This window comes from Rhinatrema bivittatum, chromosome 4 (genome assembly GCF_901001135.1).
Source record: "Rhinatrema bivittatum chromosome 4, aRhiBiv1.1, whole genome shotgun sequence".
NCBI lineage: Eukaryota > Metazoa > Chordata > Amphibia > Gymnophiona > Rhinatrematidae > Rhinatrema > Rhinatrema bivittatum.
The window spans coordinates 167,781,008-168,267,887 of record NC_042618.1 but is presented as its reverse complement, the minus strand read 5'-3'; the positions used below and the strand labels follow the sequence as shown (position 1 = coordinate 168,267,887).

At 46.4% G+C, this 486,880-nt stretch overlaps 6 protein-coding genes and 1 long non-coding RNA gene across 13 annotated transcripts; 3 read left to right on the top strand and 4 right to left on the bottom strand.

Annotated features, from left to right (window-relative positions):
• Positions 1-969: 969 nt before the first annotated feature.
• Positions 970-48,876, bottom strand: SLC26A11 (solute carrier family 26 member 11). Of its 3 annotated transcripts, none has more exons than XM_029599186.1 (17): positions 48,330-48,876; positions 47,964-48,232; positions 47,610-47,802; positions 46,402-46,487; positions 39,359-39,438; positions 37,826-37,968; positions 37,411-37,586; positions 37,261-37,333; positions 36,281-36,331; positions 26,997-27,057; positions 26,193-26,248; positions 24,872-25,012; positions 23,985-24,112; positions 14,292-14,391; positions 13,675-13,808; positions 4,430-4,505; positions 970-4,266 (listed from the first exon to the last, which is right to left on the bottom strand). In XM_029599186.1, the coding sequence occupies exons 2-17, from the start codon at positions 48,210-48,212 to the stop codon at positions 4,229-4,231; spliced, it is 1,785 nt and encodes a 594-aa protein (XP_029455046.1). In that variant the 5' UTR covers positions 48,213-48,232; positions 48,330-48,876; the 3' UTR covers positions 970-4,228. The 3 variants fall into 3 exon arrangements, with proteins under 3 accessions (XP_029455046.1, XP_029455045.1, XP_029455047.1); XM_029599185.1 differs by having other exon boundaries at positions 48,456-48,823; XM_029599187.1 differs by lacking the exon at positions 47,964-48,232 and having other exon boundaries at positions 48,456-48,873.
• SGSH (N-sulfoglucosamine sulfohydrolase) lies at positions 48,759-53,628 on the top strand. Of its 2 annotated transcripts, XM_029599189.1 has the most exons (8): positions 48,953-49,078; positions 50,129-50,289; positions 50,758-50,863; positions 51,046-51,196; positions 51,422-51,578; positions 51,747-51,828; positions 52,174-52,377; positions 52,761-53,628. In XM_029599189.1, exons 1-8 carry the CDS (start codon positions 48,985-48,987, stop codon positions 53,318-53,320), a joined length of 1,515 nt encoding a protein of 504 aa, XP_029455049.1. In that variant the 5' UTR covers positions 48,953-48,984; the 3' UTR covers positions 53,321-53,628. The 2 variants fall into 2 exon arrangements, with proteins under 2 accessions (XP_029455048.1, XP_029455049.1); XM_029599188.1 differs by lacking the exon at positions 50,129-50,289 and having other exon boundaries at positions 48,759-49,078.
• Positions 53,629-53,899: 271 nt separating this feature from the next.
• On the bottom strand, positions 53,900-109,711 carry CARD14 (caspase recruitment domain family member 14). Of its 2 annotated transcripts, none has more exons than XM_029599182.1 (22): positions 109,652-109,711; positions 93,141-93,282; positions 92,505-92,709; positions 87,997-88,134; positions 87,358-87,683; positions 86,749-86,922; positions 86,389-86,517; positions 85,764-85,889; positions 85,253-85,393; positions 83,913-84,044; positions 83,606-83,712; positions 81,558-81,652; positions 80,653-80,725; positions 72,107-72,296; positions 71,745-71,871; positions 66,642-66,879; positions 66,120-66,183; positions 65,348-65,444; positions 64,746-64,919; positions 63,711-63,832; positions 57,700-57,815; positions 53,900-56,752 (listed from the first exon to the last, which is right to left on the bottom strand). In XM_029599182.1, exons 3-22 carry the CDS (start codon positions 92,698-92,700, stop codon positions 56,542-56,544), a joined length of 2,976 nt encoding a protein of 991 aa, XP_029455042.1. In that variant the 5' UTR covers positions 92,701-92,709; positions 93,141-93,282; positions 109,652-109,711; the 3' UTR covers positions 53,900-56,541. The 2 variants fall into 2 exon arrangements, with proteins under 2 accessions (XP_029455042.1, XP_029455041.1); XM_029599181.1 differs by lacking the exon at positions 109,652-109,711 and adding an exon at positions 94,759-95,321.
• Positions 109,712-111,457: 1,746 nt separating this feature from the next.
• GAA (glucosidase alpha, acid) lies at positions 111,458-187,577 on the bottom strand. Its single transcript, XM_029599183.1, has 20 exons — positions 187,417-187,577; positions 179,039-179,657; positions 178,302-178,447; positions 172,786-172,951; positions 162,768-162,864; positions 162,169-162,288; positions 158,656-158,774; positions 157,981-158,112; positions 157,417-157,527; positions 145,842-145,955; positions 141,603-141,687; positions 140,978-141,095; positions 140,415-140,548; positions 134,793-134,944; positions 134,007-134,155; positions 114,705-114,846; positions 114,470-114,568; positions 114,038-114,202; positions 113,230-113,382; positions 111,458-112,262 (listed from the first exon to the last, which is right to left on the bottom strand). Exons 1-20 carry the CDS (start codon positions 187,431-187,433, stop codon positions 112,200-112,202), a joined length of 2,901 nt encoding a protein of 966 aa, XP_029455043.1. The 5' UTR covers positions 187,434-187,577; the 3' UTR covers positions 111,458-112,199.
• Positions 187,536-203,312, top strand: LOC115090285. Of its 2 annotated transcripts, XR_003856361.1 has the most exons (4): positions 187,611-187,765; positions 197,570-197,720; positions 200,750-201,000; positions 203,112-203,312. It is a non-coding gene; the product is annotated as an uncharacterized LOC115090285 (long non-coding RNA). The 2 variants fall into 2 exon arrangements; XR_003856360.1 differs by lacking the exon at positions 200,750-201,000 and having other exon boundaries at positions 187,536-187,765.
• Positions 203,313-216,896: 13,584 nt separating this feature from the next.
• Positions 216,897-348,860, bottom strand: CCDC40 (coiled-coil domain containing 40). Of its 2 annotated transcripts, XM_029599178.1 has the most exons (19): positions 348,713-348,860; positions 333,718-333,778; positions 318,906-319,077; positions 315,768-315,940; positions 308,174-308,257; positions 307,479-307,698; positions 293,438-293,595; positions 292,944-293,066; positions 281,375-281,496; positions 279,660-279,903; positions 273,309-273,491; positions 272,119-272,364; positions 271,200-271,413; positions 247,595-247,764; positions 237,660-237,751; positions 237,368-237,488; positions 220,997-221,182; positions 219,658-219,816; positions 216,897-217,356 (listed from the first exon to the last, which is right to left on the bottom strand). In XM_029599178.1, the coding sequence occupies exons 1-19, from the start codon at positions 348,727-348,729 to the stop codon at positions 217,093-217,095; spliced, it is 3,009 nt and encodes a 1,002-aa protein (XP_029455038.1). In that variant the 5' UTR covers positions 348,730-348,860; the 3' UTR covers positions 216,897-217,092. The 2 variants fall into 2 exon arrangements, with proteins under 2 accessions (XP_029455038.1, XP_029455039.1); XM_029599179.1 differs by lacking the exons at positions 219,658-219,816; positions 220,997-221,182.
• Positions 348,861-348,887: 27 nt separating this feature from the next.
• On the top strand, positions 348,888-486,370 carry TBC1D16 (TBC1 domain family member 16). The gene is given in 15 exon segments (XM_029599180.1): positions 348,888-349,113; positions 349,675-349,730; positions 398,565-398,797; positions 408,220-408,823; positions 445,317-445,514; positions 445,903-445,978; positions 445,980-446,033; positions 446,035-446,052; positions 455,444-455,611; positions 455,765-455,913; positions 456,710-456,844; positions 457,510-457,696; positions 457,790-457,969; positions 462,108-462,254; positions 484,670-486,370. Coding segments are annotated over 15 exon segments (2,517 nt in total). The 5' UTR covers positions 348,888-349,047; the 3' UTR covers positions 484,916-486,370.
• Positions 486,371-486,880: the final 510 nt, after the last annotated feature.

Below are 486,880 nucleotides of genomic sequence, written 5' to 3'. Positions count from 1 at the left end.
CGAAGTGTGTTGGAGTAGATAGAGGTACAATTGTCTTGACCGTCACTTCTGGCGGTGTAACTTCTTTACCTGTGGTGTTTGGTGAATTCATCTGTGCGTGCAGCTGGTTAAATGCAGCAGTCAAATTCTCCAGCGCGTTCTGCTGTTTGGAGATTCGCTGGGCCAGGCCTGGAATGGCCTGCAATGCAGTGAGCTGAGCCGAATCCATGGACTTAGCAATCTGTTATGGTTTTGAGGTGTTTGGGTGGATTCTTGGGTTCTGTGGAGATGACCACGCCCACAGGGAGGAGCCCCGTGAGGAGCAACAGAACTAGGCTAGACTCTAGATGCACAAACAGAGAGTTATGTCTTTTATTGTACAGCAGAGGTATACCACCAGAGGTGGCAGTAGTGAGGTAATCCAGAGGTAGCAGTCCAGGGACCCTCACCGAGATGGTATAGGAAATCCAGGAACAGGTTCCCAGCGTGGCAGAGCTGTAGATGAGACAGACTGAGAAGTTAGATTACTCACAGAGTTGGTGGCTGAAAAGGTGAAGATTCCAACAGGCAGACGTAGTTGAGTACAGGCACTGTACCAAGGAGAGCAGGCCCTCGAGGAGCGAGTATCTGATCCCAGATAGGCACCTGAAAAGAGAGCAGAGGGCCCCCAAGGAGCGGGTACCCAAAGTTAGTGAGTTACCCTGAAGGGCAGAGAGAGTTTCCAGCAGCAGCAAGGAAGAGACGGAATAGCGCAGACCAGACTGAGGCTGATCCTTGCTAAGTCAACGACCTAGCAAACACGGGCAGGCTAAATACCCGGATGGCGTGACTTCACTCGAGGGGGACACCCCTGAGGTTCCCGCCATGATGTGGATAAAGACGTAGGTGGCATGCACGCACGCACCCTAGGAGGCCCTTAGGAGAAACATGGCATGAGGCTTTGCCATAGCCATTCTGGGGATGCCGGAGGGGGCGGCAAGCAGACGCGGCGGCAGCCATCTTTCTAAGGCTAGTGGGGAGAGCAGAGAAAAAGGTGAGGCACAAGGGTCGAAGCTGTCTGGTGTTACTTATAGCTGTTGATTCCGTCGGTCTCAAAGAACATGCTCACATAAACTTTTCCTCCTGCTGTTGAAATTGATTGTCCTGGCTGGCCACAGACTGTATAGCCAGATGTCATCAAATTGTTGCCAGTTGAGAGTTTCCAGGAGGAAGGGAACTCACTGCAGAGTTCCACTGTCCTCTGATCTCAGGCAGCAATGGGACTGCAGAAGGGACCTGAGTCTTTGGACTCAAACAATAGTAGGCAGAAGCCACCAATGAACCTCCTTGCGCTTCCAGCAACTTCAATGACCCAAACTCTGATTTATGCATTGACCTGGCATCATGGCTTCAACTCCAATCAATTGGCCCATGAGCAGCCTGTATTGGAGCAGCTGCAAACTTCCTCTTTCTTTTTTGACCCATTGGGCCTTGATAGAGTCCAGCAAACCAGGGACACCCCACATCAGATACCCAGTGCTTCTGCTATCTTGGATCCTCCTCCAAAATTGACACTGGTGCAAATATAAAGGGACTTAATAAGGACATTACCAGACATGGTTGTAGCATTTGGCTGGCTGCAGGACAGCCTCATGACCGGCCACACTCACCCAGGAGCTGCTGACCCACCCAACGCCGAGATCTCATCCTTTGCGGCACAGACGATAACACCCACGTACACTCAGCACATTTCGCAGCAGGAAACTTGTCTTGGCACTGGAAGATGACATCATGGGAGGCAGGGCATTTAATCTCCAGCTGCCCATTCACTGACACCTCAGCAACAGGTCCCCTGTCTTGCCTGCATAGCTGGTTGCTATTCTTTGTCTTGCCTTCTGCCCTTCCATTGTGCCTTGCCTTATTGACTTGTCCATACCCTTGCCCATCTGCCTTCCTTGTCTGACCTTCCCTGACTTGCCTGGTCCCTTGGCGTTTCATTTGTCTTGGCTTCATTCTCTGGTATTGACTTCTGCCGTGGACCTCTCACCTGATGCCTAGTACTAACCTCAGCTATGGACCTCAACCACAGCCTGCACCTGGTTACTGTCTAGATTGCTGCCTGCCCTGACCTGTGGCTTAGACCTGGTTACTGCCTGAGCACTGCATGCCCTGACTTCTGCCTGTGCCTGGACTCTTCTCTCTCTACCACTCCTCAAAAGATACTCGCCTAAGTCCTGCCAGCCCCTGGAACCCAAGGGTGTATCCTCCATCTGTCAACGAGAGCCTAATAGAATCACTGACTAGGTTGCTTTAACTACACCACAGTATACGGGCTACCATAACAATGGTCTTTCAGGAGCTGTACATTCTGCACATCATTCCTAGCTTATTCTGCACTGACCTGAGGAAGGGAGCCACTTATTTATTAAATTAGGCTATTACAAGTGTTTCCATTGCAGCTGGTTTGTTGACCTTTATTTCTCTGTAAAGAGAAGAAAATAATTGTTTGTGGAAGCTGGTCCCATCTACCCTCTATTTGGAGTAGAAAACTTCCAGGTTGAAGTTACCTGAAGTCCTGTTCTTCCTTTCTCCAGCATCAGAGGATTTGGTCCTTGAATGTTTGCTAAATGCCTCCTACCTATGCACCCCCTGCAAAATATGGATATATCAACAATATACTGAAAATGATCTTTATTTTTCATAATGCTGAGTCATTTTGATTTTTTACTATGCCATTTGTATGATCCCCTAAATAGAAGCCAGTGTGGGGTGATAAGAATTGAGTGCATCTACTCTTTTGCCATATCCATGTCACAAGTAAATAGTGATACTGCTTATGGAGTGCATGATGTTGTTTGTCTCCTCTCACAGTCATCAGGCATCATTCTGTCCCAGCTGGCCACAAACAGCTGGAAGTATCATCAGTAGGTCTATAAAGCTGTTTACCCTTCCATGCCATTGATAGCTTCACACATAGTAGACAATGACAGATAAAGACCAAATGGGCCCATCCAGACTGCCCAGTTGAGTTTCTTCCTCTTTGGGTCGATGAACACATAAATTTCCCATTTGCAACCCAACATTTAACACGCCCTCTCCCTCAAAATCTTGTCAGTCACCTGATTTCTCAACCCTTTACGCACCACTGCTCTCTCCATACCTTTCCCAAAGAAGGCCAAAATCTGTTAAAAATGTGGGTCTCCACCCCTTTATGGTTATACCAGCCTTCACCATCTTCAGCTCTGATTCTTACAAGACCAATACTTAATCCAACACACAGGCATCCCTCCAAGTTTTGTAATAATCCCCAAAACCATCAAAATTAGTAAAGCTGTGGTACAAAAAAAAAAAAAAAGCCTGCTCCTGATCAAAGTTTTTGTTTTAACTATGGACCTTCCATGCAAGTTACTACTGTTATAAGACACTGTACACCCTTCTCTGCCACAGAGCTGGGATTTAGTGAAGTACACTCTTCTATGCCAGCAGTGAGTGCTGTGATATAGATCTGTCCAACCTTCCATGCCACCAGTATATTTCAGAGCTGTGATATAGTGCTGTAGACCTTTAAAATGGGGTATTACAATGTTATTGCTGGTATAATTTGAGTGTTAATGAACACCAAGGCTAGACAGTCTCCTTGGTGACTTTGGCATATAGTAAGGGATTGGTGGAGCCAAACAAAACAGGTAGGGTTCCCATAACTGCAGAAAACTTTTTTTTTTCTGATTGTTTCTATAACTTAGCATATGGTATTGTTTGATTCAACAATATTCTCTTGTCCTCACTGCAGATGAGGTGCGAGAGCTTTCACAAAACTCCTGTAGGGGGTAGGGGAGAGTTTATTTTAGTAGTGTGCAGCAGTGTCTCCACCTGTTTTTTTGAGTTACTCCATCATTCACTCACTGTCTCACTGTTGTGGGATACCAGAATCTCAGAATCCAGTGAGGATATTCCTTGAAGTACCATCCATCACTTCTGAACTACAACATGTCCTATAAAACTGCTGGTGATGCTTGGCAGTAGCATACAATGATGTCCTGAATTTCAGAGCAGGTTTGGTTCGGTAATACCCTCTCATTCCCTGAAGGACCTCACGCCGACAGCTGCCACCTGACCTAAATACATTTTTGACAGTAGTACTGTAGCTCCAGAAAAAGTGATAGACATCCCAAAGGCTGGCACAACACAGGGCTACATTGCCCATGGACAAGGGCCCCTGTTACAATGGTGGTGTTTCTGGTGAATTCTTGTTGGCAGGGAGAAGCAAGGGCTATTCATTGCTGTCCGCATCCTCCTGGTGTTCTTTTCCTGCAGGAGAGGTATGGGAGATAAATCAGTCAGTCTGTCAGACAATCACCACCTCTATCCAATCACCTCCAGGGTTCCCCTAGCAAAAGCTCAACTATCCAGTCCCACATCAGATTCATTATTGGATTTCTGCTTACAATCCAAGCCAAAGAACACATTTTACCTCCTGCATCCTCCCTGGCTTGAAATGGACGCAGTCCTCCGATCTTGGCTGACAGCAGAACCTGGAGAACAGGATCCTAGAGAGTGAGGGATAAGAAAGGCTTTCCTTCAGCAGGCCAAAGGAGAAATGAACCCAACCTAAATCTTTTCCTCACTTCACCCCAAGTGTTTCTTTTGCTATGAGGAGTTCAGCATGCAGTTCAACACACCCCCCCCCCCTACCCTTCTCTTACACATACAATCATTTACACACTGTCCCCTTCCCTCACTGATGTAGCACAGTAACACAGTGCAGGGATAGTTTAGGACTGCAGAGCATTCCATTCTGTATAGTGGGCCAATGAAACAAGATTATACATTTTAAAGGGCAAGAGGTCTGCAGTAATTCCACACAACTCCTTTTCTCCCATCATCCATGAACAGACCTGATGGTTCAGCCATATCTGTCTATATATGTTGCTACTTGTATGCATGTCCTGATGAAATACAGCCAGCTCAGCATCTGTGTGATCTTACTCCACAGCAAAGCTGATCTCTGACAGCTGTGCAGACAATGCAGGCAAAACAATCGGGGCGAAGCCAGACTAAGAGCCTGCCTGAGTGATAAGGTCAATTTGTAAACAGAGGTGCTCACTCTTATCTTACAACAGGCACCAGAAGACTGACATGTGACAAGGAAGAGTAACTGATATGTGAGATCAAAGGAAGACCTGGGAGGTTAGGCAGCACCTTGAGAAAATACCAGCAGACAGGTAGCTCTGGGTAAAAAACAATGAAGAGAATTTTCAGAGAGCCAGCACATACAGGCCGATACAGTACAGTACGCTCCGGTGGAGTGCACTGTTAGCCCACGATTGGTCGCGCATTTTCGATGCGCTATTTTTACCCCTTATACAGTAAGGGGTAATAGCACGTCGAAAACATGCGGCCAACCCCCCTGAAACTAATAGTGCCCTCAACATAGTTATTCCCGTGCGATACAGAAAGTAAAATGTGCAGCCAAGCCGCACAATTTACTTTCAGAAATTAACGCCTGCCCAAAGGCTGGCGTTAATTTCGGCTGGCACTGGGAAAGTGTACAGAAAAGCAGTAAAAACTGCTTTTCTGTACACCCTCCAACTTAATATCATAGCGATATTAAGTCGGGGGCCCCAAAAGTAAAAAAAAAAGTAAAAAATAAAAAATTCTGCCCGCAGGTCAGAAGACAGACGCTCAATTTTGCTGGCGTCCATTTTCCGAACCTGTAGCTGTCAGCGGGTTCGAGAACAGACATCGGTAAAATTGAGCGTCGGCTGTCAAACCTGCTGACAGCCGCCGCTTCTGTCAAAAAGGAGGCGCTAGGGACGTGCTAGAGTCCCTAGCGCCTCCTTTTACCGCGGGCCATCATTTGCATGTTGTTCCCTCCTGAAACGCGCGCACAGGAGAGTGGCCTGTGCGTGTGTCGGGAGAGCGGGCGCTCGTCGGCTCTCCCGCGACTTTTACTGAATCGGCCTGTATGTAGGTTATCCAGGTAAAGTTAAGTGCATAACTTTTCTCAGATAGGCAGTGGGACTTAATGCATACAAGTCTCCCGCTGAATATACTCAGAGTGGCACGCATAACTTTATGTGGGTAAAATGTTAGGACTGTGATTTTTCTGCCCAATCTTAGCACATAACTTTCCCCGGACTGCACTTACTGTGTGGGTTCACTGCGAAAAGCTGAGCCCCGCCCCTGTACACCTCCACTGATGCCCCTTTTTGTGCAGATAAAGTTGTGGCCACAAAATTTGGGAAAATCTTCAAAGCTCAATTTTTGTGCAAAAAGTTACCCACCCAAAAACTTTGAAATTGACCTCTTTATAACTATTATTGAATCTATCCTCAAGTGTTCTCAGAAGTTAGCGGAGGGATGAGTAGGGCTAATTGTTCCTAGTAATTATATCAATTCTCACTGTTGTGGCTATACTTTCTACTTGTATTCTAGACCTAGGTCTTAGGCAGGTGATGCCTAGGAAATGTAACTGCAGTGATTATTATAATGATTAAGTTACTGGATTTGGAAAAGGTGCTGCTCTGTGGTCTCATGTTTATAAGTGGCAACATGAATATGCCCTTTAACCAGTGTGAAAATATACATTCACTCAAGAAGAAGCAGGGTTATAACTTCTGCTCAAAGCTAGTTGTTAAGTGATGGAGGGTCCAGGCTGTGAGAGTTGAGAATGGCTGGGGGATGGGGAGGGGATATGCAACCCATGCCTGCCTGTACGAGATCAAAAGTAGAAACAGGTTCCCTGTACGTACCCGGATCAGTCCAGACAGTAGGTTATGTCCCCCTTCCAGCGGATGGAGTCAGAGAAATACTCGAAAGGCGCCCTCATATAAGCAGGTGCACCCTCTGCGTCCCTTCAGTATTTATCTGACTCCAGCAGATGTGAGTGGTATAACCTATTAGCTTTCCTTTCTCTTGTTGGCTCTTGTTCTTGTCTATGGATGGATCAAGTTTAATTTAAAAAGAAGAAGAAATTTTTCAGACTGATTGAAGTTAGTCAGGGTTCTCAGTGCTGGGGCATTGAGGAAACTTGCAGGCACATCTATCTCCATATTTTTTACTTGTTTTTGCATGTGGGGTAAGTTCTGTCTCATTTTCTTCTCAGGTCTTGAGTGTTTCTTTCACTTTTGGGGTGATAGTTGGTGGTCGAACCTCTCCCCCTTCTTCCAACGACGACACGCTGCCCTGAGAAGCTGTTTGCCTCGGGGCAGCGCTAGCAGAGAGGCGACATTCCTCTGCTCAAAACAAAAACAAAAAACAGTAAGATATCATAACCGGAGTTTCATAGAGGGACTTATAGTCGTCGATATTTTGGAGCGGAGGCTCATTCCCATTCTAGTCTCAGTTCGGGGGTGATATATTGATCGGGCTACCTGGCTCCCTCCTCCCATGCCTGGGTCCCAGCTCTCCAGGGAAAGCCTTTGCTCCAGGTGCCTTCCCGGCGGGGAGGGCCCCTCAAGCCTGCCTACCCGCTTGGCAGCACATTCTCAGTTGCGCCGGCCTCCGGGGGGCGACCCTGTTCCCGTCTAGCGCGGGAACAGCGGCCATTTTGTTATCTGAGCTGGCTGCCCCAGCGCAGCCCGCTGGGGATTCAGATCTCGGATTTTCACTGTCGCCACCTCTTCTGACCTCCGTGGACCCTCCGGACCTCACTACAACCTCGGGGAACTCGGTGGGGGCCCCTCCTGACCCTTCCCCCGCGGGGCCGTTTGACAGATTTTGTTCTCCTGCTCCACAATGCTTAACAGAGCAGATTAGAGCTACCCAGTGATAGCATGGGGGCTGGGGCTACCGCAGGGTCCGGCTGGTTCCACATCCCAGCTGTCTGGCTCTGGCGCCTCAGGATCCTCTGCTGCCTACACTGCCGGATCCTGATTTGGATGATTAGACAGCGCACATGCAGGTCGAAGGAGATGACACTAGGGTCCTGCGTCTTTTTCAAAGTGAAGAACTGGACCCTCTAATCCCCCATGTTCTGAGAGAACTGGATATTGATGCCCCGGAGGACACTCCTGGGTCTAGTACTACAGCTAAGAAGGGGGATCCCGTCTTGGCAGGGCTATGCCCCCCAGCAAAGACTTTTCCTTTCCATGAGATGCTCCTCCAATTGTTGCCCAGGGAGTGGGATACCCCTGATGCCACTCTCAGTGTCGGCGGTCACCAAACAGACGACAATCCCGGTCATGGGTGGCACTGCTCTTCGGGATCTCCAAGACCGAAAGCTCGAGGTCTACCTCAAGAGGATCTTTGAGGTCTCTGCTCTAGGGGTCAGAGCTGCTGTCTGTAGTTCTCTTATGCAGCGTGCAGGTCTCAGATGATTTCAGCAACTGTTCAGTGCACAAGACCTGCCTCAGGAGGAAGCGCAGGAGGCGAAGCGATTGGAATCTGTCATAGCTTATGAAGCAGATGCGCTATACGACCTCCTCCATGTTCTGGCCAGATCAATGGTCTCTGCGGTCTCTGCGAGACGTCTCCTTTGGCTTCGCAATTGGTTGGCGGATTCTTCATCTAAGCATCTAAGCTGGATCTTTGCCTTTCAAAGGGAAGTTGCTTTTTGGAGAGGACCTGGGGCAGATCATTAAATCCCTCAGGGAGAACAAAGTGCATAAGTTGCCTGAGGATCGGCCACGGACCTCCAGAACGTTCAGCTCCTCTAGGAGTCGCTTCAGGGGTCAGCGACGTTTTCGCCAGTCCAGGCCAGGCTCGCAGAGGCAGCCGTCGGCTCAGTCCCAGTCCTGGTTCCATTCCTTTCGAGGTCGTAGGCCAGCCCGAGATAACTCCTCTCAGGGGAGTTCTTCCAAGTTTTCCCAATGAAGCTGTACCAGCCCTCTCCTCAACGCCAAGGATAGGGGGATGGCTTCGTCTCTTCTACAAGGAGTGGGTCAAGATTATTTCGGATCACTGGGTCCTGGATATTATAAAGCACAGCTACGCTTTAGAATTTTCTTGGCCATTAAGAGACAGGTTTCTCTTCTCCCCGTGCGGCCCAGTGAAGAAGCGACTCATCGTTCGTCGGACGCTCGACCAGCTCCTAGCTCTGGGAACCATTCTTCTGGTCCCTCTAGCGGAACAAGGGTTAGGCCATTATTCCATTTATTTCATGGTCCCCAAAAAGGAGGGCTCCTTCCGACCAATCTTCAATCTCATGATGGTCAACAGAGCCCTCAGGATCCCTCGCTTCCGGATGGAAATGTTGCGGTCCGTCATTGCAGCAGTTCACCACAGGGAGTTTCTGGTTTCCTTGGACTTGATGGAGGCTTATCTCCTCATCCTGATTCTCAAGGAGCATCAACGTTTTCTGCGCTTCAAGATCCTGGGGCAACACTTCCAGTTTCAGGGGCTACCCTTCGGCCTCGCAACTGCGCCCCGCAGCCCTATGGAGAGAGGGAATTCTTGATCATCCCTACCTGGACAACTGGCTCATTTGGGCAAAGACCAGGGCCCTATGACAGCAGGCCATCAAAGTCCTACGGCTCCTCCATTCCCTGGGATGGATTGTCAATTTTGCCAAGAGCAGTCTCACTCCCTTGCGATCGCTCGACTTCTTGGGAGCCCACTTCAACACCAGCGTGAGCAAGGTGTTTCTTCGTCCGGATCAGGCCAGTCCCTCATCTCTCAGATACAGAGCTTCAGTTGCCTCCCGCTCCCCTCAGCAGGGGACTATCTCCAGGTTCTGGGCTCTATGGCTTCAACTATCAATTTGGTTCCTTGGGCCTTTGCGCACATGCGTCCTTTGCAGAGAGCTTTACTCTCCCGCTGGAAGTCGGTGTCACAGGAGTTCCATGCCCTCCTTCCCCTATCGGATCTTGCCACGGACAGCCTGGGTTGGTGGCTCAGTCTGGATCACTTGTTGAAGGGAGTGGACTTGGAGGTCCCTCAGTGGGTAATCCTTACCATGGATGCCAGCTTCTCGGACTGGGGGGCGGTATGTCAAACCCAATCAGCGCAGGGGCAGTGGATGTTGGTTCAGGTGACATGGCCAATAAATCGACTGGAAACCAGAGCAGTCCGCCTCGCATTGAAGCATATCCTCCCACTGGTTCATCATCGGGCCGTGAGGGTTCTCTCTGACAACACGATCACAGTTGCATACATCAATCGTCATGGAGGGACAAGGAGCTGGCATGTCTCTCTGGAAGTGGACCAGCTGATGGCATGGGCAGAGCGTCACCTCTCTCGCTTAGCGGCGTCCCACATACCCGGGGTGGACAATGTGCAAACGGATTTCTTAAGCAGACAGCACATAGACCCCAGAGAGTGGGAACTCTCTGAGGATGCAGTGGCTCTTCTCTTCCATCGTTGGGGAACCCCCCACATGGACCTCATGACCATTCAAAGGAATGCAAAGGCTCCACGCTTCTTCAGTCACAGAAGGGAGCATGGTGCAGGAGTGGATGCCCTGGTCCTACCATGGCAGTGTCATCTCCTGCTCTACATGTTCCTACCATGGCCCCTGGTGGGAAAAGTAATTCGGAGAATAGAGGTCCACCAGGGACCCATAATCCTTGTGGCGCCCGAATGGCCACGACGGCTATAGTTTGTGGACTTGATCAACCTCAAAGTGGACAGTCCTCTTCAGTTGGGACATCTACCGAACCTCCTACATCAGAGTCCAGTATTTTTCGACAGGGCAGATCACTTCTTTCTTGCGGCCTGGCTTTTGAGAGGTGCAGGTTAGGAAGACGAGGTTATCAAGAGGATGTTATTTCAACCCTCCTCAAGGCCAGGAAGACTTCCACGTCTCTCTCCTACGTCAGGATATGGAAGGTTTTTGAGGCCTGGTGTGAGTCCATCAACATCTCTCCACGTCTCGCTTCAATAGCCCAAATCCTGTCCTTCCTCCAGCGAGGTCTGGAGAAAGGATTAGCCTATAATTCGCTGCGGGTCCAAGTGGCAGCCCTCGGCTCCCTCATCCGGCATCTGGACGGGGCTCCTCTGTCATCTCATCCTGACATTGTTCATTTTTTGAAGGGAGTCAAGCATGAGAAGCCTCCGGTCCTCACTCTATACCCCTCTTGGAGTCTCAATTTGGTACTCCGCATTCTGAGCGGTCCTCCTTTCGAACCGCTGACGAGTGCTACGCTCAAGGATTTGATGCTCAAGACAGTCTTCCTGGTCTCCATCACTTCCGCCCGCAGGATCTCGGAGCTCCAGGCTCTCTCCTGCAGGGAGCCCTACCTCCGTTTCACGGATTCCGGGGTATCCTTAACCACAGTCCCATCTTCTACTCGGCCTCCCAGCCAACACCATAAAACCCTTACAGATGCTGCAAAACGCCTCCGCCAGGATTCTAAGATCAACAAAAGAAACCATATTACCCTGATCCTGAGAAACCTCACTGGCTCCCAATTAAGTTCAGAATCACATACAAAGTTCTAACAATCATACACAAATCTATTCACAATCTCATCTCTCTGGAACTCAATATCCCTTTCCAACCACATATACCTTCCAGACCGGAGAGAACAGCTTATAGAGATACTCTCCTCGCCCCACACATCAAGACATCTTTAAATAAACGAACTCTATCCACAGCGGGCCCTGCGCAATGGAACTCTACACCTCCAGAACTCCAGCAAGAACCATGCCCGATCACCTTTAAAAAGAGACTCAAAACCTGGCTATTCGAACAAGCTTTTAATTTAGACCAATAATTCCCTCTTACTTCACCTTACTATCCTACAAGCTACTCTATCAGATTCCCTCAGATTATATATCAGTTTAGCTTTCCTACTCTGCAGTCAACCAGTCCAAATATATGCTCCATGTACAGTAACTTTAATTATTCCAGTACGCACCTAGATCCTTAGCCAGGTTAGTCTTATCCCCTCCAAAGAATCTTATTACCTTTATTTATTCGTTTGTACTTTATTTCCCCACTTCCGTTTTGATCCAAGTTTATCTCCCTTGTTCAATGTAATCGCATTCTCACATGCATGTTAATGTTCTAATGTAAACCGAAGTGATATGTAACTCTGCTACATGAATTTCGGTATATAAAACTGTTGAATAAATAAATAAAAATAAATAAAATCTTTTCTGCCTAAAGTGGTTTTGGCGTTTCATGTGAATCAATCAGTGGAACTTCCATCCTTTTCGCATGACGACTCCAGGGAGCTTCGCCGCCTTGATGTCAAACGCGTTCTTATTCACTATTTGGAGGCGACTAACGACTTCCGCTTATCGGATCATCTCTTTGTCCTCTGGAGCGCCCCAAGAAGGGCAGCAAGGCTTCTAAAAATTCCATTGCTCGCTGGTTGAAGGAAGCAATCTCCTCAGCGTATGTTGGAACAGGTTGGCCACCTCCGGTGAGACTTAAGGCTCATTCTCTCCAAGCTCAAGCCACTACCTGGGCAGAGAGTCAGACGGTGTTTCCGCAAGAGATTTGTCGTGCAGCTGCCTGGAAATTGCTACACACCTTTGCACGGCACTATCGCTTGAATCTTCCATCACCGGGGTTTGGCTCTTTTGGCGCTCAAGTCATTCGAGCAGGGCTTTCCGGGACCCACCCTACGTAGGGAAGCTTTGGTACATCCCACTGTCTGGACTGATCTGGGTACATACAGGGAAAAGAAAATTATTCCTTACCTGCTAATTTTCGTTCCTGTAGTACCACGGATCAGTCCAGATGCCCTCTATGAGATTATATGGGGTTTTTGGGATGATCTTAGCTGTAGTTTGCACCAATTCTGGATACTACTGTGACTGGCAAATGTTTCTTTTTGCAAGTTTCTATAGTTCGCAGTGTTCATAAGTTTGTTACCGCTGTTCTAGTTGTTCACTTCTGGTTTACTTGATCCATCCAATGCTTTCTCTATGCTTTGATATTCTGAATACTGAAGAGACACAGAGGGTGCACCTGCTTATATGAGGGTGCCCTTCAAGTTTTTCTCTGATTCCATCTGCTGGAAGGTGGACATAACCCACTGTCTGGACTGATCCGTGGTATTACAGGAATGAAAATTAGCAGGTAAGGAATAATTTTCTTATATATTGCACATAAATAAGGAGAAAAGATAATGGAGCCAAATAACTTAATAAATAAAACATCTGTTTTCAAGGGGAAGTCCATACTCAGAATGTAGGTTAGCGCTAGCAGGGCAGTAGAGATGCTTCCAGCAGCACTGAGGTCGGACAGTCTTGTGGGAATATGGGTTTTGTGCCCTCACTGTCTGCCCCTCTGCTGCAGGCACAGGATGTATGTAATCCACAGCAGTAGAGAGTGCCTGTCAGTCACCATAAGTCAGCTCACAGGCTGCAGGGACTCAGAACTTACTGTTACCAACTTTAATTATCTAATATTAAAGTTTTTGGATGACTTTCTATAATTTTGTCTCAGCACTTTCCATTTAAATTCACGTTATAAATCCACACCTCCAGATAACAAAGTATCAGTGATGTGTATTTTCTTTGTAAATACTAGCACTACCCCTTCCTGGGTGAGCATAGTGCCACAGCTGATATGTTTTCTTGACTGCCCTTATCTAATGCTAAGCGTATGCTGCTTCTGGAACTAACTCCCAATTTCAGATCGCAATAGTCGGCTCTGGCCAAAGACAAGGAGAATGCCATTTGTGGGTACAAGTCTGCATGTCTGAAGAACCATGTCCTGACTTACAGAGAGCTGAAGGAAATGTTCACTGGGGCCCCAACACTCAGATGGCTTTTGGCACAGGATCATGTACACACACACATTGCAGGCACTGACACACAAACCTGCAAGTCAGAGAAGGTGAGCGAGACACCCCGGCTCTGGAACTCCCGCTGCAGGTCTTCCAGTCCGGCCACGACAGTATAATCAATGCTGCTCACGTGGCCACAATTCAGGATGACAGAGCGCGGTGGAGAGACTGCAGAGGGAAGAAATTAATGTATCACCTGGAGCCCTCGCTGCCAGGTGCAGAGTCCAGGCATTAATGCTGTGTGGAAGAGGCAGGGAGTGAGTCACAGCACTTTTGCTTGACAGAGCCAGATTTTCCACAGCTTTCCACTGCAGTGAAATGGACTTCAAAAAACAGCCATTACAGTGTCCTTAACTGGCCCTCTGGCATGGCCAGCAGTCTTAGTTTTTGCCTCTTTCGCCTGATACTTTTCCTTTCAGCAGGAAAAAAAGAAAAGGAAATAGGGAATATTTTCTCTAAATTAGGAGAAATGGGATTTCTTTCTCTCTCTAGGTCATTTGTTTAGCTTCCAAAGCAAATTAAAAATCAGATCTTCCTCATGGAAGAGTTATTTAGCAACACTAATTCTCCCCGACCATCTTATCTACCCCATGCTCCTGATGCCCCCCTTCTCCTCTATTATCTGCCTCCCTTATTCCCATCCCCTATTACCTGCCAGGGCAACCTCATACACTCTGTCTCTGATGTATTCAGTGGCTGGAAAGTTCAAACCACTCAGTGGCTGCACCACAAGATCCTCACAATCATAAACCTGCAGTTAGAACACAAAGAGCAAAACAATTCATTACCTATATGGCTCCCCTGAGAAAGGAGTCCTGATGTGGTGTGAAGTCAGAAGAACAGTGAACCCAGGTGCAGGCGAGAGGATACCTACAGTCCTGGGATCTGTGAACTCGGGGGCAGGAGAGGGATTTCCTGCTGTCCTGGAATAGCAGACTTGCTCACTTGTAACAGGTGTTCTCCGAGGACAGCAGGATATTAGTCCTCATACATTTATTTATTTTTATTTTATTTTTAATTTTTATATACCGAAGTTCTTGTAGGGACTACAAATCACTCCGGTTTACATAAAACAATGAACTGCCCAACATGAAGCCCTGATACGGAAAACTTATGTCAAGGTTTCTAGAACTTGGACTAGAGGCACGCTAAGCATGCTCTATAAGGAGCTTTGAAGAAGTTTTGACTGCTTTTAAAATTTTTCTGAAATATTTTTAAATTCAGATTTTGAACTGAAGGGGTTTCTGAAGGGTTTTCATAGGATTTCAGATGGATGAGTGCTTAGTAATGTTGTGAATGATGAGAGAATGGATTTGAGGTATTTAATTTTTATTTTGGGAAAAGGAACATTTTATTTGAATTTTATTTAAAAATTCCATTTCTGCCTATTAGGAAAAATAGGTTCATTGGGTTAGACATCAGAGCAACTGTAACAAGAAAAGCCGTTGCCATAGAGACTCCTTGACAACAGAGCTTATTCAAAATTCTTGAAGAGAGAAGTCAGCTTAGCGTTACTATTTTAAAGCCAAAGCACGTTAAAAATATTTTTCCTTGTGAGGATAAACAAAAGTAAAAGTGGGTTAAAAATTTCTTTAGCTTCATTACTCATTAACGGATTAGTTACTTATTAAATATATGTTCTTATTTACCTAAAACCAAGAGGCAAGGAGCTATTTTATTTAATGACTTCATTCAGAGTAATAATTCCTTGAATCTGACATAGGAGCTTGAGTTTAGAATACGGAGGGGATTCCTGAGCCGACTGAGGACGGGGCAAGACCTGCACAGCTGCTGCTTGTTCCCAGAGGCCGAGTAAAACAGTTATTAGCTAAAGATAGCTAGGGTACACAACTGAATGATTGTGAGGGTGTTTGTGCTTCTGTTTATTACTATTTATTAATTATCCTGAGGTAAGGAAGGCAGATTGGAGTTTTAAAAATAATTTTAATTTGACTGACCCGCGGAGTTCATTTGTCAGCCTTGATAGTGACTGAATGGCCTTTAAAAATGACTGAAAGTGACTGAAAGGCCTTTAAAAGTGACTGAAAAGTGGCCTCTAAAAGTGACTGAAAGGCCTTTAAAAATTCTCAGCTTACCCACGGCAGACCCAGCGCCGACCACGAGGCTGTCCCGATAAAAACCGCGCCTCCTCTCCGCCTCCTCCGTCGCCGGAACCAATCGCCAGCTCAGCCGCACAGCCAATCGGGGGACAGCCCCTTTGGCTTAAATCGACGAACGGCAGCTAGGCGTCGCGCGCCGGGCGTCGCGCGCACGAAGGAGCGCGACAAAGGGGCCTGCCCCTTTGTGCGCCCCTTCGTGCGGCCCCTAAGAGCGGAGTAGACCTCCACAGCGCTAAGCAAAAGTACTCCAGCCCGTCCTCTAGCTCCCACCAGCGAGTTTCAACGTTCAACCTCAAATTGGCACACACAGTACAGCCACACCAAACATTAATCATATACATGACCAGCACAGCACAAATAGACAACTAAACTAACCAAACGAAACGTCCAGACCCCTCAACTCAGACATCAACTCAGACAACAACTTCCAGACGCCACAACTCAGACAACAACTTCCAGACGCCACAACTCAGACAACAACTCAGACAACAACTTCCAGACGCCACAACTCAGACAACAACTCAGACAACAACTTCCAGACGCCACAACTCAGACAACAACTCAGACAACAACTTCCAGACGCCACAACTCAGACAACAACTCAGACAACAACTTCCAGACGCCACAACTCAGACAACAACTCAGACAACAACTTCCAGACGCCACAACTCAGACAACAACTCAGACAACAACTTCCAGACGCCACAACTCAGACAACAACTCAGACAACAACTTCCAGACGCCACAACTCAGACAACAACTCAGACAACAACTTCCAGACGCCACAACTCAGACAACAACTCAGACAACAACTTCCAGACGCCACAACTCAGACAACAACTCAGACAACAACTTCCAGACGCCACAACTCAGACAACAACTCAGACAACAACTTCCAGACGCCACAACTCAGACAACAACTCAGACAACAACTTCCAGACGCCACAACTCAGACAACCCAACGTCTACTTACAAACACCACCAACACTTCGAATAATGCAAACAATCTGCCACGGTCTCCCAATACCGATTCTCCATCATCGAACGCTACTCACAGATAAATCATCAACAATACTCTACAATCAACGCTCCTACAAATCCCTTATACCTATCATGATTACCCCAATCACCCAACTTCTAGGATGTGCTCTTTTCTCACTGATGCTATTTAATGCACAATCACTTTCCAAGAAATCACTGATCTTAAATGACCTTCTCCTAGATTCAAATCCAGACCTCTGTGCTATAACAGAAACATGGCTTAAATCTACAGATATAGCTTTGATTAACCAGCTACCAACTGAAACATACGACTTTTTCTCCATTCCCCGACAGAAGAAAAGGGGTGGGGGCATTCTCCTAGCAGCAAAAAAAGATTTTAGACTCACACACCACCCAATTAAATCGGACTCAAAACTAGAAACAGGCCTGTTCACATCAGACACTCTCCAAATCCTTCTAGTATACGCCCCTCCAGGCCTCCTAGAAGCAGACGCTTCGCCTATCCTAGAAATTATAGCATCTTATCTCAAACCAGACTCCCCAACGATAATCCTAGGAGACTTTAACTTACACGTAGACAACCCCACACTCTCAACCAGCTGCGAAACATTCCTTACCGCTATGTCCGCAATGGGATTCAGACAAATAATCAATGAACCTACACACAAGGCAGGTCACACACTGGACCTTATCTTTCTGAACTCAGGTATAACAAATTCAGCACACCACACATGTAAACCAGTTCCCTGGTCGGACCATTCACTAATCTCCACAACCTTGTCGATGACCCAAACGAGCAACAAACAACCACCTCAACACTCATTTATCTACAGAAAAGTATGCTCATCTGACGAACTCAGCAATCATCTAATCACAGATCTCTTACGCATAGACTATACGACACCTAATTCAGCGATAAATTCCTGGTCAACCATAACGGAAACAGTGGCAAACAAACTATGTCCACTGATAACAAAAAAAGTCAAACAAGGTGCGACAAAAAGACAGCCTTGGTTTACAAACGAACTAAAAACCCTTAAACTTAATTTACGTCAGAAAGAAAGTAAATGGCGTAAAGCCCCTTCCGCTGCTACACTCTCTATCTACAAACTCGCCCTCCACTCATACAAGAGTTCCACCTTAAAAACTAAAAGAGACTATTACGCACACAAGATTCATGACATCATCTACGACCCCAAAGCGCTTTTCACTCTCGTCTCCAATTTAACTCAGGCAAATACACCGGACATACCATCTAACCTAGCTCAATCAAGAGCGGATGAGCTAGCACTCTTTTTTAGTAATAAAATCACGAACCTTCTAACACAACTTAAGCCCAGTACAAGCACAACAGCCAGCACATACGTACTCCACAACAAGGAAATAACCCTCCAATCTTTTGAACTCACCACATCCGCAGAGATCCAAACACTTCTGAAGAAAATGAAACCCTCTTCCCATCCCTTCGACCAAATCCCATCTAAACTACTACTTCTAATCCCGGACACCATAAACAAAACTCTTGCAGACATCATAAATTGCTCATTCTCCCAGGGTCACTACCCCGATGACCTTAAACTAGCTTCAATCAAACCGCTTCTCAAGAAACCAAACTTGGACCCCAAAGATCCTAATAGTTACCGTCCAATTTCCAATCTTCCTTTCATTGCCAAGGTGATGGAGAAACTAGCAAATACGCAACTATCGGATTACATAGAAGAACACAAAATTCTATTCCCTACTCAATTCGGTTTCAGAAAAGCCTCAAATACCGAATCACTACTCATATCACTGACGGACTACCTGACTTTGGGCCTTGACAAAGGACAGGCCTTCCTTTTGATTTTATTAGATCTATCTGCAGCTTTTGACACTGTAAACCACGCCATATTACTAAACCAACTGGCTAACATCGGTATTGCAGGATCAGCGCTGACTTGGTTTAAGACTTTTCTAGAAAACAGAGGTTTCAAAGTCAAAATCCTGAACAAAGAATCCCATAGATACCCATCATCACAAGGAGTTCCTCAGGGCTCCTCTCTCTCACCTACACTCTTCAATCTATACCTTCTCCCACTTTGCCAACTTCTAAACAAATTGAATCTAAAACACTTTATTTATGCCGACGACGTCCAGATTGTGATCCCCCTCCAAGAATCCATTAATAAAACTCTAAAACTGTGGGAAAACTGTTTCAAAGAAATTAATGACCTCCTATCCAGCTTAAACCTAATTCTAAACCAATCAAAAAGTGAATTCCTGCTAATCTCACCGGATAACTGCAAAATCACTACGAACCCGCCAGCCAACTTACAAATATCAAAAGTAAGAGATCTAGGAGTATCCATAGACAACAGACTAAACCTAAAAGCATTTATTAAGCAAACAACTAAAGACTGCTTCCACAAACTACACACATTAAAAAGAATAAAACCCCTATTTCATTTCCATGATTATAGAACAGTGCTCCAAGCAATAATCTTTGCGAAAATAGATTATTGCAACGCTATACTACTAGGCCTCCCATCATCCCATACCAAACCTCTCCAAATGATTCAAAACACGGCAGCAAGAATCCTAACTAACAAGAAAAGAAGAGATCACATCACGCCGGTCCTTAAAGACCTTCACTGGCTGCCAATCCACTTCAGGATAATCCATAAATCCCTAACCACAATCTTCAAAAATATCCATGGACTAGCTCCACTCCATCTACAAATAGCACTTAAAAAACACTCCTCCAACAGACCCACTAGAGAAGTGTACAGAGAACTTCTACAGGTACCACACGCCAATACCACCCAACACATAACCCTGAGAGACAGGGCCTTCTCTACAGCAGGCCCCCCACTATGGAACTCAATCCCCTTAGAATTACGACAGGAACCATGTCTTCCAACCTTCAGAAAGAGACTTAAGACATGGCTGTTCAAGAAAGCCTTTCCGGACTCTGACTGATGATCTCACCAAATACAGAAAGACGGTCTATCTCCCACTAAACTGATACGGACATACCAAACACTACACGTTCTTATTCTTGTTAAATTTCTATCGTCTTATTCTTCTTCTTTTCCCAGTTAGAACCATCCTTGTTTTATTGTAACTGATTTTTTCTGCGCACTGTTATAACTTGTTATAATTTGTAAATATATAAAATGTATACTCATGTTATATTTATACACGTTTATAATGTATTGATCACCCCTGTTTTATGTAAACCGACATGATACGAATCTCCGTGAATGCCGGTATAGAAAAACTCAAATAAATAAATAAATAAATAAAATAAAAATGTTATATGGATGGATGAATGGTAGAATATTTTTTTATATATATACATTTCCACAAAGATTTAGTAAAGTTTTAAATGCTAAATTATAGCATTGGACATATAAAACTGGTGCAGATAAACCAGTATCTCACTTACGGGCCGATACAGTAAAGTGCGTACTATTAGCCCGCGTTTGGCCATGCGTTTTCGACGCGCTATTTTTACCCCTTATACAGTAAGGGGTAATAGCACGTCGAAAACACGCAGCCAACCCCCCCCCCCCCCCCGAAAGTATGAAAAGTGGAATATAAATCTAAATAAAAAAATAATAGCGCCCGCAACATGCAAATGTATGCTGATGACCCTATTAGTCATTCCCGCGCGATACAGAAAGCAAAATGTGTTCGAGAACCAAAGCCGGTAAAATTGAGCGTCGGCTGTCAAACCCGCTGACAGCCGCTGCTTCTGTCAAAAAGGCGCTAGGGACACGCTAGTGTCCCTAGCTCCTTTTACCGTTGGCCCTCATTTACATATTTTTTTTTCTGAATTGCGCGCCCAGGAGAGTGGCCTGGGCACGCACCGGGAGAGCGGGTGCTTTCCGGCTCTCCTGCGGGTTTTTCTGTATCAGCCCATTATTTTTTTTAAAAAGGGATGTAAAGCTGAAGTAAAATCAATTTCCTAATCTTAAAGAAAGGTTAAACTAATGTAGATAAATTAGTACCTTTACTTAGCTGTAATTGGAAATTTAAATTTTGCAGAGCATAAATACTGATAGTCTGATATTTTAAATGACTATAATTAGGGATTTCAAAGAATGTGTGAATGAATGATTGGGTTCCTGAGATTTCCTGATTTCTTGCTGAGGTTCCTGAAGAAGATCTGCAAGCAACTAAAACACTAGCCCCCTAAATTCATCAAAAAATCTTAATAACGCAGTAATAATGCCCGTGCTAAGAAAAAGGGGCATGTTTAGGGAAACTTTGGAGTTACCGCATCACGTGGTAACTTATCGCTTCGCATCAGTATTACCGCGCAGTGCGATAAACCCTACTTTTCTCATCCTGTGCCAGAGAGTGAGAGAGAGAGTGCGCCTATCTACAAAGCCCTCACAGTAGTTGAGTATTTAATAGGGGTGTGCATTCGTTTCCAACGTATTGGTAATCCGCAACGTATAGGGCCATATTCATTGTATTCGTGGGGAAGTGAAACGTATCGCGATTCCCCACGAATACAACGAATCTTCACCGAATTATTCGGCCGTCTAAAGGAGCAAATTTAAACAAACCCCCCCCCACCCTCCTGACCCCCCCTGACCAGTAGCCCCTGTGACATAGTAAGGGCAAAGGCTATCGGCGCCATTTTGAATACCGGCAGCCAACGGCGTGAGTGCAGGAGATGGCTCCCGGACTGCCCGCTGGACCACCAGGGAGTTTTGGTAAGTCTTGCGGGGGTCGGGAGGATGGGGGTTGTAGTTAATTCAATTTTAGCCGGGAAACGAATAAGAATGAACGTTATCGGGGGGGCCCCCCCTTGCCGAATGCAACGTATCTGCTCCCCGACGAATACAAATACCGAATGCCATCCCTCTGAACATCCCTAGTATTTAAATCTCTATGGAGGGGGCCATCTAATAGGTCGAGGTGAAGTGTTAGAGGTGGTTTAGGGTTTAGAGGCCAGTTTTGCATAGGGTTTAGAGGCCAGTTTTGCATAGGGTTTAGAGGCCAGTTTTGCATACAGCATGAGACATACGAACAGCACAGTACACCTTGGTGAAGATCTGACATTTGGAGTGAGGAAAGTCTCACAAAGATGACATTTTGTACTATGTTCTCTCACCTTAGCTTGATGGTACCCCGTTATACATGATGTTAAATCTTCACCAAGGTGTACTGTGCTGCTTGTACATCTCATGCTACATGCGAAACTGGCCCCTAAACCACCCCCAACTCCTCACCTTGACCTATTAGGCGGCCTTCCTATAGAGATTTAAATAGGTGCACACAATGAGGCCCTCCCCATAGGCTCTCCACTCCACTCCACTCGCCCCCTCACTCCCTCTCCAAGCCCAGAAATGACCAAAATGCAAAAATGTATCGCAAATTGCGTTATGGCCATTTCGGGAATATTGCACAGCTTAACGCCAGGGAAAAAGGTGTAGTTATTTCTGGCGTTAAGACCATGCGATATATCCTCTAATTCCCGCCCAAACTCCTCCCCGATCCCGCCCCCCCCCCCCAAAAAATTTGCATTCGCGCCATGTGCTACAGCATTTTTCGCATGCATTATGGCGTTAACACGTGTGTTAACTCCATAACGCATTTTGAAGAACGATGCGGTAAGATAGTTAAGTCCCATATCCTAAAGAGTGAGGGAAATTTTTTTTTTTATTTTATTTATAATAGCTAGTAATCTCAGTACACTAATGCCCAAATTTTCAAAGGCCCGCATGTGTAAATTATGGGGTTTATGCGCGTGGCCGGGCCTAGCGCGCGCATTTTAAAACAGGCCCAGCCACACATGTGAACCCCCCTACACACACGTGCCAGGCCGGGACAGCGCCATTGTACGCTGACCCGGGGAAGTGCACGCCAGCAGCCAGCCGGCGTGCATAACTTGCTTCTTCTCTGGAGAAGCGTAAGTCCCGGGGCTTCGTAAAAGGGGCGGGGAGGGGGCGTGGCCGGGGTCAGGGGGGCGGTTCGGGGCGGGACCAGGGGGCGTGGCACCGGCCCAGGGGCGTGGTCGAGGCCTCCAGACCAGCCCCTGGGTCGGGTGATGGCGCGCCAGCAGCCCGCTGGCACGCACAGATTTACGCCTGCTTTCAGCAGGCGTAAATCTGCCAACAAAGGTAGGGGGTTTTTTAGATAGGGCCGGGGGGGGGGTGGGTTAGGTAGGGGAAGGGAGGGGAAGGTGGGGGGGTGGAAAGAAAGTTCCCTCCGAGGCTGACATGCAAGGCACAGACATGCAAGGTAACAAAGTAGTTCTTTTATGCTGTAGTCACTGGTATGAGTCCCCTGCTTCAAGGTCCACAATACACAGCCCCAAAAGCTACAAGTTCTTTAAAAATGTGTCTGCTATGCAGGCTTGCATCCATTAGATGGCGCCAAAAACCAAGTAATTATGAGATGATTATACCAATTACTAATCAATATTACATCAATATAGTGATGTTTCAGGGTAGGGGAGTACCTCACCTGCTAGCCTGTTACCACAAATGGAAACAGAATAATAAGACAACTTTGTAAATTTTTTATTTGTCCCTATATGACATGGAACACAAAGAGGAGAGCTTTCCTTGCTGCCTCTCTCTTTCCTTTTGCTTTCTTGTTTTATTTGTGACTGACAATAATAAAAGGCAGATTCACTATTCTAAGAAGACTATCCCCTTGTGATCTCGGAGGGAAAGGAGAACTCACAGACAGAACCAGAGATTTTGGTTTTTTTACATCATCACACACAGGATGCATTGGTTCATGGTGTCCACGCGCTGTCTAGTACACTATAGAAATGATAAGCAGCAGCAGTACTATGACATCTCGGGCATCAGTTCCAATGTGCATGAGATCATCTGTGACAATGTTCCAAATACAGTTGCACTGTAGAGTTCAAATGAGTTTCTAAGAAGCAGTACAGAAATATTTCTAAGAGTTTAAAGCTTGCTTATAATCAGGCCTGGGAGCGTATCCCTACATGCCATGCGACCTCTAGCATATTATGAAGTGAATGATGGGAAGTGATTTCTTTTACTGGTGCCATCTCAATCTCTCTGCTTTTTAGCATCAGACATCTCAGTACTGGGTTATCCAGGAGCACCAAATGTTCTGAAGCTTCTGATTTTTTTTTTTCTATTCTGCTGTGACCACTGTCCCTGGCACCTGCATCCGGCCCCTCCACTTCTACATCAGGGAATATTTCCCTCCCACATGCATGCACTGGGCAGTCACAGAAGCATACCTTGATCTGGGGTCTGGCCACAGGGTACAGGAGGATGAATCCTGAAACAATCACTCCAGCCAAGATGCCATACTGAATCTCCCAAAAGCAGAGGAGGAATGTGAAGAAGAATGGAAGCAGGTCCAGCCCTGGAAAGAGAACAGAGAAATAACTCTGCCAGCTTCTCCTCAGGCTGGCATGGCTAGCCCAGCCAATCAGTGTCAGGGAAAGGGGATCTAGTACTTAGTGGCCTCAGCAGCATTCAGTCAGTATGTTCCTCTTATCCTGTCACAAGAGAGTCACCTTATGCTCCTCTTAATATGCAGAAACTGAGGGCTCCAAATGGCTCGTGGTGACGAGAGGAAAAACAGTCCTTCAGCACCTCACACCCCTGCCCCCCACCCTGTCTCAGTTATAGAGCCTTGTACTTACAGGATTCATTCGGGTGTTCAGCTCCCATCTATACACCAAACTCTACCAATTCAAAAGGTATCTGCTGCATTATGTTATAGGCACTCATTTCTGATTGGCTAAGCTTGGAAATCTCTAATAAACTTTGTAAACTTCCAAGTTTCCCCTGGCACACAGCAGCTTTAACACTACATACACATTAGACTATATTAATAACTTTACTCTCTCTGGGACCTCAGGCAGGGACAGAATCAACCACTGCACGAAGTAGCTTTCTCCATGCTGATGCAGTTTGTACCTGGGCTGCTGACTGCAGCATTGCCCCCATGGCCTCTGTCCTCACACCAGTACCTGTTACTTCCACAGCCCTGTCTCAGCCACAGCTACTAGGCAGCACTTTCTAAGTGAAATATCTGTAAAATCACGGAAGAGCTGTCTGACACCTCAGCACACACACACAGGATGGGGAGAATGGGGATTATCTACCATGTCCATACTTTTAACTTTCCAGAGAGTCCTGAAGAGCTTTGTATCAAACATGGGTGCCACGGCACAGATGATGACAGCAGCAAGGGCAGCTTTTGGGATGTAGAAGAAGAGTGGAGTGAGGTATGCCAGTGACAACAGGACCAGACCACCTGGGGCAGGTAGAAAACACAAAACTGAGATAAAGGATCAGGCAAGGAGTGTGCAGAGCCAAGGCTATACTTGGAGAATATGCTCTCATGGGCATCACAGAAGTGTGTTTATGACATCCCATACCTTATATTTGCACTATATATACAATGCAAGAGAGCTGAGCATAGTACAGATCCCATACTTTACACTGGCACTGTATTTACAATGCAGGAGTGCTAAGCAGGGCATGAATCCCATACTGCACATTGGCAATGTGTATATAATACAGGAGAGCTAAGCATAGCATGGATATCGTATCTCACACTAGCATTATATATGCAGTGCAGGAGAGCTGACAAAGAACAGATCCCATACCTTACCCTGGCACTAAAATATACAATATAGGATTGCTGAGCACATTATGGGCCCCATACCATATTTAGAAAACACGTCAACATGACCTGTATTTGTAATTTGGGGTTCTGGAGTGTTAATATCATAGTATCAAACTATTCCACATCCTTCAGCCCCACCTATAATCCAATGGACATTGCACCTATTTGTATACTTTCAACATTACCACAAGCATCAGCAAAAGAAAATTTAAGTTTGTCTTCATCCCTACTCCGTCTGCCTGCCTGGCTCACCCTGCTCCCTCCAAGCACCCATCATGCCTCCTCTCTCTTTGAAAGCACAGAAGCGGCCTCGGGTCCTGCCGTGCACAGATCTTGCCAAGGAAAGCATCTTGACTGCACATCAGAAATTTTAGCCAGCATTCGCTCACAGTCCCCACAGCAGTCTTTTGTCCTCCAGTGCAGAAAGCAGTGGGGCTGTCCAGACTGTTATAGCACGTGCTGGATCAAAATCCCAGGACGCAAGAAGAAAGCCTTGCTACTGCTGCTGAAATCCTGCACACGTAGCAGGGCCCAAGGCCACTGCTTTGGAGGAGGGAGGATATATGGATTGGTAACTAGGTGCTGAAAAGTGAAATGGCAGAACTGCAGGCCAGCGGGGGGTGCTTTTGTTGCCCTCCCCCACCCCCCCAAGCCACTTGTGGTGCTGGTCCTGATCATTAACCCCCCCCCCCCAAAAAAAAATGATACCATAACACCCCAGTTCCCTTCCCCATCCCATTCACCACACTGCAGCCACAATTAATCCAAATTAACCACATCCCCTCAACAAGTGTGTGCTACATACCTGTAATTAACCCTCCAGCAGGAGTGCAGACCCCAGTCTGTGAGTTCACTGCAGTCCTAACACATTAAACAAATACAATTATAAGCAGGTGCTTCCTGCACCAGGAAATCAGTCCCAGCTCCTGGGGAATGAGGCGGATTGGGACTGCTTCAGCTACCGCTGTGGAGGCTGCACCAAATGCTGCTCTCTGACCATCACCCCCTCCTCACATAAGCGGAAAAGCCTGGGATGAACAGAGGAGTTACTCACTGAAAATGACTCAATAACTATGTGCAGGACTTGGGAGAAGGAGAGGAGAACGTTCCCTGCAAGGCAAAATCTACATGAAATAAATATCACACCAAGGGCCAGGAGAAGGTTTGTCATTTTGGGCTCAAGGTAAAGAAAGAGTTGAATAGATATCTAAATCATTTCTACAGTGTTTTTACAACAAGTAGCCCAAAGCAGTGTACAAAGTAAATCAATAGAATGGACATCTGCTCTGAGCTGGTTGGAAAAGGCAAACAGAAATACAAATGCAAATATAAACAGATTTCACTGTCGCATGGTGACACCACAGAACCATATTTTAGTTAGAATGTCTCCAGCCACTCTACTTAACCTGCCTCACAAACACTTGGGCATGCTGCAGGCTGAGTCCCCTTCCACCCAAACCTGCCTATGATGAGACAAATCACCCCTTACCCAAACCTGCCTGCGGCAGGACAGAACAAATCACCCCTCACCCAAACCTGCCTGCGGCAGGACAGAACAAATCACCTACTGCTCAAAGGTGCCTGTGAAGGGACACATCAAGTCACCTACCGTCCAAAGCTGCCTGTAACAGGATAGGATGATACAAAGGACCCCAGGATGTTGGTAAGCCCTGTCAATGAGAGAGAGAGACATCATAAATTGCAGTGAAAAAGCCAGAGGATCTAAGTTCACCCAACGAACAGCACCATACAAGGAAGTTGTGAGATCCATGCTGAACCTGAGCATTCCACATGAGCCAGCCAAAGTTTTTCAGACTTAGAAATAAGGCAGACCTTTGTCTATGGAATGGAAAAATTAGGTTTCTTATTTGATCATTTTCTTTCCTCAAGTCCAGCCAGACCAGTCCTGAGCGCATGGGTTTAGCATTCCTGATAGCAGATGGAGACTGATGTCACCCTTTATAGGGCACTGGGAAGCCTGAAGCACTTCAGTACGACTGTAACAAAGCAAAGCAAACAAACTCCACCCCCCCCATGAGCAGGGGAGATTCAACATGGCTCCTTAACACTTGGCTCTTAACTAACCAAATAAGAACAGAAAGATTCATCTATATAGCTGGTTTTCAGTTAATAAGGGTGGGTCTCTGGACTGGTCTGGTTGGACTCAAGGAAAGAAAATTACCAAGTAAGAAACAATTTTTCCTTCCTTATCATCCTCTCAGATCTGTACAGAACACATGGGATATATCCAAGCTCACCTAAACAGGGAGGGAGCTGGAGAAACCTGCCCTCAGGACTCCTACCTCAAAGGAGGCAAACGCTCTAGCATTCAGATCCAGTCTGTAGTGCTTTGAGGAAGTATGCAAGGAAGACCACGTGGCTGCCTTGCAAATCTCCTCAGACAACACAGACTGTCGCTCCGCCTGTGAGGTTGCACAAAAGTCCTTTGGAATCAATAGCTTCCTTAATCCATCTTAGAGGCTGTATCCTTTTTCTTTCAATTCCTGAATAGAACAAACAAATGATCTGATCTTCTAAAGGAGTTGATCACCTTCAAGTATCTGACCAAAGATATTTTAATATCCAAAACATGCAAATCTATAAATTCTCCTGTTGATTCACTCTTCTTGAATGCTGGGAGATCCACAGACTGGTTCAGGTGAAACAGAGACACAAACTTTGGCAGAAAAGAAGTGATCATCCAAATGGATACCCCTGAATTTGAGAATAAATGAATCTCTATAAGATAGAGCTTGCTATTCAGAAATATGTCTTGCCAAACAAACAGCAACCAGAAAAACCATCTTAAGCATTAAATCCTTAATTGAAATTCTTTTAATGGGCCCAAACGGAGCTGTAGACAAGGCTTGAAGAATTAAATTGAGATTCCATGGAGGAATCTCTTTATGAAGTGGAGGGCAAAGATGCTTCACGCCTCTATGGAAACAAGAAACATCCGGACTTTCCCTCTATAACAGGTAACCTTGGAAATCTGCACCTTCAAGGAATTTAAAGCTAAACCTTTTTGTAGATGCTTCTGCAAATAAAGGCAGGATTATAGGAACAGAGGCTTTAAAGGGAGAAACCCCAGCTTCCGTGCACCAAAGCTCAAAAATCATCTAGACTCAAATATTAGCTAATGAAATAGATTTGTTCCTTGTCTGTGAAAGAGTGATTACCACTTTGTTCATATCTTTATTCTTTAACCATCTCCTCTTGATAGCTACGCCACAAGACAAAAGGAAGCCAGATCCTTTTATGACCACTGGCCATTGATGTAATAGATGTGCTCTAACCTGAGGTCCTTCCACTCTTGAGCCTGATGAAGTCCACATAGCAAGGATGCCTCAGCCAATCTGTAGCTACTAGAATTACTAGGCCTTGATATTTCCTTATCCTCTGAATAACTTGACCTATCATGAAGGAAAAATCTTACAAAACACTTTGAGAAGGCCATTGCTGAGAGAACTCATCCACTCCTACTGATGCTGTTACCTTCCTTTGTCTGAAGAAAAATACAGCTTTGACATTCTGGCACATGGCTATGAGATCGTAATTTGGTTCACCCCAGATGCATGTAATTTTGAAAGCCGCGTTAGCCAGGTTTCATTCTCCCGGATCTAGAATATGACAACTGAGAAAACCTGCTTGAACATTCTCCAGTCCTGCGATATGCGAGACCAATGCTTGAAGGTGTTTCTCTGCCCATCTGAACAAACTGATAACTGAAAAATTATCAGACTATATAGCAAAACAGTGATGTTCGTTGCTGTATGCAGCTGGAATGAAGTCGCATAAATTGGGGACGAGATGGAGGTGAGCAGGAGGCGTTTCCAGGAGGAATGGAGTTGGCCACATAGCTTATGCAGCTAACTCCAATATTTGTGCCATAGGACTAACCTAAAATTAGTCTTATATACCTATCCAGCTAACGTTAAGATAGCTGAATATTCCTGTTAAGGTCAATGGATAAGTGAATCCAGCTAACTTAACTAGCCGCTCCACAGCTGAATATCGGCCCCATAAATTACTGTTAATGCATTGTTGAACACCCTTAATGAATTACTTTAATCAGTAGAGTAAACACTTTAAACAGGTTTTCTTATAGCTCTCGTTCTAGATGATTTATTGACATGATGCTTCTACTGATGTCTGGAGACCCTGCACAGATCTGTCTTGACAATGAGCACCCCAATCACTGAGGCTGGCATCCATCATCATCACCTAGTCCAGGGACTCCAAAGGCTTTCTTCCGATCAGATTCCGAGCTATAAGCCTTCTAGTCAACCTGGCTCTGGTTTCCGATGCCAAATGTCAATCTCACTTAAAAATCCTGAGACTGTGTATGCCAATGGGACAGGAGAGATCACTGCAATGGACTCATATGAGCTTTTGCCCACGGGACAACATCTAGGGTTGATACCATGGAACCCAAATAATCCCAAACCCTGGGAGACTTCATCCTCTACAAGTGCTTTTTTATTTTTATTTTTTTTAACAAAAGGCATAATAGTGACATCTTACAAATAACAGAAGTAAACATGTACATACATAAAGAAACAATAGCCCAAACCACAGCATAAAACATTCAGCAAGTACTCAAAAACAATTAAACTTACCAGGGTTTAGTCTACCAGGTAGAATTAAACAATAGCCCTCTGCCAAGCCCAATAAGGTCCCCAAATCTGGTCATAATATTCATTATTTCCATCCTCTACTGCAGTGGTTCTCAACAGGTGTGTTGCAGGGCCAGCTGTCTCCTTATCAGCGCAGATGGGAGTTTGTTGACTTCTCTTATATTGGGCCTGATAGGAGGCTCTTCTCACTTCCTTCTCATCTTTCGGGCCCAGTGGGAGGCTGTTTCCTCCTTCACCCAGATCAGAGCGAGACATTGCCAACTCCTACTGATCTGGGCCTGATGGGACACAAGCTTTATCTTCTCCTGCTGAGTCTGGGAGGGATGCTGCTGATGATCTCTTCACCCAGCAGTGTAGGGACTGCTGAGCAGGAAGGGGTAGGAGATGGGATGAAGGGGGATAGGGAGAGTCAAGCAGGAGAGAGAGAGGGTGCACAGGGAAGAGGATGTGGGGGGGAGAATCGGGAATGCTGGGAAGGGACGTGAGTGTGAGCGGATGATTGAAAGGGAGTAACTGGGTAAACTGAAGGATGATGGAGGTATAGAGGGGGGAGTGATGGAGTGCAAGAACCATAATATGTCAGTCTGGGGAATGTGCATTTCTTCTATCTTTGTATTTTGCTTAGTGTAGGAGGATATGTATTTCTGTTTCTAGCTCTCCAGATTTGCACTGCATGATGAGTGGTTTTTTGAGGTTTCCATTCCATGTTTTGGCTCCACATTTATAATTTGTGGTCTTTTATTCTGTATTTGGTGAAGGTTGGATCTGTATGTGTGACTGAGGTGAGGTATTTTACTAGTAGGTAGGGATTTGTATCAGTCTTATTTGCTGCATTCTCATATTCTCAACAGAACATGCACTGGTTGTGCACTGCTGCCTTTTCATAGGTAGGGCTATTGCTGTTTTGAGTTCTTGGAATTATGTGTAGTATACCATAACAACACTATGCTGAGTATTTTTTTTTCAGGCTTTGTGTTTTACAATGCACCTGGTAATAAGAGAGTTTGTGTTTCTGTTACTAAGATACACCAGAATCAGAATATCTTTTTTATATGGTAAGTTGTATTGAAATATCCTAGTTCTGCTCTCCATTCAATGTTTGGGGCAGGGGTGGGGGAGGGTAAGAGTTCCTGAGGATGCAGAGTATATGTTTACATATAGCCCTGTGATGGTCAAATGTTCAGTGTGTCATGAATGTAAGCATTATCTGTCAGGTGTGTCCCAATAGATTAAAAAAAAAAAAAGGTTAAGAACCACTGCTCTACAGGTTCTGAATCTGCCTAATAAACTTGGCCCGCCGGTCTGAAATCAAGAACACTTTGGCTTGCTGAGTATCAAAGCAGGCCCCTAAATATTCCAGTATATAAAAGAGGGAACCAATTTGCTCTTGGCAAAGTTTATTAACCATCCCGGATCCTGCAACAAATGTATCACTCAGACGAAGTGGACTCTGTCCTCAAAAGCTCATGCTTTAATAAACTGGTTAGCCTATAAAGTGCCATTCGACTCCTGTCATTTTTGCTTCACCAGACCAACATGGTTATCCCTTTGATGATTGTTAAAGTTCTGGACTCCTCTTCTGACTTCAGCTGAATCAACCAATTGTCCAATTAAGGATGAACCAACACTGCTGCTACAACCATCATTACCTTGCAAAATGTCCTTGGAGCCATTGCCAATCCAAAGGGAACCCCCCACCAAAAACCGCAAACCTGAGATACTGTTGGTGCGAAAGGTGAATTGGAATGTGGAGATATGCTTCTGTGAGATTCAAGGAGATCAGAAATTCTCTTCCTTTCACTGTCATTATTTCAGAACAAAAAATCTCCATTCATAAATATGGAACCTTCAAGGCCTTGTTTACTCTCCTGAGATCTAGAATGGGCCTAAATGTACCCTCCATTTTTGGAATCACAAAATAAACATATTAATTTTTTCCTTTGAAGATGTTCCAGCAATGATCTTACTGCTCTCTTCTAGAGAGGAATAAGGAGATTCTACGAAGGCTTCCTTTAAAGGATGTGCAAATTCTAAGATGTAACCATCTCTTATCACAGAAAAGACCCACTAGTCCAATGTTATATGGATCCATGCCCATAAAATTGGGAAGAAGCATCCTCCTTTCTGAGGAGAAAGGGAGCAAGTCCCTTGAATCTCACTGGGAACTTTTGGGATCTCCAACACTGAAAGTACCCAGAGACTCCCATTCCCAAATGAAAGGATTACAACCTACCCCTAAGGTGTCCCTTCCAAAAAAAGAGAAGACTTCCCTGACTGGTATCTCCTTGTTTCTCTAAATTCTGGCTAGTCTCCTTTCTGAGATTCCCTGAGTCTATCTTCTGGGAATATAAGAAACGTACTGGCCCCATAATGCTTAACTAGCTTCTCAAGATCATCACCCTAAGCAATTTCCTTTCAGAAAGTAACTTACTCAACACAGTCTTAGAGAATGTATCCGCTGACCAGTGTTGCAACTATAGTAAACAACGAGCAGCCACCGAAGATCCCATACCTCTAGCCGAGGTTTGAATAAGGTCATAAAATGCATCAGCCACATAGGTGACACCAACCTCTAATCTTTCCACTTCTCTCAATGAAAAACCATCAGAATAGTTATCCACGGGAGTTTGCTGTACCCAGTGCAAACATGCCTGGGTTATAAAACAACTGCAAACTGCAGCTTGAAGTGCATGCTCAGATACCTCAAAAGGACTGTAATCCAGAGAATAACCTCACATTTTCTATCCAAGGCATCTTTTAATGCAGCACTTCCTTCTACACAAATAGTTGTTTTCTTCATGATTGCCAAAACCAATTCATCCACCTTGTGGTATTTCAAAAAGGGTCTAGCTCATTGGTTGGCAACAGATAAAGTTTTACCATGACCCTGCCAACAAATAAACCTACTTCTGACAAATCCCATTCAGCTGTCACCAGAGCTTTCACTGTCCTATAGAAAGGAAATGTTCAAACAGGTCTACGAATAGCCTCCAAAATACGGTCCTCTCCCTCAACAGATAGCTCCAGCGGAGTATCCTTAACACCCAACTCAGCCATAGTCTGGAATAAAATGGAGGGAAGTTCATCTCTCCTAAACAATCTGATGATTCGGGGATCCTCGCCATCTTCTAAAGGTTCTTCTTCTGGATTACTGTCCTTTTCCAGAAGCTCTTCTACAAATTCTGCCCCTGAATCCATCAAAAGTCTGTCCATATAATCCTCTGGATCTAACATGGGCTTTTTAGAATCATTGTGACCTAAATTACCCTTTTCCCCCAAAGTCTAATCTATGAACAGACCTCCTCTGAGGAAACCTTTGATTCATGCAAAATGCTTCATTCATCAACACCACAAACTAAGGGGAAAAATGGGTGGAGGAACCCAGAGGCAACCAATCTAAGTCATTTTTGCCTAGAACTTTCACCCCCCCGCCCCGCCTCCTTCCCTGAGGTCTATTTATATTCCCCATAACTGGAAAAAGATTTGGAGGTTCTCCAAAACAATCCCACACTGAGTGCTGACTCCTGAGGCAGCAGATAAAATGGTTGCCACTTCCATTTTTAAGGAAACCTTAACTCCCAAGGGACCCACAAAGACTTTTTTTTACTGCTTCAGGATCCATGAATCCTCCTTTTGATATGGTCTGTGCCAAGGAAAACTCCCCCGCAGTCACAGAAGCTGTAAAAGAATCTCTCTGCAAACAATTTTGGCAGACTCCATCTGTAGCAAAGTTTTAAAGGCGGCTTCAACATAAGGAGCTGAGCTTCCCATGCTACGTGGGAGACAACATGGAGAGAAAAAGCTGCAAAAATAGAAAAAGCTGCAGTGGCACAGTTCTCTTTTTCCACCAGGGATAAACACAAATTAAAATGAAGCAGTGTAATGTGTAATTAGTGAAATAATAAAAATAAAAAACCGTGGCTTGACAAGCATTTATTGGAATTACAGACTATATCCTGTAAGGGAGTTGGGGTATTTGAAGTGTAGCAACAGACAGTCTGGGTAGCAGTTTATTGTGTTTTTTTGTGTAAGGATAGAGCATTGCAAGGGCATAGGCCAAGGCCCAAAGCAAGGGCCACAGCCTAGCCCTGGTTTGATGCTGGGGTCCAAAATCCCACAAAAAATTACTTAACTGATCCGTCAGGTATCCGAAGCATGGCTTGGCCAGGTCCTGACACCTGGGCCTTGGCCAGGGCCCAGGCCCAAGCCTGGCACAGGGGACTGGTCCGGAGGCCGAATCCTGACACCTGAGCCTAGGGCCAATCCTGGGGCTTGGTCCAGAGGCCGGGTCCTGATGCCTGGGCATAGGCCATGGTGTGGGGCCCAGCCCAGGCCCCACACCATGGCAAAGCCTAGACTCTGGGTCCTGACGCCAGGGTCTCAGTCCTGACTCAGGCCCAATGCCGGGGTCTCAGCTCGGAGGCTAGGTCCTGATTCCTGGGCCTCAGCCTGAAGGTTGGGTCCCAAAGCGAGCGCCAGGTGTGGAGGTCAGGTCCCAATGTGAAGACCTCAGCCTCGGCCTAGGGTCAAGCCTGGGCCCGGAGGCCAAGCCTCAGAGGTCCTCTTCTTAGGTCTTCTCTCTTTTTTTCTTCTAATGACACCATCCATAATGCCATACAGCAAAATGGCGCCCTCCACTGAGGAGGATGTGCCGGCATTAATTTCCTCCAGCACGACCCCAGTGGATGGTGTCATTAGAAAAAAGTAAACCTAAGAAGAGGACTTCTGAGGCCTGGGCTCCAGACTCAGACCTGACCTTAGGTTGAAGCCCCAGCCTCCAGGCTGGGCTATGGCATTGGATTTGGGCCCGGGGCCTCACCTAGGCCAAGGCCTAGGGATCAGGACCTGGCCTAGTCAATGCCGTACAGCAAAATGCCACCCTCCACTGAGAAGGATGTGCAGGAGTTAATTTACTTCAGTGCAACCCCAGCAGACAGCATCATTGGAAGAAAAAAAAAAGAGAAGACCTAATAAGAAGACCTCTGAGACCCGAGCTCTGGGCCCGGGCCTGACGCTAGGCAAAGGCCCAAGCATCAGGACAAGGCCTCTGAGTCAAGTCCCAGTGTCAAGTCTGGGTCCAGGAAGGGGCCCCGGCATCAGGATATGGACTCTGGGCTGAGCATCAGGCCTGGGCCAAGGCCCAGGCGTCGGAACCTGGCTTCAGGGTTGGGCCCGGGCTGAGGTCCAGACATCGGGCCTGGGCTCTGGCTGAGGCCTCAGCATCCAGTTTAAGCCTTGGTCACAGTGACCTACTGTGGCTTTGGCCTATGCAAAGCTGAGGATTCGGCCTACGCCTCACCAGTGGATCCCCATCGGACCAGGTCAAGTGGGGCCGCGTGGGATCTTGGCCCCACTTTGATTCATTTCTTTTTAAACAAAAGAAATGAATCAAACATTAAACAAATCGAAGTTCATGAGGGAAAAAAACCCTCCTGAAAACAAACCAAAAAACAAAATGAATATTTTAACCTGGCACATCCCTAATAATTAGCCAGGAAAGAAGGAAAGGAGGGAGCCAGATCCACTGGCAATCAAATTCCCCCTACTCACATGGCTCAAGACAGAAAGGAGCCACCAACGCCTTCTGCTCATCCCTACTCTACTAGGAATACACCCAAAGGACAAAAACGCAAAGGAACAATTTGCCTTCAAAATTTCCAGGCTGCAGGATTCAGCATGTCTACCGTCTCCTGGACAGAGAAATGCTGAAGGGCTGCAGGTTTCACAGTGCCCTACAAGGAGTGATGCCAGCTAATCAGATTCTTCTCTGTCTCCATCTGCTGGCAGGGGTGCTAAACCCATGCATTCTGGACTGGTCTGGGTAGGTGATCAGGAACTGGCATTAGATGGGGTGGCATCCCCTTCCTCATTCACCTGACAGTTCCAGATACAACAGGTCCCATATCCTCAGCACAACACCAAATAATCTCCCCTTCCCATTCAACCAGCAGCTGTAGATCGAGTAACCCACCCAACCTCAGCTCAATGCCAAAGAGCAGCCCCTATTTATCCAGTAATTCCTGTTACATTAACACCTTCCCATGTTCATCACAATGCCACAGAGCAGCCCTCCAGCCCCCATCTCCAGCCCCAGTTCGCCCTCCAGCCTGAGTACAGTTAACTGTCCAGGAGTTTGAAGTGCACAGGCTTCTAATTCTCTGTCCCATGGCCAAAGTAATCTTTCACCATCAATATCCTCTTCTGTCCCTCACCCCCTGCCCCAGTACAGTAATTGACCCCCCAGCACCATACTTACCAATCGCTAACAGCTCCTGATTAGGATCAATTCTATAATTATTCTGAGAGGCTGCACAGAGAGAAAGATTTAACAAAGGAATATGGACCTTCAGCAATCCATGTATATTAAGCACACTCAAATATATCCTATAACATGTTATATATGTTAATATACATTATATACATCAGTATGCAGCAATCCCACACATACATATTTTCTAGCATCCATCAGTCCATGAGCCAGGTACAAAAGGTATTTCACACGTCTTCTTCATAACTGTTTCTCATCACTGTGACAAGACAGAGAAGAGAAAGAGAGACACCTCTATTAATAAATAAATCTACCTAGACAGAGACTGGGGTGCTGAATTTATAAACGAACACTGTCATTAGATAATTTATAAAACTTGTAATTTTGTGAATATTTTTAGATAAGCCTGTGTTTTAGAAGATTTAAGGTTTGCTTATTCCCAAGTAGCTGATGCCTTGGTCTCAGAGACAGCTCTTTTTATAGAACCCCATTGCTGGTGGTGAACCCCAGCAAGACTGGCCTCAGAAAGTCTGAACTCATTAGAGCTTAGAAGCCAAGCAGGATCAGGCCTAGCTAGTCCCAGGGTGGTCCCAGAAAACAACATGGAAGCCAATCCAACATAGCAGCAATGCAACCAAAACAAAATTAGATCGGTGTCAGGAAATACTTTAATCAAAGGTAAATACCAGGGCCCCACTTGGGCCGAGTTTCACCCATACAACGTGGGCTGCTTCAGGGGCTATATATATATAGCCCCTGAAGAGCAACGCTGAGACAGAAGATGACCATTCAAATAATGTTAATTCCTTCACAGTAACTAGTAGTGCAGCTACAGACATCAGCGTAGGCACAATAGCTCAAAGCTACCGTATTTCTCCACCGTGGTCGGAGGCGCCGACTTGTGCATTTGTGCTGTTTTCGTACTGTAAATTTAAACATTGGAAATAAGAAATTATTGGGGACTTTACCAAAGGCCTTGGCAATGGCGATACTCTCCAGGAGCCCCATGAAGGGGATGACAGCGAGTCCAGGCCCCATAGCCTGCAGAAAAAGAATAAACTGTATGAGACAGCAGAACCAACACTACCCAGCCAAACTCACCCCTCCCCCTTATTCACCTGCACCATCTCCACGAAGGACACAGTACCATTTAGGGAGGGCTTGGAAAAGGGGGGTGGCTGAAAAGGGGGGAGTCCCTCTGCTGTCTTTCCAGTTAATATGAATGGCTGGGACCCCATCACCTGGAAAGAATATGCGACGAGGCCAGCACCAATCACCAGCAGAGCATTACGGGCTGAGAGCAGAGGAGAAAAACAAAATATAAGCATCATCTTTCTGAAGTAAGACCAAAAGTCATTTCTATATTGGCTTTTAAGTATTATAATATTAATAGCAATTCATGTTTTACATATTTATAATGCTCATAAAGAGAGCTTCCTTACCCAATGACATCACATAAAAAAGGAAGTGATGTCATACTGTACCATGCACACATGGGTGGAGTTAAACAGGGACCCATTTTCCCCTTCACACCTGTTGCTGTGACCCAGACAGTCAGGTGACAGACCCTGAGCCAAAGTGGCATCTCCCGGTGTATCCTGGGAACATGATCTTTCATCCAATTCAGCACCAAGAGTATTCCAATGCTCAGCACCCCAAGGGTAGCATCCCCAATTCTGCAGGCACAAAAATAACAGCAGGTCACTGGGGAAGGCCCTCTGCATATTGCTTGTTAGCACAATGAGGTCCATATTAAAAAAAGCATTTAGCCGGCTAACTCAGAATTTAGCTGGCTAAATGAATATTTGAACAGGTACACAAAACTCGTGCAAAACCTCTGTCTAATATATAAATTGTACTCCCATATCAGAGGAAAACTCAGCAATTATTAAATGCCACACAAATTTTTATTCAATATACAAACAATTTTTTACATTTATTTGTTCACACTAGATGAGTATGAGTGAGTGAGTGAGTATGAGATGAGTATGAGTGACAAATGATCATGTATAACATGCATTTGTTAAAATTTTATCAATTGTAGATGCACAAATGGTCCACATATAGTGTGAACAAATAAATGTAAAAAATTGTTTGTATATTGAATAAAAATTTGTGTGGCATTTAATAATTGCCGAGTTTTCCTCTGGTATGGGAGTACAATTTAAATGAATATTTGGGCACTTATCCAGCTAAATTCTAGCTGGCTAATAAGTCAGGGAGCTAGAATTTAGCCAGATAAGTTAGGGGCATTCCGGGGGTATAACTGGGAGGAGTTGAGTTAACTAGCTAAGTTAACCAGGTAACTCCGATATCGTTAGCCGGATGACTTCATCGGCTAAGTCTGATTGGGCCAAAGAGCTGTCCTAAAGTAAGCTGGCTATAGTTAGCCAATTAACTTTAAGATAGCCGGCTATATTCAATAGCATGGCTGCCCTATTGAATATACCTCCAAAGTTAGCCAGATAAGTTCATCCGGCTAACTTTGCTATCCAGACTGTGTCTGAATATGGACCTTATTGTTATTACCAGCTGGGCTCAAGAAACAGGAGGCCTGACTGTACCTCAGAAGAGCCCAAGTCTGAGCCAAGTGAGATTTTTTCCAGATAGCAACTGGCTAGGTAGCAGAATAGATGGCAGCATGAGAGGTGGAATAAATATGTAGAGGAAGGAGCATCCCTGACAGAGGGAATGGATAGCAGGATCTTCAGTTAGATGTGTGTCATTTTAGCACCTTTCAACATGAATTAATCTGTCCATTATTCTGTTTAGAGGCATGATAAATTTCCTCAGAGTGATCTGATCGAGATCAAATTTGGGGTGAATGCCAACTACGAGCCTGGAAAGTTCCCTATTGACAATGAACTGAACTTTATGAGGTCGAGGTCGTTTTCAACAGGCCACGTTAAAAGTGCTGGAAGATTCCTGCATGTGTACTGGGAATCATTTTCACTTCTTTCCTTGTTACTCAAATCAAATTTACTCTTTGCAAGGATGAGGCATAACAAGATCCATCCCCTCTCCAGAAACAAGACCAAGACAAAGGAAGGGAATGGAAGGTCGCACCTGGTCTCACCGATCCTTCGGAAAGTGTGGTACACCTGCAGGATGAACTGCTGAGGGATATTGTGCAGCCCCAGGAGGTTCTGTTCAAACAAACACAATTAAATATTACAACCTGATCTGCACCTACTGCCATGGGCCCTGTGCGCTGCAACGTACGCAGACCACTGCAGGCCAACCTTTTTCATGGGTCAGATCAATTACACGCAGAGCCACATCAGGATCTCTAGGAGTGATTTTGGCCTAGTGGTTAGGACTAAGCAGTGCAGGGCAGAGGAATGTACCATCTTTATTCCTGGGGGAATTCTGCGCACAAAATCTTAAATTTCTGCAAAACTTTACACTGGTCAAAATAAAGACTGTCATGTAAATTGTGTTACGTAATTAAATTTTAAATGAATACAGAAAAAAAGTTATTATTTATAGATGCAGAATTTTAAATATTTTGAGCAGAATTTCCCTAGAAATTCACTGTAAGAGTGTCCCTTCGACTTGCTCTCCCCTACTCCCTTGGTCACTTTGCCCTCTCAGGCGCCAATTCCTCCACCTGCCAGTATCTCTCCCCTCCACCTCTACGCTCAACCCCTTCCACTCTATTGCCAGTCCCATTCTCAGTACTGCCCCTCACACAGGCTCCCTCTGTCGCTCCCTCTCTCACACGCACTCTCCCTCTCTTAGTGCACATACATACACCCTCATTATGGCTCCCTCACATCCCCTCATACAGCAACTCTCTCTCTTGCATACACACCAACACAAGCTCCCTTTCTCTTTCACTCATACATCCCTCACACAGGCTACTTATGTCTCTCTCTCATGCAGCCCTTCACATAGGCTCTGTCTCCCACATACACAATCCCTTCACACAGGCTAGCACCCTCACATACACACGAGCTCCCAATCTCTCACACACATACACACTCCTTCACAATCTCCTCATATAGGCTCCCTCTCTCTGAAACCCACCCTCAAGCATCCCCTCTTACCTCCCATGCTCTCTCACCTTCCCCTCCCCACATCCCCTCCCCTCATATAGGCTCCCTCTCTCTGAAACCCACTCCAGCACCCCCCACTCCCTCTCACCTCCCATGCTCTCACACCCTCCTGCTCTCTCACCCTCCCCCACACCCTCCCCTCATATAGGATCCCTCTCTAAAACCCACACTCAAGCATCCCCCCTCCCGCTCTCCTACCTCCCATGTTCTCTCTCTCTCACCCTCCCCTCCCCTCTCTCACACCCATTCTCCTTCACCGGGGCCTTTATCTTTGTCGCGAGAGGAGCACACTCCGTTCGCGGCACACAGGGGCCTTCCATCTTTGCCGCGAATGGCGCGCTTCCCGCGGCACACGTGGGCCTTCGTCTTCGCACGCTCCACTCGCAGCATGCCGGGGTCTCCTTTGCTATTTTCTGTGCAGATTTTGGCAATTCTGCACAGAAAATGGCAATTCTGCACAGGGGGGGAATTCTGCGCAAATTCTGCGCTCTGCAGTAGCGTAGAATTCCCCCAGGACTAAAGTACCAAATGATGCACTCCGAGACCACGAAAATGTGTCAGAAAGATACAGAAATTGTTTCAACTGTACTGGATACCAACTGGCCTAATTTAAAAACTTCTAAGCACATCTAGACATGTTGCCTGTGCATGTAATACCTTATGAACTCCAGAAGGAAGCTTTCTTTGGCACAATGCAAGTATTAAGAAAAGCACTAGCAGTACATTTGAGAGACTGAGATCAGACTCAACAGACCCTGGCTTACAAGTAAAGTTCATTCCTGTTGAGGTATGCACAAAATTAACCCTTTAGAGACACTGCTCAGAGTTAAAAAAAACCAAAATAGACATTCTGAAAAGGAGAAAACCACAAGAACAGCATTGCTAATAGAAGTGTCAGTACCAAGTGTCGATTCCCTATATAACCCGACCATCCTGTCAGGTTACCAGTAAGCCCTGGTACATGTCATGGTAGTGCAGTTAGTGAGGGGATAATTAGGGGAGGATCCATGCATATGCAGACCCCCTCCCCTTGAGTGTGCTGGAATGGACATCCCACTTCAGAGGTTTTATAAGCAGGGCTCTGGGGGCAACATAAGTCTGCAATTCAGGAGGAGGGCAGGAGATTTTACCTAGGTTGATTTGGGGCTCTAGCCCTCCTGGCTGGCAGCCTGCGAGCAAGGTCGGGGATTTCGTTGCCTGTTCACTCCCTGGTGGGTAAGGGTTTCCTCACGGGAAGTTTTTTGAATTTTGGACTTTTACGTGGCAGGAGCCTTGCCGTACACCTGGGCCTTTCCTGGATTCAGGAAGAAGGAACCCTGTGTTTGGGAAGACCTGCCCTCTGAGGTGGTGACCCATTGCAAAGAGCAACCTTGGTGATATTTCCTTTTTGAGGCACCAGACGAGATTGTTTTGTGAAGATCTGAGAGGAAGTGTTTTTCTGCCCCTCTTCCTAACCATCTAAGGACTTGTGAAGATACCTACCCTACCAGGGATCCCCGTTTGTATTAAAAGGAAGAGATCTACTAACCGTGAGTAAAGAGACTTTTGAAAATCAATGAGAACACCCATCAGGAGTCTTCACCCCCTGGAGAGAGAGAGAGGGTTAAAACTCTCTGTGCATGGACAGGAATTTGGCCATCTTTGGCAGGGGTTACCCTGCCCACTGGAACCACCAATTTACCTAATACAGGAGGGTGGATGGATCCCTTGCCAGTTTAAAAGATTCCCACACTGATACAGGATAAAGACTGTAACCGAAGAAAGAAAGTCTGTGGTGCTGGAGTCGTTATTTGCTGTGCCATTATTCGCCTAACTTCTGAACAGTAAATATTTTTATTTTGGACACTAACTCAGCGGGTCCTGCTTGTTTTTTTGGCACATAGCACACAGTGAGGAGATTACCCCCTCCCCCAGGGAAATTTCAGTAAGGAGGAAGTCACCGCTGCACTAGGCCCTGAAAGTTAACCTTTGCCCCCCCCAACAAAAAAGATCCACGCCCTGGGGAAAGGAGCACAAAGAAGAGCTAGCCAGGGTCCCTGCCCCAAAGAGTTTATACATTCTTGTATGGCCCCCACCCATGCAGGACAGGCACACCAGGGCGGGGTTACACATACCACTATGGAAAGAGAGAAGATCCTCAAGTACAAAAAGAGATTCAAACAGAAACCAGGGAAATGTGGCAGAAGGATGCAGAAATAGTCCCAATCCTATTGGTTTCCACCAGTCTGATTAAAAAGAACTTCCAAGCGCTCCTTGATAGGTTGCATCATGTGAGCTCCAGAAACAAGCTCTCTTTGGCTCAGTGCAAGCATTAAGAAGAGCACTAGCAGTAAATTTGAGAGACTGAGTTCATACTCTATATATCCTGGCTTATAAAGGAGGTGTGATGGGGGGTTTCTCTAATTGCTGGCCACATATAGCCAACCTCAGTTGGTAAAAGAAAGGTTGCAGAGAAGGAAGAAGTCTATGACACCTGCTGCAAATGCTGTTATGATTAGAGAGCCCTCTCTAGATCTCTCTGGGAACTATGGTTATTATTAGGGATGTGCATTCGTCCTGGTTCGGGGACGCCAAAACCCGAATTAACTTTTCCTGAAATTTCGGGAAAAATTCGTTTTCAGGTTAGTGCGCACTAACGGGATTAGTGTGCACTGACCCGAAATTCGGGTTCCCCCCTTCCCCCCCCGAATTTCAAAGGCCCGAACTGTGGGAAATACGATATTTCCAGCGGTGGGCCGAAAACGAAGCACATCCCTAGTTATTATTGCTTCTAAGGCCTGTGCAGATGTTTATACTCAAAAAGGCTTATGCGCTGAACCAATGAGAACTGTTAGTCAAAGTCAGACAAGAAACTGGGAGTAATAGGGCACGGAAAGTTTCAAACACCAAATAGTACCAAGGTTTGAGAAGCAAATGTGTTGAACTTTGTTTGATAGGAGCGGGACTCACTCCTGCTTCAAGCAGTGTCAGAAAGGTCCTATAAAAATGAGCAAAGCTGTTAGGATCTCAGCATCATTGTTATCGGTATATAAAAGCTTTTAAATAAATAAATAAAATACATTGTCAGACTTCTGGAGCAGAAACTGCAGGCGGATTCCTTGGATCCATTTCAACTTTCATTAGGAACGTAAGATTTGCTATCTTTATATGTATCTTTTAATACTTTTCTAGTCGCTATTATTATTTGCTTGCAATCAACTCTCTAGTGCTTGCTGTTCTTTTGTGTTATTATCCTTTTGCTTAGCAAGCGCTCAAATAAACGTACCGTCAGATACCTGGATCCTGGTAAACTGAGTCAGTGTGTATGTGCATGTTTCAGCAAGGGGATCTGGAGAGGAAAGGACTGGAAATTTTAGGATCATGCCTCAAGCCCCAGGTATTATGCACGGGAAATTCTTAAAGGGATAGGGGAATTCATCCAATGCACCCCAGGGAGTCGTGTATTCCATCCACAGGAAGAAAGGGCCATGGGTCCACAAGACATTTTGGACTTGATTTGTTGTTGCGATTATGGATGTGACGAGATGCAAATGTACACAGAGTATAGGTACAGCCAATGTGCAACAACTTTTTTCTCATTTGGTACATGCTGCCAGGTCAACCATTGCGTTTAATTGGAAATCTACACCATGTTTGGAATATTGAAAGACCATGCTAGAGGAAATTGTGTCTAAGGAAAAGATCACCTACCTGCTTAGGAAGAACGTGAAAATATCTGAACAGATTTGGGGACCATATTGGTCATGGTGAAGGTTTACTGAGTGCTGTTAATTTTTATTAGTTTGGGGGAGACTGTCTCTGCCCATTTATTCATCTCACTTTGGCTTTTGTTGGTGTTACTCTGTTCTTACGTTGATCTGAGTATTGCAACTTTATATGGTATGCTTACCTGTGTGTTTTATTTTGTGCCTTTAAAATAAAACGTTACAAAAACATTTAAAAAAGAAAAGATAAAAATGTACTTAATTTCAGATGACGATAGTAAATGATGGCAGACAAAGACCAAAACGCCCCATTCAGTCTGTGATATGTAGTAACACGTGTGGCCAGCCTGTTTATTGGCACCAGGAAGTTACCAGGACATAGAATTTGACTATGCACTCACAGAAAGAGAGACTGACACCATGCCTTGGACCTTAGAGGTATAGCCTTCCCCATTTTGGAAAACGCCACACCAGGGGTTGGTGGGATTGTGCACGCCCTGGGACTTAGCGTGCCCCCTAGAAGAGAGGCCCCACACACACACACACACCCCTCTGATGCCCTCAAAATCTGTGACATCCTGAAGTGCTGAAAACCAAAGACAAAGTGCAGGGAAAGACTCGCATCAAAGGGTAGGGAAGTGCAGACTCAGAAGCAACATCAGAAAATATTTCTTCACAGAAAGGGTGCTGGGTGTATGCAGCAGCCTCCCAAAGCAGATGATGGAAACAAAACCGATATCTGAATTCAAGAAAGCCTGGCAGAGGCACAGCATCCCTGGTTGCAAACAAGTTTTGGGATAGCCAGAGAGATCTACTGCAGTCTGTGGCAATATTCATTCCACCCAATATTCATTCACTGTGAATGAATATTGGGTGGCCTGGATGGGTCTCCCCTGCCTTTATCTGCCGACAGATTCCGTTTCTATGTGCCGATCTGTTATTTGTTCACTGTCCGCCCTGCTCGTCGCAGTTTATGTTCTTGCTGGAAGGCCACTGATGGAGCTGCATCCCAGGGATCTTTCATTAAGTCTCACGAACCTACAGAGCAGATGAGGGGGAGGGCCAAGCATAGTAGGAACGAGCCAGACCGTATTCTCATCCTCACAGAAAACAGTCACGAGCAGGCTCGGAGGCCGTGGCAACAAAAAAAAAAATCTGCTCTTATCATGTGAGGTTTCACACTGACCACAGAAAGATAAGCAGGAGATGCACAGCCCAGCTACAGAGAAAGAGGAAGGAGAGCAGTGGCCAAGTCAGCTGCCTCTAACAGCCACATTGGCTTGGCTTTTGTACTTTTCTTGTGCAGATACTCTGAGTTGCAAAATAACAATGTGCGAGTACAAGGTAATGATAGACTTCCCAAACTGTTACAAAATCAGAGAAGGCAGCAGAAATCACAGAAAGCGACTAAAGTTACAGAGACTGAAGCAGGAACCATAACAGACCATGAGAGAAAACTATGCAAATCATCAAACCTTGGGGAGAATCTCTGGAAACGGTGACATTTCCTGCGCCGAGCTTCCCGGGCTCCCTGTGCACTGCTTTAAGGTTCAGATTTAAGGACCTGTCTGCTCACTCTCCACAGCCTCGACACCCCCCCCCCCCCCCCCAATACACACTGTCACATGCTGAAATCTATGCACAAGCTGCAAGGTAGCACATGGTGTTTGTGCGACTTGTGTGCAGTGCCGGATTTAGGCAGAGGGAACATAGGCTCATGCCTAGGGCACCGAGTTCTGAAGGCACCCAAAAGCTGCGACTGCCCCCCCGCTCTCTGATATCCAAAGGAAAATACTCCTACACTTAGTCCTTTGCCTATGGGCAAGTGTAATTTTAAATCCAGCCCCGTTTATGTGTAACCAGTCCCCGCTCTCCACGGAAGACTGCACACATTTCAAGGCCATCCGGATGGGAGAAAGCTGGAGATTTCCACCCCCAAAGGGATGAACTTCACTGCCAGACATTGCTCGGGACAATAATCTTTATGCTGACTACTCTGAGCAGGAATCTCTGCTGCTCTTGGAAACATTGTACACTCTCAGCAGCAAAGCAGTAATATCAGAAATAGGGGACAGTGGGGCCTCTGTGAGTGCTCGGCCGCTGCTGGCTGAAAACCGAAGCCCCCAGCAGCAGGAGAGACCAGAAGACAGCTTGTGAATAACAGGGAAGGGGGGGGGGGGGTCTGAACAGTGGGGAACTTGGACCTGTCTCACTACACAGTAAATCAGTTTGAGTATGAAGAATAACTTTGACTTGTCAGGAGTGGAGGGAGTAACCTTTTTACCAGCTTAGTATCAACTTTATGTAAACTGAACATGACATCCCCCCTTTCACCGCCCAGATGTACCTTGATCTGACTGAATCCGATGGTCAGTGAAGCAGCCAAGGTGAATCCTTTAATCACAGGGTAGGAAATAAACTCCAGCAGGAATCCTGCACAGGAAAAGTCCTGATTAGGTTCAACATCTCGGCACAGTCTCAGAGAGCAGCAAATGCCTCCATGTCTCAGTATACAAACTAGCAGCAGCAGTGTTTATAACACATGGGGGTAAGGGAGCTGTGACTCCAGCATTACTCCTTTAAAAAAAATGTGGAAAATGTCTTTCCCCCATCACCCCCACCACACACACAGTAAAGAAAGCAACCTAGAAAAACCCCACTGAGAATTCAGGAGGATCTAATTTGGAAAGCATCCCATTAGGAGTAGTTATTTGGCATCAGCAGGCCACAGAAGGAGAATCCAAAGAGGTACTGACCCTGCCTGCCCAATACTGAGACCCAAATCAGGTCCTGAGGGTGCAGACAGAAATGGGAAGCAAGTTCAGGAGCCCTGGATGCAAAGAAGAAAGCCAGAGATCAGCTGGGATCTGCGGCACTGAACTAGGAGTGAAAAAGGGCAGAATACGGGCCTTACCCAGTTCCATGATTATCTGGGCTATATGCCTCTCGCAGGTGGGAGAGAAAGCTCCCCATCCTCTATGCGGGGTAATTTTATAACAGCCTGCCTAAATCACACTGCAAATGCACACATAAAATTACACCAATTAGTCCTCACCAAAAATTATCACACCAAATTTACTTGCACGCAATTACACCTGCTATTACGTGCACAGAAAGCTTTCGGGGAAAATTTACATGCATATTTTTGCATGTAAATCACCCCCTGCCCCAAGGGAATGCCTTTAATTCAATCCTGGGAAACTTACCTGTAAAGACATAGCACGTGTGTAAGTTTATTAGCACATAGGCAGGCAATTTTGTAAAAGGCCCTTTAACTGTCTTACCCATGGATGTGCCTTTGAAAATGACCCTCCCTGTGTACACACACTCACCCCCCCCAACCCCCCACTTGCATGCATGTTATACACACATGGAAAACAGGACTAAGGACTGCGTCAGATCAGCTCATAGGATTTTGTGTTTGTTGCCCTCCCTCATGTACAGAATGGATGAGACCCTTTCATTCATCAGGCACTAGGAATGCCCCATCCACATCAAAGTCCAGAGGTCCTCAGACAGTTTTACTCAGATTTCAATGTATCATACAGGCCTTACCGAGGCACAGAACACCCATAGCCAGCTGAATACAGCCTGACAGAAAAGTCATCAGGACGGCAAACGCGGGATCCCCAAACGTGTAGAAAGAGACCAAGAGCGACATAATAGCTGTGGGCCCAAGTGTCACGTCCTTGGATGTCCCCATCAGGCAGTAGATGAAGCAGCCCATAAAGGAGGAATAGAGACCATACTGTTCAGGAAGAGAAGCAACTCATTAAACAAAGTATGCCTGGACCAGAAAGTGCCATTATGTATGACAGTAACAACAACAAAACAGCTGTTAGCCTTCAACGCTCTATATCAAGGTTTCCCCCCTTACTGTACCCCACTGTTAGGTTATATGTTGCTCACCTGGACAGGTAGCCCAGCCACTTCAGCATAAGCCAAGGCTTGCGGCACCACAGTCAGTCCAACAGTCAGCCCAGCAATGAGGTCAAATTTCAGATAGTGCCAGGAGTATTGGGGAAGCCACCATAAGACTGGTAATCTCTTTTGCAGAGTCTGGTAAGAGCAACATTGCCGCAAGCCCAAGGCTCTCCGTCCTAAGGTGGCCATGATTCGCAGCACTCCGCTCCGAGGCTGCCCGTGCAATGTCCACATAAATCTACACTTGCCAGAAACTGATTCAAGAAAGGGCAGATGATTAGAAAACTATTCTGCAGGACCTGTGGGTGGACGAAGTTAAGTACTTCTCAAAATAAAAAAAAAAAGTCTTACTGTTGCAAGTCGAGCTCCCAAAGTACAGATGGTGAGTATGGCAGGGTAAGGTCACCCCTCTGCAATGTGTGTGCTCACCAGGTGCCACCTTTCAACAGTTCTAAAGAACTGAACCAAACTACTCACTGGCATCATGGTGAAGGCTGGGAGAGCGCTTAATCCACAGGCTCATGGCATGTTGGAAGCTTGCTCCTTGGGATCACGCTTGGTCCTTAAGATCATGGTGTGTGGGGTGAACGCTGCTCTGTAGTGGTTTCTCAAAGCCTTATGCTGGAATGAGAGGGCAGCTATTGTCACCCAGGGGCATAAGGCTTCAGTTCATCTTCTGATCTAGTGGGAAAAAAAATAATACAAAGTGGAGCAATGTGTGGACACTTTCTCTCTCCTGTAACAATTCTTCCAAATCCACAACAATAAAACGTCCCTAAAATTGTTCCAGCATGGGTCTCCCGGATCTTTTCCGCCGGCACTACCCAAAGGTAAACAGCAGCAACTCCCTCTTCCTCTTTCCCGGAACTTCTCCCTTGACTCTGCTGCTTGCTGACACGCCGGCTTTGTTCGGCTCATGTGATCGGCAGCGGGAGGCGCAAGTCACGGGGCCAGGAGACTCCCCAAACCCGGAAAACGGAGCGCGAGCAGCGCGGGGTCCGGCGACATGGCGGCCGGTGTCCGGGCCTGGGGCTCCCTGCTCCTCCTGCTCGCCGGCATCGGCGTTGCCCGCGCCCGCAGGAACGTGCTGCTGCTCGTCGGTGAGGAGCCGCGGCCCCTCTTAGACCGAGGCAAAGAAGTGAAATGTGCAGGCATTTCCATAATCACTGAATACTGAATGCAGCGAGCAGAGTCACTTTGCACGACCCGAGGCGGTGTAGCGCCCCCCCCCCCCAGCTCGCACTCCCGCCAAACCGGAGGTCCCCAGCTCGCACTCCCGCCAAACCGGAGGCCCCCAGCTCGCACTCCCGCCAAACCGGAAATAGCGGCCCTTCGTCTAGGGAGAAACTGCTCCGGGAGCTTGGGCTAGGAGGTTCTGGGTGCTCGTGTTCCGTGATAGGGAGGTTTCTGGTGGACTGGGAGGTGTAGGAGGGATCGGGTTTTGTGATGTGGAGGTGCTTGGACTCGGTGGTGTGAGAAGATCTGGGTGTCTTGGGGGGTTCACGCTCAGTGATGTGAGCTTGGTGGTGTGGGAGGTGCTGGATTCCACGATATGGAGGAGGGTTCTGGGTGCTTGGGTTTGCTGGTCAGGGAAATCCTGAGAGGATCAGTCTTGGTGATCTGGGTGTTTCGATTCTGTGATACGGAAAGTTCTGCATGCATGGGTTTCAATGTCCATGAGATGTGGGGGATCAAGCTTGGTTACAGTGAAAGTCCTGGAGGATTGGGCTCAGTGGTCTGAAGGGTTTCTGGGTGCTTGGGTTCCATGATAAGGAAGCGGAACTTCTCTATTTGCTTACGTTTTGTGGTCCAGGATGTCTTTGGGTATTAGGCTTGGTGATGTGGGAATGTTCTGGGTTTAGGCTTATTGGTCCGAGAGGATCTATGTTTTCAGATTAGGTGCTGCTGCAAAGTCAGTTCATTTGGTCTTTATGATCTGAATCCAGCTCTGGCTCGCCACACATACACAACCTATATTGTGTGAAATGGGTAATTCAAGTTTCCAACAGCTTTGCACCCTCCCCAGTCAAACTGCTCTCTCAGTCAGAGGGAAGGGGGAAATACAAGGAGAGCTGAGAGAGGAGCAAGGTGAGACTGTCCCTGGCCAAGGAGTGACTGTAGCCATATGTGTGTGGTCCCTATCTTGACAGCTGACGATGCTGGCTTTGAGAGCCAGGTGTACAATAACACTGCTATCAAGACTCCCAACCTGGAAGCCCTGGCCAAGCGCAGCGTGCTCTTCCAGAACGCCTTCACATCTGTCAGCAGCTGCTCCCCCAGCAGGGCTGCCATCCTAAGTGGTCTGCCACAGGTAGGGATTGAGGGAACAAGGTAAAACCCAGGAAGAATCCTGGATCAGCACAGAAGGGCTGGGAGCTAAGGAGAGGCTTATAGCTAGAGGCAGTTCAGGAGACTCGTATCACCATTGTGCTTTAATGGGGGATAGTGTATCTCCAGCGGATAAACTACAAAGTCAAAGGGAATGGGATAAATTCTCGGAAGAGCAGCTAAACACTGCTGTTATCCAGAACATATTACACTACAAATTATTAAATATGAGCTTAAAACTTATCTAGAACTTTCTGCAAATAAAGGGATGTGGTGGAGATTTCACACTGAGCAGAATCATATACCTAAGTAGGTGGATAATGTCATTGCAGAGCAACTATCAGGCAATAAATCTGGGTGAGAGGGCCTGTAACGAAAACCATGTTTTGGGGGTGGTCTCCGAGAGTCTTGGTAAATCTGTTCCTGATGCTCCATGTTTGTGTTCCCTCAGCACCAGAATGGTATGTACGGGCTGCATCAGGATGTCCATCACTTTGAGTCCTTTGATCAGGTGCGGAGTTTGCCTCTGCTGCTGAGCCAGGCGGGGATCCGCACAGGTAAGGACCTCGGAGCCCTCCCGTACTGTTCCTTTGTGATGTGCTACCAATTTGGTATCAAAAGGATCTTGGCGGCTTGGCTCTGCCCCCCTGAGATACCCCCTTGTTATTCCCCGATCCCTTGGGAGTCACCTCAGCACATGGCTGTTCCTCTGTCCTCAGCTGCTGTCCTGTCCTTGCAGGAATTATTGGCAAGAAGCACGTAGGGCCCGAGGTTGTGTATCCCTTTGACTTTGCCTATACAGAAGAAAACAACTCTGTCCTGCAAGTGGGACGCAATATCACCCGTATCAAGCTTCTGGTGCGCAAATTCCTACAGAGTCTGCAAGACAGGTGAGGCCCTAAGAGCCTAGAGAAAGGAGGTGGAGGAGAGGAGTAAAGAAGTGGGGAGTGGGGAGAGAGAACTGGGAGAAGGTGCCAGTGCAAGCCTGGCGGACAGGTGAAGCCCGGCACTCTGAGTTACCCAGAGAAGGCACTCCCATGCCCTGCCCTTCAGACACTTAGGGCTCCCAGGCTGAGCTCAGACTCCACAATCCAGATGTTTTTTGCTCTCCTCAGGCCTTTCTTCCTTTACGTTGCCTTCCATGATCCCCACCGCTGTGGCCATTCCCAGCCCCAGTATGGAGTATTCTGTGAGAAGTTTGGGAACGGGGAGAGTGGGATGGGTCACATCCCAGACTGGAAGCCCCTGTACTACTCACCGGAGGAAGTCAAGGTAGGACACACAGGTGTTTTTGGAGCTGAATGACTTTTCACTTGGCTACACAGGGCAGTGATTGGGTGGGGTGACACTAGGGGAGGGTCCCTGGCGCTCTCGCTGCTTGTCACCTCCACCCCTCCACCTGGGATCCTGCTTTCATTTACTCTGTCTCTGATTCCACAGGTGCCTCATTTCATTCCAGACACTCCAGCAGCCCGGGCTGACATTGCCGCTCAGTACACCACTATCAGCCGACTTGACCAAGGTAATTCCCCCTTTTCTAATCTTTACCTGAGAGAAGGTGGACAGGGGAAGGAAGAAGGTGAGTTAGGTTTTCCTGCAGCTCCTGTGTGAGGAAGAAGGTTGGGTGCTCTGTGACTCTCCCCCCCGTTCCATGTACTTTTTGGATATATCAGAGTTGGTTTCTCTTCACCTGCTTTTGCCCCACCGGGGATGTGTAAAGGGCTCTGCTCTATTGCATGATACATATTTTAGTAAACAAACAAATTATGGCAGGAGTCCCTGAAAGCCTCTTCTAGTACATCACTGCCCTTGCTCGGGTATTCAGTGTTAGAAACTTCAAAAGAATCCTTGCTGTCTCCGCCTGCAGGTATCGGCCTAGTCTTGGCGGAACTGCACAGTGCTGGACTTGGGAATGACACGTTGGTGATTTACAGCTCAGACAATGGCATTCCATTCACCAACGGTAGAACCAACCTGTACAGGTCTGGCATGGCAGAACCTATGCTGATGTCATCTCCACAGCACCAGCAGCGGTGGGGGCAACTCAGCCAGACTTTCGCCAGCCTCCTGGGTAAGACTCTTCTCTATTTCACAGCATGGTTGCCCTGAACACTTGGTATGACTAGTGTTTATTGACAGATACAGCCCCCAGTGTGACCGTGGAAGCCACACTGCGCGATGTGCAACTGGTCTGCAACTAGTTAAAATTACATAACTTTTCCGTGGTCATTTATTGATGAAATAAAATGGCTCATGAAACTTGGGCTGTGTTTTTTTTTTTTCTAACTTGACACCATCCAAAATGTTGCACTTTTTAAGCTTGTCTTCATCAGGCAGCTCCCAGCAGAATTGCGTGCAGAGCTCTGCCAATTACCCACCCCTGGTTCCAGGTTCATGTCCTCCTTTTCTTCCCTCCCATAGGATGAACTCATACATCTCTCCTCTTCATTCCAGATATCACACCAACCATTTTGGACTGGTTCTCCATCTCATATCCAAGCTATAGTATCTTTAGCGGCAAAACAGTCAAGCTGACGGGAAGGTCCCTCCTACCAATCCTGATTTCGGAGCAGCCGTGGACCACCGTGTTCAGTAGCCAAAGCCACCATGAGGTCACCATGTACTACCCCATGAGGTCCATTCAGCAGCAGCATTTCCACCTCATTCACAACCTCAACTTCAAAATGCCTTTCCCCATTGACCAGGACTTTTACATCTCTCCCACCTTCCAGGACCTGCTCAATCGCACCAAAACAGGGCAGCCCACCCACTGGTTCAAAACCCTGCACCAGTATTATTACAGGGACCGCTGGGAGCTGTTTGATCAGAGCAGAGATCCCGCCGAGACCCTGAATCTGGTTTCTGACCCCAAATACAGCCAGATCTTTCAGCAACTGAAGAATCAGCTGCTGACATGGCAGTGGGACACGTCTGATCCCTGGATCTGTGCACCGGATGGCATCTTAGAGGAAAAATTGAGTCCTCAATGCTGGCCACTTTACAATGAGGTGTAGAGAAGCAGCTGAGTGCTTCTGGCTGTGGCCGGGCCTGCTCTCCAGGGACATGATGTTGGGTTTATGGGCCTAGGTCTTGGTAAGTGACCAACATTATAAGGATAAAAAATGTGGTATGTATAAGTTGTTTGGATTGCCTATGGAACCTTGGGTTGGAAGTGTGTTTATTTTTATTTTATGTATTGTATTTTTATATAGTTTATTCACATTTTTTTTTGTTTTTTTTAAATCAAAGACCGTGTAAGTTCTTAATAATACTAAATAAATTCATAAACAGGCAGGGTGAGAGGTCTCTGCAATTACCCATGCTGAACTGCTTCCTTCCCTATCTTTTACTGACCCCAGGAAAAGGATGGTTTTGACACGGGCACATCCCATTAATACATTCTAAAGCTTTCTTAGCACCATTTGTGTTTCATATTCATCCAACAGTCTCCTGCACACCTAAGACATGTCTTGGAGTGCCCCCTGCTGGGAGAAGATGGGAATGCAGGAGAGCATTTTATCCAGATTTGAGCCATGGCTTTCTGAAAATAAAACCATCTCTATAACTGGACATCCACTGTACATGAGGCTGAACACTGTAAAAAATAGATTTTAATTTAGCAAAAAGTGCAGAATTTACAGTCTTTAAAATTCATCTGAGTCTGCAAGGGGCTCGTGGGGTTTAGCACTGTGACAGATTATCCATTACCTGCTAATTTGCTACCTCAGTACATTCATTGGGTCTCACTGAAAGCTGAGCAGGCCTGGAAATTGGAAATTTCTAAAATCTGCAAACTCAGGAACATGTCTTCAAGGTAAATTACATCATTGAACATTTTTATACTAAATATCTGCAACTCCCTCTCCAGTTCTACAAAACAAAGCGTGATGTGATAATTACCAGAGAGCACTGCACCCTCAGACATCATCTGTGCTATATTACATGCATGAAACGTGCCAAACACGTGTAATTCTAGCAACCTTGTGCCAGAAGAGAAGTAACGCTTCTACATTAAGAGCATCTGTTGGAGGATGGGAATACACGTGCAGCGTTTATTAATACACATTAACGGTGATCCTAGACAGCCTTAGTCGCTGCAGAATCCTTTGCCATATTTCATAGGACATTCCCTATTATGCACTTTGTTCCCATTAATGGAGGTTGTATTATATATATAATATATACTTTGGTAATTTGCTACAGAGAATACACCAGGATTCCCTTCTCACAGAGGCTACTTGCAGGAGCTGTGCAAAACAGTTTTACAAAATATAAATAGTGGGCCAGCTCAGTGGCAATAACGGGCAGAGGGACTTGGGTTTAGTTTCTGGGTCAGATCTTTCGCTCTCTAGGTTGACTGGGGCTGCTGTAGAGGCAGTACTCACAATCCATGGGGGTGGGAGGGAGGGCCTACCACTCAGCACAGAATGGCAACACCTAGTGGCTGGAGTTAGGTGTCTGGAAGGAGCTCTGGTTTGGGGCCTCGGGCATAGGACCATCATTGCCGTGAGTAGACTGAAATAAGTTGGGAGGGGATAAAACGTGAATGAAGGCTGATGGCACTAGATCTGCCTGCAAATTAATACTTAGTAATCAATGTGGAGCTTTTGTTTGTTATTATTTTGGGGTCAATGCAGAGTTTTTAGGGAGCCTGTGGACACACTTAAGATCCTGACTCCCACTCTGGCGATTGGATAGGGATTCATTTTTTAAAACAATTTGGCTGGAATGGGGTTTGTTTTTTTCTAACAGGTTATCTTTGTGACACCTAGTCATGTGATGGATTAAGTTGGGAGGGGGTATGTTGAACGAGTGGGAGGTTTTTCTGGAGGGTGAATGGTGAAGCTATTTATGGTTTGTTTTTTAAATTATGGTGGTTCTAGTGAGGCACTTTGCTTGTTTGTTTTTGTTCTGGGTTTTTTTTTTTTTTAAATCTACTTTGTATCTTGCTTGGAATGCATTTGCGATGTGATCTGCATATGTAAAGTAAAGATCCCAATCCTGGTTCAGTTTGAGCTGGAAGTACAAAGGAGCAGGAGTAAACTGCTAGGTCAAAAAAATTATAAATAATGAAAGAGAAATCCCTGTACATATTTACATACATACACACAAGGGTTAATAATGTGGCTTCTAGTTAGCTTCATGGCCAAGGGGGACAAGATCAGCCATTGCATGCAGGGAGATGTAGTTCTGATTCCTCTACTGTGGCCCCTAAGAAAAACATGACTGCATTTCCCCTGCGTGCAATCGGGTAAAACCAGGACTGGCTCAGCTTGTGCCCTGGACATGGCGTTCTCCGTTCATCCTGCTTAGAGTGGACAAGTACTGCAGGATAGTGATGATAGCACCTGTACAGGGCTTTTTGGCGATGAGTCCTACATTTTCCTGTTCTGAGCCAACCTCACAGTCTACATCAGCTTTTGAAATCTGAAAAAAAAAAAAAAACCTAAACCCTGCACCAGAAATAGAATTTTGGTGGACAGTACGTGGACGGCTGCCAACAGTTGTTTGTGCTGGTCAAATGCTCAGCTCTGGAACAAACACAAGTCCTGCTACAAGCCTGAGGTTTGATTAATAAATATGCAGAGTGTGATGACAAACCAGTGTGAGCTCATGTAGCAAGGATCCCAAGACTGGGGTGTGATTACCCTCTAACCATCCAAGGGGGCTGCTGCATTCCCAGCAGGAACACACCCTGTGTCCTTTCCTTGGATCTCACTGACGCTTCTGCTCGCACTGCACAGGTGTAATGTGCTTGGGTACACCCTGCGTGTACCTGCCACTCAAACGTTACTATCCTCCTCCCCTACCACCACCACCGGTAATGGTGATTGGCAGCAGAATTTCCTTACCTACATTTAGGAGGAAGGAAGACCTTTACAGCTTGCTATTTGCCTTTGGTTGAAGTCTGCCCTGAGACCCATCTTGGATGAACTCTGGACGTGTGGCCCCTCTGATATGATTTGTAGAGGGGGAGGGGCAGAGCAGCACCCCAGGGAAACTATTAATACCTGAAGTCTGCTACCCTATAAATAATAAGAAAAAACCCTGTTTTGTTTTAAATAAAATTTTCTTCCTAAAGGTGCATAGTGCTATAGACTAGTGCTGGTTCCTCACTGGCAGCCTGCTGTCAGGATGACCCCCCGCCTCCCTAATATGCAGCTTTCCAGGTTAACATAACCTTTGTGCCTTTGATTTCTCCAAAGGCACATGAAAGGGGTTGGAAAAGGGGGTGCTAGGTGGGAGGATCCTGATGTACCCACACGATGCGTTTCTGCTCATCAGCCACAGCCTCTCTCACGCAGCCAAGAAGAGAGTCCAGGTCATGCCACCTATCCGGTGTGATGGTGCTGTGCAGGCAGGGCAGACCGTCCAGCTGCACCTCCTCCCTTCGGGAGCACTCCAGGAGCAGATCTTCTGGGATAATGGGCCGTTGCAGAGGTTTCCTGGAACGATTGCGAGAGAGGCATCATGAATAGCCAGGAAATAGATCCAGGACCACCCCCCTACAGGAGATCCTTCCTAGTGACATCACAAGAACCTGCTGGAGGGAAGTGCGGCAAAATCTGTACGCCATCCTCCCAGATCCATAATATTGAATATTAATGAGGCTGCATGAGAACCTTTTATCATAATTAGTCTTCTAATACAAAATAAGGGGGTCAATATTCAAAGCTATTTAGCAGGATAACTCTCCAGTTACCTGGCTAAATGGTAACTTGAATAGTGGGGCCCATATCAGGCTGGATTAAGTAGGTTTTTTGGCTATAATCTAGTAAAAAAAAAAAAAAAAAAAGAGGCGTTCCTGGGGTATTCTGGGGAGGGCCTGAGTTAGCTGGATAATTTTAGACCTGCATCAGGGCAGGTGGAAAGTGTGTGGCCATTTAATTTGCCATTTACCAGATATCTCCAAAAGATACCTGGGTAAGTGGCACTTTAAAAAAAAAAAAAAAAGGTCTATTGTCCGATTTCCCTCCCCCCCCCTCCAAATATTAAATAAATGGCCCTGTCAAGCCAAGACCCCCCCAAACCCCTCCAATGTGGCTAAAAGCTGTGTTGCGGGGCCTGGAGGTTAGTTCCCCCTTCCTCCTTTCCCGTTTTTTAAAAATATCTGGCTCCCTTCTGGCCCCCCTCCCCATCCCACACCTCTTTGAAGCTGATGATCTGCAAACTTGTTTCACGTTCAAATTCTTGAGCTGTTCTAGTACTTTTTCCCATACGTGTGAGGTACAGGATCCTGCATGGACAAAGACTAGAGAGCAAAAGTACCCGGGCCAGGTGCAGCTTGCAGTGCAGTCACCACTGAGCGTGGAAGACCAGGGCTTTTTCCTGGGCTAAGGCCTAGGGGGTAGAAGTAGAGGCTCTGGAGGATTTATCTAACTTCAGTACTTACTTCAGTTTCTTGGCATTCTTCTCCCTGAAAGGGATATGGAGGACGATGGGGTACATCTCCATCCGGGAGAGCACCCTGACGCAATCTATGTTCAGATCCAGGAGGCAGTGAACATTCTGTGGTAAAAAACATGCAAGAATAGGGTGTCCCCTGTCAAACTCAACGTTACCATCTTCCGCTCTCCCATCATCATCACGCTCCCTCTCCTATTCTCCACAGTCTCCATGATTGCTCATCTTTCCCTCCCTTACTCAACAGAAACAGAACCACCCATCTCTTCATCTACACAGCTTTCTGCCTTAACCGTTCACTGGGAAATGTGAGTAAGATGCCAGTTCCTCTGCATTCAGGCAGGCCAATCCCCACCAGTGGGTTAGGCACCTCTGCCAGCAGATGGAGACAGAGTAAGAAGCCAACATCATGGATATACAGTCCTGCCCTGACATCAGCCCACCAGCATGCTCCGTCTCCGGCAGATGGTGGACATGCATTTCCCTACTGGGATTGCCTCTAAAAAATAAAAATAAAAAATAAATAGAAATAGAAGAAAACAGAAGGACGTTGAGATGATTCTGTAGCACCACTTGCCTCCCGAGGTGATGCCATTAGGTCCCTCACTCAGTTGAAAGCCTTCAATCCGGTAGCCTTGACCTGGCATGGACTAAAAAATTAAATTAGCGGTGGCAGGCCAAGAGAGTCTTTCACCCTCTCTCCCCGGCCAGGGAGGGCTGAGCTCAGGTAAAAGATTTCATTTAGCAAAAAAAAGAGAGGAAAATAAAAGAAGTATTTTAGTTTTAGTGAGGCTACTTCCTACCAGGTCCTTCTCCTCAGCATTCAGAATCTCTCGCTCATGTCTCTGGGGAGTTTTTTCAGGAGTGAAGGCAGCTCAGGTATGGTGGGTTGAGCAGCCTTTGGTTAGGCCCTGCTCTCAGGCCTCCTTCCCAGGCCACATGGTAGGCCACGGCAGTTCCTTTGCGTGTTTTTGTGTGTGACGTCGGCATGTGCCTGCATGCCTTCTTGTGCACCTAAATCTGTGTGCCCTGTTGTGCGCATACTTTTGTGTACATATTGTGCACATAGTTAAGCAAGTCACTGAGCACGTTTTGTGCATGTGTACCTGTGCATTTTCTGTGTGCATATTTCAGCGCATTTTGTGCATTTTGCTAAGCTAATAACTGTGTGCATAGTTAAGTGCGTATCTGACCGCTGCATGTGTATTAAGCGCATACCAACCATGGCGCCAGTGTCAAAGAGGTCGAAGTGCTTACCCGTTTGTGCTGCATGCCACATAAAGGCTATACAGCCGGAGCTTTCTACAAGCATGTGTCAGTGCTGCCTGGCTGCTCGAGGAGATATGCCTCCTTATGATTTTGCCGTCGCTAATCCATCTCCTCGGTCTGAGGGAACCTGGGCTGAAGGCAACACGACATAGGTGTCCCCCCTTCTTCGGTTGATCTGCTGGCTAAGTCGTCTTCAGGGAAGACTTGCTCTCAGAATGTTAGGTTTGGGCCTATGGGGCCTGGAATGGAACCATCCTTTTCCTGGGTGGAATCTTCCAGGGATTAAAGACCTTTCTACAAAGGGCGTCTTTCTGAGTCAGCAATACCTTCTAACTCAGGATCACATGCTCAAAGTTCCCCTGTGTCTGCTACCATGGGCAAACACTAGTGCTGTGCATCCTGATGGGTTTCGAGTTGATGTGGATCAAGTTGACACTGATGATCTTCCTCTCTTGAGGAAGGGGAGATCCCCTCAGATTTAGGGGCACATAGAACTCTTCTACATTTCTTTCCTAGAGATGAGTTATTGGGTCTAATCGCTCAGACTCTTAAGACCCTTGGAGTGGCTGGGAGTGACTCTTTGGGGGTGCAGACGAAGGACCCCATATTGGTCACCCTATACAAAGCTTCATGTTTCTTTCCCCTCCTGTATACTATTCAAGAGTTAATTGACCTTGAATGGAATGTATCAGAGGCAACCTTTAAAGAGATGGAGGCATGCCTTAGTGGGTTTATACCCCTTGGATCCGCAGGCCAGAGAGCAGTTGCTTTTCTCAAAGGTGGATGTGTTGAGGTGTTCTGTCACTAAGCGAACCACCATCTCGGTGTAAGGAGGGAGAGCTCTAAAGGATGCTCAGGATAGGAGGATTAAGGATATCCTTAAGCAAGCCTTTGCGGCCATGACGATTAATTTGCAGATTGCTTCTTGTTGTGCCTTGGTGGCTCAAGCTATCTTGCGGCTTTTGCAAGAATCTTGAGGAGCCGTTTCGGTGATAGAACTGAGGCCTGCCTTTTTGGATGATGCAGGATGTGAACTGGTTCACACAGCCACCAGAGGAGTTGCTTCCGTGATAGTGGCTAGACGGCAACTGTGACTGCATAATTGGTCAGCCCACAATATTTCTAAGTCCAATCTCACCAAGCTGCCCTTCAAGGATTTCCTTTTGTTTGGCAATGAGTTGGAAAAGATGGTAAATAGATGAGGGGGGAAAGCCCAGGTCCTTCATTTGCCAGAGGATAAGAAGCCAGCTTCTCGGCTCTTTTGGGCAAGTGGCTGCTCTAGTGACTATAGACGATTTCATTCTTATAAGGGAGCTTCTTCTCAGAGATGCCATCCCTTCGATAGGTCTCACTCCTTTCACCCCAGAAGGCCTCAGAAAGGTGCAGACTCTGGGAGTGGAACCTCTTGATCATCTCAATGAAGATTTGTGGGTTTACCTGTTGGTGCAGGAGATACAAGGGTGCCTATCTCGCTTTTACACAGGTGGGAGAAGATCACATCGGATCAATGGGTCCTCAAAGTGATTTGGGATGGCTATGCTCTAGAGCAGTGGTTCCAAACCCTGTACTGGGGCTCCCCCAGCTAGTCAGGTTTTCAGGATATCCACAATAAATATGCATGAGAGAAAATTTGCATGCACTGCCTCCATAACATGCACATTTTCTCTCATGCATATTCATTGTGGATATCTTGAAAACCTGACTGGCTGGGGGGTCCCCAGGACAGGGTTGGGAACCACTACTCTAGAGTTTCTTTGCATTACTCCAAATGCCTTTATCATATCTCCATGCAACTCCCCTCAGAAGAGGGTAGAAGTGGACACTACATTCAGGAGACTGTTAGCCCTGAAGGCCATGTTTCCCATTTCCAAATTGCAGGAAAACACGGGCCACTACTCCATCTATTTTGTCATACCCAAAAATGAAGGGTCCTTTCGACCCATCCTGGATCTCAAGTGAGTCAATCAACATTTTCTGGTCACTCATTTCCAAATGGAAACTGTACACTCCGTCATACTGGGAGTACAATCAGGGGACTGCCTCACATCTTTGAATTTGATAGAGGCATATCTACATATTTCAATTCATTGGGAACATCAACAATCCCTATGGTTTGCCATTCTGGGTTGCCATACCAGTATCAGGCCTTGACCTTCTCCAAGGTCATGTTGGTGGTAGCGGCATTCTTGACGAAGGACGGCATTCTGGTACACCCGTAGCTGGATGACTGGTTGATTTGAGCCAAAAGCATGGAAGAAAATCTCCAGGCTTCTCGCAAGGTAGTCTCCTTACTACAGGAGCTAGGCTGGGTGCTGAACCTAGCCAAGAGCAGCTTACAGCCATCTCAAATGCTGGAGTATTCACTTCGATAAGAAGCAGGGCAGAGATTTTCTGTCAAAGAGTCAAATTCAAAAGTTGATTGTTCAAGTTTGTGCCCTGTTAAATATTGCTCGCTGATGTGTTTCCTTATTTACAAGGCTTGGGTTTGATGGTAGCCACATTGCAAGTAGTTCCTTGGACAAGAGCTCATATGTGACCATTTTCAATGTGAGTTGCTTTTCCGCTGGAGCCCTCAGTCACAGGACTACATGGTGAGACCTGCCATTGAAGGTGAGTGCCCAGTTGCAGTGGTGGATGCAGGCAGATCATCTCAGGAAGGGGGTTTCCTTGGAGATGCAGGATTGGTTAATGCTCACAACAAATGTGAGCCTTCTGGGTTGGGGGGCTCACTGTCAGGAGTTGATGGTGCAAGGTTGTTGGAATGCAGAGGAGTGGCATTGGAGCATCAACTGATTGGAAGCTCGAGCAGTTCGTCTAGCATGCTTGCACTTCACTGAGCATCTAGAGGCTCGAGCAGTTCAGATAATGTCCGACAATGCAAGAACAGGGGCTTTCATCAATCATCAGGACAGAACCAAGAGTCAACAGGTGTGGGAGGAGACAGATGCGCTCATGGTATGGGTGGAGCAACATCTGCTAGGTATATCCGCCTCTCACATTGCTGGAAAGGACAATGTCAGAACCAGCTTTCTCAGCAGTAGGAACTTGGACTCAGGAGAGTGGAACTAGCAGAAAAAACCTTTCAGCTCATTGTGGAGCACTGTGACTGCCCATACCTAAACTTGCTGGCAACCTCCAACAACGTGAAAGTTCCGCGGTTTTTCAGTTAAAGACAGGACCCAAAAGTGCTGGGCATCAATGCTTCTGTTCAGGTGTGGCTGAGGGGCAGCCTGCTGTATGCCTTCCCGCCCTGGCCTCTGATAGGCAGAATCATTCGGAAGATTGCAAGTCAAGCTGACACCGTCCTTTTGGTGGCGCCATATTGGCCCCGGAGGCCGTGGTATGCCGATATGCAGAGACTGCTGGTGGTCAGTCCCCTCAGGCTACCACCTCGGAAGGATCTGTTGCATCAGGGACCCATTCTACACAAAGATTTTAGTCAATTTTGTCTTATGGTTTGGCTATTGAGAAGACTAGGTTGTTGAAATGTGGTTATTCTCCTGCCGTGATTTCCACTTTGCTTCGGGCCAGGAAATCGTCTCTGTCTCTGGCCTATGTGAGAGTCTGGAGAGTTTTCGAGGCCTGGTATACTGAGCGAGATTCTCAGCCAATCAAGGTGGATATCCCCTTAATTTTGGAATTCTTACAGGATGGATTGCATAAAGGACTGGCCCTTAACACCTTGAAGGATCAAGTGCCAGCCCTCACTTGTTAGAGAGGGCAAGTCAATGGTAGGCCTTTGTCTTCCCATCCTGATGTGTCCCGGTTTTTGAAGGTAGTTAAGCATCCTCATCCTCCTTTGTGGCTTCCGATGCCTGTGTGGGACCTTAATCTGGTCCTGGAATTCTTGTCAGGTCCAACCTTTCGGATGCTGTGTGGTCTTTCCTTGCGGCTGCTTACCTTGAAGGCAGTTTTTCTGGTGGCAATCTGTTCCGCACGTCGGGTTTCCGAACTGCAGGCCCTTTCTTGCCATGAGCCTTTTATGTGTATAACTCTGGGAGCAATACAGCTTCAGACTGTGCCCTCATTTTTGCCAAAAAAACAGCCCCTCAGTTTAGTGAATAAGTTTATTCTTTTGGCTGAGCTTAGTGTTTCCTATTGGTTGGAAGCATGAGTGGCTGATTGTTAATAATCATTTTGAGTTTAATCAGTTAGTCCACCGTTTGCCTTTTCCAGAGGATACTGGCAGGCTAATGTTGGGGCAGGACTATATATCTGTGACGTCAGCCTCTTACGCCGTTTACATCTGCTGGCAGAGGTGGATAACTCATTGGTAGGGATTGGCCTGCCCTCATTTGAGGAAAGGAAATTATCAGGTAAGTAGTAATTTTTTCTCCTTTCCACTGCTTTAGCTGAAATGTCAGAGCTGACAGGAGCCTGCCCTTCCTCTGACATGATCCTTTACTTCCCAGGCTGTTTTATTCTAACCCTCTCCCCCCAAAGCAGATAGGATTTGAGTGGGGGAAAAAGGAGGGAAAAAAGGAATATTTTTTAAGCTCATACTGGCATGGGCTGGGTGGGAGAGGGGGATCTGAAACCATTATTCCTGACAGCTTGCTCTAGTTTGGAAGTGCCCATTTATCATAGGAATCTAGTGCATAACAGCAGGTAAAGTGCATGCAATCCATCCAATCTGCCGATGTACACCTCCTGTTCAGCTTCACAATCCCTTTGCTATTGACACCAAAGCTCTTGACTTCTGGAAATAGAAGGGGGATATCTGCTTTTTACCTTCTCCGTCAGGGCAACTACAGCTTGTCGTGTGATGCAGCAGTGGAACGACTCTCCCACCACCTCTCCAATGATGTCACCACTCCGTTGGCACATTTCGTATTCGGCATCATTGAGGAACTCTGGGAAAGAAGCAGGTAGAGAGGTCATGGCAGCTCTGCAGGCACCACCAGCTTGGAGCACACAGGATGGAAACCTTCCTCTAGCCACTCTCAAGGGCAGATGCGTCCTCAGTCTTGAGGCAGAACCCATCTGGGTATTTCCAGGGTCTGGGTCCAACCTTTGGCATATGATCCTTGATCAGAATTTAATAATCCTGAAGTAAAAAATGTTTAAGAATCAGACCAATGGATTTTTTTTTTTTTACTTCAGAATTTAGGGATCATTAGAATCCAATCAAAGATTTCAACTAAAGTTGTGGCCCACCCTCAGAGAATATCCAGACTGGGCCTCACCCCTAAGAAAATACCTGGATCAGGCCTTGCTCCATGAGACCAGACTTGCCCCATCTTGCAATGGCATATGATATGTTCATACTGGTGTAAGAGCACATTAGTTGATAACTCTCAACACTAGAGGGGCAGAAGCCAGGAAACGCTTTATCTTTTTAATGACATTTATCGTTTTCCTTAACTCTCATTTCCCAGCACCAATGAGTATACAACTATGGAATTTGTTCCCACAAATAAATAAAACAGCAGGCCCTTCTTCCCTCACCTGATCACTAATCTGCTCTTGTCTCCCAGTGAGGCTTGCTTGACCTGGCTGAACGGTGTGATGGAGATCCTTGGTGTTTCAGGCACACACAGGGCCTTCTCACAGGGCTCTTACCTTCAGGTTACACATGAGATGCTTCCTACACTGTAAGGAGTAGCAGACTGAAGAGCCATTAAACTGATACGATACAACTAATTTGTGTTTAGTGATCTTGGTTTTTTTTATTAGAAAGTAGAAGGCAATGGCCTTCCTCTCCCTGCCCCAGGTGCAGTGCTCTGTCCCCCACGCTCTGTCTAGGGATAGCTGCCGTGCACGTACTTGGCTCACACTTGGCGAAGCCCCGGCTGTTCCTCAGCTTCTCAGTCAGGATCTTCCCGAGCAGTGAAGGCACGAACACGATGGGCCGCAGCTTGGCCGGCTTGTAGGGTTTCACCGTCGTGTAAGGCATCAGGGTGAAGCAGCTCCCAGTCTCGAGGGGCACACCAAAGGGACCTGTGCCATAGAGAGAGGTGAAACCTCAAGACTCACACACACACACAGCCACTGCTGAATAGGAAACAGGCTAGGAGTCGGGACATATATGTCTATGTCCACGCGTAGCATACAGCAACATGGAATCTATCCATAATGACAGTACATAAATTGCAGAAGTAGAATAGACTTCTGCTTAAAATGGCAGCATAGCTTTAAGGGACCTTTACTTACCTAAATATATTCTGCCAACTTCAGTCACCCATAACTAAAATAAAATGGCTTCGCACATCCATAGAGATCATATACCTGTGACAACCTATAGCCATAGGAAACATGCACCTGTGGCAACCTTTAGCATAGCTTATGTGAGGAATGCAGAATTACAAGACTCTATACTTGCCTTCTATATGGAGAAAGAGAAATAGGGAGAATGGGTATCTACCTACCTTCATTTATGCTGCCATCGAAGGAGGACCACAAAGGGTTCATCATGCTCCTCGCTGTGCTAACAATCCGAATCAACTTCTGGGGTCCCGTAAAAGCCTGGACATCCAAGAGAAGGGAGCGAACAGAGTGAGGTGGAGGGACACAGAAACAAAGGAGGAAGAGCAGGAGAAAAGGATTTGAGTTGATAAGTGGCTTTTGTCCAGAGTCACATCTGCGGTCCGCAAAGTTCATGTACCAATAAAATGTATCAGAAGATGGCAAGGAATTTAGATTTCTGTAGGCCCAATACAGCTTCCAGAAGTCTACACTGTCTGACCTCTTTCTGTTGCAGCATCCACTGAGGGTGGGGTAGATTAAATACTTTACTTCGTACTCGAGGCGAGCCATAGAAACGTGATGGCAGAAAAAGACCATGTAGCCAGTCTAGTCTGCCCATTCACACAACTGCTCAGCTTTAGGAGGTGGGAGGGCCAAGAAGGCCATTTGGCCTGTGCTTCAAGCTCAAAAAGGACCTCAAATTTAGACATTTGTTCAATTTTTTATGTTGTCATTTTTTATTTTATTATGGTGAGGGGCCTCCCTAGACCTCTGAGAGAACCTGTTCATTCTACATGGAAATGTCTAGTGACAGCAGCTCAGACATAAATTGAGCAAGCTCACAGCACGGTGCAACATGCATACTGCACCAGGGACCGGGGACACCATGCACTGCAGCACACATTAACGTAAGTATACACAGAAGCTGCTAGGCTGGAATCAAAACTTTGCTACCTTCCGAGAAGCTGAATTCTGCCATGTCATTTCTTGGATTGTTCTAATCAGTTGCTTCTGAGCCCTGTAGTGAAACAATACATGTTCTTGTATTAATTGGGAAGCATGCAGAGGACAGGACACTCACAGATGGCATTTAAGAGATATACCAATTGGAAGTAGTCAGGTACAGGGCAGGGGAGAGTTATGCACCGATAGTAGTTTACCATGATTCCTGAGAAAGTTACTTAATACTTACTGATAGTATGTAAGGATGGCTTCTGGGTGAGTTACTAAGTGACAGCAGTTAGGAATAGTGCTTGGAAGACTTACTCACTTATTACTCACTGATCATTAATAGGGATAGCTTCTGTGTGAGTTACTCACTGACAGAAGTTCACCATGGTTCCTGGGAGACTTATTTACAAACCGGTAGACAGGTATGGCTCCTGGGTGAGTTACTCACTTATTATTATTATTAGGGATGGTTCCTGGGAGAGTTACCGATAGCAGTTAGGGGTGGCTACTGGGAGAGTTACTCACTGATAGTAATTAGGGATGACTCCACTCTCCATGTCAGCCATGGTATAAGGGTTTACTCGGTGAGCATTCCACTGGCCTTTGCCCTCAAACATGGTGTCTGTGATGTGGAGGATTTCATTGCATTGCACCTGGAGGTTGCTCCCTGCCATCTTCTCCATGTTCATGTTTACCCGGATATAGAATGAGTCGCCCGAAGTCACCACCCTGTTCTCCATGTCAGTCACCAGTTTCCTGTATCCTGAACAGAAGAACAAAAGAAACGTTGTGCTGAGTCCACAGAGCCTAACGTCCTGTCTCCAGCAGGGGCCAGTTTGAGTCACAGGGATGTCCTGGCAGACCCTAATGAGGAGATCCCTTCCTTGTTGCTCATTCCCAGAAGTAAGAGGTAGCGATCCCCACATCTACCTGGCTAATAATTAATGAACCCATTCTCAAGAAACTTGGCCAAATCTTTTTTAAACTTAGCTACAATACTAACTTTAACCATATCCTTTTATTTTTTACTTTTTTTTTACTGAGACTTAGAGCAAAGGAAAAAAAAAGTCAGACGTCAAAATACAGAGTGCACATAAGTAAAACTGCTAATACAATAAAGCCTTAGTCATAAAAAAAACTAAACACTGCAGATTAAATCCTAGCAACAAGTCAACAGAAGCAAAAACATCAGTATTCCATGAGAAGTTAGAATATAATGCCATAAGTATCAAACTTGGTTGAGTAATGACACCAATTCATCATAGTTCCCTATAAGCCGAGAGAGGGAGCAATCGCTCATACATTTCATACACTCACAGGTTTTACATGGTCGCTGACATCATTCTAACTTTGCGCTATAAACAGAAATGCAACGCTAATACTGGCGCTCAAAAATTGTTGGTTTAAAAAAAATTGTTGCTCACACGAAAAAAAACATTTGCACACATCTAGTCTCTCTTTGGAGGGGACATTGCAGCTCATTCATATCCATTCCCCTGGCCTTTTACTCATGGCCACTGCTCTGTCTACCCATTAATATCCACCCACGTCCACATTTTCAAATACCGAGCCCGCTTTCAAGTGAGAACAAAAATCTCTGACATTGAAAGTTAGGAGTTCATCGCATGTATTTCCCATAACAACTGCACCATTCCTTAGTTGCATGCTGACAAAAAAAATACTTTTCTTAAATTTGTTTTAAATCTACTACCAGTTTGTTTCATGGCGTATCCTCTAGTCCCTACTGACTTGTTCCTTACCACTCATGATTTTATAACCCTCTGTCACATCTGTTTTCAGTTGTCACTTCTCCAAGCTGAAGAGCCTTTAACCTCTGTAGCCCCTCTTCACAGGAGAGTCATCCCATCCCCTTTATGACTTTTATTGCCCTTCTCTAGTTCCACTGTATCTTTTTTGTTAAATGGGGTGACCAGAACTCCACAGAGTATTCAAGGTGCTGTTGCACAATGGATCCTATGGGTCATGTACTTGCGTTGTTACGACCCAATTCCCCTGCAAATGTGTAATTAAATATCCATCCACTAGGTGTATTTTTTTATGAACCATCTCAGTTTATGGCATTTTGGAGCACTAAAGAAGAATTAAAATCCCCTGTTTCTGAGTCTTCTGCCATTGGGCCAGTGGAACTAGATCCACTAAGTAAGTAAATAGCCTGGATGTGGTCTATTGTTCCTCCTTTTTCTTTTTTTTTGTAAAGTAATTCCCTTTTTATTATGTAGTTTGGATCTCCTAAGATTCTTGTTGACTTGGGTAACAGAGTTATTTAAATATTTCCTATTTTTATTCTTTAAATTCTGATATAGGGTTTTTCTATTTTTCCCCTGCTTAATTTCTCTTTTCAAGTTATATTTACTTGAACTGTTCATGATGAAATGATAAATACATAACTTAAAAAAAAAAAACAAGGGGAGGTACAGTAGAAGAGGTGAAGTTCTGCACACAAAACAAGAATGGAATCTGGGGGTGATCATATCTGATGATCTCAAGGTGGTCAAACAGGTAGATAAGGTGACTGCAAAAGTCAGAAGAATGCTTGGGTGCATAGCCAGCAGGAAAAAGGAGGTGGTGTTGCCCCAGTACAAGTCTCTGGTGAGACCTCATTTGGGAAACCAAAATGGATATAAACTGGAAACCATTTGGGAAACCAAAATGGATATAAACTGGTCCAGAGGGCAGCTACTAAAATGATCCATAGTCTTCATCATAAAGCATATGGGGACAGACTTAAAGGTCTAAACATGTAGATCCTGGAGAAAAGGAAGGACATTTGAGATATGACAGGGACATTTAAATACCTCTAAGAAATAAATGCATAGGAGGTGCCTCCGTCAAAGGAAACAAGGCTCTGTAATGAGGGGGTCATGGGATAAGGGTAAATAAGGGATATAATCCATAGTAATCTGTGGAAATATTTCTTTATGGAGGAGAAGGTGTTACGGTCCCGGTCGCGACCCGGCCCTCACCTCCTTGGTCCCGTTCCATCTCCGAGAGCCTGCGGCCTGTTTCGCGGCATCCCCGCGGGGGGGGGGGGGACGCCACCGAGAAACCCTTCCTGGACGCCATCTCCTTAAGAGTGCGTGCGCGCAGGAGCCACACTTATGAAGGCCTTTTCCCGCCACTGAAGGCTCCGCCTTACCCCTGATGTCAGACGCTGCGGCCTATGTAAGGCCGCCGCGGAGCCCAGAACTTTGCCTTGCAATGGGGTTCCTTGCGGTTCCCAGTTGCTCCGAGCCCCGGAGCGTGCTATTGCGTTAGCAGCTCCGTTCCTGCCTAAGACTTGCTACACTTCTGTGTCCAAGTCCTGCCTTTGCTCCTGCCTAATTCCAGTAACCTGTCCTGCTTCAGTTCCTGCTTGGTTCCAGTACCAGTCCTGCTTCAGTTCCTGCTTGATCCCAGTAACCTGTCTTGCTTCAGTTCCAGCTTGGATCCAGTACCTGTCCTGCTTCAGTTCCTGCCTGATTCCGGATCCCTGCCCATCTGCTTCAGCTCCAGCCTCCGTGATCTCCTAAGTCCCAGCGGCCGGGCTCCTCCCGGGGGAGCTCCGGCTTCCAGGGTGAATCCCCTAAGTCTCAAGCAGCTGGGCTCCTACGGGCTCCTCCCGGGGGAGTACCAGCTTCCTGGGTGAAGCTCACCGTCCATTGCCTGCCTGGTACCTGCCTCCCGGCCTGCCCTCAAGCAGAGACTATAGTCCATCTCTCTCCAGTCTCCCACAGGCCGGCCCAAAGGTCCACTAAAACAGCTTATTCACAACAGAAGGTGGTAGATGCATGGAATGGCATCCCAGTGGAAGTGGTGGCAATGGGGACAGTGTCAGAGTTCAATAAACCATGGGACAAGCACAGAGGATTTCTGAGGGCGAGGAAAGGATTATAAAGCTGAGCAGTAGTCGTGGATGTCTGGATGGGCTGTATAATCTCTATCTACTATGAAGTTCTTTGTTTCTATTATCTCTGAACATAAGCATTAAAGATCTGTAGAGCTACAATTATCTGAAATAGGGAATTACAGCTAAGAACAGGTGTAAAAACACATTTTTCTCATTGCAAGGATGGGAAAATTTGTCTGAAGTGGAATTAAACCCAGCAAGCTCTTGATCTAGAGAGGTCAGGCACAAGGCAAGATGGTTCAGGGTTGGGTTATATTTTTAATTTATATGGTCATCTACTGGGCACACTGTATTGGCCCTTATTAGGATGTTAGTGTAACTCCTCCCTCTGAGGCTAAGCATGGTAGCACTCAGTTCTTGCCACCAGAGAGCCTCATAACACTATCTGTCTCAGCCTATCTCCTCTTTCTGGTCCTGCCCTTACTCTCTCCTCAATCATTTAGCCACCTTCTGTCCTTCCTGAACTTTCAATTCCAACATGAATCCCCCAAAGCATGTAAAAGGTTTTCCTATAGAAATAATGGCTGCCTGGTTTTCACCCAGGGTGGCTACATGCTTTGATTCTCATAAAAGCACATTGAGGAGCAGATTGTATGAAAACATAACCCCTTACAAACAGTGCTGTTAATATCAACAAGGATTACAGATAGGCGGGGTGAGAAATATTTTAAATAAATAAATGTGAGCCCCCTCACAGTCACCACCAATCATAGAATTCATCTCTAGAGACTTTTCTTTCCTCTTGAGATTTGTATGCCTTCTCCTTCCTATGTCTTTCATTTCCATAGACTTCAATGGCATCTCCCTCCTAACCATGTCACTCAACTCCATAGACTTCAATTACATCTCAGTCCTAACCACTTTACTCAACTTCAGAGACTTCAATGACAACATCCCCCAACCACATCACTCACATCCATAAAATTCAATTATATCCTCTCCTAACCATGTCACTCACCTCCATAGACTTCAATGACATCCCCCTCCTAACTAGTCACTTATCTCAGTAGACTTCAATGACATCTACCTCCGAACTATGCCATTCACCTTCACAGACTTCAATGACACCCCCCTCCTAACCACATCACGCAACTCCATTGACGTAAATTACATCCCCCTCCTAACCACGTCACTCACCTCCATAGACTTCAATGACATCCCCCTCCTAACCACATCATGCAACTCCATTGACTTAAATTACATCCCCCTCCTAACCATGTTCCTCACCTCCATAGACTTCAATGACATCCTCCTCTTAACCACGTCACTCACCTCCATAGACTTCAATGACATCCCCCTCCTAACTAGTCACTCATCTCAGTAGACTTCAATGACATCTACCTCCGAACTATGCCATTCACCTTCACAGACTTCAATGACATCCCCCTCCTAACCACATCACGCAACTCCATTGACTTAAATTATATCCCCCTCCTAACCATGTCCCTCACCTCCATAGACTTCAATGACACCCCCCCTCTTAACCACGTCACTCATCTCCACAGTCTTCAATGACATTCCCTTCCTAACCACATCACTCACCTCCATAGATTTCAATTTCATCCACTCCTAATCACATCACTCATCTTCAGATACTTCTGTGCGTTCGCCCTCCTAAACATGTTATTTAAATGTACATACATAAGTCTTGTCTAAAACAAATTCTCTTCCTGACAGCAGGATTCTTGTAAAGGCAAATTTTAAGAATGGGGAGACTTTACTGTCAGTGTTGAATCTGATGGAGAGGCAGCAGAAACCATTTACTCTCTTCAGGATCCAGAAAGCCTCCTCTAGTGTTGCATCCTCCAGGATTGCTTTGTAAGCTGGGTCCATAACATCGTAGTCCACCTACAGGGGAGGAGCAGACAGTGGCACACAGGTATAATAAACACACCCCTTTTCTCATCCAATTCAACAATTAAAAATAGTAGAAAATAAAACTGATTAAATGAGGAGCAGACAGCGTGAGTCAAAGAGAGATAGACAAACAGATAGGCTTGATGTGAGATAGAATGGCACAGAACAAACTGATGGATGGAGGGAGACAGGCAGCAGAATTGAGTGCTATTGCAGATCTACTCACCGCCATGATCTGACTGCCTGGGGATAGTGAAACTGCACAGGCAGCAGAGCCAGCAGTGACCTGGTGAATAAAGATGCCTGTTTGGTTTCCACCAATAATGCTGATCTGTTCCATGAGAGCATCTCCTTGGAAGGCAATGACAGTAGTCCGACTCAAGATACGCCTGGCGAACCGTCTCCGAGGAAGAGTGCTGGAGGAATAAAGCACGGATGCAGAGTAAACACTACAAGAAAAATCTCCAAAGGACGGTGCTGGAGGAATAGAGCATGGATGCAAGGTAAATAATGCAGCAAATCATCTGCAAGAGACAGTACTGGAGGAACAATGCACGAGTTCAGATTAAGCACTGCAGGAAAAATCTCCAGGGGGCACTACTATCGAAATGCTGCATAGATGCATGATAAATAATTCAGGGTTCACCTGGGAAACTACAGAGCGAAGAGTCTGCTGTCAGTGACAGGCAGACTCTTAAAACCAAAATTACTGTCCATGCGGATAGACATGACTATTGGGGAGGAACACTAACATTGTAACCTATTGTACTATTTTAACATGCCTTGATCTCTCTGGCTAGAAAGCCGTGAAAGAAAGTAATAATGATGATGATGATGACTTAGCAAAGGGAAGTCATGCTTTACAAATCTATTGGATTTGTTTTGAAGGTGTAAATAAACATGAGGCTAAAGCAAGGCCGGCGGATGCATTAGGTGGGGTAGGCGGTGGCTTAGGGTACCAGAAGTGGGCAGGGAAGCAGAATAGCCAGTAAGGGCAGCAGTTTTGTAAGAACGGATGAGATGAGAAGTGGTGTAGTGAGGCACGGAGATGGGATGCGTTTTTCATTTTAGGTATGTATTTGTTTGAGGAGCTTTGTTGTATGCAATTTGAGAGAGAGAGAGAGAGAAAGAAAGGAGAGAGAGATCACATGACGACATCATCAGCTAGGGCGGCTGGATACCCTGCCAACGGCATTGGGACAAAGGTGAGCCAATTGATATAGTTTATTTGGAATTTCAGAAAGGCATTTGACAAGTCCTTCATGAGAGACCCCTTAGAAAACTGAAAAGTCCTGGGATAGAATGCAATGACCTATTATGGATTGGTAATTGGTTAAGAGACAAGAAAGAGAGAATAGGACTGAATGACCAATTTTTCCAATGGAATGGCTGCCCCAAGGAACGGTACCAGGATTGTGCTGTTTACCATATTTATAAATCATTTGGAAAAGAGAGCAAAGTGAGGACCGGATTTAAGATGGGCATGCCCACAGATAATGGGGTAAGAGGATGATCGCCCTTTTCCCCCAATCGTACCTGATCAAATCTTCTCTTCTCAGGATGGGCAGCCACCCCCCCCCCCCCCCCCGCCATTTAGTCTGGGGCAGCCCTGCAACAGCACCAACCATAAAAATTCAACATGGTCAGGGCTGGCACAACTGACTGTGCAAGCCATGCACTTGCACAGGACGGCAGGTTGGAGACAGCGGCGGCTTCAGGACTACTAGAGGCCAAGAGGGGGCTGTGGGGCTGCCCGGCAGACCTCACTCCACCAGCAACTGGTTCAGAGGGAGCCCCTTGGCTGCCCAAGTAATCCCAACCCTCCAATGACCTCAGTTAAGGGGAGCCCATGAGGCCATCTGACGGACCCCATCCCACTGGCGGCCACGATGACGAGGAGTCTGCAGGTGGCCAGCATGATGAGTCAAGGAAGCTGGCCTTGGGCCTCTAAGAGGACCCCATCCTTCCAGCAGCCAGAATGAGGGTGAGGAGATGGGCTACCCAGTGGAACCCATCACATCAATGACCAGGATGAGGATGAGACTGCACGGTGGTCCCCAACCTGACAGAAGCTGAAGAGGAGATTCTAGAGTTGTCCGGTGGATCCCAACCCACCAGCAGCCAAAGAGCGAGGAGGGCCCAAGGCTGCCAACAGATCCCAACCAAAGAAGAGGTGGAGAGGCCTGAGTGTGTGCAAGAGAGGGACCCAATGTGTGAGCATAGGGAGCATATGTGTGTGTGTGTATGTGTGCATGTGTGTGAATATGAGTGTGAAAGAGGGAGCTTGTGTATATCAATGTGAGAGAGGGAGAATATGTGTGTGTGGAGAGGGAGCATGTATGTGTGAGGAACCATGTGTGTGAGCATGTGAATGTCAGTGAAAGACAGACAGCGTGTGTGTATACGTGTGATCTGCAATGCAAATCCACAAACATCTTAGCTGGAATAATTCAAGGGACATGCTGAAACAAATATAATAATCTTGGTTAAATATTAAATAAATTACATCTACCAGACCATGAAACTGTTGTCTTACCATTTTGAAATGTCCTGTTTAATTTCCCGACTAGCATATAGATATGAGAGAAAAAGGAAGAGAAAGTTTGTGCATTCCACAACCACTAATCCTCAACAATTTCATGGTGACTGGAAATCAAAAGTTCCCAGGTATGGAGAATGTGAATTCTTTTTAGTTTTAATTTTTGGATGTTATAAGAACATAAGAACAAAAGAAAATGCCATACTGGGTCAGACCAAGGGTCCATCAAGCCCAGCATCCTGTTTCCAACAGTGGCCAATCCAGGCCATAAGAACCTGGCAAGTACCCAAAAACTAAGTCCATTCCATGTTACCATTGCTAATGGCAGTGGCTATTCTCTAAGTGAACTTAATAGCAGGTAATGGACTTCTCCTCCAAGAACTTATCCAATCCTTTTTTAAACACAGCTATACTAACTGCACTAACCACATCCTCTGGCAACAAATTCCAGAGTTTAATTGTGCGTTGAGTAAAAAAGAACTTTCTCTGATTAGTTTTAATGTGCCCCATGCTAACTTCATGGAGTGCCCCCTAGTCCTTCTACTATCCGAAAGAGTAAATAACCGATTCACATCTACCCGTTCTAGACCTCTCATGATTTTAAACATCTCTATCATATCCCCCCTCAGTCATCTCTTCTCCAAGCTGAAAAGTCCTAACCTCTTTAGTCTTTCCTCATAGGTGAGTTGTTCCATTCCCCTTATCATTTTGGTAGCCCTTCTCTGTACCTTCTCCATCACAACTATATCTTTTTTGAGATGCGGCGACCAGAATTGTACACAGTATTCAAGGTGCGGTCTCACCATGGAGCGATACAGAGGCATTATGACATTTTCCGTTTTATTCACCATTCCCTTTCTAATAATTCCCAACATTCTGTTTGCTTTTTTGACTGCCGCAGCACACTGAACCGACGATTTCAATGTGTTATCCACTATGACACCTAGATCTCTTTCTTGGGTTGTAGCACCTAATATGGAACCCAACATTGTGTAATTATAGCATGGGTTATTTTTCCCTATATGCATCACCTTGCACTTATCCACATTAAATTTTATCTGCCATGTGGATGCCCAATTTTCCAGTCTCACAAGGTCTTCCTGCAATTTATCACAATCTGCTTGTGATTTAACTACTCTGAACAATTTTTTGTCATCTGCAAATTTGATTATCTCACTCGTCGTATTTCTTTCCAGATCATTTATAAATATATTGAAAAGAAAGGGTCCCAATACAGATCCCTGAGGCACTCCACTGTCCACTCCCTTCCACTGAGAAAATTGTCCATTTAATCCTACTCTCTGTTTCCTGTCTTTTAGCCAGTTTGCAATCCACGAAAGGGCATCGCCACCTATCCCATGACTTTTTACTTTTCCTAGAAGCCTCTCATGAGGAACTTTTCAAACGCCTTCTGAAAATCCAAGTACACTACATCTACCGGTTTACCTATATCCACATGTTTATTAACTCCTTCAAAAAAGTGAAGCAGATTTGTGAGGCAAGACTTGCCCTGGGTAAAGCCATGCTGACTTTGTTCCATTAAACCATGTCTTTCTATATGTTCTGTGATTTTGATGTTTAGAACACTTTCCACTATTTTTCCTGGCACTGAAGTCAGGCTAACCGGTCTGTAGTTTCCCGGATCACCCCTGGAGCCCTTTATAAATATTGGGGTTACATTTGCTATCCTCCAGTCTTCAGGTACAATGGATGATTTTAATGATAAGTTACAAATTTTTACTACTAGGTCTGAAATTTCATTTTTTCGTTCCTTCAGAACTCTGGGGTGTATACCATCCGGTCCAGGTGATTTACTACTCTTCAGTTTGTCAATCAGGCCTACCACATCTTCTAGGTTCACCGTGATTTGATTCAGTCCATCTGAATCATTACCCATGAAAACCTTCTCCATTACGGGTACTTCCCCAACATCCTCTTCAGTAAACACCGAAGGAAAGAAATCATTTAATCTTTCCGCGATGGCCTTATCTTCTCTAAGTGCCCCTTTAACCCCTCGATCATCTAACGGTCCAACTGACTCCCTCACAGGCTTTCTGCTTCGGATATATTTAAAAAAGTTTTTACTGTGAGTTTTTGCCTCTCTCATACGCACACCCATGCTCACACATACACACACCCTCTGTCTCTCACACACATGCATAGAGGTTCTCTCTCACATACACACAGAGAGGCTCTCACACACTCACACACACACACATATATATAGACTATTTCACACACATACATACTTGTACCCTCTCTCTCTCATGGGCACACACACATTCATACATTTATTTATTTAAAATTATTTGTATACTGCTTTTACAATTAGAGTTGGTGAAAACAGTTCACAAGTAAAATATACATAATAAGCATAAAAACAAAGCAATAGTCATAAAAGAAAAACTAGCTTAAACTTAAGACAAAAACAAAAAAAGGAGATGGTAAAGCTTATATCTGATTGTGGCTGGGTGAGGTTAAGTTTTACTGGGAACCGAAGGCATTGGAGAACTAATAAGTTTTTAAATTTTTCTTAAAATCTTTAGGGTTAGTGATCTGCCTCAGAAATTCTGGTATGGAGTTCCAAAGCAGAGGACCAGCAACTGAAAAGGCACACAGGATCTCTCTCTTTCTCTCTCTCACACACACACACACACACACACACACACAAAAAAAACATATATACATATACATACATACATACACAAGCTCTCACACAAACCCTCTTTTTCTATACACACTCATTCACACATGAATATAGGCTCTCTCACACGCCTTTTCTGTCCAAGCACACAGGTACTCACTCATACCCTTTCTTTCATACACACACACGCACTCTCACATCCTCTCTCTCTCTCACACACACACAAAACACTCACACATGCATGCAGGCTCTCTCACACCGAGGGAGTTAGTCAAGGGGTTAAAGGGGCATTTAGGGAGGATAAGACCATCACAGAAAGAGTGAATGAATTATTTGCTTTGGTGTTTGCTGAAGAAGATGTTGGGGAGATACCTGCACTGGAAACCATTTTCTGTGGTGATGATTCAGAAGAATTGATACAAATCACTGTGAAGCTGGAAGATGTAATAAGGCAGACTGACAAATTAAAGAGTAGCAAGTCGCCCTAACTATATGGTATATACCCCAAAGTTCTGAAACAACTAAAAAATGAAATTGCAGATCTGTTACTAGTAAATTTGTAACCTATCATTAGGATTATCTGACGTGCCTGAAGACTGGAGGGTGGCTAATGTAACCCTGATCTTTTAAAAGGGCTCCAGTGATGATCTGGGAAACTATAGACTGGTGAGTCTAACTTCAGTGCTCGGAAAAATTGTGGAAACTATTCTAAAGAGCAAACTCACAGAACATATAGAAAAACATGGTTTAATGGGACACAGCCAGCATTGAATTACACAAGAGAAATCTTCCTTCACCAATCTGCTACATTTTTTTGAATGTGTTAATAAACATGTGGATAATGGTGAACCTGTGGATGTACTGTATTTGGATTTTCAGAAAGTGCTTGACAAAGTGACTCATGAGAGACTCCTGAGAAAATTAAAACATCACAAGGATAAGGGGGCAGTGTCCTATTGTGGATTGCAAACCGGTTAAAAGATAGGAAACAGAGAGTAGGACTAAATAGTTTCTCAGTGGAGAAGGGTAAACAGTGGAGTACCTCAGGGATTTGTACTAGGACTGTTGCTTTTTAATATATTTATAAATGATCTGGAAAAGGGAATGAGTACAGTGATCAAATTTGCAGATGATACAAAATGATTCAGAGTTGTTAAATCACAAGCAGATTGTGAAAAATTGCAGGAGGATTTTGTGAGACTGGAAAACTAGGCATTTTAAATAGCGGATGAAATTTTACATGGACAAATGCAAAGTGATACACATGGGGAAAAGTAACCCACACTGTAGTTACATAATGTTAGGAGTTACCGCCCAGAAGAAGGACCCGGAAATCATAGTGAACAATAGTTTTAAATCAATTGGTTCAGTGTGCAGCGGTGGTCCAAAAAGCAAACAGAATGTTAGAGATTATTAGGAAAGGAATGGAGAATAAAACAGAAAATGTCATAATGCCTCTATATCTCTCCATAATGAGGCTGCACCTAGAGTACTGTGTGCAGTTCTGGTCACTGCATCTCAAAAAAATATAGTTGCATTGGAAAAGGTACAGAGAAGGGCTACCAAAATGATAAAGGGGATGGAACAGCTCCTCTATGAGGAAAAGCTAAAGAGGATGAGTCTATTCCGCTTGGAGAAGAGACAGTTGAGGGCGGATATGATAGAAGTCTAAAATCATGAGTGGAATAGAATGGGTAAATGTAAACTGGTTATTTACTCTTTAAAAAATACAAATACTATGGGGTATTCCATGAAGTTAGTAAGTAGCACATTCAAAACAAATTGGAGGAAATTCTTTTTCACTCAATGCATAAATAAACTCTGGAATTCATTACAAATTTCTGAAGGAGAAGTCAATAAACTGTTATTAACTAAATAGACTTAAGAAATAGCCACCACTGCACGATAGCAGCATAGAATCTATCTATTGTTTTGGATCTTGCCAGGTACTCGTGACCTGGATTGGCCACTGTTGGAAACAGGATACTGGGCTTGATGGACCCTTGGTCTGACCCAGTATAGCAACTTCTTATGTTCTTATGTACATGAAACAGGCTCTCTGTCACATACATACAATCCGCTCAAACACCTGTTATTCTACCTTCAGGAAACAATTAAAAGCTTTTTATTTGGTGCTGGCATTTAGAAGTTTAATATCTCATAAGTAGCAGTAGTTGTTATAGTTTGTTCAGTTTTATTCAGTAAGTTTATTCTGTATTTTTATGATTTTTATTATATAAGTAATTTGTTTTAATTTTATTTAATTTTTATTGTTTTTGAATATGTATGTTTTTATTGTAATCCACCAAGTATTTAAGATTGTGCGGACTATTAAACGTCTAAATTTTATAAGTAAATAAATTCCCACAGGCTCTCACACAAACTCTCTTTCTCATATCAACACATTCATACATGCACACAGACTGTCACACACACATCTACAACACAGGCTCTCACTCTGTCTTACACACACACACACACTCACACACACACATGCACGTATTCAGGGCCCCCCCAATTCTCTTTCTCAGACCGCTTTTCGGCCCTGCCAGGCCTCTTTTCAGGCCACGGTGGGATAGAATTTACCACAGCCAGTCGGCTCCTCAGGTATTGCCAAGCCTCTCTTCTGGCCGCGGTGGGATGGGATCTGCTGCATCCAATGCTGCTCTTCGGGCCGCGGGGACTTAGGCATCATATCCGTGGCAAGGTGAGGCGGCCGCCCAGAAGTGTTTTGGGGGGAGGGACACTTAATCTGTTCCCCAAATTTTGCCGTCTGAGGTGGCCGCCTCACCCTGCCTCATGATAGAACCACCCCTGCTTAGGTCTAAAAGCTAAAGGGCCAAGGTGCCTTTTATGCAGATGAAAATAGAATTAATCCTCCTTAGGTTTTTCTGGGGTCATTTTAAGGGGGGGGGGGGGGTGGTTGTGTGAAAATAATATATGTAGTTTAATTTCAAAAAGTCTGCATATAGGCAGGCCTAACTTACACCAACACTTAGAATGTGTAAGGGTGTTCATCTGCTTTTAACTGCACAGTAATCCAGTGTTGAAACACAGTGTGTGTGGGGGAATCTTGTCGGGGTTTAAAAGTACACAGGTACTTTTGCTGTTTACAATGCACCCTTTAATGTTCAGACTCAGGGTGCATGCATACTGGGTTACAGAGGATGCTGTGGTCTGTCGATCCTGACCAAGGATTGCCCTGGCAATGGCTGTGAAAGAGCGAGGGAGTAGGCTATGAAAAGGCAAAACTCCTCGGGAAGTGGCAGATGAAGGGTTCAGGACCCTATAGCCCAGAAAAGGTTGGCTCTGATTGAGCTGGAAGACAAAAAAAAAAAAAGCAGCAGGAGAAAAGTGCTGGATCCAGCAACAAACAAATCGGACAACCAAGTCAGCAGAAAACTATCCTGGAGTTTGTGAAGGCACATTCCCAAGGTCACCCAGAAGAACTGAGGACATGACACAAGGTTACATTCACACAGCAAAGCTGCAGTAAACCTTTTACCATCAGCACCCTCCCCAGGCCCAGCAGCTTTGCAAATTAAAAACACTGTGACGGGGCAGGTGAAACGTAAGGTAAAGTACTTACAGGTAGCCAGGTTCTGTGATGGGCGATTGGGGGATTCCTTGGTCCAGTGGGGGTAAACAGGGAGCAGAATATTCTGGAGAAGTCAGAAAGAGGAAAGGAAAGGTGATGTTGTGATTAGATGCCCTACCCCTTCCCCTTAGAGCAAAGCTTCCAATAACAACCGAGCCCAGAGATGTGCTGGTCTCCCCACCCCCTGGAAGGTCACAGTCTCCACTTCAAGCACTGCTGAAATAACAAGCAGCCCTGGGACGCCTACCTTCCAAAATACTGTGAGAGACCAGGGTGGGAGGGAGGGAAGGATTGCCAGGTGCTGTCTTTCACTGATCTAGCTCAGGGGTCAACAATGTTTGGGGGAAGTGTGCCAAAAAAATAAAAAGGCAACATCTACCTGTAAGCCATAGAGTGTCAGAACAACAAAACAAGAGGTGAGGAAGTGGGTTAGGGTCTCTCTTATTTTCCCACCCCCTATCTCTTCCACAGCGCTCCCTTTCAAGGCCTGTGACTCTCTTTCAGGCTGGGAGTCTCATAGCACTCTCTCTTTTTTCTCAGAACTTGTCTCTGGGGGCTGGGATATCCTAGGAATCTCTCCTAGCAGTATCTTTCTCTGGTAAAGCTGGAGGTTACTTTTTAAGAAGGCTCTGAGGGATGATGGAACCCAGGCTCCAGAAATGCATGGCTTGCCCTGGGCTGGTCCTGGAGCACACCTGCCTCTCTATCATATCCCAGTCGCTGGACGTGAGGGCCACACGCACTGCTGACACAGAGCAGGGCGAGGACCAGACCGCTGCCTACTTACGTCAATGCTCTCTAGCTATGAGCAGCACTAGGCTGCAGGTCTGGCACGTCTGACCCAGCTCATTCCCCTGTTGCTGGAAGCTGTCCGTGGCCAGAAGATGTCAACCTACCGCTTGGGGGAAGTATCTCATATTCTGAGTCGGTGTCATCGCCCTTCTCCATGGACTGCGTGCCAAAATCAACACTGAGGAATTCCTGGGAGCTGCTGTGGGACAAGAAGCAGAAGAGGCAAGAGATGGGTGCTTAAATGCAACTGGTACAGCCTCACTGGATGCCGTTCTTCCCCTCCCCCCCTTGCCCCGCTTGCACAGGGCATGACTAGGGATAAGGCTGGCCCTGTAGGTGCTCAGCATCTGCACTAGAAGTGCACATCTGGAATAGAGAAAAACAAAAGTAATGCATTCACCTGCCTACATCTCTGGAGAGAAAAAGGGTGTGTTACGTGTAACAAGAGTCTAGAAAGTAGGTCAGGTTGCCGATGTACAGTTCCGGAGGTACACAAAAACATCAAATTGCTCAGAAAGTGCTCTCAGTAATGGCTGATTATCAGTGGAGAAGTCGAGCTCAATATTTATCCAACATAACAGGATGATTTTATTTAGCAAGTGGACCTGGAACACCCCTCGAAAGAGACCAGGTAATCCTCAGTTCCTTCACCTAAATGCCACAAAACCTTTGAAAGATTAATGTTGGTTGAAGATTTCCACCCACAACTGGAGGGAGAATGTGTCAGGGAATTTGAAAATGAAGGCAATTTGGAGCAGGAGATATGTCTAGAGGCCCTTACAGAGATGCTGAACAGGCAAAAGTACAATGCAAGTATGGCAGGAACTAACTGAAAACGGAGACATGACCCATAATAATAAGAAAACTTGGTTCACAATCAAGAAACGAAACGACAAGCCATAGAAGGCAGAATAGCATTACAAGGTAGCAGCTAACCTGGCCGCGCACTGAAAAATGGCAAACCAGCAAACAGCAGAAAAGGAGACCGTAATGACAAGCACATCAAGAAAAGAAAAACTTCAGGGGCCAGTTCATAACGGCACAAATGGAAAAAGGCATCCAGAACCTGAGACCAGGAAGGCCACAGGTCTCAACATCCAGGTCTTTAACATCCACACAAATAGCCAACCAATTTTTCCACATGCACCCAGCTTTATGTACGCTGATAACCTAGCCAAAGTGGAACAAGCTGGAGGCTTCAGCAGAGCAGTTGCAGTAGCTGGCTGACTACTATATTGTTAATCAACTTCGACCAAATCTAAATAAGACAGTGGTTAGACTCTTCCATTTGTACAATCATGATACAAATACAGAAGTAGACATTAGCTAGAATGGTGTGTGCCCGAATCATTGCGAAAATCCAATATACTGTACCTCAGAGCAATCCTGGAACACAAGCTTTCCTTCAAGGCTGACACAGAAAAGTTGAGAAGTAAGGTTGATGCCTATAACAACTGCATCCGTGAGCTTGCAGACTCAAAATGGGGAATGCACCCAGCTACAGTCAGAACCACTGTGTTTGCTCTATGTTTCTCCAGTGCCGAGTATGTTTGCCTGGCATGGGAACTCTGATGGATAGTTGCCGAATTATCACCAGCTGCCTTAAAACCAACTAAACTCAATGTCTTGTATATCCTTGATGGAACAGTGCTGCCAGACAGCCAAAGAGTTATGGCAGGCCAAAGAGAGGACACTAGATACCATGTGTACAGTCTCACAATGGCTAAAAAAGCACGTCTGAAATTGAGTAGAAACTCCTTAATAAAAGCAGAGATAATTAACATATCTGTGACTGATCATGAAGAGATGTGGCAGGTACTAAAAGAGAGAGATCTCTCTGCTGGGATTAGCATGAGAATCAAGATTGGGGGGGGGGGGGGGGGGGAGTGAGGAGGAATGGAATCATCTGGAAGGCCCTAAATTGCCTTTGTATGCAAGCCAGCAGGTCAAAGTTTGACATGGCTAAATGGGGAAACTCCACCAGACCTGAGACCTGCAACTTCAGCAAGGAGCAGATCATTCAACACCTTTTGATCTGACCATTGTTCAGGGGTCATGATGAGACCAATGAGGGCTGAAATGTACTCGTCAGTGGAAAGAAATCTGACTTTGGTAATGAACAAAATAAACTGGGAGGAACTAGATCCTTTACCTGTAGGACATGGAATTATCCGGGGAGATTCTGCAGGGAGTGAGAGCCGTGCAGGAGTGCAAACTGTCTTGCAGCTCACTCCTGTGGTTACTTATGTCATGCCAGGACTGCAAAACAAGAGCAGAACAAGTGAAGATTTCATTAATCAGGCTACAGCAAGGGCTCAAGGCAGACAGAGAGGGGCAAGTTGTGAATGTCACTGCTATCAAAGTATCTTAGCCACTCTCTCTTCTGCTTTGTGAAAAAAGAAAATTGGGAGATGAAATGAGGGGAGAAAAAAAACAAAAAAAGGATGAAAGAAATTAACCTCTTGTGTGTTTAAGGAGCTGGAGTCAATGTCTTCTTTGGGGCAGATGGCATCCATCCTCACCAGCCTCTGGTGCCTGCCTCCTAGAGCTGGGCTTCTTAAGCATGGACTGCTCAACTGGTTTCTTTGTTCCTGTCCATTGACAGAAAAGAAAAGGAGATAAGAGAGATTTCTTGTCGGAGCTCATTCTTTGCAGAGACTCAGGGTGAATCATTGGAAGGCAGCTACCCGTTGCCATGTTGGAAACCCAGAAGATGTTTAAAAAAAAAAAGGTGTTATTTACTTGGTAACTTGAAATCTTGCAGTAGCCATAGCATGGCCCATGCTCTTTCCATCATCCCATATTAAGTTGGAGGAGCCATTAAAAACTAGGTACGTGGAGCAGAAAATGAGTGTGTGTGTGTGTGTGGGGGGGGGGGGGGGGGGGGGGGGGTAGATCCCGTGGGATCGGGGGAGGGTGCTGATCTGTCTCTTGTGTTACTGCATAGCTGACAGAAATGACAGCAGAAGAAGACCAAACGGCCCATGCAGCTGAAACGAAGTCAAACTTATGTGATCACTTAGGGGCCCGAGCAGTCGGACGCGGGTTGAATAGGCGCTAATGAATCCCCTAATGCAATAGGGGGATTAGCACCTATTCAACATGAGTCCAAAGCAGAGTGAGTCTAATAGCGCTAATCACATGCAAATGCTTGTGATTGATGCTATTAGCATTCACTCCAGACGCAAAAAAAAAAAAAGTGTGTCTAGGAATTGCTGAGTACTCCTTAAACCAGTCAGAAAAGCAGAAAAAAACTGCTTTTCTGTACTGCCTCCTACTTAATATTGTTGTGATATTAAGAAGGAGGAAAACCAAAATTAAATAAAGTGAAAAAATAGAAAAAAAAACCCCCACTGGCAGTCGGGTGCAGGAAACAGACACTTGAATGACAAGCGTCCATTTCCTGAACCCACTGGCTGTGAGGCGTTTAGGAAAACCGATGCCGTTAAATTCGGTATCGGTTTTCCTAACCAGCGGACTGCCGACGCCGATCAGGTTCACATTAGCAAGGAGGCGCTAGAGGCGCTCAAGCAACCCTAGCACCTAACGCGACCCCCTGATTTAAATATAGCATGGCGCTCCCCTTGGTGGTGCGTTAAGAAAGCGGGCGCTGACTGTTCAGCGCCCGCTTTCTGTGCATATTTATTGCATCAGCCCCTTAGCTGGGAGGAGTGAAAAAGAAAGCCAGCATGTGTGGGGGGGGTGGGAGGGGTCAGAATCTACTCCTGACCCTTTACACAGAAACTTTCAGACTTTTCGAAACGTGTGGTGCTTTTATGTCTGAAACAGGATGTCCTACCAGCCTGGGGTCCATCGTCCTGACCTCCTGCCGGAGTTCAAATATCTCGTCTTTCAGCTCCAGGATCTGCCGCCGTAAGGAGTCCTTTTCTGCCAGGTTCTCGGAGATCTGCGCCTGGGCCAGGTCCCGAGCTCCGTAGGCCTGGGCGGAACAAAGACAGCTTAACCCAGCAAGAATCTCAAAGTTTCTCATTCATCTTCCACGCCTTTCTAATGTGCAGATTTGCCGTGGTTACAGCAGTCCTGCAGCACAGGTAACATCTGTCCTCGCTGCACATCATTCCATGTGCAAGGACAGGCCATCTAGAGAGAGAACCATGCCTGTGCATCTGACTTTTCATCTTTACTGTCTACCGTGTCTCCTGTTCTCTACCTCTTTCTAGTTATTATGTATTCTGAAAAAGAAAAGAATGTTGCCGAGACCATGTAAAGGTTGCAGCAACCCAACAGTCGCTGCATTTGCTGTCCCTGTAGGGGGCTTTAAATGCATTCATGCTGATTCTCTTGGTTACCTGGTCCCTCTCCTTTTTAAGATCTGCAACCTGGATCATGAAGTCCCCGAGTTTCTCTTTGTACATCTCGCAGTCCAGTTTTGTTTTCTGATACTCCAGCAAGACCGTTTCCTTCTCCTCCAGATACTGGATAGGGCCAAGAGAAAGAGAAACAACGCAAACAATGAGAGCAGGCGACGCGGAGAACGCACAGGAGTGGCCGAGTCCGGTGGGAAAAAAAACAAAACAAAAACAAAAACAGGAGAGAGCTGCGTTATGGCAGGCTGGCACCCTGTGGCACCAGTGAGGACTTCTCAGGCTTTCAGCTGGATCTGACCTGCATGGAACAGAGGAGAGGAGGCAGATGGAGGGCCATTGTATGGGCCTTCCTGCTCTGAGCTAGAGGTGAATTTGCTGATGTTAGGGTAATCCCCAGGAAATATGGATCAAATCCGCTGAGTTCAGCAGAACCCCAAAAGACAAGGCAAGGTGAAATATGGCACGAGCCCGACATCCTACTAGATCTGTTCTGTGCCAGGAACCACGCCATGACGGCATAATCTTATGTTAATAAGAACCCAAACCGCAAGGGCATGTGTGTGTTGGGGGAGGGGACCGCGGGAGAGGGGGAGACATCGGCACTAACCTGCTTTTTTTGCTTCTCGGCTGTCTCTGCCCTGCCTCGCAGAGAGTTGATGCGGATCATTAGCTCCAGCTTTCCGGCTTCCGCCAGGTCCTTGCTTTGTGTGTCAGCATCTTCCACCACTTGGCCTGGCTGCGGAGTGCAAAGAGAGTGGTTCAAATAATGCAGACACAGTCTGTGGCAAGGTTTGCTGTGCAGCTAGGGGATGACTGGATGTGTCACAGCACACAGAAACGGCACTTATATGGCGGGGTGTGTGTGTGTGTGTGGGGGGGGGGGTGTATGTGTGTGTGTGTGTGTGTCTGTGTGGTGGGAGAGGTTCACAGCCTGATCGACTTTGGGCTTGTGAGGGACTGCAGTTACCGTGCTGTGTTTTCCCTGCTCTTCCAGTGACTGCTGCAGTTTCTTGTTCTCCTCCTGCAGTCTCAGCAGCTCGTCCTCTTTAGGAAGCAGGTCGCTCTTCAGCCTCATGGACCTCTGCAGCTCACAGAACGAGTCCATCTGAGCTCGCTGCAGTTGATCCTTCACACTGTAAATCTGTCCAAGATCAAAGCAGAGAGAGAGAAAGGCAGAGGGTTGAGTGATGGCAGGACAACCTTGTGAACGTCAGGCATAAAGTCGTACTGATCGTGCTAAAGGGAGATTCGGGAATACTTGGGGAAGTAATGCGGGACTTCCGGTGCCATTTATTCTACTTCAGTGCCTTCATTTGAGAAAAGGAAGTGAAGGACTAAAATTTACATGGTCAGAGCGTTAAACAAAAAACAGGACTTGGTCATGGAAGTAGGATCATGGGCCTCTCAGCAGAAGTGAAAGCTTTGCCTATAACTTGGAAAGCAACTGCTTGGCATTACCGGGCTGTTCACTTCCAGAGCTTTACAAGCCTCAGCATTTAATGATGGCCCAAAGTCTTATCCATGTTGGCTGCATTTTCTGAATGGTGGTCTCCCTGCTCCTGGCTGGGTCTGGTACCTTTTCCTGGAGCTCCTGGCACCTGGTGATGGCCAGATCCTTCTCCTGCAGGGAACTGGTGTAGCGCATGGACAGATCATATTTCTCATCTTTCAGCTTCAGCACCTCGTGGTAGTAAGCACTGCAGTCTCTCCTCAGGCAGTGGAGCTCCTCTTCCGCATCCTTCAGAGACATGTTCTTCGTCTCCAGCAGGTTTATTTTCTCCTTCATCTTGCGACACTGGGAGAGCAGGCTCGCCTTCTGGCGCTTCTCCTGCAACACCTCATTCTGCAGGCTGCTCACTGCTTTGGCCAGGCACTCGGTCAACTTTGACGTCTCAATCAGGCCTGGAAAAGAGTACAGAAGCCATCCAGTATCTGGAGAGGAAACATCTTTTTTTTTTTTTTTATTCCTCTCTATATAATACCAAACAATCCCATTCAAATCTTCTTACTCCATACAGTGCTCAAATGAAGATGCCTGGGTTGATCTACACAGTAACAAAGTACATGACGGCAGATAAAGACCCAAATGGCCCATCTAGTCTGCTCAGCAAGCTGCCAGGGTGGTAAATGCTGCTCCGTGTGGGTTATCCCCATGCCTTCTGTTGACAGTAGTAACTGTCGCTCTGTGCAGATTACCCTAAAATAAACTGCTTACCACTGAAGCTGGTGAGGTCCAAAGATGGCTCCTTGCCAGTTATCAAGGTGTAGATTTCAGGTTTGTGAAGTTTTAGACTTTCCAGAAAAGCAATGGCCCCATTCTTCCCACGGGTGTTCAAACGATCCAGCAAGAATCCTTCAAAATAAAGAAGCACCAGTTCAAGGTTCCTGGCGTGAATGCATGCATGGAGCCATGGAAGAGCCCAGAGTGGGCTATCCATTTAAAAAAATGTTAAGCTTATTTTTATGTTATGTTTATGTTTGTTTGTACATTCTCTTTATGTGGGGGGTTTTTTTTTAAATACATATTGAGTGTTGATCTTTTAATGTAATCCACTTAGGACAGCAAAATTTGAATGCAGCAGAATATACATTTTTTTAAATGCATAAATACTTAGAATCCAGGGTTGAGATGAGGGAAGTCATTGGATGAAATTCCAGCTCAACCACTGAATCTGTGACTTTGAACACATCCCTTTACCTCCCTGTATCTGAACTGTAATTAAAGAATAATCAAACTAATTACTAGCACTGAGAAGCATTCTGAGCTCCTGTTTGGAACAACAGTGCTACCTAGACGAATGCCCTTCTCTCGGTGTCTCAATGTGTCTCCTCCAACCGAACCTCAGTCATTGCCCCACTCGCCACGCCAGCGATCCCCCCTCTCTGCTTTGCCGGCCCCCCACTCTGATCCTCTCCTTCGGAAGTTTATTCCCTTCTCTCAGCAGAATGGGTGGCCAGCTTCCCCCAACCTCAATTCTCTCTCTTGGCCTGAGCCGCCCTTTTTAGCTTCAATTGCCCTGGGTGTGAGTTTGTATTTGAGGGGGAGGAAGAAGGGGAAGCTACCTTCAGCAACTGGAAGAGAAAGAAAACTGAAGCTTTGTGCCGCTGGCTAGCAGTGGTTGCCTGGTTGCTTGATAACCAGTTCAAAAACTGGTCTGAGAGAATGTATGACATTAGACTCCTTTTATGAAAGCATGACAGACACTAGCTTTTGTTAGATAGAATAACTATTACTATAAGGAGATTAGTAATATTAGGTGCTACAACCCATGAAAGAGATCTAGGTGTCATAGTGGATGACACATTGAAATCATTGGTTGTGTGCTGCGGCAGTCAAAAAAGCAAACAGAATGTTGGGAATTATTAGAAAGGGAATGGTGAATAAAACGGAAAATATCATAATGCCTCTGTATCGCTCCATGGTGAGACCGCACCTTGAATACTGTGTACAATTCTGGTCGCCGCATCTCAAAAAAGATATAATTGCAATGGAGAAGGTACAGAGAAGGGCAACCAAAATGATAAAGGAAATGGAACAGCTCCCCTATGAGGAAAGACTAAAGAGGTTAGGACTTTTCAGCTTGGAGAAGAGACGGCTGAGGGGGGATATGATAGAGGTGTTTAAAATCATGAGAGGTCTAGAACAGGTAGATGTGAATCGGTTATTTACTCTTTCGGATAATAGAAAGACTAGGGGGCACTCCATGAAGTTAGCATGTGGCACATTTAAGACTAATCGGAGAAAATTCTTTTTCACTCAACGCACAATTAAACTCTGGAATGTGTTGCCAGAGGATGTGGTTAGTGCAGTTAATGTAGCTGGGTTCAAAAAGGTTTGGATATGTTCTTGGAGGAGAAGTCCATTACCTGCTATTAATTAAGTTGACTAAGAAAATAGCCACTGCTATTACTAGCAACAGTAACATGGAACAGACTTAGTTTTTGGGTACTTGCCAGGTTCTTGTGGCCTGGATTGGCCACTTTTGGAAACAGGATGCTGGGCTTGATGGACCAGTATGGCATGTTCTTATGTTCTTAGTAATAGCACTAGAATTCTTAGCAATAATGTATCATTATTATTAGCATTAACATTGGTATTAATATTATTAGAAATACTCTAGGGTAGTGAGAAGTTTCACATTGGTTAGGAGAAAGCTAATAACCTCAGTCTAAGTGACACTTTTACGAAGACAGGTGCTGTGGCCACGTGTATTTTTTGATTACTGGTCATTGGAAGGAAGGCTATTGAGGCATGATTAAGATGATACCACCAAGGCACAATAACTTGCAGGAATGCTTGTACAATCCCTCTTTCACTGTGACAGTTAGCACTGTGTTGCCAGTGACGTTTCCTGATGTGTGTAATTGAAGGGAGAACCATAAGAGGGGAAGTTAAGGCAGGGTGCACACCTAGGTCTCCACTAGATGACCCTAGTTCCCAGCCTTGGAACTAGGAAGTAGGAGAGGTGAGTACCATTGAAAACAGCACCTCCCCTGAGGCACAAGGAGGGGTTAGGAGAGCATAATGTGTGGTCATTTTGAGTTGGAGTTTTAGGAGTGAGGAGCTATCTCCTATTCCTGGGTTTAAGTTTGGCCTCCTGGCCTAATCTTGCGTTTGGGAAAAGGATTTTGTTGCAGAGCACTCTGGCCTGTGAGGGTCTGCCTCCTGTTTAGTGAAGAGACTATTTCTAGAAATTTGGGAGTTTTTGGTTGTAACCCTGGGTGAAACCCCGATATGGAGAGGGACATGTATCGCATCTGGAGGCCAGAGGTGAGAAGATATGTTGAGTTCCTCTCATCGTCAGAGAAGGAGCAGCAGTGAGTTGTGACCTTGGAGGGAGACATTTTTGGACTTTGATTATTTTTCCCCTAAGTCTGGTAGGGAAGTTTCCGTACCACCTTTCTCACCCCGAAGCTGATTAAGAAAAAAAAAACCCTGTTTTCCCAGCAAAAGACCTTTCCCCCAAAAAGTCCACAGGAGCAGTCAGACAGCTGAGCAAGAGAGAGAGAACAGCAAGACCTTTCAAGAGACCCCACTGGTGCTTTTACTCTTGAAACACAGGGCAGGGATTTTGAAGACTTGGACTCTCATTGGACCTCAGCTACAAGATTTATTTTGGAGGAAAGGAGATCTCATTCACACCTAGGATTCCCTACCCACCTGGGACATTTATCCCTCCACTCCCTGGAAGGTAAGCCGTATCTCAGGACCCCCTACCAGGGACACAGACACAGAGATGGAAGAGGAAACATATGAGAAAAGGAACCCAGTAGGACCACAGATGTATTTTGGACAGTGTATTTAAACTAAGTGGACCATCGTAGTTGAAGAGATCACAGTAGACTTTAATTTTGGAACACCCACATCAGTTTCTTGTCTGTTCCCTGCGGCACCATAATTGGGAGAGGTGGTATTAATACACAGAGGGAAACGAATCCATTTGTATGCCCTGGGCCTCGAAGGCCAGCCTTCCCCCCAGAGATCAAGAAACCACACCCCGGGGCAAAAAACTGGTGAAAGTGACAATGGGACTCAGCCTAGGGAATTGTTATGACCCATTAAAATTCAGCCTATAACCTGAATTGGGGTTACAATTGTTATTGTCATTCAGTTAGCTCAAGATTGTCCAAGGGCCACCGAACACGCGCTTCAATAAACCCAATATCACCTAATACATGTTACAATAAAGCTAATATCATATAGGTCCCAAGTGTCTTTTTTTTTTTTTTTGCAGGGCTCTCTGGGTAGTACCACAGCAGTGCATGTTTTTCTGTACATCAAAATGATGCCAGGTACAGGGCCCAGCCGGTGCCATCATTACGTGGAACAGGAGCACCTGGAGATCACTCCTGCACAATCTAGGTGTTTTGGACCTGTGAATGGGGTAAGGTGGGTTCAGGTTTTGCCTGCCTGGCCTGGCAGGCAAGACCAGGGGCCCAATCAGTGGTGGCAGCCCGGCAGCGCTCCAATCACCCGCCTGTTTTCGGGACTCGGTTTGACTCTCCTCCTCCTCTGCCTCTCCCACAGCTGTGCCGCACTTGTTTCTACCTCACGCTGCCCTCCTGTGAGTCGCAGAGGAGGAGGAGGGTCAAACCGAGCCCCAAAGACAGGCAGGAAGAATCTGCCTAGGAAAAAGTCTATGCTCGATTTAAAAGGGAAAAGGGGGGAGGGGGCTGGCTGCGGCCCCCCGCGCTCATCCCCTCCCCCCCCCCCCTCCCAAATTGTCCAGTCCTGCTCCATGGAAGAGTTTGCAACCCTAGGTTCAGGGGATGTGTCAGTTTTGAAAGTTTGGCTCGCCGGATAGAGCAGGGCTTTTTTTTTTTTTTTTTTTTTAGTGGGGAAAGGGGGCCTGGAACAGAGTATGAGACTGATAGTTTCTAATGTGTGTTGGTTATTGGGAAAACCACAAAGGTTCTGTGTTAAACAGAAGGCCAGGGGATGGGGGAGGCAGCATAGTAATCGTTTGCACAGGGCAGCAAAAAACGTTAGCGCTAACCCTGAACGCTGCACCTCACGGTCCAGGGCAGAAACTAAAAACAGCGGGCCCGGCCAGTGCCGGGCGTCCTGGAGCTCTGCAATGACATCACCCAGCTTCTCCAAGGAGGCCCCCTGGTGATGCTGGAGCCCCAGGCAGGTCTGTGCTTGTTTCCCCCTCACTCAAACCGGCCCCTGCCATGGCCTGGGCTCCTGTTCTAAAGTTTCAGTGCTTTCCCCACTCTGACCTGTGCGCATGGCGGTGTTGGTGAAGCGGGGGCTGTGCAGAATCTCCTCCTCGTCCAGCTGGTCCAGCACCTTGGCCTGGCGCAGGTAAGGGGTCAGGTGGCTGGGAGCCAGACTGTGCACTATCTTGCACCGATGCCTGTCAATCATTTCCCAGAGCTCCTCCTCTTCCATGTCTGTGTGGCCATCGCTGTCCATGGCGGACTCCTAAAGAGGGAGGAAGTGAGATGGAGAGGGTCAGATGTAAAAAGGAAAGCAAGGAAGAGAAGAATGGGAAAGATTAGAGAAAGCAATGGAGACAAAGGGCTTTATTCAAGAAAGATTTTTTTTTTTCCTTCCAAAATCCACTGAATGAGAGAGGCCATGAAAGTGGGTGCTGGGGAGAGACAGGTGAAATGCAACAGGCTGAGGATTAAAGGGTTAAGAACGGAAGGCGACGAGGGCAGGGAAGGTGAACAGGAGGACAGGCCTGAGAGCCGGAGGATGGATGGGGGGGGGGGGGGGGGGGGGGGGGGGGCAGAAACGCATTTTAGCAGCTGATTCTTCTTTTGTAAGAGGCGGGAGAGACCTTTGCCCATCATTTAATAAACAATTGGAACTGGCATGGCAGTCTCAGCCCTTCTCGGAGTCTCCTTTACCTAATCACTGCCGGTGGGGGAATGCCACAGCGAGGAGGGGAACTGGGAGCGGACGTCAGCAGACACGCGCCGGAGCCCGCGGGCTCAGCTTTGGCATAGTTGCACAGAGCCCGCGGCTGGCTACTGATTGACTGCTCCTCATCTGTAGGAAAACACACAAAGTCCAGTTAGTAGGAGAAACAGAAGACGTGGCTGCGGCCTTTGGAAAGCCCCGTAAATAAACCCAATCAGTCAGCGCGGAGTCTGACGTGTGAACGTGGAGCTGTGAAAAGGACTTCAGAGAGGCCATCTGTCCCCTCAGGACACCTCCAGCTTGCATTCTTGCTTAGAAACGAAACCCGATTGGAAACATTCACCTGCTCTAGGGAGGCTTGCTGAAGACTTTGCTCTCTTGTTGCTTTTTAACTGGGTCCCTAAAGACTTCCAGACCTAGGACAGACCTGCAGCCTGAGCACATCCAGGGATTTTCAGCACCAAATTAACTGGGTCCATTCCTGCTTTAAGTCCTGTCTGTCATACTTTTAAATGTCTCCATCTGGTAGCTAAAGTCTTCTTTGCTGTAATCACTCATCCCTGTTTTTACCCCTCACCCAGAACCAGGAGTATCCTAGTGGCTAAAGCAGTGGGCTGAAATGTGAGAAAGCAAATTTTGCCTTTGTCACCGACACACCTTGGCCCAGTCTCGTGAACCCCCATTGCCTCAGCTACAAACTTAGGGGCTGAGCCCGAAAGCTGAGTGTTAAAACACGAAAAATACTTTCTGCAGGTAAATCATATTTTAAACATGGAAAAACACGATTTCTACTCATAAGCCATGTTTTCTGCATCTAAAATATGAATTATGAACACAAAAATGTTTTCAGTGCAAAAAGTATTGTTTTGTGCACATACATTTTATTTTATGCATGGAAAACGTGCTTTTTGTGAACAAAACACTGACTACAGGTCCTGCACAGAAACTCCAGCTTCCATCCCTAGACTAACCTTAGTCCTGGAAACTTTACTCCACCTCAGACTAGGAGTTACATTTCCAGTGCTGAGAAACCAGGAGGTAAGCTAGGGCACCTCTCTGCATTGAAGGGTAATAGCTAATGCCATCATTAGCATGGAATTTCCATGCGAGGGCGTGCAACACAAATGCACATTTTTTTTTGTGCGCAAATCTCCTTGCTGCATTGTCAGTAAAGTTTATGTACAAAAAAATATGCACGCACAGCTGAGGGTTTAATTGTGCGCGGCGCCCGGCCTATCTTATTGCATCAGCCGGTTCGATGGTAAGTCCTCTGGGGCAGGGACTTCCTGAATTTGTAAGGCTCGAATAATTAAATCCAAACCTTTCCTCTGTTTAACTGAGATTGCTGACTCTGGATAGCTGTTATGACAAAGACTCTGCAGATTATAAAGAGAGAGGGGGTGGGACTGCTGGAGGAGAGGAAGGGTACAGACTCCAGCTATATTCCACCTCGCAGCCCCTCAGGGTAGCTCCTGTCCTCCCCAGAATTTTAACTCTGCCACTGAATAATACAATTAGCCAGAACATGGCTCTCAGAGCCTCAGATGTTCTCCGAGTGACCGAGCTCCAGAGTCACCGTCAGAAAAGGAAGAACATGGATCATACCAAAAGACAAATCAAAAGTCTCGCAACCCTGCAACAGCACTTCCAGTGGTTTCAGTCATCCGCAAACAGCAGGTTCCGTCTGCTCTGTTACTTTTCCAGCCACTGTATAACCGTGTTTCCAAAACAGCACAGGTTTCCAGGCAGCATCCGGCTCTGCGCTTACCGAAATCAAACACAAACGCGGGCAGCCTGGGGGGGGGGGGGGGGTGCGTCTGAGCCCTCGGTCGGATCAGAGAGGTTAGTGCCAGGCTCAGGGGCGTCTGCCCCTAAAAGGGGAGAGGGGTGGGAGGAGGAAGAGAGAGAGAGAGCTTTAGAAAAGGAAGTATCCAGAAAAGAACCCAGCTCTGCGCCCTCCCATCCTCTTTATTAAATATTAGCCAGCTGGGTTAAGAGGTGAGGAGGGTTTAAGGTTAGGAATTCGGAGAAGAAGGACGGCTATTTATATCTCAAGGATTTATTGTGCCAATTCTGGCTGTTATACATCAACTAGATCAGCGGTTCTCAACCTTTTTTCGGCCCGTACACACCTGACAGATGGTTCTCACTTGCGTGACACACTGAACATGTGACCGTCAAGGGGCTAAATGTAAATATACATTCTGCATCCCCCTCGACCCCCAACAAAGGGTGCAGAGCAGAACCTAGGGCATTACCAGTACAACTCACCATACAAAAAAGGATATTCTGATTCTGATGACATCCCAGTAAAAGCAAAATAAACTCCCTTTACTGGCAGGCACAATAGCCCTCCTTATGAAAAGACAGTAATTTACCGTTAATGCATGTTCTATTGAGAAAACACAACAAATAAGATTGATAGAAATGCCTACATGCTAGTAAAATACCTCACCTCGGTCACACACAGAACTGACCTTCACCAAGTACAGAAAGACCACAAATTATAAATATGGAGACAGAAACTGGAATGGAAAACCAAAATAGCCATTCTGCATGCAGTGCAAACCTGGAGAAATGGAAAGAGAAATATAGCACCTAACATAATAATGCACACAAAGTTACACCTGTATTATGGAACACACTCAAACAGTAACAACCCTATCTATGAAAAGGCAACACTACAAATATTTAACCAGGCCCTAAACACTAATACACCTCTTATTAGGAAACAGCAAGCCAAGCTACTATAGATCCCCACACAGAAATAATTGTAAAACTATACTAATAAGTGTTACAAAACAGCTGAACAGAATAACATCCAACAATTAAAAACTCATAAAAATTATTAAAAATTGTCCAAATATCAATAAAATATTTCAAAACAGCAGACACATCACCTAATACCCAATAATTAAAATGGCAGTCAATCAAGAAAAATAAACTTAAAAAGCCACTTTATTTACACTCTCTAGCAACTCTCCTACTCCTTTCCCTTGCAGGCCAACAGCACTCACCAGAAGCAGCAGTGGCTGCTGAAGTTCTGTCCTCACAGTCCTCTTCCTTAGCGCCCACAACCAGTCACTCACACACAGTCTCTGTCTCACACAGACCAGTAACCTCTCTAACTAGTATCTCTTCCTCACACACACACCAGTCACCTCCTTGACCAGTCTCTGTCTCACACACACATACCAGTTACCTCCCTGACCAGTCTGTCTCTCTTCCTCTCACACACACACCAGTCACCTCGCTGACCAGTCTCTGTCTCTCTCACACTCACGTCACCTCCCTGACCAGTCTCTGTCTTTCACACACACACCAGTCACCTCCCTGACCAGTCTCTGTCTTTCACACACACACACACATCAGTCATCTTCCTGACCAGTCTCCCTTCTCACAGAAACACATCACCTCTGACCAGTCTCTCTCTCAATCACACACATGCTCTCTCACTTACATACAAGTTCTCAATCACACACAAATGCTCTTTCTCCCATTCTACCACAACCCACAAAACTGCCACTCACACACCCAGGCACCCATTCTACCACACACACACAATGCTGCTACTCACGCATCCATTCTATCACACACACACAAAGCTGCCACTCACGCACCCAGGCACCCACTCTACCACACACACACACAATGCTGCCACTCACACACCCAGCCACCCATTCTACCACACACACACAAAGCTGCCACTCACGCACCCAGCCACCCATTCTACCACACACACACAAAGCTGCCACTCACGCACCCAGGCACCCATTCTACCACACACACACAAAGCTGCCACTCACGCACCCAGCCACCCATTCTATCACACACACACACATAGCTGCCACTCACGCACCCAGCCACCCATTCTATCACACACATAGCTGCCACTCACGCACCCAGCCACCCATTCTATCACACACACACACATAGCTGCCACTCACGCACCCAGCCACCCATTCTATCACACACACACAAAGCTGCCACTCACGCACTCAGCCACCCATTCTATCACACACACACACATAGCTGCCACTCACGCACCCAGGCACCCATTCTACCACATACACACACATAGCTGCCACTCACGCACCCAGCCACCCATTCTATCACACACACACACAATGCTGCTACTCATACACACACAAGCTCACATGGAGCCTCTTCTCATTGCTTGGCCCAATAAGCCTGGCCTCCACTTATCAGCCGCCACTGGCCTGGCCTCCGGCAGCGTGCAACATCTCTCCAACCACCGCTGGCCTGGCCTCCGGCAGCGCGCAGGGTTTCTCCAGTCTTCAGCCCCGCCGGCCTGGCACATCTCTCCGCTCTTTGGCCCCGCCCCTGGGAAGAAGAGAAGCACAAGTGGGGCAGTGGGACACCGGGAGCCGCCACACACCTGCCGGTGCTTGGCGACACACTGGTTGAGAATCTCTGAACTAGATGGTAGGGTGGCACTGCAAAAAGCCAGGCGACATCCTGCCACTGACTATGACCTGTGCCTCAGTTTGCCTGTTGATAATAACAGCAATATGTTTGAACTTCCTCCTTTTACCCCTTTGGAAATGTTCATGCAGCCTGGGCACCAGAGGTGCACTGCCAGGGCCTGCGCCTAAGAGATGGCTGCACCTATGCTTCCAAAGAACTTCAACTTTTGACTGCAATTATTTGATAAGCATCCTGAATGAATGACTATTCTGAATGCATACATTTTGTTTGACGTCATTGAACAGTTTGAAGTAATACCACACATTCTTCCTTTATTAGTTTTGCTGCATGTGTGAGCTCCATTACTCGACCGTTCCTCTGTGCAACTGCTTCAAAAGTACTGCCATTTTGCTCGGGGGAAAGGCGTTGGAAACAATCAAAGGCACTTTATAAAATACATATTTGTCTATCCTCTGAAGGTTCGGTGGCTAAAAACTGATCCCCATTGCTGGAGAAGGGCCTGCTACCGTTGAAGGATGACATTTCTATCCCCTGCTTCTGCCTTCTCTCTCCTCTTCTTTAATGCCTGCAAACGTGTCCCAGCTTTTAACTGCTGCTGGGCTTTGCACCCTCATTCCCAATTAATCATCAAGAGCCTCCTTCTCCTGGCAGCTCAAGGGCAGGTTCTGCAAACACCATTTTTTAAAAATTCGATGTCATATTTGCATATGTTGTACATGAATGACCACAAGCAAGTCTTTATTTAAAAATCTTTCAAGTTTTAAATGCTTTTTTAAAAACAATAAAATTAATATTTCAATCTTTGTCTTTCTCTTACTTTTTCTATCCCTTTCTCCCTTTTCTGTTTTCACTTTTTATGCTCTCCTGCTTCCCTTCTTCTCTTCCCCTCCCCTTTCTCTTCCCAATTGTGCCTCTTTTCATCTCACTGATTCTGCTTCCTCTTCCAGTCCTCCTTTTTCCTCTCATCTCTCCTTTCCCTCCAGTCTAGCCCTCCCTCTAGTCTCATTCTCTCAGTTTCTTTCCTCTCTTCCCTACCACACCCTTGTCTCCAATTCTGTCTCATCGCCTCTCCTTACCACACTCCTCTCCTCCAAGTTTAGTTTTATTTTAAAATACTTTATGGTTTGTTTTTTTATTTCAAAACACAGAATAACAAGCAGGAAACAACACACAAATAGTATGCAATAGTATGCAATAGCACAGTTACAAATCCCATGCCATGCCAAATCCCATGCCATGTCCAGAAAGCTATGATTCGGTGGGGGGAACCTGTCAGATCTGTCTCTAAGCAGGCACATGATTTTCTCCATACCATGGTCTCTGCTACTCTAGCCCATCAATGCTCCGTCTGAGGAGCCAATTTCCAATAGTAGGCTACTGTCAGCCGTGCCGCATTCAATAGGTGCCACATGCGCCTCTCTCCCCTTTACCCAATAAACAGAACTGCACAGATATAATCGGAGAAAGTCCAGTTGTATTTTGTATAATACCATGAATCACAACCCAAAGGCGGGGGATATGGTTCAGTGGTGGAGCATTTGATTGCAAATGACGAGACGCCCGGTTCCAATCCAGGTGCCCCCTCTCAGACTGCTCCTTTAGCTCAGTGGTTAGAACAGAAGCCTGCAAACCAGGGCTCCAAGCCCACTGATGCTCCTTGTAACCTCAGGCAAGTCACTTTACCCTCGGTTGCCTCAGGTACAAACTTTAGGGAACAGGGAAACAACTACAGTACCTGAATGTAATCCACTTGTGAGGGCCAAAAAGCAGAATAAAAATTAAAAGGATGACACCTTGGCACAGTCCCACCACATATGGAGATAGGAAACTGCTCTCTCACATCCACGCCAACAAAGTGGGCTGATTGAACTAAATTTAGCAAACTAGAAGGGAAAACAGTAAGTTCAATGCAATAGCTTATGCATTAACTCTCTATGTTTATTACAAAAGGAAAGCTTTTGAAAAAAATAAAACACCATATAGCAAGCTCATCAGTTTCATCAAAAGGCAAGGAAAGGTCGTCTTTCCACCTGGCCATCTGCAGTAGTACTGCAAGTCATGTCTTGAATATATCAGTAAATCTGAGAAATAAACTTCTAAGCTATGGAGTAATTTTGCCAGCCTATTCTTACTCCACAATGTTATCTGGTGATACATGTCTATGTAATTGGAAATACAAATATTTCATATATGTAAGGTGATGCCATAATCTTCCTGCAACGATTCAAAAGATTTAAAAACAGCATCCTTCCAAATCTGCCCCAAATAAGGCAAAGCCTTCCCCATCCAGGTCCGAGAATCTAAAGAGAGAGTAACTAACACAGCATAGCATACATAGCAATGACAGCAGATAAAGACCAAATGGTCCATCCAGTCTGCCAGCAAGTGGCTTATGGTAGCAACTGCCATGCCAAGCAGGTTACCCTCTTGTGTTTCTGTTAAAAGTAGCAACTGCTGTGGCAGGTTACCCCATGCATTTTGTTAAGGGTGGTAACTGCTGCTCTGTGCAGGTTACCACCCATGCAGAAATGCCACACCTAATGCCCACATAGGTTACCCCTTTTCTTCAATACCAACCTAAAGCCTTTAGGGATCTGCAATGTTTATATCATGCACTCTTAAATTTGTTTACTTTCTCGTGCTCACCACCTTGCAGGAGGGCATTCCAGGCCTCCACCACCCTCTCCTTGAAGAAATATTTCCTGATGTTGGGTTCTCAGTCATCCCCCCCCTGGAATTTCATATTTTGATCCATAGTTGTAAAATTTCCTTTCCAATGGAAAAGGTTTGATGTTTGTGCATCGTTGACACCTTTCAGGGTCTGTATCATATCTCCCTTACTCCTCCTCTTCTCCAGGTTATACATATTTAGATATGGACAGAAATGGATTGGATTATTAGAAAGGGATGCCAGTGGAGACATACACAAGTTACCCTTCTACCCAAAACTTTAATTTTAATGTATGCAAAAGAATTGGACAAATCCTGTGAATCAGAATAGTTGCTTACCTGTAACAGGTGTTCTCCCAGGACAGCAGGATGTTAGTCCTCACAGATGGGTGACATCATCAGATGGAGCCTGGCACGGAATACTTTTGACAAATTTCTATAAACTTTGACTGGCACACCTAGCATGCCCAGCATAGCACTAACCCCGTAGCCACACGGGGTCCCCCCTTCAGTCTCATGTCAAAGCAGAAAATATGAGCAAAAAAATAAAATAACAAAACGTAGGCAAACTCAACTCCACGGGATGGTGGGTGGGTTTCCTGAGGACTAACATCCTGCTGTCCTGGGAGAACACCTGTTACAGGTAAGCACCTCTGCTTTCTCCCAGGACAAGCAGGATGGTAGCCCTCACAGATGGGTGAATAGCAAGCTGCAGGCTGCTCCCGGAACACCCTGGGCCAACAGACACCCAATAACGTGCAAAAAGCACAACAACAGGGTGCTATTAGCAAGAACGGGGGCAGCCTGAACCTCATACTGGGCCCTAGGTAGGGAGAGTTGGGTTCTCACACTGGGAATAGTTTGCAGAGGACAGACTGGTCAAAGATGCTGTCCTGTTGACCATCCTTGTCCAGACAGTAATGGCCTGCGAAGGTGGGGAGGAAACTCTATGTCGCAGCCTTACAGATTTCGGCAATATGGACTGCCTGGAAGTGTGCTACTGACGTTGCCATGGCCCTTACTGACAGCATTTTCACTCTGTCCTCGAGCGGAAGGCCCGCTTGCTGATAACAGAAAGTGATACAGACAGCCAACCAATTAGACAGGGTCTGCTTGCCCACTGCAACTCCAAGTCTATTTTGTCAAAGAAGTCAAAGAGTAGGGTGGACTGCCTGTGGGCTGCGGTGCGTTCTAAATAAAAGGCAAGTGCACGCTTGCAATCCAAAGTGGGCAGAGCCTGCTCACCTGGATGAGAGTGTGGCCTCGGGAAAACGGTGGGCAACACGATGGACTGATTTAGGTGAAAGTCAGTCACCACCTTAGCCAGGAACTTAGGGTATGTGCGCAGCACTACCCTGTCGTGGAAGAACCTCGTGTAAGGCGGATAGGTCACTAAGGCCTGTAGCTCACTGATTCTGTGAGCAGAAGTAACTGCCACTAGGAAGATGACCTTTCAGGTGAGTTGTTTCAACTTGCAGGAGCGCAGGGGCTCGAACGGGGGCCACATGAGCCACGCCAGCACTATGTTGAGGTCTCAGGCCACAACAGGAGGACGTAGTGGAGGCTTTAGTTGAAGTAAGCCTCCCATGAAGCACCCCATTAAGGGCTGCACCAAGATCAGAGTGTCACCCACTCCTCAGTGGTAAGCACTGATAGTACTCAGATGTACCCAGATTGAGGTAGTCTGTAGCTCAGACTCTGAGAGGCGCCAGGGGTAGTCCAAAAGCTTAGGCGTTGGGCAAGTGAAAGGGTCAAGACCCTGATCCTCACACCAAGATGAAAACCTCTTCCACTTTGCTTGGTAGGACTTCCGCATGGAAGGCTTACGCGAAGCTACCAGGACTTGCGAGACATTGTCTGAAAGGTTGAGGGACTGCAGCACTACCCTTTCAACATCCAGGTCGTGAGGGCCAATGACTGGAGGTTTGGGTGGCATAGCCTGCCCTGATCCTGTGTGATGAGGTTGGCAAGGTGCCCAGGCAGATGGGCTCCTGGACTGGAGGATTGGAAACCAGACCTGTCATGGCCAATGCGGGGCTATGAAGATCATGGAGCCCTGGTCCTGTTGTAGCTTCGAGTCTTGGCTATGAGCGGGATCAGAGGGTATGCATACAGGAGATCCGCACTCTAGGAGTCTAGGAGTGGGCGAAGGCATCCACCGCTGGTCCCTTCCCTTCCTTGTGCAGGGAGCAGAAACGGTCCACCTAGTGGTTCTGCAAGGATGCAAAGAGATCCATGTCTGGCTGACCCCACCAGTGAAAGATCTTGTCCGCTACATTGGGGTTTAGGAACCACACGTGGGGGTAGAATGTCTGACTGAGGCAGTCTGCCACTACATTCTCGGTCCCTGCCAGGTAGATTGCATGCAGGAGCATGGAACGTGACAGGGCCCGGGCCCAAATCTGTGCTGCCTCTTGGCAGAGGAGATAAGAACCTATGCCCCCGTTTGTTCATGTACCACATGACCACTTGGTTGCCATCTGGATCAAGACAACCCTGTTGGAGAGGCAGTCTTGGAATGCGTAGAGTGCATACCGCATCGCAAGGAGTTCCAGGAAGTTTATCTGGCATCTCGCCTCAGCTTTCGACCACACACCTTGCATGTGGAGGCCGTTGACATGGGCCCTCCAGCCTAGGTTGGAGGCATCCATGGTCAAGATCACCTGATCAGTTGGGGGCTGAAAAGGAATCCCTTTGCTCAGGTTGGATTCCTGCACCCACCAGGCAAGGGAGAGCTAGAGTGGTTCAGTTATCCGGACCAGTGCAGAGAGTTCTTGAGAGGCTTGGTGCCACTGAGACCACAAAGTCCACTGCGTGACCCTCATGGCTAGGTGGGCCATTGGGGTGAGGTGTACCGATGAGACCATGTGACCCAGCAACTTCAGGAGCAGGCGGCCGGAGGCCATCTGCCAGCGTCGGATGTACCTGGCTAGCCCAGCCAGGGTGGCTTTGTGTTCACTGGTAAGGAACGCCTTGGCTACCACAGTGTCCAGATCCGCCCTGATGAAGTTCAGTCGCTGGGATGAAGACAGCTGGGATTTCGGGTAGTTTATGAGGAATCCCAGCGATTGGAGGAGTCTCATCGTCCTGTACAGGGGTTGAAGAGCTCCTTCCCTTGAAGAAATCTTGAAAGTCAATCGTCCAGATATGGGAACACATACACCCTGTTCTGGCGCAGATGTGCTCCCACCACAGCCAGGCACTTTGTGAAGACCCAGGGTGCGGAGGCTAGCCCAAAGGGGAGAATCCTGTACTGGAAGTGCCGCTGGCCTGCTACAAAGCGCAGATATTTCCGATGAGGTGGAAAGATGGCAATGTGTGGGTAGGCGTCTTGTAGGTTGAGAGAGCAGAGCTAGTCCCCTTGGTGCAAAAGCAGAAGTAAGGTACCTAAGGAAACCATTTTGAATCACTCTCTCCGGAGGAACTTGTTTAAGGCCCAGAGGTCGAAGATGGGACGGAGGCCACCTGTTTTCTTTGGAATGTGAAAATACTGGGAGTAGAACCCCCGGCCACGCTGAACCCAGGGAACCGATTCTAGAGCTAGAAATCTGGACCATAACTGGGCCGAGAGTTCTAGCTCGAGGGTCGTTGTGTGTTCCACTAGGATCCATGCTGGAGAGGGTGGGGAGTCTGGGGGAACATCGAGAAGGTTCAGGCGGTAACCCCATGCTACAATGGACAACACCCATCGGTCGATGGTGATTGGGAACCAGTTGTTTGCGAATAGGCACAGTCAGCCTCCCACCGGTGGATCGGACGTTGCAGGCACAGGGGTTAGGCTACTGCTCTCTCTGTGCCAGTCAAAAGTCAGCTGCAGGGCTAGGTTGAGGGGCTGGCTGAGCTCTAGGCGCTTGTGGTTGGTGAGGGTAGCCTCTTTGGGCAACCCGAGCTGAACGAGCATGGGAGGCTGGAGGATAGTATCTCCGTTGCCTGTAAAATTGCTTTCTGGAATTCCTATGTGGCAACCTGTGGGTCGCCGAAGAGGGGTCAGAGGTGGTAGTAGACAACTGATGTAGGGACTCATGGTGATCCCTGAGTTGGGCCACTGCGTCCCGGATTTTGTCCCGAACAGGTTTTCTCCTGTACAGGGGAACCTCTGGGCGAAGGTCAGAGGTTTTCAGACAGGTCCAGCATTTGGCACTAATGCCTGCTGCTGAGACCTTTGACGCCATCTCAAAGACGTTGTAGGCCGCCCTTACTTCATGTTTTCTGGCTTTCCAATCCTTTTGGAGGATGAATTCTAGGCCCTCCAGGAACTGTTGTGGTAGGCCCTCGGCAAACTATGGACTTGTTTCCAGAGGTTCTGGTCTGTACTAGTTCCATGTACAAACTGGTATGCCACTATCCGAGCGATAAGCATGGATCCTTGGAAAACCCTCCAACCTAGAGCGTCTTAAGGCTCTGTGGTCCTTCCCTAGAGGGTCGGAGAGGAGTGAGGGCGGGTCCTTTTGGCTTTTTACTGGGCTGATTCCACTACCATGGACCAGTGAGATAACTAGCTTTTCGGCAAGCCCAGGGCCTGTTGCACTAGATAGGTGGCATCCGTTTTTCTGTTGACTAGAACCACAGAACCCAGATGATCCCCAGAGCTGGCAGCAGGAGGTCTAAAAGGACCTCATGTAGAGGGACGGAATACACCTCCTTAGAGACATCCATGAATTGGAGGACCTCCAACATCTTATGGTGGCATCCTCTTCAGTTAAAAGCTGGAAGGGGATGGTTTCTAACATCTCCCTCACAAACCTCATGAAGGATAAGTCCTCGGAAGGCGAGCATCATCTCTCATCTGGTGGAGAAAGTTCCAATAGAAGGTCCTCAGAGGCCTCAGAGGAATGCCCAGAGGAGGCATCCTCCCAATGGTCGTAAGGGGCCTCCTCCTCACCACTAAACTGCCTGGGTTGGAGAGGGAGGCCAAAACCCAGAGTACGGGTGCAGGCACCAATGGCTGATGAGGCAGAACCTACAGCAGTGGCGCCGATATCAAGGGCACCGGGACCTGCGATTGACGCCGGGGCACCGGGAGGCCCGATGGCCCGGGGACAGGATCCGGCATCGGTGGTACTGCCTGTGGAGATGGGCATGAAGCCGCATCTTCCATCTCGGAGAAGCCAGGAATTGGGATCGAGATGGGGGAGGCACCAGTGGTGGACAGGGCACCGGGAAGCCCGCCAGCACGGGCTGCATTGGTAAGGCACCGAGCAGCATGTGCAGCCTTTCCAGCAGAGATGCCAACATGGAGGGCGCTGGTTCTGATGCTGGTTTGGGGACCAGCGTCGGTGGCTGCTGGAGACCCCAAAGGACCATGTGGTCCAACTCCTCCCTGAATGCAGGTGCTGACAAGACCGACCCTGGAGTAGGAGGCAGGCTGGGCATCACTGGAGCGTCCACAGGGGTCTGCTGAGGCTCGTTGCTCGGCACTGATATCGGTGGGGAACGCCCTGGGCTCCTGGGTTTAGAGGAGGACGGGGCCTCCTCTCCTCAGGGCCTCTTTGCAGGGGGTTTGGCCGAGGCCGATGCCGCTCCGGTGTCAGTGCCGGCACCAGATGGTGATGATCGTCTGTTCTGGTGTCGATGCTTCCCACGGGCTCGGCCTAGTCCTTCTCCAGCGCTGAGGACGACGATCCAAAAGACTTCAAATGACCTGATGCCAGTGAAGGGCGATCTTCCGCCCCATGATCATCACGGCAGGGCACCGAGGGCGAAGGTCCCGAATCAAATTGATCCCTGCGACTTGGCATATCCAGTACCGAAGTCGATGGAGCCGATTGCTTGGAACCAAACAAGTGCTCCATCTTGACCAGGCGGGCGCACTGACTTTTGGGGGTCATCTGAGCACAGCTGAGACATCGACGGACATCATGGGAAGGCCCGAGACACCGGACACAGACGTCATGTAGGTCCGTGATGCACATAGTCCGCAGATACTCAGAGCACATCCTAAAACCGGTCGCCATTGAAAAAAAGAGGTGGTGTGCAGTTGGTGGCCATCGGCCACGGGGGGGGGGGGGGGGGGGGGGGGGGTGGTAGATGCTCAGGAACTGATCACAAGAGCGTGAAAAAATACCTATTGAACACCGGAGGAATCGATTAATGATGGAGGACCCTGAGGCAGGGAAAAATCGAAGAAAAAAACGTCAAATTCTTCCGTATGGAAAACATTTTGAAACAGAGCTCCACAAACCGCGAGGCAACAGCACCATGGAAAAAAAGAGACTGAAGGGGGACCCCGTGTGGTTACGGGATTAGTGGCATGCTGGACATGCTCAGTGTGCCAGTCAAAGTTCTAGAAACTTTGACAAAAGTATTCTGTGATGGGCTCCATCTGATGATGTCACCCATCTGTGAGGACTACCATCCTGCTTGTCCTGGGAAAACACAGATAGTGATCCCAAGATCGATAGTCCTCAAGTCCCCTCCACGGAAATAAGAAGAAATCATTTACCAACTATCCTTTCACACCCAATAGCCTAGCAGGCAGATAATACCAATAAAAGTCAGCAACGTACAGACCTCCACAAGTCACTGGTTTCTGCAAAGCAGAAAATGTTATATGAGGTAGCCTGCCTTGCCAAAGAAAAGAGATAGCCTCCCTAAGCAAAGAAAAAGTCTGGTGAGGTACAGTACAGAGAAGATGCTGAAATAAGTATATCAGACATGGAAGCACTCCCGTTTTAATCATGTAGCATTGGCCCTGAAGAGAAATGGGCAAAGCCCTCCACTTCTCTAAATCAGTTTTAACCTTTTGCAGTACTTTGGGGGTAATTGAGCTTATGCAGATCTGACATTTTAGCTGATACCCAGAGCCCCAAGTAAGTAAAGCCTAGAGTAGTAACCACAAAACTTCGTAAACAATGTCACAACGTGCCCCTATAGTCATGAGAATAGATTTGAATAATTTACTGTATACCCCGAGGCAATATTATAAGCCTGCAATACCTGAAGCAGGGCATGTGCAGATTCACCAACCTGAGTGAGGAACATAGAACAACAGCATGTTATCAGCATATGATGCTATCTTTTCCTCCATGGGCCCAAATCTAAAACCATGTATCTTGGCCATTTCCCTGATCCACTGGGCCAAAGGCTCTGAAGCTAAATTAAACAACAACAGGGCAACCTTGTCTAGTAGCCCTACATATAATTACAAAATCCCATTGCCATCCATGAACCAAAACCCGAGCCTGAAACTCAGCAGGCAAAACCATACAATCCAACACAGAAAGCACAAATTTCCAAGAAATGCAGTTGAAGGCTTTTCCGCATCGAGGAACAAAATAACACCAGGAATTTTATGTTTCTTAGCCAGATGGAGAAAATTAAACTATCTTCTAGTACAATTAGAAGAAATTCTGCTCTTAATGAAGCCAGGCTGGTCGCCGGCTACCAAAAGGGATCTAATATGTTCTCATTGAATTTGTAAAAACCTTCACCAGTATTTTAATGTCTGTATTTAAGAGAAATGGGTTGATAAGATCCACACTCCAATGGATTCTTCCTGGGCTTATGAATCAGGTTTATCAATGCATCCAACAAATTGCCAGAAGAAGAAAGATTTTCCCCAAAAGAGTTACAGACTAGCTCACATAATAATGATGCATACAAGCCCCGGAAGTGTTTATAAAATTCCAGCTGGGCCGAGACCTTTACCCATTGCCAGCGATGATATAACATGATGTAGCATCATAGGTGAAGTAAAAAATTCCTGCGCCTCCCGTGAAACCATAGGGAAAGCAGCAGTGTCTAAAAAGCCCCTTATATCCTCATCAGCTGCAGATCCAGGATCTGAATACAGAGACTGAAAATGGGTCTACATCAGAAGGATAATAAACTAGCATTCGAGCCTTACGCACTTCTTCTCTCCTTCCCTACTGAGAAAGAAACCAGTTGGCCCATCCAGCGCTGTTATTCCCATCCACATTGCCAAGGATCTAGCTCAGTTGCCAGTCAGTGAAGCTTGACTGCTTGTAGGATATAATTGCTTATCCAAGTCAATTTATGTTGTCCTCTTCACTGGTTCTTTCCCATACTTGGTACCACACATACTCCAGCACCCAGCGCATGCCCTACTCCCTTTCCCTCCACCACCAATGCTTTCTCACTTAGCTTTGTAATCATCTAAAACAGCTACTAAAACTAGTAAATTCCCCCTTTACCAAGCTAAATTTGGATGGTAAGTGCCACCATCTAAAAAGGAGCCCTAAATCTGGCCACACACATTTTGTGCGGTCAGATTTGGCCAGATATTCAGCCATACTTTTAGGCGGGCAAGTGCAGATGAATATCTGGCTAAAAGCAACCAGGTAAATGTATCCAACTTCTCTTTAACCGCCCTTACCCTGGCTGAAAATCAACCCTTTTATTTCAAAGCGTAATTTCCAATGCTTTATATTCCTGGGGGGGTTCTGAAATTCCTTTTGAGTGTCCTGCTCATAAGGTCATTGAAGCACAGGTCTAGCCTGGAAAAAATATCCCCCCCCCCCCCTCAAAAGCATCACCTTTTTCTTCTCTGAGTTGTGTTATCTTGAGTCTGTGAAGCACACATCACTGGACCCTACAACTACTCAGCTCACATGGAAGACATTCAGCAATAAGGATCATCTCCCTGCTCTTCTGTTAATGGGGCCTATATATCCAGTGCAGGTGGTGGGAAGAGGGAGGCTACCTGGGTGAAACAGGCCAGAAGTTATAGACCAGAATTAAACTTCACAGAGACGTCTGGTTTCCTTGCTCATCTGACAAGTCTTCCTAGATCTGGAAACTTTGCTGTTTGCCTCCCTTATCTTTCCTCACCTTTCTGTGAACACATCCACCTCCGCCAGCCTTTTTTCTTCACTTTTTACACATTTCTAGATAAACGCCGATGTTGTCAAGCACCAGACAATTTTATTTGCATATTCAGGAAGCATCACCCCCTAGCTCATTTTTCACTGACCTGATGCAGGCAGCAGGGCTCGTCACAGATGTATGAACTTAATCCAAGAAAAAGGTCTCACCTACAGCTAGTTTTCCACCTTTATTTCTATGCAAGTCGGTGGACTAGGGTGAAAAGCCCTTGACTTTATTCAACAGAGGGTATAAACACTCCTCCTCAGCTGAGGTTCAACCCTCTCATTTCACCAGGGTGCTGTCATTACCCCAGCAGCACTCATCTCTGTCCCCACCTCTCTCTTTTCTCCGGAGTCTAAAAGAACATTTTACTTCCCTGTATTTAGCGTGTCCCTCTGGTAATCCCTTCCTTCCTTCCTTTTCGGGCTCCGCTCTCGCTCTCTTTCTCTTCCCGTTCCACCTTCTTTTCTTTCTGTTTGTGACACCCCCTAAACTCAGCAGCTCCCCTTCAGGTTTGGGGGGGAGGGGGAGAGAATCCAAGAGAGAGTCTCACCAAGGCTCAGGCTGGCAGGGTTTCCTCCCCAGTCTCCGCTCTCACACCGAACGAGATCTTCGGGAGGAAGGACCCAGAAGGGGAGGGAGAGAGAGGCGTCGAGTGGAGGAGCAGGTTTTTCAGGGACCAAGACTGGATTCCTAGAGGAGCCCAGCGAGACACGCACGGGAGGTGTGGGAGGCACAGGACCGGCCGAGAGATTCGTCAGAGACTGCAGGAGGGCAGATCCCTTTCCTCTTTCATTTAAGAAGCGAATCCCTTATTCATGCACGGGCTCAGCAGTAAGCAGGTGGCTCTGGCGGAGTGGAGATGCGGTGTCTCTGTGCTGAAGCAGCAGCTGAATTATTGCTGGTCAGCCCGGGTCTCTTCTTGAGTGTCCCTGCCCACAGCACTCTCCCTTAGCCTTGGATGGGTGGTTAGGGCCCGATGACCCTTATGGGGGGGGGGGGGGGGGCAGATCACTGTTAGTCCATCCCGGCTGCTGTGTGTATCTGAAGGAAGAGTCTTCTCTCGATTGTTGCACGTGTCTATTTGTATGTGGACATAGAGCTGAGCCTGCTGCTGAAATCTGTCCTGTTTCACAGAAACCCTCTTATGATCAGCTGAACAGCAATCTTCCACTTACCTGAATTAAAGGTTTGTACCTGTTCCCACTTTGGATTTTAATATGTAATTCACCATGCTTTGTTTTTTGAAAAGATTTCTAAAATTCCAACAAACATTTCTTATTATTGAAAACCAAAAGGAGCTGGGTGGGATGAAAGGGAGAGGGTCTTGATGAGTTCAGAGGAAGTCTCTTGCCTGAGTCCTAGAATTCAGATAGCTAGCCAAGCATTTACATTATAGACTTTTTATTAAGAAACAGTATTTATCCCCAGAGCACATGGGGTGACACAAAATCACTATCCCCTCTCTTCAGAAAAAAAGTAAACATTACAAAGTCCCAGCAATCCTCCAGCAAGTGATTCTTAAGCCCCGCTCCTCCTCTGATCCTGCTGACATTTTCAGCACAGCTTCACAGAGGTGGAACAAAATTTGAGACATAAGCAAAAGACCTTTGCAGAACAATTTCTCCCAAGAGTTTCTCACCATCAGTCCTTCCCACCTGTTTTATTCTGCCGTCATCATGGCACAGTGCTAGTTCTGACTGAGGAGCAGGAGAGGAAGGGGCACTGTGGTGGGACCTCAGCCTGTTGGAGGACACAAGAAAATTCTGCCCTGCCACCTAGTCTGAGTGAGGCAGCCCCGATCGGACGCATTACAAAAGGGTTTCTACACTAATCAGTAATAAAAAGAAAAGGTAGGGCATCAGAAAACCTCAAATCACATACCAGAATATGATGGGCAGCAACCCTGAAGGAATGTCCCTCAAACCCTAAGGGGTCGATGCAATAAGATGTGTACTGAAAATGGGCTGCGCTTTCCTAACGCGCATGCAACCATGTTCCTTGGGCGCCCGATGCAGTATTTAAATGAGGAGCTGTGTACAAAAGGGTACGCTAGGGGAGAACTGTGCATCTGTAGCGCCCAGTCGCATCGGGCACCCACAATTGTAATGGGTGCTCAATACGAGCGTCCATTTTTTATCCCGCTTCTTCAGGAAGATTTTTTTTTTGTTATTTTACTAAGGTTGCTTAAGTGTCTTAAATTAAGCACCCCTTGCTATGGGCGTCTACATTGTGTGACAATAGGAAAAAAAACATTTATTTTTGTAATCAAGCTATAATACACATTTATTTGTCTCCACCACAAGCAGTAAATTAAGGTCTTACAACGATTCTGAGTAGGAGGACGCACTCATCGTAACACAGAGGACTGTACTTTTTTTTTTTTTTTTTTTTATTTCTCATAAGCTCTTGCCTCACGAATTGACTTTACTCCACCTCCGGGGCTGGAGTTAAAACTCCCTGCATTAAAAAGTCTGCGTTGGGCACCCAGCGCTTTCCTGCAGTGGGACGGAACAGCTAACAGCCTCATCTACATGGAATTTACATGTGATGGGCGCCATTAGCTATGAATTTGTTAGGGCACGTGTTTTGGGTGCGCTAATCTCCTTATTGCATCGGGCACTAGTCCAACAACGTGTAAACCTGTGTAGTAGGCTGGGCACATTGTATTGCAACGGCCCCTACCTGAGGTGATTTACTTCCTGAATTGCACCCAGGACAGGGACTCAAGGCATCATCATCACAAACTCCATACAGCAGAAGAAAGCAAAAGAGTTTCTGTACCCATGTACGTAAGGTGAGGTCCGTTCCTGATCACTGTCCTCCACCCCAGTCAGTGCCACTTATCCCGGAGCACATGGTGATGGAGGTAAGTATACACTGCACCTTGCACGGATGGAAACACATTGCAAGCCGGACACTTACAAGTTTTCTGAGTCTTAACTCAGGACCCAGAAGACTCTGCCTAGAATATATCACCCTCCCGGGTTTTATTCTTCCAGTGTGAAAACAAAGCAGCTGAGGAAACAAATGTTTTTTTCTTCGGAGACTGCTTATTGATTTCTCCCCGCACAGAAGAAGGGCAGGTTTCCCAAGTCCATCTATGTCCATGTGATCACAAACTGCTTCCCCAATGGAAGAGACAGTTTCTCCACAGTCAGGGTCTACAAAGCAACAGGAACAGCAGCTCTGTCACATCTCAGCTTTTCTTCCCTTGCCCAACCTGGTTTATCTTCCCTCATCCTTCTTCTAATCCCTCCCTCACTCCCATCTCTCCCTCCTTCCATTTCTTCCATCCCTTCACCTCACACCTCCTCTCTGGATCCCTCCCTTCTCACCATCTCTTCCCCACTTTCCACTCCATCTATAGTCAGCTGAACCACAGATACCCTCCTCCCCACCCCAGTCAGCTCAGTCCCAGGTCTCCTCTTTGCCACCCGCTTAACCCTGGTTCTCCTTCCCACGTCCAGCCACCTTAATTTCCATGCACCTCCCCTACCGGTGGTTGAATGAATGGAGCAATTCCTAAACACACCTCATTTTTTCTACCACAGTTCTGTTAACATGGTGGAAACTTTGTGGTGTCCTAGATCTCTCGCCGTGGGGTGCATACCATGGGATGGGAGGGATAGAATGGAAATAATCTAACGCAGCATCAGGACGATGAGATGAGCTGCTGCCATTGTTAGGTCAGGCCCTGCAGGACGGCAGAGACTGGTCTCAAATGCAGGAGTCTCCAACCCATTGGAGAAGATTTGTCAGGCCTGCCAAAGGCTTAGGTACTCTTGCTGGCTGCAAGAACTGGAGGGAAATCCCTGAGGGTTTCCTTCAGGACCATTTTATGGCCAGCAAATTTTGCCACGGTCTTTCCTTCCTCCCCAGGCTCAAATGCATCTCCTCCCCCAGGCACGCCTGGCACCTCCAGGGTGCATTGGTCAGAGGACTCAAACACAAGTGCATCTCATTCTTCGTGAAAAATATGGTTCTATTTGTGTTCCAGTGAACCAGCCATCTTCACACATACGGCCACCCTCCCTTCCACCTTAGAGATGTTTTCCATATTATGCGGTTTCCTACTGCATACTCTACAGACTCCAGGAGGCACTGTCTTGTGCCATGGAAGCTAGTTACCTTAGTGTCCAGGCGATAGGAGAAATCGCTGCTGGAGACTCCATTAACCAGAACCTTCTGGGGAGGGTTAGGGACCCCAAGCACATTCACCTCCCGCAGTGTCAGTCCATCCACCTGGCTGTTCACATGGATCAGTTCACTCAGCAGTGCATTCTACAATAATCAACTAATTAATCAATCAGTCTATCAGGAAATCTGTGAAAAAACAGGAAAAAAAAAAAAAAAGAGTGCACGGCCGACAACAGGGACTCTGTGAAGAAGGGCATAGGATGGTAGAAGTAAAGGGCAGGGTGGTGGGAGGAGAGCGCAGGACGCTGGAAAAGATGCCATGGAAAGGGGGGAGGGGGCACGAGGCAGTGGGAGGAGAGGGTAGGGTGGTGGGAAAGGTAAGTGCTGGGCGCACAGACAGTGGCTCAGGTTGCTTATGAATGAAGCATTCTAAGAATCCAGGGCCTGAGGGCACATCGCTCTGCGCACGAAGCTCTTACGTTATCACAATTCATGGAACGAGGCAGGGACAGAAACACCCGTGAAAGACAGCAACACGCAGAGAACACTGCAGGGGGAAGGCAGGATTACCAATTAACTCTTTTTTTTGTTTTGCATGAAAAATATTTGGCTTGATGCCTAGTGAAGGCAGGAATGGATTAAGTTGGGTAACTTAAATTTGTTTGGACTCTCCTTTAATCTTCCATCCGCCGCTCCCTCCCCCTATTCCCACAGTTCTGCCTGCATGCTGGGAGTTTCTGCCTGAGCCTCCCATGACCCCCCACCCCCTACCTCCAAGCACTGTCCACATATGACTCACATTGTTTGCCAGGAATACGATTTGGGTGTAATCCTGCCTTTTAAATGTCTTCAGGCTTTCCCCATCGTCCCAGAAAAGATCTCCATGAGCCACTCCATCCTCTGTCAGTGCCACCATCAGGTACATTCCATTTCTACGTGACTCCACAGTTGTGTTGCCTGGCACCTGGCACGAAATCAAAGAAACCAAAAAAAATTACCTTTATACCCAAGGAAATGAAAGAGATTGTTTCCAGTGTGTGTCTCTTGAGAAGATCTGGAGTCTCACCCACAGAGGGAGGATGCAGCCAGTACACAATAACCCTGCAGTACTAGAGTCTCATCCACAGAGGGAGGATGTAACCAGTACACAATAACCCTGCAGTACTGGACTCTTACCAGCAGAGGGAGGATGCAACCAGTACACAATAACCCTGCAGTACTGGAATCTCACCTGCAGAGGGAGGATGTACCCGGCACGGATGTGGACATTGATTGAATCCAGAGGAGCAGGCAAAATGACCCACTGCCCCTTGCTGTGGATGGCAGTTCCCTAAACAAACAGAACAAGGGAGGGAGAGACAAAGTGGTTATACTCGGGTGTATAAATCCTGCCACAGTGTGGCCTCAAGCTTCATCTCTGCACTCTTCTTACTGCGTGCTCCTGATTAATGCCAGCCAGTACTTACTGCTATTAGGTTATACCATGTTCCCGGGGGAAAGTAGCCGCTCACTTCAGTCTTGCCCTTCTCTAAGATGGGAGTGATAAGAAGCGCTTCCCCCCACATTAACTGGCGATCCACAGTCCAGGTGTTTGGGTCTGAAGGAAACCTGTAAGACAATGCCATGCATTAGTCAGAGAGAGAGAGAGAGACAGAGGGATCAGTACTGCTTGTTTGTCACAGAAGGACCCTGCACATGAGCGATGGGATGAGTCAATGCTATGTCTGTGGAGGCCCACAGCTGTGGGAAATGAAAACCCCCGGCCACTTGTGAGTGAGGGAAGGAATCATGCAAAGGGAGGGTCTGTACAAAGAGGAGGAACTTGGCAGCCTGGTGAGTGGTGGGAGGAGTCACAGACCCAGGTTCTCTCTGGCTTTCCCCCTACTTTTCTGCCTCTAGGAATCCTCTGTGCCTGTTCCAGGTTTTTCCTGAATTCTGTTACTGTTTTGGCCTCCACCACCTCCCTCGGGAGGCCGCTGCATGCATCCGCCATCCTTTCCATAATGTTTCATCCTATAATTTTATTGTACCATTATTAATTTGTTAATTGTGTTTCTCTTCCCCCCCCCCTTTTTTTTTTTTTTCTTAAATCTTTATTTAACACAAGAGGGATACAATTCAAGAACTCTTGATTTTTCAATGTGTGCACATTTTTCAAAAACAATACGATGATGATTGATTATACATTAACTGTTAACATTAGATTAACAACAACTGTTTACGCATATGATGTCATTCTGCAATAAAAGTTTATAATATCCTGCACCTGTGTAGTTTTTTAAGTTTTAGCCCATTCACTCAAAACATTACCACCCTATTTCACACATCCACTCTTCAATCATCCTATCATTCAATCAGCTGTGCCATGATGTCCTCTCCAGAAATTGCGTGCATGCCACCTGTTATGCGCTTAGCAGGTGTGATAAGATCCAGTGGAGAGTGGCGGTTAGGGCGTACACCCCAGACATACGTAAGCTACCAATCTTTGGAATAGCCACTAATCAGTAGCGATTGACGGAGTGTTTTGGGCAATTGGGCATAGGTCAATTCCCATAGCTTTAAGTATTCCCGCGATACCTTGCGGCCAGTAAATTTGACATCCAGTCTCTCCACCTGCATCCAATCCGCCAGCTTCCAAAACCACATAAGAGGCGTAGGGGCAAGAGGCTTAATCCAATTAACTAGGATACACACTTTGGCTAAACAAGTCACAATGTGCACATATTTCACAATGGCTTTCGTATTGATTGACAACCATTGTGTGGAGCCCAACAATATAATGTCTCCAGTGAGTGGTGGTTTTTGTTGGATAGAACTTTCTATAACTTGGAAAACTGTACTCCAAAAGGGGAATATAGATGGGCAAAACACAAAGTTATGAACCAATGTGCCTCTGTCTCTAAGGCACTTCAAACATGTATCTGTAGTTGAGATATGCATCTTACAGGCACGTACATTATCTATATACATTTTATGTAGCAGCTTGAATTGCATTTCATGAATTTTGATATCCACCGTTGTGGAGAAGGCATATCCAAAATACTTTAACATTTCTTTTTGCGATACCAAATGTCCCAGTAAATTCGACCATGATTGGGCTACTGATGCACAGAGTTGTTCAGACTCTTTGCTAAATCTCAGATTATACCAGAATGATAACGCGTTGTAATCCTTTTTTATCTTAATGAATATAGTAATTACATATTCTGAATCAAAAAGTTTAGGGTTGCAGGACAGAAATTGCATCAGATAATGTCTCGCTTGTAAAAACATGTAGAATTGCTTAGGTGGTATTTGGAATTGAGAGCTCAGTTGATCAAAAGACAGTATGATTTGGCTAACTGCACAATACAAGTTCTCCAGAGATGCAATACCGTTTGTTTCCCATTTTGTAAAAATTTGATTGTTCAGACCTGGTAGAAAAGATGGGTTCTCTGTCAGGCTTATTAATTTAGTACTGAAGGGGTTTATTTTGAACTCACAGCAAAAATACTTCCACGTCATTCTAACCAGTTTTATTAAGATATGGTTCCTTATAGGCGTGGTGAGGTTCGCCCTACGAGTATGCAACACATAGATGGGCTTCAGGGGGCTCAGAATGTCTGTTATTAATTCTGGAACTTCAAGCTTACATTGTGCATGATACCATTCCCAGCAAAAACGCAGCTGACATGCTATATTATAAAAATAGAAATGCGGTAATTTCAAGCCACCATATTCTTTTTGACAATATAAGTGTTTTATAGTTCAGTCGTGCTTTCTTTCCTCTCCAAAAAAATAGAATCAGCACTTTACGTAGTTGCAAGTAATTTTGGCGCCTAATCCATACTGGGAGCATTTGTAGCTTATGAGCAATTCGGCAAAAGGGCCATCTTAAACAGGGCACTTCTGCCAAACAATGACAGGGGTAGCTCTTACCATGCCAACCAATTGCTCCGAAAGTTTGCTATTAGGTGGTAATTTCATAACATACAATTGAGTTAGATCTCATGGTATCTGTAGCCCCAAATATTTAAAAGACCCTTTGGACCATGATAGGGGGAAAAACACCTTGCCATGACGTTTGCAAGGAAGGTGATATGGGTTAGGGCTTCAGATCTGGAAAAATGTATTTTCAAGCCAGCAAATCGTCCAAATTGCTCGATAAGATTCATAAGTACTGGTAAGGCTGTATGAGGGTTTCTTAAAAATAATAGCATATCGTCAGCAAATAGAGAAATTTTATACTTTCGACCCTAGGCAAAAGCCATGAATATCCAGATAATTCTTTATTTTGATAACCAATCAAACTGTCAAGATGTATAGCAGGGGGGGACAGTGGGCAACCTTGTCTTGTACCGCTTTCAGGGGAAACGGTTCAGATATCTCTCCATTTATGTTTATGCAAGCGGTTGGCATAGGGTTATAGGAGTTTAATTGCATGCTATAAATGGTTGTGGGAACCCATATTTATCTAATAGCCAAAACATATAGTCCCATTGAACGTTGTCAAACCCTTTCTCTGCATCTAGACTAGCAATCAGACCATCAGGATTTTCTAAGTCTCCAGACCAGAGGGCTTCTATTAACTTTTGTATATTGGTAATACCATTCCTATTCTTTACAAATCTGGTCTGATCTGGAGCAATAAGATCAGGAGTAATGCCGCTCAATCTATTGGCTAATATTGATGCTAGTATTTTAACATCTACATTAATCAGCGAGATGGGCCTATACGAGCCTGCTTGAGTTAGATTTTTTATTACATATGATATTTCCAAGGTAGTGATGGGATTCACTAATCTCTGGGGCCAAGCCTCTGATATTTGTGGTAGCTGTAAGTTCTCAAAGAATTTTTTTTAACGTTTTCTTTTTTTGAATATAATGCTTGATAAAACTTGAGCATTATTACCGTAATGTTCGCTTGAGAGGTTTGAATATTTCCATTAGAGTCTACCATATTTATAATGAAGTGTTTAGGTTTGATATTTTTGATCAAGCATGCTAAAAGTTAGCCAGCCTTATTACCCTGTCTAAAAGCTTGAGTTTTAAAATGGAGAATATGTTGTACTTCCCTTTGATATAGTAAATGATTAAGAGTTTTTGTAACCAGTTCTATTACGTCTTGCAATGAAGTAGCCAAATTAGAGATATGTTGGTTTTTTAGGGCTTTAAGTTGATGTTGTAAGGAGAGTATCTCTTGATCTCTAAGTTTATTTTTGTGAGCTACATATGCTATTATCTGTCCCCGTAATACAGCTTTAGCAGCATTCCAATAGGTGTCACATGAAACATCCTCTACGTGATTGAATTGAGCATATTCTTCCCATTTATTTTTTAGGTATGTAATAAATTCTGTATCATGATAGAGTGTAGGGGAGAGCCGCCATTGGAATGGTGTTTTTGGTTGCTTGAGAATAGCTAAGCTATAGATATGTGCGCATTATCAGAGACTGTTATGAGATCAATACTGGCAACCCTAAGCTTAGGAAACAGATCATTGGAGATTAGGAAGAAATCTATTCTTGAATAAGAGTTGTGTACCTTGGAATAGTATGTGAAGTCAAGTTCCGTAGGATGTAGCACTCGCCAAGCATCTATCAGCTGAAGCTCTTTCATCATAAAGTATATCCCCTCTGTATCTATGCCAGGATTTCCTGTTCTAATTGGCTTAGTGTATAGGGTCGGGTCTAATGGCAGATTAAAATCCCCTCCTAGTATTAATTTATACTGAAGATGTTGTCCTATTTCAGAGGTCAGCCCAACAAAAAATTCTTGGCTACACACATTGGGAGCATATACATTACACAATAGAATTCTTTGTTGGCCAATAGTGCCACATAGAATTAAGAATCTGCCATTTTTATCTTTTATCTGTTTGTCCATGACAAAGGGACAATCCTTATGTATCAGGATGGCAACTCCCCTGCTTTTTGTGGTGTATAATGCATAATAATTTTGGCCTACCCAATCTTGCTTTAGTTTTTGGTGTTCCTCATCAGACAAGTGGGTCTCTTGTAAGAAGCCTATTTGTGCTCTTGCCCTCTTTAAGTGATTCAGAATCTTTTTGTGCTTGATAGGGGAATGTAAGCCTTGCACATTTAAGGATATTAATTTCAGATCAGCCAAAACCGGTAATGGGTGCAGTAATAATTCACCAGTGTATTAAGTAGGCATAAAGACCTGGTACCCCTCCCAGCCTCAAGGTCCAAGGTCCAAGTTCCAAATACTTTATCAGTTACATTTAGATTATGGTTCTCAGAGTAAGACATCACAGCCAGCCAAACTTCACAGTTACCCTGTCGGCTATTTCTTGTTCTATGTTTCATATCATTCATTCCTTCAGACATCCTCACAACGCTAATCATACATACAATCACATAACACATCCACACCAAAAACCTTGCTCTTAATGAGCACATCCTCCCTAATTTGTTTCTGCTCTTCTTTCTTCTAGGCGAAGATATGTCCATCGAGCTTGCTCATCATTGTGCGATTTGTTGCAGGCGGGTAGATCGCAGTCAGGCAAAGACTGGAAAATTCGCCATCTTAATCTGGATGTATATTGTTCCATAGTGTAGGAAACATAATCGTCCAACTTTGAATTGCTTCACAAATGCCATCTCCCAAGGCAGCTCACCTTAAGGCCTCCGCTGATCTTCTTGTCAGTGAGGACTCTTAGTGGCGTAGATGTAATATGAAAATCAAATGTTTTTTAGTGTGGAGAGCCATAATATTTAGTAGGCAGTCGATCAACATGCTGTTCCTTGCTATAGTCATCAATCTTTAACTTACCCCAATATACGGTCTCGGCTGGAAAGAATAGGTCATAGTCCTCGGCGTTTTGGTTTCTTAGATTCTGGTGGCATAATCAATTTAGGAGTCCTGCAGATCACTGAGCTCGGAGTATAGCGATGCAATGAATTTTTGTGCTGATTCTTTAGATAAACATATGGTTGTTTTCTCAGCATACGTAATATTTAGTTTGGCTAGATATTGGAGAGTAAATCTAATTCCTTTTGTAGAGTTCGGCTCATATTTCTGAGAATGTCCGTTGGTCCTCTGAGACTTTTGCGGAGTAATCATTGAACAGGAGGATCCGGGAATCTTCATATTTTAGTGGTTGCGCTGCTCTTTTCTTATATGCCATGAAAACTTTTTATTTGTCGGCAAAATTTAATATCCTAGCTATCACTGGCCTTGGTTTAGTAGTGTTTTGGTTAGCTGTCCCCAGCCGTTGGGTTCTTTCCACTATCACCGGCTCCGTCGTCAGAGACAGGCCCAGAGTTTCCGACAACCATACCTGTACTAGTGGCACTAAATCGGGATCTTTCACTGATTCTGGGACGCCAATAATACGGAGATAGTTTCTTCTCTTGATCTTCGAGTCAATCTTTCAAGACGGCATTTTCTTTCTTTAAGGCCTGTAGTTCTACCTCCATACAGTCCGTATTTGTTTCCTGCGTTATCGTGTGTGATTCGAGTTCCTTGATCCTGCGATTCTGTGTTTCAAAGGATTCTTTTATTTCATCGCTGACCCATTTTTGGAAATTTCCTTAATTAAATCAGCTTTAAGGTCTTGCCTCAACTTTTCGAACTCTGATGCCATTTCAATTCTACAGTCTTTACCTTACCCCGCGTTTGACGTTGCAGTCTAGCTGTCATTCCTTCCCACACCTCTCAATAGTCACACCGCTTGCTGTCTCTTGTCGTTTATGCTCCGTGGTATGAGATTTTTTTGCAAATAATGTCAAAAGTGAGGTGTTTAGGGGGCAGCCTGAGCGGAGCTCTTCAGATTCCAGACTTCACAGCTGCATGATGTCACAGGAAGTCTTCCCCTTTTTATTTTAATCATTCTTTGCATTATTTTGGCAACCCATGTCAGATTGTCAAATTAATAAAGTTATCTAAAGGAAAATTGGTTCTTACCTGCTAATTTTCATTCTTAGAATACCACGGATCAGTCCAGACTCCTGGGTTTTGCCTCCCTTCCAGCAGGTGGAGACAGAGAAAGTTTCACTGACACTGCCATATATCCTGGTGTGCCACCTGCAGTCCCTCAGTATTTGCCTGTACCCAAGTCAAGATTCATATCATAACAATCCTAATGAAATAGAAACAACCTCCCACAATAAGCAGGAGAAAAAGGCAGAATCCCACAATGGAAAAATCCTCTCTTTCCAACCACAAAACATGAGAACACTCCTGAAATCCTGAGCAGTTCTGCAGCATATATTCAAAAGAAGTACAGATGGACTCTCCTCCTCAAGCAAGGCAGGACTCTGGACTGAAAATTAACAGGTAAGAATGAATTTTCCTTTCCTGTTCATACCCAGATCAGTCCAGACTCCTGGGATGTACCCAAGCTTCCCTAATTCGGGTGGGACTACGAGAGTCCCACTCGAAGAACACTTTCACTAAAGCCCATGACCTCTAGAGCATAGACATTCAAACAATAATGTCTGGTGAAAGTGTGCAAGGACTTCCAAAAGGCTGCCTGACTAATTTCCTGTGGCGACACCTGCTGGCACTCAGCCTAAGAAGCCGCCTGGACCGAACAGAGTGAGCCTTCAATCCTACTGGGACAGGATGCCCCTTACAGATATAAGCCAGTCCTAATAGCCTCCTTCAAACCACCTCGCTATCGGGGATTTTAAAGCCTTCTACCCTTTCTATGGTCCACTCCATAGTACAAAAAGATGGTCAGACACCCAGAAGCTATTGGTGACCTTGAGGTAACACAAAAAAGCTCACTTTACATCCAAACATCGCAGGTCTCTTGCGTGCGGTGTTGAAGAAATGGAATGCTGACACAATCTTTGGGAGGAAAAAGAGAGCATCGTCCGCAATGAGATCCTGGAATCTGAGATCTTCAAAAAGGGCTCACTGCACAACAACGTTTGCAGCTCCGAAATTCTTCTGGCCGAACAAATTGCCACCAGAAACGCAACCTTCAAGGTGAGATCCTTCACAGTTGGCCTCCACAGATGCTCAAAGGGAGCCACACACATTTCTCTCAGGACTAAGTTAAGATTCCAGGAAGGACATATCTTCTTCACCAGAGGACTCAAATGCGTTGCCCCCCCGAAGAAAACACCACATCTGGATGAGCAACCAAAATAATTCCATGTACCTTGCCATGAAGACAGCTCAAGGCCATGATCTGCACCTTGAGAGAGTTAAAGGCCAAGCCCTTCACCAATCCTTTCTGCAAAAAAGTTAAGATGTGTGCTATCAAGGCCTGAATAGGTTTTACTCCCTGACCCATACACCAGAACGCGAAGTACACCACGTGAAGTACACCACTTAAAACCGCTCTCTCTGAAGAGAGAGCGGTTTTAAGTGGTGTACCGCAAGGATCGGTGTTGGGACCGGTCCTGTTCAATATCTTTGTGAGCGACATTGCGGACGGGATAGAAGGTAAGGTTTGTCTTTTTGCGAATGACACTAAGATCTGCAACAGAGTGGACACGCCGAAAGGAGTGGAGAGAATGAGACGGGATCTAAGGAAACTGGAAGAGTGGTCGAAGATATGGCAGCTGAGATTCAATGCCAAGAAGTGCAAAGTCATGCATATGGGGAGCGGAAATCCGAATGAACTGTATTCGATGGGGGGGGAAAGGCTGATGTGCACGGAGCAGGAGAGGGACCTTGGGGTGATAGTGTCTAATGATATGAAGTCTGCGAAACAATGCGACAAGGCGATAGCAAAAGCCAGAAGAATGCTGGGCTACATAGAGAGAGGAATATCGAGTAAGAAAAGGGAAGTGATTATTCCCTTGTACAGGTCCTTGGTGAGGCCTCACCTGGAGTACTGTGTTCAGTTCTGGAGACCGTATCTACAAAAAGACAAAGACAAGATGGAAGCGGTACAGAGAAGGGCGACCAGAAAGGTGGAGGATCTTCATCGGATGACGTACGAGGAGAGATTGAAGAATCTAAATATGTACACCCTGGAGGAAAGGAGGAGCAGAGGTGATATGATACAGACTTTCAGATACTTGAAAGGTTTTAAAGATCCAAAGGCAACGACAAACCTTTACCATAAGAAAAAAATCAGCAGAACCAGGGGTCACGATTTGAAGCTCCAGGGAGGAAGATTCAGAACCAATGTCAGGAAGTATTTCTTCACGGAGAGGGTGGTGGATGCCTGGAATGCCCTTCCGGAGGAAGTGGTGAAGACCAGAACTGTGAAGGACTTCAAAGGGGCGTGGGATAAACACTGTGGATCCATAAAGTCAAGAGGCCGCCAATGAAGAGAGGTGACTCGCCAGAATGATGGCTACTGCCTGGAGACAATACCCTTATTCAATAACATACACATGGTTACTGTGACTCCAACATCACTCTAAGCTTCAACAGCAAGAGGAAATGTGGAAAAAAGGATTTGCACTCACAAAGACGGGAGTAGCTGGCTTGTTACGGCGGTTACTACCCCAAGCCAAATAACCAAATTACTACCTCCACCTTCCTCTATTCCTGATGCCTTTCAACTAGCTTGATCACTCCATTCTTATACTTCACTTTCAATGCATATCCAGCATAGTTCTCTGCTTCAAACGGCAGGGGAGAAGAAAAAACTGTTACTTCACACATCCAGCAGAGCTCTCTGCTTCAACGGCAGGGGAGAAGAAAAAAGGGTTCGCACTCACAAAGCGGGGAGTAGCTGGCTTGTTACGGCGGGTTACTACCCCAAACCAAATGTACCTGATACTTCACTCTCGATGCATATCCAGCATGGCTCTCTGCTTCAACGGCATGGGAGAAGAAGACTGATACATCACGAATTTCCAGCATAGCTCTCTGCTTCAACGGCAGGGGAAAAGAAAAACTGATACTTCACGCATATCCAGCATAACTTCAACGGCAGGGGAGAAGAAAAAAGGATTCACACTCACAAAGCGGGGAGTAGCTGGCTTGTTACGGCGGTTACTACCCCAAACCAAATGTGCCTGATACTTCACTTTCGATGCATATCCAGCATAGCTCTCTGCTTCAACGGCAGGGGAGAAGAAAAAAACTGATACCTCACGCATATCCAGCATAGCTCCCTGCTTCAACGGCAGGGGAGAAGATAAACAACCAATAAGGGCTGTATAACATAATCTGGGTAAAAACAAATAAGCATGGGTGTAGCTTGCTTATTGCGGCGGTTACTACCCCTACTACCTCTAACTAATCAAGCTAGATATTTCACTTGGATGCAGCTCCATCACCGCTCTCTACATTAATGGTGGGGGTGGAAGGGAAATAGATCCAAGAGCTAAGAGAAACAGATAAGTATGAGAGAAAAAATGAGGGAAGCTTGCTGGGCAGACTGGATGGGCCATTTGGTCTTCTTCTGCCGTCATTTCTATGTTTCTATGTTTCTATATGACTCTCCAAATCCTCACATAAAACAAGGAAGCGGAGGTCTTTCTAGCCTGCAACAAGGTGGAAATGACATCCTCTAGATATCCTTTCCCTTTAAGCGCTTCCTCTCAAAAGCCAAGCAGTGAGACTAAAGTGATCTGCCTGATCCAAAATATTGGACCCTGACAAAGACGCTTCGGTAGATGAACGAGCTGCAACAGACAGTCTACTGACAGATTGATCAGGTCCATAAACCATGGCTGCCGTGGCCACTTCGGTGCTACCAGGATCACTTCTCCAAGATGACTTTCTATCCGCTGTATCACTTTGCCCACTAGCAGCCACAAAGGGGCCACATAAAGAAGAATCCCTCGGGGCCAAGGTAGGACTAGGGTATCGACTCCTTCTGCCCCGTGTTCTCTTCTGCAACTGAAGAAGCTGGGTGCCTTGGCATTCCGTTGAGATGCCATCAAGTCCAGGCGGGGAGTACCCCACCTGTGACAAAGAAGAGCCATTGCCTCCTCCTCCGACAACTTCCACTCCCCAGGGTCCAGCTTCTGGCGACTGAGAAAATCCGCTTGAATATTTTCCACTCCGGGTATGTGATATGCTGCTAGTAACACCAGATGCTGTTCTGCCCAGAGAAACAACTCCTGGGCCTCCACCTGACTCTTGTTTGCCCCTTGTCGACTGATATAAGCCACAGTGATTGTGTTGTCCAATAAGATGCACACTGGGCAGCCACGTAATAGAGGCAGAAAGGCAAGCAACACAAAACACACCACCCTGGTTTCCAATCAATTGATCAAGTCACTTGGGCCAACTGACTCTGGCACACCATACCCCAGCCGGAGAGACTGGCATTGGTGGTAACTACCACCGATTCTGGAACATACAAGTCCAATCCGCGTCCCAGCCACCATGAAAGACTTGACCTCGCAGTCTCCTCCAGCGACAGCGGAAGATGAAACTGTTCCGAGAAAGGATCCCAACAGGAAAGAAGAGACTTTTGCAGAGGCCGCATGTGCGCAAAAGCCCAAGGAACTAGCTCCAATGTCAAATCCATAGAGCCTAGAACCTGAAGGTAATCCCAGACCCTGGGCACCGCAGCATTCAACAGCCTGTGAACCTGCTTCTGTAGCTTGAGAATGCGACCCTTGGTAAGAAAAACCTTTCCTAACCTGGTGTCAAAGTGCACTCCTAAGAACTCCAGAACCTGAGAAGGGGTGAGATGACTTTTTGCTGGATTCACCATTCAGCCTGGAGACCTCAACTGCTGCAAGACCTGAGACACAGCTTGACCGCAGAGGACTTCTGACATCACCCAAATGAGCCAGTCATCCAGATACAGGTGAACCAGAACGCCTTTGTTTTCGAACGCTACCGCCACAACCACCATCATCTTGGTAAACTTACATGGAGTCGGAAAGGAAGGGCACAAAACTAAAAATGCCAGACCGAAAGGAAGGGCACAAAACTAAAAATGCTTTCCAAAGACCATGAACCTCAGAAATCGTTGGTGATCTTGGCAGATTGCTAGGTGCAGGTATGCTTCGGCAAAGTCTAGAGAAGCCAGAAACTTTCCTTTACGCAATGACCAAGTGCAGGGTTTCCAGGCAAAAATGAGGAACCCTGAGAGCCATATTCATCTTTTTCAAATCCAAAACTGAACAGAAGGACTCTTCCTTTTTTGGCACCACGATATATATGGAATACCTTCCTGTTCTTTGTTCCCCCATAGGCACGGGAATGACAGCTTCCAGCCTCTGCAACCGATCCATGGTTTCATGGTCCACCTTCCTTTTGCCGAATGGAGCACAAGGGGAGATCATGAACAAGTCTTGAAGCGGTCAGGAGAATTCTAACGCATAACCATCTGTTATCACACTTAGGACTCAGTGGTCTGTCATGATTCTGGCCCACTCCTCAGAAAACAGGGTCAGTCGCCCACCAATAGAAGGAACTGAGGAGTGGACTGGCCTCGCTTCATTGTGAGGATTTAGCTCCACCAGATCCCTGGCCTAGACTATCTCTGTTTGGCTTTCTGCCCCCTCAAAAGGACTGGCTCCAGGATTGTTGCCTCCTGACTCCTTGTTTCTGGGCTCCCACCGGGGGCTTATAAAACCTTCTTTTCAGCCGGAAACAAGAACGCCCCACAAAGGAACTTGAATCCTTTAGGATTATCTTCTGGCAACCTATGCCTTTGGTCTCTGAGATGCTTTATGAGCTCTTCTAAGTCCACTCCAAATAGAAGCTTTCCTTTGAAAGGCAATGCTTCTAAGCGTGACTTGGACCAAACAACCACCGACCAGTTCCTTAACCAAAGGACTCATCCCTGAAAAGATGGTCCCCCTCTTCATCTGAATCAAGCTCCCTCCTATTTGCGTAGCCCTGCACTGCCGGAGACAATAGGGGAGGAAGATCCTCTGATCCCCTGAAAAATACTGAAGTCCCTTCAGCTGGAGAGAACATGGCTGCCATTCTTGTGTCCAGCGGGAGGGTATTCGCCTGTCTTCTGTTTACCCTGCCACTCCGGCACAGCTTACGCCTGCTTAAATCCGCCCTCTCCACCAGAGAGGTATCAGGAGCAGAGCCTGACGTGCAAAAGCCGCGCGCGCATCGTTGCATGAGCGGCAGGCACTGCCATGCGCCATCTCCTGACTAAAACAGCCGCACCGCACCGGAAAGGTAGGCCTGACCACATGGCTGATGAGTCCTGCCATTCAAGAACTCCTGTCCCAGCAAAGCATAACTTATCTGGCACCTCCCGCAGCCTTCCCAGCTGCTATACACTGCTGCTCTGCTTGTCGCCTTTTTTTTTTTTTTCAAACTTTTTTTTTTTAAACTTTAATCAGAATTACAAAACAGAGAGTACATCCCTGTGTGGCAGAAGAGCCGCAGGACGCCAAGAGTTCTCCTGGGAGGTGGGGGAGGGAACTGGAACCACCAGATATCCACCCCGGATGGCAAAAAGACCAAGCCAGGCAAGGTTCCCCAACCACCTGCCCATCTACCTCAGAAGCAGGAGGGTTGGCCCCACCAGGGCCTAGCAACCTTCTGGGAGGAATTCTAAAAAAACTCTCTTCTTTGCTTTTCCTTTTTTTTCTTTTGGACTGCAGGATTTGCACCTCTACCATCTGCTGGAGACAGAGAAATACTGAGGGATTACAGGTGGCACACCAGGATATATGGCAGTGTCAGTGAAACTTTCTCTGTCGCACTGCTACATATCTGAGAGTGCCAACTGCAGTCCCTCACTATTGACCTGTACCCAAGCCAAGATAATTTAACAATAGGGCGAACCAAGCCCCTGGGATGGATAACCACCAACCACAGTCAACAGAAAAACTCCAGAACATTGTAACAAATTCAACATAGCTTTGAAAATCATCTTCGTATGAGCCTAAAGGCCCAGCAGCAGAACAAGCAGTCTTTCGGCAGAGAACCTCCAAGGGTGGGCCTCTGGACTTATCTGTTGTATTACAGGAAAGAAAATTAGCAGGTAAGAATCAATTTTCCTTTCCTGAACATACCCAGATCAGTCCAGACAAGTGGGATGTACCAAAAACCCCCTTTACCGGGTCGGGCAGGAACCCGAAAGACCCGCTCTCAGCACACTCTCACCAAAAGGAGTCGCCTTTGGGGTGTGCACATCCAAAACGGTAATGCGTAGTGAAAGTGTGAAGTGAGGACCAAACTGCGGCCCTACATATCTCCTGAGAAGACACCAGTTGACACTCGGCCCATGAGGATGCCTGGGCGTGAGTGGAATGATCTTTAAGCCTCTCTGGCACTGCGTGGCCCTTAGAAACATAGGCCGAGCAAATAGTCTCTTTCAACCAGCGAGCCAAGGAAGCTTTAAACGCTTTCTCTCCCTTTTTTGGTCCCCCGAATAGCACAAAAAGGTGATCAGATTGACGAAATGAGTTGGGACCTTCAAATAACGCAACAGAGCGTGTCGCACATCCAAAAAATGGAGAGCCTGTCCCATAGAAGAATCATGAGACCAGTCCGGAAATCCCGGTAACTCCACAGTCTGATTCACATGAAAGTCCGAAACCACTTTAGGGAGAAAGGAAGGCACCGTACGCAAGGAAACTGCATCCGACGATATCCGCAGGAAAGGATCACGGCAGGAAAGAGCTTGCAACTCTAAGATCTGTCTAGCTGAACAAATGGCTACCAAAAAGACAGTCTTCAAAGTGAGAGTCTTCAAGGATGCTCGAGCCAAGGATTCAAAAGGATACTCACAGAGAACCTGCAATACTATGTTAAGATTACACTCCAGACACACCTTCCGAAGAGGGGGACGCAGGTGCTTAACACCTTTTAGAAAAACGCACGACGTCAGGGTGGGAAGCCAAAGACCTCCCTGTACCGTCCCTCGGAGGCAACCCAACGCTGAGACCTGGACCCTAAGTGAGCTAAAGGCCAACCCCTTGGACAAGCCCTACTGCAAACAGGCCAAAATGTGCGGGACGGAAACCAATAGCGGGTCCAAATCCTGCTGACGCACCAGGAGTCGAAAACCTTCCACACTCTGGAATAAGCCAGAGACATAGCCAGCCACCGAGCCTGAAGGAGGGTCATAATAACTGTTTCCGAATACCCCTTCAGATGCAACCACCGCCTCTCAAAAGCCAGGCCATGAGACAGAAGCAATCCGCAAGATCCAAAAATATGGGACCTTGTCACAGAAGGCCCCACAATGAGCCAGACGCAGCGGTTCGTTCACTGCCAGACATACCAGATCTGCGAACCACGGGTGTCGCAGCCACGCCGGTGCCATGAGAATCACCGAACACGGATGAGCCTCTATCCACATGAGCATTCACACTATGAGGGGCCACGGACGGAAAACATATAGAAGGATCCCGGCAGGCCATGGTCACACAAGAGCATCAAGACCCACCGCCCCGGTCTCCCTCCGGTGACTGAAGAAACTCTCTGTCTTGGCAATGGATCTTGTTGCCATGAGGTCTAGCTGAGGAGTCCCCCAGTGGGCACAAATGAGATTCCAGGCTTCTGTGGACAGTTCCCACTCCCCCATATCCAACTGCCACCGGCTGAGATAATCCACTTGGATGTTGTCCACTCCTGCGACGTGTGAGGCAGCCAGACCTTTGATATGGAGTTCTGCCCATCCGAACAAGAGCTGAGCCTCCTGGGCCACGGCGTGACTCTTGGTTCCCCCCTGGCGATTGATGAATGCCACCGTCGAGTTGTCTGAAAAAAACACTCTTACCATTCGATTGTGGACCAAGGGCAGAAACACTTGAAGGGCCCTGCGCACCACCCGTGTCTCCAGCCGATTGATGGACCATGACTGTTCTGACACCAACCAGATGCTCTGCGCTGACCTGCCCAGGCACACTGCCCGCCAGCCCAGAAGACTGGCATCCGTAGTCACCACCACCCAATCTGGGACTTCAAGGGGTATTCCTTTCTCTAGGTTGCTCCTTGTCATCCACCACACCAGACTGGACCTGGCCACCTGTGACAGAGGTAGTGGCAGGAAATACTGTTCCGACAAAAGGTTCCAGTGGGCTAACAATGCCTTCTGCAGGGGGCGCATATGAGGGAATGCCCAAGGCACCAGCTTCAATGTCGAAGCCATCGATCCCAGGACCTGTAGATAGTCCCAGACCTTGGGAACTGGAAGTCGAAGCAGGCGATCTGAGTTTGGACCTTGACCACCCTGTCAGCAGTGAGGAACACTTTTCCCCAATGAGTGTCAAAGTGGGAGCCCAAGTACTCCAGGACCTGAGAAGGAACCAAGTAACTCTTCGGCCGATTGATGATCCATCCCAGAGACTCCAGAAGAGAACATACCCGGAGGACCACCAGGATGCACTCTTCCTGGGACTTTGCTGTGATGAGCCAATCGTCCAGACAGGGATGCACCAGAATCCCGTCCTTCCTCAGGGAGGCCGCGGTGACCACCATCACTTTTGTGAAGATACGAGGAGCGGTGGCCAGGCCGAATGAAAGGGCCCAAAACTGAAAATGCCATCCCAGCACCTTGAAACGGAGAAACCGCTGGTGGTCCTGATGAATAGGGATATGCAGATAGGCCTCGGTGAGGTCCAGAGAAGCCAAGAACTTTCCTTTCCGGACTTCCGCTATCACGGTGCGCAACGTCTCCATCCGAAACATGGTACCTTCAAACTCCAGTTGACCTTCTGGAGGTCCAAGATGGGTTGAAAAGTGCTGTCCTTTTTTGACACCATGAAATAAATGGAGTACCTTCCCTGTCCTTGCTCTGAGACTGGAACTGGGACCACAGCTTCCAGATCTAACAATTTTTGAAGAGTTCCCCCGATGGCCGCTCTCTTGCTTTGGGAAAGACAGTGCGACTCCAGAAAAGCCGACCTGAGTGGGTGAGAAAACTCTAATCCCTGACGACCTCTAGCACTCACTGGTTGGCGGTGATCTTGGTCCACTCCTCGTAAAACCGGGACACTTTGCCCCCGATCATCACCTCCGAGGAGTGGACCTGCTTGAGTTCATTGTGAAGACTTGAGTCCGCCTGCTCCCTGGATGGACCCGCCTCTGCAAGACTTTCCGGGACCACGAAAGGACTGCTGCCTCCCCGAGGGCTGTCGTGACGTTGCTGGTCCGGACGACTTGCCAGAACGAAAACACCTCGCCTCTCGAAAACGGGGAAGAGAGGAAAAGGGCTTCCGCGCTGCCTTCTTATCCTCTGGCAATCTGTTGTCCCTGGTCTACTCCAGCGACTTCATGAGTTGACTGAGGTCCTCCCTGAACAGAAGCTTGCCCTTAAAGGGAAGGTTACACAGCTGCGCCTTGGACAAGAGATCTGCCAACTAACGCACAGCCACAAGAGCCGTCTTGCCGCTACTACCGACACCATGCTACGAGCCGTGGTCTACACAAGGTCGTATAAGGCACTGGCCATATACGCAACCCCCGCCTCGAGGTGTGCCGCCTGGAGTGGTGACAGCATCCCTGTTGAAGACTGTTCCTGAGGCTTCTGGATCCAATATAAACAGGCATGTTGCATCAGACTGGCACAGACTGCCACCCGGAGCCCCAAAGCGGACACCTCAAAGACCCGTTTAAGCTGTGCTTCCAACTTCCAATCCTGCACGTCCTTCAGAGCAGCTGCCCCGGCAACCAGAATTGTGGTTTTCTTATTGACCGCTGACACGCGGCATCCACCTTCGGGATCCTGAGGGATTCCAGATGATCCTGCAGCAAGGGATAAAGTTTTGCCATTGCTTTCCCCACTTTCAAACCGGAGTCCGGGGAGTCCCATTCCCAGCTGATCAGCTTCTGGATCATTTTAGGAATGGGGTAGGCACTAGGGGGTTTCCGCAGCCCGTCCAACACCGGATTAACTCCCTCGTTATCCGATTCCTCCAGGGAGAGCTTTACCCCTAATTCCTCCAGAACCTGGGGGATAAGGGATCTCAACTCCTCCCTCTTGAACAGGTGGATCACCGGCGGGTCATCGCCCTCAGCCTCAAGCCCATCCAAGGCCCCCTGATCATCCTTAGGGTCATCTGGATCGTGGGGGATTCCCCCATCCGGGCCAGCATCCATGTCCTCCATCGGGGACAAGCCACTCTCATCCTGAGGGTCATCCAAATCCTCTGAATCCCTGGTATCTGAGACCAGGCATGCTGAGCGGGGTCCCTGAGGCTGTCCCCGCGATCCCGCAGCCCTCAATGAGTCACCCCTCGGCCTCTTAGCGGAGAGTGAAGGACTGTCTTTATCGCACCTCTTCCCGGCTTCCCTAGCCAGGGAAGCCTCATGGAGCAGAAGGACGAATTTGGGCGAGAAGCCCCACTGGTCCCCCGAGGGTCCCTCCTGGCCACCGAGATCTGGCCCAGATGCCCCCCTCCACCTGCTACTGGACCACAGGGGATGGGAGGAGGGGAATCTCCGGAGCCCCGGGATTGGGCCCCCTTATTCAACTCCCCCTCCATGGAGGCAGAAACATAGGCCTGAGGCCCTCCCGCGGTCCGCACTGACTGCAAAGATTGCCTCCTTGCAGGCTTGGCCGAAGCTCCCTCTCCCCCCCCCCCCCCCCCGCACATCCCGTGCAAAAGGAGAGGGGGTTCAGATATGCGGACTAGGTTCCACGAGAGGCCTATCTGTCCTGGTGGAGATTCGCGAGGGGGGAGGGGTGCACCACGTGGCCGCTGCGGAGCAGGAGCTACAGGGCGTACCGAGGCGAAGTTCCCGCCGGTGCGAACCAGGAGCGCTGATGCCGTGGGAAACGAGCACGGGCGCCAGCGAAATAAAAATAAAATGAAGGGGCACTTCCCCCACTCGGGGCACCCTCCTGAGGTGGCAAAGGCTAATCCTCCCTCCCGCTGCACCGCCCAGGACCTATGGGGCCGACCCTCAACAATCCCACCAAGCAGGCCGCCCTATCAGCAGCCCAGACAGAGCTGCCGCCGCCGCTGCTGCTGATGAACCTCAGAGCCTTTTTTTTTGTTAAGAAAAAACCCCAGCAGCAAGAACCCAGAAAGACAAAACCTCCACCGGGGGGATACTTCCCTGAATCCAAGGGGCAGGCGGAGGAGGACTTCAGGACCCACTGAGGGGAACCAGTCCCCTGGCTATCAGTGGTTCTGGGGTCGTGGGCTAAAATTGCCAGGTGTATCCAACTCCCCATTCGCCCGGCTCAACCCGAGGAATGGGCCTCCACAGGAACCTGGCACCTCGGGGAGCAGAAAAACTTCCAAAACACCAGATCAGTCAAGACTACAGGTAAACATCTCTACCATCTGCCGGAGGCAGAGAAATACTGAGGGACTGCAGGTGGCACTCTCAGATATGTAGCAGTGCCCAAAGGTTTGTCCTCTGCCTCCATCTGCTGGTAGAGATGAATAAACCCACTTGTCTGGACTGATCTGGGTATGTTCAGGAATAGGGGACACTCCATGAAGCTAGTAGGTAGCACATTTAAAACAAATCAGAGAAAGTATATTTTCACAACGTGCACAATTAAACTGTGGAATTTGTTGCCAATGGATATGATGAAATTAGTTAGTGGAGAAATTCAAGGAGGAAAAGTCTGTAAACCATTATTAGCCATGTAGACTTTGAAAAGCCACTGTTTATCCCTGGTTGTAAGCAAGAAGGATTGGACTTATTCTTTGGAATACTTCCAGGTATTTGTGACCTGGATTGGCCTCAGGATGCTGGGCTTGATGCATCTTTGGTCTGACCCAGCCTGGCATGGGTATGTTCTTATGGCATGGGCTTGATGTATGCTGCCTGCATGGAATGAGAGGATAGGTACTTGAGACGTGCTGCTCGCACAAGAGGACACACACTAGACACGTGCTGCTTACATGGGAGAGAGGGACACATTACTGCAGGAACCCTGCTCTCTTTGACCAGCCTAACGCTGACTAGTTGCGTCGAAACCTAGGATATAACATCCAGACCTGGTCACTCACTCTAGGAAGAGGGGCCGGGCCACAGTCTCTCCTGCAGTGTGAGCCTTGTGGAAGAGGGTGTAGAGGTACGGGAGCAGTAAGTATCTCAGATGCAAGGCTTTCCTTATGGCCCGCTGTGCTTCTGGGCTGAAGACATACGGCTCCTGGGGCTGCAAAGCAGAACAGGAAAGACAGATGAGGAAAGGAAGGTGGGACTCAGAATTCAGTCTCAGCAAAATGTAAGGCTACAAGCATGAGATCACTGTGCATATGAGAGGGCATGAGTGTGAATATGAGTGAGTGATGTGAAAGATTAGTTGCCTTGACCCCTGGCGAGGATTCCCGTAGTGAGCAGAGAGCCACAATCTGAGCCCTGGGGCAGGGCAAAAACAACTCGTAAAGAATTGTAGGGCAGTCATTTTGTAATGACTGCCCTACAATTCTTTACGAGTTGTTTTTGGTGCCTCATAAAAGTTTTATTCTGCTACTAGAATGCATTCATTTACTTTTGTAAACCAGGCCTCTCCCTGGGTATTTCTGCAGCCCTCCCTCCCTCCCTCCTGTGAACAGGCTTTTCCCCTAGGTATATTCACTCTTTTTTCTCCAGTGCCCAGGCCTCTAACCCAGGTATCACTATAATCTGCCCTTCTTCCCTCCCTCCTTTAATCAGGCCTTTCTACCCACCTCCCTCTTTACTGTGACCGGGCCTCTCTGCCCCTTTCTCTGCCTCCTGTGATCAGGCCTCTCTGTACTCCTCCTTCCCTCCCTTCCATGACCAGGCCTCATATCACACCCGGCGGTACTCACTAGGCCTCTTTCATTATTGTGATTTCTCATGAATGGGTAGAACACTCCCAGCTGGGTCCATCGCACACACAGCTCTTCTGTTGTGTTGCCAGCGAAGCCACAAATATCCGCTCCGACCAGGGGCACTCCATACATATTAAAGAGCAAAACAGCTGGGAAGAGTAGAGAGTCAGAAAATTAAGAAAAACTCCTGGGTTCTAATCCCAGATCGGTCACTGTCTTTGTATGACACCAGGAAGTCACATCATCATCTCTCTCTGCTTAATCAATCAGTCGTAAATGAGCACTAGTAATAATCTGATTGATAAGACTGAAACAAGGCAGGCACTCTCCAGAGAGAGAGAGAGAGAGAGAGAGAGAGAGATCAAGAGGCTGCTGCCATCCCTACTCAAAACGCCGGGCTTCTAAGCAATCACATGCCAACATGTGCTATAATGCAAGTCTACCTGGCAACAATGAAGCTTGCTGGGAATTCTCTCTCCAAGACATTTTACCAACATGTACTGGTACACATAGGAATAAAGCGACAACTCCATGTCATGAGGCACAGGTTGAGCTGGGCCTGGGGTAAAATATACTTGGGGTAAAAACCAGCCTGTGCCTCATAACATGCGGTTATCTGTTCACCTCATGTATGAGGCACTAATCAGTTATCCGAGTCAAGACCCTCAATGCTGGAGGAATTGTAAACTGGAGGGGTCTCTGCTACATATTTGGTGGAATTGTCCCAAAGTGGTTCCATATTGGCGATGGATTGAGGCTACGCTCCTTCAAATGCTGGGTATGACAATTCCCTTCACACCTGCGATTACCTGTTATCGGCGTAACCTTTGTCCTGGCCATCATATACAAGAATTGTGATTAATCACGTCTTATGTGCTGCACGGCAGGAATTGGCAACCCACTGGCGCCAGGCTCTACCACCTACAGCTCAATCGGTCACTCATAGGCTATGGACTGCTATGAATTAAGTTGACTTAGAAAATAGCCACTGCTATTACTAGCAACAGTAACATGGAATAGACTTCGTTTTTGGGTACTTGCCAGGTTCTTATGGCCTGGATTAGCCACTGTTGGAAACAGGATGCTGGGCTTGATGGACCCTTGGTCTGACCCAGCATGGCATGTTCTTATGTTCTTATCTACAGGCAGTACAGAATGATAGGGTCTCACATCATGCTAAAATCTGGGAACCATTTTTGAGATGGTACAATGATCTCTAAGGCCCAGTAACTCTTAAAAAGGTGACTATGGTCTAGTAGCTGAGGACCTGGGTCGCTGCCGTCAGAGGATACCAGGGGACCATCTGGAAAAGGACAGATCCTAACCATACTTCTTGCCAACTGGATATATTGTACTGGACTGGATACTTTTACGATGCCTCGGGTGTAGGTGGGAGGGAGGGGTGATTAAAAGGGAAAATATAGATAGGCAATTTATGTATACCGTAAGGGGAATGTTGTCATCTGACATTATTATCTGTTAATGGTACGGTTTATTATGTATTGGATTAAGTGTAATCTTTTCTGTTTATGTCATATAGTTTGGTTTGAATGGGTGGGTTCTCTTGTTACCGGCATACACTATGCGATCAGCTGACAAGTTGGTCCCTGAAGGCAGATCATTCCTCATGTACAGTACCTGACTGGTCTGGTCCTGGGAGGGGGGAGGGGGGAGGTGTGGGAGGGGGGTGGGGTGCAGAGGGGGATTGTATGGTAGGTTCTTTAAATGGTATCAGTGGCAGGTTGCTATTTCCAGATGTTAATTCTGTATTCTTCACATCGTTCCGTCAGTGTTGGGTTGTATTCACTTTTGGCTCATAGAAGAATATGCTGTGATATGTTGTTTGTTGTACTGATTACCAATAAAAAACGTTTACAACAAAAAAGGTGACTATGGTCTAGTAGCTGAGGACCTGGGTCGCTGCCGTCAGAGGATACCAGGGGACCATCTGGAAAAGGACAGATCCTAACCATACTTCTTGCCAACTGGATATATTGTACTGGACTGGATACTTTTACGATGCCTCGGGTGTAGGTGGGAGGGAGGGGTGATTAAAAGGGAAAATATAGATAGGCAATTTATGTATACCGTAAGGGGAATGTTGTCATCTGACATTATTATCTGTTAATGGTACGGTTTATTATGTATTGGATTAAGTGTTACTGCCAATAAAAATGTAATTTAAAAAAAAAAGTGCAAAGAAATGAGAGAGACATCAGTGTCTGAAACTCGCATGAGGTCATGAGATCAGGAAATTAATATGATGTGATCCAGGGAAGGATAGAGTTAGCCTATGTCCCTCGAAGAACAATCTGTCATTCTGGTTATTTCAGACTCTGCAAACCCAGCCTCCCCTGGGACAACTTGGAGCCAGGAATAGTACTGGAAACTATCATTGGTGCTCTTTTCATAGGCTAGAAACAAGATCCCCACACCATGGTTTTCTATCCATGCTCTACCCCCCCTACTCATCCATTCTTCCCATGCTCCTCCCCATCATCATCTCCCAAGCACCCAAGGCTCCTTACCAGCCATGTCCCCCACTGCTGTTCCCTCATCATCAACATCTCTAATATCACTCCACCATCCAACTCACCAGTCCTATTCCCCACTAACGCTCCTCCCACTGTACAAGAATTACCCTGGTTTGATATGACCGAGATATGCTATAAAAGAAAATTGGTTCTTACCTGCTAATTTTCGTTCCTGTAGTACCACGGATCAGTCCAGACTCCTGGGTTTTGCCTCCCCACCAGCAGATGGAGACAGAGAAGTTTTGACTGACTCTGCCCTATACCCTAAGGTGCCACCTACAGTCCGTCAGTATTACACTGTGTCAAAGCAGAACATTTTAAAATCCAATAAACTACTATAATTTCAAAATCATCCTCGAAAAGCCGAGGGAAAAAAAACCCCCGCACTCAGGCAGCCCGCTCATCAACCCCAAGTGGGTGCAGAACCTGAGAAAAAAAACTCGGAAACTTTGAAAAATTAATCTGCAGATAAGAAAAGAACTGCACTGAACGAGCGGATTCTTCATTATCTCATACTGAAAAGGGCGGGACTCTGGACTGATCCGTGGTACTACAGGAACGAAAATTAGCAGGTAAGAAGCATTTTTCTTTTCCCTGTACGTACCTGGATAGCTTTATTACATGGGATGGGACCCTGAGAGTCCTGCTCGGATCACATCTTCACCAAACCCCGCAGATACTGGGGCCTGAATGTCCAAGCGATAATGTCTAGCAAAGGTGGCCACTCTACAAATCTCTTGCGGCGAAATTTGCTGACATTCTGCCCAGGAGGTTGCCTGTGAATGGGTAGAATGTGCTCAAAGACCAACCGAAAGTGGCCGGCCATGAAGCAGGTACGCCAAACCAATAGCCTCTTTCAACCAATAAGCGATCATCGCCCTAGACGCCTTGTGCCCTCTTTTGGGGGCCACTCCACAATACAAAGAGATGATCCGACATACGGAAACTGTTTGTAATCTCCAGATACCGCAACAGTACGCTGTGGACATCCAACCTTCTCAGGTCTCTAGACAGTGGATCAGAGCTATCCAAATCCATAAAGGATGGGAGTTCCACTGACTGATTCAAATAAAAAGAGGAAACCACCTTCGGGAGAAAGGAAGGAACTGTTCGCAATGAGACTCCCGAGTCCGTGATCCTTAAAAAGAGTTCCCTGCAGGATAATGCCTGGAGTTCCGACACCCGGCAAGCTGAGGAAATAGCCACAAGGAACACCACCTTCAACGAAACGTCCTTTGGCGTCGCCTTCTTGAGTAGCTCAAAGGGCGCCGCACACAAAGCTTTGAAAACCAAATTTAGGCTCCTCAAAGGGCAAGGATTCTTGACCGGAGGACGCATATGTTTTGTCCCTGGGAGAAAACGCACCACGACCAGATGTGCGGCTAAGGCTAATCCGCGTATCTTGCCCCAAAAACAACTGACGGCCGCTACTTGTACCCATAAAGACCTACACGATAGGCCTTTAGCAAGACCAGCCTGTAGAAAAGATAATATATCAGATACCTGAGCCTGAGTAGGCTTGACTTTGTGGTCTACACACCACGCCTCAAAGACCCCCCATACCCTGACATAGACCAAAGAGGTAGAGGTTTTCCTGGAAGCAAAAGGGTAGCTACAACCGCGTCCTAATAACCTCTGTTCTTCAGATGTTGCCTCTCAAAAACCATGCCGCAAGACAAAAGCGATCTGCCTCTTCCAAACAAACGGGCCCCTGACGCAGCAGATTCAGGATGTCCATCGTTAGGTTGATCAGATCCACAAACCATGGGCATCTTGGCCATTCCGGAGCTGCCAGGATCACATCTGACGGGTGAGCTTCTATGCGCCGGAGCACCTTGCTGTTTAAGGGCCAAGGCGGAAACACATACAGCAGGATGTTCATTGGCCAGGGGGGAACCAAGGCATCCACTCCTTCCGCTCCTGTCTCTCTGTGACGACTGAAGAAGCGGGGGCTTTGGCATTCCGGAACGTCGCCATCAAATCTACGCTTGGTCTGGACCACCTGCAACATATGAAATTGAACGCGTCTTCAGAGAGCTCCCACTCTCCGGGATCGAGGTGGTGGCGACTGAGAAAATCTGCCTGCACATCGTCAGTCCCGGCGATGTGAGAGGCTGCAATGCTGACTAGATGTTGCTCTGCCCAGCTCATCAACTGCTGAGCCTCAACCGCCACCGGTTGGCTCTTGGTTCCTCCATGGCGATTTACATAAGCTACTGCGGTCGCATTGTCAGACAGGACCCTGACTGACTTCTCCTGTAGAAGCAGTAGGAAGGCTTATAATGCCAAGCATACCGCTCTGGTCTCCAAATGATTGATCGACTATTGGGATTCTTCCACTGACCATTGCCCCTGCACCGATCTCCCCTAACAAACTGCTCCCCAACCGGACAGACTGGCATCCGTGGTGACTACCATCCAAGCGGGAACTTCCAAGGTCGCACTGCGGTGCAAGTTGTTGGAGAGTAGCCACTAGTGGACACTGGAGCGTGCATTGTCCATAAGAGGTAGTGGTAGATGAAATTGTTCGGACAACAGATTCCAATGAGACATTAATGCGGACTGAAGAGGCCTCATATGTGCAAAGACCTATAGAACCAACTCCAAGGTGGAAGCCATCGAGCCAGGGACTTGCAAGTAATCCGGACCCTGGGAGTATGTTTGGACAGCAATTCCTGAACCTGTCCCTGCAGTTTGCTGATTTACTCCTCATGCACCTCCACCATCTACTGGAGACAGAGAAATACTGATGGATTGTAGGTGGCACCTTAGGTTATAGGGCAGAGTCTGTCAAAACGTCTCTGTCTCCATTTGCTGGTGGGGAGGCAAAACCCAGGAGTCTGGACTGATCCGGGTACTTACAGGGAAAGAAAGGAATTACTCAGTGTGGCCTTAAATCTATGATCTCACAAAATTAGAGCTCTCTGCCTCATTTTTAGCCTTAAAAGCTGCCTGAGGCATGAGTAAATTTCTTGGGTATGTTAGGTGATCCCCAGCCCCTGAACTATATCACATGCTGCACTTCTTATGGCTGACCATTTCCAGCAATCAAACCACTTCATCTAACCTCCAAGAATGGACGTACCTGGCACAGAATAGTACAGGTGCTCCCAGGAGCTTAAAATGTCCCCAGTCCAGTGTCCAGCATAATGCCCATGACTTGAAAATGTGGACCGCGAGATCACGAAAGGGCGTTTCTTCAGCACATCAACCAGAACACTTACAAAGAGGGAGAGATCAGAGGCATTCAAACACAGAAAACGGCAGCCTGTCCAATGCAGCATAAAGAGGGGCCATTTTACAGTACAGAAGGCATAATGTGCATTAGAAATATTTATAAAAATATAAGCAGTAAGAGGTTTCACTCAAACAAATTAAAAATAAATAAACTGAAAATTAAAAGAAGTGTGCTGCTGCCCCCAGTGGCTTTAGTCTGCATTGCAAGCATGTTTTCCTTCATTTGGACCTGGAATTAATATTTTTCCATTGCTCTGTGGCTGGTAAATGCTCTCATCAGCAGGTCTCCATGACCTCTCTCTCAGAGACACAGGGGCAGGATCTCTGCACACAGCAGTGACATTCTGTAAGAGACACAAAGTCTCTGTGGAGAGAGAAATGGGGTTTTAAGAGCTCCCTGTGATCACTCACTTATGGGAAGCAATCGCCTCCATTAGCCCGTACAGGTTGTGTAGGTTGTAGTGGGTGGATAGGTGCTGCTTGCTGGAGGCACAAATAGTTACCGACCTCAAGGCCCCTGCAGCTACTCCTAGAGAGAAGAAAGACAAAAGGCATGAATGCAAGGAGGTCAAAACCCAAACACCAACCCAATCACAAACTAAAATATACCCAAGGGCATGCAGCTGAAGTCCCGACTCAGGGACTGGAATATTTCTGGCTGCAGAGCCTTGCACAGCCACATCTGACGCGAGGGAGAGGTACATCCTCCTTTTTGTGTGGGAACACTGCAAAGTGAAGGACAGCAGCCAAAAGACTTGCACGGGTGAAGTGAGATGACTTGCTGTGTGCCTGCTTGGAAGGCACGTCCCACTGAATTCTAGAAACTTCTCAAAGGTCACTACCACTATGGGGTATTAGAGGCAGTGAAACAGACTGCCCCGAGGCTCTTTTAATTGTCAATTCCACAACTTACGAAGGGGCAATGGGTGGACCAAGTGATTGTTGACTTTTGGCTTTATAGATACAGGAGCACTAACAAAGCCACACAGCTGGGAATAGCTTGTTCAGGGAGACAGAGAAAGGTTCCTGGGGTTACCTGGGATGTACGGGGGGTTTTCCAGCTCATTATCTGGGCAGCCATCCAGAGAGCCCCACACCATGTTGGAGGGCTCATTCATATCCTGACAACGAGAAAAAGGAATGCATGAGATCCAAATGACCCAGAAATCCACAAAACACTGTTACTCAAGTCAAGAAGCACCTCCATGTTTTCAGTTTGTGCTTGACTTTTCTCCACTTTGAAGGCAAGGGAATGAAAGGCGTAGCGCTGTTGCCTGGTCTAACATTCCTGTCTCCAGTTTCATTCTTAATCAAACAGTTCATAAAGCCAAATCATGCACAGTGCATGCGTGTGCCTGTCCACATATCTATATTAGATCTAGGTCTCAGTGGGATGTAGGACCTGGTGCAAGAGATAAAGGTGGTGAATCTGTTTGGCAACAATGGCGGGTGAATACTAATGAAAACTACTGCAGTAATATTTAAGTACAACAAAGGAAGGCTATGATAAAATCAAGAAATTTGTTAGAAAAAAACTGACAGCAGCAATCCACAAGATTAAAAACTTGCAGGAGGTGTGGGCACTGTTTAAAATTACCATCCTTGAAGTTCAAACAAAATTATTCCATGCATTTAAAAAGGTTGAAGGAAAACCAAACAACTGCTGGAGTGGTTTAATAATTGTTGCGCATCCCGGCTGCGTGGGTGCTGCGACCAGGCCTGCTTACCTCGCGCTGCCCTCAACTAGCTCCGGTCTCGCCGCTGTTGCCAGCTCCTGCTGTCCCCGTCACTCACCATGGCCCTCTCCGGCTTCCTCCACGCCGCAGGCCTCGCAGCGGAGCTCCCGGCGGGGTTCCACGTCTTCAGCCATCTCGGCCCTGCCCTTAGGTGCGCATGCGGCCGACGTCCTCAGATTTAAAGGGCCAAGCGCAGGAAAACTGATGGGGCGCAGATTGATGACATCACTTGAAAGCCCTATATATAGTGAGGCCCTGTCCCCAGGACCTCGCCTTGGCAATCAGGTTGACACCGTGGTGTAGTAGTTTGCCTTATCCTGTGTTCCAGCGTCTCCTTGTTCCAGCGTCTCCTTGTTCCTGAGTCTCCGTGTGTTCCTGTATCCTTACTCAGGTAGTACCTTCTCGGACTGATCTCTGGTACTGACCTCGGCCTGTCTGACTACTCTCTTTATCTGCTGCCTGGAACTGACCACTGCCTGCCTGACCATTCTCTTCGTCTACTGCCTGGAACTGACCACTGCCTGCCTGACCATTCTCTTCATCCACTGCCTGGAACCGACCCTCACTTGCCTTGACAATGCTGGACTGACCTTGGTATTGACCCCTGCTTTGGCTGACCACTTCTGGACAGATACTCTGGCTCTGACCCTTGCGCTTCACTCGGACACTCTCTTCTGGCCTACTGTGACTACCAGACCAACCTGCTTGGAATCCACCTGCGGCCTTCACCTGATTAGACCCGCAGGTGCCACCTGTCTCGCCCGGAGGGCCTTCCTGAACTGTTACCCCCTTGAGGTCCATTCTCTCTGCATCGGCTGCACGCCCTTGCTCGTGGTGGGCACACCCCTCCGCTACCTCTCCGGGAGACCATCCGAGGCCCACCTAAGTCCAGGTGGTCCGGGTACCCAAGGGCTCAGCCTACGGAAACCCCAGACTGTTATTGGCGAAGCTCCAGCTAACCTCTGTCTCGTGTGCTTCGCCTCCTGATGGCAGGCGCTCTCTGGGTCCGACCAGAGGGCCGTACCAATCCTGTACCAGGCCAAGGGTCCACCTCCAGCGCAGCAATAGTGAGGTGAAAGAAGCAGTTAAAACCAAAAGGGCATCATTCAAAATTAGAAAGCAGACCCAAATGAGGAAAAAAGAGAACAGCATAAGCACTAGCAAGCTAGATGTAAAAAAAGGTTAAGACAGAATTTGAAAAGAAACTTGCCATACAGGTAAAAACAAGTAATAAACACTTTTTCAAGTACATTTGAAACAAAAAAGCCTGTAAGGGAGTCAGCTGGCAGGGAGGACAAGGAAATAGCAGAAAAACTAAATTAATTCCTTGCCTCTGCTTTACTGAGAAGGATGTTGGGGGTTATGCTCTCGCCGGAAACATTTTTTGATTTTGGTGACTTTGAGCGACTAGATGGGAATCACTGTGAAACTGGAGGGTGTAATAACTCATTCTGTCAGAGTAGGACTGGATGGTTTTCACCCCAGAGCTAAAAAATAAAATTGCACACCTGTTTCTGGTGATTTCAACCTATTATTTTAAGCAGCCACGGCACCAGAAGACTGAAGGGTGGCCAATGTGATGATGCCAGTTTTTAAAAAGGGCTGCCGGGGTGATCTGGGAAACTATAGACTGGTGAGCCTGACATTGGTGCAAGGCAAAATGGTCAAAGCTATTCTTAAAACCAGAATTACTGACCACACACATAGACTTGGCTTAATTTGCAAAGGGAAGCCTTGCTTTACTAATTTACTAGATTTTTTGAGGGTGGAAATAAACATGTGGATAAAGGTCAGCGGGTTGACATACGATGTTTGGATATACAGAAGGCATTTGGCAAAGTCCCTCATGAGAGGCTCCTCAGGAGACTGGGAAGTCATAGGAGCGGAGGCAGTGTCCTACTGTGGACTGGTAACTGGAAAAAAGAGGAAATAGAGGGCAGGGCTAAATGGTTAGCATATTCATAAATGATATGGAGAAAAGTGACCAAATTTGCACAAAATTGTTTAGAGTTCTTAAAATAGCAGTGGATTGTGAAGAGCTGCAGAGGGACCTTGTGAGTCTAGGAGACTGGGCTTTTAAATGGCAGATGCGATTTAATGTGAACAAGTGCAAAGCAGTGCACGTAGGGAAAAATAATCCCAACTACAAATATACAGTGCTGGATTCCACGTTAGGCGTCACCATCCAGGAAAAGGGCTTTGAAGCCCTTGTGGAAAAAAAACTTTGAGATCTTCGGGCTCAGTGTTTGGTGGCGGCCAAAAAGGCAAATAGAGTGTTAGCAATTATTTGGAAAGAAACAGAACAAAACTGAGAATATAATCGTGTCCTTGTACAGATCCATGGTGCGACCACCTGCTGAGTATGGGGTGCAGTTCTGGTTGACCCATCTCAAAAAAGACAGCAGAATTAGAAAAGGTACAGAGAAGGGCGACAAAAATGATAAAGGGGATAGAAAAGCTCCCTTATGGAGAAAGGATAAACAGATCGGGGCTCTTTAACTTGGAGAAGAGACAACTGAGAAGGATGTAATTGAAATTTATAAAATCATGAGTGGGTACATAGGGAACAATATTTACCCTTTCAAACAACACTAGGGTTAGGGGACACTCCATGAAATTAGCAACAGGCAGATTTTAAACAAGTTGTAGGAAGTATTTTTTCATTCAGTGCATTATAAAGCTATGGAATTTGTTGTCAGAGGATGTGTCAAAGCAACTAACATACTTGAGTGCAAAAGGAGATTGGACAAGTTCCTGAAGGGAAAGTTCATAAACAGTTATTAGCCAGATAGACTTGGGAAAGCCAGCGCTTATCCCTGGGAATGAGATACAAGAAACAGATCAGCTACTGGGGATCATCCCAGCCTGGATTTAGGCATAGACAACATAGGCAATAGGGCCCAGATTGTGAAGGGGTCAAATACCCAGGCCAAACGGAAATGCAACTGTGCCAAGGAGGAGCCTGCTCTAGCAGCCCATTTCAAAGGGGCACTGGGACTCCGGAGGGGAGCGGGAGTAGAAGGACATCATCCACTATCTGATCTCCAGGGTCTCCCACCTCCCACTCTCTAATCCTGCCTGTGGGGACCCAGATCTTAAATCCGGACCTGGATCTGCCAGTACTTGTGACCCAGACTGGCCACTGTCAGAGACAGAATGCTGACCTCAATGGTCTGACCCAGCATGGCACGTCTTATGTTCTCATGTGTCTAGATTTGTTCGTGCGTCTGTATGTTTGTGCATGCGTCCATATGTTTGCACATATGGGTGTGTCTGAATGCTTGACTGTGTGTGTGTGTGTGTGTGTGATAAAGCAACATAAACTTGTGAAGGAATCTATGACAAGCAATTAATTAAACAAATGTAACCCTAAATGTGAAGGACTCAATGAAGGACGACAATGGCTATTATTCATCTTATATTTTAAAAGCTTCCATCCCAGATGTACAAGGAAATTCTGAGATGGCTCACATGCCATCCATTGAGGTCTTTTTAACTGGGTGAAAGTACAGAGCTGAGAACAGCAAGAAGATACTCACAATCCACAGACCATCGAAGGGAACTTTGGAATGAAAATCCCTCAGCATATCGTGCCACCAGCTGAAGGTCTCTGGGTTGGTGAAATCAGGAAATGCTGTCGGACCAGGCCACACCTGAGGGAGACGAACAAATACACACAGAGAAACAGAGAGCTTCAAGCACAAAGTGCACAAATATTTATGTATTTAAAAAATTTACAGTATATCCCACTTGATAATTAGTTCTCGGCAGGTAACAATAACATAAAAACCCTTCAAAAACTGCAATAAATCAGCACAAAACCAATCAAACAAATAAAGTTACAAAAATGTAACTGAATAGGACCCAATGACATAAAAGGTACTAAGGAGAAATTACTACTTATCCAATAATTTCCTTTTTTTTTTTTAATGAAGATAAGTGGATCCATACCAGTGAGTTATGCACCTCTGCTAGCAGATGGAGACAGAGCAAAGCTGACATGATGGTATATACACCCCTGCACGGACATCAGTTTGCCAGTATTCTCTGCAAAAGCCAACTGCGGACAAACTAACAAAACTTGACTATTAACAGACAATCACTCCAGCACTCAGATAACAGAAAACCACTGAGCTCAGAGAAGGAGTGTAATAACACTAGTCTAGGGACTGGATTGACACTTACAAGTAACCACTGGAACACGCAGCCACGCAGGAAGACAATAGCACAACCATCCGGCAGCCAAAGGCAGGAAGGTGGATCCCCCTATCTTCATTAAAGAAAAGGAAATCATCAGGTAAGTAATAATTTTTCCTTTCTTAGCATTCAGATAGGTGGATTCACCCCAGTAGGATGTAGCAAAGCCACTCCTGAACAGAGCGAGAGGCTGCCCGCAGTCCGATCAATACCACACGTGCAAAGGTTGCATCCTCCCAGACCTGCACATTCAAGCGGTAATGCCTGGAAAAGGTATATAAAGAGGGCCATGTCGCAGCTTGGCAAATTTTGACAGGAGACAGAAATCTAATCTCTGCCCATGACACTACCTGAGCCCTACTGGAATGAGCCCTAACCTGACTAGGCAATGACTGCTCAGCATCCACATATGTGGCTGGGACTACTTCCTTAATCCAGTGGGCTATTGTAGCCCGCAAAGCTGACTCACCCTGTTTACTCCCACCATGGAGTACAAACAGTCAATCCATCTTCCTAAGAGGTTCAGAAACCTCTAAATACCTCACAATATGTCTCTTAACTGTAACAGGCGATATTCATCCACATCTCTCTCCCTGTTCAGAGTCGGCAGGGAAATTGATTGATTCAAGTGAAAATCCAAGACCACCTTTGGCAAAACAGTACGCAACTGTATCGACCTTGGAGACACTCGCAGATATGGTTCCCAGCAAGAAAAGGCCTGCAGTTTGGAGACTCTACATGCAGAACAAATTGCCACAAGAAATACCATTTTCAAGATAATTAACCTCAAGGAAAGGGTACACAGCAGTCGAAAGGTGGGACCTGCCTGAAAATCCAAAAACAGATTAAGATTCCACAAGGGTACCAACAACTGCAGGGAAGGATGAAGATGCTTCACCCTTTTTAAGAAACGAGCCATTTTGGATGAGCCAACAAGGGTCCACCATCCACTTGACCTCAGAAACAGGCAAGAGCCATACCTTCAATGAATCAAGGGTCAAAACTTTACTCAATCCATCCTGCAAAAATTCCAAAATGAGTGGGATCTTAACCGAATGAGGATGAACCCCTTGATCCTCACACCAAGCCTCAAACATTCACCAAACCTGCACATAGGCTAAGGAAGTGGAGAACTTTCTCGCTCGAAGCAAGGTGGCAATCACCACAGTGGAATATCCACGCTTTAGCAACCGAGCCCTCTCAAGGGCCATACCGTAAGACAAAGTCAAGTCAGATCTTCATGAAGAACAGGCCCCTGCCATAACAGATCCCTGTGAACCAGTAGTCGGATAGGAGAGTCCACCAGGAACCTTCGCAAATCTGCATACCACAGCCTCCTGGGCCAATCTGGTGCCACCAGATTGGCCCATCCCCATGTGTCTCTCGATCCTCTGAATCATTCTGCCCAACAAGGGCCTTGGGGGAAAGGCATATAGGAGCTTGCCCTCCGGCCACTCCTGCACGAGAGTATCAATTCCCAAGGACTTTTGATCTCTCCTGTAACTGAAGAAGCTAGGAACCTTCACAGGACCACGTGGTGAGTAATACTGCTCCCACCCCCAACCCAGCCGTCTAGCCCAGCACTGTTTTCAGGCCCTTAAATTGCAGACACTCCCTGGGGCGTCGCGCACCAGGCGTCGCGCACCCGAAGGAGCGCAACCTAAGGGGCTTGCCCCTTAGTGCGCTCCTTGGAGCGTCCCAGAGCAAGAGCCATTACCCACCCTTATCCATCCATCCAGCGATCACACATCCACCCATCCAGTCTCCAGCGGCACTCATCCAATCTCCTGCAGCACTCATCCAGTCTCCTGCGGCACTCATCCAGTCTCCAGAGGCACTCATCCAGTCTCCAGAGGCACTCATCCAGTCTCCTGCGGCACTCATCCAGTCTCCAGAGGCACTCATCCAGTCTCCTGCAGCACTCATCCAGTCTCCTGCAGCACTCATCCAGTCTCCAGAGGCACTCATCCAGCAGCACTCATCCAGTCTCCAGAGGCACTCATCCAGTCTCCTGCAGCACTCATCCAGTCTCCTGCAGCACTCATCCAGTCTCCAGAGGCACTCATCCAGTCTCCAGAGGCACTCATCCAGCAGCACGCATCCAGTCTCCTGCGGCACGCATCCAGTCTCCAGAGGCACGCATCCAGTCTCTAGCAGCACATCCAAGCTCCGGTAGCACTCATCCAGCACCGATCCAACCTGAACAATAATGTACTACCGACCACGCACCTACAAATCACTCATCCCAATCATGATTTCCCCCACTACACAGTTACTAGGCCTCACCCTATTCACCATAATCCTATTCAACGCCCAATCTCTCACCAACAAAACTCTTATACTCAACGACATACTGCAGGACACAACCCCAGACGTTTGCGCCATAACAGAAACATGGCTCAAATCCACGGACATCACACTCATTAACCTATTACCAACGCAGACTTACGATTTCTTCTCCATCCCAAGACAAAAAAAAAGAGGAGGGGGTATCTTCCTAGCTGCAAAAAAATCCTTAAGGTTCTCACACCACCCCATCAGTACAGTAACTAAACTAGAACTAGGATTGTTCAAATCAGAACAACTCCAAATCCTGCTAGTCTACGCCCCGCCAGGCTTACTAGAGTCAGACTCCTCTCCTATCATCGAAACCATAACTCTGCATCTCAATCTTGACTCCCCTGCTATAATCCTGGGTGACTTCAATTTACATGTTGACAAAGTTCCCCTCTCTACAAACTGTGAAGCCCTCCTCACCGCACTGTCAGCGATGGGATTCCCCTCTCTACAAACTGTCAGCGATGGGATTCCCCTCTCTACAAACTGTGAAGCCCTCCTCACCGCACTGTCAGCGATGGGATTCAGACAACAAATCAATAAACCCACCCACAAAGCAGGCCACACGCTCGATCTACTCTTTACAAACACTGGTATTTCTCTTACAAAACAACCAAATTGCAAAAAAGTCCCATGGTCAGATCATTCTCTAATCTCCACCAGTTTTTCCTTACCTCGATCAGACTCCAAACTCAACTCAAGACCCTCTTTCCTATACAGAAAACCTTGCAACTCGGAACATCTAAGTAAAGCTCTAACCTCGGATCTACCACTCATTGAAGTATCTACCCCCAACGCTGCCCTCCAATCCTGGTCCAAAATAACAAAATCTATAGCAAACACTCTCTGCCCACTGACAACCAAAACAAGGTCTGCTAATACATCCAAACGTCAACCCTGGTATAATGATGAACTACGAAAACTCAAACAATTACTTCGGCAAAAGAAAGAAAATGGCGCAAAGCCCCTTCACCAGCCTCACTCTCTGATTACAAACGATCACTCCATCTTTACAAAAGTACCACGTTGAAAATCAAAAGAGACTACTATGCCCGAAAGGTTCATCATCTCAGCTTTGACTCAAAAGCTCTATTCGCCTTCGTTTCCAGCCTCACTAAACCTATCACTCCAGATATACCACCCGAACAAAGCCCAGACTAAAGCAGACGAATTGGCTCTTCATTTTAACAAAAAAATATCGGATCTCCTTAATCAGCTGATTCCAAACACTACGTCTCCAGATAACACATATCTTCCCCAAAATAAAGACATCCAGCTTAATGCCTTTGAACCCATCACAATCACAGAGATACAAAATGTATTAAAAAGAATGAAACCGTCATCACACCCATTTGATCAAATCCCTACCAAAATGCTTCTTCTTATCCCGGACACAATAGCAAAAACCCTAGCAGATATTATAAAACTGCTCCTTATCACATGGCATCTACCCAGATGACCTAAAAACTGCCTCAATCAAGCCACTGCTAAAAAAACCAAATCTAAATGCATGTGATCCCAACAACTTCCGCCCTATTTCCAACCTACCATTTATAGCTAAAATCATGGAAAAACTGGTAAACACCCAACTATCCAACTACCTAGAGGACCACAGTATTCTGTCCCCAAACCAATATGGTTTTCGCAAAGCCGCAAGCACCAAAACGCTACTAATTTCACTCATGGACCACCTACTCTCTGGTATTGATAAAGGCCAAGCATATTTTCTAATCCTCCTTGACTTCTCGGCGGCCTTTGACACCGTCAACCACGCCCTTCTTCTAAAACAGCTGGCAAACATTGGTTTAACAGGTGCCACACTAAACTGGTTCAAAACATTTCTAGAAAACAGAGGATACAGAGTCAAAATTCATAATAAAGAATCCCAATACCACCCTTCTAATAGAGGAGTGCCGCAAGGATCATCACTTTCACCCACCCTTTTCAATGTCTACCTGCTACCACTCTGCCAACTACTAACAAAATTAAGCCTGAAACATTTCCTTTTTGCAGACGACGTACAGATCGTAATCCCTATAAAAGAATCAATCTCAAAAACAATGGAATACTGGGACAGTTGCCTATTAGAAATTAAACTTCTCCTCAACAGTCTAAACCTTGTACTCAATGCTTCGAAAACAGAATTCCTGCTCATATCACCGGAAAACAATAACACACTTCCTAAACCACCCACACTCCTTCAAACAACCCACGTAAGAGACTTAGGAGCCATCCTAGACAATCGTCTCAACCTCAAAACATTCATTAACCAAACCACCAAAGATTGCTTCTACAAATTACATATCCTGAAAAGAATAAAACCGCTGTTTCACACTCAGGACTTCAGAACAATCTTGCAAGCAATAATCTTTTCCAAACTAGATTATTGCAACTCATTACTATTAGGCCTCCCAGCTTCTTACACCAAACCTTTACAAATGGTTCAGAACTCTGCAGCCAGAGTCCTTACAAATTCCAGGAAAATTGACCACATTTCACCTATTCTCAAAAACCTCCATTGGCTTCCGATCCACTATAGAATCATGTACAAAACCATTAACATCATATACAAAACTATCAACCAACACACGCAACTTGACCTACAAATACCACTTAAAAAATTCACCTCCGCCAGGCCTATCAGGGAACACTACAAAGAGTCACTCCAAATTCCAAAGGCCAAAACCTACCAACATAAATCCTTGAGTCTCAGAGCCTTCTCATCAGCAGGTCCAGCTCTCTGGAACTCGATCCCACCTGATTTGAGACAAGAGCCATGCTCTTTAACATTTAGGAAAAGACTAAAAACTTGGCTTTTCAAAAAAGCATTTCCAAGCCTTGAATAAAACCTCCTCTCACTAGCACTAACTCGTATGCAATAATGGAATGTAAACACGAATCAACCAACCTCAAACCCTCTCTCACTAATTCCTGCTGAATATTTATCATACTATTACCATTCACAACTGTCATATTTATTCATTTGATTACCTATGTACCGTTTCATAGTCTTATTTTTTCACTTGCTATTCTAATGTATCAATAGGCTGAAATGTAAATATTGTGCTGTTCAATTTCTCCCCTTCCATCCCAAGTTTATTTTCCTTGTTTTTTGTAACTTTCCCTCTCCCTTTTTCTGATTCACTGTATTTAAAGTTCAAGGTTCTTATTGAAAATATTGTTTTTTACGTTACGTTATGCTTTACACTCCTTGTTATTTGTAAACCGGGTTGATGTGATGCCTATCATGAAACTCGGTATAACAAAAACAATAAATAAAATAAATAAAATAAATAAATTGTGAGATGTCACCAGCAGGTCTAGAAACGGGAGGCCCCCGTGGTCCACTATGAGCTGGAACACCTCATATGACAATTTCCATTCTCCTGGGTCCAGATTCTATCTGCTGAGAAAGTTGGCTCTTATATTGTCTTTTCCTGCTGGAGGCTGAGATCTCCTGAGGATGCACTTCCACCCATTCCATGAGTTGGGCAATTTCCTGCGACTTGGGTCTATCCTCCAGGAGTCTCTGCGGTTTTGAATCTATCAGGCTATTCATTAGGGCGTCTAAGTCTTCCCCAAAGAGGAGATACCCTTTGAGGGGCAAGATGCTTAACCCTGCTTTCAAGGGTGCATCCGTCGCCCAATGTCTGAGCCACAAAAACCTCCTTGCCACCACCATCGATGCCACTTGTTTGGCTGAGTTTCTAATAAGATCATACAGTGTGTCTGCCAGAAAAGCAGTCCCTGACTCTGTTCTATCCATTCTATCCCCTGGGCCTTCTCCTATCCCCAATGTTTCTTCCTGGATCTGCTGGAGCCATTTGACTAATGCCCTGGCTTCATAGCCCCCACATACTGCTGCTTGTAAGGACAAACTGGCTGTCTCAAATGCTTTCTTTAAAAAGGCTTCTACCTTTCTATCCTGTGCATCTCTTAAGAATACGCCCCCTTCTACCGGTATAGTTGTCTTTTTTGACACTGCTGCCACTGGGGCAACTACCTTTGGGACTATTAGCAACCTATCTACCTCCCCCTGTTGTAGTGGGTAAAGGAAGGTCATTAAGGATCTTGCTTTCAGAGCTGAATCGGCCATGACCCATTCTCCCTCAATCATCTCCTCTATAGAAGGGTGGCGGGGAAAGTCTTTTGATGGTCTCCTTATACCTCTCAGTATTGGGTCCCTTTGCATGCTCTTTTCCTCCTCATTTTCTTTGCCCAACTCCTGTAGGCTTAAGGCTTGCATAACCCCCTTCACGCCCCTCCTCCTCCTCCAATGGAGCTTCCTCTAGGAGTTCCAAATCTCCTGCATCACTCTCCCAACCACCAGGAACGGGCAGGAGGGGTGGTGGTGGTGGGGGGGGGGGGGGGGGGAGGGGGGTCCCCCTCTGTCCTAGGCTTCTTTAAACCTGGCGTGTTTTGGGAGCCCAAGGGGGAACTACTTTCTGGGGGGCCTTCTAATTTAGCCACTTTGGCTTTCATATCTTTATAGGCCTATTTCTTTATAGGCCAGGCGCATTAGCAAGATAAATTCTGTGGAAAACTCAGTTACCTGCGCTATGCCTTGCCTTCTGCCCTCTAGGGCTTCTCTCTCTAACTCAGGGCCTGCCTGCACCTCGGCTGCATCCCCCCCATGATTGGCCCTCTGCCCGATCAAGCTGCTCTCGCGGTTCCCTCTGAGCCGGCGTCGGAGGTGCATCTGCTTGGAGCCCGCCCCTCCCCTCCTCACCTGATTTCCTCTGTCTGTTTTCCGGTGATTCACAGCCATAACAGCGGGGGCAAAAGGAGCCCGCGATGGAGCTCGCATTTTCGGCCCCTCTCGGCCATGCGTCTTGCCGCTGGATGGGGAGAAGCCTGTGTTCCCGCCGCTGTGGCTAAGGACACCAAACTGCTCCCTGTGAGCATATGCCTCCCCCTCCTGGAACTGCCCTTTGCAGACCGCGGCTTGTTTCGGACTACTCCAAGGGTTTTGTTATGTTTTTTTATTCAAAAGGTGAGGAGGGGTTCCCCCCCCAGAGTCTACCTACCTTGCCCTATTACTACTTCTCTCTGGGTTTTGTTTTTTTGTTTTTTTTTATACTTCCTAGCTATCCCAGTATACCTCCCCCCTAACCGGAGGAGGAGAACTACTGAGGAACCTCCCAGCTATCCCAGGATATATAGTGTGAGTGATATAAGAAAAAAAAACCAAAACATAGAAATATGTTTCTCTGCCTCCACCTACTGGCAAGCAAGGGGAATTCCTTGTCTGCAGGACAAAAAGGCAATGAAGATTCTTCCGGATAAGTGTTCCAAAGAAGAGGGCCAGTAATTCCAAGCAACCATTCACATAACTTGGCAAAATGGACCAATTTGACTGAAGGGATATCTCAAAAAAAGATATAATTGCGATGGAGAAGGTACAGAGAAGGGCTACCAAAATGATAAGGGGAATGGAACAGCTCCCCTATGAGGAAAGAGTAAAGAGGTTAGGACTTTTCAGCTTGGAGAAGAGACGGCTGAGGGGGGATATGATAGAGGTGTTTAAAATCATGAGAGGTCTAGACCGGGTAGATGTGAATCGGTTATTTACTCTTTCGGATAATAGAAAGACTAGGACCACTCCATGAAGTTAGCACGTGGCACATTTAAAACTAATCAGAGAAAGTTTTTTTTTTACTCAACGCACAATTAAACTCTGGAATTTGTTGCCAGAGGATGTGGTTAGTGCAGTTAGTGTAGCTGTGTTTAAAAAAGGATTGGATAAGTTCTTGGAGGAGAAGTCCATTACCTGCTATTAAGTTGACTTAGAAAATAGCCACTGCTATTACTAGCAACAGTAACATGGAATAGACTTAGTTTTTGGGTACTTGCCAGGTTCTTATGTCCTGGATTGGCCACTGTTGGAAACAGGATGCTGGGCTTGATGGACCCTTGGTCTGACCCAGTATGGCATGTTCTTATGTTCTATGATTGTCATAGCTCCCTGTTGGCCAGAAAGATTCCGGAAAGATGAACATGACAAGGACGATATATTTTCAATACAGTTTTGAAACACTGTGAGGCCAATTCATTGACAGCTTTAAAGATCAAGGTAAGAACTTTAAACTTAGCAAATAATTCACAACCAGAGACCTTTCTCCATGGCCAATACAAAGACCACTGAACAGCTCAGTGTGCAGCAAGAGAGAAACCCCGGCTATGACACAGCTATGCTTGGCATAAGTTCAGCCACACAAGAACTAAAGGATTTCCTGGTGCTAAATCGTCGCACTTCACTGCTGTACGCTCAGAAACTGCAAAGACAGGGAGCTGGGCTCAGTGGAGCTCTACACAAACTGATGGGAAAACACATCATATACAGCAGGCCACATGACACCTAGACATCAGGCTTACGAGTCACAACAGGCCACGTGACACTGGGATGTCAGGCTTACAAGTCATAATGGGTGACATAATACCAAGATGCCAGGGGTACAGTTTAAATGAGGTCAAGTGATATCAAGATACCAGGCTTATGGTTTACAGCAGGCCATGCAACACTCGGTTTATGGTTTACAGTGATCACATGACACCTGGCTTGCAGTTTACAGTGATCACATGACACCAGGCTTATGGTTTACAGTAGACCACACAACACCAACACACTAGGCCTATGGTTTATATCAGGCCATGTGACACTAAGATGCCAGCCTTATGGTTTACAGCAGGACATGCAACACCAGGCTTATGGTTTACAGTGACACCAAGATACCAGGCTTGTGATTTACATCAGGCAACATTACACCAAGATGCTAGGCTTATGATATACAGCGGGCCATGTGACCGTGAGACACAGACACCAGGCTTATGGTTTACAGCAGGTCATGCAACACCTGGCTTGCTATTTTTAATGATCTATGACATGAGATTTATGGTTTACAGCAAACCATGCGACACCAAGACACCAGGCTTACCATTCATAGTAAACCATGCGACACCAAGACACCAGGCTTACCATTCATAGTAAACCATGTGACAGCAACACACCAGGCTTACCATTCATAGTAAACCATGCGACACCAAGACACCAGGCTTACCATTCATAGTAAACCATGTGACACCAACACACCAGGCTTACCATTCATAGTAAACCATGCGACACCAAGACACCAGGCTTACCATTCATAGTAAACCATGTGACAGCAACACACCAGGCTTACCATTCATAGTAAACCACGCGACACCAAGACACCAGGCTTACAATTCATAGTAAACCATGCGACACCAGGCTTACCATTCATAGTAAACCATGCGACACCAACACACCAGGCTTACCATTCATAGTAAACCATGTGACAGCAACACACCAGGCTTACCATTCATAGTAAACCACGCGACACCAAGACACCAGGCTTACCATTCATAGTAAACCACGCGACACCAAGACACCAGGCTTACCATTCATAGTAAACCATGCGACACCAAGACACCAGGCTTACCATTCATAGTAAACCATGCGACACCAAGACACCAGGCTTACCATTCATAGTAAACCATGCGACACCAAGACACCAGGCTTACCATTCATAGTAAACCATGCGACACCAAGACACCAGGCTAATGGTTTACAGCAGGCCACACAACACTAGGCTTAGGGGGTCCGATATTCAACCAGCAGATAGCCAGATAAATAGGACTTTTCTGGCTATTTAGCGGCTGCTGAATATTCGCTAGTTAGCCAGATAAAAGGTGGACAGGAAATGGGCAGATCGGGGCAGCGCTACTTAGCTGGATAACTTAGCACATAATTTATGTGACTTTCTATTGAGCATGTCTAGACTTAGATGTATAAGGCTAAGTCCCGTCTGACATGGATATTCAGCAGCATAACTTAGTCGAATAAGTGTTATCCGGCTAAGTTACTTAGCTGGCTGGCCTCTCAATATCTACCCCATGTTTTACACCGAAACAAAGACATCCAGTTTACATCGGGCTACGTGACAATAGGATTATGATTTATAGAGACACAGACATCACGCTTACAGTTTGCTGCAGGCCACACAACAAGACACCAGACTTATGGTTTATATCAGGTCATGTGACATTAAGATGCCAAGCTTATGGTTTATAGTGGGCTATGAGGCACTAGGCTTGCTGTTTATAGTGAGCAACGTGACACCAGGTTTATGTTTGCAGCAGACCACGTGACACCAAGCCACCAAGCTTACAGTTTATATCAGGCCACGTGACACCAAGATGCCAGGCTTACGGTTTACAGTGGACCATGTGACACCAGGCTTACAGTTTACAGCAGGTCACATGACCCACTAAGACTCCAGGGAAAATTCATTTTGATTTTACCAACTTCTGCCAAAAACTGATTACCAGCACCTTTCCCGGCTCTGGCATCTGGCTCTCCTCCTCCCTATCTGCAGTTATCCTGGCTCCTCAGCTGGCTCTCCCACTCTCTGTCCACAGCTATCCTGGCTCAACTCTCCCTCTGCCTTTTAGCATCTCTCCCCCTCTAGCTCCCTCCACCCTATCAATGGCTGTCCCTCTCCTACACTCCCGTCCTTTTCTCCTCCCCCGCCCTTCTGCCTATTGGTGGCCCTTCCTCACCTTGCCTATCAGTGGCTGCCCTGTTGCATTCAGGATGAAGACGCCTCTCTTTAGCCCATCGTCATAAGGGAGGTAGCTGCCAGGAGGTCCTGTGCTGCTGATACCTGGGTCCTGTAAAGAAAGCAGGAGCGCAAGGAATAATTATTCCATACAAAAAAAAAAAAAAGTTTGCTTTTATATAGCACCTTTTATCCAAATGAGACCTCAAAACTTATTGAGAAAGCTCCATGCAGCCACCTGTGGAGGGGATGGTAAAGAAACTGGTTTCAGTACCCGCAGACTGTCGCATGGAGCAGGGAAAAGGGCCCATATCACAATTATCACCAACCACATGGGCCCAGGAGACAAGCGCGATACGTCCAAAGCCACACAGACTCAAAGGCAGATCGGGATTAGAGTTTACGGGGCGCCAAAATCCATGCTGTAAACTCTGACAGAGGGTGTAAGGCTTTCTAAGTGTGAAAAGATCCCAAGGAAGGGATGCAACCAGGCAGGGATCAGCGCTCACAGGTAGACACCGCTCTAAATCAGGGGCAGCACTCTGCAAGCATGAGGGCCACTTACCACAATAAGAATGTATCTCATGCCATTCTGGTGGAACTCCCTCACCATGTCTGGGAGGTCACCGAACCTCTCCTGATCATAGGTGAAATCTCGTCTGCCATCCATGTAATCCAAGTCATTCCACTGAACGTCCTGTGAGAAAAGGACTCAGCTCAGGAGCAAGCCCACTATGCCAGAAACTCCCCCCCCCCCCCCCATCTCCTGTACACCTCCTCCCCATCTCTCTTATCTCCTAGCGTGCAGCCGAACATCTTATTAAAAAGCTTTCTTTACGCAGTCTTATCCATCCCCACTCTAACTTGTAAAGCACCAAGGAGCATTTAGCCAATCAGACGGCTGCAGTAAATAAACATTTCAGTTACTCTTATTTGGTGCCAGTGTGCTCACTCATGCGAGGCAAGGGACTGTAAGTAATTGGAAGATGAGAAAGATCCCTGGCTGCAGAGATTAACTTATTTTACAAAGCATCAGAAGAACAATCAGCCAATCATTCGTTTGACTGATGGGTAGATCACGTCCCCCTCCTGCCATGGCCTATATACTGGCAGTTGGACTGCTCCACTGAGAGCTCTTCCCGGTGGCAACTTGTTTTCTTAAATTCAGATATTTCTTATGGTAAGACGCCATCACATAGAGAGTCCACACATTCTCAAAAAATTCAAACCAAGCTTGTACCAAGGGCATCTGGGCCTCTCTCATTCTCTGCACCACGTGACGGGTCATGTTGGTGGATGTGTAGCCAAAGCGGCAGAGGTGGAAACCCAGGCCCCAGTATGGGGGCATGAAAGGGTATCCTGGAGAGAAAAGAGGGACCATTACTGAGCACCTGAGAAATAAACCCGCAATCTGAGTATAACATAAGCGCTGCAACAGAGACACTGGTTATGCTGTATTTAGTGGAAGACGTGGAATACAAGCTTGTCTAAATAAATAAATAAGTAAAAAATAAACAAACAGAGATCACAGGGGTGGAAGTCCCAAGGGGCTTCTTACAGGAAGGGAACCAATTGCTGGACATTCACTCAAATGCCCATCTGTCTCTCCTCTATCAAAATCCTCCCAATCTGCTCTGTGTCTCTCTCCTCCATCCTTCCCCTTCCATTCTGTGATCTGTCTCTCTCCTCATCCTCCACTTCTGCACTCTGTGTGTTTTCTCCAACCAAAACTCTCCCATTCTTTGTAGTGTGTGTGTGTGTGTGTGTGTGTGCCTCTCTTCCATCCAAACCCTTACAATCTGTGCTCTGGCTCTTCCCCATCCTTACCTTCCCATTCTGTGCTGTGTGTCTGTCTTCCACTCAAACCCGCCCATTCTGCACTCAGTGTGTCTCCTCCAACCAAATCCTCCCATTCTGCACTCAGTGTGTCTCCTCCAACCAAATCCTCCCATTCTGCACTCTTGTGTCTCTTTCCCATCCTTACCCTCCCATTCTGTGCTGTGTGTCTGTCTTCCAATCAAACCCGCCCATTCTGCACTCAGTGTGTCTCCTCCAACCAAATCCTCCCATTCTGCACTCAGTGTGTCTCCTCCAACCAAATCCTCCACTTCTGCACTCAGTGTGTCTCCTCCAACCAAATCCTCCCATTCTGCACTCTTGTGTCTCCTCCAACCAAATCCTCCACTTCTGCACTCTGTGTGTCTCCTCCAACCAAATCCTCCCATTCTGCACTCTTGTGTCTCTTTCCCATCCTTACCCTCCCATTCTGTGCTGTGTGTCTGTCTTCCAATCAAACCCGCCCATTCTGCACTCAGTGTGTCTCCTCCAACCAAATCCTCCCATTCTGCACTCAGTGTGTCTCCTCCAACCAAATCCTCCACTTCTGCACTCAGTGTGTCTCCTCCAACCAAATCCTCCACTTCTGCACTCTGTGTGTCTCCTCCAACCAAATCCTCCACTTCTGCACTCTGTGTGTCTCCTCCAACCAAATCCTCCACTTCTGCACTCAGTGGTCTCCTCCAACCAAATCCTCCACTTCTGCACTCAGTGGTCTCCTCCAACCAAATCCTCCACTTCTGCACTCTGTGTGTCTCCTCCAACCAAATCCTCCCATTCTGCACTCTTGTGTATCCTCCAACCAAATCCTCCACTTCTGCACTCTGTGTGTCTCCTCCAACCAAATCCTCCACTTCTGCACTCAGTGGTCTCCTCCAACCAAATCCTCCACTTCTGCACTCTGTGTGTCTCCTCCAACCAAATCCTCCCATTCTGCACTCTGTGTGTCTCCTCCAACCAAATCCTCCCATTCTGCACTCGTGTCTCTTTCCCATCCTTACCCTCCCATTCTGTGCTCTGTCTCTCTCTCTTCCATCCAAACCTGCCATTCTGCCCTCTGCACATCTCCTCCATCTAAAGCTCTCCCATTCTGTGCTCTCTGTGTCTTCTCCATCCTTACCCTCCCGTTCTGCAATCTCAGGCCGATGCACGTCCAAAACGTGCACCCAAACCACAGTGAAGCTAATAGTGCTCATCCTATGTAAAGTACATGCAGATGAGGCTATTAGTTAATACCGGCGCTTCAAAATATTTCCCACACATCCAATGCGCCCATTGCAACGCAGTAAATTTCATGCCGGCCCAAGGCCGACGTTAAGGGCATGCCGTGATCAAGGGCTCACTGTAAAAAGAAAAAAAAATTCCTGCTTTCTGTGATTCCTCCTCTTAGTATCAACGCGAGATCAAGTAGGAGGAACCACAGAAAGCAGACTGAAGTAAAAAAAAAAAAAAAAGGTCTTGAAAAGAAAACATTTCGGCACCCAATACAGACACACAAGATAGACGGGCCAGGCCATGTATCTTGTGCTGGTATCTTGTGGCAGTGGCGGAGGAAAACGGACGCTCTAAGGGGTAGATTTTCAAACCGCGCGATTTGGCGTACTTTTGCTGGCGCATCAGGCGCAAGCAAAAGTACGCGGGATTTTAGTAGATACGCGCGTAGCCGCGCGTATCCGCTAAAATCCTGGATCTGCGCGCGCAAGGCTATCAATTCCGTATAGCCGGCGCGCGCCGAGCCGCGCAGCCTACCCCCGTTCCTCACCTTCCCCTCCCTTCCCCTCCCTTCCCCTACCTAACCCACCCACCCGGCCCTGTCTAAGCCCCCCCCTTACCTTTGTCGGGGGATTTACGCCTCCCAGAGGGAGACGTAAATCCCCACGCGCCAGCGGGCCGCTAGCGCACCGGGACGCGACCTGGGGGCAGGTCCGGAGGGCGCGGCCAAGCCCCCGGACCACCCGGGCCGTAGCCACGCCCCCGGGCCCGCCCCCGGAACGCTCCCGACACGCCCCGAAAACGCCGCGCGGTTCGGTCCCGCCCCCGACACGCCCCCCTCAGAAAACCCCGGGACTTACGCGAGTCCCGGGGCTCTGCGTGCGCCGGTAGGCCTATGTAAAATAGGCTCACCGGCGCGCAGGGCCCTGCTCACCTAAATCCGCCCGGATTTGGGCGGATTTAGGCGAGCAGGGCTCTTAAAATCCGCCCCATATTGAGTGTCCATTTTCCCAGCCCGCACTGACAGCCAACTCTCCTGTGCGCCTGATGCCGAGGAAATGCTAGGGACACACAATTTTCCCCTAGTGCCTCCTTTTTTAGCATGACCCCTCATTTAAATAATGCATCATGTGCCCAGTAGAGGTGGCTGAGCACATGTTAGGAAAGCGCTCGCTTAATCATGAGTGCCCATTTTATGCAAGTCGATATTGCATCAGCCTGTGTGTCTCTTTTCCATCCAAATCCGCCCATTTTGCGCTCTGTGTATCTTCTCCTTCCTTACCCTCCCATTCTGCACTGTGTGTCTCTCTTCCATCCAAACCCTCCCATTCTGAACTCTGCGTGTCTCCTCCATCCAAAACTCTACTATTCTGAGCTCTGTGTTTGTCTCTCTTCCTTTCAAAGCTTTACATTCTCACTATGTGTCTTCTCCATCCTTACCCTCCCATTCTGTACTCCTGTGTGTGTGTCTGTATCACAGCTTTTACTGTGGCTCTAAACCATTGCTGCCTTTTAACTGTTTCATGCCAAGAGCAGAGATACATCCATGTAAATCCCATTTGTTCTAAGGTGTAGTCAGGGAGTGGTGGGGAGAAAAGTGAATTTTTGCGGCACATTGAGTCACTCAATCTATAAAAAAAGGCCCCTGGGAGCAGAATTGGAAAGCCTGAACAGGTCAGAGAGTCACTGTATAAAGATACTCCACCAATCACATCTTGGAACTGCCGCACCACACTCTTAGGCTCAGGGCCCAGGAAGACATAAAAATCCAGGATTCCACCAGTTGTTCTCCATGAAAGAGCAGGGGCAGGCTGCAACACCACATCTGGGAAAAAGACACCAGCATTAATTTGGCATCTGAGAGAGAAACACCACACCCAGCACTGTCAATGCACCTCACTCCCACCCTGCAGCTCAGCCTGCTTTTCTAGTTCTGATCCTGCCAGTACACCTCATTCCTGCCCTGCAGCACCATCTGCTATTTCAGTACTGAGACCCTCACACACAGCTCTGACAATGCACCTCACTCCTGCCCTGCAGCAATCCCTATAACTAAACTAGAATTACCTTGCTGTCAAAGGTTGTTAATTTACCTTATTCAGCCTTTGCTAGGCATGCACTAATCTGGCAACAGGAAACTCCTTTCCCTTGGGAAGCAAGATATGATGCACCCTTGATCCCGGGGCCGAGACTCACTCAACCCGTGTTCACGTATCTTCCTGGGACACATAACACCTTCCATCTGTAGCTTTCAAACTAAACAGTATGGGCAGAACTGAACAACAGGCCTCTGAGGGTACTTACCCATTGCATTGCTATTCAGCAGGAAAACCCCATGTGAGGAACCGTCCTGCTCCATGACAAGGTAGAAAGGGTGGGAGCCATAGAGATTGCCATTTGGCTAAAATCACAGAGCACAGCGTCAGTTCATATTGGACTCAGGTCCTGGAATATTATGGTGCAATCAGAATTCTCCCTCCCTCCACCCCCTATTGCAGATATTGAGTGTTCAGTAAGAAATTCTCAGGATTCTCTGCTACCTTTCTTATACCTGGGCTGGCTACTGACCCAGCTTTACGAATCTAATCCATCACGGAAGGCAGTGCATGCAGATATACGTCCTGCATAATCAGTGTGGATATCCTGAAAACCCAAGTGGTTTGGGGCTCTTGAACTATTGAGCACAGGGATACTTCAGGAGCTCTGGGATAATGAGTCAGAATTGACCATTGAGATCCTCTCCCAACATTGGACTGACATGTCTCCCTGTAGTGTATTTGGATTTTCAAAAGGCGTGAGTCAGAATTGACCATTGAGATCCTCTCCCAACATTGGACTGACATGTTTCCCTGTAGTGTATTTGGATTTTCAGAAGGCGTTTGACAAAGTCCCTCATGAGAGGCTTCTAAGAAAACTAAAAAGTCATGGATAGGAGGCAATGTCCTTTCGTGGATTACAAGCTGGTTAAAAGACAGGAAACAAAGAGTAGGATTAAATGGCCAATTTTCTCAGTGGAAAAGGGTAAACAGTGGAGTGCCTCAGGGATCTGTACTTGGACCCGTACTTTTCAATATATTTATAAATGATCTGGAAAGGAATACAACGAGTGAGGTTATCAAATTTGCGGATGATACAAAATTATTCAGAGTAGTTAAATCACAAGCGAATTGTGATACATTACAGGAGGACCTTGCAAAACTGGAAGATTGGACATCCAAATGGCAGATGAAATTTAATGTGACAAGTGCAAGGTGATGCATATAGGGAAAAATAACCCTTGCTGTAGTTACATGATGTTAGGTTCCATATTAGGAACTACCACTCAGGAAAAAGATCTAGGCATCATAGTGGATAATACTTTAAAATTATCGGCTCAGAGTGCTGCAGCAGTCAAAAAAGCAAACAGAATGTTAGGAATTATTAGGAAGGGAATGGTTAATAAAATGGAAAACATCATAATGCCTCTGTATTGCTCCATGTTGAGACCGCACCTTGAATACTGTGTACAATTCTGGTCGCCGCATCTCAAAAAAGATATAGTTGCGATGGAGAAGGTACAGAGAAGGGCAACCAAAATAATAAAGAGGATGGAACAGCTCCCCTATGAGGAAAGGCTGAAGAGTTAGGGCTGTTCATCTTGGAGAAGAGATGGCAGAGGGAGGATATGATAGAGGTCTTTAAGATCATGAAAGGTCTTGAACGATTAGATGTGAATTGGTTATTTACACTTTCGGATAATAGAAGGACTAGGGGGCATTCCATGAAGTTAGCAAGTAGCACATTTAAGACTAATCGGAGAAAATTCTTTTTCACTCAATGCACAATTAATTGCCAGAGGATGTGGTTAGTGCTGTTAGTGTAGCTGGGTTCAAAAAAGGTTTGGATAAGTTCTTGGAGGAGAAGTCCATTAACTGCTATTAATCAAGTTTATATGGGAATAGCACTGCTATTAATTGCATCAGTAGCATGGGATCTTCTTGGTGTTTGGGTAATTGCCAGGTTCTTGTGTCCTGGTTTGGCCTCTGTTGGAAACAGGATGCTGCTTGATGGACCCTTGGTCTGACCCAGCATGGCAATTTCTTATGTTCTTATGTTAATGTTGCACATGCTGCATTTATTACCAATGAGAGGTACTGTCTTCTGTTTCTCTACGCTGCAAGTCTTGCTCCTACTCCCATTTTTAATGTATTTATTTAAACATTCTTATATTCTGCACTAGTGAAACATTGTTGATCAAAGTATATTATAAAATGTACATTCCTAATTAAACAATACATCAACATTGACAACATAATACAATAATATTTATTTAAAATAAGATAATAATGGAGAAATTATTTACCTGATAATTTCATTTTCCTTAGTGTAGATACATAGACTCAAGGTTTATGCTCCCCTGCCAGCAGATGGAGATGGAGCAAGCTGATGTCAGGTATATATAACCCTGCAGTGAATCCAGCCTGCCAGTATTCTCTTCAAAAGCAACTGTGGACTAGCAAAAAACTTGATTAAGTACAATGATTAAAAACACGTAACCAGAACTGTACTCAACCAACCGTAAACACTGAAATCACGTAAGATTCTAGGTACCCGAAGCTAGGGACTGGATGAACACTTACCAGTAATCCCTTGGGACTCAGAACCCCACAGGAGGACTACTGACACATTCATGCGGCAGCCAAGGGCGGGAAGCTGAGTCCATCTGTCTACACTAAGGAAAATGAAATTATCAGGTAAGTAATTTCTCCATTTCCTAGCGTGTAGACAGATGGTCTCAGGACCAGTGGGATGTACCAAAGCTAGTCTCCAAAAGGGTGGGAGGCTGCCCGCGGTCCAGTCAACACCACACATGCAAAGGCTATATCCTCCAGGGCCTGCACACCCAGATGATAAAACTTGGAAAAAGTTGTGTAAGGAGGACCACGTTGCAGCTCGGCAGATACCATGGGAGACAACAAACTTACCTCTGCCCATGACACTGACTGAGCCCTAATGGAATAAGCCCTAGTCTGAGTAGGCAATGTCTTTTCAGCATCCACATACGCAGCTGTGACTACCTCCTTAATCCAACAAGCTATGGTAACCCACAAAGCCGGAGCACCCTTCTTACTCCCATCATGGAGAACAAACAGGCAATCCACCTTTCTAAAAGGTTCAGAAACCCCTAGATACCACACGACAAGTTGCTTGACATCCAAGGAGCGCAAGAGGCGATACTCCTCCGCATCTCTGACCTTATCCAGGGATGGCAAGTAGACAGACTGAATCAAATGAAAGTCCGAGACTACCTTGGGTAAAAAGGATGGAACAGTATGTAGCTGTAAGGCCCCTGGAGTCACCCGAAGGAACAGCTCCTGGCAAGACAAGGCCTGCAGCTCAGAAATCTGATGCACTGAACAAATAGCCACCAGGAACACAGTCTTCAAGGTCAACAACTGCAAGGAAAGGCTATGCAGTGGTCAGAACGTAGGGTCCGCCAAAACATCCAGCACCAAGTTAAGACTCCTCAATGGAATGGTAACCTTAAGGGTGGCCTAAGATACTTCATTCCCTTCAAAAAATGGGCCACATCAGGATAAGACGACAAGGAATCACCATTCACTGGGCCTCTGAAACAGGCAAGAGTCACAACCTGTACTTTCAAGTAATTAAGGGCCAATCCTTTATTCAACCCATCCTGAAAAAATTCTAGAATGAGTGGGATCTTAACTGAACTGCGCCTCACACTAGACCTCAAAAACTCTCCAAACCCGCACATAAGCCAAGGAACTGGAAAACTTGCAAGCGTGGAGTAAGGTGGTAATCACCGCAGAGGATAATATGTGTTAACATACAAGCCCTCTCAAGGGCCAAACCATAAGACAGAACAGAGTCAGATCCTTCTGAAGAACCAGTCCCTGATGTAACAAATCCATGTGCGGCAGAAGACGAAGGGGTGTTTCCACCAGGAGTCTTCGCAAATCTGCATACCATGGACACCTGGGCCAGTCCAGTGTCACCAGGAGTACTAGCCCCATGTGGCCTTTGATCTTGTGAATTATCTTGCCCAGCAAGAGCCACGAAGGAAAGGCATAAAGCAATTTGTCTTCCGGCCAGACCTGTATGAGAGCATCTATTCCCAGGGATCATGGATCTCTCCTGTGACTGTAGAATCGAGGAACCTTCACATTGTGATAAGTCGCCAGCAGGTCTAGGAACGGAAGGCCCCAGTGATCCACAATCAGCTGAGGTGCCTTGGTTGACAACATCCACTCTCCTGGGTCCAGACTCTCCCTGCTGAGAAAGTCCAATCTTACGTTCTCTTTTCTTGCAATGTAAGAGGCCAAGATAATTTCCAAATGACCTTCTGTCCATTCCATAAGCTGGTCTATTTCCTGTGATACTTGCTGGCTCTTTGTTCCTCCCTGGCGATTGAATTAGGCCATTGTTGTTGCGTTGTCTGACATCACGCAAACCTCTTGATCCCGCAGCCTGTGGCTGAAGTGCAAGCGTGGCAGCCATACTGCCTGAACTGCTAGGCAATTGATGTTCCAACGGGACTCTTCAATATTCCAACGCCCTTAGGCCATTAACTCCAGACAGTGAGCCCTCAACCGTGGAGACTCACATCTGTCGTGAGAACCAACCAGGTCGGAGAGGACAAGGGAACTCCCTTTCTCAAATGATCCTCCTGCAACCACCACTGGACGTGGGAGAAGATTTCCATCGGCAAGTGGAGCAGAACCACATTGTCCTGATACTTCGGGTTCCAACAAGATAGCAGAGAGCACTGAAGAGGATGCAAATGTGCCCTTGCCCATAGCACCGCTTCTAGGGTAGCTGCCATCAAGTTGAGTGCCTGTAGGTATGACCATATCATTGGGTGTATGGTGTTCACCAACTGATGCACTTGACATTTCAATTTCTGAATCTGAACTTCCAGTAGGAAAACGCTGCCCTGCACATGATGAACCAGACCCCCAGATACTCCAACGACTGGGATAGCTGAAGATTACTCTTGGTCAGGTTCACCACCCAACTGAGCTCCTGTAATAAGGAGATCAACTTGCATGTCACCAGGCGGCTCTCTTCCTAAGACTTGGCTCAAATCAGACAGTCATCCAAATACGGGTGCACCAGGCTCCCTTCTTTTTGCAAGGCCGCTGCTACTACCACCATAACCTTGGAAAATGTTTTGGGAGCGGTGGCTAGACCAAAGGGCAGCGCCTGAAACTGATAATGGCGCCCCAAAACCGCAAAGCGTAGAAAGTGTTAGTGTTCCAATTGGATGGGAAAATGAAGATAAATCTCTGAAAGATCCAAAGAGGTCAGAAATTCCCCCAAAAGCACCACCATTATCATAGAGCCTAAGGGTTCCATGCGAAAAAGAGTACCTTCAAATGATGGTTGACCCTCCTTGAGATCCAGGATGGGACGAAAGGAGCCCTTCTTCTTTCAACAAAATAAATGAAATATTGCCCCATACTTTGTTGAAACTTGGGCACCAGAACCATAGCCCTCAGCCTGAACACCACTGCCTGCTTCTTCTGTGGGGAGTGGCAAGGGGATACCATTAACACGTCCTGAGGAATACTGTGAAATTCCAGCACATATCCTTCTCACATCACCTCCAGGACCCACTGGTCTGACGTGATCTCGACCCACCTCTGACAGAAGACAAAAAACGTCCCCCTATCTCTTGTTCCGGAAGGTGGGTCAGCAAAACGTCATTGGGAAGCTCAGGAAGGTCCGCCACCAAGCCCACTCCTCTCTTGTGCTGTCGGGGACAAAAGGACTGAGATCTACCAAAAGGCTGAGTCTGCTGAAAGACTGACCCTCTGCAGGGACGAAAGCACCTGGAACCCCGGAGATAGCCCCTCATACCAAAGGGGCGCTGTAACTGCTTCTTATCCTCCGGCAATAGAGGAATTGGAGACTCGCCCCTCTTTCTGGCCAGTTTCTTCAACTCGCTCCCAAACAAGATCGAGCCTTTAAAGGGCATCTTGGTGATTGACTTTGGAGGCTGTATCAGTTAGCCAATTTCGCAACCAGAGTTGACACCTGGCCGCTATCACTGAAGCCACTCCTCTGGCTGAAGTACGGACCAAATCACAGCCTGCGTCTGCTAAAAAGGCAGCCACAGGCTCCATAACCGCTCTGGAATTCCCTCCAGACTCAACTTCCTGAGAGAGAAGCAAACAAGACTGTGCCACTAAGGTGCAACAGGAAGTAATCTGTAAAGGCATAGCCACCATCTCAAAGGCTTGCTTACTAATAGCCTCAATCCTTGTATCATGTACATCCTTCAAGGCCACTCCTCCCCCTATGGGGATAGTCATCAGCTTAGAGATGGCACATATCAGAGCATCCACATTGGGAAAATATAAACGCTCTCTCACAGCCAGATCCAGCGGGTACAGGCCTTCCAATGTCCGACCCCCTTTAAAATTTGCCTCTGGTTCATCCCGTTCCAGATCAATCAATTCCTGAATGGCATCCATCACAGGGCAAAAACAAGAGGCTTTACATAAGGAAACCACAATGGGATTCTTCCTCAGCTCTGACATAGCATCCGAACCAGGGACTCCCAGTTGCTTCAAGGTCTGGGAAATCAGGGCCAGCAGTTCATCTCTATGAAAGAACCGCAATGTGGTTTGATATGGTTCCAGCCCTGGAGGAATTTCCCCATCTTCCAGGGAATCAGGATCAACCTCAGTGCCATTCGGATTCCTATTGGGAACACCCACAGGGAGCTGAGGCAAGCTCCGGAGCCTAAGCATAGGACTGGAAGAGGAGGGAGCCACCGGCTGAGGGTCAGACCTGACAGGAATGGGTGAAAGCGGAGGTCTGCGCCTGAAGAAAAGCTTGTAAGCCTTGAAATAATTCCACCCAAGAAAAAGCAGCCGGGTCCAGACCGAGCTTAGAAGGAACTGGAGCTGGTCACACAGAACTGCCTTCGCCTGTGAAGGAGCCAGTCAACGGAGAACCAAAATCTGGCATCCCCCCAGTCAAGGCTGTGACCAAGCCATCATCAGAATGGGAGGAACCAGGCATAGCAAAATCTGAGGAAGACAACTCTTCCTGGGCATCTGAGCAGAAGCCAGGTCAGGCTGAAAAACCCTAATATGATAGGCAACACAAATAGGAAGACGCTTAGGCTTCTTGCTTACTGGCGCTGTCGTGGCAGTAAACATGCGTCTGAACGGCTCACACTGAAAGGGGAATGCACACAAAAAATAAGCGCCTAGAACAGGGGTCAGGAACCTTTTTGGCTGAGAGAGCCATAAACGCCACATATTTTAAAACGTAATTCCATGAGAGCCATACAATATGTTTAAAACTAAATACAAGTAAATGTGTGCATTTTATGTAAGATCACACTTTTAAAGTACAATAAGTCTCTGAAAATATTACACCAGGCCTTAAGACACTAATACATCTCCTATTAGGAAAACGGACCAAGTCAGGCTGCTATAGAGTCCTACACAGAAACTACACGCCAGCAGAAAACCTCACCTGAATCACGTGCTGTCCCTCACCTAACAGAATAAAGAAACCAAAACGCATAACAAGAAGCATGCAGAAAAAACTGAATTGGAAACTGCAACAAGCCAGAGTCTCTGTATGCAGTGTAACAAAGGAAAAAAGAAACATCACCCATCCTTATAAAACAAATCAAGAAATATAAAATCATCAGCAGTAAAACTGTACTAACAAAAAGAACATATTTTGAAACAGCTGATGAGTGGAATATCCAATAATTAAAAACTCATATAAAACATTTCCAGATACCAACAAAATATTTCAAAATAGCAGACACAAAGACTCAGTAATGAAAAATAATAAGGATACAAAATTTTTTTTGCTCTGCATAACTGGGAATGTTTGATATCCAGGTGTCCTGAGATTGTTCTGAATTAGCAGGAGGTGGGGTGGTTTGCTTGGAACTTTCTCCTCTCTCAGTCACATACCAGTGCTCTCTCTCACACTGACTCTCAATGACACACCTATACACACATGCTCTCAGTACTCACATATACACATGTTTTTTCTCTCACTTATATAGGCTCTTAATTACACATTTACACACATGCTGTCTATCTTTTCACGCTTACACACACACACAGGCTTTCAATCACATAAATACATGCTGTCTTTTTCTCTCACACACAGACTCTCATTCACATGCTTACAAACATGTCCTCTCTTTCTCTCATTTACACACAGGCTCTCAATCACATACTCCATCACCTAAACCAGCTCTCAATCACACACAGACACACATGATCTCTCTCTTACTTATACACACAGGCTCTTAATCATACATACACATGATTTCTCTCACACACAAAGGATCTCAATCATACACACATACTCTTTCACACAAACAGGTTTTCAATCACAAACTTACACATACAGGTTCCCAATGGTAAACTTACATTCATGCTCTCTCTCTCACAGGCAGGCTCTCAATCACAGACATACTCTCTTTCACATGTACAGGCTCTCAATCATTCACATACATGCAATCTCACACACACACAGGCCCCCAGGCTCTCAATCATTCACATACATGCAATCACACACACACACACACACAGGCCCCCAGGCTCTCAATCATTCACATACATGCAATCACACACACAGACACAGGCCCCCGCGGCCCGGAAGAGGAAGTGGAGAGTATCGGGTGCATGCGCGGCAAGAAGAGGCCACGCTAGTGCGCTCGGCATCAGCCCGAAGAAAAGAAGACTGCAGCGCGGCTCGGAGGAAAATGAAGAGCTTCAACCGCGGCCAATGGGACTCCGCCTCCGTGAGGGCTGAAAATGAAGAGGTTAGCGTTGGGAGGAGGCTGCTGCTGCCGCGAGTTCCCGGGGTGGGGATGGGGGAGAGACAGAGTGAATGAGCGAGCAAGCATGTGTGTTTGCTCGCTCATTCACTCTCTCTCTCCCCCACCCCGGGAACTCGCGGCAGCAGCAGCCTCCTCCCAACGCTAACCTCTTCATTTTCAGCCCTCACGGAGGCGGAGTCCCATCGGCCGCGGTTGAACCTCTTCATTTTCCTCCGAGCCGCGCTGCAGTCTTCTTTTCTTCGGGCCGATGCCGAGCGCACTAGCGTGGCCTCTTCTTGCCGCGCACGCACCCGATACGCTCCACTTCCTCTTCCGGGCCGCGGGGGGGGGGGGGGGCGGGAAGAAGAGAGCACGCCGGTGCCGCTGACTCCAGGTGTCCTGCCGCGTTCCGCCCGGGCTGACAGCATTTTAAGCCCGGGCGGAGGAGGACTGGGGAGCAGCTGGGTCAGCGGGAAAGTGTGGCGACTGTCTGCGAGCCAGATGCAGCCCTCAAAAGAGCCATATCTGGCTCGCGAGCCATGGGTTCCCGACCCCTGGCCTAGAAGAAAGTACGGCAAGGCGCGCGCACAACTTGTGCGCCAAGCTAAGCATGTGAACAGTGTAAAATTTGTGCAGCTTAAAAAGCGTACCCAAAAACCAAGTGCACAACGTGTGCACAGAGCACACCGACGGCCTGTAGAGGGCAGAGGAGCATGCACAGGAGTGACCGAAAAACGCCACTGTGGCTTACCAAGCAGCATGCAAGGAAAAAGCCTAAGCATAGGGCCTAGCCCACCAGAGGCCACTCAACCCACCAGGCTGCCCAGTTCCCCAACCCCAATGGGAGCGGGAACAAACGTCGATATGGCACAAGGAGCACGGAGCCGGAGGAAGACCTGAAACCCCTCTAACTGTCTCTGAATCAAAGGTAAAACTTCTCTTTTATTTAGTTACTTTTTAAACCTTAGCTAAACTCAGCACTTACCGGTTGAGTTCAGAGACAGTCTCCGGCTGTGGGGGGAGAGGCCATCTGCCGTCACCGCCATGCTCGGCCTCCTGCACCTGCTGCCTTTCAGCTGAACTAGCAGCTAAGCCCATGCCGGGAAATCCAGCTACCAGACCAAGGCACACCTCTGAGGGACCACGGAAATCACCTCAGGAATTCTCAACTAGGGGAGGGACCTTCAGGTATCACCACAGGAGAGCAGGGTTTTCTTTTCCTTAATTTAGAATTTCAAATTTCTCCTTCCAATAAGCTAGAAGCAATCCCCATAGGGAGATGCACGTCCACCATCTGCTGGAGACGGAGATACTGGCAGGCTGGGGTTGCAGGGTTATATATACTGTGATGTCAGCTTGCTCCATCTCCATCTGCTGGCAGGGGAGCATAAACCCACTGGTCGTGAGTCCATCTGCCTACCTGCTAGGAAAAAGAAGTTAAATTTATTGACTAATAAGCAATTACTTATGTTTCAATAAAATATAAAGCTCCCATATCTTTGCTTCCCTTACCCTCGGTGACATGTCCCGGTTCCAAAGGGTCACTTTAGTCCACTTGATGTCGAGGATCAATGAGGTCAGGTGCTCGCCAAGCCCAAAGATGTAGTGGGAGGGCAAAGAGGTGGAAATCTGGAGGAACTGGTCAGTGAAAAAGAGGGGTGCAATGGTGGTGTTCACACTGGCAAAAGGGAGAGAGAGAAAAGTTTCATGCTAAGGCACTACAATACAAGAGCATGTTCAGCACTTGCTCCGAGTCAGAAACTCTCTCACTCCGGGGCTTTTTCTGAGCAAGCAGTAAAGCAGAAGCTCGGTTCCTCAAGGGAGTGAGTACAACATCATCACTGCGTGCAAGCCCAAGGTCAAGGTCTGGGTAGCGCAATAGTGAAAGGACCCCGCTGAGAGCCAGAGGACGGTGTTAGTTAATCAACTCATTTTATATCCCTCATGAGAAACCCCGACCCCTGGGAGGAAGGCTCAGAGCAAAAAGCAAAAATAGGACCAAAAAATACTGGAACAAACTGCAGGTTTATGCATCAGTCACCAACTGCTGGAGACAGAGAAATACTGAGGAACTGCAGGTGGCATCAGGGTATATATAAAGCAGTGTCAGTTTTACTTTCTCTGTCTCCATCTGCTGGCACGGATGAATAAAGCCAGGAGTCTGGGCTGATCCGGGTAAGTACAGGGAAAGCCCAGATTTTACATACGCAGGCCTTTTAAAATCTGGGCGTAAGCACACAGCCAGGTTTTGAATTGTTTCCTAAACTTCAAGTAGTCTTTCTCCAGAAGAGAGGCAGCATATTCCACAGGGGGGGGGGGGGGGGCAAGAAAGGAAAAGCGCATCTCATGGGTTCGTCCCAAAATAATATCTCTTGGTGAGAGTAATTTTAAAAGCTTGGACTGAGAGGAGCGAAGGGATTGTGATGGCTGATACTGTACAGCTAAGTTGCAAAGATACAGTGTCTGATGACAAAATGCTTTGAAGACGAGACTCAGAATTTGGAATTGAATACGGGAGGAAATAGGGAGCCAGTGAAGTTTTGTGTAACAAAGGCACGACATGGTCGAATTGAAGTTTACCAAAAATAAGTTTAGCAAAGGTATTTTGTATTAATTGAAGACGGTCAATGGAATGGGAGCCAAGACTATGAAAGAGGGCATTGCAGTAGCTGAGGATAAATGCTTGAGTCAGGGTTTTCAAATCAGATACGTTTAAAAATGGACGGAGACGATATATACAATGTAGATAATAAAATAAATGCTGAACTAAGTACAAAATATGAGGAATAAATCTTAAAAGGGAATCAGACTTAAGGCCCAAAAGAATTAACTGCTTCTTTCAACTTAATCACTGAGCCAGCCGTTATGGGAGAGGGACAGCCTTCAGGGTACTTATTTCTATAAAACCATGTGACTTTGATTTGTAGGGATTGACTTTAAGTTTGTGCAAGAAGAGAGCCAAGTAGAAGCATCAGACAGACAAGCATTAAAAGCTGGACAAGGATTTAGGATTCTTAGAATCAAAGGAAGTTAAAATCTGAACATCAGCTGCGTAAAAACAACAACTAAAACAGAGACTTTGAATTAGAGTGGCTAAAGGAACAATATAAACATTAAGGGGTAGATATTGAAAATGTATGTGCGCGCGCTACCCGGTGCGCACATATGGACGTATAATTTTATAACATACGCTCGCTGGCGCGCACATGTTATAAAATTCCGGGTCGGCGGCACAAGGAAGGGGGGGAGGGTATAATTTTGCAAAATTGCACAGCGACACATCGGGGCCTTCCCCAGTTCCCTCCCAGTCCGCTCCAATTAAGAAGCGGACTGGGAGTGAACTTCCCAACCCCCTACCCTAACCTCCCTTCCCCTATCCCTATCCTAACTACCCCTATTTTTTTGGTTTTACCTTTTGCTACTGCAAAGGAGCAGGTGCCTCTAGCCCTGCCCCGCCCCCTGGACCACCCCACCCAGAAAACGCCCCCTGGCCTGCCCCTTTCAGGAAGGCCTGCACTTATGCTCATATAGGAAAATTAGTTTCTTACCTGATAATTTTCGTTCCTGTAGTACCAAGGATCAGTCCAGGACACCTGGGTTGTGACTCCGCACCAGTAGATGGAGACAGACTAAAACTTGTGGGCGGAGCCATATATGCCCCTGTGCCAGTCACAGCCCCTCAGTCATACGTAATGTCAAAGTAGAAAATCCATAAAACAACCAGAGCTAACCATACAAACATGTAAGTAAACGAAAACAACTCCAACACCCCTACAGGGACCAGACTCCCCAACCGGGAGAGCGAATAACCAAGGGGCAGAATACTGAAAACAACAATGAGCGGACTCTCCGTTATTTTAGCGCAGCACTGCGGGCGGGATCCTGGACTGATCCTTGGTACTACAGGAACGAAAATTATCAGGTAAGAAACTAATTTTCCTTTCCCTGTACGTACCAGGATCAGTCCAGGACACCTGGGATGTACCAGAGCCAACTTACCGAGGGTGGGAAGCAGAGAGTCCCGCTCAGAGTACCCTCACTCCAAATACCCCGGATCAGTAGCCTGAACATCCAGCCAGTAGTGGCTAAGGAAGGAGTGGAACGACTCCTAGGCAGCCGCCCTGCAAAGCTCCTGAGGCGACACCCGAGAAGATTCCGCCCAAGACACAGTGTGGGAACGTGTCGAGCGAGCTCTGAGACCCACGGGAACGGCTGGCCCAGTACCACGTACGCTGAGCCAATGGTCTCCTTGAGCCAGCGGACGATCATCGTGCGGGACCCTGCGGCACCTTGGCTTCCCCCCGGGGAGAGCCTGCAGCTCCTAAACACACCGTGCCGAAGCCATCTCCACCAGGAATACAGTCTTCATCGTGAGCTATCTCCACCAGGAATACGGTCCTCACCGTGAGATCAGCCAAAGATGACCGCTCCAAGGGCTCAAACGGCGCCGAGCATAAGGAAGAGAGAACCCGAGAAAGCTCCGGGACGGCAGGGACGACGCAATGGAGGACGGAGATGCTTCGCTTCCTGAAGAAACCGGGAAAACCCAATTTGGAATAAACACAACTAGGCCTAACCAAAAACTAGCCCAAAATCAAAACCTGACCAACCACCAGAAACAAGCAGGCCAGGCAGGGCTGTGACTGGACCTGCACCATCTACTGGAGACAGAGTAAGACTGAGGGGCTGTGACTGGCACAGGGGCATATATGGCTCCGCCCACAAGTTTTAGTCTGTCTCCATCTACTGGTGCGGAGTCACAACCCAGGTGTCCTGGACTGATCCTGGTACGTACAGGGAATGGCCTTTACGCGCGTGGCCGGGCCTTTTTGAAAATAGGCTCGGCGCGCTTGGCCTTTTGAAAATCTGCCCTTAAAAGGGTAGGAGACAGAATAGCCCCCTGGAGGGCGCCACACATAAGTCAAGGAACAGATGAAGATTTTGAATCCCAATCAACATAGTAAGTTCTGTCAGAAAAAGAGTAAAACCAATTGTTACGACTACGGCTGCTGTGCAACCTCCTCACCACCAGAGGCCTCCCATGAGCACACTCCCCTGGCTGGCCCGGTCTTCCTTGCCCATCTGCTCCATGTCCAGAATTCTCTAATTTAACCCCACCTAGCCCATGCTTCGGCATCGAGTTCGTTTGGGCTCCCTGCTTTAGCCTTCTGTGCCTTCGGGCTTCCTGCTTCCCTGCCTTGCTCTGTGGCCTTTGGGCCTCTGCTGATCTTGCTCTGTAGGTATTTAACCTTGCCTGCCTTCTTGTCTCCTCTGTCCCTGAATCCCTTTCTGTTGCTGCCCTATTACTCTCCTGCTTCCTTGCCTCGCTGCCTTCGGGCATTTTGTGGTTTCATGTTCAGTGTAGTCCTTGTCCTGGTTTGTCTAGTCCTCTCATTGTCTGTCTTACTTGCCCTGGTTCCCCTCATCCAGCTCACGCTTATCCTGATTCCACTCATTCCTGCACTCAGTTCCAGTATAACAGATCACGCTTACCTGCATTCACATCCACGCGTACCCACGTTCTGTTCCAGTTTTCCTGAAGTTCACCCTTACTCCCACGCTCTCAGTTCCAGAGACCCTTCTCAGCCAGCACCCTGCACCAGAGACTCTTCCCAGCCAGCATCCAGCACCGGAGATCCTTCTCAGCCAGCACCCTGCACCAGAGACTCTTCTCAGCCAGCACCCTGCACCGGAGGCCCTTCTCAGCCAGCACCCTGCACCGGAGGCCCTTCTCAGCCAGCACCCTGCACCGGAGGCCTTTCTCAGCTGAGACCCAGCTCCAGGAATTCTAACATCCTGCACCAGGCTCCAGAGACTCTACCCAGCCTCACTAGATCATGTGCTATTACTCCCATCCTCCTGTGTCACTCCTGCAGGTGATGTTCACACCAGGCAACAGCCCAAAACCGTAACACCAATTCAATGCAGTGTCCCGGATGCCAATATCATTAAAACATCTGAGCAAAAGATGGTGGTTAACAGAGTTGAACGCTGAGGCCATATCACGAAACACTACTAAAGCATTTCTACCTTTGTCTAAATTTTAAAAAATCTCAGATAAAAAACAGTTAACAGCTGTCTCTGTGCTAAAACCTTTCCTGAACCCTGATTGGTTAGGGTATAAGTTGAATATTTTGTTGAGATAATCAGTTGATTGAGATAGAACTAGCTTTTCGAAAATTTTAGAAAGGGTAGGCAGGTTAGACATGGACCTATAATTATTTACAATATCAGGATCTAGGTTAGACCTTTTTTTTAGCACTGTCCTGACCTTAAACTTTAATAGAGGGGAAAATGATCCAGAATTAAGGTTGTTATTAACTATACAAGTAAGATAAGGAAAAAGCCCTAGGTCAGGGTTCTTCCACAGTTTGAAAGGAAGAGGGTCTTGGCAAGATGAAGAATTCATCTGTTTTAATAATAGCAGGAGACCAGCAGATGTTACTTTACTAAAGCAGGAGTATTTACTGACAGATACTGTAGTAGCCTCATTAGAAAGAGAAAAATTCCAAAAAGCAGAGGATGTTGACTCATCACCAGAATCCGACTCAATGGAGACAGACCTGACAATAGCTGGTGTAAAACTAGACTGAATGATCTTTATTTTGTCTTCAAACACAAGTACTAAATTTTTAGTTGTAATTGTATCCAAACGTAAAGCCGATGAGGCCTAAGAAGCAGAAGCTTGATTCACAAATTTGAAAAGCTGCTGAGGGTCCCTCTAGGCATTCACTGAAAACAGAGACCAAATTCCTGCATCCAGGTTCCACAGTGATCACCTGGAAGCTCCAGGAGATAGCCCTGGACTTATGAACTGGCATTAGAGGAGTAAATAAATAGAGCTAAGAAAGATTTGCTGAATGTGAACTACCAATATTCTGATTTGCAGTTCCAGAGCTGCATCAGCCACCTCAGCAGCCTGAACACTTTTCACCATGGGGGCCTTGTTGATTTGAAGGTGTCTGAAGCAGATTTGGCTCCTCACAAACCTTCCACCTCCATCCCACCATCCTGACAGAAGCACTTACAGAACCAGTCCACTGGATCTCCTTCGTACAATGAGACCGAAAGGATCGGCCAAGAACTGGAGGTCATACAGCTTCTGGGTGGCTTGGCCACTCACTGATGGGGTTTGGATGGGAACCTCATAGCGATTCTTAGCTGGATCTCTGATCTGAAAGCACAGAGAGCTACCATTAGACTCATAGTTCCCAGCTCTGGGCCATGCTGGAGGTATAAAATATGCAGAAGTACTATCATTATACATTATACATTATAGATCCTTTTATAAAATTGTAAATTTAGGTGTTTATTTCCTTTACGTCGGAATATAAAAACAAATAAATATACACATATATTCTAATTAGGGGTTTTTTGAGCATACAAAAAACAGTATCTATCAGTATTTTTGTGGCATGGAAGGAATATTGATGGTACTTTTTCCAGTACTGTAATAGCTGGGGAAGCTGCAGGGGAAGGGCTGAGGTAGACAGATAATTTTCAGTCTATCCCTTATTCTTTACAGGGGAAGAGTTGGCACAATCTTGCATGACCTGCTAAACTAGAGCTCCCTTCAATTTTGCCCTGAAAGGTGATGCCCCTTCAGGGGCTGTGAATGCTACTTCTGCAAACTTAAGTTACAGCTTATAATGCAAGCCATCAACAACCTAATGTCCAGTCAGTATGTGGCCCCTCCCCTTTAAGCAGCTCCTAGTGGAGAACATGCCACTCCTCTCCCTCTGACCGCCACAGTGCGTTTACTTACTGTGAGGTGCAGTCTACTCTCAGTCTCAAACAGCACGTCCAGCTGCAGGGTCAGGATGTCCTTGGGCATAAAGGTGGGCGAGGCACGACTCAGGGTGGCACTGTAGCCCGTCTCTGTGGAAGTGAGATTCTTCATTTCATAGCTGGGGTAGTTGGACGGCAAGAAGCACCAGGGCTGCCCCAGCCGAGGGTCACTGCCTGCAGGGGCATAGCAGCAGCCACGGGCCTCGCACTGTTCTTTTGTGAGGACCTTCTCAGGGGCACAGTCAAACCTGCTGTCCGGACAGATATTGCACTGTGGAGGACCTGAAGCCGCCCCAGCCTCTGTCTCGGGCAAACTTTCATACCTATATTCCTGATCTCCTCCCCCTCCAAGGGCACGGACAGGTCTAAACACCTTCTCCCATTGCAGAAGTGGTGCTTGAAGGACTCTGCTACCCATGGCGGCTTCCTGAGTACGAGCCCAGTACAGGACAGTCAGCAGCAGAAAAGGCATACAGAGGGCACACCCCAGCAATACGAAGGTAGCCCTCTGTCTGCAAGGCAGAATCCCGGGTCCCAGCAGCTCTCTTCCAAATGATCCTGTCTGTGCCATTCCTGCAGGCAGGTAAGGAGTCCACCTGTGGGGGAGAGAAACAGCTTTCTAAAAATGAGATCCTTTCAAACAGCTTCACAACTATTGCACTGGGAAGCCAACAGCCCCTGGCCACCGAGATTATGAGAGAATGATTGGTTTCTATCCTATGAATTATGTAAAACCTCAATAAAAAAAATAATTTAAAATAGTCATACCTGTGAACTCTCCGGATTTGGCCCGGAGACTCCAGAATTCTAAAAGAATTACCGGGTCTCCGGGCCAATACCGGAAATCTCTGGGTGCTGCAGCAAAACCAATCTGCTTGGACCCGGAAAGAAGAAAGGAACGCCATTGGTCTTGCGCAGCTGAAAAAGGAGGAACTTGACAGGGATTTCTACCATCTCTGGCCCTTTTTAACTCTTAACTTCACTTCCTCGTGACACCACCTGCTCCTGCACAGCCTGTTTCCTGTATCCAGCCATTTGCCCGCTCCCTCCTGTTTGCCTTGGCCAATCGACATTGCGATTTCCTGCCCGTGCATCAAACGAGGAGTAAGAAACAGGCAGCATCCACTTCCGCAGCACAGGAGGAGAAGGAAGAGGCTGCTGCTGCTCCAGGTGCCCAACTTAGAATCTGCTGGTGCTAGTGTGTTTTGAAAGGGGGGGGAGAGAATGAATGAGCACGTCTGTGAGAGTGAGTGAGTGTGTATTTGTGTAGGAAGAAGAGATCTGAGAGTGTATGTAGGTGAGTAGGAGAGAGTTGAGTGCAAGTGAGCATGGGTGTGAAAGTGAGTGGGCATGTGTCTATGAAAGACGTGTGTGTTGGTGGGAAAATGGCAGAAGTAAAGGTGTAAATGGACATGTGAGAATGTGAGAGAATGAGCAGTGAAAGTAAGTGTGAACATGTAAGAGTGTTTATGAGAGCAAATTTCTGAGCATCTGGTCCCACTGTGAGATTGCTGCCCCCCCCCCCCCCCCCCCGCTAATCCATGGTAATCTCAGGGCGACTGGAAGTCAAAAGTTCACAGGTATGAAAATAGTACATCAGCTAATCATTTACAACTGGAGGGACATGTACCCCCCCCCCCCCCCCACAGTATCAGACTCAGATAACTTTATTGCCATGACAATTTTACATTGTTGACAAAGAAATAAACAGAATGATTAAAATAAAAGGGTAGGGAAAAAAAAAAAAAATGGTAATAAGTCAAGTATAGGTACCGCATCAGAGACATGTCTCAGGTTTTAGTGCTGGTCACCTGACACAATGTTTCCAACTGCACCAGCATGGCTAACAGTGGATTAGAAAACGAGCCAAATTTTGCTTATGCACAGTTTCTTTTATTTGAAAATAGATATTTATTTCCTATTAGAAGGCCGAAGACAGGTTACATTTGGTTACATTTCTACTACAGGAACAGCAGATGGACTCCCTCTTTGGTGCCTCGTATGCCAAGCTCTGATCTCCCTTTCTCTCTGCCCCCCCCCCCCCCCTACTCTTGTGCCAGATTCAGATAACTTTATTGACATGACAATTTTACATTGTTGACAAAGAAATAAACAGAATGATTAAAATAAAAGGGTAGGAAAAAAAAATAAAAAATGGTAATAAGTCAAGTATAGGTACCGCATCAGAGACATGTCTCAGGTTTTAGTGCTGGTCACCTGACACAATGTTTCCAACTGTACCAGCATGGCTAACAGTGGATTAGAAAACGAGCCAAATTTTGCTTATGCACAGTTTCTTTTATTTGAAAATAGATATTTATTTCCTATTAGAAGGCCGAAGACAGGTTACATTTGGTTACATTTCTACTACAGGAACAGCAGATGGACTCCCTCTTTGGTGCCTCGTATGCCAAGCTCTGATCTCCCTTTCTCTCTGCCCCCCCCCCCCCCCCCCCTCCTACTCTTGTGCCAGATTCAGATAACTTTATTGACATGACAATTTTACAGGTGTTGCAAAAGTAACACATAGAATGGATTAAAATAAATGGGGAAGACAAGAAAAATATTACAGGTTACGGAAAGAAGAACAGGGGCAAATGTCATGTCCTGGTGCATGTTGTCCCTGGTGAGATTTCATTTCTGGCCTGGATGCAGGATATCACATACTTTGATGCTTGAGCTCCTGTGTCCCACCTAGGACAGTACAGCGAGATGGCGTGCAGAAAATGGGCAACTTATCCACATCCCTTGGGTGCCCAACGCAATATTCTAATGAGAAGGGAATCGGTATACAAAAAAGGGCGCGCTGGGTTAGAAATGTGCGTTTCTGATGCTCAAAAGTATATTGCATCGGGTGCACAGATGTCTAAGTAGTACATACGTTCCTAGCAAGAATGCATCGCCTACATGAAGTTACAGAAATCTGCAATGCCTGTTTACCAAAAGTAAAGGAATCACCCACCATTTTTTTAAGGTGTCCTTTAGTTAATCATCATGCTCTGTGCCACTAATCCCTATATACAGTACATTTTTTTGTTTTTTGTTCTAACCCAAAATAACTAAGTGTTATACTAATTTCTCTAAACAACCTACCCTACAAGGGGCACATTTATCACAACACAAAGAGGACCACATTTTTTATGTTTCTCATGAGTCCTTGACTGCGAGTAAACTTTATTCCACCTCCAGAGCTGGAGTTAATTTTCCGGTGTAAAAAAAATTGTGCATCGGGCAGGTTTTCCTGTATCGGGCACTAATAGCTAATGTCTTCATTTGCATGCGATTGAAATGCGATGGATGCTATCCAACATGCTTTGGTTAGGACGCGCTAATCTCCTTGCTGCATCAGATGCTATTATCCTGCATCTGAAACGTGCGCCCAACCCAAAGTAAACCCGGGCGCTAGACTGGGCTCACCTTATTGCATTGGCCTGAGAGTTTTTCCTGCTCATTCTTTTGAGGGAAGTTGTTGACTTTCTCTCTCTCTCTCCCTAGGGATTGTGGGAGTGCTATGAGAGTGAGGCTGAGTAGGTTTGGGGTGGAGAGTTGTGCTCACTTTGTATAGAAACTGAAGTTTCCTGCTTTTCTCTCTGTTTTTCCTCTGTTTGTGGTTTATTTTTGTGTGTTTGATGGCTGGAGGTGGTTGGTTTAGCTGACTTTGGTCAGCAAACCTGACCAGGATGGCTAATTCAGGGGGAAAACCTCCACCTAGTAAAACGGTGAAGTTTAAACTCGTGGAGATGGGGTAAGATTCCTGCTTCCAGAAAGTGCTTCCCGGGAGGACTGTGTGCTGGCTGTAGGCAAGGTTGTTGGTTGCAAGAACATAAGGTCTGCTTCTCAAACGAACAAGCCTCTGATGTTTTTGTAAACAGACACACAGCAGCAAACCAGGTCATTTCAGAGGGTATTGTTATAGATGCTACTTTTGTTTCTGGAATGCATCTGTCAGCTCCTTCAGTTAAAGTTACTTCAAATGTGCCACCATTTTTTAGCAATTAGCAAGAGACTTCAAGCTTCAGATCTGAGAAGGTGAAACATGTCTTTTAGAAGGCAAGTCTTTTTGCATAGTGATAACAAGATTTTGAAAGTTTCCTTGAGTTACAGACTTGATTACACTGCGTTTACTACAACAGGAGATATGAAGTGTTTTTGTAACCTGCTACCGCAACCGTCTCTCAAAACTCAGCAGGAAACTCCAAGGGGTAGGCTTTGGGTGTACTTTCCATCCTGGTCCCTCTATCCTCCAGTGCGACTCCAAAACACCACCACAGGATTCACTTACTTTGAGTCCAACCTACTTGTTTATTTTCTTGCACTCCAGCAACACAGAACGTGCAGGTTCCAGTTAAGAGGTAGTAAGTTGGATTCAGTTAAGTTCCACAACTGCCAGCAAAGCAGTAGATGTTAATACTGTCTGATGCAATTTAATAGTCCAGCATCAGGCAATGCTGCTCACGCTTCAGAGATTTTCTCTATCAGCGGAACTAGAGTATCCCCATGGTACTCACGTCGGGATGGTTTACCCCATGCCTCAGTGAGAGGAGTTCCAATTAAAAGTTGGCATTCCCTCTCTGGAGCTTACAAGTGCGAGACAGGGAGCTGGGTCCTCTAAATCTGCATGCTGAAGGCATTTTTGCCTGGTCCAGTGCTCTGCAAGGCATGGCCACAACTTAGAATTGAGCATGCTCAGATTGAGCAAATGCAGGACATTGAAAATTCCACATGAGGCCGCTTTAGAGCCATGTCAGGGGGTAACCACGGGCGACGTCTTCACTGTGGAAGTGTGACAATGTCCAGACAAGAGCAGGCAGGAAGCAAACAGAGGTGGTAACCGAGAGTGAAGATGTTGCAGAAGGTGACTTAGCGGCTGGGGATGAAGGCAAGGAGCTTGGTTCAGGGAATGAGCCTGTGGTTAACTATGAAGCAGAAAGCGTAATGGCGGCTGAGAATAAGGAGGGTGCAGCTGTGTCATGGCCATAAGCTGTGGGGGAAGGGGCTGGTAGCCCAGGCTATTTAAAAAAAAAAAAAAAAAAAAGATGATCTTTGAAGCCAGCAGTGTCTCAAGCTACTAAGATAACTGCTAAAAATCTTAACCAAATTCCTGAATATAGTACCCCAATCTCCCAGTATTGATACAGAGAAACTTATTATGCAATTAGAGAAATCAGGAAATCCTGTGGAAGAAGCAAGCCCATCAGAGAGTAAACACCTCTGAAAATGTGGATGGTGTGTTTAAATCTCCTGAGCTGAGCTGCTACCTCCTCAGACTCAACAACATCTGCAGCTCCCGCTTTCAGCCCTGACACAGAGACACAGGGGCTAATGCAATATGGGCGGACTAAAATCGGGCACTCGTTTCCCTAACGTGCGCCCATCCACTTCTCCCGAGCACACGATGCAATAGGGAAGTGAGGTGCCGTGTTAAAAAGAGGGCGCTAGGGGAAATTGTGCGTCCCTAGCGCCTCCTTGGCAACGGGCGCCTGGAAGAGGTGACTAAGTGCAGGTTAGGGAAATGGACGCTCAATACGAGCACCCATATTAGGTGCGTTCCATATTAGGTGCGTTCCATATTAGGTGCGTTCCATATTAGGTGCTACAACCCAAGAAAGAGATCTAGGCGTCATAGTGGATAACCCATTGAAATCATCGGTTCAGTGTGCTGCGGCAGTCAAAAAAGCAAACAGAATGTTGGGAATTATTAGAAAGGGAATGGTGAATAAAACGGAAAATGTCATAATGCCTCTGTATCGCTCCATGGTGAGACCGCACCTTGAATACTGTGTACAATTCTGGTCGCCGCATCTCAAAAAAGATATAATTGCGATGGAGAAGGTACAGAGAAGGGCTACCAAAATGATAAGGGGAATGGAACAACTCCCCTGTGAGGAAAGACTAAAGAGGTTAGGACTTTTCAGCTTGGAGAAGAGACGGCTGAGGGGGGATATGATAGAGGTGTTTAAAATCATGAGAGGTCTAGAACGGGTAGATGTGAATCAGTTATTTACTCTTTCGGATAATAGAAAGACTAGGGGGCACTCCATGAAGTTAGCATGTGGCACATTTAAAACTAATCGGAGAAAGTTCTTTTTTACTCAACGCACAATTAAACTCTGGAATTTGTTGCCAGAGAATGTGGTTAGTGCAGTTAGTATAGCTGTGTTTAAAAAAGGATTGGATAAGTTCTTGGAGGAGAAGTCCATTACCTGCTATTAAGTTCACTTAGAGAATAGCCACTGCCATTAGTAATGGTTACATGGAATAGACTTAGTTTTTGGGTACTTGCCAGGTTCTTATGGCCTGGATTGGCCACTGTTGGAAACAGGATGCTGGGCTTGATGGACCCTTGGTCTGACCCAGTATGGCATTTTCTTATGTTCTTATGTTCTTACCCATTTTCTCCCACTACCAGCACAATATACATGCACAAAATACATGGCCTGGACCATGTATATTGTGCGTGAATATTGTGCACCCTGAAACATTTTGTTTTCCCGGTCAAGCCTTTTTATCTGGTCTTCGTTCAGCTTTCTGTGGTTCCTTCTACTTAGTATCGCGAGGATACTTTGTAGGAGGAACCACAGAAACCATGGTTTTTTTGTTTTTCTGTTGAGCCCTTAAGCGCTGAATGACTTAATGCCATCCCCGGGGCTGGCATTAAGTTTTCCACGGTAAACGGGGCGCGAGGGTCACATGGTCATCTTTTGCATCCCGGGGTAATGGCTAATAGCATCATCTACATGAATTTACATGCGATAAGCGGCATTAGCTACTTGCTCTATGGGACGCGCATTTTAGACATGCGAACTCCCGATGCAATAGTGGGATTAGCGCATCCAAAACGTGCGTCCAATTGAGAGCTGACCAGAGGCGCTGGGCCTGAGCACTGGGTCTGAAAAGAGGCTGAGAGAATCAAGAGAGTCAGAAGATCTGCTAACCGTGAGTAAAAGAAACAAAAAATCACCGAGGACACACTTCCAGCATATTCACCCCTGAGGAGAGAAAGAGAATTGCCTCTCTGTGCCAAGGACAGGGTAAACATTTTTGCCGGTGCTGGAAGGGGTGTTTCCTGCCCACATAAAGATCCCCTGACTACCTGTGAGCTTCACTTTTCCATGTCCTGGAGGGTGGATGCTTTCCTGCCCTGGTACCAGACACTCCTGCACAGACAGAGGGAAGATGCAAATAGAATGCAAATAGAATCCTGTGGTGCTGAAAGTTAATTTGTCCTGCCATATTTCACCACTGTTTAAACAGTAAAGACTTTGTTTTGGGATACTAAACAAGTGACTCTGGAGTGTTTATTTTGGCACCTGCGGCACACAACAAGGATACATACATCTGTCTCCCGGGGTCAGGGATAATGGAAGGAAAGTCACCCTTAGCGCTCTGGGCCCTGAAAGTTAACTCTCCCCTCCGGAAAAAAAAAAAAAGAATCCACACCTTGGGGAAAGAGACTGCAGGAACAGCTAGCCAGGGTTCCAGCCACAAAGAGATAACAAAGAAATGTATGGCCCCATCAGAGTGCAGCCTGCCTCCGGAGATGGTGTTACATAAAAAGTACTTTCTCAGATCTGAATTTAATTTATTTCTGGATTTCTACTCAGCATATTTTAAGCAGAACAGTACAAATAAAATATGATCAGCAAAGTTCATAAATCTTTAAATAGTAACAATGACAGGGATCAGCAAAGCAGCTAACTTTTCTATTTTCTTTCCTACGGATTTGTTTTTTAGATGCTCTGTGCAGCACTTCACTACATTCGTACACAATGAATATAAGAACATAAGAACATGCCATACTGGGTCAGACCAAGGGTCCATCAAGCCCAGCATCCTGTTTCCAACAGTGGCCAATCCAGGCCATAAGAACCTGGCAAGTACCCAAAAACTAAGTCTATTCCATTAACTAGCCTGTGCAACCCTGAATGTTAATATATGTAGCAACATTAACAAGTCCCTCTCTCGCTCTCTCTCTCTCTGCTGCAGGCTATGAAGTCTTTTCTCATGGTCGCCAGGTCTTCTCTTTCGCTCTGCTGCAGGCTCTAAATCTGTCTCCCTGTTTTCAGGCTCAGATCGCTGCACTACGCCTCCCCCTGGCTGTCGGCTCGCACCTCTCTGCCTCTCCCCTGCAGGCTCCTCTCTTTCTCGGGGCTCTGACCTTTCTCCCCACGAACCCCCCCGCTATCACTCTGACCTTTCTCCCCACGAACCCCCCCGCTATCACTTTCTCTCTTTCGCTGCAGCTTGCGCTACCTCTCAAGAGGGAAGCCCCTGACACAGCATAAAAGTTCTCACCCCCCCCCCCCTCCCCAGCCACTCTTCAAATGACCAGCAAGGTAAAGTAAATAAACAGACCACGTCTCCTCGGTCATATGATCAGCGACAGCTAACGCCAGGTTAGGAGCAGCGCTGTCGGCCAAGCCTCCTGCTCCATAAGCCTGAACGCTGCTCTCTTGCTGGCAGGACAGGGGGCGTCAACAACCCCGGGGCCCGGCTCACTGCGCGTGACGTGGATGGAGCTCGATGGTCGCTGCACTGTGACGGGCGTTCGCTTCCCGGCACTGCCTTGGCTGGCGTGCGTACTATATTTATTTATACTGGGGCAGCTTGTCCACTCCCATTGCTCAGCCCGAGCTGCCGGAGAGTCTCCCGGCGCTTCCCTTACCTGACAAACAGCAGATGCACTCAGGTGGCAGCGATGAAGGTACTGGCACAGAGGACAGCTTGCACCTTCTCATGTCTTCACAAGAGGATGATGTGACATTTTTATCTGGATTTTATCACATGTATATGGCATCTTTTCTATGTAATGTTTTTCTGTTATAATGATAAAAACATTTGGGGTGACATGACCCCCCCCCCCTCTCTTCTCTTTCAGCCTTCCGTGTTCAACCCTCCCCCCCCCCCCCCCCCAAGCTTTGTGCCCAGGGCAGCTGCCCTTCTTGCCCCCCCCCCCTTGCCCTATGGACTGATAACAATGTAGTATATGTGTGTGTGTGTGTATTTGTGAGCCTGTCTCTCAGTGCAAGTGAAGACAGTAAGACAGTCTGGCTCCCAGTGTAAGACTGACAACTCCATGAGAAGACAGCTTGTCTCTCAGTCAGAGCTAAATTGACAGTGCCTATAAGCAGTGGGGGTGGGGTTTGTCCACATCCACTGGCCAACACTTTCTCCCCACCAGGGAGGCATGGGACAGTTCCTCCCCATACCCCCTGCTGAAATGATCCCCTCCCCCCACCTCTATGCCACAGCACGGGCCCCACAACAGAAGCAGTGGCAAGCAGAGCCAGGAAATTCAGTGGGGAGTCTCCTGCAATCCTTGCATCCTCTCCAAACCTGTGACGCCCATATTAGCAGGAAAACCGTGTGGGAGGAGGGGATGGGATGTCGCAGGGCTGGTGAGTGGACAAGAGTTGCAGGAGACCCCATGCTGAATTTTCTGGTTCTGTTTGCCGCTGCATCTGTTGTGGGGCCCGTACTGCGGCATAGATGGGAGGGGGGAAATATCTTAAAAGGCAGAAGGCCTGGATTTAGGCATGCATGAGAAGTAACAATAATCCAGCACCTATAAAAATTTGGCACTGGAAGCAGTTGCCTATGTTGCCCAAACTAAAATTCATGGCCAGCTCGCAGCATAAGACTTGTAACTACATGGAAAGACTCAAATGAGCCAAAAAGGAATGGAGGATTTCTCAGAAAATATCATATTGAATATAAGAAATACTGGGTCAGACCAAGGGTCCATCAAGCCCAGCATTCTGTTTCCAACAAGGGCAAAACCAGGCCACAAGAACCTGGCAAGTGCCCAAACATTAAGAAGATCCCATGCTACTGATGCCAGTAATAGCAGAGGCCATTCCCTAAGTCAGCTTGATTAATAGCAGTTAATGGACTTCTCCTCCAAGAACTTATCCAAACTTTTTTTAAACCCAGCTACACTAACTGCAGTAACCACATCCTCTGGCAACACATCCCAGAACTTAATTGTGAGTTGAGTGAAAAATAATTTTCTCCGATTAGTCTTAAATGTGCTACTTGCTAACTTCATGGAATGCCCCCTTGTCCTTCTATTATCCAAAAATGTAAATAACCAATTCACATCTACTCGTTCCAGACCTCTCATGATTTTAAAGACCTCTATCATATCCTCCCTCAGCCGTCTCTTCTCCAAGCTGAACAGCCCTAACCTCTTCAGTCTTTCCTCATAGGGGAGCTGATCCGTCCCCTTTATCATTTTGGTCGCCCTTCTCTGTACCTTCTCCATTGCAACTATATCTTCTTTGAGATGAGGTGACCAGAATTATACACCGTATTCAAGGTGCAGTCTCACCATGGAGCGATTACAGAGGCATTATGACATTTTCCGTTTTGTTAACCATTCCCTTCCTAATAATTCCTAACATTCTGTTTGCTTTTTTGACTGCTGCAGCACACTGAGCCGATGATTTTAAAGTATTATCCACTATAAGGCCTAGATCTTTTTCCTGGGTGGTAGCTCCTAATATGGAACCTAATATCGTGTACCTACAGCATGGGTTATTTTTTTCCTAAATGCAACACCTTGCACTTAAATTTCATCTGCCATTTGGATGCCCAATCTTCCAGTTTCGCAAGGTCCTCCTGCAATGTATCACAATCCACTTGTGATTTAACTACTCTGAATAATTTTGTATCGTCTGCAAATTTGATACCCTCACTCGTCATATTCCTCTGCATCAGCCATGGTGCATCTGCACCTTGAATATTGTGTGCAGTTCTGGTCGCTTCCAAGAAAGACATAGCAGAACTAGAAAAGGTGCAGAGGAGGGTGACAAAATGATAAAGGGGATGGAACATCTCTCCTATGATGAGAGGCTATGCAGGCTAGGGCTCTTCAGCTTAGAAAAGAGATGGCTGAGAGGAGACACAATAGAAGTTTATAAAATCATGAGCGGGGGGTCAAAGGGGTAAATAAAGGATGGTTATTTACCTTTTCAAATAGTTCTGAAAGAAGGGGCTATTCCATGGAACTAACAGCTAGCAGATTTAAAATAAATCATAGGAAGCAGTTTTCCACTCATCGCTCTATCAAGCTTTGGAATCTGTTGCCAGAGGTTGTGGTCAAGGCGACTGGCACAGTGGGGTTTAAAAGAGGTTGGACAAGCTCCTGGAGGAAAAGTCCCTAAGGCCTTATTAGCCAGGTAGACTAAAGAAAGTCATCGTTATTTCTGGGAGTAACAGGAATACTTCCACCTTGATTGGCCACTGTCAGAGACAGGATGCTAGGCTTGACGGACCCTGGTCTGACCCAGCATGGTAATTTTTATGTTCTTAAGACAGCCTGTCACCTTGCAAGGCTCGTAACTCCATGGGACGAAAGTGTAAGGCTGACATGGTCCGTGGGAAGACGGCCTGCCTCAGCATCCAAAACTTGTAATTCCATGAGAAGACCGCCTGCCTCTCAGTGTAAGGCTGGCACGGTCACGGGACAACGGGCTGTCTCGGGGCGTCTTCCCACCTGGTGAAGGTAAGTGGTGTACCTCAGGGCCCAGTGTACGGGCCGGTTCCATTCATTTAACTCTGTTAGTGACATTGCAGAAGGATTGAAGGAAAACTGTGCCTGTCTGCAGATGACTCCTGCTCTCCCATCTGAAATATTGGCACTCTGCGCCGAAGGCTGCCGCCCCTTGCTGGACTGAATACACGCTTGCTGGATCTGATGTAATATCTTTCATTTACAGGCAAGGCTGTGCTTGATTTTTTTTTTTTTCTCCTGAAGCTATTCTGATTCGCCCAAACTCGTTTGTTCCATCCAACTCACTGACATTACTGGTCTCCCTCCTGAAATATTGGTACTCGGTGCCTGAGGGGGGGGGCATGCAAATTCATGGTGCGCTTCATGCACACCTCTGTAGCCGCCGAGATTGTTGCCTTCTTTGCTTCCACAAAACCATGGTTGCTTTCCTGCTCTCTCCGAGGATACTGAAATCAAATGGTCTAATTTTGATTTTGAAATGGCATCTGAGCTGGAGATATTACAAGTTATTATATCACGTAATTCTTCCTTTTGTGCTTTAAATCAGTGCGGTGTCTCTTTTTTTAAAATCATTGAAGGACACCCTTGCTCTATTTTTTGCCATCTTTAGTTATTTTACCCTTTATCAAGGCGTTGTCCCACATGTATTGAAGCAAGCCTCTGTGAGACCGTTATTGAAAAACCCTAATCTGGATCCTGCAGGTTTGTCGAGCTGCTGGCCTATTTCTTCACTTTCATTTTTGGCCAAGGTTTATTGAAAATCTGGCGTTGAAATAACCGAATGACTTTCTGCAGGATTAACCGCAGAGAAGATTCTTATATTGCTAAACACCTCTGCTGTGTTGACCATCGTATCCTGTATCATGTACGTGAGTGTGGTAAAGCGGGCTTAGTGCCAAAGTGGTTTCCTTCTTAGCTCTCCTGCCCATCCCAGTGGGTTTGCATTGTTCGTTGTGGTGGTTTATTAACACCAGTGACCCACCAGGGTCAGCCCTGATAGCGGCATTATTTAATATTTATTTGTAAACTGCTGGCAGGGCTCTCTGCGGGTTACAGAATATACGTGGACGACGTTTCATTTCCTTTGGGGCCGAGACTACTGAAGATGCTACCATTTGACTGACCATTATTAGACAATGGCTGAATCATATTAAACATTCCCTGAATTTTTCTGAAACTGAACTGAGAGTCCTCCAGCAGTCAGTCACAGATTTGATTCCCCCTTTTCTTGCTGTTGGGGCCAGTAAGCTTTCTGTTGTGTCGCAGGACAGAAGCTGAGGAGACTTGATTGATAACTTATCATTCCATCCCCAGATCAGGACTGTGATCAGTATTTTTTTTTTAACTCTGTCTTCTTTGAGGTTCGAAAACTTTATTAAACAGTTCTGATATTAGATCGATGGTGCAGGTGTTGATTCTGCCTCTGGACTGTTGTAGCTCTGTTCCCTTGGGATTACCTGACTGTACTATGAGAGTGTTACATGGATTATATCAGGACGCAGCATGAGGGATCACATCACATCCGTGTTACTTGAACTCCACTGGTTACCTATTCAATACCGTGTTATATATAAAATTGTACTTCTTGTACATAAGCTACTCGATCTGTCTTCCCTACCTTGGGCAAATGCAACATTACAACTGTACAATCCTACTCGGTCTTTATGCTCATCTCAGCGTAGGTTACTTGATATTCCTTGCCTCACAGACGAGAGAGAGGACATTTTCAGTCACTGCACCTTTGATTTGGAACACACTCCCCATCAAGCTATGCCTCTTCACTTCTTCAGAGACTTTCAGGTCTTTACTTCAGACTTTTGTGTTTGGACAAGCATTTCTGTGAGCCATGTTCTGGTGGTAGTTCTAGTTAAGTTATTATTTGCAGTGATTGAAGCTACTTTGTTGTTGCACTTTTTTTGATATGGTTATGATTTTGGCTGTTTGTGACTTCCCTTTTTTTTTGTGGTTTGTTTTAACTTTTATGATTGTTTCCTTATGTATATCGCCTCGGGCTTGCACAATTGATGATTAATACATTCTGAAAATAAACATTTGTGGTGCCATCTTGTGCCATTTTTGCTTGTGCTGTGAATTTCTTCTTCATATTGTTGAGGATAACCGTGACTGTTACTTGTGTAAGTAACCATGTCTTATCCTATTTCAGTTAACGGGCAGGGCTGGTCTGCTGGTATTACCCAAAAGCATGGGTCTAGATCAATGTCTTCCCACCACTTCTTCATTAATTTAAAGAGATGTTTTTTGTTAATTTACCTGGTAAACACACAGGCCATCTGTAAATTCTGCAGAGTAGTTAAATCTCAAGCAGATTGTGATAAATTGCAGGAGGACCTTGCGAGACTGGAAGATTGGGCTTCCAAATGGCAGATGAAATTTAATGTGGACAAGTGCAAAGTGATGCATATAGGGAAAAATAACCCTTGCTGTAGTTACATAATATTAGGTTCTATCTTAGGAGTTACCACCCAGGAAAATGTTGGCGTCATAGTAAAGTTGGCGTCATAGTTTATAATGTATTGAAATCTTCGGCTTAGTGTGCTGTGGAAATCAAAAAAGCAAACACAACGTTAGGAATTATTAGGAAGGGAATGGCAAATAAAACGATGGATGTCATAATGCCTCTATTTCACTCCATGGTGAGGCCGCATCTTGAATACTGTGAGCAATTCTGGTCGCTGCATCTCAAAAAGGATATAGCTGCACTGAAGAAAGTATGGAGAAGGGCGACCAAAATAAGTGGCATGGTGCGGCTGCCCTATGAGGAAAGGTTAAGGAAGTTAGGGCTGTTCAGTTTGGAGAAGAGGCAACTGAGGGGGGATATGATAGAGGTCTACAAAATCATGAAAGGACTTGAACAAGTTAATGTAAATCGGTTATTTACTCTCTCAGATAATAGAAGGACAGGGGGCACTCCATGAAGTTAGTAATTAGCTCATTTAAAACAAATTGAAGAAAATTCTTTTTCACTCAGCGCATAGTTAAGGTCTGGAATTCATTGCCAGAAGATGTGGTTACAGCAGTTAGTGTAACTGGGTTTAAAAAAGGTTTGGATAATCCTAGAGGAAAAATCCATAAACTGCTGTTAATTAATAAGCAATAGTAGCTTGAGATTTATTTAATGTTTGAGTATTTGCCAGGCACTTGTGACTTGGATTGGCCACTGTTGGAGACAGGATACTGGGCTTGATGGACCCTTGGTCTGACCCAGTATGGCATATTTTATATTCTTTTGTTAATAAGATTCCTGTTTTAGTGATCTAATTCCTGAAAAGAGACCTGATGTTTGCTGTGTTACTGAATCCTGGCCTTATAAAACAGATATTGTTTTATTAAATCAGCTACACATGCCTGGATACCAGGTTTGTTTCTCAGCCTAGACAAGGCAAAAAGGGTGATGGCCTTTTAATTCATGTTAAGGAATTGCTACATATGTCACGTCTTTGTGTTGAGTTGGTAGCCGGTTGGGAGATTATGGCTGTTCATAATTCCATCTGGGGGCTTTGTTTAGTTTATAATCCACCTGATTTTTTTGAATCCAGATCCATCTTGTATCACTGACATATTGCTTCTTTTAATGCCTATATTAAGAATTATATTGATATTGGAAGTGGAGATGCTTACATATATAACTTGAATCTGCTTTTACATTTTATTCTGAAATATTATTATTATATTTTATTTCTCAGTGTACCTCTTACTACTTTTATTTATTTACTTCTTTTTGGAACAACCTGCCATCCTGTTGTTTGTTGTATACAACTTGTGTCTTTAAATAAAGAGACATAAAACATGAATGTATACCCTTTATCTGTTATTATTTGTGATGATTGTGGGTGGATCCTTGGGCCGGTGACAGATGACCATACCCACGGGGGAAGATCCCGAGAGGGACCACCAGTCAGGCTCAGAGTATGGAGACAGACACACACGTTCTTTTATTAAACTGTATAGTGAACCACCAGAGGTGGCAGTAGTGAGCTGGAAGAGCCCGGCTGGGCTGTAGTCCCTCAGGCACTGGAACAGTGATCCCAGGATGGCTGAGCTGTAGAGAAACTGAGATAGTGAGTAGGCAGAGTATGCAGACTTCAGGAACATAACCTTGATGGTAACACTCACACAATTGTCTCTTGGAACAGCCCAGGAGCTGGAATGAAGTAGGCCCTCGAGGAGCGAGTACCTGGTTCCAGGGAAAGCTCTGAGAGAGAAATGATAACTCACTGGTGTTGTAGGCAGCGGTGACTTCCTGGCAGAAGGTATATTTAGTAGCAGGTCCGGGAATGTGGGCCCTCGAGGAGCGAGTACCGGTTCTAGACTGCGACCTGAAAAGCAAGAGAGAGAACGAGGCCCCCGAGGAGCGGGTAGCCCTGGTAAAGTCCGAGGAGGCAGCATAGCAAGGTAAGCAGAGAGCGAATCCCATCCGCAGCGATACCTGGAGGCAGCTAGGTAGGAAACCCTTTGCTAACTCGATTAGCTAGCAAAACAAGAGACCTTAAATATCTGGCGAAGATGACGTCATCTCAGGGGGACGCCCCTGAGGTTCGCGCCACAGCTAGTACTTCAGTCGGGGCTGCGCCACGCGCACACCCTTAGGCCTCAGGAGAACCTGGCGGAAGGCAGCGTCTAGCCGGTCCGGGAACGCTGGAGGAGGTCAGCAAAGTGACGCTGCGGCAGCCAAACGTCCATCAACCAAAGAGGGAGTCGTCAAAGAGGTAAGGTGGGCAGAGTGGAGACGTCTGGCAGCGACGGTCACAACATTATCAAATAGTGGTGATACCTTTTTAACTTCAATGACAACTTTTGGTTGGACACAGATTGTACAGTAGCCGATACACAAGCTGGATCACATTTTAGACTTTTTATTTTTCTACTCTAACCTTTCTTTTTCAAATTTTGATCTTAGCTGATCTGATCCCGTTTTGATCAGGCTAGATACCTTTGTGTTAAAAGCACAGTTACAAAGCAGGCAAAGTATGAGAAACTGTACATTTAGATTCTTGAGCTGAACTTGACTGTGTTAAATGACTCTGAATCTGCAGTTTTGATTTGGGATCATTCCCTCCATTCACCTTGAGATTTGCTTGCTCCTGTTAGAGAATGACTCTTGGTAGACGTCATAAAGCACTGTGGTGCAGTCATGATCTGGTGGTGATTGAGCAAGAGCTTCGATGGTCTGAACATGCCATTGGCGAAAAACAAGAGATGCTGAGGATTTACAGACATATATCTGAGGTTGCTAAAAGACTGTTGAATACAAGCTGATTAATTTTAAAAAAGCCATTTTTTGGCACAAATTCAGCTGCACCCAATCGACCTAAGAGGCTGCTTTTCATTGCTAGATCTCTTATTTCTATTGTAACTAATGATAATTCCAAGCCCCCTTTTAGTCCTAATACAATTATAGAAACATAGAAATGACATCAGAAGACCAAACAGCCCATCCAGTCTGTCCAGCAAGCTTTCACACTTAGTTTTTATTTTTTTCTCATACTTATCTGTTACTCTTGGCCCTTATTAGTAACTTTTCATTCTTCATTCACATCTTCTAGACTTTATGGATCCACAGTATTTATCCCACGCCCCTTTGAAATCTTTCACAGTTTTAGTCTTCACCACTTCCTCCGGAAGGGCATTCCAGGCATCCACCACCCTCTCCGTGAAGAAATACTTCTTGACATTGGTTCTGAGTCTTCATGCCTGGAGCTTCAAATCCTGACCCCTGGCTCTGCTGATTTGTTTCCAACGGAAAAGGTTTGTCATTGTCTTTGGATCATTAAAACCTTTCAAGTATCTGAAAGTCTGAATCATATCACCTCTGTTCCTCCTTTCCTCCAGGGTGTACATATTTAGATTCTTCAGTCTCTCCTCATAAGTCATTCGATAAAGACCCTCCACCTTTTTGGTCGCCCTTCTCTGGACCGCCTCCATCCTGTCTTTGTCCTTCGGAGATACGGTCGCCAGAACTGAGCACAGTACTCCAGGTGAGGCCTCACCAAGGACCTGTACAAGGGGATAATCACTTCCCTTTTCTTACTCAATATTCCTCTCTCTATGCAGCCCAGCATTCTTCTGGCTTTAGCTATCGCCTTGTCACATTGTTTCGCCAACTTCAGATCATTAGACACTATCACCCCAAGGTCTCTCTCCTGCTCCGTGCACATCAGCCTTTCACCCACCCCCCCATTGGGTAATATTTTTTTTTTTGTGACAATATAAAAATTCTTATTGCCTCATTCACTTTAAACTCTGTGCCTTCTTTTGGACACAATATTTCCCTTGTTAAGACCTGAGACCATTTTGAAATGGTATCCTCTGAGGTGATTAAGACAATTAATTATTATTGGTTATGTAGAATTCATTTTGCCTTTCAGCAAATTGATCTAATGTCCCATTAAAATATTTGCGGGATGATATTGCTGTGTTCATTTCATCATTTGTGAATTGTTCCTTGACTGAGGGTGTTATCCCTGCTGAGTTGAAGCTAGCTTTAATGTGGCTTGTGCTGAAAAAAAAATCCTTATACCGACCTTGGGAATTATTGTACTATCTCAATTCTCACATTTTTAACAAGGTCTTGAAAAAAGTAGTATTAAAGCAACCAGCATCTCATACTTAGAACATAAGAACATAAGAAAATGCCATACTGGGTCAGACAAAGGGTCCATCAAGCCCAGCATCCTGTTTCCAACAGTGGCCAATCCAGGCCATAAGAACCTGGCAAGTACCCAAAAACTAAGTCTATTCCATGTAACCATTGCTAATGGCAGTGGCTATTCTCTAAGTGAACTTAATAGCAGGTAAGCACATACTGATGAGCACATGCCTCTGGATGATTTCCAGTTTGGGTTAAGGGCTGAGTATGATATCAAATCCCTTCTGTCTCTTTCTGATGTTCATTGTGATTTTGATGCAAGGGAAGGTTTTTTTTTCCCCCCTAGTGTTGAATGTAAATAAAACCGAGATTCTCTATTTAACTAGGATGTCACGTGAGGATATGTCGACATCCCTTCTGATTGATGATACCCAGATTGCGATTGTGAAGCAAGCTAGCGGTCTTGGCATCATGAATTCGCTCTACCTTTTCTGCCCCAGGTCCGGAAGGTTGTGAAGTCATCGTATTGTAAATTATGTATGTTGCGACAATTAAAGCCAGTTTATATTTACAAATTGTTCTTCATTCACTGACCTTAGATTATTGTAATGCATTTTATGTTGGCCTGCCCCCAGTCCACACCACATGCTTTGCAGATGGTGCAGAACTCCGCAGCTGGGAGTCCACTTAGGATCCACATAACACCTGTGCTGCAGGATTTGCACTGGCTGCCTGTAGGTTTTAGAGTTACTGTTTAAAGTTTTGTTTTTAGTGATTTATAAAATTCTGAATGGGCTGGTTGTCAAAGTGTTTTAATTTGGCCTTCAAGTTTTAACCAGTGAACATGTTCGCTGAGATTGGCTTCACAGAATTTGTTAGATGTTCCTTCTCTCAAACAGATCAAGCTTTGCAAGTCTAGACAATGCCTGTTTTGTGTGACTGCCTCAAATTGCTGGAATGCTTTGCTTAATGAGCTTCAGGCATAATCTTCTCTTTTGAGATACGGGAAGCTATTAAAAGTGCACCTTTTTTTTTTTTTTTTTTTTTAATAACTTTTTTTTAGTTTTTGGTTTTTAAGGGGCATGGGATAAATACTGTGGATCCATAAAGTCTAAAGGATGTGAATGAAGAGAAGAGGCATGGGGGTAGCTTGTGGGAATTACGGCTACTACCTGGAGATTAATACCCTTATTCAATAAACATACTCACTGCCAGTGCAACTCCAGCATTGCTCTAAGCTTCAACGGTAAGAGGAAATGTGGAAATAAGGATTTGCATTCACAAAAAAACCAGGGAGTAGCTTGCTTGTTGTGGCGGTTACTACCCCAAACCAAATAAGTCTGATACTTCACTTCAATGCATATCCAGCATAGCTCTCTGCTTCAACGGCAGGGGGGGGGGGGAGGAAAAGAGGATTTATGTTCAGGCAACAACCAACAAGAAATGAATTACATAGTCTGGGCAAGCACATAATTATGGGAGTAGCTTGCTTGTTATGGCGGTTACTACCCTGAATCAATTAAGCCGGATACTTCACTGGGAATACATATCCAGCACAACACACTGCTTCAATGGCAGGGGGAATAAGAATAAAGAAAAGAGGAATTATATTCAGACAACTAACAAGGACTGAATGGCACAGGCTGGGTAAACAAATAAGCGTGGGAGTAGCTTGCTTATTGCAGCAGTTGCTACCCCTGACCAATTGCGCTGGATGCTTCGTTTGGATGCAGCTCCAGCACTGCTTTCTACATCAATGGCGGGGGTGAAGGGAAACTGGAACCAGGGGGTTGCTGATGGGGGCCAAGAGTAACAGACAAGAATGAGGGGAAAAAAAAGTGTGAAAGCTTGCTGGGCAGACTGGATGGGCCGTTTGGTCTTCTTCTGCCGTCATTTCTATGTTTCTATGTTTCTATAACAACTTCAGTTCACCTAAATCATTTGATACAGGTTGAGGTCTAATAAAAGGGCACTTTTTTAAACAAGCTTTTGCAGGAATCCAACATGATGATATGCTTAACTGATACTGCGATGTTACAATTGTCTGGTAGTATTTTATTTTTGCTTTTTGTGTTTTATTATGGATTCTTATGTTAGATATTGTATTAGGGATTTATGGGTGTTTGGTGTATTGTTTCACCAATTTATTTATGTATTTACTTTTGTAAACTGCCTAGAAGTGTTGATAATGCAGGTTAGAAATTTTATAAATAAATGACACAAAAATCTTTAATAGGCGAGATATGATGGGAGGGGTGGTAAAGAAAAGAAGGCTTGAAAAATTGGAAGAACAGTCAGTGGTTTGAAAATTGCTTCAGTGCAAAAAAAAAAAAAAAGTTAATCCTGCATCTGGGCAAAGACAATGCACACAGATATTTTTTTACCTCCCTGAACATGATTTATGGCAGACTTTGCTCTGGCTGTAAAGCAGCTACAAAGGGATAGATTTTATTAAAAATGCACGCTTGCTACCCGGTACACACACATGAATGCGCGATTTTATAACATGCGTGCGCCGCCGCACATAAGAGGGGGAGTTGGTTTTTTTCTACATTCGTGCGGCGACACATCCGGGCCTTCCCCAGTTCCGTCCCAGTCCGCTCCAATTGAGGAGCAAACTGGGAGGGAACTTTCCTACCCCCTACCCTATTCTCCTTTCCCCTTCCCCTCTCCTCCCCACCCTCTAAAACCTATTTTTTAATTTTTGTACCTGTTATTTTGCAAATTACTTCAGGGCCTGACCTGAAGTAACTTGCACGCACCCGCAGCCGGGACAGCGATGAATGGCGCTGTCCTGGCCCGCCCTGTCCCCTGGACCACCCCCTTTTGAGGCCCCGGCACTTAGACGCGTGGCCGGGCTGGTTTAAAAATTGGCCTGGCACGCATATGGCCCAGCAACACGCGTAAACCCCGGGGTTTTAAAATCCGGCCTAAAGTGCACGAGTGGTGAAGTACATATAGTGGGACATGGCCGATCCCCAGTTTTCACAGAGAAAATCCAGCATGCTATTCTGCTACATGTGTTAGCTCTCTGGGGTGGGTACCAAAAACAATAGTTTACACCTCCCAGTTTTTTGCAGGAGATGCTGGTTATGGCTGCAAAGCATGACTGCTCATGCCCCTGTACAGCAGCGGAAATACAGTATAAGACGACACACAATAGAAATAGAGCGGTCATAGATTGTACATTTGGCGTTTTGAAAAGCTGGTTCCGCTGCCCTGACCACTCTTGAGGGTGCGCTATAGTATTTGCCAGAGCAAAGGGCAGATATCTTTGTGGTGTGCTGTATGCATGGCATTCATCAAGACTTGGATCTGGACCTGAAGCCAGAGCTGAACATGTTCAATCCTGTCACAGAAAGAGACAGTATGGGAAGGGGGAATGAGCTTCGCCGCAAGGTCATAGTGGACTATTTTGGGGGTATGTTTCAACACATGGGAGGATAGGTTGTGGGCAAGGAGGGTTGTGTGGAGGTCAGTGGCATGTGGTCAGGACCTCCATGGGATTCAGTGATTTTCTTAATTGATTTCCTTTTATTTTTTATTTTTTTGTGGTTTTTATCCAGCTTCTTGGTATTGTGCCCTGCAGGACCAATGGAAGTAGTAGCCTGTGACCGGGTGCCCCGGGTTGCCAGTACGGTTGCCAGTGTCTGGTTTTCCCCTTTTTATACAATGTCTGGTTACTGTTGTAACTGAACTCTGTAATGTCTGGATGAGCAGTGGAAGGAAAGGAACTCGGGAGGCGGATCCTGCACTGCTGCCTCTAATTGGCCATACGGCTCCTGCATTAATGTTTCCGCACAGACACAGAATGAAGGTGGGAGAGAAGTGGGTCTAGTTTTAGATTTTGAATCTATAATTTGTATTACTAACTTTTAGCTTTAACGTAAGGTATGTTTATTTTTTAATTTATATACATTGCATTGATATACTTCTGTAAGAATTGCGATTCATCAAGCCTAATGAATAATAATAATAATAATAATAATAAATAATAATAATTTAATCTGCATGAAGCTACTGCTGCTACCTCTGCTTCTGTCTCTGCCTCTTCCCTCCATTTGGCTGCCCGGCCCACAAGAACAGCAGCCTCCGATTCCTGCTGTCGTCAGATCCCCTGGCCTGGCCTGAGAAGAACAGTCACATTCCACTATCATTGTGTACAGAGCCCAGCTCAGAAGAATTTCAGTCTCTCACTCCCATAACGTTCATGGTCCGACCCATCTGAGGGAGAGAGTGTTGCCTTTGCGTCACACTGGGCTGGCTGGCCCAAAGAAGAGAGAGAGGGCTCAGGGACATGGCTGGTAGAGGGTGGGGGAGAGTGGAGTCAAGGCAATGGTTAGAAGAGTGTAGGAGGCAGAGGGAGGAGGAGGAGCAGTTGGAAAGATTCTGGGTAAAGTATCTTCTGGGCTGAGGAGGAGGAGGCACCTTGGGACATGCTGTAGTCCAGGCTTAGAATCAGCAGCATTTGGAGAAGGCGATAGGGGGCAGCAGTGTTGGGTGTGGTGATGATTTTATTTTTGCAGTGTTGCACTGCAGAGTCTAATCTTGGATTTCCAGTTCATTTTAGGGTAGATTTTCAAATGTGCGCGCACTACCCGGCACGCACACATGTATGCCCGATTTTATAACATGCGCAGGCGCGTGCATGTTATAAAATCAGGGGTCAGCGTGCGCAAGGGGGTGCACAATTGTGCACCCTACGCGTGCCGATGCCCGCGGGCTTCCCCTGTTCCCTCCCAGGCCCTTCCCCCTAAACTAACCTTCCCACTCCTTCCCCTAACCTTCCCCCTCCAGCCCTACACTACCCCCCCCCCCCCCAAAAAAATTTTTATTATATCTTTTGCGCCTGTCTGGAGGCAGGCACAGGTTGCACACACTGGCAGCCTGCTGGCACACGATCCTCCGACACAGTGGTAAATGGCCCCTGTGCCAGAGGCCTCTTGCCCCGCCCTGCCCCCAGACTGCCCCTTTAGTAAAACCCCGGGACTTAGAGGCGTCCCAGGGCTTTACACACGTCACCGGGCCTTGAAAATCCGTCCCTTTTTGTTTTCATCTTTCTATTTATAATTTCTGGTCTCTTATTCTGTATTGGGTAAGGGTCTGCCTGTGTGCTATTTGCTTGACCTAACTGAGGGATTCTGCTATTGTGTAGTTTCTGTGTAGGAGTCTATAGCAGCCTGACTTGTACTGTTTTCAGTAGGTAGCACACTGGTCTTCTAGAGCCTGATACTGTATAATATTTGCAATGCTGGTTTTTCCTGGGTTAGGGTTGTTGAATCCTGGGAGTTAATGTTTTAATATGGCAGATTTGTCTCTTGGAGTGAACTGTAATCTTGGATCTGTGTATGTGAGGTATTGAGACAATATAGGACCTTTTTTAGATGTGAATGTTTCTGATCTGATATCTGAAGGGACTTATGTAGTTCTTAAAAAATTTTTGTACAATATTTTTAGGTACACATTTTCTTTTATTGTACAGATATTCTTTTAGGCAGCTTTGCTTGCTCTGTTTTCCTAAAGAGAGATGTATTGGTGTTTTGGGGCTGGTGTAATATTTGCAGTGTTGCCTTTTCATAGGGAGGATTGTTACTGTTTGAGTGCTGGCAGTTAGTGCAGTTTTGGTATGGGGTGGATTACTATATTTTAATTGTTTATTCATGGTTTTCTGAGGGCCAAGCCCAGACCCACTATACATTATACAATCGGCCTAATGCCATATATACTCCAACTGTCTTTTGTGTCGTAGGGAGAGGGGGTTGAGGAAATGAGACTGCTGGAGGCCTGGAGGAATGTAGGGGAGAGGGGAGTGAGACTGCTGATGACTAGGGGAAGGGGGAGGAAGACTGAATCCCTTACTATAAATGTCACTGCATGCCACTGTTGGAGGATATAGTGTTCTAACTCTAACATTTGTCTCTTTTTCAGATTGGTGCACACCTCAAGGAAGATGAATATCAGGAGAAATATGCTCTGTGAATATCTGTCTGTTTTTTTTAATTAATATGTTCAAACTTTAAATGTGCTTTTAGTACACACTGTGGCCATGTACATAGTTTTTTTTTTTTAATGTTTATAATATGTTCCAAATTAAAGTGAGATTTTAATAAAGTGACATTTTTATTGAGAGACATGTCTTTTTCTTCCTCAGTATGACTCCATTTTATCACATTTCTGTGATCTCTGGGCTACCTGTGACAGGCCCTCATTCTTGGAATAGAGATTTCCAAGACTGTGAAACACAGGCCTGGAAAACTCTGTTCTAAGGATGGAACATCCTTGGAACAGAGTGTTTGAGGTTTCCAGACTGTCTCGTAAATCCCAGGCCAAAAGGAGGAAAGGACCCTGACCTATTTGCAACAAAAAAAAAAAAAAAGACAAGTACAATTTCCAGATTGTTTACTTAACTTCAAAAGCAATTGCACAAGTCAGAATTTAAGATTGTAATTCGCCTAGCATGATTGTTTCAATATAGTCAAAACATAAATACTTTTAAATAAAATAAATTAAGATTGATTCAGAGTAGTCCGGTCAAGATGGCGGCATGAGCTGGACACTGCTAAGATCTTGTGTGAAATTTCTTGGTTTTTCTATTAATTAAATATGCCACCTAAACGCAAAGGTAAGGTGAGGGTGTATTCGATGGAGCCTTTACCCTCACCTAGCCAGCAAGAAATTATTCACTTTTTGTCAACACCTACCAGAGAACCAGGAGCCGAGGAGCCAGTTGGGCGGAGCAGCGGGGGAGAGTCTCTTGCGCCCTTGGAGGAGGCATCGCTGAGCCTTGATCTAAGGAGGCCACCAGCGCAGAGAGGTGATGGAGAGGATGTCGGAGATGACCCGGGAAATGTTTGTGCTTCCGGGGTCGCCTCCGAGCCTGAAGGGAGCGTCGGCCAGGAGACGCCATGAATGTCAACACTACCCACTGCAAACCTCGATGTGGACCCCGCAGAGAGAGAGGAGCAAGGCGCAGGAGGAAGGCCGAGGTTGGAACAGCAAGTCGGAGGAAGCATTGTCGACCTCGCACCATGCGGTGATGCAGGTACGGGAGAGAACGGTGCAGATGGCGGACCTGGAGGTGAACCCACCCCCCGTCCCACTGTGGTGACACTAGATGGACTTTGGGACTTGGTGGTAGGGTTTAAATCCGAAATGAAAATGACCTGTCAAAATTTAAACCAAGCTAATGCTAAACACTACCAAGATATATCTGCCTTGGAGGAAAAACTAACTGAGACAAACAGTAGGGTTTCCCTATTGGAGAAGAAAGACGAAAAGAACCAAGAATTTAAAGCTATGGTAGTCAAAGATCGAATAAGGCTAGACAGACGAATGGAGACTCTCGAAAATAATTCAAAGAATTTAAACTTGCATTTATTAAATTTTCCTCGCAGTGTAGGAGAAACACCATATATTACGTTAAAAAAAATGTTTTCTGAGATTTTGGGATTTTCAGATATAGATATGCCAGTATTGCTATTTTCTACCTATTTCTAGAAATAGAGAAACCAAAATCCCGTTCCAAAGTGATTTGACAAATTTTCTGGAAAACTCTGAATTGGTTGTTATTGATAAAGGAACATTGTTGATTTCTCTTGTTACAAATTTTGAAGTAAATAAAATTATGAAAGTTTATTTTAGGAAATATCCCATTAAATATTATGACTCAAATGTTAAAATATTTCCTGATTTAGCCCTAGCCACTCAGCAGAGATGGAAAAATTTCTTAAATCTTTGTCAAGAAGTAATTGCATTAGGCTACTCGTTTCTTTTATGTTTTCCCTGTAAATGTTTAGTTAAAAAGAGAGATGAATGCAATATTTTCTTTACCTCAGAGCAATTAGCAGGGTTTATAGAATTAAAAAAACAGCCCACATCATCCCCAGAGGTATAAATTAAGGATGTAGGTTGTCTCACGCCGTCCAATCTTAAGTTTATCCTCTAAATATTTTTAGTATAATGAAATACTCCCACTTTCCAGCCCAAATTAGAATCATTGATGTTAATAATAAGATGTCACACAGTAACAATGTTTTTGTTTCTTTGAATTTTGACTATGTGAGATATCTGCTGTTTCTGTTATGAACTGGTATTTGGTTTGTAAAATTTTAAAAAGCTATAAATAAAGAATTACAAAAAAAAAAAAAAGATTGATTCAGAGTAGCTGCATAAAATACAAGGTTGCATATGTAGCAAAAATCCACAAATTCCATCAATAGGTTCATAAACAAAGTAACATTTGAAGACCTGTGCTGACAGCCTGGGAAATGCAAGGTTACATATGCAGCAAAAGTCCACAAATTCCATCAATAGGTCCATAAAGTGAAGCAATATTTGGAAGTTCCACCCTAACAGCCTAACAAAGCAGATGAAGCATCCACCATTTCAGCAAAACAGTGGTGATAAGTAAGCAGGAATAGAACCACAATTTCTGCGGACTGCAGTGATGAGCACTGATGATGAAGATACATCCACCTGCAAAAAGAAGGGATAAAGAAAAACAAAAGTGAGAAATGCAAATCAAAAGTCTTGAGATGGTCTTTCTAGTGCCCACTGAGGAACCAGCAAGAATAGTACACAGGAATGTCGGTACATAAATACTCATGGGAGGAGAATAGACCAGAACTGGCAATGCGGTGAGTGATGTCTCAAACGAGGCATCCAAGTGAGAGCATACATAGGAACTTTTGGTTTCCAGTCACCCTGAGATTGTCATGGATTAGCGGAGTGCAGGTAAGGAGGCAGGAACACTCAAACTTTCTCCTTTCTCTCTGTCTTATACACACACATTCATTCACACACTCGTCTTCTACCCTTATTTATTCTCACTCGCCTCCCCTTACTCGCCTTCCCTGCCCTCCATCACTCACCTCCATTCTCTCTTTCCTTCCATCATTTTCATCCCCTTCCCTTTGCTCTCACTCAACCCCCATCACGCCTGCTCTCGCACTCGCTCCCTTCCCTTCCTCTTAATCACTCCCACTCAGTCCTTTCCCATTATTCACCCCTCCCTCCCTTCCGTCACCATCCTCATCCTGTCCCATCTCAATCCCCTTTTCATCTTTCACTCTTACTCCCATTTCTTTCTATTTCTCTCTCTCACTCATATCCCTTCCCTTCCCGCTCAGTAATAACCCACCATATATCTCATCCTTCTTCCCAAGATCATTGTCATTGTCGTCCTCTGCTACTTCCTGCTGGCTAAGTGCAGAAAGCCCACTGGCAGGGTCACCACTGCTGAACCTCTTCTCGCTGATGGTGCGTGGTAGCCCTGCCAGTGCATCATTAAACTGCGCCGTGTGCAGGGAATATTCCCACTGCTGAGGTGTGGAATCTCCACTAGCACATCTTCAATTGGCCTCACGGCACAGGGTCTCCTCCTGGTGAGGTGGCTGCCACAGGGGTATTTTGCGGGATATTTTCCGCCGCTCCAAAAATCTTGCCAGTTGAGGAAGCCGCCTCACCCTGCCTCATAGAACTATCCTTGAGGACATAAATATTAGAAGGCATCAAAATAATGGAGCATCGGCTAGATAAGCCGAATAATCACACCCTGATCATTTGCCAGACTTCAAACAGAAAACTTTTTGTATAATTTTTTATTCAGTGGAATATGTCTATTCTTAAAAACATAGTACTCAATTAAACAAATATATCTTGCAAAGCATTACAAAGGTTATGCCGAATATCAGTCCAAGAACAGGCTCCAATACTTAGCTTTAGGGAACTCTTCACTGCCAACAGAACTTTCCAAAGTTTCCATTGATATAAGTTAACTGGTTCTGTGACTGTGTAAGCAAAAGTGTGCAATGTCTATATGTGAAGTGTCTAGTGAACTGGATCATGTCCAGCAGGAGGAGTTAGTCTGTAGGATCCGGGCTCTTTGTGTGTCCTCACCATACTGACACGCAACACATAATGGAACAAACTCGGCACTCGACAAGATTCCAAAGACTTTTGTGTGCTCAGTTACAATTTTGGTGCTTTAAGGCTGGGGTGGGCAACAGTTTTTTGCTGAGGCCACACATTATACATATTTAATTTGTTGTACATTGCTTTGAGAGATTTAATTTTAAATCAGGAAAGCGCTTCATAAATTTAGTCAAATAAATAAATAATATGTTGTCATCCACGACATGGTCTGGGGGTGGTCCTCTTTAGAGTTCCTCAGGCTGGAGGGTCCCCTTGGAGTTAAATACTTCATAACTACAATAAAATAGCAATAATCTTAATCATGAGAACAGGTGCAGCACAGAACTAGGACAGTTCACATTATAACCCAACATGCAAAAAACATACATTCAAATTCTGGTGTCATCTCAGCAAAACAAAATCTCTCCATTGTTAAACACTTTGTGAAGTAACACAAATGTTGAAACCTGTGGGAGGGAGCGCTAGGAAGTGCTCCCATTTCCGGGGCGGTGTTTGGCCTTAGACCATGATGCGACTGCAGAGAGGAGCTCCGTGGAAGCACCGCGGCAGGCAAGACGTGTCCAAACATGGGAGGAGCAGACTGGCCATCGCCCTAACCTCTGCCGAACCTGCATATACCAGTAGAGACCCAGCAATGCAATGCTGGTCTTTGGGGTAGCCCTCCGGCCACTCTAACTCTTTCAGACCTGCCACTAGGGAACGGCAGATGCGGCAGGATGGACAGAGATCGGGTATAGAGAGGCATGGCAGCTCTAATACCCGGTCCCGCTTCGTCATCGGCTCAACGTCCTTCGATGCCGATGCGGAAACCGATTCTCCTGATGGAACAGAGTCAGACCGGTGACAATGGCGTTGTTTCTCTCGATGGTCTTTTACTGGATGTCGAGGAAGACGCTATTGAAGATCCGGATAGGGTCTGTGACAGACGGTCATTGACCTTTTTCTTTCCTCGATGCTTTTCAACTGTTGCGACCGTCGCTGCCTGACGTCTCCACTCCGCTCACCTTACCTCTTTGGCGACTCCCTCTTTGGTTGATGGAAGTTTGGCTGCCACGGCGTCATTTTGCCGACCTCCTCCAGCATCCCCGGACCGGCTAGACGCTGCCTTCCGCCATGTTCTCCTGAGGCCTAAGGGCGCGCACACGGCACGGCCCCGATTCAAATACCAGCTGTGGCACGAACCTCAGGGGCGTCCCCCTGAGATGATGTCATCATCACCAGATATTTAAGGTCTCTTGTTTTGCTAGCTATTCGAGTTAGCAAAAGGTTTCCTACCTAGCTGCCTCCAGGTATCGCTGCAGATGGAATTCGCTCTCTGCTTTCCTTGCTACTCTGCCTCCTCGGACTTTAACAGGGGCACCCGCTCCTTGGGGGCCTCGCGCTCTCTCTTGCTTTTCAGGTCGCAGTATGGAACCGGTACTCGCTCTTCGAGGGCCCACGTTCCTGGACTTGCTACTGAATGTACCTTCTGCCAGGAAGTCACCGTTGCCTACAACACCAGTGAGTTACCATCTCTCTCTCAGAGCTTTCCCTGGAACCGGGTACTCACTCCTCGAGGGCCTACTTCATTCCAGCTCCTGGGCTGTTCCAAGAGACTATTGTGTGAGTGTTACCATCAAGGTTATGTTCCTGAACTCTGCATACTTTGCCTACTCACTGTCTCAGTTTCTCTACAGCTCAGCCATCCTGGGATCGCTGTTCCAGTGCCTGAGGGACTACAGCCCAGCCGGGCTCTTCCAGCTCACTACTGCCACTTCTGGTGGTTCTCTAAAACATTTTAATAAAAGAACTAAGTGTGTGTCTGTCTCCCAACTCTGAGCCTGACAGGTGGTCCCTCTCGGGATCTTCCCCCGTGGGCATGGTCTTCTGCCACCGGCCCAAGGATCCACCCACAATTATCACAAATAATATCATCAACAAAGGATGAAGGTTTCTACGGTGATGATGTCGAAGATGACGATGGAGTTATCTTTTTAAAAAGTTCCTCCATTTTATCAAGACGGGCATGCCTGCCCTTCAGTGTCATCTGGGCATAGGTGGAACATGCACGGACATCATGGCCTGATCCCAGGCAGAGAACACAAATGTTATGAGGGTCTGTTATTGACATTGTTCGGGGACAACTTGGACATTTTTTGAATCCGGTGGCCATGGTGAACGAAGGCCGAGTAACGGTCGGTGGCTGCGGGTACCGGAACAAGGTAACCAGAATCGATCAAAAATTGATTCAAAAAAGTACTCACTGAAAGGTACATCGAAGGGAAACCGGAGTAGGTTATTTTCTGACAGAAAAGTTATATTTTCTGTGAGGAAAATTTTGTTAGGAAAAACTCACAGAGCTCCTAATACGCGAGGCTTACAGCAACGCAGAAAAAAAGAGACTGAAGGGAGACCCCCTGTGGCTGCAGGGATCATGGCATGCTGGGCATGGTCAGTGGCCTCAGTGTGCCAGTCAAAAGTTTCTAGAAACTGTGACAGAAGCTTTTCCGTTTTAGGGCTCCATCAATGATGTCACCCATATGTGAGGACTATTATCCTGCTTGTCCTGGGATAATGGACATTGTGCGCTGGCACTCTGGATATTTTCTGAAGCCCGTCGCCATGGCGAAAAAAGGGGCTGTGAAATGGTCGGTGGCCTGCAGCAACCAACTGCAAGGTAGCAGGAACCGACCGGAAAATTACTCACCAAATTACTCACCAAGCATCGAGAAACGGTGTCGCAATGGTAGACCCCTATGAGGGAACTTTTTTATGAAGAAAAGTTCAAGTTTTTCTGTGAGGAAAAGTGGTGAGAAAATTCTCACAGAGCTCCTATCTGTGAGGCAAACTGCAGCGTGGAAAAAAAGAGACTGAAGGGAGACCCCTGTGGCTGCAGGGATTATGGCATGCTGGGCATGTTCAGTGTGCCAGTCAAAAGTTCTAGAAATTTTGACAGAAGTTTTCCGTGATAGGGCTCCATCTAATGACGTCACCCATATGTGAGGACTACCATCCTGCTTGTCCTGGGAGAACCCCCCTTTATTAGATGATCTGCTTGTACCCATCACTGTAGCTGAGACCAGATCTCCATCGGCAGATAGAACCAAATCAAATAGTCCTAAGACTGTAGGCTCCACGGCACCACTTCCAGGGTCACCGCCATCAATCCAAGCACCTGCAGATAAGATCACACTGTCGAGCAGACGTGCCTGTGCTGACAACTTCTGAATATGACCCTCTAGCAGGAAAATCCTGCCCTGCTTTGTGTTGAACTGAAGACCAAGATACGACTGAGATGGCTTCATCATCCGTGCCAATTGGATCCCTATCGAGAAGACTGGCTGCCAATCTAGGTGTACTTCGGCGTTTAAGCACAGCATCAGGTGTGTGGGAGGTCACCACTTGCGACTCTGACCTGGTAAAATTGGTCGGGTTTGAGGACTGTTCCTGAAGAGAAGACTGCAATCCTTAAAAAAATTCAACCCAAGAAAAGGAGAAGGATCCATGCCAAAACCAGGAGACACCTGCTCTGTGCCCTCTGAGCTACCTTTCCCCGCTGATGAACTAGTTGAGGGAGTTCCAAGGTCAGGCGCCCCTTCTGACATGTCTTTACCCAGGCCCTCTTCAGGCTGGGAAGAACCAGGCTTACTAAAATCAAATGAAGGCAATTCTCCCTGGACCTATAAGTAGCGCTGGCACAAGTTAGAGGGGACGCCAGGCTGAGATGCCTGAATATGCCTGAATATGACAGGGAGCACAGAGGGAAAGGCACTTAGGTTTCTTAGCTATAGGCACCATCAGCCTGTAAGTACGCTTAACAGGCGACTGAAAAGTTGTGTGTCCAGTTGAATTCTTGCTATAAAAAATATATGCCTAAAACTTAGGTGCCCAAAATTTAGGTGTCCCAAACTTAGGAATCCCAAAATTTAAGCGCACAACCCTGTGCTAGCGCCCAAAACTGAGCACCCTAGCCCAGACCATTCGTAGAGGCAAATGCGTGCCAAAATCAGACACTGTTACCAACTGGACACCCAAGCAAATGTTCAATTAAGCTTCCAAAAACTAGGTGCCCAAAATGGATGAGCAGCCAGATGCACTCGCACAAACCAATGGTCCTGAAGAGGACATTCTAATGCACAGGAAAATGCACACCGCTGTGGCCTTCCACATGGCGCACAGAGAAAAGCCTAAGAGTGGGACCTAGCCCAAAAGGGCTACTAAACTCGCCAGGCTGACCATGTCCCTTAAACTCCCTCAGGGCAAGAATGAGTGTTGGATTGGCGCACAGAAACCAGAGGAAGCCCTACAAAAACCCCTCCTTTTCAGTTTTATTTATTTATTTATTTTAAGCTTTACCTGAGCTCAGCCCATCCAGCTGAGTACAGAGTTTGTCTTCGACTGCGGGGGAGAGGGTATATACCGTCACCACCACACTCAGCCTCCTGCACCCCCTGCCTTTCAGCTGTTTCAACAGCTAAGTCCATGCCAGCTGAAAAAACAGCACTCTTCTGAGGGAGCATGGAAATTACCTCAGGAATTCTCAACTGGGGGAGGGACCATTTGGTATCACTGCAGGAGAGCGGGGCAAATTAAATTTCCTTCTTTTTCTCCTTCTAAAACTTAAAACAATCCCCAATAGGGACATGCACGTCCACCATCTGCTGGAGACGGAGAATACTGGCATGTATATCATGATACACAAAGAAATATACCCATATCATCACTGCATGGGTATATTTACTGTGATGACAGTTTTGCTCCATCTCCAACTGCTGGTAGAGGTGCATAACCCACTTATTTTGGAACCACTTGTCTAAACACTAAGAAATAACACAATTTCATCAAGAAAACACTCCTTCAGAAAAATAATTATTCAAACAGACTCTTCCTGATTCCAGTTACCTTGAGATAGGGAGTAGGCTATGACAAGAACTTGTTTCACTGTATGTATGATAAAATATAGAAGCATGGACACTTCTAAGGCAAAATAAGAAAATCAACTCACAAAAGGATACAACAGTTAAACTGGTTCTGCATAAAAATAGATATTAAAAGCTAAAAGTTTTAATCTGAGCCAACATCCGCCCTTCCAATAACTGGAGGCAGAGAATACCGGCTACACTGGTTCTGTTAGTGACATAAGTACTAGTGATGTCATAGAGTTGAAAACAAAAGCCAATTCTGCCTCCAGATGCTGGAAGGAGGGCTAAAACTCATATGTCTTTGACTGGTGTAGCAGAAAGAAGAGAAAGGAAATTGGGTTCTTACCTGCTAATTTTCGTTCCTGTAGTGCCACAGATCAGTCCAGATTCCTGGGTTTTGCCTCCCCTTCAGCAGATGGAGACAGAGAAAGTTTTACTGACGCTGCCACATAACACGAGGTGCCACCTGCAGTCCCTCAGTACTGACCTGTAGCCAAGCCAAAAAATAGAACAAATACCAATACAATAACTAACTACCACACCCCTAAACGAGCAGTGGAAAATGGAAAACTGGAACAGAGAACATTGCCCACACTGAAACCCATGTAGGACTAAGAAAAAACCTGTGCCATTCTTCTGCATAATCATAACAGTAAGTCAAGCGGACTCTCCAAACCTCCCCTTTCCTCCAGTGGATGGGACTCTGGACTGATCTGTGGTACTACAGGATCAAAAATTAGCAGGTAAGAACCAATTTTCCTTTCCCTGTATATACCCAGATCAGTACAGACTCCTGGGATGTATCAAAGCTTCCCTAAATGGGGTGGGACTTCAAGAGTCCCACTCGAAGCACACTGTCCCCAAAGGCCATGGCCTCTGGGGCCTGGACATCCAAATGGTAGTGCCTGGTGAAAGTGTGCAGAGATTTCCAAGAAGCCGCCCTACAGATCTTTTGCGGCGAAACTTGCTGGCACTCAGTCCAGGAGCCCGCATGAGAATGGGTAGAATGAGTATTTAACCCCTCTAGGACAGGGCAACCCTGACAGATATATGCGGAACTAATAGCATCTTTCAATCACTGAACTTTTAATGCCTTATGACCCTTTTTTGTACCACTCCATAGCACAAAAATAAGATCCGATAAATGGAAGCTGTTAGTAACCTCAAGGTACCACAAAACGCACGCATCACATCCACACATCGCAACTCTTTGGCCTGAGGCGTAGAAGGATCCAAACCGGGGAAAGAAGGGAAAATTCCACTGACTGGTTCAAGTGGAATGATGACCCCACCTTCAGCAGAAAGGAAGGAACTGTCCTTAAGAAGACCCCGGTATCCGAAAATCTCAAAAAAAGCTCTCTACATGACAAGGCCTGAAGCTCCGAAATCTGATAAGCTGAACAAATCACCACAAAAAAAACCCAAAGTGAGATCCTTCATAGTAGCCCACTTCAATGGTTCAAATGGCACCATACACAAGCTCTTAAGGATGACCATAACACTCCAGGAAGGGCAAGGTTTCCTAACCGGAGGACACAAATGCTTTGCTCCCCGGAGAAAATGCACCACATTTGGATGAGCCACTAGAAATGCTCCTCAAACCTTCCCTCGAAGTCAGCCTAAAGCCGCCACCTGAACGCTGAGGGAACTGAAGGACAAACCCTTGACCAGGCCATTCTGCAGAAAAGCCAATATATATGCCACTGAGGCTTGCATAGAAACAACCCCTTGCTCTGTACAGCAGGCCTCAAAAACTGTCCATACCCTCACATAAGCCAAGGAGGTGGAAGTCTTCCTAGACTGCAAAAGAGCAGCGATGACTCCTTTAGAATAACCCTTATTCCTTAATCACTCCCTCTCAAAAGCCAAGCTGCTAGACAAAAGTGATCCGCCTGATCCAAAAATAGGGGACCTTGGCGTAGAAGATGTGGCAGATGAGCTAGGCGCAATGGACCGTTCACTGCAGGTTGATCCAGTTGGCAAACCAAGGATGCCTTGGCCACTTTGGCATTACCAGAATCATGTTGCCTAGAAGGATCTCTATGCGACGCAAGACCTTGCCCACAAGAGGCCACAGCAAAAATACATACAGAAAAACGTCTTTTGGCCAGGGCAGAGCTAAGGTAACTACCCCTTCTGCTTCTTGCTCCCTTATTCGACTGAGGAACTGCAGGGCCTTAGCATTGCAGAAAGTTGCCATCAGATCCATGTGTGGTCTGCCCCATCTGCAACTGATAAGGCGCACTGCTTCCTCTCACAGCTCCCACTCTCCGGGGTCCAGTTGCTGTCAGCTCAGATAATCTGCTTGCACGTTGTCCATGCCCACTATGTGGGAGGCTGCTATCAGTGCTAAATACTGCTCTGCCCAGCCGATTAACTCCCGGGCTTCCTGAGCCACCGCCCGACTTTTTGTGCTACCCTGGCGAGAAAAGACCCCTGTCTCTTGGTTTATCTTCAGGCAATTTATGAATCTTATTCTCCCCTAGAAGCTTAATCATCTCCAAGTCCTGCCCATAGAGCAACTTCCCTTTGAAGAGAAACGATCCCAATTGAGACTTGGATAAAACATCCGTCGACCAATTCCTCAACTAGAGGAGTCTACGGGCTGATACCACCGACATCAAAGTCCTGGATGAAATCCTAATGAGGTCATATAAGCATCAGCTCCATAGGCCACCACAGCCTCCAGCTGCTCCGCCTGCTTCGCCTCAGAGTCCGACAAGGACTTGTCTGCCTGCACCTGCTGCACCCAGCTCAGAGCCACCCTTTGCATAAAACTGCTGCACATCGCAGCTCGTATGCCAAGAGCTGAAACCTCAAATACCTTCTTGAGGTGAACCTCCAACTTTCTATATTGAAGGTCCTTCAGCACTGCAGACCCAACCACCAGAATGGTCGTCTTGTTGGAGACAGTTGAAACTGAGGCATCCACTTTTGGAACCCTTAGGAGCTCAAGCGTATCCTCAGGCAAAGGATATAATTTGTCTATGGCTCATAGGTATCATCTGGATTGTACTCCACCAAATTCAGATCTACGTCCTTTGGAATCTGCGCTGGCGGATGGTCACCCTCTGAAATCTCAGAGGAGCTATTCGCAGCAGCCGGCGGTACCAGGACTCCCGGAACCCTCTTAACTCTTGTGGCCGCTGTCGCCCACAATGATCTGTTCCTTTAGGGAGGGCCTGGATGCTCCAGTGCTCCCTGCTCAGCTCTACCCTTCCCCACGGCCTTCCTGGCTGAATAAGCTTTATGCAAGAATAAAACAAAGTCAGCAGAAAAATCAGAGGACCCATTCGACTTCCCCAGTCAGTCTGCCTCACTTTCTGAATGAAATTCCTCATCATCATGACTTCCCCTGGAGGCCCCTAGCACCAGGGACAGAGCAGGAGGAATATCCCCCTCCTCCTCCGCAGCCTGCGAAGGAGGACAAAAATGACTGCAGTTCCCACACTCAGCGGGAACAGGTCGTCCACCTGCTGCTGTGCACGAAAGTTCATGGCGGCCGCACAACACTGTTACTGCCTGCGAAGTACCTTCCCCCCACCCCCCCCCCCCAGGGAGGCACTTAGCATATTTACCATCCTGGGAAAGATGCATGTATGTGTCTTCACAGTTAGCACAGCTCGACCCGCGTGGCATGGCAGCGGTGCACCGGGTGGAACGATCGCCATTGGAGGAACGGAGAAGAAGGAGTTATTTGTTCAACAGAAAGAAAAGGCCATGCTAAAAAGGAGCTGGGGCCACAATGCACAGACTGCAACAGCACATTGAGCCCCTGAAACAATGACTTTTTTTTTTTTTTTTAAATACAGGTTCAGCAGCACCAGATAGGAAGAAAAAATTGACCACTTCCATTCATCAAAGAATGGCCTCAGGCTCTGTCTGTCCTCCAGGGCTAGGGAACTGGACCACCAGTTATAAGCCCTCACTGGCAAAGGACTGAGCAAACCAAGGGTTCCCAACCCCCTGCTCGTCTGCCTCAAAACCTTGGGGGGGATGGCCCCACCAGGACCTAACAACCCCCTGGGAGGTAATCTCCAAGAAACCTAACTTTATTTATTTATTTATTTTTAATTCTCTGTCTCAGCCTGCAGGCTTTGCATCTCCACCATCTGCTGGAGACAGAGAAATACTGAGGGACTGCAGGTGGCACCTCAGCTTAAGTGTCAGTGTCAGTAAAACTTTCTCTGTCTCCATCTGCTGGAGGGGAGGCAAAACCCAGGAGTCTGGACTGATCTGGGCACGTACAGGGAAACAAGTTCACCTTTTAAAATCAAGTTAATGGGAGTAGGTATGAGAAACTTCCTATAAAGAAAAACACATTATAAGAACTTCAAATATAAAGATATCAAATGAAAGGCATTTCTAGATCTATAGATAGAGCTGCAGTCACATAATTTCTTATGTTCTTATTACTAACACTTTATATATTCTGCAGTGTGGCCTTCAGGAAAGGGATGGGAGACAGAGCCATTCTCTTATGTGCCAAGGGACTCCTATTTCTGATCTCATATTCCCTTACCATGCCCACATCAATGTAACAAGACATAGGCTATAAGATCCAGAATTTGTAGCCTCTTCTGAGACTGTAGAACTGTGACATGTCCTATAGAACAGGTTTTCAGGATGTCCACAATGGATATTGATATATATATATATTTGGTCCATGAATCGGCTTAATGTAATACATTGGTTCATCTGCCTGTGGTCTTTGAGAAGCAGAGCTGGCCTGGCTAAGTCAGCTATAGCGAGTCCTGAAATTGGTCTCAAATCAGGCTCCTGGTGCAATAGAGCCACATCCCCCATCAGCATGTACTTGTTAAGAAAACACAAATGAGATGCAAGAATGAAAGAGCTGAAAATTTAAAAGGAATTCTTGAGGATAAGGGACCATTTTATTCCAGCACATTATAATGTAACACTGCAAACAATCATAGGATTAGTTTATTATTTGAATGATTCTATTATTGCAGTCTAGTAAATGCATCATTGACAAGTTATTCTGTTAAGTCTGACATTTTGGATAAACCTTTTCTTTGGAGCAGGCTTAGTGGGCAGTGCTTTGAGCCTTTCACTCACTGAATTGTGTCCATTGTCTCTTCAGGAGCCCCCAATCGGGCCTCCAGTGCCAGGCTGATCTTGCGCAGTGCCCCCTGATATTGGGGGTACTCCTGCTGGATCTGATGAATGATGGTGCTGATGGTATGCATCCGGCTCATCTGTTTGTACATCTCGTTGTCTAGTGATTGCTGAGTCTGGTACAGCAACGTGTACCTCCCCTCCTTCACAGCCTGCAGATGCTTCTGCCGGGACTGATGGGCCACAATCCGGGCAAGGTTCTGAGAGAGGGAATAGCAGGAAGAATACAGTTATTAATAAAGCTAAAAAGAGCAAAGCAGAACTTGCATCATTTAGAGGAGAAGCACTCGGGACTCTCTTCTATTCCATCCCAAAGAGAATAGAGGAGAGAAGCCCCGAAGAATCTAATTTATAAAAAGTTTTGTATCTCTATGGGAAAATCCTTATACAAATCAGGGCCTACGACTATCTTTCAAAAGGTAAAGGCAGAGGTGTCTAAAAAGGCTCCCAATTATCACAGTAATATAGATCACTAAAGGAAAACTGCTCCCACTACTGTAACATAAAGATGGAAACTATTTTCAGGACTTTCTATCCAATTCAGCTAACATGGAGGGAGACGTTTTGGGGCTAATATTCAGTCACTGGCTGGATTGGTTAGCAGCATAAATTTATCTTGCTAATTTTGGAGGGATATTCAGTGGTGCTGCTGCATTATTGAATATAGAATTTATTTATTTATTATTTATTTAACATTTTTATATACCGAAATGCATGTAGCAATGTTACATATCATTTCGGTTTACATATAACATTAACATGCATTTAAGAATGCGGTTACATTGAACAGGGAGAGAAAACTTGGAGCAAGGAACTGGGGAATAAATTACAACGAGTAAATAAAGTAGTGCGAGTTCTTCTGCGGAGTTAAGACTAAGCTAGCTAAATATCCAGGAGCTTATTGGATTAAATAGTCACATTAAATGGAGCACCTGTTTGGATAGATAGAGCGGAGATTATTGGCTTAGATTAAAAGCTTGTTCGAATAGCCAAGTTTTGAGTCTCATGATGTGCCTTACGAATGTCGGCATAGAAAAGCCTTTAAATAAATAAAATAAATAAAAAAATAAAATGTGATTGGGCAAGGTTCCTTCTGGAGTTCTGGTGGTAGAAAGTTCCATTGCGCGGGGCCCGCTGTAGATAGAGATTGTTTATTTAATGAGGTTTTGATAGGAGGGGCGAGGAGAGTGTCTCTATACGCTGCTCTTACCGGTCTAGCAGGTAAATGTGGTCGAAAAGGTATACTGAGTGGAATGAGGTTGTGTATATATTTGTGTATGATTATTAGAACTTTGTAGGAGAATCTGAACTTAATTGGGAGCCAATGAAGGTTTCTCAAGATGGGGGTAATATGATTTCTTTTGTTAGACTTAGTCAGAATCCTGGCTGAGGCGTTTTGAAGCATTTGTAAAGGTTTTATGGAATTGGCTGGGAGGCCGAGTAGAAGGGAATTGCAAATAGTCAATTTTTGATAAAATGATTGCCTGGAGGACTGATCGGTAGTCTTGGAAGTGGAGGAACGGTCTGAGCCGTTTCAGAACTTGCAATTTATAGAAGCCATCCTTCGTGGTATTATTAATGAATCTCTTTAGGTTTAGTTGATTGTCCATGATGACTCCGAGGTTTCTGACTTGAGAAGAAAAGGAAGGTTGATTAGTAGGGAGTATGTTAGACATTGCACTGTTACAGTCCTGAGAGACGAGGAGAATTTCAGTTTTATTGGAATTAAGGATTAAGTTAAGGCTCTTGAGCAGGTTGTTGATAGCTTGGAGACAGTTGTTCCAGAATTCTAGTGTTTTTTGAAGAGATTCCGTAACCGGGATGAATATTTGCACATCGTCTGCGTAGATGTAGTGGGTTAATTTTAGTTTGGAGAGAAGCTGGCAAAGTGGTAGTAGATAAATGTTAAAGAGGGTGGGGGATAAGGATGAGCCTTGAGGGACTCCTAGAAAAGAGCGGACTGGGTGTGATTCGTTATTGTTGACTCTGACCTTGTAAAATCTATCATGTAGAAAAGATTTGAACCAGCTGAGAGCAGTGCCTTTGATGCCGATGTCGGCTAGCCGGTCCAGAAGTGTTCAGTGGTTCACCGTGTCAAATGCGGCCGATAGGTCGAGGAGAATGAGTAGACCGGGTTGATTTTTATCCAGATTCAACAGTATTGGGTCTGTTAGGGAGATTAGGAGAGCTTCTGTGTTTCGGGCTTTTCAGAAGCCGAATTGAGAGGGGGCTAGTATTTTGTTATCGTCTAAGTACTCCGAAAGTTGCTTATTCACTATTTTTTCTAAGATTTTGGAGATGATGATTTATCTGGCTAACTTTAGGACAGTTCTATGGCATGACCAGAGTTAGCCAGATGGCTATCAGACAAGTCATCTGTTTCCACTGATTTCTTACATTTTTGTTCTTGTTTCAATAAACACTGATAAATTCCTGGGAAAAATAAAAACTGGAAACAAAAATCCCTATGGATATAAGCATGTCTGAAGATGGTGGGATACCTGTCGTTTCTTCTCCTGAAGCCTCTCTAGGTCTGCCTCCAGGGTGCCAAAGTCCCCTTGTAGTTTGGACAGGACCTGTTGTGTTTCTGTTATGGCTGCACTGAGTGATTTCTGAGTGTCCTGCAGCTCCACGATTTTCCCTTCGTACTCATCTGCAATCTACAACAAAACGAGGAGAAAATCTCAGGAAGGACAACAAAGTCACTTTCACGTGGTGACATGAACAGCCAGATGATGTGCCATTATTCTGCTCAGCAGAAAGTTACATTCAGGCCGATACAGTAAAATGTGCGGGAGAGCTGGCGCTCCAAGGCGAGCACCCGTTCTCCCGACGCGCGCCCAGGCCATTCTCCTGGGCGCGCGATTTTGTATTTAAATGAGGGCCCGCGGTAATAAGGAGGCGCTAGGGACACTAGTGCATCCCTAGCGCCTCCTTATTGACAGAAGCGGCAGCTGTCAGCGGGTTTGACAGCCGACGCTTAATTTTACCGGCGTCGGTTGTCAAACCCGCTGACAGCCATGGATTTGGAAAACAGACACCGGCAAAATTGAGCGTCCGTCTTCCAACCCGCGACCTGAGGGCTGATTTTTTTTTTGGTTTTTTTAGGGGGCCTCCGATTTAATATCACTATGATATTAAGTTGGAGGGTGTACAGAAAAGCATTTTTTTCTGCTTTTCTGAACACTTTCCTGGTGCCGGCCAAAATTAACTCCTGCCTTTGGGCAGGCATTCATTTCTGAGAGTAAAATGTGCGGCTTGGCTGCGCATTTTACTTTCTGTATGGTGCAGGAATAACTAATAGGCTCATCAACATGCATTTGCATGTTGTGGGTGCTATTAGTTTTTGGGGGTTGGCAAGCGTTTTCCTCATGCTATTACCCCTTACTGTATAAGGGGTAATAATAGCGCGTCGACCTGAGCGCACCGTATTGTATCGGCGCGATTGTGTCAGTCTTTAGCAAAAAAACCCAGATTACTGGGAGTGGGTAAGGCACAGTAATAGTGTACACTTTCCCAAGGTAATCAGGAAGCATTCTTGGTCTATTGTAACTGTCAAGATATAAACCCCAAAGACACAAATGCTCCATCTCTGCTTGCAGTACAAAAACATGTGTATGTGGGGAGGGGAGCACTTTATATATCTGTCAACATCTCCATGGGATCAGGAGTCACAGGTGACTAAAGATGTTAGCAATGGAAGAAGTCTTTTGCTCAGAAAATGTGGGCAATGCTGTAATTTTGTGTAGGTAAAAAAAATGCCTACGCGACACTGATCTAGCAAACACTTTATGCAGGACATAGTGCAAGGCAATCTTTTCTCCTGCAGCCAGACCTCACCTTCTGGGTCTCCTTTATCTTCTTCCTCAGCTCCTGCAGCTTTTTGTGCAAGTCAATGTTGGTGAGCTGCTTCTCTTTTCTGCCCTTGGTCTGTCCTCGTATTGTAATGGCTTCTCTGCGGGAAACAACAGCCTCCATCTCTCGAATTGTCATTTCCTGTTGCTTCATCAGATGCACGTACCTCAGCTGCAGTTTGGGGGGGGGGGGGCGGGAAGAGCAAGAGACTCCATACTGGGAATTCTTTTCCAAGCAAACATTCTTTAAAGTGTCAACAGGAAGCTGAGCTTCTTCATGTAATATACTAACCGTCGTCACTTAACTTACATGCATAAAAACAAGAGAAAAGCAATAGGCAAAAGCACAGTTTATTTCTTGTTGCATCTTCAAGGAGAGACAAGTTGCAGGCAGTTAGAAAGAAGTTGAGCTATCTTTCTCTCTCTGTCTAGACCAGAGATGAAATAGCAGTGTGGTGGATGTGATGGGGAAAGTCTCAAAGAGACTTCCTACAGATAGTGACACACATCTCAGTGTGATTATGATTTAGGAGCTTTCTCCTCTATTCAGGGTCTTCAAGTCATTGTATGAGGCTGGAAGAGATCAGCCACAGGAGTAACAAAAGGAAGTACGTCTGCACTGAAAGGCTGTTAGAAACATACAGGCTAATTTTAAAACGAGCGTGTGTGTGCCATTTCATGCATTTATCGGCGCATGAGTGGAAATATGCTGCAATTTTAAAGCATGCGCACACTTGCGTGTGTATGTTTTAAAATATACCCCTTGCATGTAAGAGTGCACCTAATCTTAAGAGATTGCTTGAGAAAAGGAAAATTTGTTCTTACCTGATAATTTTTGTTCCTATAATACCACAGATCAGTCCAGACAAGTAGGTTTTGCATCCCTACCAGCAGATGGAGGCAGAGAACAAAAACTTTGAGGCACTGCTACATATTCGAGAGTGCCACCTGCAGTCCCTCAGTATTGACCTGTATTCAAGCCAAGATAATCAAACTATCAGATTAATAAACTAACAAATTCCATTCAACTATGGGCGAGCAGAGAACAAAGTTGGAGCCCCCTTTAACTAGGACCCCTTGATTAACACCAAGAATATACTTCCTCAACCACATCCAGCAGCGAGGAAGTATTTAAAATGAAGAGAATGGGTCTCTGGACTGATCTGTGGTACTACAGGAATGAAAATTATCAGGTAAGAACAAATTTTCCTTTCCTGTTCATACCCCAGATCAGTCCAAACAAGTGGGATGTACACTAAACTGGGTGGGAACCCAAAAGACACGCATGCAACACGCTTTCCCCAAAAGTCGCTTCCTCTGGCACCTGAACATCCAGGCGGTAATGTTTGGAGAAAGTGTGCAGAGAAGACCATGTCACTGCTCGACAAATCTCCTGCAGAGATATCAACTTACACTCCACCCAAGAAATTGCCTGGGCCCTAGTAGAGTTCACCCGCAACCCCTCCAGAACCGACCGGCCCTTACAGATGTAAGCTGTATTTATTGTCTCTCTCAACCATCTTGCAATCATGCCCTTGGAAGCCTTATTGTCTTTCTTTGCTCCACTAAATAAGACAAAAAGATGATCGTATCTCTGAAAAGGATTTGTGACCTTAAGCTACCGCAAAAGAATCCACCGCACATCCAACAAGTGCAATTTCTGTGCCATAGAAGCATCCCGAGACAACTTCGGAAAGGCCAGAAGTTCCACCGTCTGGTTAAGAATAAAAGACAAAACCACTTTTGGCAGAAAGGAATGATACTTCATCCTCTGAAATCCTTAAGAAAGCATCTCTACACGACAAAGCTTGCAGTTCCGAAATCCTTCTGGCGGACAAGATAGCCACCAGGAAAACAGATTTCAAGGTTAAGTCCTTTAAGGATGCCCTTCTAATTGGTTCAAACGGAGGACCACACAGAACTCTAAGAACCAGGTTAAAGTTCCAAGCTGGACATACATTCCGGATTGGAGGACGCAGATGCTTAGCCCTCTTTCAAGAAATGCACCAATTCCGGATGGGCCATCAGCATCCTTCCCCGAACCTTACCTCAAAGACAACCTAATGCCACCACCTGAACCCGAAGGGAATTATAGGCCAAGCCCTTAGACAATCTGCTCTGCAAGAAGGATAACACCTGTGGAACATCCACCTTCAAAGGTTGCAAGTTATTCTGTAAGTACCAGGACTCAAAACTTTCCCAAACCCAGACATAAGCCAGCGAAGTGGAAGACTTTCTCGCCTGAAGCAAAGTAGTAATAACAGGTTCCGAGTATCCCTTCATGTGGAACCACCGCCTTTCAAAAGCCAGGTCGCTAGATAGAAATGATCCACCCAGTCTGAAAATATGGGCCCCTGCCGCAACAACCCTGGCAGATGAGCCAAGCGCACGGGCCTGCCCACCGCTAGATAAACCAGATCTGCAAATCATAGGTGACACGGCCATTCGGGAGCCACCAGATTCACCCTGCCCGGATGAAGCTCAATGCGGCGTTGCACTCTTCCTATGAGAGACCACGGGGGAAACATACAGCAACAGTTCTGTTGGCCACGGCTGGATGAGAGTATCGATACCTTTGGAGCCGACTTCTTGCCTGCAACTGAAGAATCGGGCTGCCTTTGCATTTCCCGGCACTGTCATGAGATCTAATTCCGGCCTGCCCCACCTGGACTAGATAAGGGCAAAAGCCTCTGCCGACAGCTCTCACTCCCCGGGATCCAATCGCTGTCTGCTGAGGTAATTGGCATATACGCTATCCACCCCGGCTATTCTTTTCAGATGGCTCTCCACCCAAATGAACAGATCCTGTGCCTCCTGCACTACCTAGTGACTCTTTGCGCCACCTTGACAATTGATGTACGCCACTGTCATTGCATTGTCTGAAAACACTTGCACTGATCTTCCTTGAATGAGCGGGAGAAAGGCCAGCAAGGCCTTGTGAACTTCTATGGTCTCCAAACGTTTGATGGGCCAGGACGCCTCTTCTGGTGACCATAGCCCCTGGGCTGATCTGCCTTAACAAATCACCCTCCATCCTTTGAGGCTGGCATCCATGGTCACCACCACCCAGTCGGGTATCTCCAGGTCCATTCCCCTCTCCAGATTGCTTCGAGACTGCCACCACGAGAGACTGGATCTGGCATCCCCCTGAAGTGGCAAAGGAAGCTGAAATTCCTCCGAAAGCAGATTCCACTGGGATAACAGAGCCTTCTGCAATGGCTGCATATGAGCAAAGGCCCATGGAACTAACTCCAGTGTAGAAGCCATAGAGCCCAGAACCTGCAAACAATCCCAGACTCTGGGAACCAAAAGCTGCAGAAGACTGAGCACCTGACTCTGCAAACTGACCACTCTCTCTATGGTTAGAAACACCTTCTCTAACCGGGTACTGAATCGAACACCCAGGTATTCCAAAGACTGGGATGATTCCAAATGACTCTTTGCCAGGTTTGTCACCCAGCCCAACGAGTCCAGGAACTGCATCACTTGTTGAACTGAATGCGACACTCCACTTCTGACTTTTCCCTGATAAGCCAATCGTCCAGGTATGGATGGACCAGGATTTCCTCTCTCCTGAGGGCAGCTGCCACCACGGTCATCTTTGTGAACGTTTGCAGAACAGTCGCCAACCCAAAGGGAAGGGCCTGAGATTGGAAATGCTCCCCCAGAACCATGAACCTCAGGAACATGTGGTGATCGACCCTTATGGGAATATGGAGATAGGCCTCCGTAAAATCCAATGACACCAGAAACTCCCCTTTGCGATCTGTCGCTATCACAGTTTGCAAAGTTTCCATCTGAAAATATGGCACCCAGAGGCGAATATTGAGTTTCTGCAGGTCTAGGATGGGACGAAAGGTCCCCTCCTTCTTGGGAACCACGAAATATACTGAGTACCTTCCCTGCCCCATGTACTGAGAAGGCACTGGAACAATCATTTGCAGAAGCTGCAACTTTTGCTTGGAACAGGAGACGCAGCGGGAGATCACAAAGGTGTCCCTGAGCGGCTGAGAAAATTCTAAGGCGTAGCTGTCTCGCATAACTTCCAGCACCCACTGGTCTGTCATGATCCTGGCCCACTCCTCGTAAAAAAAAAAAAAAGGACAGCCTTTCTCTGATCACTGCTGGGGAGGAGCGGACCAGTTTGACTTCATTGTCCAACCTTACTTCCGCCTCCCCCCTGGGCGCTACCATCCCTTCGACTCTCCCAACTGCTTCATCAGTTGTTCTAGGTCCTCTCTGAACAGCAACTTGCCCTTAAAGAGGAAGTTACTCAGCTGGGCTTTCGACCACACATCCATGGACCAATTTCACAACCACAATAGCCTCAGCGCTGCCACAGCCGAGATCATATTCCTGGCTGACTTGCAAACAATGTCCTACAGGGCATCTGCCATTTAGGCAACTTCTGCTTCTGAGTGGCCTCACTTGACACCCCTGCCATCTTCTCATGAGCCTTCTTGACCCAGCACAAACAGGTCCTCTGCATCAAGCTTCTGCAGACAGCTGCACAAAGGCTTAAGGCCGAAACCTCAAACAACCTCTTCAGCAAAATTTCCAGTTTTCGATCCTGCACATCCTTCATCGCGACCGCACCTGTCTTTGGGATGGTCGTCTTCCTGGTCATCGCTGACTTGGCTGCATCAACCTTAGGAATTTTCCATGACTCTAAGGTCTGTTCCAGCAAGAGATATAGATTAGCCATTGCCAAGGCCACCTTGAGACCCGCCTTGGGAGATTCCCACTCCCGATCCACTAACTTCATCACCTTCTTTGGCAGCGGAAAAGCCTTAGGTGGACCTCATAGCCCTTCTAGGACCAGGTTCACTCCCTCATTGTCAGAGCCTTCCTCCTCAACCTTGATCCCCACCTCCTCCAGAACTTGGGGAATCAGAAGACGCAGCTCCTCCTTATAGAAGAGCCTGACTACCTGAAGATTATCCCCCTCAGCAACCGTGATGTCATTGGAATCATGCATTGGGTCCCCCAACGTGGTGTCAGGGTCCACCAGCCTCCCTGTAGTTGATCGGGGTCATCCGTTTCCCCAGAACCATCCGTGGACCTTTTGAGCCTCAGCACCTGCAGGATGCCACTGGATCCTTTAGACTTCTCCTTCCTATGTTTCTTAGGTGCCTGAGTCTTTCTGTTGCGTCCTTCGGTCCTAGACGGCTTTGCCCCATTTGCCTCACCTTATTCATGGCTCCTTCCGCTTACCGGGGAAAGATGGCTACTGCCGCGTCTACAAGCCGACCTCTCTGGCGTCACCAGAACGGCTATGGTGCAGCCTCCCGCCATTGCTCCTCCCAGGTATCTACTAGGGTGTGCGCGCACATGCGTAACCCACGTCTTTGTACCACCCTTGGCGCGAACCTCGAGGGCGTTCCCTCATGCTGATGTCACGCCATCCGGGTATATTACCTTCACTAATTTGCTAGCTCTTTGAGTTAGCAAGGACTCAAATTCGTTCTTGTTTACTCTACTCTGCCACTTCCGTGCTGCTGCAGGAAGCTCTCTCTCTGCCCTTCGGGGTAACTGCTAACCTGGGTACCTGCTCCTCAGGGGCCTTCTGCCTTATTTCAGGTGCCTTACAGGGAACAGGTACTCGCTCCTCGAGGGCCTGCTCTCCCTGCCTCGGTGCCTGTACCTTCTACAACATACCTGGTGGAAACGCATATCAACAGCAAACATCTAGTGAGTACTCTAACTCTCAGTCTATCTCATCCAAAGTATCTCCTTGCTGGGGGTCTGCTGCGGAACCTCCTGACGTCATCAAGGAGAGAAGGGCTCCCTCTGCTGAGGTCCCTGAGACTGCAACTACTAGACTGCCTCACTACTGCCACCTCTGGTGGCTCTCTTCAAGCTGTCTAATAAAAGAACTCTTGTGTTTGTGTAGTACGAGTCTAGCCCAGTGCTGTGGCTCCTCATGGGGCTCCTCCCCGTGGGCATGGTCATCTCCACAGCACCCAAGGATCCACCCAAACACACGTAACCATAACACTTTCTAGGGTGCGGCTGCTTGGATCCTGCCTCCTTTTTGGCCAAATAGGTTTTGTGGAGGAGCAGGACAAAATCGGTGGAGAACTCCTCTGAATTAATTGAACACTGATCCAGATCCGCATCCCCTTGGTCCCCCCTCCCTGTCATGGACAGGGGTATGATTTGCAGGAAAAAGTGGGGGAGGGGAATCCCGAAGCTCCCCAGCTGAAGCCTTGCTCCTAGCACAAAGAGCTAAGATGGCCGCCCAGTCTTCAGGCCCCCCTGCCCCTGAGGCCTCCTACACCAGGCATCGCTGCACCCGAGGCACCACACTCCCTGACAATCCCCATGGAGGTTTCTACCTCCTCGGAGATGCATTCGGGGCAAAACGCAGTTGTGCTGAGGTGCAGCCGCTTCCCCCCACAGCCACAGAAAACATTCCCCCGCTGAGTGAGAGGCACCATGCTGCACGATTGGGCCTAAAAATGGTCCCTGCCTGCAACGCAGGTTGGTGGCACTGTCTCAGTACTGACACCCAGCCCCGATAAAATTGGCAATCTGGCCCTGCTCATCTCAGACTGCCTCCTGGCAGCACACCGTGATTAGCCGCAGGAGCTCAACTCTCCCTTCTCTTCTCTTTCTCTATTATTTTTTTTTTATGTTTACACAATTTCATTGAAAAGTATTAAAAAAAATACAAGCTACTCGGTTGACACTGGTTTCTGAAGTCAACCAAGTAACAATTACAGAAATCTGGATTTTCCATTTTAATATTGTCCAAAACCTCTTATATTATGATCCCCTTCCCCAATCACACCCTCCCCCCACCCTTAACAAACATAAGATTCAATTATAGATTCTTGAGTCACCTTCCTAAAAATTCTAAAACCTAAGTATTGAGAATAAGGCTGCGAGATCTATGGGATAACGACTGTATAAATGGGCTCCAGATCAACAAACATTTTTCCTTGCTCTAGGGAGAGCAACGTGATGAAGTATTTCCCATTTGCATCGTAGTATGAAACAAATTACACCGTTGCAATATGAAGGTGCCTTAGAAGACTTCCAATGGGTTAGATTTAGCCTTTTACCAACTAGGCAGGCCTTCTGAATTAATATTTTACTCCCAGTGCCTTGACCTTAAGATCAGGAAAATGTTGGTGTTTGAGGTAGTTGTGGGTAGATCCTTGGGCCGGTGGCAGATGACCACGCCCCCGGGGGACATCCCGAGAGGGACCACCTGTCAGGCTCAGAGTATGGAGACAGACACACACTAGTTCTTTTATTAGACAGTATATGGAACCACCAGAGGTGGCAGTAGTGAGCTGGAACGCCCGGCTGGGCTGTAGTCCCTCAGATACTGGAACTGCGATCCTGGATGACTGAGCTGTAGAGAAACTGAATATAGTGAGTAGGCAGGGTATGCAGAGTTCAGGAACAGGACCTTGATGGTAACACTCACACAATAGTCTCTTAGAAGCAGCCCAGGAGCTGGAAAGAAGTAGGCCCTCAAGGAGCGAGTACCTGGTTCCAGGGAAAGCTCTGAGAGAGAGATGGTAACTCACTGGTGTTGTAGGCAGCAATGACTTCCTGGCAGAAGTGGTATTCAGTAGCAAGTCCAGGTACGTGGGCCTTCGAGGAGCGAGTACCGGTTCCAGACTGCGATCTGAAAAGCAAGAGAAACGAGGCCCCCGAGGAGCGGGTACCCCTGGTAAGTCTGAGGAGGCAGAGTAGCTGGGAGCATAAGAAAACCATTCCGATCCATCTCCTTGCTAACTCGATTAGTTAGCAATTTCAGAGACCTTAAATATCCGGTGAAGATGGCGTCACCTCAGGGGGACGCCCCTGAGGTTCGCTCCATTGCTGGTACTTGAGTTGGGGCTGCGCCGCGCGAGCGCCCTTAGGCTGCTGGGAAACATGGCGGAATGCGGCATCTAGCCGATCCGAGGATGCCGGAGGAGAATGGCACGATGACGCCGCGGCAGCCAAACCTCCAACAGGCAAAGAGGGAGTCGCCAAAGAGGTAAGGTTGGCCTAGTGGAGATGTCGGGCAGCGACGGTCGCAACAGAAAGCTAGCAAAAAGAACTAGCCTATATGAAAAAGGGAGTGTCACACTTATAAGGTTAGATAAAATATTGTATAATTCTTTCCCAGAAGGAAAAAATAAAAGGACACTCCCAAAAAGCTTGGGACAAATTATTTACTCCCTGATAACATTTACTGTAGTCATCCGTATTGGTTAACCTTGCTTGAAAAGCCATATGCTGGGATAAATATGCCCTTCATAAGAATTTGTATTGCATTTCTCGATAACACATATTATGAGACACTATCAGTAACCTACGGAGATTATAATTCAGTACTTCAGGTTGTATACTAAACATTCTTTCCTTGGACCATCTTTCTGCAGAAATCTTGACGAAGTCTGTTTTTCTATATTTCCCAATGGCTTTATTAATTGCTGCTAGAGATAACCTCCGGGTGCTGTCAAAGCGAAAAATGTCCTCATACAGGTCCAAAACAGAAGAGTGTAATGCATTAATTGGAAGTGATCTGATGTAATGGTGAAGCTGTAGGTAAGAGAAATATTGTCTGTTAGTTAAACCGTGTCTGCAAAGGAGGAATCAATCCCATCGCTCTCAATCATGTGAAAAATCAGGCTCAAGCCCTTCTGCCGAAATGCCGCAAACCCTGCTGGGTCCATGCTTGGTGTAAAGTCCATATTGCCCTGAATAGGCAAAAGATTGTGGGAGTTTTTCTGGATTTAAATTCAATATGGATAAATCCGAAACGATGATATATCCAACTTTCCTCAGAGGAGAATGGGTGGGGGAATTCCCCTTAAGGTGGGTGGAGGTCTCTTTTAAATATCTAGGATTATATGTCTCTACCAATCTGTATCGAATTTATAGTCTTAATATCCGGTCATTACTAAGCAGCACTAGGGATATACTGTCACTATGGCACCCCCTCCCTTTGTCATTAGGGGGAAGAATAAATCTTGTTAAAATGGTTCTTTTCCCTAAGTGGCTATATATTCTGCAATTACTCCCCCTTTGACTGGCCAGGAAGGATGTTCAGCTGTTGAATAAAATGATGTCCACATTTTTATGGGCAGGGAAAAAGCCCAGGGTAGCACTGGCAAAGCTAAAAAAGAACTGGAAAGAAGGGGGGATGGGTCTTCCCGATATGGAAGAATATAATTGGGCGAGCTTACGAAGGGTGATCAGAGAGTGGTTATTTGAAGGATCAACATTCTCGGACCTAGAAAGCTCCCTTAGACTTGGGTTTTGTTTTACAATCTTCGACATCGAGTCTCCCCACACATTTAACTCATCATGTTCTATTATCACCCCTACGATGGGCATGGCCTGTCCCGCCTGTGACCTTGGGCCTGTCCCGTTGCTCCTGCCTCTGCTATGAGTGCCCATGCTTCTGCCTCTGCTATGGACATCTATGCTCCTGCCTCAGCTACAGGTGTCCATGTTCTGCAGGGAGATGCCGCCGTCAGGCGCTGCGCCCCTCCTTAGGCACGCGCGAACCTCCTATTCCTTTAAAGGGGCTGCGGCGGGAAACTAACCTGCGGCATCAGATGATGACATCACTGGGACCTGGTATATAAGACCGGGCCCAGCCACAGTTAGTTGCCTTTGCAACAGATCTCCATGCTGGTCGTGTACTTCGTTGCTTCCCTGGTAACTCCTTCATGTTCCTGTCTTGTTCGTGTTCCTGTTCCAAGTTCCAGTGTTCTCCTTGTTCCTGTGTGATTCTACTTGTTCTATGGATTGACTCCCGGACCTGACCTTTGCTTTGCCCGACCACGCTACTGATCATTTCTTGGATCCGACCTCTGCTTTGCCTGACCATGCTACTGATCATCTCCTGGACCCGACTTCTGCTTTGCATGACCACGCTACTGATCATCTCCTGGACTCAACCTCTGCTTTGCCTGACCAAGCTACTGATCATCTCCTGGATCCGACCACTTTTTTTTACTGACTATGCTACTGATAATCTCTTGGACCTGACCATTGCCTTGCCTCTCTGTTCTACCTTACCAGCCGCCTGCAGTGATTCCTGCTAGTTCTACGATGCCTCTACTATATTCAGTCTGGACTTGGCCTCTCAGGCTTCGGCTTCATTTTACTCGAGCGCCTCCTGTCTGCCTCTCGTTCCATTCGGCGCTCGGGTCTTTGGGACTCCGCCTCGTCCAGATCAGACCTGCGACTCCTACCACTGCTGGCCCCTGACTGACTTCATCCTCGTCCTCCTGAAGACCTTGGCCGGAGGCCCACCTAACTCCAGCCAGCCCTGGCACCCAAGGGCTCAACTTGCGGGGGATGAGGGCTGGTATTGGCGAAGCTCCAGCCGGCCTCCGTCAGTCAGTCAGTTTCACCAACCGACGATGGGGACCCATAGGGCTTGCCCTACAGGTAGCTCCAACTTCACCTCGGCCCAAGGGTCCACCTCCGGCGCAACACAGTGCAACAGAAGGAGATTTCCATACGGACAATAATCCACTCCCAACCTGCTTCCAAAGCCTTCCCGGCATCTCAACCAATAGTGCCATCAGAGAGATGCTATTTAAGCTTCTCCATCAAGCGTTTGTCTCCCTTGCCATAGCTTTCAAAATGCATCTAACTCCATCCACAACTTGTAGAAAATGCTCATTGGAACAGGGTTCTCTAACCCATTTCTTCTGGGGTGTCCTCACATACAAAATTTTTTGAATCGTATATTAATTTATATCAACAATCTAATGTCCAGCTCAATTTCACAACGAACGGAGGTAATTTTATTCAAAGTAGGCCTTACCACATATTGTAAGAAAGCAGAAGGTGGTTTATTGGTTAAGAAGTTCTTGGTCCAAGGAAAACGTTCCATTTTGCTGGTATGGCAAGGAGAAGATAAACCCTCCTTTTGGCAAATGCGCAATGCAATACATTCCACGATGTCTATGGAGTCTATGGCAGCGCATTCCTCATACCAAGCCAGACTTAAATTTCTAAATATTTGGGGACGTTATATCAACTCTCTTTCCCATTGGGCTAGAAGCCTTATTTTTAACTCTTTTTAAAACCGATAGCAATGGGCTTTGTGCAAAGTTCAGGGGTAAGGGGGAGGAGAAAGGGAGGGGGTGGCTGTTGGGGCATAAGAAAGAGATTAGAAATCCTCCTACTTGTTGAGTGTACAAGAGTATGACACTCAGCCAGTCACAAAGCATGAATCATAGGTTAACGCTTATAGTCCTAGATAATTGATTACTGTATATGTTAGTAAGGTTTGGGATTTTGAATATGTCTTGTTATGATATGAATCTATATTCTGTATGTAAATTGAAAATTCAATGAACAGATTTGAACTAAACTTCCGTATCAAAGAATCTAGTGCCTGCTATTCTTTGACTTTAAATGGAACTGGAAGATGCTGAAAAACATAAAGCCATTTTGGGAGGACCATTTTAAACAAATGTATGCGCCCTGCCAACGAGAGTGGCAATTCTTGCTATGCTTGTAACTTAGCACAAGACACCTCCATTAATGTGGACATATTAAGCTCATAAATACCTTGAAGATCCAAGGTAATTTGTATTCTCAGATAACTAAGGGAGCTCTCCTCTGCTTTCAAAAGAAATGTTTCTTGACATTGAGTTAAAATGGAATGTGGGAATGGCAAGGTTTCTAATTTTTCAATGTTCAGATTAAACCCAGAAAAAGACCCAAATTTTTTAAATAGCATCATCAGTAAGTTAAAGGACCGGACCGGATCTGTTAGAAAAGCCAAAAGGTTGTCCGCATATGCTGCATATTTGAATATCGTTCCTCCCAACGCGTTCCCTTTGATAAGCGACGAAGCTTGAATGCTTATCAGTAGAGGCTCCAAAGCTAATAAAAATAAAAGGAGGGATAGAAGGCATCCCTGTTGTGTGCCTCTAGTAATAGGGAATCTCTCTGATTGTGTTCCATTGGCTAATATCACTGACTCCGGGGAAGCATAGAGTAGATGGATAGCCTGCAAAAAAAATACCATCAAAGCCCATAGAAGTTAAAATATAAAACAGTATCACTTCTCTACCCTGTCAAACACTTTTTCAGCGTCAAAACTAACTACTAGAAAGGGCTGACTTCTGCGCTGTTTTACGAATCCTACCTGGCTTGGGCCTATAAGGGAAGGCAGTACCTCAGCCAGACGATCTGCCAAAATCTTAGATAGCAATTTCTGATCAACATTTAGTAATGAGATTGGTCTATAAGAGGAAGGAGACAACAAATCCTGGCCCGATTTGTGTATTATCGTGATATGTGCTAGATTAGTATATGATGGAAAACTGCCCTGGCTAATTAAGGCATTGAACGTAGAGCACAAGGGATCTACAATCAAATCCTGAAGTGTTTTAAAAAATTCAGAACTGTATCCATCTGGACCCGGGGCCTTGAACCTTTTAGCTGGTTGTACACTCGCTGTAATTTCTGCACATGTAATCGAATTATTTAACTGTTGGGACAGTTCCTGCGTTAACTTGGGAAGATGTAACATGTCACAAAAAGTTTTGCAACTCGATTCATTCCAGCTGTCTGAGGAGTATAACTTAGTATAGTAGTTTTTAAAACAGCGTAAAATCCCCTCAGTGGAAGTAGACTACCTAAATCAGTTCTTATCGATGAAATATATTTAGAACCTTTGCTAGTTCTATATAAATTAGCCATCCGCTTCCTTGTTTTATTTCCGTATCTATATTCCGTATTTTTCGCTCCATAAGACGCACCTACCATAAGAAGCACCTAGGATTCAGAGGGGGAACATTTTTAAAAAGAAATGGTGTGCTAAACTGGCTCTATTCCCGGGCGTCTGTGCGTCTTATGGAGCAAATTAGGGATGTGCATACAATTTTTTTGTCCCAGTTTCTTTTTCGGGTCTGGGGAGGGCCATTTCAGTCTACTCCCCAGATCAGAAAACTTTTATTGTTCTCTTTTGTGGAAAAAAAAATTAAAAACAAAACCCTACCCCAACCCTTCAAATGTAATTAACTACAGCCCTCCACCCTCCTGACCCACCCCCAAGACTTGCCAAAAGTCCCTGGTGGTCCAGCGGAGGTCCTGGTAGTTGAAGTTGGTAATATAATAAGCTTTTGGAAGTTCTCTGATGTAGAAGGGAGTTCAACATTACCTGAATTGCCACATATGCTTCTTTATTACATGGAGTGTTTGCACGTCCTGCCTTCCGCAATTGTGATTCTAATTGTAACACCTGTTTATCAAGGGCTCACCTCCTTTGAGAGACATAGCTTATTGACATGTGGCGTATACTTCACCCCTTTGAAAAAGATTTCATCCACTTGTCAAGGGCTCATTCTATGTTCTCTAGGTTGGATTATTTTTTAATTAGTCATGACCTTTTCTCCAAGACAATTAAGGCTCAGATTGAAGAAATTGTGATCTCTGATCATGCTCTGAATGGAGTAAATTTTGCCTATCCCTCAGAAGGTCACTTATATAAAAATTGGAGATACCCTTGTTATATAGCTAATGATACATCTTTTCAGGAGTACTTGCGACTCAAGTGGAAGGAATATGTACTCTATAACAAAGAACGCCTGTCAAATCCGATTTTGTTTTGGTATACAGCTAAATCTGTGCTGCGTGGAGATATAATTGCATGTAACGTATCTTCTATAAAAGAGATACCTTTGGGGTATGATAACTTTTCTAGTTTGCCTGGATGAGATTTGTCTAGAAGAGGGTCTTTGACCAAGTTAAAATCTCCCCCCAACAATAATCCCTTCCCCACATAAAGGAGTAAGTGGACATACAACTTCTTAAAAAATGTTTGATTGTATTCATTAGGAGCATATATATTACATAGAGTTAACGGTTTGTTATATAAAGAAGCGATAATCAAATACCTCCCATTAGGATCTCTAATTTCCTTCTGGACCATAAGAAGAATATTTTTATGGACCAGGATGGCTACATCAGCTGATTTCCTGGAAGCTGAGGAATAATACACCTTCCCTACCCAATCTCTCTTGAGCTTAATGTGTTCCACATCTGTAAGATGCGTCTCTTGTAAAAGGGTAATAGATGTTGAGTGCTTTTTTTTAAGTAAGAATTTTTGCATGTTTGGTTACAGAATGAATGGCACAGACATTCCAGCTATACACAGTAACAGGCAGAGCCGACGCTATCTTTTGGCTCATGATGGTCTAACTGGAATGAAATAAAAAAGCTAAGTAACGAATAGGTCTTCAAAAAAGAGGAAATCTGCCCAGTTCAGATACTCCCCATAGTCAGTACCAACAAAAGCAAAATAGCGTGACCCCCGAACAGCCACTTTAAAACCACCCCTAACTCTCCCCTCCCTCCCTTAACAAAGCTTTCCCATTAACCCCCATCTGCCACTTTGGAGATCACTAAGAGCACCCAAACACCCTATCTCCCCACCCCCATCCCACTCATAAAGAAAACAATACTAAAAATAAGCAACATTCAGAGTGCAGCACATAGAACTAATAGTAAAAAAGGAACCAGTTTAGATAACTGATTCTGGCCTCTCAGGCATCATAGGGACTTCCCACACAACATCATAAGTGGTCTCCTTCATGTTGTGTCCATGGCAGGTGAGGACGCAGCAGAGCGCTGTGCAAACCATTCCTGAGCAAAGAATTGAGTAAACCAATGCACCCCATTCAGGGTTAGTACCCGCAATTTCGCTGGGTATAAAAGCATGGGTCACAGACCTAAATTATGTAGTTGGGTGCAAACAGGAGCAAAGGTTCTACGAAGAGCCGCCAGTTCTGCGGAAGTCTGAAAAAACTAAAATCTTCTGGTCTTCATACTTCAGCTGTTTCCCAGAGTGCAGAGCTTAGAGAATTTCCATCTTATGAAGAAAATTTAAAAATTTTGCAATGACGACACGCGGTCAAGTTGTTTCAGCTTTCTTCGGCCCTAAGTGGTATGCACGTGCTATGCGCACTAGGCCATGCCGTTCGGTAAGATTCAATTCTTTTATTAGCCAAGATTCCAAAAAAGTGGCTAATTCTTGATCTTTGAGTGTTTCAGGTAAGCCTATAAAACAAAGATTGTCTTGCCTTGAGCAATTTTCCTTATCATCAATCTTTTCGGCTTGTTTCCGAATTGTAGTCTGCAAAGCTGTGATATCTCCACACATGTTAGAGAAGCCATCTTGGTTAGCAGATACTCTTTGCTCAATCTAGGCGAAACGCTGCTCAAAACCCGACACGGTCATGGAGACTTCCTTGATTTTATCGAAAAGTTTCTGGAATTCAGGTTCAAGCGCTTTCACAACTGCTGATTGCAAATCTGTTAACATCTAGGTAGATAAGGTGAAAGCGCACTCGAGGCCTTGGTGCTTTCTGCCATTATGGGCTCTGGCATCTTCCCTCTGTCCCAATCTTTGTCCTTTTTTGCAAATTTGGTAGTCATGGCATTAAAATAGCGTCTTCTCAGAAGTCTCTATGTGCTGATGGAGAGAAATATAGCAGCTTACAGCATCCAAAAGTGGGGATGGGGTGATAATAAGGGAGCTGAAGAGTCCGAGGAGATCACATCCTATCCCCTTCACTCTTTTTTATTTTTTCAAAGAAACAGGCATCAGCAAAACAGAGGGAATAAAATTAAATACCTCCCTGCTTCTGGCTGGAAGAAGATGATCATTAGGGGTGGCAAGGACTCAGAGGGGGCGAGGGAACCAGGACCCCCAGCTGTCACAACCCCTTCAGATAAGGGCCGAGCTAGGACAAGGATAACCAACCCCCCCACTCGCCCAGCTCTACCCGAGGGATGGCCCACGAAGGAACTTAACACCTCAGGGAGCCATCCTCTAGGAATCTTCCTTCTTCTTCCTGATTCTCCTTCTTTTTCTCCCTAGGACTGCAGACTGCAGGCTTGCACCTCTACCATCTGCTTGAGACAGAGAAATACTGAGGGACTGCAGGTGGCATTCTCAGATATGTAGCAGTGCCTCAAAGCTTTTGTTCTCTGCCTCCATCTGCTGGTAGGGATGCAAAACCCACATGTCTGGACTGATCTGGAGTACGAACAGGAACGCATTTTGCTTATTCTTCCTAGTGCTTGCCAACTTTTACATGCGTATGTAGGCAGATTTTTAAAACATGCTTGCATGAGGGATAACCCAGTTTTTCCAATTAGTCCACCAGTTTGCCCAGTTAATATCGAGGTCTTCAAGACCCCTCTGGTTTTTCATCCTGCATGCCCCCCAGTTGACCCAGACCCCTCACCCTGTCCTATAAGTCCTAAAATTCGAGATCTACAGACTTGCTCCTAATCTGGAGCAGCAGTAAAGTTATGTGGATAACAAGATGACTACATCCTGAATTCTGGCCTTTCTGCATAGACTAACCTGCATCTGACGGACCTCTGCCCTCATTGCTCGGATCTCACCATGTCCAACGCTTGAGTCCACAGCATAGCGCATCTCCCGGGCCAGCTGGATCTTCTTCTCCCACAGCATGATTTGATGTCTGTAGTGTACAGAATGGAAAAGGGAGAAAATTTCTCTGCCACACATGCAGCTGTGTCATCCCACCATTGCTCTGCTCTGAGCTGAGACAGGGCAGTACTATAATGTGGATAAATCAGGCGCAATGTTTCTCTGGCAGTTTGCATGCATGAGCAAAGGAGTTTGCACTCACTCTGCCTCCACGAGATTGCTCAGCATTCGTTCCTTCTCCTCCTGCAAACCATCTCGTTTCTCTTGCATTTCAATCGATTCTTTCTCTGCAGCCTGTATATGAGAAAGATACGAGGTATGTTATGGATGAAATGATGATGCTTCCAACAAGGAAGAAACTAAACATTTAAAAAGAGACAGAAACACAAAACGTGAAATGTAGTAAATCATTGATGATCTGCTGCTCCCTGGCTGTGCATGGTTCCATTAGTGGCAAAGGATTCATATAAAGTTACAAGCAAATACATCACAGGCAGACTAGCCAAAACGGAAAATATGCAAATTTAATAGCCTTATCCAGACATCCGACATTGGCTTTATTCAGTTTAATCTTCTTCAGAAGATCTTTCTTATAAAATTACATTTTATTCTGATATTGTATTAATAAAGGAAAATTGGTTCTTACCTGCTAATTTTCATTTCTGTAGTACCACAGATCAGTCAAGATTCCTGGATTTTGCCTCCCCTCCAGCAGATGGAGACAGAGAAAGTTTTACTGACAATGACACTAAACCCAAGGTGTCACCTGCAGTCCCTCAGTATTAATCTGTACCCAAGCCAGAAATGAAAAAAATAAGACCAACAACTTTAATAACTAACCCCCTTGAACGAGCAGAGGGAAGAGGAAAACTTGATCTGAAAACCATGCCCACACAAAAATCTTGTGTAGGACTAACAAAAACCTGTGCCATTCTTCAGAGTAATTACACAAAAGCTGATTGAATAGACTCTCCAAATCTCCCTTTCCTCCAGTGGGCGGAACTCTGGACTGATCCGTGGTACTACAACAATGAAAATTAGCAGGTAAGAACTAATTTTCCTTTCCCTGTACATACCCAGATCAGTCTAGACTCCTGGGATGTACCAAAGCTTCCCTAAACAGAGTGTCCTGCTTGAAGCACACTTTCACCAAAGTTCATGGCCTCTGGTGCCTGGACATCTAAACGATAATGCTTGGTGAAAGTTTGCAACGACTTCCAAGTAGCCACTCTACAGATCTCCTGCAGCGAAACTTGCTGACACTCGGTCCAGGAGGCCGCCTGAGAACAGGTACAATGCGCCTGAAGCCCCTCCAGAACAGGGCAACCCTGACATATATACGCAGAGCTAATTGCTTCTTTCAAACATCTTGCAATTGGCAATAAGGCACTTGAAGCCTTATGACCCTTTTTGGGACCACACCAGAGTACAAAAAGACGATCTGACAAACAGAAGCTGTTCTTAACTTCCAGGTACCGCAACAAAGCGCACCACATCTAACCGTCGTAACTCCTTAGCTTGAGGAGACATGGGACTCCGATTCGGGAAGGACGGGAGTTCTACTGACTGGTTTAAGAAGTATGACGATACCACCTTTGGCAGAAAGGACGGAACTGTTCTCAAGGACACACCTTCTCCAAAATCCTCAAAAAGGGCTCGCTGCACGACAGTGCCTGAAGTTCAGAGATTCGGCGTGCTGAACAGATTGCCACCAAGAAAACCAACTTCAATGTGAGATCCTTCATAGTCACTCAATGTAGATGTTGAAACAGAGGCGCGCACATGCCCCTTAGGACCACATTAAGACTCCAGGAAGACGCCAAAAAAAAAGGATCATATCACCCCTATCCTCCAGCATCTCCATTGGCTCCCTATTAAATACAGGATTCAGTTCAAAACCAGCATGATGATACATAAGGCCCTTCATAGCATCTCTCCTCTCAACCTAACCTTCCAGCTCCAGCTACACACTTCCAAAAAACCAACTAGAAGGGCATACCAGAACAGACTGATCACCCAACCTGCAAAATCCTCCCTGAGGAAACGCGCACTATCCACAGCGGGCCCATCACTCTGGAACTCGCTACCACCAGACCTTCGCCTTGAACCTTGCCATACTACGTTTAAAAAGAAACTTAAGACTTGGCTCTTTATACAAGCATTCCCAGAGAGCTAAGAGCAAGAGCAGGAAGAACGACAACCTCAAACCAATCACTGTTCCCCACTGACCCCCTCCCCACTGATCCCCTCCCCACTGCCTCCCCTCTGCCCCCCTCCCCCACTGCATACAAGTCCCTGAAGAATTCATTTACTGAAATTTAACTTATTAGATATTTTCTGTTCACTTGAGTTGCACGATCGCCCTGCTGTGCCTTCATGCCGTTGTTCTGTTTACAGCAATAATGTTATTACTAACTGTTACTGCTTGTTTTTAATTTGTTTTCTAATGGTTTGAATTGTTCTATATGTTCCATGTAAACCGCCATCCAGGCGATAGTTAATCAGTTCCTTGTAAACCGGAGTGATAGGTATATTATACAGGAACTTCCGGTATATAAAAGCCAAAAATAAATAAATAAATAAGTCTTCCTAGATTGCAAAAGGGTAGCGATGACTCCTTCTGAATAACCTTTCTCTCTCAAACGTTGCCTCTCAAAAGTCAAGCCGCTAGACAAAAGCAATCTGCCTGGTTGAAACAAACGGGACCTTGGTGCAGAAGGTTTGGCAGATGAACTAGCCAAAGTGGTCTGTCCATTGCTAGGTTGACCAGATCCGCAAACCTCGGATGCCATGGCCTCTCCAGAGCAATGAAAAACACTCTATGCGTCTTACAATCTTGCCTACCAATGGCCATGGAGGAAACGCATACAGAAGGATGTCTGCTGGCTAAGGCAGAACCAGAGCATCCACCCCTCCACTCCTCTTTTTCTCTTTGCCAGCTGAAGAAACGCGGAGCCTTGGTATTGTGGAAGGTCACCATCAAGTTCACGCACGGCTCATCCCATCTCTGAAGGATGAGGCAGATTGCTTCCTCTGACAGCTCTCATTCTCTGGGGTCCAGCTGTTGTCAGCTCAAGAAGTCCGCTTGCATGTTGTCCATGCCTGCTATGTGGGAAGCTGCCAATTGCTCCAGTTGATGTTCTGCCAAGCAATCAAAGTCCGGGCTTCTTGAGCAACTGCTAGACTCTTGGTGCCCCCCTGTCGGTTGAAATATGCTACTGTAGTCGCATTGTCCGAGAAGATCCTTACCAGCCTTCCCCTCACCAGAGGTAGGAACGCTTGCAGGGCCAAGAAGATGACTGATGGACATCGAGGCTTCCTCTGCCAACCACCGACTGATTCTGACACACCGCTCTCCAGGCGGAGAGACTGGCATCGCTGGTGACTATTGTCCAGACCGGAATGTCCAGGTCTACACCCCGACGTAACGTGTCCGGGAGGAGCCTCCAGAAAAGACTGGATCAAGCACACTCCCAGAGTGGGAGAGGAAGCTGAAATTGCTCTGACAGTGGGTCCCAGTGAGACGGTAAAGCTGACTGTAGAGGCCTCATATGAGCAAACACCCTCGGAACCAGTTCCAATGTGGAAGCCATAGACCCGAGAACTTGTAAGTAATCCCAGACCTTGGGTACCTGCAATGTCTACAATCCACGAACTTGAGCTTGCAACTTGGAAATCCGCTCCTCACCCTCATCTCGAAACATGCCCCCAGGAATTTCAAACACTGGGAAAGGACAAGATGACTGTTGGACAGATTGACTATCCACCCCAACGACCGCAGGCGCCAGAGGACTAAGTCCACTGCCTACCGACAAATGGTTTCTGATTTCGCCATGATCAGCCAGTCATCTAAATAGGGGTGGACCAGAACCCTGACACTCTGGAGAGCTGCAACCACCATGACCATTACCTTGGTAAAGGTCCTGGGCATGGTAGCCAGACTGAAAGACAGGGCACAAAACTGAAAATGTTCTCCCAGAATCATGAATCTCAGATACCACTGATGATTTGGCCAAATCCCTATCAGGCCAATACAGAATGGGGCGCTCGGCCGAGTGAACCGTTTAGCTCCCATTTGATCACACATTTTACACACGCTATTATTACCCCTTATACTGTAAGGGGTAATAGCGCGTGGAAAACATGCAGCTAACCCCCCCCCCCTGAAACTAATAGCGCTCATCACATGCAAATGCATGTTGATGAGCCTATTAGTTATCCCCGAGGGTTTTACTCTCAGAAATTAAAGTCTGCTCAAAGGCAGGCGTTAATCACGGACAACACCGGGAAAGTGTACAGAAAAGCAGAAAAAAATGCTTTTCTGTATACCCTCTGACTTAATATCATAGCGATATTAAGTTAGAGGTCCCAAAAATTAAAAAAAAAACCAAAAAACTGTCTGCTGGTCCGCGGGTTGGAAAACGAACACTCAATTTTGGCGGCGTCCATTTTCCAAACCCGTGGCTGTCAGCGGGTTTGACAACCGACGCCAGTAAAATTATGCATCGGTTGTCGGACCCACTGACAGAAGCCGCTTCCGCTAATAAGGAGGCACTAGGGACGCGCTAGTGTCCCTAGCGCCTCCTTATTAGTGCGGGCCCTAATTTAAATAGATTTTCATGCGCCCAAGAGAGGTGTCTGTGCACGTGTTGGGAGAGCGGGCGCTCAACATGGAGCACCGGCTCGCCTGCGGAGTTTTTTTAATCAGCCTGTATGTGCAGATATGCCTATGTTAAGTCCAGAGACGCTGGGTACTCCCCCTTGTGCACTGAGGCAATTACCGACCTCAGGGTTTCCATTCGGAACAGAGGAACCTTCAGGGCCATGTTCACCTTTTTTTAAATCGAGGATCGGACGTAATGTGCCCTCCTTTTTGGGAACTATGAAATAAATGGAATAACGACCTGTGCCCAGCTCCTCTAGGGGGACAGGAACGATGGCTCTCAGCTTGCACAGGTGACACACAGTATCTTGGCCTGCCAGTTTCTTTTCTTTGTAAGTGCACAGGAAGACAAAAAATGATCTTTTAGCAGCTGAGCAAATTCTAAAGCGTAACCTTGCCTTATCTTGTTTAAGACCCACTTTTTGGACGTGATGTTGGTCCACTCCTCGTAGAACAGAGCCACTCCTCGGTTCCCCAATCACAGAAACCGAAGAGTGGACCAGCCTCGCATCCTTGGGCTGATTTGGCTCCCCCTCCACCCTGAGAGGAGCCATCCCTGTCAGATCTATGTCCCTGAATGGACTGGTTCCAGGACGGCTGTCTTATCGAAATCTGCCTCTGTGTACTACCAGACGCTCTAGATGGCTGAAAACATCAACTCCCTGTAAAGCGGACATGAGACAGAAAGGGACTTTTCCCTTTCAGCTTACTTCAGGCAATTTGTGGACCTTATTCTCACCGAGACTTGATCATCTCCTCCAAGTTCTTGCCAAAGAGCAGCTTCCCTTTAAAAGGTAAGACTCTCAACTGAGACTTGGACGAAACTTCTGCCAACCAATTCTGCAACCAGAGGAGCCACCAGGCCGAGCCGCTGATACCATTGTCCTGGAGGAGGTCATGAGATCATATAAAGCATCCACACTGTAAGCCACAATGACTTCCAGCCGCTCCTCCTGATGGGCCTCAGATGCAGATAAGGACCTATCCGACTGCAACTGCTGTACCCAGCACAAGCCTGCCTTCAACATAAAACTGCTATACATAGCAGCCTAAATTTTCTTGAGGTGCACCTCCAACTTCCTATCCTGAAAATTCTTCAGAGCTATAGACCCGGTAATTGGAATTGTCGTCTTCTTAGTGACCGCTGAAACAGATGCATCAACCTTTGGGACCTTCAAAGGTTCCAGCATATCCTCAGGCAAAGGATATAGTTTATTCATAGCTCTGCTGACCTTTAGGCTGGTATCAGGAGTATCCCACTCCCTGAACAGTAACACGCTGATGGACTTGTGGAATGGAAAGGATCTCTCTGGCCGCCTGAGGCCAACCACGATTGGGTCTATTGATCCCAATTTGGAGTCCTCCCGCAGAACGTCTATACTGAGTTCCTCCAGGACCGCCGGTATCAGGGGACCCAGCTCCTCCTTGTGAAACAAGCGTATCACTTTCAGGTTATCGCCATCGACGGAAGGGACCTTCGAAAAGCCTGAATATGGATCCTGATCCGTCAAACCCAGATCCGATCCCAGAGGGTCCTTCACTGGGCGGTCATCAGCTCCTGAAACATTGGAGGAGCTGTCTGTGGTGGGCGGCAGCACCATAGTCCTCAGGAGCTGCCTGACCCTCGTGGCCCTCTCTTCCCCAAGGGCCTAAATCTCTAGGTTGGTGTCAAGATGGCCCCCTTTCCCGACTTGCACTGTGCGGACCTCCGAGCCTTATAGGCTTTGTGCAACAGCACAAAATCTGAAGAGAAAGAAGAAGAAAAGGAAGCATCAGAGACGTCCCCAGAGCCCTCCTCACTTGCTGAAGGGGTCCCATTGGTGCCTTGACCTCCCCCGAAGGCCACCACCACTGGAGATAACAGAGGAGGAGAATCCCCCTCCCCCTCCGCAGCCTGCGTGGCCGGCCTGAACTTAGGAAAATGGGTGCTGTTCTCGCCCTTATCGATAAGGGACCGTCGGCGGGCTGCCACGCCGGAGAGAGCCTCCCAGGCTCGTGGCGCCTGGCCAACTTCACTGTTGCCATACTCCCTGAAGTGCCCTCCCTACCAGAGAGGCACCAGAGCATTTACCGTCATGCGAGAGATGTGCGCACATACCCACAGGCAGCACAGGCCGTGGCATGAACTCCTACGCCAGTCAGAAAAACTCGAAAGCCTTTGGAGGAACAGGAAGAAAGACCAAGCCGCTCGAACAATTAAGAAGCAGGGTCAGGTCAACAGTGAGCCATCCCACGGCCGCCCCCGACTGCACAAGCTGCCTGTCCGGACTTGAAACGTCCGGACAGGCAGCTTTTTTTTTTTTTCAATAAAAACTTTAACAAACAGAAAAGAAATAAGCACTTCCCTCAGAAAATGGTCACAGGCCCAGTCCGTCCTCCAAGGCGAGTGAAGCAGGGCCCCCGGTTTTTAGCCCTGTCCGGTACTCAATGAGTGAGCTTAAAAAAAGGGTCCCCGACCCCCTGCTCATCTGCCTTTTAAACCAGATGGGATGGTCCCACCAGGACCTAACAACTCCCTGGGAGGCTGAAATCCGTAGTCCAATCCTTTTCTCTTGGGTTTTTTTTTTTTTTTGCAACTCAGACTGCAGGCTTTGCACCTACACCATCTGCTGGAGACAGAGAAAGACTGAGGGACTGCAGGTGGCACCTTGGGTTAAGTGTCAGTAAAACTTCCTCTGTCTCCACCTGCTGGAGGGGAGGTTTATAATATAGCACAAGAGGAGGGCGGAGTGAACAACACACACATATAGAGAAATTACAACAAAAAAATGTGTGGCATAAAGTATACTGGCCCTTCGCATTCACAGAATTGTTCACTGTGTATTTTATTTCATGCACATTGTTCAGTGTGCATATGTAAAATAAATAATCTTTGTGATGTTACACTATCATTGTCCAGTATACTTTATGCCACACATTTTTTGTTGTAATATTTATAATATATACATAAATTTATGAGTTCAATATGCTTTCCTCACCTTTCCCCTTATACCTCCTTTATATATATAGTTTTCATTGTTCTTGCTATATTTTTTCTATTTTCTAAAACTTCACAATATTATAAATCTAACTCTTAAAGCTGGCATGCACAGTGTGGTGGGGTACTGTTCATTCTTCATGTACACACAAGTTTGACAGCTGCATGGAGTACACAAATAAAACCATAATGTGGAACATTGTAAGTTAAATTTTTGGAAATCTCTAAAGGGAGCAAGGAGTACTGGATTCCAGAAAGCCAGCATCTCGAGATCTCTCAGGCTCTCCTATTCCCAGTAACAAGAACTCCATTTCTTACACAATACAGTCATCGTTGCTAGGATTAGACCAAACCAAGCTGGGTTCAAGTCTGGGGGTCAAACCCAGTTCACAGTTCTGAACAGTCAATAGAACAAATCGGAGAATCCAAAAGAAGGCTCTAAAGAAATCAGTGGTGGTGCTTAATCACAGGACAGGTGAAGTGAATGCATGCCATGGGGGGGGCGCATGGTTTTCCTGCTCACAAAGCTGCAGTCAATGTTTATGCCAGGTCAGTTTCTGTCAGGGTCACAGGATCAAGCCTTAAAAAATAACGAACAGCACCTTTGACACTGTCTACTGTACTAGAAGATCCTGTTGCAGTGAAGGTTTTCTGGTGTGAGAGAGAGAAACAATCTGCTGCAGCCAGGGCCGGCGCGTCCATTAGGCGAACTTCGGCGGTCGCCTAGGGCGCCTTGTCGTAGGGGGCGCCGAAGAGCAGCCATGTGGTGCCGCAAGCGGGGCCTATCCCGCTCGCGGCAAACAGAAATAGAGACCATGTGCTGCTCTTCGGTGCACCCTATGGCTCGGCGCCCTGAGAAGCACACAGTCGGTGCCGAAACAGGTGGGGGGGGGGGGGGGGGTGCGACTGGGGAGGGGGCGGCAGCGCAAGAGTCACCTAGGGCGCCCAATACCCTTGCACCAGCCCTGGCTGCAACAGCAGACAAAAACATTCTAAGTAAAGAATGAAGCAGGTGATGGTGCTGATGAATTCAGTCAGAATCAGCTCTCTTAGCACTAATCCTTCACTGCTTTGTCACAAAAGATGTTGCAAAAATTGAACTTTCAAGACCATAAAGGTCCCTTCAGAAAAGCTCTCTTTCTTCAGTTTTTCAAACAAGAATGCGAAGACCAATATTCAAAACATCAGTTTAGCCGGATAACTTATAAGTTATCAGAGATAAATGCAAGTTTTGAACATCCCCCTTGCTTATGCAGCTAAATGTTAGCCGGATAAGGCATTATTTGGCTAAGATTTAATTGAATAAGAAAGCGGTGTGTTGAGGGAATTCAAGTGTGGGGACAAGTTAGCTGAATAACTTAACTGGCTAATTCTGATATTTGGAGTTAGCTGATTGAGTTATTTTGCTAACTCCAGACATGCTTGAGAGCAGGTCTAATGTTATCCAGGAATGTGTTCCCGGATAAATTTGCTCTTAACTGGTTATATTCAAAGGATATAGCTGGTTAAGGGCCAATGTGTTAAAAAAAAAAATAAAAAAAGGCTACGTTTGGGGCCTACTTGTCTTCCCCTAGCCCCACTCCCATGGCAGTTAAATATAAACATGTCTCTGGAAGACCAGCTACCTCCTACCAAGATCCCCAAAATAAAGGTAAAAGATAATGGGCTCAGGTCCTTAACCCACCCTTCCCTCCCTTCCCGATTGCAGAATTGCTCAAAATATACAACTGGCAAGGCCAGCTTCCTCCCTCCTCCCATCCAGTCAACCGACCCTGAGCCTTGCAAACGTGTGGTTGGAAGTTGGGAAGAAGCACCCGGCTACTTGCGCAGCTGGCATTGCTCTAGCAGCCTCTTCGCTTGCATACTCTAACAGCATTGCTAGAGAGACATCAGCGCTGTGAGCTTACATGACCAGCATTGGCTGCTTCAGCAACACCCGACATGCCGGGAACTGGGCGCTTTTTTCCAGTTCCCAGCCACAGGAACAGGTTTGCGGGGTTCCAGGAAAGCCGGGAAGACTCGGGGGTGGGTTGATGTGGGGGATGAGGGGGCGGAGGAGAGAGAAAGGTGGCCTTGTCAGTTTTTGGGTTTTTTTGGGTTTTTTTTTAGCAATTCTGTGATCTTTGTGGGAGAAGAAGGAAGCTCAGATTTTTGGGCCTAGGCTTGCTACCTTTATCTTTTGTTTTGTGGGGGCTTAAGGGAGAGAGGGGCTTGAACACCAGGGACATGTTTACATTTAACTTGGATGGGATAGGGAGGAGATCGGACCAGGAGGTCCCAAGTGCAGCCATTTTTTTACAACACATCGGTACTTAACTGGCTATATGGGTAAATTATGATGCCTGTTGTGTGTAAAAGTCTTCAGGAGGTATTAAGATGAGATTGATAGCTAACTGATGTTTATCCATTTAGCATTTTATTCACTGGGTTAATCAAAGGAGAGCAGCTCAACAACTGAGGCAGAGAGTGCTTATGAAGCCCCTCTCCTAAAACTGACCTTGAGAGCCCGTATGAAGTCTGTTTCCATTAACTGGTTGCTCTGCTGCAGATCCTCCTTTGAGCTGTTATTTTTGGACAAGAGAGAGGTCAGCTTTGCCATATCATTGGATAGGTTTGCCATGTAACGCTCAATGTCTTTCTTTTCAATTTTTTCCTGCTCGATCTCATCTGGGAACAAAGGAAAGCAGAGATATCAAAAACAATCATGGAAATTAAGGACTCCAGACTCTTGGCCCATTTCAAAGTACTTTGTGTGACTTTTAAAGTCCAGAAAGAGAAAGGAGCATATACCTGAAAGAGCAGATTTCTTACTAAGTTTCAAACCACACTCTCAGATCCTCAGAAGGCGTTTCTTTTATTTGAACCTGCTTTTAAGGATTTGTGCCTGTGCTGTACACGTGACCAAACTTTATCTAGCCTCTGTATTCAGTTATGGAACCAACTGCCCTATGGATCATGGATCATTGTTCATCTTTTTGGAAGCTAGTGAAAACATGGCTTTGTCAAAAAGCTTTTAATTAATTTTGCATTACTGTTGTTCAGTGTAATTTGTTGAATTTTCCTTGTTTATATTACTTTGTGCCACCTCTATTTTCTAGTTTTAGGATGCCGATAATGTATTTTTTTTTTAGGGGGGGGTTGGATTGCTAGGTTTTTTTTGTACTAGTGGCAATCAGTTCTTATCTAAATTTATGCTGGTGCAAGCTTGGTTGTGATACTGCTCTTAATCTATTATATGCATTTTTTTTTGTGGCATTTGTTTTATTGTACTATGATGAGCAATACATTTATTAAATACATAAATAATAAAATAAATGGAGCCACAATATATCATACTTAAATGCCAGAAGTCTCAAAAATAAGACTGGAGAGTTAGAATGTAAAACACTGAATGAAAATGCAGACATAATAGTAATCTCAGAAATCTGGTGGAAGGAGGAAAATCAATGGGAAACTGATACCAAGGTACAAATTGTAGTGAAATGATAGGCCAGGTCAAACTGGGGATGGAGTGGCACTATGGGGCGGATTTTAAGAGCCCTGCTCGCCTAAATCCGCCTAAATCCGGGCGGATTTAGGCGAGCAGGGCCCTGCGCGCCGGTGCGCCTATTTTACATAGGCCTACCGGCGCGCGCAGAGCCCAGGGACTCGCGTAAGTCCCGGGGTTTTCTGAGGGGGGCGTGTCGGGGAGCGGGCCCGATCCGCGCGGCGTTTTTGGGGCGTGTCGGAAGCGTTTCGGGGGCGGGCCCGGGGGCGTGGTTACGGCCCGGGGCGGTCCGGGGGCGTGGCCGCGCCCTCCGGCCCCGCCCCCAGGTTGCGTCCCGGCGCGCTAGCGGCCCGCTGGTGCGCGGGGATTTACGTCTCCCTCCGGGAGGCGTAAATCCCCTGACAAAGGTAAGGGGGGGTTTAGACAGGGCCGGGCGGGTGGGTTAGGTAGGGGAAGGGAGGGGAAGGTGAGGGGAGGGCAAAAGAAAGTTCCCTCCGAGGCCGCTCCGATTTCGGAGCGGCCTCGGAGGGAACGGGGGTAGGCTGTGCGGCGCGCGCCGGCTATACGGAATCAATAGCCTTGCGCGCGCCGATCCAGGATTTTAGCAGCTACGTGCGTATCTACTAAAATCCTGCATACTTTTGCTTGCGCCTGATGCGCCAGCAAAAGTACGCCAAATCGCGCGGTTTGAAAATCTACCCCTATATGTTAAGGATGGCATAAAGTCAAACAGGATAAAATTATTTCAGGAAACAAAATGTACTGTGGAATCTCTATGGATAGAAAAGTATAGCTGTAGAAATACATTACCATCCATCTGGCCAGGATGAGGAAACAGATAATGAAATGCTAACAGAAATTAGCAAAGCTAACAAATTAGGCAACAGAGTAATAAAAGGAATTTTCAATTACAGCTGATCCTGGAATTGCTGAAAGGGGAGAATACTCTAGATCTAATCCTCATTACCATGCAGGATCTGGTGCAAGTAGTAATGTTGATGGGGCCACATAGCAAGAGCAATCATAACTTACTCAAAGTTAACATAATCACTGAAAGGAGGACATTAAAGAAAACTTCTGCAGTAGCATTTAACTTTAAACAAGGAGACTACAATAAAATGAAGAAATAGTTTAAACATACCATCTTGGAAGCCCAGATAAAATGTGTTCCATGCATTCGAAAAGGTAGAAAAAAGACCAAATGACTGCCAGTTTACTTAAATGGGGAAGTGAAAGAGGCTATTAAAACCAGAAGGACATCTTTCAAAAACTGTAAAATGGATCCAAATGAAGAAAATAAATCATTAAAGCAGGCCAAAAAAATGTTGAAAAGAAGCTTGCCAGAAAGGCAAAAACCCCAAATAAAAACTTTATCATATATATTCAAAGCAAGAAGCCCATAAGGAAGTATGTTAGGACTGCTAGATGACTGAGGGGTAAAAGGATCTTCAGGGAAAACAAGGTCTTAGGAAAAAGCTATTATTATTTGTTATAGTCTTTAATGAGGAGAGTATCAGGAAAATACCTATGCTGAACACATTCTTTGAGGATGATGATTCAGAGGAACTGAAGCAAATCACAGGAAACAGGGAAGATGTAATAGAACAGATTGACAAAAAGAGTAAAAAATTATTGATACCAGATGATATATACCCCAGAGTTCTGAAAGAACTAAAAAATGAAATTGCAAACTTAATATTAGTAATCTCTAACTTTTCTTTCAAATCAGCTAAAGTACCTGAGGTTTAGAGAGCAGACAATGTAAAATTCATTTTAAAAAAGAGTTTCAGGTGTGATCCAGGAAACTACAGACTGGTGAGTTTGAGGTTGGTACTGAGCAAAATGGAAGAAGCTATTCTGAAGAACAAAATTACTGGCTATCTGGATAATCTTAGATTAATGGGGCAGAGTCGACATGTATTTAGCAAAGGAAATTCTTGTTTTACATATCTGTTACATTTTTTGAAGAGGTTAATAAGCATGTTGTCTTGGGTGAGTCAGTTGATATAGTGTATCTGGATTTTCAAAAAATGTTTGACAAAGTGTCTCATGAGAGGCATCTGGAAATCAGAGAGTCTAGGGATTGTTATTGCTCACCCCGCCAAGGGGGTGGAGATAGCGATCTGTTAGTGATCACCCTGCCAAGAGGGCGGAGTTAGGAATCTGTTATGAATTAGGCTGCGGAGTTAGCAATCTGTTAGTGCTCTGCTCCCCCAGAGGGAAGGAGTAGCAACTGTTATGCTTTGTTCTTGTAGAAAGATGAGCTAGCAACCTGTACGATCCCCACGGGGAGTTAGCTATCTGATATGGATCAGCTTCCGCAAAAAGAGAAGTAATGGTCTGATGTGGGTTGGCTCCCACAGAGTGGCAGATGATAATACCGCTCTATTATTGTAAGGAGTAACACTTAGTAGAAATAGTGAATCCCTGGGCCGATGGCAGATGACAGCGCCTTCAAATGGAGATCCTGAGAGGGACCACCGGCTAGGCTGGAGTATTGAGACAAACACAGATAGTTCTTTATTAGACTGGAAGTAGAACCACCAGAGGTGGCAGTAGTGTGCTGATGTGCCCGACAGGGCTGAAGTCCCTCAGATACTGGAACTATGATTTCTGAGTTGCTGAGCTGTAAGGAGAGACTATAGGTAATGAGTAGACAGGGTATGCTGGACATAACCAGTGGTAGATGATACGCTCACAATTGTAGATATCTATAATGTCTTCTTTTGCAACTGAGAGTCTTCAGTATTCAGGAACAGGAGCCGCAGGCGAGTACTGGTTCCTATAGGCAGTCTGAAATAGAACTCACAATAACTGTGTATGGGATGGCTTCTGGAATAGAAGAAAGGCTAGGAGACATTTAGGAACATAGGTCCTCGTGGAGTGAGTTCCGGTTCCTATCTGTTAATCTGTATAAGATATAGGTATGCAATATCTTCTGAGGAAGAAGAGAGTCTGAGAAAGGTATTAGGAACATAGGTCCTCGTGGAGCGAGAACCGGTTCCTATCTGCAATCTGCAATGGTAACTCACGATCTCCGTACCTGCGATAACGTCTTAGACTGAAGGGAGTCTTAGAGATTAGGAACAAGGGCCCTCGTGGAGCAAGTACCAGTTCCTGTCTGTAATAGGACTCACTGTGTTCACGTCTGCGATCGCCTCCAGGCAATAGGAGTCTTCTGAGTATTCGGGAACGTAGGCCCTCAAGGAGCGAGTATTGGATCCTGTCCAGCAATCTGAAATCAAGAGGAAAGCGAACGGAGCCCTCAAGGAGCGGGTACTCCTGGTAAGTTTGAAAAGGCCGAGCAGTGGAGACTCCGTGCTGACTCGGATCATAGCTGCAAGTAACGTGGACTGCCGAAGCAAGTCCAGTTGGAGTTCCTTGCTAACTTGTTTGTCGTTAGCAAACAAGGATCTTTTAAATTGAAAACGGATGACGTCACTACGGGGGGACGCCCCCAAGGTTCGCGCCCTTGATGGTACAAAGTTTGGAGCGCGCGTGCACGTGTGCCCTTACATCATCAGGAACATGGCGGATCCGCAGCGTCAGGCCAGCCTGGGGATTCCAGGAAGAAAATGGCAAGAAGAAGCCGCGGCAGCATCTGTCTGTCAGACCCGAAGGGAGTTGCCACAAGGTAGAGAGGGTGGAGCGAGGGTGAGAATAGGCACGAACGCAACAGGGATAGGAGGCAATATCCTATTGTGGAATGATAACTAGCTAAATGATGGGAAGAAGAAAGACTGAATGGTCATATCTCTCAATGGAGAAAAGTAAATGGTGGAGTGCCTCAGGTATCTTTACTGGAACCAGTGCTTTTTAATGTATTTATAAGTGGTCTGGAAAAGGGATGATGAGTGAGGTGATCAAATTTGCAGATGACACAAAATTATTCAAAGTCATTAAATTGGAAGTTGATTGTGAGAAATTCAAAGGGGACCATGTAAGATTGGGGAATTTGGCATCTAAATGGCAAATGTAATTTATAGAAACATAGAAATGACGGCAGAAGAAGACCAAACGGCCCATCCAGTCTGCCCAGCAAGCTTCACACATTTTTTTCTCATACTTATCTGTTTCTCTTAGCTCTTTGGTTCTATTTCCCTTCCACCCCCACCATTAATGTAGAGAGCAGTGATGGAGCTGCATCCGAGTGAAATATCAAGCTTGATTAGTTAGGGGTAGTAACCGCCGCAATAAGCAAGCTACACCCATGCTTATTTGTTTTACCCAGACTATGTTATTCAGCCCTTATTGGTTGTTTTTCTTCTCCCCTGCCGTTGAAGCAGAGAGCTATGCTGGATATGCGTGAACTATTAGTTTTACTTCTCCCCTGCCGTTGAAGCAGGGAGCTATGCTGGATATGCGTGAAGTATCAGTTTTTCTTCTCCCCTGCCGTTGAAGCAGAGAGCTATTCTGGATATGCGTGAAGTATCAGTTTTTCTTCTCCCCTGCCGTTGAAGCAGAGAGCTATGCTGGATATGCGTGAAGTATCAGTTTTTCTTCTCCCCTGCCGTTGAAGCAGAGAGCTATGCTGGATATGCGTGAAGTATCAGTTTTTCTTCTCCCCTGCCGTTGAAGCAGAGAGCTATGCTGGATATGCGTGAAGTATCAGTTTTTCTTCTCCCCTGCCGTTGAAGCAGAGAGCTATGTTGGATATGCGTGAAGTATCAGTTTTTCTTCTCCCCTGCCGTTGAAGCAGAGAGCTATGCTGGATATGCTTGAAGTATCAGTTTTTCTTCTCCCCTGCCGTTGAAGCAGAGAGCTATGCTGGATATGCGTGAAGTATTAGTTTTTCTTCTCCCCTGCCGTTGAAGCAGAGAGCTATGCTGGATATGCATTGAAAGTGAAGTATCAGGCTTATTTGGTTTGGGGTAGTAACCGCCGTAACAAGCCAGCTACTCCCCGCTTTGTGAGTGCAAATCCTTTTTTCCACTTTTCCTCTTGCTGTTGAAGCTTAGAGCGATGTTGGAGTCACAGTAACCATGTGTATGTTTATTGAATAAGGGTATTATCTCCAGGCAGTAGCCGTCATTCTGGCGAGCCACCCACTCTTCATTGACGGCCTCTTGACTTTATGGATCCAAGTGCAAAATGATGCATATAGGGAAGAATAATCCAAACTATAGTTCCATATTAGGTGTCATCACACAGGAAAAGGTCCTTGCAGTCATTGTGGACAATACATTGAAATCCTTGGCTCAGTTTTCAGCCGCGGTCAAAAAAACCAAGCCCAATGTTAGGTATTATAAGGAAGGGAATGGAAAATAAAATAGAAGATATCCTAATGCTTCTGTATTGCTCCATGAGGTGACAGCATCTTTGTTGTGCTCGGCGGGCTGCAGGCTTATCCCATGGCCTGCTGCTCTTACCTCAAGCCTGGGCATCCTAGCAGCCTCCTGAAGGTGCAGCAGACCCTCCCAGCTGCAGCATGGCTAAGCTGACAAAGATGCTGCTGCTGGTCCTGCTGCAGATCCTCTATAGGTGTGCACACACTTGACTTGCCAGGATTTAAAGGGCCCATGGCGGGAAATCCTCCACAGCGCCTTCTGACGACATCATGGGTCCTCTAGTATAAAAAGCCTACTTGGACACCCCTCCAATGCCTTGGCAGTAGGTTGACTCCGTTAGTCAAGTGGTTTGCCTCTGCGTTCCTGGTTCCTGATACTTGCTTCCTGGTTCCTCTGTGTGTATCTCCTGAGTTCCTGTGTCCTGTTCCTGACATTCTGGTTTGTCTTCTGAGTTTTTGTCTTTGAGGTCAGTCCCCCGTTCTTCAGCATCTTATCTTGCTCCTGTGGTCCCTCGTCCTCCTTCTTCCTCTTTGTTCCTCATCTCATTGGACTGGTCTTCTAGCTTTGACCTTGCATCAGACTTCTGGCTTCATCTTGGATTGGACCTCAATGCTGCTTGACCTCCATTTGCCTCTGACCACTGCCTGAACCACGTCACTGCATGAACTCTGCCTGTCTCTGACCACAGCCTGTACTTGTCTCCATTTGCCTGCTACCTATCCCAACTGCTGTTTGTCATCACTCCGCTTTCTCCGTGCTGAGCTGCAACCTCTTCTACGCGATGGATCTCCACCTCCACAGAGGTCCACGCTTAAGTTCAGCCAGCCCCAGCACCTAAAGGCTCACCTAAGGGAAATGAGAGCTGGTATTGGTGAAGCTCCAGTTGAGCCTCTGCTCCAGCCAGTTCCGCCTGTCGATGGTGGGGACCTGCAGGGCTGCTCCCTGCAAGTTGCGCCAACTTCACATTGACCTAAGAGTCCACATCTGCAACAATCTTGAGTATTGTATGCAGTTCTGGGTGCCCCATCTCAAAAAAAGATATAGCAGAACTAGAAAAGGTGCAGAGAAGAGTGATCAAAATGTTAAAGGATATGATATGGCTTCCCTTTGAGGGAAGACTAAACATGTTGGGGCTCTTCAGCCAAGTGGAGGTATGATAGAGGTTTCTAAAATCATGAGTGGGGTGGAATGGGTAAATAAGGAATAGTTATAGGAAAATTGGTTCTTACTTGCTAATTTTCATTCCTGGAATACCACAGATCAGTCCAGACAAGTGGGTTTTGCATCTCTACCAGCAGATGGAGGCAGAGAATTAAAAGTTTATCAGGCACTGCTACTTAACTGAGAGTGCCACCTGCAGTCCCTCAGTATTGACCTGTACCCAAGCCAATTCAAGTAACAACTATTATTCCTAGGATGAACATAGAAACTCAGGTAGGAGCTCCCTGAGCTGGAGCCCTCACATCCAAAGACACAGAAAAACTCCTTTTGGTCCAAAAGTTCCAACTATTTACTGATTTGATTTCTGCTCTAAGGAACTAACTCAAATAATGCAGTATTTTGCAATCCAGGTGATGGTTCTCTGGACTGATCTGTGGTATTCCAGGAACGAAAATTAGCAGGTAAGAACCAATTTTCCTTTCCTGTTCATACCCCAGATCAGTCCAGACAAATGGGATGTATCCAAGCTCCCCTACACTGGGCGGGGACCTGAAAGATCCACTCGCAGAACACTCTCACCAAAATTTGCTTCCTCCGGTACCCGCACATCTAAGCAATAATGCCTGGTGAAAATCTGAAGGGATGACCAAGTTGCATTCTACAGATCTCCTGTGGTGATACTAACTGACACTCCGCCCAGGAGGTTGTCTGCGCTCTAGTCAAATGCGCCCACAATCCCTCTGGGACAGTCCAACCCTTATAGAGATAGGTAAAAAAAATAGTTTCCTTCAACCAATGAGCAATAATGACTTTAGAAGCCTTAATTCCTTTCTTTGCATATTTGAACAAGACAAAGAGATGATCTGATTGTCAGAAGCCATTAGTGACCTTGAGATATCACAACAGTGTTCGCCGAACATCCAGGAAGTGCAGTTCTCTCACTTGCTGTCCCTCCCCAGCCAAACTCGGGAAAGCTGAAAACTTTATTGGTTGAGGTGGAAAAACTAAATAACCTTCGGCAAAAACGAGGGACCCGTCCACAGACACACACCATAGCCTGAAATCCTCAGAAACAGTTCTCTAGAGCAGTGGTTCTCAACCTTTTTTCTGTCGGGACACACCTGACAGATGGTTCTCACATGCGTGACACACTGACCCATGATCTTCATGGGGCTAGATGTAAAAGTACAGTTTGCATCCACGGGAACCCCCCTGACCCACAATAATGGATGTAAAGCAGAATTATGACATTCCCCATACAACTCACCCTACAAAAAAGATATTCTGGTTCTGGGGTCATCTTAGTAACAGCAACTCAAACTCCTTCTACTTCCAGGCTCAATAGCCCTACTTATGAAAAGACAGCAGTTTACCACCAATGCATGTCCTCTTGAGAAAACACAACAAATAAGACTGATAAAACTCTTACATGCTAGACAAATATCTCATCTCGGTAACAGACACAGAACCGACCTAACATACTCCCAGGATCTGTAGTAATGCACAAAAACTAATCCGCATACAGTTACACCTGTATTATGAAATATACTCAAACAGGAGCAACCCTATCTATGAAAAGGCAACACTATAAATATTAAATCAGGCCCTAAAAGCCAATACACCTCTTATTAGGAAAACAGAACTAGCAAGCAGCTATAGATCCCCACACAGAAATAATTGTAAAACTATACTAATAAGCAGAATAAATGTTTCTAAACAGCTATGAACAGAATAACATCCAACAATTAAAAACTCATAAAAACTATTAAAAATTCTCCAAACACCAATAAAATATTTCAAAAAAAGCAGACACATCACATAATATTAAATAATTAAAATGGCAGTCAATCAAGAAAAATAAACTTAAAAAGCCACCTTTACTTACCCCCTCCAGCAGCTCTCCTACTCCTCTTCCATGCAGACCGTAGCACACAGCAGAAGTAGCAGTAGAGGCTAAGCTCTATACTCAAGGTCCTCTTCCTTAATGCCCATGTCTCTCTCACACACACACCATACCAGTCATGCCCCCATGACCAGTTTCTGTCTCTCACACACCAATCATCTCCCAAACAGTCTTTGACACACACCCCAGTCACCTTCCTGAACAGTTTCTCTCATGCCATACACACACACAGGCTTCCCACTCCCGAGTTCTACTTACATATACGGGCTTCTCACTCTCATAAACACTTTCTCTGTCTCACACACACTCACCAGTCTCTCACTCCCATGCTTGTTCTCTCCACATGCACAGGCTTCTCATTCCCATAATCACTTTCTTTCTCTCTCACACACACACACACACACAAACACACACCAGTCACCTGATCTCTCTCATGCATACACACATACAGGCTTCCCACTCCCATGTTCTTTCAGATATACAGGCTTCTCATTCCCATGCTGTGTCTCACACACACCCAGGTTTCTCACTCCCATGCTCACTCTTCACATGCACAGGCTTCTCATTCCCATAATCACTTTCTCTCTGTTACACACACATACATACAAACACACACCAGTCTCTCTCTCATTTCTATGCTCGCTCTCCACTGCACAGGCTTCTCATTCCCTGAATCACATTCTTTCTCTCATATTCACACACACCAGTCTCTTTCTCTCATACACACCGTCACCTTACCAACCAGTCTCTCGCTCTCATGCATGCACACACACACACAGGCTTCCCACTCCCATGCTCTCTCTCTCTCACTTAATCAGGCTTCTCACTCCCATGCTTTCTTTCACACACATCCACCCCCCCCCCCCACAACAGCAGGCTTCTTACGCCCATGCTTTCTCACATACCCAGATTTCTCACTTCAATGCTTTTTCTCTCTCTCTCTCTCTCACACACACACACACATCAGTCACCTCCCTGACTAATGTCTCACACTCTCACATACACATCAGTCATCTCCTTGAGCAGTCACTTTCATTGTCTCTCACATATACACATACATCAGCTCTCTGACCAGTTTCTCTCACTCACACACATGCTCTCAATCACACGCAGGCTGGCTGCTTCTTTCACTCACTTCCTCTCCCCCCCCCAGCACAAATGGTAGTTGCAGCAGCCTCCTCCTCCAGCCCCCGCAAGCCAAGAAAGTAGAATCCCATCAGCCGCGGGAGGCTCATACTGCTGTCTCCTTTGCCGATTACCATCTGCTTCAATTGCTCGGGGGCCGATGCTGCAGCCGCCGCTGCTACTTTATCACGCGGCACTGCTCTTTCTCCTTCCTGCGCACCGTGTATCACTTCCTGTTCCGGGTCACGGGGGGGGGGGGGGGCAGGCGCGGGAAGAAGAAAAGGCCAGCCACGGGTGCCACAGCTTCTTTTAGCACTGCTGCCGTTCCCACTGGACTTGAACGTGTTGATAGCCCGGCGGCAACGGCAGCAGGGAAGAAAGAGCAGTGGGAGAGACCGGGAGCACACGACACACCAGCCGGTGCTTGGCGACACACTAGTGTGTTGCGACACACCGGTTGAGAACCGCTGCTCTAGAGCACAAAGCCTGAAGTTCAGAAGTTCTTCTGGCCAAACAAATAGCTACCTAAAACACTGCTTTTAAAGGAAGATCCTTCGATGATGTCTTCCGCAGCAGCTCACCACAAAGACCCTGCAACACCAAGTTTAAATTCCAAGAAGGACACATCGTCCACAACGGAGGACACAAATGCTTGGCTTCTTGAGAAATTGAATGATATCTGGGTGAGATGACAACAGCTTTTCTTGCAACTTTCCCTGAAAGCATCCCAAGGCTGGCACCTTGCAGCAAATTATAGGCAAGGCCCTCAGTCAAGCCCTGCCGGAAAAAGGCCAGGATGTGCGGAACGTCCACCCTTAACACATCCAGGCCCTCCTTTACACATCAGGACAAACCCTTTCCACACCCTGACATAAGCTAGGGATGTGGCAGGTCTCCATGCCTGAAGCAATGTAGTGATAACTGACTCAGAGTATCCTTTTGAAATTAAACGTCTTCTCTCAAAAGCCAAACCGTGAGACAAAAGCAATCCACCTGATCCAAGTAGATAGGTCCTTGTCTGAGCAGACCTTGAAGATGAACCAATCTGATGGGTCTGTCTATGACGAGATGAAGGAGATCCGCAAACCACGATCACTGCAGCCACTCCAGCACCATCAACACCACCCTGCATGGATTTCGCTCTATGCGCCATAAAATTCGCCATACAAGAGGCCATACAGCAGAATCCCTGTTGGCCATGAAAGAACCAGAGCATTGATCCTTTGGCTCCTGACTCTCTTCTGTGACTGAAGAATTTCCTTGCTTTGGCATTGCTGTGCGGCGCGATCAAGTCCAATTGGAGATTGCCCCACCTGGCTCGGATGAGGTCCAATGCCTCCCATCAACAACTCCCATTCTCCTGGTTCCAATTGCTGACTGCTGAGATAATCTGCCTGTATATCTGTTATGCGCCCCGCTCACAACCGTCCCACGCACGGGCCTGCTCACCTTCATGGTTCCACAGCGGATTCCGGGGCGACCTCCCTCGCGGTAAAGACCTCAGTCTGCCTTTAACCTCGTCTGACCTCCAGTACCTGACCCCTGTTTTACTGACCTTTCCTCGGAATGACCTCTGGACCTTGACCTTTGCCTGCCTGACCTTGTCTCCAGATTCTGACTCTGTTCCTCGCCTTGTCATCACCAACTCTGTTCTGATTCTCCATGTCAGCCTCCAACTTTGAACCCAATCGCGCACCCTCTGTGTCCATGGGCACGCCGGAGTTCCATTCTCTAAGGAGACCCTGCGAGGCCCGGGTCTCTACGGGCTCCTCCCGGGGGGGACCCCGGGCTTCCAGTGGTAAAGCTCTACACAACCTCTGTCTCCTCCAGTGCTCCACCCCCTGGGGGCAGTTACCTTGTGTTCACTTTCAGGAGATGTTCCTTCACTGTCCCAGGACAAGGGTCCACCCCCGAGAGCAACAATATCGTCCACTCCTGCAACATGAGATGCTGCAATCCCTTGTAGGTACTGCTCTGCCCAGACAAATAATTTCTGGGCCTTCAGAGTTATTCCTTGACTCTTTGTCCCACTTTGATGACTGACATATGCCACCGCTGTCACATTGTCTGAGAAAACTCTAACCATTCAACCCTGCACCTGAGGAAGGAACACTATCAATGCATTGCGAAATGCCCTCATTTCAAACGATTGATAGACCAGGTCGCCTCTACTGGCAACCACCTCTGAGCCTTCCACCCTTGACAAACTGCCCCCCCCCCCCCCCCCGCCTCTGAGACTGGAATCTGTGGTCACCACTACCCAGTCCTGGATTTCCAGATTCATCCCTTTCTCCAACTTGGGTTGCAACAGTCACCAAGATAGACTGGATCTGGCATCCCCTGCAGCAGAAAGGGTCAATGAAACTCCTCCGACAATGGATTCCAATGGAACAGAAGCGCCCTCTGAAGCGGACGCATGTGAGCAAAGGCCCATGGAACTAAATTTAGTGTAGATGCCATAGAACCCAGAACCTGCAGGTAATCTCAGGCCCTGGGCACAGGCAGACGTAACATATGGGCTACCTGCAATTGAAACTTCAGAATCTTCTCTGAGGTAAGAAATACCTTGCCCAGTCGCGTGTTGAATCTCACCCCCAAATACTCCAAAGACTAGCTCGGTGCGAGATGACTCTTTGCTACGTTCACCACTGAGCCTAGTGAACATAACATCTCCAGCACTCTCTGAACCAACTGGCAACATTCTACTTCCGACTTCACTCAAATAAACCAGTCGTCCAGATAAGGGTGAACCAGAACCCCTTCCTTTTGCAGTGCAGCCACCACCACTACCATCACCTACAAGAATATCTGTGTAGCTGTTGCTAACCCAAAAGGCAGAGCCCATAACTGGAAATGCTGCCCCAGCACCATGAAGTGAAGACATCTCTGATGTTCCACATGTATGGGGATGTGTAGATAGACCTCCGTAAAATCCAATGAGGCCAGAAATTCTCCCTGACAAACTACCACCATCACTGTTCGCAACGTCTCCATACAAAAGTGCAGAACCTGCAGCCCGAAGTAAATTGAGTACCTCTCTTGACCTTGCTCCTTTTATGGTACCAGAACGATCACGCCTAACCTCCGAAGCCAAAGCAATATATCCAGTACTGCTTCTCACTTGCTGCAGGATGTGCAATGAGACTCCATGAAGGCTTCCCTGACAGAGTGAGAAAATTCTAAAGCGTAGCTGTCTCTTATCACCTCTAGAACCCACTGATCCAAGGTGATCCTGGTTCACATCCCGTAAAATCATGCCAGGCATCCCCCCAACTGCTTCCTTGGGAGAGAGGACTGATTTGGCTTCATTGCAAGGACTTACTACCTCCAGTACTCCAACCAGCACCATCTCTAGAAGAAGTTTGGGAACCCCGAAAGGACTGCTGCTTTCCCAATCCTTGCTTCCTAAATGTCGCCGAAGAACTCTTGTTGGGACGAAAACGCCTCACATCCCAAAAACGGGAATAAGCAGGAAAGGCCTTCCTGATGCTCTTCTTATCCTCTGGCAGTTTGTTTCCTTTTGACTCTCCTAACTGCTTCATTAACTGCTCTAGGTCCTTTCCAAATAGCAGCTGTCCTTAAAGTGAAGATTGCAGAGCTGAGACTTGGACCACATATCTGCTGAATAATTCCAAAACCACAGCAGATGGCGTGCTGACACCGCTGATACCTTACTCATGGCCGATCCAGAGCAAATCATATAGTGCATCAGCAACATATGCAACCCCAGCCTCTAATTGGGCCACCTGCTTAGAATCACCAGGTGAACCCCCAACCTTCTCCTGGGCTTTCTGCACCCAGGTCTAGCAGGCCCTTTCATCAGGCTATCACAGATCACTGCTCGAAGGCTTAAGGTTGAGTCCTCAAACATCCTCTTCAACTGGACTTCCAATTTCCAGTCTTGAGCATCTTTTAGCGCCGCCAACCCTGCAACTGTTAGTGTTCGTGGTAGTTGTGGGTGGATCCTTGGGCCAGTGGCAGATGACCATGCCCCCGGGGAAAGATACCGAGAGGGACCACCAGTCAGTCAGGCTCAGAGTATGGCGACAGACACACACTAGTTCTTTTATTAAACAGTATATGGAACCACCAGAGGTGGCAGTAGTGAGCTGGAAGTGCCTGGCTGGGCTGTAGTCCCTCAGATACTGGAACAGCGATCCTGGATAATTGAGCTGTAGAGAAACTGAATATAGTTAGTAGGCAGGGTATGCAGAGCTCAGGAACAGAATCTTGATGGTAACACTCATACAATAGTCTCTTAGAAGCAGCCCAAGAGCTGGAATTAAGTAGGCCCTCGAGGAGTGAGTACTTGGTTCCAGGGAACGCTCTGAGAAAGAGATGGTAACTCACTGGTATTGTAGGCAGCAATGACTTCCTGTCAGAAATGGTATTCAGTAGCAAGTCCGGGAACGTAGGCCCTGGAGGAGCGAGTACCGATTCCAGACTGTGATCTGAAAAGCAAAGAGAAAGCGAGGCTCCCGAGGAGCGGGTAACCCTGGTAAGTCCGAGGAGGCAGAGTAACAAGGTATGCGAAGAGCGAATCCCATCCGCCGATATCTGGAGGAAAGCCCTTGCTAACTTGATTCGTTAGCAATTTCAGAGACCTTAAATATCCGGTAAGGACGATGTCACCTCAGGGGGACACCCCTGAGGTTTGCGCCAATGCTGGTACATGAATCGGGGCCACGCTGCGCGCGCGCCTTAGGCTGCTGGGAAACATGGAGGAGTGCAGCGTCCAGCCGGTCCGGGGATGCCGGAGGAGAACGGCAAAATGACGCCGCGGCAGCCAAACTTCCAACAGGCAAAGAGGGAATCACCAAAAAGGTAAGGTGGGCAAAGTGGAGATGTTGGGCAGCGATGGTTGTCTTCTTGGTGACCGCCAACATACCTTGGGCAGCACCAAAAGCTGTAAAATATCCTTGGTTAAAGGATATAACTTATCATCACCCTGACCACCTTAAGACCGGCTTCCGGCGCATCCCACTCCCGATTCACTAGATTCATAATCTTCTTGGGGAGCGGAAAAGCTTTTGGGGGACCTTGAAGGTCGTCTAGAACCAGATCCACTCCTTCATTTTCCGATTCCTCCTGAAGCATCTTAATTCCCAGTTCCTCCAGGATGTGGGGAATAAGGGGTCAACTCCTCCTTGCGGATCAGCCGGACCACCCATTGGGTCATCCCCCTCTGCAATCAGTATCTCCTCTGGGTGCAACAAATCACAAGTATCAACACTGACAGAGACAAAGAGGGAGGGGAATCCTAAGGTTCACGAGAAGGCACCTGCTTCCTGCCATGTGCAGCCTCCTGCCTGTTGTGGCAAATTCTCTCCCGGTGGCCTCTGTTGTGAACCCCGATCGCGTTTGCACGCAATCGGGCTCCCCTACCTCCTCCAGCCAGGTCGGCTCGGGTCCCCCTCCCAGCGGTCTGAAGCGCACGGGCCGCGGCAGCAAGATGGCCTCCCTCAGAGGAGCAGCATCGTCAGGCCCGCGGTTAGCCCCGCCTCTTAAAGGGGCCAGGACACGATGTAGGGGCCGGCTCTGGAAGAAGACGTCAGCAAAGGAGGGATATTTAAATCCCCTGCAGTGAAGGACTGATTGCCTTCACAACAGGTCTAGTGGTTGTTTTGTTCCTGGTGCTGCGGTTTCCTGTTTGACTCCTGCTTGCCTTGACCCTGCTTTGCCTGCTGCCTGCCCGGACCTCGGATTGGACTTGACCCTGCTTGCCTGCTGCCTGCCCGGACCCTGGATTGGACCTGACCCTGCTTTGCCTGCTGCCTGCCCGGACCTCGGATTGAACTTGACCCTGCTTTGCCTGCTGCCTGCCCGGACCTCGGATTGGACTTGACCCTGCTTGCCTGCCCGGACCCCGGATTGGACCTGACCCTGCTTTGCCTGCTGCCTGCCCAGACCTCGGATTGGACTTGACCCTGCTTTGCCTGCTGCCTGCCCGGACCTCGGATTGGACTTGACCCTGCTTGCCTGCTGCCTGCCCGGACCTCGGATTGGACTTGACCCTGCTTTGCCTGCTGCCTACCCGGACCCCGGATTGGACCTGACCCTGCTTTGCCTGCTGCCTGCCCGGACCTCGGATTGGACTTGACCCTTCCTAGCCAGCTGCCTGCCTGGACCTCGGATTGGACATTGACCCCTGCCTGGAACCAGGACGCTGTCTGGTTGTACTTGGCCTGTACCCTGTTCTCGCTGAAGCCCAGCTTAGGGTACTGAGGGGTTACGATACTGGGACTTCCACCTTCCAGAGACGAAAGGCACCTCGATTCCTCAGGTGGGTGACTTTTACTCTGGGTTAAGGGTCCACAAACATAACAGATTGTGAAGGCCATGGACCCGGTGGACCTGTCCGGTCTTCAGGCAATTCCAGGCCTTGCCCAGCAGCTGATGCAGCAGCGTCAGCAGCAACAACAGCAACAATTGAGCCTGGAGCTACTAACAGCCACGGTGGACCGGTTAGCCTGGCGCCTGGAAACACCCCATGGAGCAGAGGCCGCTGTTCCGGCACCACCTCCACCTAATATTTCTGCTTCAGTATCTCACCTGCCCGCTCCTCCTCGGTTCTCCGGAGAAGCCAAGTTGTGTCGAGGGTTCCTTAACCAATGTTTTATCAGGTTTTCGTTACAAGGACAACAGTTCTCCAACGATCAAAGACCTCCTTTATCATCTCTTTGCTCGACGGGAAGGCCATGGCCTGGGCGTCTCCCCTCTGGGAGAGAACAGACCCCATATTGAAGGACTTATCGCGATTTTTTGCTACATTTCGCCAGGTGTTCGATGAATCAGGAAGACTGGCTACCGCTTCATCTGAACTACTTAATCTACGCCAAGGTTCCCATACGTTGGCTGATTTTGCCATTGAATTTCGGACACTGGCCTCCGAGGTAGGATGGCAATTGGACTGCCTGAGGGGCATTTTTCTTGAAGGCTTATCTCCCCGCATCAAGGACGAACTTGCGGGTAGAGATCTTCCTGAGGATCTAGATTCATTGATCGACCTGGCAGGCCGTATTGATCGACGAATCCAACAGAGGGCCAAAGAAACAAGTTCCTCTCGTCGAATGTTTTCCTTGGCTCCCAATTTCTCCAGTCCTTTGGTGACTCCCGGCACGGCTGAAGTTCCAACAGAGACAAAGGAAGAACCCATGCAGTTGGGAAGGAGTCGGTTAACGGTTGAGGAGAAAATACATCGAAGAAGGCTGGGGTTGTGCCTATACTGCGGCAACCGAGGACACCTTCTTGCGCAGTGTCCCGAGCGCCCGGGAAACTACCGATCCTAGGTGTCTCGGAGGGGCAGACCCTAGGGAGTAATCTTGCTTCTCAATTTGTGGTACCTGTGACCCTTCAATGTGACTCGGGGCCTTTTACCACCCAGGCCCTGGTTGATTCCGGAGCCAGAGGAAACTTCATTCTGGCAGAACTGGTCCATCAATTACAGATTCCGACTTGTCCTTGTAAGACACCACTATTTATTTCTTCCATCCGTGGCGAGAACCTGCCTGGCCGGATTACCTCCTGCACTACACCTTTACTCCTTCTCACCGGAGTGTTGCACCAAGAGAAAATTTCTTTTTTTGTCCTGGAAAAGGCCATCCACCCAGTGGTACTGGGTCTGCCCTGGTTACAACAACATTCCCCTACCATTGATTGGGGGACTCTCCAAATTGCTGCATGGGGTCCAGACTGCCACAGGACTTGTATTCAATGGACACTTCAACCTGCAATCCCAGTCACCACCACTAAGATAACTATATCACCCCAATACTCCGAGTTTGGGGACATTTTTTCTAAAGAAAAGGCAGAGATTCTACCCTCTCATCGAAGGTTCGATTGTGTGATCGACTTACTTCCTGACGCCATTCCTCCTAGGGGGCAGATTTATCCACTCTCGGGTCCTGAGTCTCAGGCCATGGCAGATTACATCAAGGAGAATCTCGCACGAGAATTCATTCGTCCTTCCACATCCCCGGCAGGAGCGGGACTTTTCTTCGTACCCAAGAAAGACGGGTCATTAAGACCATGTATAGACTACAGGGGTCTTAACGCCATCACTCGTAAGGATCGTTACCCCCTTCCTCTGATACCTGAATTACTTGACCAATTGCACGATGCCAAAATTTTCTCAAAATTGGACTTGCGTGGAGCATATAACTTGGTTCGAATCAAACCAGGGGATGAGTGGAAGACCGCTTTTAATACTCGTAATGGCCACTATGAATACCTCGTCATGCCTTTTGGATTATGTAACGCACCTGCGGTTTTTCAGAACCTTATGAACGAAGTTTTTCGGGACATGCTATATAAACAAGTGATTGTTTACCTTGATGATATCCTCGTCTACTCTAAAGATCTGAACACACATCGCAAAGATGTTCAATTAGTCCTACAAAGTTTAAGGGAGAACCAGCTGATTGTGAAACTTGAGAAGTGTCTCTTCGAGAAACAATCTATACCTTTCTTAGGATTTATTATATCCACCACTGGCTTTCAGATGGACCCGGAGAAGGTGGCCAGTACTCGTGACTGGCCACAACCCAGGGGACTTCGAGCCATACAGCGGTTTCTTGGATTTTCCAATTTTTACCGGAACTTTATTCCAAATTATTCACATATTATAGCCCCGATTACCGCTTTGACCAGGAAGGGGGCAGATACTAAGAACTGGTCTCAGGAGGCTATACAAGCATTTAAGGATATCAAGATGGCCTTTTTACAAGAACCATGTATCCGTCATCCGAATCCCAGACGTCCGTTTATCGTTGAGGTGGATGCATCCGAGGTAGCTGTTGGTGCTGTCCTCAGTCAGTATTCAGACCGAGGGGCATTAATTCCTTGTTCTTTTTTTTCTTGTAAATTTTCTCCCGCGGAGAAGAACTATGGAATCGGTGACAAGGAATTGCTGGCTGTCAAAATGGCCTTAGAAGAATGGAGACAGTGGCTAGAGGGGGCGCAACACACCATCACAATTTTCACCGACCACAAGAATTTGGAATATCTTAACAGAGCTCAGCAGCTCAACCCTCGCCAAGCCCACTGGTCATTATTCTTCTCGCGTTTTGACTTCATCCTCCGGTATCGTCCAGCGGCTAAGAATGGTCGGGCGGATACCCTTTCCAGATCCCTCGAGGTCGAAGATTCACCAGAGACTCTTAACCACATTATTGATCCCGCCAAAATTTTGCTAGCGGTCACTGAGACAGTACCTCCCGGGAAAACTGTAGTACCTCTCAGACTACGCGCCAAAGTACTTTCATGGGCACATGACTCGCTGTCTGCGGGACATCCCGGGAGAGCACGAACCTGGGAATTATTTGCCCGCTACTACTGGTGGCCCCAGATGAAGGGGGATGTACGAGCTTATGTTTCCTCTTGTCCTAAGTGTGCTCAGCAGAAGCCATTACCTGGTCGACCCTGGGGCCTCCTCCAACCCCTTCCACCCCCTCAAGAGCCATGGACCCACATTTCCACGGACTTCATAGTCGATTTGCCTACTTCTGGGGGGTATCAGGTAATCTGGGTCGTTGTCAACCGTTTCTCTAAGATGGTCCACTTTACGCCCTTACCTAAATTGCCCTCTGCTCCTGAATTGGCGGACCTTTTCACCTTGCATATTTTTAGACTCCATGGACTTCCTCTTCACATCACTTCTGACAGAGGACCTCAGTTCACAGCTAAATTCTGGAACGCGCTTTGTAAGAAGTTCGGCATCCAATTGGACTTTACCACTGCTTTCCATCCGCAGGGGAATGGTCAGGCAGAACGGGTCAATAGAGGGTTAAAATTATTCTTACGTCTTTTTGTGAACCATCGTCAGGATGATTGGGCCAATCTTCTACCCTGGGCCGAATTCTCTCATAACTCTCATGTACATTCTGCCACTGGGCAATCTCCTTTCCATATTGTTTTTGGTAAACAACCTCGACCTCCACTACCTCTATCACTTACGGTAGCTTCACCAGCAGCTCAACTCTCGGCGCAGTGACTCCATGAACTTTGGGAAGCCACCAACGCTCGTCTTCGCAGGGCAGCCGAGGCCGCGAAACGGATGTCTGACAAGCATCGCCGCCCCGCTCCGCAATTTCTTACGGGAGATCGGGTTTGGCTTTCCACCCGTCATTTGCGCCTCCGGATTCCGTCCATGCAACTGGCTCCCAGATACATCGGACCCTTCCTTATCAGTAGACGCCTGGGTCCGGTATCTTATCAACTACGTCTTCCTACCTGTCTTCGGATCCACAATTCTTTTCACGTTTCTCTACTTAAGCCCCTGACTTCCTCTCCTTTCCATAAGACTCCGTGTCAAACTCCTGCCGTCGAGTCAGCTGAGGAGGCCATCTATCAAGTACGGGAGATTCTGGACATTCGGCGCCACCATAGACGATGGGAGTACTTGATCGCTTGGGAGGGCTTTGGTCCTGAGGAAAACTCATGGGAACCAGCAGCAAATATATTGGATAAATCCTTGCTTCATCATTTTCACCTTACGCATCCTGAGAAACCAGGCCCGTCCAGGAGGGGGCGTAAGAGGGGGGGTACTGTTGTGAACCCCGATCGCGTTTGCATGCGATCGGGCTCCCCTACCTCCTCCAGCCAGGTCGGCTCGGGTCCCTCTCCCGGCGGTCTGAAGCGCAAGGGCCGCGGCAGCAAGATGGCCTCGCTCCGAGGAGCAGCATAGTCAGGCCCGCGGTTAGCCCCGCCTCTTAAAGGGGCCGGGACACGACGTAGGGGCCGGCCCCAAGAAGACGTCAGCAAAGGAGGGATATTTAAATCCCCTGCAGTGAAGGACTGATTGCCTTCACAACAGGTCTAGTGGTTGTTTTGTTCCTGGTGCTGCGGTTTCCTGTTTGACTCCTGCTTGCCTTGACCCTGCTTTGCCTGCTGCCTGCCCGGACCTCGGATTGGACTTGACCGTGCTTTGCCTGCTGCCTGCTCGGACCTTGGATTGGACTTGACCCTGCTTGCCTGCTGCCTGCCCGGACCCCGGATTGGACCTGACCCTGCTTTGCCCGCTGCCTGCCCGGACCTCGGATTGGACTTGATCCTGCTTTGCCTGCTGCCTGCCCGGACCTCGGATTGGACTTGACCCTGCTTGCCTGCTGCCTGCCCGGACCTCGGATTGGACTTGACCCTGCTTTGCCTGCTGCCTACCCGGACCCCGGATTGGACCTGACCCTGCTTTGCCTGCTGCCTGCCCGGACCTCGGATTGGACTTGACCCTGCCTAGCCAGCTGCCTGCCTGGACCTCGGATTGGACATTGACCCCTGCCTGGAACCAGGACGCTGTCTGGTTGTACTTGGCCTGTACCCTGTTCTCGCTGAAGCCCAGCTTAGGGTACTGAGGGGTTACGATACTGGGACTTCCACCTTCCAGAGACGAAAGGCACCTCGATTCCTCAGGTGGGTGACTTTTACTCTGGGTCAAGGGTCCACAAACATAACAGCCTCAGTGACAGAACCGTGGGATCGGATGGCTCTTCGGTTGGCTACCGGCCCCAAATAGGCTCCCTCCTCCCCCCGTAGCACAATTGGAAAATAACGTGGCCGAATGAAGCCGTGAGCAGCTGCCACCACAGGCCCATCAAACTTTGGCTCGCTCCAAACTCAGCGCCATTAGGGAGCACATGCAGCGTGGTCTGCTGGCCTACCGCACCAAACTTCCACAGCTGTGGCGCGAGTCAACTCAGTGACTGCCCAGAAATCAAAGTGGCACCACTCACCAACTTCTTGCAGCAGCCTGCAATGCCTTAGGCTGGCAGGTCCTATCTGCAAACTCCCTTCTTTTTTTTTTTTTTTTTTTTAAAGACACAGATGAAAAAAACTGAAGAAAGGATTTATTTCCCTGCTGCTGGTAGTTGACTAAAGATTTGCGGAAAGAGGAAACCACGACCCCTGGCTTTCCTACCCCTGGATACTGCGGGCTAAAGCCGAACAGGGATTGCCACCCCCTCACTTGCCCAGCTCAACCTGAAGGACGGCACATGAAGGAACCTAACACCTCAGGGAGCATCTCTTCTAATCTTTTCCTAATTTCTTCTCCTTCTCTAATCTCCTTTTTTTTTTTTTTTTTTGCTAAACTACAGGTCTGTATCTCTACCATCTGCTGGAGACAGAGAAATACTGAGGGATTGCAGGTGGTGCTCTTGGCAGGGCCGGCGCATCCTAACAGGTGAACTAGGTGGTCGCCTAGGGCACCAGCCATTTAGAGGGCGGCAAAGAGCAGCTATGTGGGGGCCGCAAGCGAAGCCCATCTCAATCATGGCTGAGAGGAGTAGAAACTCAGTGGGCTGCGAGTGGCAGAAACTCAGCAGGCTGTGAGAGGTACCCATCCTGCTCATGGCCAAGAAATGCAGACACTCGATAGGTTGCGAGCAGCGCCCATCCTGCTCGCGGCTGAGAGAAGCAGAGTCTCAGCGGACCATGAGTGGTGCCTCTGTTTGTGTGTGTTTGTGAGTGAGAAGGATTGTGTGTGTACGAGAGAGCAATTTTGGCTCCCCCTTTCCAATGTGGGGAGCCCATAAAAGGTATTTTGTCATTTTTATCAATTAAAATTTTTTATTCAATTTAGATTAATCTGCACTTTTTTGGTGACACATTTTTTACGTTTCATTATATTTTTTATGCGATTTTATTTTCCTAGAGTCATCAAAATTTTCTTATATATTTTTTCTGATTTTCACAGGGGTTCCCCCTGAAGAAGCCGGCATCGTTGAAACAAGAGCCTTGTCAGGGATTTGAAATCATACCCAGGACAAACGCCACACTGTTTCAGTTCTAAATTTATTTTATTTTTTTGAATTAAGACATCAGACATTTGGTTTATACATTTTCTACATACTATCATAGCTAGTATTTATGAGCCTGTGGGTATTCTACATTCCTTTTGAGGCAATTATTTTAACATGATAAGGTATTGTGACTTTCATCCTTTAAATATAAAAATTTTCATAATTTTTGTAAACTTATCTTAGATGGACTGTGTTATATGAGACATATATATAGACAAAAATATATATATATCCATGGTGATATCAGGTGAGGAGGTTTGATTGTGTACCCATGCCAGCTTTCTTTGCTGGGGATGTACAGAATACTTCCTGTTGGAAGGAGATAAAATAAGAGACACACTCACTCTCAAGACGGATTTTCTGCTGTTGCCGAATGCTCAGTTCCTTCTTTGATATCTCCACAGAGGCCTCCTGTTCCTCTCGCTCTTGAGTCAACTTCACCAGCTCATTCTGTAGACGCAGCCAGTACTGCTGCACAGCGATGATCTCGGAGCTGCATTCCTCAATGTCTTTACTTAAATTCTTGATCTGGAGTTCTAGGGGTCCAACTGCTTTCCCCTGAAAAAGTAAGAGCACACTAAAGGGACAGATGCTGAGCTCATTCTATTAGTGTTTCAGTGCCAGCTGGATCAGAAAACAACATGCAACCAAAGCCCCCCCAACTCCACCCCTAGAATACCTCTGTTCAGTTAAGGTAACCTTACATGCAAACAGTCAGCATGCGTATAAATGTATCTACACAATGGTGAGCAATTTTGTAAAAGGCCATTTCTGTAAATCAAACATGGTTAACCCACAGTTACCTTTGAAAATTAACCTCAGAGACACATTAAATACGTTGAGAAATTTCAGACAAGCTACTCTTCCCAACTTTTGTGTCTAACTGAGAGAAATGTCAGCATCAAACACTGTATCTAGTGATCTTTGAATATTCACTCCATTTTTGTGTCTAACTTTAGATGCATAACTGCATACCTTTAAAAATGTATCTGATAACGAGATAAAGGACAATATTTAAGCAGTAACACTTAAGATGACATACAACCCCTGCAAAATGTTAGCTACTTTAAAATGATATACTCCTGTCTCATGAGGGCAATAGAGAACTTACTCCAAAGAAAGCAATGTCCAGTGATAGGTAGCCTACCCCACTGTGGGCAGTAGCCAAATCAGTGCAAAGAAGTTTACTCCAGCGTGGGCATTAGCCAGTTAGTGCAAGAGAGCCTACCCCAATATGAACAATAGTTACTTTAAGAAACCTACTCCTGCAAGGGTCGTGGCCATATCAATCTTCTTGGTGAGAAGATTGATGGCATTCTGTTTATGCTGAATGATAATCATGCGCTTCGCAATCTCGTTCTCGCTGCAAGAGATCAGTTCATGTATGGATTGGACCTCCTGATCCAGCTGTGACAGTGTCTTTTGAAGCATGCTCATTCTGGAGTTGGTATAGTTTATCTCCAGAGACACCTGAGCCATGTCATTCTCTACTTTGGAAAACTCCAACTCCTAAAGGGGAGAAAAGCAGAAAGAAAATGTTTTCCTTCTAGTACCAACTGTCCAGTTGTATACACATCACACAGGTCGTTTTGTCCTTGAACCCGAGCTAAGATCTGGCACCATAAGCCTTCATTCTCAATTATCCTGAGATGTTGCCCCTATTTCATATTATCTCAACTCTCACTTAGCCCAGTCATTGCAGCGAAAGTCCTTAGCCAGGGGCCATGTACAAAAGATCCTTCCAGAACCTTGTAATTGTGGGCATTAAATCCAGCCACTAGATATTACCATTGCACAAAGGCTGGGACTCCCTCCCCTCACTGGCTGCAAATGCTGCCTTGGAAGCATGCACAATCCCAACTGGCCCATGGAGCAGAGGACCTGACCCGGGAACTGAACCATGAAATCACCAGAATGACCCCCACTATGCAGGCTTCTATTACACTTATTTTATTAGATTTTTGAGTCGCTTTACTTTTGACAAATCAAAGCAATCTACATGTTAAAACAGTATAATTAATATAGCACAAATAAAGTAACATACAATAAAACAAAATGAGTAAAACAAATATAGAAATGCATACATAAGAAACATAAAACCAACCTAATTTTGCTAAAAAGAAGTCAAAACTTAATGGTAAAATAATAATATAAATTAAAACAACTAGCAACAATATATGCAGAGAAGGATAACACATTCAATGAACTTTAATAAGAATAGCTAATAAGCTCTGAAAACAGAGGTAGCAATGTCTGCAGAGTAGTTAAACCACCATATCTGGCAGGCCAGTTCTTTATAAGGAAGAGTGAAGCTCAGATCCTTTCCACTGCACTCTGCAGTTCCTTGTCCTAGATGTTACTTTGCTGGATATTGTTCTTCTTTTGTCTATACATGTTATTGTAGAAATGCAACTTGTTAATAATCAATAGTTTTACCCTTTGGAATTGGTTACCTGCTCAAACTTTCGCTTGCGAAGTTTCTCAGTCAATAGAAAGGCGTACTTGACTGCTTTATTAGATGTCATCTTCTCCTGCAACCTCTCCAGTATCTGGTTCTTCAGTGCCATTTTGATTTGTGACTCTTCTTCAGTCTGTTTGCGGATGATTGATAGTTCATTCCAGCATAAAGACCGATCCTGAAAGAAAACCAGCACAAAGCAAATAAGAAAATTATTCCTTACCTGCTAATTTTCGTTCCTGTAGTACCAGGGGGTGGGTTATGTCCCCCGTCCAGCAGATGGAGTCAGAACAGACTTCGAAGGGTGTTAGCATATAAGCCAGTGCACCCTCTGCAGGAGCTCAGTATAAAGTATATCAAAGCTCAACAACAGAACACTGAAGAAGCAGAATGGATCAAGTGTACTTAACCATTACAGGTACTAAACAACAAATTAAAAATGTAAACCAACGTGCGGCAAGAACTGCCAACTTGCAAGGAGCTGTGGACACAGACGTGAAGGACAAAAAAGGCACAGCATTCTTCAGAGGGAAGAGAACAATCCGAGCAGGAAAACCCAAGAACTCAAAGAACCAGAGAGGTGGGCGTCTGGACTGATCCTTGGTACTACAGGAACGAAGCAGGTAAGGAATAATTTTCTTTTCCCTGTACGTACCAGGATCAGTCCAGACGGTGGGATGTACCCAAGCTTCCCTACTCCGGGTGGGCCCCTGAAAGCCCTGCTCGGAGGACCTGGTCGCCAAAGTGTCCAGAGTCTGGCGACGCCAGGTGTAGACGATAATGTCTCGTGAAAGTGTGCAGCGATTTCCAAGTTGCCGCTCGACAGATCTCCTGAGAGGAAACAGACCGCACCTCTGCCCAGGAGGCTGCTTGCGAACGAATAGAATGAGCTATGACGCCCCGAGGGGGAATCCTCCCCGCTCCGATGTAGGATGACGAAATGGCATCCTTTAGCCAACTCGCAATCGTCGTCTTTGAGGCCTGGGAGCCTTTCCTCGGGCCCGACCAGAGCACAAACAAATGATCGGAGACCCGGAAGTCGTTAGTGACCTCCAAGTAGCGGAGCAACGTGCGCTTGACATCTAGAAGACTGAGAGATCTTGACTCGTTAGGTGAGAAGGACGGAAGCTCGACCGTCTGGTTCAAGTGGAAGGCCGATACTACCTTGGGCAAGAAGGAAGGAACAGTGCAGAAGGAGACTCCCAAGTCCGTGAATCGGAGATAAGGTTCCCTACAGGATAATGCTTGAAGTTCCGAGATGCGACGAGCGGAGCAGATGGCCACGAGAAAGACTGCCTTGAGAGTGAGATCCTTGAGAGTTGCATGGTGCTGAGGCTCGAAAGGAGGCCCCGACAGCGTTCGAAGAACCAAGTTGAGACTCCAGGAGGGGCACGGATCCCTCACCGGAGGCTGCAAGTGCTTAATCCCCTTGAGGAACCGGGCGATGTCAGGCTGGAGCAGGAGAGAAGGATGCTCTCCATACTGTATGAGCGAACCAAGGGTGGCCACCTGGACTCGCAAGAATTATAGGCAAGCCCCTTATCCAGGCCGTCCTGGAGGACCTGCAGGATCTGAGAGACTGATGCCTTCGTGGGACGAGTGCCATGATTGGAACACCACATCTCAAAAACCTTCCAGACTCGCACATAAGCGACTGAAGTAGACGTCTTCCGAGCCTTCAGCAGAGTCAAGACTACCGCCTCAGGGTATCCTCTGTGCCTGAGGTGGCACCGCTCAAAAGCCAGGCCGCAAGACAAAAGCGTTCTGCCTGCTCGAAAAATACCAGGCCCTGGTGGAGCAGACGAGGAAGATGTCCCAGCCGAAGCGGACCGTCGATCGCTAGCTGTAGAAGATCCGCAAACCAGGGTCGACGGGGCCACTCTGGAGCCACCAGGAGAACAGGCCCCTGATGACGTTCTATTCTCCGTGGGATTTTGCCCACCAGCGGCCAGGGAGGGAAGACGTAGAGAAGAAGATGGCGAGGCCATGGCAGGACTAAGGCATCTATCCCTTCTGCACCGTGCTCTCTTCTGCGGCTGAAGAAGCGGGGGACCTTGGCGTTGAGGCGATGTCACCATCAGGTCCAAGTGAGGCGACCCCCACCAATGGACAGAAGCTGCATCGCTTCGTCAGAGAGAGACCATTCTCCTGGGTCTAGCTGTTGTCGACTCAGGTAGTCTGCCTGAATGTTGTCTACCCCCACGATATGAGAAGCCGCAAGGCATGCTAGATGAATCTCTGCCCACTCCATCAGACGCGCCGTCTCGAGCGATACGTGTCGACTCCTCGTGCCTCCCTGGCGATTAATGTACGCTACAGTGGTGGCGTTGTCCGAGAGTATCCTTACCTCCCGATTCCGCACCAGCGGAAGGAAATGTAGGAGCGCCAAACGCACTACTCTAGTTTCCAGGTGATTGATCGGCCACAACGCCCGTGCCTTTGTCCATGTCCCCTGCACCGAGCTCCGTTCGCATACTGCCCCCCATCTGGAGAGACTGGCATCGGTGGTGACCATCACCCAGTTGGGAACCTCGAGGGAGACGCCTCGGGCTAGATGCCTCGGATCCAACCACCACCGCAGGCTGACCCTGGCAACCTGCGGGAGAGGGAGCACCATCTGATAATCCTGCGAGACTGGTTTCCAGCGAGAAAGCAGAGCCGCCTGAAGAGGACGGAGGTGCGCGAAAGCCCAGAGCACGAGGTCGATGGTGGAGGCCATGACGCCCAGGAGCTGAAGATAGTCCCAGGAGGTGGGTGTTGGTAATGCAGTAAAATGTCGTATGTGGTCCCGTAAGGATTGGGCCTTGTCCGGACGTAAGAAGACCTTGCCCTGATGCGTATCGAACCGCGCTCCCAAGAAGTCCAAGTGCTGGGAAGGGACAAGGGAACTCTTGGCGAAATTCACGACCCAGCCCAGGGAACGGAGAAGTTGAACCACCCTGGCGACCGCCGACTGTCCTTGGACAAATGACTTCGCCCGTATCAGCCAGTCATCTAAGTAGGGGTGGACGAGAATGCCCTCTCTCCTCAGGGGTGCTGTCACTACCACCATGACCTTCATGAACGTTCGAGGGGCGGTCGCCAGCCCGAAGGGGAGAGCCTGGAACTGAAAGTGTTGATCCAGGATCTTGAAACTGAGAAACCGTGGGTGAGTCGGGAGAATGGGTATGTGGAGATAGGCCTCTGTCAAATCTAGAGAGGCGAGGAACTCCCCTTGATGCACTGCCGCGATGACTGAGCGTAGTGTCTCCATGTGGAACCGGAGGACCCGGAGAAACATGTTGACCTCCTTGAGGTCCAGAATTGGGTGGTAGGAGCCGTCCTTTTTGGGCACGACGAAGTAGATGGAATAATGGCCCGAGCCCACCTCGCCGAAGGGGACGGGAGAAATGGCCCCTATATTCTGCAATCGGTCCAAAGTCTGTTGTACCGCCCGTCTCTTGAGGTCCGACCCACAGGGGGAAAAGAGGAACCTGTCCCTCGGGGGGCAAACAAACTCCAAGGCGTAGCCGTTCCTTAGGATATCCAGGACCCACTGGTCTGAGGTGATGTGAGCCCGCTCCTCGTAGAAGTGCGAGAGTCGACCCCCGATCCTGGGGGTGGAGGAGTGGGCGAGCCTGGCATCATTGAGTGGATTTGGGGGGGTTCCCCTGACCTGACCCCTCCCGAGTGGGTCTGCGCCCACGAAAGGACCGGGGCCAGGACTGAGATCTGGAAGAGGGCGTCCGTGGTCCCGTCTGCCTGTAACTCCGGTAGTGACGCTGGGCCCTGGCCCGTGTCCGAGAAGCGGTAAAAGACCGGCCGGTACACTGTCTGTCCTCAGGCAAGCGGTGGACCGCGTTCTCCCCCAAGGACTTGATGATCTAGTCTAGATCCTCACCAAAAAGGAACTTGCACTTGAAGGGGAGAGAGCCCAGGCTGGACTTGGAAGACGCATCTGCCGCCCAGTTACGGAGCCACAGGAGACGTCTCGCCGTGACTACCGAAACCATGGACCTTGCCAGTACCCTGAGCAGGTCATACAAGGCATCTGCCCCGTATGCTATGGCAGACTCCAAACGATCAGCCTGGGCGGCTTCCTCGGGCAGCAGGTCTTGTGAAGTAAGAAGTTGCTGAACCCAGCGAAGACTTGCCCTCTGCGCGAGAGAGCTACACATGGCCGCGCGCATACTTAGAGCAAAGACTTCAAAAACTCTCTTAAAATTTCCAACTTGCGGTCCTGGGTGTCCCGCAGCGCAGTGCCGCCCGTAACCGGGATAGTTGTCCTCTTAGTGACCGCCGACACTGCTGAGTCCACCTTCAGTACCTTGATTAACTCCAGGAAATCCTCCGGGAGGGGATACAGCTTTTCCATCGCTCTGCCGACCTTCAAAGAGGATTCAGGAGTGTTCCATTCCCTAGCCAGGAGCTGCAAAAAGGAGGAATGCGTAGGGAACGCCCGGGACAGCGGACGCAAGGCGGCCAGGACTGGATCCCCCTTCTTGGAAGACGAAGAGACGACTGGGGCAACTGGCGCCTGTGGGTCTGGAGGAGGATCCAGGTCCAGTTCCTCGAGGACGAAGAGACGACTGGGGCAACCGGTGCCTGTGGGTCTGGAGGAGGATCCAGTTCCCAACTCCTCCCTCCGGAAGATGCGGAGCACTCGCGGGTCATCACTATCTGGCTGAGCGCCTGAAGGAGCAGTGTCCGGAAGGACAGGGGGATCACCCCCCCGATCCAGGTAGGCGCCTGCCCCTCCAGGGGCAAAATGGACCTTGGAGGCCCCTTGGGGAATCCCAGATACCGCATCCACTAAGTCAGGGGTGCCCTGCGGCGCAGCCATGAAGCGAGGTGTTTTTGCGGGGGGTGGACCCGGAGGCGGCACACTGGGGGCCTCCAACCGCTGTAAATATGCGTTGTGCATAAGCACAATGAAGTCCGGCGAAAAAAATCGGCATGCCGGCGGGGGGGGGGGGGGGGGGGGCCGAAAACGGAGGCAGCTGAGGAGACCTGGCCAGGGAGGGTCTTTAACGGCGACAAAATCGGGGGAGAGGCACCCCAAGAATCTCTTCCCTCCTCCTCTGACACTGGAGAATCGCCTTGCTGCGAATCCAAAATGGCTGCCGTTCCCGCCAAAGGCGGCGAAGGGGCCGGCCCGCGCCGCCCGGGCCGCGCTGAGGGGGAAAAGAAAATGTGCTGACCGGCTCCAAGGTGCCTTCCCCGCTGGGGAGGCACCTTGCACAAATCCCCTCGCGCAAAATCCTCGACCCCGGCTCGCCACAGGCCGAACACCGGGATGGCTGAGGCATGATGGACGCCGAGGGAGGAGATGAAAGGCCGCCGAGTGGGGCCCGAGAAGACAGAGAGGTGCCATGGGGGGGCCAAAAACAAGCCTGCACTGCCTGTAAACGCCCCGGACGGCAGCAGGGGAATCACCCCTCCCTGCTGCAGCGGCCCCGGGAAAATTTTCGTCTCGGGGCCGTGGGGCAGTCTTCGGCACCGCGTGGAAAGGCTGGCACCACCAGCTTCCACCTATTCCGCCAGAGAAAGGAAGCCGCTGACTGAAAAACAAACCTAAAAAGGAGACCAGAACAGAAGGAAATGAACAAACTTACCCCCAGAGGCCAGAGAAGGAGGAGGAGAGAGAAAGAGGCAGCTCAGCCTGCAAGCCACGCCTCCCCAAAAATTGGACACCTACTTTTTTTTTTTTTTAAACTAACGACCCAAACTGCAATAGAAGTAAAAAGGAAAGAGAAGAAATGAGAGAACTTAATCCCTGAATACACTGGGGAAGCAACGGGTTCCCCTACTCTCATCTGCTGGAGTCAGAAAGATACTGAGCTCCTGCAGAGGGTGCACTGGCTTATATGCTAACACCCTTCGAAGTCTGTTCTGACTCCATCTGCTGGACGGGGGACGTAGCCCACCGTCTGGACTGATCCTGGTACGTACAGGGAAAAGGACGCTTCCTTCAGCATAAAGCAAGCTGCAGCTTCCCACAGCAAAGAGACAAAACGAGAGGCTTATAAAGTCTTCAAGAAAATTGTCTTCTTCTGGCTCAGGGGTCCAGTGGTGTTCCAGGAGACATGACAATATAGGTCCTGGGTGCAGAGGGCTGTCAGAATCCTATTATAGATGGATGGGAATGGAGGGGTTACTGAAAGGGAGGCACAACTGTAGATATCTTTTACCTCCCACACAGATGTCAGATCCCCTAGATGAATGCAGGGGTTCTGATGGGAGATGAGATTCTCAGTCCTAGCCTAAGGGAAGATGAGATCTGCCTTTTCTGCCATGTTAAAGATTTCAATTATCTTGTACTGCATAGACACTTTCACCCTCTGTCTCGTACAGCACATCCTCTTACTATGATGACTTTGTTCAGGGCATGCTCCGTCTCATGCAGCGTGCGTGTGTATGTGCTGTATTCTACTTTCAGAGCCTCTTGTTTGTTCAGACATTGTGTAAGTAGCTTCTTGTTCATCTGGACTTCATTCTCAGCACGATTCAAGATAACGGCAAGATGTTCATTTTTCTCTTCCTCCTTCATGGCAGACAGCTTGTAGCCTTCAATTTCTGCTTCCATAGTCCGCAGCTGATGCTGAGCCTCACTGTGGAAGCAGAGGAAAATAAAAAGAGACTCTCCATGTATTCTGAGAGTCTATCAAACAGGTGTAAATAAATGGTTTCAAATTGTGGTATGTTCACAATACAGTACTGTGTGAAAACTTTTGTGTGTGTCAATTGGACTTTGTTGTGCAGTTTTATTACAGCTGTGGCACCAATTCATCCAGGATAGAGAACAGCTTATTCAGCATAATGTCTCCTAGGGTTTGAATATCTTAAATTCCTTGCAAGTTGAAATTTCTTATCAACTGATAATTTCCTTTCCTTGAATACAGTCAGAACAGTCCAGACCAATGGGTTATGTATGCAAACCAGCAAATCAACAGGCTTACTGATGTCACTACTTATATATATCCGTTCTGATACCAGACTGTCAGTATTTCTGTAACAAGCTAACTATGGACAACTTTAACATAATCCACAATTTAAGCATATTAACTTTTTTTTAAACCAGTGGACCTCTAGAAAATCAGGAAGAAGGAAGTAGAAAGGAAAACAGTTTCCAAACTGTAGAATCACTCACCTGCAGTGAAGCATAGACATTTGCTGAGCTTCCTAATTCCGCTTACTTGCCTACAAAAACATCTTCTGAAATGCAGAAAGTGAATGAAGACAATAAAGATTTCAGCACCATAAGGAGGGTCCTGGACTGGTTTGACCATATTCAAGGAAAGGAAATTATCAGGTAAAAAATAATTTCACCTTCCTCTTCATCCAATCAGTCCAGTCCAGACAAATGGGATGTACCCAAGCTACTCCTTTACAGGCCAGGATGCTGCCCAAGCCCCTGGCAAAACTGCCAATGCAAAAGCCTCCTCTCTAGCCCTTTCACCTCTGGAGTTCCTGTCCCTGTGTCCTTTTTTATTTTCTAGGGACCAGGCTTAAATGAGGGCGTGAGGAGTAGCCTTTCACCTCAGGAGTTCCAAGAAGCCTCTTCTGTTCAGCCTACCATCTGCTGGAGACAGAGAATACTGGCACCTTGGTGTCAGAACGGATGCATATGAGGAGTGACATCAACAAATCTATTGCTCTCTATCTCCATTTGCTGGCTGGCATATATTACCCATTGGTCTGGACTGGTCTGACCGGATAAAGAGGAATGGTTTTTTACTTTGTTTTTACTTTAAGGCAAGAGGTGGTTGATATATACATTCGCACACATTTACTGTTACTATTATTACTTATCATTTCTGTGTCACAGCAAAGACAGTGGAAAACTTATTGATCCCTCTAGCCTGGTATAAACACGTGTACCTCCTACTGCTTCCTCATCAATTCTCCACGCCCAGGATGTACATATGTATGCCCTCCTCACTGCTTCCTCATTGAGCTCCATTGCCACAGGATGTATATTTGGATTCCCACTGCTTCATCGATTTCCCATGCTCAGGATGTATATGTGTACCCCCCACTGCTTCCATTTTGAGCCCCCCATGCCCAGGATTTTGTGCACACCTCAGTGCATCTCGAATGGTAATGAAGGCCTCATCACGCTTGCTCATCCCTATCAGGCTGCTGTTCCATTGCTGCAAAAGCTGCTTCTTCTCTAAACTGATAGCGTCAATTTCCATGCCTGCCTGTAGAAAAAAATAGAGCAGTGAGTAGCAGTTAAGAAGCCTGTCAATAGAATGACTAGATTTGCTGGCCGTGATCAGTTTCTTCAGTATACGTCTGTGTCGATTCAGGTGAATTAACTTGCATTATAAGTTTTTCTAACATGACGCACAGGGTGGCAGCACTGATCAAGAAAGACTGGAAAGTGCTTTCTATGCACCCAGTATTTGCAATGTCACCTCGTACCTCTTACAAGAAAAGCAGCAATATAAGAGATTATGTTTTTTGTGCTGCCTTATTTTCCTCATCTAATAGACTGTCTGAGCATATGGTCAATGTGATTTATGTGCATAAGTATGGCAGGGGCATATTGGTGACATTCTACTACTGCATGAAAAATTAATTGTAGGTATCAGACTGTGTCTAAATGTATGGTTTATGTGCTCCTAAGTGCATGTCCACTTATTTATGTGGGACCCACAAAGCAGGACGGTAAATGGTCAAGAAAAGCCACGGATGTGAAAAAACAAAACAAGACCTTGGAAAGAAGAAGATTTATTAATTGATTGGGCCACAATCAATTAATAAATCTTCTTCTTTCCAAGGCTCCGGTCTTGTTTTGTTTTTTCACACTTATTTATGTGGGGCACACACAGCAAGCAGTTCATGTATGACTCATAGAACACTGTAGTACTTCAATACTTTGAAGATTCAGGCAGCCATTGTGCAACATTGCCTGTCCAAGAATCATGCTTTTACTCGACTTAAATGGACTATTATTGATCAGATGCTGCCCTTATCAAGAGGTGATATTACAGCAATTCTGAATAAGAAAGAACAGTACTGGATTTATACTCTAAACAGCATGTCTCCATCAGGTTTAAATGACACTACTTATTGGCATAATTTGTGAACTATTTCAGCCTGTTTTTGAAGTGTAATGAGATGCTCTTTGTTGTAAATGGCCACTGAATGGTGAATGGTTTTCTCACTGTTATTCGTTTAAAAATGGCACCTCCATTTGTGTTTCTCTACGCAGATACCCTGAGCTGATGTGGCCATCCCTGGAACCCAGATTTTGGGATTTCAAAACAATGTGCCAGTGTTGGGCTATTTTTCTACAGTTAGGAGACTTTTTTCAGATAAGAACTTTAGGACATTTTTATTTGCAATTAAAAAAGTCTAATACATGAAGAAAGAGCAAGTTGGACTTCTGTGACCATTGATTATATTGTCAGACAATAAGAATAGACTTTGTATGTATTCAAGTGAATTTTCAAAGGCGTTAGCACGTAAATGTAACATAATATTGTAGCAGTTTTCTAAAGCCATTTACCCGCATTAAGGGGTAGATTTTCAAACCGCGCGATTTGGCGTACTTTTGCTGGCGCATCAGGCGCAAGCAAAAGTACGCGGGATTTTAGTAGATACGCGCGTAGCCGCGCGTATCCGCTAAAATCCTGGATCGGCGCGCGCAAGGCTATCAATTCCGTATAGCCGGTGCGCGCCGAGCCGCGCAGCCTACCCCCATTCCCTCCGAGGCCGCTCCGAAATCGGAGCGGCCTCGGAGGGAACTTTCTTTTGCCCTCCCCTCACGTTCCCCTCCCTTCCCCTACCTAACCCACCCGCCCGGCCCTGTCTAAACCCCCCCCCTTACCTTTGTCGGGGGATTTACGCCTCCCGGAGGGAGACGTAAATCCCCGCGCGCCAGCGGGCCACTAGCGAGCCGGGACGCGACCTGGGGGCGGGTCCGGAGGGCGCGGCCACGCCCCCGGACCGCCCCGGGCTGTAACCACGCCCCCGGGCTCGCCCCCGGAACGCTCCCGACACGCCCCGAAAACGCAGCGCGGTTCGGGCCCGCCCCCGACACGCCCCCGACACGCCCCCTCAGAAAACCCCGGGACTTACGCGAGTCCCGGGGCTCTGTGCGCGCCAGTAGGCCTATGTAAAATAGGCTCACCGGCGCGCAGGGCCCTGCTCGCCTAAATCCGCCCGGATTTGGGCGGATTTAGGCGAGCAGGGCTCTTAAAATCCGCCCCTAAGTGTATTTAATGTGGGTAAAACCTATTGACAATTTAGTGGCATATATTAAAGCAATTTGCAAAAGCCTACTTAAAAGGGTAAAGTGCATTCACACGTGTAAAACCCAGTTTTAAGCATATAAATGCTTTTGAAAAAAGGCCCATTGTGTGTAACCAGCATCTTCTTTATGATGGCCATATTTTATTTATTTATTTATTTATATTTATTTGTGTGTTTTTGTATACCGGGATACGTTGGGAACATCATCTCGGTTCACAGATAACTTAAAAATAGCATCAAGCTTTACAAAGAACAAGGAATAGAGTGAAGGTTAATAATAAAAGTAACAAAGAAATTCCAAGTAACAAAGAAATTCCAAAATTTTTCAAGTTTATTTGGTTTTCTCAGCTCTGTAACTGAGTGGGAAAGGAAAATTGGTTCTTACCTGCTAATTTTCGTTCCTGTAGTACCACGGATCAGTCCAGACTCCTGGGTTTTGCCTCCCCACCAGCAGATGGAGACAGAGAAGGTTTGACTGACTCTGCTCTATACCCTGAGATGCCACCCACAGTCTGTCAGTATTTCATTGTATCAAAGCAGAACATGATAAGATTATAATAAACCACTATCCCCCCAAACCAGGGGAAGAGAACCTCGCAACAAGAGCTATCCTGCTCATGAACCTCACACAGGGACAGAACAGGCACCAACTGTAAAACAAGTAAGAAAAACATACTCTGCAGGACCAACTAATAGGAACATGGATGAGCGGCCTCTCAATTACTATCTTAAGAAAAACAGGGCGGGACTCTGGACTGATCAGTGGTACTACAGGAATGAAAATTAGCAAGTAAGAACCAATTTTCCTTTCCCTGTATGTACCCGGATCAGTCCAGACTCCTGGGATGTACCAGAGCTCTTTTAGTGGGGGTGGGACCCCAAGAGAGCCGCTCGTATCAACCTGCGTCATCCCCTGTAGATTCTGGGCCTGGACATCCAAACGATAATGTCTGGCAAAGGTGTGTAAAGACTTCCAAGTGGCCGTCCTACAAATCTCCTGAGGCGACACCATCTGGCATTCCGCCCACGACGCAGCCTGCGAACGTGTAGAATGTGCTTGATGACCAAATGGACTCGGATGACCTTGCAACAAGAACGTAGAACCAATAGTCCTTCAACCAAGGAGCAATCATCGCCCTAGACGATTTATGTCCTCTCCTAGGACCACTCCAGAGCACGAACAGATGGTCCGACATATGAAAAGCATTCGTGACCTCCAAATAGTGTAAGAACACATGACGCACATCCAGCTTCCGCAAATCTCTGGACTGAGGATCGGAACGATCTAAGCCTGGGAATGAAGGGAGCTCCACCTACTGATTGAGATGAAAGGAGGAAACAACCTTAGGCAGGAAGGAGGGAACCATCCGAAGGAAACCCCAGACTCAATAATCCTCAAAAAGGGCTCCCTGCAAGACAACACCTGAAGCTCTGATCCCCGGAGAGCCAAGGAAATAGCCACAAGGAAAACTGTCTTCAAGGAAAGGTCCTTTAACATCGCCCTCTTCAACGGCTCAAAAGGCTCCGTACACAGTGCTCTGAGAGCGAGATTGAGGCTCCACAAAGGACAAGGGTTCCTCACTGGAGGACGCAAATGTTTCACCCCTCAGAGAAAATGCACAACGTCTGGATGTGCAGACAAGGCTACCCCTTAAATCTTACCTCGAAAGCAAGCTAGGGCTGACACTTGCACTCGTAAAGAGCTTCACGATAAGCCCTTAGTCAAGCCATCTTGTAAAAAAGATAAGATATCCGACACTAAGGCCTGAAAGGGGCTGATGTTGTGATCTAAACACCAAGACTCAAAAATCCCCCACACCCTTGTATAAGCCAGAGAAGTAGAGGATTTCCTTGATCGCAAGAGAGTAGCTACCACCGCATCCGAATATCCCTTGTTCTTCAGACGTTGCCTCTCAAAAGCCATGCTGCGAGACAAAAGTGTTCCGCCTCATCCATGTAAACAGGTCCCTGGCGTAGAAGACTGGGCAAGTCCCAAAACCTCAGAGGACCGTCTATGACCAGGTTGGCCAAATCCACGAACCACAGACGCCTCGGCCACTCCGGAGCCACCAGTATTACTTCTGATGGGTGAACCTCTATCCGTCTCAGCACCTTTCCGAGAGAGGCCACGGCAGAAACACATACAGCAGTATGTTCTTTGGCCAGGTGAGAACCAGGGCATCCACCCCTTCGGCTCCTGGCTCCCTGCGTTGGTTGAAGAATCGAGGAGCCTTGACATTAGAGTGGACTACCTGTCGCATATGATCCAGAACACCTCGGGAGAGAGCTCCTATTCACCGGGATCGAGCCTGTGGCGACTGAGAAAATCGGCCTGAACATTGTCGAGCCCTGCTATGTGTGAGGCCGCAATCCTGGCCAGGTGCTGCTCTGCCCAGCCTATCAGCTGTTGCGCCTCTCTCGAGACCAGCTGGCTCTTGGTTCCTCCCTGAAGATTGATGTAAGCCACCACCTTCGCATTGTTGGACAGGGCTAGTACAGACTTTCCTTGCAGGAGCGGCAACAAAGCCTGCAACGCTAAGCGCACCGCCCTGGTCTCCAACCGATTAATCGACCACCGGGATTCCTCTGGCGACCACTGCCCCTGTACCGACCTCTCTTGACAAACCACTCCCCAGCCTGAGAGACTGGCGTCCATCATAACTACCATCCAGTTGGGAACCTCCAGGGGCACCCCGCAGCTCAAGCTGTCTGTAAGGAGCCACCAATCAAGACTGAAATACGCCGAGTCTGGCAGAGGAAGCTGAAGATGAAAAAGTTCGGACACCGGATTCCAGAGGGAGAGTAATGCTGATTGTAGAGGTCTCATATGAGCAAACGCCCATGGGACTAACTCCAGCATGGAAGCCATTTACCCCAGGACTCGCAAATAATCGAAAACTCTGGGAGGACGTTTGGATAACAAATCTCAGACTTGCTCTTGTATCTTGCTGATTCAGTCCTTCATCAGAAACACCCTTCCCTGACGAGTGTCGAAGAGAGCTCCTAGGAACTCCAGTGACTGAGAGGGAACCAGGTGACTCTTGGCCGAACTGATTACCCAGCCGAGAGATTGCAACAGATGAAGAACCCGTTGCACCGCCGCCCTGCAGAGAGACTTTGCTCAAATCAGCCAATCATCCAGGTATGGATGAACATACAGCCCTTTTCTTCGGAGCTGAGCTGCCACCATGATCATCACCTAGGTAAATGTCCTGGGCACTGTGGCCAGACCGAAGGGCAGGGCCCAAAACTGAAAGTGCATCCCCAGGACTGAGAACCTCCGAAAATTTTGGTGGTCGGACCTGATGCCTATGTGCAAGTACGCCTCGGTTAGATCTAGAGACTCCAGGAACTCTCCCCTGTGAACTGATGCAATAACTGATCTGAGGGTCTCCATTCGAAAACGCGGACCCGAAGACATCGGTTGACTCTCTTGAGATCTAGAATGGGTCGAAAGGAGTCTTCCTTCTTGGGAACCACAAAGTAAATAGAGTAGCGTTTTTTGCGGTACTCCGCAGGAGGAACCGGACAAATTGCTCAAGGTCTAGCAGACGCTGCAGGGTGTCCTGCACCGCCCGCCGCTTCTCCATGTACGAACATGGAGAGATGAGAAAACGATCTTGTGGGCATCATACAAAATCTAACGCGTAATCTTGCTTTATGTTGAGGACCCAATGGTCGGACGTTAGTTTGACCCATTCCTCGTAAAACAGAGACAACCTGCCCTCTACCACAGAATTGAGGAATGGGTCAGTATGGCATCATTGCAAAGACTTAGGTCCTCCCAACGCCTGGGGAGCACCCGCTCTACCGAAGCGGCACCCCCAAAAGGACTGGGACCAGGATGGTTTATCTGCCCGGGGTCTGCCGAAAGGAAGAACCCGACGACTGGGAGGACCGGAATCTTCTATTCCCTCGAGATTGCGCCCTAGGAGAAAAGGAACTCTTTGCTCTAGGCTTATCCTCCGGGAACGTATGGACCTTATTTTCCCCTAAAGACTGAATCATATCATCTAGGTCCTTTCCAAAGAGGAACTTGCTTTTAAATGGCAGAGAACCCAGCTGAGCTTTAGATGAAACGCCGCGGCCCAGTTTCGAAGCCATAGCAACTGTCGAGCCGAGACCGCTGAAACCACAGACCTGGCCAAGGTTTTTAACAGATCATAAAGTGCGTCTGCACTGTAAGCCACAGACGCCTCGAGCCTCCCGGCCTGGAGGATCTCCTCCTCAGACAGTGAGGGACAACTCTGCAACTACTGGACCCAGCGGAGTCCTGCCCTCAAGGAAAAACTATTATATATGGCCGCCCATACTCCAAGCGCTGAAACCTCACAGACCTTCTTCAGCTGAACCATTAGTTTACAGTCCTGAAGGTCTTTGTGGGCCATCGCCCCCGTAACGGGAATAGTGGTCTTCTTGGTTACAGCTGACACCACTGAATCCACCTTGGGAACCCATTGGAGATCCAAGGCCTCTTCAGGCAGGGGATACAACTTGTCCATCGCCTTACTGACCTTCAGGCCCAAGTCTGGAGTATCCCACTCCTGGATCAACAAGTCCGTAACTGAAAGGTGGAACTGAAATGATTTGGCTGGACCATGGAGACCGACCATAACTGGATCAATGGAGCCTATGCAGGAGTCCTCCGGAGGGGCCTCAACCTCAATTCCTCCAAAATAGCGGGAATAAGAGGGCCCAGCTTGTCTCTTCTAACGAAACGGACCACTTTCAGATCGTCTCCATCCACCGCCTGGGAGCCAGAACCAGGATTAGACGAAAGACTCAGGTCCTCAACTACAGTTGCACCCAGAGGAGGCCGGCCCCCCAGGTCCTCCATATCCGAGGACATAAGAACATAAGAAAATGCCATTCTGGGTCAGACCAAGGGTCCATCAAGCCCAGCATCCTGTTTCCAACAGTGGCCAATCCAGGCCATAAGAACCTGGCAAGTACCCAAAAACTAAGTCTATTCCATGTTACCATGGGTTATTTTTCCCTATATGCATCACCTTGCACTTATCCACATTAAATTTCATCTGCCATTTGGATGCCCAATTTTCCAGTCTCACAAGGTCTTCCTGCAATTTATCACAATCTGCTTGTGATTTAACTACTCTGAACAATTTTGTATCATCTGCAAATCTGATTATCTCACTCGTCATATTTCTTTCCAGATCATTTATAAATATATTGAAAAGTAAGGGTCCCAATACAGATCCCTGAGGCACTTCACTGTCCACTCCCTTCCACTGAGAAAATTGTCCATTTAATCCTACTCTCTGTTTCCTGTCTTTTAGCCAGTTTGCAATCCACGAAAGGACATCGCCACCTATCCCATGACTTTTTACTTTTCCCAGAAGCCTCTCATGAGGAACTTTGTCAAACGCCTTCTGAAAATCCAAGTATACTACATCTACCGGTTCACCTTTATCCACGTTTATTAACTCCTTCAAAAAAGTGAAGCAGATTTGTGAGGCAAGACTTGCCTTGGGTAAAGCCATGCTGATTTTGTTCCATTAAACCATGTCTTTCTATATGTTCTGTGATTTTGATGTTTAGAACACGTTCCACTATTTTTCCTGGCACTGAAGTCAGGCTAACCGGTCTGTAGTTTCCCGGATCGCCCCTGGAGCCCTTTTTAAATATTGGGGTTACATTTGCTATCCTCCAGTCTTCAGTACAATGGATGATTTTAATGATAGGTTACAAATTGTTACTAATAGGTCTGAAATTACATTTTTTAGTTCCTTCAGAACTCTGGGGTGTATACCATCCAGTCCAGGTGATTTACTACTCTTCAGTTTGTCAATCAGGTCTACCACATCTTCTAGGTTCACTGTGATTTGATTAGGTCCATCTGAATCATTATCCATGAAAACCTTCTCCATTAGAGGTACATCCCCAACATCCTCTTCAGTAAACACCGAAGCAAAGAAATAATTTAATCTTTCTGCGATGGCCTTATGTTCTCTAAGTGCCCCTTTAACCCTTCAATCATCTAATGGTCCAACTGACTCCCTCACAGGCTTTCTGCTTCGGATATATTTAAAAAAGTTTTTACTGTGAGTTTTTGCCTCTATGGCCAAATTCTTTTCAAATTCTCTCTTAGTCTGTCTTATCAATGTCTTACATTTAACTTGCCAACGTTTATGCTTTATCCTATTTTCTTCTGTTGGATCCTTCTTCCAATTTTTGAATGAAGATCTTTTGGCTAAAATAGCTTCTTTCACCTCCCCTTTTAACCATGCCGGTTATCACTTTGCCTTCTTTCCACCTTTCTTAATGTGTGGAATACATCTGGACTGTGCTTCTAGAATGGTATTTTTTTTAACAATGACCATGCATCTTGGACATTTTTTACTTTTGTAGCTGCTCCTTTCAGTTTTTTTCTAACAATTCTTCTCATTTTATCAAAGTTTCCCTTTTGAAAGTTTAGCACAAGAGCCTTGGATTTGCACACTGTTCCTCTTCCAGTCATTAAATCATATTTGATCATATTATGATCACTATTGCCAAGCGGCCCCACCACCGTTACCTCTCTCACCAAGTCCTGTGCTCCACTGAGAATTAGATCTAAAATTGCTCCCTCTCTCGTTAGTTCCTGAACCAATTGCTCCATAAAGCTATCATTTATTCCACCCAGGAATGTTATCTCTCTAGCATGACCTGATGATACATTTACCCAGTCAATATTGGGGTAATTGAAGTCTCCCATTATTACTGCACTACCAATTTGGTTAGCTTCCCTAATTTCTCTTACCATTTCTGAGGAAGAAACTGGCCCTGGATGGGAGATGTTGGTTTGGAGAGGGCGCTTAGACTTAGGAGCCCCCGAAGCCTCTAATGACTTTGTACGCTTGACGGGGAGAACCCCCGAATTTCCCAACAATGGGACCGCACGGGAGCAACCGCCCCCCCCCCCCCCTCCGCTTCCTAGATGATCTCCAGGCCTTAAAAGCCTTATGCAGCAAGAGGATAAATTCTGATGAAAAGGATGAGGAGTCTGAAGACCCCTTGGAGCTCTCCTCCGCCTCCTCAACATTATCTGCCCCCGAAGCACCCCCCGCGGGGGCCATGGGCTGCTGGGATAGAGGAGGAGGGGATTCCCCTCCCCCCCATTGTGGCACGAGTTGCCACGCGAAACGTGGACAGAATGGCCTCGTTCCCGTGCTGACAGGGAACGGATCTGTGAAAGCAAGCCGCGAACGTTCAGGCCTCGCAGGCTCCCGGCGTGGCTTTGAAACGCTGCTCCCTGCTAGCAGAGAAGTGCCTTCCCCTCTGGGGAGGCAAGCTGAACGCACCCCATTGCGCGAAACGTGAACACGCACATCCCCGCAGGCTCGGTAGGCCACACCACGCGGCATCGCAGCCGAAAACAGAGCGAAATCGGGATTCAAAAACAAACCATGGCGGCAGGGGGACCTGGATCCAAGAAGGAAAGGACACTGCGAGACCGGCCAGTTTCCTTTTTTTTTTTTACAACATGGAGAGTAGTTTCCTCAGTGTGGGTCCTGTCCCTTATGATGAAAGTGAGCGGGACTCCCCAGTATCTCCTCAGTGGTGTAGGGGAGCTGCAGTAGGATCCTCGACCCCCAGCTACACTAGCCTCAGTACCAGGGGGGATGGTCCCTCAGGACTTGCCAGAACCCCTGGGAGGCTTCAGTACAGAAACTATGCTGTCCACTTTTTTTTTTTTTTTAAGGAGATAGTACCAGTAACTACCCCAACAGATCCCCGACTAAACCTTAGCTTTTTCTTTTTTTTTAGCTAAAGACTAACTACAGACTGCAGGATTTTGCACCTCCACCATCTGCTGGAGACAGAGAAATACTGACAGACTGTGGGTGGCACCTCAGGGTATAGGGCAGAGTCAGTCAAAACTTCTCTGTCTCCATCTGCTGGTTGTTACGCTGGAAGTGGACCCTTGGCCTGGTGCAGGATTGGTACAGCCCTCCGGTCGGACCTGGAGAGCGCCTGCCACCAGGAGGCGGAGCACAGGAGGAGACAGAGGCTAGCTGGAGCTTTGCCAATAGCAACCCGGGGTTCCCTCAGGTTGAGCCCTTGGTTACCCAGGCCGCCTGGTCTTAGGTGGGCCTCGCAGGGTCTTCTAGAGAGGAAGCACAGGGGAATGCCCACCATGAACAAGGGTGCACAGTCAATGTCCAAGCAGGAATGTCCAAAGGTCGCAGGAGGCCAGAAGAGAGTGTCCAAGTGGATAGCGAGGATCAAGGCCAGAGTAACAGTCTAGAATGGTCAGCCGAAGCAGGGGTCAGTACCTGTAGTCAATCTGAGAGTAGTCAGGTCAGGCAAAGGTCAAGTTCCAGGCAGCAGTCAGACAAGGTCAGTGGACAGGCAGAGGTCAGTTCCAGGCAACGGTCAGATGTGGTCAGTGAACAGGCAGAGCTTGGATCCAGGCAGTAGTCAGATGTGGTCAGTGAACAGGCAGAGATCGGATCTAGGCAGCAGTCAGGCAAGGTCAAGAGCAAGCAAAGGTCAGTACCGTGAGATCAGTCCGAAGGGCAAGAATGGAGAGTCGAAGGAACAGGAGATGCTGGAACAGGAGACGCTGGAGGAGACACTAGAACAGGCAAACTAGAAAACACCGGAGTGTACGACCCGATTGCCAAGGCAAGGAAGTGGTGTCTGACCACTTCCTTAATTCCTGCTGTCAATCAGGGCATGCCGCGGAGCTGGGATCCATCCTTGACCCTATAAGAGGCTGGGCTGTCCACACGCACGCGTGCCTAGGGGCGGGGCCGATGCCATGGAGGACGCCGAGTCCCGCCGTGAGGCCTGGACGGGAGACTATAAGCGGGGGAGCCAGGGATGCCGTGACCTGGCTGCGGCTGCGGAGGAGGAGAGGCTGGAGCTCGTGGACGGGAGAGAAAGGTGAGCAGGGCCGGCCGCAGAGTGGACGCGGCCGGAACGCGCAACCTGGTAGGGAGGCAAAACCCAGGAGTCTGGACTGATCCAGGTACGTACAGGGAATTGTATTTGTATACAGATAAAAATGCTGCACAACCCAATTCTGCATGTCATGGCAGGGATAAACCTGTCATATGACCATGATTCTGTGCTTCATGACAGAGAAGATCCTACCATGTAAGCCTGAAAACCTGTGTTACAACAGGGAGGAACCTGCCATATGACCTCAATTCTGTGTGTCATAGTGGTGAGAAACCTGAATTGTACTGCACTAGAATAATTGAAAAACAGAAAAAATAGACTAAAACCTTATTAAAATGACTGAGAAATTTATAGACCGAGAACCCTCAGCATAACTTTAGGTTAGGTCCTTGCTAGTCGTATGATACTTTGCTTATGCTTCTTTATGGCCGGTATCTCACAATTCTTACAGCACGTAGCAGACACTATCCCTCATGTGTACCTCAGCCACCATAAACCGTGCTGCTTTAGTTTCCTCGCTTTGAGCAGCAATCTGGGCACTGTACATGGCGATCTGCTCGTTGAGCTGAGTAATCTGTCTGGTTTGGTGGTCCACATATAGGTCCTGATGAAGAAAGCAACAACTTGTTATAGATATGACATGTCCCAGACAATAGGAAAGATGTTCTCTAAATGCCCACAACTGGACTCACTGCAGAAAAGTGCTGTGAGACCACCTACTTGACAGACATGGGAGGTCCATCGTCATTATGCCCATTGTGGTTCATTTATCTCATACCAACACCAATCTACTGATTAAATTCAGTTCAGCATGACCGTGCCCCTTTAAAAATTGCGAGTTCTACTGTACTAAAAAAAAACAAAAACCTACAACCTGATAATAAGATACCACAGTCTATATATTTTTCAAGGGCCCAGGGCATCTTATTTTGTAAGAAGGAAAAATCTCCCATTTCTGTAGCTTGAATGAAGTACCTGCTTTAGTTTTTGCTCCTCTGCCTTCATCCTCTCCACCTCTGCCTTGTGCACAGCCCGTTTCATCACAGCAATGTCAGACAGCACGTCGTGCTTCATACTCTGTACATAAAACAGACGCAGGGCCAAGTTCTCCACCTCTGTCTGCAGTGCAACGACTTGGGGAGACAGGAGGAAAGGGAGAATTCATTGAGCAAGGACATGGCAATCACTTAGTAGTATCTGCTGTCATACAAGAGACTGCATTGTATGAACACACTTGCTTGAAGGAACTGAAGGCAAACAGGCAAAAACATGAAAACCATTTTTTTTTTGACTTGGCAGTTTCCTCCAGCTCCTTTGGGCTTCCAGCTCAGTCGTAACCAGGGCTGGGACGCAGCACTGAGCCTTCATTCCCAACTATATGGGGATTTTTTTCTCCTATTTTATATCCTTTCCTCCCTCTCCCACAAGGTACCTAGTCTGGTCATTGCAGCCAAGATCTGGACTGGGGGGCCATGCATTAGGGCTCCTTCAGAAACACTGCAGTCACAGACCCTGAATCAGGCCACTAGGTATCACTCTTTAGCAGTAGCCATGACTCCCTCCCACCTCGTAGGCTATGAAACAGGGGTGAGCAAATCTTTCGGACTAAGTCCACATTGGTGGCCCTGCCTAAATTGCAGGCAACTCTATTTGGGGGGGGGGGGGGGAGGGAGGAAAAGGGGGTTTCCCCCTTAGAGCTCCAGTCAAGGAGGGAGGTAACCTTCTCTGATCAGTGCATGGGGAGAATTACATTCTGATCCTGCCTGCAGTGGGATGTCACTTCCTCGCATGGGCCAGCAGAAGCAATGTCACCACTGTGGGCCAAGACACTTGCACTGGCATGTGCCAGAAGAAGGAAACCAGGGGTCACCACATGTGGCCTAGGGGCCATAGTTGGCCTACCACTGCTGTGGACACTGCCTCCATAGCATCTCCAACTCCAGGCTACCTGGGGAACAGAAAACCAGACAAGAAGATCAAACCATGGTCCTTCACTGAAGTGCTAGGCTGGCCCCATGAAACAGTTTTTATAGACAGTACAAGTTCCATTGCACTTACCCCATATCAGACAATAGTGATAACGTTCAAAAGCCATTTACCCTGGTAGACAGGTTCACTCTATACACAGGTAAAAATATGCACAAAGATCAACTCCAGGCATACTTTACCCATGGGAAAAGCAGATGGGCTCGGAGATGGGGTTAGTTCAGGGGATGCAACAATGGAGAAATTACTATTTACTGATAATTTCCTTTTCTTTAGTACAGACAGGTGAATCCAAAAACAGTGGGTTATGCACCTCTACCAGCAGATGGAGACAGAGCAAATCTGTCATCACAGTGACATCAGTCACAGTGACATCAGCCTGCCAGCCTGCCAGTATTCTCTGCAAAAGCCAACTGTGAACAAACTAACAAAGCTTGATTATTAACAGATAACCATTCCAGCACTCAGCCAACAGGAAAATACTGAGCTCAGACACAGAGTGTAATAACATTAGTCTAGGGACTGGATTGACACTTACCAGTAGTCCCTGGAACACACAGCCTCGCAGGAGGACCGTACTACAACCATTTGACAGTCAAGGGTGGGAAGTTGGATTCATCTACTGTACTAAAGAAAAGGAAATTATCAGTTAGGTACTAATTTCTCCTTTCTTAGCATTCAGACAGATGAATCCAAAACCAGTAGGAGATACCAAAGCTACTCCTGAATAGGGTGGAGGGCTGCCCGTGGTCCAGTCAAAACCACACGTGCGAAGGCTGTATTCTCTCGGGCCTGCACATCCAAACGATAATGCCTGGAAAAGGTGTGTAAAGAGGACTACGTCGCAGCTCGGCAAATGTCTATGGGAGACAACTATCAAACCTCCGCTCATGACACTGCCTGAGCCCTAGTGGATTGAGCCCTAATCTGACTAGGTAATGGGGGCTCAGCATCCACATTTGCATCTGTGACTACCTCCTTAATCCAGTGGGCTATTGTAGCCTGCAATGCCGCTTACCCTGTTTATTCCCACCATGCAGTATAAACAGCCGGTCCATTTTCCTGAAAGGTTCAGAAACCTCTAATACCTCAAGATATGCTTCTTGACATCCAAGGGCCTTAACAGGCAATATTCCTCCACTTCTCTTGCCCTGACCAGAGACGGCAGGGAAATTGACTGATTCAAGTGAAAATCCAAGATCATTTTTTGGTAAAAAGGAAGGAACAGTATACAGCTGTATCGCCATTGGAGTCACTCATATAAATGGCTCCCAGCAAGAAAAGACCTGTAGTTCAGATACTCAAAAGTGCAGAACAAATTGCCACAAAAAACACCGTTTTCAAGGTCAGAAACCTCAATGAAAGATTATGCATTGGTTGAAAAGTAGGGCCTGCTAAAATATCCAAAACTAGATTAAGACTCCATAAGGGTACCACTAATTGCAAGGGAGGACGAAGATGCTTCACTACCTTCAAGAAACGGGCCACATCTGGAAGAGCTGACAAGGGTCCACCATTCACCTGACCTCAGAAACAGGCAATAGCCACCTGTACTTTTAACGAATTAAGGGCCAACCCCTTCCTCAATCCATCCTGAAAAAATTCCAAAATGAGCGGGATAATAAACAAACAGGGAAGAACCCCTCGATCTTCACACTAAGCCTCAAACACCATCCAAACCCGTACATAGACTAAGGAAGTGAAGAACTAAGAACATGCCATACCGGGTCAGACCAAGGGTCCATCAAGCCCAGCATCCTGTTTCCAACAGTGGCCAATCCAGGCCATAAAAATCTAGCAAGTACCCAAAAACTAAGTCTATTTCATGTTACTGTTGCTAGTAATAGCAGTGGCTATTTTCTAAGTCAACTTAATTAATAGCAGGTAATGGACTTCTCCTCCAAGAACTTATTCAATCCTTTTTTAAACACAGCTATACTAATTGAACTAACCATGTCCTCTGGCAACAAATTCCAGAGTTTAATTGTGCGTTGAGTGAAGAAGAACTTTCTCCGATTAGTTTTAAATGTGCCACATGCTAACTTCATGGAGTTCCCCCTAGTCTTTCTATTATCTGAAAGACTAAATAACCAATTCACATCTACCTGTTCTAGACCTCTCATGATTTTAAACACCTCTATCATATCCCCCCTCAACCATCTCTTTTCCAAGCTGAAAAGTCCTAACCTCTTTAGTCTTTCCTCATAGGGGAGCTGTTCCATTCCCCTTATCATTTTGGTCGCCCTTCTCTGTACCTTCTCCATTGCAATTATATCTTTTTTGAGATGCGGTGACCAGAATTATACACAGTATTCAAGGTGGGGTCTCACCATGGAGCGAGACAGAGGCATTATGACATTTTCCGTTTTATTCACCATTCCCTTCCTAATAATTCCCAACATTCTGTTTGCTTTTTTGACTGCCGCAGCACACTGAACCGACAATTTCAATGTGTTATCCACTATGATGCCTAGATCTCTTTCTTGGGTGGTAGCACCTAATATGAAACCCAACATTATGAGACCCAGCCAACTTCAGACCCATTGCAAACCTTCCCCTGATCTCCAAACTGATGGAAAAAGCTGTAAATAAACAACTTTCCGAATATCTCGAGGAGCACAACATTCTTTCCCCCGCACAATACGGTTTTCAAAAATCACTAAGCACAGAGTCCCTTTTGCTTTCTCTCACAGATACCTTACTTCTGAACCTGGAGAAAAAACAGTCATTCTGTTATGAATACCGGCCGCGGCACGCCGCGACCGGGACCTACCGCTGTCCCCAGGGGCCGAACGGAGCCTCGACGCTGCCGGGGTTGGCAGCAGCAGCTTCCACAACATGGCCGCGGCGTCTTCTCCGCGCGGCTTAGCTCCGCCCCCTGACTTGCTACTAGGGCCGCGCGGGTGGCTCTGGCTCTGCCTTAAATAGATACTCACAGGATGTGAGTCAGCATCTTCCTGCGGCTTCCTGATTGGCTGGGACTATTTAAGCAAGGTCTGTGCCCTCAGACCTTGCCTTGACTTCTTGGCTCCTGAGTTTGTTTGGTTCCTGGTCGTCCTTCGGTGTTTATTCCTGGTCCGGCTGACGTCTCTTCTGGTTCCTCGATCCCTAGCTTGGCGACGTATCCCCTCTGGCTTTCGACCCTTGGACTGGCTGCGGACACCTCTGGCTCTCGACCCTTGGACTGGCTGCGGACATCTCTGGCACTTGACTCTTGGACTGGCTGCGGACACCTCTGGCTCTCGACCCTTGGACTGGCTGCGGACATCTCTGGCACTTGACTCTTGGACTGGCTGCGGACACCTCTGGCTCTCGACCCTTGGACTGGCTGCGGACACCTCTGGCCTCTCGACTCCTGGACGGGCTGCGGACCTCGCTGGCTCACGACTCTTGGACTGAACTTCATTAAGAGATCCTCGGGGTTTGCCCCTCGACCTGCTGGAGGCGCCAGCATCTGGATTACACGACCAGCAGGAGGCGCCTGCATCCAGATCTTCTTCGTTTCTACCTGCAACTCCAAGGATCGGCCTCGCCTACCGACGGTGGCCTAATCAGTCATCGTTGGACTAAGGGTCCACTTCACTGACCATAACACATTCCTACTGGTTCTGTTAGATTTATCCTCAGCTTTCGACATGGTAAATCACTCACAACTCCTAGACCAACTATCAAACATAGGAATCAAAGGCACAGCTCTCAGTTGGTTCAAGTCGTTCCTATCAAACAGGTTTTACAAGGTCAGAATTAACAACAAGGAATCTGAACCCATCCTATCAGACCAAGGCGTACCACAAGGTTCATCCCTCTCTCCCACCCTGTTCAACATTTACCTCCTCCCCCTCTGCCATCTGCTATCACAACTCAAGCTTACTCATTACCTCTATGCAGATGACATCCAGATCCTCATCCCCATCCCAGAATCAATTCAAAAAACCTTCGCCTTCTGGGAGAATTGTCTTCAACCAATTAAACAACTACTTTCCAACCTGAACCTGATTCTAAACTCCAGCAAAACAGAGATGCTACTTATTTCACACAACCCAAACACCCACTCACCTAGCCTTGCACAATCCACATCTTTAAACATGGATCTCTCTGCAGACGTCAGGAATCTAGGAGCATGGCTTGACAACCAACTTAACTTAAAAAAATTTATAAACACCACCACCAAGGACTGCTTCTATAAACTACAAGTCCTAAAAAAGCTAAAACCACTCCTGCACTTCAATGACTTTCGCCTCGTTCTACAATCCATTATTTTTTCTAAACTCGATTACTGCAACGCAAGCCTACTTGGCCTCCCCTCCAACAGCATCAAACCTCTACAGATGGTACAAAACGCCGCAGCCAGAATCCTAACTAACACTAATAAAAGAGACCATATCACCCCCATCTTGAGCAACCTCCACTGGCTACCCATCAAACAGAGAATCCTATTTAAAACCTTAACCATTATTCATAAAGCAATTCACAACATTGCACCTATATCACTACAAACTCAACTTCGTCCACACTTATCCTCCAGACCCATCAGAAGCGCCTACAAAGGCACCTTAGTCGCAGCTCCAGCTAAATCAACACTAAGAAAAAGAGCACTCTCAACTGCGGGACCACACCAATGGAATGCTCTCCCACCAGACCTACGCCGCGAACCCAGTCTACCAGAGTTAAAAAAAAAGTTAAAAACCTGGCTCTTCAGGCAAGCTTTCCAATTTCCAGAATGTAACTAGGCACCTCCTCTGACTTCTTTTCAGATCCATTCATTGCATCGTGTCACTAACACCATAGATACTTAATTTATATACTTTCTTACTCGCAATTTTATTTAACAGTCATTAATCATATACTATATAACTGTATACTTATTTATCATTACTCCTTTGTATCCCTTAGAATAAATTGTTCCTAGTATGTTCCCATCTCACTGCAACTATTATGCACATGGTCTTAACCCAGTCAATCCACATAACATGGATCATCTTTATCCAACTGTTAACCTGCAATGTTTAATCCGCTAACTATCTTCAGAATATGATGGCGTTTGGTGGTTCGGTGTCGCTATTCAAAGTTCCTTGTAAAAAGTTGAACACACGTATTGTTTCAAAATACGAATAATGTTAAATGTTTTATTGTTACTTTTCAATGTTCCTTGTAATAAGCCCAGGTCGGACCGCTCCAACCAGGGTAACTTATTGTTTATTGTAAACCGGATTGATTTGTATTGTATACAGGAATTCCGGTATATAAAAATTAAAAATAAATAAATAAATAAATTGTGTAACTATAGCATGGGTTATTTTTCCCCTATATGCATCACCTTGCACTTATCCACATTAAATTTCATCTGCCATTTCGATTCCCAATTTTTCAGTCTCACAAGGTCTTCCTGCAATTTATCACAATCTGCTTGTGATTTAACTACTCTGAACAATTTTGCATCATCTGCAAATTTGATTACCTCACTCGTCGTATTCCTTTCCAGATCATTTATAAAGATATTGAAAAGTAAGGGTCCCAATACAGATCCCTGAGGCACTCCACTGCTCACTCCCTTCCACTGAAAAAATAGGAAAATTAGTTTCTTACCTGATAATTTTCGTTCCTGTAGTACCAAGGATGGGTTGTGACTCCGCACCAGCAGGTGGAGACAGAGCAAGATCTGTTGGACTTGGCTACATATAGCAACGTGCCTCACACAGCCCCTCAGTCTTACGTAATGTCAAAGTAGACAAAATCCAGAACAAACTAGCGAAATAACTAACATCAACAGGGAGCCATTCAAATAACCCCCAACTGGAACAGGACCCCCAAACCGAGGGAGCGAAACCAATACTCAGAATAACTATCAAAACTGCGAGCGGACTCTCCGTTACTTCAGCACAGCAAAAATGGGCGGGATCCTGGACTGATCCTTGGTACTACAGGAACGAAAATTATCAGGTAAGAAACTAATTTTCCTTTCCCTGTACGTACCAGGATCAGCCCAGGACACCTGGGATGTACCAGAGCTAAATTATTGAGGGTGGGAAGCAGAGAGTCCCGCTCGGAGTACCCTCTCTCCAAAACCCCCGGAATCAGTAGCCTGAACATCCAAACGATAATGTCTAATGAAGGTATGTAACGACTTCCAGGTAGCCGCCCTGCAAATCTCTTGAGGCGAAACCTGAGAAGATTCCACCCAAGACGCAGCCTGAGCGCTCGTCGAGTGAGCCCTGAGACCGATCGGGATAGGCTTCCCCCGTAGAACGTACGCGGAACCGATGGCCTCCTTAAGCCACCGAGCGATTGTCGTCCTGGAGGCCGGGCCCCCTTTCTTCGGACCAGAGCACAGAACAAAGAGATGATCGGACACCCGGAAAGGGTTAGTGACTTCCAGGTAACGGAGGAGGACCCTCCGTACATCTAACTTCCGTAATTCCTTCCATTTTGGGTCCGAGTATTCTCCACCCGCGAACGCGGGGAGCTCTATTGACTGGTTCAAATGAAACGGTGACACCACTTTAGGCAAAAAGGATGGAACCGTCCGCAGGGAAACTCCCGAATCCGAAATCCACAAGAACGGCTCCCTACAAGACAAAGCCTGCAACTCCGAGACTCTCCGAGCCGAGGTAATTGCAACCAGAAAAACGGCCTTCAACGTGAGATCCTTAAGAGTAGACCGCTTCAAGGGTTCAAACGGAGCTTCACACAAAGTGGCAAGGACCCAATTAAGATTCCAAGAGGGACACGGATGACGTAGCGGCGGGCGAAGATGCTTGGCCCCCCGAAGAAAACGAGTGACATCCGGATGCAGGGCCAGAGCGGAACCGCGAACTTTACCCCGCAAACAACCAATTGCTGCCACTTGTACGCGAAGAGTACTACACGAGAGACCTTTGGCAAGCCCGGCCTGAAGAAAAGCCAGGATATCGGAGACAGAGGCGGAGATGGGATCCAGACCTTGGCGTACACACCAATCCTCAAAGATTACCCAGACACGGACAGGCCAAGGACGTAGACTGCTTTCTGGACCGCAGCAACGTGGTCACCACCGCATCTGAATAACCTTTTCTCTTCAGGCGCTGCCTCTCAAAAGCCATGCCGCGAGAAAAAAGTGATCCGCATCCTCCAAACAAACGGGGCCCTGACGGAGGAGCCCCGCAAACCCCTGGAGGCGAAGGGGAGCATCCACCAAGAGCTGAACGAGATCCGCAAACCATGGGCGCCGAGGCCACTCCGGTGCTACCATGATCACGTTGGATGGGTGCAATTCTATGTGCCTTAGGATCTTGCCTATCATTGGCCACGGAGGAAACACGTATAGTAACACGTTCGTCGGCCAAGGAAGAACTAACGCGTCTACGCCCTCGGCTCCTCGTTCCCGACGTCGACTGTAAAACCGAGGAGCCTTCGCGTTGTGCCACGTGGCCATCAGGTCCATGTGGGGCAGCCCCCACCTTTCGCAAATGAGGCGAAACGCATCGTCTGCCAACTCCCATTCCCCGGGGTCTAGATGGTGTCGACTGAGGAAGTCCGCCTGAACATTGTCGACCCCGGCAATGTGGGACGCTGCGATGGAGTTGAGATGGCGCTCCGCCCATCTCATGAGAAGCTGAGCCTCCTCCGCCACGAGTGGACTCCTTGTCCCCCCTTGGCGATTGATGTACGATACCATCGTTGCATTGTCCGACAACATGAGGACCGCCTTCCCCCGGACCAAAGGGAGGAAGGCCTGCAGAGCCAGGCGTACCGCTCTGGTTTCCAGACGGTTGATGGACCACTGCGACTGGACGGAGGACCACCGGCCCTGTACCAACTTGTCTAAGCAGACCGCCCCCCAACCGGAGAGGCTGGCATCCGTCGTCACCACTGTCCAGTCGGGAACTAGCAGGGATACTCCGCAAATGAGATGGTCCGAATCGAGCCACCAGTGAAGACTGTCCCTCGCCTGGGTCGTGAGCGGAAGCGGTAGATGAAACTCTTCCGACACCGACTTCCATCGGGAAAGCAACGCAGATTGTAATGGTCGTAGATGAGCAAAAGCCCAAGGAACCAACGCCAGTGTGGACGCCATGGACCCCAGAACCGTTAGATAATCGCAAACCAGCGGCAGCGGAAGACTCAACAAACGACGCACTTGAGACTGAAGCTTGCGTGCACGATCCGTGGAAAGAAATACCTTGCCCTGTTTTGTGTCGAATAGGGCTCCTAGGTATTCCAAGGACTGGGTAGGGACTAGCTGACTCTTGTTGAGATTGATGACCCAACCTAAGGTCTGTAACAGCTGGAGGACTCTGGCTACCGCCTGACGGCAATGACCCTCGGACTTGGCTCGAATCAGCCAATCGTCCAAGTAGGGGTGTACCAAGAACCCCTCCCGTCGAAGTTGTGCCGCCACCACTACCATCACCTTCGTAAACGTGCGAGGAGCCGTGGCGAGACCGAAGGGGAGAGCCCGGAACTGGTAGTGCCTGCCCAAGATGCAAAATCTGAGGAACCGCTGGAAAAATGGTTGGATGCCGACATGGAGGTACGCCTCTGTGAGATCCAAGGAGGCCAGGAATTCGCCTGGACGCACCGAGGCAATCACTGACCGAATCGTTTCCATCTTGAAGTGTGGAACGCGCAGGCATTTGTTTACCCCTTTGAGATCCAAAATTGGCCGGGATGTGCCGTCCTTCTTTGGCACGACGAAGTAAATGGAATAACGACCTGTGCCTTGCTGATTGGGAGGTACGGGGAAGATTGCTCCTAAGTCTTCTAGGTGCCGGAGGGTGCTTAGCACCGCCGCCGTCTTCCTTGGGCACTTGCAGGGCGACATCAGGAATTTGTCTGCTGGAGTCCGTGCAAAATCTAACACGTAACTGTGCCTTATGACGTTTTGGACCCACTGGTCGGACGTTATTTTGGCCCATTCCTCGAAAAACAAGGTCAACCTCGCCCCTACGTTTGGAATGAAGGCCTGAGGCTGCCGGAAGGAATGGGCCAGCCGAATCTCATTGAGAGACCTTGGACCCCGTGCTGGCCGGGGTTCCTCCTTGTCTGCCGTAACGCTTCCCTCGAAAGGACTGCGGCCACGAGGAGGCCCGGGAAGAAGTCGAGCGATAAGACGGGCCAGAGGACCTCTGGGGACGAGACCTCTTGTTACCTCTGAAACGGGACCTAGCAGAATAGGAGAACCGGGTTCTGGACCTGTCCTCAGGGAGCTTAAAAGCCCTGTTCTCTCCAAGGGAAAGCATCAAATCATCCAATTCTTTACCGAATAACAACTTTCCCTTGAAAGGCAGCGCTCCCAGGTGAGCTTTGGAGGATCCATCCGCCGCCCAGTTGCGAAGCCAAAGCAAGCGGCGCGCCGAGACAGCAGAGACCATGGATCTAGCCGACGTGCGCAGTAGATCGTAAAGAGCATCCGCACTATAAGCAATGGCCGCCTCCAGGCGATCTGCCTGCGTGGCCTCTTCAACAGAGAGACCTGCATTCGCCTGTAGCACTTGAGCCCAGCGCAAACTAGCCCGCATGGCATAGTTACTACAGATGGCAGCCCGGACCCCCAACGCTGAAACTTCGAAGATCTTCTTGAGCTGCACCTCCAGTTTCCTGTCCTGTATGTCTCTAAGGGCCGTGGCCCCTGTAACCGGGATCGTTGATCGCTTCGTTACTGCCGACACTGCCGAATCCACCTTCGGAAGCCGTAGCAGTTCCAGTGCGTCCTCTGGCAGTGGGTAAAGCTTATCCATTGCCTTGGTCACCTTTAGACCCAGCTCAGGAGTATCCCATTCTCGAAACAAGATGTCCGACGCCGAGAAATGGAATGGGAAGGCCACCGCTGGATCGGTGAGCCCCAGGAGGACTGGGTCCATGTTTGCTCCAGGACGCGAAACTGTCGGTGGAGCTTCTACCCCTAGCTCATTGAGGATAGCCGGGATAAGCGGGGACAGTTCATCTCTGCGGAAAAGCCATACCACCTTAGGGTCATCCCCATCACCGGCTTGCGATGATTTGCCCGGAACAATTTGGGCAGAACTGTCCCCTGACGCTCCATCGGCCCCCCCTAGGGGCTCGTCGGGCGGGTCCACCTCATCCTGCGAGGTGGATTCAGACTCCGAATCCTGCGGGACACCTCTTGGTGGCTGCTTTCCTGTTGCCAGAGCCGGGGAGACATCCGAGCCCTCCCGGGATTTCTTTTTCCGTGGACCATCCCTGTCAGAGTGGCCATGCTTGTCCTTGCGTCTGCGGCCCTTGTATTTTAAAACTTTGCGCAGGAGGAGCGCAAAATCGGCCGAAAACGACGACCCCGAATCCAAGGAGACCCCTCCCTCGCTAGCCTCTTCCGGGGACTCAGCCCCCCCGGGGCGACCCCCCCCCGAAGGCCTATGTTGAGGCAACAACGCAGGAGGCATGCCAGAATCCCCTGCAGGTTCCTGCGCGATTTCGCGGGCTGACCCTAAAATGGCCGCCGTTCCCGCGCTGAGCGGGAAGGGGTCAGCCGGCATAACAGGAGCGGCAAAATCGCGCGACGGCGATCGTGTCGACCGGGATCGGCCCCCCCCTGCCTGTCCCGGACGGTCCCTCCCCGCCCGGGACACAGGCGGAGCAAATCCCTTCACGGGAGAGCCGCGCGCGCGCCAAACCGCAAGCACAGCAAACCGTTCCCCTGGGCATCCTCGCGGCCGCGGCGGAACGGACGGACAAAAGAAAATTAAAATCAAAGAAAAGAACTACCCTCTAGCGCCAAAAGAACTCCCTTCCCCTCGCCGAGCCGAGAATCTCCCTCCCCGGCGAAGAAACGGAGAGCCGGCACAAGCAGAAATAAAAGTAAACTTTTTTTTTTTTTTAAACTCAAACCTGCCGCTCTCCAGGGTCCTGGGGTTCCTGCTTCTGTTGGGGGTGAGTGAACCGGGCTCCCCATGTCACCCCCTACGCTGCTGCCTTTGGTAGGCCGGGTCCTCGACCCTCAGCAGCGGCCTCAATCAGGGGGGGATGGTCCCCTCAGAACCTTCCCACCCCCCTGGGAGGCAGGACGGACAGCTTTTTTTTTTTTTTTTTTTTACTCTCACCTTAAACTATAATAAATTATCTTTTAAACAAACCAATAAACCAATAATGACCCTGACTAACTATCTATCAGTCCTCAGGGCACCCAGAGGCTGTGACTGCACCTGCACCACCTACTGGAGACAGAGTAAGACTGAGGGGCTGTGTGAGGCACGTTGCTATATGTAGCCAAGTCCGACAGATCTTGCTCTGTCTCCACCTGCTGGTGCGGAGTCACAACCCAGGTGTCCTGGACTGATCCTGGTACGTACAGGGAACAGGAATTGTATAAATCTCTCATATATCCTCTCTCAGCGCCTCTTCGCCAAGCTGAAGAGCAATAACTTCTTTAGCTTTTATTTTTTATTATTATTATAAAGGAGCTGTTCCACCCCCTTTATCGTTTTTGTTGCCCTTTTCTAAAGCTTTCTTATCTTTTTGGAGCTGTAGCAATAAAACTGCATACAATATTCAAGGGACAGTTGCACTGTTGATTGATACAAAAACATTATAATCTTTAGTTTTTTTCTCTATTCCTTTATGAATAATTTTGAATATTCTATTTGCTTTATTGATTTCTGTTGCATGAAGATTTCAATGTATTGTTCACTATGACTCCAAGATCCTTTTTCTGGGTTATTACTCCTAATATGGAACCCAGCTTTGTGTACGTAGTTAGGAATATTTTTTCTCTTCATGCACTAATTTTCACTTGTCCATATTAATTTTTATCTGTCATTTAAATGCCCAATTCACTACTCTTGCAAAGTCCTTCTGCAAGTCCTCACAATCTGTTTGTGTTTTAAATACTTTGAATAACCATGTGTCACCTGCAAATTTCATCACCTGTCATTGCTCTTTTCTAGATCATTAATGAATAAGTCAAACACTGATCCCAGTAGAGATCCCTGGGGGCACTCTACTATTCTGCTCTCTCCAATGAAATTACTGACCATTTAATCCTATTTTTTGTCTCCTATCCTTTAACCAGTTTGCAGTCCACAATAGGACATCAACTCCTATCCCACAATGTTTTAATTTCCTCAGGGCCTTATTTCACAGAATTGAGGTCATCATGAGCATAAAAAAAGAAGATCTGGGAAGCTCAACTTGTATCATATAGAGAGTCCACTCTTACAACCTATGGGGCGGATTTTCAGAGCCCTGCTCGCGTAAATCCGCCCAAAACCGGGCGGATTTACGCGAGCAGGGCCCTGCGCGCCGGGAAGCCTATTTTACATAGGCCTCCCGGCGCGCGCAGAGCCCCGGGACTCGCGTAAGTCCCGGGGGTTCTCGGAGGGGGGCGTGTCGGGGGCGTGTCGGGGGGCGGGCCCGGTCGTCGCGGCGTTCCGGGGGCGTGTCGGCAGCGTTTTGGGGGCGGGTACGGGGGCGTGGCTATGGCCCGGGGGCGTGGCCGCGCCCTCCGTACCCGCCCCCAGGTCGCGGCCCGGCGCGCAGCAGGCCCGCTGGCGCGCGGGGATTTACGTCTCCCTCCGGGAGGCGTAAATCCCCCGACAAAGGTAAGGGGGGGGTGTAGACAGGGCCGGGTGGGTGGGTTAGGTGGGGGAAGGGAGGGTAAGGTGAGGGGAGGGCAAAGGAAAGTTCCCTCCGAGGCCGCTCCGATTTCGGAGCGGCCTTGGAGGGAACGGGGGGAGGCAGCGCGGCTCGGCGCGCGCAGGCTATACAAAATCGATAGCCTTGCGCGCGCCGATCCAGGATTTTAGTGGATACGCGCGGCTCCGCGCGTATCTACTAAAATCCAGCGTACTTTTGCTTGAGTCTGATGCGCAAGCAAAAGTAGGCTGATCGCGCTTCTTTTAAAATCTACCCCTATGTGAATAGTGATTAGTGGACTTTGTACAGTGGAATTCACTTATGGTGATATAGATTCCACAAAACGTATTATAATAGGAAATATACTGTAATAAGTTATGGTAGTTTGCAAGCCCTGCTCCTGCTATTTTCCCTACAGGCTTTGTCTGTAATTGACTTTCCCAGGAAGAAGTGCATTCTCAACCTCTCTTGCGCTCTTCATTTGTCATCTCGCGTGTCTTTTTATACAAGTTCCTGATGTCCTCCAGCTCCTCCTCTCCCTGCCTGTGCTGTGTGACTGCCAGTGAATGACGGTCATGCTGTTTTTCTAGCTTCAGCTGCAGCTGTGCCAATTCCTGTTGCAGGCTATAGAGAAGCACACCCAGTTCTTCACGTTCTTTCTTGGTTCTCTTCATGGATATAGTCTAGAGACAGAAGAGAGAAAACAATTATCTGACAAGGCCAGTGCTGATAAGGCTCCCTATGCCTGGGTATGATACCACTGGAAGGCTGCAAGGATTACCTGACAACCTACTGCTTATTTATTTATTATCGCAGCTGTCAAGGTGACTGCCATCTGGGGCACAGTCTATACTTTTCCATGGCTCTTTTTATTGATTAAACACACTTTCTGCTTTTGTTCAGTGATTTTTCAACATCTCTCTACTGGTGAGAGTGGTGAGTTGTTTTTTGATCTAAAGATCATTTCTTACTTGAGATGGCTTGCTTGATATTCATATATTCCTATTTTCAAAGGATTTCTGCTTTCAGTATAAATATCATGAAGAAATAAAGGTTTTGTCCATGACTCTTCAACACTGCTAGCCTGCTTTCTAATCAGCACTCCAGGACTTTCCTCAAACTTGTCAGAACACAGTTCCAGATCTTGATATACTGTACCATTTCACGAAGGTCCTGGTTCATGGTCTGTAGCTGGTTGGTGAGGTAATTCTTCAGTGCAGACTGGAATCTTGTCATCAGAGGCTACAAAAGAAACAAAATAATGTTAAGATCATCTTAGGACACTAACCCAATTTTAGTCAGCAAGAAGAGTTTGGTTTGAAGAGTCGTCTAATTCCATCATAGGTGTTGGCATAGACAGGCCACAGGGGCCATGGCCCAACCAAAAGCTGTCTTTTCCCACAAAATCTATAGATCTGGGGCTGCATCAGGCAGGCAGCAGGTTTGGTGGCAGGAGGAGGAGAGCAGAGGTGTGTCAGCCACAACCTCCACTTCTGCAGCTCTGGGCTTGACTGCTGCATGGGACTCTGTACAGCCGTGTGGTTCAAAGTAGCAGTCAAGCTAAAGGAGGAGGACCTGGCCCAAGGCACCACTGCTCTCCTGCTGCTAATCAGCACAAGGGGGTCATAGGAGAGGAGAAAGAAAGAGAAAGGCGTTGGGGAGAGCGGTGGGGTAGGGGGAAGAGAGGGAGGGGTGGAGGAACAAGAGATGAAGGGGATGGGATAGACCATGTTTCCTGTAATTCCTGATGTCAATAGCTGGGTGTCCGAATCAAATATCTGTCCCATGCTGTATAAACCCCAGTCAGCCCAATCCAAAAATAGAGGGTCTAATTCCCACTAGGAAATCATTGTTCCCCATTAAGGATAAGAGCAATTTTTGCTTACTCTAAACATTGTTTTCCGTAGATAGCAGGACGAATTAGCCATGCTATTTGGGTGTCGTCACTGATGGCGCTCTCGCGGACTTTCTGTTCTCCGACTCAAAGTTTTGATTTTGCTGCACCTGTGCGGCTCTTCCTGCACAAAGCGTGTATCGGTCTCTTCAGTTATTTATAAAGCTAGAAAGCAGCTCTGTAATTAATTTAAGGAGACCAAGAGAAAAATCCATGTTCAGGGGGAGAGGAGGGAGGGTACACATGGCTAATTCATCCTGCTATTTACGGAAAACACTATTTACGGTAAGCAAACATGCTCTTTTCCGTCAATAAGCAGGATGAATTAGCCATGCTATTTGGGAGTCCCAAGCTTTAAGGAAAAAGAATAATGAATATAGGCCAAGATGAATTACCTCATTATTCTAGCAAGTTATCAGAAACTTTATTTTTTTTCCCCCTTATTCCCCCTTGGACATGGTTTTCCAGTTATGTACACTTGATAAAATTGCTCATCCCAGCCCACTATCTTAAGCGGTTAGCTGGTCCAGACAGTAATGTGCAGTAAAGGTGTGGACTCATGACCAAATAGCAGCTTTTCAGATGTCTTCTATGGGTACATTTCAAAGATGTGCAACAGAGGACGCTATCACTCGCACTTGATGAGCAGAAAATGAGCCAGATAAGGGCAAGTGCTGAATCATGACAGAATTGAATGCAATCTGTGATCCAATTGGATACTGTTCTTTTGGAAACTGATATTCCCAATGAGTTAGGGTTGAATGAGATGAATAATTGGGATGATTGCCAATGAGGCTGATTTCTGCTAAAGCTCGTTTACAATCCCAGGTATGGAGTAGAGCTTCTCTCTTGTTATTGTGTGGTTTAGGAAAGAAGGTTAGTCGTGAAATGTCCTGATTGATGTGGAAAGCTGAAACCACTTTATGAAGGAATTTGGGATGAGTCCTAAGTACCACTTTGTCATGAAAAAACTGCAAGTAGGGAAGGAAGTGAACAAAGGCTTGTTTGCTCACTTTCTCTTTGGGCCGAAGTGATTGCTACTAGAAAAAGCACTTTCCAAGTGAGATATTTTAAATGTGCGCTTTGTAAGGGTTCAAAAGGAGAATTCATTAGAGCTGAGAAGACAATGTTCAAATCCCAAGGCACCGGAGGTTTGCAGATTGGGGAATGAAGATTAAGAAGTCCTTTCATGAAAGGAAAAATTAAGTGATTACAGGCTTCTGACGAGTCTTTTTCCCTTTTGTGATAAGCAGCTATTGCACTCAGGTGTGCTCTGATTGATGATGTCGCTAAGTCCGCTTTGGAGAGATGTAATAGGTAATAGAGGATATCTTTAGGTGCCGAGGAGAAGGGACTAATGTCTCAAAGTCAGCACCACTCGGCATATCTTTTCCATTGAAGGAATAGTTTTGTCTGGTTGATGGTTTTCTGGCTGCTATGATAATCCTTTCAATATCCGACGACAGAATTAAGCTCTGTCAGATCTCGTGTTCAACATCCAAGCTGTCAGGTGTAGGGAGAAGCGTAGAGGATGGAGAAGACAAACGTCCTCCTGGGTCAAAAGATCCAGGTCTTGACCGAGATCTATTGGTTCGCTTTCAGAGTACTGAAGCAGATAAGCAAACCATGTCTGTCTCAGCCATGCAGCAGCTCTGAGAATCATGCGAGCTTTGTCCCAAGTTATCTTTTGAACTGTTCTTGAGATGAGCAAAATCAGGGGACATGCATAAAGGAGACCTTGTGACCATGACATTAGGAAGGCATCCTGTGCTCTTCTGTATGTGCTTAGGTGAATGGAGCAAAACTGAGGTACTTTCTGGTTTTTTCCCGTGGTGAATAGGTCTATCCAAGATCAATCCCAATGCTGGACAATCTGGTTTGCTATAGCCTGGTTGAGTGACCATTTGTGAGGATGAAATACTCCGCTGAGATGGTTGGCTAGTGCATTTGCTATCCCCAGTAAGTATGTGGCTTTCAAGGTGATCATGTTGTTGAGAGCCATTCCAAAATCCAAACGGCTTCCCTGCAGTTCACATAAAACATGGTTACTTGATTGTCTGTATGAATCATGAGAGTATGACCCCGTAACAGATGTGTGAAAGACATTATGGCATACTTCATGGCCCTGAGTTCTAGGAGATTTATCTGGTAATGAAGTTTGTTTGGTGACCATTGACCTTGAGATTTGTAATGGAGTACATGAGCTCCCCAGCCTTGGGTGGAGGCATCCGTAATAAGAACTAGGCTGTGAGTTGGTTCCCAAAGGGATGCTCCTATAGATAGGACTTTTGGATTCATCCACCAACTGATGTCCTTCTGCATGGAATTTGATAGAATCAGAGTAGTGGACATTGGTTGAAGATATTGTGTCCATTGTGACTTCAAGCCCCATTGGAGCCATTGCATGTATAAGCCACACGGATGGCTGCTGCCATATGACCTAATAGTATCAGGATTTGGCAGGCAGTGATTCTTGATTTGAGGAGTAATTCTGTACATATCTTTCCAAAGGTATTTGTTTAGGGAGCACAAGTCCAGAATAGGACAGAGACCTCCTGAGCATTTGGGATGAGGAAGTATTGGGAGTAGTATCCTGTGTTGATCTGGTGCTTGGGCACCAACTGAATGGCCCACTATTGGATTAGGGTGTGGATCTCCTGTTCCAGAAGAGACAATTGAGAAGTATCCTTCAATTGGGCCGTATGATGTGGAAGCGGAGGTTGAGATAGGAAATTCAAATGATAGCCCTTGTGGACAATTCGAAGCTCCTATTGATCCGAAGTGATTTTGTTCCATTGTGAGGCAAAGGTCTTTATCCTGCCCCCTATCGGGAAGTGAGGCTGTGGCTGGGCGTCTCACAAAAAGATGGTGGGGGCTTTTGTAGAGATGATTGGGAGGACTCTTGCTGTTTCCTGTCTCTTTGGCGTCCCCTAGATGGAGCTTGTTGAGTCTGTGAACGTGGTTGCTGAATAGACTGGAATTGTTGAGGTCTATAAAGGTGGAAAATTATTTATATGGTTTTCTTTGGTTATAATACTGTTGTTAGGTATGTCTCAATGTCAGTTGGGGATCTGAGACTGCTGACAGAGATTGAACTGCCACATTTTATTATTTTAGCTGGGTTACTGTATCTTTCAGCTTCTCACCGAATAGGTTGTCTCCCAAACAGGGAAGATTGGCTAGTTTGTCGTGTACTTCTTCACTGATGAAACTAGAGTGGAGCCAGGCTACTCAACAAGCAGCTATAGCATTTGACAAGGTCCTTGAAGATGTCTCAAAAGATTCATATACCGTTCTAAGTAAATGTCTTAGACCTTCTTGCATGTCATAGAATAGTGGTGGAGTTATCTCCTCTCCCGATTCGGATAGTAGAAACGATTTTAGTAATTGCAAGGTTTCATACAAATACTGTACCATATAGAAGTTCAATGACTCCATATATGGTAGACTTTTGTAATCTGAACTTTTAAGTCCAGTTTTCTGGAAACAGGAAGTATTGATTGAGGGGATTCCCACATTTTGGACAGTAAAGTATCCAGCAGTTTATGTGATGGTAGAGCCGATGGTTCAGCTGGTACATCTGGTATCTTCAGTATTCCAAAAACCTCCTCTCAAGGGTGAGGAATTTTATGGACCTCAATTCCAAGAACATTGCCCAGTTTCTCTATCAATTTCGAATAAGTAAGATCTTTGGGAGGAGGCGAGTGGTCAGGGAACTCCTTTGGTGGGTCAAATGGGATCCCCACTGAACTGTCTAGGGAATGGTCAGGTGAGTGTTGGGGACTGGTTAACAGAGTATGTTGTGCTATGTCAGGTTGTTCCTCCGAATCCAATGGTGGTTGTACTGGTGGGAAGGAAGTAGTGTGTGATGGATCTACATCTCCTGCTGGACCCCGGAGATGCTGAAAAGACTGGTTGTACAATCAAGAATAAACCTTTAATAATAGAGGAGATCTGATCAATGGCTTGCTGGGAATGATCTGTCGCACAGTGCCTGTTGCTCTGAGGAGAACGGGAATGGCTTTTATGTGGAATCAATCTGACAGATAAAATATCTGAGGATAGTTGAAGCTTATAGGATCCCCTTTCCTGGTCAGGAGGCAGACATCTGGGTGAGAGTTCCTCCTGGAGTATGGGACGTTGTAGATGAGAACATGAAGATAAGCCTGAATATACGGAAAGGCTGTCCTGTCATGAGGTTGATCGAGAACTTATGGAAACAGGTTTTGGAGGAAAGAGCCAGGGTGGTTGAGAAAGTATATCCTGGAAGGGGTCTGCAGGCCTTCCTGGAGAATAGTGTTTTCAACCATGTGAAGTTAGGACAGATCTCGAATCAGGATTCCCACTCCTGTCTCTCTTTTCTCGTGATGTGTGCATCGATGCAAGCTTAGGGGTAGATTTTAAAATGTGCGCACACGCACACATATAGATGCACCGATTTTATAATGTGCACTGGATTTTATAATCTGTGTGCGCATGTGCAGGTGATGCGCACGGGGGGGGGGGGGGGAATTTTGTACGAGTACGTGCGTCGACACAATCGGGCCTCCACGAGTTCCCTCCCAGTCTGATCCAATTAAGGAGCGGACTGGCAAGGAACTTCCCAACCCCCCACCTAACCTTCCTTCCCTTTCCCCTCTCTACCCCAACCCCTAACCCCTACCTAGCTACCCCTAATTTTTTTATTTTTTTACTTACTGCTCCTTGGGAGCAGAAACAATTTATGTTCGCGGCCAGTGTACAATGCTGCTGACCCCGCTCCCAGCCTGCCCCTTTGAAGAGGCCCGGTACTTGTGCGCATACCGGGCTTTATGTGCACGGCCAGGCCTCTTTGAAAATTTGCGCGGTGTGAGCAAGGCCCTGCCGCGTGTGTAAACCCCAGGATTTACGCATGCAGGGCTTTGAAAATCTGCCCATTAGCATGTGTTGAAGCTGCTCCGTGTATGTGCCGGTGCGTCTGCGTTAATGTGGATTGCATAGCATGACGTGGCTCCGAGAGTTCATTACTTGGCTTGTGCGATGAGGCACCTGACCTTGTACCATGCTTCAAAACTCGTGGTGGAGTTTTGTGTGCCAAGTTCCACGCCGATGTGTCGTAGTCTGCTTAGATATATTGTTGTATGCGCCCACGCATCGTGCACTGAGGTGTGCATGGATATATCGTGCGTCTTAGCCATCACCAGTTTTTTCTCCGATGCTGTTTTGTTCATTTGCGATGCATCCCTGCTCTGATCTTTCAATGGCACCGAAGCAGTTGATTCAGAGCTTTTTGTGGGGCCATCCGTCTATCCTAATTTGGGCTTCTTAGGTGCTGCAGCGACTTCAGGCCCTGATGAAGCAGAGTGTTTTTTACCCCTCTGCTTGACAGAAGAAGCTCTTTTTGAGACATCATGAGGAACAGATTTTGGTCCCGGGGAGGAATGAACGGAGCACCCCGGGGAGGGTGCATAGCTACCTGAAGCTGACAAGGCGCCCTCCCTGTCCCGAATGCCCGCTATCTTCACCACCCTTTGTCTCCTTGCTCTAGGAAACATGCTTTCACAATCCTTACACTTCGCCGGTTATGGTCAGAACTGAGGCAGATGTAACAGCAATTATGATTATCAGTGACTGACATTATGTGTCTGCACTCACAATATTTAAAGCCTGGTTTTTTTCCCAGACATAGTAGCACTGAAAAGTGCTGTTTGGGGTTCACTAATGTGAAAATATAAGAAAAACAATAAAAAGGCTGAAGAGACATGCAGGGAAAAGAAAACACATCCGTGTCCGAGCGTGGAAAATAAAAACTGAAGTTGAGAGCACCGGTGACGTCACCCAAATAGCATGGCTAATTCAGCCTGCTTATCGACGGAAAAAAACAGCAATATCAACAGTGGCTTTTTTGATATTCGCTACCACCACCACCAGGCCCTCTTAAGTGCCCCATAACAATAAGAGAAATTGTACCTGCTAGCTGCTATCCCTTAGGACATATGCAATACATTGATAGGATTATATGGTGCATAGCCCTCCTCCAACAAGCCTTCTGGAACGTACTTAATACCATGAGATACCTAGTCTTTTATGAATCGCAAGGGAGCTGCAACATTCTACACTCAGAGATCAGGTATTGCCAATCCCCCCCCTTCCCCATTCTCAAGATCTGATAACTTATACAGGCTCTTTTACCCTTCCAAATAAGTGCTGAGAGTATGGATTAAAACTTGTGCATGTCCTTTTGCCCAATCCATACCAGGAGCATCTGTATGGAATATACTATTTTGGGTAAGATGACCATTTTAAGTACTGCACACTGACCCATTAGGGAGAGGGGAAAATACCACCATCTTTTCAATAGCATTTCAATCTGAAATATATATCAGTCATTTCAATGATAGATGGCCTTACAAATGGTTTCAATTCTTAGAGTCTCTATGACCGCTTCTGAAGGGAAGATGATTACTATTTCCCAAGAGAGTGTAAAGTAATATGCATTTAGGATAATTAGTGTAGTGTTCTGAAACTATAGTACCAATCTCTCCCCAGTATAACATGCTGAGTGCCTTATGGGCAAGATTGAACAGCAAATTTATGTTATTTATTAACCTGAAAATAGCTTGGTTTAACAAAAAAATAAAAATATGCAAATTATAAATTATATGAAAGGAACAAAGTTTGGTCCAGCAAGTAAAATACCTTTCTGCAGGTACACAAGATCTAATGCATCCAATCAATGCACTCCATTCATGAATACTGTTTTCTATGCATTATAAAGAAAATAATTTGCAATGATTGCTTTTGAAGCACCTAATTTTAAAATTACATCAGAACAGTGACATTGTTTAAATACAGAATAAAAGTCCAGGACTTGCTTACATGATCTGGATCCAGAATCATTAGCTGAGTTTCCTCCTCTTCACTGTCTTCTGTTCCAGCATAATCTTCGCTTGTACGCATGATGCTATTACTAACCTCCCTCTCACCCTCTGACCCATGCTGCTGCTGGCTAAACTGCAAGTAGGCAGAGGAGGTGTCAACACATGTCTCACCTGTACTCAGAAAAGAGAGAACCCTTAGAGAAATCACAGAAAGAGAAGACCCTGTTAAAGCACCATATAAGTGGAAGGGCCTAAATGTAGATACTACCAACTAGAACAGGAACATCAAGGAGGTGGTCCTGTGCATCAAACATTAGGAATGCTTGATTGTTTATGTATTTTATTTATTATTTTAACAGGTTAAAATACAGCATTTTACAAAGCAACACAAAGATGTGAAGGACCTCTTGAAGAAGAAATGAGCAGTGATCGGATGAGAGCAAGAAGCTATAGGAGGGATACATGACTGTAGTATATTGGAGAGGGAGAGAGAAGAAGCACACCCAATAAAAGGGAACTGGGTGCCAAGCAAGAGGACTGAAAGTGAAGCGGGCCACAAGGTGTAAACAAGATGGTGAAAAGGAGGTTCTGTGAGAGTAATGAGAATTTTAAACTTGGTACAATAGTGGAATGTAACAAAGTTCTAGAGGAGGAAGATGAGAGAAGGGAGAGAAATTACACAGACAGCATCAGCTAATAAAAGCAGTGGGCATAAACCAGATAATGGGAGACAAGAAAGCAGATAATTCTAAGAAGACCCAGGGAACAGTCAAGCACCTGCACACCGGTAAGACAGAATCTTTGAAATGTTGAATAAATGTGCTTACTGTGATTTGATTACACCAGAAACATAAACAGTAGAGAGGAATTGCATGTGACAGAGGACTTTTTCTGTTAATAATGTGAAGTCTGCATTTTTTGGGCCTTGCAGTTTCCTCCTACTCTTTTATAGTTCCAGCTGCATTAGAACCGGCCTCCACTGAGCTATGAAACCCTGAGCCTTCATTCACAACTGCTCCTATTTTTATCATCCCTTCCCAATTTAGATCAGCCATTGCAGTGAAAGTACTTGACCAGGAGCCACAAACTGAGGCTATCTCTAATTCCTGGCCAACATGGACTTTGAACCTGGCTACTGGATGTTGCTGTTGAGTCATGGCCTTACTTATTTATTTATTTGTTTAATTAAAGGATTTTTATATACCGGGGCACGTTAGAAACATCACCTCGGTTCACAGTGTAACATAACATAGCAACAAGCTTTACAATAGTTTAATGTCTAACAGAGATAAATCTAAGAGGGTAGGCAGAGATATTATGTGGGAGAACTTCATGTTTTTAGGTAAAGCAATTAATCAAAGGAGTCTATTTATTCACTCTTAACATCTTAACTCTTGACATCTCATCAGCATTCGACACCATTAACCACAATATCCTACTAGATAGACTCTCAGAAATCGGCATCACAGGAACCGCCCTCAGCTGGTTCAAATCCTACCTCCACAACCGCACCTACAAAGTCAGAATTGGCAACAAAGAATCTAACCCTATCAACCTTATTTGGAGTCCCCCAAGGCTCATCCCTCTCTCCCACTCTATTCAATATCTACCTTCTCCCCCTCTGCAAGCTCCTCGCCGACCTAGGCCTTACTCATTATATATATGCAGACGACATACAAATCATCATCCCAGTCACATAATCTCTCCCTAAGTCCCTCAAGATTTGGGACAGCTGTCTCTCCTCGATTAACCTCCTCCTCACAAATCTTAACCTGGCCCTCAACACATCCAAAACGGAGCTCCTCTTCATCACCCCAGAACACCATAATCGTCCTCTCCCCGTATCTCTAGCAACTAAGGTCCAACATGTTACAAACTTGGGAGTCACCTTAGACAATAATCTAAACCCAAAAAAATTCATTAATTCTACCACTAAAGAATGTTTTCACAAACTCCACATTCTAAAAAAATGAAGACCACTTCTACATCCCTATGATTTCCGCACGGTCCTCCAGGCCCTACTCTTCACAAAAATAGACTACTGCAACACCCTCCTCCTAGGCTTCCCCGCCTCCTCGATCAAGCCGCCCCAAATGCTCCAAAACGTGGCGGCCAGAATCCTCACCAACTCCTGCAGAAGAGACCACATAACTCCCATACTCAGGGATCTCCACTGGCTCCCAATACACTCCAGAATCCTTCACAAGACTCTTACGATCATCCATAAAACCCTGCATACCCAAAACATTGTATGGCTAGATAACGCCCTACACTATCACACTTCAAATAGACCCACGAGAACTGCCTACAAAGGAACCATCTACACCCCTCCCCCTAATCTCACCCATCACATAGCTACAAAAAAAAGGGCCCTGTCCATCGCTGGACCAACTATTTGGAACTCCATGCCCCCACACCTGCATCAAGAACACTATGCACAAACCTTTACAAAAAACCTAAAAACTTGGCTTTTTTCACAAGCCTTCATTTAATCCCTCCCACCTCCCAACACACAGTTCCTTACATAGCCCCCTAGACCCCCCCACACCCTTTCTACCCTAACTATACACCCCCACCTTGAATTCACCCAAATAATTGCCCCACAATTTCCTTATTTTTGAACATACTGTACATATTGTAAATTTGGTTCTTACCATCTGTAAATACTGTACAATTATTTTTCATACTATCTTATCTTGTTAATTAATTTGTTAATCCTTTCTGCTGTAACCATTCCTCTCTGGTTTCCTGACTCAGCTACGCTAACCCTCTCTCCCCAGTTTAGTTTCCTTATGTTAATTGTAACTGCTTTTTCTTTTTTCCAAAGTTATTGGTTACCCTCGTTTAATGTAAACCGATGTGATATTCCCTTGAATGTTGGTATAGAAAAGTTTTAAATAAATAAATAATAAATAAAATAAATGGCTGAGACTCCCTCCCTCCCCCAGGGGTTGTGAACACTACCTCTGCAGTATTCCCAATTAACCTGGGGAGTAGAAGACCTGAACCAGAAATCAAACCCAGGTCCTCTACATGGCAGTGTGCACCACTGTCACTGAGCCAGATTAAAAGACGACAAACCTTAAAGATGGACAGCCACAACTCTGCATTATTTGGGTAAAGCACTCACAGCTACCTGACTCAAGAAAGGGCTCCACCCTTGTAGATAAAGGAGAGGTCTGATTGCTGGCTCCAGAGGAGGTGCACGTCCTGTTCCTCTCTGTAATTGTTGTCTGTTCTTGGTCAAGTGACATGCTTGGTATGGTATTCTCTTCTGTCCCTGTGGTGAAAATTTCATCTGACTTTACCTATTAAAAAACAAAATAGAAAAGCCAAAGAATAATATTAGAAAAGTCCTTGTCAGTATATAATTTACTAGCTGTACCCGGCCACGCGTTGCTGTGGCTCAGTCAGGTTAAATGGAAAAGAAAGAAAAGAGAAAGCGCATGTTTCTAATATGTTTAAGCGAGCTGTTCTCTGTTCAGCTCTTTGTGCTTTGGCTGCTGCAGGCTGCAGCTGCTTGTGATCTCTTCACAGCCGCTTTCTACTGCATTTCCTCTGCTCTGGCCGTCCCAACTCCCTCCCCCCTTCCCCGGCGGTGGACGGACTGGCTCGGCGACTCTTCTACCCTTTCCTCCTCCTGTGTGTAACTGTCTGGCAGGCCCTATTCCCTCCCCCCTTCCCCAGCGGCGGAGGAATGGGCTGAGCAGTTTCTCGGAGCGGCGACTCGTCTGCCCTTTCCTCCTCCCCTCTGTGACACCCAGCACATAGCACAGAGCTCTATGGTCCGCACATGCGCGGTAGAGCTGCTCTCTACTGCGCATTTGCGGTCCGTCGGTCAGAACCCATTTATATTGTAGATAGCGTGTGTTGCTTTTACGTCCAATAGATGGTGCTGTTTTTCCAAAAAAGCATGTTTTTACCCGTCACAGGTGTGACATCTATATAATACAGGTATATAAAAACACGCGCGTATTCGAATGCAACGTTGTGTCAAAATTTCAAAGCAATCGGTGTGAAGAAACTTCGGAGATTTAAGATTTTGAACAAACGAACATTTACATTTTTATTTATATAGGAATTATTAAATGCTACTAATTGAATCTCCTCTCAACTGCCCAGTGGTTAGCACATTTCCTGAAAATTAATAACTTGATGGGGAGAGTTGTTTACCTTGGGCATCTATCAAAGTATTAATAGCAGAGGTTATCATCACTAAATCTGTAAGGGAGGTTTTTAGTAACTCAAATAAAACTAACCCCTGTTTTATTTAAAACTGTTCTGGCCATGCTATGGTACAGACTACACCCAGTTCAGAACCGAAAGTCCTTAATATGAATTAATGGACCACTGACCACTAGACCTCAGATTGTAGGATTCCCACTTCAGCTTTCAAGGGGAGAACCCATGAAGTTCAGGATAATTTTCAAAATTTGTTAGATGGTTAAACATGTGTTCACCACATAAAAAGCTTTTCAGAAAATCTCCCACCCCTAGTGCAGGTAAAAGGGGATGGGGTTGGGTCAGGGTAGGGAAAGTAGAAGCGTGGGATCTCGGTCTGAAATCCCTTTGTATACTTTCACATGTGTATTTGCACTTGTATGATTGCAGAAGAAATCCTATAATTTATTTATTTATTTATTTAAAATCTTTTCTATACCGTCGTTAAGGTGGGTACCGTCACAACGGTTTACAGTAAGGCACATAAAGTAATGCAGTTAAAATCTTTCAGTTTACATAGGTGCCATAAGGTTCGGTAACATAGTTTTTAATAAATGTAAATTGATAAATGTGAAAACATCATGTCCAGAGCAGGTACAAAAGTACCTGCATTACCCCACTAGAACACATTTTCCTAAGGGTGATCCACTGGGGAACAGGCCTATAAGCACTGTGGGTATTTTGAAAATTGGTCCCTAACAGGCCGAATGGTGCACTCGGCCGAGCACACCGTTTAGCCCCCGCTTGGCCGCACATTTTTGACGCGCTATTATTACCCCTTATACTGTAAGGGGTAATAGCGCGTGGAAAACGCGCGATCAACCCCCACCCCACACCCCCCTGAAATTAATAGCGCTCATCACATGCAAATGCATGTTGATGAGCCTATTAGTTAGTCACCCGCAATACAGAAAATAAAATGTGTGGCCAAGCCTCACATTTTACTCTCAGAAATTAACGCCTGCCAAAGCGTTATTAAGTCAGAGGCCCAAAAATTAAAAAAAATATATCTGCCCGTGGCCCGCGGGTTGGAAAATGGACGCTCAACTTTGCCGGCGTCTGTTTTCCAAACCCGTGGCTGTCAGCGGGTTCGACAACCAAAGCCGATAAAATTAAGCGTCTGCTGTAAGACCTGCTGACAGCCGCCACTTCCAATAAGGAGGTGCTAGGGACACGCTAGTGTCCCTAGTGCCTCCTTATTAGCGTGGGCCCGAATTTAAATAAAGAATCGCATACTCAGGAGAGGTTCCTGGGCGTGTGTCAGGAGAGTGGGTGCTCGGCTTGGAGCGCCGGCTCTCCCGCAGTCTTTATTGAATGGGCCTGAAAGAGAGTAATTTTCAAACAGCCTGCATATGTATGCTTTAAAATTTGCAGGATGTCCCATTATATGCATCTACATACATTCAGAGCAGATGTTCCTTCCTGCCTGTACATTTATGCACATAATTTTGAAAATGAAAAGAATGCATACAAACACTTTCCCCAATCAGGTATCTGGCTTTAAGGTCAACTTTGATATTGAAGATCTCTGATTTTTAAATTTGAATGCTGATGCGGTTGAGGCTCTCAAACTGCGGTTTCCCTTTCGCTGGGCCACTCAATCTCTGAGGTATCTGGGTATCCGCATTAGTCCTCATGTGAAAGACATTCTCTTTAAATTATCTAACTTTATTACAAGCTGTGGAATCAGATTTGAGAAAATGGCAAAGGGATATATTTTCATGGCTTGGCCATATCGCTATCATTAAAATGGATGTTTTGCCCCGTTTTTTAATATTTTTTTGCTACCCTCCCTATTTTTTTCTCTACTGCACTTTTATGATTTTGGCAAAAGAAGATTTTCGATTTTATATAGCGCAAGCATCCTCCTCGGGTGGCTGACACTACCTTAGGCAAGAATGAAGGTACGGTACGCAAGGACACTCCAGCAGATGGAGTCAGAGAGAAAACTGAAAACACCCCCTAGATATACTGGTGTGCCACCTGCGATCCCTCAGTATATTCAATATCAAAGCAGAAGAAACAACATCATGACTTCCGCCAATAACCCCCAAATTTTGTAGGGCAACCACTGACCAGATCAAGTAGTATCACTGCCTAACGACAGAAACAACCTGTCCACTTATATATTGAACTAGGACTAACTTGTCAAACAACTTACCATAAACTAGTTAACACTTGTAAGTACAAACTGTAAGTGTAGACACTGCAATCTGACCGGTGATCCCAACGGGAAAGAAGCGCTCTTTGCAAAGGTCGCATATGCGCAAAAGCCCAAGGCACCATTTCCAGAGTAGAAGCCATATGACCAATGACCTGTAAATAATCCCAGGCCGTCAGCATGGGCTGGCCCAAGAGGTCGCGCACCTGAGACATCAGATTCACCATTCGTCGGTGTGGGAGGAACACCTTGCCCATTGAGGTATCGAATCTGGCACCCAGGAATTCCAATTGCTGCATCGGTTCCAGATGACTTTTTGCGAAGTTGACAATCCAACCGAGCCTCTGAAGCTGATCCACTACTAACCGAACCGCTTGTCTGCACAAGTCCTGCGACTTTGCTCGTATGAGCCAATCGTCTAGATAGGGATGGACCAAAACTCCTTGACAGCGAAGAAAGGCTGCCACCACCACCAGAACCTTGGTGAAATCTCTGGGAGCAGTCGCTAATCCGAACGGAAGGGCGCAAAACTGAAAATGGTCCCCCAGCACCGAGAACCGCAGGAACCTCTGATGCTGCTCCTGAATCCCGATGCGGAGGTATGCCTCCGTTAGGTCCAAAGAAGCCAAATATTCTCCCCTGTGGATGGCTGCAATAACAGACCGCAGCGTCTCCATACGGAAACGTGGCACGCCCAACGCCTTGTTGACCTGCTTTAAATCCAGGATCGGCCTGAATGCGCCTTCCTTCTTTGGAACCACGAAGTAAATGGAATACCGCCCCGTCCGACGTTCCGCAGACGGAACCGGAACTACAGCCCCCAGGGCCCGCAGACGAGCCAACGTTTGAGCTATGACAAGCTGCTTCTCTGGGGGGCCGCAAGGAGACACCAGAAAGAGATCCCGGAGCGGACAAGCAAAATCCAATGCATAACCTTGACCTTTAACGTCCAGAACCCACTGGTCCGATGTTATCTTGACCCATTCCTCCCGAAATAGGGCCAAACGACCCCCAATGCGAGGAAGGGAGGGATGGGTCAGCGCGCCTTCATTGGGAAACTTTTTTAGCCGTAAAGGCCTGCGAGGAGCCCGATCTCTGAGGCCGCCGGCCACGAAAGGAAGGTGTCTAAGATTGGGACCTCGAAGTCTGCGGCTTTTGTGGAAGGGAGCCACCCCTCCCAGCACGAAACCGGCGCTGGCCCCGAAACCGACCCCTGTAAGAATGGATCTCCATACTAACTTCAAGTTCTGAATAAGAGCCTATCCTGACTCTTTAACTGTTGTTACTATCCTAATCACCACGTTCCTTTCTTTCTAGCAGTCTTTGCTTCCAAGTTTACTACCCTTGTTGAATGTAACTTTGTTCTTCCTGTTTCTACCTACGGTTCTTGTTACAGTTCCCCCTTTCGATGTAAACCGATCTGATATGGTCCTCAACCATAAAGGTCGGTATAGAAAAGTGTTAAATAAATAATAAATAAGAAGAGAAAGGTCGAGACTGCTGAAACTTATCCTCGGGCAACTTATAAACCTTGTTGTCCCCCAAGTCCTTGATGAGCTGATCCAACTCATCCCCAAACAACAACTTCCCCCTGAAAGGAAAGGAACCCAAACGTGACTTAGAGGAAGCATCTGCCGCCCACCGCCTGAGCCAAAGCGGCAGACATGGTACATGCTGAGGTCCGCAAAAGATCATACAAGGCATCAGCCATATAGGCGACGGCCGCTTCGACGCAGTTGGCCTGTTCTGCTTCATCCGGAGGAAGCTCCTGGGCAGTAAGCAACTGTTGTACCCAGCGAAGGGTGGCCCTCTGCACAATACTAGTATAGGCCGCCGCTCGGACCCCTAACGCCGCCACTTCAAAAATGTGCTTCAAGACGACCTCCAACTTTCTGTCCTGGAGATCCTTCAGCGCTATTCCCCCAGTCACAGGGATAGTAGTATGCTTAATGACTGCTGTAACCGCTGAATCAACTTTGGGGATTTTAAGGAGCTCCAAAGACTCGGGTGGCAGGGGATACAACTTATCCATAGCCCTGCCGACCCTCAGGGACGCTTCCGGGAGCTCCCATTCCTTAGACACGATCTGAAGCAGTTTGGGGTAGAAGGGAAAGGTTTTAGGAGGGTCCCTAATGCCTGCTAAGGCCACATCCCCCACAGACGCGTCTGTGCCCTGGAGCGGGTCCGATAACTCTAGCTCCTTCATGACATGTGAAATGAGGAAGGGGAGCTCGTCCTTACCAAACAATCGCAGGACCTGTGGATCGTCCCCCTCCACGGCCGCCAGACCGTCAAGATCGCCCCTAAAGGATTATCCAAAAGATCCGGATTTGGATCCGGAGCCGGAGTCAGCGCCACCGGAGCCCCCACACACCCCCGCGGACGGGGACCACTATTCCCTGCTTTCACCTGGTCCAGGGTAACTTTGGGGACTTTAGGTGGCGTAGGTCCCAGTTCTTCCCAGCCCTCCTGTGCCTCTAAAAAGGCTTTGTGCATTAGCAGCACAAATTGGGAAGAAAACGGGGCTGGCTTATGTACAGTGACTCCCGTGGGACGGGAGGGAGGAGGGAGGAGGGGGGGGGGGCCCCGAACAGATAGACTCCGGCGGGCTCAGAGCCAGTGGAGAGGAAGGAGGCGAAACCTCCTCCTCCGATGCTGCCCCTTCCGCCGACCGCGTGGTCAAAATGGCCGCCGCCTCCTCAACTAAAGGAGGCGGGGCTGCCGATCGCGCAGTCAGGACTCGCCTGGACCGCTGCGAAAAAGAAGCGCTGCGGGCTGCGCTCGGCCCCCGGGAGGGACCCTCGCCCCCGGGAAGACAGCGGGAGCAAAGGCCCTCCCGGGAGAGTCGCGCCCCACTCCTCCGCAGGCTGTGCAAGCCGAAGACCGCGGCATGAGGCCCCGCGAAGAAAAAAAAAGAAAAAGAGCGCACCAAACACACGGCAAGATCCCCCGGGTGACCCAATCACCCCCTCCGGAGTCCCCGGACAGCAAGACGGCAGGCCGAGGCTGAAGGCAAGATTGCCCTGTCTGTCACCAACAGGGCTGACGGCACTTCCACCCCTTGCGCTGCGATCGAAATCGGGAATCTGTTTTTTGTTTTTTTTTCAGCACCGCACAAGACAAGTGGCAGCCTCCTTCAGAAGCTTTGGGCTTCTGGAATAAGACAACTGTTGGGGGGGGGGGGGGGGACCGGCCCACCGGTAAACTCTCCCCCGGTCCTTAGGGAAAAACCTCCGGGTAATTGGCCTTAGGGCATAGCCCTGCCAAGCCTGCCTTACCTCGCTTAAGCCAGCCCAGGGAAGAGGATAACAAAGAATAAAACTCTTACCAACTTTCTTTTTTTTTCTTTTTTTAAATAGTTGATCCAGTCAGGGTCAATACCAAGAGAAATAATTATCCTGTTCTTCCTTTTGTCTCTCTTTTTTTTTTGTTTTTACAGAACAATTTTGCCAATCAGGACCGCAGGTTATGCCTCTCAATCTGCTGGAGTCAGAGAAAATACTGAGGGATCGCAGGTGGCAGACCAGTATATCTAGGGGGTGTTTTCAGTTTTCTCTCTGACTCCATCTGCTGGAGGGGAGGCATAACCCAGCAGTCTGGACTGATCCTGGTACATACAGGGAATAGCAAATTCAGCCAGCGTCCTTGAACCTTGGCATAGTTGAAGCAGCTTAGGACCGGCGGAAACCTCCTGAGTGGGATCACCGAAATTCATCCGGAAGAGCTCCCAGAAGTCTCTCAGATTACTTAGAATGGATCATCCCGTTCCCACAGGGGGGAAGCCCACTCTAGGGCCTTCCCTTCGAGGAGAGCGAGAATGAAGGTGGTCTTGGTAACATCATTGGGAAAAAGAGCCAACTGCAGGCGGAAGTGCACGTTGCACTGGTTAGTGAAACCCCTGCAGGCCCGGGGTTCCCCAGAGAAACGTGGCGGTGTAGGCAGGCGGATTACTGGGCAGACCCCGGAGATCACAGACAGAGACGGTAAAGGGGATTTCATGGAGCCTAACGCCTCCATGTGCTGGTTCAGGCCTCTACTGCAGAGACAATGGCATCTAAGGTCTTTTGCTGCTCCATCAGACGCTGGGCCATTCCAGGAATGGCCTGGCGGACAGATACCTCCACCGGGTCCATGGACTTGGCAATCTGTTATACTCAGGTTGTGAACCCTTGGGCCGACGGGAGGATGGTGTACCTTAGGAAGTGGATCCGTAGGTTCTCCCGTCGGGTTGCGAGGCAGGACAGAAGATGCGACCAGCTGACCCTTGGCACTGGAGACTGAGTCGACTGTGGAGGCAGATGAAGAGTCGTAAAGTCGAGGAGCGGAACTGTGTCTTCGCCACTGGAAGGCCGCGATCCCCCCAGGAGGAGCCCGTAGGGACCCGGACCGATGGGACTTAGGTGGACCTTTGAGAGGTCAAGGAGTCGAGAATTTGGTGAAAGGGCTAACTGGAGCTTCACCTCTGGAAGCCCGCAGTCCCCCTGGGAGGAGCCCGTAGGGACCCGGGCCGCTGGGACTTAGGTGCGCCCTTGGAGATGGTGGTCCAGAAGACGTCCAAGGTCAAGTGCCAGAGGGTCGTCGCTTACCAGTCCGAGGTCATACACCAAGGGATCGCCGCTTGCCAGTCTGAAGTCACACACCAGGAATCACCGCTTGCCAGTCCAAAGTCACACAGCAGGAATCACCGCTAACCAATCCGAAGTCAGGAACCAGGATAACCAAGACGAGACAGGAACAAGGATCCGAAGAACAAGAACTCACCGAAGCAAGCAGACCTGACTATGAAGGACGTTGCCAAGTCAAGGAATGAGCAGAGGAAGCCTCCTTTTATACTTCCTCTGCTCTGGCTCATAGGGAACAGCTGTAGATGGTTAAAGAGATCAGGTCCCTTTAATTCTAATGAGGAAGCGCGGCCTCGCGACTAAGATGGCGACGGCCATCTTGGATTTCCTCCGCGGAAGAAAGACTGCAGGGACGCCGCGAGGGGGAGGAGGGTGCTTTCCCTTCCGGCAGCAACCATGGAGGCCCGCGCCAGAGTCAGGACGAGAGGGGTCTGACTTCCCCGACTTTTTTGACACTGCTGCGGCGGGCCCGCTGCCGTGGATGAGGTAGGAGGTCGTGGCTGCGGCCGTGGGACACAACAGGCACTGAAGTCAGGCTAACTGGTCTGTAGTTTCCCGGATCGCCCATGGAGCCCTTTTTAAATATTGGGGTTACATTAGCCACCCTCCAGTCTTCAGGTACAATGGATGATTTTAATGATAAGTTACAAATTTTTACTAATAGGTCTGAAATTTCATTTTTTAGTTCCTTCAGAACTCTGGGGTGTATACCATCCGGTCCAGGTGATTTACTACTCTTCAGTTTGTCAATCAGGCCTACCACATCTTCTAGGTTCACCGTGATTTGGTTCAGTCCATCTGAATCATTACCCATGAAAACCTTCTCCGGTATGGGTACCTCCCCACATCCTCTTCAGTAAACACTGAAGCAAAGAAATCTTTTAATCTTTCCGCAATGGCCTTATTTTCTCTAAGTGCCCCTTTAACCCCTTGATCATCTAACAGTCCAACTAACTCCCTCACAAGCTTTCTGCTTTGGATATATTTTTTAAAGTTTTTACTGTGAGTTTTTGCCTCTACAGCCAACTTCTTTTCAGATTCTCTCTTAGCCTGTCTTATCAATGTCTTACATTTAACTTGCCAAAGGTCAACATTGAAGGATTACAAGTCTGAAAATCTGTTTTATCTATTATATTTTTTTCAATACTTATTTGTACTTAGATTTTAATGTATGATTTAATGTGTTATGTATCTGTATTTTAATTCTATTGTAAACTGCCAAGTTTGTATCCCAGATTGACAGTATATAAATAAATAATAACAATAATAATAAATATTTTCAGCCCAGCAGTTGCTGCATTGTTACATATTGTACACTGTTTCAGATTTTCTGTTTATATATTCTTTTGAGTGATATGCTCTTAATGCTAATTGTATAAATACCACTTAATAAATAGTATTTTGAAAACAAAAAGAATACAAAGGCATGTAGATTTTCAGCCAACAGAGAGCTGCTCTTTCTTCTGGGATTGATGCTCTAGTTCAGGATTGGCCGAGAGTAGATTCTATACATGTTTCCTTCTTGGTCCATGATAGATTGCAGGTCATCCAAGACTAGTGCTCTTAGTTGCTCCAGACCAGCCTCATTGGTCATGGTATGTAGATTTCAAGCATCTGCTGTGTGGTAATGCTCTAAAGCATCTGCTTTGCAAGGAGTTATGCCATGGCCCGATGTTTAATGAGGATCCAGATTGATTTTGTCTTGCAGTTTGGCCCTTGAGAAGCACATTTAGTGAAGAAAGGCTATTCTTAGGCTGTGGTACCTTCGATCCTGAAGGCTAGAAAATTCTCTATTTCCTTGACTTATGTGCATAATTGGAGAGTTTTTGAGGTTTGGTGTTCAGGGTGGCACTGTATTCCTGAGAACAATTCAGTTCCATTGTTTCTGGATTTTTTCCAGGAAGCCTTGCCAAGGGCTTGGCTCTTAATGCACTGAGAATGCAGATGGTAGCTCTCTTACTATAGAGGGCATATACAAGGCAGGCCACTGTCTTCTTATTTGGATGTCTGTTGATTTTGAGAGGCACTAAGCATGTTAGACCTCCAATCCAGATTCTGGTTCTGCTTTAGAATCTAACCTTAGTTTTGTTTTTCTTGGTGGGATTGCAGTTTGTTCCTGTTAAGGAGTATTTCTTTAGAGCTGCTTACTTTGAGACAGTCTTCTTTGCCTTAGTTTAGGAGGCAGACAGATTCTGAAGTATATACATGGCTTTGTCCCTTTGACATGGAGACATAAGATATCTTAAGGTCACTAGCACTTTTAGGAGGTCTGAGCTTCTTTTTGACTTGTTACTGGACTGCGAAAGGGTGAGGCAGTCTCTAGGGCTACAGTGGTGTGCTGCTTTTAAGGGGCTGTTATTGGAACTTAGGTGGACTCTGCTATTCCAGTGCCAAAATAAGTATGGGCTCATTCCACAAGGGTGGAGTCTGCTTCATGAACACAGTTATGATGGGTCCTTCCTTTAGAGATCTATAAAGAGGCAACTTGGTCTTCCCTGCATACTTTCTCTAAAGCATTGCTGCCTGGATGTCAGCACTAGAGAGGCAGATTCCTTCATCTTGGTGATTTTTGCAAAAGGCTTGGTCAGCATCCCATCCTGACTGGACCTGAAGCTCAGGTTCTTCGATGGGGAATATTCTCTGCTTCTTGCTCATTGCTCCGCCCTGGCTGTAGCTCTTGCTGTAAATTTTAAGAGCACGTCACCTGCAAGATTTATTTCTCTTCATCTTTCTCTAGTTTTAACCCTAGACATGGTAAAATAGTTGTACATAGATTTGTTTTATCCCTTAAACAGGACTAGTTTAAAATTCACAAAATCCGCTGCTAACATAATTTGCTCATTATTTAATTATTCCACTTTATTCTAAGTATCCTGAATAATTAAAAAGTACCTTATTACGCAGCTATGTAATTTGTAACTTGTTGCGACCGTCACTTCCTGATGGCTTCACTCCACCTACCTTTCCTTTCTTGCGACTCCTCCTGTTCCTCATGGACGCCTGGCTGCTGCGGCTTCCGCCTGCCATCCTCTCCGGCATCCCTGGACTGGCTTGGGCACTGCCTCCCACCATGCTCTTCAGGTACCTTAGGCGCGCGTGCCGCGCAGCCCTCATTCTTATTTCCTCATTGGCGCGTTCCTCAGGGGCGTCCCCCTGTGATGACATCACACTGCCCGGATATTTAAGCCTACTGTTTATTGCTAGCCGTTGAGTTAGCAAGGGTGATCTTACGAATGGGATTCGCTCTCCGTACCCAGCTACTCTGCCTTCCAACTTCCATTGGACTCTTTCTGCTAACGGGGTACCCGCTCCTCGGGGGTCTCTTTGCTTCTTTCAGTCGCTATGAGGTATCCGGTACTCGCTCCTCGAGGGCCCATGTTCCCTGACCCACTGCCTGCATCTATCTCCTCTTCTACTTGGAAGAATTCACTACAGACACCATTAGTGAGTACTACTACCATTCACTCCTCAGAGCTGTCTCTCTGGAACCAGGTACTCGCTCCTCGAGGGCCTGCCCCCGTTCCAGCGCCGGTGCCATCTCCTACGTGGAACCGCTGTGTGAGTACTTTGCCAACAAGTCTTTCTACCTCCAGGGATCTGGTACTCCATCCTCGAGGGCCAGCTCTCCCTATCTCGGGGCTCCTCCATATCTGGGACTCTGTGAATGTGATCTATTGTGCTCACTTTCTCAGTTCTCTCCACTACAGCACTGCTATCGGAAGAACCGCTGTTCCAGTGCCCTGGGGAATACTAGCCCAGCTGGGCTACATCTTCTACTCACTACCACCACCTCTGGTGGCTTCTCAAACTGTCTGAATAAAGAACTATCTGTGTTTGTGTGTCCAGAGCTGAGCCTGACCTGTGGACCCTCACGGGACTGCCCCCCATGGGCGTGGTCAGCTGCCACAGTGTCCAAGGGTCCACCCAAACCTCACTAACTATAACACAACTTGAGATAAATAATCCTAGAAATTGGCACTAATGGCTGTTATCTTTATATATTATTAGGATTATTCCAGTCATGTACAACAAAAACAAAGTGTTCAGAAAGGATACTCATGAGCAGTAAAGAGCAAGTCTTTTACCATTGTTAATAGCAGAAGGATTGTCGGGAAAGGTTTGTCTTTTTGCTGATATGATACCAAAATCTGTAACGTGGACAGCCAAGAAAGTGTGGAAAACATGGGGAGAGATCTAGCAAAGCTCAAGGAATGCTCGAGGGTCTGGTAGCTAAGATTTAATACTAAAAAATGCAAAATAATGCCAACATGCAAAAGCCCAAGGGAGAAGTACAGTATTGGAGGTGAAATTCTTCTAAGCAAAAAGAAAGAGCAGGAAATGGGGGTGATTGTACCTAATGATCTTAAAATGGCCAAACAGGTAGATAAAGCAACAGCAAAAGCCAGAAAGATGTTTGTCTGCATAGGGAGAGAAATGGTCAGCAGAAAAAGGGTGGTGATATTGCCCCATATTTGTCCCTGGTCAGACCTCATTTGGAATACTGTGTACAGTTCTGGAGTCCGCACTTTCAAAAGGATGGAGTCAGTCCAGAGGGTGGCTACTAAAATGGTCAGTGGCCTTCATTCTAAAGCATATGGAGATAGACTTAAAGATCTAAATATGTAAATCCTAAAGGAAATGCGAGATAGGGGAGATATGAGACAGATATTTAAATAACTCAAAGGTTTCCATGAACAGGAGGTGAGCCTCTTTCAATGATCATGGGATGAGGGTGAGAGAGGTAAACTCAGGAGTAAATATTTCTTTCTTTCTTTATTTAACAGCTTTTCTATACCGACATTAGAATGCACATCATATCGGTTTACATCTCAACAGTAGGTGAAAATTACAATGAACAGGGGTGGGGGGGACACACAACAAGAGAAATATGTTGCAACAACAATGCTGCAGCTAGAGGAGGCTCTGATGGGGAGCCTGAGAAATTGAACTAGAGAGGTAACAATAACTCGAGAGGTAACATATTTACATAATTACATAATGCATAATGTTTGGAGTGAGACGAAGATAGATGTGAAGGGGGAGTGGTGGACGAGAAGGTAACATGGATCTAGTCTGGAAAAGCCTGGTGAAAGAGCCAGGTCTTTAGCATTTTCTTAAATTTAAAAGGGCAAGGCTCAAGGCGGAGGTTTGTAGGTAGAGCGTTCAAGTGAGTGGGACCAGCAATTGAGAGGGTGTGGTCCTTGTTGCTGTGAGTCGGGCCTTCTTGAGGGGTGGGACATGTAGGGTGCCTTTGAGATGTGCTCTGGTAGGGCAGGCAGATTGTGTGAATCGGAGAGGTTCGCTGAGCCAGGAGGAGTGGTTTTTGTGGATTGATTTATGTATGATAGTGAGAGTTTTAAATAGGATTCGTGACGGGATAGGGAGCCAGTGGAGGTCTTTGAGGATGGGGGTTATGTGATCTGCTTTGCTGGCGTTCTATAGTATTCGGAGGGGTTTGATGGTAGAGTAGGGAAGGCCTACATACAAGGAATTGCAGTAATCCAGCTTGGATGATAGGGTGGCTTGGATGACAGTTCTGAGATCGTGTGTATGGAGTAGGGGCTTGAGCTTTTTTATGACATTGAGCTTGTAGAAGCCTTCTTTTAGGATGGAGTTAATGTGTTTTTTTAGATTTAGATGTGGTTCAATTAGAACACCAAGGTTTCGTACAGGGGGCTGTGTGGTGAGGGTGATGGCAGTTGGGTCGTTGGAGGGGGAGAACTTAAGGGTTTGGTGGTTGTGGATGAGGAGGAGCTCAGTTTTTGAGGAATTGACATGGGAGGTGGTAGAGGTGGTAGAGAAAAATAACTATCTGAATTCAAGAAAGCACAGGATACAGGGGATCTCTAAGGAAGTGATGGGAAGTACAGGGGATCTCTAAGGATACAGGGGATCTCTAAGAAGTGATGGGAAGTACAGGGGAAGTACAGGGGGATCTCTAAGGAAGTGATGGGAAGTATAAAGTATAAAGCTAATTTAATTGAGCAGATGGGCAGACTAGATGGGCAATACAGTCTTTTTCTTCAATTATGTTCCTATGTTTCTAATGAAAACACAACTTTGATCATGAACAATAACTACACATGCCTTCTTTAGCCTGTTAAATGATTATATTGTACGCAAATCCCAGAAGTCTACTGTGTTTCTTTCTCATGAATTTACCTTTTACATTTCTTAAAGATTTATGACAACTTCATCTTCTACACACAGAAAACTATTCACCTGTGTTTCATTGAGCAGAAAAGCTCAGATCACAGTTAATACGAAGTCTGTGTGATCTCTAAGAGAGGAGCTTAAAATAACAATGAACTTAATTTTTTATTTAAATGCTGCCTTTCGTGACTAGTCAACCACTTTAAAGCAGATTACATTCAGGTATTGTAGATATTTCCCTACCCCAAAGGGCTTACAATCTAACTTTATACCTGAGGCAATGGAGGGTGAAGTGACTTGTTCAAGGTCACAAAAAGTGTCAGCGAGATTTGAGTGCCTGCTTCCCTGGTTCTCAGACCTATGCTCTAACCACTAGGCCACTCTTCCATTTTATGGCAAAAATATTATCACACTGTTAGACTGTAAGTAACTAAATACAAGTAATCTGTCATTCTTTGAAACTATTTTATTATAATTTTTACTCTAAAATTGTGACATCTTGCTATTTCCTCATAGATCCTGATAACTCTGGAGGCAGAAATATCTTTGAAATGGTGTGCAGCTGCCACCTGTTCAATGCTCTTGTACTGCAAAGTACCAGTACCTGTGCTGGTCCTAAACAACCCTGGACTTTGTGTAGCTTGTTGTCAGATGAAGAAGGGACCCGTGTGATCACAAAAATTCATGTACTGCATCTCTGGATGGTTCTTATGTTGGTTCAATAAAAGGTTTCACCTCTTACACTACTGGCTCTCATGTCCAAATGGTAGTTCTGTATCTTCTCATTTTACCTTATTGCTTGCAACTTGCTGCTCCTCTTCTGCTTCACCAACAACATTCTCAGCTTCAGATCTAGAATTTAATGAACAGGGTACATATATTTTTACACATTTATTTGGTTTGTGGTTAAATTCCTCTTTATCAATAGATACTAGCTTATTCCTGGAATACAAGCAGTGAAACAAGGCTCCAATAAACTCCAGTTTCTAGAAGTCAAAACATTCTGGGGTAGATTTTCTAAATTTGCGCGATAGCGTACTTTTGTTCGCGCACCAGGCGCAAACAAAAGTATGCTGGATTTTATAAGATACGTGCGTAGCCGCGCGTATCATATAAAATCTGGGGTCGGCGCCCGCAAGGGGGTGCACATTTGTGCAACCTGCGCGCGCCGAGCCCAGCGCGCGCTGCCTGTTCCCTCCGAGGCCGCTCCGATTTCGGAGCGGCCTCAGAGGGAACTTTCCTTCGCCCTCCCCCCACCTTCCCCTCCCTAACCCACCCCCCCCGGCCCTATCTAAACCCCCCCCTTACCTTTATTCCACGATTTACGCCTGCGAAAAGCAGACGTAAATCTGCGTGTCGGCCGGCTGCCCAGCTCCGTGTTCCGGTCCCGGGGGCTGGTCCGGAGGCCGCGGCCATGCCCCCAGAACGCCCCGGGCCGAAACCACGCCCGCATCGCCGCCCCAAAACACCACGTCGTTCGGCCATGCCCCGACACGCTCCCCGCCCCTTTTAAAAAACCCCGGGACTTACGTATGTCCCGGGGTTCTGCGCATGCCGGCGGCCTATGCAAAATAGGCGCGCAGGGCATTTAAAATCCGCCCCTCCATGAAACCAAATACTGAACATTTATATCTTTCAGAAATAATAAAAAAGAGGGTATATTTAAAGATAAATTGTGGAAGAAATGTATTATAGAAGCCTTTTAATTACATTTGTAAATAAAAACTTCCATATCACATTGATGGATACAACTATGTTATCACTTGTATCTCAAACTCCTTAAAATAGTCGTATCAAACAAATCCAATTGATTTTTTTTTGGGTGACTAAAGAATTAGATCAATTTGGTTTACTTGGATTTCAGCAAAGCTTTTGATAGGACCCCACATAGAAGGTTCATGAATAAACTGAGCAGTCTAGGAATGGGTCCCAATGTGATGGAATGGATTACAAACTAATTGACTGACAGTTAACAATATGCAGGGTGAGGTGGCCGTGTCAGGTGGCAGAATTTTGGGAGCAGCAAAAAATGTCCCCCAAAACATTCCTGTGGCAGAGGCCTCACCTTGCCAAACAGTGAGGTTGTGGTGGAGCCCATCCCACCATGGTTCAAAGACCGAAAGCCTGGCAGGGCCAAGCAGAGCCCATCTCACTGCGACCTCAATACAGAAGGCCCAGCAGAGCTGCAATGGATCCCTTCCCGCTGCATCCCAAAGAGCAAAGCCTGGCAGAGTTGTGGCGGAACCCATCCTGTGCGGCCCGAAGAGAGGCACTGTAGACCACTATGGACCTCATCCCACATTGGCCAAAGAAGATAGGGGAAGACCTTGAGAGAATGTGTGTGTGTGTGAGAGAGAGAGAGAAAGCCTGTATGCATTGGGTTTGGATGTGTAGTTGAGAGAGCCTATATGTATGAATGTGGGTATGTAGGTGAGAGAGCCTGTGTGCATGTATGTGTGGGTGTGAGAAAGTCTGTGTGAATGTGTGTGTGTGTGGGTGGGAAAGGATGCGAGTGCCTGCATTCATGAGTGTGTGTGAATGAGCCTGTGTGCATGTCTGTATGTTTGAGAAAGAGGGCGTGAATGAGTGCATGTGTGTATGTGTGAGTGCCTCTGTGCATGTGTGTGTGTGAAAGAGCCTCTGCAGTGGGAGCACTGAGAGGACAGGATCACCTTGCTGGTGGCTGAAAGGAATCAGTAAGTTTTTGCTTGGGAAATTTTCTTTTTTAAAAGTACTGGGACAAAGTTAACTATGTGGGAATATTATTTAGTGTGTTTGTATATGTTTGTGCTTTTGTGCTTTTAATAGTCAGTAAGGCAGGGAATAAACTGAAGTTAGACTGTATTTTTAAATAGTCAGTCAGTAAGGCAGCTAATACACAGTAGTTAGTGTGTTTATTTTTATTAGTCTGTAAGGCAGCTAATAAGCAGAAGTTAGAGTGTTTGTATATTAAAAAAAAAAAAAAAAAGTAGCCAGAAGCTAGAAATAAGCTAGGAGCAGTGTATACCTAAGTAAAAAGGTTGAAAAGTATGGAGGCAAGATGGCCGCTGGGCTGTAAGAACACGGCAGATGCTGGAGAAGAGACTGCCTACCCTTTTCTTCAAAGTGAAGTTTAATGTTGAAATATGCCACAAACAAAAAGGAAGGGATGCCTGAAAGGTGAAAATGTTTGCTCACCCTCTGACAATCCTCGGCAGCCAAGATCCCCTGCTACTTTGCTCCAGCACCACCTTTAGTTCTGGAGAGCTTGGTCGCTAAGGGAGCGGCTCAGGAGCATGTGCTGTCCCCTTTGAACCTGGATACTACACTAAGCCCCGGATCTCCGACTAAACCTGCTCACCCTGGAGAGATCTCAATACCCTACCCTGCCTTGGGTAGACAGCGAGCTACGACGGCTGGGGGAGGAAAGCCCAGAAGAAATGGCAGGACCTGTAAAGTTTTCCACACCACTTGAGCTGCATTTTGCCGAATTTACAGCGATACAAGGTATGACTGTGAGCAGAGAAACTGTTGAGGATGAGGGGACAAAACAGTTAAGGAAGCTCTCTCTTGGTCCTTGTTAAGACTGTCGCTGCCCGACGTCTTCACTCTGCCCTCCTTATCTCTTTGGCGACTCCTCCCGCGGTTGATGGACGTCTGGCTGCTGCGGCGTCTGCCTGACGTCCTATAAGGCGTCCCCGGTCCGGCTTGGGCGCTGCATCCCGCCATGTTGTTCAGCTGCCATAGGGTGCACGTGCCACGTGTCCCTGCTTCTTATTCCTTCTTTGGCGCGAACCTCAGGGGCGTCCCCCTGTGATGACGTCACGCATCCCGGATATAAAAGCCTACTCTGTTTGCTAGCTATTCGAGTTAGCAAGGGGGACTCCTTACGGATGGGATTCGCTCTCCGTACCTAGCTACTCTGCCTCTCCTTAATTGGACTTACTCTATTGGGGTACCCGCTCCTCAGGGACTCTCTCTTTTCTTTCAGGTCGCTGTCTGGAACTGGTACTCGCTCCTCGAGGGCCCATGTTCCCGGACTTGCTGCCTGAGCTCACTTCTGCTTGGAAGAACCTGCTACCTACACCATCAGTGAGTTGTCATCTATATTCTCTCAGAGCTGTTCCCTGGAACCAGGTACTCGCTCCTCGAGGGCCTGCCTCTATTCCAGCTTCTGTGTTACCTCCGGGAGAAACCGCTGTGGAGTAACATACCCTGTGTATGCTCCACTGTACTCACTAACTCAATTTCTCTCCACTACAGCACAGCTATGGAGGAATCGCTGTTCCAGTGTCCTGAGGGACTACAAGCCCAGCCGGGCTTCATCTCTACTCACTACTGCCACCTCTGGTGGCTTCTCAACTCTGTTTAATAAAAGATAATTCTGTGTTGTGTGTCCTAAAGCTGAGCCTGACCTGTGGCCCCTCACGGGACTTTCCCCCGTGGGCGTGGTCATCTGCCACAGTGTCCACCCAAAATCTTACAAACAAAAACAGTCCTTTAACTGTTAAACCTAATGGGGTAGATTTTAAGAAAGTGCGTCTTCCTGTACTTTTGTTGGCGCACCAGGCGCAAACAAAAGTACGCTTGATTTTAGTAGATACGCGCATAGCAGCTAAAATCCAGGATCGGCGCGCGCAAGACTGCCGATGTCGTGTAGCCGGCGCGCGCCAAGCCGCGCAGCCTGCCGCCATTCCCTCCAAGGCCGCTCCGAAATCGGAGCGGCCTCGGAGGGAACTCGCTTTCGCCCTCCCCTCACCTTCCCCTCCCTTCCTCTATCTAACCCACCCCCCCGGCCCTATCTAGACCCCCCCCCTACCTTTGTCGGGGGATTTACGCCTCCCGGAGGGAGAAGTAAATCCCCGCGTGCCAGCAGGCCGCTAGCGCGCCAAGACGCGACCTGGGGGCGGTTCCGAAGGGCGCGGCCATGCCCCCGGACCGCCCTGGGCTGAAAACCACGCCCCTGGGCCTGCCCCCGAAACGCCGCGCCGATCCGACACGCCCCCGACACGCCCCCCTCGAAAAACCCCGGGACTTAACGCGAGTCCTGGGGATCTGCGTGCGCCGGTAGGCCTATGGAACATAGACGCACCGGCGCGAGGCCCTGCTCACGTAAATCCGGGCGGATTTACGCGAGCAGGGCTTTTAAAATCCGCCCCAATATGATCACCTTGGAAGGAATTTGGACTATGCTAAGCACTATAGAAAGCTCTATTAAAACACTATCTGCGGCAACATTAGAAATAAAAAATCAGGTGGTGAATAATAATTTGATTACCAAACGGAGGATTTTGATAGAAGGCTGTCTTCAATGGAAAATACTCAAAGTAAATTGATTAATGCTGAACATAATACAGCAAAAAGATTGGAAGTTGTTGAAAATGCTCTAAGAGCTCATAATTTACGTATTCTAAATTTTCCTGTTATTAATTCAATTTCGCTGCTGGAACTGTTCAGGACATATATGAAGCAAGTCTTAAAACTACCAGAATCAGCTTTGCCTGTTGTCACGTAAGCTTTTTATTTGCAGCAGAATGTCATGATGGAAGAACAAGATCCTCCTTTGGATATTACTAATATACTAGAAATGTCCTCTGAATTTGAGGTCAACTGAAGAAAGCCAATGCTTGTGTCCTTTGCCTTTTTGACTGACCGTAACCATATACTACGGTTTTTCTTTAGATATAAACAAATTCTATTTTATGGTAAACCTATCTGGATTTATCCAGATGTCGTTAAAGCGACACAGACACGCAGAAAATAATTTCTAATGATTCGGCCAGAGGTACAAAAATTAGGAGCAAAATTTGTTTTGAAATATCCTTGCAAGGCCTGTATTAGGTACTAAAATGTTAATTACGTTTTTCAGGAGCCTGACCTACTGAGGGCATTTATGACTGGGTGAACCCTCACTGTACCCTCAACAGAATCGGAGGCATAAATAGTAATTGTGGTAGCCATCCCAGCGTATTTATCAAATGTTTATTAATATTATATATTTTCTGATGAAAATTGCTCCTTACAGCCTCCTAATTACTATTATTTGCTTAAAATTTAAATGTCGGTATTACTGATGGATTATATGAATATATGTTTATGTAAATGTAACAATTCTTTAAGTGACATTGAATTTTCTGTATAGGGTTTTTTCCTGGTGTATTTCAAAAATTTGAAAATAAAGAATTAAAAAAAAAAAAGGTTGAAAAGTTCAGCATTCACCTTGGAAAGGTGTTAAGGTAGTGTGATTTGGTTTGATTAGGTACCAACATTTGTTAATGAAGAGAGCAGTGAGTCACTCTGGCTGACTAACTGAAGTTAGACTGTTTGTATTTCCCAACCCTCCCACCGCTCGCCCACCCACCCCTAGCTCATCCTTTAATTTATAGGCAGGTGCCACTATCACAAAAAACAAAAACAAAAAAAACCGTATTGAGAGTTTGATCATTCCCCTGTAGGCCACTAACAGACATATAGTGAATTCACTAATACATTTAAAGGACGTTAATTAGACACATTCCTACTCCCATAGCAAACTAAAACCTAACTTGGAAATGAACAAATTTGAGATGAAGGCAGCAGTCCAGCAGCAAGAGGGGGGCTTCCCAGTCTTTTGCATCGAGTGTCACATGTATGATATTTTACCCGCTGGTGAGAAATTGTACATATGCATGTGATGCAAAGAGCTCCTGTCTCTCAGAGAACGAGTCCGATCTCTGGAGGCTAGAGTGGCAGACCTGGAGATGCTGAGGCAGACAGAGAGGTATATAGATGAGACCTTCAGGGACATAGTTGTCAAGTCCCAACTTCAGACTGGCAGCCCTGGTGCTGCCTTGGAGGAAGAAGGTCTCATGATTGGAGAGCATCAACCTAGTGCAGCAGGAAAGGATCCTGTAGCAAGGACCTGCTTTCCAGGTGATGCATTGTCCTTTCGCACTGAGGATATCTCCCCAAGGCCTACTGCCCAGGAGAGAAGGGTTAAATCGGCCGTCATAGTTGGTGATTCGATTATTAGAAATGTAGACAGCTGGGTGGCTGGTGGGCGTGAGGATCGCCTGGTAACATGTCTACCTGGTGCGAAGGTGGCGGTCCTCAAGCATCACCTAGATAGGATTTTAGACACTGCTGGGGAGGAGCCGGCTGTCGTGGTACATATGGGCACCAATGACATAGGAAAATATGGGAGGGAGGTTCTGGAAGCCAAATTTAGGCTCTTAGGTAGAAAGATTAAATCCAGAACCTCCAGGGTAGCATTCTCTGAAATGCTCCCTGTTCCACACGCAGGTCACCAGAGGCAGGCAGAGCTCCGGAGTCTCAATGTGTGGATGAGATGATGCTGCAAGGAAGAGGGATTCAGTTTTGTTAGGAACTGGGGAACCTTTTGGGAAAGGGAGAGTCTCTTCCGAGGGGATGGGCTCCACCTTAACCAGGGTGGAACCAGACTGCTGGCGCTAACCTTTAAAAAGGAGATAGAGCAGCTTTTAAACTAGAACAAAGGAGAAACTGACAGTAGCGCAGCAGCGGATGGGTCGAAGGGAGGGATCTTCAAAGGATACTAATGATGCATTAGAATTAGGGCATCCAGACAGTGAGGTTCCAATAATAACAAAAGTAGTTCAAGTGCCTGTAACTAAAAACTCACCTGAGCTAAAAAATTCGAACTTATCCATATCAATTAAAAAGCGGAATGAAAATTCAAACAGTTCAGTTTGATGAACATAGACTTAAACTGGCATCTCAGAGATATGACATAGACTTAAATTGGCATCTCAGAGATATGGTGGAAAGAGGATAACCAATGGGACAGTGCTATACCGGGGTACAAATTATATCGCAATGACAGAGATGAGCACTCGGGAGGAGGTGTGGCGCTTTATGTCCAGGATGGCATAGAGTCCAACAGGATAATCATCCAGCATGAGACTAAATGCACAATCGAATCTTTTGGGTAGAAATCCCTTGCGTGATGGGGAAGACTATAGTGATAAGAGTATTCTACCATCCACCTGGTCAAGAGGATGAGACGGACAGTGAAATGCTAAGAGAAATTAGGGAAGCTAACCAATTTGGTAGTGCAGTAATAATGGGAGATTTCAATTACCCCAAAATTGACTGGGTAAATGTATCATCAGGACATGCTAGAGAGATAAAGTTCCTGGATGGAATAAATGACAGCTTTATGGAGCAATTAGTTCAGGAACCGATGAGAAGGAGCAATTTTAGATCTAATTCTCAGTGGAGCACAGGATTTGGTGAGAGAGGTAACAGTGGTAGGGCCGCTTGGCAATATTGATCATAATATGATCAAATTTGAATTAATGACTGGAAGGGGGACAGTAAGCAAATCCAGTAAGCTAAATGTTCAAAAGGGAAACTTTGATAAAATGAGAAAAATTGTTAGAAAAAAACTGAAAGGAGCAGCTACAAAAGTAAAAAATGTCCAAGAGGCGTGGTCATTGTTAAAAAATACCATTCTAGAAGCACAGTCCAGGTGTATTCCATACATCAAGAAAGGTGGAAAGAAGGCAAAACGATTACCAGTTTGGTTAAAAGGGGAGGTGAAAGAAGCTATTTTAGCCAAAAGATCTTCATTCAAAAATTGGAAGAAGGATCCAACAGAAGAAAATAGGATAAAGCATAAACATTGGCAAGTTAAATGTAAGACATTGATAAGACAGGCTAAGAGAGAATTTGAAAAGAAGTTGGCTGTAGAGGCAAAAACTCACAGTAAAAACTTTTTTAAATATATCCGAAGCAGAAAGCCTATGCCATGGTGCACGTCCGTGTGTTATCCGCATAACGTTGCTACAGGTCTTGAGCAAGTCTAGAGTGTTGTGTCCGTCGCTGTCCGATGTCTCTGCTCCACCCACCTTACCTCGTTGGCGACTTCCTCCGGGGTTGATGGAAGGCTAGCTGCTGTGGCGTCTCCAGGCCATCCTCCTCCGGCGTCCCCGGACCGGCTCGACGCTGCAAGCTGCCATGTTATCCAGATGCCTAAGGGCGTGCGCGTGGCCCGACTGATGTACCGGTGTTGGCGCGAACCTCAGGGGCGTCCCCCTGAGATGACGTCATCAGCTCCAGATATTTAAGGTCTCAGTTTTCGCTAACAAGACGAGTTAGCAAGGGTTCGCTTTCTCCAGGTTGCTGCGGATGGGATTGGCTCTCCGCAAACCTAGCTACTCTGCCTCCTCGGACTTCACTAGAGGTACCCGCTCCTCAGGGGCCTCGCTCTCTCTTTTTCTTTTCAGGTCGCAGTCCGGAACCGGTACTCACTTCTCGAGGGCCCACGTCCCGGACCAGCTCCTGAATACCACTTCTGCTAAGAAGTCATCCAACTCCTGGGCTGCCTCAAGAGACTATTGTGTGAGTGTTACCATCAAGGACTTGTTCCTGAACTCTGCACGTCTTGCCTACTCACTTTCTTAGTTTCTCTACAGCTCAGCCACCTTGGGATCGCTGTTCCAGTACCTGAGGGACTACAGCCCAGCTGGGTGCTTCCAGCTCACTACTGCCACCTCTGGTGGTTTAATATATTGTCAAATAAAAGAACTAGTGTATGTCTGTCTCCTACACTAAGCCTGACCAGTGGTCCCTCTCGGGAGCTCCCCCAAGGGCGTGGTCACCTACCATTGGTCCAAGAATCCATCCACAACTATTCTAAATAATAACAGATTGCTGTCTCCAGCAACTCCGTTAACAGATTGCTATCTCTCAGCTTTAACAACAGAGCTCTAATAACAGATTGCTAATTCCCAGCTTTAACAACAGAGCTCTAATAACAGAGATCTCGAGTTTTAGGGTTTTCAGCACAGCATGAAGGTTTGGGGTCACGTGGGGGGCTTACAGGATGAAGAACCAATAGGATCTTGAAGACCTCAATATCAACTAGACAAAACTGGTGGACTAATTGGAAAAACTGGTTTTCCCCTCACGCGAGTATGTTTTAAAATCCGCTTGCATATGCGCATAAAAGCCTCTAAAGCCCTAGCGGAAATAGGTGTGGGACATTTACTCGAGTCGCCTCTTATGATTACGTGCACACATATGCGCAGCAGGGGGGACTTTAAATGATACGCGCGTACTTGCGTCCACAATATAAAATCGCAGTGTATCTCCACTTGCGTGCCGATATTCATGTTTATGGGTACAAGCACCTTACTTTTAAAATTAGCCCGATAGGATGCAAAAGCTCAAGGGAAAGATACAGTATTAGGGTTGAAATTCTTCTAAGTACAAAAGAAGTTTGGAATATTATGCATCATTTATACCTTCCAGGTATTTAAAAGTCTATCACATCTCCCCTGTCTCTCCTCTCATGTATGCAAAGTTATGTCTGCCAGTCATAAGTCTTTTGAGGCAGACCCCATACCATTTTGGTTGCTTTTCTCTGGATCCTTTCCAAACAGTCTAAAATGGTGTGGGGTCTGCATACAAAAATCCTATAAGATGGGACTGGTGGACATAACTATCTATACCCTGAAGGAGAGGAAAGGAGAAACAGGGGAGACGTGACAGACTTTTAAGAACATAAGAACATAAGAAATTGCCATGCTGGGTCAGACCAAGGGTCCATCAAGTCCAGCATCCTGTTTCCAACAGAGGCCAAACCAGGCCACAAGAACCTGGCAATTACCCAAACACAAAGAAGATTCCATGCTACTGATACAATTAATAGCAGTGGCTATTCCCTAAGTAAACTTGATTAATAGCCATTAATGGACTTCTCCAAGAACTTATCCAAACCTTTTTTGAACCCAGCTACACTAACTGCACTAACCACAACCTCTGGCAACAAATTCCAGAGCTTAATTGTACGATGAGTAAAAAAGAATTTTCTCCGATTAGTTTTAAATGTGCTACTTCCTAACTTCATGGAATGCACCCTAGTCCTTCTATTATCTGAAAGTATAATTAACCGATTCACATCTACTCTTTCAAGAACTCTCATGATCTTAAAGACCTCTATCATATCCCCTCTCAGCCGTCTCTTCTCCAAGCTGAACAGCCCTAACCTCTTCAGCCTTTCCTCATAGGGGAGCTGTTCCATCCCCTTTATCATTTTGGTTGCTCTTCTCTGTACCTTCTCCATCACAACTATATCTTTTTTGAGATGCAGCGACCAGAATTGTACACAGTATTCAAGGTGTGGTCTCACCATGGAGCGATACAGAAGCATTATGACATTTTCTGTTTTATTAACCATTCCCTTCCTAATAATTCCCAACATTCTGTTTGCTTTTTTGACTGCTGCAGCACACTGAGCTGACGATTTTAAAGTATTATCCACTATGATGCCTAGATCTTTTTCCTGGGTGGTAGTTCCTAATATGGAACCTAACATCATGTAACTACAGCAAGTGTTATTTTTCCCTATGTGCGACACCTTGCACTTGTCCACATTAAATTTCATCTGCCATTCGGATGCCCAATCTTCCAGTCTTGCAAGGTCCTCCTGTAATGTATCACAATCCACTTGTGATTTAACTACTCTGAATAATTTTGTATCATCCGCAAATTTGATAACCTCACTCATCGTATTCTTTTCTAGATCATTTATATATATATATATATATATATATATATATATATATATAAAAGCACTGGTCTAAGTACAGATCCCTGAAGCCCTCCACTGTTTGCCTTTTTCCACTGAGAAAATTGACCATTTAATCCTACTCTCTGTTTCCTGAAAGATATAAATGATGCTCAAGAATCAAACCTTTTCCAATGGAAATAAAGCTATAGAACTAACAATTAAGACATGAAACTCTAAGACTCAGGAAAAAATGGAAATACTTTTTCACAGAAAAGGTGGTGGATGCATTGAATGCCTTCACGAAAGAGATGGTAAAGTCAAGAACAGTAATGGAATTCAAAAGGGCATGAGATAAATACAAAGGATCCTTAGTGGCTAAAAGATGGAAATGAAGAAATGGGGTAACCTGTTTTGAATTTATGTGCGAGACCAGCAGGTCCAGATGACAAAAGGATTTTGAATTTATGTGAGAGGCCTAAGGGTCCCGACGTTGAAACACTCTTCATGAAGACGAAGTGCAGATAAGCAGCACAGCTGTATTTTTTCATCAGAGACGGAATGTTTGGATTATTCCTTTTTAGATTACTGTGTTAAAGATTGGCTCCTGATGAAGCTGGCATCAGCGAAACTTCGGCCGCAGTTGAGCCGTTGATAAAATATACACGTACTGTCTATATTATAAGAGGTGTCTGCATCAGCTTATCACCATTAGAACTTTAACTGTTCAACATTGAAATAGATTGCTGAAATGTTCAAATATCTAAGTGACTGCAAATGATTGAGAAAACCGGGCGCTCGCTTTAAGGTTTTTGGTGAGATGCCGTCTGGCTTGCTGATGCGGTTCACTTTTACATTATAAAATTTGTCGTCTTTAAATTAAAAAGAAAAATCATAAAAATTAAAAATTAATAAAATTGAAAATAAAAAATATATACACTAAAAATCTGAACAAATATACGTGAGCAATTAAAATAAGAGAAGAATTGCTTCCCTCTTTTCTTTTGTTAACTTTAGATATAACATTTCTGCATGGGAGAACCTGCACAGAGCAGCAGTTACACCTCTAAACAATTTGATGGAAAGACTGGAAGGACTATTTAGGTCTTTATCTGCAGTCATTTACTGTTACTATGTACTTTGCTGCTCTCTTATTTAAAAAAAGAATCAGGCACTTAATACCAAATGCATGAACAAGTTGGTAATGACTAGCAAGATATGTGGTTCAGACCATTTGAACCCGATCAGAAGAGAGGAAAATTAGTTCTTACCTGCTAATTTTCATTCCTGTAGTACCACAGATCAGTCCAGACTCCTGGGTTTTGCCTCCCTGCCAGCAGATAGAGACAGTGAAAGTTTCACTAACACTGTACATAACCCAGTGTGCCTTCTGCAGTCCCTCAATATTGACCTGTACGCAAGCCAAGATGACAGCAACAACTATAAGTTTCTAAGCAAATTTCTAAGCAAACTTCCTCCCCTCCAATCAGCTGGAAGAAGGTGAAGTTGCCCAAAAGACAATCGAAAACTTATTTCCCAAATTTAACATAAGCAATCAGCACTGAAAACCTCAAACAACTCTGCACTATATACAAAGCAACAGTATGAGTGACAGACTCTCCCCTAAAGTAAATGGGTGGGTCTCTGGACTGATCTGTGGTACTACAGGAATGAAAATTAGCAGGCAAGAACCAATTTTCTTTTCCCTGTACGTAGCCAGATCAATCCAGACTCTTGAGATGTACCTAAGCTCCCCTTAACTCGCATGGGCCCTGGAGAGTTCTGCTCGTAGAGCACTCTCACCAAAGCACATGGAAACCAGAGCCCCAACATCCAAGCGATAATGCCTAGCAAAAGTGTACAATGACTTCCTAGTAGCCGCCCAGCAAATTTCATGCAGAGACAGCCATTGTGACTTAGCCCAGAAAATCGCCTGAGAATGTGTCGAGTGCGCCCCTAAACCCCCCAGCAGAGGGCGCCCTTTAGAAATATAAGTCGACTTGATCGCTTCCTTCAGCCACCGCACAATTGTCACCTTAGACACTTTACTTCTCTTCTTTGAACCACTCTACAGTAAAAAGAGATGATTCGATCTATGGAAATCATCAGTGACCTTTAGATACCTCAGTAATGCATGCCTCCATTCTAAAAGCCTAAGCTATCCCGCGTGAGGCATAAAGGAATCCAAATCCGGAAAAACTGGAAGCTCCACTGCCTAACTAAGATGGAATGCCGAGACTACCTCAGGCAAAAAAGAAGGCACCATGCATAAAGATACCCTCCGAAACAAACATCTGTAGGAAGGGATCTCGACATGACAGCGCCTGAAGCTCTGAAATTCCCCTGGCTAAATAAATAGCCACCAAGAAAACCACTTTAAGATTCAAGTTCTTAACCATAGCTCTATTTAGTAGTTCAAACTGAACCTCACACAGTCCTTTAAGGACTAGATTCAGATTCCAAAATGTTCTGCACCTGAGGGCGCAAGTTCTTAGCTCCTCGAAAGAACCATAGAACATCCGGATGTGCGGATAGAGGATACCCTTGCACCTTACCCCAAAGACAACCCAATGTTGCTACCTGGACTCTCAGAGAGTTAAAGGCCAGTCCCTTGACCAGAAACCTTCTGTAGAAAAGCTACAATATATGACACCATAGCCTTAACAGGCTGAGGCTGTACTCCATCAACAGCAGACCAGGACTCGAAGTTCCACCAAATTCGCACCTATGTAAAGGATGTAGAATGTCGCCTAGCCTGCAATAAGGTGGAAATAACCACTTCAGAATATTCCCTCCATCTCATTTGTCTCCTCTCAGAAGTGAAGCGGTGAGATAGAAGTGAGCCACTTGACCCAAAAATATTGGGCTCTGATGGAAAATGTCCAAACCTTAGGGGCCCATCTATGGCCATGTTGATCAGAGCTGGGAAGTATGGTCAATGTGACCACTCTGGAGCTACCAGGATCACATAGCCTGGATGTTTCTCTATCCGCCATAATCCCATGTCCACCAGAGGCCATGGAAGGAAGACAAAGAAGAATCCCTTGAGTCCACGGCAGCACCAGGGCTCCGATTGCTTTAATACTGTGTTCTGTTCAGCGGCTGTAAAACTGTGATGCCTTGGTGTAATCTTTGGTCAGGATACACCTATCTTCCATGAATGAGACACATCGCTGCCTCCAACAGCTTCCATTCCCTGGGGTCTAACTTTATCTGACTGAGAAAATACGCCTGAACATTGTTCACTCCGGCGATGTCAGATGCTGACAGCCGTTCCAAGTGCTGCTCTACCCAGGGAATCAACTCCTGGGCCTCTCAAACCAGTGCCTGGTTCTTGTTTCTGCCTTGATGGTTGATGTAGGCCACCGTCGTTGCATTGTTTGATAGGATACATACTGGATGGCCGTGTAACCTTGGCAGACAGGCAAGCAACGTGAAATGCACGAATGCTCAGTGCATTAATTCCAATATCGATGCAATAGAACCCAGGACCTGTAAATAGTCCCAGACCCAGGGCACTGAAAGCTCTAGCACAAGCCTGACTGCAATTTCAGCAAACTCTTTCCATGAGAAATGCTGTCTCGTGGGGGATGAGGGATCTGGACCACCAGATGTCCACCCTAGTGACCTCTAGACTGAGCAATCAGAAAGGTCACCAATCCCCTGATCGTCTGCCTGAAACCAGGAGGGATGGCCCCACCAGGACCTCACAAACCCCTGGGAGAATCCAGAAATTGTGTCTTTTAATCTTTTTTTTTCTCTCCAGACTGCAGGTTTTACACCATCTACTATCTGCTGGACACAGAGAAATACTGAGGGACTGCAGGTGGCACTCTGGGTTATGTACAGTGTCAGTGAAACTTTCTCTGTCTCCATCTGCTGGCAGGGAGGCAAAACCCAGGAGTCTGGCCTGATCTGGTGACCTACAGGGAATGAGGACTGGGGGTGATGGAAAGGGGATTGATTATCTAAATGGTCAAAGTTAAACTATCAAATACAAGCACTACTCTGGGAATCTTAGGTGAGGAATTAAAAACAGAAACATAAACTGAACTACTTGAACAAATTAATTGAAAAAAAAATGTCTTTATCCAACATCAGCGTCAAAAAGAGGAAGAAAGGTCCTCTTGAAAACAAGCTGATTGGTGTTCCAGGACAAAGACCATTGAAGGAAACCATGAAAGCACAGACTCGAGAAGTAGTGGATCGCTTATCGAAGCAGAAGGCGGAAAGCGGGGCCCGAGCAGCCTCTCCCTCCCCGAGCTACAAGTACTCACCTCTCGGGCGCCGCCATCTTCCCGTTGCTAAGCGACACTGTCAACTTCCAGGAGGACGGCTTCGTGCGGACTGTACCAAGTGCAGACCTAGCAGAGGGGACGTGCAGGTGGCCGGAGCCCGGCAATAGCGCCACAAACCGAGCCTGGCCGGCCAAGTGTAACCGCAGACAGTGTCGGGGGTTGCGACCAGGGTAGAGAGCACGGAGCCGCGCACAGTAGTAGAGAGCGTGGGGCAGTGCTGGTGGGTCAGACCTCCCTGCCCCCCTCCCCAAGTCTGGGGATGCTGCTCTGGGAACGGGCGGTAAGCTCCAGAGCGCCCGGCCCAGGCCTGTCCCATGTCTGGCGCCACAGGAGCGGAGAGCTGCAGCTCGAGAGTTGCGCGGAGCACCAGGGAGCGACAGGTACCGGGACTGAGCCCGTATCCGGGACGATGGGGGAGGGGTGAGTCTATGTCCCTGATATGAGGGGAGGTGCGAGTTGTATCCAGGACACGGGGGTGGGGGCAAGTCCGTGTCCAGGACACGAGGGGGAGGGGTGAGTTGTGCCTGGGACACTGGGGGGACTTGTATACCCTCCCTTCTTTCAATTTTCTCCATCCATGATATTCTCTCCTCCTGGAACTCTTTCTTTACGGTCTCTCTTTCCATCCATCTTCCCTCTATTCTGGAGATATTCCCTTGTCATTGAGCGATTTGCTTTGTGAATTGTGCTCTTAGAGCTTGGATTCTCGGGTAATGCTCGTGTTCAGTAATTTTCATACTTGTAATATCTTGGCCATATATCAGCATGAAGAGGATTTCGTAAAAAGTACTTTATGGAACTGGAGAACTAATTTTAGATTGCAAGATGATTTGACAAAGGGATGAATGGAAAGCAGCATTTTTTTTTCTAGGATAAGGTGCATCTTGTATGGGGCATGATTCAAATGCGTGAAATCTTGCCCTCCCTTATGTGTATCTTAGGAAGAGAATAAAGGGAGCATCCCTCTCCTCTCCCGTCCTGGGGCCTTGTGCAGAAGGTGAGTTTCTCCCTAGCATGCTGCTCTCTTCTGACTATTACTACTACACAATGTACATAACACGGTACAAATAAACCCAAAAGACAATTTTTGCTCTATTACACTTACAAGACATACATACAAGGCAAAAGAGACTGGGAATTTTATTTATTAAAAAATGCTTAAAACCAATAAGGCTATGAATGGGATGGGTTAAGATTTAAAGCAGCCTCAAAAGGTGAGTTTTAAAACTGACTTTTGAATACTGTTAAGAAGGGAGCATAATACACTCACTCTGGAATTCTGTTCCAGGTGTACAGCATAGCAAGGTGCTTTGATAAGTTGGGGCAGGGACACTTATTTTAAAATTGCATTTTCTCTGGAAAAAAAAGGAAAATGCTCAAAATCTATTTCCCCCCCCCCCCTTTATTTCAGTTGGTTTCTGTTGTAAGTAGCTCTCCTGTATTGTTACTGAAAGAATGAGGATGGATTCTACTCATAATCAATTCCCATTTTGTCCTTCTATGTCAGGGGTGGCCAACTTCATTTCATTTATAAAATTTCTTATGCACAAAAAACACCTACACGTACATTTGCACACACTAATTAGAACAGTGCAAATACACTTTATCTGCAGGTACACACACAGAACAATCATAATCAAAAATATATAGAAGCACCCTGAATGTTATGTAAACAAGTATTTGCAGAGGTCTTTAAAACCCATTGCAAATTCTGCTTTTCAGCATAGCCACAATAAATATGCATGAGAGATTTGCACGCATTGCCTCCATTGTATGCATATCCTAAAAACCAGGCTTGTTTGTGACTCTTAATTAACCAGAATTGGCTAACCCTGTTATATGCTTTTTCCTTATAAAAGTTAACCATGCAATTTTGCTAATGATGCAAAGTCATTTGTAAGTCTATTAAGTAATAATGGCTGCTTAGGACCTTGTCTAATTAGGGGAGGTCAGGGCCCTTCTCAGTCCCATTCCCCCCCCCCCCCCTCTTGATAGTAATCAACAAACAAGGTCAATGTTTTTGTTACAGACACTGTCTAGTGTAAAAATAACAATGAAAGAGACAATTTGTCTGAAATACAAATTTGCAAAGTTAAATTGTTTTATTTTCTATTCTTTTCTGGATTTGAAACAAAATTAGAATACGTATATTGGAACAGAGAAGCTTCTGAGGGAAACTTGTCATTTGCTTTCATTATTGTTAACAAAATTAATACTGAAGCCTGAAAATGTTGTCTATTTTATATATTAAATCTGTGCTTGTGTGGCAAGAAAGTTTATAGTGTCATGTGATTTATGTTCTTGGATGTTTAGTTTCTTAACTAGAATGGCATATATGTATGTTATATGTAAAGCTTGTTGCTAATTTATTGTTTCACTGTAAACCGAGGTGATGTATATCTATACGTACCGCGGTATAAAAGAACCTATAAATAAATAAATATACCAAAACAGGCTCCCTTATAAAATGGGTTTGGAGACCATTGTGAATACTGTATACATAACATTCAAGGTGCTTGTATATATGCACTATGCAGATTGCTCTGTGTGCATACATGCAGAAAATGTATATTTGCTTCTGATTAGTGAGTGCAAATGTACATGTGAGTGAATGCTTGGACTTTTGACTAGTGATTTTCTTCGGGGATACTGTGTAGGAAGGAAATGTATCATATGAAGAAAAAAATCTCTTGAATTTCTTCAAACACAACAGCTTTAGCTGTTGGGGAACCTGATGTGCTGTTTCTTGCTGGAGGTCTTCTGTCTGCCCTCTCCTGAGTGCTAGCTGGTGTTTTCATATGAGGCTTTGGAATGACCTGTGATCAGAAAGGTTTCTAATTTTGCAGTGTATGGGGGTGGGGGGAATATCATGTTAAGCTGAACCTGGCTTTGTTGAAGGCTGCTTTTCTGTTCACAGTAATGCTCCATACTATTAGAACATAACTGCTCCTAATTTCTGCTGCTATATCACAAATTAAAAAGTGTTGGGAGCATTACTTACAGGCCGATACAGAACAGTGCACTCGGCCGAGCGTACCATTTAGCCCCCGTTTGGCCGCGCGTTTTAGATGTGCTATTATTACCCCTTATACTGTAAGGGGTAATAGCACATGAAAAGCGCGTGGCCAACCCCCCCCCCCCCCCCCAGAACTAATGGTGCCAAGCTGCACACTTTACTGTCAGACATTAAGGGCAGGCGTTAAGATTTTTTATTTTATTTATTTATTTAACACTTTTTTATACCGGCATTCGTAGGACACATCATGTCGGTTTACAAGTAACTGAGAAAGGAAATTACAATGAACAAGGGAAGGGCTAACTGGGGATCTGAGCAACCCAGGAAACGTCAGGGACCCGAGGCTGCACTAGCAGGGAGGGAGAGGTGGTGGCTGTGCTACTCACAGGGCAGGTCAGGGTAGAGAGCTTCATACCCAGATATTATTTCTAAAATCTTTCAGGCCACTAGCATCTGAGTGTCGCAGCCAATCCACAAGGGCGGTGTTTAGTCCACGAGGAAGGAGGTGGTTGGGAGGTTGGTGGTACCGCAGAGTCGTATTCCACTAGAGGCGGAGTGATGTAGGGTGCTGGCTCACCCCGCCACCAGTCCTCCCCGCCCCCTCCCCTTCTTCCGAAGCTTTATCAGCTCGCTGTAATAGTCAAGAAGATGGCGAGAGGAGAATGTTGTGTAAATGCGTAAGGGTTGTTCAGGAATATGGAGAATACGCTTCAGAAGTAAATGAGTTTTGGCTATTCAGCAGCTTCTCTCCAGTCCTGGCACTCAATTAAAAACTTGCTGATTTAGCACTTAAGCCGCCTCTTCCACTAATTGTCCCTAGCGCCTTCCACTATTGTCCCTAGCGCCTCCTATTTAGTGCGCGGCCTAATTTAAATACAGAATCGCGCGCCCAGGAGAGCAGGCGCTCAACATGGAGCGCTGACTCTCCCGTGGGGTTTTTTTTTTTAATCAGCCTGTTAGATAGCAAAACTTGTTCTATCATGTAAACAGTGGATTTGCATCAGCTTTGGTTTCCATATGCCGTTTGACAGAATGTGCAATAAAAAATTCTCAAGGTTTCTTAAATTTCCATTCCACACTTTCATCATCTAAAATAATAGGAGATGATTTAAATTGTGATAGATTGTGGGAGCAGTGTAATATTTCAGGAAATTTTGAGTTTATTTTTATTACTGGTTGGGAGAAATAAGTAGCAAATAACAGTGCTAAGCCCTCGGATTTTAAACTGTTAGAAGAGTACGTGCTAGCCAACCCTCTCCATATATGTCCTCTTCAATTTACATCATTCTTGGCCAGCCTCCTCTGAACTTACTTGAGTTCTCTATCATAGAGTATTGCTTTGTGCACATTTTGCACTTTTTTGAGCTATCATTCCTTTAGGCCACTTGTTAGCAAGCCTTGGTGATTTTAGAATAAAACCATAATTCATGTAAAACTGGTTAGGCTTGGAGAAAGAAATGTGACGAAGGTGTGTCCAGGTTTGCAAACATGCTCGGCTGTGGCTCAGTGTGTGAAAAGGGAAGGGCTTTGTAGATACAGGGCGCTGGTCTGACCCTTCATGCTTGTTTCACCTGCTGTCAGGTGGATGACATTCTGAATGTGAGCCTGCAGTGACTTTCTATTCCCAGGAAGTTGGTCTCTGCTTCCTTCTGTGGCTTCCATGGCATGTCTTGGCTTAGTGCCACTTTGGCAGAGAACATGCTTTTGTGCAGATCAGAAAATGGAATTAACAAGGAATCCAAGCTGCGGCTGCAGGAGTGCTCAGACTGGACTGCAGGTTTAAGAAGCTGCTGGGGCTGTTCTGTCAGACCCAGTGTGACAAGAAGATGTTAATTGGACTACAGTTCTCATCAGTTGTGATGCATTCTGTCCCAATTCTCTGCTATCCATACTGCCAGTCCTTGAGCAACAGGAGTCCTTCTGCTCATTTTTGTACTGTTTTAAAATCGCATACATTCAGAGAATTGTTGTTTTTGCTTTTCTCTCCTGTCTGGGGAGTGTGTGTGATCCTCCAACCTGTCTCAAGCTTTGAATCAAAGTAAAAGTCTTGTGTACCTATAGTTTCTTTTAAGGTTATTCTCTTAGCCCGTGTTCTTTGACTTGGAGAACTCTAAAGAGTACAAATGGAATGTAAGGTGTTTCTTTAAAAATTCTCTTTCAGATTTTTGAGCAAGTTCATTATATAATTCAGCAGAGCTGTTTCCTTTGATCCTGTCAATGTCAAGTGGCTTTAAAGTTAACACTCACTGTAGAACATACTCGGCTATAGAAAAGTAAATTCCTTCCTTTTCACTTGCTAAACCCATCCATTACCTTTGGTATTACCTTGCTCCTCAGCTGCTGGAGACCACAGTCCCTTTTTTCATGACCTCACTTTAGCCATATAAGGGGAGTGGCTGAAGGCATTTGCCAGTAGTCTGTGTCTCCTGCAAGCTTTAGACAAGTGTGAACACACTGATCATGCAGCTCCCAGAGTCTTGGGGTGTGCCCCCAGTCTGGTAGTGTCTTCAAAGTTCCTGGATCAACAACCTAGAGGGGTTGATTTTCCCCAGGTTAGCTGCCTTCCAGGTAGCTCTTCCCCCACCCTGCCCTAGACGGAGGCACCTAGGTGAATGGATTCCTTGCTCCTAAGGGACTGAGGACCCCACTCCCTAGGATCTTGACAAACCTAGTACTATCTCCAAAAAACTGTAATGACTTGAGATCCCTCCCTCTTTTTGTGTGCCCCTCCCCCTGTAGGGAGATATTCCATGTTTACCACTGAAAGCACCAAACATGAATCATAATAGCCAAGAAATATGCAGACCAAAATACTGACTCTGTCTCAGTAGAAAAAGAAGAGACCTTTCCCAGATGAGAACTTTATTCTGAAGGATACTTTATCAAGGTCTGCCTGTTTGTATGCTCCTGTGTAAATGAAAACCAAGGCAGAGAGACAATGCAGTAGTTAAGCTCATAAGCAGGAGTCATGGACCAGCCAAGGGAGACCAGAGGTTAGAAGGACCCCCACCCTTGGAAGAAGAGGGGGCAGTCTGAGAGGGAGAAAAACACTGACTTTGGCATACAGATATGGCAGGACCCCCCCCCTCAAAGAAATGAGGAGGAAGGAAAAGACCTGCAATACGTCAAAGACCCTCTACCCACCATGTGATTATGCATGAGCTTATGCATGTTTATCAGCTGGAAAGTATAAGATGGGAGCAAATAGAGAAAAGTGAGTGAAAAACTAGAAAAGTGACCCTGAAACCAGAGAAGGGACCCCCTGAAAGAAAAGGAACCAGAAGAGCAAAAGGGGAGTCTGAAGCAGACCAGCACCCCCCTGTTATCGAGGAAGGAGAAGACCTAGGTGTGGCCAAGAGTCTGGGGAGAGGAGACTGGAGAGAGGAGATGCCCTGCTCAGGTTTGGAGAGTAACAATAGTGTCTTAAATAGTGAGGGACGAGAGCAAGCCCCAGCAGCCCAGCAAGTACCCAAGCCAGAAGCAAGTCTCCTTCCCGGACCGCCGCCAGCTCTGCCAGTACCAAACCCAGGAAGCAAGTCTCCTCCCCTGCCCACATTCTCCAATCCTCCAGCCAGCATCTGCTTCAGAGGTGAACAGAGGGATATTGCCTGAAATTGGGACCAGGGGTAAGTAAGTTAGCCACGTGTATTAATATAAGAACATAAGAAAATGCCATATTGGGTCAGACCAAGGGTCCATCAAGCCCAGCATCCTGTTTCCAACAGTGGCCAATCCAGGCCATAAAAACCTGGCAAGTACCCAAAAACTAAGTCTATTCCATGTTACCATTGCTCATGGCAGTGGGTATTCTCTAAGTGAACTTAATAGCAGGTAATGGACTTCTCCTCCAAGAACTTATCCAATCCTTTTTTAAACACCGCTATACTAACTGCACTAACTACATCCTCTGGCAACAAATTCCAGAGTTTAATTGTGCGTTGAGTAAAAAAGAACTTTCTCTGATTAGTTTTAATGTGCCCCATGCTAACTTCATGGAGTGCCCCCTAGTCTTTCTACTATCCGAAAGAGTAAATAACCGATTCACATCTACCCGTTCTAGACCTCTCATAATTTTAAACATCTCTATCATATCCCCCTCAGCCGTCTCTTCTCCAAGCTGAAAAGTCCTAACCTCTTTAGTCTTTCCTCATAGGGGAGCTGTTCCATTCCCCTTATCATTTTGGTAGCCCTTCTCTGTACCTTCTCCATCGCAATTATATCTTTTTTGAAATGCGGCGACCAGAATTGTACACAGTATTCAAGGTGCGGTCTCAACATGGAGCGATACAGAGGCATTATGACATTTTCCATTTTATTCACCATTCCCTTTCTAATAATTCCCAACATTCTGTTTGCTTTTTTGACTGCCGCAGCACACTGAACCGACGATTTCAATGTGTTATCCACTATGATGCCTAGATCTCTTTCTTGGGTTGTAGCACCTAATATGGAATCCAACATTGTGTAATTATAGCATGGGTTATTTTTCCCTATATGCATCACCTTGCACTTATCCACATTAAATTTCATCTGCCATTTGGATGCCCAATTTTCCAGTCTCACAAGGTCTTCTTGCAATTTATCACAATCTGCTTGTGATTTAACTACTCTGAACAATTTTGTGTCATCTGCAAATTTGATTCTCACTCGTCGTATTTCTTTCCAGATCATTTATAAATATATTGAAAAGTAAGGGTCCCAATACAGATCCCTGAGGCACTCCACTGTCCACTCCCTTCCACTGAGAAAATTGTCCATTTAATCCTACTCTCTGTTTCCTGTCTTTTAGCCAGTTTGCAGTCCACGAAAGGACATCGCCACCTATCCCATGACTTTTTACTTTTCCTAGAAGCCTCTCATAAGGAACTTTGTCAAACGCCTTCTGAAAATCCAAGTATACTACATCTACCGGTTCACCTTTATCCACATGTTTATTAACTCCTTCAAAAAAGTGAAGCAGATTTGAGAGGCAAGACTTGCCATGGGTAAAGCCATGCTGACTTTGTTCCATTAAACCATGTCTTTCTATATGTTCTGTGATTTTGATGTTTAGAACACTTTCCACTATTTTTCCTGGTACTGAAGTCAGGCTAACTGGTCTGTAGTTTCCCGGATCGCCCCTGGAGCCCTTTTTAAATATTGAGGTTACATTTGCTAACCTCCAGTCTTCAGGTACAATGGATGATTTTAATGATAGGTTACAAATTTTTACTAATAGGTCTGAAATTTCATTTTTGAGTTCCTTCAGAACTCTGGGGTGTATACCATCCGGTCCAGGTGATTTCCTACTCTTCACTTTGTCAGTCAGGCCTACCTTATCTTCTAGGTTCACCGTGATTTGATTCAGTCCATCTGAATCACTACCCATGAAAACCTTCTCCATTACGGGTACCTCCCCAACATCCTCTTCAGTAAACACCAAAGCAAAGAAATCATTTAATCTTTCCGCTATGGCCTTATCTTCTCTAAGTGCCCCTTTAACCCCTCCATCATCTAACGGTCCAACTGACTCCCTCACAGGCTTTCTGCTTTGGATATATTTTAAAATGTTTTTACTGTGAGTTTTTGCCTCTACAGTCAACTTCTTTTCAAATTCTATCTTAGCCTGTCTTATCATTTAACTTGCCAACGTTTATGCTTTATCCTATTTTCTTCTGTTGGATCCTTCTTCCAATTTTTGAATGAAGATCTTTTGGCTAAAATAGTTTCTTTCACCACCCCTTTTAACATGCCGGTAATCGTTTTGCTTTCTTTCCACCTTTCTTAATGTGTGGAATACATCTAGACTGTGCTTCTAGAATGGTATTTTTTAACAATGACCACGCCTCTTGGACATGTTTTGCTTTTGTAGCTGCTCCTTTCAGTTTTTTTCTAACAATTTTTCTCATTTTATCAAATTTTTCCTTTTGAAAGTTTAGCACGAGAGCCTTGGATTTGCACACTGTTCCTTTTCCAGTCATTAAATCAAATTTGATCATATTATGATCACTATTGCCAAGCGGCCCCACCACCGTTACCTCTCTCACCAAGTCCTGTGCTCCACTGAGAATTAGATCTAAAATTGCTCCCTCTTTCGTCGGTTCCTGAACCAATAGCTCCATAAAGCTATCATTTATTCCATCCAGCAACGTTATCTCTCTAGCGTGTCCCGATGATGCATTTACCCAGTCAATATTGGGGTAATTGAAGTCAAATATAACAAGGAGAGTCAACACAGTAACCCCATAGGAGAACTGTAAACAAAAAAGGGGAACTGAACTTTAATTCAAAATGTTACCTATAGTGACGGTGTCAGCAAGCCAGACATTGTGATTCAATCCCGAATCCAACCGGACCACTAATCATTCACCATCACTTAAACAACTATTTTATTATTTTTGTATGAAACTATTTTTTAAAAAACTATTTTTTAAAAAACATAAAAAATAGTTTCATACAAAAATAATAAAATAGTTGTTTAAGTGATGGTGAATGATTAGAGGTCCGGTTGGATTCGGGATTGAATCACAATGTCTGGCTTGCTGACACCGTCACTATAGGTAACATTTTGAATTAAAGTTCAGTTCCCCTTTTTTGTTTACGGTAATTGAAGTCTCCCATTATTACTGCACTACCAATTTGGTTAGCTTCCCTAATTTCTCTTAGCATTTCACTGTCCATCTCACCATCTTGACCAGGTGGACGGTAGTATACCCCTATCACTATAGTCTTCCCCGACACACAAGGGATTTCTACCCATAAAGATTCAATTTTGCATTTAGTCTCATGCAGGATGTTTATCCTGTTGGACTCTATACCATCCCGGACATAAAGCGCCACACCACCTCCCGGGTGCTCCTCTCTGTCTTAAGCAGGCTAAGGTTTATGGCATATCTGAAACCACCCATGGTACAGAACTTTCTTAGAGTAAATTGGTGCTTAGTGACCAGGATGTTAGAGACAGGAATTGCTATCTTCTAAATGCTAAATCCTTCCAAATCTAAAAAATAAAAGTCTATTTGTGAAGAGAACACATCTTTTTCTTGAACTTAGGATTGTGAAGTGAAGTGGGAGGGCAACTGGAAGTGTCCTGTAGTAGACAGGTCCCTGCATCCCTAAACTTGCTTACACCCCCTCTCCTGCTTAAAGACTCCGATACTGCTATTCCTTTTCTGTGAGAATACATGTGGAAAACATGAGGAGGAATCTAGCGAAGCTCGAGCAATGGTCTAAGGGCTGGCAACTAAGATTTAATGTTAAAACATGCAGAGTAAAGAATTTAGGATGCGAAAACCCAAGGGAAAGGTACAGTATTGCAGGTGAAATTCTTCTAAGCACAAAGGAAGAGTGGAATATGGGGGTAATTGTATCTGATGACTTTAAGGTGGCCAAACAGGTGGATAAAACAACGGTAAAAGCCAGAAAGATGCTTGGCTGCATAGGGAGCGGAATGGTCAGCAGAAAAAAGGAAGTGATATTGCCCCTGATAAAGATCCCCGGTGGGACCTCATTTGGAATACTGTGTACAATTCTGGAGACTGTACCTTCAAAAGGATATAAACAGGATGAAGTTGTTCCAGAGGAAGGCTACAAAAGTGGTCAGTGGACATCATTCTAAAGCATATAGGGATAGACTTAAAGATCTCAACATGTATATCCTATAGCAGTGATTCCCAAACTTTTCCTGGGGAACGCCCAGCCAGTCAGGTTTTCAGGATATCCGCAATAAATATGCATAGATTGATTTGCTTTTTAATTGCAGATATTCTTCTTAAAGGACCTGCAAGACAGGGAGATAGCAATCCTGAAGCAGGCCTTCACCACAGCGACCATGACAATCCAGGATATATGGCTCAAGTGGCCCTTTGTTGGATTCAGTAGCTACCTGAGAATCAAGAAACTGTGTGCTTAGAATCAGCAATGGCCTTTTTTTTTTTTTTAACAGGTACAATGCACAACCTCATCTGACTGACTTCTAGATCTATCGACATGATAGCATCCAGAAGGCTCCTCTGGCTCTTTAATTGGGCAATGAACTCAGCATCCAAGGCTCTCCTGTGTAGAATTCCTTTTAAAGGGGGACTCCTTTTTGAAGAATATTTAGAGAAGTTAATAAAGAACTTGGGTGAGACCAAGCTTCAGATTTCCAGAAGACAGAGGTTAACTGGACGCGCAGGGATTTAGGTGGCAGCAGTTTAAGTACCCACGCAAGGCTAAAGCATAAAGTGTAGCAGCTGTTTATTCTTCCAGAGGTAAATTTCAGTCCTTTCATGAGGCCAAGATCAGATCCTCTGGCAGCTGCAGGCGGTGGATGCCTGACCCAATGATATCGGGTGAGCCCCTCCATTGGCAATACCAGTAGGGAGATAGTTGGCATAGTATTAGGCAGAGTGTGCTCAGACAATGCAGGACCAATGGGTCCTGGACATAATTTCAAAGGGGTACATGCCAGTGTACGTTGTCCCAGTACCAAATGTGTTTATGATTTCCCCTTGCACATCACAAGCCAAGAAGGAGGCTGTAAAGATGACCCTCAAAGATAGAGGGGCTTTGAAGTGGTATTTCCAGTTCTAGCACAGGAAAGAGGACTATTCCATTTATTTTGTGGGTTCAAAGAAGAATGGTACCTTTCAGTCCATCCTAGATTTAAGGAGGGTCAACAAATACCTAAAGGTACAGCACTTCAGGATGGAGACCCTTCGCTCCGTCATGGCAGCAAGAAGGAAACGAGAGTTCCTGGCATCCTTGGACCAGGCAGAGGCCTATCTGCACATTCCCATGAATCTCTCTTTTCAGAGCCTATTTCATGTTTGCATTTTAAGCCATTATTTTCCATTTCAGGCCTTATCCTTTGGGCTTGCAACAACACCCAGGTCCTTTACCAAGTCATGGTGGTCGTAGCTTGGATGACTGGCTCGCCTGAGTCAAAACCACCCAGGAGAACCAGTAAGCTTCAGTTATGGGGATCTGCCTTCTAGAAAGACTGGGCTGGGCACAATTAAGCTCTGGAATTTGTTGCCAGAGGATGTAGTTAAGGCAGTTAGCTTAGTTGGGTTTAAGAAAGGTTTGGATATGTTCCTGGTGGAGAAGTCCATCAACTGCTATTAATCAAGTTGATTTAGGGAATAGCCACTGCTTTTATTAATGGCATAAGTAGCATGGGATCTTCTTAGTGTTTGGGTAATTGCCAGGTGCTTGTATCCTGGATTGGCCACTGTTGGAAATGGGATGCTGGGCTTGATAGACCCTCTGTCCGACCTAGTACAGCAACTTCTTATGTTCTTAAGTTTAATTCATCTGTTTTGGCAATGGTTGTTATATCATTATGTCTCCAGTAGGAGTGAGGGGGCAGGGCATTAACCCATCATATTAAACAGGTTCTCAGGTGAAAGGTCAAGAAGAGTTTGTCCTTGGCTCAAACCCCACACTTAGACCTTAGCATGAAGGCTAAGAAGAAAGAGAGCACAATGCAGAAATCAATTTTAAATGACAGAGTGACCAAAAGCCTCTCATCTTGAAAATGTTCTATGTTTAGTGTCTTTAGCTGTCTCTCTCTTCTTTTTCCTCTTTTGTCCTGGTTCTGGATCTGCCACAAGTGGCTTCTTTACATCTTGTTTTATTAATCTGTGTACAGCCTGTCGTCTTACTCTGTCCCTTCCACCATGGACAAATACACATGGAGTTATTGTTGAACTTCTCTTTGGAAGAATCTATGGGTTTGATTTCTAGCTTGGAGATTATATGGGCTTAGATTTGATGAATGTGGAGGCAGGAGAGTGAGAATAATGTATGCTGAGATTCCTTAGCTGTAGAAATGTAAATCCAAGCTGGTGACAAGGTCACTGTGTGAGAGCTCTAGTCCTCCGTGTTTAAGATCCCCTTCTGGGCACTAGTGAACCTGTGAATGATGTGCATTGGTTAGACCTCTGCTCCTCCTACCTATCCTGAGTCTAGCCTCGTCAGGTTGCTGGTGTCTCATCTTTCTATTTCTGCACAACCAGCACCTCTTCTGGCCCTGCCTATTTAATTATTGATGGTTTCAGCATGCCAGGTGGCTTGGTATAGGGTTTCTCATTAACGTCTCAGTAGGAAAGGGCATTTCATTTGCAGTACAAGGAAGATTTGATGTGACACGTAAGCCCCTGTTCCTTACTGTTTTTCCTTTCCCATAGGAGAATTGGGTGAAGCACTTGCGGTGTCACTGTAATGTGTGTACCAGCTGTACAGCAGCATCTTGCATTTCTAGTGTATCTAGCCTTGTTTTACTACAGGATGCAGAGCGCTACTGGTGCTGCTGCTTGCTGTCCGTGTATGGAAACAGTACTAATATTTACATACTGTGCCAGAGAGAAGACCAAAAACCCTTTTTATTCTTGCTTTTAACTGCTTGCCCCCCCCCCCGCCACGGTTAAACTTAAAAGGCCCGCAGATTTGAAAAGAAGTTTGATATCACTTTGGAGAGGGAAATTTTGAAATGAAGAGTACTTAATAAACAGTAGGTGCTTTTTCAGTGAGCTGAAACATTTTGTGGCAGCAACCAAACGCAGACTGGTGCCAGGCTCTTGCTGATGGAGCTCTTGCTGTAGAGTGCCAGAGGCTTCACTCATCTGATCAGGTGCTGAGAAACCATGCAGACAGTGGGCAACTTCTGGATCTTTTCTGTACTAGTAATAGGTGACCTAAACTGGTTCTTGCAGTCCTGCTTTTCCTATCACAGGAAACTGACCTAAAGGCAGCAGGAGGTATTGTGGTTGTGATATAACAAAATTTGGATTTTGTAATACAGGGACAATCTTTCAGCATTTGTGTGGTTTGTGCCACCCCCCCCCCCCCCCCCATTGATCCGATCAGCGCTCTTTCATACTCTTGCTAAAGGGATTATTTCACCAAATCGTGGAAGTAACTACATGCTTTCCAACAAATGGATGTTTCTTTTGTTAATTTTGAATGTCTTTTTCAAATGTTTCATGTAAAAAAAAAAACCAAAACAAAACGTTTCTGGGACATGCACATGTTGTGAATCCGGAAGTGGACCCCTGTTCCGAGGTAGGGTTAGCGCTGCCAAAGAGGGGTTTAACCCCTCTCTGGTCCCTACCGATGGAGGGCAAAGCTTGAACACTCTCCTGTCGGCTGGATACTTCGCCCTGGAAGCTCACGGTTCCACCCGGGAGGAGCCCGTAGGAACCCGGCCGCTGGGACTTAGGAGACTCCCTCAAGACTGAAGATAGGTCTGGATGCAGGCGCCTCCAGCAGGTCGAGTCAGTCCAGGAGTAGAAGCTGAAGAGTAGTCGCAGGCCGTTCCGAGGGTCGAAGCCAGAAGAAGGGTCCGCAGCCAGTCCAAACGCAATCCAGGAGAGGAGTCCGCAGCCAGTCCAGAGGTCAGGAGCCAAGAATCAATCCAACGAGGAAGGAGAACAGGAGCGGGACGAAGATCCAGAACGGAGACCAGGAACACCAACACAGGATCCAGGATCAGACCTCAATACCAAGGCAAGGTCTGAGGAGCAGACCTTGCCTTTAAATACCTGAACCTGAGGGAGGTGCTTCAGAAGGGAGCCACGACACTTCCTGTCGTGGCCTCTTTAAATCCTGTCTTCAGCCGAGCACGCGGCTCTAATGCAGCTGAGAAGGGGGTGGAGTCCTAGCGTCGAGCAGAGCCCCGCGGCCGGCCAAGCAGCCATGGCTGCGAGGAGAACGCCGGTGGAGGCTCCCTGCTCCTACAGGAGCCTCCGCAGTGACCCGACGCCGCGGGTGAGTGTTTGGTCCCGGCTGCGGACCGCCGCAGCTGGCGGCCATGACAGTCGGCCCCGGTTGCGGGCTGCTGTGGCCATAACAGCACAAATAATCCATTCTCAGGACTGGCTTTACATTTTTCTCACTTCAAACTGCTGTAAAAGTATTCAGTTGAAGTACAATAAATGCCTGCTCGAGGTGGACCAGATAAGAAAAATCTGTTCTTGGACTGGTGCTTTTCAATATATTTATAAATGATCTGGAAAGAGGCCCAACGAGTAAGGTGATCAAACTTGCAGATGACACAATTATTAAGAATAGTTAAATCACATACAAATTGTGATAAACTGCAGAAGGGCCTTGTGAGACTGAAAGATTGGGCATCCAAATGGCAGAAGAAATTTAATGTGGATGAGTGCAAGGTGATGCATACAGGGAAAAATAACCCATGCTGTAGATAGATGATATTAGGTTCCATATTAGGAGCTACCACTCAGGAAAAAGGTCTAGGCATCATAGTACATAATATTTTGAAATCATTGTCTCGGTGTACTGCAGCAATCAAAAAAGAAAACAATGTTAGGAATTATTAGAACAGGAATGATGAATAAAACAGAGAATGTCATAATGCATCTGTATCGCTCCATGGTGAGACTACACCTTCAATACCTTGTGCAATTCTGGTTGCTGCATTTCAAAAAAGATATATTTTGCACTGGAGAAGGTACAGAGAACGGCGACCAAAATGATAAAGGGGATGGAATGACTCCCGTATGAAGAAAGGCTAAAGAGATTAGGGCTGGTCAGCTTGGAGAAGAGATGGCTGAGGGGAGATATGATAGAGGTCTATAAAATATTGAGAGGATTAGAAGAGGTAAATGTGAATCAATGTTATTTACTTTTTCAGGTAATAGAAGGACTAGGGGGCACTCCATGAAGTTAGCAAGTAGCACATTTAAAACAAATCTGAGAAAATTATTTTCTTAGCATCTAGACAGAGACTCCAGAACCAGTGGGTTATACACATCTACCAGCAGATGGAGACTGAGCAAAGCTGACATCACAGTGTATATACCTCTGCAATGACATCAGCCTGACAATATTCTCTGTCTCCAGCAGATGGTGGACATGCATCTCCCTACTGGGAATTGCTTCAGGTTTTAGGAGAAGAAAAAGAAGGAAATTTTAGTCCCCCCCCCCCCCCCCCCCGCTCTCCTGCAGTGATACCAAATGGTCCCTCCCCCAGTTGAAAATTCCTAAGGTGATTTCCATGGTCCATCAGATGAGTGCCTTGGTCCAGTAGCTGTTTTTTTCAGCCGGTGTGGACTTAGCTGTTGAAACAGCTGAAAGGCAGTGGGTACAGGAAGCTTGAGTGTGATGGTGATGATATATTCCCTCTCCCACCGTAGCCAGAGACCGACTCTGGACAGGCCAGGACAGGCTGAATTCAGGTAAAGCTTAGAAAAAAAAACTGAGGAGGGTTTTTTGTAGGGCTCCCTCCTTCCTCCAGTTTCCATGCTTGGCGCGCCGAGTTTAGGGGATGTGGGCAGCCTGGCGGGTTGAATAGCCCTCTGGTCTAGGCCCTGCTTGTAGTATTTTCTCTGAGGGCTGGATGGTAGGCCGCGGCGACATTTTCGCTTTTTTTCATGCGTGTTAGTCTGCCCTCTTTAGGGCAAGTGCATCTGGCTGTGCCATCCATGTTATGCGTCCAGTTTTTGGATGCTTAGTTGGCTGCCTGCTTGAGCGTCCAACTGGTAGCAGCATCTGTTTTGGGTGTGTAACACATTTTTTTTTTTTACTGCACAGATTCAGTTGCCTGTTAAACGTACTATCAGTCTGATGGCGTCTATTGCTAAGAAACCTAAGTGTCTTACCCTCTGTGCTGCCTCTCACAATCGGGCATGTTAGTCTAGCGTTTCCTCTAACTTTTGCCAGTGCTGCTTAGAAGCTCAAGGAGAATTGCCTTCCTCTGATTTTATGTGTCAGATGGGGCGCCTGATCTTGGAACTCCCTTAACTGGTTTGTCAGAGAGGGAAGGAGTTCAGTGGGCACAGGACAGGTGCCTCCTGGTTTTGATATGGATCCTTCTTCCTTTTCTTGGGTGAAAGTTTTCAAGGATTACAATCCTTTCTTCAGGCACAGTCCTCAGCCCTGACTAGATGGTAACCTCCCGCATGCCTGTTGCTGCGGTTAAGTGCCAAAGTACGCCTAGATTGGCAGCTGGTCTTCTCAGTAGGATCAGGATGGCACAGATGATGAGGCTGATCTTTACTCTCTGGAGGATGGGGAAATTCCTCTGGGACTGGAGCCATGTAGGACTCTCTTGCGGTTCTTTCATAGAGATGAGTTAGCAGTTCTGATTTTCCAGATATTAAAGATGTTGGGAGTACCTGGGGCTGATTCTATATCTGAGCCAAAGAAAAATCCCATTTTGGTTTCTTTGCCTAAAGCCTTTTGTTTTTTCCCTGTTATGGAGGCCATTCAAGAATTGATTGATCTTGAGTGGGGCACCTCGGAGGCTAATTTCAAAGGGGATGAGTCTTGGAAGGCCTGTTCCCCCTGGATTCACTGGTGAGAGAGAGGTTGCATTTTCCAAAAGTGGATGCGCTTGCGTGTGCCGTCGAGGTATCTGGAGGTCTACTATCTCCATGGAGGGAGGAGCATCCTTAAAGGATACGCACAGTAGGATTGAGGCCATCGTTAAGCATTTGAAGCAGTGGCAAGGACCTTGCAGATAGCTTCTTGTTGTTCCCTAGTGGCTCACTCCTGTTTACTTCTTTCTCAGGAGACTGATGAATCTGGTGTGAATTCCAAGGCAGTATTTGAGCCAGCGGCTGCCTTTTTGGGAGATACGGGCTATAATTTGGTCTGCACCTCAGCCAGATGGGTGGCTTCGGTAATAGCAGCCAGGTGTTAGTTGTGGCTGAGAAATTGGCCTACCAATGTGACCTCCAAATCTAACCTTATGAAGCTGCCCTTTTAAAGCTTTGCTTTTGTTTGGGAGTGAGTTGGAGAAAATGGCCAATAAGTATGGTGAATCCCTGGTTCCACAGTTGCTGGTGGATAAGAAGAAGACACTGTGCTCCTTTAGCATGAGAGGTTATGCTAAGGGATCCAAGCATTTTGGAGCTTATTTATTTATTTATTTATTTAACAGCTTTTCTATACCAACATTAAAGTACACATCATATCGGTTTACATAAGAACAAAAGGTGGAAAGTACAAATAACAGGGGGAGGGGTGGGGAGAACTAAGAACTGGGGGTCGGAAGAGGAGGACCCCCAAAGATTAGAGAGAGAGGCGATAGGAACGGTAACAAAGATTAATTAAGGTGCAACAGAAAAATATACAAATGTAATTGTACAAAATATACAAAATATGCAAAGGTTATGACTGTTACCAGGGGGGGGGTCATGAAACTTTGCCGAGGGGTCAAGAATGTTAATCCGGGAAGGCTTGATGAAAGAGTCACGTTTTTAGCAGTTTTCTAAATTTGAGAGGGCAGGGTTCCATACGAAGATTGGGTGGCAGATCATTCCAGAGCTTAGGGCCAGCAATTGAGAAGGCGCGATTCCTTGTGGCAGAGAGGCGGGCTTTCTTAAGAGAGGGAACTAGCAGGGTACATTTATGAATTGTTCTGGTTGGGCGGGAGGATTGTGTGGGTTTGTGGGGTTCGTTAAGCCAAGCAGAATTGTGGTTGTAGATAACTTTGTGTATAATGGTGAGGGTTTTGAATAAGATGCGGGAGGAGATAGGGAGCCAATATAGGTTTTTAAGGATGGGGGTAATATGATCTGATTTGCATGTATTACTAATGGTCCTTGCTATGGCATTTTGCAGTATCTGGAGAGGTCTGATAGAGGAGGAGGGAAGGCCAAGATACAGGGAATTGCAGTAATCTAGTTTAGATGTTAATGTGGTTTGGATAACTGTTTTGAGGTCGTGGATGTGGAGAAGAGGTTTGAGCTTTTTTAGGACCATGAGCTTGTGAAAACCTCCCTTAATAACAGAGGTGATGTGGTTTTTGAGGTTCAGATGTGGGTCGATTAGGACACCTAAGTTCCGTACCGAGGGTTGCGATAGGAGGGACATGGTAAGAGGGTCGGTAGGTGTGGCCAGCTTGAAGGTTTAGCAGAGTTGAGGGCAAGTTGCATGGATGTGAGTAAGGTGTTAATAGAGGAAAGGCATTTCTCCCAAAAGCTTAGTATGGTAGCTAGTGAGTCGTGGATGGGGATGATTATTTGGACGACATCTGCGTATATGTAGAATTTGAGTCGAAGATCAGTTAGGTGATGACAGAGGGGGAGGAAGTATATGTTAAATTGCGTGGAGGAAAGGGAGGAACCTTGGGGTACACCTTGGGAGAGGGAGAAGCGTGAGGATTCTGAGGAGCCAAGTTTAACCGAGAAGCATCTGTTAGTTAGATAAGATTTGAACCATAGTAGTGCAATGCCAGAAATGCCGATGTTGATTAAGCAGGCAATGAGAAGGTCATGGCTTATCTTGTCAAAGGCGGCGGAAATGTCGAGGAAGGCGATAAGGAAGTTATGACCTTGGTCGAGGCCGGTGAGGAGGAGGTCAGTAAGGGATAGAAGGAGGGTTTCGGTACTCAAGTTTTTACGAAAGCCAAACTGTGCTGTGTGGAGTATGTTGCAGTCTTCTAGGAATGCCATGAGCTGTGTATTAACTACCTTCTCCATGATTTTAGAGATGAAAGGGAGATTGGAGATGGGTCGGTATTTAGTTGGGTCTTTGGGGTCTAGAGAAGGCTTCTTGAGGGGTTTGACTATCGCGTGTTTAAGAGGGTCAGGGATGGAACCTGAGGAAAGAGAGCAGTTAATTAGGTCAGCTAGGGGTGAAGCAATGGTGTTAGGGATGGAGATGAGATTTTTTGTGGGTATAGTATCAGAGGGATGGGATGCAGGCTTGGATTTTTTAATGATAGCCTCAATTTCCTTAGGTGTGGTAGGTTCAATGGAGTCGAATGAGGAGGGCTTATGGTGGGTTGTGGGGGGAAGGGGAGTTTGGATGGTGGTGGGGGGGGGGAATCGGAGGAGTATGTTAGTTATTTTATTGTGGAAGAAACAGGCAAGTTCTTCGCATTTCGTGCTGGCGTCTTCATCAACAGTGTTAGGGGACAAGGGGTTGGTGAGGGCTGCTACATAGGAGAAAAGGGCTTTGGGGTTGAAGGTGTATTGATGGATTTTGGAGGAGAAGTAATCACGTTTGGTATTTTATATTGCTAGTTGGTATGCATGTAAGTGAGATTTATAGGAGATGGAGCGCTGAGGGGTGTAGGGTCTTTGCGCTAAGCTCTTTCGTTGAGTCTAAGGTCGTGTTTCAGATTGTGTAATTCTGTGGTATACCAGGGTTTATTGTTGGAATGAGGGGTACGTTATTGATGAGTGATGAGTGGGCAGATTTTGTTGGCTATGTCTTGAGTAGTACTGACCCAGGAGGTGAGAGCAGAGTCAGGAGAGGAAAGGTCAAGGTTTATCGGCGAGTCAGAGAGGGCTGTGGAGAGCTGCTCCGCAGTGCAGGCTTTGCGGTAGGAGAAGGAGGTGTTGATGTGAGGAGGGTTGCAGGAATTAGATGTACCTATGGTAATGCGGGTCTCAATGAGAGCGTGGTCCGACCTCGGTACGGGTGTACAAGATGGGGGAGATGGGACCTGAATGCAAGAATTGGTGAAGATGAGATCTAGAGTGTGTCCCATTTTGTATATGGGGGATGAGATGGTTTGGGTGAAGCCTAGAGCTTGGACCTTAAAGAGGAGATCTCAGTCCTTTCGTCCCAGACAGCCCAGACAGGGCACGAGCTTGGGTAGTGGAACCTCCCAAGCCTCCCAGTGAAGGTGTTCTGACCCACCCCTGGGAACAGGAGATAGGGGGTCACCTCTCTCTTTTATCAGAGGTGGATTGAAATCACCTCAGACCAGTGGGTCTTGGAGGTGATACGAGATGGATGTGCGCTGGAGTTTCACTGTGTTCCTCGGAATGTGTTCATGTTGTCTCTTTGCCACGTCCCACAGAAGAGGCAAGCAGTGAAGTAAACATTGTTAAGGCTTCTCAGTCTGAGAGCTGTGGTTCCTGTGGCCGATATTCCATTTATTTCATTGTGCACAAGAAAGAGGGCTCTTTTTGTCCCATCCTGGATCTCAAAGGGATCAACCGTCATTTGCGGGTGACTCACTTTCGCATGGAGACCTTGCGCTTCGTGATAATGGTCGTGCAGTCGGGAGAGTTCCTTGGATCTGTCCGAGGCGTACTTGCATATTCCCATCTGGCTAGAGCACCAACTTTTTCTGTGATTCACGGTTTTGGGACATCATTATCCGTTTTGAGTGCTGCCTTTTGGTTTGGCCATCGCACCCAGAACTTTTTCCAAGATGATGGTGGTGATAGTGGCAGAGTTGCAAAAGGATGAGATTCTGATACACCCATAATTGGATGATTGGCTGATTTGGGCCAAGTCTCTGGAAGTGAGCCTTCTGGTGTCGCGCAAAGTGACCTCCTTGTTGCAGGAACTCCAGTTGGGTGGTGATCCTCGTCAAGAGCAGTCTTCAGCCATCTCAGTCACTAGAATATTTCTGTGTTCTGTTCGACAAGAAGCAAGGCAGAGTGTTCCTGCTGGAAGGTCTTATTTAGAAGTTGATGGCACAGGTGCGACTTTTGATGAACACAATACGCCCGACAATGTGGTCCTATCTGCAGGTACTCGGATTGATGGAGGTGAACCTGGAAGTAGTGCCATGGGCAAGAGTGCATATGCGTCCTCTTCAGCGCTCCCTGCTGTCTCATTGGAACCCACAGTCTCAGGACTATACGATTTGGCTTTGCCTGCCGATGGAAGTCTGCACTCAACTGCAGTGGTGATTGCAAGCAGATCATCTAAGAAAGGGGGTTTCCATAAGATCAACAGACTGGCTAGTACTCATGACAGATGCAAGCCTCCAGGGTTGGGGAGCTCATTGTCAGGAGCTGAGAGTGCAAGGGCGCTAGTCTCTCTGAAGCATCAATCAGTTGAAGCCCAGGCAGTCTGGTTGACATGTTTGCAGTTCGGTGACAGGTTGCAGAGTCGAGCAGTCCGGATAATATCTGACAATGCAACAACAGTCAATCGGCAGGGAGGAACCAAGAGCCAACAAGGTTTGCAGGAAATTGACTTTCTTACAGAATGGGTGGAAGTGCATCTTTAGGAGATCTCAGCCTCGCACGTTGTCAGAGTTTGGACCCAGGAGAATGGGTATTGTCAGACGAGGCATTTCAGGTAATAGTAGATCATTGGGGCCTACCGTTTCTGGACCTGATGGCAACTTCTTGCAATGCGAAGGTTCTTCGATTCTTCAGTCACAGGAAAGATCCAAAGACATTGGGCATCGATGCCTTCGTGCAGGACTGGCTGGAAGACAAGCTGCTGTGTGCCTTTTCCCTCATGGCCATGTTGGGCAGAATGGTTTGGAGGGTCGAGAGTCACAGAGGGATGGTGCTTCTGTTCGTACTAGATTGGCCCAGGAGACCATGGTATGCGTATCTGCGAAAGCTCCTGGTTGGCTCCCCTCTCTGGTTTCTGTCACACAGGGATCTTTTGCGGCAAGGACTTGTTCTTCACAAAGATCTGACTTTGGTTTTGTTTTACTGAATGGCCCTTAAGAGGGCTCACTTGCTGAAATGTGGATATTCTACTGCGGTGATTGCCGCCTTGTTACGAGCATGAAGGTTCTCCACCTTCTTAGCCTATGTGTGGGTTTGGCGAGTGTTTGAGGCTTGGTGTGAAGATCGAGGAGTGCTTCCTCATTCAGTTAAGATCCCGCTCATTTTGCAATTTTTGCAGGATGGATTGAATAAAGGGTTGGCCCTTAATTCCCTGAAGGTACAGGTAGTGGCTCTTGCCTGTTTCAGGTGCCAGGTGAATGGTGAATCGTTATCGGCTCATTCTGTGGCACGTTCCTTGAGGGGAGTGAAATATGTTCGTCCTCCCTTGCGGTTACTGATACCCTTGTGGAGTCTTAATCTGGTGTTGGATTTCTTAGCGTGCCCTCTATTTCGACCATGCGTAGCCTTACATTGTGGTTACTGACCTTGAAAATGGTGTTTCTGGTGGCGATATGATCTGTGCGTCGAATTTCCAAGCTGCAGGCCTTGTCTTGCCAGGATATTCAGGTGACTTCAGGGTTGATATAGTTGCGCACTATTCATTCCTTTTTGTCAAAAGTGGTGTCAGATTTTCACTTGAATCAGTCCATTTCCCTACCATCCCTGGATAGGGAAAGAGATGTGGAGGAATATCACCTGTTGCAGCCCTTGGATGTTAAGAGACATATCGTGGCGGTATCTAGAGGTTTCTAAACCTCTCGGGAAGACAGATCACCTGTTTGTTCTCCACGGTGGAAGTAAACAGGGCAAACCAGCTTTGCAGGCTACAATAGCTCGCTGGATTAAGGAGGTATTTACGGCTGCACGTGGATGCTGAATAGCCATGCCTAGTCAGTTTAGTGCTCGTTCCACTAGGGCTCATGCATTGTCATAGGCAGCAGTTAGATTGTTGTCTCCCATCGACATTTGCCGAGCTGCGATATGGTCCTCCTTACACACCTTTTCCAGGTATTATCATCTGGATCTGCCGGCTTAGGAGGATGCAGCCTTTGGACATTAGACTGCGGGCAGCCTCCTGCCCTGTTTGGGAGTAGCTTAGATACATCCCACTGGTTCTGGATTCATCTGTCTAGACGCTAAGAAATGAGAAATTACTACTTACCTGATAATTTCCTTTTCTTTAGGATAGACGGATGAATCCAGCATCCCATCCTTGGCTGCCGAATAATTGTGCTATGGTCCTCCTGCATGGCTACGTGATCCAGGGGGTCACTGGTAAGTGTTAATCTAGTCCCTAGAGCAGCGCTTCTCAACCGGTGTGTCGCCAAGCACTGGCAGGTGTGTCGCATGCTCCCAGTCTCTCCTGCTGCTCTTCCTTCCCTCCTTCCGTTGCCACCGGGCTATCAGTACGTTCAAGCCCAGTGGGAACGGCAGCAGTGGTAGAAGAAGCTGTGGCACCTATGGCTGGCCTTTTCTTCTTTCCGCGCCCCCCCCCCCGGTGACCCGGAACAGGAAGTGATACGCGGTGCGCAGGAAGGAGAAAGAGCCTTGTTGCGTGGAAAAATAGCAGCGACGGCAGCAGCATCGGCCCCCTAGCAATCGAAGCAGCTGGTAATCGAGAAAGGAGACAGCAGCATGAGCCTCCCACGGCCGATGGGATTCTTCTTTCTTGGCCTGCGGGGGCTGGAGGAGGAGGCTGCTGCAGCTACCATTTGTGCTCGGGGGGGAGGAAGAGGACGTGAGTGAGAGAAAGAGAGAGAAGCAGCCAGCCAGCCTGTGTGTAAGTGAGAAAATGTGTGTGTGATTGAGAGCCTGTGTGTAAGTGGGAGAATGTATTTGATTGTGAGCATGTGTGTGATTTGAGAGAAACTGGTCAGAGAGCTGGTGTATGTGTGTGTGTGTGTGTGTGAGTCAATGAAAGTGATTGCTCAGGGAGATGACTGATGTGTATGTGAGAGTGTGAGACAGTCAGGGAGGTGACTGATGTGTGTGTGTGAGAGAGAGAAAAAGCATGGAAGTGAGAAATCTGGGTATGTGAGAAAGCATGGGTGTAAGAAGCCTGGTGTTGGGGGGGGGGGGGGGGGTGTCAAAGCATGGGAGTGGGAAGCCTTTGTGTGTGTGCATGCATATGAGAGAGAGACTGGTTGGTAAGGTGACAGTGTGTGTGAGAGAAAGAGACTGGTGTGTGCGAATGTGAGAGAAAGAATGTGATTCAGGGAATGAGAAGCCTGTGCACATGGAGAGGAGCATGGAAATTAGAGAGAGACTGGTGTGTGTGTAACAGAGAGAAAGTGATTATGGGAATGAGAAGCCTGTGCATGTGAAGAGTGAGCATGGGAGTGAGAAACCTGGGTGTGTGTGAGATACAGCATGGGAGTGAGAAGCCTGTATATCTGAAAGAGAACATGGGAGTGGGAAGCCTGTGTGTGTGTATGCATGAGAGAGATCAGGTGACTGGTGTGTGTGTGTGAGAGAAAGAAAGTGATTATGGGAATGAGAAGCCTGTGCATGTGGAGAGAACAAGCATGGGAGTGAGAGACTGGTGAGTGTGTGTGAGACAGAGAAAGTGATTATGAGAGTGAGAAGCCCATATATGTAAGTAGAACACAGGAGTGGGAAGCCTGAGTGTGTGTGTATGGCATGAGAGAAACTGTTCAGGAAGGTGACTGGTGTGTGTGTGTCAAAGACTGTTTGGGAGATGATTTGGTGTGTGAAAGACAGAAACTGGTCATGGGGGCATGACTGGTATGGTGTGTGAGAGACATGGGCACTAAGGAAGAGGACCATTAGTATAGAGTTTAGCTTCTACTTCTGCTTCTGGTGTATGCCACAGCCTGCATGGAAGGGGAGTAGGAGAGCTGCTGGAGAGGGTAAGTAAAGGTGGCTTTTTAAGTTAATTAAAATGGCAGTCAATCAAGAAAAATAATTTAATATTATGTGATGTCTGCTTTTTTTGAAATATTTTATTGGTGTTTGGAGAATGTTTAATTGTTGGATGTTATTCTGTTCATAGCTGTTTTGAAACATTTATTCTGCTTATTAGTATAATTTTACAATTATTTCTGTGTGGGGATCTATAGCTGCTTGCTAGTTCTGTTTTCCTAATAAGAGGTGTATTGGTTTTTAGGGCCTGATTTAATATTTTTAGTGTTGCCTTTTCATAGATAGGGTTGCTCCTGTTTTGAGTGTATTCTATAATACAGGTGTAACTGTGTGCGGATTAGTTTATGTGCATTACTACAGATCCTGGGAGTATGTTAGGTTGGTTCTGTGTTTTTTACCGAGATGAGATATTTTACTAGCATGTAAGCGTTTATATCAGTCTTATTTGTTGTGTTTTCTCAAGAGGACATGCATTGGTGGTAAACTGCTGTCTTTTCATAAGAGGGGCTATTGAGCCTGGAAATAGAAGGAGTTTGAGTTGCTGTTACTTAGATGACACCAGAACCAGAATATCTTTTTTGTAGGGTGAGTTGTATGGGGAATGTCATAATTCTGCTTTACATCCATTATTGTGGGTCAGGGGGGTTCCCGTGGATGTAAACTGTACTTTTACATCTAGCCCCATGACGATCATGGGTCAGTGTCATGCATGTGAGAACCATCTGTCAGGTGTGTCCTGACAAAAAAAAAAGGTTGAGAACCACTGCCCTAGAGTATTGTTAATACATTCTTTGTCTGAGCTCAGAGTTTCCTGTTGGCTGAGTACTGGAATGGTTATCTGTTAATTATCAAGTTTTTGTTAGTCTGTCCACAGTTGGCTTTTGTAGAGAATTCTGGCAGGCTGATGTCACTACAGGGGTAGATATACTGTGATGTCAGCTTTGCTCCATCTCCATCTGCTGGTAGAAGTGCATAACCCACTGGTTCTGGATTCATCTGACTGTCCTAAAGAAAACAAAATTATCAGGTAAGTAGTAACTTCTCATTTCTACTCAATGCACAATTAAACTCTGGAATTACCCACAGGATATGGTTAGGGCAGTTAGTGTAGCTAGGTTTAAAAAAGGTTTGAATATGTTCCTGGAGGAGAAGTCCATAAGCTGGTATTAATCAAGTTGACTTAGGATAAGGCCACTGCTGTTACTGCCTTTAGTAGCATGGGATCTATTTAATGTTTGGGTATATGCCAGATACTTGTAACCAGGATTGGCCACTGTTAGATCAGGATGCTGGGCTTGATAGACTCTCTGCCTGACCCAGTATGGCAACTTGTTATATTCTTATGTTCCTTTTACAGGGACAGTTGGCAGGATCTTATCTTTAAAATGTCAAAACATACAGGGCCATTGTGAGAAACAGAGGCACGTGCCAAGAGCAACTGTTAACTGGTATGTAGAGAACAAACAGAGAAGCAAGCTTCTCCAACACCTTTTCAAAACCAGCAGGATATTTTAAAATTACATTTCTAAGTTTTAGTTTACCACTACCAGCAAAACGTGTTTGTGGTTTGTGATTACACTTGGGAAGACTTCTTTCTTCAGTGTTTAATTCCTAAAGAGATGTTAATGTGGAAATATATTTTGAAATCTTCTTTGTTTCAACAGTATGAATATCAGTAAATCAGGGTGTTGCTGTGCTCATCATCATTAGAACACCTTGTGGAGGCTTCATAGTAATGTATAAATTATGAAAAGAACTACTTTAATAAACTCACAGCATGAAAAAATACTGGGAAATATGACAGGTTGCAAGCAAACACTTTCCTATAGATTATGCTGATATCATAAATCAATGTTGTGCCATCATAATAGACTTTACCGGTCAATAGTGTTATGAATTATGGACCCTTGCCCCGAGGTGGGGTTGGCGCTACCTGCGGGGTTAGGCCCCGCAGGTCCCCACCATTAGGGCAAGGTCCTCACCGTTGGGAGGTGAGGCTGGCCGGGAACAGAGGCAAACAGGAACTTCGCCAGTACCGGCCCTCGTTCCCCGCAGGTTGAGCCCTTGGTTGCCAGAGCCGGCTGGTCTTAGGTGCACCTCTGTGTGGCTGGTCAAGGAGAGAGTAGGCAGCTGGAAGCAGAGAGTGTCAGAGAGGTTAGGTTCAATCCAAGACAGAGGTACTCTCGGGGAGAGAGAGAGAGAGAGAAAGCCTCAAAGGGTGAGATGCTACAGCAGTTCCGAAGGCAGTAGAGCAGGACCACGTGGGACTGGCCCTGAGGAGAGGAAGTGCAGGAGCAGAGGCTTGTATAGTGGTATGCTGAAGCAGGGCTAGAGTGGGGGATCCGCTGTAGCAGGTTCGAGTAGAGTAGAAGCACAGAGGGGCTGCCTGAGGGATGGCAGTGCATTAACAGTGACCTGTGATGTTGAATCGCTGAGCAGGGACACAGAGACACAGTTCAGTAATGTTGAAGCGCTGAGACAGGTCCTGAGCAGAAGCATAGAGACAGCATCTTGTGACGTGGAAGCTCTGACCCAGACCCCGAGGGGTGGAAGCACCGTGTCAGGGTCTTGTGATGTAGCAGCGCTGAGCTAGGTCCCGAAGAGTGGAAGTGCTGAATCAGGGTCCCCGATGAAGAAGCACTGAGGCTGGTCCTGAGAAGTGGGAAGCACCGAGGCAGGGTCCCAGATGTAGAAGCGCTGAGCCCAGCCCCGAGGAGCGGGAGCGCAGTGATGAGATACCGACGAGAAGAGCAGGGATCCGTAGAGCAGGAACAACAGATCCGGAGTACTGGAGCAAGCACCAGTTAGGAATCAGGGAACTCGTTGCAAAGTCAGTTAGTGGTGGATGGAGGTAGTCCTGAAGTATCCTGGGCCAGTGATGTCATCAGCTGGGGACGAGCCTGAAGTTCCCGCCATTGGCCCTTTAAAGGGAGAACAGATGGCACGCACGCCTAGGGAGGCCCAGGGTTGAAACACTGGTTGGCGGCATCCCAGCTGCCATGTGGAGCACAGGGAGTCAGGACGAACGCGGCGGCAGCAACTGGCTACAGCCGCGAATGTACCGGGAGCAGAGGGCCAAGCATGACATGAAGTGAATTGAGTCAGCTGCGGGTGGCTGCGGCCAGCGGGCGTAACAAACAGACCTTCATAGTCTTACATCTAATCATCTGGCAAATGTCACCCTTTTTATAATGCAAGTAAAACGTATCTTTTCTTAATGCATGAAACATCAGTCCCTTCTTGACACGGTCCGTGTTTCGAAACTTCTGTTTCTACCTCAGGTGGATCTTCAAATGAGATATGACCCTTGATAAACTCTTTGGAAATCCCTAATCTCTGCAAAAATGAAACATGAATTAAAATTGAAAACCAAGTCAATCACAAACAAATTGATCTTATCTTTACTAACATATGAAATAAGTGTCAACTTAAATTGACAGCATTTTCTCAACCGGAAAGAGCACTTGTTTAAATGACAGATATATAGGGAATTTCCTGAAACGTGAATCGGATAACATAACTGGCAGCATAGCTGTCAAATAAAATGTCAAATTAGTCTCGAGATTTAAGCCCCAGGGAGCTACTGTATTCAGATAGAATATCCAGAATTGCTCACAAAGATTTAGTATTCTGGTGCAATCTTCTTTGCGAGGAGATTCTTTAATATGTTCAATGATACCCCATCGTAGATCATCGAACGAATGCTGATGAGCCAGACAATGAGAAACTATTGGGGCTTGTTCCTTCTTGGTAATAATGCAGCTACGATGTTCCGTAAGGCGCATTCGAATCATCATTTTAGTTCTTCACACACAAATCATGAAGCAAGGGCAAATTATGAAGTAAACCACATGCGAAGACTGGCAAATAGGAGCTGAAGAGAAATTAATGACATGACCTGATTGTGGATCACACCATTCAGTCCTTTCAATGTACAGTATGTACAACAACCACAAGGGAGATGTCCCAAAGTGGTGCTTGTGTCTGAGAAAGAAAGTAGTAAAGCATGAACTAGGTAATCTCTCAAATTTTTACTCCGTGTATATTCTACATACAGTAAGGTAGAAAAAGTAGGATGCAATTGTAAGACCCACCAATGTTGAAATAAAATGGCTTTAATAGTGGGCGAGACATGGGAGAATCTTAACACGCACTCCAAGCAGTCATTGGGAGCTTTAGTCTGTTCAGAGTAGCCATTGCCGTTTGGCATTATATGTTCTTTATTAAGCCTTCTTAACCACTCAGAATGGATAACCCCTTTCTAAAAATCGAGCACTTAAAGCACGTGCTTGGATTTTAAAATCCTGCTTCTCTGAACAAATCTTTCTCACTCGTAAGAATTGTCCCACCGGTAAATGACTTCTTAGATGGTATGGATGAAACCTAGAAAAAAGCAAAAAAGAATTTTTTTCCATCGATTTACAATACAATGTGGTCCGTTCTCGATGATTCATTTTAAAAATTAGAATATCCAAAAATGAAATTTGAAAGTTATGAAAAGAAACTGTAAATTTCAAATTATTGTCCAAAGAGATAAGCCATGTCACAAATTCCAATAGATGGTCTTTGAGAAGATGTCCAAAAAAATAAAATTACCAAAAAACGATTTTCAACATATGAGGGAAACTGTAAAATACAGTAATAAATTATTAATTATTAAAATATCAGGAATCTGTATCAGAGTATTCAGTGCTTCAATCTCCTGGGCTCTTGCCCGCAAAGGGCTACAACCTCTCTCATCTACACGCACTTTTTATAACGTCATTTACTTCATCCCGTTTGTTATGTTTTTTTACTTTTATGTATTAGGTGAAATCTACTCTAAATGTTATCCTTTAAAATACCCTTAAGTATTATAAGTTCAAAGGGTGAACATTTAGTATCTGATGTGCTGAAAAAAAAAAGGGAAGAGTACAAAAAAGTTTCTTCAAAATGAGCAACATATATATTAGCCACACTAGGGGCCATGATGGCCCCCATAGCATATAATGCCGAATGGCAATGGCTACTCTGTGAACAGACTAAAGCTCCCAATGACTGTTTGGTGTGCGTGTTAAGATTCTCCCATGTCTCGTCCGCTATTAAAGCTATTTTATTTCAACATTGGCGGGTCTTACAATTGCATCCTACTTTTTCTACCATACCACTTGTAGCATATACACGGGGTAAAAATTTGAGAGATTACCTAGTTCATGCTACGCTTCTTTCTTTCTCTGACACAAGCACCACTTTGGGACATCTCCCTTGTGGTTGTTGTACATTCAGTTCCATTACCATTGAAAGGACTGAATGGTGTGATCCACATTCAGGTCATGTCATTCATTTCTCTTCAGCTCCTATTTGCCGGTCTTCGCATGTGGTTTACTTCATAATTTGCCCTTGCTCCATGATTTACGTGGGAAGAACTAAAAAGATGATTCGAAGCCTGACAGAACATCATAACTGCATACCTACCAAGAAGGAACAAGCCCCAATAGTTTCTCATTGTCTGGCTCATCAGCATTCGTTTGATGATCTACGATGGGGTATCATTGAACACATTAAAGAATCTCCTCGCAAAGAAGATCGCACCAGAATACTAAATCTTTATGAGCAATTCTGGATATTCTGTCTGAATACAGTAGCTCCCTGGGGCTTAAATCTTGAGACTGATTGGTATTCACTAATTTGACATTTTATTTGACAGCTATGCTGCCAGTTACGTCATCCTATTGACGTTTCAGGAAATTCCCCATATATCTGTCATTTTAAACAAGTGCACTTTCCAGTTGAGAAAATGCTGCCATTTTAAGTTGATGCTGTCATTTTGTATGTGAATAGAGATAAGATCAGTTTGTTTGCGATTGACTTGTTTTTCAATTTTAATTCATATTGTTTCATTTTTGCAGAGATTAAGGATTTGCAAAGAGTTTATCAAGGGTCATATCTCATTTGAAGTTCCCCCTGAGGCAGAAACAGAAGTTTTGAAATGCGGATCATATCTGGATGGGATTGATGTTTGATGCACTAAGAAAAGATGTTTTACTTGCATTATAAAAATTTATAAAAAGAGTGACATTTGCCAAATGATTAGATGTAAGACTATGAAGGTCTGTTGACCGGTAAAGTCTATTATGATGGCACAACATTAATTTATGATATCAGTATAATCTATGGGAATGTGTTTGTAAATTATTAAAAGAGCATAAACAAAAAGTTGATACAGAAACAGAGAGACCTTCAACTGTGGTTTCACGCCTTAACAGCAAGGACTATGACCACAGTATAAGGTGTGCACTTTTTTTTTTCTTTTTTTTATGCCAATAAATCCAAGGAAAGCCTCTATTTAAAAAAAAAAACCCCAAGGTGACTTAAAAAGAAGATCACAGGACACATGCCAGAGCAAACTGACGATATGAAGAATTCAGGTAGTCCTGCTGCTTTAAACATGTAGAGTAATGGAGCACAAGCATAAGGTATTGAAAGACAGTGACGCTCTTTTTTTTTTTTTGTAACAAAGGAGGTAACTTATAATAAACTATAGGAACCATAAAAAGAAACTTATGCGATATTAGTCCTGGAAGAAAGCATACATGAAGGGAAGTATTCTGGCAGATAGACTGCTGGATCTTGGCATATCTGAGTGTCCTATTTCAATGCAGCTGTCTTGTGGCCTGTACGTGAGTTCCTCCTGCACATGTATGTCTTGGCGTGCTTTGAGATTGTAAAATGATTTTTTAAAGTAATTTTACAATGTTTAGGTCTAACTCATAATGTTCTGTTTGGGGGGGGGGGGGATTGGCTTGAGGTAGACCTGCCAAGTATTCTTTCTGTTTTGTAATTCAACATTTTTGTCACATTTTAGAGCATCCAGATTAAATTGCAAGACATGAGGGTAATTCTTTTAGGATCATTTTAGTGTTTGGGATGAACCCTTACTCAAGACTCCTATTTGTTCTGTGATGCTGGCACAGATTTTGTCTCTTTTTAGCATTTTCATTCATGTATTTATTTATTTATCGAGTTTTATATACCGTCGTTCGGTTTTGCCATCACAACGGTTTACAAAGTTTCGATGTTAACAGAGTCTTTAAAAGGTTTGTGTGAGAGTTAAAATAGTTATTATAGGCGTTATAAAAGTAGTTCAGATGACAAGGTATACATGTTACATTACGTGCTTACATTGGTTCCACATGGGAGGGAAGTAGTGAAAGAGAGTCATTGGGTGTTTTGGTAAGCTTTGGTGAACAAAACACCCAATGACTTATATTTTATATATTTATATATTTTATAAACAGGATCATGTAAACTTCACAGCACCACCCCTGACACCCATTCAGGAAAACCCTGTGGACACTCGGAGGGTCCTGCCAAGCTCTGACCAGGCCTGCCTGCACCTGTGTATGTACTTCTATACTGGCAGCCTTCCACCTGTCAACTGGGTTCCTGCTTGCCTCTGGGCAAGTTCCCTATCCGCAAGCTATCCCCTGGTGGTTTTTAGGGACACTGAGACCCCTCACAACTATGGGTTACACAGTTCCTAGAAATATACCCATAGACCAAATATATGCAATACCAGGATTGTTAGTCAATCCAAGACAGGCAGAGCTAACAAACTAATACGTTTATTAAGAAAAAGTAGGAACAGTGAATGGTTAAAAGATTTAAACTGCAAACAGAAACAGGTAAACAACAAGGATTATACAGCAAACGTTAACTGAACACTTTTCACTACTTAGCTGGGGATGTTAGGAAAAAGGCTGTCCACAGGAGCTGAACAGGGCCTCAGCACAGAGATCTGCTCCCTCTGTACTCCCAGCTGAGACTGGAGAGTTCCACAGCCCTCAGTGCGCATTCTCTCTGTCCAGGGCCAATCGGGGCACACTATTTTCTGGCCAATGGCACTGCAGGATTTTCAGTGTTACATGTACTCCGGGCTGCTGGGATGTGTATGCTGATCAAGCCACCTTGAGTGAAGGCAGCATCCAAAGCCTCTGCTTGAACTACAATGCAGAGGTCAAATACCACTTGCAGGCCAACACATAGGAAATTAGCATACACACATAGGAAATTAGCTCTTTGGGGAAAAATGTCACAGGCAGAAAAACTACAAAGCATGCAAAACCCCTGTTTTGTTACAGTAATGTTCAGTACATAAAAGACCAGGTGAAAATTGCCTTCCCCTTCTGCCAGTAAGTACTCCTGTTGAAAAGGAACAGGTCCATAGGCAAGGAAGGGTGGAGCCAACCAACAATGCACAAAAGTTTAATTTTGTAATTCTTTCGCATGGACTTTGCACCTGCTTTGCTTCAGGGACAAAGTCTACGGGTACTAATGTACCTGTGGCATAGCCAGGCCTTACATTTTTAAAGAGAAGCTCTCTGTGGGGTTGTACAATTGCCTCCATAATATTTACAATTAGTAACTGACTGATAAAGAGAATGTTGGATCTTTTCTCAAAATCAAAAGTGGATTATTTTGCCTTTTTGCACCAACTGCCCCAAAATATTAACGACTGCATAGGTATAAACAAATCTGCCTGTCTAATGACAGATCAAACCTGATCATCCTAACAAAGTGCAAAGTCCTTTGGGAAAGAACTTGACCAAAAACATTAATGCTTTCAAATGTCCAAAAGGAAATGCAAGCATTTACAGGTGAGCTGAACCTTTAACATATAACAAATGGAAAAATGTGGTTCCTACCTGCTAATTTTCTTTCCTTGAGTCCCACAGATCAGTTCAGATGAATGGGTTTTTCTCCCCTACCAGCAGATGGAGACAGAGAAGAAAAACTTACTGTACTGTTGGTACATAAGACAGTGTGCTACGTGCTGTCATTCTATAAACTGTAGCCAAGCTAAGAACAAACAAATTATCCCTCTTATGTTCAAGCAGAGGAAAAGAAATCTCTGTAAACTGCAATTCCAACTGGAGTACACACTCCAATAAGAGGTCTTCAGATGCCATAACAGATTAACTGATCTAGATATACACCAAGACAAAAGCGGTCTTCCAGAATTCAGGGTGAGATTCTGGACTGCTCTGTGGGACTCGAGGAAAGAAAATCATTAGATAAGAACACAATTTTTTCTTCCTTATCATCCCCCAGATCAGTCTAGAAGATGAATGAGATGTACCAAAGTTTCCCTAAACTTGGTGGGAGACCAAAAGACCCAGTCGCAGTCCAGAGTCCGTATATTGAGGCTATAATGTGGTAAAAGTGTGCAAAAAAGACTTAAGTCGCCACCTTGCAGATTTTCTGTGATACTACTAACTGACATTTAGCCCAGTATGCACCTTGCACTCTAGTGGCAGGAGCCAGTAGGCCCAATGCTATCCATAATCCCTTGCAAAAGTAAGTAGATGTTATTGCCTCTTAATCCATCTTGCAATAGATGACTTTGATGGCCGTCTCTTCCTCGTTGCGACCACTGAACAACACAAATAGATGGTCTGACTTGTAAAAGCTGTTTGACTTTCAAATAGCTCAGGATAGCCCTGCGCACATTCAAAACATGCAGCTACCTGGCATGGACAGAAGAGTCCAACCTCCTAAAACCAGACAGTTCCCCAGATTGACTCAGAAGGAATGAAGAAACCACTCTTTGCAAAAAGGATGGCACCATTCCAATGGAAACCCCATCCTTCACAAACTGAAGAAAGAGATCCCTGCGTGACAACATGTGCAGTTCTGAAATATGTTGCGCCAAACCACCAGCTACCAAAAAGGCCATTGTCAGGACAAAGTCCTTCAAGGATGACCTTTCTAAAGATTCAAAAGGGGGCTTACACAAGACTGTCAAAACTAAACTAAAGTTCCATGGTGGAATAATCCACTGAACCAGAGGACACAAATGCTACACTCCCCTGAGAAATCACATTTCATCCAGATGTGAGGCCAGCTCCCTCTGAAACAAGATAATGCTTCCACTGGTACCTTAAGGGAGTTCAGGGCTAAATCTTTCTGTAAGCCTCTATGTAGAAAGAAAAGGATCCACAGAACCAAGGCCTGAAGCAGGGCAATTTCTGTCTCCTGACAGGAGGACTTGAACACTATCCAAATCCGCATGTATGCCAAGGATGAGGAGGGTTTCCTAGCTAGAAGTAAGGTTGCAAGAACATCTTCTAAATATCCCTTGGCTTTCATACTTTTCCTGTCAAAAACCAGACCATGAGACAAAAGCAGTGCATCTGCTCCAGAAAAATTGGACTTTGAAGCAGAAGACCAGGAATATGACCTACTTTTAAAGGCCCCCTATAAACTGTGATTCACCAAGAAGACAAACCATGGATGCTTGGGTCATACTGGAGCTACCAGGATCCCCCTGCCTCTATGTCTGTCTATGCACCTGACTACCATGCCTTTCGGCAACCAAGAAGGAAACATGTAAAGCAGGATTACTTGAGGCAACAGCTGGGAAAGCATGCTAACATCTTGCTATCTTGCCTCCCGTCTTTGACTGAAGAACCACAGAGGCTTGACATTTGGTCTCCTCGCCATCAAATCTATCTGGGAACTCACCAAGTGGCCTCAATGAATGACACCACTTCCTGTGCTAACTCCTACTCTCCCGAAGTCCAGGGAATACGCTGGCCACCTGGGAAGGCCTTCAGATGTCTCTTCACCCAACAGAAAAATACCCCAATTTCCTGGCAACCCCAGTCTATGGATATATACCATTGCCAGCACATTGTCTGATAGATTCTTATCAGAAGAAAGGCACTAAAGTTTTCATGTTTGCTATCACTCCTAACCAACTGATGGATCATGAGGCTTCAGACTCTGTACTGTCCGCTCCTGACAAATGGCCTGTCAGACTGGCATCCGTGGTCACTATGCACCAATCCAGAATTTCCAACTCTACTCTCTTGTACAAATAATCGAGTAAGAGCCACCAGGAGACACTTGATCTGACTTCTCTAGAGAAGGGCAACTGGATCTCGGAATCCTCTGGGGGCTCCACTGCGACAGGATTCTCTGTAGTGGTCTCATATTAAACCTGGGTCCTTGGGTGTTTACTATCATAGATGCCATGGAACCCTTGTCCCACAGATAATACCAGACCTTGGGAGCCCTCTGATGTATCTGGCCCTGCAGCCTCAGCATTCTGTGTGTTGTAAGGAACATGTTGCCTACATTTCTTTTGAAACACAAACCTAGGTATTCCCAACTCAGTGAGGGAAGTAGCTTGCTCTTGGAAAAATTTATAACCCAGCCTAAAGCCTACAATATCTACACCACCTTGTGCAAAGACTGTTGGAAACGGTCTCTCATATTTGCTCAAATGAGCCAGCCATCCAAATAGGGGCATATCAGCACATAAGAACATGCCATACTGGGTCAGACCAAGGGTCCATCAAGCCCAGCATCCTGTTTCAACAGTGGCCAATCCAGGCTATAAGTACCTGGAAAGTACCCAAAAACTAAGTCTATCCCATGCCACTGATAGCATTGGCTATTTTCTAAGTCAATTTGATTAATAGCAGGTAATGAACTTCTCCTCCAAGAACTTATCCAAACCTTTTTTAAACCCAGCTAGTTTTAAATGTGCTACATGCCCCCTAGTCCTTCTATTATCTGAAAGAGTAAATAACTGATTCACATATACCTGTTCTAGACCACTCATGATTTTAAACACCTCTATTATAATCCCTTCTCAGCCGTCTGTTCTCCAAGCTGAACAGTCCTAACCTCTTTAGTCTTTCCTCACAGGGGAGCTGTTCCATCCCCTTTATCATTTTGGTTGCCCTTCTCTGTACCTTCTCCATCGCAATTATATCTTTTTTGAGATGCGGCGACCAGAATTGTACACAGTAGTCAAGGTGCTTTTTTGACTGCCGCAGCACACTGAACCGACGATTTCAATGTGTTATCCACTAGGACGCCTAGATTTCTTTCTTGGGTAGTAGCACCTAATATGGAACCTAACATTGTATAACTATAGCATGGGTTATTTTTCCGTATATGCATCACCTTGCACTTGTTCACATTAAATTTCATCTGCCATTTAGATGCCCAATTTTCCAGCCTCACAAGGTCTTCCTGCAATTTATCACAATCTGCTTGTGATTTAACTACTCTGAACAATTTTGTATCATCTGCAAATTTGATTACCTCACTTGTCGTATTTCTTTCCAGATCATTTATAAATATATTGAAAAGTAAGGGTCCCAGTACAGATCCCTGAGGCACACCACTGCCCACTCCCTTCCACTGAGAAAATTGTCCATTTAATCCTACTCTCTGTTTCCTGTCTTTTAGCCAGCTTGCAATCCACGAAAGGACATCACCACCTATCCCATGACTTTTTACTTTTCCTAGAAGCCTCTCATGAGGAACTTTGTCAAATGCCTTCTGAAAATCCAAATAACTACATCTACCGGTTCACCTTTATCCACATGTTTATTAACTCCTTCAAAAAAGTGAAGCAGATTTGTGAGGCAAGACTTGCCTTGGGTAAAGCCATGCTGACTTTGTTCCATTAAACCATGTCTTTCTATATGTTCTGTGATTTTGATGCTTAGAACACTTTCCACTCTTTTTCCTGGCACTGAAGTCAGGCTAACCGGTCTGTAATTTCCCGGATCTCCCCTGGAGCCCTTTTAAAATATGGGGGTCACATTACCGTGTTTCCCCGATAGTAAGACACCCCTGATAGTAAGACGTAGTGGGAATTTTAGGGGGGTCGGCTAATGTAAGACATCCCCCGAAAGTAAGACGTAGTAAAAAAATTATTTTTAAATACCTGTCGGAGGGCCGCGTGGGTCCAGGCGGCTGGCGGCGGGAGCCGGGTGGTCGCGTGTTACCGTAAATCTAGGCCGCGGGCGGGTGGGCGCTTGTTCCAGGCGGCGGCGGTGGGGGGGGGGGGGGGGGGTGGACGCGCGTTAAATCTAGGCCGTGGGCGCTTGTTCCAGGCGGCGGGTGGACGCGCGTTAGTTCGAGACGGCCGGCGGGCGGCGGGTGGTCGCGTGTTAAATCTAGGCCGGGTCGCACAGGCGCGCATTCATTCACTGCCGGTGGGGCAGCCCCCACCGGCAGTGAATGAATGCGCGCCTGTGCGCGCCTGTGCGACCCCTGCGATTCGATGCTCAAGGCAGTCACATGCCGTGACGTCACGGCATGTGACTGCCTTGAGCATCGAATCGCAGGGGTCGCATTCATTCACTGCCGGTGGGGGCTGCCCCACCGGCAGTGAATGAATGCGCGCCTGTGCGACCCGGCCTAGATTTAACACGCGACCGCCCGCCGGCCGTCTCGAACTAACGCGCGTCCACCCGCCCCCCCCGCCGCCGCAGCCTGGAACAAGCGCCCACCCGCCCGCGGCCTAAATTTAACATGCGACCACCCGCCGCCCGCCGGCCGTCTCGAACTAACGCGCGTCCACCCGCCCCCCCCCCCGCCGCCGCCGCCGCCTGGAACAAGCGCCCACCCGCCCGCGGCCTAGATTTAACACGCGACCACCCGGCTCCCGCCGGCCGCCTGGACCCACGCGGCCCTCCGACAGGTATTTAAAAAATTCGACTGTTTTTCCAATATAAGACATACCCTGAAAGTAAGACATAGTGGGACTTTTGGGGGTAAAAAGAAAGTAAGACGCTGTCTTATATTCGGGGAAACACGGTAGCTATCCTCCAGTCTTCAGGTACAATGGATAATTTTAATGATAGTTAAAATTTTTACTAATAGGTCTGAAATTTCATTTTTTAGTTCCTTCAGAACTCTGTGTGTATACCATCCGGTCCAGGTGATTTACTACTCTTCAGTTTATCAATCAGCTCTACCACATCTTCTAGGTTCACCGTGATTTGGTTCAGTCCATCTGAATCATTACCCATGAAAACCTTTTCCAGTACGGGTATCTCCCCAACATCGTCTTCAGTAAACACTGAAGAAAAAAAATCATTTAATCTTTCTGCATTGCCTTATCTTCTCTACGTGTCCCTTCTGGCATTAGCATACAAACATTTCAAAGTGTGTTTTTTTGTTTGTATTTTCATTCTGCTTTTTAATTGTTAGGTATAAACTGGAATTTTTTTTTAGCTCAAGTGAGTTATTAATTACAGGCATTTGAACTACTTTTCTTGTTATTGGAACCTCACTGTTGGGATGCCCTAATTCGAATGCATCATTAGTATCCTTTGAAAGATACCTCCCTCCAAATCATGCGCGGCTGAATGACTATCTGCTTTCCCCTTTCTTCTAGTTTAAAAACTGCTGTATCTCCTTTTTAAAGGTTAGTGTCAATAGTCTGTTTCCACCCTGGGTTAAGGTGGAGTTCATCCCTTCGGAAAAGACTCCTACTTCCTCAAAAGGTTCCCCAGTTCCTTACAAAACTGAATCCCTCTTCCTTGCAGCATCATCTCATCCACGCATTGAGACTCCGGAGCTCTGCCTGCCTCTGAGGACCTGCGCATGGAACAAGGAGCTTTTCAGAGAATGCTACCCTGGAGGTTCTGGATTTCAGCTTTCTACCTAAGAGCCTAAATTTGGCTTCCAGAACCTCCCTCCCATATTTTCCTATGTCATTGGAGCCCACATGTACCACAACAGCCGGCTTCTCCCCAGCACTGTCTAAAATCCTATGTAGGTGATGTGTGAGGTCCGCCAACTTTGCACCAGGTAGACATGTTACCAGGCAATCTTCACACCCACCAGCCACCTGGCTGTCTATATTCCTAATATTCGAATCACCAACTATGACTGACGACCTAACCCTTCCCTCCTGGGCAGTAGCCCAGGGAGACACATCCTCGGTGCAAAAGGACAGTGTACCACCTGGAGAGTAGGTCCTTGCTACAGGATCCTTTCCTGCTGCACCAGGTTGATGCTCTCCGATCATGAGACCTTTTTTCCTCCAAGGTAGCACCAGGGCTGCCTGTCTGAAGTTGGGATTTGGCTTCTATGTCCCTGAAGGTCTCATCTGTATACCTCTCTGTCTGCCTCAGCTCCTCCAGGTCTGCCACTCTAACCTCTAGAGATTGGACTCGTTGTCTGAGAGACAGGAACCCTGTGCATCAGATGCACACGTACATCTTCTCACCGGCGGGTAAAAAATCATACATGTGACACAATGCAAAAGACTGGGAGGCCCCCCTTTTGCTGCTGGACTGTTGCCTTCATCTCAAATTTGTTCAGTTCCTAGTTAAGTTTTAGGTTGCTATGGGAGTAGGAATATGTCTAATTAGGGTCCTTTAAATGTATTAGTGTATTCACTATATGTCTGGTAGTGGCCTGCAGGGAAATGATCAAGGTCTCAATAAGGTGTGGGGAGTTCGTGAAGTGAAGTTAAAAGGCTGATTTCTTTTGTTTGTTTGTTTTTTAGTTTGAAAGTGGCACCTGCCTAGAAATTAAAGGAAAAGTTAGGGGTGGGTGGGAGAGTTGGGAAATACGAACACCCTAACTTTTGTTTATTAGCTGCCTTACTGACTATTAAAAGCACAAACACACTAAATAATATACCCCAATAGTTTACTTCTTCCCAAAAAATTTCCCAAGCAAAACTTACTGATTCCTTTCAGCCACCAGCAAGGTGATCCTCTTTTGCAAGTTCGCAGCCACTACCACCCTCAGCTTGTAAAATGTGCGAGGGGCTGTTGCCAGCCCAAATGAAAACACCTGAAACTGAAAATACCATCTGAGCACTGGAAACCTGAGGAACTTTGGCTGATCTTTCCTAATGGGGATGTGAAGAGAGGCCTCTGTCAGATCTAAGAATACCAGAAATCCCCTTTCCTGACTGCAGCAAGCATTGATTGCAAAGTTTACAGCTAAGGATAGGGTACCCTTCCTTTTTGGGTACCACATGGTAAATCTAATATCTGCCCCAACCCCTTTCTACCTCCAGGACCAGAATTGCTACCCCCAACAGAAAAAGCCAGTCTAATGTGTATCAAACTGCAGCCCTTTTCACCATTGAAACACACAGAGAGCCCATGAAGACCTCGACCACTGGATGAGCAATTTATAAAGCGAGGCTGGCCCTCATATCAGAAAAGACTCACTAGTCTGTTGTTAACTTGGTTCACTTTCTATTGAAAAAAAAAAAGCCAACCGACTTCCTATGTACGTACACAGAATCGCATTGTGCACCCTTAAGTCCCCCCAAACTGGGGCCTGAACTCTCATTGGTATCCTTTAATCTTATTCTTAGGCAACGCGTGAGACTTAGATTCTCTTAACTACCTAATCAATTTCTCCAAATCCTCTCAAACAGGCCGATGCAATACCAACGCGCTAAAAAGTGCGTCCAAACTGGACACGATTTTTTATTTTTTTTTAACACAAGCGCAATCACCTCTCCTGGGCGCTCAATGCAATAAGCAAATGAGCTGCCGCACTAAAATGGACAAACTGGGGTAGATTTTCAGAGCCCTGCTCGCCTAAATCCGCCCAAAACCGGGCGGATTTACGCGAGCAGGGCCCTGCGCGCCGGTGAGCCTATTTTACATAGGCTCACCGGCGCGCGCACAACCCCGGGACTCGCGTAAGTCCCGGGGTTTTCGGAGTGGGCGTGTCGGGAGGCGTGTCGGGGGGCGGGGCCGGATTGCGCGGCGTTTCGGGGGCGTGCCGGCAGCGTTTTGGGGGCGGGTACGGGGGCGGGGCTACGCCCCGGGGCGGTCCGGGGCGTGGCCTCGCCCTCCGTACCCGCCCCCAGGTCGCGGCCCGGCGCGCAGGGGTCCCGCTCGCGCGCGGGGATTTACGCCTCCCTCTGGGAGGCGTAAATCCCCCGACAAAGGTAGGATCGGGGTTTAGACAGGGCCGGGCGGGTGGGTTAGGTAGGGGAAGGGAGGGGAAGGTGAGGGGAGGGCAAAGGAAAGTTCCCTTCTAGGCCGCTCCGATTTCGGAGCGGCCTAGGAGGGAACGGGGGTAGGCTGCGCGGCTCGGCGCGCGCAGGCTATACGAAATCGATAGCCTTGCGCGCGCCGATCCAGGATTTTAGCCGATACGCGCGACTATGCGCGTATCTACTAAAATCCAGCGTACTTTTGTTTGCGCCTGGAGCGCAAACAAAAGTAGGCTGTTCGCGCTCGTTTGAAAATCTACCCCACTAGGAATAAATTGTGTGTCCTTCTTGCATCCATGGCATCGTGCGCCCAGAAGAAGTGGCTATGTGCTGGTTAGGAAACAGACGCTTGTAAAATTGAGTGTCCGTTTTCCTAACCTGACTGCCAGCAAGACTTCAAAAAAATTCTTTTTTTCACGTTACTGCTTTCTGTAGTTCCTCCGACTTAATATTGCCACGATATTAAGTCAGAGGAACCACAGAGGAGCAGTATTTTCTGCTTTGTCTATAAACCTTTTGGGCTTCTCAGGACAACACCAGCGCCAAGGCTGGTGTTAATTTTTGAGGGAAAAAATGTGCACATCAGGTACACATTTATTTTTTGCATAAGGGGGTACTAGCTAATAGCCTCATCAGCATGTCATTTACATGTGATAAGTGCTATTAACTACTCACTGGTTTGAACGCATGTTGTTGGCTCGCTGATCCCCTTATTGCATCAGGGGTTATGGATGCACATCCAACCACCGGTTAACCTGTGCGCTAGCCTGAATGCATGGGATTGTATCAGCCTGAAAGAGTTTTCCCTATAAAAAGGGAGGTTACCAATCTGGGACTTGGACTATACCTCCACTGCTCAACTGCAGAGTCAGAGTAGCTGCCTAACCGACACGCCTGACATCATATTTTTGGCAGCCATGCTCAGCAAACCTACGATGCATCAGGCATTAAAAGCCAAGCCCACTTCTAGGTATTCTGCCTCTTTCCCTTAAGGCGTTTCAATTGATTCTGCCACTGTGATCTGGTGCACCCAGCAAAAATATGCGCACGTCTTGATATTGTTGCAATCAGCTGTCCTGAGAGCTAAAGCCAAGACATCAAGAACCTCGTGAGATGAATTTCCATCTTCCAATCCTGAGAGACTTTTAAGGTCCCCACAGCTTTTGACTGGATTAGTGGTTTTCTCAGTGACCGCCAAGATTAATTATCCACTCTGGGCACCTAAGGGGACATAGCTTCACCATAGCTCTGCCAACCTGCAGATCAGCCTCCAGCATATCTCACTCCCCAAAAACCAATGGGGTAGATTTTCAGACGAGCGCGAACAGCCTACTTTTGTTTGCGCTCCAGGCGCAAACAAAAGTACGCTGGATTTTAGTAGATACGCGCGGAGCCGCGCGTATCCACTAAAATCCTGGATCGGCGCGCGCAAGGCTATCGATTTTGTATAGCCTGCGCGCGCCGAGCCGCGCTACCTCCCCCCGTTCCCTCCAAGGCCGCTCCGAAATCGGAGCGGCCTTGGAGGGAACTTTCCTTTGCCCTCCCCTCACCTTCCCCTCCCTTCCCCTACCTAACCCACCCGCCCGGCCCTGTCTACACCCCCCCCTTACCTTTGTCGGGGGATTTACGCCTCCCGGAGGGAGACGTAAATCCCCGCGCGCCAGCGGGCCTGCTGCGCGCCGGGCCGCGACCTGGGGGCGGGTACGGAGGGCGCGGCCACGCCCCCGGGCCGTAGCCACGCCCCGTACCCGCCCCCAAAACGCTGCCGACACGCCCCCGGAACGCCGCGACGACCGGGCCCGCCCCCCGACACGCCCCCGACACGCCCCCCTCCGAGAACCCCGGGACTTACGCGAGTCCCGGGGCTCTGCGCGCGCCGGGAGGCCTATGTAAAATAGGCTTCCCGGCGCGCAGGGCCCTGCTCGCCTAAATCCGCCCGGTTTTGGGCGGATTTAGGCGAGCAGGGCTCTGAAAATCTACCCCAATGACTTTACTGTCTGACAACAAGTAAAAATCTTAAGGGGACCTCTTCGCACCTCCAAAATAGGATTCTCTCTTTCTAGATCTGGCTCTTTATTCAGTTTCCTAGATCTGCCAGAGCCTGAGAAATCTGAGCCTCCAACTCATCCCTCTTAAAAAGACAGTCTAATTTTGAATATCCTCCTCAGTCCACTAGAATGTCCCTCTCCTCCAGAAGATCTTTTTCTCAGATTCCTGTTCCCCAAGAACTTCTCAGTAGACTCCTCTGGAAAATGTCTTCTGGAAGTCCCGGACTCTGTCTGCATCATAAATAATGTCAACTCTCCCCTTCTTAAGATGGGAGAGATAAACACCAGGAACAGCCCCCTTCTCAGCTCTAAATAATTAATAAGCTTTGTATATAAAAAATACAAATCTGGGGGTAAAAGGGTTCTTCACCCTCCTCCTCCATATTGTGGACCATAGAGGCTACCCCAAATCAAAATGCTGATCAGCAGCTCTCCCAGTCACAGGGGATAGCTTAGGAAGATCAAAGCAGGCCTCCCCCAAATGTCTTTGCATTGTGGGAGAAACAAAATGACCCCTGTTCCAACCCTGCTGGCTTCCCAGACAGTCTAACAGCCCAGCTGCAGATTCTCCCATGCAGCTCAATTTGTCTCCATGTCTGGGAAAGAGACTGCCTTCTTTTCAGGTCTCTGCAGAGCATGTGTGGTTTGCAAGTAAAAACTTCCCCCACACTGGAGGAAGTGCTTCCCATGCTCCACAGGACCCACCATGATCTCTATATTGTGTGGTGTGGCAACACTAACCTGCTCTAAAGATCTTTTCCTCCCTGCAGTAAGACACCCTGTCTCAAACAGCCTGCACCATGGACAGGACTGCTGCAATTCTCTCCTCTTATAGACTTACCACTGCTGCTACTGCTGCTGCTATTAGTACTACTGCTGCTATTACTACTACTACTACTACACAGTTCTGTAGTGCTATACAACATATTCTCAGCAGACTGTTCTGTTGCTTAACTTCCTTTATTCATTTTTGTTAAACCTCTCTTAAAAGGACCCAATCTGCAAAGGCTAAAAAGGAAACAAATTATACTTCCTTCAATGCAGACTCCTAAGAAGAGGCCAGGCAGAGATCTTTCCAGGGAGGGAGGAGTCCAGGGAATGAAGGAGCCAGCATCACTGGCTATCAGACCCTCCTCACTTCACAGGCACGAGCTACACAAGGGCTATCGACCCTTCTCTACCAGGGGGATGGTCCAAGAAACAGGACCTAATACCCCGGGAGCAAATTTATCTCCAAGTCAGACTCCAGGTTTTGTAAACTTACCATCTGCTGGAGACAGAGAATACTGAGCGACTACAGATGGCATATTGTCTTAAGTACCAGCAATATGGTGAAGCTTTTCTTCTCTGTCTCCATCTGCTGATACGGGAGAAAAGCCCATTTTTCTGGACTGATCTGGAGGAGGATGAGGAAGTCATGACCATCTCTGTAGCTCAGAAATATATCCTCTTTCTGATTACACTCTTCTGGCCAAAAGAGGTGTGCCCCTCACTTAAGAATCAAATTAACAAAGCAGTTTTCACAAGAACTTGTTGTTAGACCAGTTTTAAGAACCCTGCGCAGTTCTTCAAACCCTATGGCTTGGATGTCGTCCTGGCAGCATGTTCCCTGCACTGCCACAGCCTTAAAAGCCTACCTCTCTCAGTGCCTCACCTCCACTTGCTGTCACAGCTTGGGCTGCTAGTTTAGAACCCCAGAGCAGGAGCAGACTGGACCCAGGAGCTGGAACTGGATTGGCCTAGCACCAGGGTCTTCTGCTTGAGCAGCCACCTCCACCTCAAATTGAGTTGCCAGGTTCTGGTGGCTGGCAGGATGTGGCAGGAGGCGTACTGGGCACCCACTAGAGCAGAGCTTGGCTGTAGAAAACAGAAAGGTGCCCCACTGAAACACAAGAGGAGTTCACCACAATGACAGAAAAAAAACCAAAGACTAGACAGAACAAACGAACAAGGTCAGGAACCAGAAGGCCCCTGGTAAAGCCAATACGACAAGACACAAAGAAGGCCACACCAATACAAAGGCTAAATCTAAGGCACAGAGGGCCACAGCAAGGACAGACCAAGACCCAAGCTGAGGCAAGGTTCTGAGAGTGAAGGAGGCTTTTAAGGCTGTGGCAGTACAGGGAACATGGCTGCCTGCAGAACCTCCAAGCCATAGGGATTGGAGGATAGTGCAGTAGGTATCTTGGCCTGCTGAGAACTCCTGCTGACAGGAGGTGAGCACCTCACACAGATCCCTTACAGCAGTGCTTCTCAACCCAGTCCTCGGGGCACACCTAACCAGTCAGATTTTCAGGATACCCACAACGGATATGCATGAGAGAGATCTGCATATTCCATTGTTTGCCAGTATATCTCATGCATATTTGTTGTGGATATCCTGAAAATCTGAGTGGTTAGGTGTGCCTCGAGGACTGGGTTAAGAAGCACTGCCATACAGGAATTGGATGATGTGCTTGGAGCAGTTTGTTTGGTAGGTAGTGTCACTGGAGTATTCAATTCAGTTCAATCACATTTCGTACAGAATTGTAAACCAAAGCAATGTATATAAAAATCAACACTGGATGGATATAATAAATTATAGTGAAATTATAATCCAAATAAAATTCATACAGTAAAATAAGTAAAACTAATCAAGCTAAAACCTCTAAATAAAAGCATAATAAAAAAGCAAGGTTGAAACATTACAGTTCTAGAAATAAAACAATACTAAAACAATTGTGCATCAAAAAATAACAAATATATGTTCAGAAATATGATATACTGTTTGTATGCTGTCACCCTTAAAATGACAGTTGGCCAGGAGAAACCCACTCAACCATCAGATGAAGGATAGAAACATATGTGAATGTAAAATATAGGAAAGACCTCTGAGTACCTTTTATATTGCATCTGAAAATGCTTTAGAAAAAAAAAAGCTTTTAGATCTTTTCATGTAGTCTTTCTCCAGTCACAGTGATAGTGGTAGAATATTGCATATGCTGGGCACCAGCCAAGAAAAACAAATCTCGTGAGTGTGCTCAAGTCTAATATGTCTGGGGGAGGGGAGAACTAAAAGTTCCTGTTGGACGCATCTCAAGGAATGCATCAGATGATACAAGTTATGGGGGAGTTCCAAATCGAAAGGCCTTAAAACAGCAGGCATCCAATTTCAAACTCTATACAAAATGACACAGGGAGCAAGTACAAATCTAATAGAAGTGGGGGTCACATGATCATACTTGTGCTTGTTAAAAATTACTTTGGCAGCTGTGATTTGTACAGTTTGCAGCCTCCTAACCTGATTAGAAGTTAGACTATGAAATAAGGAATTGCAGTAATCTAAGAGGTTTACTATAAGTGAATGAGAGAGAAGTTTAAGATAAGAGGGATCTAAAAATGGTCACAAATGTCAGATGAATTGCAGGAAAAAAAAATAGGATTTCTTCATCAGACTGGATTTATGATCTGAAAAAGTCAATGAGGAATTGAAACATGCACCTAAAATGGTGATGACCTTCTTTAATAGTTTCCCCTGCCAGAGGGATTTGGTAATGGATTAGGGACATAAGAAATTGCCATACTGGGTCAGACCAAGGGTCCATCAAGCCCAGCATCCTGTTTCCAAAAGAGGCCAATCCAGGCCATAAGAACCTGGTAAGTTCCCAAACACTAAGTAGATCCCGTGCTACTGATACCACTAAGAGCAGTGGCTATTCCCTAAGTAAACTTGATTAATAGCAGTTAATGGACTTCTCCTCCATGAACTTTCCCAAACCTTTTTTAAACCCAGCTACACTAACTGTACTAACCACATCCTCTGGCATCAAATTCCAGAGCTTAATTGTGTGCTGAGTGAAAAAGAATTTTCGCCGATTAGTTTTAAATGTGCTACTTGCTATCTTCATGGAATGCCACTTAGTCCTTCTATTATCCGAAAGAGTAAATAATCGATTTACATTTACCCATTCTAGACCTCTCATGATTTTAAAGACTTCTATCATATCCCCACTCAGCCTTCTCTTCTCCAAGCTGAACAGCCCTAACCTCTTTAGCCTTTCCTCATAGGGGAGCTGTTCCATCCCTTTTATCATTTTAGTCGCCTTTCTCTGTACTTTCTCCATCACAACTACATCTTTTTTTTTGAGATGCGGCAACCAGAATTGTACACAGAATTCAAGGTGCGGCCTCACCATGGAGCGATATAGAGGCATTATGACATTTTCCATTTTATTCACCATTCCCTTTCTAATAATTCCCAACATTCTGTTTGCTTTTTTTGACTGCTGCAGCACACTGAGCTGACTATTTCAGTGTATTATCCACTATGACGCCTAGATCTTTTTCCTGGGTGGTAGCTCCTAATATGGAACCTAACGTCGTGTAACTACAGCATGGATTATTTTTCCCTATATGCATCACCTTGCACTTGTCCACATTGAGCATCCAAATGGCAGATGAAATTTAATCTTCAAATCTTGCAAGGTCCTCCTGCAATTTATCACAATCTGCTTGTGATATCATCTGCAAATGTAATTATGTCACTCGTCGTATTCCTTTCCAGATCATTTATAAATATATTGAAAAGCACCGGTTCAATTAAAGATCCAAGAGGCACTCCACTGTTTACTCTTTTCCACTGAGAAAATTAACCATTTAATCCTATTCTCTGTTTCCTGTCTTTCAACCAGTTTGTAATCCACAAATGGACACTGCCTCCTATCCCATGACTTTTTAGTTTCCTTAGAAGCCTCTCCTGAGGGACTTTGTCAAATGCCTTCTGAAAATCCAAATACACTACATCCACTGGCTCAGCTTTATCCACATGTTTATTAACTCCTTCAAAAAAATGAAGCAGATTTGTGAGGCATGCCTTGCCTTGGGTAAATCCATGCTGACTGTGTTCCATTAAACCATGTCTTTCTATATGGTCTGTGATTTTGATCTTTGGAATAGTTTCCATTATTTTTCTGGCACTGAAGTCGGGCTCACTGGTCTATAGTTTCCTGGATCGCCCCTGGAGCCCTTTTTAAATATTGGGGTTACATTGGCCACCCTCCAGTCTTCAGAAACAATGGATGATTTTAATAATAGGTTACAAATTTTAACTATTAGATCTGAAATTTCATTTTTGAGTTCCTTCAGAACCCTGGGGTGCATACCATCCAGTCCAAGTGATTTGCTACTCTTTAGCTTGTCAATCTGGCCTACTACATCCTTCAGGTTCACAGTGATTTGGTTAATTCAACTGAATCATCACCCTTGAAAATCATCTCTGGAACCGGTATCTCCCCAACATCCTCATTAGTAAACATAGAAGCAAAGAATTAATTTAGTATTTCTGCATTGGCCTTAATTTCCCTAAGAGCCCCTTTAATTCCTCAGTCATTTAACAGTCATCTACACCTCTGCTTTCTAACAAACCACATGGCTTCTGACTTAGAGGGTTTGGCTAAGTTAAATGAGTTAAGCCAACTAGCTACTAATGTAAGACCAATTACATTTAAATAGAGGATCAACAGAATCCAAATCACAGCTTACAGTGATCTGCATATCAGCATAAAAACAGCTAGTGAAACCAAGAATCTGAATCAATATTGCTAAAGGTGCTAAATAGCGATTAAAATGAATAGGCCTATGCATGATGTTAACCCTGCACCTGTATATTACCACATTCTACATATTGTCAGCTCTTAATTATGCCAGGGTTACATGCTTTCTATGCCAGCTTCTATTAGCAAGTGTTTGGGACTCATTTTTAAGGGGTTGTGTTATTTGGCTTCCATTCTCACGTTCTAACATGGCTTCTTTGTTTTTGTGTCTCTTGTGCTAGATATTTTGCGGTAGAAAGGCTCTGGTTGAAGTCTTCAGATAATGGAAACAGTCTCCTGGAGATGTCTCTGGGTCGCCTCCTTCGACGTGCCTCTTCTAAAGCTTCAGACCTCTTGACCTTGCAGTCCAGTGGCGGGTCATCCTCCATATTGGATGGTGAAATTATTTATTCTAAAAACAATGTGTGTGTTCACCCTCCAGAGCTCCTGCAGGGGTTGGGAGCACATCACCCAGGTGAGGCTGCCTGTGAAGGGGATCATTACATAGTATCTCTCTCTTTTGCTATTGAAGTGCAGTAAAGCTGAAGGTCTTAAGAAGCTGCTGTGACAGAACTCGCATGGCTGCTTTTGGTATCTGAGCACAATCCTAGCAAATTACACCAAGGTTTCCATTGCATTGATTTGGTATATTTTGCAATTTTATGGTAGGAAACCAGCTGAAAAACAGATTGATTTAATTGATGTGTTGAAGAAAGGGAGTATGAGTTCTAATCACTGTTTCCTCTAAGCTGTGCACGTGTGTGTGTGCGCACACAGCAAAACATAGTGTGCACAAGGAATCCCGATATTATTTGCATTATACTAGCTCATAGCACACACACATTTGAACTCGGCATATATGAAATTGCACAAAAGAAAATTTTTGTGCGTGTAGTCTTTCAAACATTAGATGGAACATTAGCCCCAACCTCCGCTTCCAAGCCAAAGTCAAAAACTGAGAAAAACATTTTTCCTTATCTTGCCAGATCAACCCAGTCAAATGGGTTATCCTTGCTCATCAGTAGATGGAGGCAGAAAACACAAGCCTTTTCAGATGTCATGTTCCCCTATATAACTCGGTGCAGCAGGAAAGGCTGTCAATTGTTCTCTGCCTCCAGCATCGGAAGGACTATGCAGCAGGAAGGCGAGCTATATCTCCTTCCTGCTGCATAGTGGGGAGGGGGGTGTATGTGTAATATATATATTTATTTTATGGTTTGTTTTTTTTTTTGCTAATCTCCCGTATAATGGCCCTGTGGGTTGATCTTTTTTATTTATTTATTTATTTATTTATTTTTAATAATGTTCTCTTTATTAAATTTTTAAGTGTGTAGACATTTTAAACAAGGCAAACAAGTAGTGTAGCATAGGACATCACAACTCCATAAATTCTAATACAAGAAAAATATCAATACATCTGCTTTACTTGTACATATAATCTAGGGGGAGAGAGGAAAAAGTGTCATTATGCAAACATATATATAAATATATGTATATATACACCTAATGACTTATACAAAATAAATGTAAGAGAGAGAAGCAGAATAATGTATTATTATTGGTCTGTTTCTCAAATAAAACTATGCTAGATTCTCATTCAAACTAGTTTTATCACTCAGAAATGTTTCCAGGTGTAGAAGGTCTGTGAACATAAATTTCTTTGCCTGAAGGTAACATAGCAATATCAAGGAAATTTCAGAAAGAAAGTGGCTCCAATTGCCACAGTTTTACCCTTCAGGGAGAGAAAATGTTTCCTACGAGCCTGTGTGGCTCTGGAGACATCAGGGTATATTTGAATTTTCTGGCTGCAAAAGTTTGCATCCTTATTCTTAAAAAAATTCCTAAACACTTGCTCCTTATCTTGTTCTAACATAAAAGAAACAAATAGAGTTGTCCTGTTATTGATTATATCAATTGATTCCTCTAAGAAGGTGGACACTCCTAAACATGCTGAATTACCAGCATCTCCACTTTGTACTTTTCTCACTCCATCAACTCATTTGGGAAAATAGAAAATTCTAGAAACTTGAGGAATATTATTATCACTATAAGTATTTCCTTAAGAAATTTTTTAAACATTTCGTGTGGGGACAACAGACATGTTTGGGGAAAATTAACCAATCTAAGATTTTTTGATCGGCTTAAATTTTCAATGTTGTCTATTTCTCCATGTAATGCTAGATTGTCTGTCTTTAATATAAAACCGGTGCGATATGTATTGTATACAGGAACATCGGTATAGAAAAAAATCAAAATAAAATAAATAAATATACATGCCTTGGGAATTTTGTATTAACTGATATTAAGAAGTTAATTGACCCCCCAGTTGTTTCTAAACTAACAATTTTCCTACCATGTTCATCAACAATAGCTCTATTTGCAATTACTAAAGCAGACAAGTGTTCATTCATATAAGAAACATTCATGTCTAGATTAGTTATTAAACTCAACGAGTCTATCAATAAGACATTAGATGGGGGATCAGCAAGTTGTAATCTACCTGCATTTACAAATGTACCTTCCTCAGTAAAAGACTGGTTAGCTATTATAGCTACAGTCTGTTGAACCTAGTACCAAGATATTATCATTACCACCCATAGTTGTTACCATTGTCACCCTTAGGGGTAGATTTTAAAAGCAGCGTGCGCGGCATACACCCGGCGCACGCACATGTACGCCTGATTTTATAACATGCGCAGGCGCGCGCATGTTATAAAATCCGGGGTCGGCGAGCACAAGGGGGTGCACAATTGTGCACCTTGCGCGCGCCGAGCCCGCTCCAAGCCGCGCTGCCTTCTCCCGTTCCCTACCCCCCCACCCCACCTTCCCTTCCCTACCTCCCCCGCCCTTACTTCAGCCCCAAGGTAGGGGGGAAAGTTGCGCGCGCAAGATAAGGAGCAAGTGTTTTAAAATAGGCCCGGCACGCGTAACCCTTTTAAAATCCGGCCCTTAGTTGTTAAATTATTCAATGGATGTGGAGGAGAAGGACTTTTGCCAGGACTCAATGTGGTTGAAAAGTCATCACTCACAGTCCTCTATAGGCATTTCGGACATCCTGATCACATGGACGTCCATTGCTTCCTTTTCTTCCCCATACAGATACGGCCAAATAATCCACAACAAACAACTGGCCAAACAATCCGGACAAAGCCGCATGCCCCTTTGGGTCTCAATTGGCGGCAAGGCTGGGCTGTTCAAACAGCCAGCTCAGATGAAAAAAACACTCGCACTGCAAGGGGGGGGGACACAGGAAGCCCAGCTGCTCCTTTCTCTCACCTCCGGAGCTCTCCTGTGGGTTGATCTATTGGGACAGCTTAAACCGAGCTGAAAAAGGGGAATTGGCTGCTCTTACTTCTCTAGAGGAAAAAAGAAATCCAGATGGGCCTGATCTGAGAAGACCTTGCACCCAGTAGTGGGAGCAAAAAGCTGTGCACCAAAAAAAAAAACCAAAACAGGAGAAATACAGCTACAGATTCCTGTGGTAGGCCAGTGGAGTTTGTTCTGGTTACATACAAGACTTATGCAATGAAGAGAGGGAGCCAACAGAGGTTTGTTACCCCCTAAACCTGGAGAGGGATAGTATCTAGGTTCGAAGAAACCCCTGTATAAAGGTCCTCTGATGAACCACTCCTGAACCTCCCACAGCATTCAGAGAGATCCATGGGTAGCACAGTAGTCAGGGGGAGGCTCTGAAGAAGCAAAGATGACATAATTTGCAGGTGAGGACGCAGTGGTTATCCTCTTTAGGATGAACTTGGGGTGTTTGTATTACTTGGGATATAATCTCTGAAACTTTCAGAGATTCAGTTTTAGAGGTGAGTAAGAAACCCCTTAAAGCCTTCCCTCTGTATCCAGCAGTATAGGAGATGATTTCAGCAGAATGAAAAACTCCATACTCCTCTGTTAGGATCGGGAGAATCATGCAGGTACTGTACCCAATCCAAAAGGCAGAAGTGAGCCACTTGTTTCGTATGTCAAAGGTGGATGCACCAGTGCTGCAGTCACACAAAAAACAACAATTCCAGTGGAAAGGAGCATGAATGACCCTGAAGGACCCCCAAGATAGGAAAATTGAAACTGCTCTGAAAAGATCCTTTTGAGATTGCTATCTGGAGAACCAAACTGGTAATCTCTGGGTGGTAATTGGTTAGATCATTGATTCAATGGGCCCAGCAGCTGCAGCCACATGTGAAGGAGTTCTAGGACACCTGAGCTAGAGAATTGGCTAAGCTACAATCAGGAGCAGCCTTCTTAGCGGACTCTTTGTATGACTCAATTAGGACATCAGCTAAACAGGTTGTTACGGTAGTGGCAGCTAGGAGATTGCTATGACTTAGGAACTGGAAGAAAGATTCAGCTCCAAGCCTGTTGGTGTAGGCTACCCTGGTAAAGGACTTGGAGGTCCAGGTCTTTGAGCAGAGGAGCAACAAGAGACCCTCATGCTCCTCATCAGGAGATCAGACAGCATAGATCTGGGAGACATGTCACCCTCTCAGAAACCTAGGCTACTGACATCAGCATATTCTTTTTAGGGGAGCCAAAAAAGTGGTTGAGAAGGAAGAGCTGGGGATGCTACGGGGATCTGAAACTCAAAATGAGGCTACGATAGTCCACTCTTTGCCTCCACCAGTCGGCGTCCATTTGGCACAGGTATAGAAGGAATGGACCCGTATTACCATGGACAAATCGGTCTTGGAGGTTTAACAGGGTTATGCCCTCAAACTGGTCGCTCTTTTTCCAGAGGCCTTTATCCAGTCCCCTTCCAGACTGGGCTCAAGGAAACCAGCTATCCAAGAGACATTAGATTGACTGCTCTAGTTAGAGGCTATAATGCCAGGTCCCAAGGGGGAGGTCAGGAAAGGAATATACTTCATTTATTTTGTGGTTCCCAAGAAGAAGGGGATATTTCAGCCAGTTTTGGACTTAAAAATGTCAACAGAGTACTCCGAGTACTCCACTCTCAAATTGAAATTTTAAGATTAGTAATGCTAGCAGTGAGGAAGGGAGAGTTTCTCACCTCCTTAGACATTTCTGAAGTGTATCTTCTTCCCTGATGGGGATATGAACATCAGAGATCTTTGAGATTCTTGATATTGAGGAAACTTTACCAGTGCACAGTCATGTCTTTTGGGCTTGGCTACGGCCCTACAAACCTTTTACCATAGTGATGGTGGCACTCCTGTGAAAAGAGGGAATATTAGTTCTCTCCTATTTGGATGGTTGGCTAATCAGAGCCAGGTTGAAGCAGGAGATCCACAAACAGAATTCTTCAGCTCTTGGAAACTCTAGGTTGGGTAGTCAACAGAGAAAGGCAGCTTCAACCAGCTCAGTCCATATTTTTACCTGGGAGCCTGGTTCAGCCCGAGGTTAGGGAAAATGATAAGCGTGAGAATTGCCAAGCTGCAGGTACAGGTGAAGGAGCTGTTGACTTTCAAGGCTTCTCAAGTAAGATTGTATCTGTAGTTATTAGGGTAAATGGCTGCAGCCATAGATGTAGAATCCTAGATGAAGGCTCACGTGCACTCCCTGCAGAGAGTCCTGCTGTCTCAATGGTTTCCTCAAAGGCAAAACTATGAATGGACTCTCCCCTTTATCAAGAGAGACCAAGAGCAATCTGTAGTAGTGTCTGTTCTAGCCTAATCTAACAAAATAGTAGATCTGGACCCCACCTAGATTAGGTCATGATTGTTAGAGATGCCAGGTTGGGGGGCTCACTGCGGGAGTCTGTAGCACAGGGCCACTGGTCAACCTTGGAAGCCTTATGGATAAATAAGCCAGTCAGAGACTTCCACCCAGCATTAAAGAGGCAGGCAGTAAGAATTCTGTTGAACAGTTCCATGGCAGTAGCCTACATGAACAGGCAGGGGGGTACCAAGAGCCCTTGGTTGGCACAGAAAACAAGTTTGCTAATGACCTGGGCAGAAGTGAATCTCAAGGCACAATCAGCATTGCATATAGCAGAGGGGGACAACATAAGAGTGGACTTTCTGAGCAGACACAGACCCAGGGGAATGCAAATTTGCGGAACAGGCCTTTTCGTAGATTGTGTCTGTTATGGCCGTCGGCCGTGGCCGTCCACAGCAGGCTCAACTCACCTCTTGTCATGCTTGGTTCACTTCCCCCAGTACACTTGCGGCGTTGGCCAGCCGCTGCCGCCGCATTCCTCCTAGCTCCCCATTTTCCACATGGTGGCTGAGATGCCGCCGACCAGCATTCCGACCCTGAGCCTCCCTAGGCGCGTGCGCGCCAGCTGTCCTCTCTTTAAAGGGCCAAGCGTGGGAACTTCAGGCTGGTCCCCGGCTGATGACATCACAGGCCCGGGATATTTAAGCTTCACCTCCAGCCACCAGTAACCAACTTGGCAACGAGTTCCCTGGTCCCTAGTGGTGCCTTTCCTTCGCTATGGACCTGGTGTTCCTGCTCTTAAGTTCTCTGTGGTTCCTGTCCAGTGCTACCCGCTCCTCAGGGCCTGGCTCAGCACGGCTTCACCTGGACTCTCTCTCAAGCGCTTCCCGCTCCTCGGGGCCTGGCTCAGCGCTGCTTCACCTGGACTCTCTCTCAAGCGCTTCCCGCTCCTCGGGGCCTGGCTCAGCACGGCTTCACCTGGACTCTCTCTCAAGCGCTTCCCGCTCCTCGGGGCCTGGCTCAGCGCTGCTTCACCTGGACTCTCTCTCAAGCGCTTCCCGCTCCTCGGGGCCTGGCTCAGCGCTGCTTCACCTGGACTCTCTCCCTGCGCTACCCACTCCTCGGGGCCAGGCTCAGCGCTTCTGCACCCAGACCCTCTGTCAAGCACTTCCCGCTCCTCCATTTGGATTCATACCGCAGTTCCTCTGCGTTGCTCTCCTACTGGCACCTGCTACAGCGGGTTCCCCGCTCTAGCCCTTATTCAGCATAGCACAGTCAAGCTTCTGTACCTCCTCATCTCGAGACCATTTCCACATGGTCCTGCGCTGCAGTCCTCGCAGCTACTGTGATGTTGCGTCCCTGGAGCCTCTCTCTCCTTCCCTCTGAGAGTGCTCCTGTCTTGGACTGTATCTAACCCCTCTGACACTCTCTGCATCCAGTCGCCAACTCTCTCCGGGACCAGCCACCCAGAGGTACCGGTGAAGCCCAGCTTGCCTCTGTTCCCAGCCAGCCTCGCCTCCCGATGGTGGGGACCTGTGGGACCCAATCCCTCAGGTAGAAACAGCCCCACCTCGGGCCAAGGGTCCACAATTCCTAACAGTGTCTAAATAGAGGACCCCTCACTGGGACCTGATGGCAACCTACCAAAATGCCAAGGAAGCAAATCTCTTCAGCCGGTGAAGAGAGAGGGGCTTGAAAGGTATAGTTACCCTGATCCATCTTTGGCAATCAAACTAGCTTCTATATGTATTCTCTCCCTTTCCCATGATAGGACAATTTCTTCAAAAGATCATGACCCAACATGGGCAGGTCATTCTAGAGGCTCTGGATTGGGCCAGATACCCTTGGTATGCAAATCTGATCAGGTTAAAGAAGGAAGAGCCACTCGGTTTTGCTTCAGACAAAGGGCTTCTTTCACAAGGTTTGGTGATAATAGAGCATCCAGCACCATTCGATCTTGTGGCCCGGCTATGGAAAGAAAGAGATTAAGAAGGAATGGCTGTTCAGAAGTGATCATCAGGACAGTGCTGAAGCAAGGAAGATATCCACTTCACTGTCATACTTCAGAGTATGGAAGATCTTTAGAGCCTGGTGCTGTAGCAAGGCTCTGTTTCCCTTCAAAGCCCCATAGACTTCAATCCTAGAATTTCTATAGGTTGGTTTGGAGAAGGGTTCAGCACTAAACTCTGTCATGGCTACAAGGGGCAGATTGGGTGCAGTCCCTCAGTCTGGATGTAGCATTTGTTTTTTTGAGGGTTTTTTTTAGAGGGAAAGGGTGAAACATGTGGCCTCCAGGCTGTCAGATGATACTGTGTTGGATCTGAACCTAGTGCTGAGATTCCTAGCAATAGCCCCCTTTGAGCCACTGAGTAGGTGTTAGACAAGGACCTAATGTTGAAAATGGTGAGCCTAATATTCAAACAGCAATTAGCTGGCTAAGTGGTGCCTCTGAATATCAGCAGATCCATTTAGCCGGCTAAGTTTTTAGTCAGCTATGACAGGAATGAGCAGATTAGGGAGGAGTTGCATTGTGGCTAGATAAATTAATGAACTAACTCGGTATTCAGAGTTAGCTGGCTGATTTATCTGGCCAACTCTGGTTGGGCCAAAGGGCTATCCTGAAGTTATACATAACTGGCTAGTTTTAAGATAGCCGGGTATATTCAGCGCTGCAGCTGTGCCACTGAATATACAGTATTACCGTAGTTAACCAGTTCAGTAAAACTGGCTAACTAGCAGAGCCGTGCAGTATCTGAATATGGACCTTGGTATTCCTAATGGTCATCTGTTCAGCCAGAAGAATTTCAGAGCTCCAGGTGCTGTCATATACAGATCTTCATTTGTTTTCGAAGGACCTGGTCACCATTTGACCAGTGCCTTCCTTTTTACCAAAGGTGGTATCCTGAGTTTCGTCTGAATCAGGTGATATCACTACCTGCATTCCAGAGGCGGGAGTGTACAGGGTCAAGGGAGACTTTCTGGATGTGTGTAAGGCACTGATAAGGTACCTGAAAGTCACAAATGCCTTCTGGAGGTCAGATAGATTGTTCATACTCTTCGAAGGACAGTGAAAGGGGAAGGCAACTTCAAAAGTGGTCAGCGCAAGGTGGATTAAGGAGGCAATCTTTGTCGCTTATTTCACAAAAGGCAAATGGATCCCGCAGTGTCTGAAGGCACAGGCCTTGTCATAGGTGGAGAAAAGACTAGTCTTTCCACATGGCATATGCAGGGTAGGCACATGACTTTCTTTATATTCATTTATCAAGCATTACAAGTTAGATGTTCAAGCTAAGGAGAACTAGGTATTTGGCACGAGAGTCCTGGAGGCCATGATGGCCTCATCCCACCTGGGTTAGCTACTGCTCAAGCATGTCCCATTCATCTAGACTGATCTGGCAGAACAAAAAGGAAGATGAAATTTAGGCATGCCTGTTAATTTTCTTTCCTTGAGACCTGTCAGACCAATAGAGAAACCACCCAAGGGGCCATTGTAATTCTTTTTTCTTCCATTTTTTAGTTCTTGTTCAGAAATATTTGTCTCCTAGTATCAGCATAAAAGGGAGGAGAAAAGAGTCTCCAGAGAAGTAAGAACAGGAGAGCCTATCTGGCACTCAGATATATATATCATTTTTGTTTAGATATTCGGGGTAGATAAAAACATATTTGTAGATTAGACAAAAACTTGGGCAAGAAACTGACAGCCTTTCTTGCTGCGCCCAGCTATATAGGGGAATATGACATCAGTAAAGGCTTGTGTTTTGTGCTTCCAGCTGCTGGCAAGCAAGGATAACCCATTCGTTTGGACTGATCTGTCAGGACTCAAGGAAAGGAGATTAACCAGTATACTTGAATTTCACCATTGCTAGATTTACTACGACTTTTCTTCCATTTTGTGTCTATGGGAAAAACCCTTAGGGCCTGATTTTAAAAAGCATATACTCGAGTAAGAGGGCTTTTGAAAATTGCCACATTGAATTGTCCATAGGATTTACTCGAGTAAGTGCACTTTACTTGAGTTTATGGCTTTTGAAAATTGCTAAAATAGTATGTTACAATTACGCGCATAACTCCTTTGAAAATTACCCCCTTAGGGAACCAGCTACTTCATTTGTTATCTGGACAGTCATGTGTTTGACAGTTTTTAAAGTGGCCCGCACTATCATTACATAAACAGATTAGAGATTAAAGTTGTTCTCCCTGTATTTAAAGAAAGTATTTCATATTACTTTACTTTGTTTTTGATTAGTGGCTGCTTTCTCTGTCCTCTTTAAGGTTATATGTGCGTTTACATGGAGAAGGATGAACTATTGGGTACTACGCTTATTCTGGCATGGGTTCCAAACTCTCGCATCCAAAGGCAGGATGAGGAAGCTCTGCGCTACATCACCCCTGAAAGCTCCCCTGTGCGCAAAGCTCCCCATAAGCGAGGCCGCCACCTACAGGGTACTGCCAGACAGGCCTCTCACACAGAACAGAAAGCAGTATTAGTGCCCAGAGAGGAGGATGCCCTGGAGGTGTCTCAGCATGTCAAGAATGTCATTCACATCAGCTCCTACACTGAGCAAGGCGATGGGCCACCCTCTGTGGTGGAGGCTACGCACAATCCCACCCAACCAGCCCACAGTGACTCAGGGATTTTATCGACAATCAGTTCTCAGGAGGAGCAGAACAGATCAGAACTTTCGGAGGAAGGCCTGGAATCCAGACCAGAGCAGGGAGAGGATGAGTGCTCCTTGGATCTCTCTGCAGATGATGTGAGCAGGGACAGTACTTTTGACTCTGATTCAGATGCCTTCTCCTCCCCATTCTGTCTCTCTCCCATCAGTGAAGCTCTGGGAGAGAGTAGCAGCTCGGTGTTTCTGGAAAGCAGCAGCAGGTGAGTTTCCTTCCCATAAAACTCAGTATGTTGGGTGTGCGATGGAAATAATTCAGGTTGTTACTTCCATTACAAGAAACAAAACATGAGGTTTTTATGGTGTTTTGGGGCAACGTTAATCTTTATAAACCTTCCCCCTCTTTTTGGGTATTGATCTGTGGATTGGCTGTGCAGATATCGCCACTTCATTTTATGCATAGAGGGAGGAGCATGGCCCACAGACTCAGGAAATCTATTCCATGCGTAAGGCACGGCAAGACGGAAAGCACAGAGCTGGGACTTGGCGGTGGAAGAGAAGGGCACAAATAAGAGTGACTTGCTTGATGAATGGAGTTCAAAAGGAAGGATGTAGGGAGAGACAAGGCAGGTGATGAGGGATCCGCAGAGTTGAATGCATTTGTAGGCGAGTAAGAAAAGTTGGAGCCGTGTGCAGAAGCAGACCTGGAACCAATGTAGTGACAATATAGTGTAGACAGACAGCTGCTTAACTTCAGCTGCTTGTTGCCCCGCAGATTATTATTTTTTTTTATATACCAACATTTGATCTGAGATATCACATTGGTTTACATTCAGGTACTGTAGGTATTTCCCTATCCCCAGAGGGCTTACAATCTAAGTTTTTGTACCTGATCGTATTGCTTCCCCTGTCTCTAGGTTCTCTTCTTACAGCAGTGATGCATACTCTTGCTATGGCTGCACCCAGGAACTGGCTGCACATTCTGCTCTTCAGTTTTGAAACAATTCCCTTACCCATGTGCCAGTCTGAATGTCCTTTCCTTTGTAATTTTGTGAAGAATAACAAAGCAGTTACTAATTGTATGTCAGGCATTCCTGTTCCTTATGCTTTTACAATTCATTTTCCGTTCCCTGATGTCTCTTGTGCAACGTGCATGTCTCTAGTGTGAGGGATGTGAAAAGGTGAAGGTTGGAGAATGTACAAGCAGAGACACTGAGGAGACATGAAAGTGAGAGCTTAGAGAGAAAGCTTTAGGTGGTGTCTGACTGCAGAGGAAGAGATTCCCTAACCATTAATGATTGTGGAGGGAGGAGCAGCTGGACAGCTTGAGAAGAATGTGTTAGCACAATAGCTTGGAGGGTAGGTGTGGTGTGTGAAACCATATGTGCAGCTGCCAGAGGGGCAGAGTGGAGCAGCCAGATTGGGCCTTTGGACGCCTGAATAGTGATATTGAAATCTTACGATGCTTTTTGCAAAATATGATTTCACTGCTCCTCTTCAAAGTGATGTTTAAATCTGTTTCAAAGTACCTATAAGCTTACAGCCTTCTAGACATTACTTCTGGGAATAACTTTCCTAAACTGCTCATATCATGATGTTCCACTCCTTTTGTGATTGTCAAGACTTATCTACCTCATCTGCCAGCTCAGATCTAGATACTTATATCCTGCCATTAATTAAGATATGTCCTAAGCAGGGAAAGCTCATTGCTAGATTAAAGATTGGTGTATTAAAACTGATTTTTAAATAATAAACTAAGCAAACAGAATTTAGAGAAGGGTTATTGCCCAGAGCATAGGACTGGGAAGTTAGAACATAACATAAGAATTGCCATACTGTGTCAGACTGAGGGTCATTCAAGCCCAGTATCCTATTTCTATCAGTGGTCAATTCAGATCACAAGCACCTGGCAAGATCCCAAACAATAAATAGATCCCATACTGCTATTGAGCAGTGATAAGTAGTGGCTATTCCCTAAGTCTACTTGGTTAATAATAGTTTATGGTCTCCTCCAGGAATTTATCCAAACCTACTCTGACCCTAAAGAATTCCCTTTCCCTCCTTGCTGGGCACATTGACGTCCAGGAATCATCATTAAGGAACGAATTTTCAAAGCTATTTACATGCACATAAAACATGGTTTCCTAGCATGTGAATAGATAGAATCAGGACCAGTGAGTTATGAACTTCTACCAGTAGATGGGGACAGAGCAAGCTGACGTATATATAATCCTGTCATGACATCAGCCTGCCAGTATTCTCCATCTCCAGCAGATAGTGGACATGCATTTCCCTACTGAGGATTGCTTTGAAATTTAGAGGAGAATTAATAGGAGCTTTGACTTGCCCCGCTTTCCTATGGTGATACCTAATGGTCCCTCCCCCAGTTGAGAATTCCTGAGGTGATTTCCATGGTCCCTCAGATGACTGCCTTGGACCAGTAGCTGGTTCTTAGCCAGTGTGGACTTAGCTGATTTAAACAGTTGAAAGGTAGCAGGTGCAGGAGGCCAAGTGCAGCAGTGACGGTATATGCCCTCTCCCCTGCAGCTGGAGACAGTCTCTGTACTCAGGCAAGAAAGACTAAACTCAGGTAAGTTTAAAAAAAAAAAAAAAAAGTCAGAGACAGAGTATAGAGGGGTTGTTGTAGGATTTCCTCCAGTCTCCGTGCTCGGCGCACCATTCCGACATTTGTTCCCACTCCCGTGGGGGTTAAGGGACCTACGCAGCCTGGCAGGTCGAGCAGCCTGGGTGGGTTAAGCCCCATGGTTAGGCTTCTTGCTGTGCGCCGCATGGTAGGCTGCAGTGGCGTTTTCGCATGCTATTTTTCTGCGCATTCGGCTGCCATCTGCAGGACCGTCGGTGCATGCAAGTGCATCCGGCTGTGCGTCTGAATTGTGCGCCCAGTTTCTTTGGGCGCACTGCCTGTGTGCACATTCTGGAGCATATTAGTTGTGTGCCTAGGATTAGCGTGGTGACAGTGTGCTTAAGTTTTACAGCGCATAGTCTTGGGATGCCTAAATTTTGTGCGCATAAATTTTGTATGCATAAATTTTTTTAGCAAGAATTTGGCTGGACGCATATCTTCAGTCGCCTGCTAAGTATACTGATGGACTAATGGCGCATGTGGCTAAGAAACCTAAGTGCCATTCCTTCTGTGCTGCCTGTCACATTCAAGCATCTCAGCCAGGAGTGCCCTCTAACTTGTGCCAGTGCTGCTTAGAAGCTCAGGGAGAATTATATTCCTCTGATTTTACTAAGCCTAGTTCTTCCCAGCCTAATGAGGGCCTGGTTAAGGACATATCAGGAGAGACGCCTGACCTTGGAACTCCCTTTACTGGTTCCTCAGCAGGGGACGGTAGCTCAGTGGGCGCTGCTCAAGTGCCTCCTGGCTTTGGCATTGATCCTTCTACCTTTTCTTGGGTAGAATTTTTTCAAGGATTGCAAGCCATTCTTCAGGCGCAGTCATCAGTCCTGTCTAATCCTGTCTAATCAGGTCAGATTCTCAGGCAGTGGCCTCTCCTTCTTCCTGTACTACTGTTAAGCACCGGAGAACACCTTGATTTGCTGCAGGTACAACAGATGGCACTGATGATGAGGTAGATCCTGACTCTCTGGAGGATGGGGAAATTCCTCCGGGACTGGAACTGTATAGAACTATGTTGCAGTTCTTTAATAGAAATGAATTGCCGGCCCTGTTTTCCCAGACGTTGAAGATGCTGGGAGTACCTGGGGCAGATTCCATGTCTGAACCAAAGGAAAATCCCATTTTGGTTTCTTTGCATAAAGGCTCTTGTTTTTTCCCTGTTATAGAGGCCATTCAAGAATTTATTGATCTTGAGTGGGATGCCTCTGAGACAAATTTCAAAGGGGATCGGACCTTGGAAGGCTTGTACCCTCTGAATCCAATAGTGAGAGAGCATCTGCATTTTCCAAAAGTGGATGCGCTTGTCTGTGCCATCTCTAAACAGGCAACTATCCCTGTGGAGGGGAGGACCAGCCTTGAAGGATGGGCATGGTAGGAGGATTGAGGCCGTCATTATGCAAGCATTTGAAGCAGTGGCAATGACTTTACAGATAACGTCTTGTTGTTCCCTGGTGGCTCACTCTTGTTTTCTTCTCTTTCGGAAGGTTGATGACTCTGGTGTGAATTCCTGGGCAGATATGAAACTCACTGCCGCCTTTTTAGCAAATGCGGACTGTGATTTGGTCCGCACCTCAGCCAGAGGAGGGGCTTCAGTAATAGTGGACAGGCGTCAGTTATGGCTGAGAAATTGGTCAGCCAATGCGACCTCCAAAGCTAATCGTACAAAATTGCCCTTTAAAGGCTTGCTCTTGTTTGGGAGTGAATTGGAGAAACTGGCCAGTAAGTGGGGGCGAATCCCCAGTTCTTTGGTTTCTGGAGGATAAGCAGTCACTGCTCCCCTTTGATATGAAGGGTTGTCTTAGGGGTTCCAAGCGGTTTTGTCCCTACAGAGGGGTGACCTTTCAGAAGACTCTGCCTTTTGGTAGGTCTCAGTCCTTTTGTCCCAGACACCCCAGGCGGGGCACAGGCTCGGGTAGTGGTACTTCCCAAGCCTCCCAATGAAGGTTTGCCGACCCATCCCCGGGAACAGGAGATAGGGGAATGACTCTTTCTCTCTCTCTTATCAAAGGTGGGTCGAAATCATATCAGATCAGTGGGTCCTGGAGGTGATACGAGAGAGAGATGCACTGGAGTTTTGCAATGCTCCCTAGGACGTGTTCATGGTGTCTCCCTGCCATTCTCCGCAGAAGAAGCAGGCAGTGGAATGTACACCGTCAAGATTCTTCAGTCTGAGGGCTGTGGTCCAGTACCCATGTCTCAAGAAAATACGGGTCGATATTTCATCTATTTTGTTATGCCCAAGAAGAATGGCGCCTTTCATCCCATCCTGGATCTCAAAGGGGTTAGCCATCATTTGCAGGTGATTCATTTTCGCATGGAAACTTTACGCTTCTTAATAATGGCCGAGCAGACGAGGGAATTTCTGACCTCCTTGGATGAGTCCGAGGCATACCTTCATATTCCCATCCGATTGGAGCACCAACATTTTCAGCATTTCATGGTGTTGGTGTGCCATTCCCAGTTTCGGGCACTGCCTTTTGTTCTGGCCACTGCTCCCAGAACATTTTCCAAGGTTATAGTGGTGGTGGCAGCAGAGTTGAAAAAGGATGGGATCCTGGTACACCCGTATTCAGACAACTGGCTTATTCAGGCCAAGTCTCTGGAAGAGAGTATCCTGGTGGCCCGCAAGGTGATCTCCCTGTTGCAGGAGCTCGGTTGGGTGGTGAACCTAGCCAAGAGCTATCTTCAGCCATCTCAGTCATTGGAGTATCTGGGTGTTCGGTTTGACAAAGTTTTCCTGCTGGAAGCTTGTATTTAAAAATTGGTGACACAGGTGTGTCTCTTGATGAACACTGTACACCCGACAGTGTGGTCCTATCTGCAGGGTACTTAGTTTGGTGGCAACCCTGGATGTGGTGCTGTGGGCGAGAGCACATATGCGTCCTCTTCAGTGCTCCCTGCTGTCTTATTGGAACCCACGGTCTCAGGAATATTCAATTTTGCTCCACCTGCCAATGGAAGTCTGCTCTCACCTCCAGTGGTGGTTGCAAGCAGATTATTTGAGAAAGGGAATCTCCCTGACATCTCTAGACTATTTGGTACTCATGACAGATGTGAGCCTCCAGGGTTGGGGAACTCACTATCAGGAACTAATGGCACAATGGCTCTGGGATACAGAAAAATCTCTCTGGAACATCAATTGGCTGGAAGCCTAGGCAGTCCAATTGGCATGCTTGCAGTTCAGCTGCAGGGTCAAGCGGTCCGGATAATGTTGGTCAACGCAATGATGGTGTCTTACATCAATTGTCGCAGGAGAGAGACCAATTTGTGGAAGTGCATCTTCAGGAGATCTCTGCCTCCCACATTGCAGGAAAAGACCATGAAAGAGAATACTTTTCTCAGCAGGAAGAGTCTGGACCCAAGAGAATGGGTATGGTTGGACGAGGCATTTCAGCTGATAGTGGATCACTGGGGTCTTCCATTTCTAGACTTGCTGGCGACGTCACAATGCAAAGGTCCCTCGATCTTTCAATTGCAGGAGAGTTGTAAAGTCCTTGGGTATCGATGCTCTTGTGCAGGACTGGCCCGAGAACAAGCTGCTGTTTGCCTTTCCCCTGTGGCCCATGGTGGGCAGAATGTTTGTTCGAAGGGTCAAAGGTCACAGGGTGATGCTTTTGGTGGCACCATATAGGCCCAGGAGCCATGGTATGCAGATCTACGAAGGCTCCTGATAGACTCCACCTTCTTTCGCACAGGAATCTATTGTTGCGTTCATGCCTGTTTCTCGCCCTTGCTCCACCCTCTTTACCGTTGTGGCGACTCCCTCCGGGCCTGATGGACGGCTTGCAGCCGCGGAGTCCTCCTGCTGCTTCTCAGGATCCCCGGGCTGGCCTGACGCTATGGATCTGCCATGTTCCTGATGACGTAGGATGCGCGCGCACACTCCAGACTTTGTACTAGCAAGGGCGCGAAGCTCGGGGGCATCCCCCCTTAGTGACGTCATCCGTTTTCAATTTAAAAGGTCTTTGTTTGCTAACTACGGACAAGTTAGCAAGGACTCGAATCTTCCCTTTGGGTACGACTGCCTCCCTTTACTTACATGGAGTACTGCTCCTCTGGGGCTCCGTTCTCTCTCTTCTTGATTTCAGCTTGCAGTACGGGATCCGGTACTCGCTCCTCGAGGGCTTACGGTCCCGAAGACTCAGAAGACTCCTATTGCCTGGTGGCAATCGCAGACGTGAACACAGTGAATCCTATTACAGACAGGAACCGGTACTCGCTCCACAAGGGCCCTTGTTCCTAATCTCTACGGCTCCCTTCAGTCTAAGACATTATCGCAGGTACGGAGGTCGTGAGGTACTATTGCAGATAGGAACCGGCACTCGCTCCACGAGGGCCTATGTTCCTAAATCTCTTCTAGCTTCTCTTCTATTCCAGAAGCCATCCCATACATTGTGAGTTCCATTTCAGACTGCCCATATGAATCAGTACTCGCCTGCGGCTCCTGTTCTTGAATACTGAAGACTCTCTGTTGCATAGAGGACGTTACAGATATTTGCAATTGTGAGTGTATCATCTACTACTGGTTATGACCAGCATACCCTGGCTGTAGAGGCAAAAACTCACCAGTAAAAACATTTTTAAATATATCCGAAGCAGAAAGCCTGTGAGGGAGTCAGTTGGACCGTTAGATGATCGAGGGGTTAAAGGGGCACTTAGAGAAGATAAGGCCATCGCGGAAAGATTAAATGATTTCTTTGCTTCAGTGTTTACTGAAGAGGATGTTGGGGAGGTACCCGTGATGGAGAAGGTTTTCATGGGTAATGATTCAGATGGACTGAATCAAATCATGGTGAACTTAGAAGATGTGGTAGGCCTGATTGACAAACTGAAGAGTAGTAAATCACCCGGACCGGATGGTATACACCCCAGAGTTCTGAAGGAACTAAAAAATGAAATTTCAGACCTATTAGTAAAAATTTGTAACTTATCATTAAAATCATCCATTGTACCTGAAGTCTGGAGGATAGCAAATGTAACCCCAATATTTAAAAAGGGCTCCAGGGGCGATCCGGGAAACTACAGACCAGTTAGCCTGACTTCAGTGCCAGGAAAAATAGTGGAAAGTGTTCTAAACATCAAAATCACAGAACATATAGAAAGACATGGTTTAATGGAACAAAGTCAGCATGGCTTTACCCAGGGCAAGTCTTGCCTCACAAATCTGCTTCACTTTTTTGAAGGAGTTAATAAACATGTGGATAAAGCTGAACCGGTAGATATAGTATACTTGGATTTTCAGAAGGCGTTTGACAAAGTTCCTCATGAGAGGCTTCTAGGAAAAGTAAAAAGTCATGGGATAGGTGGCGACGTCCTTTCGTGGATTGCAAACTGGCTAAAAGACAGGAAACAGAGAGTAGGATTAAATGGACAATTTTCTCAGTGGAAGGGAGTGGACAGTGGAATGCCTCAGGGATCTGTATTGGGACCCTTACTTTTCAATATATTTATAAATGATCTGGAAAGAAATACGACGAGTGAGATAATCAAATTTGCAGATGACACAAAATTGTTCAGAGTAGTTAAATCACAAGCAGATTGTGATAAATTGCAGGAAGACCTTGTGAGACTGGAAAATTGGGCATCCAAATGGCAGATGAAATTTAATGTGGATAAGTGCAAGGTGATGCATATAGGGAAAAATAACCCATGCTATAATTACACAATGTTGGGTTCCATATTAGGTGCTACAACCCAAGAAAGAGATCTAGGTGTCATAGTGGATAACACATTGAAATCGTCGGTTCAGTGTGCTGCGGCAGTCAAAAAAGCAAACAGAATGTTGGGAATTATTAGAAAGGGAATGGTGAATAAAACAGAAAATGTCATAATGCCTCTGTATCGCTCCATGGTGAGACCGCACCTTGAATACTGTGTACAATTCTGGTCGCCGCATCTCAAAAAAGATATAATTGCGATGGAGAAGGTACAGAGAAGGGCTACCAAAATGATAAGGAGAATGGAACAACTCCCCTATGAGGAAAGACTAAAGAGGTTAGGACTTTTCAGCTTGGAGAAGAGACGACTGAGGGGGGATATAATAGAGGTGTTTAAAATCATGAGAGGTCTAGAACGGGTAAATGTGAATTGGTTATTTACTCTTTCGGATAGTAGAAAGACTAGGGGGCACTCCATGAAGTTAGCATGGGGCACATTTAAAACTAATCGGAGAAAGTTCTTTTTTAGTCAACGCACAATTAAACTCTGGAATTTGTTGCCAGAGGATGTGGTTAGTGCAGTTAGTATAGCTGTTTTTAAAAAAGGATTGTATAAGTTCTTGGAGAAGTCCATTACCTGCTATTAAGTTCACTTAGGGGCGGATTTTAAGAGCCCTGCTCGCGTAAATCCGCCCGGATTTACGCGAGCAGGGCCTTGCGCACCGGTGCGCCTATGTTCCATAGGCCTACCCGCGCGCGCAGAGCCCCGGGACTCTCGTAAGTCCCGGGGTTTTTCGAGGGGGGTGTGTCGTGGGCGTGTCGGATCGGCGTGGTGTTTTGGGGGCGGGACGTGGCGTTTCGGGGGCGGGCCCGGGGGCGTGGTTTCGGCCCAGGGCGGTCCTGGGGCATGGCTGCGCCCTCCGGAACCGCCCCCAGGTCTCGTCTCGGCGCGCTAGCGGCCCGCTGGCGCGCGGGGATTTACTTCTCCCTCCGGGAGGCGTAAATCCCCCGACAAAGGTAGGGGGGGGTCCTAGATAGGGCCGGGGGGGTGGGTTAGATAGAGGGAGGGGAAGGTGAGGGGAGGGCGAAAGCGAGTTCCCTCCGAGGCTGCTGTGATTTCGGAGCGGCCTTGGAGGGAACGGCGGCAGGCTGCGCGGCTCGGCGCGCGCCGGCTACACGAAATCGGCAGCCTTGCGCGCGCCAATCCAGGATTTTAGCGGATTCGCGCGGCTACACGCGTATCTACTAAAATCCAGCATACTTTTGTTTGCGCCTGATGCGCCAACAAAAGTACGCGAAGGCGCGCTTTTTGAAAATCTACCCCTTAGAGAATAGCCACTGCCATTAGCAATGGTAACATGGAATAGACTTAGTTTTTGGGTACTTGCCAGGTTCTTATGGCCAGGTTCTTGTGACTTGGATTGGCCACTGTTGGAAACAGGATGCTGGGCTTGATGGACCCTTGGTCTGACCCAGTATGGCATTTTCTTATGTTCTTACTCACTACCTATAGTCTCTCCTTACAGCTCAGCAACTCAGAGATTGTAGTTCCAGTATCAGAGGGACTTCAGCCCTGCCGGGCATATCAACTCACTACTGCCACCTCTGGTGGTTCTACTTCCAGTCTAATAAAGAACTATCTGTGTTTGTCTCAATACTCCAGCCTAGCCGGTGGTCCCTCTCAGGATCTCCTCTTGAGGGCGCTGTCATCTGCCATCGGCCCAAGGATTCACTATAAATAGCTAGCTCCTCCCATTGGGGGAGCAGCACTGAACATCTATTGCATCAGGGACCTGTTCTTCACAAAGATCTGACTCTGTTTTTCTTACTGTATGGCTGTTGAGAGGGCTCACTTGCAAGCGTGGATATTCTACTGCAATGATTGCCACCTTGTTACAAGCACGAAAGTTCTCCACTTCCTTAGACTATGTGCGGATTTGGCGCGTGTTGAGGTTTGGTGTGAAGATCGAGGAGTGCTTCCTCGTTCAGTTAAGATCCCGCTCGTTTTGGAATTTTTTCAGGATGGGTTGAATAAAGGGTTGGCCCTTAATTCCCGGAAGGTACAGGTAGCGGCTCTTGCCTGTTTCAGGGGCCAGGTGAATGGTGAATCATTATCGGTTCATCCAGATGTGGCCCATTTCTTGAGGGGAGTGAAATATCTTCGTCCTCCCTTGTGGAGTCTTAATCTGGTGTTGGATTTCTTAGCGGGCCCTACATTTCGACCATTGTGTAGCCTTACATTGCGGTTACTGACTTTGAAAATGGTGTTTCCGGTAGCAATATGTTCTGTTCGTCGAATTTCCGAGCTGCAGACCTTGTCTTGCCGGGAGCCGTTCATTTGGATGACTCCAGGGGCGATACAGCTGCCTACTGTTTCTTCTTTTTTGCCTAAAGTGGTCTCTGATTTTCACTTGAACCAGTTTATTTCCCTGCCATCCCTGGATAGGGAAAGAGATGCGGAGGAATATCACCTTTTGCGACCTTTGGATGTCAAGAGACATGTCCTGAGGTATCTGGAGGTTTCTAAACCTTTCCGAATGACAGATTGCCTGTTTGACCTTCATGGTGGAGGTAAACAGGGCAAGCTGGCTGTGCGGGCTACAATAGCTCACTGGATTAAGGAGGTAGTCAGGGCTGCATATGTGGCCTCTGAAAAGCCATTGCCTACTCAGGTTAGGGCTCATTCATAGAAACATAGAAATGACGGCAGAAGAAGACCAAATGGTCCATCCAGTCTGCCCAGCAAGCTTTCACATTTATTTTTCTCATCCTTATCTGTTACTCTGACCGCTGAGGTCAGGGCCCTTATTGGTAACTTTATGGTTACGGATAGGGCTCAGGCTCAATAGGACTCAGGCAGTGTCATGTGCGGAGGTTAGATTGTTGTCTCCTGTCTACATTTGCTCAGCTGCGACGTGGTCCTCCTTACACACAGGCTCGGGAGGATGCAGCTTTTGCATGTGCAGTGTTGACTGGCCCGCAGGCAGCCTCCTATCGTATTCGGTAGTAGCTTGAGTTCTGAATCCATCTATCCACCTTAAGGAAAAGGAAATGATCAGGTAAGTAGTAATTTCTCATTTTGTGTGCACAAATGGCTCATTAGAAATTCGCACATGTTTTTGTGAATGCAAAAAAAGAGGAGGTCCAGAGGGCAGAGTTTGGATTTACGTGTGCTCTTCTGATTCTTAAAAGTGTGCATATAAAGCCACCAAGACATCTTACGCCATACTGGGAGCATCTGTAACTCTGTGCAGGGTCGTTGATGTGCTTGCATTCAAAGACGTTTTAAACCAGAAGTCTCTGGGTAAAGAAAATACCTGCAGACTTTCCAGTCTTGGAAAATTCCCCTCCCTCTGTTTGCAGCTCTGTTACTGGTGAGTGCATGAGAAATGCTCATTATCGCAGCGCTGTTTCTGGCTAGATAAGCCTGTAACCTAGAAACACCAAATCTTGGGGCCAATCTAATTTCATTCCTGGTGCAGAGCCACAAGCCCTGGTTGATCTCTGGCTTTCCCTTCACTTCTATGCCACTAGAGATCCTCTGTGCTTGTCTTGGATCTTCTTGAATTCAGTTACTTTTTTTGTGTTCATAATTTCCCTTGGGAGGCCATTGCATACATCCACTGTGTTTCCTGTGAAGAAATACTTTCTGAGGTTGAGCCTGAATCTGCACCCTGGATCCTCATATTGTGACCTCATATTCTAAAGCTTCCTTTCCACTAATATATTTGCTGCTTGTGTGTGTGTTTTGGGGTTTTTTTTGGTTTTTATTTGGGGGGGGGGGTTATAACTTTTGAGATATTTGAATGTCTTAATTATATCCCTCTATTAGGTGAATTTTTGCTCTTGCCAACCAAGCAGAACTGAGACAGCTCTGACTCTGTCATGGGAGCTTTGTTCCCTGACTCAGCCTGCTGACATTCAGCTTACATATAGGGGTGCGTGCACAGATGCACGTAGGTAGCATTAAGTCATAAGACACAAGCTTACATAGTATAGGCAATTGTTACAGCACTACCGCCTTATTTCTGTGGTTCCACGAGACATATGCAGTGCTGGATACTTATGTGGATATGGAAACAGTAAGACCAGCTTTGCAGTAAGACAATGGCTAAATCCAAGGTGGCTCATCCCCGCAGGATGAGGCCTCTTCCTATTTGGATGAAGTGCAAAGACATCCTTGTATGCAGTTTGTCTGAAACTTGAGAAGATGTGTGCCTGGGTCAGGGAATTATGCTGTTCACTTTTGCAGCAAAGGGGTCTCCTTCAGCTCTCTCTCTCTCTCTTTCTCTGTCTTGCATTTGTTGTCTGGTTTTGCTTATATTCTCAGAGCCTAATTTTTGGTCAAAAAAATACCTGGAAGGTTGTTACGTGAAATGAGTCAATGGATGCAGAGGGGGGTTAAATGATATTGGCAGAATTGTAGGCTTGTCACAGAAAGAAGCACATGGGATCATTTACCTGTGCATCCATAAGCAGGGCTCTGCAGAGAAGCTGCATGTGTTGAGCAGGCCCCAGTTTTTCTTTCTAATCTAATAAACCTAGATGTGATGGATAGCTGCTAAGCAGGTTGAACAGTGCTGCTGTACCAAACTTAGAAGCACAGCAGTGCCCTCCAGTGGCTAACGCCAGTATCATCACAGTTACATATAAAGCATAATCTTTATAGCATACTTATTAAAATGTAAATGGAATCAATACAAGAGAGGACTTAAAGATGTTCTTACAACAAGCAGATCTATAACCAGAATTTTCTTGGAAATCTGCTGACTTTTTGGTGTTTTGTAGTACAGATACATAGCATATCTGGCCTGACATCTCTCCTCTTTATTGCTTCAGTTCTCTTATTTATGGGTAGGATGTCTTTGGGTCTAGTTTTCTCCTATGTTGGACTGTTGTTGTTGTTGTTAGAAATATAGCAACATGATGGCAGAAAAAGACCATACGATCTATCTAGTCTGCACACCAACTATTTAGCTTTACAATCCCTACCACTACCTCACATAATCCCCTTACTTGTCCCATGTTTTCTTGCATTCAGATACTGTCCTTGTCTCCTCCACCTCCATACTACAGAGCACAAGCTAGTGTTAGCACTGTGTGCCTTGGGCATTCTGCTTCCATTTACTTACTTTGCAGGCACTGCCAGCACATGTTACTGTATGGATAAAGTAAAGCACATCTCTTGTCCCCACCCTCATCTTGCAAAGATTTTGTTTATTCTCTCTACTGGTATTCTGAAGTCTGGCAGATTTATTTATTTTTTTATTTAAACTGTATTTATATGCCACTAATCCATATATGAGATCTCATTAGAGTACAGATGCCAGATCCGGTCTCCCTCTCACTCTGCATCCTGTCTGGCACTCAGTGTGCAGAGGCAAGTTTCTGTGCCAGTCGTGCTTGAATTAACTGTTCTTGACTCTTTTTTGGGTCAACAGTAATTTTTCAAATGAGTAAACAGGACAATTGAATTGTCTGAAGTGCTCGCCTCTGGTTTTTCAGCCTTCTCACATGGATGCCTAAGGAGCTGCTGCTGTGCCCCTTGTCCAAAAGAGGTGCCTGGTGCAAGGAGGCATTAAACGGCACAGGTCCTCTCATTCCACCTGCCATCTCTGCTTAAACACAAAGGGCTTGGTTTTGTTCAGGAGGGATCACAGGGGCTGTTTGCCCCTTCCCCTTCTCCAGTGGGAGTAAACTAAAGGAGGAGGCAAAGGAATAGTTCCAGGTGGAAAACATGCATGTGGGGCCATTCAAAAGCGCGAGGCTTAGCTTTCTGGGGGCAGCTTACATGGAACACTTTCATTATGGACAGGTGCAACAGCAATGCCCCCAATAATGTGCACATAGCCCAGTATGACTACAAGACAGTCTGGATCCGCTACATGCTTAGAATCTGGGCTATGCTGTTTCTTTTCACTTTGTGATGGTAAGATCTTTATCATCTAGATTTTGTCTTTCTCTCTTTTCAAAATTAAAAAAAAAATGTTTGGATAATATTACCTGCAATTGATAAGCTTTGCTTTTCATCTTCAGTAACTTAACATCCTTTAAAGATTAAAATCTTTCATAGGCAAAGGTTCTCTGAAATGGTGCACAGGGTTATTACTTTGCTATTCTTAGAAAAAAAATGTTTGCATAATATTCAGCTTGTCGACAATAGACTTCTTTAGTAAGGAAAATCAGAGTTACTGGGGAACCTGGTGAACTGCTGTCCTCAGCCAAGACCTATTACAGGCAAGCAGTGATGAACTGCAGAGGCTAAAGATGCACATCACATGAGCACCACTTGCTTACTGCCAGCAGATTGTGGCATTTCCTCTAACTGTCGCTAGATGCTTTTCTTCTCACAAGACAAGCAGGATGGTAGTCCTCACATATAGGTGACATCATCAGGATGGAGCCCAATCACGGAAAACTTCTGTCAAAGTTTCCAGAACTTTGACTGGCCCCTACTGGGCATGCCCAGCATGGCACTCACCCTGCAGCCAGCAGGGGTCCCCCTTCAGTCTTCTTTTTTCCGCGCAGCAGTAGCCTCGCAGTTTAGGAGCTCTGAAGAGATTCCTGACAGGAATTTTCCTCACGGAGTTAATTAAATTTAAATTGCCCCACAGGGGTCCCTCCTCTGATTTTTCTCAGGCCGCAGTACTCTGGTAAGTTTTTCACCGTTTTTCGTCGATTACCGTCAAGTTTGGCACTCGACTGGCCGTCGACCGTACTGCGGCTCAATTTTTCTATGGCCATGGCGTCGTGGTTTCGTCGGTGCCCGGACTGTACTCGCACCATGTCTATCACAGACCCTCATGGAGTCTGTGTAATGTGTTTAGGCCGTGAGCATGATGTCCTGACTTGCACCAAATGTGCCCTCATGACACCAAAAGGTCGCAAAGCCAGAATGGAGAAGATGGGACTCCTTTTCCATGCTCACACCCCGACGCCGACCATCGCATTGACGTCATTTGAACCGGCACCGTCAAAGTCGCACCGGCATCGACCACCATCCAGTGACCGCCCGCCATCGACGTCTTCACGGCCATCGCCTCCCGTTTCTCCCCCTCAATATCGAGGGGATCGTAGGGAGAAACATCGCCATCGGCATCGTAAGTCTCGGACCGTCGAGGGAGCGAAATCATTGACCTTGCCACTGCCCGAGCCACCATCGAAGAAGCCCCATCCAGGAACGGCACAGACCATTCCTGCGACCGGGACATCGAGGCCACCCTCACCCGATCGGGGTTTGGGCGTCGCGATTCGCCTGTAAAGGTGGTCCCTCCGACTGTGCCTCAGCCTCCCTCTTCCGTCACGGAGCCGGAGCTGATTGCCCCAGGTCTCCGGGAAGAACTGGACCAACTGGTCCAGGAGGCCATCGACAAGGCGATGCAACGACTCCAGGTTCCTCCGACACCGGCACCGAGAGTGGAACCGGTCACCGACCCGATTCCAGCAGCGCTGGCACCGCTGCTATCCCGGATGGAGGCGCTCATGACCGCCCTTCCACCCGTGATTCCCGGGTTTCCGATGGCTCTGGTGCGCTCCCCGTTGACAGCTTCATCGGGAGGAGAAACACCGTTCCGCATTCCTCCTTCGGGGGTATTGCCTCAGCCATCGATGCCATGTCATCCCTTGCCACCGATTCATTCGTCGGGGGCGATACGCACATTGGCACCTTCGATGCCGGCACCGATACCCCCCCAGGGCGTTCACGGTGCCCCCGGTGATTCCTTCGATTTTCTCGGAGCCTCAGCCGGGCCCTTCGGGTATCCAACCCCCTTCTCGTCCTACAGGTCAGCCTGCTGATCCTTATGACACCTGGGGTGATGTTACTTCCACAGACACCGACGACTTACCTTCACCTCCCTCTCCTACTGAAAGTAGAAAGTGTTCTCCTCAAGAGGACCTTTCTTTCATTAATTTTGTGAAGGAAATGTTGGAATTGGTCCCTTTTTAGCTTCAGACGGAGCACGATGATAGGCACCAGATGATGGAGCTTCTCCAGTTCCTGGATGCCCCTAAAGTGATCACTTCTATTCCCATTCATCAAGTTCTTCTTGACCTCCTCAAAAATAACTGGGAAAACCCTGGATCCATTGCCCCAGTACACAGAAAGGCTGACACTACCTATCTAGTACAGTCAGCCCCTGGCTTTCAAAAATCTCAGCTCGACCACCACTCAGTTGTGGTAGAATCAGCTCAAAAGAAAGCAAAAAGGACAAAGCCTCACTCCTCTACCCCTCCTGTTAAGGAACACAAGTTCCTAGACAATATTGGTCGACGAGTGTTCCAAGGGGCCATGTTCATCTCCAGAATTGCTTCTTACCAGCTGTACATGACCCAATACAACAGGGTCATTTTCAAGCAAATACAGGACTTCTCTGAAACCCTGCCTGACCAATTCCAAGAACATCTTCAAATCATTGTCAACAAGGGGTTTGAGGCAGGAAAGCATGAGATAAGAACAGCTTACGATATATTCGACACCTCCACTAGAGTGTCTGCAACTGCCATTTCGGCAAGACGCTGGGCCTGGCTCAAGTCTTCTGACCTTCGCCCAGAAGTACAAGGCAGGCTCTCTGACCTGCCCTGTATAGGAGATAATCTGTTCGGTGAACAGATGCAGCAAATAGTGGCTGAATTAAAGGACCATCATGAGACCCTCAAACAGCTCTCATCGATACCTTCTGACTTCCCCTCTAGACAGCCCTTCAAGAAGGACTCTAAGAAGTCATTCTTCCACCCAAGGAAGTACTATCCTCCACCACCAAGGTCCCGAATTATGAGGCCTTATCAAAAACCTCAGCCTCGCCAGCCCCGGAAGCAAAAGCCACAAGCAGCTCCCCAGCCGGGGCCTGCTTCAGGTTTTTGACTTTCCCTTGGCGAGCAGCAGCCTGATTCCTCTGCCAAGCATACCAGTGGGAGGTCGATTGTGCCACTTTCACGGCATGTGGCAATCAATCACAACCGACCAATGGGTGCTAGCAATCATTGCTCAGGGTTACCACCTAAACTTTCTTGCTCTTCCACCGGACTCACCACCTCTACAAGCGTGGAGAGTAACCGATCACTCTCTCCTCCTAGAGCAGGAGGTTTCCCTTCTTCTCCAGTTAAGAGCAATAGAACCCGTCCCACTTTCGCAACAAGGCCTAGGGTTCTATTCCCGGTACTTTCTGATCCCCAAAAAATCCGGGGGGCTTCGTCCAATTGTGGACCTACATGCCCTCAACAACTACCTCCAGCGGGAAAAGTTCAAGATGGTAACCTTGGGCTCGCTTCTACCTCTTCTACAAAGAGGAGACTGGCTCTGCTCTCTGGACCTCCAGGATGCATATATCCACATTGCGATATCTTTAGTAGACCCAAAGCACTATCAATACCGAGTGCTTCCATTCAGCCTAGCATCGGCACCATGAGTCTTTACCAAATGTCTCGTAGTTGTCGCAGCTTTTCTCCGGAAAGAAGGTGTTCACGTCTACCCCTATCTAGACGACTGGTTAATCAGGGCCCCAACCGAGCAAGCCGCTCGATCGTCCCTGGATTTGACCCTACACACACTAATTTCTCTAGGATTTCTCGTCAATTACGAGAAATCCTATTTAGTCCCATCTCAAACCTTGTCGTTCATTGGGGCAGAATTGGACACCTTGCAGGCAAAAGCCTTTCTACCTCAACAACGAGTGCAAACCCTCGTGTCTCTCGCTCACCAGTTGCAGTCTCAGTATACAACAATGGCTCGGCAATTCCTTGTCCTTCTCGGACACATGGCGTCCTCAGTCCATGTCACACCAATGGCCCGCCTGGCCATGAGGCTCATGCATTGGACTCTGAGGTCACAATGGATTCAAGCTACTCAGCCTCTGTCAACCATTGTCCACATCACCGATGCACTCCGTCTGTCTCTCATCTGGTGGAAAGATCAGAACAATCTCCTCCAGGGACTGCCCTTTCAACTACCAGATCCTCAACTCATTCTCACCACCGACACTTCCAACCTCAGGTGGGGAGCCCATGTGAACGATCTACAGACACAAGGATCTTGGTCTCCAGAGGAAGCCAAACACCAGATAAATTTCCTGGAGCTTCGAGCAATGCGATATGCTCTCAGAGCTTTTCAGGATTGCCTATCAAATCACATCATCCTGATTCAGACGGACAACCAGGTGGCCATGTGGTACATCAACAAGCAAGGAGGCACAGGCTCCTTCCTTCTGTGTCAGGAAGCTGCGCAGATTTGGGCGGAAGCGCTCTCCCACTCGATGTACCTCAGGGCCACCTATTTGCCGGGAGTGCACAATGTCTTGGCAGACAAGCTGAGTCGTGTATTCCAACCGCATGAGTGGTCTCTCAACCCCTCGGTAGCGACCTTCCTCTTCCAGCAATGGGGTTATCCCCAAACAGACCTCTTTGCGTCCCCTCAGATCCACAAAGTGGACAATTACTGCTCCCTCATTCGCAGCAAACACTCTCAGCCCAGAGATGCATTTTCCCTCTCGTGGGCAACCGGTCTGCTTTATGCATTCCCTCCACTTCCTCTTCTCTCGAAGACTCTCGTGAAGCCCCATCAGGACAAGGGAACTATGATCCTGATCGCACCTCACTGGCCACGCCGAGTGTGGTTTCCCATACTCCAGGATCTCTCCATCCGCAGGCACATTCCCTTGGGAACGGACTTGCTTCTGATCACTCACAACGACGGATGTCTACGCCATCCCAATCTTCAGGCCTTATCCCTGATGGCATGGATGTTGAAAGGTTAATCCTTCAACCACTTAACCTTTCAGATTCAGTTTCTCGTGTCCTGATTGCTTCATGGAAGCCTTCCACAAGAAAGTCTTATTCCTATAACTGGAAAAGGTATACATCATGGTGTTCTTCGCAATCCGTTGATCCCTTTTCCTGTCCAATCCCAAGGTTTTTGGACTATCTCTGGCATTTATCGGAATCAGGTCTAAAGACCTCTTCCATCAGAATGCATGTCAGTGTGGTAGCCGCCTTCCATAAAGGTGTCGGGCATGTCCCTATATCGGTACAACCCCTCGTAACATGTTTTCTTAAATGCTTGCTCCATATCAAGCCACCTTTACGTCCTCCGGCCCCTTCTTGGGCCTGCCCGGTGGGGTTCAGGATGCCCTCTACCAAATTCCACCCCAGTTGTTGTGCCTGTTGCACGCCGTTGGGTACATTTGGTGCATGTTCGGACATCCTCAGCTCGGTACTCACCCATATGTGAGGACTACCAGCCTGCTTGTCCTGTGAGAAAGCAAATGTTGCTTACCTGTAACAGGTGTTCTCACAGGACAGCAGGATGTTAATCCTTACGAAACCCGCCTGCCACCCCGCGGTGTTGGGTTCGTAACGTTTTCTTGTTTTATTTTTTCGGCAATGCCTGTAGCTATCAAATAAGACTGAAGGGGGACCCCTGCTGGCTGCAGGGTTAGTGCCATGCTGGGCATGCCCAGTAGGGGCCAGTCAAAGTTCTGGAAACTTTGACAGAAGTTTTCCGTGATTGGGCTCCATCCTGATGATGTCACCCATATGTGAGGACTAACATCCTGCTGTCCTATGAGAACACCTGTTAAAGGTAAGCAACATTTGCTTTCTTGCAGCAGGCTCTTGCTATGGCTCCACCCAGGAACTGGCTGCACATTCTGCTGCTCTTTACTTTGGGATATACAGTGCTGGGAAAATGTTTGTGAATCCCACATATAATGAGAATTACAAGTTCTTACTATGATACCCTTGTTTAATTGAAAACTGTTTTTTCTTGTGCAGTAAAAATGGTATAAATGAAACAATTCCATGTTTCTTGAGACACTGTACAAAATAGGAACAATAAGACTAATTCAGAATCAGTGTGTGTGAAATAGAAGTGAGCCCTTTAATTTCCTTAGCACAAATAATTGTCTATTTAGAATCAGGTGCTTAACTAATTGGGTAACAAGTAAACCACCCTACAGAGTAAATCTGCATGACTGAAATGGGCATCCTGTCCTATACAAAAGTCCAAAAGGTTTTTAATTTGTTCACCATAAAAGTTAGTGGGAACTCCTCATGCCACGATCAAAAGAACTTTCGGATGATCTATAAAAAAGAGTAATTGATGCATATCTGTTTGAATAGGGTTCCTGTTTGTACCCCAGATCAGTCCAGGCAAGTGGGTTTATGCATCCCTACCAGCAGATGGAGGCAGAGAACAAAACTTTGAGGCAGCTGCATATCTGAGAGTGCCACCTGCAGTTATTCAGTATTTCTCTGTCTCCAGCAGATGGTAGAGGTGCAAGCCTGCAGTCTGGAGTTTTGATAGATAAAAAAAAAAACATCAGAGAAGGAAGACAGAAGATTCCTGGAAGGCTCCCCAAGGTGTTAGGTTCCTTCGTGGGCCATCCCTTTGGTTGAGCAGTGCGAGCAGGGGGTTGGTGATCGCTGAGCTAGCTCAGCCCTTATTGGTTGTGGCGGGGGGGGGGGGGAGTGAAAGCCAGGAGTCCTGGTTCCCTCACCCCCCCCCCCCCCCCGATCCTCACCTCAAGAGTCTGCTCCTTCCTGACATCCAGAAGCAGGGAAGTAGTCCTTTTCTTTCTGCTTTCCTTGCTTGCTGATTGTTTCTTTGTTTGGTGCATGTGTCTTTAAAAAAAAAAAAAAAAAGACGTTGTGAAGGAAGCTGCTTGAAGTACTGGCTGGGAGACAAAGCTGGGTGATTGAGGGCAAAAACTTCCCGATCACCAGGCCGGGTGCTCACTTAGCATTGGGCACACGCTGCTAGCGGTGTCTGTTTAGTTGCAGGTGCTATTTTTAGGCCCAACCGCGATTCAAGCAGATGCCTGCTCAGTGCGGGGAAAGTTGCCATAGCTGTGGTTTGAGAGGAGTTCACCTCAGTACAACCGTGTTTTGCGTGGAGTGGGCTTGGAAGGGTCTGGGACCTCCATGGGCCCATCGGGGGGTGGTTGGACCACAAGATCAGCCGGGCCAATGCTGCAGGCTCTGTGGGGGGTGGGGGGGTGTCGGACGCACCAGCAGCCATTTTGATAGCACATGGCAAGTGTCAGGAAGCTGTTTCAGAGCCTCGGGGACTCCACTCCCCTGCTGTTATCTGTCAATTTAAGTCCTGCTGGAAGCAGGGAAAGGGGGAGGGGCAAGGGGATGATGGGCAGAATCGGTCTTTGTTAGATTCGGAGCAATTTTCAGCAGATTTTGTCCTCCTTCACAAGGCCTATTTGGCTAAGAAGGAGGCAGGATCCCAGCGGCCGCTTCTGAGGAAGCCCTCTGTGACTAAGAAGCCTCGGGGAGGGGGGAATCCGGCAGGCTCTGGAGGGATCCTGCATTTTCTTGGGCTGGGACGGTCCACGGCTGAGGACGGGGACACGGAGGAGTTGGATGTGCCCGATCAGTGGCAGGGTAGTCCGATGGACTTGGACAAGGACCCTGTCAACCATTGAGTGGATCCTATGCAGGATGTAGATGACATTCCAATTGCAGAAGGTGATGACCCTCGTGTAGTCCGGTTGTTCCACAGGGAGGAACTAGGTCTGCTGATTCCCAAGTGTTGGAGGAATTGGGGGATTAAGGTCACGCAGGAAGATTTGGACAATGAAGGGATGAACATGGTCTTAGAGGAACTGTGGGGACCTCCTAAGGCATTTCCTTTGCCCAAGAAGGTGAAGAAGTTGGTGGACCAGGAGTGGGAGTCTCCCAAAGTGGGCCTGAAGGTAGCCAGAGCTATGGCTAAGTTACATCCCTTGCCAGAACACACCCTGGAGTCTTGTAAGATTTCCATGGTGGATGTGGTGGTGTCTGCAGTGACCAAGAAGACAACCATCCTGGTAGCAGGTTCAGCCGCTTTAAAGGATATCTAGGATCGGAAGCTGGAAATTCTGTTGGAGGCTGTTTAAGGTTTTGGCCCCTGAGCCTTTGAGCGGCGGTTCTGCGGGAGTTTGATGCAGAGAGCCTACTTGTGCTGGGTTCAGAAAGCAAATGAGAAGATCTCAGGGATGACAGAGAAATCCGCTCAGGTTGACCATTTGGAGGCGGGTGTGGCCTATGTAGCGGATTACCCTCTATGACATGATTCGGACTTCCGCCAAGAATATGATCCTCTATGGTGGCAGCACAGAGACTGTTGTGGTTGCAAAATTGGTCAGCGGATGTGTGGTCTAAAGCCCAGCACTCTAACTTCCCCTTCAAGGGCAAGTTGCTGTTCAGGGAGGATCTGGAGCAACTCATGAAGTAGTTGGAGGAGTCTAAGGGCAATACGTTGACCGAGGGCAAGAAATCCACCAAGAAGTCCTTTCCTCCTCATGCTCATTTTCGAGACACAAGAAGATTTCGCTTGAGTAGATCCTCCTTTCCTGCAGCACAAAAGCAGGGATCGGGAAGGCAGCAGTCCTTTTGGGAGCAGCGTAGCCCTCCTCGGGACAGTGGTTCCCAGGGGAAGGTGGGAAATAAAAGTGGCCAATGAAAGTGGGCTGGTCCACTCCTCTCTGGAGGCGGTCGAAGGGAGGCTGTCCCTCTTTTACAAGGGCGAGGACCAGAATCACATCAGACCAGTGGGTGCTGGAGGTGATAAGGGACGGCTACACGTTAGAATTTTTTTGGCCGCTCAAGGATGCCTTTGTAATCTCCTGCTGCATCTCCCATTCCAAGCAGGAAGTGGTGCGGGATATGGTGCAACATCTTCACCTGTGAGCTATTGTTCTGGGACCCCTTCAGGAGCAGGGCCAAGAGAGGTACTCACTGTATTTCGTGGTTCCCAAAAAGAGGGGACTTTTCAGCCCATTCTCAATCTACAAAAGGTCAGTGTTGCCCTCAGGGTGCCCTGTTTTTGGATAGAAACTTTGCAGACAGTGATAGTGGCAGTATGCAAAGGGGAGTTTCTAGCTTCTTTGGATTTGACGAAGGCTTATCTCCATATTCCCATAAGGGATGATCACCAGAGGTTCCTGAGATTCATGGTTCTCTGAGAGCATTTTCAGTTTCGAGCCCTTCCCTTTGGGTTGCCGACATCGCCGCACGTATTCATCAAGGTAATGGAGGAGGTGGTGGCTGCCCTCAGGAGAGAAGGGATTCTGTTGCATCCATATCTGGACGATTGGCTCATCAGGGCAAAGTCGGAGGCGGAGTGTCGTCATGCAGCTTCTGGAATCGTTGGGCTGGTTGACTCTTCTAGCGAAGAGCCATTTGGAGATGTCCCAGTCATTGGAATATCCAGGGGCTCGATTCGATACCCAGTTAGGGAAGGTGTTTCTGACCTCGTAGAGAGTGACCATGTTGCAGGATCAGGTACTCTGTCTTCTGCGGTTGTTGGTTCCCAGAATCTGGGACTATTTACAGGTCCTGGGTTCTATGACTTCTACACTGGAGCATAAGAACATGCCATACTGGGTCAGACCAAGGGTCCATCAAGCCCAGCATTCTGTCTCCAACAGTGGCCATGCCAGGCCATAAGAACCTGGCAAGTACCCAAAAACTAAGTCTATCCCATGCTACTGTTACTAGTAATAGCAGTGGCTATTTTCTAAGTCATCTTAATAAATAGCAGGTAATGGACTTCTCCAAGAATTTATCCAATTCTTTTTTAAACCTAACTGCACTAACCACATCCCCTGGCAACAAATTCCAGAGTTTAACTGTGCGTTGAGTGAAAAAGAACTTTCTCCGATTAGATTTAAATGTGCCACATGATAACTTCATGGAGTGTCCCCTAATCCTTCTATTATCCGAAAGAGTAAATAATCGATTCACATTTACCCGTTCTAGACCTCTCATGATTTTAAACACATCTATCATATCCCCCCACAGCCGTCTCTTCTCCAAGCTGAACACTCCTAATCTCTTTAGTCTTTCCTCATAGGGGAGCTGTTCAATCCCTTTTATCATTTTGGTCACCCTTCTCTGTACCTTCCCCATCACAACTATATCTTTTTTGAGATGCGGCGACCAGAACTGTACACAGTATCCAAGGTGTAGTCTCACCATGGAGCAATACAGAGACATTATGACATTTTCCGTTTTATTCACCATTCCCTTTCTAATAATTCCCAACATTCTGTTTGCTTTTTTGACTGCCGCAGCACACTGAACCAATGATTTCAATGTGTTATCCACTATGACACCTAGATCACTTTCTTGGGTGGTAGCTCCTAATATGAAACCTAACATTGTGTAACTATAGCATCGATTATTTTTCACTATATGCATCACCTTGCACTTATCCACATTAAATTTCATCTGCTAATTTTCAAGTCTCACAAGGACTTCCTGCAATTTATCACAATCTGCTTGTGATTTAACTACTCTGGAGTTAGTTCCGTAGGCTTTGCTCACATGCAACCTCTGCAGAGGGCTGTCACAGTATAGCTCTCTCCTTCAATGGCAGGGGAGAAAGTCTGCTACTTCACGCATATCCAGCATAGCTCTCTGCTTCGACGGCAGGGGAGAAAGTCTGCTACTTCACTTTCAATGCATATCCAGCATAACTCTCTGCTTCAACAGCAGGGGGAATGAAGAAAAGTGGATCTATATACAGACAACAACCAACAAGGACTAAATTACATAGTCTGGGTAAACAAGCATGGGTGTAGCTTGCTTATTGCGGCAGTTACTACCCCTAACTAATTAAGCTAGATATTTCACTTAGATGCAGTTCCAACACTGCTCTCTACATTAATGGTGGGGGTGGAAGGGGAATAGAACCAAAAGGTTACTAAGAGCCAAGAGAAACAGATAAGTATGAGGGGGAAAAAAAAGTGTGAAACTTGATGGGCATACTGGATGGGCCGTTTGGTGGACTTCTGCCGTCATTTCTATGTTTCTAAGTAGAATCCGCTTTCAGAGGAATTTCAGCTTTCTTTGCCACTTCAGGGGGATGCCAAATCTAGTCTTTCATGGTGGCTGTCTCGGAGCAATTTGGAGAGAGGAATGGACCTGGAGGTAGCTGTCTGGATGGTGGTGACCACAGATGCCAACCTCAAAGGATGGGGAGTGATTTGTCAAGGCAGATCAGCCCAGGGGCTGTGGTTGCCAGAAGAGGCATCCTGGTCCATCAATTGTTTGGAGATCAGAGCAGTTCGCAAAGCCTTGCTTGCCTTTCTGCTGCTCATTCAGAGGATGTCAGTGCGACTGTTCTCCAACAATGCAACAACTGTGCGTACATCAATCATCAAGGCGGTACGAAGAGTTGTCTGGTGGCCCAGGAGATGCAAGACCTGTTTGTTTGGGCAAAAAAACTTCTAGCAAGAATAGCAGCATCGCATGTGGCCGGGGTAGACAGCATGCAAGCAGACTATCTCAGCAGGCAACAGCTAGATCTTGGGGAGTGGGAGTTGTCGGCAGAGGCCTTTGCCCTGATTGAAGGCAGATGGGGCAAGCTGGAATTGGACCTCATGGCAGTTCCAGGAAATGCGAAGGTGGCCCGGTTTTCCAGTCACAGGAGAGAGGCAGACTCCAAGGGCATAGACTCCCTCGTTCAGCCGTGGCCGACAGGGCTATTGCTGTACGTGTCGTTCCCCCCCCCCCCCCCCCCAATGGTGTCTCATAAGGAGAGTGCTGCATCACATCGAGCTTCATCCAAGCAGAGTGATTCTGGTAGTATTCGAGTGGCCGCGCCGGCTGTGGTTTGTGGACCTGGTTTATCTAGCAGTAGACAGACCCGTGCGTCTAGCGCATCTGCCAGGTTTGTTGTGGCATGGACCCATATTTTCAGACCAGGTGGATCACTTCTGTCTAGTGGCTTGGCTTTTGAGTGGAGGCAACTCCACATGAAAGGGTACTCAGAATCCGTGATTACTATCTTGCTGCAAGCGCGAAGTACCTCCACGTCTCTGGCTTATGTACGAGTTTGGAGGGTATTTGAAGCGTGGTGCTTGCAGAATTAAGGGTGGTGGTTCCGCAAGTTTTATCCTTTTTGCAAAGCGGTCTGTCTAAAGGCTTGGCTTATAATTCCCTCCAGGTTCAGATGGCAGCCTTAGGGTCTCTTCTAGGTAAGGTGCAGGGAAGGTCGTTGACGGCTCATCCAGATGTGGTGCTTTCCTGAAAGGGGCAAAACATCGGTATCTTTCGGTCCGGAAGGTCTGCCTGGACTGGAACCTAAATCTGGTACTTAAAGTTCTCTGTGGTCCTCTGTTTAAAGCCAATTAGAATGGCATCCTTGAAGGATCTAACTTTGAAGTCTGTTTTCTTGGTGGCTATCTGTTCAGCCAGAAGGATATCAGAGCTACAGGCGCTGTTGTGTAGAGATCCTTATTTGAGGATTTCGGAGGATGGGGTGTCGTTGCGTATGGTCCCTTCCTTTTTGCCTAAAATGGTTTCGTCCTTTCATCTTAATCAGACAGTTGAGCTTCCAGCTTTTCCGAATTTGTCTCTAACTGATCCAGTGGCTAAGGAGTTGCATCTCTTGGATGTGCAACGAGTGCTCTTGCGGTATTTCAAAGTGACAAATGTCTGTTTGTCCTTTTTAGTGGAGCAAAGAAGAGAAATAAAGCTTCCAAGGGCACGATCACAAGATGGCTGAGAGAGGCTATAAGCTCAGCTTACTTATGTAAGGGTCATTTGGCTCCTGAAGGGTTGTGAGCACATTCTACTAGGACGCAGGCAACTTCCTGGGTGGAGTGTCACTTGTTATCTCCGCAAGAGATTTGTCAGGCTGAGACATGGTCTTCACTTCACACTTTTACCAGACATTACCGCTTGGATGTGCGGGCACTGGATGAGACGACTTATGGGGAAAGTGTGTTGCGTGCGGGTCTTTCGGGTTTCCACCCAGTGTAGGGGAGCTTGGGTACATCCCACTTGTCTGGACTGATCTGGGGTACGAATAGGAAGGAAAGTTTGTTTGAAAGACTTCCTCGCTTCTGGATGTTGTTGAGACAGTATGTAGATATATGCAGAGTTACTGAAAGTGTACATAAGTTATGTTCTATGTAAACCGATATGATGTATCTACGAATACCGGTATATAAAAAGCTGTTAAATAATGTTCCTAGGATTTTGAAGCAAAGAGTCTTGGTTATAGGGGGCTCCAACTGTATTCTGTGCTCACCCTTAGTTGATTGGGGTTTGTTAATTTGATTATCTTGGCTTGGATACAGGTCAGTACTGAGGGACTGCAGGCGGCACTCTCGGATATGAGGCAGTGCCTCAAAGTTTTGTTCTCTGCCTCCATCTGCTGTTAGGGATGCATAAATCCATTTGTCTGGACTGATCTGTGGTACTACAGGAACGAAAATTATCAGGTAAGAACAACTTTTCCTTTACAAGACCATTTCCAAACTCTATCCATTCATTCATTGTCAGACAGTCTAAAAATGGAAAAATTTGACAACTCCAGTGCCTGTACTCTAGAGAGGTTGTTCTACCACGATTGGCCCAAGAGCAAATTGGAAAATCATTCACAAAGTATCAAACAACCTCTCTAACATCTAAAGACCTAATTCCTCTCTCGCTATGGCTTGTGTGAGGGTTCATATGTCAACCATCAGGAAAAACTAAATAGGAATGCTGTTCATCAGAGGATAGCTCAGAAGAATCCACTGCTCTCTAAAAAGAACATTGGTGCTCCCCTCAGATTCTTCTAGAATCATGTTCTCTGGACAGAGGGGCAAAAATAGAACTTTTCAGTTACTTTGGGTTTCATTTTTCAATTGTTACTGTAAGATCCTCCTCCTGACCATCAAGCATGGTGGTGGAGGGATCATGCTATGGGGATGCTTACCTCCACTAAGATCTGGATGGCTAAGATGATTATGGGCAAGTTTTTTGGTGGAATACTGAGAGTAGACCCTGAGGAAGTAAAATCAGTTGTTAAATATTCCAAAAACGCTGTGTAGGTATAGTTTTTGTAGTGTAACGTATAGCATGATCAATGTGCAAACCTACCAAATTATATAGAGAGACGCTTCAGTGTTGTATGTATCTAGGTCTATATTGAAGCAGATCTGTATAGTATTGTGAGGACTAACTGTGGGCAAAGTGAAGTGTCTCGTAGGGTTCTGGTTTGATGCAACTTTTCCTGATTTGTTGCATGTCATGTTTTTACACCTCTCCCTGAGGAGCCAGTCAGTAAATTACCTGCTTGAGAGCAAAAGCCACAATATGTAAAAGAAGCAGAGCAGGAGCAGGTGTGTGTGTGTGCGCCCAGGCACTGGCTGGTAATAGCAGGGGAAAGTTGCATCAGCAGCAGTCTGTGCTTCTGCCTCTGCTTCACATAGACTAAATACAAGGTTCAAATGCAGAGAGAATTAGATTAAATGATGCAATTGAGAAGAAAAAGAAGCCTTCTGCAAGGTGTCTGGATAGAGGATGAGGGGTACAAACGTCCAGGGAACCCTCACCATCTGTTCTTAATCTTATGCAACAGGGCATACCTGATACATCAGTCTGTATTTAGAACATTAGAATTAGGAAGGGAAACGGAGAATTTTGAGGCCAAAACATAGTCGAGTGGTTGTATTTTCCACATTTCCCCTCCCCCACCCTCCACTGATCTGCCTGAACACAGCCTGGTTTCCCTTCTCTTCCTGCTTAGCCTGTACTAGTGCTCTGCCTCTGACCTCTTAAGGAGCTGGAAGGAGGATGGGTATCTGACTGTAACAGCATGAAGAACAAAACCAGACTGTCCAAAGCATTACCTTTCCCTGATGATTATTTCTCAAGAGGTGAAAACAAAAGCATTTGATTTAAACTTGGCATGGGCAAACTCTGTGGATCCATGTGTGACCTGGACATGGGGCCTATTTTGACAGAGAATGCCTGCAGTTCTCATCGCTGTCTTTATGAGAGTGCTTTTCACTGCCATACTTACCACTTTTATGGTGCTACTGGATCGGCCCAGTCACGGGCATAGGCAACTGCCTAGGGTGCTGGATTTTGAAGACATCAGATATACAGGCTTGAATTAGGGCCATGTGCTGGCACAGCTTCAATGGGCATAGCCATGGCTCCCTGCCTGTGGGAGCCAAAAACTTAAATCTGATCCTGCTACTGGATGGATGCAACTCTGTATAATGGTCATATCTTACCTGAAAGATGTTAATTTCCTGTCCCAAAGAGTTTACAATTTGAGGCAGCAAGAGATTAGTGACTTGCCCAAGGTCACAAGGAGTGTTGCCGGATTTGAGCTCTGGTTTCTCTGGTTCCCAACCCATTGTTCTAAACAATAGGCCATACCTCAGACAGGTCCATCTTGTCAGATTCTGACTAAAGGTAAAAAGGAGCTGAAGGAGAGCCCCTGCCTGCAAAGTCATGCTGCACCATCTGTGTGTTGCAGGGATTTTTTTTTTTCCAGCAGATAGCATGCTGTTAATAATATAAAGCACTTATATTAAACTCGGATAAAGTAGTGTGGTTGTTAGTGTCCACTTGAATGCACATAAATAAAGGTTAACAAAGAAAAATATATCAGGTGATCTCCTTTTTTTTTTTTTAACTCTTTAACAATTTTCAGGCATATATGGCACAGACGATGAAAGCACCATAACACAGAAAGACATTGTCAGTACATTGAAAGGTACAGCAAAGCAGTGTGTGAACTATAACAACAACCAATGGGAGTTGAAACAGTACAACCAATGCCACCTCCGGGAAATCAGTCTAAGCCATAGTGTACAAATAAGGGCCCCAGATCTGGCGAAATTTAAACCCCTTATTCATCATTTCATGACATAATTTTTCGATATCCATGATATTACGCCACTGAGCTTTCCAGTGCCCCAAATCCAGATTAGACTTCCATTTGGTTGCAATGGTAAACCAGGCAGCTAAAAAGCTGCCCCGTCAGGGGTCGAAATTTAACCAGTACCAAAGAGTCCTGCCAAATCCTCAGTAGGCCCAGTTTAGGCAGAAGGTGAAACTCACTGTTCAAAATATCAGCAATCTCCTTAGCCTCTTCCTGCCAGAACCAAGCCACTCCAGGGCAGTGCCACCACATATGAATGTAGCTCCCAGGCTCCCCACAACCCCTCCAACAGGAGACACTGTACTCAGGGAATAAATTAGAATAAGAGACCGGCGTACGACATGTTCTGTGGAGCAACCATCTCCCCAGTCCAACCCGCTTGCAGCAGATAGAGATTTTATGGGCAGAAGTCCAAATCCCCTTCCAAGCTGTAACTGTTAAGGAAAGACCCAGGTCTTCATTCCACTTGTCTATGAGTGAACTGGGATTATTCACCCAATCCTTTTACAGCAAGGCCCCCTCCAATAGATCTTGGTCACCCCCCTTAAATTGTTCCACCACCCAAACAGAGATAAGATTCCATCCTATCTAAAGGACATATAACAGGCGTTGCAGGTCAAGTTTACCCTCAAGCACGCGTCTAAGCTGTAAGTAAGAGGCATGAGAGGCGGCAGGTAACTCAAATTCCTCCACCAAATCATGAAAGGGAAGAAACCCCTTATCCCCCCCATAGTTGTACAACACAACGTAAACTCAGTCGTTGCCAGTATGCAAAGTCTGGGTTAAATGTTCAACCAGAAATCAAAGGGTTAGTATATATCGGGGACAAAGGGGAAATAAGGTCCTCACACCTTCCCACAAACTGAACCAACTGTCTCCACATTTGGAGAGTTCAGGTGATCTCTTTTTATTGGTCAAACTTTAATACATTTCTTGACTAGCTTTCGAGAGCTATTAAACTTGTAAATGAAGATCCGATGGCCCGGTTTTCTGTCATAGCCTGCCAGTTTGTGATCCTGATTGTCAGAGGATCTGAGTGAATAACAATATAAGGCTTTGATGCTCCTCTGAACTATCCAGCTAAGATCTGGAAGCAAAAAGATGCAAAAAGAAAGAAAGAGGACATGTGATGCTTTCAGGGCCCCCCCCCCCCCCCCCCCAGCTTCCGGCACAGCATAATTAAAGTAACTGGTTCTGGGAGGGGTTTTTTTTCCTCTCTAGAATAAATGGAAAGACCTGTTTATGAAAAAATGAGTAAGGCAGCTTTGGCCCCTCTTCCAGAGCTGGGGGTCTGATTAGTGAGCTCTGCCTTTTTTTTTATTCCCAGCTCCATTCCGAAGAGGCCTTTTCTTCTGGTTCTCTCTGTCACAGCAGAAGCCATCATTTTTTCTGCTTCTGATTTGGGTTCTTTTTCCTTCTGAATTAGAACATTACAAGGATGGACTCTGACATCCATCCTTTCCTATCTTCCCCCTCCCTCCTGGGTCCTTTATTGCTGCCCCCTTCCCTTCCAATCCCTGTGCTGTGCCCCTGATTCTATATCTTGTATCTTCCCTCTCTGATCTCTCTTCTGGATCCCTTATTCTTACCCCCCTCCTCTGATCTCTGTGCTGCGTTCCCAGTTCTCAACCTCCATATACTCCCTTTTGGATGCCTGATTGCTGCTCATCCTGTCTCTCTACCATTGTGCGCCCTCCCTTATCTCGGGAGCCCCTGATTCTGATCCATTGTTCCTCTTCCCTGATCTCTGTCCTGGATTGCTGATTGATGGCAAATCTTCTCCACCACCTAATCTGACTGGCCCTTTCCTCCTCAGTCTTTCCTGCTACTTGGGCCAACACAATAAAGTGCACATGAAAACTGGGCGCCCGTTTATTTTTTTACCGCATGCACATTCACCTCTCTTGGGCACTCAGTGCACAGGCAAATGAGCTGCCGTGCTAAAAAGGATGCACTAGGGATAAATTGTGCATCCCTAGCACATCCATGGCACCGGGCACCCAGGAGATGTAGCTGTGTGCGGGTTAGGAAAACGGGCATTCATAAATTGAGCATCCATTTCCCTAACCTGACCGCCATCAAGACTTTTTTTTTTTTTTTTGCTGCTTTCTGTGTTTCCTCCAACTTAATATCATGACTGCCTTTCTGTGCAGGTTTTAGGGCACCATAACACTTCACTAGCTCCTGGGCTTGTGTTAATTTTTGAGGGTTAAAATGTGCATATCAGGCTCATGATTATTTTTTACACTGGGGGTACCAGCTAGTAGCCTCATCAACATGGCATTTACATGTGATGAGTGCTATTAGCTACTCACTGGTTTGAATGCACGTTGTGGACTCACTGATCCCCTTATTGCATCAGGGGTTATGGAAGTGCGTCCAACCTCGGGTTAACCTGTACACTAGCCTGAGCACATGATATTGAATTGGCCTGATAGTTGATTAGATTCAAAGAAGTCCAAATCCAACATTCTCCTTGCCTCATTGTGTGATTATAGAATCAAAGGGATTCTTCACCCTTTTACCTGCCCAGAAGGTCCCTTTTGAAAATTGCTCTCCCCTTGTCCCCCACCCCTCACTCCCTATGGGGAACAGCACAGGGGCTGTCAACAGTGTTTAGAGTAAAGAGGAAGGCCGGTGGCCAGCTCAAGTATGAATGGACAACTTCATTTTGAAATCCCTGCCTTTAACTCACACCCTTTGGTTTCCCCCTTGCCAAACTGGAGGGTGATGGCGTAAGGATAATGGCGCGAAATCGGATTAAATGGATAACCTTATGGAAGGAGAGTGCGCTAGCAGTTCACATTGAATCCTGCTCCAGTTTATGGCACAAGACTGATGTGTGCAGAGTCAGGGCAGAATGCATTAATAACCCTGTCTGTTGAAAGGAGGATAATTCAGACAGCGAGCGTGTGTATCTCAGCAGCAACTGCTGAACCAAGCCCGTCATTTTCAGTACTCCACAATGTCACATCTACTGTGTATTTCCACCTGTTACAAAGTAGACAGGTGTCTAAATACAGAATGACGTGAAAAACTCTTCTGTCATAGGAATTTATCTGATAATACCATTGATTCTGGGCACGTAGGAAGAACACAGTCTTTCTCTGCAGGGGCATGTGCAGGAAAGAATTGAAGATTGTGTACAAGTATCTACCAAATGTCCACAGTTCTGGGATGAGGAACTGGTGGAGCTTTGTAAGACCGTGGCACTGACCTTGTACGCAAGATAGCAAATTCCTCATGTGGACATAAAAATAGCAGTTGACCTGACATCGGTAAAAGGTGACAGAATCCTTTTGCTGACCCCCCCAGCGCGTGCTCTTTTGTTCTGGATGCATCTTCCCATCCCTACCGTCTAAGACCTGTCAAAGGCAGCTGATCATTGCAGAAGCAGCTTCATGCAGACCATTTGTTTGATAAAGGTCATGTTGTTCAGATGGGATGCATGTCAGGACTCTGCATAGCTTTTAGAGATGGGAATCTTCTAACAACGGAAGACTTGTGTGCTAGAACTTCCTGGCCTGAACAAGTGGGGGCTGCTCGCCATCTTTTCAGAAGGCTTGTCCTTGGGCTCGCATGAGAGAGTACTGAAGGGGGAGGCCTTGTTGGCTGCAAGCTGAGCATGTGACTTCCAGCATTCAGTGCCCACATTGTGCAGTAACTGGATTAGCAAGCTTTGTATGCCTTTGCTTGGCAGGAGTTTTTCTTTCTCCCTGCGCCTTCCTTTAGCCTTCTAATTTCCCAGTAGAGCCCCGCCTGCCTACTTTTTTCTTCCGGAGATTGCTGCAGATCTTTCTGCCCTTTTTTTTTTTTTAAAGAATCTTGTGGATCAGACTGGAGGACTTTACCAATAATACAGGCAGTCAGAATGTTCCCCCTTCCCCCGTCCCTTCCACCCAAACCTTATTTGCCTTTCTACATTATTTTGTAGAAGAAAAAACTAATGTGCATGAGGTGCAAGCCAGGCTGCCTGCCGAGGCATATGGGAAAGAACTGTGTCCTGCACATAGTGTACTTTGCACTTTGTGGTGTACCTGGAGTGTGTACACAAGAGGAGATTTTAAAAAAATGGAACAGGAAGGGAGCAAAATTCCTCAACCTTTTGTGGGTCCTAGTCCTGGTTGGAACACGTTTATCCACGAGTTTCAGGTTACCCAATTAATTTGCAAATATATTATTTCAGTTTGTAACGCTTTTAACCAAAGCCTTTTGGTAGGTATGGGAGAAGGCAGTTTTGTTGTGAAATACTAGTGTTACATCAGAAGACTAAGAGAGGCCATTAAACCTCAAATCTATCATGTCAATAATTCTCGTGATCTAGTAAGAGCTGTGTTCCTTGGAGATGTGTGAGAATAATAGATCTGATACATGCCGAAGATGTTCTAGCATGTTTATCTCCATTGCCCTGCAGAATAGTCATGAAGGCGTTCTGCCATTACAATAACATTTTCTGCCCATCGGCTTTTGTTTCTGCATTGATATGCACCGGAAGGCAATTATTAGCCACTTCAGTGGATGAATATCTGGAGATATTCAGCTCTATTATAGCCTGGGCACTTATTTGGCCATGTTCTGTACATATTGGATCTGAACAGACATTCTTACACACTGAATTTTACAAAATAATGTTGGGTTACATTTATTTGACATAAATGAGGAGACACAGAAATGTCCTAGAAAGGGATAAGGTGAGAAGAGCTATTTACTTTCCAGTGTTACTTTTTGAAATCCTTATTTATTTTCTTAAGGACTCCTCTGGTGGCGGGGTTCAGCTTTTTTTTTTTTTAGTGAAGTTAGTACTATACAAATTGCTTGACTGGAAACACTGAAAAATTGAAATTCTCACAGATACAGCACAGGCAGTATTAGCACAAGCTTCTCCCTCCAAACTGGCCCTGTTGGTGTCCCTCAGCCCTGCTCTGTAGGGATCACTGGGTATCATCCCAGACTCCAAACTACATTTGGACCCTCAGATATTCAATCTTGCCAGGAGCGCTCACTTCCACTTCAGGCCACTCAAGTAAATAAGACATACCTGGAGAAAGGCCACCTGGCGACCCTGACCTATGCCTTCATCTTCTCCAACTGAACTACTGCAAACATGCTGTTCATCGTCTATAGCTAGTACAGAACATGCTGCATAGATTCTATCTGGTTTCCAATTAAACACATCACTCCAGTACTCTTCAAGATCTCCATTGGCTTCCGAGTTCCCTACCATGCTGGGTTAGACTAAGGGTCCATCAAGCCAATCCTCCTGTTTCCAACAGAGGCCAAACCAGGCCACAAGAACCTGGCAATACCCAAACACCAAGAAGTTCCCTTGCCACCCTTCAATAGTCCTATGTATAACAGTCCAATCACAAAAATGACTAGGCCCTACCTATTGAAGAGATTACCTGTCCCCTATAAACTGCCCGCTGGCTAGATCCGAAATAGGGGGCTCTCTGCATCTTCCTGCTGCCAAAAATTCCAAGTTTGCCAGAACTTAAAAGCTCGTCTTCTCCCTTTTCCTCCCCAGGTGCTGGAATGTCTCTTAACAAGAGGCCAGATGCACAATAATGTACTGACTTTCTTCGCACAGTCAAAACCTGGCTTTTTAAAACCAACTCCCATTGTCCACAGTACTAATGCCAGTGCACGTGCACTATTTTTCCTTCCACATGCTACATGATTGTGTGTAACCTACATCATACCATACCATATACTGTTTTGTATTATATATAATGATCCTATATAAATTGCACCACACGCATCATGTTATTTCTGTCTTATATAATTGTTACTCTTTGTATTATCAATCATTTGTTTATGTATATCATGCCTTTCCAACTGGAAGATCAAGATGTGTTTACAATGAATTTGGTTTACATAAGTTAACAATAAGTATGGATTACAGAGAGGGAATCTACCAGGTATGGTTCCAGTTAAGTTTACAAATTGCAGCAGGATTTGTTACAATTGCGTGCTTTGAGGTAAAGGCTTATGCTGGACTTCGGTTTGTTTGAGCAGTTCACTCTAAGGATTGGCTTAGTGATGGCACAATCTTCAGGTTCAAAGGCTGTTTGAAAAAAACAAAACAAAACACATTTTTAGTAACTTCTGAAAGCAAAGAAGTCGGCAGCTAATCAAATGTTTAGGGGTAGGGAGCTCCGGAGGGTTTGGAACTGATCTGAAAGAGTTTTGTTTCCTGGTGCTGGTAAGGTGCATTTCCCTGGGGGAACGGATGATGAGGAGGGCTTGTTCCTGGGAGCGCAGAGGGCGGGAAATGTGTGTGGGTTGAAGCATCTGTTTAAACAAAGAGGGGCCCAGCTTTTGAGAGCGTTGTAAGCCAGGGCGAGTATCTTGAACTTGGTGTGGTAGAAAGAATGGGAAACCAATGTAGGGATTTAGAACTGGATTGATCCTGGTGACTTTGCTTATGTTTTTGCATCATCTGTGCTGCTGCATTTTGAATGAGTTGCAAGCGTTGGTTATTCTTTGGATTCCAATATTTTTTATTTGTTTGAATTATATTCCAGTTTTTGACTCTTCAAAGCAGATCACATTTAGGTACTAAAGATATTTCCCTGTCCCCAGAGGGCTTACAAAGTGAGTGTAATTGCAATGTACTGTATTAAATGTGGACCACCCGATAACCCTGTATCTCACTCGGAATGCTATGGTAACTAAAGGGCAGGTGTCCATTTGCTGTTCATTGCCCATTGAGTCCTTGCCCACCTTGCTGAGGATGCCAGCTCTTGCCAGTGGTGAGGTTGGTCTAACCCTAGCCCTAATGTGTTTGTACTTTCTAGAGAAACATGCGACAATCACATGACCTGCTCCACAAGCTCCGCTTCCAGTGCCGACACCAGTTCCCAGTTCCAAGACAGTAATGGCCAAGCTGCCAACCCAAAATGGGAGGAGCAGCAGAAGGTGCTAGCCCTGGAGCAGACCTGTGGCGTCTTCAGGGTGGACTTGGGGCAAATGCGGTCTCTTCGCCTTTTTTTTAGGTGAGGAATATCTTTCTGTTTGCTATTAACACTATCAATATGAGAACAGAATTGTGTCTTTCATAGTAACGATTTGTATTCCATTAGTGTTCTCTCCCTGGTGCCGCTCACCAGGTAGGCGAAACTGTTTTGTTAAAGTGTTTTGTCTTTGATGTCTCCAGGTTGTTTAGTTTATGACCTTTTGTGAAGAGCATCACCATTGTAATTATAAATGTAAGAATAGCAGTATTTTGGTAAGCTAGATGCAGCAGCAGAACAGTATGAAAGGTTGTGGGCTTCCTCTTTGATATCCTGCTCTGAGACACAGGTTCCATTCTTCCTATTTGAATTCTCCTTGTGATTTGGTTGGACAGTGTAGGGTTCACATTAATCAACTTTCTTTTTCCAGTGATGAGGCATGCACCAGTGGCCAATTAGTTGTTGCCAGTCGGGAAAGTCAATACAAGGTCTTCCATTTCCACCATGGGTGGCCTGGATAAATTGTCTGACATATTCCACCAATGGAAGTATTGCAGAGAAAACACATCTCAAAGACCAGGTAAGCAGGATGAGATGATCAGGCACCTAAAAGCCCAAGAGGTTGGGGGGGGGAGGGGGGAAGAGGAGAAGAGAAAGTATGAATGTGCTGGACCAGAAGCCTTATGAGAAGGTTTGGAGTCCAGAAGCATGCGTGTGTGTGTGGAAGGGCTCCTTTGGCTGAAGACCCAAACCCTAGTGTCTGGAGGGGGAGAGCAGAGAGTAAGAGGGGGCAAGGTATGAATTTTTCTGCACCAGAAGGCAGGTCTGTGCATGGAAGAGGTGTCGACGTTAACCATTCACAGTAAAGAACCAGAGGTAGCATTTAAAAGCCCATAGACTAACTTAGCAGTGCCCTCCTATGAAATATGAGAGAGTGTAGAAGGACCACCTGTCCCTTCTTTTTGTGTAATTACAGCCCTTCTCTCTTGCCTGGATATCTTTTATAATTATCAGAAAAATCCTTTTATTTATGCAGTAACAGCATGTCTCATCTATTTAGACAAAGCATGGTAAGATAAAATATTTACAATCCACCCCGAAATCAGTCTCATACAGTCACATAAACTCATCTTTCCTCTCCATCCATGTTAAACCACTCCCAATTTTAAAATATCAATAAAACGTAGCAATTCTCCTCATCACTGTTCATAACCTGATCCATCTCTCAGTGCCAAAGGACTGCATAACTTTTACCCCATTCTCCATGACTCTTTTGGGTAAAAAAGCCAAGTCTTTACTGATTTTTAGGAAGAATTTTTGGATCCAAATTAAATATGTTTGCCAGTGCGCTTTTCAGGGTTTCCCCCTCCCCCCATGCCTCCTGTTCTACATTATGGGATGTGACTTTCTCTTGGCCCAGCAATGAGGATGACGTGAGAGGGCTGGGGACGCTGCAGATGAGTTGAGACAGCAAGCCGGGCAGGCAACCTCAGATCCTCACAGCCTGAACAGTCAATACGGATCCTTCATGACCAGAACTGGAATGGTTTTTCAGGATACTTTTTAAATATTCATGAAAGATTTGAATACAATTTACAGATTTGTATTCAACAAAACAGATTAGGCTCTTCAGCTTGGAGAGGAGACGACTGATAGAGGGATATGATAAGAGTTTTATGAAATTATGTATGGTAAGGAACAAATAGTTAGGGAACAGTTATTTTACACTATCAAATAGTACTAGGACCAGAGGACACCCCCCTGAAACTCACAGCAACATTTAGAACAAATTTAAGAAAATATTTTTCAAACTCTGCACAATTAAATTGTGGAACTTGTTGCCAGGAAATGTGGCTAAGGTTTGTAGTATAACTGAGTATAAAAAAGGACTGGTACATAAATAATTATTAGTTTCTCCAGCTCTTAATTCTCGGGGACAGAACATGAAAGAGACTTTCATATTGCCGGTTATTTCCAGGCAACCCAGACTGGCCATTGTCAAACAGGATGCTGGAGTCAATGGACCACTGGTCTGACCCTGCATAGCATTTCTTATGTTCTTTTATTAGGCCTAAGTGGCAGGTCTTGGGTTTCCTAAACTAGGCAACCACCACAAAAATAAACCAAAACCTAGAAAGTGGTGGAAATCAGAATAGCATAAAATGAGATATTAGAAAACATCTAACATGTGTCACAAAAAAATACATCATCAGATAACTAATGCTAAATACAGGGACACCCAGGCTTCAACCCCGCTGTCGTTCCTTGTGACCTTGGGCAAGTCACTTTACCCTCTGTTGCCTCAGGTACAAAATTAGATTGTAAGCCCTGTGGGATAGGGTAATACCTCTAGTATCTGAATGTAATCCGCTTTGATGTACACTTTGAGTGCCGAAAAGCAGAATATAAAAAAAAATCTAACGAAATAAGAAATAAGACAGCGTGCGTCTGTCTTATGCCGACAACACTGCATTTATAACTTGTCATGAATTGCTCTCCTGCTGTGTTCTGTTCTCTCTCTAGTGGGGCCAATGAAATAAGGTACATGCTGCAGAGAGCGCAGTTTCACCCGCAGATGTGCGCATGAGTTTTGTGTGCAAACTTTACTGCCGATGTAGCAAGGAGCTGTGCGTATAAAAAAAAAAAAAAAATGCACGCACAGCACTGTACATACTGGTTAGTGCGCTCTCATGGAAATCCCATGCTAATGATGGCATTAGTTATTACCCCCCCTGTCTCGTGGTTTCTTAGTGCTGGAAATTTAACTTCTAGTCTATAGGCAGAAGCTGGAGTTCCAGTGCCAGGATCTGTACTCTGGATTTTGTACACACAAACCATTTTTTCTTAACATAAATCGTTTTTATGCATACTAAGCCTTTGCACACTTTTTCTGCTTTGTGCGCATTTTTTTTTTTTAATTCGATGCATTAGCATACCATTAGCTTACTCTGCATATTGGAAATTTACAAAAGTTGTATTGTTAAGAAACTGTACACTGAAATTCAACACACTGTTTTTAACGCTGAACTTATGACATCAGCTCCCAGGTCAATATGATCAGCGTCTCTTACAGCAACTTAAATCTTTATTGCTTTGGTTATTAGCAGTAATGATGATTTGCCAATTTTTCTCCCTCCTACCAAGCTCTCTTCCCCACCACCACCACCACCCCCATTGCTTTCCCTTATTGCAGCTGGGCACATTCCCATTGAACAACCTTTGATTTTTAAATTAAATGTCAGATAGGATTTTAGTGCTGGGCTTGTGTCTACCTTGCCAGGGAAGCTGGCAGTGAAGCCCCTGCGTGCCTCACCAGTTGAGGATGACCTAGGCATGTAATTTATTGCTGCAGCTCCTGTTACAGAGAGAGCTCTATTCTCCAACCGCGTGTGGGAGGCAGCAAAATGAGTTTAAGATGAAGGTGCTTGCTGGTACTTTAATTTAATTTTAATTGACAATAATTAATCTTGCTGTTCTAATGGTTTGGTTGAAGGAGGAGCCTTGCCTCTCTGTGAGCAGGCAGCTTCTGTGTCTGATGAAAGCTGCTTTTCAGCATCTCTCAGGCTTTTCCACCAGACAGTTCTTTCAGCTGAGAGCAGATGGGAGCAAGGGTAACCTGGGGATGAGAGGGGCCATTGCCGTCCCTTTTCCGTCTTAAGACAGACATGATGTTCAGAGGTAGAATGTGATGCTCTTTCACAAAATGCAAAATATGATCCAGCTGTTATTTAATAGTGCAGTGCTAGCTAATTATGTCACCTGATTTTCAGGTAGAAGTGAATATCCAGTGAACTTTGTTTCTTCCCTGGGGATTTAGAGTGAGAACACCTTAGAATATGCAGTAAAGTTTCATTAAAGGATAATAAGACAGAATAGATTTGTGGCACTTGGTCGGCTATAAAACTGTGAAAGGGAATCCAGATCATTTTTAATTCATTAACCATTTGTAATATCTTTTGAAGGATTAGTTTACAATTAAGAGCCTAACACAGTACTGATGGTCACACGACAGATGTCTAGTGTTGCATTTCTAGTATACGTCCAACAAAGAGGAGCTATAGCAAAAGTTATGATGATGATGGCAGCATCGCAATGCTGGGATCCCTGTAGCCTCATGGTGGATGTAGTGAGGTATGTTGGAGTCTGTGGGCCTCTGGCTTCATTTGTTACCAGAATCCTTGCCTATACTGTGGAGAAGTCATTCTTTTTGTTTTATGCTCACACCCTTATGGACTCTTAGGGTGAGTTTAGCCTATGTTGTGACATTACTTCGCCTGGTGCTATGTGACAGCCTTTCATAGAAGCTCAAGAACGATAGTGTAAACTATCCTGAGCCTTGTCTCCTTTTTTTTTTTCCCCACATTTAAGGCAAAGGGAAACCAGCAAGGTGCAAGACGTGCTGAAGGACTGGCCTAATGTTCAGAGCAATGGGCTGAGAACCAGGGACACCAAGGTTCAAAATTCACTCCCCCTACCCTTCACTCAATGCACAATAAAGCTCTGGAATTTGTTGCCAGAGGATGTGGTTAGTGCAGTTAGTGTAGCTGGGTTCAAAAAAAGTTTGGTTAAGTTCTTGGAGAAGTCCATTAATTGCTATTTATCAAGTTTACTTAGGGAATAACCACTGCTATTAATTGCATCAGTAGCATGGGATGATCTCAGTGTTTTGGTAATTGCCAGGTTCTTGTGGCCTGGTTTGGTCTCTGTTGGAGACAGGATGCTGGGCTTGATGGATCCTTGGTCTGACCCAGCATGGCAATTTCTTATGTTCTTATAGCTCACGATATGAGGCAGGAAGTGTTAAGCATCAGGGAAACATTTATTGATACATGGAGCAGTCTCCCAATGTAGACTATGGGGGCAAAGAAGGTACCAAATTCTTTTTTTTTTTTTTTTATAATTCAAACTTTATTAGAGACCAGTCATAAGCAAAAAATAAACATGTGACATATCAAACAAATCAGCCGTGTAGAGTTTTCAAAACACAAAATAGCATATATGTACAGAATATTCATTTCTAGCAGAATACTGTTGCCCCAGCTGTACATGTCACATAGTAACCATTGGAAATCCGTATTGTGATACAATAAACTTTGTTTCCATTCAGGTCTCGTCTTTTATTATTTACTGCCACAAACCCAAACCCATCCCCCCCCCCCCCCCCCCCCCCCCAGGCGCTGCATTATAACTGAAACCAAACCTCTCCTTAATCTATCAAAAGAACTGTGTCACATTGATAAGGCAAGGGGTTCCTCAGCCATTTATTTGCTGGTTTCTTCCATACCAGGTAAGATGGACCAGGTCTTTTGAAAGGCTTGGTACCCTTTTATGCTTATAAGCAGCGATTGTGCACAAACCTATAGAGTTCATCAGTGCGAATTTGGACGAGAGCGAGGGTAGGCACTTGCGTTCCCTCCATTTGTTGGCCATTTCACATCTAGCTGTAGTGGTAATAAATTCACTGGGTGCTGTTGCCTGTTATTCCCTGTGGCATATGGGTGATTTAACAATGCCGTTTTAGGTGTCAAGTTAATCTCAATTTGGATAATTGCGGTAAGCCACTTAGAAATATCCTGCCACAGTGTCTGGTGGCTGGACAAGTCCACCAGAGGGGACAAGGACTCTTCAGCGTGTAGTGCATTAAACATGTTAGTTAGGGGGAGAATTAAGTCATTTACTAAGCACTGATAGAACAGGCCAAAAAGCCTTCCAAACCTTGGGATTTATTTGTCTTTAATTGTTTAATTGCCGCTAGGACTTCAGTTGGGGAGATATCCTTATCAAGGAAATCACATTGACCATCAGTCATACTTGGTAAAGCTATCTCCTCTTAGAAAGTTGGTCTATGGCATTGAGATTGATTGCTGAGTTAGCTTTATATAACTCTGGATAGAATCACAAGAATCTATGTCGAATATCATCATTAGATGTAAGCATGCTGCCCTTCTCATCTTTGATTTTTGTAACTATACTCTGTAAACGCTTCGCTTTTAATTTGTTGGCTAAAAGTTTCCCTGCTTTATCCCCCCCCTTTGAAATAGTTTGTTTAGCCTGTTCCATAGAATGGGCAATTCTAGCTGCATCTAGGTCTGCAATTTGAGACCTGCATGCTTCAAATTTTTGTCTAATTTCCTTCGAGGGATCCTGTTTATGCCTCTTTTCAAGTTGGGTTAACTGTGCCAATAAAGTCTTCCTCTCCTGAAGCTCCCTCTTCTTCACAGAAGAGGCTCTAGCTATTAATTTACCCTGCTTTCAGGCAGTCCCAGACAATTATTGGAGAAGTACCATTAACTTGGTTAAATTGTAAATACTCTATTATATCATCTCTACACTGTACAACATATGTTTCATCTTCCAGGAGGTTATTATTGAGTCTCCAAAAGCATTGACCCATATCATACTTGGGGAAAGGATATTTCTGCCCAAATTGGTGAGTGGTCAGACCATGTTATGGGTTCTATATAAGCCTTTAGAAGTCAATGTACTAATTCCTTAGCCACAAAAATAAAGTCAATCCTTGAGTAAATATTATGAGGCTTAGAAAAAAAAGTAAAATCCTTTAACTTGGGGTGAACAAACCGCCAAATGTCTATTAGATGATATCTTGCCAAAAATCTCTTAAACTGTTTACGGGCTAATTTGGAGACAGAACCATAGCCCCCCTGAGTTATCCATTCGTGGATTTATGTCATGTTACAGTCACCTGCCAAAATAAGATATCCTTAAATCTGGGTCATGATAGTATCTGCTAAATTGGAAAGAAACCTTCCTTGTTGAACATTAAGAGCTTATATATTTAGTAATGTATATTTTTCCCCGGCCACATTTATTACTACCATTATAAACCGCCCTTGCTGGTCTTGATAGCACCCCACAAGCTCAAAAGCAAAATCCTTCCTTCTGAAAAAGAATCCCAACCCCTGAGTACCTTGGCCTCTTCGAACTGGCGGGCCAATATTGCACTGAGTACAAATCTGAGTGCATCAAATGCTCGAATCTCCCTTTCAGATGAGTCTCCTGTACCATTGCGATTGCGACATTTGCCTTGTGGAGATCTTTTAATAATAATTTCCTCTTGTGAGGGGAGTTTAACCCCTTATCATTTAAGGATAGAATTTTAAAGGATGCCATTTATTCCAAGTAGAATAACAGTGCTAATACCAAAATCATTTCTACTGATGACTTCCTCCATTGGTTCTTTGTTAGCGTTAACATCTGTTCTCTCTGAAATAGTACCTGGGAAACCCCTTGTAGGTTAACGGAGACGGGTGTCTACAGCAAAATAACCAAATACATATCCCTTGCCCACTGTTACCCCCCCCCCCCCCCCCCCCCCCCCCCCCTGTGGAACCTCTGTAACAACAAGGTCCCTTCCAACAGCTCTGGGAGGAGGTAGTCGTCGTAGCATCACGGAACCTATCCCGGTAGAGCCAGCTGCTGGTGTCCTGAAGCATTAACTTTTCTACCTCAAGCAGGATGGTAGTCCTCACATATGGGTGACATCATCAGGATGGAGCCCAATCACGGAACACTTTTGTCAAAGTTTCTAGAACTTTGACTAGCACCTTCTGGGCATGCCCAGCATAGCACTAACCCTGCATCCAGCCGGGGTCTCCCATCAGTCTCTCTTTTTTTTTTTTCCGCGAAGCTTTTGCCACGCGGATTTGGAGCTCTTTCACAAGTTCCTGACAGGAAATTTCTCTCAGGAATTTTATGCAAATTTGCAAAAGTTTATACCCCCTTGGGGTCTCCCTTTTCCGCCATCGATCGCCACGTCTGCACGGTTGGTTTTTACCCCATTTTTCGGTCTGTTCCCGTCGGGGACCTGTATAGGCCTCATCGGCACCGACCCCGACTGGCCTAAATTTTCAACAACAACGATGGAGACGGGTTTTCGTTGGTGCCCTGATTGTCCTAGGACAATGTCTATCATAGACCCCCATTTGGTCTGTGTACTTTGTCTGGTTCCGACACACGACGTAGACTTGTGTACCAATTGCGCCCAAATTACGCTGAAGGGCTAACTTTTCATCCAGGGTGAAATCGTAAAGTTTATTGTTCCAATGAGTGGAGCAATCGCCTAAAATTATGTGACTTTATATGAAGGTCTCAGTCAAGTGTGATCTGCGTCAGGGATCTCCGGGTCAGGGGTTCTGCGCAATCTCTCCCCCCCCCCCCCCCCCTTTCCCATTCTCTGCCAACGCGGTTCTTCCTTCTGAAGTGAATGGGTTAGCGATCTGGGCTGTATATCTGGTGTAGCAATTCCTGCTTCCTTTAAAATCAACACTGCTTCCTGAATATTCTGTACATGGTGAGATGTGCCTTTAATAGCAAACCAAAGGCCGAAGGGGTAAAGCCAATAGTATTGAATGTCTTCCTTGCACAGTATGGTGGTTACGGGCTTCATGTCCTGTCTCTTCTTAAGAGTTGTAGGGGATATATCCGCAAAAATTTGTATCTCATTCCCCCCTAATTGTATATCCACTTGCTTACGCGCTATTGAGTAAATATGCTCCTTAACTGTGCACTCATGAAAGCATGCAACGACATCACGCGGTCTATTTGCAGGTTCGGGCCAAGAGCTCTGTGGGCTCGTTCAATCTTTATCTGGCTGTCCACGTCAGGGGCCGCTGTAGTTTCCCCTCTCCCATGCCGCAGAATATCCATGCACAGTTGGGTGATCACTTGCATATAATCCATATATTCAGGTAATTCTGGGATCCCTCAAACGCAAGTTTATTCTGTGATTTTCTATATCTTCTAATTTTGTGGCAAGTTGTTGTAGCTCAGCAGACATGATTTTATTATCTTTTTGAATCAAGCTCAATTTTTCTGCTTGTGACTCCGTTAATGTTTCGTACTCAAATATGCGGCTGCCCATTTCGCTCACCTCTTCTTTTAATTCCCCCATTAGCTCCATTACCTCCATCTTGTAGGCTTTCATATCATGTTGAAGTTCTTGGAACCAGGCTTGGAACTCGCCTCAAGATGGAATGTCAGGATTGGAGGCTATTGTTTGTTCCTCATGGGCCTCGTCCGACTCTGCCCCGGGTTCCTCCGCCATCTTGTCTTTCTCGGCCTGCACTCCTCCAGCTGTTTTCTTGTATGAAACTTAAGAAAATCAAATGATTTTCATCTGATCGACATCTAATTGTGGGATGCTTGCGGGGGATGGTAGTTGTGCTTATAATCAACCCTGGATGCTTGCGATTTTTCTTGGCTCAGTCCGGCTGGGTACGGAGCTCCGGTTTAGGCATCAGATCGCTCCGATGATGTCATATCCTCCCCAGAAGGTACCGAATTCTGACATCCAGGGGACCTTTAGTGGTGCAAGTGAAACTGATGATTAGATGGGATTTGTGCTATTACAGTAGGTAGGAAAAGGGTGAGCCTGAATCTTTATCTGCTCTTAGTCGGTGTTTTTCCTCAGGCAGACCATAATTTGCACTAAAAACAAAAACTACTACAAAAAAGGAAAATACTTTGTTTTGCTCTAACTGCTATCTGGTTTGATAACACAAATAAAGGACTTCTGCAGTGAGGTGGGCCATTAACAAAGAGGCCAACTCCTTCCCCTAGAAAAGAGGCTGTGCTGTTTTGTCACATGTGATGTGTGTGACAGAGAAGACCCCCTTTACACTTTCCTAGGTGTCTGTCTGCTTCTCATACTGCTCCCTCATTGGGCAGCATCTGACATCGGCTGGTTACCATGACAGTGAGTAAGGTCATCGATTCATTAGCTTTCACCAAAGAGTGAGGCAAAAGGAGGTGACTTGGTGGGCTGGCAGAGTCTCTCCATTAAACAAATTGTTTCACTAGTATGCAGCTGTAGTGACAGGAGTAGGCTTTTATTTTTTTTTTCTGTCTGTCACAGTAGCAGAAGTCTCAGCCCCTTGCCTTCCAAGAGTCAATTGCATGTTGAAAGCAAAGATATGGGGAACACAGATGTCATTCTTCTAATGTTCCCTCAGCAGGTGGTGGATGAAAAGACATGTATGCAGTTCTCCATCAGGCGCCCAAACCTGCCTCCATCAGAGACCCACCCGGAGGAGAACATGTACAAGCGCCTCAATGTCTCTGCCTGGCTGCGTCACCTGAATGAGTGCGGACAGGTGGAGGAGGAATACAAGTTACGGAAGGTGAGTGGGGTCAGGAGAAGTCAACATGGAGCACCGGCAAGGGCAGCCTTGAATTTCCACTCCTTTGAATCATGGTGTCTCCTATCAAAACAGCTGCAGCGATGCTTTCATTTCTTTCTTTTCTGCTACATTTTTTTTCTTCTGTCCCCCAAGGCCATTTTCTTTGGTGGAATTGACGTATCAATCCGTGGTGAGGTTTGGCCATTCCTTCTGGGCTATTACAGCTGTGAGTCCTCATCTGAGGAGCGGGAGGCACTGCGGTTGCAGAGGAGGCAGGAGTATTTCCAGATCCAGCAGAAGAGGTAAGGAACCCCAAGATTTCTATGTCAACTTACACACACATTCACTGGACCTCCAGACAGAGCTCTTGGCAGTGCCTCTGTTTAGGAATCTTCATTGAGTCTTGTTGCATGAGTTGAGTTTCTAAAACCAGGTCTGTTGTTTGTCTACTTTGAATTAAGGCCAGTTGAGCTAAATCCTTTTAATGGAAGAATTTGACGTCTCTTTGTGTTTAGACCATGTTCCTATGCAGTGACATATACTGGAGGCACATCTAATTAGTCTGGTTTTCAGGATATCCGTGATGAATATGCACGAAATAGATTTGCATACACTGGGACTAAGATGACACTAATTTGAGAATAGTTATGTTCATATTGACATCGATTTGAGAATATTCATCTTTAAAATAAGATTTTATTTGCAAAAGCATTTTTCAAAAAGAAATGGACTTTGAAGGGCTTTTGCCTTTGAAGGTGAATGATTGATCAGTTCGGGTGACCTATTCTTTGTAGGGCACACTGTCTGGTTTACTGACACCTTCAAGTTTCTATATGTAAGAAAAAGCTGTTTTGCTTGCATTCTGAATTTGTTGTCCCCCTTTTTTAATTCTGTTTATGCACTGGATCTCCAGTGTATGCAAATCTATCTCATGCATATTCATTTTGGCACTCATGATAACCATACTGACTAGGTGTGCCTCTAGAAAAGGGTTGGAAAAAGAACTGGAGATCTGTGGGAAGCTCAGTGGAAGCTTTATGGAGTTTCCATCTTGCTTCATTGTTGCTGGCTCAACCTTTGCTGTCTTTCTTTGTTCAGACTTACTATGACACCAGAAGAACACAAAGAGTTTTGGCGGAATGTGCAGTTTACGGTGGACAAAGACGTGGTGCGAACAGATCGCAGTAATCAGTTCTTCAGAGGGGAGGACAACCCAAATGTGGAGACAATGCGGTAATGTTTCTTGGAGATATAGAACTCAATACACTCAACCATCCCATCTTCCTGATCTCACCCCCAAAAACCAGACCAATTTCTCCTATGGGCTTGTCTGTATAAAACAGAATACAGATGCTGTTGGCCTGAGTAACATCATAATAAGCTATCTGATAAGTACTGCAGGGTACAGTACAGCCATCTCACAAGAAAATTAAAGTTTACATCTAGTGTCAAAAAGACTAGAGCTAGTACTGTAATATGTCGCCTCTTTGTGCCCAGAGTCAGAGCTTACAGAACATATACTAACGATCAAAACTCAGAACATGTGACACATTTCTGTGTAGTTCAATTCTCATTCTCTGTAAATCAGTTCCATGTCGCAAGCTTTGAACGCTGTTGGTGGAAATAAATAAACAATGATGATGATGACATGATCGCACCTGCAGTAAAAGTGGCTGTGTCAGTATGCGATAGGTCAATTGCTGTCACCAGCTGCTTCCAGCAAGCACACCTTCCTTGGCTGTATAAAGACCAGACAGAAATCTGTCCTCAAGTGTACATACAAAGCATCTGTGTGAGAGGAAAGATGATGGGAGATGCCAGTGTTGCATCCAAACATCTCTTTGCATACTGGTGCGCAACCCTGATCAGCCTCATCTCATGCTCCTTGTCTTCTCCAGGAGGATCTTGCTAAACTATGCGGTGTACAATCCCACCATTGGTTACTCACAAGGGATGTCCGATCTGGTTGCCCCCATCCTTGCCGAGGTATTGGATGAGTCTGACACCTTCTGGTGCTTTGTGGGTTTGATGCACAACACTATCTTCATCAGCTCCCCACGAGATGAGGATATGGAGAAGCAACTGGTGAGGCTTCTGCTATCCCCGCATGCTCTGTCTCCAGTACTGGCTTTATAGAGAGCTACAGATTTATTGTGGCAGTTTTTGCCTTGTTTTCAGATGTATCTAAGGGAGCTGCTGCGGCTGATGCATCCGAGATTTTACCAGCACCTTTCTTCCCTGGGGGAGGATGGTCTGCAGATGCTCTTCTGCCATCGGTGGATCCTTCTGTGCTTTAAACGCGAATTTCCAGATGCTGAGGCTCTGCACATATGGGAGGCCTGCTGGGCTCACTATCAGGTTAGGCCCCTAAATGTAGTTTGGTTTTTTTTTTGGGGGGGGGGGGGGGGGGGGAATACATGTGGAGATGGAAGAGGTCAAAGGGGACTTGGGTTTATTCACTAAAATCTTTCAGTTAGGGGTCCAGTTCTGAAATAGCCTGCAAACCACATGAGCAATTTTAACAGCCCTATTTTAGGAAGATTTTCAGTGAGATAATACCAGGCCAATATTCAGGCCACATTGAATATCTTCAAAAGATATCCAGTTAAGTGTCAATCCGGTTGGAGGGAGGGGGAACCTGTGGGCCTCCTGGCCAGATTCCCCCCCCCCCCCCCCCCCCACTATCATTAATCATTGACGCCCCCGCCCAAACCCCTTCAATATCTAAAGACCTGTCATAATGTTGTGGGCCATTCCTTGTCTCCCCTCCCTCCCTGGAAAAGAAAAAAAACAGGAGGCAAACAAAAACGTATACCAGTCGTCTTAGTCTTTAGATAATATTTATTAAGATCAAGGATGAGACAATAGTAAACGATCCAAGGTGACCAATCAGGTGTGACTAATCCAAAAAGCCCGACTCTGGCCGAGTTTCGCCTACAATATAGGCTGCATCAGGGGCGACAATACAATAATATATACGTCATAATTCAAATTAAATACACAATCGTATTCCTAATTCTAACTAAAACTATACTATCTTATTAAATTATCAATTACATTCAAAACGTGTTTTAATTTCCATGAAAAGTTAAAAACAAAAAAATAAAAATTAATGAATCATATATTTAATGATAAAAACAAATACATTTGAACACATAGATTGCACAAGCAGAAAAAACATCAGCAATTGTATGCATGCATTAATAAAATTTAAAAAAATTAATATTAATATCTTTGTAGTATGAATATTGTTGCAGTAATGCTGAACTGAAATAATCGGAGATAGATAATCTGAGGCACATATGAACACTTTTATAGAGGTAAAATATCTGAATTCCTTTTCATACGAAATACATATTGATCATTATTTAATAAGGAACACTAATTTCTATTTTTTTGCATCTATTCCCCTATAGAATAAATTAAAGGATCCATATTACTTGATATAAGATAGCTGTGCAAATATCTGCAAGAAGGTATTAATTTCATATTATACACATTTTTGTTTCCCCCCACCTTTTTTTTTTATTTATTAATGCATGCATACAATTGCTGATGTTGTTCTTTCTGCTTGTGCACTCTGTGTGTTCAAATGTATTTGTTTTTATCTTTAAATATATGATTCATTAATTTGTATTTTTTGTTTTTAACTTTTTATGGAAAATAGATTTGTTTTGATTGTAATTGATAATTTAGTAAGATAGCATAGTTTTAGTTAGAATTATGAATATGATTGTGTATTTAATTTGAATTATGACGTATATATTATTTATTGTAGCCCCTGATGCAGCCTATATTTTAGGCGAAACTCGGCCAGAGTCGGGCTTTTTGGATTATTCACACCTGATTGGTCACCTTGGATTGTTTACTACTGTCTCAACCTTGATCTCCTTAATAAATATTATCTAAGGACGAAGACGATTGGTCTACGTTTTTTGTTCGCATTCTGGCTCTTACAGACCGTCTTCTGTATTGCTTTTTGGGACTGTCTTTGAGGAAAAAAAAACATACAGGCTCCTTACTCCCCGGCATTCACCCAAACTTCTCTCTCCTCCTCTCCCCAGCCCTCCCATCCACCCAGTACCTTATTCGCTGCTGCATTTGAATTGCAGGCTCAGAATCGCAGAGCAATGCAGTCCTGGGCTCTTCCAGCGAAGCTATGGGTAACAGTTGGCTGGGAAATTACGCTGACTTATGCTTCCAGCACAGCTGCCCATAGCTTCGCTGGAAGTGCCCAGCATCACATCCTTCTGTGATCCCAGGCCTGCAATTCAAATGGGGGTAGCGATTAAGGTACTGGATGGGTGGAAGGGCTTAGGGGGGAGTAGAAGGTGAGTAGCAGGATTAGGTGGAGGGGCCGAGGAGCCTGTATTTTCTCTCCTCTGGGGGAGACGGGGAAGAGACCCTCAACATTATTACAGGACTTTAGGCATTGTGATGGTCTCTCACAGTTGAGGGGGGGGGGGGGGTGTCAATGATTGATATTGGTGGGAATTTGGCCAGGAGGCTCTCGGTTTTGTTTTGCTTTTTTTCCCCAGTAGAATCGCCACTTAACCAAATAACTTTTGAGGATATCCGGTTAAATGACAGGTTATCCAGCTAACTTAACCAGATATAAATGAAATTTGGCTAAATTAGCTGGATAACATAAGAGCATAAGAAATGTCATACTGGGTCAGACCAAGGGTCCATCAAGCTCACTGTCCTGTCTCCACAGTTGCCAGTCCAAGGCACAAGTACCTGGCAAGTACCCAAACATTAGATTCCATGTTACTAATGCTGGCAATAAGCAGTGGCTATTCCCTATTGATTAATAGCAGATCCTGTAACTTTGCCATGTCCCTGGAACACCTCTTTATTTATCTGGTTAAATTATAGCCAAATAGTGACTTATCCAGCTATAATGTAGCCATATAAATGGCTTAATATTGCAAAACATACCAGTTAGATAACAAGTGAGTTAACCATCTAAATGATTTTGAATATTGATCTCTACTCGCATTTATTTATTTATTTATTTGGAAGATTTGTTACCCACCCTTCTAATGTTCAGGGCTGAGTTCAATAGAACATTCATAAAATCATAAAACAAACAAAAATGACATTAAGATACAGGGCATTAGTTTTCTTTGTAAATTAGCAAATGCAGAATACACAGCACCTTCTATTTGTGTGAGCGTTGGTGAGGGAAAGGGAGGTAAAATAGTGCATGCACATTTGAAAATTGACTATCCACACGCTCTTTTCTTCCCCCTGACCTACACACACTCATAGGGTCGACTCTCTTTAATAAAAGTTCATGTGCTATAATGGAGGCTACGCTTACTCTTAGCCATTTTTGAGCAGGGCAGTTTGCCATCCCCATGTCCCATTATTCAAAGCATGCTAATGTTCTGGGTCAGAGGAGAACATAAGAGTTGCCACATAGGGTCAGGTCAATGGTCCATCGAGCCCAGTATCCTGTCTCCCACAGTGCCCAGCCTGGGTCACTTGGAAGTACCTGGCAAATGCTAATGGGGGAGATCCATCCTATGTTGTTCACTGCTAACTCCTTGCAGTAAGAGGCTTATTGACTTTGACAAAAAGCACAGGGCTCAAAATTCACTTGCTTGCTCCTTCATGGTGAGTGAATTTTCAGGACTGACAAACGGTGCACGTTTCTTCCTGTCCTGGAGCCATCTACTAATGCATTTTCTTCCCATCCTCTCTCCATCTCCTGCCCACGATTTTGCAAACTTCCTCCATCCCCTGGGTCAGCAGGATCCTATCTCCTAAGCCCTCAACTGGCTGTGTAAGTGCCGTGACTTGTGGTTACTGCTATTAACCCTCTTCTATCCCCTCCTTCCCTGGCAGGGTACTCCCAGCCAAGCAACACCTGTACTGTCAATGCAGGAATTTAACCAAGTGACTGCAAGTCACAGTACCTTGGACCAGCAGAGCTGGGAGATGTACTAGCAGTGGCAGGGTAGGCTTCTGCTGGGGGAGAAATGGAGAGGGGCTGGGGTAATAGGAAGCTGAGGGGAGCAAAGGTGGGATGTGAGAAGCAGAGTATAGGGTACAGAGATTGGTGCGAGAAAGGCAAAAGGCTCCAAACCAGGCCTGACTGTTTTTTTCCCATGACTGACAAGCTTTCAGTATCTTTTTGACTTCTGACAATGCCCAGAACAGTCTATTCCCCAAATCTACAATATAATACAGGGGTATGTGGCCTACATCTACGTGAAAGCGATAATGGTCAATTTAGAAAATGATGCAGGCAGGAAGTAAAGTGTCCAAAGCAAACCTCCATAGGTCATTATAACTACTATAATGCATGAGAAGTGACTGGCAGGTCATTATTTTTGCTATAATACAGGATTAGTGACTGTAAGTTAAATAGATGTTGGGGAGAGGGGTGGGGGCAAGGGTCTTGTGTATGATGCAGAATGCTAATAATAGCTTATAACTTATGACTAATGTAATGAATTGCCAGCAATTAATCTTTTGCTCTCTCTAGACAGACTATTTCCATCTCTTTATCTGTGTGGCAATCATCGGCATTTATGGGGACGATGTTATTGAGCAGCAGCTGGCCACTGACCAGATGTTGTTGCATTTCGGCAACCTGGCCATGCATATGAATGGAGAGCTGGTCCTGAGGAAGGTAATAATATGGACTCTGCAGAAACCTTATTACTCTGTATCAGAGTTCTAGTGAGAAATCACCCTCCTATTGCTAAAGGGATTTTTTTGGGCTTGCTTCTGTCTCCCTTTGTGAATCATTTCTATATTCAGGTCTCCTTGCTTTATACTTTCTTGTTTCTTCCCTGTTTCCTCATATAATGTACGAATGTGTCACTGTTAGCTCTGTCTGGAGTGAGCTCCCAACACATATCCTCTTTCTGAATAATCACAGAAGGTTTTCTTATCATCCCCCTGCTATATTTTTGCTCCTTGTGTATGGCTGAATAGTCTTTTCCAATTGCTGAGTTGCATAGAATCTGATTTTTTTATTATATAAAAAGAAAAAGAGAAATGTGAAACTAACTTGTCCTACAAAAGCTTTTTCTTCTCCCTTCTTTTTTATAACACTCCCCCCCCCCCCCCCGAACCCCATCCCAAATAGCATGTCTAGGTGTAGTGCGGTGCTATCAAATTCTTATCAGGGTGTTCTCACTAACTCTGCTCCATTCATTGAGCCACTCTGTGCTACCATTAAAATAATGCAGTGAGTGGGTCGAAAGAACTCTGTCTGCCATGCCTCTGCCAAATTGACCCCTGACTAGCTATACAGGCTGAAGGGGATCTCTTACAAGACTAATCTAATTTCAGTTTGGGTCATGCCTTTCTAAGGGTAAACCCATACTCAAAATGTAGTGTATACACTATAACATGATACATATTTTCTTTGAGGATAAGCAGGATGGCCATCCTCACATGTGGGTGATGACATCGGTTCCTGAACATACCCAGATCAGTCCAGACAAGTGGGTTTTGCCTCCCTACCAGCAGATGGAGTCAGAGAAACAAAACTTTGAAACACTGCTACATAACAGAGAGTGCCACCTGCAGCCCCCTCAGTATTTCTCTTAGTCCAGCTGATGGTAGAGATGCAACTCTGCAGTCTGAGATTAAGAAAGAGAGAGAGAAAAACTGAAGTAGGAGAATTTCGGAGGAAGCTCCCTGAGGTGTTAGGCTCCTTGGTGGACCATCCCTCAAGTTGAGCTGTGCGTCCAGGTAACTACTTCACCAGTCCGCGTGTGTCCTGTAGTGGAGGAGGCGCAGCAGCAGTTGGTGCGGCCGCATTTGTTTTCCCGTGCTTCTCTGGGGACTGTGCTGAGGCTGGAGGGCAGAGGTCTTTTCCGCGGTGGTGCCCAGCTGATTTTTCCGTGCAGCGGGAAATGGCGCAGCACGCTTAAGAAAAAAAAAAGCACAGGTCAGAGCGCCGATTGAGGCCATCGGTGTGGGAGCACGTGCTATGGTGACCAAACCGCGCAGAGAAGTGTGCCGCGCGTGTGGACTGGAGTCTGCAAGCTTGAATTCTCACTCCCTCTGTCCTGGTTGCGCTTCGGGAGAGGAGGGTTCCTCAGCGGGGACACATCAGGGGAAGCAGATTTCCCACCCTTCGGTGGGGTCATCTGTGTCGGCAGCCGAGACCTCCGGGGGTCCCGTGAGGTGGCTGGATCTGCAGAGGGCCACAGGCAGGAGTCGTTTTTAACCAGGGAACCCAGAGATTCTCCTCCTCCATTTTTCCTGTGGTTCAGAGGGACTCTGATGATGGGGGGACAGTCTGGATCAGGGGATGGATTGCTCTGAGGGATTTTTGCCAAAATGTATCCTCTTGATGCATAAAGTCTTCCTGGCAAGGAAGGGGGGCAAAGGGGAAGCGGGCAAGAGTCTGGCCTCCCCTATCCATGCCAAAGAAGCTTAAGAGGGCCGCAGTTGGGTTTGGGGGGCATCGTCTGGGACTGCATTGGATGGAGTTGGAGGTGGACCCCAGGGATGGTGGGGACTCCATGGATGATCCGCATAATGTCCCTTTGGACCACCAGGGGGTGGTTCCAGACGCTGATGTGGCTAAGGACAACCCGGATCTGGATGAAATATCAGATGGGGATGATCCTCGAGTTGTCCGTTTATTTAAGAAAGTGGAACTATGCCCTCTTATTCCCCAGGTCTTGGAGGAATTAGGAATTAAAGTGACTCAGGAGGAGTCTGATAGTGAGGGGTGAGTCCATTCCTGGATGGGCTGAAGGCCCCCCCCCCCCCCCCCCCCACGAATGCCTTTCCCTTACCTAAGAAGATCAGGAAATTGGGAAGCTATATCCCCTGATGGAGGAGACTTTGGAGATTCACCTAAAATAGATGTTTGAGATCCCCGCGCTGAGTCTTAGGGCCGCCATTTGTGCCAGCTTGATGCAGAGGGCCTGTCTGTGTGGGGTGCAGAAAGCACAGGATCCGGCTTTGACAGGAGATGGCGCCCTGCAGTCAGCTCATTTAGAAGCTGGGGCGGCTTATGTGGCCAATGCGTTTTATGATTTGGTTCGCACGTCAGCCAGGAGTATGGTCTCGGTAGTGGCGACCCACAGGCTTTTGTGGCTGCACAATTGGTCAGCGGACATGTGATTGAAGGCTCAGCTATGTAATCTCCCTTTCAAAGGGAAGCTTTTCTTCGGGAGGATTTGGATCAACTGATGAAGATGGGGGAATCTAAGGGAAATAGGCTGGCTGCAGATAAGCGTGCTAGTAAGAAGGTGTTCCCGCCTTGAACCTGGTTCAGGGATTCAAGAAGATTTCAGTCTGGTAGGACCACCTCCAACGCATCTGCAAAGCCAATGGGCAACAGCCAGTAGTCTTTTCGTGGAGGCTGTAGAGGCTCCAGGGATGGTGCCAATCAAGGGGCCGGTGGTTGAAAGTCAACACAAGGAAGCCAAGGTGTCCCACTCCTGCATAGAAGCTGTAGGGGGCAGCTTGTCCAGCTTTTACATGGAGTGGACCAGGATTACCTCGGACCATTGGGTGCTAGAGGCCATAAGAGTCGGCTATGCTCTTGATTGAATCTTTGTGCCCGGTTAGGGAGGCCTTTTTTGAGTCTCACGTGGTCTGTTGCAACAAGTGGGGAGGCTGTGTGGTGGACGCTGCAAAGGTTACTGGATCTATGTACCATAGTGCCCATGCCGCGGGAGGTACAATGGCAGGGCAGGTACTCCATTTACTTTGTGGTCCCCAAGAAGGAGGGTACCTTCCGTTCAATTTTCGACCTGCTGAAGGTGAACAGGGCCCTTCGGGTGCCGCGTTTTTGTATGGGGCACTGCGCACAGTTGTAGTGGCAGTCCACAAAGGAGAGTTCCTGCCGTCCCTGGACTGGATAGATATGTATCTTCATATTCCGATTTGGATAGACCCATCAGAAGTTTCTTCATTTCATACTGCTGGGTCAGAATTTTTAGTTTTGGGCCCTTCCTTTCGGACTGGCAATGGTGCCATGAACCTTCACCAAGATGATGTGTTGGTGGCTACGGCCCTACGCAAGGAAAGAGTTCTGGTTCATCGGTACCTAGACGATTGGCTCATTCGAGCAAAGTCTGAGGAGGAGTGCGAGAGGTAGCTTCAGCAGTGATGAACACATTGCAATCACTAAGTTGGGTCATAAATATGTCAAAGAGCCATCTGGTTCCGACCCATCCTTGGAGTATCTTGGGGCTCTGTTCGATACTAGGAAGGGCAGGGTGTTCTTGTCGGAAGACCGAGTGAGGAGGTTGCAGGCACAGGTGACACACCTGCTTTGTCTTGCCTTGCCAATGGCTTGGGATTACTTTCAAGTGCTCGGTTCCATGGCATCCATGTTAGATTTGATTCCATTGGCGTTTGCGCACATGAGACTTCTGCAACGCTCTCTGTTGACCAGGTGGGACCCATTGTCGGGACAATTTCATCTGCCATTGCCCTGCTCCAGGAATCCAGGTCTACTTTCTATTGGTAGGTGTCACAGCGCAATCTGATGAAGGGAATGGACCTGAAACCCCCAGCCTGAATGGTGGTCACCCTGGACACAGGTTCACGTGTTTTCAGACAATGTGACAGTGGTGGTGTACATCAACTGTCAAGGCGGGACGATTGGTTGGGCAGTATTTCTGGAGGCACAGAGTTTGTTCATGTGGGAAGAGCGCCATCTCGAGGGCATAGCAGGGGCTGAAAATGTACAGGCAGACTTCCTCAGCAGGCAGCAACTGGACCCTGGGGAATGGGAGTTGTCCCATGAGACTTGGAACTGCATTTGTGCCTGGTGGGGTGTTCCCCAGCTGGGCCTCATGGCGACACGGTTCAACGCAAAGATGGAGAGGTTTCTCCGTCGCAGAAGAGAGGTCAGTTCGGTGGGCCTGGATGCTCTAGTATGCCCTTGGCCATCGGGGATCCTGCTGTACGTGTTTCCTCCTTGGCCTCTGGTCATTCGAATTCTGAGGCATATAGAGGTGCATCCGGGTTCTGTGGTGTTGGTAGTGCCCGAGTGGCCGCGGTGTCCGTGGTTCACCAATCTGGTGCATCTGGTGGTGGTTGGATCCCTTTGGCTGGCTCATCTACCAAAGTTGCTATGTCAGGGGCCCATATTTTTGGATCGCGAGGATCACTTTTGTCCTGCTGCTTAGCTTTTGAGAGGTGGCAGCTGTGCCTGGAAGGTTATTCAGAGCAGGTCATCTCCACGTTTCTCCAGACTCGTTGACCTGCCACTTTGGCATATATTCAGGTCTGGAGGGCGTTTTGAGTCTTGGTGACTTCGGAGACAGGTGCATCCCCTGTAGGTGGAGGATCCTCTCATCTTGGAATTTGTGCAACAGGGCTTGTCTAAGGGTCTCGCCTACAGTTCCATTCGCATTCAGGTGTCACTTTTGGGGTATCTTAGGGGCAAATGGCGAGGGAGGTTCTTGGCTTCGCGTCCTGACGTGTTTCATTTCTTAAAAGAGGTCAAGCAGAAGTTATGCCCAGTTTGGAGCCTTAATTTGGTCTTGCGAGTTCTGTGTGGGGCTACATTTGAGCCTTTGAGGAGAGCAACGCTGAAGGCTTTGACTCTGAAGGCAGTGTTCCTGGTGGCCTTCTGTTCGGCCAGACAGGTTTAGGAGTTATAGGCTCTGACTTGCAAGAGTCTTTTCTGCAAATTTCCCATGACGGGGTTTCCTAGTGGACGGTCCCCTAATTTTGGTCTAAGGCGGTGTCCTTTCATGTTATAGTTACACAATGTTAGGTTCCAAATTAGGTGCTACCACCCAAGAAAGAGATCTAGGCGTCATAGTGGATAACACATTGAAATCGTCGGTTCAGTGTGCTGCGGCAGTCAAAAAAGAATGTTGGAAATTATTAGAAAGGGAAGGGTGAATAAAATGGAAAATGTCATAATGCCTCTGTATCGCTCTATAGTGAGACCGCACCTTGAATACTGTGTACAATTCTGGTCGCCGAATCTCAAAAAAGATATAATTGCGATGGAGAAGGTACAGAGAAGGGCGACCAAAATTTATAAGGGGAATGGAACAGCTTCTCTATGAGGAAAGACTAAAGAAGTTAGGACTTTTTAGCTTGGAGAAGAGACGGCTGAGGGGGAATATGATAGTGATGTTTAAAATCATGAGAGGTCTAGAACAGGTAGATGTGAATCGGTTATTTACTCTTTCAGATAATAGAAAGACTAGGGGGCACTCCATGAAGTTAGCATGTGGCACATTTAAAACTAATCGGAGAAAGTTCTTTTTCACTCGACGCACAATTAAACTCTGGAATTTGTTGCCAGAGGATGTGGATAGTGCAGTTAGTGTAGCTGTGTTTAAAAAAGGATTGGATACGTTCTTGGAGGAGAAGTCCATTACCTGCTATTAATTAAGATGACTTAGAAAAAAACTGGGCTTGATGGACCCTTGGCCTGACCCAGTATGACATGCTCTTATGTAGACCTTCCGGCTTTTCCGGTATGATCTAATGATTCCCCTAGGGGCAGGAAGCTGCATCTTTTGGATGTGAGGAGAACTCTGTTGCATTATCTGGAGCTGTTGAATACTTCTGGTTCTGTGATCACCTTTTTGTCCTGTAAGGGGGCAGGAAGATGGAGAGAAGGCCTCTAAGGCTACCATGTCCCGTTGGTTGAAAGTGGCTATTTGCACGGCCTAAATTTGTAAGGGCCATCAAGTTCCAGTGGGGCTGAAGGTGCACTCCACAAGATCGCTAGCCACTTTATTGGCAGAATGTCAGTTGCTGTTGCCTCAGGAGATTTGTAAGACTGCAGTGTGCTCTTCGTTGCATACTTTCACCAGACATTACCACATGGATGTGAGGGAGCAGGAAGAAGCGTTCTTTGGTGAGAGTGTTCCTCGTGCGGGTCTTTCGGGTTCCCGCCCAGTCTAGGGGTGCTTTGGTACATCCCACTTGTCTGGACTGATCTGGGTATGTTCAGGAAAGGAAAATTGGATCTTACTTGCTAATTTTTGTTCCTGTAATACCACAGATGAGTCCAGAGACCCATCTCATCACTGCTGAAAGACTATGTTTTTTGCCAACTGGTGGTTCAAGTTGGTTTGCCTTTCAAGGTATTTGGGCAGTTGTTGATCATGGTTTTGGTTTTTCAGCTTTAATTTTGGGAGTGTTTTGGGCTCCAGTTTTTGGGCATTTCCAACCCTATAGTTTTCCCTGTTAGCCCGAGAAAGGGGTTTTGGGGTTACATCTTTGCTTGGGGATAGGTCAGTACTGAGGGGACTGCAGGTGGCACTCTGTTATGTAGCCTTGCCTCAAAGCTTTGTTTCTCTGGCTCCATCTGCTGGTAGGGAGGCAAAACCCACTTGTCTGGACTGATCTGTGGTATTACAGGAACAAAAATTAGCAGGTAAGTACCAATTTTCTTATATAGCCCGACACTGAAAATTTATGTCAAAGTTTCTAGAACTTTGAGCCTTATTGAGCTTACTTACGCATGCAGTATACCACTTGTCCACTCTGGGTCCCCTGAGTCTCTTCTTTTCCGCAGAGCCTTGCATCTCAAAGATGGGTGAGCCTCAGCTTTTTGCACTATTTTTCAGTACAATTTTCAAGTTCTTTTTAGTGCTTTTTTCCTCGCGTTCCTTGCGCGGTTGATGTGAGCCCCCTCGCTTGTCCTGTTAGCATCCTAAATAACTTTTTTGGCATTTTCTGGGAAGTTTATTTTCGTTGTCATTCCCTCAGGTAGCAGTGTGTTTGGTGCTCGCTGGCCTTCGTCAGCCGCCGTCCCTTTTGTTTGCGACGACATATCCATTTCTGATTTCAAGTGGTGCCCCAGGTGTACAAGGACCATGTCTCTCACGGATCCCTTGATAGATGTGTCCTCTGTAAGACATCCAAGGTTGTGGCAAGTGCGCCAGGATGATTCCAAGGGACGTAAGATCTGGCTCGATAAGATGGAGCACTTCTTCGGACAGAAGACCAATGCATCAGCATCAAGGGATCTTGGAGCTGCATCGATGGACACCAAGCCATCGACATTGGTGGGGCTACCAGTTCCATTGTGATCGTCTGCTGAGAGGGACACCGGAGATCAGCCATCATCTAGCTCCTCCATGTCTAGGATGTCTGGTTCATTGTCCTCTACCTTGGCATTAGGGAAGGACCCATCTGATCATCTAGGGAAGCCAAGGAAGCATCGTCATTAGTCCCCATTGATGCATGGTGCCAGGCACAGGAATGCCCCCTGTGGCTAGGAGAATGTTGGGAACTATTAGAAAGGGAATGGTGAATAAAACGGAAAATGTCATAATGCCTCTGTATCGCTCCATGGTGAGACCGCACCTTGAATACTTTGTACAATTCTGGTTGCCGAATCTCAAAAAAGATACAATTGCGATGGAGATGGTACAGAGAAGGGCTACCAAAATGATAAGGGAAATGGAACAGCTCCCCTATGAGGAAAGACTAAAGAGGTTAGGACTTTTCAGCTTGGAGAAGAGACGGCTGAGGGGGGATATGATAGAGGTGTTTAAAATCATGAAAGGTCTAGAACGGGTAGATGTGAATCAGTTATTTACTCTTTCGGATAATAAAAAGACTAGGGGGCACTCCATGACATTAGCATGTGGCACATTTAAAACTAATCGGAGAATGTTCTTTCTCACTCAACGCACAATTAAACTCTGGAATTTGTTGCCAGAGGATGTGATTAGTGCAGTTAGTATAGCTGTGTTTAAAAAAGGATTGGATAAGTTCTTGGAGGAGTTGAGTTGACTTAGAAAATACCATTGCTAGTAATAGCAGTGGCTAACATGGAATAGACTTAGTTTTTGGGTACTTGCCAGGTTCTTATGGCCTGGATTGGCCACTGTTGGAAACAGGATGCTGGGATTGATGGACCCTTGGTCTGACCCAGTATGGCATGTTCTTAACCAGTCCGCCATCGATGCCAGGGGTATGTCACGGTCTCCTTCGTTCTTAATGCCAGCTACCAATCCTCCTCTCGGTTCTGAAGTGGATCTGGTGACACCTCTTGCATCCCGCCTGTTCTGGCATCGGCAATGCGAGGCCTCTGTGTCAGAGCACTGTGTCTCCTCAAACCACTGCTGGAATCCTACACGTTATTGGCGTGTTACCAACCCAGCCGGTGTTGGTTCTCGATATGGTATTGATGCCCTGCAGGGTACCGGCACTGCCATCAGCCAATCCAGTTGTCTTCCCTGATTCCTCAGAGGAGGAAGCCCCCCCTCCCCGATACTGGAGGTGGCACCAGGGCCCGGGCTAAAATAACCAGTTCCACCAGTGCCTAAACCGCTGGTTGGGGGCCGAGCACTTAGGGCCCTGTCACCAGTTTATGACAGCGGAGACAAGGGTGCCTGTGACCCTCCATGGCTTCCGATGATGCTTCGGATAGTCTCCCCTCAGAACCATCTCCTCTAGATGATCGAAGGAAGTCCCTGCCGGAGTTACCTCTCCTTCACAAGCTTTGTTTGGATGATGGTGGAAGCCATCCCATTTCAGTTGATGACTGAAGATACCAGGCACAAAATGCTAGATATCCTCCAGTACGTGGAGCCTCCCAAGGAGACCATGGCACTCTCAGTGCATGAGATCTTTGTGGAGTTACTGATGAGTATGTAGGAACACCCTCTCACAGTGCCTCCCGTAAATAAGAAAGCAGACATGATTTATCTTGTCCATAAGGCTCTCTGATTCGACAAACGTCAGCTGCCTCAATAATTGTGATCATCAAATCTGCTCTTAAGAAGGCCAAGTGCTCTCAGACTCATTCTTCAGTGCCCCCGGGGAAGGATCACAGAGCAATGGATGCTCTGGAATAGAGGTGTTCCACAGCGCTATGCTTATTGCTCTCATAACAGCTTATCAGCTCTTCATGAGCCAATACATGCATGACATTCTGAAGCAGGTGCAGGATATTGCCAAGCAACTGCCTCAGCAGTAGTAAGTCACCCTCCAGTTGCTGGTGCATAAGGGTCTGGAGTGTGGAAAACACGAGGATCAAGGTCAAGATGGCATCAAGGGTCTCTGCAGCGGGAATCTGTGCCTCGAAGCTCATATGGCTGCAGGCCTCTGATCTCAGACCGGAGGTGCAAGAGCCATGTACAGGAGAGAATCTTAGTAGAGAGAGTGAAGAATGTGGTGGCCCAAATCTGGGACTATCATGCAACCCTACAGCAGCTCTCAACTGGCACTCAGGACCCACTCTCCTCAGCCAGGAGGTCATTGAGGTTTGAGCCTAGGAAGTCCTTCCACCCGAAGAGGTACTACCCTCCACCTCCTCGTTCCCATCAACAACACCAGGGCTCTCGTGGCCATCCCAAGCAACAGAGAGCCCCGAAGCCCCAGCCAGTGCCTCAAGCAACTCCAGGGATGGGGTTTTGACTGGATCGCAAGGGACATTAGTCAAGTCGCTGATACCCGGAATTATGGACCTGCTAATCAGGGGAAGGCTTCAATTCATTGCAAACCAATAGCCCATTGTAACCCCGTCCTGTGGGTTTTCGCCATCATTCATGAGGGGTACCAGGTGAATCTATTAGGTACTCTGCCAAATTCCCCTTCAAGCCCATTTTGGGGCGTGGTAGCACATTAGGAAATACTAGTAGTGGAGCTCTCCTCCCTCTTAATAGTCAGAGCAGTTGAACTCGTTCTAGCAGGGCAAAGGGGGCAGGGATTTTACTCCCGATACTTCCTGATACCAAAGAAAATGGGGGGATTCCATCCCATCCTGGACTAAAGGCCTTGAACAAATTCATAAAAAAAGTGAAGTTCAAGATGGTTTCACTAAGCACCCTGATTCCCTTCTTACAAAAAGGGGACTAGCTATGCTCCCTGCTTACATCCACATCGAGATCTTCCCAGATCACCAGAAATATCTCCTATTTGTGGTGGGAAAGCTGTACTTCCAATATCACGTTCTTCCGTTTGGCCTTGTGTCAACATCATGTGTCTTCACAGAATGCCTAGTCGTGGTGGCAGCGCACCTTTCAAGACTGGGAGTTCACGTTTTCCCATATCTGGATGATTGGCTGGTCAAGAGCACCTCTCTGGCAGGGCTAACGAGTTCATACGCACAACCATTCAGATGCTGGAGTTTACTAGGGGTTGTTGTCAATTCCCCAAATTCCATCTCAGCCAGTCACTACAATTGGATTTATTGGATCCCTGCCAGATATGGCTCATGCCAAAGCCTTCCTGCCCTAACAGGCCATCAATCTGATGACCATCATAGCAGGGATTCAACAGAGTCAGCAGGCGTCAGCATGGCACATGTTGAGACTGTTGGGTCATATGGCCACGACAGCACACGTCACTTCCTTGGCATATTTGCACATGCGAATGACCCAATGAACTTTAAGATCGTAGTGGTGACAAGCCACTCAAGACCTCTGGGATTGCATCAGAGTCACGCTGTCTCTCCAGGACTCTGTCCTGGTGGTGGGAAATTTTGAATTTGGAAAGGGGGGTGCCCTTCCAAAGTCCTCCCACCTAAATTGTCCTAACCACAGATACATCCACCCTGGGCTGGGGAACTCGAGTAACTAGACTCAGTATCCAGGGTCTATAGTCTGCCCAGGAATGTCTCTATCTGATCAATTTCCTGGAGCTCTGGGAAGTCAGATACGCTGTATGGGCTTTCAGAGATCGACTGTCCAACAAAATAGTCCTGGTACAAACTGACATCCAAGTAGCAATGTGGTTTATCAACAAGCAGGGAGAAACAAGATTGTACTTCTTGTGTCAGGAAGCAGGCACATCTGGTCGTGGGCCCTCTCCCACTGGATGGTGCTCGGGGCAATGTACCTGGCTGGATGGAGAATGTAATAGCAGTCAGACAGTCGCATCTTCATGCCACACAAATTGTCTCTGGACCCAAGGGGTTGCAAATTGGATCTTCCACTTCTGGAGAAGCTTGGATGTGGATCTCTTCGCAGCACCTTGGAACAGGAAAGCTCCTCAGTTCTGCTTCCTTGACAGGACATATGGCACACCAGCCTCAGATACCTTCGCCCAAAATTGGTGCAAGGGTCTCCTTTATGTGTATCCTTCAGCTCCACAGATAGTGAAGACTGTCTTGAAGTTTTGCAGGGACAAAGGGACTATGATCCTCATATATCTTCGACCCCGGCCGTACCACGCTCGCGCGATTGGCGCTTCCCGCCGGGGAAAGAGCCTCACCTGCACCGCACCTGTCCGGATCGAAGGCCCGCTCGCCCCGGAGACCTCGTGGCCCATTCCTGACCGCACCCCCAAGCTCCTCCTGACCTATCAGAGGCCAGGCGCATCGATGACAGCATCAGAGGGAGACAGACGGTAAGCCCTGTAAATCTGGGCTCTTACCTGCGGCGCCTTCCACTTCAACCCCGGCCACACCACGCTCACACAATCAGTGCTTCCCGCCGGGGAAAGAGCCTTACCTGCACCGCAACCGTCCGGACCGAAGGCCTGTTCATCCCGGAGACCTTGTGGGCCCGTTCATCCCGGAGACCTCGTGGACCCATTCCTGACCGCGCCCCCAAGCTCCTTCTGACCTATCTGAGGCCAGGCGCATCGACGACGGCATCAGAGGGAGACAGACGGTAAGCCCTTTAAATCTGGACTCTTACCTGTGGCGCCGCGCACCGGGCGGCGCACACACAAAGGGGCACAACCAAAGGAGCCTGCCCCTTGGTGCGCCCCTCATACCAACCTGAAAGCAACGAACCAATCAATCTTCGTTCCTCCATCTCCACTCCCAACTGGACTGCAACAATCTCAAACTTTAAAAGTACTATCTACAATGATCCCTGCCTACTCTATCCACTGGCCGCTCAGCACAACCGGCGCCCAGACCCATCGGGAGCTGCTACAGTGTTTCTATTGTTTTCTGTACCTCTCTTGTGACTGCATTTGCCTCCCCTAAGGTTACCGAATCTCACCACTGTTAACTGACCCCCTAACTCTATTCTCCTTCCTAATTTGCCCCCTCCCCCCCGTTGGCTGTCTTTCACTGCTAATAATATTACCCTCAGTCACCTCCGTTCCTCCTCTCCCTGGCCTTATAATGGCAACCTACCCAATCCCCCGCATTCATTATCCATCTCTCAGACCCCCATTCCTCCCCCACTACAACTCTCCCACCCATTGCAAGTCCCTTCTCCCCATCCTCATCTCTCCCTGACACAGCTACTAGGACTCACAACCCTAACCATAGTTCTTTTCAATGCTCAATCGCTCTCCAAAAATCCCCCAATCCTCAACGATCTCCTGACTAACTGCAAGCCTGAAATATGTGCCGTCACAGAAACCTGGCTCAAGGATTCTGACATTGTTCTCCTCAATCAACTCCCCGTGCTCTCTTATGATATCTTTATCATTCCGAGGCCTCCTTTTAGCAGTGAAAAAGTATATAAAACACAAACCTATGATCATTGACACCCCTCCCAGATTTGAAATTGGTCTGTTCAAATCCCCAGAACTACAAATCTGCCTTGTCTACTTCCCCCCAGGTCTTCTAGAACTCGACCCTTCCCCTCTCATTGAATTCATTTCTGACAACATCAACATTGAAGTCCCAGCCATTATACTAGGAGACTTCAATCTCCGTGTAGACTCCTCTCCCCTTTCATCATCCTGTGAATCCTTTCTTAACTCTCTCCATGCCATTGGCTTTTAACAAATCATCTCTTCCCCCACTCATAAAGCCGGGCACACCCTAGATCTAATTTTCATTAACTCCTGTGTCCACTCTCCCAACACACCCTCATGCACCCTTGTCCCTTGGTTGGACATTCCCTCATTGAAACTCTACTCTCTATAAACACCCCGACCATTCGCAACCATGCTCAAAGCACCTCCATTGTCTTCAGAAAATCCTGTTCCAGTGAGGACCTAATCTCAGCCTTATCCAATTCCCTGTCCAAACTCGACTGCACCAATCCAGATGCTGCACTTGCCTCGTGGAGCAACCTCACCCTTGACATAGCAAATAATTTATGTCCAATCACCAGGCGAGGCTTGCACCCATCCTCAAAAAACCTAAAACCATGGTATACCGCTGAGTTAAAAATAATGAAAAATAAACTCAGACGGAATGAGAGAATATGGCGTAAAGACCCCTCACCTCAACATGCTTCCTTCTACAAATCTGCCCTTCGCTGCTACAAACTTGCCACACTTAAGTCCAAATGCGACTTTTACGCCTCCAAAATACATGAATACATGTACAACCCCAAAGCCCTGTTCTCCTATGTTGCGGATCTCACTAAGTCCACTCATCCAGGAGTTGGCCATACAGAAACCAAACAGGCTGGGAATTTCCCCAGTTCTCATCACCCAGGATCAAGGCAGGTTGCACCATCCCAGCTTCCAGGCTCTGTCACTCATAGCCTGGATGTTGAGAGGTTAATATTGCAACCACTCGATCTCTTGGAATTTGTGTCTCAGGTCCTGGTGGTTTCCAGAACGTCTTCCACTAGAAAGTTCTGTGGACTGAAGTGGAAGAGGTTTTCCGTGTGATGTGAGCAGAAGGTAATAGATCCGTTTTCCTGCTCCCTACAAAAACTGCCTGACTACCTTCTACACCTTTCAGAAGCTGGTTTGAAGACCAACTCATTTAGAGTGCATCTGAGTATAATTGGCGCATATCACTGTGATGTAAATGGTACGCCCATCTCTATTCAACCTATAATTATATATTTCATATGAGGCCAGCTTCAGTTGAAGCCCCCCCTAAGGCCTCCCACTGGTTAAGATGGAAGTAGACACCACCTTAGGCAGGAACTTAGGGTGCCTATGTAAGATCATCCTGTCATGAAAAAAATTAATGTAAGGTGGATAAGTCATTAAGGCCTGGAGCTCGCTGATTTTGCTTTCTGAAGTGACTGCCACCAAAAATATGACCTTCAAGGTCAGGTACTTCAGGTCACAGGTGACAGCACCTCAAAGGAAATTTTCATCAGCTGAGCCAATACCACGTTGAGGTATTGGCTCAGCTGATGAAAATTTCCTTTGAGGTGCTGTCACCTGTGACCTGAAGTACCTGACCTTGAAGGTCATATTTTTGGTGGCAGTCACTTCAGAAAGCAGAATCAGCGAGCTCCAGGCCTTAATGACTTATCCACCTTACATTAATTTTTTTCATGACAGGATGATCTTACATAGGCACCCTAAGTTCCTGCCTAAGGTGGTGTCTACTTCCATCTTAACCAGTCCATTATTCTGCCAACATTCTTTCCCAGACCCCATTTGCACCAAGGTGAACAAGCCCTGCATTGTTTGGACTTCAGAAGAGCCTTAGCCTTCTATCTGTAGTGGACAGAAGCCCATATACAGTCCAACCAACTTTTTGTTTCTTTTGATAGGAATAAGTTGGGTATTACAGTTGCCAAGCAGACTATTTCTAATTGGCTAGCAGACTGCAATTCTTTCAGTTATGCCCCTGCAGGGCTATGTCTTGGGGGTCATGTCAAGGCTCACTCTATTCGAGTCATGGAAGTGTTGGTGGCCTACTTGTGAGCAATTACCATGGAGGAAACCTACAGAGCTGCAATGTAGAGTTCTCTTCACACATTCACATTGCATTATTATTTGGATAGGGATGGCCGACATGACAGCAGGTTTGGCCAATCTGTCCTTTGGAAATTGTTTGAAATGTAGAATCCAAATCTGTTCCCGCCTAGAGCCCATTGTGTGTGTTCAGATTGCCCACCCCCTTCCGCTACCAACAAAACTGGTTATTGTTGTGCCTGTTGGCACTTATTTGATATTTTTTTGGTTTCCTTTTATGTTGGGGGGGCAACCTATAGCTAGGCATTCACCCATGTAAAAGGACTGCCAACTTGCTTATCCTCTGAAAAAGCAGAGTTGCTTTCCTGTAACAGCTGTTCTCCAAGGATAGCAGGATATCAGTCCTCATGAAACCCGCCCACCACCCCACTGAGTTGGGTTTCCATTACATGGGTTTTCTCCTCTGTTATTTTACTCTTTTGAATTCTGTGATATGAGACTGAGGGGACCTCACAAGGATGTGTGGTATATTGCATGCATGAGCATGCTCAATGAGGCTCAGTCAAAGTTTAGAAACTTTGACATACGTTTTCTGTGCTGGGCTCCTTTCAATGATGTCACCCATGTGTGAGGACTGTCATCCTGCTGACCTTGGAGAGCACCTGTTTCAGGTAAGCAACTCTGTTTTATGATTATATATCGCAGCAGTGTAGAAACAGAGAAATATGATGGCAGAAAAAGACCATACCGCCTATATAGCTTTCCCATTAGCCTTACCATCCACCTAATTGCTCAGGTATACAACCCCTATCACTCCCTTGAAGATCCCCTCTGCTTGTCCTTTTCTCCGTGGTCAAGCATCACATTACAGCCAGGGATTAATTGGTGGGGGAACTGCCAGGAATGCAGTTCTGGCACTTCTTTTCAGGCCTAAGAGGCAGAGCAGCAGGGGTGTTCTGCTCCAGCTCCTCCCTTCCAGGCAACCTGCAATGAAGAGAAGGCGAGGGGGTAAATCTGGACCACATAGAGAAAAGAGAATAGCCACACTGCTCCCTAATCCAGCTCCCACCTCCCTTCCTGTATTGCTGGGAACAGAAAGGGAAGGTGTGATACTGAAACAGATGTTGCTGAACAAGGATTTGAATTAGCTCAAGTTTGAAACTTGGGAGCAGTAGGGCCAATTGTCAAGGCTTCAACCCTGGCCTTGATGAATGGCACTACTATTCATAACTTTCAAACTCGTGCTAATTCAACCCCTTTTTTGTCAGTTACCGAGGGTTTAATTTCTGGCAGAACAACCCAGAAGAGCATTCTACCACCTTTTTTCTGGGACCCAAGAAAGTGGAGCAGAACTAGCAGTGTATATCATTTCTGGTTCTCCTGAGGAAACAGAACAGAGCCAGCAGTTGCATGGATTATTTATCCCCCCCCCCCCCCCCCAGCCTTTGGAGAAAGCAGAGAACAGAGAGTGTTGGAGCTGCTTATCCTGAGTAAAGAGCTGCCACATGGCTTTGATTTTTGTGCGGTTTCCCAGTACAATTTAGGAGGTCACGAGGGGCAACAGCCAAGGTAAAACAAATATGCAGGGTGAATGCCTGTCAGCCCCATTGCCTCTGCCACTCCTGGGTATGTTGGCTTCCTATTTATCAAGCCATCATCCCAGGCCGTGCAGCCTCTGCTACTAATGAGCACACTGGTGAGGGTGAAAGGGCCAAGAGAATGAATGAGGGGGATTTTTTTGGGAGTGGGGAGAGTGAGTGAAGGGATTGGAAAGATGGGATATGGGAGAGCAAAAGAGTGAGAAGGGATCGGAAAGACTGGATTATGTGGGGGAAAGGGGAAAAGAGTAAGTCAGGGGATCAAAGGTGCTGAGGTTTTTGAGTAAAGGGATCAGAGGGCCTATGAGATGTGAATAAAATGATCAGAGCATATTAAGAGAGAGAAGAATGTGTATGTGAAAGAAGAAGTTCACATCCGGTCCTGGTCCTACCCCTTTGCACAGGTCACATCTGGCCCTGGCTTTGCTCTTCTCAGCCCCCTTCATAGTTCCACTTCCTTTTCATCTACAGATTAAGCCCTGATTACAGCCTCACAAGATGGGTGATGTTATCTGTTTGCGCCAATTCAGTCCTTTCTCTCCTCTAGCCCAGAAACCTTTGGATTCTCTTCTGGGCATGCATGGGATTTCCCATTCTAGCATTGCCGCATGACCTCCCTCAATCTATTTTTGTCCGCTTTGCAAATGGTCACAAATCTCCTTACACATCACCTCAGTCAAAATCAGTTCAGCTTCATTGATCTTTTTTTCCTCTTTGGAAGGAATCAACTATGACAGAGTAAATTATAATATTAAAAAAAGGGAAAAGCCCTTTCAAAGCTTGCAAAACATATACTATAAAATGAGAATTTTAGATCAACACAACTGCTGTATCCACTACCTCAGACTGGACCACGACTGTGCAAATTGCAGCCACTGTGGCAGTATGTCCTTGAGGGCGCTTAGGGATCTGAAGCTCCACTATGAACTCAAAAAGTCCTCCAAGCATAAGGAATCATAACATAAGCGACAAAGATCACTTTCTTCTGAAATTTCAAAAAATTCAAGAGGTATGTTCTCTAGTGCAATTTTCGGCATGAAAACGCTGAGACTTCAAGTCGGCACTGCAACCACATGGTGCAGGAGACTTGGCACTGAAACCTTTCACAGTGCCGTCTTCGACCCACCATATGGCTAGCACAGAATGGACTGCACCAAGAACAGCACAGAAAGTTGATGGTGCAGACAGATCAGTGCCAAAATACGGTGCTGAAACCTCACAGCACCGATTCATTGGGGCGAGTGTCATCATCCTCTATAAGTACACTTTCTGGTGCCTTGTCATTGGCGCAGAGGACATCTGGTGCAGAAGATCAACCAAAGAAAAGAATACATAAATCAAAGAACCTATCAGACTTGCTTTCTTCGCCACCTATCTTGGAGCCATACACATTGACCTCCACTTTTATGCAAGAAGCAAAACTACCATTTTCATCTTTTCTGGACTGCCACACATTTGCACAAAAATTGTGGGCAGATTTTGTCAAGACACATGCTCATGAACTACATACCCAAGTTAAAAAAAAAAGAACTACAAGCTAAGTTTGCCCCACAAGCAATCAGCCAAGAGCAAGCTTGTACGGAATCGCAGCCAATTACAGTATTGTTTGACGAGGCTGCACCTTCTCCTGATTACTCTTAGATTGTTTCTCATTCAGATCAGTCATTTAAATCTAATAACTCTGAGGAAGACCTTTCTGGAGGCAATTTGCCTGATTTACACTCAGATCCCTAGCCTAATAGCTGAAGATACCTTGTATTCTTCATTTATACAAAAATGACAGAGGCCTTAGAACTTAGTCTCCACGAAGAGGAAAAGCATATAGAAGAATTGCAGAATATCTTACAATATCTGAAAATACCTAAACAATACAAAGCTCATCCCATGTATCAGATGTTGCTTCAGGACCAAATAAAAATATGGGCGACACCCTATTCCATAGCTCCAGTGGCAAAAACCATACACACAAAATCTCATTCAAAAGTATCCAGGTTACAATACAGTATAACTCACTCATGAATCATTAATCATGGAGTCAGTTATAAAAAATGCCAAAAAATCAAAGACATTCTCAAAACATTCTGGACGGCAAGGATTCACGTGTAATCGACACAATAAGAAAAAGAGTTTATCAAAGATAGAGGTTTATCCAGAATAGAGGCCCACCAAATTCAAATCATTCAATATCTATACAACAGTGTACAACAATTGAAGGATATTGCACAGATTCTCCAGAAAACAGTTAAAACAATTCACAGAGGTTATGAAGAATATTGAGGATTCTGCATATTACCTAACCTGTTCTATCTATGACTCCTTTGACACTGTCTCAAGGGTAGCAGCAGCAAGAATTGTAGCCAGAAAATTAGTATGGCTTTGGTCATCAGAACTCAGAGGAGATCCATGAAAAGCTAGCAGACACTTCCTGCAATGGGGGACAACCTTTTTGGTACCAGTCAATGAGACAGTTTAAACCATTAAGCATCAAAGTACAGACATAGTCTTCATCAGTTTTTCAAATGGATTTATCGTCTCAAAAATATTGTAAGCCCTACTACTACTCCCAATGTAGACGCTACAACCCTTATGACTATTTTTGACAAAGGCCTATAATATTGCAAATGCTACAACAGCCCCAGTAGCAGATTCAACAGCCACAAGCATAATCTAGAGTCAGAATACAGCAACAACAGTGTCAAGGCCAGCAGCTTACCTGTTTGGTCAACCTAAGATCATCAGATACAAGATCCCATTCTTTTCTTTTATTTATTTATTTATTTGTTTGTTTGTTTGTTTTGCATAGAAGAATTTCACCCCTAGATTGCATCACTCCCTTGGGTTTTTGCAACTCAAATGCATGACTGCATTTTTTAACATTAAATCTTAGCTGCCAGACTCTGCTAGATCCCTCCTCATGTTTTCTGCACTTTTCTGGCGTTCCAGCCTGTTGCAGATTTTGGTATCGCCCCCAAAAAGACAAACCTTTCTCTATAGTCTTTCCCTAATATCACTTATGAAAATGTTGAAAATAGAATGATATAGTATAATTACAATAAAATCATACAATATGCAGAATGCATTTCAACTCAGTCCCCATATCACAACCACCTCTTGCTTATACCCAGCCCTCCTCTTTCACAGAAGGATCAAGAAGAGCTAAATCCCACCCCAAAATCTCTTATTAACTTATGCAAGCAGATCGTCGTCATCCTCCTAATCTTCCCCTACTCTCCCAAAGAGCAGTTTATAATAAACACCCACCTAAACATACTCTCATGCTCCCTGCCAAACAACTGTGCAAGACTAATAACTAGCAAAGCCTGAAATCTCCTGGTTCCCTGCTTACTTTCAAAAGGGTAAGCCCCATTTGTTCATCCATTCAGGAGCCACCTGCCATTGGTGGAGAGCCTTTCTTTAAAACATTTGCTCCTAACTGACATCTTCAGGAAGGGTTGGGGCCACCAGGTCGTCTTGGAATGGCTCAGAGAAGGCAGTGGCAGCCAGATACAGGTCTCTGTAACAGGGGCCTGAGTAAGCAAAGTCCTTACCTGGCTTCTGCCAGATAGAGCTCCTGGATGGTGTTCTTCCTTCCTTCCCATCAGCAGGTCAGGTCCACTGCGATATATTTAATCTCAGAGAAAAAAAGGAAGGTACCTACCACTACTGTAGTGACACTTGCTGGTCAGAAGAGTGGGCTGCAGTGAGTCAGAAGTTCCCAATCTGGCAACTAGGGGACCCAAATGCAGCCTAGGGGCTAACAGACAACCAAGTGGCAATGTGGTATGTGAACAAATAGGGGGGGCACAGGCTCCTATCTCCTCTGTCAGGAAGTAGCGCAAATTTGGGCCTGAGCCCTATCACAAGCCATGCTCCTGTGAACAGTATACCTGGTGGGAACGGAGAATGTGGTGGCGGACCACCTCAGTCGGACGTTCCACCCTCACGAGTGGTTCCTCAACCCCTCTGTAGCAGGCAAGATCTTCCGCAGGTGGGGTCGGCCGGACGTGGATCTCTTCACGTCCCCTCAGAACCACAAAGTGAATCACTTCTGCTCCCTGTGCATGGAGGATAGGGAACTATCCATGGATGCCTTCGCCCAATCCTGGAGTGCGGCTCTCCTGTACACATACCCTCTGATTCCACTCATAGGCAAGACCCTTGTGAAGCTCCAACAGGACGGAAGCTCCATGATCCTCATAGCCCCACATTGGCTGCGACAGGTCTGGTTTCCGATCCTCCGTGACCTGTTGGTCCAGGAGCCCATCCTCCTGGGCACCTCGCCTGACCTTATCACACAGGATCAGAGCAGGCTGCGCCACCCGAACCTCCATTAGTTGGCCCTCACGGCCTGGATGTTGAAAGGCTGGTATTACAGTCCCTCAACCTTTTAGACAACATCTCACAAGTCCTGGTAGCTTCTCGTAAGCCTTCCACACAGAAGTCCTACCAATCGAAGTGTCTGAGGTTCTCAGTCTGGTGTGCGGAGCAGGGTCTCGACCCCCTTCATTTGTCCCACACCTCAGCTTCTGGACTACCTCTGGCACCTCTCAGAGTCGGGATTGCAGACTACTTCGATCCAAGTTCATCTGAGTGCCATCAGCATCTACCATCGCAGAGAGGGTGACACTCCGAACTCAATGCAGCCCTTAGGGCGCTTCATGAGAGGCTTACTTCAATTGAAGCCTCCACTGCGTCGTCCTGTTGTGGCCTGGGACCTTAATGTAGTGCTAGTGTGGCTCATGCGGTCTCCATTTGAGCCTCTGCGCTCCTGCGAGTTGAAACACTTTACCTGGAAGGTTATCATCCTGGTTGCAATTACCTTCGTTCGCAGGGTCAGTGAGCTGCAGGTCCTGGTGACCTATCCGCCTTATATGAGGTTCTTGCACGACAGGGTGGTGTTGCTCACTCACCCTAAGTTCCTGCCTAAGGTGGTGACTGACTTCCACCTGAATCAGTCCATTGTACTGCCCACCTTTTTTCCAAGGCCACACTCTCACCAAGGTGAGCAGGCTCTACACACCTTGGACTGCAAGCGCACTCTCACTTTTTATCTGGAGCGCACTGCGGCCTACAGGCAATGCACCCAACTCTTCATCTCCTTTGACAAAAATAGACTTGGGGTTGAGGTGGGCAAGCAGACACTGTCCAGTTGATTGGCGGAATATATTGCTTTCTGCTATGAGCAAGCGGGCCTTCCGTTTGGAGGCCGAATGAAAGCTCACTCAGTGAGGGCCATGGCAGCATCAGTGGCCCACTTCCATGCAGTCCCTATTGCTGAAATCTGCAAGGCCGCAACATGGAGTTCCCTCCACACCTTCTCAGCCCATTACTCTCTGGACAAGGATGGTCAACAGGAAAGCATCTTCTGCCAATTTGTCTTCCATAACCTGTTACAAGTGTGAGAACCCAATTCTCCCTGCCTAGTATGTGGTTCAGACTGCCTCCAGTTGTTGCCAACTGCACCCTGTTGTTCTGCCTGTTGCACATTATTGGTTGCTGTTGGCCCTGTATGTTCCGGGGCAGCCTTCAGCTTGGTATTCACCATCTGTGAGGATTACCATCCTGCTTGTCCTGAGAGAAAGCAGAGTTCCTTACCTGTAACAAGTGTTCTCCCAGGACAGCAGGATGTCAACAAGACCCACCTGCCACCCCGTGGAGTTGGGTTTGTCTGCATTTTGTTATTTTATTTTTCGCTCATCTTTTATGCTTTGTAACGAGACTGAAGGGGGACCCCGCATGGCTGCAGGGATAGTGGCATGCTGGGCATGCTCAGTGTGCCTGACAAAAGTATTCCATGCCAGGCTCCATCTGATGATGTCACCCATCTGTGAGGACTAACATCCTGCTGTCCTGGGAGAACACCTATTACATGTAAGCAACTCTGCTGTATTAGTCTATTTGTATATTGACATGCACAAATGCAATACTTGTATTTACTTATGTTCCAACATGCCTTTGAATCTCGCTCCATTTACGAGTAGTAACACTTTCTACATTTTCTCTTCCTTTATAGGCCAGGAGTTTGCTGTATCAGTTCCGCTTGTTACCCAGAATCCCATGTAGCTTGCACGATCTCTGTAAGCTGTGCGGTACAGGGATGTGGGACAGCGGCTACATCCCTGCCGTGGAATGCTCCGGATACCATCCTGAGCATGAGAGCTGCCCATATGGAGGGACCATGGAAGCCTTATCTCCCAAACCCAGCAGTGAAGGAAAGAGGGGGCTGAAGACAAGAGATGTCTTCACCTTTAGGAAATAGTCCGATATGAAGACATCTTGAAAGTTTACCAAAAAAAACACACCTTGGACAAAATGAAGGGAAACCCAGCCATGACATGTAAGATGGGAGGGGAAAGCTGCAAATGAAGATACACTAAGATGTAAAGCTAGTGGCATAGCTTTTACGTTCTGAGAGATGAAAGAATTCCCCATAACTGTGAGTGGGCTTGATTGAAGGCTGAGCTCATCTGCGTCACTAGTGCGGAGGAAGATGATTAAAGTAATGACCTGGAAAGAGGACACTGAGTACAAACCAGCACTCGCAGGGAGAGAGCTGGCAGCCCTGTGACAGCATTGTGTGCTGAACTTGCTACGCGCACAAATGACTTTAACAAAGAGTACAGGTCAAGGAGTTTGAGAAAGCAGAAAAAAATCATGTTAGAAAACTGGGAACAAGAAGCCTCCCCTCTGGAAGTTGGCCGGGTTTATTTCAAGAATGGCAGTATTTGTGAATTGCTGTTCATCCAATATGTGACGTCACAACGCAGGAAACAGGATATAAGAGATCTGTTGGACTTCTGTAGCATTGAATGTTAACTGGGAACAGGCAGGAGGTTAGCTCAGCACAAGCCATTTTTATGTGTTTTTAATACAGTTTGACTGCAGTTTTCTAAAGTCTGATCTTTAGCTGCTGCATATGTTACACTAGAAGACAAAAAATGTCAGGCTACAGCGAAAGCACTTCAATAAATGTACATTCGCCCATATAGCACTATATTCTAGATAGAGATTCAGGAAGGATTTTAGAAAGATTTTCAGATATTGCATAAAGTAGATATTTTATATAGGTTTTAATTAAAATCTCTTTAATTTTGCAGAGTATTGCAACAAGGTAATGCTAAAAATGTATAGAAACATTGCTATTACTTACCAACCTTAGTGAGTATATGCCACTATTTTTTGGCATTAGCTGCAGTGGCAGGAGGATGGGAGGATGCACCTTGTGGCTGGAGTCAGAACCACAGTCATGGAGAGGTTCCAGGGAGCTTTGGAGTGCAGGAGAATGGGAGGGAAAGATCAGATTGTGGCATAAGCAACTACCTTGCTTGCCAAATTTTGATAGACACCGAAGAGTCGCCGCTGCAATGCCAGCATCTGGGCCTGCAGCCACTGTGCTCTTTCTTCAGCTACAAAAGACAGTCAGGCCGAGCGCAACGTTAGCCCCTGTTTGGACGCGCGTTACCCACGCGCTATTATTACCCCTTATACAGTAAGGGGCAATAGCGCGTGGAAAACGTGCATCCAACCCCCACGAAACTAATAGCACCCTCAACATGCAAATACATGTTAATGAGCCTATTCGTTAGTCCCGCACAAATCAGAAATTAACGCCTGCCCAAAGGCAGGCGTTAATTTCGGCCAGCACCGGGAAAGTGTACAGAAAAGCAGAAAAAACTGCTTTTCTGTACACCCTCCGACTTACTATCATAGCAATATTAAGTCGGAGGCCCCAAAAATTTAAAAAAAAAAAAAAAAAATCTGCCTGCGGGTTGGAAGACGTACGCTCAATTTTGCCGGCATCCATTTTCCGAACTTGTGGCTGTCAGTGGGTTCAACAACCGATGCCGGTAAAATTAAGCGTCGGCTGTCAAACCCACTGACAGCCGCCGCTTCTGCCAATAAGGAGATGCTAGGGACGCACTAGTGTCCCTAGTGCCTCTTTTTTATCGTGGGCCCTCGTTTGCATACAGAATCACGCGCCCAGGAGAGTGGGCACTCGCCACGGAGCACCGGCTCTCCCGTGCATTTTACTGAATCGGCCCGAGGGTGGGGCTGGAGCCCGTGCATACGCACTCACAGACCCTGCAGTGGCCCACCCCTCCTCTCGCACTGGCTTCCTGTTACCAGAGAAACCCTTGCAAGGGACAGAGCCTCCACAGGGCTGTGAGCGCGTGCACTGGCTCCAGCCCCACATTTATGTTTGCTCAATTCTGTGGTCCAGCTG

Coding starts and splice junctions, on each gene's coding strand:
- SLC26A11 (XM_029599185.1), bottom strand. CDS start 48,501: ATGAGCCTGTGGATTAAGCGCTCTCCCAGCCTTCACCATGATGCCA. Junction 46,488..47,609: donor TATGGGTGTTCTGTGCCTCG/GTAAGGCCTGTA, acceptor TTTCCTGTGCAG/GATTCCTGCTGGAGTTTATT. Junction 37,587..37,825: donor TGTCTGGGTCACAGCAACAG/GTGTGAAGGGGA, acceptor CTCTGCTCTCAG/CCCGTAATGCTCTGCTGGTG.
- SGSH (XM_029599188.1), top strand. CDS start 48,770: ATGGGTCTCCCGGATCTTTTCCGCCGGCACTACCCAAAGGTAAACAGC. Junction 50,864..51,045: donor CCAGGCGGGGATCCGCACAG/GTAAGGACCTCG, acceptor CTGTCCTTGCAG/GAATTATTGGCAAGAAGCAC. Junction 51,579..51,746: donor ACTCACCGGAGGAAGTCAAG/GTAGGACACACA, acceptor CTGATTCCACAG/GTGCCTCATTTCATTCCAGA.
- CARD14 (XM_029599182.1), bottom strand. CDS start 92,700: ATGGACAGCGATGGCCACACAGACATGGAAGAGGAGGAGCTCTGGGAA. Junction 72,297..80,652: donor ATCACAGAACCTGGCTACCT/GTAAGTACTTTA, acceptor TTATTCCTCCAG/CACTCTTCCTCGGAGACGGT. Junction 64,920..65,347: donor CGATGGCAGCATAAATGAAG/GTAGGTAGATAC, acceptor TCTATGGCACAG/GTCCCTTTGGTGTGCCCCTC.
- GAA (XM_029599183.1), bottom strand. Junction 162,865..172,785: donor ACCGGGACATGTCACCGAGG/GTAAGGGAAGCA, acceptor CTGTGATTTTAG/CCAAATGGCAATCTCTATGG. Junction 134,156..134,792: donor ACAATAATGAAAGAGGCCTA/GTGAGTACCGCC, acceptor TCTGCTTTGCAG/CCCCAGGAGCCGTATGTCTT.
- CCDC40 (XM_029599178.1), bottom strand. Junction 319,078..333,717: donor AGCAAGTTGCAAGCAATAAG/GTAAAATGAGAA, acceptor GTTTTTTAATAG/GTAAAGTCAGATGAAATTTT. Junction 217,357..219,657: donor TTCAGGAGAAGAAACGACAG/GTATCCCACCAT, acceptor TCCCTCTCTCAG/AACCTTGCCCGGATTGTGGC.